Raw genomic sequence first — 569375 nt, forward strand, 5'->3', positions numbered from 1 at the left:
TCGATCACTTCATAGCACAGAATCAGCTCTCCTTAAGGTTTGCAATGATCTCCTATTGACTCAAGATGCCGGCGAGTGTTCCATTCTAGTTCTCTTGGACCTTAGCGCCACATTTGACACGGTAGATTATGACATTTTAATTGACAAGTTAGAGAAGTGGGCAGGAATCACTGACATGGCCCTGAATTGGTTCAGGTCTTACCTTTTTAACAGATACTCTTCGGTATGAATAGCTGGCTCTGTTTCTTCCCCCACTAATGTCTCTTATGTCCCCCAGGGGTCGATCCTGGGCCCTATTATCTGTTCCATTTACATGCTCCCTCTAGGTGACATCATCCATAAATACAACGTCCATTTTCATTGTTATGCAGACGACACACAGTTGGACATCCCAATCAGTCCCGGTGATCAGTCTAATATAGCAGCCCTCCACAACTGTATCACAGAAATAAAATACTGGATGTCAGACAGTTTTCTCCAACTCAGTCAGTCAAAATCCGATGTCATTGTTATAGGTCCATCCACAACAAGAAAACTAATTTTGGGAAGCTGTGGCGATTTAACAACTCTTGTAAAACCCTCAGCCAGAAACCTTGGTGTCATTTTTGACCAGGACTTGAACTTTGAACTTCATGTAAAAAAAAAGTGGTCCAGACATGTTTTTATCATTTGAGAAACATAGCCAAAGTCAGGTCTTTTATCTCAGCCACAGATCTGGAGAAACTCATCCATGCTTTTATTTCCTCACGCCTTGACTATTGTAATAGCTTATATACCTGTCTCAGCCAGAAATCACTTCACCATCTACAGTTAGTACAAAATGCTGCAGCTCAGCTTTTAACTAGGTCTAAAAAATGTGACCACATCACCCCCATTTTAGCATCCCTACACTGGCTGCCTGTTCATTTTAGGATTGATTTTAAAATTCTTTTATTTGTTTTTAAGGCCAGACTTGGGCTAGCCCCTGCCTATATTTCAGACCTTTTATCCTCACACAAACCAGCTCGCAGTCTGAGATCCACTGATAAGGCCCTGCTAGCTGTTCCAAGGTCTAGGCTGAAAACAAAAGGTGACAGGGCCTTTGCAATCAGGGCCCCTAGACTCTGGAATGATTTGCCTGAGGAAATCAGGTTTTCAGAGTCTGTTCCTCGTTTTACATCGCTCCTCAAGACACACTTTTACAGGAAGGCTTTTATGAAGTAATGTTTAAGTTGATGTAATGTTTAATTTGTATGTATTTTGTGTTGATATTGAGTGTGTGCTGATATTTTATGCTGTAAAGCACTTTGTTATTTATATTGAAAAGTGCTATACAAATAAAGTTATTATTATTATTATTATTATTATTATTATTATTATTACTAATATTCAGTGTGAGCAGCAGTTTGTCAGAACATCCAGACCAGATGTTCTGACAAAGGTGAAGCTATTTTGGTAGCATGCAGAGAAATTGTGTCATTTGTTTTGTGTCATGTGATCCTCTCTTCTGATTGGCCTTCGAATTCTTTTGAACAAATATCTGCTGATAACAATCAGTGGCTGATCGATCGTAACACCCTTATCTGAGGTGTTCAGTTTATCATGCTTGCTGGTCACCTACTCTGTTTAAGTAGAGAGAGCAAGTTAATTGCATATCAGATTTTTTATATACTGTAGCAGTGGCACTAATCATTTACGAGTGCCACTGCTAATTACATTAAAGAGAAACACAACTGGAAAAATATTTTTTAATCTTTGGGTTGGGGAAAGGCTCATGTCCAAGTAGAGGCGCAAAGCATTGGTGTTAAAGTCCAAGTTGAGTTGCAAGTCTTTTATGATTTTGTGAAATTGAGTCTAAAGTCATAAAATTTGTGACTAGAGCCTGACTCGATACTAAATCATATGACTCAAGTCCACACACTCAAAACTTTGAAAACCACGGCTCTAAAGTGCTTCACCAAATGTTGTTCCATTTTGGTTACTTTGATGAAATCATGTGCAACCAACATCAGGCTGCTGCAGAATGACCACACGATTATCTGTGATTCTATCCTGGCTGGACCTTTTGATTTGAGTTTTGTCTCCCAGGATGCAGTGCAAACCATCAGGTGAGAGATGGTGACATCCATGGGGAATAGTTATACATAGACCAGTGGAAAAGTCTTGAACTAATTAAAAGTTGACTCTCTTCATTACTGAATGTCCTCAGGATAGCCTGTATCCTCATCCAAAAATAACAGCTCGCTGCGTGCATCATTTCCATCCTAACAATTTGTCTGGCAATAGTACATTGCATTTTCAATTTAAAAGTCATGTTTTAATTTCAACAGAATCTGATTAACCAGAGTTCCGTCCATAATTGGTTTGGTCAGTTGTGATGGTGGAGAGTCATCAACAAATTATCTCTGTAGAAAAAAATAATTCCACAACTAAGTGAATAGCTATGTAAATAGCATCATTATAAGAAATTATCTTATAAAGCAATCATATAAACAGCTTAAACAAACTGCTTTTGACAGCAGTGGCATTCCATTATATACAATTCTAACTAAATCTTAATGAATGCATCACAGTCATTTGAAGATAATGAAGGCAACAACCAATTTACAACAACAGAACACATTTTTTTTTTTTTACTTTTATTCTTCTAATACCTTTGAAATACCACACAGCAACCACATATGATTATGATGTACAAAATACACCACTTTTTCTGTGCAATTTTTGTGTGTTCTCCGTTACCATGGTTCTCAGTATGTGCGATTGGTTCACCTGGGTTTTGGGACATATTTGATGCCTTTATCAAATCGCTAGAGGTGACAGGAAATGAGGGAGAGATGCAGCAAAGCTCCTCACTGCACCTTAACTGGCTTTTGTGTTGCATCCTTAAAAAGAGCAAATGACCAAAGCAAAGCAAAGAGGTGACAGGACAAGTGAATAATCCAAATCATGGCAGTCAATTTTTCGAATGAAAGCGTTTACTTATAGCATACACTGAAAATGTCACCTGCTTTCAACTCAGGTAGCATTACTTGATGTCCATTATTGTCTTTCTGTGTCTTGTTTTACCAGCTTACCACGTATGATCAGTTGAAGTAATGGTAGGAATAACTTTCAAATGTTCTTCCCCTCACAGTGTTGGGAAAGGTCAGGTTGACGACTTGTGTGGTCATCTTAACACCCACCCTTCCTTCAGAACACTCCTGAGAGCAGCCATGCTCAGCAAATCTAGTTTAGCAAATATAATAACAAGCCACTCTCAGCCCAACCCTACCTTAACTCTGTGGAGCTGCCTTCCAAGATTGCAGTCTTGGAAGTCCAACATCTCATTTACATGGTGCATTAATTCTGAGTTAGAATGTAGACTTAGAAAAAGAAATATAGTAAGCACTTGTTACATTTATACAGTTTCCATAATTAATATTAGTAGTAGAAAGAGCAGCATTTTATTGCATCGCCCAAAGTGCTAAACATACTATAATGAAATGAATCAACACAGTTAGGCAGAACAATAAAGAAAAGTAAACAATAAACCAATAAATAAAATGAAGATATCAAAATGGGGATGTAGTTGCACACTGTTACAAACAACAAGTTCTATTGCTCTTCCATCAGTTAAATCATGGAAATGAAAATTGGAAAAGTAAATTATTTTGTCGTAGGTAGTAAAAACAATTTACATAAAATCGGGAAATTTAGATAAGAATATTGGTGTAATGCTGAATGCGGTGATAAACAGTCACACTGAATATAGACTGAAAAAAAGCATTTAATAAAGGTGAACCTATTAGAAAAATAATTACAATTCTGACCCCTCTTCTATTCTGTCTTCTGAAGTATGAAAAGCTGTCATTTAAAGGAGAAGCGTCTAATAATGACAATCTGTGACAATCTGTCTCTGACCTTATCCAGTTAGTTTTTAATTGCTACACACCAATTTTATGCATCAGCTTCAGTTTTGTGGTCACAGAGATTTTTATCATCTAATGAAAATTGTTGTATGTGCATTGTGGGAAATGTAGGATCCAGGCTTTTGGGGGCTTGAGAAGTATCTCACCTAGGCGTTGTTTCAACACTTGGGGGGGGAGGGGGGGGGCAACACTTTCCTGCATTCTGGAATTTTTTTATGCACCAGTTTGTGCCTTTCCTGCATTGGTTTATGCCAAGCATCATTATTTTTTATCAAAATAAAATCCCTCTGCTACTCTCATGCTTTGTTTTTGTTGTCCACTGCATCCCCCCTGAATAAACCTATGACTTCACCTATAGTGTCAGTTAGATCTAGATATCTTTACCTATGCTCTCTGCTGCTTCAATTTTTACAATTCTTTTTAAAAATTGTCTCTTGTAGGTCCACCAGCTTTATGGATGTGTAATTTCCAATAGCTAGAGTGTCCCTTTAACACTCATACAGGCTGTTCTGGAAGACATATTATGTAGGTACTGTATGTGGGCTATGTCTGGAGCTTCCTCTAAATACTCTCACTAGCACATTAAATCACCACAAACAGCCACAAAACCCCTTTTTTCCCACCCTGAATTCGGATTAAAAGTGAATATATCGTTATTGATTTGGTCTTACTCCTGAATCACATTTGCATTATGGCAGTTTCACGTCACCTCTTCTGTATACATGTTTCCTCTCTGTCATCTGCGGTTGGAGGGTGGGTTGTTGTGTGTGCAACAGCTATCATAATATATTATCATTAAGGGACTCAAGCGACCACAAAGCATTAACATTTCAAATTGTCCATGAAAGGATTTTAATAAGCACATTGCCATGTTTTTATTATTCTGTTCATTAACCACTTTCTATCATTTTACTCCTATACTGAAACACTATCCTCCCAATGTCCCATAGGAGACTGTGAGTTTAATCTGTCCAAATATGAGGTTTCAAACTCACCGAAAATGTACAAAAACTCCTCATTTACAGTTATGCTGTGAAAATGGAACCAAATATGAGTTCTTAATTTCTAATAAAAAGCCCAATTTCCCACCACATGTACTAAAACAACAAATGTGTGCACTGCTTTTCAGTTACGAAGGCAATACAGGGCACATGTGGCAGGTAGGGGGAGTACAATATTAAATAACGTAGTTACTGTAGACAGAGAGAAAGATGTGGAGAGTGACTTGATCCAGCTGTAATGGGGTTCAATTCACCAACCTAACCATGTCTCTGCTTAATACCCCTGCTGGCTGATCCTCCAAAGCGCCAGCTTGGGGAAATTATCCACTGGCCCTGTACCCTTTTACTAGGGAATCCATACAATATTACTCCTCTGTCTCAGATGGTGTCAGAGAAGCAAGAGTGGGATACTGGGACACTTACTGAGGAGGTACTCAGTGCAGCATAAACAGCAGCACAGATTCACTAAGGATCAGTGGTAGCCTTGTGCACTTAAATATTGAACAGAGAGGGAAAATGAATCTATTCGCTTTCATGCATTATTAAAAGGAAGTAAAAACAGAATTGTATCCACTGAGTTTCTGTTCTATTCTCCGAAGTGAGCGACCAGAGAGTTTGGAATTATGAGGCTCCATTAGTAGTCAGAGCAGTTTGGAGAGCTTTGAGTTTCCACATCCTGCCCAGTGAAATTGACAGGCAGTACAGTTCATTTTTATAGCTTTCCAGGTTGATGCTCTAAAGACCCTCTTAGGTTCCATTAGGTGCTATATTATGATGTCTACTTTGTCTGATTTTAATCTTTCATCATTTTAGGAACATGTAAAATGTAACTCATGGCTAACGAAAGCAACAACTATACGCACATACTGACAAATTAATATTAAAAGGTTTATTGATGATGAAAACATGGCTATGGCTTACTGCTGCACTTGCATTAGACTTTGACCAGGAGTGCATAATCCCCCAGTGGTACATAAAAACCTAACATTGCAGGTGGAGCTAGGAAGAAAGTGGTTGAATAAAGCATTAAGACTTGCATGACAGCACGGTGCAGCAGCAGAAGCAGCAGCCTGATGGAGAGCTAAGCACAGGTGAGTCATGTCATATAACTGCTTGACGCTGTGATGATGATTGGTTTGCTTGTAAATGTGCACTCTTAGGTGGACCCATCAGTTTCCCTTGGGTAGATTTTTCTGACCGACTGCTCCTAAGTTTGTAGCTTTTCTCACAAAATGATTCATTTGAACATACAGCGTGCTGTTGTACAGCAATATATAACAATAAATAGCTGTAGGCCCGACCAACTCCACTTGAGCTTGGATGCTATATGAGATTTGTGTTGAGCAGCTTTGCGTCATTCACATCTTTCTTCTTCCAGCTTTACTGCCCTTGATGGCAGACATCAGTGACAGTCAAGTGGATCCTGCCTTCCATAAGTTCAGTGGAAATGTTTGCAGCTTTCGGATAATGCTAGCAGAGGCTATTAAACATGATTTGTGCAACTAGAAGTTTTCTGCCTGCTCTCCAGCTTCCTAAACATGTCTTTTGAGAATCCTGTTGTTTCTCATGCAGTTGCATGTGTTGACTATATCAGCTGGATATGGCAAAGGAAGAAGGGAGGGAAGGATAGATGGAATGGGCTACAGCTCTGGTAGATGCATTTAGGGGAACACTGTTTTCTTAAAGGTGTACAGTGTCCAGGATACTAAACAAATAAAATATTTTGCAGTTTTGTTGTTGAAGGTATTCTGTGCAGGATTTTCTTAAAAAGCAAATACAATCTCTCTGAATCATCACGTAGAACCCACTAGAAGTGAGTGGCAGTGCGTTTATCTGCAGAGACCCTGCCGTCCGCCTGTATTGCCTTATTATGACTCAGCACAGGTGACAGCCTTGACCCAAGCCAATTTGTTTTCAGGGTGTCCGTCAGTCCCAATAATGTGAACATGATATCTCAAGAATGCCATAAGGGTTTTGTCTTTTTTTTCAAATTTGGCACAAATGTCCACTTGGATTTAGTGATGAACCTATTACATTTTGGTGGTCAAAGGTCAAAGTAAGTGACCTTGCGTCTGTCTTGTTCTCTTGAACACAATATCTCAAGCTTTGAGGGAATCTCTAACATTATGGAAACAGCACGAAAAAAACCCGCAAATATAGTGAATTGAAAGACCAAGCAGGCAAAGCTTGTTCAAAAATGAGGCAATACTGTTGAAAAATAGTCACTGAAACTTGGTGCATAGTACCTTTAACGTTATACATGTTGCACAATCTTGCTGGTGAGCCTGATATAAGTATTTGTGACCTTGCCAATGAGCTCATTGATTTATTTACCAAGTGGGAGGTTTGTGACAGTAGACCACATATTAATTAATTAAAATTTAGTAGTCATCAAAAGTAGAAGAGGATAAGCATCTCATATTGTGGCACTAAGTACTCTCTGAACTTGACTTTCTTGTATCTAGTGCATCATCTATGGGCCCCTCAAAGGCTCTGGAGCAGGAGTTTGGGTGCTGATTTAAATCAGGGTTATGCTCTAAAAGTACTACTTCGTGTGACCTGTCAGATGACCTTGTCTGAAGGCTGTTCTGAATGGCCACACACGAACGCAGCATGAAAAGCCTGCCATCACAGAGAGGGGTGAGATGTGATGATTGTTTAAATGTGAATAACTGCACACTTTTGGGCAATATCTCCTCAATGGCATTCATAGTCTTATCTGTAACTTTGTGTCATATTGCCGTTGTCTTAGCCATGGGCCAGATGCATAAAACTGTGTGTAGAATTGTGACTCTGTGTTCGTATAAAGGCAAAAATGAGCATTTGCATTCTTTTTATCAGATGTACACATGATCTATTTTATAAATCTCAATTATCATGGCACTGGGTGCATTTGCACAAGCCTCATATCCACACCTACAGTTAGCCATAAATGCACGTAAACACCATGAAACATACACTTGCATATCAATAGCCATTCATTACATCTTTCAGACACTTGGGCCAAATCCCAATTATATTTTAACCCTCAGTCTTAATTTTCAAGCTCAACCCTCAGTCTCACTAGCCCTCAAAACCAAGTGTTAAGGGCTATCTTGTGACTTTAAAATGGGACACCCCTCAAAGGCAAATACGTCTTAAGACTGTGGGGGGCAGCAATATGCCAAAACTCACAGTAGTCGTCGATAAAAAGACGTGACGAGTTTTTTTTTCCAACACTTTATTTCAATTCTTGTTCAAAACAAGCAGTGACAGACATGAACAGAACAAATATGCCAGGGTTAAGAGAAAAGAAAGAGAAATAAAATAAACAAACAAATAAATAAAAAAGTTCAGCAGCTCAAACAATTAAATTGTTTACATATTTTCAGAGTCTTTATAGCTTTGGAGTTTGTGGAGTGCTGAATGGTTTCTAAGTATTGCTGCATTTCATTCATAAAAATTTTGAACAAGGGGTTTCTGTTACAAAATTTTCTCTTATGAATATGGAATTTCACTAAGATAATAGATCAATGATATAGAATTGTTTTTGTTTTGAAATGCTGACATCATAAAATCCAAACAGCACATCTTTGTACAGTAGAGAAAATAGAACATAAATGTTGCAACGACTATACTCGACAAAATCTTTCCAAAAAGTGACAGTATAGGGGCAGCTCCAAAACAAATGTACAGTTACCAAACAACAATCTTCGACAATGCCGTCTGCAGCTGTGCTGATTTCATATTGAAACAAATTACTCACTCCCATAGTTTTTTTGGAGCCTGCTTGCTTTTTGTAAACTTGTCTTCATTGGTGGCCCTGAAATGAATCAGGGCTTGTGTTTTGTCTGGTGGCCCTGAAATGGAACAGAGATAACAGCATTACCTTTCTTTTTTTTTGGGGGGGGGGGGGGCTACCTGGGGGCTACCTGTCAGATATTCGTTAAGTTATTAGTTTAGTTTCATGTACTATTGCAAGTATTATCATAATGAATACTGTAGTCAACATCCAGCAGAACTGGTTAGGCTGTTTACACAGTCACACAAGTGTTATCTGGTGACTTTCATCCATGTTAACGTTTCACTCTTTCGGTTATAAGTTGATATTCAACCAAATAACCTGTACCACAACAACCGACGTAACTTATTCAGTGGAAAGTCACCAGATAATACGATCACTAACGTTAACCTGCAGCTGTAACGTTACCAGCTGCAGACTCTACGGCTACAGGAGATGACACCATCCGGTCATCTTACAAAAATGTCGAAAAAAATAGTCCATAAAATGACGTTAAACTAAGATAATGCAATGGTTATCATAATTTTAAAACAACTATTAATGAGGAAAATGCTCACATTGATAACTCTGCTTCCTTACGCTTGTCGCCGCCATCTTGCATTGACTGAATCGTCTGTACTCGTCCAGATTCGGCTGAGCTTGGCGGATGATACACAAAGGATTCTGAGATAGCACTTATTGCCAAGGGTGGTCCTGGAAAATCTTAAAAGTGAGGGCCATACAGCCCTTATTCTTGACCTTCAACTCAACACTCGGAGAATCGGGACAGCACTAGCACTTCGCGGGAGCACAGATTTTTGAGACTGAGGGTTAAGATTGACGGTTAAAATAGGAATTGGGATTGGGCTTTAGTTTCCATGCACACTAATATTTAACAATTATTCCAAATAAGACAATATTCTGAATTTGATGTGAGTAAGGCAAACAGCATACTCTAGATATTCTGAATTAGGCCTTTTTCCAAATTTGGCATTTTCCGAATAAGATGGGGGGGATATTCTGATACTAGCCGGGTTTAACTAGCATTCTTGGGGTATACATACAGCACATTTGGGGTTTTCACTGCAGTTTGCAACACACAGCCTTTTGACTGTTTACGGTCAACTCTGTGCCTTCCTTTGAATGTATTGTACACAAACCAACTGACCAACAATTTGCATGAGGTAGAGATGCCCAAAAGAAAAGCCCACATTTCTAGTCAGATGGAGAGACACACCCACTTTAAACATAATGAAAGACTTGGATATCAACAGGTTTTTTGGATAACAACACACCTTTTCAAGAAAGTGACTGAAGGAATAAAAGAGGGAGGCTGTGTTTGCCACACAATGGAAATGTCTGTTTTGATACAAACAAGCAAAATGACAAGTGGCTCCAGCTGTTCCACTCTTCTGTATTTTTTAAACATCATGTTATGACATGTTAATCTGGGTATGCACAGCTGTATTTCAAAGGGAGTATTAGTGGAATGTATATTTTCATCAGCTATGTAGCTTAGTAGAAATATTGTTGGGTTTTTTTAAACTACTGGCCCATAAATTTGCCTTAATCTTACACACATCCTTTTACAAGAAGATTATGGCTTAAATAAAAAGAACAATGAATCATAAATAATTTAAAATTAAGTTTATAAATACACCTTTGATTGACATTTTTCGGAATGCTGTGCAGCCTGCAAAAATAGTAAGTTCAGTGAAACTGGCAATTAACCTGAAAATAATGTTTTATTATAAGGTTACATCTTTCACCTTATATTTAATATTTACCTACATAGCACCTACAGCTATCTCAGCTAAAGCCCTGTGTATGCCCAGGTTCTGAAGAAGGCATAAGATGAGCACATTCTCACCACAGTCTTCTCTTATGAATAGCAGTTAATGTGTGTAAAACGCTGCGTGCATAGTTTTTGTGCCTTTGCATTGTTTATACATCTGGCCCAAGGTCTCTCTTGAGAATGAAACCCAGAGTCTCAGTTAGATTATCTGTATAAATAAAGGTTGAATAAAAGAAAAATAGTGATGCATTCAGTGACAGAAATAGTTGTATTAAGAATGACAAAAGAGAACTTCAGAGAGAAATTCAAATCCTGTCTGCCATTAAAAATCCGCATATCTGGCTCAATAGCTTCATGAAATGGCCATGGGTGTTTGGTTTTGAGTGTCTCCGTTTTGAAAGGGTATAGAAATTGTTGGAGCCTCAATGTTTTAGATGTGTCCGACCATCAGACAAGCACCTCTGTTGGAACAGTGGATTTTCTTTGAGTGAACTTGTATTATCCAGTCCAGCTGGAGGAAATAAGTAGTTTTAAGTGCCTGACACACCAAGCCAGCGGTCCACCGTCAGTCTATGTTTGGCCATCGGTGAGTGTCTGTTGCCCTAGTCAGTGCAGTGTGTCCAGCAGTATTGCCCCTTGTTGGTCCCTGTCAGCTTTTTTTTTGGCTGATTTGACATGTTGAATTGGTATCGGTGATGGTGGAGCCCATTGGCGAATCACTCTGATTGGCAGTTCAGCTCAGCACACAAGAGGAGAAACAGAGGTGAAGAAATGTCATGTTGAATTGGTATCGGTGATGGTGGAGCCCATCGGCAAATCACTCTGATTGGCAGTTCAGCTGAGCACGCAAGAAGAGAAAGAGAGGTGAAGAAAGTATACAAAGTGCTAAAGAGAAGAAGGAGTGAGACCAAAACAAACTTGTTACACAAAATAACAAGTTTGTGTAACAAGTTTGTTCTGGTCTCACTTGTTACACAAAATAACATTATTTTTCTTTAGTCGTTGAGCTCTTCAGCAGAAACGTTTCATGATGGTTTGTGTTATTGTTCACTGGCACATCGTAAATATGCTTCGTTCTTTCAACACTGGATTGTGTTGTTAATGTGCTAACTGGCTAACTAGCATCAAGACGGTTTTCCGGTTTCACTTTATGAATAACGAATACAGCCTACTGCTGTCTGGTGGTGTGGAGAGTAATGTCCTTGTGTAGGAGCAGAATGTACATGCGGGTAGGCCTGTGGCTTTAGTCTTTGCAGTGTGTTAATGTGCAACTTTCTGACCAAGACACGGCATCGCAGGTTCTCTGAAGTTGGTTTGGTGTCTGGGCCTTTACAGTCAGCATATAGTCAAGCTCTGTGGTTAAGGTAGAATGTCTGGCCCATGTCCAGGGAACATGATGATTGGAGCCTGGATGTCTCTATGACAATTTGCTTTGTGGCTTTCACTAGTCAAAGGGATCTATGATTCATAGATTGTGGGGTGTGCAGAACTCTAGAGGTACTGCCTGTTGTCATTTGTTTTTGCAACCCTAATCTTTTCCAAGACAGACAACCAGGAGTCATGCTCTGACATTAAAGTCTCCTTCCAGAGGCAGTTCTTGTTTTGGGATGCTGTCCAATCAGGCTTGTCACTAATGGAGCTACCTTGAACATCTGCTGTGTGGAATTAGATGGTACAATAATTGCTCTGTTCAATTGATAACTGGCTGCTGCACTCTTTCCTTGTGACTTTGGGGTCTAAGATACCACAAAACTGCTCCATCCCAGGTTTGTGTCCAGCCAGGGACCTTTGTTGCATGCCACTCCCCCTCATTTTTCCTGCCATTTTCCACTGTGCTATCTGATAAAAAGCAAAAGGAAAAAAAAAACACTTTTTAAAAGAAGGTTGGTGTAGTGACACCCAGGGACTTGACCCCTGATATTCTTCAGGATTTGAGCAGAGACAGTGTCAGTGCCGTGAAATGAAGCCGGAGTGTCCTGTCCAGTGTGCAGGCTGGAGCAGGTTGATGCAAAGGTACAACTGTTATTCAGGTGACAGAGTTTTTGTTTCCACCTCACTGGCAGGTCCCAAAAATTGTCAGGAGCCATCAGTATTTTGAACTAGTGATATTCCAGAAGATGCTGAAGTGATTTTGAAGACTATACCAGACACTATTAGGGACTGTGGGTTTAATTAAGTCTGTCCTGTCAAAAAGTATGACCACAGGGAAGTAGATCAGATCTTTCTGTATTCATGCATTATCAGTATATTATTTCACTGCCATTTTAATGGGGTTATGACCATGTCAGTTGTTACCAGGATTTTGCTCATAATATGAGAATTCTAGTCTTGCTGGCAGTATTTAATGTGGATAGCATTTTCACAGTCACAATCAGCTTTATTAGACAAGTATGTACACATACATGGAATTTGTCTAGATGCGATATGCTTATTACGTCTATTTCATTGCAAAACTTAAAACTACACTTGACCAAGTAAGGTGTAGTTTATCTTTCTTTGTATTGATTTTGAAATCCAAGTAAGATCTTGTAATGATATGAAGATCCAACATGTCTAACAAACCATGTGTAAGCCTCATGCAAAAATGACAAGGATATGAATCCAAAACTGTATATTTGTTTGTTTGTTTGTTTGTTTGTTTGGTGAGTAGACTTAAAGCTCCGGGCTAACGTTCCAAGTGTCCCTATCCACTATCAGACACACCCACATAATAACATACACAAGCAAACACACTGACATTATACCCAGCCAATTTACAGCCCAGTGGATCTCCAGATTGTGTTTGCAGCAAAGTCCAATTGGCGCCTCTCCAATGCACTACTGAGCATATTCCCTGCCTCTGTTTTCTTTATCGTCCTATCAAGATATTTCCCCTGATGGCTAGCCTGTTGCAGGTGGGAGAGAGAGAAATTGTATGTCTGGATAATGAACTCACACCTTCCTACTTTTTCTCTGCCAAGCACTCTGTAAACTCCAGCAACACTATATCTGTTCCCTATGTGTGTTCATCTTCAACAGGCTTGGAGCTGGTGCTTCATTTGTTAAAGAGCCTGATTCGGGGGATCAACAGTGTTCCACAGTTGATAATCCATTAATTGAAATTTGGTTTTGCAATGAGAAAGACAGTGTGAGGGGAGGACAAATAAAGATAGAAAGAGAATTAAGACTGGGTGGGTTGTTAAAATGGGCGGGCAGAATAATCAATAGCAGTTAGGGGAGTGTGTGTTGTGTCAATCTAACAGCTTGTTCTTGTTCTAGGGGGACAAACCCCAGACGTGAAACTGCTTGGTAGAGCCAGAGCCAGATTGACGTTCCACTTTATTGAGATTTAGTGAGTCTGCATGGATTTGAATGATCCTCAGCACAGACTGTCAGTTGTCATGATAATGAATGGAAGATGACAGGTTCAGTGCCAACCATTCTCACTTTGCTGCTCACTGTCGAAGGCGGCCAAACTTTGTGACAAGGGCAGCCAAGGGATCTTAATATGACAATATTGGTGGGTTACAATCATGATTAGAAGAGAAAAAAAACAGTGATCATATGACATTACAGTGCATCTGGATGTACTTTTGAATAACTTTAAATGTTATCTCAAAGTTGCTGCTGGGATAAAAATGAACAGCAACTGAGCCAGATCAAATATATTCAGGGCTGCGCAGGCAAGTTGTAGCCTGAGTGTCAGACTGAAGCTCCCAGAACCTTCAGTCTGACATCGCCTCCATTGAAGGCGATTTACAAGGGGGAGGGAATTTGATTTTTCCCTAACCAATCAGTAGAGATCAACGACTCACCCAGAATCTGACGTCATCAGTATCCATGCCTCGGGGGTGCCGAAAACAAGCGAGCATTGCCCGTTTAAAATGTCTCTGTCGTCATGCACGCCCAGCTGCATCGCCGTTAAATCCAGTTTAGCAGCTTCCTTAATTTGGTCCTCCATTAACGCGAGTAGTGGCAAAATACCTTGATAGCATGTAGGATCTGTAGCGGTCGCCATTGTTGCTATCCTCACCAGTTACCCACCGGCACACAGCTTGACATGAGCGTGGCGCTGATTGGTTAATCGCTAGACCCGCCCCAACCCTGGCGTTCATCGGTCCTTCCATTTTTTGGACGAGATAAATCGCAAATTCATTGCAGTATACCAGACCAAAGATGCAAGCCTACTCAGTTGAGTGGGCGGGGTCTATGGTCTGGAACCAGGCTAGGCAAGTTGGGCAATATGTGAAAAATTACTAGGCCTAACTGCTTGTAACCCATTTAAGAAGAAATTGCTTTACTTCACTTATTACCCATTAGCAAAATTAATTAGCTACATTGCTTTGCTTCTGTATTTAGCGTGTAGAATTCAAAATGTGAACTGTTTTTACGAGCAGCCAGTTGACCCAGGTTGTTTCTGCATGATGGCTTAGCAAGAAAACACAGCATATAAATAATGATACACTGGAGTTTGCAGAAGGCGTATTCACTGTATTTTTGAAGAAAGGTAGCTACCTCATCCCACATACAGCACCCACACAAAACTAAGGAATTTAACACCGTATTTTCATTATGTGCCAACTGTCCCATATAACATCTGTTAGGACAGAAAACAAGGTAGAGAAATGTTAAAATAACAGATCTTTTCTGGGACATGTAAGTTAAATGTAATTCATCATTGTATCCTCATACAAATGTTCAAATGATACCCTACAAAGGAGTGCCCCACGAATGATGTTACGTACTTAACTTACAGTTGTGTAGGTTAGCTTTAGGCCAGTAAAGTTACTGTGGTTAGGTTAAGGGAAAGAAACATGGTTGGGGGTCCTAAGGTTTAGGTAAATAAAGTTACTGTGGAAAAGAAACATGGTGACAACGTACAATAAAATCGCTCATGGTTCAAATGGTTCCAAACACTGGTAACCTGGCGGAAAGTCCTATGTTATGTGACACATCCTTCATCCTAACCTGCCTCATTATAGAGACCACTTCTTGACTCACTTCAGCACACTGATCATGTGATCGCAACTTCCCCAAATATGTGGGTTATGCACAAAATACTGGCTCAGTATTATGTGGGATATGTATGAAATTTGGTGCAGTACTTTTCATAGGAAAACACACAAAGAGTGCATGTGAACAGACTGAATCACTTTATTAATTGAATTTAACACTAGAGCCGCCAGCATTCCAATACCCCCTGCAGCAACAGCGTCTGTAAGCACACATATGTCTTTTCTTGAAGTGGGTAAACTGTTCATTTTCTTCTATTTTTTTTAAATAATGAATAATAATTGATGAAATAACTTTTAGAAATTCAGTTTTTGGGGGGTTAATAATTTTACAATTGTTTTATATCATTACAGATCGAAACAAAGCACATTTGAAAAAACAAATAATTAACAAATTTAAACAATTTAATTATTATTTTATTAATTATTATTACATGTTAAAAATTACTTTTCGCTAATAATATGTTAGTGGCAAGAAACGAAATAAAGAAACGGAGCGCTCACCCTTCTCTGTCTCTCTCTAATAGGCCGATCACGGCCTGCTGGCAGTTCCTCGCACTAGGCTTAGAAGTACGGATGACCGGGCCTTTGAGTCCATTGCGCCCAGACTGTGGAACGCCTTCCCACAGAATTTGAGAGCCGCAGCATCGGTTGAAATTTTTAAGAAGCATCTTAAAACCTATCTGTATAGGCAGGCATTCTTTAACTTGTCTTAAGTAATTTAGTTTTGCAACAACTGTTTCATTTTTGTGTCTCTGTATGTGACCTGTATGTTTGTATGTATGTATTCTTGTTTGTATTTTAATCCTGTGAAGCACTTTGTGAGTTCTCTCTGTCAGAAGTGCTATACAAATAAATTTTACTTACTTACTTACTTACTTATTCTCTCTCTCTCTCACACACACACACACACACACACACACACACACACACACACAGAGAAACATATATATTATACACGTAATAGAGCTACGTGCATTTGAAAACATGAAGGAGTAAAAATGACCCCTTTGGCGTCTCTAGTGTTAAAATAGTAATCCCTCTCTTATTTGTTACTGAAAACACATCACTAAGTAATGCATGAATGCCCCAGGTTGGATGTAACTAGCACCAACTCAGAATATGAAACTCATTGCTTTTCTAGTAAATGAGAATGATTGTAAAGCATTTGGCACAGTCAGGGACATATGATGCAATCTGCTTGACTACAAAAATATCACATATGACACAATGAGTCTACAGTATGGTCAGTCTAACTTCAGTTGATCTATTTTTTGCCATCTGATACCACATAAATATGAAAGAACAGATATTATCATAATCCTGGTTGTCCTGGGAATTTTAGTGTCCCACATTTTGCAAATAACACTTCCAGAGAAATATTCATCCTGACAATTGACTGAAATAGTAAGTACTGTCTGCGTATCCAAAGCCTAGAATAACTTATTCCCCTCTACCGCAGATTCATTGTTGTCCAACTGCAGTGGGTGACATGTTTCTCCATTACCATGAACATGAGCACTGCATTTTTTTTAATTAAATTCCACATACACCTTCCTGCTGTCATGAATACTCACCGGAGCAACAAATGTGTATCAATCTGCTGCTAAAAATAAAAAATAAATCCCCAACACAACTGTTTTTAAAGATTTGTGTGTTCAGTAGGAACTAATGGGCTGAGGGCAGACAGGGTACAGACTCATTGTTGGTTTGGTCTTTTCATTGGATTTATTGACTGTCAGAAAAACACATGGACATGGAGTCATTTACACACTTCAGATGGTTCATATAATGGTGTTCAGAAAGTATGGTTTTGAAAAACATAGGCTGCCTCTTTGATTTTCTTAGTGCTGCTGTTATTTGTGACACATTATTCTGCCAGGTAGACTCAGTTACACACACTTAAACCCACAAGTGTTTTGACCCTCTGAACATTGCTTTCCCTGCCAAACCTCTTTGACTGTGCTGAAGTAAAGTAGTACTGCAATCATATTATTTTGCCCAATGGCATTTCAGCAGCGAGAACGCTTCAAAAAGTCCAGTTTAATAGCAAGTGTGTGACAGTGTTGTTTGTCATATGATTTCAGTACTCGTGTCTTCAAATGGCCATTGGCTTGCGGACTGGAATATGTGACTTTTCCAGAGACGTGATCAGCTGAAAAGCTGTCTGTAATACTGACAGGCTCAAGACTGCAATACGAATAAGCAAACAGTTACAGGGAATGCTTAATACATATTGAGTTTTATTTTAAATCCCACAAAGATGCACACATAGACACAAAGAGATGAGAGGAAGAGATGATTCAGTCTGGTGCTCACTGAGCCATTGTCGCTGCCACAGTGGGGAATATTACTCCACAGTCAGGCTTAACAGCTGACCAAATCTATCTCTGTCTGTTGCTCTCTTTTCCTCCCTCGGCTTGTTTTTGCTTTGAAAATTTGTTTATGACGATGCGCTTCATATGACAGATATGATATTACAGAGGAATATCAGTTGTTATTTCTTTGTCTAATAAAAGATTTACATTTTTGAATAGGACAAAGGACAAATCCATACAAAATAACACAATACAGTACAAAACTGTACTGCACAATATAATAAAATCAACAGTGGGCAATAAAGGTGCAGAACAAAGCTCTTGCACAAAATGTATTATGCAGATGGGATCTTATAAAGGTCCAGGGTACATCTAAGTCCAAAATCATATTCATGAAGAGTCAATTCCTTTTCTTCAATTCATAATAAATTAATTAAATGATATGACCAGTCAAAGCTAATGAGTCGATGAGATCCTAATCCAGTCAAACAACCCTTACTTATGTAATGTCTATTTTATATAATTATCTGCTTTAGTGAAATAACTAGTGCAGAAGGACACTGTATAATGCTTGCAGTGATGGAAGAACTATATATCATTTAAAGGAATACTTCACCCACAAAAGGACCATTTGTAAATCAATTAGTCATACTGTGAGTTCATAAAGAAAACATTTATCTTGCACGCCTCCACAGAAAATGTCAAACATATTGATTTATTGATTGATTCGGGACCAAGTTCAAAAATTTATCAAAACATCCATTAACAAACTCCATCACAACTCGTGCAGTATAATCCAAGTCTCATTTATCCAGCTGTATACTCAGTACTTCCCAAACACATGCATCCTCATTGAAACCTTACTATTTAACTCTGAACTGAAAGTGAAATGTATCTATGCTCTCATCAAAGTCAGACTCCAATCCAAATGTTCTTCAGCCAAAATGCATGTGTTTAGAAACTGACATACAAATGAATAAATGTCTCATTTACCCAGTTATATGTGAATTTTGATGATGATGCATGAGTTGTTAAAGAGTTTATCAATGGATGTTTTGATATAGTTTTGCTGTCTTTAAACATCAGTGTTAGCTGTTTTCAATGGAGGCATGCGAGAAAAAAAGTGTCAAGGTAGCATGGATTGACTAACTATTTAAAAGTGTTCATTTTGTGAGTGAAGTTTCCTTTGATTAAAAGTTGCAATACCCTTCTATAAAGATATTAAATACAAGTAAAAGTAATGGATATAAATTATATCATAACTTTGAAAGTATTACCTTGGTAAAATACAGACGTTTTAGCAATAAAATGTTAAATGTTGCAGTGTTAATTTTGACAGCTTTTTTAGATGTTGTCTAAGTCTTGAGATGAAAATGCTCATTAGTTTTAATCACATTTTAGTCATTTTTATCCTTAGTCTAGTTTTAGTCGTCGAAAATTCAAAATGTTTTATTCAACAAACATTCATTACATTTTAATCAACTTTTAATCATTATGTTTTCTATATGTTTTTTAATCTTTGAACTAATCCAGTTAGGCTAATTAATGCATCAGAAATTAGAATTAAGGTGACAGGTTGTACAAACATTTTATTTAGACAATTTGTCTCTACATCGCAAATAACTTCTCTGCACTTACATACTGTCATTTCTCCAGCAGTTTCTGACAGGTTTAAGGGGTGATTCACAAGAACACACTTACTGATCATCATTTAAAAAGCTCAACATTTCCCCATGTTGCTCTCATCTAGACATCTAGGATTTGTACCCAGGTTCACTGTAAACTCTGACGTATCCATACTGTTAAGAAGCAGAAAAATAACTTCTGCAGCATGTTAGTCTGGAGGTTTAAACTCGTGTCCTCTCACAGAGTTGGTGATTAAAACTGAACTTTCATCTGCCAGCGAAAACTGATCTGAGTTTAGACAGTTTACTTACAACACAGCTACACTCACAGATAACTGAGCCTCCTACCTGCCTGTCAAACAGCAATCGATCTCAGTAGAGTCCCGCAGGGATCAACAGATGTGAGGTTCGGCAGCCGGTGGCTGCTCGCTCTGCTGACGTTCAACAGCTAACAAGTGGAGCTAACTGCTAACAGCTGCTGAATTACAGCTTACAGCTCGCACCAACGTCTGACACTGCTTTGGTGTGAGTGTTTTTGCTGGCTAGTGAAACATCCTGGAGCAGACTATTTACTGAAGTTTTCCAGCCTGTCACTTATGTGGCATTTCAAGATATTTGCAAGCCCGGCTGTCCTCAGCTTTCAAAGTTGGATAGTCCACCGCAACATTTTTTAATGTCTCTTCTCCTGAATGAAAATGAAACATAGATTTTGTCAGTTTTTATTATTAAGATCTATTTTTAGCTCGTCATCGTCTCACTTTTGTCATGGAAAAAAGGTTGCTGACAAAAAAATTTCTTCAGTTTTCATCAAGAAAATTAACACTATAATGTTGTAGTCCATGGCGATGGAGATATTTAACAGCTACATTCAGAGTTTTTGTATTTTTCTTTTTGTTATCAACTTTTTTTATTTGTTTTACATAGGTAATAAACAACACACACACAAATAAACAATAACCCCTGGTGGCAACCCAGTTGACATTACAATTGGCCTAAATAGATCAAACAGAGGAAGAAACAAACATTTCAAAAAGAATAAATAAACACATAATAATCTTATAGGGGTGGCACGGTGGTGTGGTGGTTAGCATTGTCGCCTCACAGCAAGAGGGTTGCCGGTTCGATCCCGGGTGTGGGAGCCCTTCTGTGCGGAGTTTGCATGTCTCCCCGTGTCAGCGTGGGTTCTCTCCGAGCACTCCGGCTTCCTTCCACAGTCCAAAAACATGCAGGTTGGGGACTAGGTTAATTGATAACTCTAAATTGTCCGTAGAATGTGAGCGTGAATGGTTGTTTGTCTCTATGTGTCAGCCCTGCGATAGTCTGGCAACCTGTCCAGGGTGTACCCTGCCTCTCACCCAGTGTCAGCTGGGATAGGCTCCAGCCCCCCCGCGACCCCCAAGAGGATGAAGCAGTTAGAAGATGAAGATGAAGATGAATAATCTTATAGGATATATGACCTGGTGGGTGTGCACAGAGGATCTATCCGTTTGTCAGTAAAAGAAGTCCAGGCACAGATGGCTGATAGTTCGGCATTATGCATTCCTGCTACTAACATCTTCATATATGTCATATCCTATAAAGGTTGTAGCCAATGATTCTGGGAGAGAGAATGACGAGGCTGCCAACTAAGTGCTGACATTTTTTTGAGCTCCTGTCAGACCAACAAAAAGTCCAAGCTTTTGGTGAAATGAGAAATCCAAAGAGGGATCATTAAATAGGAGCAGCTTTGGACAATATAACTGCTTCATATACTGTTTGGTGGTTTAATCAATAGTAATGCATTTTATTTTATAAACTGATCATGTGGTTTGTTTGTAAAAAAAAATCTTGTTATGACAGGACACTAGAAACTATAGTTGGAGATGCAGTGGAGTAAAATCAAGTCAACGGAAGTACCTCAAAGTTGTACATAACTACAGTGATTGAGTGACTGTACTTAGTTCCTTTCCTCCACTTATAACTTAATGATACACAGTTTGCCTGTATTTCTTTGACACTGGTAAAAAATGTGCTTTTAGAGAACATTAAATCACAACAAATCCATAAATTATTACATAAACTCTCCTGGCAGAATAAATAAATATCTGACTTTGGATTGTTTCCCTAAGTCTACATGGTATAATTCGATGTAGTTTAACTGTTATTCATAAAAGCTAATGTTGTCAAATATTTTTTAACAAGGGAAAGAACCTGCCTGTGGGCTAAGATCTATAGTAATTAGTGCTGATTTGACTTCAGTGTGGTCACTTTTCTTTGAGCAGGTAAAGCTGCCTTAAACAAGTGAAATTACTCCTGCTCACTGGTGGATTATATGTGCTCAATTGGGGAAGAACATCTCATTCAGCCAAGGCCACAGGCTGTATTATACAACACTCACTTGTTTATTATATTTTTTTTGTACAGATGTATTGGATGCATGCCTGAGGTGTAAATATATGTTAAAATGATGAAATGTAAATCAAGGTAATGGCTCAATCTTCTACCACATCATTCCCTGTGGCACATTTTTTAGACAACCTATTTATGAGTCTTCTAAGTGTGTGCATCTCTTGACATGAAAATTGTTGTGTTCACTTCTGGAACACTGCAGAGTGAACTCACCCTCACATCCTGATTTTAAATGTTATGCTAAACACAGATGGAAATTCAGTCCCACACAAAACCAAACTTTGACTGAAGGTATGAACAGAGTTTGGGTGTAAAGCCTGAAACTTGTGTTATCCAAGGACTGCTGATTTTAAACTTTTAAAACTGCACAGGTTGCACTGTTTTAGTGAGTAGGACTTCAAACAGCACAAAACGCACACTGAAGACCGGTGCTTTGGATGAGATAATGGCCATGCAGCATGCTTTAGTTCCACAAACAGTCTCGGATTTATTAGCAAGGACACACATGGAAAGATTCTGAGGCTTCTCGACGTGGTATTGAATTCTATCTACATGTGGGGAGGAGATATGAAAGTGAAAGCTGATACAGCCTATGAGAGTGAATATCTGTTTTATTAAATTCGAGACTGTTCTTCATTTTGCTGGGGACCTGCCTGCAACTTTCACAGACCCATGGAGACCAAAAGCTCTATAACAAAAACAGTGGGTGATGAACACGTTCAAATAGGGCACTTCTCTGTGACACAAAGACAGCTCTGGAGTCCTTGCCTGGAGCTATAAGCCTTTATTTTCTCTTTGCCCCCCTGGAGGCGTTTTAAAATGATCGATTTTTACATTATTTTAATCCAATGGACTGACGTGTTATTGGAAAGAGGAGTGATGGATCTGGACGTGCAAGACTGGACATTGATCACTGGGAGAAGGGAGGTCGGGTTGTTTCCCTGAGGATCCCCGACACACAGAGACAGACACGCACACACACACACACACACATACACTTACGCACTGTCGGCTGTGGCAGTGTGGGTGTTTGTGCGCGTGCACGAGTTGATTCGACTCGCAGCTCCTTTGCTGAGAAGTTCATTTCCGATAGGAGAATCAGTTACCGCTGCATCACTCTGTTTCAGATGCATTGCGCTGGATGCTTTGGCAATGCATGCGTAAAACAGTCGGTTCAGTGTGATGCCCCCGTGATGAACCACGTCTCACCAGTTCATTTGAGTGGCAAAGGAAACTGATTTCCTTATAATAAGGGACCGGATCCATCTCAAAAGCGAGCCGTTAAATGGCTGCGCACAGTTTGCAGCAACTCAAACGCGAGACGGATTAAGTGTGATACCCGTGTGAGATCGGTCGGAAACAACGCACGAAAAAAGAGAGAGAGGAAGGGAACGGAGGTAAGCGCGCACTCGAGCTGTAAGAAGCATTTTTTTTCCTGGGACGCGCACAGACAGGCAGCGCTGCTGGTGAGACAGCAGACAGGGTAGAGCAGGAGAGGAGGAGGACGCACAACACAAACGCACAGAGACAAAGTTCTCCTGCGTCGAGATGAAGTATGGTGCCAACAAATATCTGCGTTCCAATTTAATGGAAGTTTTGGATCATAAAGGGAAAGAGGAGAAATACCCCCAAGGAACGAGTGCACCCATGGATTTCTGCGTGGCACGAGCGCTTTAGTGCAGTGGAGCCAATGAGAGATTCAGTCATGATTTGGGTCGTGTTTTTACCCTTTTTGGTTTCGTGCGCACACGGCAACGGGACCGTGGAGCAGGTCCCGTTCTTTCACGGGCATGTGTTTGAGAACTCGTCTCCGGGCTCCCGGGTCAACGGACTGAGCGTCCCGTTAAAGCGGCTCAACTCGCAGCGGCTGTGCGGCACCGGGGAATTTGCAGCGCACTTTAAACTCCAGGGAGACGGGAGCGAGAATTTCCGTGTCTTTGCACACCACAAGCGGGGGCATATTTTATTGAAGACTTCTGGGGTTCTGGACCGGGAGGAGAGGGCTGAATACGCACTTGGTCTTGGCTTGTGTTGCGGGCAATGTGCGGGACTCTCATGGGAAGTGGAAGAGGAGTCTCCGGTTGTTGCTGAAGTGGCGTCCATCAAGGTGGACGTCCTGGATACCAACGACCATCAGCCCACCTTTCCAGATGCAGATGTGAAACTGAGCCTGGATGATGCCACTGCGCTCCGCACGGCGATCTACACGGTCACTGCGCGGGACGATGACAGCGGGAAAAACGCGGAGCTCATCTACTTCGCCTTACCCAAAAACGGGAGTTTCTACGCGGTGCCCAAAACCGGAGACATTCTCCTGGTGGACTCTATCCTCGGCTTGGATGAACCGATTAAGTTTAAAGTGTTTGCCCGGGACCGCGGGTGGCCACCTCGCACGAGCCAGAGCATAGCTGTTGAGATCAATCCACGGCAATGGCCCGTGGCGCCCTCCCTGAACTCCCAACCGGGGAAACGGAAACCTAAATCGCAAATTAAAGCACAAGCGCGGAGGTCCAGGTCAGTGTTGGAATCAGACAGCCCCGTTTTCATCAACGTGTCCGAGGATGCAGGGATCGGTTCAGTGGTAATGAACCTGAACCCGGTGAGGTTTCAGTCACCAGCGTTTGAGCTGGTGGAGCCCGACGTGGAGAGCTCACCGGTCAGCGTGAGCCGGGACAGCGGGGATATAGTCATTTCACGGAGACTGGACCGAGAGACTGAGCCTCTGGTGGAGATCACCGTCAAAGTTCAGGATAAGAGAGGTGAGAGGAAACCCGAACGTGTGTGTGTGTGTGTGTGTGTGTGTGTGTGAGACAGAGGGAGAGAGAGAGAGAGAGAGAGAGGAAGAGAGACCCGGTGTGTGTGTGTGTGTGTGTGTGTGAGACAGAGGGAGAGAGAGAGAGAGAGAGAGAGGAAGAGAGACCCGGTGTGTGTGTGTGTGTGTGTGTGTGTGTGTGTGTGTGTGTGTGTGTGTGTGTGTGGCGGAGTGTGAAATAGAGAGGGAGTGAAAGTGAGAGACAGTATTGAACATGACGGTTTGTGCGCACATTTCCTGTCTCGTGAGCGTTCCCTGCGAGGCACGCTGAGGAGTATGTAAACATAATATGTCATATCTTTGTGTCATTCCGTTGAATTTGTCGTATTGTATTGTGTGCGTAAATACGCACGGAGAGGCAGAGTGCCCTAACAAAGAGCCTAAACTTGATTCACATCAGTTCTGGTGATATTGTGATGTGATACAAAGTGAATTTTCTTCCCTAGAACTTTTCCCTAGGGTCCCCGGACTCTAGACTGGAATCCACTAGACAAAATACAGTATGTTTGGTAATAAAGAAGAGAAAGACAGCACTTATACAGTAGGTGTTACAGGTTATACTAATCCCTTTAGTGAAGTTTGTCCCACTGGGACAATGTATTTAAAACTTAACTCTTTAGGAGCAGGGTCACAGCCACTATGTGCTGCATCCTGAGGTCAGGGTCCTGGTGTAAGGTCACTAGGGGCTGTCTCTGAGGTGTAATGAAACCAACAGGTTTCTAATCAGGAATTCTATTGCTGTGATAAGTGAGTGCAAACCACTGGGGTACCTTGCTCCCACCCACAGCATCATTATTCCCAGCTGGCCTCACACTCATGCTCTGACCAGGTCCAAATCTGCAATCCAGGAAAGATCAGGCTAAGCAGTGTCAGAGTACCCGGTGTTTACAATAGAGGTTAAACTGAGTGACATTCATCAGTGCTGATGATGATTCATGTGCTTGGATAAATTAGGGCAGCACGAATGTGTCCGCTGCTGCTGCTGCTGCCAGCAGCAACAGATGCTGGGATGTCAGGGTAGACGTGTGGCGCGTAATGGCCACCGTACCAACAGGTTAATTATCACCTGCGGATAAAGCAAGAGCAGAGAGACAGAGAGCACGTTAACATGCAGCCACTTTCACATTAATAAATGCATATGTGAGTGGATTAAACAGTGGGCTAATTGACTATGACACTGAGCACTGGAGACTAAAATAAAGAGTGCAAACCATATGAATGAATTTACACTGGGTTCTGTCTATGGAGCTATCTGTGTACTGTATCTGTCTGTTTGCCCTTTTATCTGTATAACTTGATTGGAAGAACAGTTGCAGCTGCAGCTTGTTCCATTAAGACCAGTTAACAGCATTTGACTGGGGGAGTGACCTAATCAATGTGACCTATTGGTTTTAGTAACGTGAACTATCCTGATGCAGAAAGAAGCTGAGCCTGCTGTTGGCACACAATGCTAATTTACACTTCCAGTAACAATGCTGGCTATTTGTCACAATGCTTTCCTCCTTAAACACACTAATATTGATGAAAAACTATATGTTCTCAGTGTCCAGTGTGACACTTTGCTGGTGCGGTATTGCAGCCTCCTTCAGACATTCAGCTGCTGTTTGATTTTAAGGAGGCGCTCATTTGGGACTTTTGGCATCTAGATTTACCCAGGAAGCCTTTTTGTAGGCAGGTGTCCAAACTCTTTTTTCTTTTTTAAATTTTAAGCAAGTAGAACAAATTTCACCAGCTGATGGAATGTGTTGATGATGTTTTCTTCCTGTCAAAAGTTCATCTTTTGTGGCAGACTGTGTTATTATTTTTTCTTGCAAATTAACAGGAATCAAACACAGGAGACAGCTCGAATAATAACATTCTTGTCAGGAATGAATTGTCAGGATATTGGTGGAGGGGGGGACAAAACAAAACACGGCTTTACTGTCAGTTTTAAAAGATGCAAATACTATGTATGAGAGGCAGGGACAGGATCTGTATTTTTAAGAAAGGAAAGCTGGTGCATAGAAAGTGCATTTTAAGGTGTACACCTGTTAAATCCAACCAGCTACAATAGGATGAGTTATATATAAAATATAAAATGGCTTAATGTATTTGAAGATTAGAGACACGTGACATATTGTTGCTGATGTGGCCAAATCCCTTTGTGACCAGTGCTGCTTTGGATGATTGAGTCTTCACTGTGTCTTGGGTGCTTCTATATCTGATGTGTTTTGCTCTAAAAGGATGCATGCTAATGCAACATTTAAAGAGGAGGATCAGCCTAAATGTTTCCTAAATGGATGGGTTTTTAAAAAAAGCCCAAAAGCCTAACCTTTTATGTGTTTGATAGGAGAGGAAGAGAGGGGCAGTGGATTGAAATTCATTTCCATGACCTAACTGTTTACTGCGTCATGCTGAAAGGCAGCAAGTTTTCATTTCCGGCCTTAGCAGCGGGCGGCAGGGAAGGGGGGGTTGCCCTGCTCAGCTCAGTGTCTCAAGCACGAGGAACGCAGCATCCGTTTGGTTGTCGGTAGCTCTGTTGAAGTCTTTTAATCCGTTTGGAGTGGAGAGTCCTGCTGGAGCCTCGACCTCCCTCCATCTGCTCGCATTATCCCTGTAATCCCATCTCATTCTCTCTGTCTGTCTCTCTGTCTCGCTTCCTCTCCCTCTCTCCCACTTGCTCTCTTACTTTCTCACTCTTATTTTCACTCTCACTCCAGGGATTTAGTTTGAGTGGAGGCACAGTTTAACACCGCAAGAGAGAGAGCTTCTGACATGATCCTTCGAGGGACGGTGTGTGTGTGCAAGGCTGGCAGCATTATATATCAGGACCATAGATCACTCCTTCTTGTCTGCATTTGTGGCTCACTCCACAAGTGCTGCTGAACTTCAGCAGTGCAGGAATTTAGTGTGTGTCTGTGTGTAGTAGTTATAATACTCACGTTTCAGACATGAGTCAGTTTAGACAGTCACACTGTGGATACTCACCTGTAGAGCTGCAACAAGTGTCGATTAATCAATTAGTCAATAGAAGGAACATTATCTGGCAACTATTTTGATAATTAAATAATTGTTTTTGTCATCTTTTTAAGCAAAAAAATGTCCAGTGTTTTTCAGGTTTCACGTTAAGTTCCAAACATTTGCTGGTTTCATGCTCCACACTCCTGTGTCCACGTAGCATTTATTCTTTTGGCAGAAAAGCAGTGGCAGGGCGATGAGAGGTGCTTCATCCCAGCGCTCACAGCGTGTGGGTTTTGTTTCTATGACTATAATATCTTGAAATACACATTAGCTTGGTAGCCAACATAGTGCTACATCAACAGAGGGTTATCAACAAGCTAACAAAGCATATGGTGATGAAAGCACAACACTCAACAACAAATTTCGGTGTCAGGCCGATCTGCTTCCACAAATGGGCTTTTCTGTCTTTGTTGTTTAAGTTCCTGACTAACATACCATAGGCCCTTTTCTTTAGGTGGCTGCATGCGAATATAGGCTCTTAAAAAAAGATGGTGACACTCTGGATTAACTGGATAGCTTTGAATTTTCGGATTGTTGGTCAGATAAAACGCACCATTTAAAGATGTAGCCTTGGGTTCTGGGAATGACACGGGATGTTTTACTGTTTTCTGACATTTTTCTTGACAAAACAGTTCATCGAGAAAATAACTGACAGATCCATCAATAATGGAAATAATCCCTAGTTGCAGCCCTACTCACCTCAGATTTTGGGGCAAAACACCCCAACAAAGTACACCATTACACTTTTAGGGTAAAAAAAATGTTTTTTGGCAAAGGTTAGGTTAAAAGAGTGGTGGTCTACATCCCAAGAGTACATCCTTATAAATACCTTCATGGTTGGAGTTCAGCATGAAATGGTTAGGGTTAAGACGCGGGGGAATCTCCAGGGAATGAATCAAAGCCAATGCCTTGTCCTCCTACAGTAAGGGACAAGAACAAGCTTGTCTGTGTGCACACATAAATCTCACTGAGGTTTTTCTTTCCCATTGTTTTCCCTAGGGTTTCTTTTTAATGCACAGCTACTCTTCATTTCAAACAAGAGTACATTTCCCTGCTTTTTTTTGTTTCATTTTTTATTTTCCTAACATAAACCTATGTGTATTCGTGCACATCTAGCCTCTTATATCCCGAACCCTTCATTTTCACAAGTCGTTTAATAATGTGCCAACACTTTAAAGAGCACCAAGTGAGTGCTCCATTAATTTTCCACAAAGGCTCTTCCTCCCCTCTAAAACAGCCAATCTGACACTGTTCTTTGACTGCAGTTACTCCTGTTGGCATGATGATTAATGAAATTATTAATTTTGGATAATTAGTTAAATGATTCATTTGGTCAATCACACAGAGTCCTTATTCAGATCTTTCACTTTTGAAAATACCAATTTTTTCTTCCTGGCTTAGTTGTTAACATATCTTATTCTCTTCTTATGTGTCCGATAAGGTCTTACCTCCTTCTATAATTGAAGTATCATTTCTTTCCAGCTCACACTGCATCAAATTAATGGGAGACTAGTCCTTATAGTTAATGACTATAATGCACTTTTCTGTGGCAGATACAGTGGTCACAGTATTTGTGACAAGAGACCTGCATTATGGAAAATAGAACTATAAAACAGATGAAATCTTGATCTACCTTGAGTGCACTTTTTTTTCTTTTCTTAAAAAAGACTCTTGCCACATGTTGAATGGTAGCCCAATTTTCTATTGAGTTTTAAGTCAGATTTGGTCAGCCAGCTCCTGAAAACCCAGTTACGTGTTTGACGAAGATGGATATCAAACCTCAACTTTTTTTGGGTGCAGATTAGAATGTGACACCTTCACCACTGATTTACAATTGTGTGGTAGTGGAACATGCTGTATTTCCATGTGAGCTGCTGCACATTGGCAGATGAACCAAAATAACAAGCCCAAAGCTGCAAAAAGCAACTGGGGTGTTGATTCTCAGTGGGATCAGCAGTATCAGTGACCCTTTCACATCACAGGGAGTCATTTGTTTTTGTTTTAATATCAAAAACATTGTTTGTTAGAGACTTAAAATACAAATCTGCCACTTGGCTGGGATTAAATTAATTCTTTGTGATTTATATGGGACTTCATTGTTTTCATCATTTTTCTATAAGTACAGCCTCTTCAGTTTGTTCCAAATTGCTGCAGTATTTATACACAGCCATTTGACACTTCTTAGCTTCAGTCAGAGATGTGTAACACATCGCTTACAAATGCTTTGCAAGTTATGTGAAGTGTATTTTGAAATCCAGTTTGAGCAGGCAGACTGCGGCATCAGTCACCACTTTGCCAACATCAGTGCGGTGAAAGGTTCAATTCTTTTTCTTTTCTTTTGTCTTCTCTGATTATTTCCTGTTACTTTTATGCCAAGTCTTAAGATGTGTTGGTGCATTTACATGTGAAAGAGATCACTTTGTTTAATTGTAGCAGAGCTGCCATCTTTGTGTCATTAAACAAGGCCTGTGGACCTCCTTTAAATTGTTTAAGGTATAACATTTAATGTAAAGCTAGCTAATTATAAAGAGGGATTATTTATTTATTTATTTTTGGTATGTATCCCAGTAGAACCACTTGTATTTTTCAAAGTCACCATGCTTGTTCTGTGCTAATTTTAAAGCAACAGACTGCACAAATTGAATGTAATTTTGGTAGTTTTTCTTTTACAAAATGCAGTAGAATAAAAGACAAATTTAATGAACAATTCGCATACTCAAACATACTTACTTAAAAACTTAAATTACTTTAGTACATTTTGGGGATTTATGAATGTGTATCAAAAACAGAACGTGATCACTAAGATTTAGTTGCCTGAGATTGCACATGATGTGTTTTCTACATGTTAGAAGTGTCACAGAAATATAACAGAGAAGGAAAATGAATATCAAGATTATCTGCCAGTACAAAACACTGTGTGCAGATCGCATGTGCATGTGTGTGTTCTTGATTGTATGGAGTTTTAGTTAATGAAGAGAGACAGCTGGCTTTAATCAGGACAACTGTTGGTTGATGTCACACAGATTTCTGCCACTCACAACTAAACCAAGCACACACACACACACACACACACACACACACACACGTGTATGTCGACACATACTAACGTATTGTGTGTTAACACAATAACACAATGATCAAAATGACCTGTGCTTTTACATCCCAAGCACATACCCCAATACACACACACACACACACACACACACACGCTATACACTGATCCACAAAATACAACACTGAGCTTATTTCGAGATCCGGGTTGCTAAATTACCATTCCATACCCAGACAGATGGCGGTGAGGGAAGCCTGTTAGCGGCATAATGTTACTTGTCTTTTGTTTATCGAGATGAAACAGAGTCTGCATCCATTTGTTTCTTCAAAGAGCATAAATAGCACTTATTTGGTCTTCTGTGCACACATGTGTATGCATACACAATGAGTACACATGGATGGTTAACCAGATTAACCTACACAAAGCCAGTGTAAAGACACTTGAATCCCTCTTTGGCTCATTTCATTGGATTTATTTTCTGTGTTGTGAAAAAAATTAGTACATTACACACAACCACAGATGCACACAGTTAAAAAGTTGAGCTCATCATCCACAGCTGACTTTCTCTGACTCCCTAACCGCTTGCTTTTCTTTTCCCTTTTACTCTCTTCAGTGCCCGATAATGGTTGATTTTGTTGGGGTTTTTTTTTCATTGTTTTTTGGTCTTTGTTATAAATAGTTCATGGAGAAACATCAAAACATTATAGTCAGTGTACTGCCATCGCTGCAGTTATGTAGCTTCCAGAGGCATTTCCAAATGTTCTTCTCCTTTGCTTCAACAGGAAGTTAGATTTTCCTGCATCCCTGTTGGTTGATGACTCCAAGTCTTTCACCAATGGTTTGCCAACTGCAGTTTGTTGAATCTCACTTCTCAGCTTCAGATACTGTCAAATGTGCTGTGGAATTGCTGGCTTTTACTGGCACACTTTTCTGGTTCAATGGCTGCTAGAGAGTTTCTGTATGATCTGCTGTGAGCAAAGAGAGGAATGGAAAACACTGTTACTCTCACTTTGGTACCAGTACACGAGTGCAGTTGTACAGCGTTTGCTTGGATGAAGGGGTGGTTAAAAGTGTTAAATACAGCAGGTTGGATTTTGAGCATAACGAAGGCTAGATTTTCAGGGGAAATGTATGAGATGTATGCTTGCTGTGGAAAATTTGCAGTAGAAACAATGTGTTTGAAACATTTATGTTCATTCATTAATGTCTAAACAAGTTTAGCCTTCACTGTGTTTGAAATGCATTTGTACGATAGTAAAGGCTGAAGCTGGGGACATTAAAGGATACAAAGTTGTACATGAGATTGAATCACTGAACGAAGCTTAAGTATCAGTTCAAGCTCAAACTCAGTTGTGTGTGTGTAAATATATGTATGTGTGTATACTGTATATCCCTTCATGCCTTAAAATGGCTCAGACATAACTTCTTTGCCTCATTTAGTATGTACATATCTATGAATATGCAAATTGTATTACCCCTCAGCCGCTCGCCTGCAGCTCGAGTATACCTGCTCACCCTCACTCAGCCCATCAAACACATAAACCTCTGCTTGTGAGCAATAATGGATAACATTAGCCTTAGGCTTTACTACATTATCAAACAGCTAATAATGTGCTGCTAATGTTTAGGGCTGTACCCGACTCAGAATTATGTCAGTCAAATCAGAATGCACACTGAATGGCAAAAAGACAAAAAAAAACAAAAACAAACAATCGCTCAACTTGAAGCAATCTTTGTCGACTGAGGGGTCTTCCGCTGATGGTTCGAATATCTGACTTTCAGGGGGCAGCCCTACAGATGTTACATAGACCATGTCTATCAATTGCCACCTGTGAAAAGTTTCAAGTGAAACAGCTTGCAAAATATGGCCTTTCCTCCAGTCCCCCTTGTTTTGCCATACCAACAGGGATTGGTTCCTTAGATTTGTTGAATAACAAACCCTTGAAGTCAGAATTCGTGTCTGAATCTTGAATCTGTCATTTGTATGCTGCATGGTGTTGACTGCTTATTTCGTTCTGATATGTCTTGTATCATACAAAGAAAACAGACTGTGGACATATTAACAAGGAAAAAACTTGATTTTCACTGGAAAGGGTCTATTAGTCTTGTTATACTGTCATTTCTCTTCCATGGTTTGGCTTTACAGAAGATACAGATACACATGGTGGAAGTAAATTAAATAGACTTTTCACTCCTTCCACCATCTGTCATTGCCAGAAACTCTCAGAGCTTATCATCATTTGTTCTGTAAGAACAGTGCTCTCTTCATGTTTTGTGACACAGACCCGTTTGGCAGATTTGCATCTGGACCCAAATGCATTGCAGAGACCAGGACAGGCTGCCAACATTGTCTGAGATTGAAAATGGTTGGAGACAGGGTTGTACCCTGATTCAGCCGTGACCTGCAATCCATCAGTGCTAAACTGGAACTTGCAAAGCATTTCATCGTTTAATGTCAGATCAGAGCAGCTAGGCATGTCGGTAGCCATTTCAGTTTCTCACCTTTCAAAAGTCACCTCTTAAAATTGCTGTTTTTAATCTTACGAACCTGCTTCTGCTCAGTGATAAAAGAAACCTTTTAAAGTTTGAAAAGCTCACTTGTCACCTAATGACCAAAAACTGTAGGAGAAGTGTTATTATCAGAGTAACACACATTTGCTGTGTTCCCTTGGCTTATGCCTCTTGTACACTTCACAATTTTTCAATAATTGTTAGATTATTTCATTTATTTAATTTAAGGTACATAAACTGTACTTCTGTATTGTTAAAATAAACCCTGCTGTTTAAATGTCAAACTAGAAAATCTCTTCATGTTGTCTGAAAAGTGTTTAGAACATAAAGTGTTTAAAGATTAGATTCTCTCACAAAAGATATTACAATAGAATACATTTGAAATGGCCTCAAGAAAAACAACTTTGGCTAAAGTTTGAACAGGGGTTTGGTAGCCTATTAACCAGAGTAACTAACTAACTAACTAACTAAGAGTTAGTTTACAGTCACATACGTAGTTTTGTGGGACTGTGCTGAGGCACAGCAGCATTTTGACCTAAATGCCAACTTTAGCATGCTAATATTTTGTAATTATCACAAAACAAGGCATAGCTGTAGGCAGATTTGGATGTCATTAGTTTTTGGCATTTGGCAATAATTAGTATTGACAAAGTAAAAATTTGACCTGCTGATTGTGCAAATCCATCATGTGACTTTAGAGAAGTCAGGGAATCACCTGAGTCTATATAAACTATGGGGACCAAGAATGTTTGTACAATTCTGTATGACAATCAATCCAATAGTTGTTCAGATATTTCAGCCTGTCAGTCAAAATGCCCAAGAGCAGGCAGGGGCGTCATGCAACCCCAAAATGTGAGGGGGCACAGTGGATTGGGTTTGTGTGCTATGCGCGCGCACAAATTTTTTGGGGGGATGCCCTCAAATCACTTATTTTGGGCCCCTGCTGCACAACGCCTTGAGGTTGGATAGGGCCCAAACTCAAAGCCGACCCCCCCGTCCAGACACACACACACACACACACACTTAACGCATCTACACCTTGCCATGTAAACTATTTTGTGTAAGGAGGAAAGGAGTTTTTCTCAAACAAACCCTAGCAGCTAGGAAAATATTGCAAACATAGCTAAGTTTATTGTATTGCATAAAATATTTAGCTACACACTAACGTTAATACACACAAACGTGAACCCAGGCCGGTTCCCACTACTGACAGCAAAACGTAACGTGACATAGATAACGATAGCCAATGTTATTGGCAACGGCGTGCCAAGGCAATAAAAAAGGACACAATCATAGACACTCACCCATCTTGTTAGGCGGCCTAACGTTGAAACACAGATACACCAAAATAAATCCCGTCCCAAGTTTTTCTGATACTTCCATGGATACTCTCTATGCTACTAGGCAAACGGGGGGGGGGGGGGTACTCTTTCGCGTCTATTTCCGGAACGGAAAATAAGAGCGACGTAATTCTTTTTTTAATGAAAGCAGGACACTTCAGCCTTTACATTGATCCCATCGGTGTGTTTATAGCTTACCCGGAAGCCTAGATGTCAAGCCGGTAATATTGGCTGTCCAATGGGAGACCTGGGTGACTAAAATCCAATGGGAAAGCTGTGAGCGGTCACATGATCGGCCAAAGATTGTTTATTATCAAGATGGTTGCTCTGTTGCCGTGTGTGATCACTACTAACAGGAAATCACCCCTAAATCCTAATAAATAATGCGTAAATTACCATTTATGCATTTTATGCAAGTTACGGCCACTAAATGGGCCTGAGATGAAGGAGATTATTTAGAATACATTTCACTCAATATGACCACTGATCATAGCCAGATGGTAAAATAATAAGTAAGGTAAAGTAAGTAAAATAAAATTGGTTGGAAAAAAAAAAAAATCATCCCTCAAATCTGAGGGGGCACGTGCCCCCTCGGTTTCTATTGATGTGACGCGTCTGAGAGCAGGTAACAAATTACAACATATTATCATAAATCTGGATTTGAACCCATGTTACCTGAGCTGGAGGCAAGTGTTACAGGTATCCATACCTAAAACTTGACAATGTGACCTTCCTCTGCTCTATGTAAGTGCCAGAGAGCTATGTCAATGTATCTACCATTCATGAATTCCTCACATGTATTATGCAAAGAACACACATTTCCATTTCCATGTGCTTGTTTCACAGAACAGTTCGAAAAAACAGTTCTCCTATTAATGTCATGCACAAAGTAAGCAGTCATTGCACTGATGCATCAAGAAGTGTACATTTGGAAAAGCATTTTGTCATTGCAGTCTGATTGTTTGAGGATCAGGAAGTCAAGCCATAGTTAAAGCCATAGTGTCTTTGAAACTAATACCGGGAACCAAAATAAAGACAACAGGTGAACAGGTTAGTATGCTGGCTTAACTACAGAGTGATGTGGTGATCAAGGACAGGACCTGGCTCGTAAAGAAATACAATGTAATGTCAGTAACCAAAGCCCTAGAGGCTGCTGTACAAAGGCTTACAGTGCTGGCAGCCAGACATGAGAGGCAGAGGCCAAAGGGATGAATCCCATTCTAAGGGCACAGGTTTGGTTGAAAAAATTGAAAGGGACATATGTTGGGTTGAGCTGCTCAGAGATACAGTAACAGAGATGAAATGAACACCAACAGCTTGAGCAGTTCACCGCAGATTCTCAATCATATTACAAATGCTGAATGGTAAATTCCAATTCCAACAATTAATTACTGGGATAAAATATTGCAGGCTTGTGAGAGACAAAACAGTGTCTGAAAGTGTGTGAATAAAACGCCTTTAATGTCATCACTGAATTTTGGAATCTGGTTAAAAGAGTCGTTTGAAAATTTACATACTATGCTTATTCACTTTGTTGCTGAGAGTTAGATGAGAAGTGTGATACTAATTTCTTGTCTACCGTCAAAGATGGAGCTTCAGCCAGGACACGGTTAGCTTAGCTTAGCATAAAGACTGGAGACAGGTGGAAGTAGCTAGCCTGTCTCTGTCCAAAGCTAACAAAATCTGCCTACCCACTATGTTTCGTTAAAGTTAAAAATTTTTAAAGCTAGGTTAAATATGTCGCTACAGTCCATATGTAATTCTGTTGCCCTGTTCTACCAGGAACCAGCCATAGTGCTAGTTCCACATTGCCAGCCCAAATGGCAAATGCAAGTTAGTCTGGAACCTCTCAGTTGATTTTTTTTCCAATTTCCAAGGGTCCACAACTGTGGACCAAAATGCCTCTGGATCCAATTGGATAGACCAACAACCAATCAGAGCAAAGAATCGTGATGTAGCACTGAGCAGCGGACAAATGTGAACAGAGATGAGCTGTGATGATGTAGCATCAGTATGTCTGTGAACAAACGCTGACGTTTAAGCCATCATAATTTGAAAATAGTACTTCAGCAATAAGTTCCACATCAGATGCAGCCATCTTGGTTTAATTAGAAAATGCCTCAGTGGCGCTCTTTCCTTAGCTAGGTTTATGCTCCCTGTAGCGTCCCAGGCGTGAGATTGTGCCAGCCGATAATGACGTCACATATTTTGCATAAAGCGCAAAGGCTCTGCATGTTGTCCTTGATCATTTCAAACCCACCCTGTATTAGATGAATGCTTGTGATTGGCCTGGCCTGTCAGAGGCCAACTGGAAATCTGTCTGAATGGGAGGGGGACCAGACCCATCTGCCAGAGCAAATGAAACATGAGCTTGCAGATTCGTCTGGTTCCCAGGTTACTGTAGTGCAGCATCAAACCACCAAAAGCTGGAACTGATCAGTGATGGGAAAGGTGTGAGAAAATGTCATCACAATACACCAGTGGTCTGTGCATAACAGACCTGAAAGCAGATGACTGCAGGCTCACAAAACAGGATGCAGTGATGATAACAGAAGCAGGCATTCAACAGCAGGTCACAAACACCAAGAGCTGGACAGCAGTAGAGCCTTCACACCTGCTACCAGCACTGAGAAACCTCACAGCTGCACATACAGTATCCATCTGTCTGTAGCCGCTGTCCGGAGTTTCCCTTTCACACGTTACACACAACAGGAGACAGTCTGCCTGCATTCTCACCTTGGTGTTTGCCACAGAACTTGTGGTCGGATCAATCAGAGCTGTTTGGTTCAGATTGATGGATTAGAGGAGCAGCTGCTGCAGAAGCGAGTTAAAGCAAACTTTTAGACTCGGCACTCGACCATGGGGTGCTCGTTTCCATGAGAACGCAGCCAGTTTCTGTTAAAGCAGGTTGAAAAAACAATCGACAACACTGAAATGAGAGCACTGTTGTTCTAAGGCCTCATTTACTGCAAGTGATGCGTTGGTTCACGAAGCGGTCCACAAGCAGAGCGGCAGCACATGTGTATTCACACCAAAACCGAACAGATGCGTCGTGCAGCAGCCGCTACTGTCCCGTCAAAATACAAACCACACCTGAACAGTTGGTTGCGATAGTGCACCGTGTTTCCAAATCTCCAATAAGCCCCAAAGAAGAAGAAGTGAGTTTGGACCCAAAGCCCAGGGTGGACAGGCTCGCGCGCCAGTGATTATTTCAGCACTTGGAGAATTAATATTTAGCACTACAAATGGGTAAGTACACGAAACATGTGCCTGTCAGGTCTTGCTCGGTCAAGGGGGAGATGTCTACAGTGGCTGACAGAGGTCACAACACACGCAAACTTGTGTTTTGAACAGAAAACAGATGCGGTGTGAATTCTCTAACCTGTTAACATGCTCGGCGAAATGAAAATGAAAATGACTGTTTGCGAGCGCTACGCGAACGCATCGCTTGCCGTATAAATGAGGCCTAAGAAATGGCAGATTCTATCATTATATGAATCAGTGAACTGCGCCTGATGTTCCGCTGTTCTATCTGTGCCCAGAGTATGTTCTGCACTCCAAGAGTGTGGTGCTGAACAGTACACACACACACACATATATATATGTACATATATATATATATATATATATATATATATATCCAACTTTAAAGATAGAAAATCAATATGTGTTGCAAATGCTGGTGCCAGGCCAACACAAACAAATGAATGTGTGGGAAACCCTGTATCTACTGGAAATACTTCTTTTGGTTCAGCCAAGGTTTTGCACCTTGGTAGAGGTGGACAGGACAAACAACAGTGTCTCTTGCAATTCCTTGAATTTGTCTGACAATTTGGGCTACGGACCTTACCAACAGAAGTTCCCAAATATCATCATCTCTCCAATTAGACATTTTAATGTAAATAACCCTTCCTCTTCACCCTGGGATATTCGTTTTCTTCTGGTTTTGCATGGGCCACATGATTGAAACATCATCAACACACGTACTTGCTTGCTGTGAATTCTCTGAGCAATTACCCGTTCTATTCACACATTTGCTCACTGATACATATGGAAAGACTTTGCACCGGGGAGCTAGGAGGGTACAGTCTGTTTTAGGTCCGATCCAATGATTCAGACATATGCATTCTTACGTAAAGCTCCTACGGATGATGTCAAGATAAATTCAGATTTACAGTGCATGTATGAAGGGGGTGAATCTATCTGTCTGTCTGTCTCTCCATCCATCCAAATTTTAATATTGATGGCCTGATTACTAATTAATTTTCTGTGAGACCAGACAAAGCTGGAAAGAAATACCTGTGATACTGGTTCCCAGTGTTGATGTGTTAGTCCATTTGCATAGTTACATCGTCCAAAGAAAATCATCATGAATAATTCATTGTAATTGGCAGCAACAATTTGTGCCAAGATCAATTTCGATTCCCAAGCTATGAATTTTATTTTTTAGCGTTGTGCTTATTTTTAATGGAATTTCGACCATTTTACAATTTTGCCTCTGCTCCTTTTATGCCAGGCTTGTGCCTTTGAGTTACGGCCCACCATTTATATATTTTTATCACCAGTCTCATCAGCTGTGTTGCCACTGAATAATCAGCATATTTCAACATTAGTGCATGGTTCAATCTGCAGTGTTTGGTTCACAGTGACCTTCATCATATAACTTAAATGCCACTATTATAAAGTAAAGCAGTGAGATAGATGTAAGAGTGCCTGCAGCTATTAATACCATATCCAAATCATTATGTTTAAAGTTTTAAGCATTAATTAAAGAACATCTCTAGTAGTTAGTACCTCAACAGAAGGAAGCTGGTTATTTGTGTGATTATTCTGTTTGCAGTCATCGTATGTTATAGCTCCTCAGCAAACATACAGTGCAGAAAATAGCAGGTTGGCATATCTGGAATACAGCATATAGCCAATAAAAGTGAGTGTAAAATGGACGTTGGGTTAGAACCAATCTAGGCAGGCTTTATTCCTTTGTTTACAGACTGAGGGCCTATATAATACTTCAGTGATTTGAGAAACTGGAAGACTAATTTCAATATATCACAGCCTGTCATGGTTTATGGATTAATGAATGCTTATACCTAAAGTGGGGAATGAAATTCAGAGGTGAATGGGGGCATTACTGTATGGAAGTTGACTTTTTTGAGTGTTGAGTAATTTGTTTTTCACAGTGGAAGTATTTGACAGATTGAATGAAATGCTCCTGACCACCTCAGCTACTCAGCTGTAAAATGTGAATTTAAGTAAATGGAAATTTTAAAAAAGGAAAATCTTGTTTTATAGAAACTAACTTTGATAGATGGGTTATCAAGATAAAATATGGCATTGATTTGCATCAGGCTTAATTGCAAGATAAAGCCTCACTATAGGAACTATTGGCTCAGAACACAACAATCAGAAGGAAATTAAACAACTGAAAATGAATTACTGTCTCATGTTGTTATCAAGGTGTTGCTATTTTTGTGATAACGAATTGTTTTGTCATATCTTACAGGCATAGTCTTAGCGGTTCAATTCCCAATGAACAAGCAGCATTTGTTAGGACTGGCAATGAGAATAAGAAAATGAATCAATGTGGCATGAGAACAGACAAAGTCAAAAGTTGGAAAAATACAGAATAACAGATAACTGCCTTTTGCTTCATTGTTTTGTGCCCCGGCAAAAAAGAATAAATGTATACCTTGATTAAATAATCTAAATACATATTGTAGCCATATGCATGGGGTTGTGTATGTTAACAAACAAGAACAATCCATTGCATTGCCATCCTAGTGCTTCAGTTTTGTCTAGTGTTGTCACGATACCAAAATCTTCAGTACCAATACCAATATGAATTTCGATACTTTTCGGTACTTTTTCCTAAGGAAAAGTCCTTTTGGATACAAACCTTTAGAACAATAAATGGTAGGGGTGTAACGGTACCAAAAAATCATGGTTCGGTAAGTACCTCTATACGGATGTCACGGTTTGGTTGCTCAAATGTTTCACCAAGTTGGTGTTGTCTCGTGTTGTCTCCCTTTGTGAGGCAGACTTGCTCTTGTCTTTTTTCACGTGCGCCAGCTGCGAATGTTGATACAGGTGTTGTCATACACACCACTTGTACAATCTGTGCTCCAATAGGAACAAGAAAGGCGTTTGTGTGCATAATTGAGTAAAATAACTTAACTAGCTCACTTTCCAGATTACAAATAGATTGCTTTGAGCGATCAGATATTTCCCTGGGCTAATGAGCAAAAATCCTTATTTTACTTAAATGTTTTGTCATTGATTTACCAGCACAGGTTACTTTGTAATACTCGAGAGATTAGGAGCAAAGTATAGAAACATGGTCTGTTGATATATGGCATAAACAAAAGTTATTAACTGGCTATCTCATAAAGAACAGCTACAGTATAGAACTTTATGTGAAGTATAATCTAAACAAAAAACAAAGATCCCTGTGTGCACAGTTATGCATAGGACTGTTACCATTAGCCCCTGAGACCAGCACGTTTAATTTCCCCTTCAGAGGAGGACAGACTTTGTTTGTTGTATGAGCTAGTGAGAGTGCAGTTCATTTGTTGTTTTACTGTCCTGTTTATGAGGACATAAGGGATGTGCTCTTTAGTAAAATGACAACAATCTATGGTGATTTCTTTGGCTGGATGGTTATAAAAGACTTGAGCTGTGCTTTAGTAAGAGAACCTCGTCTGTTGCAGGTTTTATTTGCCCAGCTCAGGAAAGGCAGAATATTTTGTTTAAGACCGAGCTGTGAAATATCCTGTGATTAAGTGATAAAATGGAATGTTTGACAAACTGCAACTGTACTTTTGGTGTCTTGTGAACCCGGGCACAGCCACTTTGTGTGCATGACACAAAAATAAAACAAATCAGTCAATCAAAAGAATCCTGCAAAAAAGCCGTATTTTTTGTTTTAAAATCTGCCCTTAAAATGTTCTTGGGTGACACTGGCTTAGGTATGATGTAGAGTGGTTGATAAAAAAAACCCAGCCCATTCTCATTCCCAGGTTGTCAAATACTGATGCTTTGGTTCGCTGCTCAGCATGTGATATCCATTCCAAAGGCACCCTTTAGCATCTTTATGAAATGCTTTCAGCTAACTCTGACGTAAACCCATCTATGGCAAGACTTGAAGTGAGAGCAAATGATGTGGTATAAAGAGTGAGAAAGCCCTTGTGTGGGAGGTAGATAGGTCATACAAAACAAGACTTTCACCCTTGTAACCACAGTGTGTGTCCTGTGTGAAACCAAAGTCACTGTTGTTTTGTTGTAACATTATGTAATTTCTGTACATTTGCCACATACTGACACCACTCAAGTGACATCTTGACATCACATTAGGTAACAAACATACTTAATCCAACTTAACCCATACTTTTAACCTAAAACATAATTTTTTTTCTAAACCTAACCAAGTAGTTTCTTTGCTTAAACCTTTCCGCAGCAGTTTCACATTAACAATGTGTTTCAGCTGTGCATCACATAGATAGCTAAAGGGTGCCTTCTGCGTTGCTGTCAGATGTTGAGCGGCGTGACAAAGCATTGGTATTTGATGACCTGGGATTCAAAACGGGTTGAAAACAAGAGTTGAAATTACAGGGTTGGATGCACTCAAACTAACTGGGTCAGAGTGTTTACTACTACCTTTGTTTTCCCAGAGATTTTAAAGAACATCAGGACATTTTCAAACATAATCTGTCCTCTGATCCAAATTAGGAAAAGTGCAACTGCTTGGCAGCATTAACAGAAAGGTTTGGATGCATTACACACAGCATATTCATAAGTGAGCCTGAATGTATCAAGAAAGCCACATGACAGAGGTCTTTTCCATAACTGGTCAGAAATTTTCATTGGCAAACATGTTCTTAGGTGGTAATGGAATTAAATCAGTATGGGAGGGGATAGATCATTGCTTTTACTGTCAATATTTGTTTCATATATTCTCATTCCAGTGCAAGTTAATTGCTCCAAGGTTGCTTTGAAAACACTCCGAGTCTGACCACCTTCTTAACTAAGCCTTGGTCTGTATCCTGGACTCTCATTTGTCCAAACAAATTCAGCTAAGGAGAAAATGGCTCTAGGGTTCAAAATAACTACTTTAAACCAACTGGGTGTGAAACTGGGCCAAGAGACTTTGGCAGTTGCATCACCTGGTTCGACTTTTTTTTCCTTACATGAGCAGGGTTTTAAGCCTTACCAAAGACCATGTGATAAATGTCACTGTTTAAAGGAAGATTTTGGAAGTGTATCCAAAAGCCTGTAGCGCTCACTCAGGAGTATTTATGCAGAAAAAAAACACATCTTCACAAGAAATTGGATGTTAATATGTTGATAACCTCTTTCCTCCATGCCTCCTACTCCTCAGTGAAGGTCGTGTGCCATGCTTAAGTCATGCCTAATTGAAGCATGCATTGTTGTGATATGAGTAGCCTATTTATGTGTGTGGGTCGAGGCCACAGGGCAGCTTCCTCATGTCTAGCCTTTCTGCCAGCTTTTGCTGCAGTGGGATCAATTAATGTCTGTGTGTAATTGTGAGTGTGTGTGTGTGTGGGAGGGTCAGCACACGCGTCTAGGATCAAACGAGTGTGCACACGTGTATAGTGTCAAGCCTACCCTGTCTAACCACTGCCCCGCAGCACCTCCTCTAATATGCTGAGCACACAAGAGAGCTCCTTTTTGCTCCTCATCCTTCTTGCTACTATCTCTATTTTTTTCTGTCTGTCTCTTGGACACACACACAATTTTCCTTCTTTGTTCTCATGATGTAAAACAAGATTCAAGTGTTTTCTTTCCATCTTGTGTCAGTGTGTGTGTGTGTGTGTGTGTGTTTTCACCTGTCACGGCCACATATACACTTCCAACTGTGTACTCCAAGACCATCAAACAGCACACAAAAACACACTGTCTGATTTGTTTTCCACACCTCATCCACCAAACCTATTTTCCTCCTATATTTTCCCTTTCTTCTCTTCTCTCCCTGTGGTTTCGCACAGCCTCTTCCATCCCGCACTGCTATCTGTCTCTCCCGACATCCACACCTGCTTTTTTTTATCACATTCCCATTTTTCTGTTCCCCATCCTTTCCCCTCCCTGTTCTTCTCACCCTATTATATTTTCCACAGTTGTTGATATATGCCCGCTTTATTCACCTTTTCTTTGCTGATTCTTTCAGCGTCACTTTTTTTTCAAAAGGGACTCATTTCATTCTCTCTCTCTCTGTCTCTCTCTCCCTCTTTGGCTCATGCTATCAATGTGAGTGATTGTGCAATCCGGCGGCGTGTTAAAGACATGAGGAGACTGTCAAACAGATCAATAGACAGTGTCTGAATATTTCTTCTAACCCCCTTCCACACACCATTGCTTTAACACATGCACATACAAACACATGTCAAGAAAATCATCCCAGCAGTCACACATGCAGGCGAACAGACAGACAAGTGGAAGACACACACACATATGCACAAAAGCTCAAACAAACATGGACAAGCAATGTCACGTTTATAGAATAGAGACTTATTAAGACATTAATTTTTTTTTTTTTAAATTACCAGGGACATTTGAAACATGAAATGGCTCACCCAAACAGGAGTAGTGATTGGTGTGCCTCATTGTGATCGATTTCCTGTCTGAATCAGAGGAAGTCAGTTCATCTGATTAAAGACAGTTGGAAGTCACTCTTTCTGTCTCTCTTGCTCGCTCACACACGCACACACAATGACATCCTACAAGTGCGTGATCCCTTATCTATCCTCTACAGTAGAGGCCGGCGCAGAAAGTGGAGCTGGCATCATGTACCACGTTGTTTGTCAGATCATCCGTCAGCTTGTAACAGCTCCACGGAGGGCAGAGAGTGGCGGCAAATCAGTTAAATTAGACCTTTGTAATGGCCGCATCTGCAAGAGCAGTCTCCATTTACATTTTAGCCGACTGCTTCAATAGCAGCAATACAAGCAAGCCATAGAAAAGATACAAAGGTCAGAGCTGTAGTGGTCTCACAGTATTACAGTGATGACAGAATGAGAATGTGAGAATGCATGCAAGGACAAAGAGGAAATGAAATAAAGGAAAGGCTCAGGGGGGAGTTGTAGGTTAGGCTTTGTAGTTACAATAAGCATGTAAATCATTTACGCCATTTATAATTCTCTGAAGGTCTACATTCCCTCCTTACACTGTATCAACAATGAGATTTTCACAGTAAGGCAATATAAAGGAAAAATAGGATAAATAGATGGAGAGTTTGGGCGGGCAATAGACATCCATCTTTTCTCAGCTTCTATTGCACTCTGTGCTCTACTTTTAGCATTATATACTTATAGGATCTATTTTTCTTGCCAGCACTCATTACAGTATTTTAGACGATGTGAACGTATGAACTTGGTGTCATGTGTTGCATGCAGGTTCAGTGCTATTTGAAGCCGATGAAAAAGTAACAAAAAAGCAACGAGACAGCTGCCTTTTGGCTCACTGATCAGAAACTCGGGGTCAGAAACCAAACACTGGCTTAAAATATGGTGCTGGATCATCAAAGCATTTAAAGGACTTGTACGTGCAACACATATAAGCTCAGTGCCATTTGACAGCAATGAAAATTCCTCAAGTGGGAACCTCTTTTTCATTGTAACTGACTACACATGGCCGTAGTATAATTTCCATCCCGAATAGAACTGATTGTGGAGATGTCAGCCCCTGAACTCACTCCAATTTCTTTTGCAGCTAATCTTTGCCCGTGCTCTCCTACTAATCCTGTGTGGGTCTTCGTTTAAAATCACTGAAGTGTTTCATACACTGGAAAAGGGGTATTTCTCCACCACAAAACTGGCACAGTGCCATCATGAAAAGTAAGTGAAAAGAAATGAAAAGAGAAGGAAATGAGGTTATATTAGCCAGCCATTTAAATACCCAGTATCCGAGGAATTGCATCCATTTTGGATGATTACACACCTCACAATTTATATCTAATGCCAACGTTCAGCTTCAATGCAGGGGGTGGTATGCTCTTTATGTAGTGAAGAAGAAAGCAAGGGTGTGGAAGTTGGGGTGGTGGATGAGAGTGAAACCTGTCTGACTTTCATGCAGGAGACTGGAGTTTGCGTCCTGTCATGAAGCATTAACCTTCACTTCTTCATGAACTATAACCACAGTCTCTCCCTGACAACAGAGGGAGAATTTTTTTAAATTTCTGGCATTGAACGCTGTTTTTCAGAATCATGCAGTATCAATGTCAGGCAATTGGGTTGAAATACTCCTGGACAGTGTATTCCTTTTTTTCTACATGTGATTCAGTTCACACATGTGACTATAAAATTACCAGCAATAAAGTATCATGCCTGTTTACATTATTTACTGTTTAATTGTGCACGACAACATACAACACTGCAGCATAAAAGGACAGTCTATAGTATTTCCTGTTTGTATTTCATCAAACTTTAAGGGATAGTTCACCCCAAATCAAAGACACATATTTTTCCTCTTACCTCTAGTGATATTAATCAGTCTAAAATGTTTTGGTGTCAGTGTTGGTGATATCAGCCCTAGATCGCACTCAGCTTGTGGTGCTAAAAGTGCAGAGGAAAAAAAAACATCTAAAAAACTCAAGAGCAGTGTCTCTTTCGAGAAATCATGCCCTGGCTACTCAAGATAGAGCTTGTTGTGAGCAGTTTCATGTAGGAACTATTTTCTTTCCACCAAAGCTCATGCACCAGTCGTATCTTTGTGCAGAAGGAAGCGTGCATCTTAGTTCAATACTGCTAGCTCACCTGAGCTAGCTAACGTTACAGCTCAGCCGAGGAGGAAGCCATTAATATTTACAGCTTGCGCTGTCACAAGCACAAGCCTTTCATCCATGAATAGATGCACGCTTCCTCATGTGTGGTGATGGTTGGTGGGTGTTCTGCCCCACAAGCAGAGTGCTATCTAGTTCAGTTATATAGGAGATCTCTCTATAGCCGCTATCTCCAACACTGGGCAACTTGCACCAAAACAATCTAGGTTGATGAATAGCACTATAGGTAAGAGAAAAAATGTGTATTTAACATTTGGGGTTGAACTGTCCCTTTTAGAGTCAGTTAACTCACGTTCGTTTTTATGTAAAAAGGCAGAAAGCAAGGCAACATGCCCCTGAACCAGATATCACAATATAAAGAACTGAAAAATTAGTAATTCAGTGTCACTTATACACTTATAAAGCTCCAGCTCTGAGGATTTTTTACAGCCTCATTTGATGTCTACAGCTCAATGCTATGATTTGAGGGTCTCATGAAACACTCAAAGCCTATGTTGTAACAAGGCTGTTAGGTAGAAGTCACTGGGATTTCAAGATAGACAATATCACAAGTAGCTGATCTGGATAATCAGTTTTCTGAAGGTTTACTACAGCTGAAGGCGACTAGTGGCTGCCAGTTACAACAGGCCTCAGGACTTTTATGGGTCAGCCCTTCACCCCAGAGTATAAGAAATCTTGCTGTAAATTTCCAAAGCCAGAGTCTGTTTCCACAGCTACTTCCCTGAAGATGCGCTAGTTGAACATAAAGTGAACTCCTAAGTAAGTTTTTCAAATGTATTGACATTTCTTTAACTCAACAGAGGGAATAAGTATGCTCAAACTGCTTCAGCGATGCAGAGCTTTTATTTTTAGATCTGTTTTTCTCTCTTTCATGTAAACAAAACAGTGACAGAGAAAAATAGGTTTATACTGTAGTTTCCTCTCCAGAACAGCACAGATATGTACAACACACACTCACAGATGTTAACACATCACCTGTATTACAGCAGGCAGGGGGACCAGTAGTGTCATAAAGGATACATGGACAATGCACTGAAAATAATGCAGAGGTGATCCACAGTAAAACACTGTTGCAAGTTGGGAGCCTGATGATTATTTAGATTTTTGAGCTTTTCAACTCATGCACTTAAATATGTCCTCAAAGGAATATTCTATTCAAAATCCTATGAGTATTAAATACTCACCATCTGTAGAGCTTGCTTTTTTGTTAGCTTGAATTCACAGTAGCTACAATGAATTCAAATGACAACCCAGAGTCATGGCAAAAAATGTATAAATGTATCATAAATAGGGCTTGGTATCATTTGAATATCTATTTTTGTTTGTTTGTTTGTTTTTCGTTAATGCCAATATGGTACCTGAATATCTCTAACTATAGTAATATGGTACCAAAATGATACTTTGTTTTTGTTTCATTACTTGTAGTAAAAAAAAAAAACAAAAAAAAAACAGCATCAGTCCTTTCAGCACATCACTAACCACATCCCTAAACATAACCAAGTTCTTTTTGTACCCAAATATTATCATACCCTGAAGTAATATCTTCACTGTCCAAATGATCATTTTTATATCGTTTACGTTACAGTGTTACGTTGAATTTGTTAATAACACATTGTTTCCCACATGCCTCCAGTAAAAAATAAAAAGTAAAAATTCTTGATGAATCGAAGTCATAGGTGACCACAGTTACCAACAGCAAAACTATATCAAAACATCTGTTTATAAATTTTCTCACAACTCATGCAGTATAATCCAAGTAACATTTATCCAGTCGTATGCTCAGGACTTCAGTTCACCACGATTGCTGACAGTGTTGCTCATTTTTACACTCTGATTCATTCACTTCAGCTCAGAATAACATGAGACACTGTGATGACAACCAGGGGAAAAAAGGTAATGTTTTATAAGAAAAATAATACACACACACTATTGATTGATTGATTGATTGATTGATTGATTGGCTATTATAAGTGCAACATGTTTGTCAGATAGACCTCACCTCATCAGTTATTACCTAGGCTACTATTCCACCCTTTACTTCAGTAGCAGAAACAGTCTGGCATTACGTTTAAGTGTCTTGTGTGACATATTCAGCATCAAACAAATAGCAAAAAATACTTTATACTAATGTCACATATAGCCCAGTGATGCCTACATGTAATTTAAGTCTTGGCTGATGGTGTATTTTTGGATAGTATTTTCAATGTTTCTACATTTTCCATCACACCAGTACAGAGTATCTTACATCCCATTTCAACGACATTTTACTGTCACGCAATCCCATGAACTTTGTGTACCGTTTCATCTCATGTGACATGAATCAGCCTCCTTCATTCATGGTTCTGATGATGTCGCTTGTAATTAACACCCCCGCCTCTTTCACACAAACCCGGTTCGTGGTTGGCTAGGAAAACCCAGATTTGACTGAACCAGTTGATTTGTAGTACCAGTTATCCAGATGGCGTATGTGATGGGTTATTCAAGCCAGATAACGAAAAGATATCCTGGGTAAATTGAACTGGCTTCGTAGTGCAGGCCTCTGAACTAGGTGGTGGTAGACCATGCTCAGCGAGGTAACATTTTCATGTCTTGTCAGTTGAGTCTGGATTTGAATGGAGCATAGATTAAGGTTCACTTTAAATACAGTTCTGTTTGGGAAGTACTGAGCATATGACTGGATAAATGAGACTGGGATCATACTGCATGATTTGTGTGAGAGTTTGTAGACAGATGTTTTTATAATCTTTTACAGTTGTCAAAAGCAAACCCCTATGACTTCAATTTATCAAGAATTTTCTCCATTTTTAGAATCTTCATTTACTGGAGGCATGCGAGAAAAACGTTTTCTTCACAAATTCAACGTAACACAGAATGACGAATTGACATACAAATGGCCATACTAATTGACATACTGTGGCCACACTAACATCTGTTGGCTCAGGGAAATAAATTAAAGACAGTTAGCAGCACTATTGCTATAGCTAAAGAGTTCACTTTCTAGTCGCGCTACAGTGACGTCACTCGCCCCCAAAAAAAAGGAGAGAGAGAGATGATGGCAAGCCGGCAGGGCTCTTCTTGTGTGGGCTGTAATGTTGATATGCCAGTAGAGGATGGCCATGACTACTGTGTAATGTTTGGGAACTGAGCATGCAGTGGCTGCTCGTGATAATCCAGGTTCATGCATGAACTGCCTCTTCATATCTGCTAGGCAAAGGGAAGCCCGGTGCCATTCATTTGGCAGACGTCCACCAGCCCCTTCTCAGGGCCTGCAGCCAGCTAAGCGCCCTGAGTTGGCGGGTCTGGTAGTGGGGGACAGGGGCCCATCAGGGTGCTCCCCCGCCTCCATTATTACAGTTTCAGTAGGGGGTGAGCGGACTGTGTCACATAGGAACTTCCCTGCTCCTGGGCCCTCTGCTGGGTTGGATAGGCCTATGGCTCTTAGAGAATGATGAGTTGTTCTCAGAGGAGCAGCAGGTGCCTGTAAAAGAGCATGACCAGCAGTCACCTCTCTTTCAGGAGATTATTGGCTGCTTTGGCTCCGGGGCTTGACCTGCCAGCTGGTCAGGGTCCTGCCCCTTCCCGTTTCGATGATGAAACGGGGGGGTGACCCACGTGGTTCCTTGTGCCTTTCCTTTCTGATTTTGAGGAGGGGGTCAGGAGTTGGTTTACAACACCGACGGCAGAGGCACGCTGGTTGGGACTCTGTCGTCATATGGCTGGGGTTGACAATCGGGGGAGGATAGGCTATGGGCCATTTCCCCCATAGCTCAGGCTTTGGCTGCCTTGGTGGCTCCGTCAAAGTCCCTCCTGGGCAAGGCAAACTGCCCGAGTAGAAACTGCAAGGTAATGGAAGGCTTGTTGGGAAAAATGCATGGAGCCATGGCAGTCCAGACACAGCTGGCAAACACTGGTGCCATGCTGTCCCTGTACCAGCGCCATCTGGGTGGCCAGCTCAAGGAGGGGTGTAGTATGGATCTAATAGCCAAACGTGTCTCCTCGCTTCTTCCAAAGCTCATGAGAGAGCAGGGTGAAGAGGCTGGCAGTACTATGGTGAGTTTTTTGGTGGCAAGACACCATCTCTGGCTGTCACAGTTCATGCTGCAGCCAGAGGATAGGGCGTGTCTGCTCAAACTGCCTGTTTAGCCATCTGCCTTGTGTGGGCAGGAAGATCTGCGGGGCCGACTGGATGTAGCACAGTGCGGCAAGTTTAAACGGGGCAGAAGACGTGGCAGTGGCCAGGGGCCACCCAAGCCCATGCCTCAGTCCTGACGCGACATCACCCCCAATCATCCCTTGCCCTCAGATGGCAACGGAGGCTCTGGGGGCAGACCCCTGGGTTGTTTCAGCAATGACCCAGGAGTATCATTTACAGTTCCAAAGCGCTGCTCCTCTGATGAGGGTGGCTGCATTTTCCATTATTGCAGACCACCAGTACAGGGAGGTCCTGCACTCAGAAATCTTCACTCTCATGGGGAAGTCAGCTATCAGGGAAGGAAGAAGATCAGCAGGCAGGGTTTTATTCCCGCTATTTTCTTGTTTACCGAAGCGGGACGGGACGCTCAGGCCTGTCTTAGACCTTGGTTGACCATGTCCAGGATCATGCAGGCTGTCTGGATAGGCAACTGGTTTGCAACCGTCGACCTCAAGGATGCCTATTTTCAAATACCAATTTGGGAGGGGCAGAGGAGGTTTCTCAGACTGCCTATGAGGGAAAAACCTTCCAATTCTGTGTCCTCCCCTTCGGCATCTCACTGGCACCCCACACATTCACCAGGTGCATGGATGCGGTCTTGGGGCCTCTGTGGCAGCAGGGTCTCAGGATACTGAACTACTTAGACGACTGGCTAATATGTGCACACACAGATGAGCTGTGCTGCCATCATGTGTCTGTGCTGTTGGATCATATTTAAGGTCTGGGGCTGCGCATCAATGAGAAAAAGTGCAGTCTCCAGCCTGCACAGGCCACCCAGTTTCTAGGCATGTGGCTGAATGCCAGAGCTGGGTTGGTGATGCTGTCACAGGAAAGGCAGGTTTCAATCAGTACCTGCCTCTCTCATTTTCGGCTGGGTGCCAGGGTCACGTGGCGCCTGTGTCTCCGCCTCTTGAGTCTTATGGCAGCCTCGGTACAAGTGGTGCCATTGACTCTTCTACACGCCTGGGGCTCTGTCCGCATAGACAGCTGCAGGCAACAGTGCTCGTCACCATGCAGCTTTGTGCGGACCTCAGGTGGTTGCAGGACCCAGCCATTATCTCAAGGGGTCCAATACCCCTCGAATGTGTGTCCCTGGAGGGGTGTGTCACACTCTACAAGGGCAGGGGCACCAGTGGGGTCTGGAGCGCCCACTGTAAGGGTCAGCATATCAGCGCTCTAGAACTGAAAGCCATTCACCTGGCCCTCCAACATTTTCTCCGTGCTAGAACCGACAGCATTGTGGCAGCAGCATATGTCAACAGGCAAGTGGGTCTGGGCTCCCCAAACCTCTGCAGAATAGCACACAGGCTGCGGACCTGGGCATGGACGAGGTTCCTGTCCCTCAGGGCCATGCACATGCCTGGATTGGTGAACCAGGGGGCGGAACCTACTCTCCAGGCCAGGCCCAAATCCAAGGGACTGGAGGCTGCACCCGGGGGTGGTCAGGGAGATCTGGCACCTTTTTGGCAGAGCAGTGGCCGACCTGTTCTCAACCAGGGACAGTGCTCATTGCCCACTGTTCTTTTCCGTGGCGTGGGTGCCAAAAAGACTCAAATTGCTGTCCTGTTAGAGCCCTGAAGGTCTATGTCCGGCGCACTGCAGCTTTTGGAGAAGACTATTCAGCATGCTTACAGAGGGGCTGGCATGCCAGTGTCGGTGAATGCATGGGCACACTCAACACGAGGTGTAGCTACTTTGTGGGCTTTGTGGCGGGATGCCACCCTCTCGGAGGTCTGTGCAGCTGCTACATATTCAAGTCCATCCACATCTTTTTTACTGCCTGAACGTGGCTGCTGGCACCTCCTTTGTAGAGCATGTGCTGAGTGCCACCACACAGTAGGCCATGTGATTCCATGCCCATGAGCTGGGGGGGGGGGGGGGGGGCTTACCCAGCCAGGGTGATATATATACATATATATTATTGTCAATGGCCTGGCAGCAGGCTGGCCAACTGAGCGGTCTTCCTGCACACAATCCCTGCATCAAGCATCTGGCGCCTGGGCATCAGTACAGTGGCACACAGCATCTGGCAGTGTCACCGACTGTTGAATGCGCAAGATGTTGTACATTTGTATAGTTTATTGGTGTTTTTTCGTGTATACACACCTACAGAGTATTTTATATTGTTAATGCACTTGGTGGCAGCAACGTCTCATGCATCTGCTCTTTCTGGTGGGGCTCCTCGTGGTGTGTCTTAAAGGGTTCCCATAGTTACGATATAACTACTGGGTGGGGAGATAATCTCGATACGATAGAGATTGTTAAATTACATTGTAACCTTGGTTCTCAGAGTGAGGAGATTATCTCCCCAGGCTCAAGGCCGTTCGGTAGCCATTCCAATCAATGTTAATGAGTGGGTGCATGTGCAAGGTGGGGCTTCTATAGCACTGGTGCATGCCACGCCAATGCACCACGTTAAGTGGTGCATTTTAAAGATTATTCATTTTCCACGTTGATTACCCCAGATGGGGATAATTCCCATAGTTATGATATAACTGCTGGGTTGGGAGATAATCTGCTCACTCAGAGAACCAAGGTTACAGTGTAACCAAACGTTATTGAGTGTTTTCTGAAAGACACTTGGGAGGACATTCTGAGTCATATCAAACATATTGTGAGGCCTTTGACATGAATGAGTGAAAAGACGGCCCTTATGCTAGAGACTTCTGTAAAGCAGCACTGCCAGCTCCACACAAACAAGTGAGTGAACACACAAACTTAGGCATACAACATCACACACAATGAATATACTCAAAAAGATTTAGGGAACACTTGTCATCCTAAATTGCATAGTCAGGGTAATCTAATTGCAGACACAAAAAATGCCTGAAGGTGTCATAGAAGATGCAGTCCCACTTTAGCACATTGTGTGTGTGTATGTATTTTCTGGAGCCTGCGGTGTGTGTGTGTGTGTGTGTGTGCGTGTGTACGCACGTAAGTACGATAACAAGAGCCCATGCCGTGAGCAGTAATCTGCTAACACAGTGGATTGAGTTGGCTCTGCAGGATTAGCAGTGGTGTGTAACACAACACACTCTTAATTACTGCTGTACGGTCATGTTCAATGTAGAGGAAGAGACGGAGCGCGAGGGAGAGGGGGCACGCTTTTAATTGCTGTAATACATTCATGTACAGGCAGAGGGAAATTGAAAAGATTAAAAAGAAATGTGTTTTATTGTCTGTGTTTGGATATCAACTCAGTGTAGGAACAGATATCACCCGTAAAGCTGTCTGCATTTGCACACAGAACCCCCAGCTGCAACTAACCTTGCATGTGCGCGCACACGCACACACACACACACACACACACACACACACACACACACATAGAAGCAGTCACGCATATAGACACACACACAAACATATGTCACCGAACTATCTGCCAGCCAGTTGTTCTCCACAGCAGCCACAACGGGATGAGACTGTTCTGTCATTGTCATCCCATCTTCCTATCAGTGTGTCAGTGTGTGTGTGGGGGTGTGTGTGTGTCAGAGCGAGAGAGAGAGATGCTGCCAGTTAGGGTAGATCGATATCACTGACTGAGAGATCACAGCAGTGCTTAGTGCCCATCAATGACTTCTCGTGTGTGTGTGTGTGTGTGTGTGTGTGTGTTTGTATGTTCCACAGTATCCAGTGACAGAGAAGTGGGAATGAGTGGAGGATGGATGGTTTAATGAAAGAAGGAAACAGATGAGTTGGTGAATCCTATTTTCTGCTTCAGCTTTCCTCATTTCTCTCTCTTTCTCTGTCTCTCTCTCTGTCTCTCTTCCTTGGTCTTCATCTCTGATCCAGCTCATGATGATGCAGTTAAGAGATTGGATAACAGAATATGAGAGACAGAGAATTGCGACAGAGATTTTTCAACTTTATTCAATTATTCATCTTGTCCTTCTCTTTGGTCCCTGTTCTTTGTGCTCTTCATCTTTTTTCAGACCCCTTTTTCTCCTCATCATTTCTCAATCTTTGTTGTTTTCACAATTTAATTTTCAGCTGGCTTTTCATTTCTGACTTCTCTTACAGATGAATGAATGTACCAGAATGCACCAGAGCGCTATTATATTTGATCAAAAAAAATGGATAGGAGTCTTTTTCATGAAGATTTAATCTGAAGGAGGCCCATCCTTGACAAACTAAGTAGCTGGATTGACTTTATAGAAACAATGGTATATTGTATTTTAAAAAGACAGCAAGAGTTTACAGCCACGCCAGCAGTTCTGTCAGACTGTACCAAGGCATATGTCTAAAAGCTAACATTAGCATTATAACACATTAACAATTGCAATTCTAACATGTTGATGCTTGACAGGTATAATGTTCACTATGTTCATGACAGGGACATAAATGTCTGTACAAAATTTCATAGCAAAATTATCGTTTTTGTGCCAGTTCATCTAGTAGGAGGAAAATTAAAACCTGCTGGTGACACTTACTAACAGTCATGACTTCATCAAATGCCATCATCATTAGTACTCACCTTTAGAGAAGTTAAATGTCTGTACAATATTTCATTGAAATCCCTAGCTGTCAAATGTTCCTCATGTTGGAGGAAAATCCTGAGGATAACCAAACTCACTGGGATACATCCTCTGGGAATCATGAATGTTTAAAATTTCATGACAATATATCCAGTCAACCAATCCGCCAGAAGAAAATATTGGCAATGTACATTGCTGCAAACAGTGGATACATTACATTTGTAGGTTACATATGGATCATATCAACATTTCTAAGGTGACATAGCTGTGATAACATGTATACGGGCTGACTTTGACATATGGAGTTGGAGGGGATGGTGGAGGCAAGACACCTCAGCAACAAGCTGCAGTCTACTGTTTGAGACCAACAAATAACCAAACTGTTCAGTGGGACATCGCTACGTTTCCAGTAGCGGTTGTACCACCAGAAGCAGTTGTTTTTTAGCAAGACATTTCTGCGAATTGTGTAATTGTAACCAGTTGTTTTTTAGTGAGACATTGCTGCATTTACAGCTGCAATTGTGCCACCAAAAGTGGGTGTTTGGTGAGACTTTGCTGTATTTCCAGCAGCAATTGTGCCACTGAAAAACATGTATTTTAAGCCAAAATGTGATCTTTCCCTAACCATGACCAAGTGTTTTTGTGCCTAAACATAAGCACAACAACAGTATTGTTTAAACTTAAATAAATATAAAGTTTTGACATATCCACTACATTCTTCTGGCGATTGAGTTCATCCAGTAGCTGTTAGATTTAGATATTAAGTCTGGATCAAAATGGTGGACCATTCCTAAGCAACACTGACGTTGCTAGAGCTGTATTGTTAGTGTGGATAAAAAAATAAGTAAAGAAAAACTACTTTAGTGGATCTCAGCTCCAAAGCTTAGTACAGTTACAGATATTATCAGGTGTATTGACATGTTGTATTTCGCTTTTTAGAGTGGCCAATTTACCTCAACCTGACTGATCTTCCTCAGTGATACAAAGAGCTAAAGATAAAGAGTTCCTCCAACCCAGATCAAGTTAGACGTCTGCCGCCTAACTGAAGACATCCTCTGTCTCTTGGCTCCATGACATTCGGGATCATTGGCTGCTGCTGGGGGAGAAAGTACTCTCTTGCTCTGATACAATAAATGTCTCCCTACACACTTGTGTAACATTGCCCTCAAATCTTGTAAAAATTAAGGCTGATGCTTGAAAAAAGACAAAAAACACAATTAAAACCTAAGTAGAGTTTGAAATGAAAGTAGCTGCTGTTAATAGCTTGCATTTGAAAGGCCTGAATTGTTCTTTAAGGAGCTGTCAACCCTGAAAGAACTGTATTAGTCCTTCATTGGAGAGGTAGAGAGCCCTATGTTCGACAAAACACTTCTTCAGAAGCGTATAAATCCTGACGGAATTAAAGCGTTTACATTTTAATGTAGCCAGTGTGTGTACACAATATTAGATAGGCCTACCTGTGGCTTCATTCCAGAAATGTTCTTCTCCATCAGTCAGACCCTGAGCTCTTTGTCTGTCTGTCTTACATTCTGCTCTGTCATGTCTCTTCCTCATTTCCTTCCTTCTTTCTCATGCCAATTTGTGTCCGGCAGACTATATCCTCTCATCATTGATCTGCTGTCTATCTTCCTGCCAGTGTTAGGAAGACCTAGGGTGCCTCACTCTCTCTGTCTATCTCTTTTTTTTCATTTCTCCCCCTGATTTCTCTTCTGCTGATAGTCCACTTCACTCCAAAGTGGTCTCAATCAAATCCATCTCAATTCCAATATGAATGACTGTCACACAAATATTGCTGAATAACTGAAATGAAGTGCAATAGCAATAATCTGAATGAATGGTTACTTTGTAACAATACCCTGTTCAAATGTCTCTTCCTCCAGTCTGTCTCTATCCATCTTCTCCCAAGCCCTGATTAGGTTGTTTCCCATCCACTGTGCAGAATGTAGCAGCTCTGTGGCTAATTGGCAAGTTCAATCAGAGAGACAAATGAAGAGAGGAGACACTGACCTTTCAGAGGTAGTCACTGCTCTCCTGTCTTTTCACTTCTCTCCTCTTTCTGCTCTCCTTTCTCTCTTATTTTCTGCTACATCTTCACTCTGCTCCCTGCATCTTCCTGCTTTGCTTCTTTTCTCTTACTTCTTCTTGTCTACTCTCTCTTCTAACCTACCCTTCATCTCTCATTCCTTTCTTGTCTTCTGCCCCCCTTTCCCTTCCCCTCTTGTTTCTTTTTTTCCAACTGTGGGAAATGAGTTGCCAGTCATTCCAATTTATTTTGACGACTTATTCTCCAGCTTGTCAGGAGAAAATTATAGCGTACATACATGCTCTCACACACACGCACTCCCCTCCTTGTGTGTGCTCATACAGTATGTGTCTATTTTCACTGCCACCCACAGATAATAGTTCACCCCTCCCCACACCCAGCTATTCAAGGAGGGAGGAAAGCAATGGTCCAGAGCAGAACAATGACTGCCTCCATGGTGCGGTGGAGTCGTTTATCTGTTTGAGGCCTGAGCGTGTCCCACTTGCTTTCCGTCTGACCCGCCGACCGTGACTGATGGTGCAACCATGCCACGTTGGGGTCTACATTACAGCATGACCTCTCTGTGTCAAGCGCGCTCGCTAATGGCTTCTTTGCTGTCATTCATCACCGCAACGGCCAGAGAGATGCGGATGATCGTTTGGAGGCATGAGCATACTTATGCATGGGTGCATGGCTACATGTGCACATGTGCACAGCACAGCTATAAGCACAAAAGCATGAAATCCTTACTATGGATGGTGAAGTCTGGGCAACATACATTTATGAGTACACCCACTCGCACACATTCACAATATGACAGTCACTCTCTAAAGAGGCTCTTACAGGACCAACAAATGCCTCTGCAGGCTTCAGACTTTGGAGAAGAGAATGCAACTGCATCTGCATTTTTTCCTTAAAGTAACAATTTGTGAAATTTTCGTATGTCTGTTTTGCTATGGTGTGTAAGCAGTTGCTACAGCACAATAATAATTCAGCCTGCAGCTACTTCATGAGAGCTTCTACATTTGCTGCACTCTGAGTCTGGTAAGTCTTTACAGGGAAAATAATCCTTCGCTGCACCGAAAGGGATGTATTTTTGTATTTTTCATAACTTTGGAATAGAGACAAGATGAACTGGTTTTTGGTATATGGGCTAAGTCACACCAGCCTTTACAGCAGCAAAATTTTGAGCCAGAATCAATATTTCAATGGGATCTCAGTGATTAGTGGATTTGCTTGCAGAGATGAAATGAATTTGCACATTGCTTTGCATATAGCATTCAGTGGTGTTTGACATGTAAATGTGCAGTATTTACTGCCTGCAAACCATCATGGCAGTGCTGACTTTTGAAGGAATGCAAAGAAACCAGACTTAAAAGATATTTTATTCATTTTTATTCATCTTGCTTCTTTCAGGGGCTTATCAATCAAGACAAAATTACATTTCTAAGAAACTTTAACATGTCATCTACATATCAATCAAGCCCTGAGCTCTTTGTCACTCTGTTTTATATTCTGCTCCATTGTGTCTCAACCTCGAACTAGTTCTCATTCACAGGTCGTCAAACATCAACACTTTGTCATGCCCCCTTTGCATCTTGTATCAAAACTTAAGGCACCTTTTAGAGCTGTTTCCTGGGTGAACAATATTGTAACGCGGTTAACATTGTCAAACAACAACAACTAGGTTTAGGCAACAAATTTATAAAAACGTTTTGTGTTAAAATATATATGTGGTGTCATGTAAAGCTCCATGTGATTAACATAAGTATGTAACAAGTCAATGTAAGTTACGTGACGCTATGTTAAAACAACCTTGGCTTTTGCTTTTACATGAGACAGAGGCATCCTGGGTGAAAGTCCCTGTTTTTTTGACCCATCCCACTCCCCTTCCAAACTCACTGTGCTGAGTTTCTCGCGCGTTATACTATGACAGTTGCTCTCAGCATCAAATATTGCCACAGGCTGATGTTAGAATGGATCAATGGATGGTCTGGACACGTCCACCCAATCATAGCGAACAAATGTTCGGAGAGCAGGGGCACGAAATCCCTGAAAAAAAGACAAAATCCACAGCTTCACATCCAGGGGCATGTAGACACCAGGGTAAAGCAGACAGAGGGCCCCAGGCTGTGGGCAGTGAGCACAGACCCCGCTGACCTCCTGCTCTCTCTCTGGTTTCCTGGCAGACGAGCAGAGCACAGCTGGGTTCAGTTGGGCTTGCTGGAGGCTTTACCTGAGCTGGAGAGGGATTCATAGTGAGTGAGAGGAAAGCCAGGGCCTGTGCAGTTTAGTTAATAACAAAACAGCATATTTTATAAACTCTTCATACATGTTTTGATTATAAAAATCTGGAGGTTTTAGTGGGGCTGAAGAGGCAGTCAAAGCAGGCAAGAGGAGGTCATTGAAGACAGATATAAAAGCTTCGTAACTGTGGTCAAAATCAACACTCTATACCTTACAATGAAACAACCAATCACAGCAGTGTAGAGTTTCTAACAGCCCCTCCCCTGTCTCTCTGGACTGTCCATTCTAGTATCAACTGAATGAGAACAGGCTGGATCCACATTTCTTCCCCTTTTCTCTCACTAGTTTGCATTGTCAGGCAGGTTGGGGTGACATAGTTTACATGTTTAGTCATTTGCAGTAGCAATTACTTACTTTTCATAGTGACCAAGAGTTGTTATTTCTATAAGTTGACTTTAAACAGCCTGTACAGCTGTGTGCATATCACTGTTGCTTATGGACATGTTTTGCATGAATACAGCTGGGGCGTGAGCTAGCTACATATGAGGCTGGAGTCCCCGATTCTTAATCCAGCCGATCAATGAGTGCTCACTGATCAATTGTTTCTGCAACAGGGGGAACAGGCATTAACAAGTACAACACAAGACATATTTAAATAGCTAAGGTATGAAACCAGACTGCTGAAAAAATCAACTCCTTCAAATTTTGCCCAGCACAAGTTGTTGGTGCAAAAATGTTGTATGGTACACTGATGTTACAATCTGTAATCTTTATTCATCCTTAGTGGAAATGAATGTGCTGTCACTTTCATGCCTGATATCCTCACCAGCCACCACAAACAGATAAATCTGTGTTCACACTGTGTCTGCCTATACTGATGCCATTATAAGCTTTTCACTTTGACCTTGAACTGACCCTGCAGTGCTTGGTAAGTATCTTTTTGGGAAGTATCTAGGAAGCGTAAATAGAAGTTTCACTTGTAGCAGCTGCAACTTAGCTCTTTTTTACGGTTTAGGGAGAGAAAAAAAAAATAGTCCTTGATCCAGCCTCCCAGACATAGCCAGTTCAGACACTTAATGGCCTCGTACGAGGGGATAAATCCATGGTTCTCTGTGTGTGTGTGTGTGTGCGTGTGTGTTTGAGAGAGAGAGAGGAGTTCAAAGCCTTTTGTCACAGAGGGATGAAGAGTCAATGCGGTCAGGGAACATCGAACCGTTTGCCCTGTAGATTGTCTTGTTAAACAGCACTTGTCTACCTGTCAAAATCCCTCCAGACCTTTTATCTGTCTTCTCCAATAATATCAGCCACCAGTAGAGCAGTGTATTAAGAGAACAGTCGCCTGTGAACATCAAAGCGCCGTACTCTTTTTTTGGGGAGATGCCACGTTGCTTAAGAGCCCCAGCTGCCATCGGTTGAATTGCATTTTTGCTTCTTCTTTTCTTTTTTTTCTCTCTTGTGTTTTTTGAAGTGCATTCAGTTGGTCCCACAGCATTTTGCATCTATTGTCTGATTGTACCGAGTCTCTTGCTGCTTTCTGACGCTGGCCTCTTCTCACGGATTGCTTTCCTTCTACCATGAGATATCTTGTGTGAAGAGCAATCAGAGGAGACAGACTCGACTGTGGATCTCACTGAAGCTCGATTCTCCAAGGCAAGTCATTTTCTCTGGCCCTATTTTTTTTTTTCCTTTTTTTAATCCATTTTGTTTTTACACTTTCTTCCTCCAAATCAGTCACATCAGTTGCATTTCCATATCCCCCCATGCTCTCTGAAGTGTAGGTGGAGTGTGTGTGTGTGTGTGTGTGTGTGTGTGTGTGTATTATGAACCTGAATGTGTGATATCCTCTTCCTCTAAATACACTGCCAAAGCTATTGCCCAGCATCTCTGGAAAAATGAGCTCGATATAATATGATAAGCAACAGAAAGGCGAGATAAAATGATAAAATAACCCTCGCTTTATTACAGACATTGACTTGTTGGTCTCGCTGCAATATCTAACTAATGTGTATCTGTTTGAAGTGAGATCTAATTAAATGATCTCTTTCTCCACTGTTTTTGTCTGCATTTTTAAATTCTTTTTTTCTCAACACGACCCTGTCATCTCCTTCAAATTCCATTTTCTTAATTTGGTCCATTCTTTTTTTCGTTTTTTTTTCCAGCTCACTCATCTTTTCTGGAGTGTACTGCACTTGTAAAATTGTCATTTGAAGAGATAATAATGCGTCTATCTGAAAGTAGCCTTTGATAGAGACATGTCATAACCATGTTAGGATAATGAATTGTGTTTTAGTTTTTTTTGAAGAGTTAATAAGCTATTCTGCATGTAGAGAATTCATGTTTCTGTCCTCAGAATCATTTGTTTACATGGTGAATGTGTCTGCAGTGTCATTTTCCAATTCAACCAAACAGACATGAGACGCAGAAGAAGAGAGGATGTTCTGCATGTTGTTGTCAAAACGCCTCAGACAGCAAGTGACATCTGAACACTCGTTATCCTTCACAATACATCCGCCGACAAGTACAAATTGTTTTTCAGGTGCTTTCAAGATAGAATGCACCGCAGTTTTCACAACATACGTAGCACAGCTTGTTACTCAGTTTCCATTACAGTACAGTACAGAGTGTAATCAGTGAAAAAAAAACTTATTCTACACAGCAGCTGAAATCAGAGTTTTCTGCACCAACAGCTGTCCGTTGCTGGAGCAGCTGGCACCTTTTGATCGTTCTGCCACAATCCTGATTTGCTTTCCCCTGCTATACAGCGACGTGACCATTAACTTATCTATCTGCCATGCACTGTGAACAGCATTACCGCGCTTAATTGCTAAAAGCTCTGATTAGGTCCTGAAGCCTATATTCATGTGTTAATTTCGCCTCATTCATGTTGATGTTTTCTGTTTTGCACTACAGAGCAGTGACGCTGCATGAGATGGAGATCAAACTTGTTTAGCTGCCTCTTTTTTGTGTCTCTCTGTTGGATTATTGCTAACTTTCTATGACTCATTTGTGTCTGGTGTTGTTTGGAATTATTTTGAATGCAAGTGTAAGAAAGGCACATAAAAAAACGTTTTCTGATCTGACACCTCTATCAGCAGGACATTTGTCTGTGCATTTCAAAATCGTTGCTAATCATTGTTGAAAATTAAATCACTTTTATGATGTGACAATGCTAATTGTGGTTAAGGTCAAGATTTGGTTGGGTTTAGGGGAAAAAAATTACTTGCTTGAAGTTAGGAAAGGATAATAAAGAAGAAGCACTCGATCAAGGTTAGGGAAACATTGTGATTTGGTGTAAATTAAGTACTTTGTAGTGACAGTAAATGGTTAGAGAACAATCATGGTCATCGTTTAAATAAACCAGTGTTAAATTTCAGAAGGCAACAGGAAATGTACAGCAGTGTCCTGTGTTAAATCCAACATTTTGTTGTCTCATCCATCCTGCCTATACAGACTGAATAGATTTAGTTTTGATGTACTGGCTGAAATGATTCTGTCATTTTTCACGAGAAGACGGTTTAAAATCTTTATACGTATTTTCACATCTGCACATCTGTAGAACATAAAACACTGAAACTGTCTTCAACTAGAAAATTTACTGGATACTCTCTCAATGCTCATAAAGAAGGAACACCCCTGATTTTACACGTAACATGTAAAGATAAGAAGAGGTACTTCCTAGCCTTCATGTGAAGTCTTTGCAGGAGCTTTATCACGTCCGAGAACATTACCCTGATGGTGTCATCATAAGCTTGGAGACGTTTTAGAATTTCGAGGATCAGTGCATGTACCAGTCAGGGAGGATTAGCGGAAAGGATGCTTGTTTGAAACACGGGAAGCATGGGATCCAGTATTTTTAGTTGTTGACCGATACTGTAGACTTTAGAAAATAATGGATATAGCTACCCCGATTTCACACGCTGGTTTGTGGGCTGCTGTTTTGAAGCCCCAAAGTTTGGCATTTTGGATGTTGTTGTCTCAGGTTTTTGGAACCAGAAGTGACCACATTTGGAGAGAAGTTGGAGCTGTGGAGGAGCAAGGGGTGGATCTGACTCACAGACTATAGCAATGCCTCGCAGACAGCCTGTCACTTTAGTAGTATCCTTAATTATGCATAACTTTAAGCCTTAAAAAAAGAAAACAGATGTTGTACACATGTTTATTTCTGCTTTATAGTTGGGCCTTTTATTTTGGATGCCTTTGGGGATTGACTCACTTCTGGAGCCAGTCTCAAGTGGCCATTTAAGGAACTGCAGTTTTTGGCACCTAGGCTTTTATTTTTCAGAGGTTGCCATTTGACCAGTACTATGGACTAAATATTAGACCATTCTTTTTATCTGTGTCTTTTGACTCAAACAACTTGATGGAAGTGCAATATCTAATCACCGGACTACCCTTTCATGTAAAGGAAACGTTAAACATTTAGAAAACATGCTTATTTGCTTTGCTTTGCTGAGAGTTAGGTAGGAGAAGTTTACTTCAAATATGAAACTAGTCCTGTCATCATTGTGACATTGTCAGGCAACCAATGGAGACTTTGGATAGGTAAAACAAGTCCTGGTTGAGGATGCCAGTAAAAGCAGATATAGATTTGTACTGAGGAGACCATGTATTTCATGCTACTGGACAGATGGGTACAATGAATTATACAGACTTATAACACAGGGCAATCACACTTTAACTATTGTAGCACCAAAGTTATGGAACAAAGTCCCTCTTAGCATTAAATCAGCTGACTCAGTTCCTCAGTTTAAAAAGTTGTTAAAGACCCACCTGTACAGCCTTTGTATATACACATATGTGTGTTTGCGTGTATGTGTTTGTATGGGTAGATGTGCATGTATGTACATATGTGAAGGCTTTATGTGTATGTATGCGCACAGATGTGTATGTATAGATATATGTATGTAAGAGTTTAAATGTGTTTGTTTGGACATTTGTGTATAAGTTTATGTATATTTTATATATATGTATAATTCTTAATTTGAATATCTGTGGATGATGTTCTTTTACTTCTTTGTTATTTATATTGTATGGTACTGTAAAGCACTTTGTGAGAAAAGCACTATAGAAATACAGATTATCATTATTATTATTATAATGACTAATAGAAATAACATAACAAGCACAACAGTGGATGTTTAATCTTACTGAGGGCCACATGATATGGAATGCTTAGTTGTAATGAACTTTAAAGGAGCAATAAGCGAAATCGTTCACCGCTAGATTCGCTGTTGTGCACTGCCTGTAGAGCAAAACAAAGTGTGTCATGAGCCACTCCTCCCTCTACCTCTGCTCTCCAACACCCCCCCAAGAGTGAGTGAAATGGTCTCTTGGTCTCTGCTGTGTTTAGCTATTTCCCTGCTTTCCTGTTAGCGTTAGCACTACTCGGCTGCCATGCTAACGCTCCAACTCCAACTGAGCCGGGAGCCGGGTTCACAGTCTCACAGAGAAGAGTTGAAACATTAGCATGGCAGCCCATTAGTGCTAACATCCCCATGCTTCTCCGCCAGGCTCAGTGAGTCGGAGCCGAGAAGCGTGGGGACGTTGGCGTTAGCAGTAGTCGGCTGCCATGCTAACGTTCCAACTCTTCTCCATGAGACCGTGAGACCTGGCTCCGGCTCACGGAGAAGAGAGGAATGTTAGCGTTAGCTCCCAGAGTTAGCACTAGAGCTACTACGGCTCTGGAGTAGCTTGCAGCTATGGAGCGCTTCTACCAGCTCTTCTAGTCACTGAGCCTCCATTTCAGCAAATATATTACATTTATTACAGGTACCATCATCATTGAAGTAGGCAGGGGAATAGCTAAACACAGCCGCCAGGCAAATGTTAGCAGGGCTGCCGGGCTACTCACCTAACACAACCGTAACGCCTGACCCATTGCTGGGACCGAGCCGCTAATAACTCAAGCTCCAGACATTAACCCATGCTACGATTATAACATTAAATTTAATTGAATTGACATAGCGACATGTGCTTAACGTTACTGTAACACTAATTAAAACAGACATTTGACTTTATGTTGTACCTGTCCAGGAGAAGAAGAGCTAGCTCCGATTCAGATTGTAGCCCCTTTAGCTCTTGCAGTGCTCTCCACCTTGGAAATGCAAGGCCAATGTTAATCCGAGTTCTGTCTCTTTCTTTATCCGACAACTTCTTCGCCAACAACCGTTGTTTCTTTAGAGGTAATGTCAGATCCTGGTCGTGTTTAGGTGGACGTTCTGCTCTCTGCCATTTCATTTCAAAAATATGTGCTGCCATTGCTCACTGGCTGTAGCCTTTTATAGGGAGGGAGGGCCAAGGGCTCCGAGGCGGGGGGGGGGTTCACATGAACGTACATGAACGCGCAGCCGGACCGGCTTGTAAACAATGGGCTGGAGATCAACACAAAGAGAGGGTGTGTGAGGTCATGCTATATTCCAGATGAAATTACACCTCTAGTTCTTCACATAGCAATTTTTTAATTCCTTCAATCTAGAAATGATGAATTTCGCTTATTGCTCCTTTAAAGGTATCATTGTCTAGCCTCGCGTCACCAGGCTCTTCACGTAAAGTTAAGAGCCTGGTGTCAATTCACTCTGAATTTTGTCTGGATTCTGGTTCCGGTCTAGAGAACGGATCCGTAATTCACCAAATTCACCAAAGTAAAAGTGTTCACCAAAGTAAAACTTTAAATTCTGGCACACCATCGATTTGGGGTGATGAGGGGTGTAAGACAATCGATTAACTTAATGGCTTGGGGCTTTTCTTGTAAATTATATTTACCGCCTTTTTATTAGCTTGGTGCTTTTATTTTGACGGAAAGGCGCATCCATCGAATTCCGGATCCTGTCTCACTCGCCCTGGTTCCGGTTCCTTACCAAAACAGCCACTAACGGCCCCAGACTAATCATTGTCATCTCTGTGAGGAAGTGAGATTCTTAATTTAAACCTGGTAGTCTTTTGATTCAATCTAAAACTTACTTTTAGAAGTATATGAACTTTGTAGATTATCTGCTTTTGTATGATGGAGTTATTGAAAAGTAAGATTCTTAATTTAAACCTGATAATCTTTTGATTTGATCTAAAACTTACTTTTGGAAATGTATGAACTTTGTAGATGATCTGCTTTTGTGTGATGGATTTATTGAAAAATGTACCCCTCATTTTCTGTTGCTGCAAGCCAAACTGTGAATGGCACCACAAGGCCGTGTTAAAATGTTAAAATTGCTTTTGGTTTTGGCCCTCTGATGGTCCCTCCATTGTGCAGAATAATTAGAGGCTTTTTAAATGTCATAGAGCCATCAGCATGACGCTGTAATTAAAAAAGAAAAACCTTTTATGAGTGTCATAATGAATTGGCTAAGTCGTTATCATCATCACTAAACAGGCTTTGCACCTTCACTGACTGTGTGTGTGAGAACATGCTGTCATTTGTGTAATGAATCACATCGGAATGTCTGTCCTTGCTAGTGTAATGAAGGCTTGATACATTACATTATGAATATTTGGTGACATGTTTTTGGTTCATGTCATCCCCCACAGTTTTATTCACTGTAGAGCTAATGTTTGTTACAACGTTTGTTCCAGCCAGCTGAACTTTTGCCATTTCATCTACTTTTTTCGGTCGATGACTTACTGTCCATGTTTTGCATAGATTACATGGAGTCCACCTTTATCTGGGTGACCTCCATATCAAATGCTGGTCCAGAGAATAGATCATGGTCCACAGGGTCCACCAGTGGTTGCCATGGTTGCATGCATAAAGTACATGCTAAAAGATTTTCCAGGTTGAAAATGCAGATGAGAAGTCAAAAGCATCACCTGCTAACCATTCAATCCCCAGTTGCTTGAGGTCTGTGGGTTTATGAATAATCAGAATCCAGATGATCCTTCGAAAAGCTTCCCCACTTTGTGGTCATAATGCAATGTCCAGCCTGGACAAGCCCCCCGAGGGACAGGCCGCTGCATTTGAGATGATCTCTTGCTGTGGTGAAGCAGTACTGCACTTATCTGCCTACAGAGCAGTGCTACAACTGTGAAGAGGCCCATGAGCAAATAGGACTGTTCTTCATGATTAAAAAAATGCTCTCTTTGCAGCAACTTATCAAGAAATCAGCCTCCACACTATATCTGTTAAGGTGTAGAAATCAGCTTATCGTCTTGCAGTGTCTGGTTGCATGCTCTTTGACCCCTGAAAGAAAGCTGATATTGGTGTTTTGCAGGAGTCCTTCATACCTACCAGTATAATTCCTCTGGTTACACTGAAGATGTGACAGTTGTGGACCATTGGCGGCGCGGCTGCTGCAACGTTAGGCATCCAACATAATCAATGAAACTGGCTACACCAGGCATGAGAGCAGTGCAAAGTGATGCATGTGCATCATGGAGATCTCCTCTACAAACATAAGAATAGGCCAGTCCTCTATTCAAAATTGTTAAGAGAGGTGTTTACTTCCCTTTTACACATAAATGAGTCACAAAGTATCTAATGCCAGCAACTAACCAACAAAATACCTTAATTCAAATCAATATTTTCTTTCAATTGTCTTTAAAAATTAAGTTATCCATACTGTATATTCACTGCTTAGTGTCAAATAGACTTCCACTGCCACAAGCGGGGCAATTTTAATTTTGGTTGGGCAATCTTAATTGGCTTTATAGTACATACAATGGCGGAATGGCCATCGGGACGTTCGGGACGAATCCTGATGGGCCAGTCACCAAGTGGGCCGGCCTGGAGGCCAAAGAAAGAAAGAAAGAAAGAAAAAAAAAGACTAGTGAATGTCAAGCTAGTTGCTAGCTGTTAGTACTGCAGTGCGCGTCCCTCCCGTGTTGTTTGTTTGCTGTGAGATGTTCAGAGGGAACGTAGGTGTCAATCTTATGTTTTGGTGCTTGAAGGAGGAGATAAGAGCAACCTCTTCCAATACGAAAGAGGCTCTCGTTTTTCTTGAAATCTGATTGGCTCAGCTGCAGTCACTACTCATGACAGTCCAGGCTAGTTTGACAGAAAACATGGATAAAGCCGGTAAAAAAAGAAAGGGTGGCACAGAAAAACTAGAAAAAAAACTTAACTCCTTACAAGAACAGACAGCAAAGTGCTCCAAAATAACTGACCTGTTTGGCCACAGCATTGGTTGACGGACTGAGGCTGCTGGTGTTGCTAACGACGGAGATGGAGCTGGAGCCGACAGTGCCATTATAGCAGGTGTATTAAGGTTAGCTAACATTCGTGAGTGTGTAATGTGCAAGGTTGGCTTTGGCAAATTGCGTATTTCTTCTAGGTGTCCGGTTCAAGAGGCCAACTAGCCTACTAGGTATTGCAATAAGTCATTATCATTTAAAACTATACTAAAAGAAAATATGTGCTTGCTTTTTTCTTGTGGATGCATGTAATTAACGTTAGGTGGTGCTCCCAGTCCCAAGGACAATGAAGCTGAGGGACAGACTAACCCCAGTCATGATGAGGAGGAGGATGAGACCAGAAATATGACAGGTGCAATGTGAAGGCATAGCCTACTATGCATTACATTTTAGCCAGAGGAAAACCTTTTTAGTAGTATTAAGTGTTGTAGTAATAAGTTGACTTAAAGTTGACTACAGGGCCTGTTGCCCAATTTATAACTCCTTAGTAAATTGGGCTGGGCAGGGCAGGGCAGACAGTTATATTGTGCATAATATTAGATGCGTTAGGATGGAGTCATATGCTCTTATTTTAAGTTAAATAATAAGCACATAGCCATTTGTGGTCAATTCATTATTGCATTTATTTTATAGTCTGGAATTAAACAATAACTGCTGATTTTCTTATGCAGTTGATTCTGAGGACAGCGTTTGTGTAGTGCGTACAAGCATATAGGGGATTATGGGTAGAAACGTGTGGGCCAGTGTGTGGGCCGGTAAGTGGGCCGGGGCACCTGAATGTCCCGGGCTGAATTTGTGTCCCAGTCCGCCCCTGAGTACATATGATTATTTTTTTAGGAATGCATTTGCATTTTTTAGGAATGCTTGGTGATGGACTGATACTGACCTTTTAGTCAGCTTTTAGTACCACAACTATCCCTGGTCTCATGGTACCTCACATAGATTTTTTTTTCTTTTAAGTCCCATGCTGTGAGGTCTATAAAATTAAAATATTGGGGGAAAATACTGATATCAGATTTGTACTCTGTACTAGCAGAAACCCTGAGATGGGGTATTGAAATAATTATCAGGAGAAAGAAATTTAAGATTGATGTATCCCTAAATTATGCAGTGTGTGAATATGTAAAAACAATGAAATGCCAACACTATAGAGCCCAGTCAGCGGTTTCATGCTGTGTTCATAGAACTATTGTTACAAACCAGAAACATGATTTCTGGTGTTTGCAGGACATTTTTTGCCTTTATTACACCAACTGAATGGAGGACAGACAGGAGCAGCACAGGGTAATGACATGCAAAGAACTCTCCAGTGTGGATGTGAATAGAGTGCAGGCACCACCTTGACACCCCAGAGGATTTTGACTTTTGATGTTATGTTTTAATAAGGGAATACTACTACTCCTACAGCTTTTCCCTTTTGATGTTGTCTGTTATGCAAGGCATTGAAACTAAGCAAGTCATTTTTCTTAGCCTGACATCACAACTTCACTCAGGTTTTCCACCATATGATATTTTATTTTTCAAAACTTTGTACTTGGTCTATGCCTTTGACGCATGGACGGTGATGATATCTGGTACTGGTAAAATCTGATGAAAGCTCATTGTAACCCGGAGACCCACCAAACCAGCCCCACCACTAACTCTCCCACTAATCAATCCTTTTGACCAAAGTAGCCTGTGATGGAAGTAACTGTGTTAACATTAAATGAATGAATTGTACGTTTCTACAATCGTACATTTCGTACATATGTTTCTGAAGTGATGTAGTTCTGAGTACATGTAGGCCTATATGAGGGGACTTTGTCATCACGAGGTGGAGGGGATGGTGGATGGTGTAAACGTAGGCAAGATGGCTGCCAAGCTGCAGACCACTGTAGACCACACTTCAAAACCAAAAACACTGTTTTTAGCAAGACATCAGAGCTATTTCCAGATGTGGTTGTGCTACCAAAAGCAGGTGTTTTTTAGTGAGATATTAGTGGTTTCTCCTTCAGTGATTGTGCCACCAAAAGCAGGTGCTTTTTATTGAGACATATTCTGCATTTTCAACTGTGATTTTACCACCAACACTGGGTATTTTAAGCCAAAACATGGTCTTTTTTTAACTGTGACCAATAAGTGTTTGTGCCAAAAATAACCACAAGGTAACCACTGCATTCTTGAAACTTTAAGAAACAAAGTTTCAGAATATCCACTACATAACAATGTACAAATGTACAAAATATCTGTGGTTTGCAGTAATATAATACCAACATTTATTCTGGGGTTGGTCATAGAGCATTATTGAGAAATTTATGGATAAGTTAGTCCGGCAGAAACCATTGAGACTCAACAATGCTTCATATTTTTTATTTTGCCTTGTTGTCCTACATTACGTGCTCTGCTATCTGAAAGGGCTGACAGAGATTTCACTTGTTTAATTGAGGTCCAGTGTGCAAATCCTTTTCATCACTGCTCTCATTCTGTCAAAAGGAAACTTTCAAATCTTTGTGTTTATGATCTTTGAAACATCTCATACCATTCAAAATTATCAAGGTTTTCCTTGTATAATAAATAAATAATTTGAACTATTAGCAGCCCAAAGAAATGTCTTTCAGTAGCCCCAAGAGAAGTTTATTTTTCCCTCTTGTGAGAAGAACTTTGTTTGGTTTCTTTATCGCTTTCCACTTATGTGAAATGCTGGCCTTGATGAAGTTTAAATAATAGGCCTATCCTGTGAGCTGTAATGCGATTTCCTTTTAACTGAAACATTAAAAGCTTTAACAATTTTAGTTGACCTAGCGCTGTCAAGTTGGTTTTTAAGCTTTCTTCAATTTCCAATGCAAATAGGATTCTGGGAAGTTACAAAAGGTACATTATGTGCTACATCAAGAACTTTTGTTATTCAAAATTACAACTAAGTTTGCCAATCCATTATCTGTCCTCCAGAGGGTTAAGAGAGATCAGCAATGAGGACCAGAAAACATGTTTTTGTATGATTTTTATTCTATTAAAATAGGCAAGGGTTAGCTTGGTCAAAAACATTAGCATATATTCAGGGGTGAGAGAACCAGACAAATTGACCCCTAGCAAATCCTCAAACCACGAGCCATGAGCATGTCAGAAATTACATGAAACAATGTCTTTTTATTATGTAGAAATACAGTATATTATGTATTACAGCTTCAATGATTTTATCTTGCCTGATCCTCACTTTTCAGTAAAACTTATCTAAATTCATTACTACCCCCCTCTGCTTAGATGCCACCGGACGCAAAGCACAATTTTGGCGTTGCATGCACAGCATATATTTTTGTGTGTGTGTGTGTGTGTGTGTGTGTGCGCGCAGGATCCTTGTGTGAGTAATGGGTCTCTAAGCAATAGTGAAGCTTAATAAGTATAACACTGTTTTTAAATGAATATTAATATCTGATTGGCTGTAGGACTCTTAATTACCTGTAAATGTATTATAATGAAGTGTAGAACAAAAGTGTTTCAGTGCCTGCCAGTGTAATGAATGTTTTCTTAAAGACAAATATAACTGGAAGTTTTAATATTCTATTTCAAAACTCGACATGAAGGTTAAGGCTGCAGATATGTCTCAGCACCAGTGACACTGCATTGCAGATGCTTAGCCACTGCAGTAGATGGACAATGTAGACTTTACCTGATAGGTCAAACATTTTATGTTTGTGCTGCTGTGGTATTGGATATACTGTAAATTGGATACTGTTACCTGTAACCCTTTTGTTGTCGGACTTGCACTGAAGCTATGTTTGCTTTATAATTTAAGGACTTTTAAGATTAAAAAAACAGTAATTCTGTATTGTAAACTGTTTTATTTAGTGTATTAAAGCAGAGGTTTATTTTTTTTAGAATATACCAGGCACTCCAGCGACATAGCCTTCTTACACTACTACTGTAGTCTTATTTAGTCGCCATGTGAGAGCGAAACACAAGAGAATACATTAGTAAGATATTAGACATTAAACATATTTGCAGATTCTAAGAGGTACACATTCGTTAGATTAGGACATGTTCTAAGAACTATTACCAATTTAAAAAAATAATTTGTAGGACTATGAAGTAAAACAAAAACTTTTTACATCATGATAAATTAAATGAATGAATCAAAAACCTGAAAGGACCTTTACCTGAGGGTTAACCACCCCAGGGTGCTCTCTGAACGTGCTTCCACATTGTCTTCTGCATTGAGCAAATCACAAATGGTAAAACTTATTATTGCATTGTCCAAAATACGGCCCAGGGGCCAACTGTGGCCTACCGACCAATACTAAATTGCCTGTGGCTTGTCTTTCAAAATATAGTATATGTGGTCTGCCTGGTAATCAAACAAGATCACTTTGCATTCTCTCTGTTCATCTCACAAAGGAAGGACTATCATACAGTTTGTAGACATGCACCATGTAGGAGTTATGCAGTTAGAACTAATGTGTTTTCATAAACAGATGGTAAACAAGCAAACAAGTGATTACCTAATAGCAAACACTTCCTACTAGGTAGCAGACATGGCCACAGCAAAAAAGCATAAAGCTGACAGCGAGGGCTGCTGCTTTCAGGAGTGGTGAAATGTTGGATACTTTTGTACCAAAAGATGAAACAGTTGCATTTGTCTCATGTGTATGTGATTTATTTATTTATTTTTCTTTAAATAACCCATATGGTACAAAAAGCAGATGTATATATATATATATATATATATATATATATATATATATATATATATATATGTATATGTATAGCCTATATAGCTTTAACGAGGTAAAAACTAGGTATTGCTCATCAAATGTAAACCAAAATTCAGTTACTGCATTGCCTATTTCTTGCCTAAAACATCTTCAGAAACATATTTTAGTGCACTGTTTGGCTTTAATCCGAGAGTTTGTGAACAGGAAGAGAGCGCCATACTATTTCAAATTCATATATATCATATTACTGAATTTCAGTTAGTAATGCATTAATGTGTACATCACTTAAATGGTGATGGTACCCAGTGCAGGACTCTGTGTTACTCCAATGTGTGTTGACACAGGTCTTAATTGAAGCTCAACTCTGTGCCGGCCCGCAGTGCCATGCTGGGTGTGGCCATCCTGATGCAGATGTATTATTAATCCACTTACAATTCTGCCACATGTGACAGACAACTCTCTTATCGAGAGGGTGCCAGTCCTCAATGCCTATGTGCAGTTTCACATAGATTGACCACGTCAGTGAGTAGAAAAACGTGGGACAGACAGAATTACTGACTGACAGAATGACACACTGACAGTTTCCGTGATTATATACAGCATACCATACCATGACTTAGTCATACCAAAAATTAAAAGAAAAAAAAACGGCCACAGGGGGAGCCACAGCGATCGGTCACATTTTAGCCATTTTTAAGCATTTTTCTGTTGTTATAGCGCCACCCAGCTGCCAATTAGAGTTAAATCTCTCCAGTCACCTTGAGGCGTCCTGTTCTACATATCTACCAAGTTTAGTAAAAATCGATGTGGCAGTTAGGCCTAGATAAGAAATTAGCTCTTTAACGCCCCCATGAGATGTTATACACCTTTATGTGATGAGCCACGCCCTCCGCAATATTCATTGCCTTATAGAAGCTCAGTTTTAGTAAGCTTTCCAACTTTTGCCAAGAGGGAACTTTAGATATTGGTCCCTAGATTATGTTCACCCAGTTTCATGCAGATCGGTCAAACTTCCTAGGAAGAGATCGATTTGAAGTGTTTTTCAAAAAATTCAAAATGGCGGAAAATCTATATAACCAGAAGTTAAGGGTTCTTAAGGCACATTTGTTCCTCATGAGGAGAGGCATCTCTGTGCAAAGTTTCATGTCTCTACAACATACGGGGCATGAGATGTGCCCATTCAAAGTTTGCAATTTCAGTCAGTTGCTATAGCGCCCTTCTTTTGCCAATTGATGTAATATCGCTTCATTCGCATCCTCCCATGAGCCTCTACCACTGTGCCAAATTTCACATGGATTGACCAAGTCAGTGAGGAGAAAAACATGGAACAGACACACAGACAGAGTTTTCGTCATTATATACTAGATAGTAAGATAACAGAAAACAGGGTACCATATAAGAGTAAAAAAACTACAGAAATGTTGGATCATATGATTTGAAGTGTTAGAGTAGAAGATGTTTTTTTTTAATTTCTGGACATAGTTTTGCCTGTCTTCTATTCTCTTCTCTTGCTTTAAAGTAGTATTAAAAAAGAAGCAAGAAAGCATATGAAATGTGAATGCACATGAAAAGAACACCGTGCAAGGTTTATCTACTAAAAGACAAGTCGGTTGGTGAGTTATGGAGCTAGATTATCTGTGTGCTACGTGTGTGTGTGCATCAGTGGTTGTGTGATGGATCAGTCTCGTTAAATTTTGATTGTACGCCTGCCTGGCGGGGACATGATCAGAGTGCAGATGTGCAACTTGTTATTATTGTGTGAGATGGTGTACAGGTTTCTATGTTTGTGTGTGTGTAAGAAGTATAACCCGGGTGTCATATGTTGACAGGATAACAGATGTGCGAACTACACACACAAACACACACACACACATATACAAACACACACACACACACACACACACACACGCACACACACACATGCACATCAAAGGAAGTGAATGAATCATTCTTTGTTTGCGCTGCGCCAACTTGACACTGCTGGTTAATGAGTGCAGTAGAATCCAATAGAATAGAGACACAGATATAGGTCCAAAGCCATTCAGCTGGGCTTCAGTGTGATGTGACAGAAAAACAATATGGTGTGCTCATACTTTCTAACTTTAAGACAACATTCAGCTGTGCAAAGCCTCCATTCACGTCTCCACCATGAATTGGTGTGCACATATTTGAGTTCTCGCTGCTCTTTATTTGATGTGCACACTAACTGTGTTTGCTGTGCTGTGTTGTGCGAGGCTTTGTTCAGAATCTTCACATTCTTTTTTTTCCCTTCACTCAGACGATGAAATCCAGGTGACCATCGATTACTTTCTCCATTCGATACCACTGAGCGGGTTAATTTCTCTGGTTTATTATTTTCTGCTTTGAATTGGAATTTCTTATTCTTATTTCTTATCTGACTGACATTTTGTGATGATTCTAGATGTATCCATCTGTACCCGATGATGCCAAAAGCATACTCCAACTCTGTGTAGATTTAAGACTGAAATTATTAATTAATAATGATCAAACAACAACAATACAATCTTATGAGTCTCAAACAGTGAAGATGAGTTCAAAGTAACAATTAAATCTAGTTATTATATAAACATTACTCTAATGGGCTTAAAGATAGACCATAGACTGCAAAAGCAAATTCGAAGAATGGAAGAATGTGTGCAAATTTTGGCTTTCAGTCAGCACAAAGTAAACATCTACAGCACTGTCCTCACTTTGCCTGTAACAAACACACATTTTACTGTATATGGTCACAGAATAACTAAAGGTGAATAAAGTGTTTTGGATTTTTTTTTAGCATTTGAAAATATACCTCCATAAAGTGAGCTAACTCATATCAGCATTTTAACATTACAATGTTAAATTGAGTCATTACATTACATTTACCACTCCCAGTCTGTTACTTTGACATTAGTGGGTTGGCTTGTTCGCAGTCTTACAGGCAGATGGGTAAAGAGACTGATGTGGAGCAGGCAGTGGGAGGAGGGAGTCAACATTAGGCTTTACCAAAAAAGGAGAATTCATGGCGCCCCAATTACTCACCTGGTGGAGCAGACAGCCCATGCACTAAGGCTATATCCTTGCCGCAGTGGCCGCAGGTTCAGTTCCAACTCAGTTCTTTGTTAAATGTCATCCCCTCCCTGAAGCTGTCCTGTCAAATAAAGCCAAAAAATGGTTTTAAAAAATTCAACAAAAAAAAAAGGAGAAATGCAGCTTCTGGTCAGTTCAGAGCTGTCTAATTTACATGTTGTATTTTTTGGGCTGGTTCTCTAATGTTTGCTACTGATTAGCCTACATTCAGGAATCAGCTGGTTTGGTTCAGAGTTGCAGGATGTGTGAACTGCACAACCTCACTGTGAGGAGGGCACATGTGGAGTGCTGCATGCAGTCACCAGGGCCAACATTAATGGCACATTACAGAGTAACAAAGTAATGTAACAGATAATATGACTAGTTACTATTGCTCAGAGTCAGCAGCACCACCACCACCAGTGTCTGGACTCTATGGAGAGATTTATCCTGCTGCTGGTGGTCAAGTGCCAAAGACTTCTGTTAAATCTTAGTCAGCACAAATCATCTGTTAATTTGTACACTCATATTATGTATTTAATATTATCTTTACTTCATTCTTCTACCTCTCCTGGTTAAAATGACTATTGCTGCTGTTAAAACAATGTATGTATTTTAAGATGGACAGCATGAGCTCCCCAAAAGTGAATCCAAAACATCTTGGTCTCCCCTTGATGGCAATAGGTATAGGTGTAAGAATCAGTTAAGGTAGTCTTTATCAAACTGATGTATGTTCAAGTGTTCGTTTGCCTGATAAGTTTGGTTTTAATTGTTATTAAATACTATAAAAAGGGGGTGTGACATCATGATAAACAGCTGTGTGTGTCAAATGGTGCGCTCACAATCAATGGCGCTGCTTACAATTGGGTCAGGCAGGTGTATGGGCAGGATTTCGAGACCATGGCTCCACTTCTTGATTGTTATTGCGCAGACTTTGGGTCCCAATGACATCACCAGCGCAAGATGGCAGCACCTGTATCCGGAATATTTTGGCTATGTTTGGCCAGTGGGAGAAAGTGGATACGGGTCATCCATCTTTATAAACAATCTATGACAGTAATGAAATTAGTTTATCAAAACTGTGATATGTTTGAGGAATTGATTACAGTTTTAAAGTGATTTGCCCATTATTGTAATGAGGAGTTATTACCAGTATTTTGAACACCCTCACTTTCAGTTTTACATCCAAAATAAAGTGGTTTAGATGATTTAGCTAAGCTGTTGGCTTGTTTACAACTTGTCACTGTTTTTGTGCCTTCTTTGCAGTGATGTTAAAGTGTTAAAAGATCTCAGTAATTACTTTGGTGTAGAGTTGGGTTGATTTTAGGTTTTGACGGTTAGTTGCGCTGTACAAGCTTAAACTGGTTTCATTTTATGTAACCTGCAATAGTCATTAGGATATAACACGTTCTGGCAAATTAAAGAGTAGTCTAAATCAGCAACCTTGGCGAACGGCGTCACAACGTTAAATCTGATTTGAATTGCATCACTAGTAAGCAATATGACTATGTGATTAACATAATATGCTTATAAATGAAATAGGGGGACATAGTGTCTGACAGCAACATGAGGGAGATCAGATTTCAGTAGAGGTGAAAGGGGCAGAGCTGCACATGCTGTGTATTTGCACAAGAATGTTCATGTGTTCTTTGGGGTGACAAAAGGAGACATGGCAGAGTTGGTCTCTAATGAAAACTAAAACTGCACTAGTATGCCAACATTTTGGATTCGAAGTCGATGAATGAGGTGTCCTAAAAACCCACAAGTGGTGCAGTGCTGTCGTTTGAACTTAACCTTAGTCGGACGTCTTGTTTCTATTAATACCTGTCACTCAAGTTGAAAACACCACAAGGGACGTGGAACAACTCATTCATGAAGATGAAATGAGGAATAATGTACATGATACCTTTTAATTATACTTTAACAACCAAATAAGGTGCAGCTGGCTGGAGGGAGATTGCAGGGAGCTGAAAGTTTCTGGTAAAGTAAATAACCATGTTTATTACAAGCTGGGCCACTTGCTGTTGGCTGTATTGTGTTGTCATTTCAGGTAAATATCACAATATTAAAAGTTTGTTTTCTGTTTAAAACAGTTATGTTACAAATGTAGGAAGATAGCAAGTAGGCTACTTACTGATCTTTTAAGTAGTTATGTCTCGAGTCAGATCTCTAGCACACAGCTGATATTTACGTGGTTAGTTTTCATGATGTAGCAGAAGAGCATATTAATGGATTCAGTGTGGACAGAGAGCTCTGATGTTAAATGATGCTACATGATAGTCAGATGCTAGTTTGCTGTTGGGGCACGGTTTCATTATATTCCACTTAGGGGTGGCTGGTGAGTCAATTACGAGTTCAGTATAGCAGTTCAATCCAGTGTTTGGTTTAATATCAGATTGGTTTGAAAATGTGTACACTGGCCCTACCCTAGTTTGGTGAGTACAATGTTGCTATATCCAAAAATAATGATGACCAAAACTTGGAAGTATGGATTTCATTCACAGCTATACTGGAAAAATTGCAGTAGATAAAGTGAAAACCAACAAGATAAGGTTTACTACTGCTCACAATGTTCTGTGCCTAACAATGGCATATTACCCTGCTCAAAACAAACAGAACAGCAGCACGCACAGATAACATTTCTTATTTAATGTGGGCAAAACAAACAAAAATGAACATGTTTCAGCTACAAAGCCCTCAATGGAATTGTGGAGGTTTTTTTTATCTTTGCCACAACCATGCATCAGATACATTGTTTAAGATAGCTGTGCACACTGCTATTCTTCACTATATTAGCCTGCTAACAACACAGATTAGTGTTTTACTCTGCTCTATCAAGACAGACACAAACAATAAAATGAATTATGACAGGGAAAAAAAGTTGTGAGTCACTCGTCACTTTAGTGGATACGCTGATTATTGTACCACAGCGCATGCCTTGGCACAAAGCTTTCATTCAATTTTCTTTATTGAATAGTTACACAATTTTCTACCCTTTCCAGTGCAGAGCATCAGAAGGGAAATGGCCTGTGAATGGGTAACAAAGAGCACATAATGAAAAAAACCACACCATTTGGAGACAGAAGAAAGCCGGAGGAAAAGAAGTGCTGATCAGAAGGAGTTAGAACTAAAGCAGGAGGTTTGCTGGGCACAGGACATATGTCGGCGGGGATGAAGAGAATGGAGTTGAGAGGTGGGAGGAGAGCTGCCGTGAGAAACTAGGATGGTGTGTTGCATCAATTAAACTGCACCTATAGTACAAAGTAGGGTACAGGAGACATGAAAGTCTATTCACTTTATTTGAGCAAAAACAAAAAACATTTTCTGTGGGTATCTTTTTCTGTGTGCTGCAATAATTGAGTTTATATTGTGTAACCATATGTGCTCATACATTTTTCACAGCCTGGCGATTAAAATGAAATATTTTCAACTTAAAAAAAAAAAATTCAAGGAAAGGTCAACAGGAAAATATTCACAGCATAAGCAAAACAAATTATTAAAGCAAAGACCAGGCAACCATAGAAAATACTCATCTTTTGTTTTGGTCATAGAATTAAATATGCCTTTTGTGCAACCCTTGGTAAGCATAGTCTTTTGCCTGGATATTATAAAAGCAGAGCCTCAGTCCTTGAGGGACTGTGATCATCAAGAGCATTTCAGTGCTCTGTGAAATGTTTTTCTTTTTACGCAGATAGATAGATAGATAGATAGATAGATAGATAGATAGATAGATTTGGTAAAATTTCACTTATAGTGGTAGAAGACAAATTATTGTCAGTTAAAAAATGTAGCTGTGTAATGACTAAAAAAAATTGATGATTAGTAGTTAGTGAATACATTGTTTAATAATGTGTGCAATAATTGAATGCACTTTGTTTGTACATTATGAACATTGGGAATGAGAGAGGAGAGGAGAGGAGAGGAGAGGAGAGTTTTTGAGGATCATTTCAGCTGGTCATGGGCAAATTCCACCAGAGCCCTGCACACACAGACACAAACACATGTGAAAGACAGTTCCATCTGCAGTTTCTTCCAGCTCATTCCAACTTTGTAACAAGCAACCAGTCAGCTTGTCTTCTTCTTTGCCACAAATGCAATTACAACAGCAACCTCCTCCCCCCTCTCAAGATGGAGAAGGTGCACACAGTGGACTCAGTGGCTCGTTCCATTTCTCGCACAGTAACATGTAAGCACATTTGCATATGCACATCCTGCTTGGTTTGGAAGTCTCCATGCTTTTTTTTATGCACCTGTGTAAGAAGATGAAGTTATTTTACTGACAGTATATGTAGTGCCTGAGCTCAACCTAAGGTCAACAACATTTTTTGTATACAAATGGAAATCTTGGCCCAATGACTAATCTAGACAAAAGGTCAGGAGGTTAACAAAAAACAATCAAATATCTCAGAGATTTTTTTAGATACCTTGATACCAGGAATTAGTGGGAAGGTACTGGGAGAAAGGTCAGGAGGTTACAACCATTATTAGGAATAATCCTCTCGAGATGTGTGAACCACATTTACTGTAATGAAAATCTGAAAACCTGTATTTGTCAGGATATGTATCTTGTAGGCGACTGGACCAAGTGTTGGATGGACAGAGCGATGAACAGGTGGACTGCCCAGGTGACAAACATGTATAACATATCTTTCATGTGTTTGCATTGAAATAACAACCTGTAATCCTGCTATTGGTACAGCAACAAAAAGCTGAGGTATATCAGCAAACACAGCAGGAGAAACACTCATAATCACAAAGGAAGTCTTAGAAATTTGATGCAGCCAGTCTTGAGGAAATTAACATGTTTACCACATGGTAATTACTGAGTGGTTATGTTAATCAGTTTATTAAAAACTGATTAACAAAACTGATTAAACCAAAATAGATCAGAGTTTATCTCCTTTAATCATGCTGTTTAATGAACATCCCATAACAGAAACTCCACTTGTCCTTATGTCCAGCCCACGGATATGGAGGGCAGTGATGATTAAACTCCCTTGAGTGTACTTTTAGTAAGCAGTGACATTAAAAGAGTAATTTAGAAATCTCTTAAAAAATTAGTGACACGCAAAAACTTTGTGTCCACATTAACATAATGTGAGGTAGGCTTGTGCTGATTTCCGGTTTAACCGGTTTGGTCCGGTTTAAGAGTTCCACCCGGTTTAATTCACGTCAACCGGATAAACCGGAGGAGAAAAAAAAAAAGCTTTTCACATTGGCGGCGTGTCAAGGGACCATATTCAACTTATCTTGCATTGTAACATGCATTATGACAACTTAATAAGGTTTATGTTTGTTTATAAATGAAGTGGAGGAGCCTACAAGTGTTTTGTTTAGTTGGTCTCAGAGGCTTCAGAGGGACTCCGCAGCTCTGCTCCGCTCCACTCAGCTGTCTGCTGCTGCTGTGAGAGATCAAATTTCACTGGGGGCAGGGAAAAGTGCGAGGGAGTCAGCAGTCATTCAGTTTGGTGCCCTAGTAACCCATTTCCACTGAAGAAGTTCCTGGTACTATTTGGGGGCTGGAACTACTACAGCAACGTCCTCTCGCTCGGCCCTCTCAACCGCCGTGTTTCCACTGAGAGAGTGGAGTCAAAGAGCATGGATACCAAGAGGCGAAGCTCCGTTGAATTTTTGCCAACAGCCACTAGGGGCACTGCCGCCATTTTGGACTGTTGAGCTTGGACTGTTGCGCCCAGACAACATGCAAGATGTCAAGGAGAGAGGAGAAAAAAAGTAAAAGAAAACAGTGTAGTGCAATTAACTGCAACAACTATCAGTGGAACACCCCGCACCTGGCCTTCCCTATATTAAAATATATCATATTAAAATAGCCTATATATTATTATTATTACTGTCCCCTTACTGTACAAACTGTAAATAAATCTTTATTCCTGACTATGTGACATCGCCATTAATGTGTTTCTAGTTAAAATATTGATTTTTTTTTTTTTTTTTAATTTTTTGGTAGGTTGGCTTATGGGGCGATTTTGAAGGAGTAATTAAGTTAATCTTCTCATAAGTGGATGTAATATGTAGAGATGCCATCTAGGCCGTTTTTCTTTGTTTTGTTTTTTTTAAAGTCTATATTTTGCTTTACAAAAACGTGAAAAAGCAGCTGTGACCAAGCTATCACGAGGTGAGTAGCATTGTAAGCATAATTAATAGCAATATACTTCAGTTTGTCTGTGTGTTTTTGTATGCAAGCGGGTCTGCTGCGGTCTGCTGACAGTCCAATATGGCGGCGATAGAACGAAACCATGGGCGAGTCTGTTGCTATGGGGCGTTCTATTGAGCTTCGCCTCTTGGTATCCATGCTCTTTGGCGGAGTCGGAGGAAAGTTCCTTGGTGTCCTTCTGCGTCTTCTTCTTCTTGTGTAACCTTGTGTGTATTGGTGGTTAATAAAGCATTACCGCCACCTAGTGGATTGGAAGCGCATTACACCTATAATGGGCTTTTATTGTGAAAAATAGCTCAAATGCGACCCCCAGTGGTAAAATTAGGTATATAATTCGATATATCGGCTCGGTTAGATATTTGGCTTTAAATCAAACGGGTTGGAAAATTTTCAAACCGGCACAAGCCTAATGTGAGGCATATTAAAGGCCTTGATCCACACACACTGATGTTTGCACTTAAATTGCCTGATTAAACCTCTTCTCAGGACTGTGTTGGGGTGTACAGACAGTTTAACTGACTTCTACTAAGACTGTTCTCCTGCAAAATATACCCACATGAGTTTTCTCCGGGTACTCCGGCTTCCTCCCACAGTCCAAAGACATGCAGGTTGGGGACTAGGTTAATTGGTGACTCTAAATTGTCCGTAGGTGTGAATGTGAGTGTGAATGGTTGTCTGTCTCTATGTGTCAGCCCTGTGATAGTCTGGTGACCTGTCCAGGGTGTACTCCGCCTCTCGTCCAATGTCAGCTGGCATAGGCTCCAGCCCCACTGCGACCCTCAAGAGAATAAGCGGTTACGGAAATTAATGAATGTATGAATGTTAGGTGGTGGCCTCTAGTGGCTGTAGTAATTGTGACAGGAGCAAAGAATGAAGACAAACAATGTAATTCAAAGAGTTGCCTATCCACCTCCCTTCCCAACTGCTTCCTTACTTTCACCCACAAGTTTTTTTTAAAACACTGTAATATATCGTAGCATATCATGTGACATACATCACAGTCAACACTTTACACTTCAGGGTTTGGCTTTTCACCTGCCTCCTACGTGAAAGTAGGTGGTTTCTTGACCCATCCACCACCCCTTCCACCCACCCTACTCGGACTTCCGCCGCCTTAACATTCATTGTTGTCCTGCAGCATTTCCCTCTGACGCTGTCAGGCACCTCAACACCATGACGATGACCGGCCACGTATCATGCTGACCTGAAAGTATGGCTTTTTTAGTCTGTGTCTGACGCTTAAAATCATTGACCAAGTGCTGGATTTCGACAACTTCTGAGTGAGACCGGGTTGTCACAGTATGTTAGGTTGGTAACAAAGGTCCTTATTTTAAGCCAAACCATAATATTTTACTTAACCTAACCACTTAGTTTTGTTTTGACTCTGACCATTTCACAGTGTTAACCACTATTTAAAACTGTGGTCACTAACAGTCATATAGTTAACATGATGAAAACAATGATAAAAACTAAGAAAAAAATAGTGGTCAGACAGGCAAACAGAACAAAAGGAAATTATAACTGCTGCGCAGCAATGGTCGGGGCTGGGCAATTTTAGGCAAAATTAGGCAATTCTGAACATATCACAACATAGAAGTTACATCATATAATTATGGCATGCCCTTCAAATTGTGGATGAGTGGCTGAAGTGATCAGACTCATAATATACAAAGGAAAGAAAAAACTCAAGAACAAGAAAGTAAGAATAACATTAACTGCTAGCAATTATGAACAAACTGGCCTGATCTAGCTTAAAGCTAAACATTATCCATGGTGACAAAGATGAAAACGTTTTTTTAAATGTAAAAGCAGCTATTGGATAGACTCTGCATATTGACTGATAGCTAAGCCAAATAAACAGGGAAAAGAGACAAGGGATAACAGGGAAAAGTGTTGATAAAGAGTATTTGTCTCTCCGCAAAACTGCCTGGATCATAATTATTTTAACCTTGGTAGTCTCTAATCCACATAGCATGATGCCTGAACATAGGACTTTCACATTAGAATGTCCATTCTGCCTTAGCTGAGGCTTGAACTCTATCTCACTGAGCTAACTGGCAAGTGACAGTTCATGTGTGGCTTCACAAATTGACTAAGCCAAGCATCAGGGTGCCAGACAGTAGCCATCCATGCCATGGAAAAGCAAATTTCAAAGTGAAAGTTCCAAAGCTGTGGCACATATGGTTGATTTGTTATGAATTTTCAAAGTTTTGAAATTTAGAGGCTTGCTGTAGCGCCACCATCAGGACTATGGTCTTGTGTTTCCAGTTGAGGACATCTGGCATGGGACTGGACCTTTATGAAAAGTTTAGGTAGATTTCTCATATGGAAATGTTGCAAGAGCTGAGGCTTGAACTCACAATCTTCACCATCCTCTATCTCACTGAGCTAATTGGCAAACAGAAATGTCACATGTAGCTTCACAAATTGACTAAACCAGTCACCTGTGTGCAAGACAGCAGCTGTTAGCATGTAAAGGCAGATTTCAAACGGCTGTCAAAAATTCAGTTATTAAGACAAAAATCCGAAAATACACAAATTGCATCTAGACAGCATGGCGATGTTGGTAATTTGTTTTTAACAATGATTTATTGGCTCCATAAGTGAAAAACTGATGTTTAAAAATGCCATTTTTGCATTGACTCCAATTGTTCACATTAGAGCAAAATTCAAAATGCTGTAAAAAATTCAGTTTTTGAGATAATATTCTGATATTTTCCAAACGTCATCTACCATGACTCCAAAATTTTGTCTTTTTTTTTAATGAACATTGTATTTAGCAAGAATTTGCAAGTATATGTTTACAATACCGTTTACAGTCAAACATTTTGATACACTGTAGGCTCAATTTTCGATAAATCAAAAATCTGTGTTGATCGTTTGTGTAGGACAGTCTGAAGATGCTCTGTAGCAAGTTTGGTGTCAATTGAGGAAAAATTGTGGGAGGATATAGGTTTAATAAGTTTACAGTTTTTGAAAAAACAGAGTGATGGACTTCATAATTTGCAATAGGTTTAAATGTACAAAAGTTTCTTCAGTATTGGGGCTACATTTTGCTGAAAGTTGCAAATCTGTAGGACATATGGTTGATTTGTTGCGAATTTTCAAAATTTTAAATTTTAGAGGCTTGCTGTAGCACCACCATCAGGACTATTGGCCTGTTTTTGCAGCTGAGGCAATCTGGCATGAGACTGGACCTTTGTGCAAAGTTTGGTGATTTTTCGCACATGGGAAGTATGATTTCCTCGGAAGAAGAAGAAGAAGAAGAAGAAGAAGAAGAAGAAGAAGAAGAAGAAGAAGAAGAACATGCAGCAAAACAATAGGGTCCTGGCAGCTTAGGCTGCCCGGCTCCTAATAAAACCAGACAAAAGTTACAAATCAGGCTTGAAAATAAACTTTCCTTTCAACAGCAATGATTTAAAAATAGCTTAAGTGCTAGCAAGCCTAATCTCCTCAGGGAGAGAATTCCAGAGCCTAGGGATCCTGATGTCAAAAACCTGGTGACCAAGAATCACCAGGTTTTTGACATAAAGACAACTAGCGAGGGTAGGCTTGAAGATCTCAGGTTACAACTTGGAGTAGAAGCTCAGTAATATAACTAGGGGCCAAACCACACTGAGCCTTAAAGTTATTAAAACTATCTGACAATCAATCCTAAAGTTAACTGGGAACCAATGAAGGGAGGCAAGAACTGAGATGCTATGGGACCTACGATAGGTCCCATTGAAAATTCAAGCAGCAGCATTCTGCACTAGCTGAAACCGAGCCACTGAGGATTTACTGGGGTGTTAAAACAGTGCATTTCAATAGTCCAGGCATGAAAGGACAAAGGCATGAATAAGCTTTTCTAAGTCAGAAAAAGACAAAGCTGATTTTACCAACCTGTGTGGGTGCGCAATCTTTAAATAATGTGATGCCTACTGGGTGTGTAGTCTCAATACACTCTAACCAAGGGGCATAAACATCTTGGTTCGTCTTTTAATAATCTGCACTGATTAACAATGAAAAAAGACTGGTTTTGTGATTGCTTTGTTTAATTATTGACTTCATCTGATTGCCGTTGTTCATACGATGTGTTGTGCTATGATTGGTGAGTGGAGCTAATGAATTAATTGCCCTCACCTATGCAGGATCACTGGCACTTCATCTTGTGTGAATGTTGAGCTGTTCATAATGTGCTTACAAATCTCAGATGTTGAACAACACCAAAGATATGACAGGTGGTCCAGAGTGTCACAGGCTACAAAAGCAGGAGTGCCCCCATCATGTGTGAAGCCAGATGAGCTTAACACCTTTTATGCTTACTTTAATCTCCTCAACAAAGAGTCAGCTGTCAAGTATGCCCCGCCTCCACAGGACAGGCCACTGTCAGTATCCACAGTGGATGTAAGAAAAACCCTGATTAAAGTGAATATGAGTATAGCTGGGCCTAATAACATCCTTGGCCATCTACTAAGATCATGTGCCAACCAGCTAATTAATGACACCACTGACATTGTTTTCCTTATTTGAGAATGATTACTATTAACAGCAGTATAGTTCAGCTCTGGCTTTTCTTTCTGCTTGTGCAAATGCATGCTTGTTCATGGGCAAGTCTGTTCAGTTATATGAAGTCTGCAGCCATGAAGCATTAGCATAATCTGCCCTCTGACAGGACACTGAAGAACAGTTTCTAGTCTTCCTTTGTTTACATACAAGAGGTCAAGAAGTCTGAGAGATCCCTTGTGAAAGACAGATTCACACAGAGTTAAACCTAAGGCATTTGGTACGGGAAACTTCCCCTGTAGAACATGCATCTCATTCAGCAATATGGTGAAAAGGAAGTGAAAGGAGTACAAAATTAAATAGCTATGTAATCTGTTTTATCTGGTATTTTGTCATTACAACAAATACTATATAGGTCAGACATCTCTAAAGTTAAAAACACACAAGTAGTGTTAAATGTGCAGGCATGACAACACATGCAGCACTCCATTTCTATGACACAAAACTGAGGCTCTAAAATGTATTGGATTTGAAAAAGTGTGGCTCAACCACAGAGGTGGTAATTATGAAAAATTGCTTTTTCAGTGGTAGTGTTATTGGATTTATCACCTAAACCCCCTTTATCCTGCTGGCATGAATAGAAAAATAGCTCAATCCTTTTTCTGTAAACCCGGTGACACTGTGAAGTTCAGAACATGCACTGGTTACTGCCACCCAAAAAAACTTTTTTCTAATCATTTCTATTTTTTATTAAAAGTTTTTTTGTAGGTCACTGCAACATTATGTTTGGGAAAAAGTTCGAAACTGTATTGTGTCAGATATTACATGTGGCTCAAATAAAAAATGATTCATCTTTTGTGTGATAAAATGTCTTGCTTGTTCCCATGTTTTTTGTTGTTTTTTTTGTGTGTGTGTTTTGTTTTTATTGCCAACTACTGGCTTGAATGATGACACACCTGAGGTCCAAAATAATTGTCATAGTTAGGTTGTAATAAGGTTAATTGGTGACTCTAAACTGTCTATAGGTGTGAATGTGAGTGTGAATGGTTGTCTGTCTCTAAGGGCTCTAGTTTCGCAGACCAGGCGAGGTGGGGGTGCAGCGCACCTGCGCTTCGCCAACTGGGTGTGGCCAGGCGGATTTTGCAAGTTTGGCACACCATGCGCCTGACGCAGCTACTCCTCTTTCCCACCTCCGTCCCTCCTACCTGCGCAAGTAGGTAGGCGTGGAGTGGGTTTTACACACATCACACCAATCAAATGAGCCCCTCTCCTCGCCCTTAAATGTGTCGCGCGAAGGCGTAATGAGAGTTTACTCAATTCGCCAAGAGAGCAGCAGCGTCAGACGGCCAAACTTCTCCCAGGAGGAAACTGATGTTTTGGTCCGGGAGGTCTGCTCGCAGTGTCCAAATATACGGAACTGCGAGCAGACCTCCACGGGCTGATGATGCAAAAGTAGCCTGGGAGGAGGTCACCACAATTGTAAATCAATGTTGCATTTCTCTCGTGCGCGCGTGCTCTCTCTTTCTCTCTCGCTGTCTCACTCTGTTTCTTTTCTTTTGACTTTTCTAAGATGACAGTTGCTGAATATATACTCCCTATCTGATGCTGTGGCTGTTTGTGGTTGGCTGAGAGGGATGTGAACTCATTAGTTTGCAGCTGTGTTAATCAAATCAGGTTGGGTTTCCATTACGCGTGCCAAACGTGCCAAACGTGCCAAACGGTGCCAATCCTCTTTGATCTGACATCAGATGTGACGGAACAGTCGATATAGAGATACATTTATGTGCTGATTGCAGATAGTTGCATTGAATAGTGTTTTTTTGGGTATTTATTGCATTGTTAATGTGCCTGATATTCTGGAAACCTGCCTGTGAGGTTTTGGTGACGTGTGCGCACTGTCCGCCGGTCAGCCAAACTTCGCCTTACACCGGCTGCGCTCCCCCTGCGCTGACAGTAGACCTGGTTTCAGCTGGCGAGCTTTTAGCGCACCTTCGGCGAAGCCTTTTGGCACGAAACTGTCAATGCGCCAAGCTGGATCTGTCAACACCTCCCCCTGCTGCGCCGCCACACCCATCTCAGCACACCTCGGTCTGCCAAACTACCAAACTGAGCGCGCCTCGGGTTGTGCTGCTCAAAACTAGCTCTGCGCGGGGTTCGCCACCCTGCCCTGCGCCAGGAAACTAGAGCCCTATGTGTCAGCTCTGCCATAGTATTCCTTGCCTCTCGCCCAATGTCAGCTGTCTTTGAAATTTCAGACTGATTGATAAGTGTGATCCTTTATCTTTATATGATCGCTGACATTTCTAACATATCATTGTCACAGGAGAGTGTTCCCACCTGGTTCAAGACAGCCACTATCATCCCTGTACCTAAAAAGTCTGCAGTGTCTAGTTGACACAATTACCGCCCTGTGGCACTCACCCCCAGTCTGATGAAGTGCTTTGAGAAACTGGTTCTCCAGAACATAAAAAACAACATCCCAGCCAGCCTGGACCCTCACCAGTTTGCATACAACAGGTTAACAGAGGATGCCATCTCCACTGCCCTCTACTCAGCCCTCACACATCTAAAAATAACAACACCTGCATGTGAATGTTTGTCGATTTCAGCTCAGCATTGAATACAATCTCCCTCATGAAACTGATTGGCAAATTTAGCACTCTGGGCTTGAGTACCACACTCTGCAACTGGATATTGGACTTCCTCACAAACAGACCCCAGGCAGTTCTGATTGGCGGTCACACCTCCTCCACTCTAGTGTTGAACATCGGAGCCCCCCCAGAGCTGTGTGCTCAGCCCCTTCCTGTCCATGCTGCACGCCCACGACCCCAATCCCAGACATGGAGAGACCTCTGTTGTGAAGTTTAGCGACACTGCCATCATAGGCCAGAATTCAAACAACAATGATCATTCTTTTTGAGAGGAAATGAACAGTCTTGCACATAGAACAACCTACTGCTCTATGCCAGCAAGACCGAAATGTTGATTTTTAGAGCTGATTTGAGAGCTGAGGTGAAGCAAGTTAACATCTTTAGATTCCTGGTAATCAGCATCACAGAGAACCTGACGTGGGCAAACATCTCCACCATGGGTAAGAAAATTCAGATACAACTGTATTTAAGGGAAACTTAAAGCAAATCTTTTTTATAGAAGAGCAATACAAAGCACCCTGACTGGAAACACTACAAACTGGCATGGTTTGTGCATGGCCCAGGACAGCAGTGCTCTGCAGCTGGCGATTAAAACTGCTCAGAACATCTTTGGTACCCATCTACTGAGCATCAGTGATATCGGTAAGACGAGGTGCCTGCACAGAGCCCAAAGGATATTAAAGACAACCGCCAACCAGCCACAGCCTGTTTACCCTGCTGCCATCTGGCAAGCGATACAGAGGTATCCACTGCCGTATCACCAGATTACAGAGCAGCTTCTTTCCTCAGGCCGTGAGACTCCTCAACTCATCTTCTGTACTCCTTAAAAATAATAAAAAGAATAGAAATAAAAAGGTTTTGTGTTGGAGTGTCTTTTTATTGTGTGGCATAAAGGGAGTACAACTTGCATTTCTTTGAGCACCCCTGCGACATAGATTGACAATAAATGAACCTTGATCCTTGGTTGTTAAAGCAAGACTAAACTTTTGTTGAGCAGTGTCCATTGTGGTCATAAGTCTTATTACAAGATAATGGTAGAATTTAGTTTCCATCATTTTGCAAGATTCTGAGAGCATCAGGATGAAACCACAAGCAGCAAACAAAAACCTGTGAAGTACAGAGTGATTAGCTACGTCTGATGTTTGTGGAAAAACCATTGAAAGGTTAGCACAGTTGCACAAGTAACAAAAACTCCTAAAGTCGTCAAACATATTCAATAATGTCAGTTACACAGCAGTGTGTTATTATCCCTGCTATCATGCTACTTCAGGCTATTGATCGTGACAGGCTGAAGCTGTGCTTGCAAAACCCCTGAGAACTGAGGAAAGGTGTATTGTATTGCTTATGAATTCAGCTTTTCATTTGTAAGAGGAAAAATATTTGATTTGAACTTTCCAAAGTTACAAAGTCTTTTTTTTTTTAACCAAAAGATGTCAAAATGTTGTACAATATACTCTACCAATAAAACCTATTCAGTACCAGTGTTTGCTCTACAACAGATGGCCAGGTATTAATGTTAACTATTAAGTGATATCAGCTGTATTATTCCCCCTAATCCCAGAGTTTCAAAATAAATTCCCTATGGCTGTACTGAATGGGAAAAACTGTGATACCACAAAGAAAGCAAATACATACGTACTTAAAGTAAATTTAAAAGTAGGGACCACTGGAATCAGAAGCAGTCTGTGCGTCACACTGGGCAGTCAGTTGTCTGTGATTACAATTCCAAATTATTAAGTATGAAGCTGTAAATGAGCATAATAGGTAGCCTTTAAAGAAAGAAGAGTGGTGACTTCCTGTGCATGGTTCTGCATTATCTGGTGGTGTTGATTGTACAATAACAGAGATATTAAAGTCAAAGAAAATATTGAAACAAGTTGGTTTACTTTGGAATCAAACCAATCAAATGAAAATCAAATAAAAAATACGTTGTAACAAAGGGTATTTGCTGTATTGTCCTGCGACAGATGCACTTTACTTTGCACATATACAAGCAAAGCACGGCCTCATGGATTTAGGTAGACCTTTTTTGCTTATTTAAACCTGTGCTTCTTTTTGTATTTGAAAAGGACTGAGAGTGAGTGTGTGTAGGAGTGTGTCAGTAATTTTGGGGGATTAGAATCCAATTTGTTCTTGTCTAGCAGCTCACGGCTGATGGGAAGACCCTGTTGCCGAGCTAAGAACAATGATTGCTCGAGAAGATGAAATGACATGCTGTCTGAACCTCCCACTGATAGTGTCCTAAAAACACCCTCTCTGTCTACCATTAAGTCCACTTTCCAGGGATTAAGCAGGGGTAAAACACATGATTTCCCCAATGCAGTGCTTATGTTAAATGTTATTCAGTCATTTTTACGTGTAGTATTAACGCTTAAGAGTCATTCCAAACAATGCAAGAAAATTAAGCAAAATTAACCACTGTTTTTCTGTGGGAGGGAGAATGAGGTAGTAATTGTGTATGTGGAGATTTTATTTTGTAATTCCTGCAGACCTTGAAGCCTCTGCCGTCACCTTCATCCCATCAGTCTCATCATTATATTGTCACCATTATCGGAACAACTGCAATTATTAGCCACTTTTACATAACCTGTTCAAAGGAGGAATGTTGCACTGTTATTGTGTCATGCCATTTGTATGAATGGTACCAAAATGGAATGGGGAGACAGACTTGTTCCACTGTTGAGCCTGCATCAGAGGTAGTAACAGAACTGAATTGATGTCTTTACAAAAGAGACAGCCGGCATGGTGAAACTACATTCGTAAATCCAATCTGATGCCCTACACTAAAATTAGAGTCAGGTCTTTTGAAGAATTGGAGCATTTTATTTCTATGTGAATTTACAAACAGTTGAGTTTCACTTTTACTACACTAGGGGCTCTGTGGCTCCATCTCCTTGGACAGTGTGGCCAGAGTATGCTCCCCTGCACTGAGAGTGTGGTGCTCTGAATAATTTAAATTGTATTTTCCAACACCACTCCAAATTTATGAACAGACTGGTTTGTGCCAGAGTGGGCTCTGGTGCTCGGAGTGACTGTTTACAGATGCACCTACACCAGATGCCAGCGCTGTTTACTTTTATTGTGCTTGGCGCCCTACTGTTTCATCTCCTTGGACAAAGTACACTTCACCACTGTGATAATGTGGTGCTATGATTCACTGAATGGTATATTCCAACAGCGCTCCAAATTTACAAACAATCTGGTTTGTGCCAGAGTGAGCTCTGGTGCTCAGAGTCACTATTTATGAATGCACCAACACTGGATACTGTCACTGTTGTGCTACACATCACACTTCGTCAACCTCTGGAACACTAGCGTGCCATCTAAAATCACACACTGAGGCACCACTATGCCAGCAAAGCAAGCCAGCGCAATGGCAGATCTTCTTAACAGCAGCATTGTGGAATCTCTATGTAAACGGGGCTATTATTACAATCCTTATTGTCATCACAACCACTTGTGAAATCACCATCAGCAGCATCATCAGCATCATCATCATCATCATAGCTGCCATTTTCATTATAATAATCTTCATCATTATTCCAGTCAACACTGTGATCACTATCGGCACCAGCAGCGCCATCATCATTCATCATTATTATAACTGCAGTCATCATCATCCTCGCTCATCCTCCTTCCTATGTGCCGTTTGTTTTGCCACCTCCTCCTTCTCCACTTCTTCCCTCCTTCCTCCCACCCTGCTCCCATTCCCAGCTCACAAATCCCTTTATTAAATCAAATCCCTGGGCTCCTGAAAGCTGCAATACAACCAAGGAGCGGCTAAACCCCCAAAGGTCGCATAAGCTCTGTCCATCCCTGTTCACTGCCTGCCTGATTGTTTGTTAGTGTGTGTGTGTTTGCTGCACGCAATCCATCAGAATTTCCCATGGCACCTACATACTACTTAGCCAGAGGGAAATGTTGTGTGCGTTTATGCTTGTGGTTATAAGCAGGGGCCTTGAACAGATTAAGGCTGAATGGTGCAATGGTTTGAGAAGTGGGAGATACACAATCCTGCAACACTAAGATGCCAAATGCCCAGCAGCTATTCTGAGTAGTGTGTGTGTGTGTGTGTGTGTGTGTGTGTGTGTGTGTGTGTGTGTGTGTGTGTGTAAGAGTGTATCCTGACACCAGTGTGTAAACATAATGGTTTTAAGGTGCTCCATTTCACATTTTGCCCCCATTCCTTTTCAACTCATGCACCCGTAGCTTTTTTTTATGTATGCTTCTTCCCTGTTTGTTTTTAACTCTCTATCTCTCCTCTTTATCCCCTGGCTCATTTTTCTTCCCCTCTTACTTCCTCTCCTTCCTTCCTTTGCTTTCTGTGTCTTCTTCCTTCATTTTCTTTTCATCTTTTTTTCCTTCAGCCTTATGGCCCTAGGGTGGTGGTGGGGGTGTCTTATTATTCTACGTTAGAAACTAGTACGTCCAGCAGCGCGCGCACATGCACACGCTGTCCTGAGGCTCGAAGGCTGGTTGTCTTTGATTGAGACTAATGGTGATATTACACAGGCTGCTGTTCTAAACAATAGTGTTCACTCACACTTATCTGGGTCGATGGTACGAAAAAGGGAGTCTTGCTCGGGGTGTCGGGTTCGTTGGACGGGGGTGCCAACAGATGCTGGAGAATAGTGGGAGGGAGAGGGATGGGATGCACAGCGATGTTCCCTCCAACTGGGGAGCATCTCAAAAATCAGGTCTTTCCTTTCTTGAGGTAATTTTATATCTTCAGATTAACATTAAATTCATTGTAATAACAGTTAAGTCAAAAGTAGTGTGGAGAAAAAAATGCTGCTGCTTGGCTTTTAACAAAAAAGAGACCAGATCATATTACCCCTGTGCTTGCATCTGCCAACCAGTCAGTTTTAGAGCTGATCACCTTAAAGCTCCTGAAAACTTTTCTATGGCATCATACACATTTCTCTATAGCATATATATATTCTTGACTAAATAAGAAACAGTCAAAGTTAAAGATTGAAGTCGTGGACATTACCAATTTAGAGTTTAATCTTCTAAAACTCAGCTAATCATTGGGACTGTGTGGGTGTGATTTGATCAAATTTGATTGTTTGGTCCTGGGAATACAAGCAAACAACCCACCAACTGCAATCAGACTTTGATTCAAATATTGTGAAGTCCTGATTGATGCACTGAAGTACAAGACATCCCCTTTTTCCAGCTAAGCTCCACCCACTTAAAGCTATAGTGCGTAACTTCTGTCGCCTCCCAGCGGATAATGCGTTATTACAACTAATAAGCCGGCGGCACTTCCATGTACGCAGAGTAACACTCGCCAGTCGCCACACACCGTGTACACAGAGTATCACTGGCCAGTCGCCACACACCATGTACACAGAGTAACACTCGCTACACACCGTGTACACAGAGTTCATAGCACCATTACCAAGAAAATAATAAAGTACAAGGTCCAGTACAATTAACAGCAACTCATACTGCTCATAATATAATTATAAACCAAGTCACTTACTTATCCAACAGCAGCAAGGCAACATCCGTGTCTGCCCTCAGCCCAATTTCTTCCTTCAGGGCTCTCCACCGAGGAAAAGCGACGCCAATACAAATCCTTGTTTGCCTTCTCCGTCGGTCACTTTCCTTCTTTGCTAATAGACCTTCAGCCGAACGTCCAGGCTTTTTCTTTGTGGTAGGATCCACTTCTGAACCGTGTCTCGGCCGCTTCTCCGCCATGTTGCTTTCACTTTCTACCTGCGCTCTACCTCTTGCTGACACTCTCCGTTCGTCCTCCCCCTCCCTTCTTGTTGTGAGGAAGCATTTCCTGTGCGCAAGCACGGGAATGTCGCCGGTCTACACACACATAAAAATGATATATATTGAAAAATACTGCGAGATGTTAGAGGAGCTGATCGGCTTAATCAGCATTGTGTCATCTCCTCTATTAGTGGCTTGGGTGAAATGGACATTTACGGACCTGTAGAAGTTACACACTATAACTTTAAACCTATTGAGAAGAGTACAGGCAACAACACAATATGCAATAATCTCTCTTGTCAAAGAATGTGTTTTCATTGCAGGTTGTCAAATACTGACATTTTCTCACCCCCCTTGTGCGTGAAAACGACGGCACCCTTTGTCTCTGTGAGATGCACCCATCATCATCTGTATGTGAAGCACAGCTGTCTCCTGGGTCAAACTTGTAACATGTGGTTAAAGTTGTCAGATGGTTGTGGTTAGGTTTAGACGACAAAACTACTTCCACCTCCCCTCCTGCCTGCCCACACATAACTTTGTTGCTCTTTATACTACATCACTTGCTGTGAGCATCAAATATTACCGCGGATAGGTCTCATAGAGTCCAGAAGGTGCCTTCGGCGCTGATATCACATACCAAAAGAGGTGACAACATGTTGGTTTTTGACAACCAGGGAATGAGAACATCCTAGAAAATAACCAGAACTGCCATTCTGGCAGAAGAAGATGTGTAGAATCCCATCACTCACACTCAAAGTTGATTGAGAGAATATTCTTTAGGGCCTTTAAAGCACTTCACAAGCTAACACCTAGCCAGAGTTGCTGGTCCTTCTGAGCCAGAGGGTAGTCTCAGATCCTCAAGCAGAGATCTTGTGACAGTTGCCAGTGAATCTTACTTTGAGAATAAAGGGGACTGGGCTTTTACAATCAAGGCCTCTTGCCTCTAGAGTTCCCTGGTTAAGGATCTGATGCTTGTAGAATCAGTAACATCTTTTAAATGACCTCTATAAAAACATCTTAGAAAAAGAATCAGGACTGTCCTCATTATAAAAATGACACCATTGGTTTGGTTACTTGTTTAAATGCGTCAAAACATGTTTATATAAATACATACATAGCATGCCTGTTGTTTACATTTGTTTGCCTCAGCAAAGAAGGAAGCAGCATGATATTATCATGACACTGCCAAATCTGATTTTGATATGAGAGAGCGCTGTGTGCGTGTTGTTTTTGACGGACAGTGGTTTCTTTTTTGAGTTCCTCCATAATCTTCACCTAACCTTGAAGGGATATTTCACTTTTTTCCCAAGTCTGTCTCCAAACAATAGTCAGGTACACATTAAAACAGTTTTTGCTTTTTGTGATCCTTCTGTTTATACTGGAGATCCCCTACAAACGTGCTTTCAATATAAGAGATGAGGGGCAAAATACACAGTCCCTGTTCTGTGCACAAATCCGCTCCTTTTTACTGCCTTTGTAGTAAAACATTCTCACTTCATTGTTGTTTTAAGACAAATGTGAAAAGATAGGATAGTTTCAGAATATCTTTTCACATTTGTCTTAAAACAACAATGAAGCTAACAGATCAGAAACTGCTCACATAGGTTGTTTTTGATGGTAGTGACAAGCAACTGTTACAGTGTAAAATATAGTTTAGATGACATGTTGGTTTATTTCACTCTTTTTAATGCCTCCATGCAGGTGACCGCTGTGGCTGGAGATATTATGTTTTTGACTGTCCGTCTGTCTGTCTGCCCCATTCTCATGAAGGCGATATTCAAGAACAGCTGAGGGAATTTCCTCAAATTTGGCACAAACATTCACCTCGATTCAAAGATCAGGTTTTGGTGGTCAAAGGTAACAGTTCAAGGTCACTGTGACCTGACGATTGTCCCATTTTTGTGAATGTTATATCTCAGGAACGCCTTCAGAGAATTTCCTCAAATTTGGCACAAATGTCCATTTGGACTCAAGAATGAAGTGATTGGATTTTGGTGTTTAAAGATTAAGGTCACTGTGACCTCAGAAAACTTGTTTATGGCCATAATTCAGGAATTCATATGCTTATTATGATATATTATACAAATGTCTAATAGAATAAAATGATGAAGTGATGACATTTTATATCCCAAAGGTCAAAGGTCAGTTTCACTGTGATGCAATCTTCTGCTAAAACACTTTCCTGGCTGTTATTCATCGTCATAACCTCAACAGTAGGGAAGACATTTGGTTAGATACTGAATTGGTGACGCTAATACTTAGTTGTCCACCTTGAAACTATTACTACAGTACTACTTACTGTAATTGTGTACTACTATTATTATTATTATTATTAATAATACTAATACTAATAATAATAATAATAATAATAGTACTACTAGTAATAGTAGTAGTAGTAGTAGTAGTAGGGGATGACAAAGATAAAAACTATTGAAATAGAAAGACAGTTTCTGGGGCATTTGAGAAGTGAGCTCAGTGTCCAGTACACTTTGTGTGTGTGTGTGTGTGTGTGTGTGTGTGTGTGTGTGTGTTACAGTGCAGCAGTAGGGAATGTGATGCATTCCATAGACACACTCAAACATTTTTACTTTCCTGCAAAGACTCAATTTCTCTCTCTCTCTCTCTCTCATTCCTTGTTTTGCTGTCATGATTTCACAGTGTTCACTGCATGTTTACTTACTGGCGGGGACACACACACAAACACACACACACACACACACACACACACACACACACACACACACACACACAGACGGCGACATTGTGTTTTGTGTGTTTACTCCATGCACCTCTTTCCGAGGGAGAGGTGCAGACAGGAAGGTGTGTGTGTGTTTGTGTGCATGTGTGGGTTTGTGTGTGCATGTGCGCACACACGTGCATGCAGTGGGTGGGCGATAGACAGATGAAAAAGGGAGGTGACAGAGAGAGAAAGAGAGAGCGAGAAGTGTCAGGGGAAAGAAAGCCTCATGGAGTGTGAAGAAGGCAAGAACAATGATGTGGTTTGTGGCTATGTTTATCTACTGTAAGTGTATGTGTGTGTTGGGGAGCCTGTTTTTTGTTCCCAAGTAGAAATGGCATAAATGTTGTTTTGCCCATTTGCCTGACAGTCTGCTTTCATAACTTGTCTTTCATTGTCTCTTCTTCCTCCCATTTGACTGCTTGTGTGACTTTTTAAACTTTTCGAAGTTAGAAAACTAACAACCCTGATATAAACAGTAAATCATTCTCATTGGATCCAACAGAATCCAACATTTACCCTAAAAGTACAAGGTGCATGAGATCAATATAGATCATTATGAAGATCACTGCGAGTAAATGAAAATTAAATGCACAATATGATACAACATACGTCATTGTCCCCTTAGGGACATTTTTCTGGGCTTATTTGTGTAAACCGAACAATATGGAGTATTATGTGTACAGTATGAACAATAAAGCAATATCATAAGTACAAAAAGAGTGTATAGTGTGGACAGAACTCATACTGTAATATGGTTGAATGTGACAATGATGTGTCATACACAAAATAGGCTCGTATGTTGTATATCCATGCAAAAGATTCCATTGCATACAGCAATCACTCTCAAACAGGGGTCTGGGGACCCCCAGGGGTCCATGATGGAGTTCCAGGTGGACTCTTATTCGCCTCAATCACTAGATAGATAGATAGATAGATAGATAGATGGCACTCAACACGAGACCTGTTTTTTTTTCCTTTTAAAACAACCCAGCTGGCCACCGCTGTTGTTAGAAATTGATGTTTTGTTGAATTTAGGTTGTAATGTTTGGTGACCAAAGAAATTGAGGCTGCTGCTGAAGCTGCTGAGTATGAGCTTCACATCAGGGAGAGTTGTAAGAGTTCACCTTGCCACTCACACTCAGTGACAGGGCTAACTGTTAGCATCACACAGCTTTTAATCAACTGGCTTAAGGACAGAGTCAAGCCGTTTCGGTGTCAGTGTGATTTTGTTGGGATTGTTGAACGGCATGGTGTTGGATGTTTGCCGCTGCTGCCGCTGTGTAGCACCTGCTTACCAGGCAGACATTGAACTGAGAGGATGTTGGCTCTGGATATTACTCTAACAGAAAGACTGCTGTTCTGGTAGGGAGACGGGGCAGTTTGGGATCAGACCACCAGTGCTAAAAGGATTGAATGCAGGTATCATTTGACTGGGGATGTTTTGATACTACTTGCTACTTGGTATTTCGGTCAATACCTTAAAGGTATCAAGTACCAAGTGACGTGATCTGATCGTAGGTTTCACTTCCCTCGTGGTTATCTCCTCAATTGTTGATAATCAGGCTGCAACTTTGTTGTTTGTATTACACTTTATTTCTTCCAATAATTAATCATTTTGTCAATAACATGTTAGAGTTAGTTCCAGTGAGTTCCAGAGCCCAGGGCGACATCTTCAAATGGTAAGTTATCCAACCAACAGCACAAAAATCCAAAGTAATCCAGTTTATTACCACTGATAAAGCACAGTTTTGACTTTTTGGCCTAAAAATTACTGTACGAATCGTTTAATTAATAAAAAAAAAATGCCAATTTATTTTCTATCAACTCACTTATTATTAATCAAGTGGTCATTGCAGCTCTAGTTCCCAACTATAGAATTCTGATCTTAATCATATCTAACAATTGAAATCTTTTCAGATGCAGGTCCCTGAAGCAAAATATTATGAAATGGGGATCTGTGACCTAATGTGTATCAATTAAGGGTTCCTTAACACAAAAAAGTTTGAGAACCACTGGTGTACAGTCATGAAAAAGCCAATATGTACCGTTAAATACATTCAGTTTTAAGTGCTGGTTAATTCAATGTTAGATATGCATCCTGCACATCCATCATTTTACAGGAGAACAACTGACTCACCAAAATCTTAAAATATCTATAAACTATAATCGGCCATACATGTTTAATATTCAAGGCATATTCACCGCACTTTATTTTGCAACACAAAATTAAACAGACGGGAAGCCCATACTGTCAATGTAATCAGTATGTTAAGGATAGCCTGAAAAACGTTGCCATGAAATGTTATACAGCTCATTGTATCAGCATTTCATCTTTCATCAAATAGCAGAGGAGACAGTGAAAAACAGATGTTGCAAAATGTCTATATTTATGCAAAACTATGATGATAGTGTGACATACCACACTGCAGAGAGAAGAGATTCATGATGGAGCTTGAGAGGTTTTAATAGTACAGAGAGGTAGGTCGGATGAAATGTCTCATTCCAGTCTGCTTCATCTGACTTTATTTGGTGGTAAGTTTTTCACCAAGGTGGCAGAATGGTATGGAAATCAGGCAGTACCTCACCATCTTCGAGTGTTTAGATTTTAAAGCAGTTTGTATGATTTTATTGTTGTTGGTTACCTAGTCACAAGGTAATGTTTCACTGCAATGGCTTTAGGAATGCAGCTTTTTTTAGACTTTATGTGCACTACGTGGAAGAAGACTTTTTCAAGTTGCATGGTGAAAGATTTTAAGTGGATCCCCACTGATTTAAAACTGAGTTATAGAAAAACACCAAAGCATTTCTTTAAAAAAGTTTTAAAAGTTTTCTTACACTACTCATCCAGCGGAGATTGAAAATGGTAATGGTACAAAACTAATTCACTTTTAATAACATTCTTTTAAATATGTGCTCCATGCCAGAAAATTTTGTCTTCTTCTCAGCGAAATCACATTACTATCATCTGTGTAATGTTTCACAGTTTATCCCACACTATTTTTGAGACAGTGTTATAGAGATCCAGTAAGAGGTGTCCGTGGGAAAGGAAGTGTCAGTAAACTGCACATGGGACATTCAAACCAACCTGCTGTTCAAACAAGTGCCCCGAGGAAGAGAGAGACAACAGATCTGTAGTCAGTTCTGGTGTGAATGTGCTATCAGACAGAAGATAACTGTTGGTGTAAGTAAAGTTATTGCATATCAGTTATGTGTTGCTGGCTGTAGTAGTGATTTAGGCCTATATGATGGTGGTATCATTACCTGAAATCTTGCTTTAGTACAGCTTTAACCTAAAAGTCTCTAACCAGATCTTTATTCGCAGTGTCCAGAGCTGACAGCACTGTACTATTGTCACAATCAAATTTAAAATATATTAAAGTGCCTCCGGTGTTCTGCACTGCACTATCCTAAACAGAAATGCTGCACATCTCCCTGGGTGTATTGGATGATGGACTCTGTGTGTGTGTGAGTGCACAACCTTATGTCTTTGTTTAAAGTGCAAGTGTATGTGTGTGTGCGTCTGTCTGCGCTCCCTGAGCCTGAAGTGCCTGTAAACCATCTTCAGTCTCAGTGGAATTGTAATGGGCTCTCAGTGGCTCAGTATCCCATGAGGTTTTTGCTATTCATAATGTGTGTGTCTTTTTTTTTTCTTTTTGTGTGTGAGAGTGACAGAGAAAGAGAAAGCAAAAGCGGGAGAGGGTGTAATGGTTTTCTGTAGTAAAGTACATTGGCCACTGTGCAGAGTGATCCTAATTGACAGTGATGGCCATTTCCTGGGGGACTCAAGCGAGGGACTCAGTATATATGTGACTGTGTGTGAGTGTGTGTGTGTGTGTGTGTGTGTGTGTGTGTGTGTGCTGTTGCACTGCCTCTATCATTTACATTTATGACAGTGCACAATGTTTATGTCATATTGGCTATATCCTTAATTTCAGAAACACTAGTTACATTCTTTATTTTCGGTACTTCATTTACATCATTATTTATTAAATACTGCTGAAAACTGGCGTACTAGAGAAAGTCCTTGTACGTTTATATCTCATTCTCATAAAAAGCTGACTCTGTAGTTTTGATATATTATATATATATTATTATTGTGTTTTTCCTTGCTCAGTCTTTTGTTTTGTTTTGTTTTGTTTTCTTGCACTCCTTCTTTCCAGCCATGCACCATGGAGCCCAGGGACTATTAGTCTTCACACACATACACACACACACACACACACACACACACACATTTGTACTTTTACACTTGTGAGGACCATTGTTGTCAAAATGCATTTATAACCTGTAAACCTAACCTTAAGGTCCACAACTACATGCCTGGCTACACCCTTACAGTAAAGTCACATTACACTTTGTTCCCACTAATATTCTATTGTACTTCTGTTGTAATAAATGGGAGACATGATAAACAAACTTAGGCATGCCTCTACAGTTTTGGGATAGATTTGCAGTAGTGTTGCTTTTACAGATTGTTCACCTTAACTCTAACCTTAACTCCATCTATTCCAAATGATACATCTTCTCTTTATCTGTGAGTCTTTGACTTCATAGGGGTCAGAGGTCAAAACATTGAATGTAAATTCATTTTTACATCAGTATTATAAATGATAAACTACTATTGTTTCCAATAGTGATAACAAACTTGGTAGAGTCTTTTGATCTATTTTAGTAAAGTGTGACTCAACCAACCTTGGTTTGGGTTTAAGTGATGTCATGATAATTGAACTTTCTAACTTTAATACAGTACATTGAAAAATGTTGATATCTGACACCATTTTCAATACCTCTAGGAAGAAATTAGTGGGTTAATGATTAAGTCTTAGTGAGACAGTGCAAAGAATGCCATTGTTCTGGTGAGAATGCTGTAGTTCACCTTCACCAAATGTTGATCTTAACCCCGGGCTCGGTGGAATGGAGGAAATTGAATATTCTGATATTGATACTGCAGTGATATTGTAGGGTTGACTATTGAATATTCACACAATAAAACTTTTCATCAATATTTAAGAGTAATGTGAATTTAAAGCCTCAGTGTGTAAAAATGGTGAGTAACAGTGACATCAGCGGTCAAATTCAAGATTGCAGGGCTCACTCACACCCCTCCCGTTGGGTAAGTGACGGTGGCCTCGTAGGACAAAAAGCCTTGCGCAGACGAGTTTTTCAGGAGTATCTAGCGATGAGGTGAATATTTATTTCTATTTAATCTATAGATTTAGATTAATATTTAATCTAAACCATGTTACAATATGTTATAGCTTACCAGTGAGATATAGGTCATCTGTGAGATATATGTTAGGAGTGTTTTATTTCTAATTGTTTTGGTGGGGCGGCAGTGGCTCAGTCCATAGGGACTTGGGTTGGGAACCGGAGGGTCACCTGTTCAAGTCCCCGTCCGGACCAAAATATGGAGCGTGGACTGGTAGCTGGTCTCAGTTCACCTCCTGGGCACTGCCGCGGTGCCCATGAGCAAGGCACCGAACCCCCCAACCACTCGGGGCACCTCACCAAGGGCAGCCCCCTCACTCTGAGATCTCTCCACTTTGTGCATGTATAGGTCCTGTTTGTGCATGTGTGTGTCTTTCGGACCTGTGTGTAATTGACAAGCAAGAGTGAAAACATTGAATTTCTCCTCAGGGGGATTAATAAAGTGAATAAACTAAACTAACACGAGCATTAGCACAGTAATGTTAAAATAACACGTTTTATGTGATAGTCATGGCACAGTGCGGCAAATATAGGTTGGTACGATTAAAATATATGCGTTTCCAGAGTGTTCTTCCACAGCACACAGGGAGAGGAAGAAGATGAAGAGGGAGAGGGAGAGGAGGAAGACCAGGGAGAGGAAGGCGGCGAGGGGGTAGAGGCGGTGCAGGAACGGCCAGGCGAGGAGGTAATGTTAGTGTCTCGGTTACCCAGAGGGAAGAGGAGGAGGACAGGGTGGCAGCCTTCGCCGCAGAGGAATCAACAGATTAGGCTGTAGGCTAGGCTAACCATTTAGCTGTAGCTCTGGGATAACGTTAGCCAAGGCTAGGATAATGTTAGCACGTAAACGTAGCCATCACTCGAACTTAGACGAGAGAGAAAAGTAGTTGCAAACATGACGCCAAAATGATTTTAAAATATCAGATTGAATTACCTGTCTAGCAGAAAGCAGGCAACCTCCGCATCCCTTGTGAAATCCTTCCCCTTCAGGAGTTCTTTCCACCTGGAATAAGCAACGCAGATATTCACTTGCGTTGTGTCCCGTCCTCGCTTATCTGATCTTTTTCTTTTATTTGGTGGCGTGGTTTCCCTCTTACAGGGCAAAACATGTGTGTGGTCCTCCATTTAAAGTGCGACAGAATCATAAAAGTACAAAGCAGGTTCACGCAGAAGCGCCCCGGATTGAGCTTCACCTTCTCTGTCTCCAGTGATGGCAAGTTCTAGGTAAACGCAAAAGGCGAAGCGCGTATATACCTTTTGGCCACTGTATTCAAATATGGCGACGCAAGAGGGCAGCCTCCAGCAGACCGCGCCCTGCCTGTGTATATATAGGCCTAGAGAAATTATTCTAAGCCTACGAGAAAGCTTCCATTTGTATGTGAATTGCATTACACTTTAGTAAATATATATTTATGAAAGCAATAGTTGATATTTGCTAATAAACAACCACGTAAATTACACTTCGTAACTTTAAGGCCTAAGTGGGTAAAGCCAAAGAGTGGAAGAGCTAGAACAGTCTGCTAAGTTCAGAAAATCACATCACTTTACTGTAATGCAGCCTTTAAAACCAGGAAAGATAATACTTACCATATCCAAAATCTAAGACTATACCTCATCTCATATCTTGATATCGATATATTGCCCAGCCTAGAGCTTAGATCGGGCCCAAAAAATTCAGCCCGACCCGGCCCGAGCCCGTGCACGTTATGTCCGGGACCGGCCCGGCCCGTCCAATTAACTGTAATTATGGGCCCGAGCCCGATTTAAACCCGACATTTTTCAATAAGTTGGCTGTTATAATTAACGCTAAGGACACACCGGGCGCGTTAGTGCAGCGGACGTCGCTGTTGACTGTCCACACAGGTAGCGCATTTCTCCTGCGCTCTCTGCGGCGGTTAAACATCGACTCCACTCGTCTGTTCTCGTCAGTACTCGTTTTTTCACTTCAACAGGTCATTTTAAACATGGGTAAGTCCATATTTTCATCATTTTTTATAATGTAATAAGTTAATGACAATTTGTCATTGTATGTCCATGTATTGAGCGTGTTGGGTAAACACTGAATGAATAGGGCTTATTTTTTGGGGGCACAGAAAGCCCCCCCCCCCTTTCTGTATGTGTGAATTGCAACCCCCAACCTGTAGCCATTTCTCTCTGTCTCTCTCTCTCTCTCTCTTCTCTCTCATATCTGGGCCCGGCCCGGCTTGGGCCCGCGGGCCGGGTCGGGCCGGCTCGAGCTCGGGCAGAGAATCTAAGCTCTAGCCCAGCCCTTAAACCAGAAACCAAGTACTAACCCTCACACAGCTCTTTGAAAGAAATGAGGATAATGTCCATGTCCATGTCTTAAACACTCTTAAACTGCTCTTTACAAAGATACAAATTAAAAAGCATGCATGCACTAACACACAAACACAAACCAAGCCTCTTACCTACTGCAAAGCTGCAGCGTTAGTTATCCGGATGGTGAGCGAGCTGAAGAGAATAAAGAGTAGCACAAAGAAAGGAAGCGTTGTGGTCAGGGAGAGTTGAGTGAGAGTAGATTACAAGCCACAGGAGGTGAAATGTTTTCACACCAGTTCTTTGTTCCATCATTAATTTGGTGGAGGTGAAATCAATGCTAGTGTTTGTTGTCACCTGGGTGGCAATCAGTAGGCTTCAAGAGTTGATCTGAAGAGAGTGGGTTACTTGTTCTTGTCCAAGGACAAGATCCTACGTTTAAATCGTGATCCCCAGTCTTGTTTCATAAATGCATCTGGCTTGCTATGCACAACTTGACCCACTTAAAGTAAAAATGAGTCAAATTAATACCTATTCATGGGTGAGAAAAAGAAAACCACTGCAAGTCAAAACAATTTTATTTAGATCCTCTAAAAATATTGTTGCTCTGTCCTTAAGTGGCCCTGTGATATGTATCTGTCGGCAGATTTACATCTGCCAATTTCTGTTACCATCCTACTCCTCCTCACGCTCCTCTTCCTCCTCTCTGTCATGGGTGTCATCGCCCAGATAGAAATGATGTGCAACATAGCCGTCACAGTGATCACTGCAAAGCTCTTTGATGGAGAGAAGTGTGGGCTACTCGACTTTTTTTTGCTGATGTCAAGCTATATTTCTTTTTATCATTATGTGTCAGTGTGGCCTTGGATCTCGTAAAAAAGATACGTTTGTACCTCTGTGTAGCTTAAATGCTACTTTTATTGATTATCTGTTTCCATATATTTTCCTTCTCTGCTTTGTCTGTAGTTGCTTATTTTTCTTCTTTGACAGAGAATTTTTTGTGCTGATAGAGATCTGATATAAGAATGTTAAGTCTCTGACAGAGTGAAAACACTTGCATGAGTTGTAGATGTACCTACTATTGCAGAAGCTAATAAGAACTGTCACTAAGTGATTTGAGGCTAGTTCTCAATTTATGCTTAAGGGCTTAATGTCTGTGCTTAATGTCGGCCTCAAAACAGCGACATCACTCAGAGCACATTCAGTTTTTTTGTTTATACCTACTTCCACCAAGTAATGTGTGTCATATAAAATTCAGTGCTTGAAGACCGTGATGACTGAACATTAGGCTGCATTTTTATGATGTACTGTACTTAATGTGATGACTCTAAGCAGATTAAATGCTTCTATTGTATTGTTGGTGTCACTTATGTTTAGTGTTTTATGTATTTTTACATGCATCATGCTGCACAGACAGTTAAACTAGCCAAAATGAAATCATCAACTTTTTCAGCACCATGGACAGTGACATTTATAGTCTCTTAACAGTACTCCACTGATTTAGCATTACACTCCTGTAACAAACAACAAAAGAGAGAGAGGCGGATGCAGCAGATCAAAAAATCCCTTTCTTATCAAAAACTGACACCTAGATTACCCACAATGTAACTCGACTGCTGACAGGTTGATCAGACAGAGGGTCTGTTAAGCTATTAGAAGCTAATGTAGCCTTGAGCCGCCACTCACAAGCAGAGAGGAAAAGTGGGCTACAGAGGCTCAGTGAGGTCACTTTTTTTAACTCAACATCCCCATTTTTTTAATTTTATTTCCAAACTTGTAGTCTTCACACAGAACCAACGGCTCATTTCCTGACATGGAAATTTGGAAGTGATTGTATCCTGCATGTGATAGTGTTTTTTTTCCAGATGGGTCAGATAGAGGCAACTTATGTGGGCTAAGTGGACTAAGTTGCACTTGTACAGCGCCTCTTTAGTCTTATGACCACTCAAAGCCTACTAACAGTACAAGTCACATTCACCCATTCACACACAGATTCATACACATGTGGCCAAGGCTACCATACAAGGTGCCAACTGCTACAACCATCAGGAGTGATTTTCAGTATCTTACCCAAGGACACTTCAACATGTAATTTAGAGAAGCCATTGATCTTCCGAGTTGTGGACAACCCACTCTAACTCCTGAGCCACAGTCACCCCCACAGCCAGGGTGTTAACTTGTCATTGCATGCTTGAATAAACTGTAGCAAGTGTAAGGTGTGGACAGAAAATTCATGAAAGAATTATAAAGGTTCTTGCCAGTGAATAATGCTTTTTTTCCTTTACTGTGTGTTGGAAAATTACCTATTAGCCTACTTGTTGAACTGAACATTTTGACTGCATATTAGACACTACATTCCATGTCGATGGCACAGTGTAAGTCAAGGAAAAAAAGCCTCTTCTATTCAGTAATACACAGTCCGTTGTAAAATAATTTACAGCTGTTTAAGTTGTTAATAATTTTTCAAGTCAGCTATCTTTTATTATCCTGCATTATATGTGCCAATACAATACATTCAGCATGTCATTTTTACATTCCCAACAAATTAAAATAATCTTGTTAAACAATTTATCAACCACAATATAAGCCCTGCCACCACAACAGATAAATCCTCCTACTGTCTGTGCAGCACAAGGACAAACCCACATGTCAACAACAACCACTGCTGCACTTACAATATACATGAACTACACAATATCAGATTGTATCATTTTCCCCATACAGATAGTACTTGTAAACTTGGGGGTGTTATTACCACTAAGTCTGATGGCTGTACAATACCCGCCACTAATGGGTCAAAATATTGACAACCAGCAACAAGAATGGATGCAGGCCTCGCCTGAACCCTGGTGAGCTTAATTTGCTTTCAGTGGTTGCTGCACAGTTGGGCCAGCTTGTTCTGAGGCTCTTGCTGTGTCTTCAACTGCGCACTGAGCTCTGTAAGGTTAGCATTTCGATTAACAAATGTCCACATACATAAACTAAAATCAAAATATCATTAATCGTCCATCACAGCCTTAACAGGAGTTTCTCAGCAGTGCATCACTATCAGTCAAGTCTCAGGCAGTGTCCCACTATGTAATGTCTTAAAATAATTGATAGTGTTGTAATACTGTACACATAACATCTGCTGTGTAGTTCAGTACCTTACTATATTGTTATGTTGTGTTTTATTATTGTGTCAGGCACATACAAGTGCCCATCCCTCAAGTACTTATAAGTAGGGATGGAGAGAGTACTGGAATGTTATAATCAAGTATGTTATAATTGTACAAATTGCAGTAATGTCAACATAGTGGAACTGGGCCCAAATGTCCACACCAACAATATTTTACATTTCTTTAAATGGCATTTTTCAGGTGATTATCAATTATAAATATAAACCTGCCTCCCTCAGTACAGGCTCAGTAGAACTAACCAGAGAAGAGGACAAAATTAGACAACTGAACAAAAATGATGTCCAAACTAAAAGTCTATTTATCTTTGCTTGTTCTCAATGCATAATATGGCCAGTCCGCTCAGCTGCTCTTGTAAGTTTTCAAACACTTTGAGCTGAATCAGTGCTCTTACATTTGACATAAGTAAAATAGAATTTAGTATTTTTAAAAAGACAGCAAACACAAAAAAACCTGACTGTTACAGTAACAAGAGTAAATGGAATTTGTTACTTTCACCTCTGTTTATTATCCATCCAGACCATTTTTTAATCGCTTATCCACAGCCAGGTCTAATAAACAGATTCTCCCCTCCAAGAATCTCTTTAGTAGACAGCAGAAAATGCATACTGTTGTTGTGGTAAAACATTTGTCAGACAGAACATAACTTTTTACATCACATTGCAACCAAAGAACTGCCCATCTCGTCTCAGGCTCTAACATCTGCCACAAAAAAAATTCCCTTCCTAGAACACAGCTGAAGGTTGTTATGTTCATCCATCCAGAAGAACTCATCAGAAATGAGGAAAATTGTACTAAAGAGACAATCATCAAGAGTCATCAGACAATGAGCAATTCATTCATAAGTAATTCTACTTTCACGCACAATGACAGTCACAGGAACTCAAACTTCAACCGCATATATCCAAGGAAAAGGTGTGACAACGATGCATGGACACATGTTTTAAGGGGCAGGTAGTCCCTGGGGAGTGCAGGGACTACAATAGCTATAATAGCAAAGATAGAGACAAGGCAACAAATGAAACAATGGAAACAAAATATGTCCAAAAATAAATAAATTGGCAAGTGGTTAAAAAAAAGCAACAAGTAATTACCCAGACCAAAATGAATCTTTTTAGTTGACACTGACTGATGTCGCACAGATATTATTGATGAGACCTTCATTCAGTTGCTGTCCTTCTATCTACGGGTTTTGCACTGTCACAGTCATATATGTGGAAGGACATTTTTGAAGCTGCTCCAGCTGCGTTAGTACACTTTGCTTTGTGTGTGCGTCTGACAGTTTTGTAGGGCGCCAGCTGTGCCAGTGTTTATAGTTTGCACTTGAGCTTTGTTGGGTAAAACTAAACACTGTTGTCCTTACATGTACTTGAATTTACACACACTCACACAAACAAGCATTCTCTGGCGTGCAAACACGGCAAGAAGCACACATACACACTGAACAACTGGGTTCCTCTGTAATGACAGACACTCCTCGCCCACAGCGGATTGTCGGTCTGACGACTTGCCATTTCACATCACTCTACGCAGATGAGTGAGACACAAACATGATATCGCTCCAAACCATACAGATGGAGAGCCAGATAGACCCACTGACATGGATGTAGATGATGTTTATAATAATAATAAAAAAAGACTCATGATTTGAGTGATGCTGATGCAATGACACAGCATATTTATTCTTGCTGGAGTCTGTGGGAACGGAGACATAGATCCCTCGAGCCTTGGTGGGGTTGTCAAAGCTGGAGGCAGGAGTTGGATCATAGCATGCTGGAGACGGGAGTCAGCATCAGTAAAAAAGGATACTATATTTTTAGGGGGCTTTACCACGTCAGCACCAGTCACATTGTAAATTCACAGCACACTCTTTCTTGGGTGGCTTAAGGCTAATAAATAAGCCCACTTTTTCCACTGCTGGTTAGCCTAGGGTTAAGTGGGTTAAATTCTAAAATAGTCTTAAGTCTGCAAGGTGGCTAATCTTGGATCACAGCAGGGTGAGCTAAGCTGAAGTGGACTTGAGTCTCGGTTATCCACTTTCAGATGTGCCAAGTTGACACAATGGTCGAGCACTTTAATCGCCGTCAGCAGTGGACTGAACATTTTAGAAAGATCAGTGCAGTGAGGAGGTTTTTTAGATGTATCTCTTTGTTCAATGAACAATGAAATCATACTCCAAGCTATTAGTACACACGGGTCCATCTTAAATCAATACTGACTAATGAGTGTAAACAAAGATTCACCTTCTTCAGGCCCTGGAAACTGAGACCTTATTGATATATTGGATTTCAGCCTCAGCCATGCGTATACTGTAGAGAGAAGTTGCTTAGAGTCTGAGATGCTTATGATACTAGAGCGTTAATTAGATATATACAGCCTTTCTTTCTGAAAATACTCTGAAACACAGTTAACCCCCTCTGACCTGAATATGCACCATTATGTTTTATTCAGTTTTATTTTTCTGTCATGTAGAAATTAGACTCAATTTAACATATTTATGTAAACGTCTGTTTTATTATATTTTCTACTGCACACTACAATGGACTCTTCGACTGCTGTGTTATTTATAATGTAAAGTTAAACACTCAAAATTTACTGTGTGTGTAGGCCTGTCACAATTACGGCTTTTGTTGAATGATAAACTGTCCCAGAAAAATTGCAATAAATAATGTGATTGTCATCTTAAGACCATTTTATGCCACTGCTATAATGATAACACAATAGCATAATAAATGCAAGTACTCCCTTTCAAAAAGCAAGGAACTTTTAATTCTTCTCTTTCTCAGACTTTGGAATTTGAATAATAATGATAATAAAATAATAATTGAATAATAATGAATAAAAAATATCCTAAATAAATGAACATTATAAATGTGTCTGTGTGTCCATGCGTACATGTTGAGGAGCTGAGCACTGCCCACAGTGAAACCCAACAGAGAGCAGATGAGAAGACAGAAGCAGCGGGACTAAAAATGACAGAAAAACATGTCTCTGCATATTTTTATTTTTATTTTTTTCTGTTCATTTGGCTCATAGACGCAGTGGAAAAAAAATACTCCGGCGCTGCGCCCAAGTCTTATAATGGTCAGGAAAACTGTGCTGTTTTTTCTGGCATCATGTTGGTGGAAATGTTGGTGACATTCTCATGTAAACAAACATGCATATAAACATGAGGACAATATCTTTTGATATATGCACACTACTCACTATTTTTTTCTGGCCTCTATAAGTCAGTATCATAAATATACTGACAGGCCCGTGTGTGTGTGCGTGTGTCTGATCAAGCAGCGACCTGCAGGGCAGGGCAGGCGAGTCTATCCACAGACCACCATGTTAAAGTGGCCAACTTTACAGTAGAAATAAACATGTTTACAGTCTGGGACCAAAAAACAGCTTTGGTCTCTGTAGCTAATTTTAACACTCATGACAACTTTACAGGGGATTTTTACATAACTCACATTTTGTTAAGGATAAAAGTTAGGCATAATTAAGGGAAGGCTGCTTTGAGTGACAGGCTGTCTGCTGATAGTGTCCTCAGCTTCTCAGTCAGATCTGCCCGTCGCTCCTCCACAGTGCCAGCCTCTCACCCAAATACGGTCACTCCTAGCTCCAAAAAATCAAGATGGTGACAGCCGAAATGCTGGACTTGAGGCTTCAAAATGGGAGTCCACAAACCAGTAGGTGATGTCACTGTAGCTAAATCTATTATTTTCAAGCTGATTCAGAAAATATATTTTTTAAAGGCCTTTGGAAGGTGAAAAGGTTTTTTAATTCACTTCTTTGTCTGTCTGTCTGCCTTGCTGGCTTGTGTCAAAACATTTATTGGTTATACAGAATCTAATAAGCTTCTTTGCCAATGTCAAACTTTAAGAAGGTTTTTTATTGGCTAAAACCAATAAATATTTGATGAGCATTTGAATGGATGGTACGTCTGAAGGGGTTACATTGTTTATTGCTATTCAAAAACAGTGTTTTGTGCTGTATGTATTATTCCAGGTAAATAAAACATTTTGTTTATAATAATCTGCACTGCAAACAGATCATAAACTCATTAGAAGCACAGGTAAACTTTGTATAATATAATCAGACAAACATGAAACATTTACATTCATTTCAATGTAATTATTAACTATGCAGGTGCCTGGCAAAATATTCACTGAGCTATTTTTTGTGTGTGTTATATATCTTGCTTGAATCATAATAAATTATCTTGCACTGATGATTAATGAGGGCAAATTTAAGTAAAGTGTTCGTAAGTATTCCTGTGTGTTTGTAGATGACATGTTTGTGTGTGGCTGGGTGAGATGTTTTTCCTATGCCATGAGTTATTTTAAAGTTCAGTGAAATGTGGTATGGCACGCAGTGACCCTGCTAACCTTGTATACCTTTGCTTCCTGTGTGATGTGCTCCCCTCAGACAGATATGGTCAACACAGGGCCCCAAAGCTTCAGAGTGGGAGGTGATTAGGGTGACCTACAAACACTGGATGTTGTTGCCAGAACACGTGTAGCAAACGCACTCTCAGAAACATCAGAGCGCTGATTAACGTCAATGTCGGAGTAAAGAGAACAGTGCTTTGTAAAATTAAATAAATAAAGAAATATGACTCTAATTAGTAACATGGATATGCTTTAAAAAAAGACTATGGTGCTTAGGGAGGATTACATTCACGTATAGCACCCTGAACTGAGAGAGAGAAAAAAGAAGAAACAATGAGTTATTTGTGATATACTGTGACTGCATAACTCATCGACTGGATGTTACAGTATGGGAGAACAAAGTATATAAGTGCTGCAGATGTGTCAAAGCTGCTCTTGGGAAGACTCCTGGCAACAGAGATATACACATTTCACTCCCACTCATTGAGACGCTGTTGAGTGACCTTATTTGTGCAGATAGAATGGTCACTTCAGCTGGAGGGTAACAATTTGAAACCTGCACAAAAGTCATGCTTCTTACTTTTTCCCATGTCACTTTTTTTTTTTTTGTCTGGATGTTCTTTGACGGTTACCTCCCACTGCCTTTTGCAGCTTTAATGAGAATCATTCTGAATTCTGGTGATGATGGAAACCAAAGAGATGCTCAAATCTAAAAAGCCAATAATGTGTCTTGCTTTTAATCATACAGTGATTTTAGGAGCAATCCAGCAAGAGTTGGGTTCCTGCTGACAGATCGGATCAAAAGATAGAAGCACATCACTTGAAAGGAAGTGTTTGTTGTTGGATCAGTTTTTTGCACTAATTGGACTGGACCCAACTTGCAGAGTAGATTGAACACTTTTAAGACCGGAGGCATCAAATGTCATGAAGACTTCAGACCAGCTGCAGCAATATTTTCCTGGCGTGTGTGATCATAACATCCTTGTCTGAAGTCGGAAACTGAATGCTTCCACCGAGACCTTAAAGGAGATAGTTTTGTTTTTATTTGTCCGTATTTTGAGACACCAGTTTTTTAAATTTTTAACACCTTCCCAGTACAAATGAGGTGAATGGGATTGAGGTGATCACAGCAGTGAAAAATCTCATAAAGGGAAATCAGCAGCAACATCTTCTACTACCAAAAACAGTGTCCTTGGTACATCTCATAATCCACAAAACACAGCCAATGATAAAACAATAGTTTTCTTTACCATTTTTATTATTATTTTTTTAATACAAGTGACCACGGTGAAAACTACAAAACATTTGACACAGCACAAGTCAAGGGGGAACTCGAAAAATAAAATTAAAAAGCGTTATGTTTGGCTTAGATTTTCTCATTGTAGTAGGTACGTATTTAGGTAAAGGGGAGAGAGAGCAAAAGGATGAGACAGTATGAACCAACGGAAGACAGAAAGAGAAATAAGAACAAAAAATTGAAATAAATAAATAAAACAGTAGTTTTCATTGTAAACACATTTTGCCAAACAAATAGTCCCTAACAAAACTATCAACAGTATGTTCTGATATTTTCCAGCATAATGGAAAAACTTTTTCAGTTATGCTGAAATGTGTTTTGCAGAAATACTGTATATTGGTTCCTCAGCAGTTCTTGGCATGGGTTAATGTGCTGGTTCTACATAGCACCAGTGCCACATAAAGAACTTTTCAAGCCCCTGTATGGCTCTGTAGAGTTTCTGCTGATTCTTTCACCTGTAAACTAAACTAATCTGAAGAAGAGAAACTTTTAAGCCCCTGTATTGTTCTTTAGAGGTTCATTACTATTTCTTACCCTTAGTTTAGTTTAGTTTAGTTTACAGGGGAAAGAATAAGACCACTACATTAAAATAGCCTACAAGCAGTGTGTTTCCAGAGGATAACACATTAAATAAATACTTTACCTACAAAATGATTATTTGCAAATCATTAAGTCATGCCATGTTACCTGGACTTTATTCACTGGCACATGCATTTCCACTAAAAAAAGCCTTTAGCACTGGTTTTGAGGAGACCATATACATTTCACTTTCAGTTCCGTTTTCAAACAATAAGGCTGTAGCAAAAATGCATGTGATTAGGAAGTGCTGAGCATACAAGTGGATAAATGGAACTTGGATTATACTGCACAAGTTGTATGCAAGTTTGTAAATGGAGGTTTTGATATAGTTTTGCTGTCGTTAAACATGGTCCCCAATCAATCAATAGATCAACAAGTCAGTTTTCTTAACAAATTCAAGGGAACATGGCATGACTAATTTATAAATGGTCATTTTGTGGGCGAAGTATTCCTTTAAAGCAGTGGTTCTCTCTTTTTGCTCCCATGTGTATGGAAATATTTCAGGTTTGAAAAGGTAACGTATTTTGTTTTTCAGTAAGCATTTACTACAGAATCCTCTCAGCCAAAATGTTGTAAGAAATGAGAAGTAATCACTCATATTTTAAGTGAAAGGGTCAGTCAGAAGGATATTGGTATTATCTGGCATCATTCAAGGGCCCCCATGCTCAACAATTAAAAGAATATAGTGTTGTATGGTTCCTCTAATAACTCTATATAGCACTATTTGACAAAGGCGCTGGATAACACCTTTAAAAGATAGGTACCATGAAGCACTAAAACAGGTTCCCCTATAAGGACTAGCCAAAAAAGCTCTTTTTAATAGTTTGGAGCACCATTTTTATTTCGCATATATGCATTCATCTGTGTGAACCAACTCTTAAGGTTAAAAAGGAAGGAAAATAAAGCATTCAGCAGCAAAAACTCTTAGTGGTCTGGATATCAAAAAGAATTCCACATGAATGCATTTTCTTTTGACCAGGTATTATTCTTCACATTCTTTGGGATACATGTAAACGTTTTGACGGAGAACTTCATGTGTTGAACACCTGAATGGTCCTTATCAATGAAAAAGAAGTATGGCATTCACTCCAAACTATTCTTGATGTTCAAGGATAGTTTCCTGATTTGAATGGTCTTGCTTTTAGAGGGAAGTAGAATAATTAATGGAAACTGAATTAAGATACATAATGTGCCAAAATAATACCAGAAATAAATGAAAGCTGGGTCCCTGAGTAGGTGAGATGGTTTGTCTATACTGCTCAGTGCTCATAGTTATCTAAGTCTGCTGACAGGGCATGGGTTTGCTGAATGAAAAACACTTTTACAAGTGACTGAAGATTTTTTTTCTCCTCTTTCATTAACTCAAAAATAGAAAAAGGGTAGAAAGCGGAGAGAAAAAGTAAATGAGAGAAAAGAGAGGTAGTGCGTTCCAAGTCAATTTCTCCTTCCTCAGATTGACTTCAAAGCAACACGGCTAATCCTCTCACGCCTGCTCGTTAATAAGCCAGTTAATAATCCGTTTAGCCGCTTTCATGCTGTGCTGTTTGTTGGCATTATGGCGCTGCGGAAAAGTGAAGGGCGGAGTCATGCCGTTTGACTTGAAGGTGCCCCCCCCCCCCCCCCCCCATTCTCCTCATTTAATGACAATAGGCATCTTTTTGCTTGCCCCTTTTTGCTTGTACTCTACTCCAGCCAACACACAGTCAACATTTATCTTATCGAAGCCTCACTGTAGCTTGAATTAAAAAAAGTTTTTATCTCACACCTGTGTGTGTGTGTGTGTGTGTGTGTGTGTGTGTGTCCATACACACAAAATGCATCACTGTCCCTAATAAGTTACTGGTGTAAAGATAACATAGAGAAGGCAGCGTAATGACAGCTTTATCATGCACATACACATTAACCCACATCATTCTCTCTCTTTCTTGCATTTCTCTCACTTGCTCTTCCTCCCACCTTCTTTTTCATTGTCTGTTTTTCTTTCCTTTGCGCTCTCACTCCATTTATTTTTCTCACAGATGGAACTAAGCCAGCCTTAAGGTTTTGGACTAGAGTCCATATTTTCATAGAGCACACTGGCTTGCAACCGCCATTCCCAGTGAGCCTGAACAAGCAGGTTGCCAGATCCATCATGGTTTTATCTCATTATTTCTGGGACTTCCAGCCCCCTCTACTAGCCTTCTGCAACTGCTGGAACAGAGTGCAAATGAGAGATGAAACAATTAACACTCATTTTCTATAATCAGCAGAGAGAACTTCACAGAAGAACCACTAAGAAAAAGAATGTAGAAATAATATCGAGCTCGTCTTCTCTAATCCTTTTCGGTGTCTATAGTCTAAGGCCTTTTTGTTCTACAGTTAGACAAAGTTAAGGGATTGTTTGTTATTTGTGAGGGGAGGGAGTGGTGCAAAAAAGGGGATAAATGCCAAATATTTTTTTTAGCACTGAGGAGGTTTTTTTATTTTGTCTTACAGGGGGCATAGTAATTGGCAAGGTTGTATTTATTTTACTAGATTTTTAAAGAAAATGTGGGTGGGTTTGAAAAATATCCAAAATTACACAATTTACCACAGCCAGAAACTGTAAAAACAGGAATTATTATTGGATTTTCAATGGACACATGTGCGATGGATATTTCCATCAGAAAAAACATAACCAAATCTCAGCTTAAAATGGTGATATTTCATTAAAATCACATTATTCTACAGCTCAAAAATAAATCCTCTGCACTGACTGAGCAGCCATGACCAGAGTAAAGAAACAAGGCTTTTTTTCCAACTCCATGATTTCTTATTCAAATTTAAACTTTCAAACATCAAAGGGTAAGTTTTAAAAATCTAATAATGAATTTATGGTGGAGGGAAGGCCATGCATTTCCTGCTAATCACTCAGAAAGACTCAAGGAAAAATATCTGTAGCTTCGGGGCAGGCCTCCAGGAAAGCCGCTTGGCCCTGCAGCAAATTATTTTCAGTGGCCACTTGTGTTACCCATTGCAGCGAAATAATCACCTAAAGCCCAAAAAGCATTTTTCCCGTAGGGCCACTTTCACAAAAGAGATGTCTGTAAAGTTGTTGACAGCACACCTCTAACTGCAAACATGGTCAGTAATGAATATTTTCTGATATTTTGAGCCATGATGGTTTTATAGTTGCAAAACTTTCTTGGAGCTGATAAATTGAGATTTAAAAAGCCATCACAATGTAAAGTCTATGAGCCGAGCGGGAACTTGCGGGCGTGGCCAGTGGGAGAAACACCACTGCGCATATTCAGTGGGCCACATACCGTGGAAGGAAAACCGGAAGCTAGAAAACTTTTTTGGCTTATACTCCAGAGGCCTGTACTATGAAGCAGGATTTGAAGTTAGCGAGGTAACTTCAGGATTAACTCTGGATTTTCAGTACTATGAAGCTGGTTTTCTTTTTACCGGGATAAATCACTGTGGTAACTTATGTTGAACAGTTAACCTGCTCTGGAGCGGGTCAACTTTAGAGTATCGGATCACAGCCTGTCAACATCCCGACAACTGACCAATCAGATCACTGAGGAAAAAAGTATCAGTGAGCGAAAGCCTGGAGTAACAGGTAAAAAAGAGGAGCCTATGTGCTGTAGGTCAGTAGAATGATTTAATTGTCCCAGGGCTCTATTTCCACTGGTTTTAAAACAGAGCTTCTAACCAACACAGAGATCATTTACACACTAAACAAATGATTTTAGCAGGATTTGAAATTATGCTAAGTTTATTTTAGTCCACAGTGACTGCTGAAAGTGCTGCTACTTTTGCTTTTATGTGCTTAACTAGTTGATAACCAGCTTTGTAGTGCCGGTTATCCAGACGGCCAGTGTTAGGGTTCGTCAAACCAGATAACAAATCATATCCTAAGTAAATTGAACTGGCTTCGTAGCACAGGCCTCAGGTGAGCAACTCCACTGGAATGAGTAGCCGCCATCTTGCTGTGCGGTATCTAGTTATCATTAAAATGTATTCTTCAGGGAGGAAAAAAAAACAAAAACAAAAAATCCAACAACAAAAAAGCACACCCCTAACCCTCCCCTGACAAGTAAAGAACAGTCCCTAAGGGTATCCATGTTACAGTGGTAGTTAAGTGGATAGTTATATCACCTCGGCGTATCTGTAACAAGGGTTGCATTTAACTCACTTTTTAATATTAATATGATTTAAGCACCGCCTGGTGAGCGCGCACGCTGAAATCGAATACACCCCGAGAGGGAGTCGCGTGCTTCATGTCTCCAGCGGGTGCGTGTGATTAGGTAGTCAAGTAGAAGTGAAGTGAAAAAAAATCTGAGCCTTTTTAGCAAAAAAAATAGTGTTTAAACGGGAAAGAGGGGTGTTAAATCGGCAACATTTGGACCAAGACCTCTTCAGACTCAAGAAACATGGTTTATTTTTCTTTTCTTTTTTTCATCTTCGGCAAGGGACGAGAAATGTAATCAGCTAGCAAGGAGGATCCGCCGGTTAACGGTAACGTAAACGTTAGCATAAGTACTTGTGTTAGTTGACTGCACTGTTGGCCGTGTTGTCTGCCTCGACAATACTTTAACATACTGTTGACTGTAATGTTAGCTGCTTAATATGCTGCGACACTGTACATTCGATAGCCAAACTTTACACAACGTGTTTGTTTTTGTCCATAGGCTAAAGTTGGTCGAGTTTTGTGCTGTTTCCCTGAGTTTGTTGTATTCATATTTAAGTTTGCATATGCTGCCAACAAGGGTCCGTCTAATGTAACATAAGTAGCATTTTGTTTTAAAAGCATAACGTTACTGTATTTATTTGGCGAAGTTATTAGCAGGTGAAGTCACATCACCTGTAGTGCTACTATGACTAAATGGACATGGCCCGCTTGTACATGATGAACAGGAACTCAAATCATCCAAATGAACCACAGAGCATTTTAATAATAGGGTATAACAATAAACCTATATATTGCAGTACAGCATACATCAAAGCAAATCGCTCAAACACTGCACAGTCTTATTTTAGATATTTCAATATTTTTTATTAAAAATCCACAATGTTTTAGAGAAACCAGTGTGACTAAAGTTGTTTATAAGCTTATATGGAGAGAGCACTCAGATCCATGCTCTGTCGTTTCACAGAAATGGGATTACAAATTTATGCACTTGAATTTCTCATCGCCATCATAATTCAACAAAAACTAGGGCAGTGAGGTTATGGACACTTGTTGTACTCAGTTTATTTTCTTCACCACGGTTGTGCATCTATCTAAAACAGGCCTGAGCGTCTTCACTATGTTTGAGCTCAGTTTAATGAAATGGGCGATTTTACAGATGTGACAAGAGGGAGGCAGATTTGTGTGGAGTGATGGGGAGCAGCGGACATGTTTTGTCTGTAATTGAAGTTCTACCATAGGGCTATTAAAACCTTGTGTGCTCAAATAGCAGGACTTGAGATATAAATGATGTTGCTCAGGGACATGAAAACTGATTACGCTGACTTCATTGTGTATCTTCAAGATTAAGTTGATGAAAGCAGTTGAGATTCCCCCTGGATTCAGTCATTCTATAAATGCTCTCTTGCTTGGACTGTGGTGTGGAATAGCCAAAGATAAAATTCAGACATTAAAAACAGTAAGACATAGGCCCAATATATGTATCACACACAAAAACACCAGGCATGTTATTTTTTGTTGTTCATCTCAATTCCTTAAATATGCATCTATATCAAGTTGTATCCAATATTCATTTGTTATTATTTTTAGTTAGTGAGTAGCAGTTTATTTCGAACATGTAAATAGCAAATACACAAAATAGTCATACAGTGGTAGACAGACATAAAGAAAAAAACAGGTTTAGGAAGCATGAAAACTGAAAACAACATGTAATGATTTGATTTCCATTATTGTTTTAGCTATGTTTCCTTTATAATTGGACTGCACAGTTGAGGTCTGTCATATCATCTCATTCACAATAATACTGGTATAATTTTTTAATATGATATGAAAAATTCATATTGAGAGACTCGCAATTTTAGGACTTGTTGACATATTGACATCATACTGTTATGCACAGCAACAACAAGCATGACTGAAAGCAAAACTTTTACCAACTCTGTGATGGTTCCAAAAAGAGGAGCAGCTTCACTAGTGTGGAATGAACTGTGGCGTTGTTAGGCCTGGGTGTCCTGAATGTTTTATGAACAGCCCCGGCCTTCTCAGACTCTTTTAGCAAGTTACCGCTCAGAGGGAACTCATTCAGCGTCTCCTCTGGCAGCAGCACAGCGTCTCTCCCTCTCCTCTCTTGCGGTGGGCACACGAGAGTCGCTGACGGCAAGTGATTTTGTCACAAACCTTTGGTAATGTAAACCCACGTGACGCCTGTGGCTCGACAAAAACAACATATAAGTGAATGTGCATTATGGTAGCATAACAGTCTGTCACTGTGTCCCTAAGCCCAAGGTGACCTCTTTAAATTCCTGGTTTTGCAATTAAGAGTGAAAGAAAAGCTACAAACTTTCACAAATATAAAGGCAGAATTAGAGATTTTTTTGGCATTTTTGCTTGAAAAATCATTGAAATGTGTAATTATTTGTCAAAATAGTTGAAGAATAATTTTGTATCGATTAACTGAGTAATCGTGTCATCTCTAGTTAAAGATGTACAGTTCTTTATTAAGAATACTGCATGCTTTTAAAACTGCATTCTGTGTGAATCTCTAGAGGTTTGTGCTGGACATATGTTACATTTGTACATTTAATATGTAATGCATATGCTGAAACTTTACGTGCCTTTACACTTCAGTTATTAATTTAGTGTTGTGATAACGCTGTGGTTGACACGGGATAAACTTTAGGCATTAAAGACACTTGGTTAGGGTAAGAAATACATTATGTTTTGTCTTAAAATACCTGGATTGGTGGCTACAAACACTGCTGCAAATGTACCAAACTCTCGTTAAAAAGTGCCCACTTTTGTTACTACAAACATGGCTGGAAATGTACCGACCTCCCGTTAACAAATCACAGCTTTTGTCAGTCTTGAACAGTGGTCTGCTGCTGTCTGCTGCAAGGCAGCCATCTGACCTTAGTGTCACGACATCCATCGTGCCAGCAATGTAGGGCTGGGCGGTATGACCTAAAATTCATATCACGGTATAAATCGAATCCCTTCACGGTAACGGTATATATCGCGGTATAAATTTAAGTGTAAAAGTTATAATATAAGTGTTTCTGAATGGGTTTTGTAGTCCCTTAGCAAAGCTAAATTGATTAAAAAAAAACAACAAAAGCAAGATATAATGTATTTTTTAGAGCATTTATTGTGCAGAATGCAGATCTCAAAACTCAAAATTAAAACCCAGTACTCTATGGTGCAAAATGTCCCCTGGGATCTATATCAAAAGGTGTAGAGTTGTGTTTTTTCCACCTGGACCTTTATGCTCTGCCATTTCTCCTCTAATCATTACGCTGTAACCTGTGACACGCTGTTATGATACCACCAACTATCACACATTCACATATGGAGTTTTTGTGGAGCCCCTAGCGTCACATAGGTTTACATTACCAAAGGTTTATGACAAACTCTCTTGCCGAAAACCAACTCCTGTGTGCGCACAGCGAGAGAGGAGAGGGAGAGACACTGTGCTGCTGCCAGAGGAGACACTGAATGAGTTCCCTCTGAGCGGTAAGTCACTGAAAGAGTCTGAGAAGGCCGGGGCTGTTCATAAAACATTAACTCACTCACTCACAAGTTCTCCAGCAACACATGTTGCACGTGCTACGCTAAATCACAGACATGAACCAGCTCCTCTTGCTCTGCTGTCTCTGTGCTTGCAGCCATTTTCACACTGAGGCATCATCGACGATAGGACGGTAGAGCGCAAATCTCTACCGTGGGCCAAATTTATATCATTTCTACCGTCTACCGCATATACCGTGCAGCCCTACAGCAATGTATTATGGTCTAGGCTGAGGAGTTGTACTCTCATCTCAGGTTCATGATGATAAAGTCCAATTGTGGTTTTTAACTCACAGGCGCACTTTTTTTCTCTTATTGTATTGTTCAGCCAAAGCAGCTCTGCAAACATGACTCAATGGCGATTAATGGCAAAAGTTTTGTTTGCTAAAATGTGTTAGTTTGAGAACATTTTTACAACTATAAAAAAATGTGTTTAGACTATAAAAATCAGTGTTCATGAATTATATAAGCCAAGGAGGAAATCTCTGGTTAAACAAGGAAGAAAACTCTAGTTGGGGGTTAGAAAACAAGCTTGGTTTGGGGCAAGGTTTAAGATTTTCCCCGTCAATTGACATTTCGCTGTAAGCAAAATGACTGGCATAATGTAAGGCTTGAGCTCACAGTCTTTGAGACCACAGCAACTACATCAGCCAGCCTCCCTCTGAGCACTTGGCACTGTGTGAACAGCTGCTGCTTTTTAAACTTTAGCTTAATAAATGCTGCATCGGCTTTCATTTTAATCTTTGCTATGCACTGAATGGTCAGGCACAGTGTAAGAGTGACAGCAGACAGAAGGTTGTAATCCCTACTGAATCCCAGCACACCTTAATAGGACTTCGTAAAGCTGGAGATCATAGAGATTACCTCAGCTGAACTGTAAATTGAACTCATGCGCGCGCACACACACACACACACACACACACACACACACACACACACAACACACGTTGACCTGAATTACGCTGTTCTTAGTTAATTAAAGGATTCGGTAATTAGTAGATTGTTAAATAGGGACACATTGTCTTCCTATTGTGCTGTGAGATTCGCGTCACCTGGGGTATCAAGACTAATGCCTTCTAACTGGAGCAACAGAGTGGAAGTTGTAAACAATAGCTGGTATCACAGTTGGTAAGACAGTCTTAGATCCAGATGGTAAGTAGAGTAATCTCATGAAGGGACTGACCAATTATTGGCTTTGGAAGGCTAACTCTAGGCCTGTGCAATCAATGGAAAATATATTGAAAGAGCCATTTTGAATCTGTAACCAACTTTATTTGATTAAGTCAGTATGTCTGATACAGTAAATCCTCCCATACAGTCTTTTGTATACCTTTTTAATGCCCCTGAAAGTAAAAGTTACTACAGCTTGACCAAAATATTACACTATTCAAATTTTCTGTCATTTTTGGGATTTGGACATTCATGTTATTTGAGAAATGACGATTAATAAATTATAGATAAGTATAAATCTCAGTGACTATTAGGGATGCACTGATTTATCAGCTGTACTTCGGCAGCGGCCAGTATTCACCTTGTTCGCTGCCATCAACCTACCAGCAAACAAGATGACATATACTAAAGGTAGTGGCCAGTGTATTTCATTGTATCAAATCAATTTTGCGCAGGCTGAAAAGCAGGGCTTGAGACTAACTGCATCCCATCATCCCGGGCACAATAGAAAATGTGTTTGGGACTAATAGAGATCCTCCCCAGATTGTCTGCTCCAGCTTACTTTCCACCTTTCTTTTGTAGTCCACCTTTGCCTGTCACAGTCTGCCCTTCAGCTCTTGCTGAACCTCCCCGAACCTCTCCTTGTCCCAAGAGGTGGTTGGGCAGAGGTACTGTAGGTGTCCTTGGCATTTCCATAAAACAAATCCAGTGTCTTATTCTCCCTCATGGGACAGTCCACATACTGCACAAACCCAGTCAGATGGGAGGAGAGAGTAGTGTTGTTAAAATCCCCCGTTATTGCAATGAATGCATGAGGATGCTGGGTCTGAATTCTAGCAACAGTTTTATGGATGACATCACCTGCCACTGCTGTTGCTGCCCGTGGTGGAATGTAAACAATAATGGCGACAATGAAACTCCTGTGGTACATAATACGGTCTTAGACCGACTGCCAACAGTTCAATATCCTGACAGCAGATCTTGTCCTTCACCTTGACATGTCCAGGATGACACCATTTATTGTTCACAAGCAGCATCAATCCCTCACCTCTGTTTTTGCCCTCGCCTGTCCGCTCGCACAGTAGAGAAGCCAGGTAGGTTCACAAAGGAGTCAGGCACGTTGTCATTCAGCCTCCGTGAAGCACATGAGTCGTCAGCTCCTCACCAGTGCCAGGAGCTTGTCACACTTGTTGGAGAGCGAGTTGACATTCCCCATAAGGACTGACGGCAAGAAAGGCTTGTATCTGCAGCCTCTGAACGGCTTCCTTTGCTCAGCAAGTATCGGGTGTCTAGCTCCATAACTAGTTCTTTTTAGAGCCAGAAGGTCGTCCCTTGTATACCCAACTTTGACCAAAGCTGTGCTCATTAGGTTAGAAAGATTAACAATCATTAAAAAAGAAAAAAAAACACACTCAAACATGACTCAAAAACAGGAGGTACTCAGACTTGCTGCTACTCTGACTGGCGCATCTTTTAAGAAAAAAAAAAGTATTTTAAGTATGGCCAAGTATTTCACAATCAATGCATCCCTAGTGTCTGCCATATGTTGATGTAGAAGGGGAGAGGTATGTATTGTTTGTTTAATTTTCAGATACATTTTCAGCACATTAAACATTAATATAACCATAATTATGACCATATAACGTCATACACCGGTTTACCACTAAAGTTTATCAAAAAACACATTTTTTGGGGGGGAGGGACCCACTCAGATGTTCACCTGTGGGTCCCAGGGACTAACTACATTTAAAACCTATGAACATCACTACTCACAACAAAGTCCAGTATTCCATTGAGGTTTTGTCTCTGTTTTGGGCTCAAATGCTTCAGTTTGTTCACTACCTAGTAGATAACTGTTTGTCAGCCGTTGCTGAGCAGGCACTGTACATTGGGTTTATCAGCATAAAGTGCTTAAACTCTCCAGTTGAAGGGAAGCGCAGTCCTTTAGTTTCTCTCTATCTATACATGTTTGATCCATTGCATGTATATGATTAGTGTTTTAAGCCTATATATCAGTCCCTCCAGAAAATTGTGATCTTGCGATCGCAGTAATTAACACAAATTCAACGAAAGTCTGCAATATTTGCGGGGACTTGCAATTTTTCAAGTGTCGTGATTTTTCCGCATTTTTTGGCCGACCGGAAGTCGCATGCAACATCATTTGAAACGTCATCAGACACGTCATCAAATGCGCTAATGGCATTGCAGTATGGAGAAACTCTCTGTATTGACATAAGAATTTGCACTGTTTAAATACATACAATATGTGTTGAATGTATTAAAATGTTATGTTTACAGAAGATGTAGCTTGCATGTTGTTTTACAGTCACATTGTCTGGTTTGAGAAAAACTAAAGAAGAGAACTATAAAAACATTTGCAGCTATTTTTGTAATATTCAGAAAGATTATTTTAGTGATAAGTGATTACATGACTTATTTTTCTGGAGATAGTAATTACAAAAAAAAAAAAAATAAATAAATAAAAAAAATCACATTTTTTTTCTCCTTTTGTAATTAGCCACAATTTTTGTCAGGTGCTGCAGTTTCCCGCAAATAATCACATAAAAACGCCACAATTTTTATTGCAATTTCTGACAAAATTAGCCGCAAATTCAAGGTTTTTTTGCTGCGAGATCCAGGAGGGACTGATATATAGTATTGATGAGTGTAGTTCATTGAGTTTACTTCACTGTCCTTTAGATTTACATACAACTGAATTTTGTCCTTGGCCCTGGCGAATAGGACAACACACACCACACACAACAATTATGCATCTTAAACTTTAAAGTGACAAAGTGGTAGCAATAAAAGTGATAGGTGGATATTTCTTCCACTGGCATGTAACTCCATAAGAACCTCACACCAATGCATGATACTCAGCAGTATTTAACAATAAATAAAAATTTGTACATTCAAATACAAATACGAATACAAGTGTCGGTGTTGGTTATGGGTGGAGGGGAGGGAGCCTATTTAAACAGGCTCTTATTGAGAATGGTCACAGCTGATGGAATGAAGGATTTCTTGTAATCATTGTTCCAAGCCATTGGGAGTCTGCGGCCTGATGGCAGCAACTGAAATGCTGAGTTCATTCATTGTTACTGATGCAAATGCGACAATTAATTGTGATATTGATTTCAATTGATGTTGCCCAGCCTTACCATCACTTTTTGAATTAGCTCTTGCACTTCTGTGACTGTGTTGTGCCCCTATAAGTGTGCATGCCAACTTGTGTGTGTATTTGTTTGAGCACAATATTGGCAGTGAGAAGATTTTCAATTATGAGTAGCTGTGCTGGAAGAATAAGCAGTGAAACTATTGGCTAACCATTTGTATCATTTGCAATTAGTGTAAGAACTAAAGCTTGATTTTCTTTCTCTCTCTCTCATCCCTTGGTTTTAATTGGCTTTTCCTTGTAAAAATGTGAAAAAGTCACTAAGACGGCGGCAGCTTTCCATTTAAACAGATTATGGATGGAACAGTTACCAGTGAGGGCCAAATAGCCCTTTGTAATCCTCACAGAGGACATTTAATTAGACATTTAAAACTGGCCTTCTTTGCTGTTCTCTCTCTCTCTCTCTCTCCCTTTCTTTCTTTCTTTCTTTTTCTCTCCCATTCTATTTTTTTCTTGCTTTTTTTCCCTGTCACTTTTCTTGTTTCACTCCATTTCTCCCTTTTTCAAATTTGAATGTGTATGGAGGACACACACCTACATGCGCGCAGGCACACTCACAGTGCAGGTGTTGTCAGGTACAATGAAACTCTTTTCAGAGGCTAGAAGACTGGAATAGTTTGTGCTGCATGTTAACGCTAAATGAGAGACAGAGAAAAAGAGAAAGGGGGGCTGCAGTAAAATGAGGAGTTCCATATTATACCTTCAGTACTGTCAGCAAAATGTAGAGCAGGAGGGGAAGAGCGATATTGAAAAAAATGAGGCTGCTGAGTGTTAGAAAGGTGCTGATTGGGGTCATCAGAGGGGAGCGGAGAAGGAGAGGGAGGGGTCTGTGTTTGATTCATCAGCTGTTATCTAAGTTCCTTCCTGGCCCCCAGGAAGCATGCCAGGCTTTGACAACAATTTTCATTGTGGCCAAACAGTGTAATTACACTGTCATGTGATGCTCTGTGGCCCAAAAAGCCTTCTTACCATTCCACGCAGAGATATGATGTGCAAGGTACCATGGGTGCATTGGTTGTTGACGTTTTTGGACGCTGTGTAAACTTCTGCCTGTTACATGCATTGTCTATTTTCAAAATACACCTCTGTTTTCACAGGAAATATACAGTCTGCATACAGTCTCTTTCAAAAGGAACGCACTTTGTTGGTACAAGGATTGGTACGAGATTTGATGTTGTTTTCCTTCAATAACAAATGCTTGTGGTTACGTTATGCCAGCACATGCACATGGCTGGGTTTAGGCAACAAAAGCATGTGGTTGGGTTTAGGAAAAAATAACAGGGTTTGGCTTTAACTGACCCCCCAGGTGAAAGTCTGTGGTTGTTGGACCCATCTACCACCTTTCCACCTGCCCTACTCGGACTTCTGCCGCCTTAACTTTGGTTGTTGTCCCATCTCATTTTCCCCGGAAGCCACTGGTTGCCGTTAATGTTTAATTTTGTCGTTATATTTATTATATTTTTTAATATACGCCGTACATCATGCTGACGTGACAGAACGGCTTTTTCCGTCAGTGTCTGACATCAGAGGTCACTGACCAAGCGGCAGTTTTCAACAACATTAGAGTGACATTGGGTTGTACTATTAACTTACATGGCGAAAGAGACATCTGTAAATCAGTGGTTACTTTTTGGGTATCACAACCCTCGCGAAATGACTCATTTCACTATCAGTATTTGATCCATTTGGTCTAACAACATTTCCAAAGTCTGGCTATTTGGCATGTGGAAGTAAGATTCTCAGCTGTGTTTGGCCAATGTAAGTCTCTAGTGTGCTTGCTCTAAGAGCCTCACAGTGCAGAAGTAGTGCCAATTATCCCTGGATCATCCCAGTAATTTTATACATTGCAGTTGAACTATTTTGGCTTCATGTGCCAGCAGTTCTCATAGGAATGAATGGGACCCCGCATTTGAGTTCTCTCAGTACATCCATACTGCCTTTTTAGTTGTCATCTTCAAGTTCTATCACAGTGTTGGGTACACTAACACATGCGCACTCACTTGTGTAGACACAATATGTAACGACCTAAACACGTGTTTACATATAGACATGCACAGCAGGGCTCGACAGTGTGAGCGTTTCACTCGCATTTGCGACTAAAAATAGGTGTGTGCGAACTGTAAAAAATATTTAGGGGCACATGTGCGCATAAAAAATCAGTCTATATTTTTGTCAATAAAACAATATGATAATCTAACCGCAAATGTTGGAGGAACTCCAGCCGCCTTCCCTCTTCCCCGTGTGACACGGTTATGGGCGGTTTTCCAAGCCACTGTCGGCACAATGAATATAAGTCCCACTGCACTGTCGGCAGGGTGGAAATAAGTCAAAGTGTGGAGGAGGCAGGGACGGTTTTTGCTATGGGCAATCTATGTGAGGGCGCCCTCCAAAAAAAAAAAAAAAAAAAAAAACTCGCCAGTTTTCTAGACTACCGCTCATTTCCACGTCAAGTTAGTGGAGTGGGCGCTGGGGCGCCCCTATTATCACGTTATCAGGCGAATCCTGGCAGTTGTGGGTTGAACGGGGGTCACAGACAGGAATACGGCTGAGGCTCATAGTGCTCTGCGGCGCAAGATAACGGCTTACCGGCGACAGCGAAGTCCGACTCCAGGTCCAGTAATTTCCTCTTTCGTTGGTGTCATGACTGCCCAGTAGTACCTGGACAACTGAGCCGTGTCGGCACACAGGTATGTGGCGTGTCAGAGGAGGAACGAGCTGTTCACATTTCCCTCTTTGACGCAGGTAACGGCCCACAAACCTCACCGCACTTTAGGGACTGTTCTTTACTAATGGAGGGACTGTTCTTTACTTGTCAGGGGAGGAGGGTGGATGGTTGATTTTAATTTTATTTATTTATTTTATTTTGATCCCCCCTATGTTAATCACTTATTGATGTAGTTAGGGACTGTTCTCCACGGCCAGGCTGTCGGCTGGGTGGAAATAAGTCAAAGTGTGGCGGAGAGGAGGGACCGGGAAAAGTGGCGGACCTCTGGGGAAGCCTGCTCTGTTCTCCCTGCAGTTAGGGACCGTTCGCCATGGTAACGCTGCTGGGCAGGGTGGAAATACAGTGGTGGAAAAAAGTTTTCGGACACCCTTAAAATTTTACACAATCTCAAATATTATCATGAAATATTTGTGGAAAAATCTTTTTTGTGTTTCAAAAGGTGTGGCTGCATTAGACAGATACAAACAAATACAAATTATATTTTTTTGTTTATTGTTTACAAGAAAAACTAACAAAACTAAATTCTTGACAGTTTCAATATGTCAGTTCTCAACATTGTCGGTATCAGAGTCAACAAATAACAGAGAATGTGTTCAAAACTGAACAAAAAATAAATAAACCATCACATCATCAAATTAATATTTAGTAGTCCTGCCATTGGCACGTAGTAGAGCTCTAATCCTGGCTGGCATGTTCCCCACGAGCCTTTCACACTGTTGAGGGGTAATCTTGTCCCATTCTTCTTGAATTGCTGCTTTTAATTCTTCTAAATTCTTTGGTTTATGCTTTGAAACAGACCTTTTGATAATCCACCACAGATTTTCAATGGGGCTCATGTCCGGGGATTGAGCTGGCCACTCTAAGACCTGGATACTGTGCTCCTGCAGCCAAGTTCTACTGGCCTTGGATGTGTGGCAAGGGGCATTATCTTGTTGAAACATCCAGTTTTTACCTCGACGGAACAGTGCACGCGCAGAAGGGAGCATGTGGGTTTCGAGAATGGTACAATACTTGGTAGAGTTCAATGTGCCATCACAGACAGTGAGATGACCAACACCAGCAGCACTCATGCATCCCCAAACCATGATACTGCCTCCACCATGCTTGACAGTAGGTACTGTACATGCTGGAGATAATGCTTCGCCTGGCCTTCTGCGTACCCTCACATTAGTAGGAGGAAGATAAAGCTGGAAACTGGACTCATCTGACCACAAAATCTTCTTCCAATTCCTGGCTGTCCAGTTCTTGTGTGCCTGGGCCCAACGACGCCAGGCTAACCTCTGTCTCTCATTGATCAGGGGCTTCTTGATAGCCTTGTAGGACCTTAAGCCATGATATAAAAGTCGGCCATGTACAGTGCGGGTGGAACACTGGACACCAGTTTGGTTTGACCACTGCTGCTGAAGCTCCTGTGATGTCATTTGGCGGTTTTGCCTGCACATGCGGATCAGGATGTGGTCATTTCTTGCTGAAGAAACCCTTGGACGCCCAGATCTTGGTTTGTCTTCCAAGCTGTTGGTTTGTCTGTATTTCTGCAGAGTGTATCCAACTGCTGAAGGACTGCATCTGCACTTCCTGGCTATCTGGCGGCAGCTGTACCCTTCCTGGCTGAGAATCTTTATCTTCAGGCGTGTTTCTTGCGTTAGGTTCCTTGTTTTAGCCATTTTTGTGTCTGAAGAACTTTCAAATGTGCTGGCTTTATATAGACACGAATACTCAAAATTTCTTATGTATTTTTATGGAACCAATCAATTTTAAGTTTTTAATGGCTTTTTTAGGATTTATTTAGTATTTTGGCTGTGACTGTACTAAAAGAAATTGCACTTGAAGACCTAAGAATGATTCTTAATGCAATATTTCACAAATGCATGGGGTGTCCGAAAACTTTTTTCCACCACTGTAAGTCCTGCAGAGATTCAGAGGACCTGGAATAATAATATTATATAAGATAATCATATTGCAAAGATAATATATATAAGATAATAACATTAAAGACAAAATTAAATTGCAATACTTTTTCAAAACTTGATGATTTTACCTTTCTGTACATTTTGTATACAAATTCATTAAATAATTTTGCTTGTAAATGTCTATTTGCATCACATTTATTACGGAAAACACATTATTTGATCAATTTACATTGTGCCCCTAAAGTTCTTTGTGCGCTCCTTACTTTTTCAACTTAGGAGCTGTAGAAGCGAAAATCGGTGCCTGGAAGTGGGCCAGATGGCTCCCGACCTCGTCTTCTACTTTCCCTGCAGATCGTCCTCTGAGTTGATTTAGCGTCTTAGGTTCAGTTGGCTGACACTTAAAGAAACACTGGAGTCAAATAGAATCTGGTGCAATCGAGTTTAATGTGTTCACAAGCTTTAACACATACAACTCATTGAGTCAGGCTCCGGAGCAAGACTGAAGTTTCGCTTTCTGAGCTCTCCTTTTTATGCTGGTGGAGATTTGAGAGAATCTCCACCCTTTTCCTTTAGTCCTTCCTTCCCGAACCCAAACCTATTGGTGGCAGGTCTTTTTCTTTTTAGCCCTTTTCTATCTGGTCCAAATCTATTGGTGGCAGGCCCCTTGTGCCCTTGTCCAAACATGACCTAATGGTGTAATCCCTGGGCCTGGAAATCCCCAAATTCTCCCACCATTAGATTCGAGCCTGGTTTCACTTTATTTTTTAAAAACATATGAAACCTGGGGACTTTCTCTATACTGTCTCCTGTGCTTTCGTACAATGTGAACTTTAGAGTGTGTGTCATGCAATACAAACATTAGAGTGTGTGTGTGTGTGTTATCATCAGTCAGTACATGGTGTGGTATATGTGTGCTTTTCAATGTGAATCCATAACCTTGTGTTATGAATACATAGACTTGTATAACAGTGTTTTATCACACATAGATGCATAACAAACAGTTTTATAGGAACTTATACATAAAACATTGTTATATGAACTTTTACTCTTAATCAACTTATGCAGTATAACACCTTTACCTGATTAAAGATTAAATCTTACACTACAGAGCACATGTGCTCCTTGGGGAAAAAAGTTAGCGTCAAGCCCTGCACAGGCAAAAGGGTTCATCTGGAACATCAGCTCTAACAGAAAATAAGACTGAGTTCCTTTCCGTGTTGGTATCTTCTTTGCTCCCTGCAATGTTGACTCATACTGTGTATACCACTTAAATCTACTTGAAAAAGCACATCTGGCTGGCGCTGTCCCTTTGTACTTTACTTAAGGAATCATATGAGTCATAACTGTGTTCTTGAGATAATAGATGCAATTAGATACTTATTTGTCCATCTAGTGTGATTGTGTCTGTCCTCTTTGTCGTGACACTTTGCTAAGGTTTCAACAATGTGCTGTGTAATTATGTGCTGGAGATGTGTACTTTGCAGTGATTTGATGTTTTTTGTAATAGGCTTTATAGTGCACTCCTGGGCAAAACAGTTTTCTCATAGAGATTATAATGTCAAATAATCTAATTGACGTGATACAAATTCTTCTTTAGACGTACACATTAGGGCTGGGAAGTTATGCTGACCTTCTGATTTGATACTATCACGATACTTGGGCACTGTTTTGATATGTGTAAGATTTTTAAGTATTATGATTCTACAAGTATTGCGATTCGACCAGAGTTTATGCTAGACTTCTGGCCACTGGTCCCAACTGGAACTCATTCCATTACCTGGTTGCAAGTAGGGATGCACCGAAATAAAAATTTGTGGCCGAAGCTGAATAATATTAAATGCTTGGCCGAATACCGAGTACTGAATGCCGTTTTTTAGTTTTTCATTAGTTTTTGCAGATGAACCCCCTCCAGATTAGTGTTGTCACGGTACCAAAATTGGAACCCACGGTACGATACCAGTGAAAGTATCACGGTTCTGAGTAGTATCAGGATACCACAGCAAAAATGAGGCAGATGTGCCTTTTGTCATTTATAAAAAGATAAATCAGTTTTCTATTATACATCAATGATATTTCAATTGAATAAATTACTTATTGACTTATTCATATTTCAAAAACAGCATCAATAAGTGATTAACATAGGGGAGCTCAAAATAAAATAAATAAATAAAATAAAAATCAACCAGCCACCCTCCTCCCCTGACAGTCCCTTCATAAGTAAAGAACAGTCCCTAAAGTGCGGTGAGGTTTGTGGACCGTTACCTACCACAAAGTGAAATGTGGACGGCTCATTTCTCCTCTGATATGCCACATACTGTGTGCCGCCATGGCTCGGCTATTCAGGTACTTTTGGGCAGTCATTTCAACAAGTCAAGTTATTCACCTGGAGCCGGACTTCTCCGTCCCCGGTAAGCCGTTATCATGCGCCACCGTATTTGACAGGAATAGTATTCATGTCCGTGTCTGTGACCCCCCCCCCGTTCAACCCACAACTGGCGGGATTCGCCATTTCGTTTCTGCTGCTGGTTGAAATCTGTACTCACCCAGCGTGCTGAATGATTTATTTTGCCCGCACAAAACTATTTTTAGTTGCAAATGCGAGTGCGGTGACGGACGGAGTAAAATATCGCCACACTGCCGAGATTTTACTCCGTCCGTCACCGCACTCGCATTTGCGACTAAAAATATCATTATCAAAACACGCCGCTATTATTCGGCCTTGCTTTTCACTTAATCCACCAAATACTGAATGTGTGTTTTTTTGCAATATTAGGTAACCAAATATATTTGGTAACCAAATATATATATTTGGTTACCTAATATTCGGTGCATCCCTAGTTGCAAGAACAAAATGGTGTTTCCCAATGGCATTTCTAGGGTCCATGGATATCTGTGGTTTAGTCCAGAAAGTCTGGGGCCATACTTTGATGGGTAAGTAAGTTATTACAAATCTAATATGCTGTGCTGTGGAATGTTGGGATCCATGTGCTGATACGTCAGGTACATTTATATTTGTATATAAAATGAAACTAATACCTAACTACCAGAATATTGGGGGTTCAAGTCACATACGGTTAGCGATGGGTACCAAACCCCGGTATTGAACGAGACCCGGGGCTACATTCTCCAAGACCGCAGTATTGATAAGCTCTGACCTTAACGGTTCTGCTATTGGTACTTGAGCAGTTGCGTTTTTTGTTTGTTTGTTTGTTTTTTACAAGATAAACATTATCTTGCACATTTATCTCACCAACTCCGTCAATTATCCGTCATTGTATTATAATTTTATTCGCTATTCTCCCTGAAGACGAGAGATCTGTGTCGCTCACCCTGGCTGCCTGCTGTGTGTGAGTGGAGAGCAGGAGATGGGGCTGTTGTTCCAGTGACACACACACACACACACACACACGCACACAAGACAGCGCATACACCAACTCAAGCTCGTAGCCTACCTTTAGATAGATAACGATGGCGGAGAGAGCCAAACGGTCAAAAGTGTGGCTTTACATTACAAGAGGGGATGCAGACACAGCGCGTGGCGGCAACACAAGTAATTTGTCAAAACACCTTGCGAAAGTGCATCATATTCAGACGTACAGGGTTTGACTGCCCTAGCACAGCTAGTTCATTTACGTCCAGTCCAGGTTTGTAACATTATGCTAGTAGCCGACACGAAACGAGCCGTTCACATTACTCTTTGTGGCAGGGAACGGTCCACAAACCTCACCGCACTTTAGGGACTGTTCTTTACTTATGGAGGGACTGTCAGGGGAGGAGGGTGGCTGGTTGATTTTTATTTCATTTTTTTATTTTATTTTGATCCCCACTATGTTAATCACTTATTGATGCTGTTTTTGAAGTATGAATAAGTCAATAAGTAATTTATTCCATTGAAATATCAGTGATGTATTATAGAAAAGTGACTATCTTTTTATAAATGACAAAAGGCACATCTGCCTAATTTTTGCTGTGGTATTGTGATACTACTCAGAACCATGATATTTTCACTGGTATCGTACCGTGGGTCCCAATTTTGGTACCGTGACAACACTATTATTTTATGTATTTTACATTTCAAGTTGTAAAAAGTAAAATGTTTTGTTAAAAAAACTATTTTGTTGCATAATGAGAATTGAGAAAATAAAGCAATTTATGATCTTAATTTGTTTTTTTCTTCCTCAAAAAGTATCGATAAGAGTACCGTTAAAATACCGGATCGATAAGCAGTATCGATAAGAGTAGTAGTACCATTAAAATCTTAATGATACCCATCCCTACATAAGGTCCAGCTGATTTCATCAACAGATGACTAACTTAAAGCAGCTACAAGGAACTTTTAACTGGATATGCAAAAGTCTCTAATTTCTGCTGATGTCTGTGTGTGACCTACAACAGCAAATGAGACCATCGGTGTGAAGATAAGCTATTTCTATATAGTGTATATCTCTGGGTCCGCCCCAGGTCACTTCCAGGACGAAACGATTTATGGCACTCAGACGGCACACGTCATCTTATCTAGCTGCTTACATTTATAGTGACTCTTATAAATAGTCGCTCTTCCTCCTCCTCGACCCAACGTCCGCGGGGAGTTAAAATAGTAGCAATCATCGGGTAAGAGTTCTGTGAAAGCACTAGACTCACCAACAGTGAGCCACGTCTCAGTCACACAGAGAAAATCCAATCCTCGGGAAGTCAGGAAATCCTTCAGGATAAACGTTTTGTTCGCTAGCGATGTAGCATTTACCAGCCCAATCCTTGCGTTGGCGTTGCGTTGCACCGCTCCATACTCAGTCCAAGAAGCCGTGGAAGTGCTCGCCAAACAGGCCTTCAGCCTTACCAGCCGACCGCTGCATTTACCCCGGCGGTGGTGGTGCTTATGCCGGAGAGGTGGAGCTGGGGTGTGGCAGAGGTGAGCTGGGATCCCTGGTAGGAGCGGGGGCAAAGTTTTCCTGTCTTGTTGTTTCATTTATCCCCAAAACAAACACATGTCCAAGCCGGCTAAGCGTCTTTACGACAATACGCGCTAGAGCTCATGGGAAATGTAGGCTTCATTCCGGCAAAACACTACCGCTTTTGTCCACAGGGTCGCCAAAATCAACTCAAAATGAAAGTTCCTTGTAGGGGCTTTAACAAAATCCCCAATCTAAGAACTTTATTTACTAAACCACAGTCTGTACATGTACAGTATGTCTCTGTATACACGGTCTATGTACAGAACATTCAAATGTCACATTTTGAGCTGAGTTTAGAAAGCACCAAAATCATCCACTCAGTATAAGGTCAATCAGATGTGATATATGATTTTAATTTTTGATACTCCATATAAAAATTAAAGAAAGTTACTTAATTGAATAGTTCAACATTTTGACAACATATGATTTATATAATATATATCTTTAGAAAATGACTATGGCCAGTGAAAATATTTCTCAGCATGGCGATCCAGTGAATAGTGAAACATCATCGGGTCATCATCGACATGATTCAATATAGAAACGAACAATGTAGCATTATGCGGGAAAAACATGGTACGTCCTCTGGATGGTAAAACACCATCGTCACTGACATGAGGAAATATAGCATCTGCTGTCACTGCAGACGTAAGACAACAGGAATGTTTGTAGTAATATGTGACATATTCCTGAATACAGGTGTATTTTGTAAACCTTGAAGTACAAGGTTATTGTCTACTGGCAGTCCCAGGGGACCTCTGTGCTGCCCCACTGTCTTTACCAGGAAACTGCGGCACACCAATCCATAGAGAGCAGGGATGAGAACAGGTGGGTGGGCCGACAGGTGTAAGATCTATGCAGAGCGCCAGAACAAAAACACTGACACATGACGGACAGTATGATAATAAAATCCAAAACATATGTTTCACTCTCAGCGGTTTCAGTAAGAAGTACTTTCAAACATGTAAACTCTGCCAACACCACAGTGTCAACATGATATACAGTGTGTGAATGCACGGAACATGTAAGTATACAATTTAGCGCTGTTCGAGCTGTCTTTTGCCATATCTATATTGTGCATGTTATCGTGAAGTTAAATTTTTATAAAATGGTATGGTCTTTAATTTTGCCTCACAGTCATGAAAAGTCATTGAAATTTATGGTTAAAAAGTGTGTATAAACACTGTGCATCAGGAGCAGGGGCGATTTGCTCTGAGACAACAAGGGAGGCTGAACTTCCCCTAAAATTTCATACAAGAAGTGGTCAAATATGCACTATTGAATTTACATTAAAATAAGAATTTGCATTGCATTAAACATGTGCTAGGATGCGTTTAACATCATGACTATGATGTTCAAACGTCAGCTGTTTATCACCAGTTTTCGAACGCGACCTCCCTGTCATACATTCTCGTGTCGGCACGGTGGACCCGGAGCCTCCAAGCATTCCTATGAGTCGTGGCTGAGCAGGTTTTTTTCATGCAGCAAAGCGAGACGGTCATTGGATAAATGCGACAAAACCGTCACTTCCAGGGAGGCTCAGCTTCCCTGGGACCTAATGGAGCAGTAGGTGGGAGAGGACGCTTGGTGTATGCATGATGATTGGAGGAATTGTCTAAAAGGCTGAACCCCTTTGTGATTGACAGCACATTGGAAATACACACCGGCATCGTCGCATTTCAAGCTCAGTCCCATGCGGATATTTGCGAGTGGAGTCTTCTGACAGAGTGCTGTCCAGAGTTCCCTATTTCCAAAAGCGATATAGCTCATTTTCACCGTTTGTAAACCCATCTGAAAATCTTGGAGGTGTGTTTTGCTGTGGTTCTATGGCATTAGTGTGGTTGAAAAACGGCTTTAATTAAATGTTCCTTTTATAAGTTACTGCCTCGCTACAATATGACAGATTTAAAACTTAAAGTGAGCTGTGACCTGTTTGAAAGACCAGCAGCCGCCACTGCTGTGCATGATATATAAATATAAGATAATATACAGTTAGTCATGTTTTTAATGTACAGGATAGAAAACAGTATTTTAATTTTCACCACAATGTATGAACTTTCACTCTTACTAAGCATGATTCAGTATTAACACAACCTGTGCTAATTTCCTACACATCAATGAGTTGCATTTGGGACAACACATAATGTTAATTGTGACACATTAAATCTGTCAAGGATATTAACGCAGTGACTTAACACAGAGATGTGTAATGATGTGTTAATAGAAATGCAGTTGTGTGTTGATGTATAGTAATGTGCAAATATTAACACATTCATGTTACTTTAAGCAAATGATAGAATATGATGAATAAAAATGACAGTGCCACTTAGAATTATTTGAAAAATGTATTTAAAATATTTTGTAACATTTAGACAATTCACATTTAACTCATTAAATTTATATTTCAGGTTGATATAGAGATAAATCATCAAGAATCTGTACAAGTTTAAACTCATCAGCTCGTTCCTGCCTAAGTATAAAAGTGATCATTAAAACAGCTGACGTTCACAACAAGATAATGGTATAGTTCTGGCTGTCAGATAGAGAATGCACTACACAAAGATGCCAGCAAAGTTTCCTGATCTCACCAGGAACTGGCTGTTTACATGCAGGGCAACAATACTTTTTAAGTTGATTTAGGCCAAAGCTTGAAGCTTGGCAAAGAGCTGGATCTTCTCGCAGTCTTTGACACCGGCAAGTCATGCATATATTTAAGAAAGATGAAAACTGGAGCAAACTGAGAAGGATAAGCAACATTGCATACCCAGTACAACCTGAACAGCTTATCTAAGTCACACGTTAAGCTGTCTTGCAGTGGAATGGCAACCATGTCACTTCTGGCAATGACAACCAACTGGCGTGCTTTGTTGGTCAAATGTCCAGTGCACACTAGCTGTGTCTGATGGGTCTGCTGATGGGTCCTCAAAGGATCCCTGATTGCTGTTACAAAGGGAGGGGATGCTGGTCCCATTCTTGAGAAAAGAAAAACACATACTCCAGGGCTTGACGCTAACTTTTTTCCCAAGGAGCACATGTGCTCCTAAGTTGAAAAAGTAAGGAGCGCACAAAGAACTTTAGGGGCACGATGTAAATTGATCAAATAATGTGTTTTCCGTAATAAACGTGATGCAAGTAGACATTTACAAGCAAAATTATTTAATGAATTTGTATACAAAATGTACAGAAAAGTAAAATCATCAAGTTTTGAAAAAGTAGGCCTATTGCAATTTAATTTTGTCTTTAATGTTATTATCTTATATATATTATCTTTGCAATATGATTATCTTATATAATGTTATTACTATCCTAAAACATTCTCCAGGTCCTCTGAAACTCTGCAGGACTTAAGCCTCTTTTACATAGAGCTTTCGCGGTGCCCACTGAGGGGTAGGGCGCAGAGGACAGGATTTGGGGGAGTACAGGCTCGTTCAGGAGCTACAGCTCCATGGTGACCGCTTCCGGGTCTACTTCAGGCTCTTCTCTGCTATTGGACGCGCGGCGCCGAGGTGTCGTCACAGCACGCAGACGCCGCGATATGTGCCCTCTCGCGCGCTGCTCAGCTCGGCGGCAGAGCAGTGCGCACTTGCGCCAAGGTAGCACATACACAATGAATGGGTTCGTCGGCGGAGGTCTGCGCTTTGCGCGCTCTGTGTGAAAAGGGCTTTATTTCCACCCTGCCCAGCAGCGGTACGGTCCCTAAAGGCCTCTACGCATGATCAGCTGTAAAACCACTTATTTCCATGCTGCCGACAGTGGGACTTAAGCCCTTTTCACACAGAGCGCGCAAAGTGCAGACCTCCGCCGACGAACCCATTCATTGTGCATGTGCTATGGCAGCGCAAGAGCGCATTGTGCCGACAGTGGCTTGGAAAACTGCCCATAACTGTGTCACACGGGGAAGAGGGAAGGTGGCTGGAGTTCCTCCAACATTTGCGGTTAGATTATCATATTTTTTTATTGACAAAAATATAGGCTGCTTCGGCTGATTTTTTTATGCGCACATGTGCCCCTAAATATTTTTTACAGTTCGCACACATCTATTTTTAGTCGCAAATGTGAGTGAAACGCTCGCACTATCGATCCCTGTACTCAAACCTTGTTAACACTGGTTCCAACCCCTAAACATTACAAATATTACGAAGTCCAGTATGTACAACATAGCTGACTTCACGTTGCACAGGGTTGTGGATACGGCACCTTTTTCTGAAGCTGCTGAGGGATGCGGGTGTGTGAAAACCTGCAGCATTCTGTGACACAGCTCATTTATTTGAAAACAGCCCAAGAAAATAGTTTTGAAAATGTAGCAATAACAATACAATGTAGCTAGTTGTTTTAAGCAAAACATTATTTGGTCTTCACCAAAAATTGTAGCTACTTAGTCAGCTAGCTAACATCACTAATGCATCCTTATGGCTCTCTGTTGGCCTAACATCACTTGACTTATGTTAGCTAGACAGCTATGTTAAGTTGCCATGTTGGCCAAATTAAGCCTCAAGACTCGCAACCTGATTTATTCAGTCTGAATGAAAATGACAAGCAAGGCAGTGTCACCCATTGCAGGGCTACCTGGCTTACATTCCACCTGTCAAATAGTGGCAAATAGAGCCACCATACCTTAAGAAGAACTAGCAAATATTACTGCCTTAGTATCAAACATGACACAGCTGTAAAATGAATCGCATTACAGTAAATACACAGTAACATCAGTTTTACCTGTCATTCAGTTTTGCTGCTTGTGCCGTCAGTCACACTCGTCTTTGCCTGTGGTGCTTTTTCCCCCCTCTTTTTCCAGAATGTTCCACTGAGTCCCGCTCTAGTGTGCTGTGATTGGCTAGTATTACCGTGCTCTGGTTGTTAGGGACTGGCGAGAACCCGACGGAACCCAAGTAGCACGAGACAGGCAGAGTAAATATTACAATAATTTATTACAAAAACAGCAGCAAAAACACAAAACGGCTGCACAGAGAAGTGAGCTGCCTGGTGGTGGCAGGAGGCCAGAGCTCTGGAGAACAAAGTCGGCGAGGCACCAAACTGGTCAAAAAGAGAAACAGGCAAAATACTCACGAAGCGAAAAACTCAAGTAAGAGTAGTGCTACCGAATGAGACGGAATTATCTGGCACCGAAGTGAAGTCAGAGCCGGCTTTATAGTGAGGTAGATGAGGTAAAATGGAAACCAGGTGTGCCTCACCGCCCGTGGTGGAAAAGTAGGTCAGCCCCGCCTCCGCCACACACCAGCCCTGCAGGTCATGGAAGGACAGGAGAACAAAAAAAAGAAAACACAACACAAGAGCAGCCACAAAACATGCTCAAACCATAACACTGATTAATAGTGTAACACATTGGGTGTGTTAAAGGGAAATTTCGGTTTATTTCAACCCGTCTCCTATCGTCCTAAATTTGTTTCAAGTCACTAGTGACATAGAAATAATAGTTAGCATGTTAGCCATTAGCCTAGATACAGCCGTAGTGTCAGACCTGTTAAAACGTAATTGAACGGGCATCCTTTCAAGTGCAAAGTAAATGTCAGAGAACATATCGAAAACAACATGTAAACGTGTTGTCTTACCTTACCGGTGTGGTGCCATGTTTGTTGTTTACCATTTAGCTAAGGCTGCAACTGGTCCCATTCCTTGCAACAGAGGCATTCCTCTTCTGTGGGCACTGGGGTACAGCATTCACAGGTAACGTTACACCACCGATCTCCAGAGCTAAAGCCTTCCAGCAGCCATTCCTCCTCTGTCGTCCTCTACCCGTTGTGCCTCTCTCTCCTCCTCCGTTCTTCAATTTCAAGAAGCTCTTTGTCAGTGTATTCTGGCTCAAATAAATAAGGGCAGCACAACAGGTAGAGGACGACAGAGGAAGAATGGCTGCTGGAAGGATTTAGCTCTGGAGACTGGTGGTGTAACGTTACCTGTGAATGCTGTACCCCAGTGCCCACAGAAGAGGAATACCTCTGTTGCAAGGAATGGGACCGGTTGCAGCCTTAGCTAAATGGTAAACAACAAACATGGCACCACACCGGTAAGGTAAGACAACACGTTTACATGTCGTTTTTTATATGTTCTCTGACATTTATCCTAACGATATGAGGCAGTCTTTGTGGAGAAAAAGCTTGTTTAGTGGACTAACTTTGCACTTGAAAGGATGCCCGTTCAATTACGTTTTAACAGGTCTGACGCTACGGCTGTATCTAGGCTAACGGCTAACATGCTAACTATTATTTCTATGTCACTAGTGACTTGAAACAAATTTAGGACGATAGGAGACGGGTTGAAATAAACCGAAATTTCCCTGTAAGGAGGGTAACACATTATTTGCAGAAATTGACACAAAATGTGTTATTTTGCTGTCTACATGTTAACTGTGTCAGGAAACAACACATCTTAAGAGTGTAGGCAGGGGGAGGGATAAATTGAATTTAGCAATGCAAGCACAAAAGACAGGTTACTTTAAGATGGGATGCTTCTGAAACTCTTTCAGTAGATATTGGAGCCACGATTGAAACACTACAGACAAAATACTACACAATAGTCACCTTAAATTTCATGAAGATGGCACAAAGTATTTAGAATAGTTCTGTTCTTACAAGAATAAGAAGCTCTCCAAAAAAGCATAGAGGCAAAATAACATTGAAGCTAATTGAAACAAAATAATTTTTACTGTGAAAAGTGCAGAAATGTAACCTCAGATCTTCTAAGTCTACGAAAAACAAACAACAGCTTTCTCAAATTTTATACAGATGGCACAAACATGTGAAAGCTTTGCACTGAGTGTCCAAAACAACACTGAATAATAAAACCCATGGTGTTACTTTTTAGATTTTAGTATAGTCTACAAGTTCTGCACTTGAACAAAATGGGCAGTTTTTTCCGTTTGTGCTTGGTAACCCTTTCACACTTAGTCTCTAATTTTAAACTGATTTCTTATCTCAGAAATACCCAAACAACACAAAAGACTGTCTAAGATTAAACACAGTATGAAACCACTAAAAAAAAGCATTGGCAGAAGAGCAGGAGTACAACAAGCCTCCTGTCATTGTAGAAGCGCAAGAAGCTTTCAGTCATTGTAGCGGATGAAAACAATGGACATCTGAGGTGAGCCGAATGGGTGAATCCAAGTCAACCGTCCAATAGTAATCACCCAACAATTGACATTATTCAATAATTTTAATTGGATAATGTCAATGTGGCATATTCTTAAAGAAAAGGCCAACTAAAAAACAAACATTTTAATTGGACCAGTCACACCTCAATTATATGAAGCAAACTATGTATTCTTCATGAGATACTGGATCTAGCCCGGGGCAAAGCAGCTGCTGTTCATCTGTGGTGGTGTTCACATTGCTGTGTATAGAGTACTCACAGAAAAAAGTGTTTTGAAGTGTTGGCTTTACTTTTAAGGCATTGTTTTGAGGGAGGGGACAATGATGGCGCAGGAGTAAGGACTGTGCTACAGTTTGTGTGGAAAAGCACAAACCGGGCCAGTGCTACATTATGAACAACTTCATTAGGCTCAGTGAGCCTTTATGACGTGTGTTCTAGCTCCATGAAAGCCTGACTAGAGCCTGACTTGAAAGTTTTAAGATATAATGGATGTAATAACTGATGTCGCGCTGTTCTGACTGTTTTGTTTCACAGCTTGGTTGCTCTGTGAGAGACAGTCCACATGATTGGGTGAGACACAGCAGGGTGGACAGTTTGCTGTCCATCAGATCAAACAGCTGTGGACTGCAGTGTCTGTCTCTGCTTACTTTCACACTCTTAGACACTGTTCAAAGCTTGAGAATTGGGAGGAGATGTGTGAGTGCATGTGATTTAGTCCATTGAGTGAGAGATTCAGGTTTTAAGCCCTGTAAATCCATCCTTCCCACTTGCTGTAGTGTTGATGGTTGTTTACAACAACAACAACAACAACAACAACAGGAAAGAACACCTACACTAGAATCTATGGTCCCCCAAAAGATTAGGGATTTTAAACCCAAAACAGGACCTGTGTCAGGAAATGACCTCAGTTATGTAGTCAGTTGGGGAAATCTTGCCCCATCATTGGGGTTATACCATAGCCTTGAGTCAGATGCAAGTCAGTTTTTGCTTTACAGTAGGCTTCTATTTGGGTCTTTAACTTAATGTGAGGTATGGCAAGTGAGTATGGGCAGCACAGTTTTAACATTACATTTGACAAGAATTTTAGAAATAACAGTAGTGGATGTATTTCACGCTTTAGATTCTCAGAAAGATCAATTAAAGACACCCCCTATGCGATCCCCTATGGAAGTTTCCCAGAGGTGAGATTAAACTTAATTTTACTGACAGGAAAGCTGTGGTTTTTGTCTGCATAAGATATATAAGTTTTGTCTGTTGCTCTTACTTTCTGTAGTTTGCAACCGATTTGAAGGCTAACTCAGAGGTCAATTTAAACAGATAGCATTGGCTGGAAGCTTTTCCAAGCAAAGTTATGTAATCTACAGCGGTGATAATCAGAGTTCAAATCTTAGAGGTTATTTTATAGACTTGGCAGAATAGGAAATGTGGGTAAGGTGAGGAAGAAACAGTAAGTTTTATGTACAAGTCAAGATGAATTAAAAGTACAATTAAATCAAATAAAAAAGTAATAGTCATATAACGAGCAGGTTCACTGTATAATAATATTCAGAATATGTTGTGAATTCACAGAAACATAAGTCATTAGGGTGAAGCTAAGCTCTTTCCATCTATCTCTTTGTGACCCCTTCAATATTACCTAACAAGGATGATATTTTCTTTTTTGAAGTTTATTAATGTCTACATGTAAAAGCAAGGGAAATATTAAAGTGTCAATTCATATTTCCTCTAAGTAACTGCATGTGTATGAAGATGAGATTTGTTTTTAATTTAAGATAAGAATTGTTCAAAGAGCTGACCTGGGTATATTCTATATCAGAGACCCTTCTTTGAACAGACAGAGCTCCATTAGGCTACATGCAGAAATTACGTTTATTTTCATAGAATTGGATGGGTCATAAGAGCAGTCAATCCATAATAGGCAATGAGATGTTTTTTTTTAATTGAGTAACCAAGTGGCAACAAACGCATGATCTTTCCATTTCCAGAACCTGTCATATTAATACTGTATCAACACTTGTTTACCAAGACTAACAGACTAACTGTAGCTCTTGCTGTTGTGCTACATTTAGCTTTCAGTTGTAAACAAATCATTAATAGTGACACCTTGGATGAGTCCAAGGTCATGATGAATGATAGCCTCTCTGAGCTTGCAGTGGTATTGAGTATGCCAATTTATCCCAAAAGTAAGATCACATTTCCTATAAACCTCATTATTTCTTGACCTAAAAGAGACACTTTATTGAAGTGTCTTTAGCTTTACTGAGGGGGATAAACACATCAGACAGTTTTATGATGGTAATCCACTGCTTCCACTACTTTTCCTCTTACCTCAAAGTCTTGCATATAGAGTTGAAATGATTTATGTTTAAGTAGTCAGTCAACAGAAAATTAATCTGCAACTTTTTGATAATCATTGTAGTCATTTTTTTCCTTGTTCCAGCATTTCCAATCAAGCATTGGATCCTTTCCTTATAGGCCTACTCAGTGTTTCCTCTAGGAATTTTTTTAGCAGCGGGGGCAGGACATCCAACCACCCCCCCACCCGTCATTTTAAAAATGACTTTTTTACCTTCGTTTTCGTTAAGTGAGATAGAGGAACTCTATGAAGCACCTTAGACATTTTAGGGACTAATATTAGGGTCTATTTCATAGTAATATTATTTCAATTAGACTATTCATTATTAATATCATTTTACCTTTTGAAATACAATCACACAATATATCTCTGTAGACTAAATTTTCTCATCTGTCTAATGTGGTCTGGATGTGGAAATATCAGTGATAACACCCTTTTTCTGTTTTCATAAGCAAAATATAGGTTTCACAAATCTATAAGTGGGTTAAAACAGCTTTTGCTATAATGTCTAACACTTAAGTGGAAAAAACGGTCTGTCTTAAACTGTGACAGTGATCAAACTGAGCGAGCAAGTGTTGAGCACAACGAGCGCGTAGGGAGAGTCGCGCGCGCTCGTCACAGCCTCGTGCACACGGATACGATTTGTAAGCTCGCGGAGCATAAATAGGCCCTCGCTGTGATAGTTTTCTGCTCGCGGTGACTGTTCTCTGCGCTCGTATCACTGGTTTATATCTGGTTGGGTGTTGGCATTTAAATGCCATAAAATCAACTCCATTTTATTTTCTTGAGTAGGCTACTTTACTTTACCGGAGCGGAGACGTGCATCTGCCCCAATTCTGAAGCAGTGGCGGCAATAATTTAGCAGCGGCGGGCCGCCGCGTCTAAATGAATGTAGCGGAAACACTGGGCCTACTTGATACTTAAATATGTAAATAAAACAACACAACAAAAATATTATGATAAAATACAAGAAAATGAGTCACCAAAGAAATCCCAAATAGATTTTTTTTTTAAAGTTTCCAAATTGGTGCAGATGAAAAAAAAAAAAAAGTGGTGCTTGCAATTTTAAAAGTTACGTGCACCTGTGCATGCACGCATAAAAAAGTATTTCCAGCCCTGACACAATAAAGCCTTTACAATAGAAAATTACAAGTTTTATCCAGCCTTAGCTACCTTTTGATTTTTGCTTTGATGATGACAAAATTAACATGAACATAAAGCAGCAAACCCAACTTACATAATTCATTAGTGGTGTTTGTGCATCAGATTTCAGGACTCTTCACATACAGTATGTGCTCTGAGAACAAGATAACAAGAAAGCGCTGTGAGAAAATGAACATGTAGCAATGCTTGGACTCGCAACCTATTGGAGCAAATGAGGTCAGTGGGCATGGAAAAGCCTTCTGTAGCATTATTAGTAATTGCAGGTCCTATTTTTTTCTAGGGATTGCAGCATATCATTAGATCCAGTGAGATGCATTAGTGTGAGGGATGGCAGTAGCACCAAGCTGTATCTCCCTATGGTCCTTTATTAGCCACTAATCCACTGATGATCGTTATTAGTGAGAAAGGGGTGTGTGTGTGTGTGTGTGTGTGTGTCTGTAAGATGCATTTTGGCATAGTGCTCTGTATATTAGCCCAGTGATTTATTATCTGGGTAATGCCGTCCCTTCTTCCCCAAAGCTGCATTGTCCTTTTGCCAATTAATTCTGAATCTGTTACGACCACAGGGAGGGAGGGAGACAGAGAGGGGGAGATAGAAAGAGAGTGAGAAAGAGAGAGGGAGAAAGAGATCATCAACAAATACATTGGTTGAACCCCAGAGTCAAGTGCAGTGCTATATTTTTTGTAAGATGTGGCTGGTTAATTTCGCTCTTGTGTCTTCTTTTGATGTCCGCTTATGTTTTTCTTTCTAATGCTCCCTTGCTCCCTCTCTTCTCTAATGCCATTGATTTATGCAATTGCTTGCTTGTTGTTTTCTTTTTTCTTTCTCTTCTTAATTCTTCCATCTTCCACTTTTCGTTGTTCTGCTGTTTCTATAACAACCGCAGGGTCATTTCTCAGCCTCTGCGCTCAATCCTGTTCATGCGACACTCAACTCTTATTTTTTTTAGCTGCTTTTTCTGGCTATGCTGTATATTACTTGACTGCAGCCTGTTACTCTGAAAACATTTCCATTAATTTAGCTACCCACCTTTTATCACTCACTGTACAAACAAAAAGGCATTTTTTACTCTTGTTACTTGAATTTATAGCCAGGGAATGTAAAATATGAAGATGGAGAATATTCATCATCTGGACTCGTTCAGTCATCAGTAAATACAGTGAGTGTAGTATGATTACAGTGTCAACCATTCCAAATAAGAATTACCCCCCCCCCATTTTTTTTCTTCCAAAAAGTACCAAAACTGACATAACACAGAGCATCCTCGGGCTCCAGCCCTGAAAGTACTCCTGTGCTCCCCTGCTGCGCTCAGCAAACACTGCTGTGCAGCGTCATCTTTGTGTGTGTGAGTGCATGAGTGGGTGTACTGATGAGGTCTGTGCGGGACCTTAGTGTGTTTTACTAGTGTCAATATGATTGCTGTTTACTGCGGGTGCAGATTGCGCAGCCTGATTATAATTACTAGTTGAGATGCAGAGATGGCCTCCTTTCAGTATCTTCCTGATCATATTTCTGTTGTCTGATGCCCACATACCACGTTTATACAGTATACAGGGAGATGACAGTTGAATTGAAGCCAAGTTAATTGATTAAGTAAAAAAAAATGCTGAATGACTGTACCACTGTTACTTCAAGTTTGTGTAATCACTTGTTGCACAAAACTTGCATTTTCCGCCAGAATCCTATAAAGGACTGATTTTTTCACCTTGTCCCCTTGACTTTAATGTCAGGAGTAGTCATTATTGATTTGCAGTGCACTAGTGTTGGGCGCTGTGACATTATATATTGTAAGATGGTAGAAATAAATCCATTGGTAGATATTCGGCAATACTGTTTCTACCACAGGAGCTATTTGGGGCAGGCCATGTAGCACATCGGGTGTTAATTCTAGCATGATCTTGTGATTTTCTTGTGATTAATGTGTGATCTCACAAATCTAGCTGCCTTGCAAGGTAGCATGATTTGAGCTGACATGGAGCTGTTAGTACAGTTGTTAATACAGAAACTTGCAACACGTGAATTGAGTGTTTCCAGTAACCCCATTTGCTACGCAAAGTGTTATCTCATGTGAGGCAGTTGTGTTTTGTTTGTATGGAAGCTCCACATAAAAAAAGGGGAAAATAATCAAATGTGATGAATCAGGCATGGTTATTTTAAACCATTTATTAATTTACAGAACAATTACTGTACTGTGATTTATATTGTTATTGTGATAAAAATTACTTATAGCATCACAGAAGATTTTGAACATATCGCCTAACCCTAGGATACACCAATGCTTTGCTTTGTGTAGCAGGCAGAAAATCCAGAGCACCCCAGATTATATACATCTGTAATCAGTGATTATTATTATTAGTGACAACTTACCTGTGCTTTATTTTGTCAGTACATTAATTATTGGCTTAGTTGAGGAAATATCAGAAGATCACAATTTCTAATCCAGTCTATGGTTATGTCTTCAAATGGCTTGTGTTGTCGAACCAACAGTCCATAACCCAAAACATTCAGTTTACTATATTGTTTGACAAAGTAATTTAGGAAATCCTCACATGGACAAAGTGCCAGCGAATGTTTGATAAAAACCACTTACCAATTATGAAAATAGTTGCTATTTTTTATGTTGATTAGTCAATGAATAAATCAGTCAATTATTTTAGCTTTAAGTCTCATCAAGTGTTGTATGGAGGACCAAAAGTTTGGTTGTCCACAGGGACATATTAGTTTTTGTTGCCTACTTGAGAAATACCTGATACTGTACATGCGCAATAGTAGATTTTAGACCTGTACAAACCACTCTCTTCCTCTTCTTGTTGGCACTGATTTGTTCACATGTATTATTTATTTTTGAGCTGGCAGCAGTACTACCTTAGCCACCTAGTCTGTAGCGGCTGCTGTGATGATGGTCTGTTTTCCTGGGCAGCACAGGCGGTTGGAGTACAACAGTAGGCTATTGCTGGCTGACTGTCATATGGTTTGCTCTGCTGGAAGAGTTGATGGGCTGACAGAGAAGAACAGAGTGGTGCTCTTCACTGAGACAACTCTCAAAGACAAAGAAGAAAAAGAGAGAAAAAAATGTCTTTGACTTAGACTTTTAAATTTTGAGTGAAAATTAACGAAACAAGCACAGCCTTTTTCACTTCTGTGACAAGGGTGCTTCAAACATTGTTCAAATATAAAGAAAGAAACAAAACGAAAGAAACAAACAGGACTCACGGGAACAAGACAGCATGCTTATTTGTTGTGTCTTTCTGTCACCTATGCTAGGAATTACTGTTTGCGTCATCATTAAATTTTAACATTAACGGTAGTGAATTTGCCTAGCAGAGCAATGTGCAAACCTCAGTTGCTTATATTGACCTGTCCCGATTTCACAAAAATATTGTTTGATACAATGTAACTGGACATGCAGCATTGTGTTTGCAAATTTGTTGGACAAACACTTTACTTGCTCTGACAAATATTTGCGTGCTAAAATATGGATTTAGGTTGTCTAGTAGGAGGCCTTTCTGAACTATGCAAGCCTTACAAGCTTCACTGTAAACATAAAATGGCTTTACTTAACCAATACTTGCTGTGTTGCAATGGTTTATTCCTCAATATTCCCAGAAACCAAAGAAATGTTTACATGAATTTGAAATGACTGTTCAACAACCGTATCAAACATGGTATCTGCCTTTAAATTTGGCCTGCCAGCTGCTATGATCAACCCTCTCTAAACTGTTGTTTTCTCCCTTATATCGGTCTTCAGGTCCAGAGTGGTATTTGGTCAGAGTGGAGTTGACTGTGACGGATGTAAATGATAATATCCCAGAATGGAGCATGGTTCCTTCTCCCTACCTTGCCGTGGTTTCCCCTGATGCCCCTGCTGGCTCGCTGGTCTACAAGCTCCACGCTCAGGATGGGGATGAAGGTAACAACGGTGAAGTGGAGTACTTCCTGTCTGATGGTAGGTTATCATTGTATCTTTTCTTCTGCATGTCCTATTGTTAAACATTTTATTTGAAAGAACACTTTCTTTCAGATTTTTATTCTTAACTCCTTGTGTTGTGTATAAGGTCGGTGAGCGTGTGCACTATTGTTGTGCACACCAGTTGACTGGCATGGCAAATTAGAATTCTTAAATAGCATTGGGTGATCCCTCACACATGCTTTTTCTGTCATGACAAGTAAAAATTTATTTAACCCTGTGGAAGGCACCACCTCTGGGATTTGACTCTGAAGTGTTAAGATTTCAGCCTCTATGACACGAGGGGTTTAAGTTTAATAAGTAAACACTTGATACATTTTTTAAAGTTTACTAGTGATAACACATACTAGTAAAGTCAGTACATTGATTTATATATAAAACCTTTGAACATAGGCCTTCACTATAGGTGTTCCCATTCCAACATGATTCTGGGTTACATCAATAGTTTGCTTGGTTTTAGATGAGTGTTTCATCATTGGTGTGTATAATACCAAGGGAAAAAGTGTATCAAGGTCAACATTTTTTCAAAATATTCTCCATGATGCAGAATCAAGTCTGTTTCTGTTGCTCCTTGAAATTTGAGCCTCCAGTATTTCATGCACATGTAGTTATATTTCCAAAGTAATGTAATTCATTTCTCCACTACACAAAATAATTGCTTTTCTTATTGTTTGGCATGTAATGATTTCTTCTGCCCATTTTGGAATCTGTTAAACCACCGTCTATAAAGAGACGGTCTTCCAATTTTCCCCATGGGGGTGACAGAGAATGAACTGACAATAGAAATTACAAGAAAAACATAAACATTGATAGTGTCTAGACTAAACTTTTCAGTCATTTGAATTGATGTTGGTTTAATTATTTTGTAAATGCAGGACTGGGTGTGAATCAAACTCAGTAGGATGCCTTCTATCACACTGAGTCAAAAATGATAACTACATCATATTTACAAACGTTTGGATGGAAGTATTACCATACCCTGTGTTGTTACAGTTTGTGAATTTTAACAGTCCCAGTCTCTCTGCTCTTTGCATTTCACATCTCAACAGCTCGGTAACCTGGCTGTCCAGTTGTATTTAGCACTTTTCTGGCACACACTCAGCATGCATTTACAGTATTGTTGACAGCTCTTGGAGGTAGCTGCATTTACACAGTCTCTTGCCTTGTAGTCTTTTGTACCACTTGACTCTGAGCTGTAACCTAGGCAGTCTGCTATGTGTCCTGCCACAAGGCTTTGAGAAGGCTTTTATGCTGAGAGCCTTCTCAACATGAAACCCAAGAAAGTAGTCTGGAAGAAAAGAATCAAGATAAACCTAGCTTCAACTTGCACCGTGACACAATCCCCTATAGTTTATCTGCTTGTTATTTTACTGAGAAACACTTTACTTACCAATGTTCTGCTAATATCTATGATTTTATTATATCGACAGCTATCTTACTTCACCCCTTACCTTTTAGTGTTTGCAACATTTCCTTCAAATTATTTCTGAAGGTATCATTTGCCTTGCCAACACACTGGATTATCCATTATACATGAAAAGCTAATTTGAAAATATTTTTGGTTGCCTTTTATTCCTGTTATGTTCTATCATTATCTGCATATTGATTTTACTTGTATCTTGTCTTTGTTCTATTGCTCCTTCTTATCTTGTCCAACAAATCCAATAATTTTACTTGTGTGAAACAATGCATTAAAACCCATGAAAATTATGGCCTCTCTGTAGAAAGTGTTTGGAACTTGGAAACTAGATCAGTGATGGACAGGGAAACAAGTGATATATAAGGCCCTTTCCACCGCAGGAACTTCGGGGTAATTTTACGGGGCCGTTGGTGCGTGTCTCCACCGCAGAAACCACCCCCGAAGGACAGAGTTCCAGAACTTTTACAGGGGCTAAACAAGTCCCTGCCTCGGAGTAGGTACTCAGAACGGCCCCGAAAGACTCCTGGCTGGGACTTGGGGATTACTTGGTGCTGATTGGATATACTCAAGGAGGGATGTGACGACAACAGAAAGCAACAAAATAGCCGGCATTTTTAAAACTCAGCAGACGAGGATTAGCTCGTTCATATAGCTTCCGCCGCCATCTAAAAAAAACTCACTAAATGGCCCGTGAAAAAAATATTTTTTCCAGCAGATATCTTAGTTACAACATGTGTGGTATTTATTCAGTTATGGGAAGTCACGATGTCTAGAAAGCATCAGCTACATCAGGACGTTCCTGTAGTAGTTCCTGCCCCCCAAATAGTAACAGGAACTTCTTCAGTGGAAACGGGCCTATATTCAACATAAACTGGTACTCCAATTAGCAGACATGTTGCTTTCATCTACAGGTGGTGATGGCCGTTTTGAAGTAGACAGGAAGAACGGCCAGGTACGAACAACAGGCCTCCCCTTGCAGCAGGACAGGGAGTACCTGCTGACTGTGGTGGCCGCCGACCGGCTGGGCAGCCGAAGCGCCCCTGTTGTCGTCTCTGTGGTGGCTGGAGCCCGGCCGCCACAGTTTACCAACGCTTCCTTCACCATTGCCATACCAGAAAACACTCCTGAAGGACAGCCGTGAGTTTACACCCACATGTAGGGATTTTAAAGAAAGAAACAAAAAAACCTGTTCCTTTCTCTAGAATTACCTCCAGGATCCATGTACCTTGGAGTCAGTTGTTTTTCTGTTTTAAACCAGGAAACAGAGAAGCAGCTGCAATGCTTTTTTTCCCTGTTTTACATTACCAAATGGTTAAATGAACATTGTGTCTGTTGAAACTTGAACCATTACCTATCTTGTACAATGAAAATTGAACAAGGAATTTCAGAGCCTGATAGCTTGCTTGTTTTGAAGCATGTTGGCGGCAGGAAAGCTAAACTATAATAATAATAGCCTAAATAATGAACATAATTAATAACTGATATACAGTCACAAGTGATTACAAATTGCCAACAAACACTTGATTTATCATAGAGTGCTGTGATTCATGTACATAATGATTTTTTAAAATATATTTATTGACTTACTTATTAATTAAGGCTACTAAATCTGTTACTTTTGGTCTGACTGATAGAAAGAGATGATTTACTCTTTCACTTCACTACTGGCTTCGTTGTCATGACAGTAATGCCACAAAGCTACCCAGTGTAAAATTCCTTCAAGTTTGTTTACTGTTCTCCTCACAGTCAGACACTTTGCTAAGTACAAGCATCATGTACTTTCACAACTTTATTCAAGAGGTGACTAGTTTTTATTTAAATAGCATTTTCAATATGGCAGTCTTACATAGTGGTCATGAGTAATCTGCTCACAACATGGGTCTATATTACAATGTTTTTCACAATAATAATAACAACATAAAAACTGTTCACTTTAAAATTGCTTTACTTAAAATAATTACAGACCTTTTTCCTACCTCTGCCTGCTGCCTGTTGGCATTATGGCTCACACTGATTTCAGACCAACCACTCAGCTCTTGTGCATCAAATGCAATGCCATGTTGGTGCTTGAGTCAGAGCAAAAAGTTATTTGTTTCAATGATTCACTTGACTTAATGTCATGGCATTTTTTTCCCATGATCTCTGCCTCACCCCAAATGAAGTAGAAAACCAAACAGTTGTGAAATGATTTAACTGTAAACACGCAACTGTAACTTTGTTTAGGGCTTTGATTGCATTCTAAAATTTGCCATTAATACCTGAGCAAATTAACTTATACTCCAAAAGGTCTCTATTGATCCAATCAAAGGCTTTCTTAAAATCAGCAAAACAAGCAAACATGTTTTTACCTCTTGTAATCTGGCTCTCACCACAGGGGATGTGTAAATATGATCGACGAATGCCATTTTTTCCTGAAGCCATTCTGCTCACACTCCAACTCTCCATGAAACTCTAGGTAATACATCTTTTATTGAGGACACCTGAATACAATTTAGAAACTGTACTAATCAGGCTGATACCTCTGTAATTTAATGGAACTCTAGTGCGGCTTTAACAGTTTTAGCGCTGGGTTTGATTATGGATTTGTTCCACACAGATGGAATAATACCATTCTGAAAGTATGATTGACATAGACAAACTATTTTCAACATATCAGGCTTTTAAGGACCTTATTAGGGAGGTCCTCTACACTCACAGCTTAATTTAATTTAGCTTTATCTACTACCCTCTGCAGCTCATCTAGTGTGATCTTACTCTTTAGCATAAAATTGGGTGATATTCTGCATTACTCATCTCATTTTTAAGCTCACCATTTAAATTTACAGATTTTATTTAAGAATTGGCTATTACACAGAGGATGACTGTTAAATGCATAGATTTTTGTGATCTGTTTCCCTCTTTTTTGATAGTTGGTCAGAGCTGGATCTCTATTGGAATCAGCTTGCTCTTTTTTGGACCCACTTAATATAGTTTTTTCAAATTTGCTGTGGATAGCTAATGATAATTTGTTCTGACTGGAGAGTGTGTCCTCTCTAAAAATGTCTCTTAAAAACCTATTGTCTATTAATTAAACATACATATTATAATGATAATATAAATAAACAGTATTTAAATTCATTTTTAATTTTCGTCTCTTACACTTGTCCTTACGCCTAAGGAACTTTTTCTCTGCTGAGCATTTGTTTTGCAGCTCTTCTTTACATCCTTTTTTTACTGCACAGTATTTATCCATATCCTTATTTAGAAGGTCGCAAAGATGATCAAAACTATGTTCCACATTATTCTGAGTTTTCTGGCCATTTTCCAATTGCTCTGTGACCTCAACAATGGGCTCAAGGCACATCTCAGAAGAAAATTAACAGTAAAGTTTCTTTTTCATCTTTTAACTTGCTGATGAGAGTCAACACTGTTACTTGTGGTTAGTAAATGAGCTATATTGTAGATAAATAGCTGTTTGCAATGTGAATAAATAGTAGAGTGGTGGCATCCTAAGGAAAGAATGAGGTCCTGCTCCCTCTGTGTGTGTTGTATTCTAAGCTTCTCTGTTTTTTTGTTGTGGAACACGGTCTGGCTTCAGTCCTGACTGTCCTGCGTCGCTGTCGTGCCACAAATGACGTTAAAGCACACCCTTTTGAGTAATACTCCAATCATACACCTATTACCAACAAAATAGAATATATAATCAAAGTTATTCATGTTGAGGGGGAATTAGCTCTCAAAATAAAAACAAACCTTTTTGCGACTGTTGTCTCCATTTACATGGAACTACATGGGGTCTGATGAAATGTTGGAAAACAGTCAGTAGACTCCTGTATGTAAACAAAACCTAGTCTTCTTCTCCATCAAGTAGGTCGAATCTTAGTAATGACCTAACAACAGACACGTTTTCTAGTCTGAACTTGAGCTTTAATACTTTCTAGAGATGGTGGTGTTTCCCAAACAAAATAAACACCATAGATATAAACACAAACATGTTAAGGTAGATTGATTTTAACATTTATTTCAAGCTAGTATAGCTCCAAGTCACTGCCACAGCTGATGGAGGATGCCAGACATTTCCAGTAACGTAGGAGCATTGTAAAATCCAAAGGTTAAAATCAATTGAAAAAAGATAGATGTAGTCATTTTCAAAATTCACAACCTTTTTACCTAATGAAATATTCAGCTTCAGTTCATAGTTGATGGCATTTAGCCTTTCAAAAACAACCTTTTCACTGCGGTCACACTCTGGCTTGCAGCACTCAAGAGAGGCAACCCCCGTCATTGAAGGGGCAGTTGAGCAGCAAATGACACCATCAATTACATTGATTAAATAAAGTTGGTTTAATAAAGATAAGACTAACTAATTCAATACAATGAAACATGTAGCCCATATACCTTAAGTATTTCTGAAAATGCAGTGGGTCAGTTCAAGTTTCGAAATTATTTTATTTAACTTGATTATTCTATAAATGTTTCTGTAAAGGCTGCAAGTAATACCTTATTGTGACCATTTGTGGGCTAAATTTATTCATAAGATATCCTAACGACCCTTTTTTTTTTAATATTTGATTTTTTTGTTTATAGATTTTAACCCATATACATGGAAATTGCAGAGTAATATTTTTAGTGATGAACAAGGTATGCTTTTATGCTGATTTGAGCACATTCTAAATGTCTTGATGACCAATCAGATTGCTTGGTATGAAACAACTTGAAGTATAATGTAATCTACAGCACCTTTACACTTCATAGAAATAGAAGTGAAGTTGTCATTTTCTGGATTTAACATCACATTAAGCGAACAGCATTTAGGATCTTTTAAAAAACCAACAAAGTTCTTCCCGTGTTCATTTACACCTGTGTCCAGTACAACTCTAGGAGATATATCATCTACATCAACACAATCTCTGAAGTTTACAATACAGCAATTCAACTCACCACAAATATAAACAGAGTCTACATCAGCGGAGTGCATCAGCGTCAATAAATGGCTAAGAAAAAAAAAGTGCCCTAGAAGTGCTAACACTTCCTCATGTTTTACAGACTGATAAATACATGATATGTAGCACATGAGTAAAAGCTCTGCCTTTTAAGTACTGATTTACACATACGCTCACACACAAAGGTGCACATACATTGCTGTACTGTAATGCAGTGGCCTGTGATGGATGTAATGCGTGGTCTCTGCACTATTCAAATGAGATTGTAGTGTGTCAGTGTATGTGGTTAAATATACATGTCACATAATATACACATGCCTTCACCCATTATACTGTGTATACTCACACACAATACCACACACTCAGGTCTGAGTTAAGTGGTATAGTTATGACTCGCTTACTTGGATTGGTCTCATTATTCCCTTCCAGCTTCTTTTATTTGACTGACACATTTGGCAAACCAGTAAAGTGGATCTTCAGGTCTGTTGTTTACACAGATTTCATCAGGGAAATTGTTTGAGGGTTAGATAGCATGTCTAATAAATAACAAACAACAACTTAGCTCAGCATTTTACACCTGTATGCCCCCAACTCTCTTGGTGTACTCCTCGCTGGACACTGTACAGAAATATACTTGACTTTACTGTACTGTGCTCTTCTTTTCTTCTTTTGTCTTTTTTCTTGGCTCGTCATTTCACTTAGCCCTTAGATACTTAAATCTATTATTATCAACTCTTCTTTCACATTACTAGACTTGAAGATACTTGTAAGATATTTCAATCATATATTGATTATTTGTGGAATCGTAGCAAAATATGATCATGGTGTGTCATTATTTTTGTTTTTTTGTTGTCCAATTTTAAGTTTTTCATTTTAGGTATGTAAAGAGTGTATACTGATGTTCACAACAGTGTAACACACTTAGTGCATAGGTGCAATGAACATGAGACTGATTTTTATGTTTTAGCACCGGCAATAGCTGTGGCCGGAGGCATTATGATTTCGGGTTGACCGTCCATATGTGTGTACGCCTGTCCCATTCTTCTGAAGTGATATCTCAAGAACGCCTTGAGGGAATGTCTTCGAATTTGGCACAAACATCAACTTAGGCTGATTAGATTTTGGTGGTCGAAGGTCAAAAGTCAAGGTCACTGTGACATTACACCCTTTTCTTTGTTGTGAATGTGATATTTCCAGAACACCATAAGAGAATTTCTTCACAATTGACACAAACATCAACTTTGAGTCAAGGGTGAACTGATTTGAATTTGGTAGTCAAAGGTCGAGGTCACCGTGACCTTGTCTGTTGCAGTCTTGTGAACGAAATTTCTCAAGAACACTTGGAGGGATTTTTTTTTTTTTCAAATTTGGCACAAACATCTACTTGGACTCAAGGATGAACTGTTTAGACTTTGTGACCAAAAGTTAATGTGACCTTGCATCTGTCTCGTTTTATGAACATGATATCTTGAGATGTCCTTGTGAGAATTTCCTCAAATTTGACACAGATGTCCCTTTGGACTCAAGACCACACTTTGCTCTTATCCATTTTGCTCTTATGTAGTCAGCTTTTGCAGATGTCTACTTTTAGGCCTTTTCCACCACTGAAACTTTTTAAGCTGTTACTTAAGGAGTAGTCATTGTTCAGCGACTGCTTAGGAAGTCTTACCAAATACAAGTTCCAAGTAGGCCTGGGCTCAGAGCCATTGAATGCAACAGCGTGTGTGCAACACAGCAAACACTGCACTTAATAATGCAGGACATGTGTTTGACTAAACGCTGAAAAGGAAGCAGGTTTTTAGATTCAGGCAATATTGTAATTCACAAGATGCAACGTTTTTGTTTTGCTGCCCTGTCATTTATTTGTCTGTATAAACTGTAAATAGTGTGCAAAGTGTTTTGGACTACAATTACAGTTTAACAGCATTTTCAGTAATGTTTGGGTGATGTGTACAGTACACCCTCATTTAAAAAAAAACAAACAAAAAAAAAATTCTGTAGCAAAGCATTAAGTGGTGTGGACTTTAGCTACTATACTATACTATATTATACTACTATACTATAATATGTTGTACTATACCATACCAAACACTTACGAAGAAAAAAAAAGTAAAGGGGAAAAAAATGCTTGTGCTGCATCCTGCATTCTGTTCCCCATCACATTCTTTACCTGCACCTCTTTGTTTGATGGTACGAAGCAGAGAGAGCAGGACCAGCAGCTGCTGGTGTCTCCCTTGAGGCAGCCTACCTGTCTCGAGGGAGACACCTGGCACTGGAGAGCTGGACAGCAGGGTAAGAGCTGGACCTCTGCTGGTTTCCTTCAGTCTCTGCTCCATTCTGTTGACTTCCTGCTGCAGTAGGAGTCCCACTCTGAGTTTCAAAGTAGTCATATTTATTCATTGTTTGTAAACCTGAAAAAAATCAGTATTGGTGCCATTGATACCTTATTAATGACATATATCCAAAATGTTACTGTTTGACAAAAGCCATAACGGTTCTTTAGTTCAGGTCATGGGAAACTGCAGGTTATAGGTTGTTAAGTTCCTAAAGTAGAAAAGGCCTGTCTGCTGTACAGAATTGTTCTCTGCAGAATATTTGGAAGACATCTAACTCTAACCATGCAGATATATACTCTGCTCTCTTCTACCCCACCCTGTACTGTACAGTCAATAAACTTTTTCTCCATGTCTCCCCAGCTTCCTGGTCACACCTGCCTTGTCCTTCCAAAGGAAACCAATCAGCTACAGCCTTCTCATCAATCCCAGCAGTCTCTTCTCCATCTCAGCAGAGACTGGTGAAATCAGCCTGACCCGCCCTATTGACTACGAGAGCGACCAGCACCGCTACTTGCTATTGGTGCGAGCCAGCGAGGGCCTGGACAGCATGAGCAGTGCAGCAGAGGTTTGTGTCTGTGTGTGTGTGTGTGTGTGAGAGTGTGAATTCCAAGTCACATTTTCACTGTCAAATTCAATAACATTATTTTGTTCAAATTCAAAGATTGTTGACATCACAAGGTTGTCTCGTCAAGTCTTACACAGTCTGTACAGCATACTATCTGACAAGTCCTCAAATTAATAGTCCTCTGCTAGTGGGATGCTGTCCTTTTACTTGATTCTCATGTAGCATGGCTGACTTTGATCTGCTGCATTCCATGCTATTGTCACATACTTCTTGGGCAGAATTGTAGACCCAGTGCAGTAATAGTTGACTGGAGGACAGCTGTTGAATTGTGGTGAGCAGTGGTGATTATGATATATCTTGCAGACAATAAAATAACCACACTTGGGCATAAAATCCCAGACTACTCTGAAACGTCCTTGAGCTGGACATGCATTAAGGCGGCTGAAATGCTGTTAGATTTAATGTTATTGATTTACAGCTGCTGTATGGATGGTAATAGTTGTGAATGCTGCAGTTAAAAATTATTGTTTGGTTCTAGGGTCTCCTGATTGGTCTCTTTTGTTTAATGGAAGGCATATTGAACTCATCAATGCGACATGCGATGATATAGCATGCCTTTAACCTGAGTTGATTGTAAAAGACTGTTAAAATCCTCAACCTAAAAGAGAACTGTACATGTTTATTATTAGAGTGTTGTAGAGTTTGGTCAAACTCAGATAGACTGGTCCATCTGGAATGACTGCTCTGGAATTCCCAGTGACTTCCCCATGTTATCAGTAAGTGAGAGAACAGCGGCTGACCGCTACAGGCATTGATGCATCTGGTCTGGTTTCCATCATTACTCTGGCCTCAGGCTAAAACATGTCCTGCTGATCCGATCTGTCCTCAACTGATCCGCTCTGGGCCCCTGTGCACTACAGAGCACCAAGATTCTGTATGGGAGAAAGAGAGAGAGAGAGAAACAGAAAAAAGTGGCAGAAAGAGAGGAGGATTTTTAAATTCAATGGTGGGAAGAGAAAGGAAGAAAAAATGGAAAGAAGGAAATGAATTAGCAGGAAGTTGGTATGTGCCCTTGTCTGCCTACGCTGCCCTGTAACCAGCCTCCTCAGCCCTATGCTTGCCCTCTGGAGCCTGGGTAAGCTTTTTGAACATCCTCATGTACAGTCCCATCAGCACTGAAAAGCCAGCACCTATTCGACACTGCAACCCCTGGCCCCACAGCCGCCTCTCTGTCTGGGCAGTGTAACACCAACAGACGGAAACAATGCCGTGTGCGTATTGAACGCTGAGCATACTACCTGTAATGCAGTGATAAAATGCACCAATTTTATTGTCTTTTTAAGACGATCCTTGGAAGAAGTTAATTTGCCTGGTAAATTAGTGAAACTGTCTCAAAGATATTTATATGGGCTGCACTGGGAAAACTATTTGTAGTATTCTGAATTCTGTCTGCAGCATTTTACTGGCCAATACTAATATTTCTGTTCTGTTTCAGCAGTGGAAAAATGGTGTTGTGTAGGCTAATGGTGTTGACAGGGTAAACCTTTTACAAATGCTCTGTGCTTTGTATTAGCTTTAATGCCCCTATATGTGCTCTTTGCTGCCTCCTGAACGGAATTACAGTATCAATCATTACATCACATTGGAACAATTGAGAGGATAATGGAGGGCTGAATGGCTACAGCAAATCTTAAGTGGTTTATAGTGCATTGTGGTGACAAGGCATGGTACACACTCCACATTCAGCTGTTGAATTCCTACTGTTTAAAAAAAAATCTACATAGTATCAGTTTTAGATGTTTTCTTGGTCAGTTGACCTGTAAATTAAACACAGACAGCCAAGTCATCCAAGTGTACCTAATACTGGCTTTATTGCTCCATGCTGATAATTTAGTTTGTACTGATCGATAGTACAGTAGCTAACATTTTAGCTCATATGTGACAGCAGACTTAACACCAGTTAAAATATTCTTTGGGTAATAGTTACATTTTTAGAATATTGAAAGTGGTGAAAATGTGATAAATCAAAATCAATAATACAAAATACATTTACTTTACAAATACATTACAAATGACCTTTAGTCATTTCCTGGAAGCATATTTGAAGTGAACATAATCTCCTTCCAACAGCAGCACAAGGACAGCAATAAATTCAGATAAGTACGGCAAGAAACATTAATAAATGATAAGAAGTGCATAAACAAAAAATAAAATAAAGATAGAATAAAAATAGAAACTATACAAGAGCATTAGGAGACAATGACTTGGTAAAGTGAGCGGTGATGATAAAGCAACAGTCATGGGATTAATAGCAGCAGAGTCAACAAGTCTATGTAAACTGTACACCAGACTAATATATGATATAATTAAACAATGGTATTCAGTGTTTGTCTGCAATAATATAATGCAAGAATCAATGTAGCATATTAACATAATATAATAAAATGTGTTACACTATGATACAGTATGGGATATGAGACACAATATCAGGTCAAGTGTATACAGTACAATATAACATTATATATAGAATAAGTATACAGTGGTCTGGGCGAGTACTGGATTCTGATTGGTGTCAGTTAAAAACTGATAATGGAGACGTACTAAGTAGTCCCAAGGAAACAGGGCTGTTCATTGTTCTAAATTAATGTGCTGGCTACATAATGGTATCAGCCTGTATCTAGTGTGAGTAAGTGACATAGTTAAAACCCCTGTTTATAATTTATTAACAACACTGAGTGTAGTCCTTCACTGCCTCATCTACTGCCGTAACACACTGCCCCTCTGAACTTAAGCAATTATCTCACATTCTATTGGCTATTCAACTTGCTACTTCAGACTGTGGCCAACAGTAACATTACACAAGATCGTTTTGTTCGTTTCGAGTATGGCGTGCTCATGAAAATCTTTATATTGTTTTGGGAACAATGACATGGCTGGATAGCTAGCTCGTCTTGTTGTTAAACATACTGTCAAATTATATTTACTGTTTATCAACAGTACACAGTGTTATTGACTGACTCTTCCTAGTATAAAGTTAGCTCTCTGGCTCAAGCTGGGCAAAAGGGTTCAATGCACTGAGCAGACAAGAAATATCTCCTGTTGCTAAGATGTATCTATGTATGTCCTATTTACTGGATTAGTGAATATTTTTTACATTGTGGAAGAAACTATGGGACGGTAATGTTTGTTCCAGGTATTAGATAAACCCTAACGTGTTACAAAAGAAACCGAGTTACAGCTCGTGAAAAACATTGGACTTGATTCCAAAAGGCATAAAAATATAAAGTGATATTTTTATCTTTTTATTTCTCCGGTGAGTGACAATGGCATGAGTGGGATAATGCCCGATGAAATGTTCATTATCAGTTTTTAATGGCTAACGTGGAGGTGAGAGACTGTTGCCTCCATGAAATACATATCATTACAACGTATCACAGCCTGGAGTGAGCTGTTGCTAATAGAAAATGGTTAGCAGTGGCAAAATGATCTAGGGCTGCAGTTATGGAGTCTTTTAGTAATTGAGTATTCTGTCGATTTTAGTGATGATTAATCGAGTAATCGGATAAGACATACTGTGTGTTTTCATTAAATTACTTTAGCTTTATTTAGGGGAATAGTAATATATAAAAGGGAAAATAATAAAAGTCTCTGAAATGAGATAAATGAGCAACAAATTTGTTCTCACTCATTTGAACATGGTGGTACTCTGCGACTTAAGAGTAATGTAATGTAATGATCCCACGCCCTTGACACTTTGTCGTTTTCTTTGGGGTGTCTGTTGCTCTTTACTTGTCCCTCCTCCTCCTCCATAGGTTTGCAATCCGCGCTTCACTTTCATGTTACAGCTGTGTAGGCTATCAACATCGAAAGTAACAAGCGCGTTGTGCGACAGAAACAGCCATCCATGCGAAACACAGCACACTGTATATTTGAACTGGATACAGGCATATAATTTGCCTTTGGCTTTTTTGCCTTTGGCTTTTTAGTAATTGAATTATTCGAGTTACTCAAGGAATCGTTTCAGCCCTAATATGAATGTTAAAGACACATTCCAATTTAAAGCATTGTTCTTACAAAGAAATAGGCCCTCCTGGCTGCCTACACATAGTGCAAAGCTGTTGCTATGCAATGTACCAGCTTATTTTTTCATCAGGCAGTCCCTCCACCGAACTCTCTGATGCTACGTCGCAGGGAGGACAGGGGATGACAGTTACGTAGACATAATTTCAGTTAACAGCTGTAGCAGCTGGAATTAAGCCAGGTGATTTTTTTCCAGGAGATAAGCACTGCTCAGTCCACTATACTTAAGCCACCATGGGGTTGAAGCTGATATTAAATGTTTTTTGTTTTGAAGCAGTTTGTCAGCCACCTAGTTTGTTAGGCTTACTTTTTTCCCCTTCACATTCGGAGTTTGCCTAATATCAGACAGAACTTGCTATACTCCACTTTAACTTTTGGGTGGATTCAAAGGTCTGTACCCAGGCAAACACAGAATGATATTGAATTGTCTAAAGGAATTCTTTGTCGCTGTTGTAAGTGGTTATTACACTGCAGCTAACAACCAACCAGGTTGCTTAAGTCAAATATAATATATGTAACCATAATATAACAACAGTATATTGAGGTATATAATCAGTCTAGAAAAGAGACAAGGGTGAGGGAGAGGTGAGGCATGTGCCTCAAGTGAGTCAGACTCTGTAGAGAAATGGCTCTGTGTGTGTTGTGTGGTGTTATAGGCTGTGGTCTCGGCTACTGTTGTACAGTGTGATGGCAGCAGGTACAAATGACTGCCTGCAGCGCTCTTGTTTTACACCTGGGTGTAATGATTCAGTGGCTGAATGAACTGCCCATCTGTGAAAGCTCACTATGAAGATGATGTGAGGTGTTGTCTAGGTTCGCTTTGATTTTGTCCTTCATCCCTCTCTTCGCCTCTGCCTCTACACTGTCCAGTTCCAGCCCGTCCACAGAGCTGGCCTTTCTCACCAGCTTGTTGAGTTTGCTGGCCTCATCAGTCTTGGTGGTACCACCCCAGCACATCACAGAGAAGAACACTGCTTGTCAGCTCACTCTCGGCTCTTCTTGTCAAGCCCTCACCTCTTGCACAATTAGTTGCTGGCAACTGGAGGTGCAGTGCCTGTGCTCCTTGCTGTTCAGCACGTATGAATTTAAATATGACCCTCTAGTTAAAATTCCTGTAAGAAGCTTTATCTCTTTTGCCTTTGATAGGGCCTATTTTTGGGAATATATAGAGGAAGCAAAGGCTCACAGCTGAGCTGACACTATAGTACTATAAACTATAAAACCTGACCTATTCTGTACACACTGATTTCATTGGAGCTTTCTGTTCTATTCCATCTCTTCGATACATATGGATTAAGAAGATGATGACTTGCCCAAAATAATGGTGTGAGTTGGATTTTCTTTTTTTAGAGTATGAGACACCCTGTATCCAAAGATGCAGACTGTAACTCATCTAACAACAACAAAAAAGAAAATCTGACTTTTGGCCTTTTGTATTAAGACAAAGTATTTATTGTTTCTTTGTTGTCTGTGTATTTTGTACTTTCTGAGGTTGTCACGGTACAGGTAGTAGTGCTAAAATTATTTGGTTTTAGGTCGAGGGGATTTAATTACTCAACTGCGCAGTTTCCCAGCTCCTGTCCTCTCCTCACTCCAGCAAACATGCACTGAGCTCATGTTGGTTACAGTTCATTTATGCTGACAAATACATTCAGACAAAAACTAAACCAAAACACCACGGCGTCTGCCCTCAGGATGACTCGTATTACATAAGACATGTCCTCTTGAGAATGGCAACCAATCTAAAATGACAATCTGTGACCATGCCAAAATGGTGTTTTGGTTGTGTGCATTATGTTTGATTTAAGACTAGAATGCAGCTGTCCTGGGACTGCTTATATTGGAGACACTTGCTGTACATGCAATTATGGTGACTGACAGCTCAACTGCTTATTTTGTCAGCGAATATACATCAGATTGCTTTCTTTTTCAAACAGTTCATGTTGATGTTGTAAACCAGTGTCCTCATTACAGAAAAATAATCTAACTGCTTGTCCCATCAAATTTAAGTTTCAAATATAGGTATAATCCTTTCTTCCTAGTAATTCCTGACCTCATGGCTGTATGTCTCAGACCAACTATCTTAAGAAATCCGACCTATAACTGTATGTATAACTGTAATTCAATTCTTCAGTCATCTTCAATCACCTTTCATGCCTGTGTCAGTGTTTAGAATGTACACAGACTGCCTGTATCTTTGAACAGAATGTACCAGTAGGTACAGTCAAGCCATAATATCAGCAGCTGTCACTTGTCACCGGCAAGCTAGCTTGCTGTCGTGACAAGAAAAGACAGGCATTCAGCTTTGGCTACAAAAGAACTAAAGAAGGAAGTTTTCTTCTTAATTATTTAAGTTAATTATTAATTCAAATTAGTTCATTAATTTGAATGATCTATTGATGTTTAAAGTGTCATCATACGCTCTGAGTAGCCTCACAACCATATTTTGGTGTTCATGTTGTTCCCTATCTTCATCGTCATTGCCATACAGACCTAACAACAGTGCTGCTTCCATTTTGGCAGTTAGGGGTCATTTACTTTGAATATAGGACAGGGTCTATGCCATCCTAACTTAGGATTCCTAATGTGGGAAATCCTGTAATAGCTATATTCTCATTCTAAGATAGGATTTATTTTCTAAATGCAGTTAGGAAACATGTTTCAGTGATATTTGATATCCCAAACGTCCTCCTAAACTGAGTTAAGAATTTCAGGGTAAGGAAGTTTCTGTAATAAGGCCCAGCACCTCATGATTTAAGACATTCTATTTTCCCCTCGTTATCTTGTTAAAGTTTACCATAGCAGTAACAGTATAATAGGAAAAAAATGACAACGTTAATTTGTTTTCCAGAAAAGACTGTAGAAATAATGCCACAGCTTCAAATTGTTTAGCTGTCCTTTTTTTGCTTTTGATTTTATTCTGCTTCTCAGAAATCTGTCTCTGTCTGCCAAAATAGCGAACAGAGGTGGTGTATTTGTGTGGACTGGAGTCACTGAGCATGACTTTAATTTGCAGGTAGTTTCCAAGTTTCTCCCTGCAGGAGTGATAGCTCATTGGCACCATTAGTTACCTAACCAGCCTGAGACCTGCCTGCAGCTGCCCCCAGTGTGTGTGCCCGCGCACATGTCTGCGTGCGTGTGTTGGAGCTCATCTTGCTTTATTACGGCTGACTTCCTCTCTCCTCATTCAATCTTGCTTTCCGTCAGCCTTGCACACACGTGTACTGTATGTTCACGTCTTGCTGAACCCACGACATTTCTGGTCATACTGGCACATGGGCTCGTTCACTCTGCCATGCAAACACACACATATAGACACACACAGGCAAACAAAGATTAACAGTCACTGGCAAACACACACAAATCACCCCAGGGAGTTGACATCGTCAGATTTTATTTTGTTGTCCGTTGCCTCAAAGCTGATCTTTGCTGAAGGATTAACTGATATTACAGAACTTCATCTTACCTACCAGGATTTAATACCATTGGTATTTACACACCACTCACAGTGTGTGTGTGTGTGTGTGTGTGTGTGTGTGTGTGTGTGTGTGCGTGCCTATATGCTTGTCTGTGTGGTTGTGTCTATCAGAGAAAGATCCGTTGTGTTTTTGTCTATACCGCTGTGTTTATATGGAAGAGAAGAAGTGGGGCTAGGGGTCGGAGAGGCTCTCTAGCCAGCCCATGTCTGTATTTATTCTTTCTGAAAGCTGCAAGCAGGCAGTCAACATCTGGTAGAAGATGTCATGTTTGCCTCCATGCCCCTAATGAACTAAGCAGCATCACAGTGTCTCATGCACACACACACACGCCGACATGCTCACACCATCCAAATTCATCTTTGCACACTGATCCACTCTCATTCGTTAGCTCAGGGCCTCTGAAAAATTGCACAAGATTGCATTCTCCACTGACCTACTGAAGGGACTGACTCCGTAGAAGCTTCCTCAGTGCAGAGGGGTAAATAAACCAGAGGGATCAGGGTCAGGGCATGCCTTTGGAGTCGGATGGGATGAGGCTTCTTTTGGTTAGGGATAGGGTTAATTTGGGTTACTCGCAGATGAAAACGACTCCGGACCCAAAGAAAACCAATTTCGGATGGTGCCTGAAGTAGTAATCCCAGATTTAAAATTTTTTCATAACACCAACCTAGTGTGACTTTTAATCTCTAGCATTTCCACTTGTGATTGCCTGGGCAGTTTTAGCATGTAGATACAGTAACAGCATTACTGAAACATGTATGAGATCGGAAATGCAGAAACTCTATACTCATTTTTATTATTTCATAATATAGTATATATATTTTTGTCTTTTGAGTAAAATGCTTCAGATGTATGATGAAAAACATTAACTTTTCCAATGCAGTTGATGGCTACATGTGACAGGAATGCGTATGTTTTAATAGGCTTTTTTGAAATGAACTCTGCCTTGGCTGGAAAGTACATGAGATCAGGCAGCAGCAGCAGGGGGTGGTGGGAAAAATGCTGCGGTCAAGTTTAACAGTTTCCACAAGCCCTTAAAGAATACAGGTCGGTCACAGAAATATTTATGTCCTGTTAGATACACCTGTGGGCTGCAAACCATGCCTTGACCTTAATTATTATCATCATTATTATTATAAACCACACAAGATATGCTGTTAACAGATTAGTTAACAGCAAGTCTTTCATGCTTATGTCTTATGTTTTTATTGTGTACTGTTTGTGGATGGATGACAGATTTTGAGCTGGAGAAGCAAGACAAATTCCTGTGCAAACAGACAATAAAGTATTATCTTATCTTATCTTAAATCTTCATTGCACAACATGAGACTTGCACCTGGGCCACCCTGCCTGCTTGAGCAGCGTGTGATGGCTACCTTGCTGGACTGCTGCGGCTTGCATGGGTGAGGTGTTCACACAGTCAGTGTTGCTGCTGCTGCAGAGCTGCCTGCTGCAATGACTACTGTATGTCCACAATTAAGTCGGTGCTCCGCTAATTTATGGAGCCTTCAAGCCACTGCATTGTCAATAACACGGTCAAGCAAATATTTCACAAAAAAAAGTCTTGAAGGAATTCTGACAGACATTGTCAGAGGGCCTTTATTTTGAAATGGAAACAGCAAGTGTTAAGTTAAAAAGCTATTTTTTCACGTCTGTGACGGATTTAGACATTGAAACTGTTGAAATATGGTACCATGTTGATAAAGACCATTTTCACAGTCTTTTGCTGAAAACTGCACGCGTCACGCCAGACTCCTATTCCCATGATGTTCCACAGTGCACATGCACTGTGACAATTACATAGAAAGTGAGGATTTTCTACACAACATGGTGGTGGTCAAAACTCATAGTCAGTTAGCTCTTTGATGATGTTTCCCATCATGCCCTGGGTCTTGCAGTTGTTGGAGAGCAAGTGTGGCGCCGCCTGGCTCTAAAAACTGTATCTGCCTCGTTTTTGTGAGGTTATCATTGACCCTGTGTGCATGACGCAGGAGCTGGTCGTGATCAAGTTGAACACAGATCTAACTAGCATGTATTTTGTGATGATACTGTAGATGTTGATCAATTCTTAACAGGCCTTGCTTATCTAGAAAAAGCCTGTTGCCACATTTAAGTAAAAAATCTGTGTGATGAAGGTCAGCCTTTCTTTTTATTTATTCATGCCAACCCCTCCTACCTTTTTTGACTTCCTCCCTATGTCTCTCTTTTTTCTCAGGTCCGAGTTGTTATTGTTGATGAAAACGACTGTGTTCCAGAGTTCCTCCAGTCCATTTACAGCAAGGACGGTGTACCAGAGACTGTGACAACGGCAACGTCCCTGCTGCAAGGTGAGATATCCGTACAAATCTAAAAAGATTGTGTCCCATCCATAACCCCCCGTCATGGTTAAACTCCTGTTAGTATTCCTTGCTCCTCATCACCAAGCACACTTCTTTATTTTTGTCTTCAGACTACAGAAAATGACATTGTCTAGCTCCAAAAAAATCTAATCCATTTGTCATTGTTTTTCTGTTGTAAATACTTGCAAGGGGAATTGAAGATGCACTTTGCTGTTTTCTTAAGCTTTTGTGTTCTCATAAACAAAGCACCAAAGGAAGCTGCGTTTGTGTTGTTTTACTTTTTAGCTTTACTAATTAAAAAACTCCCACGCAATTTTGAAAATGTTAGTATGCTAATGAAGATTGTCTTTAAACACACCTGATAAACACAATACATAATGCATAAATCATGATGTTATTGTAAAGTGCTGCAGTGCTGTGTTTTTTTTCCCAGTCTGGATTGACTGAATAAACCCACTGAATCATACGAGGACTTTTATTTTCTCTATTTTCATATTGTGTACTTTTAAAATTCTGGACTTCATCAAAAACACTACATACTTTTCCTTATGAGTCCCTGGAAGTAAAGCTAAACCAGGTGCAGCACGGTGGGCTAATGTGTGCCTGTGTGGGGTCTGTGTTATGTAAATGCTCGAGAAGCCCTGCTGTAGTGGCTTTCAGAATAAAATAAGAGTGGCTGAGCGTTTTTAACATTCATGTGTTTTGACTGGTCAGAAAACTGAGTAGGTACTTGTCAGCACTGGCAGCCGTGAAATCACCGGTACTTCCATCAGTGCAGCTGCTCTCGCGTCTCCTCTCCTGTAACGACCCAATTTCCACACGGGGATTGCTTAAGTTTCATCTTATGTGAGGAAATGGAAATGGTAACTGTTGTGGGTTCGACTTATCACAATTTGATCTGCACAGTGTGACTTAACACTGAGAAGTCCTCTTTTTTTAGGTTCTGACAGACTGCCAACAAAACTGACAGCAAAGCATTTCACACTTCTCTTTCCCTCTCCACTCTGCATAAAGACTGCACGTTCTTTTTCAAATAAATTCAATATCATAAAAAGTGTAACAACTGATCCAAATTGCGTGACAAATAAAGCAATATTTCCACTTTAAAAGCTGCTCGAGATCATTCTGTTTACAGCTCAAAACAAAGTGACGCTTCAAATAAAATAAACAGGTTTGCTTACTGTTGGCTAAAAATGGAAACACCAACAGAGCTACAAATGAGTATTGACAAGAACAAAATGCAGGGAAATAAAACACTGCATGCAGTACGTAAATTATTAATGACTGCAGTTATGACACCTCATTGGAAGTGCTCATTAACTCAGGCTGCAGGCAGAAAACTTTTGGGTTGGATTCACATTGCAAAGCTTTGCTGTTTTTACACTTGTGCCATGTGCTGAATGCCATCATTGCAATCATTCTCATCACTATCATTATCACCATTAGTCAAATAGCCTATTTGATAAAAGGCAAAATGAGTTACATGCACAGTTTACAAACACGCAGTATCACACTAAATAATAGAACAGCTGAACAGCTAAATCACTTTGTATCCTGTGAAAATAGTCGTATTGTCTTTACAGCTGACATTGCAGAGATAATCTAGTTGAGTAAAACTGAAAATGGAGTTGTGCAAGTGAAAAATAAAACTTATGTCTGTTTCAATCAGTTTTGTTGAATTTCAGACACTGTAAGGGCATATTGATGTAAGATTTTTTCAGCTTACTTGTAACTGGGCAAATCCAACTTCATGCTGACACAAAAATGTAAATATGTGTTGCTGGTAGACCCATTTTCATATTGAAACATGTGTGCCTGTACAAATGAGGAAAGTATATAAAGTCTGTTGAAATGGTAATACAAGGTCAAGTATTAACTTGCCCATCTTATTAACAATGAGACGGAAAAAAATGGCAACACTTTTATAACAAACAACACTAGTGACAGTGAAAGTAAAAGTTTTGGCTAAAGCTGGGAAAAAAATGTTGGGAACAGGGATGCCAACCATGTCATAAAGCACAGGACTTAACATAAGGTAGAGCTGTTAAATGCAGGACTGTGACACCAGAATCCTTGGTTTGCATCCAGACTCCTGTCTGTGGTCAGGTTTAGGCAACAAAAGCACTGTGGTTAAGATTAGGGAAAGATTGTGATTTCGGTTAAATAATAATACAAGGAGTAATAATAAAAATAAAAAATAATAATAATGCTGTTGTCACTACGTATGAAGAGTGTATCACAAGATTTCCTATTTTGATGGAGAACAAATGAAAGACATTGTCAGAGAACATTTTTCTGACAGATTCAGTGTCAATATTTTTGCAACTTCTCAGGTACTTCAGTTCGCAACATTTCCTCAGTATTTTCATAGAAAATGTAATTTGCTCAGCATTACATTTACCTCAAAAAACATATTGGCAAGTTCAGATTAGTTAACCTGGAAATCCAGATGCCCTGCCCCCAGCAAAATTCGAATTTGCACTGCACGGGGATCTGGCCCTGACAAGCAGAGCCTGTTGAATCGCCAATTGGACCAATCAGATCAGTCTATCTGACAGAGGCGGGTTCTGGGCGGGTGTATCATGATGAAGACAGCACTGCACCGTAGGAGTCGAAAAGTAAACAGCCAAGATGGCAGCTGCCAAAGGACCGCGTCCATTCAATTTAGCTTTGGAAGAAACACTAAGCCAACTACACTTATCTTTTTCCTTGAGAGAGGAACAGAAGACTGCCCTAGAAGCTTTCGTTTCCAGGAAGGACGTTTTTGCCGCTTTGCCGATGGGATACGTCAAAAGCATAATATATCAGTTAGCCCCATTGTGCTGCAAACAAATGGGGCTTAGTGCAATGAATATGTCACCTTGTTTTTTGCTCTGATTGGCTATTGTGCTATCCAGTTGCGTGCGGCAGCATTTGAAATGCCTCAGTTAGTGTCGCCCCTTGGGTAGGAAGGGTGTATCGGTGAGGGCCAGACTCAAAATCTGTCTAGATTTGAGTCTGGATTTCCAGGCTACAGATTAGTTGTATATAAACAGAATTACTAGGAAACGTGGCTGAATAACTGAAATAATAGTATAACATTTAGTTTGTCACTCCAGCTAGCTGTACTTTGCAGAAGTCCATTTTTCTTTTTCATGAGGAGGCAGCTCGAAGGGAACAACATTTGAAATTAAAAAAGAGAGCTGCTTTTTAACAGTGATTTCTTGCTAACCATGACTGTGTGATGAGATCTTGGGATGGGGAAAGTTCCCCTGAGTAGTGACTTGCTTTGTTAGAGATGAAAGGAGAAAAAAAAGGACAAATTGGCCCACTATAAATGAATTATCAGACTGTGCTTTACACATATTGCAATTAAACTACCAAGGGCTTTAACATGTAAACACCTCAGATGTTCAGCACATAGTGAGGAAGAGAGATACATTGACATTGATGTTTTTTCCTTGTATAGACGTAATACTTTTTTACTCAGTTGTTTGTTATTGCTCATGGAACTGTGCTTTGCCAGTATTGTACTTGAGAGCGTGAGAAGGGGTGTGTGTTTTGTTAATGCCACCTCAAAGTGCTCTACAGCATTTTAGTATGCTACAAAGATGTGCTGTATATGAATCAAGTACTGAAAAGAATCGGCACCAACTGAAACGATTAGCAGAGAGCACTCACCAGGCTCACAACAAGCACATAACAAAAAACTATGGAGCCCAGCATGATGAATACTACATCAAAAGGTTGCAAGCAATAAATCCATTCAGTACAAACACAAAAACAGTAATTTCAGCCTAACGTTAGAGCAATTCCAACTAACACAGCAACTAGATCAACATTGCAGTATGCAAGTTCTAAACAGTAACTTGGATTGTATCTTGATAAAACGCAACATTGATCATACAAAGCTAAACAAGACTCTTTGATGATTTATACACAGGTAAAGTGGAGACAACATATCTAACTGTCAAGGATGTGTTTACAATGCAGTAAGCCAGCAGACAGTTTGTGCCTCTCAAAGTCAGGGAAGGATCCTTAAATGGCTGAATGTTAAGGAGGGTACGTTATTTAATCACACCAAAGGATTGTTCCAATGTCAAGGATCCTTCAAAGTCTATCAAAGACCGACCTTCAGAAAACTTTCAAGGATGCAAGTGTGTATCCGCAGCGGGCACGAAGCACCCACAATTCTTTGCGCACAATTTGCTGGAGTTGAAGGCAGGGCTTCTTCACTGATGCACACCTGGGCACTCACTAGCCTGCTCCAATTATGTTCACAGAAGGATCGGAGGGAGTCTTGCCCAGTTTCTGTAGGACCCGACTTGGCAGGACCCGTCATACTGAAGAAGCATCCTTAACTCTAAGAAGCACAAAGTGACTTTGTCTGAAGTGCTTACTGGCATAGAGTGTTGTCTAATCAACAAGATGTAGACACAATATGACACAAGTCAGTTGATATTCAGAAGTCAGGGGATCGTCCTCTGGGTACCATCAGTGTCCTTTAAAAATGTTATGGCAATATATCCAGTAGTTGAGATATCATCCCTAGAGCATTGCCATCAGTGTCAAGGGCTGCACAAATAATCAGTGATATTATTGAAATCCCAATATGGCCAAGTGCAATATCAAAATCACAGGAGCTGCTATTTTTTGATAAAGGTAAAATGTGTCACAACATATCATTATAAATGAGGGGCTACAAATGGCCTACAAATCATATTCAAGACATAAGGGAACATGCTTGTTTGATACAGACCCCAGCAACAATCACATCATCATAATTTTATAGTTTTCTCGGTAAAAAGTAAAATGCAAAAATGACCCATTCTACTAAAATCTTGAAGCATATTGCAGTTGCTATATTGATAATTTAAAAAAAAACAGAAACAAAACACAGTATGACATTTTTGCATGTGTAATCCTATTACTGTGGCTAAAGTCATATGAGTCTATAAGGCATTATTATGCAAGTATATAAGGATTATTCTAGTTAGTGTTAGCAGTATTGTCATTTTCAAACAGCAAAACTAACTAAAATGCTTGTAAATGCTAGTGAGTGAGGGAGGAAGTTAATGAGGGAGTGAGGTGTATAGTGTAGGAGGCACAGCAGGCGCTCAGCTTGCTGCCATCGACAGGTGCACTAAGGGAGGCGAGAAGTTTCACCCTGCTGTGCTGCTCTGTGTGTGTGTGTGTGTGTGCGCGCGCGCGCACGGCCATGTTCATGTATGTGTTCGCACGTTTGGGTTGGAAGCGGGTTGTCAGTACTCTGGTATGTATTTTTTAAAAAAAGAACTAAAACAGAAAAAAAATCTATACAAGGAGCTCTCAATACTCAAATTAAAACCCGCCAGTGTTTCCTGAACAGACTGAATCTGTTTATTATGATATCTGAAGCAGTATATGCATCCTAGAAACTTTGCAGTTAAAAAATTTGAACATAGGCAATTAGCTTTGAAACTTGGTGAGGTGGAAAATGGCTCATGCAAGATGCTTCTTTGCCAAACACTCCTCTGTGTTTCTCATTAAATTTCAAAAAATCCTTCAAACAAAAATGCTTGAATGCATTTTACAATAAATACAAATAATTCTCCTCGAAGAGTGCACCTAAAACTCAATAGCCTAAACTCCGGAAAGAAAGCCTTTTTTTTTGTCTCCCCTTACTTGATTAAACGGGTTAAAAGGCACCGTATTAAATTAAATGAGCTGGGAGAAATAGGCATCCAGCATCGTTTTGCTAAATCATGTGCTAGTAATCCCATAATCAGTTCCATCGTGAGAGTGGACAAATGTGTACTTCGCCAAGTTGGAAAAAAATGCAGAGTACCAAGCAAGCCAATTATCTCGCTTTCCATAGAGATCTGAGGCTCCTGCAGTTTCCATCTTCAGTACAAAATCATTATATGCCAGACAGACATGGGAGATGCAGCCAGAAATGTACTGTGCCCCCTCCCACCCCCATGTAGTGATGCCAGCACAACAATGCTGATTCAAGATTACAGAGGGACTTGCTGATAAATACATGCTCAAACGGTGCTCTGAAGAGTACAAATCTGTACTTAGTAAATTAAATATTGACTCATATGTGACATGTGTTTGGCCACTGCATGGGATTGGATGCCGGGCAAATATCAGTACTACAGTCCATTTTCTACCCATCATCATTGGATATTGGAGGTTATTCATCACTTTACAGCAGCAAAACAGCTGCATTTCAGTTGCAATTCAGAAAAATGTCAGTCTTTGTAACCCGGACTGTAGTGCAGGGTAATCACACATAAATTCACTTTATCCAGTTTGCAAATCTGACCATAAATCTAAATAACAGAAATCACAAACACCATCATTTGTAACATAAAAAAGTGTGGCCAGTTCTGGATAATATTTCCACTTCCACACCTGATTTAATGCAGTTTTTTAGTTGCACATTGCATATTTTCCTCTGCTAAAAAGAAGGCAGTGTGACATGACACATATAGAGAAGCTATTTTTTGCAGCTGTAAACCAATGCTTATGGCAGTTTAATGATGAAACATCCATCCTGCTTACAGTGTTGACAATTCATTACAGTTTTTCTTCCCCCTTGTCTTTTGTGGTAATTCCGTCTTATCAACTAGCAGCTAAAAACCCTTTGTCTGAATGACAGTTTTAGGAATTTACTCACACACTCTAAGCTTTCACATTCACCCTGCCATCCTATTGTGCTTTTTGATTTAAACATTTTTTTCTTCATTTTTTTTTAAACCAATAACACTAATACATTCTGTCATGCGAGTAAACTGCACACAGCATGCTCATGCTTACAAGCCAGGCCATTATGTTATGGTTATGCCAAAAGATGCCCAGAGGGAAGGAAACTAAAGGTCCAGTGTTGATTAGTCTAGCGTTTATTTTTTTTTCCTTTGCTGAGTTCAGTTTATTTGATCCGGACTGAGAAGGAAAAAAAAGAAGATGCATTGTTGGCTTTTGCCATTTTGTGTTAATTCTGGCTTACTACAAGCAAACTAAGAGCAGTAAGCAGAAAGTCGTCGGACTAACGGGTAACTCATTCTTTGGACAGTTTGTTGACTTTTGTCACATCGTACATCATCCACTCTAAGTGGACCTCCATTTAATAGACCAAACCAAACCGACAAATGCACTAGAGCACAAGCTAGAGCACTACAGGTTGGCTGTGACAGCATCCTCATGTTTTGATTTGTCATTACTAAAGTATTCTCAACCTGGATTTCATTATATGTGATGCTCTTCTCTGTTGTAGTGAAACTTTATGGTTTTAGGACACATTCATCTTGCAGCCTTATGAAGGAAAAACATAATTGATTTTAGTTTAATCTGATGGTTGTTGAGGATGATGAAAGACTGGAGGCCACAGTCAACAAACATTAAATGTAATACCACAACCCTTTTACCACAAAATCAGTTAACTTATTATGTATCAAATAAACTTGGACTGCTAGTGACACAATTAAGAAGGACAAATTAAATAAATAAACACTGACATAGTTTATAAAATTGTCTTTTAGTAAACTGATATACTTTTGCTGGCATTTTATTAGAATTATTAATTTAAAGTGTTAGTTTCCCCCAAGGCTCGATGCAATGGAGAGGTACAGTTTATTAGTTGTAGCAAACAAAGACATTGTGCTTATGTGTGTATGTGCATGTTTATGTATTTATTTATGTGTGTGTGTGTGTGTGTGTGTGTGTGTTTGTTTTTGTGTGAGTATGGACTCGAGCCAAATGCAATGTAAGGTGAATTGGAGAATTGAGAGTTTGATGGCGAAATGACTTGTTAGCGGAAAATATGCTTATTCAAATCCCCGGTGGATCTTTTCAGTTTTAGCAAGGCAATCAATTTGTGGCCGAGCGAGTCGTGCTCCATGGATTCCCAATGTGTAATGTAGGAACAGAAATGTTGCAAAATGACAGTCCTTTCAATGCATGCTGTGCAAATAACACTTACTCCCCTTGTGTTATAGAACTGAACATTTAAGTCAGTGGGAGCACAACTTCCTTTACCATCTTTACTTTAGTTACATAGCATGAGAAGTGAAAAGATATCCTGTGCATGTTGTGTTCCTTTGCTCAAATACAAGAAACAAGAAAAAGACTTGGCTCTACATTAGTAAGAGAACAGATTGTACATTCAGCTACTATTTTCTCGTTCACCAGGACTTAAATAAATATGCTTTATTGGCATAATAAGTGCTTTTGTTGCAAGTGATTTCTGATGTTATTTAATTTTTCTAAAGAAATCCAAGTGGGATGGAAAAAAGAGTGACAAACAGAACATAGTGATTTAGCATTGTGTTAGTATCTGTTTTACACGCGACAGCTCAGTCACTGCACAGCCATTGTTCATGGACACCAGCCCTTGCCTCCATTCATTGTTAAAGTGATATAAACACATTTTAACATTGCAATGCTGTTGAAATATAGTCACTGAGATGTTGTTGAAATACAGTATTTGAAATGTTATTGAATTACAGTCAATGACATGTAATGGAAACAGCTGGTTACATATAGGGCTAGGCAATATGGTGATTATTATTCACCATATTCTGAAATCTCCTTTAAACTACTGTAGGCTACTAAAATACTAAACTACTGAATACAGTACTGTTACAATAAAGTTAATTGTAGGGTACAGTTAGGTACTGTTATAATCAAGATTTAAACAAGTAATGTTATAATAAAGTTAAGTAAAGCACTGTCATAATAAAATTGGATAAAGCACTGTCATAATAAAGATAAATAAAGTGTTGCTGAAATAATTCAAAATAGAACCACTGGTGCTTTTGTTCTAGAGCACCTGCCTTGTCTTGGGCCAGAAGTGTTGATAGTTTTGCTGTTAACTTAAAAGTTGAACCATTTGTGTGGTGTTGTTAAACATGAGGATTTATTCACTGTGAGTGGGAAACAAACTAACAGCTCACCAGTTCATATATTAAAAATATTTCTAAGTTAAACTGGTACTCCATGGTCCATAGTCTGGAGCCCTGCAGAATAAAGAACACACCCCTCACCAGCTCACACACTATCACCCAGGAGAACGTGGTCTGGGTGGGCAAGAGAGTGTATTTGACGTATCATGGTTGTGAGTCTTTTTTTAACTTCTACCATGTGGGCAAAGGGAGAGAAACCCTACGCTTGCACAGTGTGTAGGAAAAAAATTCAGTCAGAAAAAATTGATGACAAAACATATACCTGTACACGCAGGTGAAATAAATTTAAGCAGAACTGAAAACTCAAGAAAGTCTCATGGCGGTGTCTTAAAAAAATGACATGACATTCTATACACAGTGTTTGCAATATAGTCATTTTATACATCCCATGTGGAACAAGCAGCTATACATTTAGTTTAATCAATATATCCCCAACCCTTGTTACATCTGAAAAACCTTTTCAGCCACATCCAGCATAGTTTTGATAGAAAGGATGCTAACCTATACTGGAATGTGCTGTTATCAGATGTTTCAACAACACACTTCAACTTTGCAAAAATCGAAACAAAATTCCACCACTTTACTACACAGTGCTTTTGGTTTATTATATGGAGATTGTGGACAAAAAAGACAATGCCAGTTGTTTTTCTAGTGTCTGTGTCTTAACAGATTTACACTAATGTTTTGTGACTAACACCCATGCTCATGTAGGTTACATTCATCAACTGACCATGATCAATATCAACACCCAGTGAAACTGAGAAAACTGTTTTGTTTACATATGCAATGCAGTTTGACTGCTGAGGGTGCCAAAGAAAAGTTTGCCATGGTCAGCCATGTTTTTGTTTGTGTCTGATTTCGTGCACCTGGAACTTTTGGAGGTAAAAAGATGGGACTTCCAGTTTTGACTTTTGACTGGAACTCAGCAGCTGTCTATACTTCAGAAGGAAAGGGAAAAGTTGGATCAGTGGTGCCCCAGTTTTTTCTTTGTTTGGTCCCTTTAACTACTTTTTTTTCTATTCTCCATTTCTGTGTTTTCATCTTTAGTGTCAGCCAATGACTGTGACTCCGAAGAGAATGCAGAATTGACTTACTATACCCTGAGTCCAGACTTCACCATTTCCCCTCATGGGACCATCTTTCCTGCGGGGCCTCTGGACTACGAAAGGCCAAACCACCTGTATGAGTTTGTAGTGATGGCAATTGACAAGGGAGAGGTCCCTCGCACCGGCACAACGACAGTACGGATTCGAATGGCTAACGTCAACGATGAGGCACCTGAGTTCTCCCAACATGTGTAAGTAACATTTAAGCTTCTAAATTTCTGATTCTCACGCAGCTGTTCAATGTTCAAGAGATAAAAAAATGCTGGAAAGATGTTTTGATAAGGATGCAGTGAAACTCTGGGTTAGCTTTAACTGCAAAAGCTGCTATGAGCTCCTCTGTGCAGAGGAGGGTGAGACAAGAGAGACTGACACTCACTCTGGTGAGCAGGGCCACAAGACAGCACCATGTTATACAGAAGTACCTCAGTTGTTAGCAGCATCGCCCTGGATCACTGCTGCAGACAAACAATCTGGGTCAGCCTCTCTAGGTTAAGTTCTTTTGAGTGCCAGGATGATCCAACTAGGTCTGCAGACATTTTGGGTGCATATATATCATTCACACTTCTGAACAGCTGCACACAGTTCAGTTTTCAGATTTAGTCTGTGGACAAAGGCTCTGACATAAAATTGATTTTGGAAAATAATCATTAGGTGCAGCCCTAGTTCAATATGAGTCTTGGTCAGCCAGCATTATTTGGTCAGGGTCCAGGAGAAAATGTTGGATGTTATAAGAGCTTCTCTTCTTTTGATTTAATAAAATGTGTTCCTGTAAGCCTTTTTATCATGTTGATGTACTTAGATACACCTAAAAATAGAGTGGCTCTACACCTCACAGGCTTATGCATGTATAGTGAACATAGAAAAAGCCTAAACAGAATGAACTGAAGACTTTTGGATGAAGGCCTTTAACACCTTTCCACCCGAGTGATGGGGGAAGGTAAATTGCATACCAATTTATGAGTGAAGAATATAAAGTACAGAGAACCAAAGCTGTGTGTGTGCATGTAAGCGAGAGAGAGTGTGCATGCATGTGTGTGTGTGTGTGTCCTGCTTTGTCAGGTCAGCTCCTCACAGCTGCTTCCCAATTCAACATCGCAGCTGCCGTTACCCACAATTCCAGTGCCCCCACCCCACCCCACCCCGTCCCCTCAGTGCTGCTGTGGTGCCTGCATCTTTTAATTGGTTGATTTTCTGGCAGAGAGCTGGGCAGATTGGTGAGGCAGGGTCAATCAGCCATGCCCACCAGCACCCTCAGGAGGCCCTGAGCCCGCACTCGCACTCTTGCGTGTGTGTGTGTGTTTGTTAGTAAGTGTGTGTATATTCAGTAATTGAGAAGGTCCCAGCAAAGTGGGGTGTTGGTATGTACAGAGTAATGTAGTTATAAAGTGCATTCGTGCATCATGCATCTGATATGCATGTGTTTATGTTTAAAGTGGAAGGGAATTAGTATGTGTGTGTGCATGTGTGTTGCTTTGAATTGATGCAGCAGAATAATCCGACAGTTTTTCTTCTGTAGCCCTCAGCCCCTCTACTCCAGCTGCCACAAAAACACTACTGGACAATCTATGATGTATCACTAAGAAACACACACACACACACAACCACAGACATGTGGATACACAGTCTGAGCTCCGGAAAATCATCCACGCAGGCGCACACACATTCATGCTTGTACAAATTCATTTTTATACACATACACAAGGGCAGGATTGAGCAAACACATCAGTTATGTCTTTGAGGAAACAGATACAGCAGGGACATTGTGGGATGATGAAATTTATGAAGACAAAATTCCATACTTTGCTATGTTTGCCTGTGTGTGTGTGTGTGTGTGTGTGTGTAGGACAGAATGTGCACAATTGTCTATTGGGTCAATGCACGTGATGGACAGAGGGGAAAAGAGAGAGAGGTCATTAAATATATCATTATGGAGACAGAAAATCTGGCCTGTTTGTATCGATTCTTGGAGTTGGAAACATGCGATAATGAGTATTCGTGTGTGTGATTGTGCAAGAGTGTGTGTTTTGCCTGTACAGGGTGATTGTAGGCTGCAAAATCATACTGAACAGTTTTATTTTGATGTAGGTCTTACTGCTACTTTATTTTTTAAACTGGGCATGGTGTTGATGTTTGTTATTGACTGTCAATGCAAGAAAGAAGGAAAGAAAGAAAGACAGAAAAAAGAAAGAAAGAAAGAAAGAGACAAAAAAAGAGAGAAAGGAGAACTATTTGATTTTTCATGTTTCCATGAGTTCGACACTCTAACTCTCAGATCTACCTCTTTGCTGCATGGCTCTTACTTCCTGGTGAGTGACAGAACAGCAGCCTTTCATCTATGTGCTGTCACTTTGCTATCAGGACCTTATTACTGTACCTGCCGTCACCTGCCTGTTGCCACGGAAACTACCCTGGGAGCCTTCCCCCACTGTTGCATGTGCGTCTATACGACTCACATATATGTATTTTCGTGTTCATGTCTATATTTTGTGGATGTAACTCTAATTCATGATGATAACTTTTATGCCAGTAATGAACATTAAGATTAATTAAAACTGTTAAAAATGAATTGTAGAGGCATGTGCTGGTGCACATTTGGACATACTCACTGACTGATACAAGAGAAATCAGTCAATAGAGAACTGATTTTGAATGTCGGAGACAGACAGAGACAGAAGTTACTAGTTCTATATGTTTGTGTCAGGCTTTTCTAATCTAGCACACTGTACATATGTAGTCTACCTTGACTGTGGCAGATTTACTGCTTGAAATTAATAGTTATTTTTAAAGACAATTGGACGCGTATTTCAGACAGAGTAGACAAAAGCAGGCTTCTCATTTTTGCTTGTGGACAATCAGTTTGCTGGCTGAAATGAAAACTGTCACTGGCAGATAATATCAGCTGCTGCTGCTGGCCCACTAATTAACTTTAGCTCTCTGAGCTGGTTGGAACAATGTCTTCACCTGACTCATAAACATCAGAGCCCCCACCCCCCCACCCCCAAAAAAAAGGTCTTAGATATGCACCTCATGGCTACAAACAAGAAATTATGACCACTTGGTGCCACATCATAATGCAAAACAGACTGAAGCTAAAGCTACATCTCCTGTTAAAAGTTGGCATCTTCAGCAGTTGATGATCCATACTGAAGACATGAAAACAAAGGAGCAGCAATATCTTTGTTTTGCAGGGTGTATCTAGTTAGCTATAGAAATACATTATTTTAAGAAAATAATGTAATACTGGACAGTCTTTAAAGGTATATTATGCAGGTTTATCGGTAAATGTTTGTTAACAATGTTTGCCAGCTAAAGTACAAGTTAAAGCCAACCCCAGATTCACTCTTGTTTGGCCCTTTGCCTCAATTTATTTGCATTTAATTGGCACTGCGTCTCTTGAATGCCTGCTGCTTATGGTCTGGCCCCTGTTTGCTATCAGCAAACTGTACCTCACCTGAGTGCTGTGGGGGTACACACCCATAAATGTCCTGAATACAGAAAATGAAAAGAAAATACGAAAATACAGGCAAAATACACTGCCACACACTGAGAGTGGGTAACAAAAGATGATTGAGAGGGAAAATCCTGCATAGTATATCTTTCAGCAGATAAACACACATAAATGTAAACTCTTGGATTCTTGGTTGTGGAAAGCCGAAAAAAAAAAAAAAAAAAGACAGGACTCTCTAGAGCAGGGGTCTGCAACCTTTGCCATTAAAAGAGCCATTTTTGACCAAAAATAACTTGAAAAAATCTGTGTGGAGCCGCAAAACATGTTTGAGCCTCATAATCAAGGTAAATAGCCTATTAAGTCTAAATTAGCGTATACTTATGGTCTAAATAAGCATTCATTAATATGTTTTACCACAAGGTGGACACTGTGCAGGGCACTATTAATAATTATCTGGTACTTAAATTTTGCAGAGCTGGCAGTGAGAGCAAACAAATCTGTCCATGCAGTACTACAGTATCTATTTTATTCAATTTACTTTTTTGGATTTGGCATCCATAGCTAACCAGCCACTGCTATCGAGGTTCAGCAACATTTGGATTCATAGAAGGAATTTCCATAGACTTCTTTTCTCAAAGGCTCAAGGAGCCACTGGACAGGGGCTAAAGAGCCACATGTGGCTCCGGAGCCACAGGTTGCCTACCTATGTACACGGCTGTAGCATATGGAGAATTCCGAAGCTTGAGAAGTCTGCTGTGCCTAGCTACATGTGCTAAGCTATGATTGGACAAACACTGTTTGGAGGAGGGATTTAGCTGTCAATTGTCCAAGTTTGTGAATGGATGTGATTCAGTAGACATGCGATTCACAAGTTTTTGCCCCGCAGTGTCATATGTTATAATAAATGACAATATGACTGTCTGTGGGAAGGTCAAGGGAATTGTTGAGGGAGGTGAGGAAAAGTGATGCATGGGCATCACCTGTTATTGTGCTGGGAGAGGTTTTCCTCCAAATCATATTTCTCTTATAGAGACCCATATTTCTTATTCCCTGTGTTTTGTTTTCCTGCATTGAGCGAGAAAAAGAAAACAGCCAGTTGATATTAAAGCCAGCATTAGTATCATGGTTTTGATCATCTTTTTGCAATATTTGGATTATTTCATTGCATATGTTGCTATTATTTCCTACTTTCAGAAACCTGGATAAGGCCTTACTTTGGTTTTGAGAAGCCTGAATATGTTATCTACAGTACTCCTGTAGCAACTGGAATACTTGGGCATATAAACACCTTAAACAACTTCCACTTTTGCAAATTGATTTGCAACTCAAGTTACTTCGTAGTTAGTCAGTTAAAAAAACAAACAAAAAAGCCATGATGATAAACTATTTAATGATAATCTATGTGCTCAAGTTTAAACAAAAGGCTGGCACCTCTAATGCAGATAATTTATACCTATGTCGTCTTCCATCACTGGTGATCAGAGGTAGAAGCCAAAGTTAGCAGAGTATGAAAGCCAACAGAATCTAGGCAGCCAGAAGCCAAAGTGAGTCCTTCCTCACCTGCAGGGGCAACTCTTTCTTTACAGAAATAACAGGAAGTGGCTAGATGATGAAGCGTGAAACACACAGCTTCACCAGAAGAAATGTATTCACATATGTGAATAGCCAGGTTTGTCTATGTTCCATGCATCAGGATTCATTTCATAATAGGACAGAGCACACGTGATGTTGACAGCCATTTATAAGTTCAGAAAATGCTTAGCGGTCCGTGAACGCTGCCTTCTAATGTTAGTGCTCTGACCTAACTTTATATCAAAATAGGCTGTGACATATCGGAAGAAACCAACCATTCTATATTAAATTAGACATTCAGCACCCCCATATAGTCAGAATGGACTGATCCTCATAACCCCATTTTCCCACAACTGCGTAGATTTGACTGGGAGATAGGCAGTCAAATCAGACTCCTTTGATCGAATCGTCAAATAGTTGACTATTCTGGGGGCCGCCCCTCTAGTAAGTGATTATTGTCTTTCCCCTCAATCTGTTTGGTTCTCATCCTGTAAACACATACCAAAGATTTAACACATCTGGCCTCCAAACTACATAAGGGTGAGCAGACCAGAACCCAGTAGACATAGGAATATTCACAGAAGTAACTCTCATAAATTGGTTCACATAAAACACTCTGCTCACATATACACATATCTCACCCACCACTTTAATAAGATGCCATATTTAAAATGTCAGAGCCCTCACTTATTATCTTGCCATAGCAAACGCTGCTGCTTCAGTGCCCATATTGCAGCCAAGTCTGATACAGTTATTACTGCTGCTCGCCATCGGCCCCACATCCATCCCTGCATCCACCTAATTCAACAAGCAAATGGAAACATACCATTGTAAGTACTGATTAATAGGGAATCAGGCTGCATTCCAGCAAATAAATAAAACAATCAGTGAGCAGCAGTTGGATGGATCAGCTGACTGTCCTGAACCCCAACTATTCAACACACACAGACACACTCAATTACCCACTCTCTTTCCTCCATTCTCCATTTCTGCCTTATCTGGATAAACTAAATGAACTCAATAATTAAATTCAGTAATTAATTTTCACAACTGACATCAGGCACCAGCCTAAGGGACGCATCTATTTTTCTCCCCAGATCAACAGAATGAAAACAAACTAAAACAAAAAGTAAAACAAAAAGGTTAAAAAGTAATTAGTGTGTGGTGGTGTATGTTTGAGGCAGTTTTCAATTGATTGCAGCATTGATCTGGCCAAATTAGAGTTGTGGTAGAGCCCAAATTGCAAAAGGCATCTCACTGCTCCTTGACTGCTGGGCTTTTTGCTTCCTCTCAGTGATCTGTCCTGATCTCTTTCCACTCTCTCTCTCAAACACTCACAACGGCAGTTCTCATGCAGTAGAAGCCTACAAGCATCTGCTTAAAAGCATTAGAGAGAGCCGTTTGTTGAAGTAAGGTTGATGTTAGTGTCAAGTAGGATTAACCTTAAAATGTCTTTTGAAAAATGTGCCATAGCAGTGGATCGTTATCTACTTGGTGTGTACTTATGAAATTAACATCATGCTTGGCTTAATATTTTAAATTAAATGGCAAGCGATATGTGTGTAGGTCTGTTTTTATGCTGTTCAGGACATAGTGGCTTTATCTGGTTTACCACATCACTGTCGTGATGAGTTCCCCATTTTCTTTGTGGAAATGGAAATAATGGAATGGAAATAATATTCAACATTATCTTATTTTTTCAGTGTTCTTACATCTATTTTTTGTAGGCTTGCCCAGTCTATACAGTCACACATCCTGGGTGGCATGTAGACTGTTGTGGAGAATAATTTTGGTTCTAACAGTCTCACTTTCTCGAAGTAACCAACAATTGCTTCTGGCAAAACATTTTCACTACAAAGTCCATTTAGCATCCGTTCTGAGCTTTTGATCATAGCACACAATCTCTCACAGCAGATAGTTTGCCCTCTCGCTGTTTTGTTGGGAAGATACAGCTTCAACATCAAGAATTAAATTCCAGTCTCAAACTCATTAATTTCAATGATCAGTTAACTTCTCTGTTTATGATTGATTGGTTTTTCCTTTTGACTGGTCCTGAAAATATTGTAATTCTTTTTTTTAAAGTGCTGATCACAGCTGGGGATCTATACTCAAGTCCTCGCATTTGATAAACTGGAATCAGTAAATATTTAACATTTTTGCTCTATATATAACTCAAATGAGCAGATTAAAATTTGTTTAATTTTTTGTTATTTGAATACTTGACACAATACAATTAGCTGATTAATCAAATAATTGCTTCATTACTGCCATAGATGGTTTTCACTTTTCAGTATTATCACACAGTTCATCATGTTACAGACCAACACAGGCCAACATCAGCTATTGTTACCATTTCAGGATGCTCATAGTCATAAATAGCCTGACATTGCCATACCAGTTCACAAAACCAAATAAGTCTAAAACATCTCAGTTCATTTTCGATTTCCAAGGGGTGTTATTGATGGCTTTAGACAAAATACCTCTGAATGTAATTGGATAGACCTACAATCAATCAGAGCAATAAAATGTGACATAGTTTTGAGCTCAGACAAATGTAGACAGACTGCAGTATGCAGAGATGAGCTGTGATGCTGTAGCCTCAAAATGTCTCTGAACAAGCGTTGGTGTTTTTGACACCAGAATTTGAAAATACGGTTTCAACAGAAAGTCTCATATCAGCTACAGCCATCGTTGTTGTTTTGGAAAATGCCTCAACAGCCCTCCTCTTCACTAAGGTAGGTTTATTCTCACAAAGTGTCCCCGGCGCGAGGATGCGTGAGCCACAAATGACATCATCACATATTATGTGTAAAGCGCCAAGGCTCTGCAAGTTATCAGTCATCGTATCAAACCCACCCCATTGGTTTCGATTGGCCCAAACTGAGCCAGTTTTGCTGGAAGTCTGTCTGAGCGGGAGTGGGACCAGATGTATCTGTCAGACCAAATAAAACATGAGCGTGCCGATTGGTGTGGTTCCCAGGTTAAGTCATAAGCCTAATTGTTAGCCAACTCTGTTTGAATCTATGATGATTACTCTGTCTGCATCTGTAATGAAGAAGTAGAGTTAATTTGGGAAGTCAGGACAAAAGAGGCTGAGTAGCCCAAGTGAAAGAGTCATGCATAAATTCAGCTGCACAGACAGCATCTGTAATTTGGCCATCAAATTGCAGGCAGAAAAGCACAAGGAGACCTTAGTTCTTTCTGGCTTTTAGGTGAGATAAATACAAGCAATTATCTAATGATCTTTCAAATAGCTTCCTTAGACCACAAGTTTTAGCTGTTTGATCAATGCGACCTATGTACCCTTAGAGAAACTACATAATAAAGAAACACAGCACAGCTTCTCCCCTTGCCTGACTTGTGTATTGATCTGCAGGGAAGTGCGCGGCTTGCAGAGTGTGAGCTGAAATTACTCAAATGCTGCAACAACACTCTACAAACAGAGCATTGCTGATCTTCCGAGGCAGAACTAGTCCAACAGTTGTTGAGGCAGAAAGATGGCAGTGACAGAACATGATCACAGTGTTCAACTCCTAATGAGAGTACCTCATTTTCATGAAAAATTAATAGGCTTCGTCAACAGAGTGGAGTGACAGACATATATACATTTATGTCAGGCTGTCAGAGTTACTAGCCCTGCATTTTGAATGTGCACGCACATGTGGGCAGGTATTGATTGATAAATGGCAGCAAAAAGAGTCCATCTTTTACTCTCGGTATGCAGAAATACACAGATTTTTCTTGATCTCTTTTGCTTTGATTTGCCTTATTGCCTCGTGTTAAGATGGTGACACTTTCTAGAAATGTTTTTTAAACCATGGAAACTGCACTGGGAACAGGTCATAACAGCTTTATACTTGCTCATTTGCAGACCAGCCTAAAATGGAGTATGCCATATACAGGTGTATATACTATATATGGTATTGTACTGTTTAAACCCCTATGAAGCACAACCTTCTCTCTGTGACTCATCTGTGAATGTTATTATTGTTCAGAAAAATTGGAGTAATATCTTATTCTTATTTTTTGTCTTTATCCTAATGCCAAGGTACTTCTTGTTGTTTAACTATTGACCAAGAGAGGTTAGCATGTTGTATTATGCGTTTATATTTGCTATTCCCACAAGGACAGCTGAAACGTGCCCAAAGAATACAGAGTGTGAACCTCATGTCAACAAGGTAGAAAGGCCAGCCTTTCAAGAGAAGTTTTGCTTTCAAGCACACCAGTGGTTCAGAGATGTATGTGTAAGGCCAAAAGAGAGTTCAAAGCTGAAGTTCAAAGTGCTACTCTAAGATACAAAGACAAAACTGAAGGGGAATTTCAGAGCAAGAAGCTCAGCTCGGTTTGGTACGCGTGGGCTGATAAGAAATGCATGTGAAGGCAAGTTAGCTTGTATAGATAATCAAATGCACACATTTGTGAATACACCATACCAGAAAGCATCTTGTTTGCAAGTCCATATCTTGCATATGTGTACTATTCTAATGAGAAAGCATTTGATCTGTTTTGTATCTGTCTCTGCATTAAAGCAGTTCACTGTATCATAGTAAATGATAGATTGCATGAGCACTGTGTCTTTGACCTTCTGGTTAGATGCTTCTGTTTGTGGTGTAAAGATGAGCTTATAATACTGTTGTACATTGCTCAGGAACGCATCACTTGATACTTGAAAGCTTTAAACTGAAATGAAAGTAAGTATTGTTGTCCAATGCCCTATTTGCACAGGACAAGTATTACTTGGAGGCAGCACGATAGTGCAGTGGTTCGCGCAGCCTCACAGCAAGAGGGTCTTGAGTTTGAACCAGAGGGCTGGCTGGGGCCCTTCTCTGCTGTGTTTGCATCAGTGTTCAACATATTGGCCCCTTGTATATTCTTACTGGCCCAAGTAGAGAGAGAGAGAGAGAGAGAGAGAGAGAGAGAAAATGTCTATAAAACTTCATTTAATTTAACTTCATTTCATTAAACTCCATTATACCTCATCGTAGTGCGTGATGGTATATACAGCAGTCCTCGCAGAAGCTGATGTATGATGTCACAGCCTCTGTGTACTCATCCACTTCTTAGATGACCTCACGGTGACAGTGTTGTGGTCAGAGTGGCCCAGTGCAGTGCGGGGGACGGAGTGATAGGCGTTGTTAACAGTTGTGTAACAGTGATCCAGGATATTCTTCTCTCTGGTCGGACATTTTATAAACTGTTTGTATTTGGGGAGTTCATGGGTGAGGTTACCTTTGTTAAAGTCGCCAAGGGCAATAACTAAGGAGTCCGCTCCACACACAGTAGCCTATCTGGTCGGCGAGCGTGCGCTGTAGCCTACCTCCTGCACGTTGGCCTGCAGTGGGATGTAAACACCGACCAGAATGAATGAAGCAAACTCACGGGGGGAGTAAAAAGGTTTGCAGTTGATGAAAAAAGATTCCAGATCAGGAGAGCAGTGCTGCTGGATCACTGTCACGTCATTACACCAGCCACTGTTAGTATAAAAACAGATACCTCCACCTTTAGTTTTGCCGGAGAGTTCCATGTTACGATCAAGAGTTGGAAGCCTGCCAGCTGCAGTGCAGAGTCCGGTATCAATCCACACAGCCACGTCTCCGTGAAGCACAAAACTGCAGATGTAGAAAAGTCTCTGTTTTTCACCATCAGTAGCTGAAGTTCATCCAGTTTACTGGCCGGCGAACGCACGTTGGAGAGAAATATACCTGCATGGCAGCGGTGTGTGGTGTCCGCGTTGGCGGAGACGCACAAGCGCACCAGCACGTTTCCCCCTCCCCCGGTGTTTCACTGCACGAGCAAAGGTGAGGGCACCTTTGGCCAAAAAGCCCAATAAATCCACTGAAGACTCGAGAAAAGTGGGATAAAAATCCACTGGAGTTGTTCCCCTGACAAAAAAAGCCTTACAGCGTCACTGGCCCGAGCAGGCCTATGACCTGTCAGTCAACTTGCCCGACATACTTTTTGATTGGCCCCGGGCCATCGGGCCATGGGTTATGTCAAACCCTGTGCATGTTCTCCCAGTATCAGTGTGGGTTTTTTCTGGGTTCTCAGGCTTCGTCCCACAGTCCTAAGGCATGCTGGCTAGGTTAATTGATGACTCTAAAATGGCCGTAGGTGTGAATGTGAACATGAATAGCTGTCTGTCTTTATGTGTCAGCCCTGTGATAGTCTGGCAATCTGTCCAGGGTGTACCCTGTGTTGGGATTCACAGGACCACAGATGATTTGTCATTTGTTAAGGTCTAACCTGGATATGCGAAGGCTTTTCCTCTGGGTCTTGCCATCTGAAATGGGCCCTGAGACTGCATGTTCTTTGTTCGTCAAATAAAGGACAGCCATTTGGCACCCTTCTTCACAGGATGCCTCACAGTCAAACCCAAGTAAGAGACCAGTCTTTAAACTTGCTTGGGCACTACTGTCACAGTGACGTGACTCTGTGATGTCACCAAGCCAACTTAGGGAGATGCCCCTACTCTCCATTGCTCTCTTTCTCCTGAGCCTCTGACATGCTCTCCTTTACTGAAGTCCGAAGGGGACTCTCCCTCTCTGCTCCTTAACCTCCATAGAGGTAGGACCTGCTACGCCCTTCACCTGTTCTCTTACCTCTGCATGCTCACAGCAGGAGCTAAGGCTTCGCTCTCAGTGTGACCTGCTTCCAGCAGACACAGAACCCGAAGACAAGACAAGTCAGTGTGCCAAACACAAGGTTTGCAACTAACTTTCCAGCAACAAGTAGAACCAAGTTGAGTCAGCACAAGACTTCTAACTCTGCAAGGATATGGGATCCCCTCGAATACTCCTCGGATCTGCACCTTTGGAACAAGGACACAGCAAGGACTGCATCTGGAACCCCAGTTATTTCCAGTCTTCAACTGCCGGCTAACAAAAGCTGCACAAAGCAAGTTTTTCCTTTATTCAAGGATTGGTCATGGATCAACTGGGCATGCTGTAGCATTATTACAGTTGTTTAGGTCTGTCTGTCTGTCTGTCTGTCTCTCTCACTCACTCACTCACGCATGCACGCACGCACGCACGCACGCACGCACGCACGCACGCACATACACACTCACACAAACTTGTGCTTGTATATAGTGACGAGTTAGAATTTGTGTGTTTTGTTTTGCTTTGCTTTCTTGTGAATAAATACTTGTGGAATCGTACCTGCTTTCTGTTAAATATTGCACAAGAATGAATGAATAGTCATCCTTTCCTTTGTCAAGAAATCTGAGTGCCAAATTGATAGTTTATTGTATTTTATGAGACACCATTTAACCCTTAACAGCAAAAGTGGTTATGGATAATGAATGAATAAATAATACTCGGAGACCTGTAGTAATTTGTAATAATTGGGGTGATCTCAATCCCTTGTGAATTTGCCATGTCCATAATTTGTCAAATAAAAATTCCACCACAAATTACCTACCATATTTCACTAAACATGAAAGGTATTAAGGTATTGTGATAATATTAGCCCCGTATGAATTGGCAGCTTGGTGATTTGGGGTTGTTTAAAGTTTTTTTGTTTTCTCTGTGCCTCTTCTCTGCCTCTTTACTGGTTGAGAATTATGGAGGCTGTGCTGGCTATTGTAGATGAAAGTGTTTACGGTACTTTGGGTGCAGGAAACTGACCTCACTGCACAGCATGGACACCCGTTTGCAGAAAGATCACACTTAAAACAATCAGAAGAACAAAATCTTGAAAGATGATAAGATAGATGGCATGAAAATAAGTAACAGAATCTTTTGTTTGTTTAACCCACATTAAAGAGAAAGAAAAGGAAGTTAACAAGGTACAGCTCTACTAGTGGTGCTGTATAGTGTTTCTGTATTGTAAAGAGTGGAGTTAAAAATGACTGAGAGCATCATATCCGCGGGTTAATGTCAGTAAATTCAAGTAAAATACAGACTTTGCTTATCCCCCACAAATGTACCACACAAAACACTAACATGATCACATGAGGTCCCCAGGCAGTACTAGTCCCATGGGTATAGGGGTTAAAAAGTATGCCTTTCCTCATTTTTGACATATATGTCATGCTACAATGTCAGATGTTCATAAAACATTTGCAGGTTTTCAAGTAATGAGGTGAACATATGTAAAAGTATGCCCTGAGAGCAAAAACCTTCAGACCATTCTGAATACTCTGTCTCCAATATTTTTTACCGACTTATAAAACAAGCTGACGTCAGCCTGTTGCGGATTTCTTTATATAATCAGCTCCTCCAGGTGTGCCATTGCAAGTGCTTACATTACGTAGCCTACACTGCTATATGGAGCTACATGCGAATGCCAGGGAAACGTGACATCTTGGTGGCTGATGTTGTTAATTTTTTCCCAATTTTGCTGGGACATATCTGGTTGTGTTCAGAAGCTTCTATTGGTGATTTTGCAAGGTAGAAAGTGCCACTATTCACCATTACAGTCATACCCTGGCTGCACTTCCCCGGAGAGGGCAAGATGCAGAAGTCCCAAGAAACTGACCAATCAGGGCATACTGGGCTTTTCTGGGAGGGGGCATAAAGAGACAGGCACTACAATGGATCATCTCAGACAGAGGGTGAATATAGATGTTCCAGTACAGACAGGATGAGGGAACTAGTGTTTTTTAGACCATTAAAGCATGTAAACGTGTTCTATGAGAAATCTTAAATACAGCAATAACTTGAAAAAAGAGGCCTCCTTTAGGCTGCTGTCAAGGATGCAGCCTTTTCCCTTGTCCCTTATCCATTGATTTAGAAGCAAGCAACAAACATACACAGCCTTCACATTTGATAAGTGTTAAGTCATATTGAATGTCCTCCATGATGGTTATGGACACAAGTCATCAACACAACCAAGAACATGAGTGCAGTGTGACGAACTTCTCCTGTCAACTGTGTCTAATTTTACTGAGGATATCACTGGAAAAGGCAGTTAGTTTTCACAACCTCCACCGTACTTCACATTCTCACACTGTCACTTTGAAAGTTTTTAAATTGCAGGTACTCTATGATGGAGGGTGTGATGGAGGATGAGTGATGTATGCGGTCAGAAGTCTGTGATGTTGGTGGGAAACTTTATGTCTTAACTGTGTGTTCATGTGAGGTATGGTGGTTACCAGGATGGTATCTTAAAGTGCATTTTTAATGTTATTTTGAATTTTACCCTGCAGTAGTTCTGTATGCTGCTCCTCAGAACTCCTGCTGGTTTGTATTTTTGCAGCTGGTCAGGGATTGATTAACACCTTGGGCTCACAGTGAAAGCAATTAACTCGCTGGTGTGATGAGAAACTGACAATGCTATGTTTAGTAAAGATACCTTGAACATCAAACACATGGCATTTAACGTATGAGTATTTTTCTGGTACATGGAGTCTGTTCACTATGTTGGAAACCACTTCAAGCTGTCAGTATTGTGCGCCTGGGATCACAGCTGAGAACCACTTACCTTATGAAAAAGTCACAGTTAGGACTCTTGTGGCTGCAGTTGTAAACATTTGATGAACGTCTTTTTGCTCACAGTGTGCAACACAACCACTGGTCCAGCCATCGCTCAGCAGATTGAAAAAAGCCATGGCATGCTATATTTACCACATCAGACTGAAGAAATGGCACAAAATCCCTGGCTAACATGGCCAGAAGTGTGGCTTTTGAGGCTGCTGATTATGGTTCATGCAGTGGGGTTTATCCAGAAGGTCTTCAGTGCTTCCACTCTGGAGTTGTTGCTTATAACTTTGTTTCTTAACCATTTTCCCCCTTGTTTTTAATTCCACTGAGAAAACAAAAAACAAAAAAAAAACTAAATTAGAAATGACACTGAGATTTATTTGTTCAGTTTCTAAATGCAATTGCTTGTGACACACTTAGGATTCATATTTTAGTTTTAAGTTTTAAGTTTAAGTTTATTTACTTTATTAATCCCCCTGAGGGGAAATTCAATGTTTTCACTCTTGCTTGTCAATTACACACAGGTCCGAAAGACACACACATGCACAAACAGGACCTATACATGCACAAAGTGGAGAGATGTCAGACTGAGGGGGCTGCCCTTGGTGAGGCGCCCCGAGCGGTTGGGGGGTTCGGTGCCTTGCTCAAGGGCACCTCAGCAGTGCCCAGGAGGTGAACTGGCACCTCTCCAGCCACCAGTCCACGCTCCATATTTTTGGGCCGGACGGGGACTCGAACAGGCAACCCTCCGGTTCCCAACCCAAGTCCCTATGGACTTGATGTGGGTATTGCGGTGTGTTCCCATAGGAGCATCTTGGTTTTACCCGATGATGCACTGAGTTACTGTTTGCAAGTAAAGTAAATGGAATTGTTTTGAAACATTGACAAAACATTGTCAAATGTGTCTCATTTTCACCTTTATAGCCAAGTGTCAGGACACATATCCTCCCATAGAGAAGTGTAGGGAATATGTTGATTGTGTATTTGTTTGTGTTTTCTCAGATATCGGACATTCGTCTCAGAGGACGCAGGCCCCAACACGCTGGTTGCCACGGTGCTGGCGAAGGACCCAGATGGGGATGGGATCATGTACAAAATTACTACAGGAAATGAGGAGGGCAACTTTATCATTGACAGCCAAAAAGGTTAGACATTTTGGATTTTTTTAACAACTGTTCTTTGTTTATTTTGTTGTTTTTGTTTGTATCTGCACATTGGTTCTCACTCAGTTAAGTATTGATGGATTTCAGTTATTATTATTACTAGTTAGTTATAAATGTATTCTCCTTTCCACCACATTACAAGCACAGCAATACACATCCTCATGTGCATGCCATGTACAAATGGCTGAGGAGGGTTTTCTGGGGTTAGACTAATGAGGGACAGCATGGTGAGAGAGTGTCCCTATCAAATAAGGACACATGAAAACAAAAACAAACAAAAACAAAAGAAAAATAGATAAAAGAAAGGAAAAAAATCTGTCCTGACCTGTACTGGTTCAACCCTGATGCACTTTTCTGTTTTTTTTCCCATAGTTATTTTCACCCTGCTTTACTCTCTGCCCTTCTTGCTATATTTACGTACACCATATAAATGTAAAAGCTCTGCAGTTTGCCAAGTGTGCCTCAGAGCATCTTGAAAATATGCTTCATATAGTGTGTATAGTATAGTTTTATGTCCTTCGCCATATCCACTATTCTGTGGGCGACAATGTCTCACCAGTGTGCCTCTTACTGCAAGAGGCTTTGTCAAGGATATTTAAATTCTGACAGGTCATGTCATGGAGACATTAGAATAATCAGCCAAAGTGTGAGGAGTGTTTTCACTGTGTCTTTGTAACAGAATACCATCTGAGGTTTATAGTCACACATCTCAACTTCCTCTGAGGCAGGCGCAGCAATGCCAGAAGCAATGTGAAATAGGAAACTGTGTAAATGATGTTGTGTCTGTGTGCGAATGTGTGTTAGCAAGAGAGAGAGAGATAAATGGGGGGGGGGGCAATTTCATAGTGGTTTGACCCCTTTGTAAATTGCAACCCCCTCTGAATCTGCATATCGTATTATATGGTAATACGATGACTTTTACAAATTCAATTACTCAGAACTTCAAGGCACAATTTCCTCTGTTCACCAGCAATGACATTCACTGTCAGCTGATAGTGGCGGTCATTTTATCGAGCAGGGAGAAGACTTGTAGCTTAAAACTGGATTCCATCAGCTATCAGATGATGAGCGCAGACTTGCTTTGCCATTTATATCTTTTGGCTCTCATATGCATTTACTCGCATTGACCAAATTTCTGCTCGTCATCGCTCATTAAAGGTCAACTTTTTATTTCAAGTTTGCTTTCTCAGACTGACGAGCTTTGTATTGAAGTTCAGTGTGTGTCTGGACTTTGGACATTTTCTGATTTGCCTGCTAAACTTGCATTGATTACTCCATGTCCATACTGTCTAGCTGCTATTTGGATACCAGTGTTATATATTCACATTATTGGCATTCAGATTAATCCATTGACTTTTTTTTCTTTTTAAGTAACTGATTAATGGTTTAAACCAATAATTGACTACTGTACTGATGACGTAGTTCAGTCCAAAATCAATATAATGTTGTTGTGGCTGTAATGGGGATTGATAAAGAAAGATGCAGCAGAGATAGGCTGTAGATTTATGCATTTATATTTTAGCCTTTTTTCTTTGTCTAAACATAATTATAAGATAATTGATACAATTTCCCAGAGTTCATGGTGTCTCTAAAAAGTCTTAAGTGGATTGCTGCTTAAAATGTCCCTGACCATGAGAAGTTTTACTGTACATTACACTACTGTACATAACTGTACAGGAAGAGTCACCTCAAAATGAATGTATACATCCATTATTTATCTCATTATTTTTATTTTTTTGTGTGTGTGCTGATAGTTGGAATTTGTGGATAGTGTTTGTCCTAATATTGTGAGTTGACTTCCCCCTTCATTTTCTCAAAAACTGCACTGCAAAATCACATAAAATTTCATTAGGTCATAGTTGGGGTCAGTCTAAACAGGACTCCATAGAAATGAAAGGCTTTTTTTTGTAAATGGCATTTTAAATATGAACCAATAACAGACATTATTATTATTACACCAGACATGCTTTTTTGGATGCTTCATGTTCCCTTTACCTAAAACCACTGCTTTAAAGAAAAATGTAATGTATGGGCTTATACAGGCTTAAATGTCCACAACATTTAACCCAGATTACCAGTAGAATCAGTTTCTAAAATAAATTAAGAACAGCAGTTATTCAGAAAGAAATTAGTTCAGGTTACATATGATATTCTGTATGTGAAGGGTCATTATATTTGTCGTGCTTACTTTGGTAATACTTCACTTTGCACTAGCAGTATTGTTCAGTTACATATACTCGCATTTGTCTATTTTACTAACTCTGCTTTATTCATTTACTGGTGAGGTGACATTATCAATGTGAGAGAACTATTAACTTTTTTATACGCTTTAGTAAAGCCCATGTATGAATTACAACAGTTATTATACATGCAACAAAGAAGAGATGAGAAAGAGGAAGAGAGCACAAATCTATCTATCAAATCTACGACAGTACATGTATTTATTAAGTACACCTAAGTAATGATGGATCTACAGTACAACAACAGACAACCAGTCATAATCACACATGCAGACACACAGAGGGCAGTGAGCCTAATACAGATGCGCACAAAGGCACTACACAGTTTGTCCGCCTCAAAGTGTGTGAGCCAAAGTGTGACACCATAATGCCTGTAATATGATCCAGTATCTTGTTTCAAAGAGCCCAATATTTGGTCATTAAAACTATTTTATGATTCTCATAATGGAAGGCGAGCACGTTGGATTCCACCCACCCTCTCCATCCCACCTCATTCTCTCTCTGCTACTGATGAAAATCGTTTATTGCCTCTTCTCCCCTCTCGTTGCCCCCTCCCTAACTCATCCTAAATGTCCGACAATCATTCAACCGATTGTTTTCCTCCCTTCCAGCAGAAGCAGCCCTGCTGGCCTCCCTCTCCATGTTAATTTGCCTGTAACTCACCCCAGAATACAGTGCGTTTCCCTGAGATTTAAGGTGCCCATTAGGATCTGAGCAGGCCGGTCAATAGGATGATCACGCTCTTCCTATTAAAACCCATAAATACAGAAACACCCACTCTCCCTCCTCCAAGGGGAGGAAGTATTTACTGACAGCTAAGGGGAAATGTTGGCACTAATAAACGGGCTTCGATCATTTCCTTTTTTTCTTAGCTAAGTTTTATGGCATTTCGGAAAAGACTACTTCCTTGAGAGGGAAGCAGTGGGTGAGTTTGTTTTCAGTGAAGACTCCGAGATAACCTGTGATGGGGCAGCATTAGTCCTCCTGTTGTCTGGCTTTATTTCTATTATGTAGGCTTTCCTCCTGAACTGCTCGCCTCCATCTATTGTGTTTGGTCTGATGTGTTGACCTGTGTCTGATCCTGCTTTATGTAACAAACCCACATTATTTTGCCCTCATTCTTCTCCCTGCTTCCCTCTGGCAAATATATTGTTATTCTCTTTTTCTCTCTTTCACTATTCCCTTTCTTCGTTTAAAGCTCCTTTTTTGTCACTCTTTCTCTCATCCCTCCTCTTCACTTTCCCTGTTCCTCTCCCAGCTCCAGTCTCCAGTTGGCATGATGTTGACTGGAGGAAGCACTCCCTCCGACCCTCTCCTCCCACCCCCCAGCTCCCCCACCCTACTTTCTCCCCAGTCCTCTGTGTTGTCTCTCACCCATCCCATGCTTCATCCTTCTACTTCCTCCCTCCTGGCTGCTTTCATGTGAAGTGACGGCTGCTCGCTGACCCCCGAGGAAACATCTTCTCCATCTCTGATGAGCGATGATATGAGCTGGCCCTGTTAGCAGCAACACCCACACATACAGAAACATTTGTAGACATGGAAAAATCTCTCTTGCACTGTATATAGGCATACATGTAAGTGCACACACGGATATGTACAGACAAAAGCCAGCGCTCGACAGTGCGAGCGTTTCACTCGCATTTGTGACTAAAAATAGGTGTGTGCGAACTGTAAAAAATATTTAGGGGCACATGTGCGCATAAAAAAATCAGCCGAAGCAGCCTGTATTTTTGTCAATAAAAAAATATGATAATCTAACCGCAAATGTTGGAGGAACTCCAGCCGCCTTCCCTCTTCCCTCTTACCTGTGTGACACGGTTATGGACGGTTTTCCAAGCCACTGTCTGCACAATGAATATAAGTCCCACTGTCGGCTGGGTGGGAATAAGTCAAAGTGTGGCGGAGAAGAGGGACCAGGGATGGTTTCTGCTATGGGCAATGTGGGCAACCGCCCAGGGCGCAATCTGTGTGAGGGCGCACGAGCGCCCTCCAAAAAAACAAAACCCAAAAAACAAACAAAACTTGTCAGTGATGTATTATAGAAAAGTGATTTATCTTTTTATAAATAACATAAGACGCATCTGTCTTAGCCTGGTTCCAGACCATAGACCCCGCCCACTCAACTGAGTAGGCTTGCATCTCTGGTCTGGCATACTGCAATGAATTTGCGATTTATCTTGTCCAAAAGATGGAAGGACCAATTAACGCCGGGGGTGGGGGCAGGTCTAGCGATTAGCCAATCAGCGCCACGCTGATGTCAAGCTGTGCGCCGGTGGGTAACTGGTGAGGATAGCAACAATGGCGACCGCTACAGATCCTACAGACCACATTAATGATGCTACCGAGGTATTTTGCCATTACTCGCGTTAATGGAGGACCAAATTAAGGAAGCTGCTAAACTGGATTTAACAGCGATGCAGCTGGGCGTGCACGACGATGGAGACATTTTAAACGGGCAATGCGCGCTTGTTTTCGGCACCCCCGAGGCATGGATACTGATGACGTCAGATTCTGGGTGAGTTGTTGATCTCTACTGGTTGGTTAGGGAAAAATCAAATTCCCTCCCCCTTGTAAATTGCCTTCAGTGGAGGCGATGTCAGACTGAAGGTTCTGGGAGCTTCAGTCTGACACTCAGGCTACATCTGCCTCATTTTTGCCGTGGTAAATGGGGAAAATGATTGAGGTGCACGGTGTGCGAGTAAACACAACCTACATAATCGCCACTGGACGTTTTTTCATCGATAACCAATCGAATAAATGTTTTTTAAAACTCACTCCTTTGGCTCTGATACAGCCGTCTCCCTCCCTGCCTGCAGTCCCCACTGCACTGGGCTTTGTAACAAATGTCCTGCCTACAGCCCCCTCTGATTGGTTACACGGCACAATTGATAGCCAATAAACACTGACGCCTGTGCATGCTTTCACATCATGTCACATTGAGACACAGAGCACAGACAGAGCAGCAGAGGTTCCGGTAAGCCAGCGGTAATTTTGAAGGTAAGGTAACAGAAACCAGACAGAAGCGAAAGTTGCAATAAAAATCCTCTATGCTGAAGTTTTAAAGTCACCACCACAACATTATATATCCATTTCAGTGATGACATGCTTGCCCAGAGGCGAAATTTCGACATAACTGCCTGTTTAATTCACATCAAGCGCGATACAATTTTGCAAACAGCCTAAATGATTTAGCTTCTAAATATAAATAGCACCAAGGCAAAAAAGAGATGTAGGAGCTATAAGTCAAAAAGTCTGGTAACCACTGAAAGTTTAATCTTTATTTATAAACTCATTATGCTATAAAAGTTTAATCTGGAAAGTAACAAGTAAAGCTATAATCTTTTTGTTCGTTTTGATAATAAACACGTTCCTTTGCAACACATACATTTCTATTTCTTCATTTTGTGACCGCAACACCAAGCCCCCCCGCTCCGGAAAAGAAATTTCACGTTTCAGGCACGCAAATCTTCCGTGCTCCACATTTCATGCACAAATTTTTTTCTTGCTTTAATACAGAGTGGATATAAGATAATAACATTAAAGACAAAATTAATTTGCAAAACTTTTTCAAAACTTGATGATTTTACCCTTCTGTACATTTTGTATACAAATTCATTCAATAATTTTGCTTGTAAATGTCTATTTGCATCACGTTTATTATGGAAAACACATTATTTGATCAATTTACATTGTGTCCCTAAAGTTCTTTGTGTGCTCTTTACTTTTTCAACTTAGCAGCACATGTGCTCCTTGGGAAAAAAGTTAGCGTCAAGCCCTGAAAGCATAAACAGGAAGAAACACATGCATTTACTGTATCTACAGAAATACACACAAAATGTGTATGTACAGATGGCATCTTTGCTTCTACTCAAATACAGACCACCACATACACCCAAAGACAGAGATGCATAGGGCCATAACCCATACTACAGGGACACATATCTCATAGATTAGAACAGACACTTACTGTATGCTTTGTTCTTGGAATGTCCTAAAACCTTTTCCATGTCCCATTTTCAACCACTTACCCAGCATGTGTTGCTCTCATCTAAGGCTTTTAGGCCCTATTAGATGTTTATGCCAACCAGAGGCAGAGTAAAGCAGGGATCGGACTACAGGGCGCCTCCGGTGCTCCCTGTATATGTGCCATAGCAAGCAGGCAGTAGCCTCTCTCTTGTGTCTGCCTGCTGCCTTTACTGAACTGGTCACATTTATCTGGCCTTCTGTCTCAATTCATTAAGCATGAGTGCACTCTGCGGCACTGTTGGAGCAGCGTGGGTGGAAAGAGGGATGTGTGGAAGAGTGCTTACACCCTTAATGCATCTTTGGTATGGATATACATGTTTTTTCATTCTAATTCATGATTCTGTGGACCACGAGTCCAATTTCTGTTACTGGAAATCCAAAAGAAAACCCAACCACTACTACTATTTCTGTCCACCATTACTGATTTACCTAATCTTCGTCAAAACCTGGGCATTTAAACCAACGATTTACATTGCACACCAACAGAGTTGAGGTAAATGGCATTTAATTTGTGATGCTCAAAGCATTCAAAATTATATAAAAATTTACCAGCATGTCTTTCCAGAAACAGTGCCCCTGTTACTCTCGACAATTCACAGAGCAGATTGTCAACAGTATGGCAACTGTTTCTTCATAGCTAAGTGGCTTCGAAGTTTTCTAAGTGTTCACTGAGGTCTAGAGATAATCTAGCGTTCCATTCACCTTCACTTTGTTGGGGTGAAGGCAAATCAAACCCAATCTATTTTTTTTTTTTACCATGTTAGGGGCAAGGCTTTAGGGATGGTTAATGTTAGTTGGTCTGTTCACCACTTCGGCTCAGACTGATATATTTTATGTTTTATATATTATTTATTTTATAACTAGTGAATGGAGTCCTTCTCTGTTTTGCTTGGAACTGCCTCCTCCTCTCAGGCCCCTCGTTTTTGTGGGGTCCACCATGGGTCTATCCTGTGTCCCTTCCTATTTACCATATACATACTACTCCTTTGGCAAATCATACATAAACACAGTACAGATTTTCATTGCTGTGCAGATGATACAAAATTAAATGTCTCATTAAAGCCTGGCACCACTGATGTTTCTTGTCTTATGTCTTGCTTAACTGAAGTACAGAATCGGATGTTCAAAAACTGCCTGCAGCAGAATGACCCTAAATCAAGAATAGTTATAATTGTCCCAGCCCTACTGCCATGAAAATTAGAAAAATGAGACTCATAATCTAGGTGTTATTTTTTACACAGTGCTGTCTTTGGATGCCCGGGTCACTAAAGTGGTGCAGTCTTGCTTTGTTCAACTGAGACACTTAACAGAGATCAGGTCATTTCTTTCCTCTACTGATTTAGAAAAGGTGATCAAAGCATTTGTGTCATCCAGACTTGGTTACTGCAATACTCCTTATACTGGCATCAGCAAGTGAAACATCCAAAGACTGCAACTCACACAAAACACTGCTGCCAGGCTTTTAAATTATACTAAGAGAAGCGACCACATCACATAGATCCTTGCTGCCCTTCGCTGGTTACCTGTGAGTTTTAGAATTGATTTTTGGACTTTATTACTTGTTTTCAAAGCTTTGAATGGTCAGGCTCCTGTCTGTATCAGTGATCTACTAATTCCTGTGAGCCTGATCGCTGCCTGAGATCCTCCAACAAGGCTCTTCTAATGGCTCCAAAATCGCAACTTGTCTCTAACGGTGACCAAGCTTTTGCTATTTGGGCCCCTCAACTCTCTGTCTGGGGATTTCAGGCAGGCAGTCTCACTGACCTATTTTAAATCTCTCCTGAAAACTCACTTTAATTGTTTGGCTTTTTTTTTGATGGTATTTTTTGTTAGTTTTTATACTCTTTTATCCTGTTTTTTTATCTTGTACATATTTAATAGATTTATTATTGTTTTTATTATAAATCACTTTCTAACTTTGTTTTGAAACATGCTATACATATCAAGTTATTATTATTTTTATTATTAGCATGGCTGTCTTAGTCTTGTTATTTACATGGATCAACCCTTTTATTTACAGAGCACCTATCAAGCAATGTTCCAGCATCCTTAACACAGACCATAAATGCACAAAAATAACATTGACTGTATATTTAGCACCTATTGTACCACCTGCTATTCATAATAATGGCTTATAAAGATAAATTTGATGTCAACATTAATTGCAGTATTGGAATAATCTGCATTTAAACAGATGGGTAATTTCTTTATATATTTATCTTTGTGGCAAATTTTTGTTGACCCAAGTCGGTTGCTCTTTCTGTAGCAGACAATTGTTCTATTTTTAGTCTCATTGTACCTCTGATTTTTTATTTGTTTGTTTGTTTTTTCATTTTTTTTATTTATCATGATCTCTTGTTTGCCCATTCTACAATGCAACCCCTATCAGCCCCAGCCACGCACCATACAATGGCCTATTTAGATTTGGATAATGAGAAATTGGGAGCAAACCATCCAGGCTACTCTCATTTTGGAGTATGAGCAAATTGCTTTTTTCATTGTAGTAAAGGTGTCCAGGTGGGAGATTTGGCTTGAATACATCTAGCTGCTGAAATGGCCAAACCTTTACTGAAAGTCAGTATCACTAGTGTCCAATTAGTGTCCATAATTAAAAGCCTGGTCTACATCAAAGAAGGAGCAGAGTGAATTGCATATGCAGACTTAGTAGTTTGTGCTGACAGGGAAATACAGCTAGAGTCAGGGTTTAAATGCAAAGAAATATGATGCAGCCTTTACTGCACAGGTTATCAGTGGGTTATGCCTCATACAGAACCATGCTGAAAGACTTAAATATAAATATCAATTATATATCGATATTGGCCTGGTTCTGAACAATTTTTATTGTGAAGCGTTTCCATCACTATAATTGATCATTTCCACTGAGTGAATATTTGACCCCGAGTAGGCAGCTGGCAAACTTCTTTATACCTCTACTATATTTCCTATTTTAAATATACTGTAAAGCTGAAGCATAATAGGGACCATGGCCTTTACGTTAATAATGAAGGCAGCTCAGTTAACTACCTGTATATTCATGGAAGATACTGGCATAAAGGTCTACTCTGTTTAAAAGAGTGCCTGAGCACAATCAGAAAGCCATCTCATCTTGTTACCACTGTTCAAGGTATTACTGTATATACAAATGATAGCATAGTAAATGAATACAGTATGGGTTCAAATTAAAGGCGGTTGAAAGGTCTAGGAACAAATGGTGTCACATCCATATCTGCTCTTGCCAGGATATGAATATGCTTACATTTTGTAATCGTTCGCTTATTCTTTCATAGTGTCTTCCCTGTATTGAAATCATTTTTTCTCTATATACAAAGCAGCTTGTACAGCCTGAAATCCTGAGGCCTTTGGGAAATTTAGCTTCTTATGTCGAATATTAAAAGAAAGGATTTTGTTGGCATCCGTTTGAATTGGTGAATTTTCTGGGCTTTCCACGTGATCCAAACATACCAAGTTTGATCGGGTACCTATATTACATGTTTATTTATTAACTTGGATCCCCATTAGTTGCTGCCATGGCAGGCTTGTTCATCTCTACTGTCATATATCAAATAAAGGTAAAAATGCCAAAAGGGTTTTGTTGGAAATTTTGTTAGAATTTTATCATGGCAAAACATAATGTGACTCAGTAGTGTGTATGGCCCCTGTGTGCATCTATGCACTCCCGATCTGTGCATGCTCCTGATGAGTTGGCAGATGATGTCCTGGGGGATCTCCTCCCAGACCTGGATCAAGGCATCAGTGAGCTCCTGGACAGTTTGTGGCAGTACTTGGCGGCGTTGGATGCACTGATAAATAACGTCCCATAGGTACTCAATTGGATTTAGGTCAGGGGAAAGAAAGGGCCAGTCAGTGGCCTTGATGCCTTCGTTATCCAGGAACTGCTTACACACTCCGCCACATGAGGCCGGGGATTGTCCTGCACCAGGAGGAACCCAGGTTCCCCTGCACCAACGTAAGGTCTGACAGTCGCTCTGAAGATTTCATCCCAGTATCTAACAGCAGTCAGGGTACTGTTGGCTATGACATGGAGGTCCATGCGACCCTCCAAGGATAGGCCTCCCCAGACCATCACTGACCCACCAAAACAGCCGTGCTGGATGAAGCAACGGGCAGCATAATTCACCACGGCATCTCCAGACTCTTTCACGCCTGTCACATGTGCTCAGTGTGAACTTACTCTCGTCTGTGAAGAGAACGGGGTGCCAAAGGCGGAACTGCCAATTCTGGTGTTCTGCGGTGCTGGGCTGTGAGTACAGGTCCCACAAGAGGACATCAGGCCCCCACCCTCATGGAGTCTGTTTCTGACATTTTGGTCAGAAACATGCACACCAGTTGCCTGCTGGAGGTCATTTTGTAGGGTTCTGGCAGTCCTGTTCCTGTTCCTCCTCACACAAAGGAGCAGATTCCAGACCTGCTGCTGGGTTGATGCCCTTCTATGACTCTGTCCAGCTTTTCTCGTGTAATGGCCAGTCTCCTGATATCTCCTCTATGCTCTTGAGACTGTGTTAGGGGACACAGGGAACCATCTTGCGACCGCATGTATGGACATGCCATCCTGTGGATGCTGCGGGCTGCAGGTACCGCCTCATGCTACCAGTTGTGATAAGGACACTAGCAGAACAAAAAAAACTAGACCCGAATCAGTCAGGAAGGATAGGAAGAGAGCAATTGTCTGTGGCCATTACATGCTAAAACATTTTCGTTTTTGAGGGTTGTTTTGCTTTTGCCTCTCCATTGCACCTGTTGTCACTTTCATTTGCACCATAGCTTGTGAAACTGATTCACAGATTGATATCCCTGTGATGGTTGAATGTTCCCTTAATTATTCTTAGCAGTATATTTTAGTATGATCAGCAAACTAAAAGTAATTTGTTATGTTGCCAGCTTCGGCTTGCTTAGTTTGATCTTTTTTCATATGTTAAAAAAATAATTGTTGGTTTTTCTCATGGACCTTTGTGGAAATATATAGTGTATGAATATAAATTGTTCAGAAGCCTGGTACAGGTCCATGGCTCAGGGGTTGGGAACATCTGCAGCGAACAACTGGATTGGGCACCAGCTTTGGCTTGTTTAGTTATATGGTTCTTTTGAGCTTTTATTTCTCAGGTGTATACTTTTTTGGATGAACTATGAGGGGATATCAGTGTACTGTATCTGTATGTATCCAGTCCACCTCAGAGGTGAGGAAAAAGACCAGCAAGTAGGATCTTGATCTGGGTCTGCTAAGCCAGATTTCCTGCAAGTTTCACAATGCACCAACATGGGCCTGGGAACAACAAACACACAAAAGCAAGGCACTAAGATAATGTATGTTTTTATTATATACCACAGCCTGGATGCCCACATAATTTAGCATGAACCATCTCTCTAAATGATTCATGGATTTCATCCTGTTTGTCATCCCCTTCTTTTGTATGTCAGACTTCCATGGTTTCGGGGATCACAATTCTGTGCCATCATAGTTTTAATGTAATGGTTTAAATATGCTGTCATAACTTTTTGGAGATTGAAGATTATAAAAATGTCAGATGCTGCAAGTTTTTAGGCTTTGTGGGCTAACCTAGCTAGAGAGAGTCAAATTTTAAAGTGCTCCTACACCTAGGGCTGGGTGATTAAAGATAATGATAATTATCATGATATAATTCTCCTTGATAGAAACATAACAAATGTTCAATGAATATCCATTATAATTAAACCACGCAAACAATGGAAGAGGAGCACACTACTGCACCTTAACATTATTTGCTACTCGCCATTTAACAGAAAAAGACAAGATCAGCCACCGTCCTCAAGCTAATGTGTATGGTAAAGTTATAACATTACAACAACATTCAACACATTCATTAAGTTATTATCAGTATGATTGTTTTGATCGTGGATAACAGCGCTGGGCTACCCCAAGATTGAATTTTCCACATAACATTAGCTACAGTAGCTGTATGGGTAGTCGACTTATCTAATGCTAATGGTACATTAGCAAGTCAACATTAGGTTAGCCGCAGCTATTTCATTAGAATGAAATGAAATAATGTGAATAATGTTAACACAGTTAAAACTTTAATTAACTTCTCCATTAACATGATTTTTGCCTGAATCGCGTAATTATTAATTCCCTGATATGCATTTTAAAATCTCCCATACATGATAAAAATGCTATCTCTACTTTAAGCAACCTGAGTTTAGGACACCAATTCTTTATCAGCAGATATTCATTCTAAATATTTTGAAGGCTGCAAAACATGGTACACAAGTTCTGTGAATGCCACAGAACTGCGCTTAAATGGGGTCATGTTTACTGTGTTCACAAGAAGAGTCCATATGGAGGCCCCCCTGTTGCGGTATTTATGACCTCATTGTGGACATTGTCGGATAGCAGACAGGCAGGCAGGTGTTTGTCCTGTCTGATAAGAAATAATAGTTTAAACCACAGTCAACCACATGGTTCCTTCAGCTTTCACTCAGGAGCAAAAACTGCCTTTAAACTTGAAAAATAATGATTTTACATTAAACGTAATAATTATCGAAACGGGCTGAAATTAATTTTTTTAGCGATGACATTTCTGCCATATCGCCCAGCCCTACTCACAATTTAGCAATTTGGCCCATTTTAACCAAACTCTGGAGCATTTCCTCAGATACTCCAGTTCATTTCGGTTGGTCTGAAAGCTTTGAAAGATTTGATCTCTGACACAGATCAAACTACCGAATTCTGGTCCTCCTGTAAATGGCAGTCTGGTTCGCTTCCAAGTGCGCTAGAGTTTAGTTCACTTTGGGTGAAAATGTAATCTGACCCAAATATATTAAGTGAATCAAAAATTGTTGCTAATTCACAACTTAGTATGACCATACCTCACTCTTCGTCTGTGTAACAAGGACAACACATCATGATGTATGTCAAAATTTGAGCCAACATGCCATATCCACACTGTGCTGTGTGCAGAATGTTGTGAAAATCTCAGGCTCAACTTTGCAGGACTAATAAAACTGAAACAGCTTAAAACTACCAGCATGTGGTGGATTTGTGTTAAACCACAGAATCTGGACTCCCTTAACAGAAAATGACTGTGTTGTGTGTGTTGTCCCTGTGAAATAATAACAGGAAAAAATTAGGCTGTGAGACATATTAGTAATCTACATTCAAACTTTTTAAAAACATCCTCTCAGTTTTATCTGTGTACAGAGTGTGGCTGTAGTCTGGCCTCAGGAAAAAAAAAAAAAAAAATCACTGGACCTGATTATACTTGGCATAAACCTGTGCAGCAGCGTTCGTGGAATATAAGTGTTTTTGTGCACACGTGTGTATTTTCCTGTGTAGGTGTGTGTGTGTGTGTGTGAGTATATTTATGCATTTATATGTGTCTGACACTATGTATGTGACACGACTTTCTTGGGGCAAAGCCTCCTCCCCTTACACCTCTATGGCTGTAAACTGGAATCATATTTCCCCCTTTCTCTTTCCCTCCCTGTCTATTTTTATCTCCTTCCCTTACTTACACACACACACACACACACACACACACACACACACACACTTTCGCTCTCTCTCTCTCTCTCTCTCTCTCACACACACACACACACCCCTACACATACCCTTAACCATGGACAGCAGTGCCAGGGAACCAGCCATTGTGACAAACACCTCAAGGCAGACACCCCCTCAATGGCAATCCTCCATCTCTTGTGCAACAACACACACACATGCATGCATGCACACTCAAGGCAAACAGAAGGGACATACTGTACATGTGCAGCTCCAAAATTATGAGCTTGTACAGCTTTGACTTGAGTAAAGAAAAAAATCTCTTTGCTTCATCCTGTTTCCTTTATCAGTCATTTCTAATTACTCAAATCAATATAATGTAAATCTTCCTTCTGCATATGCTATGCTGGTGCAGTAGCTATGAACACACACACACACACACACACACACACACACACACACGAAAAAAAACAAAAGAAAAAAATCATAGTCTGGCTGCAATCTGTCTCATCAGTTCCTTTGGTCTGGTAAACAGAGATAGAAGGATGAATAGTACACGCACACATACATATCTGTGATAAGTGTACATATGATTCCAATTCCAGGGTCCCTTGTGAAACAACAACCAAGTGAACACATGACAGCCACAGCACCTGCCCCTGCCTCTCAAGATAAGGAGGATGTAATAAGTGTGTCCACACTTTTAGCCCACACACACACTCTCACACACAAACACACATACAAAGTAAACAGAGCACCAGAGGGTGAGATGAATACAGAGTGGAGGAGAGTCATTCAAAGCAGAGAGTGGGATGCAGATGAGACGCCTACACTGGACTCAAAGAGAGAGTCAGTAAGAGAAAGAGAGACAGAGGATGAAATGGAATGGCAGAATGATGGCGCTAAAAGGGAATACCAATCAATTTAACTATTCATATGTTTTGTAGCCATAATTAATGAAATCTCTCTCAGAGTTTAAACTGAACTAAGAAAGTCTGTGTCCACCAGTAACACCCCCTGTCTCTCCTCTGTCATAGATTGGCTTTTTTCTTTTCATTGGAGGAAACTGTTGTGTCTTTGCAACAGCACAGACAGTGTGAGGGATAATGTGGATAATTCTCAACCTTCTTCTCACTTCTTCCCAGTATCATGTTGATTGTGTGGATTATTTCATCACTTCACTTAGATTTTTTTAGCATGAGGTTGCCATGAGCCCTGTGTCCACTGCAAACACAGAACAGAAAAATTAATGTTTTTCATTCATTTTGCATTTCTTTCTTCCTAGAGGGGTCATTTTCTTGCATATGTGGAGAGCTCTTACAATCATGCTCATTTTAGCAAGTGATGCTGTGTCAGGTTTAAAGTTGTATTTTTTTATTCTTGAAACTCTGTAATGATGACAGAGTCCAATTGTTTTCAAAGCATTTCCACGTGTTCTGTAATTTTCCGCAAAAATACACTGAAACAAAGTAGAAAAGGACACATCAAACCATGGTTATGAAAACGACCTTTTCCCCTAATAAAGAATAAAGCGTGTCTGAAATATAGCTCTCACAGGTTGTTAATTTTAATCATCAGAACTTTTTTTGTTATTTAATAAGGGTGGTTGGTAAAACTGTGCAGATTTCTGGTCATGGTCGACTGATGATTTCAAACCTAGGTGGCACTTTAGCATGTAGAAGCCAATTTTCACCACATTTATAATGACAAACTGCTCCACTTTACAGTACAAAACAGTAACAACATTCTCTACTAAGTAGATAGGTGTCTCATATTAAACTGTCCTATAACCTCTATGATTATGAGACTATATTCATATAGCTAAATGTTACCATCTGTTGTTGGTAAGATTATGATTTAAAGGGATAGTTAGGATCATTTGAAGAGGGGTTTTATGGTGTAATTATTCATTCAGTGTATTACATACAGTTAATGTCTGTTGGCTAGCCCCCACTTTGGAGAAGCAGGCAGGAGTACCAACACAGAAGCTTCGCAATCTATTGCTGTGGAGGGGTCAGCAACACCCACCTAAACTAAAAAAGCTGTAACAGTTTAAGTGTGTGCTTTATCGAGAATACAGTACAGGCCAAAAGTTTGGACACACCTTCTCATTCTATGCATTTTCTTTATTTTCATGACTATTTACATTGTAGATTCTCACTGAAGGCATCAAAACTATGAATGAACACATGTGGAGTTATGTACTTAACAAAAAAAGGTGAAATAACTGAAAACATGTTTTATATTCTAGTTTCTTCAAAATAGCCACCCTTTGCTCTGATTACTGCTTTGCACACTCTTGGCATTCTCTCCATGAGCTTCAAGAGGTAGTCACCTGAAATGGTTTTCCAACAGTCTTGAAGGAGTTCCCAGAGGTGTTTAGCACTTGTTGGCCCCTTTGCCTTCACTCTGCGGTCCAGCTCACCCCAAACCATCTCGATTGGGTTCAGGTCCGGTGACTGTGGAGGCCAGGTCATCTGCCGCAGCACTCCATCACTCTCCTTCTTGGTCAAATAGCCCTTACACAGCCTGGAGGTGTATTTGGGGTCATTGTCCTGTTGAAAAATAAATGATCGTCCAACTAAACGCAAACCGGATGGGATGGCATGTCGCTGCAGGATGCTGTGGTAGCCATGCTGGTTCAGTGTGCCTTCAATTTTGAATAAATCCCCAACAGTGTCACCAGCAAAACACCCCCACACCATCACACCTCCTCCTCCATGCTTCACAGTGGGAACCAGGCATGTGGAATCCATCCGTTCACCTTTTCTGCGTCTCACAAAGACACGGCGGTTGGAACCAAAGATCTCAAATTTGGACTCATCAGACCAAAGCACAGATTTCCACTGGTCTAATGTCCATTCCTTGTGTTTCTTGGCCCAAACAAATCTCTTCTGCTTGTTGCCTCTCCTTAGCAGTGGTTTCCTAGCAGCTATTTGACCATGAAGGCCTGATTGGCGCAGTCTCCTCTTAACAGTTGTTCTAGAGATGGGTCTGCTGCTAGAACTCTGTGTGGCATTCATCTGGTCTCTGATCTGAGCTGCTGTTAACTTGCCATTTCTGAGGCTGGTGACTCGGATGAACTTATCCTCAGAAGCAGAGGTGACTCTTGGTCTTCCTTTCCTGGGTCGGTCCTCATGTGTGCCAGTTTCGTTGTAGCGCTTGATGGTTTTTGCGACTCCACTTGGGGACACATTTAAAGTTTTTGCAATTTTCCGGACTGACTGACCTTCATTTCTTAAAGTAATGATGGCCACTGGTTTTTCTTTAGTTAGCTGATTGGTTCTTGCCATAATATGAATTTTAACAGTTGTCCAATAGGGCTGTCGGCTGTGTATTAACCTGACTTCTGCACAACACAACTGATGGTCCCAACCCCATTGATAAAGCAAGAAATTCCACTAATTAACCCTGATAAGGCACACCTGTGAAGTGGAAACCATTTCAGGTGACTACCTCTTGAAGCTCATGGAGAGAATGCCAAGAGTGTGCAAAGCAGTAATCAGAGCAAAGGGTGGCTATTTTGAAGAAACTAGAATATAAAACATGTTTTCAGTTATTTCACCTTTTTTTGTTAAGTACATAACTCCACATGTGTTCATTTATAGTTTTGATGCCTTCAGTGAGAATCTACAATGTAAATAGTCATGAAAATAAAGAAAACGCATTGAATGAGAAGGTGTGTCCAAACTTTTGGCCTGTACTGTATGTGCACCGCTTTACCTTGCCATCTGACAGCCCATTCTGATGGTAACGCCATTAAAGTCTTCACTTTCTCACCTATGCTCTCATCAAAGCCATCAGACTCAATTGACAAAAACAGTTATTTTGGCTTGCTGAACACAGGCGCCACTGGCCCACTGCTGTGTCTTTCAGTTAGTCAGTTTGTGTTATTTTGCGACTTTGGTGAATTCGGACTAACCCTTTTAAACAGCAAAGTCACACAATAACACAAATGAACTAACTAGTAGAGGCAGCGATTGAACAGCAGCTCCTATGTTTAGCATTGTTAATTCACTGTTTTTTTAAGAGATGAAAAACAGAGTCTGCTCACTAGACTATGGTCCCATAAATATTTAATTAAATTACCACCGAGGTGACATTTTGAGCTTCACGCTTTTCATCAGACAATTTGCTTTTTCATTTCTTGCATGATCTCTTGTCCAGCTTCTAGTTTTCAGCATTTGGATGTGAGTGCTTTGTAAACTTTTAAATAACGTTTTTTTACTTGATGGAGTCTGGTTTTGAAGAGAGAGCTGTAATGGCCTCAGTTCCCCAACAGAAATGCTGTCTGACAGCAATGTAAAGCAGTGAAAATATTCTAAATACAGCGTGCACTATAAAACATACTGTTGCTTAGCCTGTCCACAGCATTGCATTGCTTAGCTTTCATGTTGACAATCCTGCAGCTTCTCCAGTCTGGGAGAGTGCAGACTGACTTCCACTGTAGGTGTTACACCGACTATGGATAAGGACCTTATACAACCCCACTTCAAAAGAACTAGACTCACCCTTCAATCGACTACAAGGATTTTGATGATTATTTTTCAGTCTTATTATAAAATAATATGAGTTGAGTGCAGTTTCTGGCTTCTGCACTACTCACCTGCTCTAACCACTTTTCCCTCCATTCGAAATCACAACCACTATATGTGTGTGTTTAAGTGTTCCACTTCATCAAAGAGACTTGTAGGATTGAATATGAGGGACATAGAAACACCTGTGCTTTTGTTTACTCTCAATCTTTTTTTTCTTGTTAAAGCAGTTGGTTTTTATGTAAGACATCCTCTTCTTGTTTGTTAGCTGAGCCTTGATCTTGCCTATATGAAGTATGAGCACCAATTATTGTAAAGGCTGTGCTGTTGATGTCAATCCAGAATTTGAGGCAGTCAATGAAATTGGTAGGGTCTATAAACTGCATTACATTTTTAAGGATTGCACTAAACCTCAACATAAATCTGTTGCTAAAATAAGATCGGTAATTTATTTTGACAAATATCTACAATGCTCAAATATTAGCCTCGCTTGATTCTGAAATTTTTGTACATCAAAACCTGACTGGAAGTTTGGCAGAGATGTGATCACTGCTCTCTTGATAGCATTCACTCATACAGTTATAATGGATAATGTGGCTTCCCCTTAAACAAAAGGTGTTTGTAAACGGAACATTGTAAGATTTTTTTTGTTGCCATTTTCATTCTTTATTTGATAGATGGATGGTTAAGATATAGACAGGAAACATAAGCTGCAGTGGGGCCATAAACAAACCATTATGCTACAGTCATTTGGTAAACACTTTTGACTAAACACAAGATTTTGAATTACCCAGGTGTTCTCTGTCGTGGTACGTCGTCAACAACCCATGGTCTGTAATAGGGCTGTCAACGAATATTAAAAATTCGAATTTAAATTCAAATTTGAAAAAAAAATGGACCTTCGAATGTGAAAATTGATATTCGAGTGTGGAGGGAAAAAAAACACCACCGCAGCTGTCCTCTTTGCGAGTGGGTGTTGGCATCAGACGCGCATTTCTCCACGCTGGTCGACAAGTGGTTCTGTTCCCAGCTGTTGTCTCCGTCACCTGGCTTGACACATTTGCTCGTGGCTCGCGCAGAAAATAGACCAGACGCCCAAACGATCGCTGCAGGGAACGAGCAGGTCACGGTCCGGGGCTTCAAGGCTATTCGCAGCGCTTCCGCGGGCGGTGTGGCCACGGGTCAGAAAGGGGGGGTGAGCGAGAGGTCCGCAGTCGTTTATAACGTAATGTTATAGATAATTGTTTTATGTGTTTTAATGTGTAGGTATGTAAATGTTTATGTTGAAATAAAAACACCTACAAGTAGTTATGTTTCCTTGTATTAATACATATACAAGTATGTTTCCTTGTATTAGTTTGCCCTCTTGTGGACATGAAGCGAAAAAAAAAAAAAATTTGAATGGTTCAAACCTATGAGTTATTTTTAGAAGGAATATTCGAACGTCATTTTTGAGCAATTTTGACAGCCCTAGTCTGTAATAGCTTCAGGGAAGGGATCTATGCATTTCTTTTTTCTGTTTGTGGCCATTTGATAAATAGAATCATCTATTACGCATGAGTATATGAAACCTAATTAACAAAACTGTTAAAAAATAATTTTATTATAACATTTGAAGGGAATTTGAGGGAGAGCTGTGTGGGTTTGGGAGGAGGAAGGTGGTCAGTGTCTGTCAGTGTTACAGCGTCCGGAGAATCAGGTCCAGACTGAGTATTTTGGAGTTCATACATGTACTGTAGCATATAACAGGAGATTGTCATGCTAAAGATGTTCTAACCTAATGGAAATACTCTGTTTGGTTTAGGCAAAGGAAACAGCAGGCAGGACATAATGGAAAAAGCATGCAGTGGTTGTAGTTCAGGCTTTCTCAGATTTTCACTGGAACTAAAACAGCTTTTACTATAAAAGCCAGAGCGTTAAGGCTCAGTCAGAACAATACAGCTTAGCTTGCTTACCCAGTCCCAGCCGCATGTGTTAAGTATAGCCGCTGTGGATGAAAGAGGAATTGACTGCTTGAAAGTTATTTTTAAGTTATTTAAGATTATGTTCTGCTTGTTCAATAGTTGTTTGAGAAATTGCTCTTAGACACATTAGGATGGGATTGGTATTGATATTTTCAGTCTCAGTTTTTACCATTTTGGGGCTGGTGATTTTCCTTCGCCATCGGCTAAAGCCTCTTTGGTGGCGCCAGAAAGTCCGCTATGCAAAGAAACCTCTGGGCTTCATTACCATATCTGGTAAACATGTGGTAAACCCAATTTTAATAATTGCAGTCAAGTTAAACATGTGGACAATAAGTACTCACTAATGTTCTATAAATAATAGCTGATTGAGTGTGTGTTAACCACTGCTATCCTTATGTTTGGTTACAGGTTTGATCCGTCTGCGCTCAAGCCCGCCCCCTCACCTTCAGGGCGTTGAATATGTTCTCAATGTTACAGCAACGGATGACAATGCTTCAGGCGGACCTCAGGCCTTGTCATCCACAGCACAGGTCATCGTTGGAGTGGACGATGTGAATAACAACAAGCCTGTCTTTGAGAAGGTAAGACAAGCAAAGGCACACTCACATCATTAAACCTTGTTTAGTCTTACTCATTATCTGCTTGTGCTTCTGTGTGTGCCCTCCTGATTGCCATGCAAGTTTTTGCTCTTCTTTCTGGTCTCTTCAATATATCTCAATGACTTTTCACCGTATCATCTTCTTTACTAGTTCCCTTTTTCTGTCTCAGTCTAGCCCATGTAACTCTCCTCCATCACTGCTCTGTCTCCCTCTCTTTGTCTGTCTACGTCCTCTATTTATTAGCCTCTATCTTTCCTCTCTGGAGTAGCGATTAGCAGACTTGACCCTCGTCTCTGCTCTCTCGTCTCTCTCCTACATCATCTCGGTCTTTTAATTAAAGCTTTGAGGGATGTGGGAGAAATCCCGACCGACCCACTCTGGAAGCGCTATGTCTCCACCTTTTTTCTAGCCATGTCTCAATTTTAAATGAGGTGACTTTTCAAGCCCCTCGAGGTATCGCGAGCCAAGATTAGGAGCACTGGCTTGGCTGAGTAAACCTCACTCACTCTCTCTTGGGGGAAAGTGAGCACCAAGTGTTTCCCTTGCTTCTTCACCTCGTAGCAGGAAGAAACAGAGGGGCGGATGGCAAGATGAGAGCCAAGAGAAAAGAGAGAAGAGAAAAATAGGAGAAGAGAGGGATTCTTGGTCCACAGCATTTCATGTGCTCTGTATGCTCAATTGTCTCTCCCAGGAATCTCCTGCTGGCACCACACTGCTAGTCTATGATTCATTCGTTTCTTTGTGTGGGCACGATGCTGATTGCAATGGACATATAAACCCCTGACCTTCCATTCACCATGCCTCTTCTGAGTCAAAAAGAGAATTAAAAAATAAATAGAAATAAAAACAGATAACTGAAGATAAAAAACAACAACAACAAATGAAGCAGATGAAAAATACAATACAAATACAAAAAAACCCAAACAACTTATAGGAGAAAACACTGGACAAACAGCTGTTCAACTGTGTGTCCTTGGTCAAAAGTGGAAAAATAAACTGAGGGAAAAAGACAGACAGAGAAGTAAAAAGAGGCTGAGTGTTGGTTTCTCAGTTAGTAAAGACATCCAACGGTAGTTGGTGTGTCCTCTGTCGCTGGCAGCCAGCAGCAGGACACTGAAGCAGAAAGGCCCTTTTATCTTGTTTTGATGCCCAATCTTATAACGCACTGTGGCCTCTCTGGAACTCAGAGTTGGATCAGTGAACCAAGACAGAGGGAGCAAGAGACAACCACCAAGAGGTAGAGATACAGGGAGGCAAGATCTCTCGGATATAGCATGATCCTGTTTTTCCCAGTGGTACAGATGTCACACTACAGACACAAACAGACACTGACTACATTTATTAACCTTCAATACCCCTCTGAGCTGCTGTAATATGGGTTTATCCACATACATTGTTATATCTCCACCCTGGAAACGGCTGTGGCTGGAGGCATTGTTTGGTTGTTTGTCCATCCATTGGTCCCTCCAGTTGTCCCATTCTCCCCAATGCAATATCTTAGAAATGCCTAGAAGGAATTTGTTCAAATTTCACACAAACATCCACTTGGACTCAAAGACACACTGGCCAGATTTTGGTGGTCAAAGGTCACTGTGACCTTACAAAACACATTTTTGGCCATAACTCAAGAATTAATACGCCAATTATAATTTTTTACAAAAATGTCTAATAGGATGAATATGAAGTGATAACATTTTATATCCCAAAGTCAGAGTTGAACTTCCCTGAGACATTATAGTCTTTTGCAAAAACACTTTTCTGGTCACTAGTCAGCACCATAACAGTATTTTTCTCACTGGGAATCATTTACAGGAATTATACATGTCAGTATGTGGTAACTTCTATTTTGCAAATAATACACCTAATACCTTTCATTAAATTCATTCAAAGGCTTCAATATCACTGTTAGTAGTGCGCATGCGCCCACGCGTGCAGCCTGTTGCAGTCGCTCCTGCTTGTTTTCTTAGTTTTCCTACTTTTTTGCTTTATTAAGTTAGGTATTTGTGCTTGATTTTTTGCGACTGGCATTTTGAAACTGCACCCTCTCCAAACATGCTGATTGAGAGAGTTGTGCTCGTTTTCCTCACTCTGGAATTACTTTTTTCATTCGGACCCGGCACCATTGCCCAACAACTTCATGGCCACATTGTTTACTCCAGAGATCAGCTGATCGCGCTGAGGCCGGCCGACTTAGCAATCGGAACATCAGATATACCAGCTGAATTGTGGAGGAAAACACACATAGGATGCAGGGGAGGAAGGAAACAGCGGTGGAAAAAAGCAGGGTTGAGACAACGGAGGCTTATGGAGAAGAGAAGATATAAGCCATGTCTCCCCTCTCTCATCATGGGCAACATGAGGTCGCTGGCAAATAAGATGGACGAGCTAACACCGGTCGCCAGGAGTCAGAAGGAGTACCAGGAATGTAGCCTGATGTGCTTCACTGAGTCATGGCTTCACCAGGACATTCCCAACAACAACGTCTCCATCAGTGGCTTTCAGACTGTTCAGGCCAACCGGGACTGCACCGAGAGCGGTAAGCTCAAAGGAGGGACGTTTGCCGTTCTAGTAAATAACCACTGGTGCAGTCCTGACCATATTTCCATTAACGAACAAATCTGTTGCCCGGACATTGAACTGTTTGCTGTTGGACTCAGGCCATATTATTTGCCCAGGGAGTTTTCACATGCCATTATTGTAACTGTTTACATCCCCCCTCTGCCAACCCGACGTCGGCATGTGACGTCATTCACTCCGCCATACCCCGTCTGCAGACTAAACACCCGAGTGCCTTCATAGCTATCTCGGGTGACTTCAACCATGTCACCATGGAAACAACTTTGCCCACATTTACACAGTATGTGAGCTGTCCTACCAGAGAGAAGAGAACACTGGACTTGCTATATGCAAACGCCAAGGATGCATACAGCTGCTCCCCCTCCCCCCTCTGGGTAGGTCAGATCACAACCTGGTGCACCTCAACCCCTGCTATGTACCACTAGTCAAGAGCACAGCCTGCGACCATGAGGACAGTGAGGAGATGGTCGGAGGAGGCTTATGAGACACTGCAGGGCTGTTTTGGGGTGACAGACTGGCAGGCACTCTGTGAGCCACATGGGGAGGACATCGACGGGCTCACAGAGTGCATCACGGACTACATCAGCTTCTGTGTGGACTCCACTGTCCCAGCCAGGACTGTCCAATGTTACCCAAATAACAAACCGTGGGTAACAAAGGACATCAAAGCCATTCTCAACACAAAGAAGAGGGCCTTCAGAGCTGGTAACAGGGAGGAGGTGAGAACAATACAGGGGGAGCTGAAGATGAAGATAAGGGAGGTTAAGGAGAGGTACAGGAGGAAGCTGGAGAAGAAACTCCAGCAGAACAACATGAGAGAGGTCTGGAGTGGAATGAGGACTATCACTGGCTTCAGGACCAACAACCACGGAAGAGTTGAAGGCAGCGTGGACAGGGCCAATGAGCTGAATCTGTTTTGTAACAGATTTGACACTACTGGCCCTGCCCATCCCCCCCTGACTCTTCTGCTGTCTGTCTTGGTCAAGCATCTCCCACTCTGCCCTCCTCCCGCACTCCTCCCTCTCACACCCCAACAGCCTCCTGCCTGAGCCCTCCTCCTCCTCACACCTCCTCCCCCCGTGGCCAGACTGACTGCACTCTCCATCATGAGGACTACACCCCTCCCCCATGTGTTGTCACCTCCACAATGTGCTTCACTGCTGACCATGTGAGAAGACAGCTGATGAGACTCCACTCAAATAAGGCTGCAGGCCCTGATGGTGTCAGCCCCAGGGTGCTCAAAGCCTGTGCCCCCCAGCTATGTGGAGTACTTCAGCAAGTCTTCAACATGAGCCTGAGTCTCCAGAGGGGCCCCTTGCTGTGGAAGACATCCTGCCTCGTTCCTGTGCCAAAGACATCGCGTCCCAGTGGCTCCAAGGACTACAGACCCGTGGCATTGATCTCCCACATCATGAAGACCCTGGAGAGACTCGTCTTGGAGCAGCTCCGGCCCATGGTCAAGCCACATTTGGACCCCCTCCAGTACGCCTATCAGCCCCGACTTGGAGTTGAGGACGCCATCATCTACCTGCTCAACCGTGTCTATGTCCATTTGGATAAGCCGGCGAGCACTGTGAGGGTCATGTTTTTTGATTTCTCTAGTGCATTCAGCACCATCCATCCAGCTCTACTGGGTGACAAGCTGACAGCAATGCAGTTGGATGCCCCCCTGGTGTCCTGGATTGTAGACTACTTGACTGGCAGACCACAGTATGTGCGCTTGCAACGCTGTGTGTCAGACAGAGTGGTCAGCAATACCGGGGCCCCGCAGGGGACTGTCCTCTCTCCCTTCCTCTTCACCCTCTACACCACAGACTTCACTATTGCATTGAGACCTGCCATCTTCAGAAGTTTTCTGATGACTCTGCTATAGTTGGATGTATCACCAAGGGTGATGAGGATGAGTACAGGGCTGTTTTGGATAACTTTGTCACATGGTGTGAGCAGAACCATCTGCAGCTCAGCATGGCAAAGACAAAGGAACTGGCTGTGGATCTGAGGAGGACCAAGACACCGGTGACCCCTGTTTCCATCCAGGGGGTCAGGTTGGACATTGTAGAGGACTATAAGTACCTTGGGGTACACAATGACAATAAACTGGACTGGACTAAGAACACTAACGCTCTCTACAGGAAGGGCCAGAGCTGTCTATTTTCTGAGGCGACTGAGGTCCTTCACCATCTGCCGGACTATGCTCAGGATTTTCTATGAGTCTGTGGTGGCCAGTGTTATCCTCTACGCTGTTGTGTGCTGGGGCAGTAAGCTGATCGTGGCGGACACCAACAGACTCAACAAACTCATCCGCAAGGCCAGTGAGGTTGTGGGAACGGAGTGTAACTCTCTGATGGAGGTGTCAGAGAGGAGGATGCTGTCTAAGCTACGAACTCTCTTGGACAGTGTCTCACACCCACTCCACAATGGGCTGGTCAGGCACAAGAGTACTTTCAGTGGGAGACTCATACCACCAAGATGTACCACTGAGCGCTACAGGAAATCATTCCTGCCTGTGGCCATCAAACTGTACAACTCCTCCCTCTGAGTGGCCCTGAGACTTTTTCACACACTGCAATAATCTAATGTAACTTGTGCAATAACCCCATTTCATTTTTATTAATAATTCCTGTTTATTTTAACTATATATTTGTAAATACTATTGTTTAAATTTTTTATTTTTTCATGTATCTTGCAAGGAGCACCTGTAACACAACAATTTCCCCTGGGGGATCAATAAAGTATTTCTGATTCTGATTCTGTTATATGAGTCTGGGCAGATATGGATGTTAACTGCATCTTGACTAATTTGCAGAAGCATTGAACTGCAAGGCTGTAATCAGAGTTATATTTTTAGTAGCAAAAAATACAGAGGTTTAACATTTATACTAAACTGTGTAGGAAAGGGAGGGCAGAACACACAAGACAATGAATCTCTCACCACATGCATGACTACACATTTAAAAACAGAATACACAGAACAACATGAACAAACAACAACTATCCAACAACCTTGCTGTGGTGTGCTAACTAAATTCAATGAAGAAAGACAACACGCACTCTCAAAAAAGAAGAAAAAAGTCTGGAGGTGCTCAGCAACAGAACAACAGTATGAACAAGAAAAAGCCAGCAACACTCGGTGTACTTCGTTGGCAACTTTTAATACCTCACTGGTACAGACGGTTAAACACACAAACCGGTTTCGACAAATGAAAAAAGCTTTTTTCCCACACTGAGGAAGACACTTGTCAAAACCGGTCTGTGTGTTTAACCATCTGTACCAGTGAGGTATTAAAAGTTGGCAACGAAGGACACCGAATGTTGCTGGCTTTTTCTTGTTTATAGTGCTAACTAAATTCACCACTACATTTCCTATTGGGCAATGGACCACAGGGCGCTAAGCCTACATTTTTTTTGTCTCCAAAATTAAAGTTATGGACCACTTGCCCTTCACTGAGATCCAATTCTCCCATCACAGCCGTCACTTTGACCAGTAGAAACACAGAACGATATGCTGCCGTAGACAACTGTATGACAACAACAACCCAACATTTTTAATATTTCCTCTAGGGATGTTACCACACAGAGTAAAAGGGGGAAATGATGGTGTGAAACAGCAGAGGCACTTTGTCAACCCGCTGAGTTAACGTTACTGTCATTAGCATCAAGCTAGCAAACAATGTTACATCCTCACGGTCGGACATAAAGTAATAACATTAACAAATAGCGGCGGGGCTTTTACTCACCACAACTGCAGAGGCTACCAGCTTCATTTGAAACAGACTACATTATAGATGGTCCCTTATTTATTAATCCCTCTGTGTGTTTATATATTTACTTTTTATCCGCTCCATTGTCTTTATAAAGTTAACATATCGCACTGTCATTTCAAACTCAACACTTGTTTTAAATTAAAAGCCCCTTATAACCTTGGCTGAGAGAATCCCTCCATTTTCTAAATAAGCTTTTATTCTGAAACATTTGTCAGAACTTCCTGTGGAAGATCCAATAGCTTGATAGTTTATGTATGGCGCTTCAAATGTAGCTCCTGCCATCTGCTGACGCTTTTAGGTGACTACAACAACATTTCGGCTGGCACATGAACAGACACAGTGACTGAAATAATAGTGAAAGTAATAAAAATAGGACAAGAATAACCCGATGACATCACACACGTCGTGAAAGACGACTGGGGATAATTGGTGAGTACCAGCGTGTAGCGTGTACCAGGCATAATGCAAGTCCTGAGTCTGAAATATGTCTGTCAGCGAGTCCTACTCCACCTATTTGGACTCCACCGTAAACAACGGCAGCATTTCTCCAACCATGTAGCTAGCCACAAGCTCTGTGGCTTCTTTCAGACTGATAGGTTTAATGTTATCTCCATTATAAGAACCAAACGACAGCTGTTGCTGTTTCGGAGCTGAAGGACCAGCGTTCTAAAAGTAACGGAAGTAACTGATGTCGTGTTTGAAAATGTACTTAAGTATTTGATTACTCAAACAGCAAACTAACACGTTAGGTTACTCGTTACTGCAAAAACTAATCAAAGTACTCATACCCAGCTCTGCTTGTTACAAACCAAACTTAAAGCCCAACTTGCAGGTTGGAGATCATGGTGAATAAATGTGTAGGAAAATGATGTAAAAACTCGATTAAAACAAAAAACAAAAACATATACAGTACAGGCCAAAAGTTTGGACACACCTTCTCATTCAATGCGTTTTCTTTATTTTCATGACTATTTACATTGTAGATTCTCACTGAAGGCATCAAAACTATGAATGAACACATGTGGAGTTATGTACTTAACAAAAAAAGGTGAAATAACTGAAAACATGTTTTATATTCTAGTTTCTTCAAAATAGCCACCCTTTGCTCTGATTACTGCTTTGCACACTCTTGGCATTCTCTCCATGAGCTTCAAGAGGTAGTCACCTGAAATGGTTTCCACTTCACAGGTGTGCCTTATCAGGGTCAATTAGTGGAATTTCTTGCTTTATCAATGGGGTTGGGACCATCAATTGTGTTGTGCAGAAGTCAGGTTAATACACAGCCGACAGCCCTATTGGACAACTGTTAAAATTCATATTATGGCAAGAACCAATCAGCTAACTAAAGAAAAACGAGTGGCCATCATTACTTTAAGAAATGAAGGTCAGTCAGTCCAGAAAATTGCAAAAACTTGAAATGTGTCCCCAAGTGGAGTCGCAAAAACCATCAAGCGCTACAACGAAACTGGCACACATGAGGACTGACCCAGGAAAGGAAGACCAAGAGTCACCTCTGCTTCTGAGGATAAGTTCATCCGAGTCACCAGCCTCAGAAATGGCAAGTTAACAGCAGCTCAGATCAGAGACTAGATGAATGCCACACAGAGTTCTAGCAGCAGACCCATCTCTAGAACAACTGTTAAGAGGAGACTGCGCGAATCAGGCCTTCATGGTCAAATAGCTGCTAGGAAACCACTGCTAAGGAGAGGCAACAAGCAGAAGAGATTTGTTTGGGCCAAGAAACACAAGGAATGGACATTAGACCAGTGGAAATCTGTGCTTTGGTCTGATGAGTCCAAATTTGAGATCTTTGGTTCCAACCGCCGTGTCTTTGTGAGACGCAGAAAAGGTGAACTGATGGATTCCACATGCCTGGTTCCCACTGTGAAGCATGGAGGAGGAGGTGTGATGGTGTGGGGGTGTTTTGCTGGTGACACTGTTGGGGATTTATTCAAAATTGAAGGCACACTGAACCAGCATGGCTACCACAGCATCCTGCAGCGACATGCCATCCCATCCGGTTTGCGTTTAGTTGGACGATCATTTATTTTTCAACAGGACAATGACCCCAAACACACCTCCAGGCTGTGTAAGGGCTATTTGACCAAGAAGGAGAGTGATGGAGTGCTGCAGCAGATGACCTGGCCTCCACAGTCACCGGACCTGAACCCAATGGAGATGGTTTGGGGTGAGCTGGACCGCAGAGTGAAGGCAAAGGGGCCAACAAGTGCTAAACACCTCTGGGAACTCCTTCAAGACTGTTGGAAAACCATTTCAGGTGACTACCTCTTGAAGCTCATCGAGAGAATGGAAATTTGGGCGGGTGGTCGGGGCGGGTGGTGGTTGGGGGGGGGGGGTGGGGGCGGTCCGCGTCGGGCGGTGGGTGGGCGGGCCCTCCTGCCCCGCCTGTCTGGGGTGTGTCTCTGGCTCTCTGGGGGTGCCGGCCATCGCCGCCCTGGGTCCTTGGGCCTGCGTGGTGTCCTGCGGCCTCTGCGGCTCCCTGGTCTTGGGGTCTGGGCGCTCCTGGGGTCTTGGGGTGCCATACCGCCCCCCTTCCCCCGCAGGGCTGGCCCTGGACCCTGGTGATGGTTTTTCATAAACACATTGGGAGGGTTCAAATACACGCATGCATGTTCGATACTTCAGCTCCGTGACGCATCGCAAAGAACCGATGGGATCACTCAAAAGGGGCCCACTTGCTTCTCAAACCTGCCACACCGCGCTGGCAACTCTTCTCTGCAATCGGGCTTTCCCCCTCCACCAAGACTCTCACATTTTTGGTGTTCAGTATAGACCTCTCTTTTGTTTTTGTTTTTCAGTACAGTATAGTAGACATGTATATGTTTATTTTTGATAATCTGCATGGAGCACAACCACCTCAAGGCCACACTGCCTGTTTCTCCCCTGTTTTTTTTTTCGTTTGTTTGTTTATTTGTTTGTTTGTTTTTCCTCCTTCTTCTCCGCATGCACTGTCACTATATAACTCAGGACTTAAGCACCTGCCCCCTCCCCCTTGCTTGTTTCCTTACTTTCCCCCGACACACTTTGGTGTATCACGGCCCTCTCTGACTCATATTAGGAAGTTTTTCTAATAAAGGCTGTTAGGCTAGTCTCCAGGGAGGGTGGGTGACGGTCACAACCACGCATTATGGGTATAAAATACTTGACTGCAAGATTAACAGTGCATCAATCTTCACAAGAAGCTTACACCCTTTAGTGGCGCTAAGCTATGAAGACCAATGCAGACAAGTAGGAAAAAAAAAAAAAAAAGAAAATGTACATTCATATGCATATGAAGGCCCACAGGCTTATAATTATGAGCCTGCTAGGCGCCCAAGAGACCAGGAACAGATCAGCGTTGGGAGAAATAATGGCCACAGAAGAGAAATAGAGCTGTGGTGTGAGAATAACCAGTGGAGAACTGGGCAGGTGTCTTGGTGAGCGACCAGCATTAGCTAACGACAGCTAACGATGTCTAACGCTGTGTTCACATCACATTAATTTTGCCATCACGTATTAGGTTATAAAAAAGCTACCAATAGTTCTGCCAGTATTAGATATGCTAGATAATGCTACTTACCCATAACAGAAACTAATGCACAAATATCAGCTTGTATCAGACGTATCTTGCTATGCGTGTTATAACTCCGCATTACGGTGTATTGACTTCAGCAGGGGAGAGAGGGAGAGAGAGAGAGATACAAAGATTTCCTGATCATTTTTTGTATGATAGGTGCTTGTGTGGGAACTGCCAGCCCATGCCCTCAGCTGTGGAGTATGTGCTGCAGGGAGGTGGATGCCTTCTGGGCTCTGGTGGAGAATCTGACCCCCAGACCAGACATAACATGCCTCACACTGCCCATCAACCCTCACGCCGCCCGCTCCTGTCTCAAACGTGGAGGTCTCCCTCTCCGAGGCTCGGGTCTTCCTCACCGCGGAGAGGGAGACCCGAGCCTCGGGGGTATGTGCAAGGGCGGGTGGGTTCCGCCAGGAACATAATCCTCCTGTCCAAATTAAGCCCTGCACACGACTGCGTTTTTGGTCACAGATGAAGCCGTGAAATCGCGCCTCTTCACCTGCACAAAACGCAGCCAGGCACGAAAACTAACTCCACTCCTTTTTCTGTCCAGAAAACGGTGGACTCGATGTCCTGACAGGCTCGAGTTTTTGCAACCTGCACAAACACAATAATTCGGCATAATCACAAATGGTAAAATGCACTGTTAACAGCCGAAAAAATACTAACTCACAAGTTTACTACGGGTCAGACTCACTACCACCTACTACTGCACATTGGACAGAGGCAGGGTCAAGGACGCAGAGTCCCTCTCGTGATGTAGTATCAGGTGATGTTGGGAAAAAAAAGCGTTTTTAGAAGAGGAGCTAAAAAGAGCCATTTTTTCCTCTGAATTTGTGCCGTTATGTCGTGTAAATCATAATACATTCTGAATTAACTTCTCATATGGTAATTTTCAGACAAGGTTATGTATATATTTTTAAAAAAATTTAACCTGCAAGTTGCACTTTAATATTTAACTTTGTAACTTTTTTGTCTTCCTGCCACTTTGGCTGGTGGATTACCAAATCTACCAGCCATTCAATAAATTACCTTTTTTATGGTTGTTTTTTTTTTGTGTGTGTTTTTGGTTAGTGAAGCAAATCCAGCAGTTACTTGCATATTTTACCAGCGTCTGGCTTGTGGCTGGTGCTTATTTCCAACCTTGCTCACAACTTGCCTCAGATGGGAAATAATCCGGATGTGTTCTATGCTTTGAGGCTACAAAATTTAAGCTATAAAAAAGTCACTGATATCAAATCAGTTCTCTTTATCAACTGGTACCCTGAACTGAGTTATGAAAATCAGTATTGTAACAGAAAAAGTTGGATTGCTTTACTGCTCAGAAGTTCCACTCCAAACTCTTTTTTCTCCTCACCCTCTCTAAGGGAGAACTCAGCCATCCCATGAAGTGAAATTATTTCGACTGCTTGTATTGGCTATCTCATTATTTCCATCTTTACTTCATTCTCATGGTCACAGGTAAGGGTAGGAACTTGGATAATCTGGTATATGCAGAGCTTTCTTCTTCAAACTCAGCTTCTCCTTTGGCACAACAATCTGGGACAATGCCCACATTGCTTTGAGGTAAGCCACCTATTCTTACCATGAGCAAGACCTCAAGATACTGAAATCTCCAGCGAAGTACCACAGTGTTATACTTCGAGGTGCTGACTGTCATACCAGCTGCTACACAGCTAAATCATCTCAGTGCATGCTGAAGGTCACGGTCTGATGAAGCCATCAAAAGAACATCATCTGCCAAAAGCTGGGTTGCAATGCTAAGGTCACCAAACCAGACAATCTCTTGTTCCTCGCCTGTATAGAGTCAGTTCATGCAAGCACAGAATTGGTGATAAGCGCAGCAATCATGGCATCTCCTTGTGTTTAGACTCATTTTGTTTTTGTTTGGTATGGAATATCTGGTGTACATACCCTTGATCTTTTAACACTGACTGAGCATTTATGACACATAGCACCGTCTTTGACCTGTTTGAGTAATTCCATAAGGGATTCAGATTCAGATTCAGATTCAGAATACTTCATTAATCCCCGGGGGGAAATTGTTTTTGTTCCAATGCTCCGTGCAAAGTAGAAATAGAAATACAGCATGAATGGAAACAAGAGATAAAGATGAAGATATAAATAAGATACTAAAATAGACAATGAAATAAATAAAATATTAAAGTAGACATTAAAATAAAATAAAATAAAATATTAAAGTAGACATTAAAATAAAATAAAATAAAATAAAATATTAAAGTAGACAATAAAATAAAATAAATAATAAAATAGTAAAGTAGACAATCTGAAATATATACAATATACAATGAAATGGTTGTAGTGTTATAAATGAAATAAGAATGAGTAATTATATTGTGTGTTTTGTTTTATAAATAGCCAAATGAGTCCGATCATCAGAGGGAGGAGTTGTACAGTTTAATGGCCACAGGTAAGAATGACTTCCTGTGGCGCTCAGTGGTGCATTTAGGAGCAATCAGTCTCTGGCTGAAGGTGCTCCTCTGTTCGACCAGAGTGTTGTGAAGAGGGTGAGAGCCATGCTGAAGTATTGCCCGCACCTTCGACAGCATCCTCCTGTCCGACACTGCTGTCAAAGGGTCCAGCTCCACCCCCACAACATCACTGGCCTTTCTGATCTGCTTGTTGAGTCTGCTGGCATCGGCTACTCTCAGTCTGCTGCCCCGGCACACCACAGCAAACAGAATAGCACTGGCCACCACAGACTCATAAAACATCCTCAGCATAGTCCGGCAGATGTTAAAGGAGCGGAGCCTCCTCAGAAAATAGAGGCGGCTCTGTCCCTTCTTGTAAAGGACTTCAGTGTTCTTAGTCCAGTCCAGTTTATTGTCAATGAACACACCCAGATACTTGTAGTGTTCTACGATGTCCACGTTATGCCCCAGGATGGAAACTGGGGTCACTGGTGTCCTCGTTCTCCTCAGATCCACCACCAGCTCTTTTGTCTTTGTTGTGTTGAGCTGCAGGTGGTTCAGCTCACACCATGAGACAAAGTTATTCACCACAGCCCTGTATTCAGCCTCCTCACCCTTGCTGATACATCCAACTATAGCAGAGTCATCAGAAAACTTCTGAAGATGACAAGACTCTGTCTGGTAGCTGAAGTCCGTGGTGTAAAGGGTGAAGAGGAAAGGAGAGAGGACAGTACCTTGTGGGGCCCCGGTATTGCGTACAAACCTGCATATCTTCACCAAAGTCCTTCTGTAAGCTGGAGAATGCATAAAGCAAAATGTGAAACTCTGGAGGCAAAAAGTATAACAACTTCTGATAACCACAGATAGAAAAGCTGAAGGGGTGGAGAAAGGTAAAGCATTGTTGCATGAAAGAAAAGAATAGAGGACAGAGTTGTAGGGAAAGAAAGAATGGGAAGATGCAGGACATGAAGGAACATGAGAAGATAAAAAAAAAAAAAAAAGATTCATTGTCCTTAATTAGATGTCAAAGCAAGACATCAACCAGCAGTACTGGGGGATTCATTTCTTTCCACTGTCTGTGGCACGTTGAGCATTAACACTCAAGTGAGACAAGAAAAGAAGAAACAGAGGGAGAAGGATGAGAGACCAGAGACAGAAAAAGGGGGTAGAGAGAGTGGGTGAAACCCAGCCAGCGTTTAAATGAGGATAATAAAGCTCTCTGTGTGTCTGACAAGTTCAGTGATTGACAAAATCTTTGAGAACCCAAACACGGAGCAGCTACCTTCAATTTCATCAAGAACTGAAAGCACTGAATGAATCTCTGTGATGACTCAGGGAATTAATTTGGCGTTAAATGGAGGGTAGGCTTAATGTTTAAGGTTAAGGTTTAAATTTTGGACTTGGGAATCAATTTTATCTTGGAAAACCAGTATTTCATGCTCTTTTAAAAACAGGACAGCAGGTAATCAAAAATTCAAAATCTTGTTAATGTTTCATGTTCAGTAGATTATGTGGTTCATTATTATAGCAGAACAAATGTGCTCTTAAGAGTACACTATCTTTTGAGATGAAAACAACACAATGCCAATGATACAGAATATGTTTTCCAGCATATCCTGGTATCAGATTTGGTATGTATCAGTTATAATCAGTTGCATGTAGCCTTTTGGATGTGATGTTGCTGACTTCTGCACCTCACCGTTTTAATGTTTCTGTGTTCAGATTTAGAAATGGACGCCTGTAAGTCTGAGCCAATTTGTTAGAGCCCTGCAAAATTTTTGTTTACAGATTTTACACTCTGCTTGATCACATGGTGCTATTTTAGCATGACTAGCAATTGGTAAAAATGCTGGTCAAGGTCAGACTTGAGTACTTAGGACAGTTGCATGGTGACAGTTCAGTGGTTATGTTATGAACAGTACATATGGTAATCTTTAGTAAGCGAGTACACAGGGATACACAAGCGCACCCCTGCACTATCACAGTTTTTTTTTCACATAAATGAAAGAAATTTTAAAATTGTGGATAATCCTTTTAATTCAATTTTAGCATAACTGGACCCCAGTGGAGACGTAGGCAGTCAGTGCATGCAGTGCAGACTCTACTGTGTATATGCTCATGTGTCTTACTGTACAAATATAGTACATAGGAGTTATGTGAAACATTTGTTAACCATAGCCTTTTACAATGAATGGGTTGCTTCGTTTTCCTTTCCAGAGTTACAATCCCTGTCGTAGTTATATGAGGAGTTAATTGTGCATTAAAATATTTTGTAAAATCACAAACATGGCGCAGTATCAGTAAGTTTTAAAGGATCTGTGTGCAGCATTCAGAGCATAAATATTGGAATAAAAAAATCGCTGAATCATAGATGTGCTATGAATGTGGCATACAGCTCCTTTAAATAGCAAAATAAATATATTCTTTAAAGTGTTTCCATTTGTCTTGAGACGTATTCCAGAAAAGGATTCACATAGCTGACAGAAATGTACCTAATTCATGTCATTTTCTTTTGCAGAATCCCGCTCAAAATTAGCTTTTTTTTTGCAGCTAAAGCAGCTACTTTTTGGTACACAGCTGAAGGCTTACTGTGAAGTGTTGGGCCCCATTTCCAATAAAAAATACATGTTTTGGACAACACTAAACAAAGTAGGTGCCAGAAGATCAGCAGATTTTATGTTTACCAAAGCACAGTGAGCACAGCACCAAGCAGCTCATGAGCACCTTTGCCAATACCTTGCCAGTGGGTGCTGGGATAGGCTTCAAGACCCCTGAACCCAGTACCACTATCTGCCTTACACAGGACAAGAAAATATACAAAATAAATGGATAGAAATGGTGCAAGACCCAGGCTTCCTACTTTCTTTCTTTAATTCACTCATTATTTGTTTTTTTGTTTGTCCCAGTAAATGACCTTGAATCTCTCCCTTCAAAATAAATAACATTCCACCTCCCACATACTCTTGTTTTGATAGAATGGAGTATTGATGTTTTATATTGATGAAGTTTTTCAATGCTTACAACACTGTGATCTTCTCTTCCTCCTACCTCTGCCCACTGTCTCATTCGCCTCAGTGTCAGCAGTATCGAGAGAGCACGTCAGTCCTGGAGAACCAGCCAGCGGGGACATTTGTTCTGCAAGTTCACGCTGTGGATGCTGACGAGGGCTCCAATGGCAGGGTCACATACGGCTTCATGCACAAAGACTCCACTGTGCCCGCATTCAGTATACACCCAGACACCGGTACTGAAACCACACATGTACTCATTTATCATGCACGATCATACAAATACAGAAGAGTACACACATTTTTATTTCTGTGGGGATTCCTGTGCAGGCTTATTTTTTTTTAGCCTTTCTGTAATGCTCGCCACAGTGCAATGAGGCATGTGGGATGTCTATGAATTTTTGTTTACAATTTAATGCTAAGAAGTTGTGCATCATTTTGATAGCAGACAGAATGAATTTACAATAATTGACATTTTGCCGCTAAAATAAAGGTTCATAACTCAAAGTCCAGTGGCTGCAGCAGATGTATAGTAAATACTGTTTGTCATCACATTTGATGAACCAGAAACTACAATTTTGTTTTCCACTTTAACTGTCTTCAAAGTCTACTTCAGCCTAACTCTTGTGTTGTCACATTTCAAATTTTGTGGGTGCAAAAAATAAAAAGTAATAAAAATAATAATCCATCAGCCTTAGCAACATGAAAGCCTGTTTTTCTTTTTTCTTGTCTTCAAGAAATGTGCTGCTTAGTATGTGTTAATCGAACAATATTGATAGAATGAAAAAGTTAACGTAGACCTCTGCAAATACAGGGCTGAAACTTTAACAACATTTTTTTTTCTTTCTTAACATTCTTAGCATTGGGAATCAAGTCAATCTGTTTGTTCTTCATATAAATAAAAAGTCAATAGCTTTATAAGATGCAAATACATACTCACTTAGTTTGGCAAGTGATTTTGTTAAAGTTTTACACAAGTAGAAAAAAATCAGTTAATCCGCCTATTGCGTAAGCGGTATCAAATTCACTGTTGTCCCTTTCTGAACAAATCATGTCTACTGCAATTTTTACAAAGGCCATGAAAAAACTTTTAGTGTTTCAGTTTTAATTAAAGTCATAAATCAGGACATCTAAAACAAAGGCTATGTCCCAAATCTCTACTGCATACATGTACAGTATGTACTGTGTGCTAGTCCTAATAGTATACTGTTTTTCCTTACCCTACCTCAACACACTTAACTATTAAATGCTAACAGGAATTCATACAATACTGTAAGATGTCTTTTAAAGTTTAGTTTAAAACCTCTTTAATGTGTAAGAATGTCTTTGATTTGGTAACCAGGAAAATATATTGGTAACAACAATGCAAGGGCCCCAAACTGCAGAGAGCCTGTACACGAGGCAGGTTACCATGTTGTGCTTGCATGTTTACATGAAGTAAAGTTACTCTGTCATGTCAAAGAATAGAGACTAATGAGTGTCAAACATACCTTTCACCTCAGAAGCAACTGTATTTTTATGGAGCAGGAAATGTTAAGTGTCTAAATCAATTCTAAAATAAATGATAATTCTCTTTGGATTTGATGATAACTACATTTGAAAAACTCTCCTTCGCTTTCTATTCTGCTCCTCATCTGCTCTACTGTCTTTAAAGTTTAGCTTCAAGGCAAACAGAGGAAATCATTTTAGTGTTAAATTGCAAACCCTCTGGGGACATGAGACCAAGCACTATTTGGTATGATTTAGCTGTCTGATCAACCTCGTTATCTCTGTGTCCTCAGGAGTAATTGTGACAGCCAGGAAATTTGATCGTGAACGCCAGCGGGAGTATGCAGTGACAGTGACAGCCACTGACCAGGCAGCTGACCCACTGATTGGCATTTGTCAGCTCAACATCCTCATCCTGGACCAGAATGACAACAGTCCCAAGTTTGAGAACATCCGATATGAGTGTGAGTAGATATTAGTATATTTGAAGTCTGAGCTACGGTGACTGAGAGAGCTCAACCCACTGAAACTAGCTGTAAGAAAACACAAGCAAATGGACAAAAAAACAAGCATATGCAAAAATATGTTCTCTTTTTAATAAAAACTGATGGATATGAAAATGAGCTAACAATATGATAGCATGGTTCCATATTACAGGAGATATTGTGTCTAATGTAAGCTGTTTACTAATATCTTCTGCATCCGTCTTTCCCAGCTTTAATGTCTCCTGGACATGTTTGCTGTGATATAACTTAAGTTCTTTTTTGGTCTGCATAATTTTAAGTGTTGCTTTATTTTCATGTTGTTTCTGTATTTGTATTGCTTTTTTATGCTGCATATTTGTTGACAAATTGATCAATGCATTTCTTAAAGGGGCCTTTTGCAAAATTCAGAGTGTATGAGTTGTGTGGACAGGGTTCTTAACAGTGCTGTTAGAGCTAACAGTGTTAACCAGGGCAGAACGGAAGGGTGGGCACTAAGCTTCAACGATGCCATTCCAATATCAGCTGTAGGTGCTCTGTAAGCATAATGCAGAGCAGGGGCTATGGGTTAGCCAGTTGGATACACTCATGCAGAGTGAGAAAAGCTTAGATTACATCACACACAGAGGTAGTGTGACTTCAGTCTAAGCTCAGAAAGCCATTACTGTATCTTTACATAGCAATTAGTGGTTTGCCGCTATATCAATGCTCTGAATGATGCATACAGAACCTTTAAAGGTGTACTATGCAGAAATTGTGGGCTAATGTTTGTAAACACAACACTACACTACTAATACATACACTGTAAGCTACTGTTCTACTGTAGGAATGTTGTTTTGTTGTAATGGAAAAGCCAAAACTGTGGCTAAGTAAGCTAACCGCCGGCACCTACCTGTCCTCTAAGACACTCTTTATCTACCTCTTCTCCTTCAGTGCTCGCAAATGAAAGTGAAAGCCAACGCCAATTCACTTTCAAATTGGAATGAGCTTTGTCGCTTGGCATTTCACCTTGCTATATTTGTGGGATTTTTTTCTGTCTGCAATTTTTGAAGCTTCCTTTTGAAAGACTTGCTGCTACTACCTGATCGCTACCTTTTTATAAAGTCCCGACCTCATCTGTGTGCTGTTACTGTGTGGAGTCTCCACACCTGATAAAGTTCCACAGCAAAGCAGGAATATGATAAGAAAATTCAGGCAAGGTCTCTGCAGATAGAAGTGATGATTGAGAAGGATTACTTTTGTGTGAGTCTAAACATTGTTTGTTTTTTTTTATGAAAATCCTGCATAGTATTATACCTTTAAATAGCTTGTGTTTAATTTATTTGCAGCTTTTTCCCCCCTAAATGTGATACTTGTTGTCAAAGTCAAAAAGATTTTTTTTCCTTTGCTTTGTTTCCTGAAGTTGCTGATGAAAACTATATAAAAGACTATAGATTTAGGCCTCACAGAACCACTGAGGCATAAAGAACACTGTTTCTTTTTCTCCAATAGACTTTCTTCGTGAGGACACAATGATTGGAACTAGTTTCTTGCGGGTGGCAGCTCATGACGATGACTTTGGCACCAATGCAGCTATCACGTACTCTATGTCCAGTGAACAGCCAGAGTACCTCAGGGTCAACCCCCTTACAGGCTGGGTGTATGTCAACCAGCCCATTTCTCAGGTACCCACATACTGTATACAAACAGATGATACCAAACCACTTTTGGGACAGTTTGAGATTGCTATTTAAAAACTGTACATCATACAGTTTTTTACATATATACAAGCACTTCTTTCGTGTTTCCAGTATATCTCATATATCTCGTAAGAGTAAGCTTTGCAATACTTCATCTTTTTGTGTTTTTTTTTTTTTTTACAAAGATGATTGGATACCTTTAGGGCTAACCACGCTTATGGGACCACTCTGAATGGCACAAAGGCACTTCAAGGAAATTAAGAATTTCCTAATTTCACTCAAGAACTCATGAGATTCTAGCAGTAAACTTCAGCTTGCATCTAAAACAACATGCCACTGCTCCTATGGCCAGAAGCTTATTTGCATTCAAGCACTTTGTTGCTGACAGTGAGGGGGCAGAAGTCCAGTGGCCAGTGGCAGATTGGCAGCCTGAATATGTGATAATGTCCTCACTGCCTTTTCTTTGGCATCAGGAGAAATAACATTGCTGATATTTTTTCTTCATCTCACTGCCTCTAACCCCTTGCTTCACTACCAGCAAGAAAAACAATCTTGGTGGGAACATGAACAAGCAATAGAGGAAATTGCCACGTATTGTGCGCAAAACAAGTCTGTGTCTCAGATGAGTGCCACAATGATTAAGCCCCAAAAAGCAACAACTCATCATCTCCCAGTGCCAAGAGGAATGAATGTCTGTATCCTCAGCACCTTGCATCTAACACCAACACATGGCACCATGCCAGTATTTTTGCCTGAGAGAATGGTTCACTGAAACATATCCATGTTTGAAGATACAAAACTTTCCCACTAATGAGTACAACTGCATAAAGTATATACAAAAACAGACACTGCCTACATGTTTTTTTCAGTGTTTGCCAATGTGACAATCTCAGTTGTGTTAATTGCTAGGAGCAAAGATTGAATTTTAAAACTGCATAACTACAAAAAATCTTGGAAATGGATTTCAGGGCATGTGAAAAACTGGCTCTGAAAAATAATTCTTTCACTCATGAATTTGAAACACCTTTAAAAGGACGGAATGTGTTCATCACATGGTGCACAAAGTAGAAGGCCATGAACAAAATTGATAAAAAGTGAACTTGTATCATCACAGTTTGTTTTTGTTGTCCAATATATGCCAATTAACCCACAGTGGGTGTACAGTCTCTTGGTTAAGTTCTTCTCTTTAGTTACTAAAACGCATAATTTCCCCTGATTGTAGTGGCTAAAGCTAATTGCTCTTGCAAGGGTTACAAAACTCTATTGCTCTGCAGTGAGCCAATCAATACAACTCCAGTCAATACAATTATCTTAAAGTATGTTTGTTTTTACCCGAATGCAGACCACAGTCAGTTTGTCCCTGCACAGAAGTGTCGAAAATGGATTGCCTGTTAAAATCTGTGTGATCTAGTGTCACATAGTGTTTATCAGTCTTAAAGCAAGCTATAATTATCACTGTGTCACACTAATCTGCACCATAAGAACACACCATCGAATGATCTTCTCTCCTCTTCTTTTCATCTGTGACTTTTTGCCACAGAGGACGTACATCACCAGGGAAATTGTGGCTACGGACGGAGGGAACAGGAGCAGTTCAGTGGAGCTGTCCGTTACCATCACCAATGTGAAGAACCAGCCTCCACAGTGGGACAAAGACAGTTACAGCGTGGTCATCCCTGAAAACACTGTCCGAGACACACCCATTGTGGTACATTGGGGCATGGGGGTGGTAGTTTGCACACATAGAAATGCACACATATGAGTTTTGCATCTGCTTCCAAACGCATATTAGATATTCGTACATTTTTAATACATTAAAGTGGACAAGGCATTTGCAATTATATAGCATCTTACAAACAAGTGGGTGGTGGTGGCCTCAAGGGTAGAGAAGCAGTCGCAAGTTCAATAAAAAAAGATAAAACTGTATTCATCCTGAGGGAAAATGTTGTGCAGCAGTTGGAATACAAAGTGGGAAGAGTGCAAATATGAAGAGTGGCATTAGGAAAAGTCCATGATAACAAAGAGATGTAAACAAAGTGCAAAACCAGAATATATTCAATGCCAAAACCAGGTTAACAGTATGGATCATAAAAATATAGATGGGTAAACGGCAGGAATCAGTCTATTGATAAGTTTGTGTAATGTATCAGATCTGTATAAGAATAAGTAGCGTAAGAATACATAGTAAGTACAAATTGTTGATAATTATGAATTCCCCCCAAAACAGTGAATAAATAAAGGTTAAAAAATAAAAAAATAACCAAACAATTTGAAGCATTAAAGCATCAAAGCCAAACTTAAAACAGAATAAAAAATAAGATAAATATAAAATAGAATAAAATTAGATGAGCAAAACAAAACAAAATTACAAAACAAAAAGACAAAGTTATACTAATCAAACAGAAATAAAAGTATAGAGCAGATACAGTGCAGAAATATGTTGTTCCAAATTCAATAAAAGAAGAAAATGTGCAGTAGATACATTTTAGGCATCCATACAGTATGTGTGTGCACATTCGTGCTGAAATATAAATAGGCACAAGAAACAAGAAGAAAGCACTCGCATACAAAAACACATCCAGACACAGACAGGCACTCACAAATACCACTACTACTGAAATACGCACACTGTAGGCAGCACTCTCAATGAAAATGCTTTTATGCACACACACACACACACATTTTATGCTTCCTGTAAACATTTCGGTGATGTTGTCAAGTAACAGTCTTTGAATGGTAAAGTACATTTCATTATAAATATCAAGCGTTCAGTCAATCTTAGTCACTTGTGAGCAGTAAGAGAGTGTAACTGTGTAACATGTGTGGTATGGCAGCAGAGCTCCAGGTTTACGAACCACCGCTGTAGAAAAATGCAAACATTTAAAAAAAATCTTAATTCCACTGATAAGACTTAATTATTGGTGCAGTTGTGATTGGGGCTGGGCGATGAATTGAATTATATTTTCAGTTATGGTTTTGGTTTCCAATGATTATGAAAACAAAATAAAAAATATAGCTGCAAGGGGCAATTCCAGGGTTCAAGCCAGCATGGTAGTTGAAAGCTGGGTAGGATTAGGGCCACACTCTACTTTGGAAGCACTGCCGCTTCCTATTGGTCAACTGCAAAAACATTTTGGGGACATGCTTTAATGGCTTAATTTAAAAAGTCCACCAAGTTTGTTGATATTTGAACAAACTCTAATTGATTATGGCCAAATTTTGTGAGAGGCCATTGCACTTGTTTGGAACTTGTTGCGCCCCCTATTGACCGATTTTAAAATAATTTAACACACAAAGTTCATCATTATTATTATTCAACATAACCCACAAGTTTTGTGATGATTGGCCCAAACGTTGTGGAGTCATTTGCTGAGCCACGCTAAAAAAAAAAGTCCATTGGTCAGTATCTTCAAAAAGCCATTAAATATCAATAACAGTTAAAGCCTTCCTGATAAAATGCTGAAAAAAGTCTCACGTCATTCTGCTGATTTCATAGCCTGGAAATCCAGACTCAAATCTAGAAAGATTCTGAGTCTGGCCCTCACCGTTACACCCTTCCTACCCAAGGGGCAGCACTAACTGAGGCATATTAAATGCCGCCTCATGCAATTGGATAGCATGATAGCCAATCAGAGCAAAAAACAAGGTGACATATTCATTGCAGTTAGCCCCATTGGTTTGCCGACCAGTGGGGCTAGCTGATATATTATGCTTTTGCTGTATCCTGTCCTTCCAGGAAGGACGTTTTTTGCTTTCTCAAGGAAAAAAAGATAAGTGTAGTTGGCTTAGCGTTTCTTCCAAAAGCTAAATTGAATGGACGCGGTCCTTCGGCAGCTGCCATCTTGGCTGTTTACTTTTAGACTCTTGTGGTGCAGCACTGTGTCATCATGTTACACCCGCCTAGAGCCCGCTTCTGTCAGATAGACTGATCTGATTGGTCCGATTACGATTCAACGGGTTCTGCTTGTCGGGGCCAGATCCCCGTGCAGAGCAAATTTGAATTTGCTGGGGGCAGGGCATCTGGATTTCCAGGTTACTGATTTTGGGTTTATTGTCAAATATTGATTTATAATGATTTTTGAAGTATGAAATGTGAAATGTCTTGAAATTTAGATTTAATATAATAAGCCACGACAAGCAATAATTTTCAAATGTTGTGCATCAACTGAAACATTACCTTAGATGATGCAAACCAAGTTTCATACAATTGATTCTGATATATATGACAACATTTCCTACAAGTTTTGTGATGATTGGCTCGGCGGTTAAGGAGTAAAAGCCATTAATGTGCTGAGCCACGCCTCCTCTAATGTTCATTGGTCAATAGCATCAAAACGCAATGAAATATCCAAAAGCTCTTAACTTAAAAAGAACTTTGTCCCATGTTGATTCACAAAAAGATTGGTACAAATCGGACCTACGCCATAGGAGGAGATGTCAAAAAAGTGTTTTTAAAAAAAAATTCAATATGGTGGAAAATCTAGTGGGCGGGCCTTAAGGATCTTTAGGCTTACATACAAATGATTCACTTGAACACGTGTGTCCAGTATCAAGTCAATCTCACAGACAGTGTGGGGATGGTGGCCTTTCAAAACAAAATTTCATTGAACCTTCATTATAGTCTGGCCTATTAGTGTTATATTTCTTGAGCACCATTTGCACGCAACTTCTAATCATTGGTGAAAATTTCATGTCTCCACAATGTACCATCTGAATCTGAATAATAATAATAATAGTAATAATAATAATGATAAAACAGGACAAAAACAATAGGGTCTCAGCCCTCCAGGCTTGAACCCCTAATAATTATCGTGTCACATTCTGTTACACAATGATGCTCTTGTTTTGTGTTAGAAATCCAGCATACCTCTTTACTTTTCAGACCCTCAAGTGACTTTATTTAAAAAAAAAAAAAAAAACAACCTGCAGCCACTGTTGAGCTTTCATTATGCTAACATTTTATTCATATCACCATCACCCGGATTTGTCGATTAGTGGAACAAGGCAAAAACAGATTAGAAGGCGAGTCCTTCTCCCTACAGCGTTCAGACAGCCCCCTTCTGCAGATTCGGCTGTGCCAAAGTAATAGCTAATGCTACAGCTTGTTACTTGCTGCTAATATCCTGCCACACTTGCACAAACTGTACATCGTAGAGAATATTAAAGTATTAAAGCATTTAGTCAAGTGCTTGAGCCCACTACAGTGTGCCTTCAGATGTGCGTTTAAGTCAGTCCTTTGTGTCTGCTCTGTATAAATGATCACAAGCTGCAGTTCAGGAATTATCAACACGTCAGAGTCAAGCGATGGAGATTTACAGTAGACTACATTACATTACTGACATTTGTGTTATTTGTTTTTGTTTTTTATTTTTTCTTATAGACAATGTGCAAATATTTAAGTGCCTTAACTGTTACAGTAAGACTTATGGCCACTCACGTACAGTAAGATTATATTTTAGGTCAAATAAAATCTGCTGTTGAAAAGACACATTTTTGTTTAAAGTTTAATAAATGCATGATGTTTCCAAAGTCAATGAGTAATCATGTTAAATAATCGTGATCTCAATATTGACCAAAATAATCACGATTATGGTTTTTGCCATAATCAAGAAGCCCTAATTACGATGGATCCTTAAGTGTCAAGTCATTTGATTATTCACAGGCATTGCCTTTTCACGCCACTAAAACGTTTTCATCTAATCAACAGTATTTTCTAAGGATCTCTTGAAAGCAATTAAGTCCATTAAAGTTGCTGATGAATATTTTAAACCAAGAGATGGAAATGAAAAGACAGAGGAGAGTACTTTACATGAGAATGCGTGTGCATGAACATGTGAATGTGTTTGTGAGATGCGCTGATAGAGCAAGGGGAAAGGGAGAATGTGGTCCCTGTAGTACAGTGTATTAATCGAGATGGTAGTTCAGTGTTGATTTGGCTGTTATGCAAAGATGCAATGACTCTCAGCAGGCTGTAATAGCTCTACCATGGAAATTTGAGGTTTTTATAGCCTAAATCAGCACATACAGTAGTCAGGCATGTTTGCCAATTCTGCATGCCTGATAGGATGTCTCATTATTGTAACTGCTATGCTTTGCAGGTTGAATGGATTCAGCTAGGTCACCCTTAGGCAAGCCGCATCATGTCCAAGATGGCATTTTTGATTTTAATTGGGGTGTATATGGCATCAGCTGTGAATGGCCTCTCCTTAATTAGTTTATGGAGAATGCAGAATGAAGAGCAGAGTGTATTTCCCTTTGATCCCACAGGATATCAGTGGGTTGTTGTCTAGTCTAACAGTTTGAGACTTACTGCCTTAATATTTTAGTGTTCATTATCATGGGCTATAAAACACTTTTTTTCATCAGGCAGATCATGTTTCACTGTTTAGAATGCACACATCCATTGAAGCACAGTGGCAGCTGTCCTCATTTCTGTTCGTGTCCTTAGGCTTCTTGCTGGCATTCAGCATTTTTTCCAGCTCTTGAAATTGATAATTGGAAACATGCAGTATTTCGGTCAAATGCAAATTATTGTCAGTTTTTTAGATTCTGTTAGTCATCTCTCACTTTCACAAGAAAGTGGTCATGGGTGACTTAATTCATTTAAATTTATTCCAAAAGTTAAAAAAAAAGTAATTGCATAATTGCTAATATGTGATATGACCAAGTGTATACCCATATGTTAGCATGGACATACAACTATGTGTGACTATTTGTTGCTGACAGACTAATAGAACAACTCCCAGGATGTCAGTGTAGCTGCCATTTGTAGTGGTATGTTACATCATGCCATCTGCAAAAACTGACATGGCTTTCATTGAACCAGTACTGGCTGTAGACCATTACTGAAAGTCTAACTGTGGTATTCAGGCTAAAATTAGTGAGATATCTTATAATATTTAAATTTTACCTGGAATCCTCTTCTTGGTTCCAAACAGACAATCAAAGCTACCTCCCCTCTTGGAGATCCCAGGGTAACTTACAACTTGGAAGACGGGATGGTCCCAGAGACCAACATGCCTGTTCGCTTCTACTTAACCCCCAACCGGGAAGATGGGTCAGCCTCCATCCTTGTGGCAGAGCCCCTGGACTATGAGACAACCAGGAACTTCATGCTGCGGGTTCGAGCTCAGAATGTTGCTGCTGTACCACTGGCGGCCTTCACCACAGTCTATGTCAATGTCACAGGTTAGCACTTTTTAATTGATTTTACTTTATTTGAATTTGTTTTCCAGCATATGTCACATTGCCTCCTAAAACCATTGTGTTCCTATGTAATAGTTTGGCATTCCATGTGAATCATGTTTCACATGATGTATTTTTGTAGCACTAAGTGCCTTTGCATGACAACAGGGAAGACATTATTCCTTGTGAAAGTTCGATCACTATTTAAAGAATAAATGCAAAATTAAACATCTCACATTAAGGATCAGTTCTGAAGCAAAAGAACACTCTTTTCTATTGATTGACTGATTGATTGATTCTTTATTTTGAACATATTTAAAAAAAGAAAGTAAATGAATGAGTTGAGGCAAAAGGAAGAGGACAGACACAAAAATCATACAAAGATGCACACAATGTATTGTGGGTGAACACAAAGTATTGAGAAGAAACAAAAAGCTTTAAGGTGGAATAAATATGTTGTTGTGACAGATAAATATTGGTTATTTGCATCAAAAAGTATTTCTCAAAAATGCCTGATTGTTTCCGTTCTATCCAGTTGTGTATAGTAAAAGGTTTTGTGTAGTAAAAGTCACTGCAGCACACTGACCAGCAGTGTGACTATTTAAGGTTGCAGGAACAGAGGACAAATTGAGTGTTTGACGATTAATTTTTTGACGGCTGAGCTATAAGCTAATGGAAGAATCAAAACAATTTTATTAATTAATTCGCAAGATGGGCTTAATGGACTTTTTAGAACATAAATAACAAAAACAGTCCAGTGCTGCATCGGGCACCAAGCTTATTCAAAAACTGAATGGCCTCTGGACCCAAGTGATCAGATGAAATAAAATCAAATGTATTTATAAAGCATGTTTAAAAACAACCAGAGTTGACCAAAGTGCTGTACAATAAAACAAGTAAAATAACATAACATGTTAACAGCAAAATGTAAGAGAGATAACACAACAATCCCAAAAACATGCCCAAATAAATGAATGAAAAAGAAAATAAAGCACAGAATACTAAGTTCTGAAAATAAAATATGAAAGATAAAAGAGAAACCTTAAGGACAATCAAAGGTCTTAAAAACATGTGGGTCTTCAGTTTAGATTTTCATGTGTTTACAGAGGGGGAACTCTTATTGGAAAAGGGTAAACTATTCGAAAGCTTTGGGGCGGCTACTGCAAAGGCATGATCGCCCTTCCACCTTGGTCTCAAATGTGGCCAAGAGTAATGGGTCTGAAGATCTGAGAGGTCTTGTGTTGGAAAGAGGGCAGAGAAGCTCAGAGATGTAATTGGGTGCCAGGCAATGTAAGGCTTTGAAAACAAACAGCAGGACCTTAAACTCAGACCGAAACTTGACAGGTGACAGTGACAGTGCAGGGATGCCAGTACAGGTGTGATGTGGTCTGTTTTCTAGCAGCAGCTTTCTGTGCCAACTGCAAGCAAGATAAGGATGACTGGCTTATTCCCACATACAGAGCATTACAGTAATCCAAATCAGAGGAAATCAGGGCATCCATCACTATCTTCAGGTCATTAAACGAGAGGATCGGTTAGAGTTTGGCAATATTTCTAAAGTGGAAAAAGCAACCTTTTACGACGATGTCATCTTTGATTCAGCTTTAAAATTTGGAAAACAAAATAACACTAAGATTCCTGGCTTGGGCATGGGGGTTAGGCGCAAGGGGCCCAAGGTGGTTTGCTATACCCCAGATGGAGTTGGAGGGGCCAAATAAGACCACTTCTGTCTTACGATCATTTAATTGAAGACAGGTTTTTGCTATCTAAGATTTCACACCTTGGAGGCAGTTGAGGGACCTAACTGTGTTGTTGTTGTTGTTATCACCTGCTTCTAATGGGAGGTAAAGCTGAATTTCATCTGCATAGCAATGGTAGGAGATAATGCATTTATGGAAGATGGAGCCTAAAGGGGCATATAAAAGGCAGATAAGATGGTTCCCAAGATGGAGCCATGGGGTACACCACATGTGACGGGAGCAGAGGAGGAGAACAGGTTTCCAGTCGGAGAAAGATGTATCTGCCAAAGGGTGAATTCAGTAATTTTTGACCTGGACCCCAGTTTTCCTTGTTTTTTGGTCCAAGTGACTCATGGGAACAACAGTTTTTTGACATTTGTCCAGTATTAAGAGAGCATGCTGCAGCCGTCCACTGTGAAACAGGCTGCAGTGTCATTTTACATCAATGAACAGGCTCAGATTGTTATTATGAGTATGTGACACCATTACAAAAAGGACCCTACAGTGAAATGAAATGATCTTTCGCTGGTCTGGCTCAAGAAGTCTCGTTCTGAAATCTCCCAGGAGATGACTGGTTAAAGAAAGGCAACAGTAGAAGATCGCTTTCTGAACTTCAGCACAACAGACTACTACCGGCAGTCATCTCTAACTCTCACTCGCTGTCACTGTTGTCTTCTTGCAAGAAGTCACAAAATGAGACTTCTCCTTTAGCAAGACTTGGTCACAAAGCACAAAATAACGAGGAAAAGGTAAGTAAATTGTTTTATTTCTCTGCAGGGTCCTCTCTGTAACGTTGTCAGACTCTAATAGTAACAACTGTATCCTGTCAGTGGCAAAAACAAGCACTTTGATTTGATGTACATCAACGGTGGGAACATGCCCCATGCCTTTTCTGTGGATGCCAGCTGCAGCGCTCTCACTCACTTATGAACCTTTTTTTTTTTTTTCTTAAGATATTTTTTGGGGGGCATTTTGCTTTTAATGGACAGGACAGACAAGTGTGAGAGGGAGAGAGAGAGAGAGAGAGACAGAGGGGGGATGGCATGCAGCAAAGGGCCACAGGCTGGACTCGAACCTGGGCCGCTGTGGCAACAGCCTTGTACATAGGGCGCCTGCTCTATCCACTAATCCACCGACGCCCCGTTATGAACCTATTTTAAAAATTGTTGTTCCCACATGTTACTTTAACACAAAAACATGCAAAAATAGGATCCAGGTTAAAAAGATACAGGAGTTACGGTGTAAGATCTAAAAGCTCTTAATTACGAAAGTGCAATCCCAGAGCGTTACTGACACGCATAATCAGTTTTCAGCATTATCATCGAATGGGTTAGGGTTTGATGCTTTACAGTAATTATTGTCTGTGCATATTTTTTACTGCAGGACCCCTTTCTAAACTGCATATGCAACACAGCATTTGTTCTACAACTCAATTTCAATTCAATCAATTTTATTTATAAAGCCCAATATCACAAATATCAATTTGCCTCACAGGGCTTTACAGCATACGACATCCCTCTGTCCTTTGGACCCTCACAGCAGATAAGGAAAAACTCCCCCAAAAAAAAACCTTTAACGGGGGAAAAAAACGGTAGAAACCTCAGGAAGAGCAACTGAGGAGGGATCCCTCTTCCAGGACAGACAGACGTGCAATAGATGTCTTACAGAACAGATCAACATGTTAAGTTAACAGTGATCCGTATGACACAATGAGACAGAGAGAGAGAGAGAGAGAGAGAGAGAGAGAGAGAGAGACAGAGAGAGAGAGAGACAGAGAGAGGTGCAGGACAGACGGTAATGACAGTAGCTTACAACAACATTAATGAAAGTAATAATATTATAATTAATAATAATATATTAATATCTGATAGTATACATGTGTGACAATAATCATGTGTGTATAATAACAGTAGAAGTATGACTAATGATAACAGCAGCAGCAGGAGGCATCTGGCAGGACCACGGCAGCAGCGCAACCACACACGTTACACTATCCAGGCACTGCTGCAATACGAGTTAACCTGAGACACAGTGGAGCACAAAGGCTCCGGAGAAGAAGCCGAGTTAGTGACATCCATAATGGCCGAGTTAGCAGGATGCAGTAATAGGACACAGAGAGAGAGAGAGAGAGAGAGAGAGAGAGAGAGAGAGAAGGTGCCCGGTGTATTAAAGGGGGTCCTCCGGCAGACTAGGCCTAAGTCAGCCTAACTAGGGGCTGGTACAAGGCAAGCCTGAGCCAGCCCTAACTATAAGCTTTATCAAAGAGGAAAGTCTTAAGTCTAGTCTTAAATGTGGAGACGGTGTCTGCCTCCCGGACCGTAACAGGAAGATGATTCCACAGGAGAGGAGCCTGATAGCTGAAGGCTCTGGCTCCTGATCTACTTTTGGAGACTTTAGGGATCACGAGTAACCCTGCATTCTCAGAGCGCAGAGTTCTGGTGGGATAATATGGCACTATGAGCTCTCTAAGATATGACGGAGCTTGACCATTTAAAGCTTTATAAGTTAACAATAGGATTTTAAATTCAATTCTGGATTTTACAGGGAGCCAGTGCAGAGAAGCTAAAACAGGAGAAATATGATCACGTTTCTTAGTTCCTGTTAGTATACGTGCTGCTGCATTCTGAATTAGCTGGAGAGTTTTTAAGGACTTACTAGAGCTACTAGATAATAGAGAGTTACAGTAATCCAGTCTAGAGGTAACAAAAGCGTGGACCAATTTTTCTGCATCTTTTAGGGATAGGCCTAATTGGCTTTAAGGCAATTATGAAGTTTAGTTAATTGATTACTTTCTTCTGGCTTCATAGAGAAACAATGGAAATTTACAGAGTGATTTCTAATGATGTTACCTAAAGGAAGCATATATAGAGTAAATAGGATTGGTCCAAGCACAGAACCTAAAGGGCCCAACTAAGGCCATAAAGGGAAAGAATGACGCACATATGCAAAGAACAAAGGGTTAATTGTGTCAAAGCCCTCTCTCTAAGTTCGGTTGTGTTCTCATTCTCCATTACAGTCATTGGATACCAGAGCTACACAAATCCAAATTATTTGCACAGCTTGCCAGCTGTTGTGAATGTGATGAGTCCAAGAGTGCAACATATATGCTTAACCCCACCGCCCCACATCCTTTGCACACATTCCAGCAGGGACTCTTAGTCTAGTTGCTCTCTTACTATTTGTCATCTTTGCCTAAGAATGTCAGTTTTCACCAGTCTATCAGTATATCATGTCTGTCATTATTTTTTTTACGGTTCTTCTGCATATGGTTACTTTGGTCTGTTGTCACTCTGTTTAGGTTAATACTCAGCCCATGATAACTAGAATTAAGTCGCCATCATCACAACTGAATATGGTGGTGTGAGCTAGTCCCTGACCTTGCTCCTCAGAATAACTCTGCCTACCCCACATGCCCCAGACTCCCTTGCATTTAATCCCCTTGCAACATGCACGCACACACACACGTACACGCATACGCCATTCCATCAAATTGGTCTTAATCCAGTGAGAAATAATTAATTCGCAGACCCTCTCCCTTCTCTTGCCTTTCTGTCCCTCTTCTAACTTCCCCTTCTCCTCTTTTCACTCCCCCCTCCTCTCGCTTATCTGTCTTAATAAGAAAGCTCTTTGACTCCTCCAGAGGCATTGCGGCTGAGGAAGGGAGGGAGGTCTGTAATGGATTTAAGGGCCCATTTTTAATTCATAGATTAAGACATTTGCTCAGAAGAAAGGGTAGGAAAAAAATGCACACAGAGCAGCATTAGATTTAATGTGTTGCTCTATTCAAGTCATTTCTGTAATGCTTTTGGCCTCATACCAACTATGTTAAAATTTGGCTTCTGCTTTTCAGGCAAACTTCAGAGTTCACCTCCAGTCTCACCGCCTCTCGCTACTACCTTCTTTATCTCTCTATATAATGTAACTCTCTCTTCTACTGATGGAAGAAAGGGAACAAATTGTGTCCATTATTAATTGGTCTAATGCATGCTTTGACAATCCTCTTGATGCCAGCAGAGCTTGGAAGAATAACCACAACAGCAAAAATGACATTAATACTGCAGTTGTCAGAGCTACAGGAAATGTGTGGACTGAGATGAATTAATAACCTGTGAGGGAGCCACCATGGTGCTAATGCTGATCACTTACAATGCTCCTGTCTCCCAAATTATATTTCTCACAAAACAAGTTGAATGTTTAAAACTAGGATGAACTCTTCTCATGTCCTCTCCAATAGCCAGAACTCAGCAGTATCTGAATGGGATATAGATTTCCAATTTTATCCCCAATGGCTGCGGGCTTGCTTCTTGATGAAGATCCAAAATCAATCACAGTCCAGGATGCTTCATGGCAATATCATAAGGAGGACTGAACCCTCTCTGAAGGCCAATGTGCAGCAACAATAAGGAGCTTTCATATTTACTGCCATTTTCTTTTCCCCTTAAATTTCTTCAGGACCTACAGAGTCACCTCAAAAAAAAAAAAAAAAAAAAAAAAATCAGAAAAATAGAAATGTATTGATTTAAAAAGGAAATTTCATCAGCATGTAGTTGATGCATTTAAACTTACTGGGCACTCTGACTGCAAACATCCCTGCAGTAGAATAACGCGGGGCTGCATTTGTGTGGGTGTGTAGCTTCAGATACTGATGAAACATGAAATATCATCCAGGAAGTTCAGTTTTAGTAACAAATCAAAGAGTTTGAAGGCTATTGGATGCAAAAACACTGCTCAGCGCTTTTTTAATACTCAGAGGCAGAAATTTACAACTCTGGAATGTTATCACAAGACAATTTTTGTCTTTGGTTTCAATGACTGCAAGGTAAACAGGAGAATATAATAATGTTTTCACATTACATCGACTAGGAAGGTACTCCTAGGCATACACCTACACAATGACCAGTGCCTTGCCTGATTGTGTTTCATTGGGTTCTGATGAAAGTAAACTTATTGTGGTGTCTGTGGTAGTAGTAGTAGTAGTAGTAGTAGTAGTAGCAGTAGTTGTAGTGGTAGTAGTATTAGTAGTAAGAAACCTTTATTTATATAGGTCTTCTCTAAACGATTATTAAGTGCCTTTCTTTTTCACATAAATGTGAATAATACAAAGTCAAGTTCAATAGAAGACATGATGAGCTTAAGTTAAGTGAAGGCTGTCCCATCGTATTGGAGTTAAAACAGTAAAAGCACAGTCTCCCTTTGTTTTGAGTCAGACGGCAGAACATCTAAACACTTTCTGTCAGCAACTCTGAAGAGCTGGTTTACAGAATATGGGGTTAAAAGATCAGAAATGTACAAGGGTTCCAAACCTGAAAGGGCTTTATATGTCATTAACGGGATCTTAAATTTAGTTCTGAAATGCAAGTGAAGTCAATGCAGTGCAGCCATATAAATCTGCTCTGTGCATTTGGTGTTGCCCAGAAGCCATTCTGGTGCATTCAGGTCCAAATGCCAACGTGCTTTTGCCAAACCATTTAGACATTTGAACTAAGAGGTAAAATAATCTAGGATAAGTGCCAAATAAAAGTTGTATGCTAAAAGGCAATATATGTCAGCAGAGGATGATAATTGAACAGCCGTAACCCTTTAGTTATATGCATGAGCTGGTAAATGTGGTTTAGCTTTATTGCCAGAGCGAGAAGAGAGCAGTAGACTAGACATAATACATATTGTTTGATAATCCAAGATTGTGCTCAAGTGATTCTTGGGAGCTTTATCTATCTAGATCACTTTTAACAATCAACAACTTATCCATTGAAAGGAACACTTCCCCCCAAATAACCATTTGTATATTAACTTTCCAACCTGTGTTATGCTGAATTTGCATGCCTCCATGGTGAATGAAGAAACCAAAACCCGAGAAAATTCTTGATGAATTTATATAAAACGGGGCTGCATTTAACAACCGCAACATCAAATATTCACAAACTCTCACACAATTTATGCAATATTATCCAAGTCTAAGTTATTTAGTTGTATGCTCAGTACTCCCCAAACAGACAGCCCCTTCTGATCGGGAACTGAACTGAAAGTGAAACTTAACCTGTGCTCTCTTCAGAGACAGATGCCATTGACAAAAACTGTAATTTTACCTCGCTGAACACAGTAGCTGCCCAGATCTGTAGTTAGCTTGGATTTGCCAAAGTCACACAATAACACTAACTAACCTTTTAAAATATTAAGTTCATACAATAACATAAAACAAACTGATTGAGCTAGTTGTAGATCATTAGCTCCCATGTTTAGCGATGGTATTGTCAATAGAGTCTTGCTTTGAAGAAAGCTTAGTTAAGTCAATGTTTAGCTCAGTTTCCTGTCAGAGGAGACTGTCCATTTGGGAAGTACTGAGCATATGACTGGATAAATTAGATTTTTAGATTCTTTGCGCAAAGCAGAAATGAAAGAAAAAGTTTTCACAAAGTCCTTCATAAATGAGTTGTAACACGGAGTGAGTAATTGAAAGACAAATGGACATTTGGGGGGAGTGAAGTATTCCTTTAACTGATAACTATGCTACCAACAACCACTGGTATGGAAATGGCTAGATGGATGTTACCATTTAGCGTTGTTTGCAATGTGGGCCTTCCAAAGATCCAAGCAATCATGTACTGTATATCATTTCTGTCATCAGCAGATGGTCATTGCAAAAATAATTTTTGCCTAAATCCTAAGCACTCTCTTCCTATCCTCTTCCTTCTTAGATGTAAATGACAACGTTCCATTTTTCACTTCCTCGATCTACGAAGCCTCGGTCACTGAAGGGGCAGAATCAGGAACTTTGGTTTTCCAGGTTTCAGCCAATGACCTTGACTTGGGTCTCAATGGCAAGGTGAAAACACACAACACATGCACACACACTCACACAGTGGTAAAAGTGGTAATGCTGCTTTTTCAGTGTTTTCTTGTGTGTTTATAACTCAGTTCCCTTTGAATACATGCACTCAATCATTTTCAGTCTCCCTCTGTTTTTGATTATCCAGAATGTGTTTCCTTGCTGTGTAAATGAATAGTTTAACTGTGCTTTGGCTCCTGACCTTTTACATAACTGTGTTTGAACCAACCCCCTTCCACCCAGATTTCCTACTCCCTGCTGGAAGATCGCAGTGGAGACCACCAGTATTTCCGTATTGACCCAGAGCTAGGATTCATCTACTCACAAACTGTGTTTGACCGTGAGACCAAAAGCTCCTACCTGCTGGAGGTTCAGTCTGTGGATGGCTGGGAGTCAGCACGGCCTGGCAAACATGGGCAACCCAATTCTGGTAAGTAAGGCTGACACTGCACAGAACAACTTGCGACTAAACTGATGGTTAAACTCTGATTGCTTTGGTGTTTTTGCAGTTTGTCCAGTATTGTTACGTCTCAAGCTTTAGTGCTAAGAACAGCAATTGTACTGGAAAAAGCTGTCATGGAGTAGTTAGGTTGAACTGGCACTGTGTTATAGCCGTATATGATGAAGAGCAGCTGCAGTGTATAGAGGTGAACTTGAATAATGACTTTAAAGCATAAGAAACATTTCATATTTCAGTAACCTCCGACAGGTTTTTACCTGTACTCCAAAGTTATCTAACCATATCTTACAAAAGGTAAGGCACTTCTGTAGTCCACAAAATATGTGGACACCTGATTATCACACCCTCGCGTGATGTGTTGAACATCTTATTAAACTGCTGCTGTAACAGCTTCTTGAAGGCTTTCCACCTGATTCTGGAACCTGTCACCAGGGATTTGCTCCCACTCAGCCACAGGAGCGTTAGTGGGATCAGCCACTGATGGTGATGAGGCCTGGCTCACAGTCTGCATTCTGCTTCATTCCAAAGGTGTTAGATGAGGTTAGGGATGGGAATTGATAGGATTTTTTTGATATCAATGCCATTATCGATTCTGCTTATCAATCCGATTCTTTATTGATTCCCTTATCGATTCCTCCTGTGAATTTTCTGTGTAGAAAAAGTAGACCTTACAGGTTTTTGGTGTCAACAACATAAATTTTATTGAGTTTATATTCTAAACAAGAGATAAGTGCTAAGTAAGTAAGTAAACAAAATATGAAATTGGTCCACTGCTATCATCTAAAATGGAACAAATGAAAGAATATTTGTACAGCATTTGTTTTCATTTACGTCAAATAACGTTAAAGAATCTGTTAGTGTTGTCACGGTACCAAAATTGGGACCCCTGGTAAGATACCAGTGAAAGTATCACGGTTCTGAGTAGTATCACGATACCACAGCAAAAATTAGGCAGATGTGCCTTTTGTCATTTATAAAAAGATAAATCACTTTTCTATAATACATCAATGATATTTCAATGGAATAAATTACTTATTGACTTATTCATACTTCAAAAACAGCATCAATAAGTGATTAACATAGGGGGGATCAAAATGAAATAAATAAATAAAATAAAAATCAACCAGCCACCCTCCTCCCCTGACAAGTAAAGAACAGTCCCTTCATAAGTAAAGAACAGTCCCTAAAGTGCGGTGAGGTTTGTGGAAATGTGAACGGTTCATTTATCCTCTGACACGTCACATACCTGTGTTCCGCCATGGCTCGGCTGTTCAGGTACTTCTGGACAGTCATGACACCAACAAAGAGGAAAATATTGGACCTGGAGCCGGGCTTCTCGGTCGCCGGTAAGCCATTATCTTGCGCCGCGGAGCACTATGGCCGCCGTATTTGACAGGAATACATATTCCTCTCCGTGTCTGTGACCCCCGTTCAACCCACAACTGACAGGATTTGCCTTTCCTTTCTGCTGCTGGTTGAAATCTGTACTCGCACAGTGTGCTGAATGATTTATTTTGCTTGCACAAAACTATTTTTAGTCGCAAATGCGAGTAACGTTAAAATGCTCGCACAGTAGAGCCCTGTAGTGGAAAACAAATCACTGTAGCATTGGTGATGTTTCCGCCCTTGCATGTAATTACGGTGCTGCATAAACTGCACATCATGCTGGTGTGATGAGTGAATGTCATGAGTCTTTTTGGTGAAGTGAAGCCAAGCTTTCGACCGCTTCTGTCTCGCCACCATTACGTCTTCTTTGTTGTTGAATGTACTGCTGACTGACGAGTGTGACGTGCGTCATCGACGTAAAGATTTGGCGTAATGAAAAGAATCGATAAGGGTATCGTTAAGCATAAAGGCTAATGATGTCGATGAATTGAACCAGTTGGAACTGGTTCTTAACAGGAACCGGTTCTCGATTCCCATTCCTAGGTTCAGGTCAGGGTCCTTTCATGCCAAAAAAAATACCTAATGGACCTCGTTTCTTGCACAGTGGCACTGTCATGTTGGAACAGGAAAAAAACCTTCCCCAAACTGTTGCTAAGAAGTTGGAAGGAAACTGTTTAAAATATCTTTGTATGCTTTACAGGGTTGGGACTGTCAAGGCACGTCCCAATTCAATTCCGATTCAGAGAGCAACGATGCTATCATAAATTGTTTATAAATGTGTCTTGATGTGTCAAAATTTTTGTTTTCCAGACATGATTTATTTTTTCTCATCGTCTGACTACTTGTTACTTTTAAAACACAGTGTATTTGAGCTGATCTTTAATAGAAAATAAACAGATGCATTAACTTCCTTTATCTTTTATTAATACAATAGTAGTAACAAATGCAAAAAATGTGTCAACTGGAAAACTATACTATAGATATGCTATGTGCTAGACTTGTTGATGTTGAAGTAGTCTCACCAACGATCAACTGCGATATGAAGAGCTTTTATTTCCACGAGGCCCAGGGTTTCAGAGTTTTGATTATTGACTTTTTCTGCATGGAGACATAATATTGCAAGAGAGAATTGTGAAATTGTAAAAGCAAATTTCTTTTAACCCCAACCGATAATGCTGTAGCATTAAGTATGAAGGTATTATTGGTGAAAAAGGTTTGAGCACCTGTAACAGTAGAATTTGTAGTTGTGTACAGTGATTTGTATGTGTCTAAGTATGAGTTGTGTACTTGTACAGTGATTTGTATGTGTGTCAGTATGAGTTGTGTACTTGTAGATTTTTTCTCTCCACAAATACAACACAACACTTACACATTCACAAATTCTTCATTACAGGTGCACAAATCCTATTTTACAAGTCACAGATTAAAAAAACTGACACGCTCACATTTTTGCTCCTATTGCTGCAGTATATTTGGTGCAAAACATATTTGTGCACCTGTATCAAACAATGTGAAGTTGTGCACAAAATTTGAACATGTGCAAACCTGAATGTGAAGTTGTGCAAAAAATGTTCAATGTATGTAAAATACTTTCTCAGGAAATTATTTGTGTTCCTTTAAAACACAAATACAAATCGATAATTACAACTGCTCGAATCTTCCCCACAAGTCACAGATTGTTTCCTTCCACACGAGTCACAGATTCTGTTTCCCTCAACTACAAATCACAAATCACGCCTTCACTGAGGTGAAAAACTATCTGTGCATTCAGTCTACGGAGAAAAAGGCGGGTGCTGATCTGTGATCAACTGATTCCACAACCAATCAAAGGAGAGTGACTTTTGTCTGCATGGCGGAGTGAGAAGGAGAGAAGGCCTGCCGGTGGTGGATTGTTTTCAAACTAACATGAGCAGAGATAGCGATTTTGGCAACATTCAAGGTAGGTTGTATTTTTAACCACATTAATAAATAAACTGCGACGCGAAGCTGAGAAATTTAGTGTCCTGTCGCTTTTCCTCTGTTTTGCTAACCCTCCTCCCTGCCTTGTGCATTTGTTTTCAATGAAGTCGTTGAAAAATCAATCCGTGGAGCGGTTGATTATCATACATGTTACGATGTGTGTATTGTTGTAGTCTTATCTGTCATAAACTGTAACAAGAGATTACGGGGCGCGTGTGTGGCGCGGTCGTGGTGATTTATGTTTAACCTCATTTTCTTTACCCATATGCCTCACTAAGAACATTCTTAGTTTGTCACTTAATGTTCTTGATAATTTTGGCTGTGTTTATATATCACATATATATATATATACACATTCACATTTCACATTCACATGCTATGAATGCAGATCTGCAAGACCCTGTATGTATCTGCACATACACACATTTATGTACAGACACTCATGCGCATACACATTTATTTTTCAATACAAGCAAAACTTTATGGTTAAGTAGCATGATGGATATTGATTTTGGTATTGATCACTCTCCACTTGACATGCTTATTTACCTATACATTTTTGTCCTACCCCATGCAGAGCTGGCTCATGAAGCCCTTTGCGGACACTGGCAGATTGACCCAGAACAGCACACCTATAACTACAGATTAAGCAGTGCATGGTCGGTTGTGGAAATGGCTTTTGGGAGATTGAAAGGACGGTGGAGGTGCCTCCTAAAAACCTGCCATTCAAATGTTTATTTAATTTAGTTCTGGTTGTGTATGCTGCACATGTTTTGGCTGCTACTCTCCATTGTTTTTGCTGTTTTGTTGCTGCTTAACTGACTACTACTTCATGTCACCAATATTACTTCATCCTTCAGTTAAATAAATTCATAGAAATGATTATGGCTGTCATGTTCTCATTTCTTTATAAACACAGTGACTGAAGACATCTATGAAAAGCATCTTCATAAGTGGGTAACCTGTTGAGTTCTTGACTTGTTTTTACTAGCTTTACTTGAACTTATTACACGGTTAAATTGTACATCATTAAGTGAAAACATACAGAAGCAGACATGTCTCTTTAGAAGGGAATTTATTTAAATACAAAAAAACAAGCTAATGATAAAAGTGACAAGTGTGCATTGAATGTGCAAAACTAAAACTTCCCATGAAACAGAGCTGCTCATTTCTGGGCTTGGGCCTCCATCACAGACACCATGTGCCCCATCAGTCCAAGAAACACACTGGTGTCAGTCTCCAGCTTCTGCAGCAGGGCATCATTCAGGTCCTTGCTGTGCTGTGAGAACCTCTCATCTGCCCTCTCCAGGCATTCAAGCAGCTCTGTGTTGCTGTCTCTCTTCCTCTTTCCTGTGTACAAGAATAGAAGAATCAGTTTAAAAGTTTGTCATTAAGTCATAAGTAGATAAACACAGGTTTAGCAGTACAATGTAACAAACATGTCAGCTCAACAATCAACACTAGTCTCATAACAGTATACAGACCTCACACCATATGGAAATGAGGATGTGGGTATAAAAGTAACTGACAATTGTGCACAGTATTGCTGATTGGAGTATGTAGCTGCCCTGGTTCAATGGCAGCAGTCATGGGTGGTAGGAGATTGTGTATGAATGATTGTTCATTTATCACAGCACATATTTATATTATCAAGTCATACTTTTAGGTACATCTCCATGTCTGCATGGTGTCTGGTGAGACAAACTACTGGATAAACAGCACAACAACTCTTACCTGGTCTGGTCTGGTGGCTTTGACCTGAGTTGCTGGACACTGGATGGTGTTGGCGAGCTGCAGTGGAGTAGCGACGTTAGCTCGTAGTTAGCATTGTCTTGTTCGATGGCAGATAACTCTGTAGACCACATGAAAACAGCGCTTTAAACAGTGACTTGTCCACTACCAGGGCTCAACAATAAGGATTGCCCGATTGCCCGGGGCAAGTAAAACTCACGGTCGGGCATGTAAACTAACAACTCACTTGCCCGATTGGGCAAGTTGCTAAAAATAGTAAAAGTTAATAACTAATTGATAAAATAAATGTATTTTAAAACGTGCTCTTCTGCTCTGATGCAGTGGTCTCTCTGCCTGAAGTCACAGGCACAGCTGTGTAACAATGTCCTGCCCACAGCCCCCATTGATATTTTGCGCGACGGACGCTTCATATAATAACATAACAATATACAATTTATGGTGTTATGTCATCGTGTCATTTCTGTCTCTACATGGTCACGCGTTAACAATTCTCCTCTGCTCTCTGTATCGCGCACGGCGGAGTTCCGCCACACACAGAGCTGAGCACGCTAGAGCGGCTCGGGCTGCATTTTCCTGACCAAACCTGACCCCCAGTTTGTCAGCTGACAAAGTTATTGAAATGGACAGTGTGTAAATAATCAACAGACTGCTGTTACGTACAGACAAACACGCTGCTCGCACAGCAGCTCAGCACGGCACTCATGCTGAGCTTGTGTTGCGTTCAGGCGTTGTCACGTAAATAACAACTTCCAGCACTTAAATAGGTCATAGCACAAAACAGCAGCATGTCAAGTGACTTTTTACTTTATTATATTCAGTACAATTATATGTTCCTAAATCTTGAGACACCTCATATGTAAGCTAGACAGACATTTCACCTGCTCATTACTGTGCACAAATGTACTGTATGTACTTAATCCTAAAGAGCCCTTCTGGTGCCAGTAGATACACAGAAACATCCCAGCAGGCTGTGCTTTGCAAGCATACAAAAAAGTTTTACGCATGTGAAAATTATTTTTCATGCGTGTGCTTCACCTCCACTGCTACAACTCCATCCTAGGAGAAACACTGCTGTGTGCGTTTTGTGCAACATCTGGATGTGGTAGTCTACCGGTAGAGTAGAGAGAGCTAAGTAGCGTTGAAGTAGAGTAGAGCAGGGCAGAGAGATGGAAGCAAAATATATTAAACCCAGTGTTAATACAGCAGAACTGGAGAGAGTGGTGAAAAATAAATAGAGGTGGGCATGGCTCAAGTAGGGCGCAAAATTATAGACGGAGAACGATTGACAAATTTTTCACTTTAAGCCCTGACACTGTCATTTTTGTGTAGGAATTAAGCTACAATACATGACGTATGTTGTTTTAATTCATAAATACAGTGTGAATAAAGATTACATAACATAAAAATAACTGCAGTCTTTGTTATTTGATTAAATTAAACAATTTTTATAGGGCAAGTAAAAACTGACTTCGGGCAAGTAGATCTCTGACCAACTTGCCCGACTGGGCAAGTGAAAAAAACCTTAGCGTTGAACCCTGACTACATATTATACAATGTTTAGCCAACTGAAAGTGGAGCTGGTAGGTGAGCCCATGGCTAAGTAACTTGCTAACGTTAGCTAGTGTTACCAAGGCTAACCTGTTGATCAGTTAACATTAAGCCAAGCAGACATCACAAACAATAGCTGTGTCCCAATTTAGCGCCGCATCCTCCGAGGGACACGGGCCTAAATTGGGACACAGCTGTTATCTGAAAAAAATTGGTAAAACTAAACAACTATGTGCAAGGCGAAAATGTTCAAAAGCAAACTTACCGGGGTCCGTTTGCGGCAGCGTTATGCTTTCGTTCACCATCACCAGCGCCATAGAATATAACAAGGGCTCTTCAAGGTCTCTGACCATCGTCTCCAGCATTGCACCGACTGAGTGGCTCAATAACCCCGCCCCCTTCCCCGCGACGTGACCAGAGATATTGGATGAAGCAAGATACCCAACTCAGCTCACTTCCTGATTCAGTGACGTCAGCGCCACGCCCCCGTAGGAGACTTGCGGCAGCTCTGAATGTATTGTTGAGGGAGAACAGGCTCTGATTGGAGGGAGAGCTAACCACGCCCACTTAGGAGACAGGAAGAGTAATCGTTTTCTTAACATTGGATAAGCCTACAGTTGGGTACCTCCCTTCATCCAGTATCTCTGACGTGACCTTCTCACTCCGCCATGCAGACAAAAGTCACTCTCCTTTGATTGGTTGTGGAATCAGTCGATCACAGATCAGCACCCGCCTTTTTCTCCGTAGACTGAATGCACAGATAGTTTTTCACCTCAGTGAAGGCGCGATTTGTGATTTGTAGTTGAGGGAAACAGAATCTGTGACTCGTGTGGAAGGAAACAATCTGTGACTTGTGGGGAAGATTCGAGCAGTTGTAATTATCGATTTGTATTTGTGTTTTAAAGGAACACAAATAATTTCCTGAGAAAGTATTTTACATACATTGAACATTTTTTTGCACAGCTTCACATTCAGGTTTGCACATATTCAAATTTTGTGCACAACTTCACATTGTTTGATACAGGTGCACAAATATGTTTTGCACCAAATATAAATGTGAGCCTGTCAGTTTTTTAATCTGTGACTTGTAAAATAGGATAGGATAGGATTTGTGCACCTGTAATGAAGAATTTGTGAATGTGTAAGTGTTGTGTTGTATTTGTGGAGAGAAAAAGAAATCTACAAGTACACAACTCATACTGACACACATACAAATCACTGTACAAGTACACAACTCATACTGACACACATACAAATCACTGTACAAGTACACAACTCATACTTACACACATACAAATCACTGTACAAGTACACAACTCATACTTACACACATACAAATTACTGTACAAGTACACAACTCATACTTACACACATACAAATCACTGTACACAACTACAAATTCTACTGTTACAGGTGCTCAAACCTTTTTCACCAGTAATACCTTCATAATTAAGATTTCAATTTGCACTGTGTATTCAGACAGGTGTTGTTCTTCTGACATAATTATGCCGCACCCATCTTTTCAAATGATGAAGCATCATAGCTACAGCCTAGAATTGTGTAGTGCTCCATGGTTCAATCTCACTGTCCTTTACTCCTGTCCAACCAAGGCTTTGTGTTGACCATGATGGTCTTAGGTTTCTGTACTGCTGCTCAGCTAAGGAAATCCATGTCATGAAGCTCCCCACTAACCACTCCTGTGCTAATGTTGCTTCTGGAGGCCGTTTAGAATTCATTTGGGAGTCAGTCCAGTTGTGTGAGCTTGTGTGGCCTGCCGCTTCACTGCTGAGCTGTCATGACTCCTAAGCTGGGGAAAATCATGCAGGGAAGAAATCTGACGAACAGACTTACCCCCAATTTTCACATACTCCGTCTGTGCCGCGCAGCGCACTGCGTAGCAGATATGCTCCCATTCTAGTGAATAGCTTCATCTCCACAACGCGCTGTGCAGCGTCTGTGGAGCGTCCCAGAAGTGGAAGCAGGGTATTTTTGACCTTAATATAACCTTTATGATGTTTTTCTGAGATATGATCTGTTGTTGACGTTAATTTTGAACAAGAGTTAATTGCAATGGTTATTGAGTCTTCAGCTTTAATGTAAAAAGGCAAACAGATTGATGTAATTGCAGAAATGATTTAGATTCTGTTGATATTGGCGTTGTAATCCAGTTTATATAGCGACGGTGGTTGCTGTTATGCTGACTGAAAAGGAGGACGAGTACAAAAGGGGAGAGAGCTGTCGACAGCTGCTCTGTAGACTTCATTTAAGGCTCCAAATCTTCATTGAAGGCAGCAATAATCTCTGTTTTCCTTTTTCTGTCTCTTTCCCACATCTGTTCATCTCTCCCTACTGAATGACCAAAGGCCATCTTTCTCTCTCTCAGTCTGCCTCCCTCTCTTGCTCCATCTCTTCATTTCTCTCTCATTTGCTGCCAGATGAAATGCATACATGCTCCAACGGTAGAATAGAGAGATGCAGAGAAATGAACAGATGTTCAGACAGATGGGTGAATGGAGAGAGGTGTTGAATAAACAGCAAGACAGACCAGGATATATTTTTAATAAATATGATCATAGATTATTAACAGATCTTCTCTCTAGGTTTGGCTCACTACCACATTTGTTGTAATGTAAACAGTTGTTAAATATTAAGCAGAGCAGAGACTGAGAGACTGCAGTGAAGCTGAGAGTTATTTTATTTTTTTCTGTGTCATAAATATTGAATGGGGCTGCATGAAGAAGGATGGGTGACAGGAAAATTAACAGATATTTAACACGGATTCATACATCACATCTGTTAAACCTCTGAAGAAAAAAATATCTCACATCTTAAAGAGTTGCTGGCCTAAAAACTCAATTTTAAACAAACTCCCTGCTCTCTGCTCTGAAACAAACAAAAAAATAAATAAATTAAAATCTGATTTATATAAGCATGGCTGCATACCAGGGTGGCATGATTGATTTAAGGAGCATCAGGGAATAATCCGATTTATATAAATTCTAAGACTGTTTTTTCCCTTCCTATTCAGCTTCCTTTTGTTACAGCGGATCCAATTCTGCCCTTAAAGCTCTGAAGCTCTGAAGCTCTAAAGATATTTGACACATTAAAACAGGATTCTTTTAAAACTCAAAATGTTTTCTGAGCTGGTTATCAGTCAATGCACATTAGATCATTAGTATTAATTAATATTAAAGGGCCAGTGTGTAATATTTGGCATGGTTTATTGTCAATCTGAATCTGAATCTGAATATTCTACCCATTAATATGTTTATATAAGTGTATAATCGCTATAAAATAAAATTCATTTGGTTTTCGTAGCTTTATAATTATGCTTTCATATATATATATATATATATATATATATATATATATATATATATATATATATATATATATATATATATATAGCAAGGGCCTTGCTTTAGAGAGGTCGCCATCTTGCGCCGGCATGTATGTATGGCAGACCGAGCGGACAATCCAGCCAGCCAGAGAACGCGTTTCGCGTGTATAAATAAACCAACGAAGACAGCGGGAGGAAGGAAGAAGGAGGAGGAAACAGCAGAGAGTGTTCGTCGATAGAGAGTAGTGGAAGTAGTTATAAAGTTTGCGAATGGACCACACTTACCACGCAACAGGAGAGAATGAACCCGAACCGTCATCTGCGAGGAAAAGAAGACGCAACTTCACTCCTTGTGATGCACTCTCCGCGGCGCTTTTCCTCCTGATGATTTATCTCCCCAACGATGGTAGCACCGAATCCCATTCTGTGCATTCAGCCTCTCTTCTTGCCCGCTCAGCATCAAACACATGGAATTCCTCATCTGTATGCTCCGGCTCAAACGGTGTGGCTCTGGGTCTGTGTCTGCTACAAGAAACTCTTCACAATCGCGTTCAAAGTCGTCCATTGCAGCTACTATAGTCCGGAGATATTGCTAGGCTAAATAAACAGCTGAGCTTTGTTTACCGGCTACGCTGTCAGTCAGTGTGCGGGCTGGAGATTGGCGGAGCAGAGAGGAGAGGGGGTGCCCGCTAGGTATTGTAAACGAGAATGTGTGTATGGAGTGTGTGTGTTACGCTAGAAGAGTCAGAGTTTGGGACGGAGTCTTTTACCCCCTGGAGTGTTACCAGAGTTTTTGGAGTGCTCAAATAAACTGGCCTTTTTCCCGAACGCTACTCTGGTCTCCTGCTCGTGAGGGATTCATTACAATACCATAACATGGTTTAGATTTCTAAATAAATATTCACCTCGTCACTAGATAGACCTACTCCTGAAAAACTCGTGCGCAAGGCTTTTTGTCCCTATGAGGCCACCGTCATTTACCCGACGGGAGGGGTGAGCGAGTGAGCCCTACAATCTAGAATTTGACCACTGATGTCACTGTTTTCAATGGTTTTCAACCCATTTTACACAGTGGCCCTTTAACTGTACAATAACAAATTAAAGTATGTCAGCATGCAAATTCTTAACCTTCCATATTGACATTATTTTTAAGCCTGTTGTCTTCATAACATAAGCAACTCCCTGAAGTTTGGCTGTGGTTTTGGTGTGCCACCCCAAGTTGTTTAGTGGCCCAGTCTGGCCACCACTATGAAAAATCCTTGGGGTGCTATTGATCTCCAAGCAAGAACTACTTTTGGCTGTGAAAAGGTTGTAGTCTAAAATTTTTCAAAAACACTTGTTACCAACACATCTGATTTCACGTGCTGGTGAATTTCTGCATGTAACCAAGTTGAAATTATAGCAAATTCTTTGCCTTCATTGCTGGAAACAAGTCCCCATACAAACATTCTGGCCTTGCCTCTAGTGGCAGCTCTCATTATTATAGTTTTGTAGGTCATTCATTAAGTACATGTTTTGATTTGGAATGATTGAAGCCTCCTTTACAATATCTTTGTGTACTTGACATCTATTTAAAAGCTTGCGTGCTTCTGCGTATTGTATAATACAGTTCCAACTTCACAGAAATACTTGCTATTACAGGTTTCATAAACTCCAGTAAACCATGGTTGTACACTCCCATTAACACCATTTTAACTTTACTGATGCATTAGCATGATGGTCACATGGTTTCATTGGATGAATAAAAGCATTTCACCATGTGGCTTAGGTAAAAACTACCTATGGTTGGATAGAATTTTCCATAATGAGCCCTTTGCTGTGGTTCTCACCAAGAGACTGGTCATTTTAGCACCCACAGTTTTCTAAAGCAGGGCTGCCAGCTCTCATCACTTTTATTACCATGAGAAAGTATTGCTTGAGTGCTCACCTACATTTGATGTCTCTTTGGTTATGTGAGGATATCTGTATGGTACGATATTGAAGCTTCATATTTGGAATACTTTCTTAAAGAATCTTTTTCAAAAACATAAAACTCTAATAACCATGATAGCAGGCAAACCTGAGGTGAATTCTAACTTCATCCCCAATACATTTCCACCAGGTTTCAGAGCCCTGTCATTGATCCTGGAAATTTAATGGGTTGCACTGTTTAAAATATTTACTTAAATCATTGACTTATTTTTATAAGGCTAAATAGCTAATAAATCAAAAAATATTTTTTCCACCTCATCATATGTTCTTTTCAAGAGCTGTGAAAGGGTCGTGTGTGATTTATCCTGGCCTTATTTGAGTAGAGGAAAAGTCCACTAGCTGCTAGGTTAGTTTGTGCAGTAGGCTAATAATGTTGGGCTTATGCCAATAATGTTGGCATGTTGTATATGTAGACAGTTGTTGCGTTACTGGCTTTTTTTGAGTGAAGGAAAAGTTTGTCATTTTTGCGCACAGGGCGACGGCTCCATGTTGTTTCTTCGGGCCCCATGGCCTAAGGCCTAATGGCAGTGCGGAGTACCCAGCCTTCTTGGAGTCTCTTGGCGGAGACCTGCAAGGGGTGCCAGCTGGGGACTCCATAATTCTCCTGGGGGACTTCAACGCTCACGTGGGCAATGACGGAGAAACCTGGAGGGGGGTGATTGGGAGGAATGGCCTGCCTGATCTGAACCTGAGTGGTGCTTTGTTATTGGACTTCTGTTCGAACAAAGGACTGGCCATAACGAACACCATGTTCGAACACAGGGAGGTTCATAAGTGTACCTGGTACCAGAACACCCTAGGCCTAAGATCAATGATCGATCTTGTGGTTTATATCAGCAGATCTGCTGCCATGTGTCTTGGACGCTCGGGTGAAGAGAGGAGCAGAGCTGTCAACTGATCACTACCTGTTGGTGAGTTGGATCAGATGGCGGGGGAGGCTGCCGGACAGACCTGGTAAACTCAAACGTGTAGTGAGGGTGAACTGGGAATGTCTGGCAGAGGACTCTGTCCATGGGGTCTTCAACTCCCACCTCCGGGAGAATATTGTGTGCATCCCGGGGGAGGTTGGGGACATGGAGTCTGAGTGGGCCATGTTCAAAGCCTCCATTGTGGAGGTGGCTGCTAGGAGCTGTGGTCAGAAGGTTGTTGGTGCCTGTCGGGGCAGCAACTGAGGCCGTCAGGCTGAAGAAGGAGGCCTTTCGGGTCTGGCTGGCCCAGGGGTCTCTTGAAGCAGCAGACAGGTACTGGTTCGCCAGAAGGGCTGCAGCTGTGATGGTCACTGAAGCAAAAACCCGGGTGTGGGAAGAGTTCGGGGAGGCTATGGAGAAGGACTTTCAGTTGGCCTCAAGGAATTTCTGGCAGACTGTTAACCCACTCAGGAAGGGAAAGCAGGGCTTGTCTCAGGCTGTGCTCAGCAGAGAGGGAGAACTGCTGACCCGAACTGGGGAGATCGTTGGGCGGTGGAAGGTGGACTTTGAGGACCTCCTGAACCCGGCCATCACGTCCACTGAGAACGAGGCAGAGCTTGAAGACTCGGAGGAACTCTCGCCCATATCCCTGGCGGAGGTTGCTCCCCAGTGGCAAGGCGCCGGGTGTGGATGAGATTTGCCCTGAGATGCTGAAGGCTCTGGGCACTGTTGGGCTGTCTTGGCTGACACGCCTGTTCAGTGTCGCGTGGAGGTCGGGTACAGTGCCTGCAGAGTGGCAGACCGGGGTGGCGGTCCCCATCTTCAAAAAAGGGGACCGGAGGTCGTGCTCCAACTATTGGGGTATCACACTGCTCAACCTCCCGAGTAAAGTTTACTCCAGGGTGTTGGAAAGGAGGCTCCGACCGATTGTCGAACTTCAGATTCAGGAGAAGCAATGCGGATTTCATCCTGGCCGTGGAATAGTGGACCAGCTCTTTACCCTTGCAAGGCTGCTGGAGGGGGTGTGGGAGTTTGCCTATCCAGTCTACATGTGCTTTGTGGACCTGGAGAAGGTTTATGACTGCGTCCCTCGAGGGGTCCTGTGGGGGGTACTGCGGGAGTATGTGGTTCCAGGCTCGCCTCTACGAGCCATCCAGTCCCTGTATGACCAAAGTGAGAGCTGTGTCCGCATACTCGGTGTGAAGTCGACCACGTTTTCAGTGGGTGTTTGCCTCCGCCAAGGTTGTCCCTTGTCACCAATCCTCTTTGTGATCTTCATGGACAGGATCTCGAGGCGCAGCCGGGGGAAGGAAGGGGTCCGGTTTGGGGACCTCAGAATTGCATCCCTGTTTTTTGCAGATGATGTGGTTCTGTTGGCTCCATCACACCGTGACCTCCAGCATGCACTGGAGCGTTCTGCAGCCGAGTGTGAAGCAGTTGGGATGAGAGTCATTACCTCCAAGTCTGAGGCCAATGGTTCTCTGTCGGAAACCGGTGGATTGCCCTCTCCGGGTTGGGGGAGAGTTACTGCCTCAAGCGAGGTAGTTCAAGTCACTTGGGGTCTTGTTCACGATTGAGGGTAGAATGGAGCATGAGATGGATCGGCGGGTTGGTGCGGCTTTTGCAGTGACGCGGGCGCTGCGCTGGAAAGCTAAGCTTTCAATTTACTTGTCCATCTACGTCCCAACCCTCACCTATGGTCATGAACTCTGGGTAGTGACCGAAAGAATGAGATCGCTCAGCCTTAGAGATAGGGTAAGGAGCTCGGACATCCGGAAGGAGCTCGGAGTAGAGCCGCTGCTCCTTCGCGTCGAAAGGGGGTCAGTTGAGGTGGTTCGGGCATCTGATCAGGATGCCTCCTGGGCGCCTCCCACTGGAGGTGTCTTGGGCACGTCCCTCTGGTAGGAGGCCCCAGGGCAGACCCAGAACAAGCTGGAGGGATTACATATCTTGTCTGGCCTGGGAACACCTTGGGGTCTCCAAGGAGGAGCTGGAAAGTGTTGCTGGGGAGAGGGATGTCTGGGGTGCTTTGCTCGGCCTGCTGCCTCCACGACCCGGCCCCAGATAAGCGGATGAAAATGGATGGATGGATGGAAATGTCATAGGCTTATGTGAATACTATTAGCATGTATTATTTGTGGAGTAAATGTGCCAAATAAAAGCCAACAGTTTTGTCTGTGAGCTGTATGAGTTTTAATTGAGCTGAATTTTGCACTTTTGTTTAATGTTGTTGCTATTAAGAAATTCTTTCATGCTTGTTTATAGGGATGCACCGAATATTTGGTAACCGAATATATTTGGCCGAATATTGCAAAAAAAAACACACATTCGGTATTCGGTGGAATAAGTTAAAAGCAAGGCCGAATAATAGAGGCGCGGTTTTGATAACGCAATCAAACAGCATGCCATGACGGGCAGATTAAAATGTCGGCAGTGTGGCGATCCATCCGTCACCGCACTCGCATTTGTGACTAAAAATAGTTTTGAGCGAGCAAAATAGGCTTAAATCATTCAGCACGCTGTGCGAGCAGCCTACAGATTTCAACCACCAGCAGAAACGAAAGGCGAATCCCACCGATTGTGGGTTGAACGGGGGTCACAGACACAGACAGTAATGTATTCCAGTCAAATACGGCGGCCATTGGCTTACCGGCGAGGAGAAGTCGGCTCCAATAATATCCTCTTCTTGGCGTGTGGACTGCCCAGAAGTAGGCTACCTGAACAGCCGAGCCAGCCGAACACAGGTATATGATGTGTCGGAGGAGAAACGAGCCGTTCACGGCCCACAAACCTCACCGCACTTTAGGGACTGTTCTTTACTTATGAAGGGACCATCAGGGGAGGAGGGTGGCTGGTTGAATCTTATTTTATTTATTTATTTTATTTTGATCCCCCCTATGTTCATCACTCATTGGTGCTGTTTTTAAAGTATGAATAAGTCAATAAGTAATTTATTCCATTGAAATATCATTGATGTATTATAGAAAAGTGATTTATCTTTTTATAAATGACAAAAGGCACATCTGCCTCATTTTCGCTGTGGTATCGTGATACTACTTAGAACCATGATATTTTCATTGGTATCGTACAGTGGGTCCCAATATTGGTACCCTGACAACACTAATCTGGAGGGGGTTCATCTGCAAAAACTAATGAAAAACTAAACAACGATATTCGATATTCGGTACTCGGTACTCGGTATTCGGTATTCGGCCAAGCGTTTAATATTATTCGGCTTCGGCCACAAATTTTCATTTCGGTGCATCCCTACTTGTTTATGTGTGTTAGTTGAATTAATCAAACTTAACTGCACTTGACAGAAGCTCAACACAGTGGCCCCACCGGTAGCTAGCGTTATGGAGGTATAATTGCAGAGCGACCCGCACACACCACTGCAGAAGTATAAATGTTCACAATGGTGTAGGCCATTTGCACAGTTTAAAATCAGCCTTTACATCAGCAGCCAGAGCTGAAGAGAGCAGGGTTGTGTTACATGATCAGTGGGTACAGCTCCAGAGAAAGCAGGTCCCTTCTGCTGTGTCCAAGTGTATTGTTCGTGATTTTAAGATGTATTCATGTGATATTTATTTATTTTTTTTTTTTGGGTGGAGTGCAAAAGAGGGGCCAGTGCTATAAGCAAAAGTCCGTGACTTAGAGAATGCTGCTACTTTCTGTTTCAAAGTAAAGGCCATCGTATCAAATTAAAAGCCCTCTAGTGTTATATACACAGTCCAGCCGTATACTAGGTTTTGTTAATGCACAAACATTTGCTAAAAACATTACTCACAATCCTAAAGGTTCAAACCCTCGTATTTTATCTGAAAGAAACAAACAAAAAAACCCGAATATATAAATTAATTAAAGAAAAGACAAGACAAGACAGACAAGAGGGGGCAGCATGACTATGTTGGCTGTATATACCTTTGCACATCTGCACATCTAGACATCCAGACATACACACATGCCAAGCACCAAGCTGCAGACTAGAGCAGAATGTTGTCAAGTGGTCACAATAAATAACCTTGATAAACACTGCTTTCACAGGCAGTTAACAAGCTCTCCTGCGACTTACAAGCTAGTGTGTGGGGCGGGGTTGGGGGTGTGATTTTTACACATACATGTCTGTAGAAGTGTGAAAACATGGATGAGCAGGCAGCATTAGCAGACGAGAGGGAGGATGAGAGGATGGCGGCTACATCTGCTTATTCACGTTCTGTGATCTTCCTCCATCCCTCCCTACCTTTCTCTCCCTCTGTCTCTGACAGACTCTGAACACGTCCAAAGCCCTAGCATCTGTGACTTGTTTTGTTATAGCTGCAAGGGTTGCATTAGTTTGCTATCTATGCCATGAACTGTATACCATCTCTTCCACCCTGGCTTGAATAATTTATCTCATCTTGAAGCGTGTATTGCAAATTATGCTCGTTTTGATACAGATATCAAAGGAAGCTTAGTATGTTGGGTTGCTCAACTACCGAGCCTTACACCGATGCCCCCAGGGTGCTTTGTACTCGGCTTCAGCCTGGGGTTGGATGCTGAAGGAAAAAGAAACAGCCGGATTTAATGGTAAAATAGACAGAAATAGTGGAGACAGATGACAGATGTAATAGAAAAGTGGTAGACAACTGTGGATGGAAGAAAAAAAAAGGATGGTATTTTTGTTTCTGTCTGTGTGCATGAAGAAATGTCTACTTTCCTACCTGCATCTGTGTATGTGTATGTGAGCGTGCATGCTGGTGAAAAGTGACTAAATTGTTGCTATCCAAAGAGAGATAGACAGATGTTCATGTTCACGTTGACAGAATAAGAACAACCTCATGTTTATAATCGCCTTTCTCTGTCTCTCTCTCTCTCTGTGTCTCACTCTTTCTTATCTTTTTATTTTCAGACACAGCATATGTTCGTGTTTTTATCAGTGACGTGAACGATAACAAGCCAGCATTTGCACAGGCATCCTATGAAGTTGATGTGGATGAGGATGCTGACGTAGGCTTTGCCATTCTCACTGTCAGTGCCAACGATGGGGACGAAGGTGGGTGGCATGGATAAAGGAATTTTTATGTTAGAAAAGGTGTGTGTGTTTTTTGGAATGTGGGGATGGAGATACAGAATTGAAAGTGTAGGACTGATGGTGGGGCTGGTACTGTAAGTCCATAATCAAGCACATTTATTCAAAACACTAAAAAAAAGTGTTTCTCTTTTCTCGCACTCAAGAAAAAACTTTCACTTCTCATCCACTGCTTTTGTCTGACCCCATTTTACTTTGAGGGGAAAAAAGGTTTGCACTACAAACCATGTCATGAAGTCATGAAAACTGCAGCAATATGTGAGTCTGAATCAGCCACTGTACAAGAGCCCACTCAATATAACTTTTCAATGCATGGCAAAGAAAGAAGCCCTCAAGCAATGAAATCTATACTTTCACCACTTTGGGCTTTTTATCCACTTTAGTCAAACATTTCTTAGTGATAAGATGTTGTGCCCCGGAGGTGTTGAGAAGCCAAAAGCAGTTGGTACATGTCCTTGGAATCTTGTAACACAGCTACTCTTTTTCATAAGTTTTCCAGCTTGTTGTCAATAGCAAACGGGCAGCTCTTTAACATTACCAAACGGTTTTCAGGCCAAGTTTGAGAATGTGTTGTTCAGTTTTGTCCACTGCTTCAGCTATCTTATTTACTGTAAGTTCATTGTGGCACATATTTCCAGATTGCTGCTGTTATCTCGGATCTGGCACAAACGTCCACTTGGACTCAACAATGAATTGATGGTGGTAAAAGGTCAAACGTCGATGTGACCCTGTCTGTCTCATTCTCGTTAACACAATTTCTCACACCTTTACGGAATTCCTCAAATTGGGAACAAATGCCCACTTTGATCATTAAATTCTAATCAGTTCATTCTTAAGTCAAAGGTCAAAGGTCAAGGTCACTATGACCTCACAGACCATGTGTTTGGCCATAACTCAAGAATCTATACACTAATTATGACAAAATTTCATACAAATGTCTAAATGGATATAATGATGACATAAAAGAAGTGATGACAGTTTATATTTAAAAGGTAAAAGGTCAACTTCACCATGACAAAAACACTTTTCTGGCCATTACTCAATGGTATATCTTAGGAACAGAAGGGTAGACATTTGGTCAGATACTTAACTGGTGACACTAATCTTGGGTGTCCTTCAACCTGTACTGATTCTATAGCTCCTCTGTGCTGCTGGGGGGGAGATGTCACATCCATAGTTTTTTACAGACATGGATGTTAACTCTAAGTGCAACTTAAGTGGTTTGCAGAGGCATACAACTGCAAAGCGGTAATTCTAGGTCTGAATAGAGCTAGGAACAACCCAACTAAAATTAAAAATTTTGACTTTAGATATAATTTAAGACGTAGGGTATATTTCCATATAGAATTGTTAAGGTAATAGTTCACCCCAAAATTGAAAATGCACATTTTCCTCCTACTTGTAGTTTAGTGATCTAGGTTGTTTTGGTGTGAGTTGCTGAGTGTTGAACATATCGACCATAGAGACGTCTGCTTTCTCTCCAAAATAATTGAACTAGATGGCACTCAGCTTTTGTGGTGAACTGTCCCTTTAAACACCCTAGACTAGTTACATAGGCCTAACTGGCTGACATATTCCAGTGCACTGGCCTTTAATAAAGCACTAATTAAAAAGCCTCGTTAGGATCTAAGAGCTTGCCAAGATCTTTAAATGCAACAATTTAGGTTTGTGGCGGAATGTGGCAAGACACTCGGCTGTCATAGCCAGAGGCAAATGTTAGCTCATGACAGGAAAGACAAGACCATTATTTCTCTGAGGAATGAAAAGAGTCTTGAAGCCTTGCACTAGCTTACGCTATCAAAAGGCATCTAGTGACTGGATAGAACTCTGGTTGGAAAAGGTCTGGTAGTTATAGATCAACAACAAAATCAGAAGACCATTGCTCATTGAAAGTGACTAGAGGTTGTGTAACAGAGTGATGACTGCAACAGACATCAATATACAGCCGAATGAGAGTCAACAAGAAAATGTTCCATTTCATCAGAGCAGAGAAAACTTGGGGAAGTAGGGCGGATGGCTCTTTATTTAGCCATCAGGACAGAGTAAACTGGATAAGTGCAGTTGTTATGGCGAAAATGTTGGCAAACAGTTGCTCACTTACACTCCAGCCAACAGAGACCAACGTTAGCATTTACTTGGAGTCATGTTTCTGTCTACATAATGAATGTAAGTCCAACGTTTACCCTCCTTTTGCCTCCACCAACTCCTAAGAAAAATCTTTTGGTCTAGATGTTCACACCAATACACCAGGTATTCACTTACTTTGTCTGCTGGACAGGTAGAGTGGGTTCAATCAGAGCCTTTTAGCTGGAAAGGGCTGTCTATTGGGGTTTCTTGAGTGGCTGAACTGAAAATACAGCCGCCTTAAAGGTGCCCTGTGGAGATTTGTTGTAAACAGAGTTTCGATTTGTAATCAGTGTTGATCACCAAAATGCATTGTGTGTCTCTGAGGTGTAGGAAACATGTTGAATGTAGTGCTGGACTACAAAATGACCTTGATAGGAGATCGCGATAAAATAACTGTCAAATCCACACCTGGTTTGTTTTCACACCAGCACGGAGCTCGTTTGCCAGAGTCCTGAAAGAGAACTCGTCTTATCCTCCAAAGCTGAGCAAATTGTTGACAAAAAAGGTAACATGACTTTAAATATATGGAACTGGTTTGAATATCTTAAAAGCAACAAAATGCTTATCAAGACAGTTAAAGTCTGCAAAATATGTCGTTAGTTAGTAAGTTACAAAGCAAGTTAACTCATTTTGTCATGGCAAATAAAGCGTTATTGCAAAGTGAAATGTTTACATTCAGATGTACATCAGTATATTCTTTTATGACAAAATATATTCTAAAGATATTCTTAACCAAGCCATGTTTGCCCAGTTAAATGTTATATATGTTATATGTTTATAAGCTGTATTCTAAGGTTTAACTAATGAACTGTCTGCTTTTTCAGGCTTCAGTCATTATCAGAATATTCTTAAATCTGGCAGTATTATTAAATATATATTGTGCTACATAATATTGATTAATATGGACAATTAAAGTGGTCATATTTTTTGCCATATTGTCCAGCCCGAGTTAAATGCCTGTTTTTCTCTTTTTTCCAGCATTGTTGGCATCCATGTTTACTAGCGAGCAGTCTTCTTTTCCTCTGCCTTTGCTGCTGCATTGCAGCATTTGTAGCAATGTCTTAAATTACTTAATGTATTCAGTTCAAAGCTAATAAGATTGAGTTCAAGTTTTCTGATTTTTCGATAGATGTTCAGAAATCTCTATTGTCTCTCTTAGAACTTGGACTGAACAAACTAAAGAATCCCTGGTATTAGTATGATAAATTTTAGCCTGCTGGATTTTATATAGTATTTGGTTTATTATGTTCCAATTATACACTTGTATTAGTAAGATGATCACAAGCAACAACCAAGAATAGAGAATGTGAATATCTAGGTACATTGTGTAACTATTTTTAGAGATGATGCAACTATAATTGGACTTGCAAATACGCCCCGGTTTTACATATGACTTTAATTTCCTGAGAGGGAGAGATGTAGTGGGCTGGTGTGTGTGCATGCGTATGGAGAAGAGAGAGACTAACATCAGAAAAGCTCTCAATAGCTTACCGCATCTATAAGCTCTCTATCTGTGTCCGATGACGATTGGTTGTGTTAGTCATTGCTCAGCCATTCACTCTCTTTCTAACTTACCCCCCCTTTTTTTTTCTTTAAAAAGAAAATAAAACGATTGAATACTAATGCAGACCCAAAATTCTGATGCGAAGGAAAGTTGAAGTGATGATTCAGCTTCAGATGATACTGTGAAAAAATGTATTACTCTTACAAAAAAGAAAACATGACCACAAGTTTGATTTGCATCAGGCTTTCCAGCCAGGGGATAATATACGTGTGTGTGTGTGTGTGTGTGTGTGTGTGTGTGTGTGTGTGTGTGCTGTAAGGATGAAAGTTCTAACTATAAACTACTTGGGCTCATTATTGCTCATGGCTCATTTTGAAAATTGTGTTGAAGGGTCCAAGCCGAAAACTCCACTGCTGGGATTGAACTTGTGTGCCTGTGGTGGTGGACAAGTGTTTGCTCTACCATTCAGGTGCTTTAGTCAGTGTTCTGACTAAAAGCTGACTTCAGTTCAGGCTGAATTGGTACAAATTTTTACCTTCCACTATCAGACACTACTTTGTACCTTTTTAAGTTGAAACAAATGGTAGACATCTGGGGCCCATTATGTGCCTGTTATGGTTCGCCCGTGAAAATTGTACTTCTCCCGACTGCAAAGCAATACCTCTGTGTAAAACAAGAGAGAGAAATTGAAAGTCGGTGTTGGATTGAAAAGGGTACCCACACTTTGGGCTGTCATCATCATTCAAACCAACTGAATTTCACCCAGTTAGAGCCTGGGAATGGTGTTCACATATTTACTGCTGCTGGTGTTTTTGCTTAGCAAAAAGTCCAAATGAATTCTGCCTGTAAGCAAGCTGTTGAGAATCCTGTTTGAAAGCCAGAGCCAGTCAATATTTATACTCATAAAGGTCACATTATCTCTCATTTTCAATCCAGAAATCTTTACATTTCCGCTCACCTCACTCTACCTCTGATTGATATAACCAGTGCTGTTACCAGCTCATGAAAGTTTCCTCATGCTTTTTTAAACACAGTGTATTTCTTATCTTGGTGTTCAGTATTGACTCTAGTGAAACTAAAGATTAGCAAGGCCTTTGCAATCAAAATATGTAACCATTTCAGTAATGCATCTCCATAAATTACCACAGATCTTTAGGAATGTGCTATCATGCGCCATATCATTGGCCTTTTAAAGAACACTCCACTGAAAATCTTTGCAGTAGCTAATTCTCACCTCCTGTAGGCTTGAGAGGTGGAGGAAGTAGAAGACAGCAGCTGTCAACTTAGACTCACAGTAGTTTCTATGGATTCAGTGGTTGTGTCCAAAAAAACGTGTCGAGAAGTCCACTCCTGCCATATGACAGCATGTCCCACTTAACAGCTGTTGATTGGTTTGTTCAGTATGTTCCAATCAGTCTTCACTTTGCAAATAAACTACTACATATGCACTACTTAGCCTTCATTTTTTTATGTGATGGAATGTTATTAAAAATGGGCAGTAAAAACTGGAAGGAAATCTTGCTCTGCCCTTTGGGAGCCACTGCTCTAAAGACAAGTTACAAATTGATTCCATGTTTGCATTATTAGTTGTCAGCATGACATTATAAATCTATAAAAGTAAGCATTACATTGTTTGTGTTTGCTGTAAGAAGGTTATTCCCTGTGCTCTGCTGTGCTCCACAGGTGTGTAATGATCCATCGATCTTAATCGATGTATTGATTCAATCATCAACAATTCAGTGTTATCTGTGAAAGTGAGAACATTCAGTCCACATCATCTTTTGGATTTGCTTTTATTTTGAAACTCTGTCATTGTCAAATAGCGGATATACAGGTCAACAGACAGAGCACATGTGTGTAAACAATGCTGTTTTGAGATAAAAAACTTAGGAAACATGAGGTACCTGCCTGGTCGGGCGTCTCACTCTGCTAATGTCGTACTACAGCAACACTGTTTCTCTGTTTCAACAATGCTAGGCAAGAAAAACATGCATGCAGGCTGAAATTCAACTGTTCTGTTCTGTTCTGTCAGGAGATACAGTGACTTAAACTAACAGTGAGTAAGAAAATGAATACATAATACGTGTAAAGTTTTGAGCTATGAGTAGAAAAAAACTCCACAAGCCGCTAGGCTAGTCTATTTGATATGAAAGTGCTAAAGCTAATAATGGGTAAGGAGCAAAAAACCAGCCACCTGTTCTATGAACCTTGACGGTTATTATTAGGCTGAATTTTATACTTGTATTAAATGATCTTGTCAATCCATATTTTATGGCTGTTGGGAGAAGTTTGCCTTCAGGGCTTTAAGCCAGATAGCCCGAAAGTTTTAGATCATGGTTTGGGTTAAAATGAAAATGCTTCTTCCAGGAAGGTCTTTCTGACAGAAAGCCCTCAAGATTAACTTATCCCATATGCTGTTTTATCTGTGGTAGTGGAGTCGGTTTAAAGTGAACTCTACTGCACTGAACTGGTTACAGTAATTTACATTGTTTATGTGTTGTTTTTATCTTTTATGACCAAAAGCAAAAACAAAAGGGGTGACAGCTTCTTTTGTAACCGCCTGTGTTAAATGGGCAGAATCAATATAATATTGAATCATGGTGAGATTAATGATTTATACCCGTAATGCTGCAATGTCGTTACACAACAAGATATGTAATCCATGTCAGCAGTGTGGTGACATTGTCCTCTGTTTCTGAAGCTGTGGCCGAGCCGCATTAGGCCCAAATCACCAGGTTTGGGCTGTAATTTGTCTTTATTCCCCTGGGCTTGAATCAGGGTTCTGAAAAAGGGAAAGTGATGGAACAACAGAGCAATATAGTAGAGAACCAGGGGAAACAGACTGAGCATGTGTGCAAAGCGGGACGGAAACGAGAAAGAGAGGGGGGGGGCTGCAAATCGACCTGGTTGGCAGTGTTTGCTTCTGCCTACCAGCAGTGGGAGAGATGTGTGTGACATGCAGTGAAGAGCAGTGATCATCATCTGCTTGCCGTTTCGCCATGGACTGCCGTGCACACTAGACTCACCGATGGGCATAGCCAGCTCTGCCGAACCTATTGCGCACAAGATAACAGACTATTTGAATAAGTGAAGAAAGAGAAGAAGAAAAAGTGGTGTGAGGAAGCAAGGCAGCCCTTTGCCTGTAATAAATGTTTAAATATGAAAAAGATATATATAGAAATTTGAGTTTGTAATTGGGCTCAGGCCTAAAAGAGCTGCCATGGTCGGGCTCTGGCTGGGCTTGGATAGAATCTGTTAATGTTCATTTAGGGTTGGGACAAATTTTTTGTGTGATCAGGGCTCTAATTGTAATCAAACCTTTCTGCTTTATATATGTTATTATAAGCTACATTGACATCTGTTTTCTTAATAGTGCAGGGCGGGCAACAGTGATTAAAACTGGAGCAAGTACAAAATATCTTTCTGCAAATTCCATTATATATAGTGCATGAAATGTTTGATGCCTTTGGTATTAGTGACACCTGTCAGTGCTCTGTGTCTCTATCTGTCTTTCCCTGCCTGCTCTCTTGTCTGTATACTCCAGCTTCAGTAAAGTACATTACCTAGGGAGATGAAAAGAGTTTTAAAATTGGTACAACTGGGAAAAAACAATTATTTTCGTTCCATTTGTTTGTTTATTTTAACCGCTGTATTGCCCATTGTGCTGTTTCTTTTGTCCTTTGGGTCTCAGCACGTCTCTAAATACTTAAGAGATTGAGACAACTCGAAAAAATCAGGATGCAATCACATATATCCCCTAATGTCTCATTTAAAATGCCAACAGACAGACGGTACAAAACGATCTGGATTAGTGCATTCTCCTCTCCCCTTCCTTGACTTTCATCTCACTAATAAGCTGTGAATCTCATCTCGTCTTCAGAGGGTTCTCCTTTCCCTTTCATATTAACATGAGGGTTGGTAGATGCAACGGTGATTGAGATGCAGACTTTCACTTTACCAGTAATTGCATTGAGGGGGAATATTTTGTTGATCAGCATCTAATAGACTTTATTAAAGATGCTTTGCACATCTTTAAAAAAAGATATTAAGTGAGGTGGGGAAAGAACTTACGAGATGGAGGGAGGGGGAACTTCACAGCAATATGATTTTAAATTGCCGGGAACAATGGATTGTTAATTATTCAATAAAAATCACCTCATTCCTGTTGTATTAAAGCATTCAAGTAATTTTACTGACTTTTGGGAGACAGCGCAGCAGCACTTAACTGCTTTAAGTCCCACAATCTGATTAGATTCTAAGTTTATTTGTGCATAATGCCATATGTCATGCTTAACAGCTTCATTAGCGTTGATCCTGGCCCGTATATTGTGCAGGAAGCCATATGAATGGTACTTATATGAATCTCTGCATAACTCTGTGTCAATATAAACACTATAAATATGATTTCCACCCCGTTCCTCTGCTAATAAGTAGACATTTGATGTGGCATTTGTACCTGCAATACAAGACCTGCTGGATCTTAATCACATCATCATCTGTAACATAAGAGATATTCATGACTATTCAACACACAGACACAGTTCATCTTCAGTTCTAAAGAGAGCTCAGTGTTGTTTTCTAGATAACTATGGTGATGAAACTATGCACAATGAAGCTTTTGCACACAGCCAAACAGTAACTGTAAATGCAGTGTTTATATGCTTCAACATACAGGACCTTGCAGGTACCCAAATCTCTAAAAGTGTGCTGTATATATTTTGTTTGTATTAGTTGGAGACTGATCTGTATTATTTTTCTCTTTTTTCTCTTCAGTGCTTTGCTCAAGTTTTCTTGCTTTTAAATGATCCTCCATCCTAAAGAATTGCTTACATTTTGACACAGCCTTAGCAGCAGAAAATAGGACATTTGGATCAAGTATTTTTTTTACATTTTACCCCATTTACCTATGAAGTGTTCATAGTTTTGCATACCATTGTTTATTTTTTTTTTTATTTCCTTTTGGTATCAAATATATTCTTAATGTATTTATAATAATTTGTAATGATTTTAATACTTAACTTTGCTATGAAAATAAACATATATGACTTAGACAAATAATTCAAATTACTTAAAAACTTTGGGTTAATCTCTGTATAAAATCTTTGGGTGGTGTGAGTAATTTATATCTGCAGAAATTTTATGAAATGTGGCCTGAAATTATTTTTTTATGCCCCTGAACTAGTGACAGTTGGGTCCAGAGGCATTATGTTTTCGGGTTGTCTTTCTCTACAATATCCCAGAGGTCAAAGGTCAACTTCACTATGACATAATAATCTGCAAAAAAACTTGTGCGGACATTATTCAACGTCATAACTCAGGAAGACATTTTTGTCAGATACTGAATGGGTTACAAAAATCTTGGGCTTCCACTGTGAAAATGTGTCAGTTGTGTAGATCTTCTGTGCTACCAGATTGAAGATGTGTGTGAAGCATCCATGCTTTACACTATGCTTCTCTGCAGCAACATCCACATTTGTAGTGTTGTCTACCGTCATGGCTTCATATGAGTCTGGACAGACATGATTGTAAACTGCAACTTGATTGGTTGGCAGAGGCATACAACCACGGGGTGGTAATTTGAGATCATGAAAGTTCCTATTATGCATTATTGTTTCTTAACTGTATCAAATGTAAAGACATTTGTTAGTTTCTGTATTTTTTTATATGTTGTCTTGCCAATTGAAGTGTAATTCACCTGTTTTAAATTAATTGTTTTTTGTATTTTTATAGAAACTTGACTGGTAAATGTATCAGCTCGTAAATTTGTGTTTGGAACGTGTCTGGTCTGAAACCGCTACCTAACTCAAATTGAAGAGATGTTGTGGTTTGAGAGCATGGGTGCTAATTAGTAAGCAGATGACAAACTGTGTTGCTGGCAAAGATGTCTGTTGAACATGAGTTTTTTATTTGTTGGTTTCTAATTGTGTAGCATTACCAAACAAAGCACTTTAGTGAGATGATTGTTTCTGCAAAACGTAAGGTATAAACATCCAGTGCATTACAAATGCGTAGGCTTTAGTTTTTCTATGCATGGCTCTACACTTTTGGTTGTTCATGGATTTCCTTTCACAAAGATGCTCCTCTAATGCAGAGTGTATAGTAATCACCTTTGTAAGGGCAGAGGCTGCTTGCTGTTTAAAGACTCATAACAATCAGATGACACCAAACACTCGATATCTGATTTCAGTCCACCTCCTAAAGTAGGCTGATGCTATCTATCTCAGTTAAGGGAGACAGATTGGTGGATTGACAGAAACAGACAGCAATAGACTAGAAGGGAACCTCTCCACCGAAGCTCTATTATGGTACAAATACAAGAGATACAGCCTTTTTCCCCCACTTACTAACCATACACTGCTTTCAGTAACTAAGGTTCATTTATACAAACTGTCATTTATCATTCAGCTTCCATCTTGTCCCGTTCTGCAGGTGGAAACGCTAAGCTGCGCTACCAGATCACATCAGGGAACACAGGAGGGGTGTTTGATGTGGAACCAGAGGTGGGCACAATCTTTATCGCCCAGCCTCTGGACTATGAGCAGAACAAAAGGTAGGGGAAGAATCCTTTGAGACTCAAATGTTTGCTTTTAGACTCAGGTAAATACTTGTTGAAGGATTTTACCTCAAGTATACAGTGTTATTTCCCTTGTTGGATTAATTCTTAATTTCTTTGTCTGGCATCATATATGTTATACCTTCTAACTCTGCTTTTGATAAATACAGTCAACTACACCTCAATAGTTTGTGTTTAAGAACACGTTGAGTTTTCACAAAGCTCATTTGGATCTGAAGTGTTGTTTATTTTGTGAAAGCCCCTGACAAAGCTGAAATTTTTGCTCAGGTACAAGCTTCATGTCCTGGCTTCAGATGGGAAATGGGAAGATTACACAACTGTGACGGTAAACGTTGTTAACAAGAATGATGAGGCTCCAGTGTTTACCGTTAACGAGTACTACGGCAGCATAACAGAGGAGCTGGATGGCTCACCAGTATTTGTGTTGCAGGTAAAATCCAATCATTATTAAGCTGTAAGGAAGAGCTTGTAAGAGCTTGTGCAATCTTCTGTTTACTTAGTGTCTTGTCTGTTATCACATGCAATGGACCATTCACTGAAGCATGAATCTAACCTGTCTTGTTTGTCAGAAAATATGCAAGCTAAGCAACCAGTGTTGTGTTACACTGTAAAATGAGTCTGATCTTTTTTCCTTATCATTCTTGTAACACTAGTACTTACTAGATCAACACTGCAATACAAGCTTTAGCATCAGTCTTTTAACACAATATCATGCATGTATGTGTCAGGCGACAGTTGCCAGCTAGAAATAAGAGGCTGCTTTTGTGTATCTCTGTCTGGAATCAAGGACCCATGCTTTCATAAAGAATGTAACATTTCAAGTAGTAAATATTCCTGTTGTGAAAAAAAGTCTGACAGGCAGAGCAACAGTAACTAAAGGGAAATGGAGCTTTACAATCAATCATTTGGACCCCCAAGACCTGCAGACCTCAAAATCTACATTTTATAATACCTGAAATGTGGTTGGCTTGCATGTTTTTTGCAGCATTTTGTATAAGTCACATTTGCTAGATGGAAAAGCCTGCATTTTGTTCAGTGTGTCTTGAGTTAAGTCTTTGTTAGACAATTCCTGTTGGGTTTTAACTTATTTATGTATTATTATTAATCATGCATTTTTCTTTTCCCCTAAGTTCATCCATGCTCTTATTCTTCCCAGCTTCTTCAAGGGTATACTAGGAAGGAATTGTCAGTTACTGTTTGAAAACACAACATTCAAACTTGACTCCGCCTCCCTACCTCCTGCTTGTACGTCCAACAGATAACAGGCCAATTACACGTTGCTGCTCACCAGCGAAAGTAATAGTGAAAACCAACCCCAGATTTACTCTCATTTCGCTCTGCGTTTCACCTCCTTATATTGTGTTTTTTTTTCTGTTAGTGGCTGTGATATTCATAGATTTCTTTTGGATGTGTGCTGCTACCTGAGACCTGTACTATGAAGCCAGTTCAGCTTACCCAGGATATCTTTCATTATCTGGTTTGACCAACCCTAATATTAGCCGTCTGGTGTCTGCAAGTGTGAGGCAGTACAACCTAAATGGCATGGGATATAAACAATACAAAAAATGTGGTAGCATTGAAAATATCATTGAAAAATACACTATTGGCCAAACTTAAATTACATGTAAGTATCTCTGGGCATATGTGTGACATTAGTATAAAGTAGTTGTTGCTGTTCAGTTGAATGATGTTGAAACAACTCTGAAAATGTTGCATAAAACACGTTAAAGTAATGCCACACTGTTTCTGCTACTGAAGTAAAGGGTGTAAAAGTAGCCCCATTAATCACTGATGAGGTCTATCTGCCTAATAATGGTAGCCAAGTAACAGAATGTGGATTATTTTACTAATAAAATATTATCTGTTTTATCCTAGTTCTCATCATGTAGGTGTCTCACATTATTCTGACCTGCAGTGATGGAATCAGAGTGTTAAAGTAGCAGCACTGTCAGCGATCACTGCAGATTAGAAATAAACTTTGCTTAAGTTCAAATAGTGGTAAAATCATGTGTTTAGAATTGTAAACGATTTGTCTGTTTGTTAGAAGATCTGTTTCAAAACCAGTGGAAAAAGATCCCTGCAACAATGAAATGATTCTACTGACCTATAACAATTGACACTATAAGCTCCTCTTTTTTACTCCAGACATTTGCTCATAGATACTTTTTTCTTCAGTGATCTGTTTGGTCAGAGGTCAGGGTGTTGACAGGCTGTGATCCGATAGTGTGAAGTTAACCTGCACCGGAGCAGGTTAGCTGTTTTGCATAGCTTGCAACGGTGATTTATTCTGGTAAAAAGATAACCAGCTTCATAGTACTGAAAACCCCGACTTAACCTAGAAGTTACCTCGCTAACTTCAAATCCTGCTTCATAGTACAGGCCTCTGGTATGTTTTTATAAAGTCCAGACCTCACCTGCGCACTGTACTCAGGAACATCCTGACCACAGTAAAATGAGAAGAAAATAAGAACATGCAGGCAGAGGGCAGAGTTTCTGCAGAAACAAATACACCAACCCACACTTCTAGTGGGTCATAAGTAAGTAAGTAATTTTGAGCCGCTGTGCTAATATAGTTGGCAATGCCAAAGGGGTTTTGCAGCTCAAAACTAAGGTGCTTACTGACTGGGGCTACCTTGGGGGCAGACTAGAGGCTGGCCACCATGTTTCCCCAGCAACATCTTCCACCGCTGGGATCACATTACCAGCAGTAAGTGCCGAACGAGCAGCGTCGGTAGCTAGCCTTCAACCGACCCAGGTGACGCACAGTGCAGAGTACCAATGAAACAGTGAACCACAGGGTCAGCGGTAGGAACTTTTCATGTTAACGTGGCTAGCTAGCTGGCTGTCTGTCAGCAAAGCCAAAACAAAAACTAAGATAAAGGACAACGTTTACATCACAAAACCATAATATTCCACCGCCTTTAAGTGGATAGCACTTGGAAATGCAGTGCTAAAGCTTACTGAATCAGTGCAGTGCTGGATTTAAGGAAAGGTCACTTGAAATGAACCGCTTGGTTCTAGTTTTCATCCAGTTGCAGCTATAGAAGCTGAAGCAATGTATTTTATAAGTAATCATGGTGGTGGTGAATCTAGTGAATAGAACAGACATTTAAACATCTGTAAATATAAATTCATCTAGTTTAGATAAATTAATAACTGACTTTGAATATTTTCCCAACATTATTAATCATGTCTTTTTAACATGACAAATCATCATTTTAACCCCTTTAAGTTATTCACGGTAAGCCTAGTGCTCTTATGTCTCTTTACATGTGTAAGTGCACATCTAATTCTTTTAAAACAGCACTTAATCAACAGAATGAGTCGGATGAGAACAAGTTAATTTTGGCTCTACATCACACTGCAATTATCGTGCTAAAGTGAAACATCTTTGGTCTGCCTAGGGTGTAATTGCTGTTGATGTGTTCAGGGTGAGTGAGGAGAAGCAGACAGAGGGAGAGAGGCAGGAGAGGTGGGGGTTGGGGTTGAGGAGGTTGGATCTCTGCCAGGTTTACCTACCGGAGAGTTCATAACTACGCTGAGCAGTTGTGAAGTGCTTCCAGTCAAGATATCACTCCAAGTCAGCAGCATTTCAATAATTAAATAGTGCAAAAAAAGTCATTACACTCTCATCATCCCCGCTGTCTTACTGTGCCTTTAATGTTATAGGTAACAGCATCTGACCCAGATAAGGATGCTGACCAGGAGGCCCTGCGTTACTCTCTCCATGGCCAGGGTGCAGAGAGTGAATTCATAATTGATGAGGTCACAGGCAAGATCTACGCCCAGCGGACCCTGGACCGCGAGGAACGTGCTGTGTGGCGTTTTGTCGTCCTGGCCACAGACGAGGGTGGCGAAGGTCTGACGGGCTTCACTGATGTCATCATCAATGTGTGGGACATTAATGACAATGCACCTGTCTTTACCTGTGCCCCCAGCTGCCACGGAGACGTGGCAGAGAACTCGGTAGTAGGGACGTCCGTGATGGAAATGACAGCCACCGACTTGGATGACTCAGCTGTTGGCCAGAACGCTGTGCTCTCCTACAGGATTATGGGTAGTTTAGATGCCACTAACATCGAGGTGGGAGGAGTTCCTACCTTCTCAGAAATGTTCACTATCAACCCCACCACAGGGACCATCACTGTAGCCATGGGCGGTCTGGACAGAGAGCAGGTTGAGTCCTACCTCCTGGTTGTGGAGGCCAGAGATGGGGGAGGCATGACAGGAACTGGAACTGCTACCATCCAAATCAAGGATGTGAACGATCATGCTCCAAGATTCACTGACCACTCCTGCCTGGCAAGGATCTCTGAGAATGCAGAGCCCAATGCAGAGGTGGGTCAGAGGAGGCTTCCAAGTTAATGAAGCACAATTTTATATAGATATTAGCCCACAGCAACCATATTATTTAATTTATTTTAAATTACTGATGGCAATGTAAACATTTGGTGATTGATGGTGATATACTTCAGCGTCCAGTATCTCCCAGAAAGACAACACACAGAGTAAAACCTCAATGGAGGTCAACTCAGCAGTCTGCCATAAACCCAGGAAAGCTTCCTATTTACAGCAGGTGTAGCACTTCTCCATAGAATATTTCAGCTGGGACACAAACGTTTAAGGTATCTTACTTATGATTTTAAAGTAGTTCACAGGATTTTTTTGACACAGAATATCTCGCAGGATTTTAAGAATAAGAACAATGGCAACAGCTGAATATGTAATAATAATGGATTGAGGGCGCTTGTTTAACTACTGAAAAAAAAGATAAAGAAAAGGGGAAAAAGTGGATGAAAGATGTTTGGGGCTACTTTTCCATATAAGTAGAAGTAATCCTTTAAAGGGCCAGTGTGTAATATTTGGCATGGTTTATTGTCAAATCTGAATCTGAATCTGAATATTCTACCCATTAATATGCTTATATATGTGTATAATCGCTATAAAATAAAATTTGTTTGGTTTTCGTAGCCTTATAATTATGCTTTTATATATATATATATATATATATATATATATGTGTGTGTATATATATATATATATATATATATATATATATGTATATATCAAGGGCCTTGCTTTAGAGCTGTAAGGCAGCCCGAGCGGACAATCCAGCCAGCCAGAGAACGCGTTTCGCGTGTATTAATAAACCAACGAAGACAGCAGAAGGAAGGAAGAAGGAGGAGGAAACAGTAGAGAGTGTTAGTAGTTCATCGATAGAGAGTAGTGAAAAGTTTTTTTAGTTATAAAGTTTGCGAATGGACCACACTTACCACGCAACAGGAGAGAATGAACCCGAACAGTCATCTGCGAGGAAAAGAAGACGCAACTTCACTCCTTGTGGTGCACTCTCTGCGGCGCTTTTCCTCCTGATGATATATCTCCCCAACGATGGTAGCACCGAATCCCATTCTGTGCATTCAGCCTCTCTTCTCGCCCGCTCAGCATCCAACACATGGAATTCCTCATCTGTATGCTCCGGCTCAAACAGATATGGCTCTGGATCTGTGTCCGCTACAAGAAACTCTTCAAAATCGCGTTCAAAGTCGTCCATTGCAGCTACTATAGTCCGGAGATATTGCTAGGCTAAATAAACAGCTGAGCTTTGTTTACCGGCTACGCTGTCAGTCAGTGTGCGGGCTGGAGATTGGCGGAGCAGAGAGGGGAGGGGGTCCCCGCTAGGTATTGTAAACGAGTATGTGTGTATGAAGTGTGTGTGTTACGCCAGAAGAGTCAGAGTTTGGGACGGAGTCTTTTACCCCCTGGAGTGTTACCGGAGTTTTTGGAGTGCTCAAATAAACGGGCCTTTTTCCCGAATGCTACTCTGGTCTCCTGCTCGTGAGGGATTCATTACAATATCGTAACATGGTTTAGATTTCTAAATAAATATTCACCTCGTCGCTAGATAGACCTTCTCCTGAAAAACTCGTGTCTGCGCAAGGCTTTTTGTCCCTATGAGGCCACCGTCATTTACCCGACGGGAGGGGTGAGCGAGTGAGCCCTGCAATCTAGAATTTGACCACTGATGTCACTGTTTTCAACCCATTTTACACGCTGGCCCTTTAAATCATTTGAATAAAGAAAACAAATGAGAATACACATTAATGTGATTTTTTTTTTTTTACTTTTTAATCACAATGTAAGTGCCTAATTCTGCAGCTGTTTGCAGCTTTATTCCTTTTTAGCGTATTGATTGAGCTTTCTCTGTCATACATATATTGTATGTGGCAGAGTAAATGAAGACTAGTTACTGGTGTTTAAATCAAGTTATAAGTACACAGATATCTTTTTTTATAGGAGAAAAACAGGCTGGTTTCACAAAGATAAACTTTGACTGCGGCACAGATCAAACTAATAGTCAGACTTCAGATAGACTTCTAAATTCACTCACTGTACAAAGCTGTTTTGCTCTTGACTATCTTAAGGAGGCCTAATTTGCTGTAAATTCTGGTTAAATTTAGACTTCTTTCAAACAGAGCAACTGCATCAAACTGAATGTAAATTCAGCTGAATATGGTGCCACCACCTAACTGCAAAAAAAAAAAAAAAAAAAAGAACAAAACAAATCAAATAAAATTCTCTTTGGCCCAAGAAGCATTTTTTTCTGCAGACCACTATTATAAGACAAGTTTGTAAAACTGTTTGTTGGCAGAACCTCTGCAACTGTGAACAAGTGGGCCACATGACACAGACACCCTGTGGCTTCCTAATCTGGCAGTGCTCAGGACTACTGATAACTCATCAGCCAGACTTAGGATGGTGTCTTTGGGCAAGCAAAAGCTGCAAACGATGTCTTCACAGCGCTCTGTAGAAACTCTTTTTTCCTGTCTCATTACTCACTCAGTTCACAACCTTGTTAAGGAACCACAATTTATGATTAGAGCTAGGCACCAAAACCCCTGCCAATATGGTGCCAGTTCCCATATGACCAGTTCCTACTGGACTGAATCATAATGCACATTTTGGTGACTCATTGCGGTGCCAGATTGTGTATGGTGAGTGTGTGGTTAAGAGAGCGAGAGTGTGTGTGTGACAGTGATGTGTGACAGTAAGGCTGTGGTTACCAGAGCAGAGAGTTTAAAGTTAAACATAGCAGTGCCATGTGTGTACAGTTAGGCTGTTGTCAGTGAAAAACTGCTTCAGCTCCCCATGACTCAAGCCAAGTGATTAGCCCTGAAGTTAGGCACCATTTTTCAAAAAAACAAAAACAAACAAAACAAAACAAAAAAACCTAACTCTATTCATGAGTCATGTTTTTCACATTTTTTGTCATTGCCACTGGTTAGTGGGTGTCACCAGTTGTTAATATGGAGACGTGGCTCTTTATTCTAAGTTTGCCTGGGGTTAAGGTGGCTAATTTTTTAGGCCTAAAATAAGTCTTAATTTTTGCGAAACTGTCTAACTTTCATTAACCTAAGAGAAAAATGGAGACTGGTCCAACACTACACACCAGTCTGAAATATGTGAATCTGGCTAAACATCAGTGCTTAGTGTCTGCTGGTTGTGTTCTTCGGACATTGTTTGTTAGCACATTAGCCATAACAAATTCTGCACTGTCTACACTTATGTAACAAAAATGTAAGACGCCAATATCCCAATGAGAGACAGCCTCACTTACATGATGTTGTTGCTTGTTCAAAGGTCCTGGAGCTTGCTGCAGAGGACAGAGACACTGGAGAAAATGCCCAGCTGACCTTTAGTGTTGTGGCTGGAGACCAAGAACAGAAATTCTACATGGTTAGTCATAAGCAGGAGCAGCGTGGCACTCTGAGGCTTAAGAAACGTCTGGACTATGAACGACACAGTGAGCAGAGGTTCAACCTCACACTGAAGGTATGTGGAAGCTGTTCCTAAAGCCCTGTTTAACCACAGTCTCCTATTGAAGATTATTTTGATTTATTTGAACTTCTCTCTCTAATTCATGGAGCTAAATTTAACTTTTGTGATAGGTGTGCGGCATGTGTAAAGGGGATTCAGAGAAACAGGGTCTGATTCAAGAATGACAGAAGTCAGATGATGAATAGTACTGTGGTACCTGAAAATATGAAATGGATTTTGGTTTGGGAACATGCACATGTAGCCTGTTCCTGGAAAGTTTTGAGAATTGCTGAAACTGATGGGAAAAAATGAAAACATGTTTTGGGAAATTTCATGAGCACTGATCTCAAAGTTATTTGTTTTTCCTCAGTGATATAAGTCCCTTAAATCAAGCTGTCAGTGCCTCCGTCAAAACGTAAGACAAAGAATTTCAAGGTGCAGAAATCTATAAAGTCAGTCACAGAAGACACAGAAGGTGTCATATGTCAGCTACAGACAAGAACTCTAAAGCGCCACAAGGCAGCTTTTCACATTGGTGGCAGTGAGAGGTAGCTGTTGAAAAATAACAAGAAATTCTATAGTGTGATATAAAACCGGCTGCAGCACGCTCGCGCACACAGATGTATGGATGGTGTGAGATTGCTTTGTAGCCAAGAGTGTAAAATAATGAAATAGAATGGTGATCACTGCTGTTTAGATTAGTTGTATTTGACTTTTTTTCTCATTTTCAGTAGCTCGTGGTGGAAAATTCCAGCTGTTGATTTTGCAGAGTATCAGAAATCTGTTCAGACAAAACTACAATTAATTACTATCATATTTGTATATATGTATGTATTTGGCTGATAAGATGGATGTCTTTTGATGTAAATCTTGCCTCTGCTGCTCTTGTATGACATGTGAGACTATATAAGCTTCCTATTTTAGGTTGAAGACCTGGACTTCTCCAGCCTTCTGCACTGTGCGGTGGAGGTGGAGGACTATAATGATCATGCCCCCGTCTTTATTCCACACCTTCTGTCTCTGGCCCCACTCCCTGAGGACATCAGCGTGGGAACCAGTGTGGCACGTTTGGTGGCCAGTGACTCTGATTCAGGCCAGAACCGTGACATCACCTATAGCCTATCAGAGGACTCAGATCCGGAAGGGCTCTTCACCATTGACCAGTCCGGAGTACTTTCTGTGGCCCGGCCTCTGGATCGGGAAAGGATATCACAGCATTACTTGGTCATCATAGCAACCGATCATGGCGTTCCACCTCTAACAGGCAGTGCCACAGTCCAGCTGCCGCTGTTGGATGTAAATGATAATGGACCAGAGTTTGAGGCGGCTTACTCCCCAATAGTCTTTGAGAATGTGGCTGGACCACAGGTAGGTTTGACTGAGTTTGACTTTAAATTAACATGCAACTAGAGATCTACTGATTAATCAGCTGGTGACTGAGACAATTTTCAGCTTGAGTGGGCACAACTGGTAACTAGCTGGTCAGTCTCAGATATACCCGATCCTGTGCCAATCAAATTTATATGCATGTGCCACACAATGGTTCACATCATGCACACAGTGGCAAAGACACTAACCAACTATTTACTCAGCTGCTGCAAACCGTTCTCATTCCCAGGTTGCCAAATACAGATGCTTTGTCACACTCCCTCGTTAGCGACTTTTTCAGACCTCCTTAGTGACCTTCTTTCTAAAATGCAAGAAGCAACAAATTTAGTGACTCATTCAAACAGTCAGGAAAATAGCTGTAATTCATTCCCATGCATCCTGCTCAGAGTAATCGCAGTGACTGGGTTCTCTTGTGCCTTGTCCACAGTGTGAGGCAGGCAGGAGGAGTTAATACTGTACTGGATAATTCATAGTTGACTCTCTATATTAAGCCTTCATACACAATATAGAATAACATTTTCTCCAGATTTTCTTTTCTGGTATATAAATAACATGTTTGACTATGTATAGATCCGTTGCACCTGTTCTCTTTCAGGAAAGGAAAAATTCATTTTATGTGGATTTTATTTGTACAAAAACTCTAACCAATAACCTGGAGCACTTTTTCAATATTAGTTTGGTAGAAGGAAAGAAAGTCTTGTAACCTGGTACAGCTCTCGAGAAAATGTAAAAGGTATTTAATAATCAGTGTTTTATAATTAACATACAATGTAATTTTTCGTTAAAGAAAAGACATATTTGTGTATGTTGTCAGTTGTAGTCTTTGAAATGACCTTAGCAAGCCACAACCCCTCATGCTCTCCGTTCTTGTTTAGGTAGTAAGGTTGAACCAAACATCAACGCTCCTCCGAGCTGTGGACCGGGACTCTCCAGAGAATGGCCCACCCTTTCGCTTCAGTGTTCCCTCAGAGTTTCGCCACAGCAATGATTTCTACATCCAGGACAACCTAAATGGCACTGCGACACTAACAGCTCTGAGGACGTTTGACCGTGAGCGCCAGAAAGAATTCCTCATTCCCATTATCATGAGCGACAGTGGCCATCCAGCCAAAACAGTGACCAGCACCCTTACTGTGACCATCGGTGACCAAAATGATCACGCACATGTGGCGGGGGAGAAGAAAATATTCATCAATAGTCACAGAGGTGAGAGTGTCCTCATTATCTTTGGATGTAGTGTTCAAAGAAACAGAAAAAGATTAATAAAGAGATGAAGCTCTTAGGTACACTTTCTAACTTGTCTTCATCTACTTTTTCGAGCACATTTTGAACTTTGATCTCAAAGATAGTTTTTCTGTCTCTGTAAGTGAAACTGACACTGCCAGCCAATTAATGCCAAATCAGTGTGCAGTAATTAGTGAACACCGCCACACACCACACCATTTTTATAGTGTTTTTCACCTCTACCTCAATTCACCCACTGTCACCACATTATCATTGTCTGCATGATCAGTTGTTAGTCAGAATGACTCTCATGGTGCTATTCTAAGGGTCACAAAGACAAGCCATTTCTCGATTTGACATGCAATTAATCACAGCTACAATGTTTATTCTCCTTGAGCCTATTACATGTCTTCTATAAGGGTTATCAAACGAACCACATACTAGAGTATCTGGGCTCAGACTACAGTGAATCTCAGACAATGTGTCACAAAACGCCTGCACATAATTTTAGCAAAGTTATTTTGCATTCAAAACAACTTGTTTTGTCAACTAGTTCCTCAGTCAGGTATTCGATCTTAAATTTCACCAACTCTACAAGATGAACCAGTATTTGCACCCCACAATAATAAAAGACCTTGTTGCTTGTCTGTTTGTCACAATACAATGCTTTGTTCACATTCTTACACCTAAAGTTGTGGGAAAAATAGAATAGCATTCTCAGTTTTTGCCATTGAAAGCCCTGAATGCTTAACAACATGCTTAAATTCAATATGTCAAGGTCTGTCTTTAAGTTTTCAAGGGTATACCCAGAATTATTCCCACATGCTTCAGAGAGTGAAGAGTTTTAGGAGGGTAAAAGTACCAACCATTCTTTCTACATGATTATACTCTTTGCAGCTGAACATCATTTTCTTTTATGCATTTCCTTCTGCTGGAAGGTAATTTTGAATGAAGCCTAAGACATGAACATTTAAGCCTTTAATTTTGTTTATTTATTTCCATCGTTGTTGGTGCTGTTTGTCTGTTTGTGAGATGCCTATTGGTATGGTTTCCGAGGTTCATGGTATTATAGACATAATGCACAGCACACTTAATTTCAGGTAGATGGAGATGCGCATGCTGTAAAGCAAGACCTGTTCTTGCCCTGAACATTTTTCTGAAGAAATGGAGGGCCAGTGCAGAGTAAAATCTGTGCTCTAAAAACATAAATGCACAGAATTAATGGTCATTTAAAACAGAAAACTCATAAACTGGTGTGCGTTCTGTTTTCAGGACGTATGCCAACTACGGTGCTCGGAAAGGTCTACTCCCCTGACCCCGATGACTGGGACAACAAGACGTATGTCTTTGAAGGACATGTGCCAAGGTAAATATTGTGACTCTCCCTGAACCATTCATGCTGAATTCTCCACACAATGGATAAAAAAGCCACACTGTGCAAAATATAAAAATTAAACAAACAAATTTATCAGGCTATCCACACAAACATGGGTACACTAAATTGCCATAGATGCCCTAATTTATTTTATGTGTCAGTATTTTCTAATCAAAACTATGTCATGAACAATTTGAAGTAAGTGCCCCATCAGCCAGATGAGTCTATTATATTTGTCAGTGAAGCCGTATATGTACATTCAGTGTATTCTGTTATGTTAGACCTTGAATGTATTTCAGCAGAACCAACAACTACAGTCAAGGTGTACTTTCTATGAAAATAGAAGTTGTTTTTTCTCATTTCCCAAACAGATTCACTCAGCACAATAGGTGGTTATGAAAACAGGAAGCACAGTAATAACAGTCAATAAAGTACCCTTATGTTTTATTTGTTTGCGCTCATAAAGGCTCATGCTTAAGACTGTCCAAAAGCCATCATTACTATCTCAGATATATAGGTTACACTGGCCAAATGTTTTTGTTGGCCTGGAGTCTTTGTTGCCTCAGGATAAATGATGGACCTTCACTACTTAGGATGATCTGCACTTTGTCAAGAAAACCTGATGGTGTGTTACACATTGTGTTTATGTCCTGAACCATGCTACATTTCCCAGCCAATCTTGCTGCACATCATATTTTTTGTTGTGATTGATTTAGACATTTAAATAATGGAGAGCAAAAACATCCCTGACTGAAATATCTCTCAGGAAGAGGGAGGCCAGATGTCTTTTGGACTGTGATCAGTTCTGGAGACTCATGCACTTAAGAAGTCCCCCAAACTTTGCAGAATTTAAACATCTGCTTTTTGCTACAATTAGAGGTATTTTCTGGCTTTGAGAACATTTGGGGCTTAGCATGGACCTCTGTAGGGGTCAGGGGGTCGGGGGGGGGGGGGGGGGGGGGGGCTCCCCAGGGGAGTTTTTTTTTTTTTTAACAAGCTCCATTTTATGCTAAAATTGAAATGTTTATCTCCAAAAGTTTTGTTTACTTTCCAGATTAACCTTGAATTATGATGTTTAACATATTAGTAGTTGTTAGTAATTATTAATATTGAGTGGAAAGAGAACACTTAAAACAGCTTTCATTAATCATTTGTTGACTAGAGTTGGAAAATTAGTTAAATGTATATATATTGACTGTTGAAAGTAACTAAGTACATTTACTCAAATATTCCACTTAGGTACAGTTTTCAGGTGCTTGTACTTGAGTATTTCTATTTAATGCTAGTTTTCACTATTTCAAACAATATTAGGATATGATATAACAATATTACATATTGATATTTAAATTTTTTGGCAGTTAAAAAACACGCCCGTAGCTAATGTATAAACACACTTGACTAATAGCCCAATAGCCAGGCCTTAAACTCACCCCCATGGCTCCAGACTAACTTTTTTCAGTAGGAGCACTGTAGCCCCTAACTGAAAAATTTTAGGAGCACAAGCAGAAAATATAGGGGCTAACCTTAAATCATCCTGCAACACAATTATTCACATATTTGGCCATGTTAACCGTATCATAAACTATATGTAGTCTACTGTTTATTAACATTGGACTGTTTTAATATTTAAATATTTAGCATCACACAGACTTGTGGTCAGTGGGAGGTGAGCATTCATAAAATGATCTGACTGATCTTAAATGAAAGCTGTTGTCCTGTATTTGTTTTCCTCTGAAAACATTAACTTAATATACTGGACAATTTATTTAGTCTATGTAGCTGAGGTAACAGGTCAGCAAACTGATATGATGCTGATTTACATGAGAATTCATGTAAAATGGAGGTTGAACCATGAAAATAAATTACAGATCACCTGTAAAGCACTTAATAATAATAATAATAATAAACTAATTTGTCATAATAAAAAAAAATGAAGACGGAGAAAAAACTGATATATGAGTCTGATAATAATTTAATAAATCGACATCGTATCGGAAATTATCATCATATGGTGCTTCTGTGACTTCCTGTATGGATTTAAGGCTGCTGGAAACTGTCTGGAAACTTTCTGGCTGAATCAATCAGTCAATCAGTCCACAAGGGGCCTCAAACAGACTTTGCACAAACTTCCAGAGAGTCTGCTTGGGGTGCAGACTTAAGCAGATTTCACTGATTTAATAACCCACAATTCATTGCAATACGGACGTGACGTTGTGGGTTTTCAACTGCTGAAAAAAAAAAAAAAAAACAGCTTATGAGTGTGTAAAATAGTTAGTGATAGTTAGGCCTAATAAAATGTTACTTGAATTTTGTAGGCCAGAAATAATATTCAACCAGCCTGGCGTTGCCAGACCCAATTTGCAAAATGCAAATGGATCTGGACATGGAGTGTACATTTCCTCTATTCCTGAGGGGCGGTATCAACGGCTGTCACTCAAAGTGCCCCTTCATGCAATTGGAAAGACGGAAAACCAATCAGTGTAAACAAAACGTGTGACGTAGGCTAGCACAACGCCACTGTAATCATACCAGCAAGCAAGTGATTCCCAGCTTGGTTGCTTCCCTGACCTGCTCCTCCATGAGAGCAACTAGCGAAGAAACAACAATAGCCACTGGGTTTTCACTGAGTCCCATCTTTTTCCCGATCAACAGAGCCAGTTGGTAGCCAGTTTTTCAATAAAAGCTTTCAGTGCAGCCGTTTGTTCTGCTTTTAAAGAAAATGTACATTCCAGTTCGTTCAACACATTTACCATTGCAGTTTCAAAATCAGTAGCCACGTTGGTTGTTTACGAAATGCATTCACTCAGCTCCTTGTCCCTCCTATTCTGATGACGTGTTTGCAAATAACCCGCCCCAAAGTAATAAATGGTTGTGATTGGCCCGGTAAGCTTTAACCGATGCCAGAATGCACCTTTATGATTGCATGGCCAGACTGATCTGTGGAGCGAAATAGAATATGAGCTTGCGAGATTAGGATGGTTTCACCAGGCTAATATTCATCCACATAATGATACAAAAATTATAGGCTGTAGAGGGACTGAAAATACAGTTTATTATTGCGGCCTTTAAGGCTGTGCAGTGAAATAGGCTGAAAAATGTCCGAAAACAACAAAAGAAGGTTTCTGATGTCAGTAATGCCCAATATATTGAGTTATAGTCCTATTTACCTTATTTACAAACATTTCTGTTTTTAAACGCTGTAGCCTGTTATATAGAGATGTATGAATATATATTAATTTGTTGTTGTTATTTATTAACATTTTTGTTCAGTCACAAAAAAAGGCTATACATGGGATTTATATCTTGATATCTGCAGGGACAGATGAATAGTTCATCAATATATGTGAATATGACAGCAGTGATAGTTGAACGTTTCCACGGCAACAAGTAAAACAGTCCCGAGGGCTGTTGATCAGCCACTTGCAGTCTTTACTTGATGACAGTAAATACGTCACACAACGTACACCTGAAGTTTGCGAGGGCTCAGTCTGAAAGTCCAGAGGGTGGACATTTGGATTCAGCCTCTTACTTGAAGGCAGCTTGTTGTGACCGCCTCCTGCTGCAGCGGCCTGCTCTCATCCACTTTCCAGGCGAAGCGCAGTTCATCTTCTGATGAGTGAAGATGATGTAATCCTCGCAGTTAACATCACTCACTCTCGGACTTTCCCCCCTCTCACACACACTAGCCTACACTGGCGGAGTCGCTCCCTCATTTAAAAAAAAACAAAACAAAACAAAACAAAAAAAAAAACGCAAATTTGCGTGTCGCACACAAGCAAGTAGTTGTAAAAGATACACACTGACTCAAAAAATGGTCGCAAAATGCTCCTTTTCACTGATTGTTTTTTCTGGCTCCCATGAAAGGCCATTTTTGCATTTGTAGCTGATGTATCACAACATATAATTTCCATCTTTTATGTATACATTTTGTGCAATTTGATGACTAAGGCCTAATTTTGTGTTGGCAATGTGGTCAGTAATCAGCTCCCAAGCTGCATCCCCAATGTGCTACATCGTTCTCATTAAATCAGCTAGATAATTCTGTAGTGTCTCCTTTAATTATTTTCTATCTTTTTACCACCTTTTTCCTCCATTAACCCACAATCCTGTCCAATTCCCAGTCCTCCTCATTCCTTCCGATTGCTAGTTTTTCCTTTTTTCCTTGTTTTTCCTTGTTTGCTACTGTGCCTCGTTACCCACTTATAGGATGTGGAGGCTGTGGCCTGTTTCTGAAAATGCCCCCCTCAATACGCCAAAAAGAGCAGACACATTTTTCACTTTTACACACTCCCATACAGTGACACCCCATCACCCCACGACACCTTAGTCTTCATCTTCGAAACTAAGCTCAACTCAAAATGACAAACTTTCCTCCCTTCTTTGTCAAAGTCAAAGTTCAGCCTGTATAGAGGACTGGGTGTACTGTGAGGCATTAACATTTCATGACAGCTCTCATCTCTTGGTGTTTCAAACCTAAGTCGAGTTCAGAACACATTGTGTTACTGCCATTTCACAAAACGGAGACCATCAGAACTCATCTGGTCTGCTTTATATATTTTCATTTCAGTGCTTCAAATCAGCCACAATTGAGTTTGTTCAAAGTGAGTGTGTACTTAGGTTAATCAATTTTTGGTGTTTTTGATCAGGAAGTTAAAGCTAGCTTAGTTAGACAAACAGCACAAAAATTAGTATTCTGATGTAGCACATCAATGCATCTTATAGAATAGTTTAATTGTAAGTGTCCCACTCTGACTGGAATTGATGTGGCCAGTAATGTAAGTAGTTGACATAGTGGCAATAAAAACAGGCTTCAGCAAATTGGGAAGTACCAAGTGGGAAAGTATTGGTTGTTTTAGTAGAGAAGTAAATCGTCTTTCAGTGAAACCTGAAATTAAGTGCTAGACCTAAGACGTAATCTCCCCACCACAGCATATGCTTTAAAATGACTTAATGTGGCCCTTGTCTCTACAAGTGGTTTATTATTTGATTTGCCAAGGTTCTGCCTTGGATTTCCTCTATAATTAAACTTGAATGAGCTCATTTACTGTACAAGGGGAGCACGGAGACAAGGACCAAGTGAAATTGCTTCCTCGCATGTCTTTGTGCCTATTAGTCAGTCTCATTTTCCCCCGTGCCTTTCTCTCCCTAATGCATCGTCTCTGCTCACTTTCTATTATTGTCCCAGGGGGCAATTGGTTTACAGCAGAAAACAGAGTAAACACTAAAAGACAGAATGAAACACTCAGTAGAACAAAAGGCTGAGGGGGATCAATTAGTATTTGTATCGGTCTGTCTTTATCTTGGACAGTCGGAACAGGTCCTGCGGGCAATTGGATCGTAAAGGATGTTGAGCCTTACTTTTACGTCAATCCTTTTATATCACATAGCTCACACAGACACATCTTTGTCACCCTATTATACATATCAGTGATTTTTTTTCAGTCATGTAAGATACATGTTATTTATAAGATAATGCAGAGCATACTTTGTGTTCCAAAGAAAAACCCAGATCCAGAAGGCTATTTGTTGTATGCTTAAGCAGTTTAAATTAATTTTCTAATGATGTTTTTTAAATTAATTAGATTAAGTATAGCAAAGTTTTCTGATGTTTATTTGCTGCTGATTTGTTTTCAGAAAGTGTGTGGTAGCCAGCAGGAACTGAGTTTGGAAGCAGATAATGATGAAACTGCATTAAGCAATCCAGTTGCCAGACAAGAGCATTTACGAAAAATCCCAAAATTTCCTTCAATGACAACTAAAGGTGTCCCAAGCTGATTCACTTCTATACAACTGCTAGTGGACTCAAGGTTTCTGTAGTTGCAACAACTCCAGCAGACTGATGTTTTCTCTCTAGCAGATTGCATCAATTTTAGGAGTCTGAATAACTAACTTTCAATCTCAAATCAATTAATTAACCTTTCAAACTTACTGTTTTTGAATCTGGTACTCCAGTTTCTGGATCAAGTAACTTGTCAAAAAGAGGGTTTGTAAGATTTAGGAGGTTACTGCTGTTATTTTATTGTATCAGAAACTGTGCATATTTAAGTAGCATATAAGCATCAGATCGGATCTGGTATCGGCAGATTTCCAATTCAAGGAGTCTGAATGGGATCAGGGCCAAACCAATTTATGCAGGACATCCCTAATTACAAGGTTATTTTGTGGTCAATGCTGATGTTTTCTAAATTCTGGCTTTCTGCAATATAGGAGCATGACAGCTACAAAATTGTTAAAGTTAGAGGTTTGGGCACCTTAAACACTTTGTTGAGGTAAGGAAAAAATCATGGTTAGGGTTAATAAAAATGTGAACGTCATCTGCAGGTATATGAAGTAATGCAGACTCCAACGTTCTTCATAATTGTCAGACTTGCTACATGACTATCCTATCCACCACCCTGACTTTTCACTTCACTACATTAAGGGCACACTACTTCCTCTGTTGGCACTTAATGTTGGCAAATCTGGAGGCGTGGAAACGTGATATGGATGTAATTCTCAGTGATACTGAACTGTTATTTAATGATGTGATGTAATAATGGTTCTATGGAAACAGGCATAGCCCTCAAGCAGGTCTATGAGTTTCACCTTTCACCAAGCAGATCCTATTATTTTTCACATTGGACACAACCAACCATATGCGCCTGATAAAATGGGTCCATGTTGAAAATCATTTATATGCCTCCATGCCGGTGACAGCTGTAACTGGAAGCATTATGTTTTTAGGTTGTCTATCTGACATCCGTCCGTCCTATTCTCGTGAAATCGATATCTCAAAAATGCTTGAGGTATTTTCTTCAAATTTGTCACAAACATCCACTTTGAATTAGGAATTAATTTATTACAGTTTGGTGTTCAAAGGTCAAGGTCACTGTGACCTTGCATCTATCTCATTCTTGTGAATGTGATATCTAAAGAAGGCCTTGAGGGACTTTCCCCAACTTTGGCACAAACGTCCAGTTGGACTCAAAAATAAACCAGCTAGACTTTGGTGACCTCACAAAACACTATTTTCGTCATTACTCAAGAATTCATATGATGATTATGACAAATTTCACACAAATGTCTAACAAAAAAAAACTGATGAAGTGATGATTGTTTTATATCCAAAAGGTCAAAGGTCAGATTCACTGAAACATTGTAATGTTCTACAAAAACACTTTTCTTGCGATTACTCAACATCATATCTCAGGAACAGAAGGGGAGACATTGGTCAAATACTGAATTGGTGATAATATTCTGGTTGCTGGTTGTATAGATCTTCTGTGCTGCCGGGGAGAAGATGTGTATGAAGCATCCATGTTCTCACACTCATAGATGTAAACTGTAAGTGCAACTTGACTGGTATGTGAGAGCATAAAACTGCCAGATGGTAATTCTAGTCTCATGTTAAATTGTTAGAGGCCTGCGTGCCCTGCTGGGACACCAACATTGAATACCAACAGCAAAGCCTATGGATAATATGAGTTGCTATATGAGAGGAGCGAACCATGACTTACTGTATAGTTTTGGGTCCAGCTGACTCTGGCCCAATCGACAATAAGCATGCAGTCATATTGAGCATTTATTTCCACTCAGCCACTTACCATGCCGACCCCTGATGGGCAAATAACTGAGACTACTGATCTCTGCAGACTCACTGAGATGCCTGTAATAGCCTAATGACTAATCGGTACCACGCCAGCAGTCAGTCCTATGGATTCAGCAGCTTGACCCTCTCAGGCTCCGAGCCATAAGAAAATAACTCAGGCTGGGCAACGCAGCAGTCGCACTGTACGCCTGTGGTGAAATTGGATGTTGCAAACACACCAGCCAATCTTGCACCCTGGTCAAGCTTTGTGATCAAGCCTTCTGGGGATCTGCGGTAGCCAGGAGATAGCTGCATGAGGCGGCAACTTGAATGACCTCAGTTGTTCCAGAACGCTTCAGTGTTGCTTATTAGTAGTAAATACTTCTTCAAGAATTTGTTGTGTGGAAGGTTGCTATTTAAGTCACTACATAAAAGTGGATTAAGGAGTGAGTGACTTGTTTGTGTGCGCTCACCAGGTTGGCCTTTGGCTGAAAATTTTCTGAGTATTGATTCATGAGGGTGATAGGTTAAAATTATTTATGCCTGCACAGGGCTTGGCTTGTGTGAATTGGAACAATGGCTCTAAAATGTTGGAGTTTAAATGTACATTTTTTTAACTGCTGTGTACTTTTTCTTTTCCTCAGTTACTTTATCCTGAACAAGCGAACAGGCTTCCTGATCATCAAGGAGAATGCCCCACCTGGCATATATCAATTCCAGGTCCGTGTGTCTGATGGAGTTTGGCCAGACGCCATCTCTTCTGTCACGGTGCACGTAAGGGAGCTGCGAGACGAGGCCATCTACAACTCAGGGTCTCTCCGCCTGGCAGGTAAGATTGACTCTACAGAAACACACACACACACCTGTCTCTGTCTAGTCAAAAATGGTCTGTGGTGTCACTTGTGAATGTCCTCCTTGATCTTTGGTCCCTTCCAAGTCAATGCAGAGTATGGGTTTGGTCTGGAGTTCAGACAGCTGATGCTGACTGTTTTCATTCAGTCTGTTGTCCAGAGTCCTTGCTGTTTCACAGATGCAGATTCTTCAACAGTCGCTCCTTCTTGTAAATGACATCAGTCAAATGTTAAAGTGTGATAATATTGTTAGGATTATAGTTCCATACTTAGTTTTAATTGAGGTAGCTGAGTTGTTATGATTTTACCTAAGAAAAAGACCTTGGGATGTGGTTAAACACTAGACAGTGACACTACAGTTAAGATGTTTGGCCAAATAACTTTATGTCTGGTTAATTGACAGTATTCTAATATATTTATAACATACCGCACATCAGGTTTTGTCAGAGCAGCAAATAGGGGTCATATTTTCATCATTGTCTTTGGTGTAAACACAGTCCACCAGTTCTTTATTAATGTCTGTGCATTGTTTCAGTCACCCTTTCAACCAGATATGTATGCAGAATGCTGTAAAGGGCAATTAAGTCATAGTTCTGAACATTACACAGAAGTGTGATAACTTACTCTGAGACTGACCTTTCTCCTCATTAAGGCTGACACTGTAAATCCTGATACTCCGAGGTCCACAAAAAACTGTCCTTCACTTTCATCTGCCGGTCCTCTGTATCCCTTTTGTTTTGAAATTCACGCAAAAGTGCTTGACCCCTTCATGCTACTGCAGTGACAGGTAGGACCCATGACGATACTAATTTGTGATTAGCTGATAAATGTCAATATTGCCAAAAAACGTGCTCAACTGAAGAAATAGTTTGGATCTTCTGAAGTTGAGTTTTACTGATCCATGGTCAGTATGTTACATGCAGTAGACCGCAGTCACCTTGTCACCAGTTTGGAGAGGCAGGCAGGAGTACTACCATAGAACTGAATGGAAACTGAAGCAGCGATATCACTTTCTACAAAGCCGAAATTCATTGACAAAAAGCTAGCTGATCTGCCACTACCCCAATCAGTTAGTTTGTCTGTGTTATTGTGTGACTGTGATGAATCCAAACTACCTCTTTTCAGTTTACAGTTTTGTCATCTATTTTGTCGTAGATGGGAAACTGAAGCCGAAAATGGCTTTCCTATCAGAAAAGGTTGTCTAATGTTATGGTAAAACAGTGAAAATATTTTCAACATAGCTTACTTTTAAAGTGATACTGATTTTCTTAAGTGGCTAAAATATGATTTACTGCTGCCCCAGCAGTACATTGCTTTGCTTCTGTGTTGGTACTCCTGCCTGCTTCTCCAAACTGGGGTCGTGCTAATCGCCATCTACTGTAGGTAATACACCAACTTTGGATAAGTACCTCATACAACCCCACCTCACAATATCCAAACTATCCCTTCAATAGTGCTGACAAGGGAGAGTTGGAGAATGTGGTCATTATTTGCGTACTTTTCTCCAGTCATAGAAAATTAATGAGTGCTGATTAGTGTTTGCTCTAGTTGTTTGCAGTGTTTCACAGGACTGTCACACTCTCAGTTAAAGATGTTTCCTTAGCAAAAGATTACACCCATTATTAATCCCTCTCCCCTGACTCATGGGATCTCAGTTGTCATTGGCGCACAGACAGAAAAGCCTGTTTCCATTACTTATGCTGGCAAAATAATTAGTAGAGAGGTTTTGCTCAGCCAGCACATTCTCCTCACATGTTGAGCAGCATCCATCATTACCTGATGTACAGCACATCGGCTGTCTGCTCAGAATTAAATTCGCTTTAGAGAAATGGGACATGGCTGAAGGATTTTTATGATTTCAGAGATATTGAAATAGAAGCAGACGGGGAGGCCAGAGGGTGCACTCTAAAGATGGGAGGAGAGCAGAGGGAGAGAAAGAAGGAAAGGAGAGGATGGAAGGGAGAGTCAAGCCTCATATAAGTAGATAAAAGGATTTGCTTCTCATTCTGAAAACGGAGCTGAGGTAAATTAATGTGCACCAAACCCAGAGATGGCGTGGTGGAGAACAGCTGGCGCCCACGTTTCAATATTTGTGTAAGGGAATTGAATCCATTCACAAAATGTACATGAGCAAATGTGTGTTTAAGATGAATAATGGAAATCAAAATGAAAGAAACTGCCCTCAATTTTATTTGTTTTTGCAACTGAAACTATTTTTTCTCCACTTACTTTATATTAAGGTCAAATTTGTCAACAACTTTTCCCTAATGGGGGGTCACTTCATTGTAGATTTTTAAATGGCAACACTGTCATCAAAGGGTTGTTAGTGACAGAGTGTATTGATTTAATATGCCCTGGCTGTAACAAAGGGACTTAAATGGAGAGCTAGAGAGCACTGGTTTCAGCCTCTGCTGTGAATACAGTGTCAAAATCACTTTAAACCTGCAGTTTAGCAAGGAACAAACTCTCCTAAAATGTAAGTTTGAGGTTTCAAAGCAAAATGTAATATCAAGGATTAATGACTTTGAGATCATCCTGAGGTGTAGGCAAGCTACCAAAACTGTGGTGTGTGTGTGCGGAGGATATGTAACAGAAGCCATTTCCAGGATTTTATTTTTCCATGTGGAGCTTTGGAGTAAACAGTCTCATTGATTCTCAGTCTCGGGGATTATGAAAATATTCTACTTATAGCATTACTTACACCCTCCTTGACATTCTAAATCCCATTTCAAGAACAAATGTGGAATGCAATGAGGACGCACAAAGAAAGCACTAGTTAAGTCTGCCTTGCTGAGATTAAGGCTACCTCCCTCTCCCACTCTCTCTCTCTCTTTCTCAATATTGATGGAAAGGTAAAAAATGTGGTAAACAAAAAGTCCTTGAAATGTCCACAAAACAGTAGCTTAGAGTGAAATGCATAGTGCTCAGGGAGAAAGCACAATTACAAGTACACGATGAGTACATACACTTCATACTGATGTGGTTTGTGTTACATGATGAAGGAGAAGGACATTATCAACTGTTCTGCCAAGAGACTGTCCTTTAACACAAGAGCTCTCTTCATACACCAGTCTGCTCTCTGAGGTATGTGCATTGTGGGATCAATACACAGAAATTGAGAATATATCTTAGTTTGCTGCTGCAGTGATTGTATCGGAGATGCCTAAAACTTCCTTCATCTTCCTCACTGATCTGACCCTTTAGACATCACTCATATTGCCCCTCTGACTGTCTGTCAGTTTATGAGCTTGGTATGTTCTATTAAAAGAGCAGCTAAAATAAAGGCATGAAAAATATCAGAAATGCCACAAAATGTAATTTCCTTGTCTTTCTCCTCTCTTTTCTGTGGACGGGGGAAGATGTTAAGATCTTGTACTGCGCACCAGCATGCCATTAAAAGCGCCACATCCACATCCATTGGAGTATGGCTGCAAGCAGTGACTATTTTCATTATCAATCAGAGGGGCAGTGCACCAGTTCTACACACCAGTCAGTTTACAGGTCATGAGGACTACTACTCTGCTTGTGTAAACTCCTGTCATCAAGTTGTCTTTGCTCAGGCTAAAAGAACATACATTTATAACAGAAAGCCAGTGTATCAAACTGCAGGTGTAACTGCATGTAACAAAAGATGCTATCAAGTTGCATTATGGGAAATGTAGAATCCAGGGTTTTATAGAGATTGATTCAGCCCTGTTTCTGAAAGCCCTGTTTACACCTGGTGTTAACACGTGCTTTGGGTGATCGGATCACAAGCAGACAGCTGTAAGTACAGCTGTGAATGCAGCCAATGTGTTTTCATTGCAACTTGAGATCTGATTACTCAGACCACTTTCTGAGTAGGTCTGGGCTGTACATGGCCTCATTCAGCAGTGTGTACGTTAATGTGTTCTGGGCCACACTGAAACATAGCCTTCTCGGCTGACGTCCCCAGGAGACAAGAAAGCTTTCTGTTACCGCAGTTACATAGGTTAAGGCAAGTTCACATTACACGACCGGCCGACCAGTCTTAAGTCACGGAGACTATCGTAATCTTTTGAGCATTCATACCTGGCAATGTGTGTTTCTGTCATCGGGAGCCTTGCCAACTGCGTTACGACCTGTGTGTGCACACCACAAGATTTCTCCACCTAGCCCTCGCCGACAGAGCCCCAGATAGCGCAGTGACGTCACCAAACTACGCTTTGTCACACGTGAACAAAACAGGATATTATGAAGTTCGCCGGCGCTACTTGTCAACATGGATGTCCAACAGCTTGGAGGTCTGCAGGTCGTTTGCGCTCTGCTCTGCGCTGAGAAGAAACAGGAAAAGAAGAAAAGGATTTGGGTGAAGGAATGGGTTGCTGCACTCGGATTGCGTGGGTTGTCAATTCTGTAGAGAGAGTTGGAGGTGAGTTCTATGAATTAGACTTGCACCGATTACAATTTTTTGGACTGATACCGATTTCTAAATTTGCAGTGTTTGGATGGCCGATTCCGATTTTGCACACAACACACAAGATATTGCAATAATTTCTATCTTTGCTTTATTAGAACATTTTAACTAAGATGCAACCAGCTTTTCAATAATCATCTCAAACAAAGAAACAAAAACAGTGACACAGGTTAAGAAACATTTTCCTTTTTGCTCAAATAAATCTTTAGGTACAGTATTAAAATAAATAAGTATAAAAGGCATACATGAATAAAAACAGATAAATAAAATAATAATTCTTGGTGTATAGCATTTGTGGGTAATTTCTTGAATAGACAAAAAAGTAAATATATCTCCTGTGGAAAATTCACACAGATCTTGTGTCCGCGCCTGCCAGTAAGCACGCGGACACGCACATCTTCGGCACGTGGACACACACCTCATCAGTTTCAAGCGGCACAGTGAAGCAATGAGAGCTCAACAGTTAAGTTTAACACGGACAATTATCAACTTTCTCCTTCTCTCTTTTGATGTGTGTGCATGAATGATTAAGGTGAGAAGCTGCCCATGTTTCACTTCACATCGCCCAAGCCATGAGTTGCATGTGCGTGTGTGTGCGCTGCTAATGTTGCTTGACCTCAGTCATGTGGCACACCGGAAATTTGACTGGCGTTTTAAATCAGCATATTTTAGACTGACCGGCAGGTTGCAGGTCATGGCCAATCACATTAAAATCAGCCCAATTCTGAGCACTGCCGATTAATTGATGCAAGTCTACTATGAATGAAACTCGGTTGCTACTGTGCCGCCAGCCTGTTAGCTTGCATTGTACTGTCTGTATAGTCTATGCATGTATTCTGACCCGGATTATTGTAGCTTTCATAGCTGAATGATGAAACGGGTTTTCGGGAAATGCTACGGATGAAAGCGGAGGACTTTGATTTCTTGCTGGGGCTGGTAGAGCCATACACCTCATTGGCTGATGCTCTTTGTCAGTCGTGTCAGACTTCTCTAGTTTTCTAGCATGCCAGGTATCCAGTCTCAGTCGCAGACGAGGGGGCGACTTGCTCATAGGCTTGTTCACACATGAGGACTCGTCGTGGCAGACTATCTGCCGACTCACCTCCGACCCAAGGTGGCTCTCAAGATCCTCTGTGACGTCAAAATCGGGGTGAAAATCATGTAATGTGAACTAGGCTTTAGATGCAGCTTTAGATGAGTGACTTTCCCCCCAGGGAAACGGCTCCAGTTCAATATCTGCTGGGTGAGCATGAGCTAACGAAGCAGGGGCTGTTAAGTCACACAGACACTGAAATGTCGTTAAACCCATTATTTTTCATTAGGTAACGTTAGCCGTGTGATGCTCACAGTTAGCCCTGTCCCTGTGTGTGCAGCAGACTCTCACTAAGTCTCCAACACAAAGCTCGTACTCCCAAAGCAGTAGTCTCCTAACAATGGTGAATGAAATGATTTCGTGTTTATTTGCATATAGATTGGGGAAGTGAGATCCAGTTAAGAGTGGTCACTGGAGACGCATTCTAATGGCAGGCGTGAACAGACAGACAGAGCTGTACACTTATGATCAGATCATCCAAGACGCATGTTAATACCAGGTGTAAACACGCTATAAAAGTCACAGTATTACAACCTGTGTTCCATTTTGACTATCTCTGTGTTTAAGTTCTCCAACATTGTTGAAGTGCACTGCTACATCACTGGCATACCCCTTTACTTTAACTGAAAAAAAAAAAGTATTGTAAGTATTGTATTAAATGTCAAAAGAAAACACCCATCACAGTTTCCTAGAGCACAAGGTGACATCCTTTAGTTGCCTGCTTTGTCTGACCAACAGTCCAGAACTCAAAAGATTTTCAATTTACATTGCTGTCAAACTGACTGCCGTCTTTGCAGTCAATTAAAACTCCCTGGATCTGTTGGTGTATTTGCTTGACAGTGATTGAAGTCAGCTATCACATCTGATTTTGGGCAAGACAGCACTGTTCCCCTGAGCTGTTCCTTTAATCACTGAATGAGCTCCTGAAAAGAAATTTAAAACCATAGACAGATTTATTTGACGGTTATAAAATACACGTAATATTGGCTTATGTGAAAGCAGTTATCACATACACCTACAAATTGTCAAGGACCTAATTACATTACAAGTCCAAAGGCTTATTACCTCTGTCATGAAGGTAATGTTTCGGTTCGGTTTATTTGTCTGTCAACAGGATTACAGAAAAAACACTCTCCAGATTTTCATGAAACTTGGTGGAAGGGTGTAGCATGGCACAAAAAAGAACCCATTCAATTTTGGAGTGTATTCAAATCACAGGGCAGATACAGAAATTATTTTTTCCTTTTGACAGCCATTTCTTCTCAGCCTGCTTTAAGTTTCTCTCTGCTTCAGTGAGTTTCAGAGATACTGAAAGTGTATTCCATTCAGTTGCAGCTCTGTATACAAAAGTATTTTTTACCCTCAGAACCTTTAAATCTTAAACATTTGTTGATTCTCCTCCATTATTTTATTAGAAATGAAAGTAAATCATGAATTATAGAGATGGTTTTATAGAAAACAACCTACATTGAATACAGTTAAGGTAGGAGATATTTATGTTTCAGCTGAGCGCCATCTGTGTAGTACTGCAAACGGTAATTATGCAAATTATCAATGTGTTTTTATCTGCCTCATCAGCTACCTGCGTTGTCTGTAATGTCATACAGAGAAAGGCAGCGTACAGAAACTTGTATAGACATGCCATATTATTACTAAGATAATTTTGTCCTCACTTTTTTGCAGTATTTTATTTTTTTACTATTTGTTTTGTTTTAAGAAGATGTTATTTCTCTATTTTTAAAGTATCTACTTGTTACTTCTCAAGTATTAATGTATTTCTTAAGTAAAATTTCATGGGAAGGGACAAAAGTTGTCTTTCAGTGGAGAGGAAATACAGTAACATCGGGTCATCATCTTTATCTTTTTTGTTGAAACATGTTAAATGTTTGGTTCCTATCAAACATATTCCTTTGTGGTTTTCATAACTTCAAAAGTCCTGGAAAAACAAATCCTTTTTCACTTGACTTGGTCCAAAGCGCACCTTTAAAAATGGCTCCACTGTGTTTCTGTCATGCTGAGACTTTGTTCAGGAGGAAGCTCAACAAACCGCACAAAGACCATAATAGTGTTTGTTCTCTCTCACTGCTTTGTCTCAGTTTTTCTCACAACAGCACTGCTATATGAGTAGCATATTTTATCCCTGCTTTGCACCTATTTGTGTGAGATCACAAACCTATGGGCAGGAGCGAGTCTGTGCACCACCGCCTCAACTCCAATGAAGCCTCTGGGAAGGAGAAAGCAGTGGTGAATTGTGAGGTTGGATCAAAGCCAGGTGCAAAGGCTGCCACTCTGCGTTAGGAGTTACTACCCTCTCCCCCCCAGCCCCCATCCCTCCTGACTGTCTCTCTGTCTGCCTGTGTCCTTGTTTCTCCCGCTGGACTGACTGATGGGAGCTGACATTAGCCTCGATCCCTCACGCTGTATCCGCTGAGCCCATTCTGAGCCCCCTGTTTTGTCTCTTAATGCCTAGGCTCTGTCTCCCTCTACACACTCACAAACCTAATCACCCTGCCCAACCCTTTTTATATATATGTGTGTGTGTTCTTGTATGTCTGTCTCTGTGAGAACCAGTCTGAGTCTCAGAATGCTGATTATGAAGACATTTTTATGACGAAGGGCAGTACGTGGTAGTCCTTGGATTCAGTCCTCAAGCTGGAGGATAGGCTCATATTTTTTCAAGTCTGTCTTAAAACAACACCCACATGCCCACATGTATAATAAACAACTTTTGGTCACAGAACTTTCTTTTCCTGTCCATGTTGGCCCATAAGACATCCCTTAGTAATGTGATTTTAATATAAGCGATAAGGGCAGATTTATTGTCCTTGAGTGTTTTCCGAAGTGGTCTTTTTAGCATAAAAAACACTTTCATGAAATCATAAGGAGGGAATTTCATGCTAACAAGACAATAACTGTTGGAGATTCCCACTTGATTTGGGTAACTGAGATGGCTGAGGCCTCATATTAGCTTTAGCTGAACTTTGGAATGCATTTTTACAGACAACGAGGGCTGTATATTTTCTCCCCCATCTCTCACATCAGAATGACATCAGGAACGGACCTCTTCTAGACAACCATAGAGGGGAGGAACTATAGACAATCTTGTGATGGAATCACTCCAGCCGCAATACAGCAATCTGTGTCTTAAAACAAATGTGGACCAGGGGCGTAAAGTGGAAGGGGGGCAATGGCCCTTTCCCTCTTCCTTCCCCTCTACCTCAAGTACCCTTGCTTGGACCACACCCGTCTTTATTCTTGACCTTCATTGTGACTGACTGCATCTTGCTCAGTTATGACACAGTAAGGTTGAGAATTTCTGCCCACAGACATAAACACCTGGCAAAATACTCAGGTGGCTTCTGTGGTAGTTTCTGCTCAAATAGGTGTCACCAGGATCACAGTTTGCCATTATGACACGCACCCAGACTCACAAGGCAAAAACAAAAGCAGCCCTCATGTAGTTGTCATGGCTTACAACAATTACAGTTTCCAAAGACTATTGCAACGTAAATTTTAAATGAGAGTGTGTTAGCCTGTCACTGACACAGGCCTTAGTGTAAAAGCAAATAATGAGTTGCACACACATAGGAAAGAGGGTTTTTTTTTTTACCCTTATTTGAACAAGTAATTTCAATAAGACAAGGGGATCTTATTCTTAAGAGAGCCCTGGTAATAAAAGTGGTTTAGCATTTCATCACACATACTATGCTGGAGTTTCTTTAAAAATCAATGAATAGACTTGTACAAAAGTAATGACCCTCAGTCATCACTTATGACCCAGAAGAAGTATGTGGCAATGTATTTATTGGCAGAAACCCTGCCCCCTGCTTGTATTTTCCTATTTTTCTCTCTTTTTCTCTGTGCTCAGGATGTTTATGGGTGCATAGGGCAGGTCAGGTTGAGACCTTATAAACCATAAGACCATAAGCGGCACGCATTCAAGTGGGAGCTCCAAAAATCACAAATATTGTGGGGCTAAACACAAACCAGAGGGAATTTCAGTTTGGCTTGCTTTATCTTTATGACCTGACTTGGCAAAAATTTCAGACCCAAAATTTTACCCAAGACCAACCATCCTTCAAACCTAAGGGTTCCATGTGCCTTGCCTTTGTTTCTTCTTCTTCTTCCTCTTCTTCTACTTCCTCTTCTTCCTCTTCTTCCTCCTCCTCCTCCCCCTCCTCCTCCTTCTTCTTCTTCTTCTTCTTCTTCTGTTCCTCCTTCTCCCTCTTTTTCTTCTTCTCTGTCTTCTCATTTCTATTGCTGTCTTATTGACTTGTCTACTCCAGTCCAGGCTGTCACAACCATCAAACAGATCCATAATTATCACGGTGGTCCCCATGTCTAAAATTCATACCTGTAGAAATTCAATGTTTTCACTCTTGCTTGTCAATTACACACAGGTCCAAAAGACACACACATGCACAAACAAGACCTATACATGCACAAAGTGGAGAGATGTCAGAGTGAGGAGGCTGCCCTTGGTGAGGCGCCCTGAGCGGTTGGGGGGTTCGGTGCCTTGCTCAAGGGCACCTCAGCAGTGCCCAGGAGGTAAACTCCAGCCACCAGTCCACGCTCCATATTTTGGTCCGGACAGGGACTCGAACTGGCGACCCTCCGGTTCCCAACCCAAGTCCCTATGGACTGAGCCACTGCCGCCCCTATTATAATAGGCTCCAAACTGTTTTCTGGTGGTCTTTGGTCTGGTCTCAGCCATGACACATCAGACCTGTTCTTAATCTTGACAAAGGTCAGTCAGTCATAGATTAATCTTAAAGCTCATCTTGTTTTTGCACCTGTTTTTATGGACATGACTAACATGCTAAGCCACTGGTGCAGGACTGTTTTTGTGAAATAAAACAGCAAGAGCAAGATTTCCTTTTTCCTTAAAAGCCTGCTGCAGAGTATGATTAGAAATTGAACCACTAATTTGTCAAGAGTGTAATTACCTTTGACTGGCACAGTTAGTATTGAAATCAAACTTCCAATCACAACCTTTGTGTGTACGTGCACACAGACACACACACACACACACACACACACACACACACGCGCGCAGGACATATACAGTAGAGACACAAATCGACCCACCAAACAAAAGATTTTGTCCGACATCGTGAACCATTTTCAATAATTTATCATCACAGCTCCAGTCTTGAGTGTTCTGGACTATTTTTTAGTTTAGCACTTGGGCCCAGTTCGAAAATAACTGGATTTATCCTTGAGCAGGGATGGAAATAATGAGGCCACTTCGTTACACTCTACGATTCCAATCGCCTGTGTGTGTGTGTGTGTGTGTGTGTTTCCTAGACATCACAGCAAAAGAGTTCATTGAACTGAGAGGGAAGCATCGGAGCCGCTACGAGCTGCTGGTGGACTTCCTGTCTGAGATGCTTTCCGTTCCACCTGATGATGTCAACATCTTTAGCCTAATGGATGTGAAGGAGCGAATGCTGGATGTTCGCTTTGCTGTGCACGGTGGCCCCTCCTTCCTCCAGCCTGAGAAAATCCATGGTTATCTGGCCGCACACAAACAAAAGGTAGGTCACTCTTTTCTTAAGCCCTCTATCCATATCAGTACTTAAGGTAGACACAATAAATCCCCTATAGTCTGGTTGTTTTGTTGGTTGATCTGCTGACTGTATTCCCATTGTATAGCTTGACTGATTGACATGCACATAGTCTACATAACATAATCTAACCAACCGCAAATCACCAAAGAGCAAGCACACTACAGAGGCACTGAATAAGTCAAGCCACAGAGAAATCCCATATGGGACACTTGTTGGTTGCAGGCAGGCGTTCTGCCTCTGGCTGTGTTTTGGCTGAAGCCTACGTTAAATTCCAGTAAATCAAATATGTCAGTCAAAATGTGGGACATTGTCTCTGCACACAACATAGTACACAAACCGAGTGGCATCATTTATAAAACTGTTAAGAAAGAGCAGTGTGTCAAATATGTTGGACTCACCCTGCACAAGAAACTCATTTTAGAACAACTCACTTCTGACACCTGTAAATACTGTGAACTATAGCTGTCATCCGTAAACTCAAATCAGTTTTTATTAAATCTCACCTTGGGTTATTTCTTAGGAAAAGCATGCTAACTGTTACATGCTAAATGCATATTATGCTTGTGTACATGTCTTTGAAATGGACAACGAAGCATCTGTTTATCTCATTCAGCAGAAAGAAGGAAACCTATCTCACCTGTTTTATTGGTGTCGTTAGCTTGTTATGGTGGGAAGTGCAGCAACAGTGTTCTGGGTTCCCACCTGGGTTTCCTCTTTGATCTCTCTTGCCTGAAAACAATTCTCCATTGCAGTCCTAACGAGCCAATATCAAAAACAAACATAAAACATCAAACGTATGTATTTTTCTATATACTGATGCTCATTTGTCCTGACAACTCTCCGTTTATTTTCCATCACTTTCCAAAGAGTTGTACATGACAGGAAACAAGATGCCACAGCCAAGTGAGCATCAAAAGTCTCCAAGAAATGCATGGATTTATGCCATTTTCATCTACATCATGTCTCATTTAAGATTAAGTAATGCACATATTAAAAAACAAAGACCTTCAGCTCTTCACCTCCAGACTCATCAACTTAATGTCTTTCCCTAACTGCTCTGTAAAGGATGCTTTTATATTTTGATTGACATTTTTTGCACAGTTTTGTGAGCTTGGCGCCTTCTTCTGGGATAATGATGATAATGATGATGAACTGATGATATCAGTTGAAGTAGAGCAGCTTGATTGACATCTGGTACCAGGTTGGAATATCACACTGTGTATTTTCTTTATGTTTTCACATGGGTTTGTCCAGGTTCTCTCGTATTCTCCTGTTGTCCAAAGACCTGCAGGTTAGGTAAACTGAGCATTCTAGTTTGTGTGGTGGGATAATCTACTATACACAAAAAATGTAATCTGTTAGGCATTCTTATTTATTAGCCATAAGATCTGCCATGCTGCTAGGCTGCCATGGAATTCACTTACCTATTATTGTGTGACTTGTTCCCTCCCCTTCATTGATTGCCTCACTAGTTACTTATACAGTTTCTATATGAGCTATTGAAGTCAGTAAGGACTCCAGGCAGTTTCAGCTGATTGCAGCAGCTCAGCAGCACACATTTATAGTTGCAACAATGAATAAATAAACACACATGTTGTTTTTAAGCATCTTAATTACACAGTTTATAGGCCACCATTCTCGCTGCCATTCTTGCTGTTGTTTTTCATGAAAGCTTTGCTCCCTTCATTCACCCACCCCAGTTCCACCCCTTTTTAAAAAAAAATTGTTTAACAGAAGATTTGTGCTACCTGAACTTGGCCCCTACATGTTATGCTGTAATGATTTTCAAAAGTCCTGCATTTTCTTTCTTTCTTTCCTTTTTTTTGTAGACTGTGTTTTTTGGCCTTTTGCCATTATTAGATAGTATAGCCGAAGATTGACATGAAAAGGGGTAGAGAGAGGAGACAGTATGCAGGAAAGTGCCCCAGGTCAGAATCAAACCAGGGCCGATGCTAAGGACTCCTCAGTAAATGGGCTGCATTTTCTAGGTGAACGGCTGGGATGCTCCAATATCAAGTGAGTTTTGACAGTCTACATACGCAATGTCATTCATTTAGATCTTGATGGACAACAAAGAACCGTTTGTCTAAAAGTGTGGATACACCAAAAACATCGTACGACATGCTGTCAACCACCAGTGTTGTGAACATTTGCACTTCACAAGAGCAATCTCAAATTTCAGTGTACTCAGATTAGAATTAACTTGTTTACATTCACACTTCACACCTTGGATTCTGAAGTGATCATTCACAAAAAAAATCAGTAGAATGAAACTGAACAAAGTATTATTAATGTCATCTTTTTTTCTTTACCTTCTTTGAAATAAAATCAAATCTTGTGATCATTATTCACTTGCAGATATTTCCAGAGACTGGTCACATGCTTGAACTCGATATGTCGTTTCAAATTTGTTGCTGATGTGACAGAGTTTGGGACTTGTTTTTTGTTTTTGTTTTTGTTTCGTTTTTTTCAGATCCTGTGGGCACAAATTGTATAAAAATGTGAGATTTTTTTCCATAGCTATCTGTACTGATTTGCTAATAAAATCCTTCAAGTATTCATATGTAGCTTCAGCAGTAATGTGAACGTGAATAATGACAATGTGAAACAAGCTTAATGATATAGATGCCCCTTAAATGACTCTGCATAGTAGCAGCTTGAGCTAACATCAACATCAAAAACTGAGAGGAAGAGCTATTTCAAATTCCCAAATCCTCGAAAATTTCAACTTTAATGGTAATACACTTAAATAATATGCGATTTGGAGTGCTGTTTATCATCTGACAGTTGCAAGTCATTTACATTTATCAACTGAAGCCGAACTGAAAATGACACTCTGTTAGTCAGTTTTGAGAAGAAAAGAAATCACAAAGTCTACTCTGGCGTTGGCATACTTGGACGTTGGTAGGAATATGCATGTGAAGAATGAGGAAAACATAGTTAATGGAACACTTCTTAAGACCTTAAGCAGATCAAAGGCAGGTGCAGAATGCCCACTACAAAGTGTTTTTTTAGAGGTGCCAGCACTGGGTACGAATGATCCCCCTCTGGGTATGGAAGCATTGTGAGAACAGCTCTCTTAACCAGCAAGCAGCTGCTTATTCTCCACCAGATTTTTGTTGAGCTATTCTAACCTGTCTAAATGAACTTGATCTGCTCTAAACAGTCTAGAGTTTAATTCAACCACCCTACGCACAGCAGGCATGAATTCACCTAGGGGTATGATTACACCTATGTACCATTCGTATATTATAGTAGCTATTTTTTTTTAGTAATTCTTTATACATAGTCCTCTGATTTTGAGGCAAATTAACAGTACAGTGAGCCTCATTCACTGGCTGTTTTGGGAAGAATTCTTTTCTTAAAAGAGTTTTCAGTTTTCATCGGGGGACAAGGGGTCATCATCCCCTTGTCAGCTGTTTTATGAAGGGTGTTCGATGACTGCAACCAATGTCCAAACAGCTTGCCCCATGGTGGGAATTGTCAACTGTTATGGATGCGCTGTCTCACTCCGCCTTTGAGCCTTTTGATAAGGTAGATCTAAAAGTGCTCTCTCCCTTAAGACTGCTCTTTTGTTGGAACTGCTGTCTGCTAAGATGGTCAGTGAAATTCATGCATTTTCAGAGCACCCTGACTTTCCTCAGTTTGCCATAGGAGATGCATGTGTGGTGGTGCTACTGCCTAATCTGGCCCACATACCACAGAACCCTAATTTAGTTTTTGACTTCCTTTACCTAGCAGCCTTTTCCCCCTCCTCCTTTCTCCTCTTTGGAACAAGAGCGGTTCCCTACTTTGTGCTCAGTGCGTGCATTAAACTACAGTATGCGAACAAAGCACAGGGGTTTAGAAAGACAGATCAGGTGTTTGTGTCATGGGCTTAACTTCATACTGGGAAGCCTATCACAAAACAGTGGCTTTCTCATTGGATAGTTGGGGCCATTTCTTTGGCCTACAGCAGCAAGGGGCCTCAGGCCTCAGCTGGACTAGGTGCTCACTCTGCAAGGGGAATGGCAACATCCTGGGCCCTGTTTAGAGGTGTATTTATCTAGGATATATGCATGGTAGCTGTGCCTCACCTTTTACCTTTGCACGGTTTTATGCATTGGATGTCACTTCGCTCCCTTTGGTGCACTGTACTAAGTGTTGGGCTTCTTTGAGGTTCTTCAGCCTAATGATTAGCAGTCAGTCTTGTAAATAAGCTTGTCTAGCAATATGAGAGCTAGTATATCCCCATAGTACGGAGCCCCTAAAGGGACATGGAAGGGAAAAAAAATAGAGGGTTAAAAAAAAAATAGTACTTTTGCAAGATCTCGCAAAACATTTGCGAGATCTCGCAAAACTTTCCTTTAAGTAATGTACTTCCAGGTCAGTTTGGCCCATAGAGACTGCAAACAAACGCAACAATGGAGCGCACTCACCCGTGGGAGAGGCTCATAGAGTTTTATTTTGAGATTGGCCTCAAATATAAAGACATTAAATCAGTGCTCGCGAGTAAACACGGTTTTCATGTAAGTGAGAGACATCTGAAGCGACTACTTAACGCAAGAGGACACTTTCGTCGAAAAACATTCTGTGACTTGGCGGTCCTGATTGAATTCATTAGCAACCAAATACTGTACTCTGGACAGCTTCACGGTTACCGGTGGATGTTTGCTAAATGCAGAGAACATGCACTACGAGTGAGGAAAGAGGATGTGCGCTTGGTGTTGAAGGAGCCGTGTTTACTCGGGAGCATTGATTTAATGTCTTTATATTTTACAGAAGCGCATTGCATTCACTGGATAAAAAAAAAAAAATTAGACACTTTTAGACAATTAGACAATTATGAGAAAAGATCTCGTAATTATGAGATCAGGATCTCATAATTACGAGATAAGGATCTCGTAATTATGAGATCAGGAAAGGTGCCACATTAGCCACTGCTTCGCTAAGAAACACATACTGGACATCCACGAAGGGGGGTCGGAACTAACCAGCTGCCACTCGGGTGGTGCCATCTTGACTATATCCCATATCTTTATTATAATGTGTAGTATATATTGGAAATTACGACGGAGTATTAGGGTACGACGGAGTATTAGGGCCACATTGAAGAAAAAAAAAAAAAAATCAGAGATTTCGAGAATTAAGTCATAACTGAGAAAAAGTCATAATAGTACGAGAATAAAGTCGAATTATGAGATTAAAGTCGTTATTTAATGAGATTGAAGTCCTAATATTACGAGAATAAAGTCGTAGTTTTTTAAGGAAATAACCAACAACAAACAGAATGTCAGATTGTCTTTCATGCTGTTGTAAGTAGCCTACTTAATTAGGTTCGGGAACCGGCACCGTGCCGGTGTTCTGACGATTTGGTTCTGTGTCAGTCGAAATGCGCTGTTTGTGACTCCGGGCCCAACTCTGCCACTGATTGGCCAGTCTGACATCCTTCGTAATACATAAAGAACGTTAGTGAAACACATAGGCCTCACAGAAGCATGCGTTCGTCTGGGGACAAGTTAGTGGTCACGTTACTCGTTCCACAGGCGAAGGACCCCAGACACATAGCCTACAGTAAATACACCGGTTGTAAGTAACTTTTAACATACATGATTCTTTGTGACTCTTGACTCTTGTCCCCTAACTAACGCTTGTTTCTGTTCCACTAACGATATTTTCACATGATTAAGTCACATCCCGTTATTTCCTCTGTAAACCTAACGTTACAGCAGCCTACAAGCATGCTGTGTCAATAAATCAGCTCAGACACTGTTAGAAATGTAGTATTTAGCCTAATAACATCATGCTACAGCAGTAATAACGTCAGCTTTAGTCAAATGGCTCTAGCTCTCCCAGTAAATGTCATAAACTCTGGACACATGTTCCCTGTATGTTGACACGATAATGGCCGCGTTTCCCAGATCGCTCTTAGCTTAAGAAGATCTTTCACTAAGAAGGAGTTGTAAGATCGAGCTGACCCACTGTTAACAGTCTTCTTAGCCACCAAACGCTCACAGATACAGCCGCAGCAAGCACATTAATATTACACTAAAGCAAGGAGATATTAAAACAGTGCGCGCCGTATATATTTTGATCTATTTTATACTTCAGATTTATATTGTTTGGCGTTAATTGGTGACAGAAAAGAACAAATTTCATTCTGCAGGGAAATGTGTGTACTTACTGTGCATATTGAATCTTGAATCTATGCTTTATGAAGACCCTGTGTGCGCTCAGAGCTGTGGCACAAGTTACGCACCAAAATCTGGCGGAAGAAAAATAATAATAAGACGAAAAATAAGTAGGCTGTGTGTGACTAGCCTATGCGCTGATGAAGTGGTGGGTGATCGATGTGCCTGACATCGATTGATTTAGTTTCAGCACCGCGGTAGTGGCCAGCTCCTGTTAAGAGTTTCTTAACAGACTGCAGTTATTTTTATGTGATGTAATCTTTATCCACACTATATTTATTAATTAAAACAACATATGTCATGTATTGTAGCTTAATTCCTACACAAATATGACAGTGTCAGGGCTTAAAGTGAAAAATTTGTTAATCGTTCTCCGTCTATAATTTTGCGCCCTACTTGAGCCATGCCCACCTCTATTTATTTTTCACCACTCTCTCCAGTTCTGCTGTATTAACACTGGGTTTAATATATTTTGCTTCCATCTCTCTGCCCTGCTCTACTCTACTTCAACGCTACTTAGCTCTCTCTTTACTCTACCAGTAGACTACCACATCCACCTGTTGCACAAAACGCACACAGCAGTGTTTCCCCTAGGATGGAGTTGTAGCAGTGGAGGTGAAGCACACGCATGAAAAATAATTTTCACATGCGTAAAACTTTTTTGTATGCTTGCAAAGCACAGCCTGCTGGGATGTTTCTGTGTATCTACTGGCACCAGAAGGGCTCTTAAGGACTAAGTACATACAGTACATTTGTGCACAGTAATGAGCAGGTGAAATGTCTGTTTAGCTTACATATGAGGTGTCTCAAGATTTAGGAACATATAATTGTACTGAATATAATAAAGTAAAAAGTCACTTGACATGCTGCTGTTTTGTGTTATGACCTATTTAAGTGCTGGAAGTTGATATTTACGTGACAACGCCTGAACGCAACACAAGCTCAGCATGAGTGCCGTGTTTGTCTGTGCGTCTGTTGATGGTTATTTACATACTGCATTTCAATAACTTTGTCAGCTGACAAACTGCGCCGGGCTCGGGGTCAGGTTTGGTCAGGAAAATGCAGCCCGAGCCGCTCTAGCGTGCTCACCTGTGTGTGTGGCGGAACTCCGCCGTGCGCGATACAGAGAGCAGAGGAGAATTGTTAACGCGTGACCATGTAGAGACAGAAATGACACGATGGCATAGCACCATAAATAGTAGGCTATGTTATTATATGAAGCGTTGATCACGCAAAATAATATCAATGGGGGCTGTGGGCAGGACATTGTTACACAGCTGTGCCTGTGACTTCAGGCAGAGAGACCACTGCATCAGAGCAGAAGAGCACGTTTTAAAATACATTTATTTTATCAATTAGTTATTAACTTTTACTATTTTTAGCAATTTGCCCGATCGGGCAAATGAGTTGTTAGTTTACATGCCCGACCTTGAGTTGTACTTGCCCCGGGCAATGGGGCCATCGTTATTGTTGAGCCTTGAATTTGAAAGCTATTTCTCAAGACAAGTTCTGTAATAAACCTTGTCCGCTTTCATTCTGTTTATATCTTAAAAGGGAGCTGGCCACTACCGTGGTGCTGAAACTAAATCAATCAATGTCAGGCACATCGATCACCCACCATTTCATCAGCGCATGTCACACACATAGGCTACTTATTTTTCGTCTTATTATTATTTTTCTTCCGCCAGATTTCGGTGCGTAACTTGTGCCACAGTTCTGAGCGCACACAGGGTCTTCATAAAACATAGATTTAAGATTCAATATGCACATTAGGCTAAGGACACACATTTCCCTGCAGAATGAAATTCGTTCTTTTCTGTCACCAGATCAAAATAGCCTATATACGGCGCGCACTGTTGTCCTTGCTTAGCGTAATACTCCGTCGTAATTTCCAATATATACTACACATTATAATAAAGATATGGGATATAGTCAAGATGGCACCACCCGAGTGGCAGCTGGTTAGTTCCGACCCCCCTTCGTGGATGTGCAGTATGTGTTTCTTAGCGAAGCAGTGGCTAATGTGGCACCTTTCCTGATCTCATAATTACGAGATCCTTATCTCGTAATTATGAGATCCTGATCTCATAATTACGAGATCTTTTCTCATAATTGTCTAATTGTCTAAAAGTGTCTAATTTTTTTTTTTTTTATCCAGTGAATGCAATGCGCTTCTGTAAAATATAAAGACATTAAATCAATGCTCCCGAGTAAACACGGCTCCTTCAACACCAAGCGCACATCCTCTTTCCTCACTCGTAGTGCATGTTCTCTGCATTTAGCAAACATCCACCGGTAACCGTGAAGCTGTCCAGAGTACAGTATTTGGTTGCTAATGAATTCAATCAGGACCGCCAAGTCACAGAATGTTTTTCGACGAAAGTGTCCTCTTGCGTTAAGTAGTCGCTTCAGATGTCTCTCACTTACATGAAAACCGTGTTTACTCGCGAGCACTGATTTAATGTCTTTATATTTGAGGCCAATCTCAAAATAAAACTCTATGAGCCTCTCCCATGGGTGAATGCGCTCCATTGTTGTGTTTGTTTGCAGTCTCTATGGGCCAAACTGACCTGGAAGTACATTACTTAAAGGAAAGTTTTGCGAGATCTCACAAAAGCTTTTGCGAGATCTTGCAAATGTTTTGCGAGATCTCGCAAAAGTACTTTTTTTTTTTTTTTTTAACCATCTATTTTTTTTTTCCTTCCATGTCCCTTTAGGGGCTCTGTACCATAGTGAGATACCAAGTGAATATTCAAAAAAAGAGATTTAGCTTACAAGGGTAACCGTGGTACTCTGGTAACATGAGTGAAGAATATCACCAGATTGCCTTCTTTGCTTGAAGTGAGGAAGAGGTGTGCACATTTTGAATGAGCTTGTGATGCTGCATCATCACTTTTTGTAGGGAGAAAGTGTTCCTCCTCTTTATGCAGTCATCACGTCTGCCAGCCTACAGGGTGTAGTTATTGTTATGTCCCCGGTCTAGGGGAACCTAGACATAACATGCTGTGACTCCCCACTCTTCCCACTACGAAGGAAAGCTAGTTACACAGTATTTCAGTATTTCAACAAAATAAGCAGTTTATTCATCCTCAGAGTGGAGCAGTGCCCAAAACAACAAACAAAAATATACTTATGTACCCTGAACTTCCCGAACAAAAAACAAATGTGAAACAGAAGACAAGTTTCTAACCTTAACTTCTACCATTCAAAGCAAGAGAGAAAAACATGGCAATGCCAAAAAAAGGGCTTCTTACTCTTACTAAACAGCTTGAAAGAGTTCGATCTACAGTGCTCAAACCGAATAATACAAGAAACTAACTAGTAACTCTAAAAAAGTAAGTGAAGAAACAATTACTCAATTCACCTACTCTAAACTGATCAGAAAGCTTTTAGTTATCAAGTTTTACACACTAGTTAACAGAGTCAAAAGAAAATGGAACCTTTCTCTACACCAGCACTAATGTTACCAGTAAACAAGATGGCGACACCAAATACAGGGCACACTCCCAATCATCTACATCATCATGCTAATTTGAATCAATTTTCCTCAACTTTGAGGTGCGATGGAAACGCAAACCACACAGATTACCAGGAATTATTTTACCCAGGTAAAAAAAAATCCTGGTATTAAAAGTCCCTGGAAATGTTGGTGGAAAAGGGGCTATAGTATGACATAGTTGACCTTCCACCTTCTCTTCCCCTTTCTCTCTCTGGTTCTCTCTCTCTCAAAACACATGCATGCACAAAAAGTTGGTGGTTTGCAGGTTGTGCATTTGCAGAAGTTCCTCCACTTCAGAGCTGTTGAAGCAGTTTTGTTTGCTTGTTTGTTTGATTTTTGAAATGTTTGGAATCCAGACATTTAGACTTTAATTTGGCCATTTCTTGACTTAGTTCAACTTTCGCTTTTTTCTTCTTCCTTCTTCTTCTTCTACTTGTACTACTTTGCACTTTTGCTTCTTCTACTTCCACATCCTCTGTTTCTGTGAGTGCACATTGTCCTGCAGTCTCTTGCCTTTTCATGGTGATTTGCGGGGCATACCGATGCTAATTAGGATCAACTGGCACTGGCTCTCAACACACCAGAACAATGAACCAAGATGCTTGTAGGACCAAACAGCAGTGTGGTTTGACTCTCTTGACATAAATTCAAATGATCATGTTTTACTCCCTGAAAAGAGGACTCAAAGCAGTGATTCCTTTAAAAAGCAAAGATACATTTGTGCTGGTGTCTGTGTTTTGTAAATGTCAAATATTTCACCAAACCTCAGTTATTTACTGCAAAAGATTTGAAACCAAATATGAAATGACTTTATGTAACTCTATGTTGACTTTCCCAATTATTTTCTCTCTCTTCAAATTGTGGGGCTGTGCATAAACAGGGCTGCAGTTCCTACACATTTCCCCTGGTGTGAATGTAAAAACTGTCTAATTAAAAGCTGAGAGTCATCACTTTAACCTCATAGCTATTTTATTTCAAAACCAGTGTGCTGGAACACAGAGTCAAACAATAGAAAATGTGTCACTGTACTCATATTGTATGACTTTGCCATATACGGTACAGGCCAAAAGTTTGGACACACCTTCTCATTCAATGCGTTTTCTTTATTTTCATGACTATTTACATTGTAGATTCTCACTGAAGGCATCAAAACTATGAATAAACACATGTGGAGTTATGTACTTAACAAAAAAAGGTGAAATAACTGAAAACATGTTTTATATTCTAGTTTCTTCAAAATAGCCACCCTTTGCTCTGATTACTGCTTTGCACACTCTTGGCATTCTCTCCATGAGCTTCAAGACGTAGTCACCTGAAATGGTTTTCCAACAGTCTTGAAGGAGTTCCCAGAGGTGTTTAGCACTTGTTGGCCCCTTTGCCTTCACTCTGCGGTCCAGCTCACCTCAAACCATCTCGATTGGGTTCAGGTCCGGTGACTGTGGAGGCCAGGTCATCTGCCGCAGCACTCCATCACTCTCCTTCTTGGTCAAATAGCCCTTACACAGCCTGGAGGTGTGTTTGGGGTCATTGTCCTGTTGAAAAATAAATGATGGTCCAACTAAACGCAAACCGGATGGGATGGCATGTCGCTGCAGGATGCTGTGGTAGCCATGCTGGTTCAGTGTGCCTTCACTTTTGAATAAATCCCCAACAGTGTCACCAGCAAAACACCCCCACACCATCACACCTCCTCCTCCATGCTTCACAGTGGGAACCAGGCATGTGGAATCCATCCGTTCACCTTTTCTGCGTCTCACAAAGACACAGCGGTTGGAACCAAAGATCTCAAATTTGGACTCATCAGACCAAAGCACAGATTTCCACTGGTCTAATGTTCATTCCTTGTGTTTCTTGGCCCAAACAAATCTCTTCTGCTTGTTGCCTCTCCTTAGCAGTGGTTTCCTAGCAGCTATTTGACCATGAAGGCCTGATTGGTGCAGTCTCCTCTTAACAGTTGTTCTAGAGATGGGTCTGCTGCTAGAACTCTGTGTGGCATTCATCTGGTCTCTGATCTGAGCTGCTGTTAACTTGCGATTTCTGAGGCTGGTGACTCGGATGAACTTATCCTCAGAAGCAGAGGTGACTCTTGGTCTTCCTTTCCTGGGTCGGTCCTCATGTGTGCCAGTTTGGTTGTAGCGCTTGATGGTTTTTGCGACTCCACTTGGGGACACATTTAAAGTTTTTGCAATTTTCCGGACTGACTGACCTTCATTTCTTAAAGTAATGATGGCCACTCGTTTTTCTTTAGTTAGCTGATTGGTTCTTGCCATAATATGAATTTTAACAGTTGTCCAATAGGGCTGTCGGCTGTGTATTAACCTGACTTCTGCACAACACAACTGATGGTCCCAACCCCATTGATAAAGCAAGAAATTCCACTAATTAACCCTGATAAGGCACACCTGTGAAGTGGAAACCATTTCAGGTGACTACCTCTTGAAGCTCATGGAGAGAATGCCAAGAGTGTGCAAAGCAGTAATCAGAGCAAAGGGTGGCTATTTTGAAGAAACTAGAATATAAAACATGTTTTCAGTTATTTCACCTTTTTTTGTTAAGTACATAACTCCACTTGTGTTCATTCATAGTTTTGATGCCTTCAGTGAGAATCTACAATGTAAATAGTCATGAAAATAAAGAAAACGCATTGAATGAGAAGGTGTGTCCAAACTTTTGGCCTGTACTGTATATTTTGTTGCTGTATCTTTTATTGTCTAATTCAAGTCAGAAAAAAACACAATATTAATGTTTCTCTTGTATATTAAGGGTTTTAATTACTTAAATTACTTAATTCTCAAATCAGGGTCTGTCAACATGGGTTACATGGACTTCCAGATAACTATTTCACTTGATTGTTTCAACTTTCAACAGTTCTCACCATGGAGTCCCTGGTGCTTCTTTTAATGTAGCTTTTATTGTGAATTGTGTTTTTATGTAAAAGTGTTTTAATGTCTTTTTGGGTATGACATGAAGTGTTTTAATATACCATTTTAATAGCAGATTTTGCAAATGCAAACAAAAGACACATTTTGTCTTTTGCATGTGAAAAGTAAGCAATGAAGTATTTTCTTCTTTCTTGTTCTATGGTGTCTATTCCAACATGCTTCTACACATAACTTGTAACTCTTAGATGGTGTGGTTGTGATTACACAGTCATTAAGTTAAACAGTTATATTGAAAATAGGGGGACTGGCTGGATGATGAAGACCTGCGGTGATAACTTAAATCAAGCCAAACTAGCTATATTTGAACATGGTGATGGAATATGACCATCAGGGTTCCCCATGTCCATGAAATTCTCAGGAAAGTCAGGTGTGGAAATGGTCTGGATGCAAAAAAAGTTTTGGAAAAATTTTGAATATACATTGCCTTGGCTATTGTTTAAAATGTGTTCACAGAAATCCCAAAACATGTCTAACGTCAAACAAAATGTGTTCCTTGTATTTCTAATTTAAAATCTAGTGCTGCGCTGTATCATGGTTGAAATGCCAGTAGTATTACGTGATATACATAGACCAGACTGGCATTGCATTGTTACCAAGGTCGCGCCCCCTTTTGAAGAAATGTGTAGTTAAATCAGGACAGAGGCAGGAAAATGCCAAAAAGCTGTTGTGTAGCAGGTAAATGGGTGGCTTTCATACTCAGGCACATTAGGTACTGAATATTCACTATTCACAAATATACATATTTGATTGAATCACCAGGCATTGTGACCAGAATATCTATAATATACCGCCAGTGTGTTGGGTCATTGATCCACTTAAATGCCTGACGGGACATGACAGCAATTAACCTTATTTTATTCAGGTATTGTGTACGCTCAGTTTTAGGCAAGGTTGCAGAATCATTATTAGACATGTTTATAAAACAGTGTTTGTTTAACAAGAATTAAATGTATATAAACTTGTCAAATCTATAACCCAAACACACCTCACATTGTATTGACATCTGTAGGATCTGTGGTTGTCTATTCCCCAAAAGGGGTGCAGCCTTGATTGTTTTGTGAAGTACCTGCTTGTGCTGGTCTGGTCTATTGGCACATCCAGCTAGCTGGCAGCAGGAATGTCCAAAGAGAGAGTAAAGTTTGCAAGCACTAGCAGTTTTGTTTGGGAAGTGCTTGTTTAATATTGTTTGGCTACACCACTACAGGCCCACCCATTTTAAACTACTCAATTTAGGTAATTCAAATATCAGATAAAATACTATAGAAGTTATATAAAAGTTTTGATTCATTGATGAAAAATGTTGAAAAAATGAACCCTGAACCATGATAACTTGCATTGTAATAGTTTTTTTTTTTTTTTTTTCACTTGAAATATGTCACAGTGAAACAAAAATACCCAAATGTACAATTTCAGATGGCAGATATCTCCATCTTGAAATCTAGAAAGTCGTCTTGTTTCTTTCGAGACATTATTGCTACTAATGTAGTTTATGAAAAAAGAAAGAGAGAGATCCCACTGCTACCTTGTCTAAAAACCTTAAGCCTTAAATAGTATTTCTAATTGATGGCTTTTTCATATGCCAAATCTCTCTCCCCTTCTTCCCAAAAGACCAACTCAGATTGCCAAAGACACAGCTTGTATAGTTTGTCTGAACGGACCGCCTGCGGTGAACATTTTTGACTTCTTTTTAATGTCAGTAATATATACTGGTCTCCACAGATCATCCTCCACCTAGAATAAGCAGTCAAACCATTTCTGTTATTTAGGACACAGGGAAATGAGGCCTGATTTAGGCCCTTGTCTTGGACAGTTTTTTCTGGGCCAACCCAGTGGAAAAAAAAGAAACCTGTAATTTCTACTTTATTCATAGTCCATGAGTGTGGAACATCCTTTTAAATCCAACCCAATTTGACTCTAACAGAAATGCACAGTGTGGATTATGCCTGTAATACTTTGGCTGTTTGGCAGTCATGGGAAGGAGGGAAAAAAAACTCCATCAGAACGTGTCTGTCAAACGAGAAAGGTGTGTAAAATTAGATCTTCCTATATTTTGTCATACATTGTGATAATAAATTACATTTCACCCACTAAAGAGGGCACGCAAAGCAAAATTGAAAATATAAAAAAGCACATCATTATACAGAAAAAACAAATGATTCATTTCATCACACTGCTATTCTCTGGCCGCTGGCTCCAGTCAGACCTCATTTCACGTTTCAAAAGTCTGAATGGGAGCAGGAGACCTGTGTGTTTGTGTGTGTGTGTGTGTGTGTGTGTGTGTGTGTGTGTATATGAGTCTGAGAGAGAGAAAACCATAGAAAGTTGAATTGTATGCATTTCAGCAGCAGGGAGAGAAAAAGAGAGAGCTGACCTGGAGCCCTCAGAGGGAATGATGAACCAGTCTGTATTTGCATGTGTATGTCTGTAAGGGGGGAAACAGTGCAAGTCCAGAGTTAAGTCATGGCCATGGTGGTCAGTTCAGGTCAATCACTACACTTGACCCTTTGCCTCTTTTTTAGCCTCTTTCCCGGGTGCCCTCTCTTTGTCTTTATGTGACCATTGTCGAGGAAGAAAGGAGGCAAAAGATATGGAGAGATTTAGACAAGATGTAGAGAAAAACATGCAAGTGCATGATTAAGTTTTAAGGATGAGAATAGCATGGCCACAGAGAGAAGCAGAGAGAGAGAGAAAGATGTGTAAGCGTAGAGGTTGCCTAGGCTTTCAGGTGTGATTTGTGAGGAGAGCGCCCAGCGTTTCATCTGAATTCAGCCAGGTTCTCCGGAGAAGACATTGATCAGAATGAGATGTGAAGCGTGGCGATGGAGAGGATGAACGAGAGCTGGAGAGATAGAGGAGGAAGGGGAAGGAGGAGGGATGGAATGAGGGGGGAGGGGTGCAGGAGATGAAGCAGCGCTTATTATTAATGTTCTCAATTCTCCAGTAATGCCTCAGAAGTAGGAGATTTAAAAAAAAATCTTTATTCCCTATGTCTCTCTATTTCTCCCTGCTCTCCCTCAATAATGGAAGTTATCCCTCAGTGTTTTCAATCCAGCGTGCTCCACTTGACTTTTAATGACACTACATTGGTTTTCGACTCTTTAAAAATCATTGGTATGGTTCCCAGATACCAAGGTTCATCTTGTTAATGTAGCCCTAAGGGCAGTGGGAGAGGATTGTGAAAGCTTCTCAGTGCATTGGAACAATAGTCCAAGGAACAATACGTCCCTCTGATCCTTTGTTGCTTGCTATACACATTGCTCCGCTTTTAAAAGATCCAATGTATGGCTCGCTGTAAATTTCCTCAACATTTGAGAGACTATGCACAAAAGATGGGCAGTGTTGAATCATTTTCAACCATATAGGCTTTGGGGGTTAAGAGACTCCAGGGTGGGATAAAGTGTTTTCTAGAGAAAGTCATGTAGATGGACTATTGAGCAAGGAAATATATATCTCAAAATATAATCAGTCTTACTATGGAGAAATGACACAATACTGAGCACATCCTAACCTGAAAAGAAGCACATGAAAAAGTTGTAGCCATTGCCATGAATAAGAAATAAAGAATGAGGGAAAAACAACTGTGTTCTTCTGTCAATAATCTAAAATGTCTTACTGACATACCAAACAAACAAGAAATGATCAATAGATTTAATGAAGCCCCCCTTTGGGATGTAATTAATAAACCCAGTTTTGTTGTTGTTTTGTATATATGATTGAGTGTGGGTCTTGCAAACAAAAATCAAAAGTTATTTTCAGGTGACTCTGTGAACTGTCCTCCTACTGCTTTTTAACCATGTGACACAGCATGATGCTGACTTCACCACAGTCCCCCTTAACCCCTACATGTCTCCCTCCTGTCTGTACTCCCTGCATCTCCTACCCCCCACAATCATACCTCCCTACACATCTTCACTTCGCTACTTTCCTCTCCAACTGTAGACATTTCTAAACTGCATGAGTGTGTCTCACTGGCTTTTAATGTCAAGGATTTGAAGGATCTGTTATCCTGTGCTTGGAAGGAGGCTACACAGAACTTGACCTACATTGAGGAGAGAAACTATTGACATAAGCCATCTTTAAGATAAATAAATAAATCAATTGATCACTTACAATAGATTCCAATGCTAATATGTATTCATGAAATTAAAAAAGACAAACATCCAAAGAAACTTCTTCTGCAGTGTAGACTCCCTAGACATTACATTGTGATGGCGTCATGGATTCAAAATTACTTTTCTTGGCTCAAGGGAAGTTTTACAAATTTAAAACCACCATGGATGATCATAATTGACATTCTAAGCGTGTTAGAATTAAGCATTCTAAAAAAATTTAAAGACAGCCAAAATGACTTAAAGATGCTTACTTTACTGGCTTTATCCATGTTGATGGAGGAGTATGTCATCAAATGCAATTGCATGTCTCTTTTATGTGTGGACAACATTGAACTCACAAGGCTTGTTAGCAAGACAAATTTGTTGCGGGATCGGGTCTTTTCATAGGATTTTTTCTGAATGACAAAAGATAAAGGATAAAGTTTTTTTAAAGGCCAAATACTGATGTTCCATACACACAGAAATCTAATTTGTCTATTTATTTTATTTTTATTTTTTGGGCAAAAATGAAATAGCCTTGCATAACATTTTCACCTTCATTCAAGTGCAAGACACCATGTGTCATACCTCGATTATATATTTTTGTGGAGCATGTTATACATGTTACATCTTAGTTTTCTGATTTTTTTTCCAGTTTTGTTTCTACAGTTAAGTGCACTGCAGACACACCTTTACACCATCTTTATTCATAAATTGGACTGGTTTGCAACACAGATTTTACACGAGGACACTGTTTTGACATCCCTAAAACGCTAACTTTGAGTGTGATCACTTATTGCAGTTGCTACACTGTCCTACAAAACAATCCAACGTCAATCAACACCATCTCCACAGCTTGTTTTGTGATCATTTAAGCAAAACAAACTGCCATGTATTGCCCAATGACACAAAGAGCATAGGGAAGAGGGTTTATAGATAGAGTATATGATACACCATAGGCCCCATTCCACCATCAAATGCCCACACAACCCCCTCCATGTTTAATTTAATATGCACAAGGCTGCACATCCTCTCGGAAGCATTAAAGCCAAGGGAAACCGATGAATAGAAGCATTTGTGTCTAATTTGACTACCAAGGGAATGCAGTAATGACGCAGGTAGGTTTAATGAAAGCAGGTCGTTTTAAATGGAAAAACTACCACAACAAATACTGGCAAATCTACAAGTTCAACTGATATGAGACATCAGTCAGCAATAACAATGATCCATTAAACACAGCCTGTATCAAAGATACAGCCACTGCAGCACAGGGCATTTGTTGGAATAAGTGGAATAGATGTGAATTGCATGGTTAGTGAGCGCAATCCAGTCACACTGAATGAGGTCCAATCAGTCCAGAACATTGAGCATGAAGTCACCCTCTTTTGGTTCAACAAGATTTACATTGAGTGGCTCTGTATGTGTATTTGTGTGTGAGAGTGTGGGCATAAGTGTCCATGCCTATGCTACATGAGTACATGCATGTGTATGTAAACTGTAGAAATCTCTTTGGCCAGTGTCACTCTAACCAGCCAAGGATGGCGCATCTGAATGCACATGCAGCAACACACACACACACACACACACACACACACCTACTCCACAACATTACAGCACATATTCAATTTCATTTCCATTTTCCCTTCCAGTGCTTTATCAAACTGCTCAACCTAGAGAGTCATGGTTCCCTTTCTGCCTCATCGCCGTTTAGCCCACTTTTTCAGGAACTAGTGCAGAAAAACAGTTCTTAGACCCAAACTGCCTGCTGTACTGTATTACATTCTCACACTGAATAAGCACTTCCACATCAGCAATGTGTTGTTTATCTCTGTGTTGGTGGGTATGCACATGTGATTATTGGTTTGTGTAAACTAGATTAGCCAGACATTATTACCTATGCATCCATTTGCCGTTTCAGTAATAGCTTATTGGATGGATGGATGGATGGATGGATGGATTTTAATTAAAGCATGTTCACAGATTATTGGGATTAGGGATGGGAATCGAGAACCGGTTCCTGTTAAGAACCGGTTCCAACTGGTCCAATTCATCGACATCATTAGCCTTTATGCTTAACGATTCCCTTATCGATTCTTTTCACTATGCTGAATCTATGCTCGTCAGTCAGCAGCCCGTTTAACAACAAAGAAGATGTAATGGCGGAGAGACAGAAGCGGTCAAAGCTGTAGCTTCACTTCACGCTGTTGTTAACCTCCCTGGAGCTGCTAGCTCACTGTGGAGCTTCGGTGCATCCCCGCTCCAGGTGGACGGCAGGCGAGGTGCTGTTGTTGTTAGCCTCCCTGGAGCTGCTAGCCCAGTTTGGAGCTTCAGGGCATCCCCGCTCCAGGTGGACGGCGGGCGGGGCGCTGTTGTTGTTAGCCTCCCTGGAGCTGCTAGCCCAGTTTGGAGCTTCGGCGCATCCCCGCTCCAGGTGGACAGCGGTCGTGGCGCTGTTGTTGTTAGCCTCCCTGGAGCTGCTAGCCGACTGTGGAGCTTCGGCGCATCCCCGCTCCTGTTGTCGGATTTCAGGGGAACACCAAGGATGGTAAGATGAGGGCAGTTGAGTTGATTTGCACGCTATTTGTTGTTATAATATGCTGGGCTAGCTGCGTTAGCTGCCTCACCTGAGTTAGCTGCACTAGCTGCGTGGTGTTGACACACTCAGGCTGGGGATGCTTTTTTTCAAATCTTTCTCATCATCTTTCTAAACTAGACCATGGCTTTAAGGTTCATAATAAAATGTTCTGAAAGCAAATGTGTTGGGTTACAAACAACAGGAGGTGATATCATTAATTCACAGGAGGAATCGATAAGGGAATCGATAAAGAATCGGATCAATAAGCAGAATCAATAATGGCATCGATATCGATAAAATCCTATCAATTCCCATCCCTAATTGGGATGCAGTTGAACATATCGTGAGCCTCCCCACTATCTGGTGTTAACATGTCTGTTGCATCCATGTTGCATCCATATTGGACCTACATCTACAGTATGTTCCTGTTTCTACATTTAAATGTGGTATGACAGTACATGCTTCCATATGGAGGCCCATTTCCACCAGTGTGAAAAACACCCTGGAAGCCATTATAATGAAAAACTTTCTTAAATTATAACTTGATAGTTTCTCATTATCTTGAGATATTATCTTTATCATTATTTCAAGGTATTATTAGTCATTATTCTCAGTTATTAGTCATTATTTTCAATGAAGTTGCTCAATATGACTGACAATTTTTTTTTTCATTGCAGTGAAAGTAATGTGCTTCCATACTTTGGTATCATAGTGAACTTAACTGATTTCTACTTTTACCAACCTCCACACTCTACTGTCAATTTACCGGGATGTAGGGATGCACCGAAATGAAAATTTGTGGCTGAAGCCGAAGCCGAATAAAATTAAACGCTTGGCCGAATACCAAATACCGTTTTTTAGTTTTTCATTCATCCCCTCCAGATTAGTGTTGTCACGGTACCAAAATTGGGACCTATGGTACAATACCAGTGAAAGTATGACGGTTCTGAGTCATACAGTCAGCAAAAATGAGGCAGATGTGCCTTTTGTCATTTATAAAAAGATAAATCACTTTTCTATAATACATCACTGATATTTCAATGGAATAAATTACTTATTGACTTATTCATACTTCAAAAACAGCATCAGTAAGTGATTAACATAGGGGGGATCAAAATAAAATAAATAAAATAAAAATCAACCAGCCACCCTCCTCCCCTGACAGTCCCTTCATAAGTAAGGAACATTCCCTAAAGTGCGGTGAGGTTTGTGGACCGTTACCTGCCACAAAGAGTAATGTGAACGGCTCGTTTCTCCTCTGACACGTCACATACCTGTGTGCCGCCATGGCTCGGCTGTCCAGGTACTACTGGGCAGTCATGACGCCAAGAAGAGGACATTATTGGAGCCGGAATTCTCCGTCGCCGGTAAGCCTTATCTTGCACCGCAGAGCACTATGGCTGCCGTATTGCGGCTGCTGGTTGAACTCTGCACTTGCACAGCGTGCTTGCACAAAACTATTTTTAGTCACAAATGCGAGTGCGGTGACGGACGGAGTAAAATATCACCACACTGCCGACATTTTACTCCGTCCGTCACCTCATGCTGTTTGATTGCAACAGTTATTCCACCGAATGTGTGTTTTTTTGCAATATTCGGCCGAATATATTCAGTTACTGAATACTCTGTGTATGTGACGGTATTTGTGTTTCACCAGTATCATATCAATACTCAAGCCAATATCTGGTTTCTTTTTCTCTATCTTTCTCCATCCAGCTTCAGTCATTCCTGCAGGTCAGCGTGTTCCAAATCCGGGTAGACGAGTGTCCCAGCTCAGAGTGTGCCGGGGCCGGCGGCTGCACCAACGTTTTGAATGTGCGGGACACACCCACAGTCGTGGATTGTGGGACTATGAGTCTTGTATCTGTGACAGTGGAATCTACAGCTGTGTGCTCCTGCCCAGGCAGAGAGCAGTCCCATCAGCCCTGCACTGCATATCCGAGAAACCCCTGCTTCAATGGTGGTGTGTGTGTGGACACTCAGCATGGCTACAGGTGAGTTGAAAATGAAGGCCATACCGAAACAGAGCCTGAGGGGCAGAGTTTCGTAGAGAGGTAGAAAGCCATCAGTTTTTTTCTAATAGCATAACAAATCACTCTTGTTATTCTAGTTACAATATGGTAGTCACCAATTACAAAATGTTGATATGTGCGTGCCCTGAGGTAGCAGAGCCTATAAGAATTAGTGCAGACAGAAATTGTTATTTTTCAATCTCACACCAAAAATGACAATAACCTAGAGTGCCAATGCTGTTTAGTTTCCCTAGTCATTCACAGGAAGGAACTTGGAGCTTAGATATGACTAAAACAGAAAATGCTGAAAAGTAAAAGTATGTATGAATGAATCCAGTGATGCAATATTATGAAACTATTAACATGTAAATGAAATGGTATCGCTTTGGAGTGATTTTACTGAACATTGACGTTGACACTTTCTTTCCAACATGGATATGTGTTAACACATTACAGTATGTATCACATTTGTTTCACACCTAAGAGTTGCTCAATCAGTCTGACTTCTTTAGTCTTTTACAGAAAAAATAGATGTTTGACAATATTTCATTTTTTCATTTGCTGTCTTAAGAATTACTGAAATAATTTTAGTTTTCATTTCTCACTGAATCCCAAAGTGTAACTGTGGTTTAGGAGGTCAGCAGACTGAGACAGACTTAGCTGGGACAATAGGAGTAATGAGCTGGTGATTCAAAGATCACAGAGTGCACGAAGGGTAATTTTGGGCATGATTGTACCCCCTCCTTTTGAGATTAAAGTTGAAGCCATGTAGAGAACAGATTTAATAGGCTATTCTTTTTATATTGTTACTGGAGGGTCTCTCTATATATCCCTTTCTCTTTTTGCTGTTTCTCTCTATGCTCTTTGTTGTTTTCTGGTTGTGGAGGTTACAGTGTGAGATAATTATTTTAACCTTTGTCTTTCCCCTGAAGCCTCATTATGAGGGCATAAAGTCAATGGGTCCATTGGGTCTCACTTCTGGAAAAGTGTTCTACACAGATTTCAGTACTTTTGAGTTATTTACGTTACATATAATGCACTGATAAATCACCTAACATTAGCATTGTCTGTGTTAGGCAAATAAGGCATCAATGCCAGAGTTCAACCATGTCCCCTAATTAACCTCATCAGCATGGTGCAACTGCAACAGGAAAATAAGCACACTGCTGAAATTCTTGTACCATTAATATTTGTGCAGCATTACTCAGCACTCTTTTACAATGGTATGCCCTAATTTATGAAATATAAATGTACTATCTTTCACATTGCACATTTTGACCTCTTCAAAATACTTTGATTTCATGTGAAACGATATGCAAACAGAAAAATGATATGAAATGTGACCTTATATTTTCTGTATCTCAGATGCACTTACATCATTACATCATCATCTGCATCCTTCAGGATGAAATCTATTCCAGTGATTAACATGATGGATGAACTAGTGTAGCTGGGTTATCTGTTACTTCTGTTCTTGGATGGATCATTAGTGACAAAGAAATACACAGATAAGAGAATGATATGAACAGTAACATAAATAATGGCAGACTGTTGACCTACAGTTCCCTGTAAATGTAGCATGATTTTTTTTTCCAAGTTCAAAATGAGCCAATTTTTACACTCACTTTAGTTTCTAATAGCCCAGGGCTCACCAAAGCATTGGTACAACAAAGTACCTGGAAATTTCTGTCCATCAGCTGCTGGGAAAAACATGAGTTTGTTGTTATGAGGTCTTTGTACTGATGCAGACCTGACCTGCATGAAGACAGAACAACTTCAAGGTCTCATGATATTACCTGCTGAGATAACAGGGCTGTATGCTAACTTTTTTTGCAAATAGCACTGGTGCTACAGAGGTTGGAAGTTTTGCAGCACAGGCCACAAAATTTTAGCACGACTATAAAAGTATCAAGTGAGTTCATTGTATTTTGAGACTATTCTGTAGAGGGCTGAAGGACACTCTTAAACCAGATATTATTCAAACTGTTAATTTATTAAAAAAAAAAAAAACAAGGTTTAAACTTAGTGTTATCTGTTAACTATATTGTTTCCCCTTTCTTACTGAGATACAGGTTAGATATTCTGTGTTATACAGTAGATAGATACGTTCAAAACATTGCTAGCTGTAGTGGAAAAATAGGGGTTCTTGGTTCCAAAACTTGAGAGCTTTGTCACAAATATTCAGCCAGTTATAGGTGCTGGGACAACTTAAACTTAGTGTTAAAACTAAAGTGTGTAGCGAGCGGGTGGGTGGGTGAGTGGTTGTTTATCAGTGAAGTGTATGAACTACACTGGAGACTGCATTTTCTTAACAGTGACAAACAGACTAATGGCAGACTCACATTAACAGTCCAGAGGGATGAATGCACATCTGCAGGTCAGCGTTATTGCATCTGCTGTATGAAATGTCTGTATCATCATTGCGCAGTGTTTTTATAAACACATCTCATGCCCGCATTCAGGTGCCGTCTTACTGTCACTTGATAGACTACAACTACCAAGTAGAGTATCTATTAATTCAGCTCACACACACACCCTTACCACGAGTAAACAAGCAGCTCTGTTTCACACACGCAGCACAAAGGTGTAACTTTATAACGTTTATAGTGTCAGCAAGGGTGCTATGTTGGTATTTTCATTCATTGCACAGACGGCCCTTGATAACCCCTTCTGGCCAAGTTGCAGTCTGCTTCGATTCCATTGTTGTTAGTGTTATCAGGTAATTAGCACATTTATAAAATAATTTGACACTTTGAATAATATGTTATCAACACTTGTCAAGACCTGACTGTAATTTAGTGTTTACATGTCAGTTGTTTTTTTTTTTCTTTCCTTTATTTATTTATTTTTTAAAAATGCATACATCCACTGTTGCCTGTCACAATTTCTTAAAAACTCTGTGTAACAGTCCTGGTAAAATATTCCTGAGATTTTGTAAGGTAAAATTCAGTATGAAAATATTTTTTTTACAAATATATAGATAGATGAAAAGATGTGCTTGCCCTCAGGAAGAAAGCCATCAGAATTTTTAAGTTAACATACCAGCTGACGTGTCAGTGCTGGAAACACACACTGTACTTTAATGCAATTTCCATTAATATTAGCAGATTTTCTCATAATAAAGGACATTAAATTTTTGCCATTCAAGAAGCTTTGAATCAAATGCCACATGAAAGAGTATAGTGTACTGATTAGAAAGACATTCAGTAATCAGTAATCTCAGGATTTGAGTTGTGTTTGTATTGGTAATACATAGGTGTAGTTGTAAGCCACTGTACTGCTAGGCTTATCTTAAATCAATCCTGAATACCCAGCAACTTATGCCATTAAAAAAAGAAAGTTAACATTGAGATAGCGGGCTCGTCTTGAGGTTTGAAAGCTCTTTCTTAGTGCATCAAAATCAGTAAACATCTTGTAGTGCTAGTTGTATGCTAACTTTTTGCTTCTGCCAGACATGATGAATCCCCAGTGCTAGAGATTAGTTGGCCTACTATCTGGCCTCCAGAATTACAAAGCTGTACAATGTGGGGTGATCTTAAACTTAAACTAGGTTATGTAGGAAAGCAGTATGACTCAGTAATCAGGTTCCAGTTTGGCTGCTGCTGTTAATGTCCTAACTGCAAAGAACCTCAGAGGTATGTATCAGAGATATGTCAACACAAAGACAATGAGCCCTTATCACATATAATGCTTTTGAGCCTAAACTCAACAAGTCATTCATTTCCAGCTTTCAGTAATGTCTGTCCATGGTGAATGAAGACTGGTATAATATCTGAGGGAGAGCAGGGGACACGATGGAAGTGAAGGGAGGAATTAGAAGGAAATTAAAGGAGTGAACATAACCTCAAAGCATATGCTTATGAGACTGTGAGGGAGACATGAAGGCAAAGTGCCTGTGGTGTTTGTGTGTAACAGTGTGTGAGTGTGTCTGTGCTGCAGTTAGTTTCAAAGCAAACTCTCTCAAATGATGTCTGTGATTAAAAAATGTGAAGGGAATGAACACATCAAAACAAACGACCTGCCTGGTGCCACTAAAGGAAACTTTTATTTAATACTATGGCAGCAAATGTTCTAATAATCCCATAACTGCTGAGGTCTTAATTTGCACTCCCAGGTCTTTTCACACTTATTTTGCTCATTAAGAGCAGAGTATGTTGTTTCTCACTGGTGTGTTGCAACTGAAGATGAGGTGAATTAAAATGAAGTTGCAATTAGTATTTTTATTCATGCTGAAGGGAATTTGTGAACCTTGTTACAGTTGTTAACAGCTGCTACAGCTGAACATTGTGAAACAGTTTCAAATTTGAAGGAGGAAGTGTTGGCTACAGTATGAGGCAACAAGAATGTAGGTAAGTCCAGCATGTTTGAGGCCACATGCTTGAATTCTAAAGTTTACTCACCTTTAGCTTGGATTGTTTGGCCAAGTGAGAACACTGCTGTTGAGGCACCACATTACTGAAAACATTACCATTACTTTTTATTGTATTCCTATATTAACGTTCATCAGCGAAATCTGTTTTAGATAAACATAATGCACAGATACATTTCTTAAGTCATGCTGTGCTATGCTAGTATTCCTTTCAGGCTGCATGCAGCCTAACAACCTCCAACAAGTTCAGGTGGACTTCAGATCTGCCCATCTTTCGTAACTTCTCTCTTCTCTCATGTGGACTAGCTGGACATTAAGAAAATAATTTTAGTGAGAACATCAACCTGACACCAAAGTGAGAGGGGCGCAAATGAGATTTTGAAAAGTGGGATGGCCTCCCCCTCCCCTGCCCCCACAGGACATTGCACCCTTGGCTATTCCTACTATTTCTGCTTGTGGCAACTGAAAAATAGCTGTAGGACTCAACCAAGCAGAATTGTTTTCTAGTAACCAAGACCAGACTTGATCCATCTCAGTCTGAGAAAGTCCAAGCGGATTCATTATCAGGTGTGATCGTGTAGTGAACAGGGCTACAAGCTAAGCTAAATGCTACGCATAGACTATCTCTCCTGACCATCCTTCTCACAAGTGTAGGATCCCTTTCCAACAAGCTAAAACTGAGGGTAACATGACTGTGGGGCACAAAGGACTGCTGCGTCCTGCCTCTGACCAAGACATGGCTGAACAGCAACATTCCTGATGCTGCCGTGGAACTAGCAGGTTGCTCACTGCACAGTGCACACATGACATCTGAAGTGGGCAAGAAGACAGGAGGCAGACTTTGTACTTTTTTAAATAATACTGGGTACACACACAATTATCACAGACTTTGTAATTTACAAATGTCATCTTGCACAGCAGTGTAATGACAATTAAAGTTTCGTATCCCTTTTTGTTTGTCTCAGAGCCTACCAACTACCACAGCTGATTCAGTTGCTCAACCATCAGCCATTTCTGCTACTGGGGAGTGTAACTGCAAAGAACTTACAATGATTCTCTCTGGTGACCGGGGTTAGCTATCAATAGCACCCGCGGAAAGAAACTTATCGTGCGTCATAAATCAAGCCTAATTTTCCCGGGAGATCCTACCAGATGCCAGACAGAATTCATAGTGAAAATGAGGCTTATAGGGAACCAATCTGTATGCCGATGGTGTTGCTATTCTGTAGCCATTGCATTGTGCAATCAACATTTACATCATAATAATAAGTTAAAGCAAAAACCTCTCTCATTCCACTTTAATCTGTGGGGCATTACGCTGCCGCCACCATCACTGTTCCCATTCTGCTTAGGTCTGTTCTGGTCAACCACATTTTGAATGTGGTCAATTAATACTCTGATTGATTTTCATCAGGATGTTTTCTGTGAATATCGGTTCCGTTTTGCACAGGTCTGTTTCAGATCAAGTCCACAGCTTTTCATGAAGACCTCTAATATGAATGCTATTTGGAAGCAGCAGGGTTGCACTGAGACAACATGAGAGTTGTCTATGCTCTTCTATGAGAGCAGAGAGAGTGTGGACTGTAAGTGTAAAATGAACTGGCTACAGGATATAACCACAAAACACAAGGCTTTATTTAAAGGAGATTGATGCTGAAAACATTTTAGCTTTTCTTTCAGGGCTCATATTCAGCTATTTTTCAAGCTAAATCGTCTCTTTATGTGTAAAATAGGCATCAGCACCAGAATGGTTTAATGCAGCAAGATATACAGATCTGTCAAGATTTACATTTCCTATTCACATTACCTCCCATCAAACTCTTCCCACACACTTCCTAAATATCTTGCTTTTACATTCTGGAGTCATAGAATTTGGGGAAAAAAACTGACATAGGGACAGCTGGAGACATTCTGACATAAAATCCTCTTATTAGCTCCAACCTCCTGATGCCCAAGTCTGAATGTGTCTCCCGTGCCTCCAGCAACAATTCAACACTTGAATGGCTGTTGCATTTATCCTTTCATACAAATGTATCAGGCATACATATGGACACTTACCTCCCCAGAAAAACAGCTAAATGAAAACTATGCAGACTTTAGCATGAATAGCAATTGGGGCTGGACAGGAAATGATGTTTAAATTGAACAAGAGTTTTCTTTGCGGTTTTGACATGTTGACAGAGAAGCCACTGTTTTTTGATAAAGGGATGATCCCACGATGTCAAGCCGATGTACATGGGAAAGAGTAAGGGGATCGCTGGAAATTCTATTTGTCTGAGTGAGACAAAGCTCACAAAGCCTCTGTTTTGTATAGTTATGATTCAGAGGGAAAATTTCTCCACAAGGATTATGAAAATTCAACTCATTAAAACTTGGAAATCACTATAACTCATTGGAGGATCAATAAAGACAGGAGCACATGCAAATGATTTTGAATTGGTTAAACCACGTCATGTTATCTGCCATCCCTTTTCTTCTCAGGATTTGTCTGTAAAGGTTCACTGAAATGACCATAAACTCTGAAACTTAATTCTCAACTGCAAACTCTGACAATAACACAGACTGAACAGTTTGGTAAAGGTTAGCTTTCAGCAAACAAAGCAGCTTTGTTAAAGGAATATTGAACAGTTTACCCACCCTGGCCTTTCTTGCTTCCCACTGTGCTACATTAAATCAAAGATTTTACACTTCTAGTCACGTGTGTTTCATCCAACTGTTCATTGTTAAAACTGCAGTGTATTTCCCCCACTTTTCTTCTATAAAAGCACATGCTTCAAGTTAACATTAACTGCCAGTGGCTCAGATATTTCAGCATTTGGTTTCATAGCATTTAGTTTACGAGGCCTCGGTGGATGCAGACATCAGTGCTGCTGTTCCTGACAGTGTTTAACTGCATGGCCTTTCTACTGTTATGGGGTCTGACTTGCAGATGAAAAATGAGATTTTCAGAGTATTCTTGGCGGCGTCTAACTCAACATATACAGCTCTTGTTTGTTTCTGTGTTTCTTAGCGTTATAAAAATAGAAGCAAACTTTTCACAACCTCCTACTAGATGAAAAATCTAGCATGTTAGCTGTCACATCCTGCCAGTTCTTGTTTCAAAATCCAAGCAAACAAGTGAACTGAAAAGAGTGTCTTCATTAGCATAAATCACTCTGTAAACAAGGCCAGAAGTGGGGTGAGAGCGTTTCAACAAATCCTTTTAACTACAAACATGATGATGAAATAAGCTCTTTGGTGCTTCTAGTGGTAGAGAAGACATGGTGACCCTATTTAACTTTGTGTAATTCAGCCTGATGCTCTGTGTATCCTCAGGCTCGGATCCTTAATGGTGGAAGTGAAGGGCTCTTTGCAACCAATTAAATGAAACACCAATGCCTGGACCTAAGCTTTTATCACTGTCTCAACGGTTACTTCAGAATTTGAATGTTATGATGAAATTAAGAGTCATTTTTCACACTGGCACTGGTTCAAGAATAAAGCTGAAATCGTCTGTACATTGTTACACTCTATAGTTGTTAGAGGTAAACAAAAATGATGTTTCAGCCACAACACAGATGGCAAAACCATCCAGAGTCATCCTTGATGTTGTCTTGTTAGCTATAGTTTATTCATGTTTTTTTTTTTTTTTTAAGCTTTTGCATACTGTAAATGCAGCTTCTGTTTACTGGTGCTCCATCACTTTATTTTTTTTTAGGATATAGCTGAGTGGCTAGCAAACCAAACCAAAACTAATCACTTTATATACAAACAGACAATAATAAGACATATTAATTTGAACAGCTAGGGACAGCTTTGTTGTAAACAAAAGCTACAGCTGAAGCTGATGGGAATACCATTAACTTTTGTTGGTGCTTGGTCATAAACAGAAACACAGGACAGATAAAGAACAATAACCTAAGAGGTCAAGGGATCACCAAGCCCAACCAATAGTTGTAAAGACATTAGAATCAGATCAAGACAGTTTACTCAAAGCCACAAATGTCAACCTCCTGTTGGCACTAGAGGAAAAGTCAGTCCTAGGATACTTTGCCTGGCTATCTTAAATGTTTGTAGAAAAATGTGTGTAGCAGTCTACACATGAACTCCTTCACTTGGGGAGTAATTCACTCCTAACTGAGAGAGAGCAATCCCCTGTTTTCCAGCAGAGGACCATGGCCTCAGACTTGGAGGCGCTGACTCTCAATACTAACTGCTTCACACTTGGCTGCAAACCACCACAGTGCATGCTGGAGGTCACGGTCCAATGAAGCCATCAGAACCACATCATCTGCAAAGAGCAGAGACGAAATTCTGAGGTCCTCAAAGTGGACACGGTCCTCCCTCCAGCTGTGCCTTGAGATCCTGTCCATGAATATCACAAACAGATTTAGTGACAAGGGACAACCAAAACACACAGGAAATGTGTTTGACTTTTTGCCGGTTATTCCAGCACAGCTCTTACTTTGGTTCTGAAAGGACTGGATGGCTCTTAACAAAGGCCCCTGCACCCCAAACACCCACAGTATTCCCCACAGGACTCACTAGGGGGTCCTCCTCTAAATCCACAAAGCACATGTAGACTGAATGAGTTAACTCCCATGTCACCCTCAGCAGCCCAGCAAGGGTAAAGAGCAATAATCTGTCACAGCCTCCTCTTCAGTACTCTGGAGTAATATTTTACAGGGAGGCTACACAGTATGATTCCCCAATAACTGGAGCACACCTTCAGGTTTTTTTTTTTTTTTTTTTTAAAAAGGGAACCTCCAGCCTGGTCTGCTACTCAACAGGCACTGGCCCCGACCCCAGTGTTACACTGAGGAGTATAATATCAGTTTGACTTTAACATCTAACAACACCCAGCCATGCAAATGCTATAAAATTATGATTATAACTTAAATAAATTATAGATCTTAGCTTTGAAGTGATAATGTGAAGAGGAACATCTCCAATTTGCTATATACAGACAGGGAACCAGTGAAGCACATAACATGTATGAGACCTTGGCAGAATTTAAACATCACAGAAAAAAAAATTGTAGTAGCGGCTGCTGCTACAGGTGTTCTGTGCTTAAGATGTTCAAACACTTTTTAATCCTGAAGCTCCAGCACAGACAAGCGTGTTCAACCCCCCACACACGCAGTACATACTCTCTCTGAACATATGTGAGAGCAGATGAACATAAAGTCTCATCGCACACATGTCCACTAAGCTTTCTTGCTGTGTCTTGTAGAAGTTAATTTTACCCTTCAGCTTCATTTAATTAGAAGCAGTGAGTGAAAAGTGCAGGATTTCAGTCTGGCAGGATGGAGCCTGCGTGTTATGTGCCTCACCGCTGGACCAGAGCAGGATGACTGGATAATCCCTGGATTACACACATGCACGCAAACACAGACAAATACACAGTTATTAGAGATGTGGACATTTTTACACCCTTGTTCACTCTGTTAATATAATCTGCAAACAATGTTGCATTGCTTTGCATATTAAGACCCCTTTATTACCTAGTTACTGTTCTGATGGAGCAGATATTTTGATAGTGGATTGGGTCCTGGGCCAGAGAACTAATAACAATAATAATAATAATAATAATAATAATAATAATAATAATAATAATACATTTTTAAGCGCTTTTGACAAATGCTCAAAGACACTTTACAGTTTTTTAAAAATCATAAAATAGAGCCAAATCAGAATAAAAAACAACAATAAAACAGTATAAAACACACAAACTTTTTTTTTTTTTTTTTTTTTTTTTTTAAGATATTTTTGGGGCATTTTTAGCCTTTATTTGATAGGACAGACAAGCGTGAAAGGGGGAGAGAGAGAGGGAGTGACATGCAGCAAAGGGCCACAGGCTGGAGTCGAACCCGGGCCGCTGCGGCAACAGCCTTGTACATGGGGCGCCTGCTCTACCACTAAGCCACTGACGCCCCAAACACACAAACTTATACATTAAAAGCTAATTTAAAAAGGTGAGTTTTGAGCATGGTCTTGAATGTTGGGAGGTGTGTGCAGATACGGATGGGTTTGGGAAGTGAGTTCCAGAGGGAGGGGGCAGCGATGGAGAAGGACCTGTTCCCCTAGGTTCGGTGCTTGGTCCATGCAGGTAGTGAGAGGAGATTTTCTTTGGATGAGCGGAGGTCGCGGGAGGGGGTGTGGTGGTGGAGTAGGTGTGTGAGGTAGGAGGGGGCCTGGTTGTTGAGTGCTTTGTGTGTGAGGAGGAGGATTTTGAACTGTATGCGATGTGTGATGGGGAGCCAATTTAGGTTTTGGAGGACGGGGGTGATGTGGTCTCGGGAGCGGGCGTGGGTGAGCAGGCAGGCAGCAGAGTTCTGGATGTATTGAAGTTTATTGAGGAGTTTTAATGATGAGCCATAGAGGATGCTATTGCAATAGTCCAGTCTGGATATGATAAATGCATGGATAAGGGTTTCTGCAGCAGAGAAGGTGAGTGAGGGGCGGAGACGGGCGATGTTCTTGAGGTGGAAGAAGGCAGTCCTGGTGATGTGATTGATGTGGTGGTCAAACCTTAGCTGGCTGTCGAAGATGATTCCTAGGTTGCGGGTGTGTGGTGAGGGAGACAGAGTGCAGTTATCGAAGGTGAGGCAGAGATTGTGGGTGGCTTTGGTGCGGGATGTGGCGTCAATGATGATTATATCCGATTTGTCACTGTTCAGTTGGAGATAGTTTGTTTGCATCCAAGATTTTATTTCAGTGAGACAGTTGGTGAGTGTGGAGTGGGTGGTGTTGGTGATGGCTTTGGTGGAGATGTACAGTTGGATGTCGTCGGCGTAGCAGTGGAACTGGAGGCCGTTACGACGGTTGATCTTGCCAAGGGGGAGCATATAGAGGATGAAAAGGGGGGGACCCCTGGGGGACACCTTGGGACAGGGGGGCGGTGGGGGAGGTGCAGTTGTTTATACTGATGAACTGGTGTTGGTTGGTGAGGTAGGAGTGAATCCAGGAGAGTGAATAATAATGAAATGAAGGTCTTAAGGTATATTAATACTAATTTGTATATCAGTTACTGAACACGTTACCTTCAGTGTGTTGCCCCCATAGTGAACGGAGAATCCAAAAAAGGCAAACATTCTTTATGAATTGACGTAAACAGCAAACAGGGACGTTTAACAACAGCAACACTATATTAGAACATCCATTAACAAATTCTCACACAGTTCCTGCAGTATAAACCAAGTCTCATTTATCCAGTCATATGCTCAGCACTTCCCAAAAGCACGCATCTTTGCAAAAACATGATTTAAACATATCCATACAGTCTCATGCACGGAAGTACTGAGTATATGACTGGATAGATGAGACTTAGATTATACTGCACGAATTGTGTGAGTGTTTGTAAACAGATGTTTTTATATAGTTTTGCTGTTGTTAAGCACAGTCCCCATTTACTTCAAATCATGAAGAGTAACTGATATACATATGGTAATTTTTAGGGTGAAATATTCTTTTAAGTCATTTAGCAAAACTTTTTAAATTATGCTATAATATCTTGGAAATTTTTGTGCAGTTTGCGTTTGATTTGTGAAAGCTCCAGACCACTGTGTTATTGATCATAATCAGACTTTATACTTTTTATTTCATTTTTATTCTTTGTCTTATCTATGGTTTTATTTTATTAAAAAAAATAGATTTCTCATTTCTATTTTCATAATTGACGTGGCTAGATGAGACATGATCACATAGATTTCATTAAATGTGTATATTTGTATAGACAGTACATTCAGCTTTAATTGAAACTTACCAAGCCTTTGAAACTTGCTGTTTTGAACAGTGGAAAGTTTTCCCTAGTGGCCTTGTTATTCTAAATGCTTACTCGAAACTGGAGAGTGAAAAACAACCTAACCCTTTAATAAAAATGTAAAAATTGTGTTTGTGAATGATAAATTGCAATTTCTGCTGTCTCTAAAACATCATGTGCTGCATATCTTTTGTGAAAAATGGACCAGAATGAAACTACAGAAAATGACTTTCTGTAAATTACCAGCCAAAGACATGACAGTAGAGAACAAGGCAAAGCAGGCCAAGTTCTCAACCCCGACACACAGATGCCATATGATTGTCAGATTTTCAATCACACTACAGTGCCTGAGCTCTACAGCATCTGCTGTGTAATTCTCCAGGTTCAGAGGGGGAGAGGAAGCGAGACATGGGATGTCAGGGATGGAGAAAATGAGGATAGAGGGGAGGGAGGGGAGAAATTCTCGAAATTAGGAAAATAATACCGCAGAGCAACGGGGAATGAGAAGAGGAAATGGTCAAAGAATGTTGTAAAAGAAGAGAAGTGTTGAAAAGAAGGAGATGAAATAATACATGTTGATAAAATAAGAGTTAATACAACATAGAATTGCTCTAAGATGGTTTTCTGTACCAGGGGCTTTCAGATATGACCCCACCCAAACACATCCTTATACACACAAACAGATTATGGCCAAAGATTGAAGGAAGAACATGCAAATAATCGAGGCGCTGGGATTAATAATGAGATTAGGGGTGTGAGGGGGTCGGGGGTGGGATTATAGCTCTCAGTCCGACGTTAACACAACACAATTCCCAGCAGACAGCGAATGAGCAAAACAAAGCTGCCTTAAGAGGATTGGAGGGCTTGGCCATTGTGACTAAAACTATGTCTCAGATTGTCTCGCATTCAGAGAATTAGGATGACATTGCCAAAATGGAAATACAGGCATGGATGTTTTCCTGGTGCCTTCAATCATACACACTCATACACATCCACATAAATTATGAGTCTGCGTGAACAGACTAAATATTTAAAGCCTCTGAAAACCTAAGTATGTATCCATAACATTGAATAGTCACGACTAAATAAGTCTCATTTAAATTTAGAGGTAAGAAAAACACTTTCAACACTCAAAAGTTTTTGATTTGCAGTAGGCAGGCAACAAAGACAAACCCTGCAACTGTCACCAGATTCAGATTCAATCTTGACTGTTGCAAAGGAGTATGTGACATCACTCACTTAAATCCAGTTAGAGGAGCAAAGACAAAAAAACACAGAAATCTCTCGAGTGAAAAACCCAACTGTTACAACCTTGGCAGAAAATTATGCATTTATGGTGGAGACCATCATTCACAGTAAGAGGCTTATTGAGAGAATAGGTTTTTAGGACCTTTACAGTCTAACTCAAATTCAAATTATTTTTAAAGAGAAAGAAAAAAGAAAAGTGTATGTATCCTTGGTGTTTGTTTTGACTTGTGTATTTATTTAGTCAGTTATATTTATTTAAAAAATAAAAATAAAATTCTGCACTGTTTTGCAGGAGGCAAGCAACTTTGGACTGACATAGTAAGTCATGTAATTTGATTGGTCCAATATGTGAATGGGCAGGCACTAAAAAAAGCTTCCACACAGGAAGTTAACCAGATGGGAGGCAGACGATTGGGTTTCATTAAGTATCTAACATCATTTTAAAATCATTTTATTTCTGTGATCAGGACAGCATACCAATGTATAACATCATATGCAAAGAAGCTATGAGTGAGATCTCTTGTTCCATTAGTCATTACTCCGCTCATACACCCAAAGGTGCCTTTAATCAACTCAAATGAGGAGGCAACAAATATTTACTAGGATTCATAAAGTGTAATTATTGGATTTAATTTGTGATCCCTTACACCGCTTGTTACTGAAAAAAAGTAATTACATTACCAAAACACTTTATTAAGTAGTGTGTTACTGCTCAACACTGCCTGCTAAGTTCTGAGGTCACAGGACTTCCTGTTGCTGTGAGTTTTTGGTCATTTGCCAAGTACTGTTCTACATAATACTTTCAATAAAATATGCAAACATAAAAGTGAAATGGTAAATAGTTTACACTTGTAGAGCGCTTTTCTAGTCTTCCTACCACTCAAAGTGCTTTCACACTACATGTCACATTCACCCATTCACACACACATTCATACACTGGTGGCCAAGGCTACCATACATGGTGCCACCTGCTACTCAGTAACCATTCATACACTGATGGAAAAGCCATGAGCAATTTAGTGGTTCAGTATCAAGGCCAAGGACACTTTGACATGCTGACAGGAGGAGCCAGGGATCGGACCACAGATCTTCAGATTAGTGGATGACCCGCTCTATCTCTGAGCCACAGCCGCTCACAGCCAAAAGTAAAATTGTGTTTGAATTAATGTTTATAAATTTAGACAGAGATCAACAAACCAAAAACCATCTGGTTTAGTGACTGTTTGTGAAAATGCAAATAAGAACTGAAAGTAATAAGTGAACCGTCAGAGCAAGTTAATGGTGAATGTAAGTGTCTTCCCAGCTTTGAGAATTTATAAGGCTGTGTGAACTGATCAGGACTGCAAACTGTTTCAGCCATGAGAGACAAAATAGGGAATGAAGCAAACATAGCAACATAAGCTCTCAGATTTCAGTAACAGCTGTCACAGGAAATGCCCATCCAGAGGTTTGAAGCTTAGACACTTTTACCACAAATATGTCAGAAAGCAGTTTTAGCTTCTTTTGAAAAAAAAAAAGGAAATTCACGGTCAATAGCAGCATCATCATTATAGTTTGTATTTCCTTACACATAAAGTGGGGAGAATTGAACATTTAGTCTGAGGGACAACTGACTTAGTACTGCACTCTACAGCACAGACACTTGAACACACATACACACACTCACAGCGTAGGCACACAGGCACGCAAGCACACGTGTGTCTTCTCAGACTTCATTTCTACTTGCTCTTTTGTTGTTTGCATATTACATTAGCATTCCTAAACATGTTTGTTCATGCATTTTTGTGTCTCTAGGCACTGAAGTGACACGCACCTTTTTCATTTGCAAAAGCACCATGTATTGTACGTGAGCTTTGTCATTTCTAATTGTGTGTGTGCATGTGTCTGTTGTATTTTTTCAATCCTGGAAGAGAACAGATGCAGGAAAATCAGCAAAGACAATGAAGAAACAACTTGGATGAGAAATGAGCTGTCGACAGAACACCAATGAGATGTATGTGTGTGTGTCTATGCATGCACAATATTGCAAACACACGTCTATGTGTGATTATGCAGAAACCACAGAGCTAAAAGAAGCAGTTGATGTATGAATAACATAAACCAATGAAAAACTCACGTATTAGGAGCAGAGGAATTGCCCTAGAGAAATACCTTGTTTCTCTGAGATGTGTGTTTGTGCGTTAAGTCGGGATGGAGGCAGTGTGTGCAATTAGTGTATTTCATAATAGCTAACAACAGGTGGATTGAGGGGGGGGGGGGGGGGGTTTTCTAAGGGTATACAAGGCTTTCTCTTCAGATTTTTATACTGCTATTAAGTAGAGGAGGATGGAAGGAGGTTTAACCATAATCAGTTTTTGGCACAAGTGTCCACATGGATTCAATGATGAACTGATTAGTTTTTGGTTGTCAAAGATCAAGGTCACTGTGACCATGTTTGTCTCATTCTGGTGAAGACAATATCTCAAGAAGAGCTTCAGGGAGTTTCTCAAAATTAGGCACAAATGTCCACTTGGACTCATGAATAAACTGAGTAGTTTTTAGTTTTCATAGGTCAGAGGTCAAGGTCACTGTGACCTTGTCTGTCTCATTCTTGTGAACATTTTATCTCAAGAATACATTGAGAGAATGTCTTGAAATTTGGCACAAATGTTCACTTAGACTCATTGATAAACTAATTGGACTTTGGTGGTCAAAGTCTAGCTTGCATCTGTAATAGGGATAATATGGTGGTTACTTCTTCCCAGGAATGTTGTATTGGTGGACAATACCAGAGTGCATGGAGGTAGCTGTCAGTTGTGTCCATTGAGTGCATATGTCTGATAAAGAACACCGTAAGGGCATTTCTTTAAATTTGACACAAGCATCCACTTGGCCAGAAGAGTAAATTGATCAGAATTTTGTGGTTGGAGTTCAAAGGTCACGGTCAATGGGACCTCACAAAATATGTTTTTGGCCATAACTCTTTTTGGCCTAATAGGATAAAATGATGAAGTGATTACATGTAATACTCAAATGGTGAAAGGTCAGCTTCACTGTGACATAATGTGTTCATGTGTTCATAATATTCTGTATAAACCACTTTAGTGGCCATTACCCAAAGTCTTATCTCAGGAACAGAAGGGGTAACGTTATACTTAATTGGTGACACTAGTCTTGGGTGTCCACCTTGAAACTGTGTTGATTGTATAGACCTCCTGTGCTGTTGGGGGGAAATCTGTGTGAATCTCCATGTTGTCACAGACATGGATGTGAACTGTAAGAGGAACTTGACTGTTGCGTGAAGGCATACAGCCGTGGGGCAGTAATTCTGGTTTTATGTACTTCTTAATAGATTCAGAATGCTTTTCATTGTGCTTCATTCGGCCATTTTTAATAGTGTAATGTGTTGTGAGCTTCATGACAGGTGCAGGATTATGATATACAGTAACATACCATTTCCAGCATGAATAATCAAATTCTTGAACTATGATGTGTAGGCGTTATTTGATTTATTTGTTGACATATCTATTTAGTTGTTAGTTAAATTGATTATTCATGTACTGTAGTTCGGAGGTGATCACAAACAATTTTGCTTCCTCAGCTAAAGTGATTTCAGGAATGAATGCATTAGGGAAAATACACTCTGTTTTAGGGTGCCATCTGTTATGGTACTGCTTTTAACCTACTGGACTCTTCATTTTTTCACAAGCATTTGACAGTTACACATTTTGAAAATTACAGCACAGTTATAGCAGAGACATGGACTACCACAAACAATCTTGACCCTGTCCATATGCAGTTACAGTGGGTTCCCTTCTCCTCTTAAAATATCCAAATTGGTTGCGTAAGTAAAAAGAATAGAATCAAAAACTTCCAGTATATCTGTTTTGGTAGTTATTGTTATAGTAGCTTACAGGTGCAGGAAAGGGTTTAATATCAACACTCATGTTCTCTGGTGCGTCTTTGTACTAAACTGAAGGCGTTTCCCTTACACTGCTTGCTGTCTTTACAGCCATGTGAAGGCAGCAAGTATCTGTTCCATCTGCAGTCTCTAACTGGAGTGATGCTGCACACTGTTGAGCCACAACTCTGTACAGCAGATCCACTGGTTACGTTTTGTGTAACCAGCATCAAAATGTTGTAAAATAACCATGGACACCCCTCGAGCTTACGTGCGCATTAAACATGTATTTTGATTTATTCTACACAGTTTTTTCTGCACATCAACAGGGATGTGGGAGATAGACACACTGAAAACTGTTCACACAGCTCCAGGAAAAAGTGTGAATCACTTCAAACTTAATTTCCATCCTAAGTCCTAGAAAACAATAACTAACTAACTATGTACAGGATTCCCAGACTGCTAGTGCATCATGATGGGAAGAGCTCTGTAATTAAAGGAGTGGGAGTAGTAAATATGATAAGCCATGATTGTCACAGCCTCTGATGAACCCACCTTAATAATGCCGTCTTTCTGATCCCAACCTGTGCCCAAGTACTCCACAAGTGTGCCAGTGGAGCCTGGCCATAAAATTACCAAAGGTGCATTTTCCACACCCCCGATGTGCTTGGCAGGATGCACCTGATTTTGACCTGGCCATGCCGCTAGGCTCACCATAATAGTAACCATACCACAACACCTGAAAGTTGGGGAACAAAAATTCATGTTGCACCGCCTGTTCCATTGCCAGTGATACCTTAAGCCATCATTAAGCAGCAGGAAATTAATAATGGGCTGTGTAGATTTGACCCATGTGACACAGCAGCAGTATTAGTGATTCATAATCATTAATTGTCCTGTCACTTATGCAGGATCATTTAGGATATAATTACAAATGACATTCTGTTCATCAGATAAGCTAGAACACAGACATTCCATGTTTATCCACTTAAATCATTTGGAATGAAGGAGCTGTCTTCGAGATGAGGCCTGAGCTCCATCAAATCTGTCAAATCATTTGTATTTCACTGTAAGTAAAAGTCCAAACTCTGTTTCTTCAGAAAGATTTTTGTTCTTTTGTCAAATGTTTGCTGCTTAAATTGAATGTCTCTCAGTATTTGCGGTAGCGGCATCATTGTGTGGATAGGTGCCTGGGTGTCAGCTCTCTATTCATTAAAGTAAATAACAAAATATGGCAGCAGGTGGTAAGATTGAATACACCTTCTTAATGTATTACATATACAGTCACACCTCACAGAGTTTAGACTTATTATAAGAAATAAAATAAAACAGCCCCAACAGATTTGACGGTGCTCAGAGCTCGTCATGTGCAGTGCGGTTACCACATTTTAAGACAACATATAACAAGCAGGAGAGCCCTCGATGGTCTCTAATGTTGTTTTGACCAACAAATTGACAATGATTATTAACACAAGTAACATAACATTTTAACATTGAAAAAGAAAAAAAAAAAAAAAAAAAAAAAAATAAGAGTAGGTAGTTCTACTATTCCTGGCACTACAACACTTCTTGGCAGAGAAACTGTTTCGGCCATAGACTGCATATAAAGATGGACAATGTGTCTCCACTTCCTCCCACTGTACAAAAATGAAGCCAAAATATCCTGGGTGCAGCTGCTGCCATCATGCACTTTTGGAGCCAGATATTAAAAAGCAGTGATTGGGAACTGGAGCTGCAGTCTCAAGTTCCTGCCTATACACCTGTATGACCCAATTGCAGCGCCACTGATCACAAGCACACTCATTGGCAGACATACAGCTGTCAGTCATGATGTCAACTAAATTATCGGAATAATTGGAACTTATAAGAACAACACCTGAACATAAACTTCATCGATTGAACATACATCAGTTTGATAAGAGCTACCTTAAATGACTGACCGAAAATGTATTAGTCCCATTTGCTAACATGGAGGGGGCGGGGTTTGTGACCTGTACCTCAGCCAGCAACCAAGGAGCCATCAAGATGTTTTTGCTTCACTTTTGGGGAGGTGTTCCCGGCGTCAGTTTTTAAATAGTCATTGGTTTTGACTGACAGTTCTTTGCAATCAGCTCCACTCTACTTTACTATTGTTGCTTTATAATCCTATATCAAAACCAACTTGATGCAACAAGTCTTTACATTTGATATTTCATAAGGGTTTTTTTTTATAGCTTTGTTCATATGGAAATATCCTGCTTCTGCTTGTTTGGGTTGTTTAAAATCAGTCTTAAAATATCAAATATTATGTATAAAGCAAAAATCTGTGACTGAATGGGTGAGATAAATTGCCACATGTACAATAAAGATCACATTGTGGAAGGGCTGAAACAAAGAAGAATAAGAGAAAGGGTTTTGTATTGAGAAATAAGGGACAACACTTTGCCGAAGAGACGAGGTGAGAGGTGAAATTTTGACAGCAAGCGATAGGATAAATAACTACTTGGATGTGTGGAAATGGAAATACAGAGAAAAGAGTTTCCTAGTGATGTAGTGATTCTCCCTGTGGTTTTGCCACTAATGAGAACATCTGCATCAGTGAAACAGATGGAGTGAGAGGGATAGCCGACGGGGAAGGCTGTCTGAGAGGAGAAAACAACTAGACTTGCAGAGACAGAGTGCAGAAAAAATAGTTGAAAGAACAAAATACAGTACGTGGTTAAAAAAGGGGGAGGGAAGCTGGGATCAAAATAGTCTTTTAAACTTACAGAAGGCTCTCACATTTTTGGGTCCAAATAAACTAACCGAATTATCAGGAAAACCAAATAGTCAAGAAATGGCACAAAAAACGTCAGACGTCTATTTATTGCACTCACTAATTCATGTGATTTTGGCTCTTCATTTCCTCTTCTCCCAAAGGTGCCAATGCCCAGCTCAGTTCGAGGGGCCTGAGTGCCAGCAGAACAAGCACAGTTTCCATGGCAACGGCTATGCCTGGTTTCCTCCCATGATGCCATGTTTTGAGAGCCACGTGTCGCTAGAGTTCATCACGGATGTGGCTGATGGACTGCTGCTGTACAGCGGGCCCTTAGCCCAGCTGCAGGCCTGGGACCAAGAGGACTTCATGGCTATAGGTAGGAGATGTCTAAAGCCTAATTATGTATCCCATCTGGCTCTGATTCAACACTCTTCCCAGTTTTAACACTGATGTAACTGTAATGAGATGAAAAAATTACTTTTATTTTGTGTTTAATGAATTTAACCTTTCTGGAGCAGCAGGTAAATGTCCTTAGTGTTTGGGCAGATAGGGAGACAGAGAGGGGAGAGTTCAGAAACTGTTTCCCTCAACTGTATCTTCTCAGCGTTGAGGAACCGCAACAGTGCATACATTACATACTGATTCTTTATAGAATGATGTAACATAATACTGTTTTAACATTTAAGAATATAGTTCTATTGGTTTGAAAAAATAGTCTTACAGTATTCATTTTTATATAACGAATAGTGTTAGATAAGGTCCAGTTAAAAATCAATTCAAATGAGCACATTTGGAACATGATGGTTGGTGTTGATGAAAGGGTTCGTGAGTTCATCTGACAGGGCTGTGGGGATATACATGGGGAAAAGAAAGATTGGGAGCACTGGACTACAGTGTCAAGCACCAGTATTTAAAATGGCAAAATATAGCAGCAAAATAAATCAATTTCAGTGAAAACCCACTGAAATACAACTTAAATTAACTTGGACAAAGCAAGTTTGCACCATTGACCAATAGCAAGCAGTCTTGACAGTGCTGACCTTTGCAAGAACGGAGAGCTGGAGAGTTCAAAATAGTGGATGCTGTGGTAGCTTATTAGCTGTGTTGCACCATCCCCTTTTATTTAACCACCTCTGTTAGAATATAAACTGCCCCACAAAAGACGAACGGTTCACAGACAATTACTAGACAAGAGTTGTGTGAACTTATTGTCCTGTCAGCAATGGAGCTTTTTTTCCCTCTTTAATAAAACCCTCTTTATTGAATGGAATGATGTACAATGCCGAGAACGAAATGGGAGTAATGGCCTAGTACAAAGAAAATAGGAAGAAGCTTGGGAGCTATTGTGCCTCCACAAAATAGGCATGGCTTGCCGACAGTTAGGACACAGGACTGGATGGACTGAATGGTTAAAATGCATCTTTTCTTTTTTATTTTTTTATTTTCAGAATAAAGTGTATGAAGTTATTGTACTAGTAGTGACTGTGGTAACAGGACATTAACTGCATGTCTGTGTTGAGACAGTAAGTCCTGTTACCTTCCGCAACCTTGATAGCTCAGAGAGCTTTTTCTCCCTTTTCAATAACTCTTTATTGAGTAGAATTATGTACAATCCTTGAAACTGCCATGCTGGGTAAACAGCACAGTACAGGGAAAATAGAAAGAAGCTTGCGACTAGTGCCAGTGTGTTCCATCCCAGCCAGTGTGTTAGCATTAACTCACCTGCTACAGTGGTTCAGAAACTAGCTTTGTGAGTATAGCCATTAAGTCACCAAGCCTGCAAAGATTAGTGTTAATTTTGTCAGCTATTTTTTTAAAATGAAACCCTAGACATGTGTTGAATATCCTTGTTACTTAATCTATAATAGGTTGGTTTTTCCTCTCTTTGAATGCCATTATGTATTCGGGTTGTGCATCTGTCTGTCCGTCCCATTCTTGTGAATGTGATATCTCGAGAACTTCTTGGGGGGATTTCTTAAAAATCTGTATTTTTAAACTACATTTTAGTCTTGTCATTTTTCATCAAGAGCATGTTGCTATAGTCACAGTTAGTGTTTAACACTGACTGTTGGTGCCATCATCAGCTTATCTACGTCATAGTTTTTATTAATGAAGTTAGAAGATGTGGAAATGAATTCTGCTGTGCCACTCTCTCATGTCCGCACCTTCACAGAGAGAGAGTAAAAAGAACACACAGCGACGATTAAAAAAGGACTTGCTGATTTAAAGTGTATTGCATATGTGGTCATCATTAAGTAAGACAGAAACAGGAATGGACAGTACAATTCAAAAAATGGAGAAATACACTCTATTTCACCTCTAAACTCCTTCTTCCACTTAGCCTGACGACTAAGGATTGTTTGTAGACAAAAAAGGAAATCCATTTCAGGTTTAATTCCCTGTGTGTATTAACTTGCCACGACCTGAGGATTAGGCAGTGACAATCGCTCTTACACAATTTGCACACACACACACACTCCGTGATTTTGATCTTATTAAAGCCGACACCCTATGCATTTTGATGTGTTCTGCTTTGATTCCCATTTAAGCAAAATTGTCTTTACACAAATGCTAATTTAGAAAAGGGGGAAAAGATGTACAGTGGAAAGCCACTCACGCACACACACACACTCCTGCTCATCACTATGATGTATACCTTGAGTTTTGATCAGATCTGGAAGTGTGTGTAAGCTGAGCCTTGGCAGGTTTACATCTCTAGCTCTTGAGGGAAAATGCTACTCATATTCTTTGTTGCTGTGGCAATATTGTTGAAGTTTGAAGACAATAAAGCTTGTTGAATTGAGGGTGGCAGGCGGGAATTATAGACAGACTGAAACAGAGAACAAAATGTCTTGTACATCTCGGTATATTTACTGTTTTAATCTGAGAGACTAACGCCTCCTTGTCTCTCTCGCTGCTTCTTCCCTTGCATCGGTCCTCTCTCTTGAGAGAGATGCTGTTGTTCCATCACTGCCAAAGTAATATGTGTGGGAGGTGAGGTCCGCCCAGAGAGCCGGACATGTTGTGTATTTGTGTGTGTGTATGTGTGTGTGTGTGTGTGTGTGTGTGTGAGAGAGAGAGAGAGAGAGTGTGTGCGCGTATGTTATTAGCAGGTTTGCAGTGTAAATCCTGAATTATTTCTTTAGCTTTGGTTGGTGTCAGAGGCTCTGTGTGCATCTGAAAGCCAGCCAGCTCTTGTTATTGGATTCTAAAGAGTTAATGGGTTTGTAGAGTTAAGGCCGTTTTTCTCAGTGTGCTAGTGCAATTAGAGTCAGGCTGTACATATTTAGAGCTCTAATTAACTTGTTTCAAGGTTCACCTACTGCATGTACAAAATCCATCAGCAAGCCAAGACTGTGCTGGAGCTTAATATAACTGCATTAAAGCATGCGTACGTGTGTGTGTGTGTGTGTGTGTGTGTGTGTGTGTGTGTGTGTGTGTGTGCAAGTCTATCAATGTACCAAACAGTGTTATAATAATTTGTTAAGGGCCTTTTCCAGTATGTGCAGATGTAAGCTACTGATACATGATCATTTGCACCAGTAAATATCTGTGATGAATTAGCAATCTCTCTGCACAATAGTGACTGTTATTATTATTAAGAGCATTAAAGGGTAATTCTGGTAGGCTGCATCCCATGACAATTATGAAATAGAACAAGTACTTTTCATCTTCTTTTTTTAAACTATACTTCTGCTCTTTAATCTAATATATTTTTGAGCCAGTAATCTCCTTTTTACTTAGTTACATTTGCTATTTATACCTTCATTACAACAAGTGTGCGCTAAAAGTGACAGAGTGTAGAGGAGAGTACACGAGGACCTGCTCATTCAAACAAGTGCTTTGAGTAATTTGTTAATCAGGCTTTTTTTTTTTTTACTTTTACACGAGTAATTTGTTTATGGGAGTAATTGGACTTTAACTTGAGTATAGATTTTCAATACACAATTATGAACATGCATATAGCCTGAAATGTGGGCCTTATAGAAAACATAGCAAGATAACTTTTCCAAACGACTTCTCCAAACACAGCAGCCAGTGCTCGCTGCCCAGTAAACATTCTGGAGGTAACACAGCAATGCAAATACATCACCAAATACAAATATGCCATGTTTCCTTGACTGTAGACAGGCTCAGTGGAGACTTTTAGCCTCCAGGGCTGAAGTTGATGCCAACTTTGGGGTAGCAGGACATGGAAACTTAACTTGGGTCTTGAAAAGCTGCAGTGTTTATTCATAGTTAAACTGACACCTACACTATGGCAAGCCGTTTAAACATTTAATCGTTATAGATATCAACAACGTCATTTTGACTAGTAGTAATGTCATTGTGACTAGTATGAATTTTAATTGAAGATATTTATAACGTCATTCTGACTAGCCAAAACTGAATTACAGATATCTTTAACGTCATTCTGACTAGTCGAAACTACAGTTACAGATATCTGTAACTCAGTTTTGACTAGTAAGATTCAAACTATTTTTGCCATTAATGTGTATGGGGTTTGTCATTATAGATATCTCCAATTACATTATGACTATCTATAATTCCAGTTTGAGATATCTACAACGTCATTTTGACTAGTCATAATTCAGTTGCGGATATCTACAACATCATTTTGACTAGTCATAATTCAGTTGTGGATATCTACAACGTCATTTTGACTAGTCATAATTCAGATGCAGATATCTGCAACGTCATTTTGACTATCTGAAACTCAATTCAAGATATCTAGAAAGGACCATGTAGATATCTTCAATTGATGATAATTAAAGATATCTTGAACTTGAATTATGACTAGACAAAATTAAATTGTAGATATCTCAAACTGGAATTACAGATATCCACAATTCAGTTACAGATATCCACAATAAGAATTGCAGATATCCGCAACTACATTGGAGATATTTATAATGACAAACCCCATACACATGAATGGCAAAAATAGTTTGAATCTTACTAGTCAAAACTGAATTACAGATATCTGTAATTAGAGTTTTGACTAGTCAAAACCTAATTACAGATATCTTGAATAAGAGTTTTGACTAGGCAAAATTATGTTGCAGATATCAGTAATGAATATCCAGTCTAGGGATTAAATGTTAAAACGGCTTGCCATACCTACACTGTACAATTCCTACCACCTGACGACTTTACTGCTAATTTCTCTGCTGCAATGATCATTAATACCTATCTGCTCAGAGCTCATCCACTTCCAATCTCTTTATCAGCCACACTCTCACTACGCGCTAAGCTATTCCTCAAAGGAAACATGCTACTCTCATAATATATGCATCAAACGGCATCAACAAACTTCAAACATAGGGTTGAAACAGCACGTGTTTGAAACACATACAAGAAAATATAAATTTATACAGGGAAAATAAACTTTTGGCAGCTTCATTATTTTTTTCCAAAGACTCGGAGACTAACCAGTGCTCCAATGCTGCATTAATACAAACTGGTACCAGGTTTCCTGTCTGTAAAATAGTTTGTGGCTGTCTGATTAAACACAACTTTTCTTAAATTTACCAGCTTCCCATTTAGGGATATGCTCTACGTGAGGGCAATATAATAATAAGACTTAAAACTAAATTTTGAGACAAGGCCTATCTATAAAATGGGTTCACAACATAAGATAATAATACAGAATGCATCTTAATGTATATTACTTTAGTGGTATAACAAATGTGCAATTAATTTGATAACCAAAACCAAGGGAAACTGTGACCTTTGGGGCTACTTGGGTCTTGGACTCTGGGGCACCATTTTGACAAAAGCACAAGTGATGAGACAGGTTATAAACAAAGTATTAAGAAAGATTACCAAATCCAGTTTGGAGGCCAAATCCCAAATTAGCAAACCTGAGATGCTGGTATTGTATGTCAGAGGTAAAACTGATAATCTGGGATCAATGTTTGTAACAGACATTATTTTACAGCAACATTTTTTCCTTTGTTTTCTCTTTGAAATAAATTTAGAGTTTTGTACAACCATTTCCACATACTAATAGCTGTAGTTTTAATAAACCAGAACTATCCTTAGGACCATCATGAGACAAACATTTCCCAAACAGCAACCACTTCCTGAACAATTAATGATAATTATTTTACATTGAATGGTTCCTTTAGGCAAGGTAAGGTAGGCAGGTTTTGGAGTGTTAAATTTACCCACACAACACAGAAAAGGGTTTCTGTGCTTGGACACCTAGTGCACAGAGCCGTCTGATATACAAATATTATTAGAAATATTTACCATCCGCAGTCCGGGATGAACCTCCATCATATGAGATATGAACAACAATGAATGACCAACGTCTGATTTTTAATAAAAAAGATAATATTGGCACCTTATATTGCAATAGCCCGCCTATACTACAAACTGTTTATTTCACTGCTCATACGAAGTACAGATATGATTTTTCTTTTTAAATGTATTAGATATTAGAGAGTGAAACATAAGGGAGAAAAGTATTAAGTATACTGTACACTTTATGTTTTGAAGTGAGACGTGAAAATAAAAGAAAATGCTAAAAAAAAAAAAAAAAGTAATAATTTTTTCAGTGAGCCTCAGTGTCCTTGTGAACCATGGAGTAGATAAGGTTGCATCCATCTGCAAAGAACATAAAGGCCAAAAGTTAACACAATTAAAACAAAACAAAAATAACTAATAAAGCTTACATGCCTGTTTGGTTTTCAGACAAACAGCAAGCCTCAGACATCAGTGTAAAAGTGAGCAAATAATATAAGGAACAAAGATGAAGAGCAGGATGGGAAAATCACAACACTGATGGAGTACCACTGTTTATATAAAGGGCTTTAAGTTGACACAGAGTTTGTTTCCTTGACCAGAATCTGAACTTGTCTTCTCTTCGACAACAAAAACAACATTTTGATTAGATAGGATTAGTGGGGCACAAGGGAACACGAAACGCTTTTCAACCTCAACCTAAGAGCACAGCATCAAGCATCCAATACTCAAGTTGATGCTCAAAGTGCCATCTCAGATGGATCCATAATTACAGGAGGAATCAGACAAAATGGGTGATCTCTCTAATAGTGTTGCACGGTATACCGGTACTAAAATAGTACCACGGTACTAGAGTATCCCAAACGGTACTATACTGCATTTGGAAAATACCGGTACTTTGAAATTGATTCAATTTATTAATTTAGTTAATTTATTTTACTCAATTATGCACACAAACGCCTTTCTTGTTCCTATTGGAACACAGATTGCACAAGTGGTGTGTATGACAACACCTGTATCAACATTCGCAGCAGGCGCACCTGAAAAAAGACAAGAGAAAGTCTGCCTCGCAAAGGGAGACAACACGAGACAACACAAACTTGGTGGAACATTTGAGTTACCAAACCGTGACATCCGTATAGAGGTACTTACCGAACCATGATTTTTTTGGTACCGTTACACCCCTACTATTTATTGTTCTAAAGGTTTGTATCCAAAAGGACTTTTCCTTAGGAAAAGTACTGAAGAGTATCGAAAAGTATCGAAATTCATATTGATATTGGTACCGAAACAAAGATTTTGGTATCGTGACAACACTACTCTCCAAAATCAAACAGGCTCTGAACCGAATTCCGAAGGTCTCATCCCGACATGAATGTATTATAAGTACAAGAGCTGTGCTGGAAAGTATAATGTGAAGGGGGATGCACTGCACCTGTAGCATTACTTCAAGTTGAAAGTGAAGTCTGAAAAGGGTATTACAATAATAATTTCAGGATACAGAGGGAGTCAGAGTGAAAGAGAGGTGAAATATGGATTTGAGGGAGCAGAGGCAGACAAGACTGTTGTACAACCTGAACTGCTTTTTGATTTATGAATGTCAAGTGGCACATGAGAAGCCACTAATATATATTCAGAATTTCCATTTTGACTGCATCCTTATCGTGTGTGTGTGAGTTTTTATGTGTGTGAGACATTGTTCACCTTGTTATTAAGCTTTGTTAAGGGATGCTGCCCATTGAGCCTGATCATATTTCCCACTGCTTCACACACACATTTCCACACGGAGACCTTCAGCTTCTTAGATGCTGGTTTGCTTTTCCAAAGCCGCCCACTCATCCGCCCTTTATCCTGCTGCAGGGCAGCTGTACTAAGGCAGCCCTGCTGCGGAGACCAGAGAAGGTGTAAGGGACTCACACACACACACACAAACACACACTGGGAACATAGCTGTGTACTACATCCAATCTGCGGCCGCTCAGGGAGAAGAGATTACATGGTTATAACGTAGAGCTGGTGTAGTTTGTTTGTGTGTGTGTGTGTGTGTGTGTACCAGTATAGGGCACAATAATACCCATACCTAAACTGACCTCTGGTGTTCTAGGCAAGATCACAACATTGGATGCTCCCTTGAATCCGTATACTTTGAGCAGCATGTAAATATTTTTTATTAATTTTTGAAGCCTGAAATTTACATAAAGGCATTTTGTTTAGCAGTTCAAAGGCATTTTGTTCTAAGATAAGCTCATTTTAAACATTTCCAGGCATGGAGTTCATCCAAATTCCCAGCACAAAAAGAGCGCCAGTTCAAAGAACAATATTTAGTTTCATTGAACAGTACTTTACCGATTTATTATTCATGAGTGTAGAGCAACCTCTGATCATGAAGTGACACAAACAAACACAAATGTAGCAGCCTCACTGAGCTGCTTCTGTGTGCAAACACATCTGATGATTATTAGGACTATTTTGTAGAGGTGTACATCACTAGTTTACTCAGGATATATCAATGCTTTGGACAACAACATGATATTTGCTGATATTACAAAGTCTGCCACCTTTTATTTCGATTTGATTCAGCTCAGGGGGATGCGATGGACATGAGACAATATCATATGCCAATGCTTTCTTTTTTGCTTCTGGTCAATAAAGAAAATACACACATAAACTCCACTAACACACATAAACCACAGCTTTACAAGAACATTTAATTAAAAACATTTAATTAAATTTGGCTGAGGAATAACTGTCAAGGTGTATAGGCAAAACAGTTGTTGTTTTTGTTGGTCACCATCATTAGTTTAAGCACATTTACATTGCATAAGTTAGCCAAACTGTGAACTGACTTTTCCTATACTCATAACAAATTACATGTGTTATTTATTTTTTCTTGCTCACTGTTGGTTTAAGTCATTGCATCTCCTGACAGAACAGCACAGTTGAGTTTCAGCCTACGTGCACATATTTCAGCTGAACATTGTTGAAACAGAGCAGCTAATATTGCGATTGTGAGAGCAACAAGTTAGCGGAGTGAGATGCCTGGCTAGGTGTGCCGTGTTTTTATCTCATAACAGCCTTATTCACATATGGCATGTGCTTTGACTGTTGCCCTGTCTTTTCTCCAAAATCCAAAATATTTCCACGCTGTTGATTTATTCCAGAAATTGATTACTCTGATTGCTTCATATGGAGTCTGCTAATCCAGCCCTTACAGCAAACTGTATTTGCATTCCAATTTACATGGTCACTGTAATTAGTTTTGTTGGAAAACATTATCAACTACTAGTGCTTTAGAATAGCTAATAGGCATTTACAGTTAATAACACCACAGGCACACAGGCACAGCTGTTTATATAAAGCTGCTTCTCCTTTGCAAGGCTTACACTAGTGATATTAAATACATGAGCGGGTGTCACTCTGTAACCAGGCGAGGTAATTTTTTTATGTGTGTCCATAAAAGCTGCAGGGCTGGAAGGACAAAAAAGAGACCCCTGCTATTAACATGTGGCTGGTGTCCAGCTTGTGTCAAGATAAGATTTACTTGAGGGAAATTTACTATGCATCACTTTCTCTGGATATATTTATGGCCCAAATGTTCCCCAGTGAACACGTCCTCTTGCTACTATTTTGACATTACATTTCTGACAAGTATGGCACAGTCCTAGCTGCCCCACCAACCTGTCTGACAGGCATTTACTTTGACATTATCACGACCACCTGTCACCATCTCTGGGGATGTTTTCCAGTGGTGATCTGATCTGTTATATACTTACAGGAGGTATTTATACCTCTTTTATAATCAGTTATTGTGTGAAGGAAAAATTGTCACCTTCCAGTCATGTCAGATTTATGATGCATATAATTTGTTGACTGCACAGAAATGACACTTTCACAGATGTTTCTCCGTGGTAATTTCAAGTAAAGCATATGGGTTTTTTGTCTTCTGATGTTGTTGAAGCATGTAGAGAGTATGGCAATCCAAATAACCAAAATAAAAAACATCAGTTAAATCCAAAGAAAACAGCTTTGCGGAAGAAAAGCAACGTCTGCTTCTTTTCAATTATGGATGATTATTATACGATGTAGGCTGAATAATGTCAATGTATTTGGATTTTGTGGCCCTAACCAAAAAAACACCAACAAGCAACAGAAACTAGATGTTGTCGCAATAGCTGCTTTGCATATGATGTCATTTATTGGTGTCCAGATGGAGGGAAGGCAACTGGAGGCATAGACTACCAACACTGCACAAATGCCTGTGATTTGTGCTGTTTGCCGCTGTTCCATTCGTACGTAAAAAGGAAACGTTGAGACAAACAAACAAACGAAAAAAAACACCTCACTGAGAAACAATTGCAGGTGTGGATCAAAAACCTCCATCGTCAGTCTGGAGGAGTGGAGTCATAACATCATTTCAACAAACCTCTGGGAAAGGTTGACCAGGTAGAAAATAGTAGCTAGCGTTAGCTAACATTACTCAGTAACTCTAGTCTGACAGCAGTGCGTCCATGTAAACAGTTGAAATATAAAAGACAGTTATACTCAAGCACACTTACTCACCTGGCCAAAAACAAGATGGCATTCAGTTGTGGACCCAGCACATGCGAAATAATGATAGTCCACTTGACTCTTGTACGCTGACAGGCTTGCCGTGTAACAATACTAACATTAGGAGGTCTGGAGGGTCGACATCATCTGTAAAATCTATTGTGTCCACACCTGGCAAATCAGTCAGGTTGTGGGAAAATCACTTTTCATCATTTTGTATGGATCACATCCAACATGAGTTACAATTTTCTGACAATACCTGCTGCCTCTGGGTTCATCCATTCCTTTTATACAGTCACTTTCCTCTAGATTTGGCGCACATAGTTTATGGATTTTTCACTTCCTGCCCTCCATCTGAATTTTCACGTGATTGCAGACAGCCTATTCTCATATGGACAACAATATAAAAATTTTGTCGGCTGTTTTTGATGCAACCTGTTTGTCAGCTGTGTTCACATTCTGCATGTTAAAATGCATTGACATTTTGCACATGTGCATAGACTGGAAATAGAGGTAAACGGCTAGTCTGACTAAGTGGTCTATTTCATGGCAGTTTCAGTGATTTTTTTTGGAGTCTTCATGTATATCAGTAAGAAGGAGGCATTGCATAATTTCCCAAGCTTTTTACTTTTGCAGGTTGTCAGATACAGACAATTTTATCAATACTCCTGGTACCACGTACAACATAACTGGCTCACTTAGCATCATGACTGACCTGATCAGCAGTGCCACACTTTGACCTCAGCTGTATTAGTGAGATTGATTGTCACAGTAATGATTTGTGTCCACCGAGATCAACAATAAATGACAAACATGGCTGGAAGCGTTCGACCTGCTCTTAGGTGCTTGATCAAACACACAGGACTCTCTCCCTCTCTCTCTCTCTCTCTCTCTCTCTCACACACACACACACACACACACACAGACACACACACTCACTCACTCACACACACACACACACACACACACACACACACACACACACACACACATGCAAAGACTACCAGCCAGAGGCCAGTGCTTGTCCAATCAATAGACAAATTAACAAGACAAATTAAATTTGTGTAATTACAACACCCTTGAAGAATGGAAAAAGTTTGCAGGTAGGAGGTCAGATAAGGATTGGCGGGTGTGTGTGTGCATGTGTTTGCCTTTAAACTCTTCCCTGTGAAGCGACAGGATTGTATTGTAAACACTTTATATAGCTGGATATAAATGGAAGAAAAGCGATCTAGAAAGTAACTACACACACAAACACAGTTTCTCTTTTGCATTGCATTCAGTTTCCACAGAGCTGTTTTGGAGCAGTACCCCCCAGCTTAGCACTACAACTGCTCTCAAATGGGAACTGCTACTGGATGCAGAGATCCAATATGCGTCGGCTGCGGGGCTGGCTAGCTAGCTGACAGATTGTTTATACAAGAAGCTCTCTGCTCGGCACTTGCTGCATCGCCTGCTGATTTGTACACAGGCTGATTTCAGTGAGCATGAGTGTATATATGACTGCTTGTATGTGTGGGTGATTGGTGGGTGTATGTGTGTAGAAGTGTGATTTGTAATGCTGTTTATGCAGTCCATATGCTCTCGGTATGACTCCTGTGTATCCTCAGGCCGTCAGAAGAGGACATTTTTCATATTTAAGAGCCCCCAACTCAGTGGGAGTTCAAGCTCTCCTCGCACACAAAGCATGCACTTTTACTCTCTCCCTCTCTCTCTCTCTTTCTCCCTTGTCTGTCTCAGAGTAGGAGGTAATGAATTACGTATGAGTAGCAGAAAAGAAGCCTGGTCGTTTGGATGTGCCCTTTAAGAGCAAAGTCTTGTCCTAACCCTGGTACACCCAGAGCATTTAAAAGGCGTGCCGGCCCCTATGAAGATGTTCCCGTTTGGCCTGCTAGCCTGCTGCAGTGCACACCCAGCTGATTTTCCAACCAGCTAGCCCTTTTTCTTTTTATTTATCCATTTCTGTTTGTAGCTCTTTTACTCACCTCACTTCCATTTAACTTAACCTAAGCAAAAAAGAGAAGTGCAACAGTTTTTATGTTAGCCACATGGACACTGACAAGCATGTTTTTAAGTTGCTATAAGGCTTGAGGATTTTTTAATACTACATTTTTAATAGTTCTTATTTACAGTTAAACAAATCAAACAAATTAATATTATTCTGCTCAGGGAAAGGCTGGAGCCTTTGGTACCCTGAATTTCTTGGTTGTCAGTTGAGTTTTGATGTTTGTTTGACGTGCCTCATCATTTGTTAAGAATATAATGTTGCTAAGTGTTTGTGTTAGTGCCCACCTGACTTTTAGTAGTGAAGGAATTCTAATGATTGTTTTATTTTGTATTGTTTTAAAGGTTAACCATGCCCATTTTCAAAGTTCATACATGTTATTTCACACATACATACAGTTTAAAAATATTAGTAAGCATGAACAACTCTCTCAAACATCCAAATGCTAAAGTGCCAAACTCAAATTTGTTATGTTATAGGGTGTAAAGTCTGGAGCTGCTGCACAGACAATGAATTGTGAAAGATGATGCTGAGAGCACCCAGGGGACTGTTCTGAGTATATGGGTACATGTTCTGTCTCAGGACCAATCAATAGAATGAAGCTCATTTGGCTATTTAAAAAAAAAAAAAACATTCCGCGAGTCCACAAAATCAGGCTCCCATTCATTGTCTATGGAGCAGCTCCATATTTGATACCCTACGACATCACAAATTTGAGACTCACTTTGCTGGTTTCTGGCTTCGGGAGAGAGTCACTCATGTTCTCAGATACTAAATGAATTTTTCTAGGCCATGGAAATAACATCAAAATTCCTAATTTGGTTGATGTGCCCTTTTAAAAAATGTAAAATAAGTAATATATTTCAAATTACCCAATTCAATATAATGCAAGCAGGTAGTTAAGTTCTGTTAATCATATTTATATCCCTATTTATATTCCCGCTTTTATGTATTTTAAACGCAAAGTAGAACTTGAAATTGAACAAGGTATTAGCTCTTACCAGTTGTAGGGTCTAGAGTGTAGGATTAAGTGGTAGTGCGGGTGGAGATTGCAACTAAGTGAAACTTCCTCCGTGTGTCAAGCGAGTATTAATATTTTGCTCACTTTCTGTCAATAAACCCCTAAAACTTACACATCACACACAAAACACTATTTACAAATTCACATATTAAATGACACCTAATCTGGTTACAGTAGTTTTATACTGACTAATAGCTGGTCCACCTTAACCGTTTATATTAAGAGAGCCTGGTCAGGTTCCAATGGGAGGCTAACTACGGGGCTAACCCCTTTCACTTTAATCAGCAGGTGGTAAGTAAAGCATATGAACTTGGCTTGGGTCTTGAGGAGTTGTAGCATTTACTTATTGACAGCCTGAACTTTACACACATTGCACTGCTACGTTTAGCTTCATATTCTCTGTTCTGGATGCTGCAGTGATGCTGTCAGGCATCATGGTCTCACAACAGTAGATTTGCTATGCACACAATCTGAGACCATTTGGAGGCACAGAAATGCATAGTGCATAGTGATTCAGTGCCATAGGTACCGGTTGTTGAGGTTTCATGGCCCAACTCTAAACTTGGGCCATGTCCCTAATGAGTACAGATCTGATACCAGTTCTCCCTTCTCCCACAAATTCTCTGTCACACTTTATTGGTTTGAACAGATACAGACCTTGAACACAGCGCTGAAGTTGCGGTAGTAAACATTGATCAGAGCCAGTGCTGCGCTTGCTGTTTTCTGTGTCCACAGACAGCTGAGAGGAAAGACGTCTTTCAACTTCATTACATGCTTTTACTCTCTTTATCTTAGCATTTTACCTGTGTGTGGATCTGACTGTCCTCCTCTTTTACCTGCTCAAATACTGCTACAGAGCTCCTATGAAATGTTTTTTTTTTTAAACTCTAGTTACCAAATGTTTGTTGTTAATAAGATGTGATATCTTGTCTTGATTTCTGAGCTGCTCTCTTTTTTTGAAACATGCAGTAAGATCAAACATAACTTCATCCATGCAATGTTTGCAAAAAAGCTTTCAAGCAAAAGTGCAGAAAAAATACTTGTAGGAAAACTATGCAGACTTAAGTATGGTGATGTTAGCACACTGTAGATGGCGTTGGCAACACTGGGGTTCCACTGCCTTCACATTAAAATGCATTTATTGTTAAGCACATGCAGCAAGTGAAAGTTGACAGTGATTTAACACACATCAAAATGAGCTCACAGCTGCCAATAAAAGGAGCACAGAAAATTTAACAATATTTTATGGTGATTGATCATGTCTGGCTGATACCCGTTTGGCTTAATAAGGTCAATATCAGGTACCCTCGAGATATTTGAATTTGCTCAGTGAGTCACTCTGGCAATCAGTAATGATGCTCATTACCTATGCCCGTGAAACCGAGCTGCACCAATCATATCGGTGTATCTGATATAGGTGGGCCGGAGGCAAGCTAAACAGATGACGACAGCGCTGCGACGACGAAGTCCGGAATCAGTCAGTAAACATTGCAAGATGGCTACGGATGAACACCAGCTGTTTGAAGTGGCTTTTGCCGCTACAATGAACGAGTTAGACTTGGCTTTTTCTCCTTTGCAAGAAGGACGTTTTTGCTGTTTTGCCGACCGGGTACGGCAAGAGTCTAATCTACCAGTTAGCTCCACTGGTTGCTAAGCACATACGTCACCCCGTGTATTGTTCTGATTGGTCATAGTGTTATCCAATTGCGTGCAGTGATATTTACAAATGCATGCTTGGTGCCACCCCTCGAAGTGGGCCATTTTCATTACTCATGGCCAGACCCTAAATCTTTCTAGATTTGGGTCTGGATTTCCAGGCTAAATATCAGGCCCAATACCAATCCAACAGATAAGACTAGTGCGTACTCAGTGATGGCAGCCCATAAACTTATACTCCCAGAGCTTAAACCTGAAACAAATGTTTTGCCATCAGTTGCATGAAACATCTTACGTTTTTCTAATAAAGATTTCACTTAAGGTGTTATTTTTCCTTAGTAAGGGACATTGTTTAAGACAGTTAAAGAAACATCTCAAAGTGATTACTGATTACTAAGGCTAAATTGAACTGAGAAAGAAAAGCTAACACTACTTGATGAACAGGCTAGGCAAAGAGAAAACGTGTTCTAAAAAGTAAATTTGAGAGTGGTAGTCATTTCTTTTCACAAACTGACTTTCATGTCTAGTGGGGGCATGAATGCACACATGAATAGCTACTGTGTATGACTCCACACAGTTTGGGGGATCCAATAATGGGGGAAAACTGTTTGGAGTGCACATCATGCTCTTCTCTGGTGGTAAACTTCAGGATGCTGGTCAGAGGACAGTTTAGAGCATTTGAGACTCTTTGCACAGTCCTGCATACCATGAACACGTGTACTCAAATAACATCGACAATAACAGACTGTAAGGGATCAGTGGCAAAGAAGCAAAGTGCAGTTAGTAGGCTAACTGCTGGACAGCAGGGAGAGCACAGCTGTGCTGTATCAGATGCCTCAAATCTTATACAAGTTTTTTGGCAATGAATAAACTGATAGCAGATTAAATCTTTAATCTCACAGCAACAGCTCGTCACTTAGTGTGTCCCTGAGAAACCCCCCCTCTATTTTTGTTACATCTTCATTCTTTTCAATGAAAAAGAACTCAGCCTTAGTAAACTTTGTCGAGGTTAAAGAAATACTTTGCCCTCAAAACAACCACCTGTAAATCAATGAATCATGATGCATACCTCCATGGAAACTGGAGAACATAATGACTTAAAATTGATTGTGGACCATGATTAACAACAGCAAAACTATACCAAAACATCCATTTACAAACTCTCACACAACCCATTCAGTCTGGCTTTGAAGACAGCACAGAAAAGTTCCACTGTAAGTTCAGTTGTAAATAGTGAGGTTTTAAAATGCAAAAATGCATGTGTTGGAAAAGTACTGAGTATACTTCTGGATAAATAATATGTGGATTATACTGTACAAGTGGTGTTAGAGTTTTTAACAGAGATTTTGATTTAGTTTTGCTGTGGTTAATCATGATTGAATGAGTTTTCTTCACAAATTCAAGGTAACACGGCATTACTACTTAATATACAAATGGTCATTTTGTGGGTGAAGTATTCCTTTGAGTAGTTATGTATGGTTGTTAAGTTTTCCTCTTAGTTTTTTCCTCTTAGTTTTTTTTTTTTTTTGCTAAGGATGGTTGTACAACGCATAACTGATCATAAGAATTACATAAAATAAAAACACAACAAAAGGATTAAAACTTAAGTATTTAAACTAATATCCTAAGGACAGGACTTGAGGTAAATTTGTGCAAATTATTTTTTTCTAAAGGAAACCTTTATTTGTAAGAAAAATCTTAAATTAAAATCCTTCATACACCTGGCCACAAATCTTTCCTGTCAGTTTGTCTGTTTTTTCTCCCTTTTGCTGTTGAGAAAATAGTTCGATAGCACATAGACTTCTAAGCTAGGTCGTTGTGGTTTTAGTCTCCTCAGCATTCTCTCTCACAGAATTCTTTTAACGTGTTCAGGCATGTACTAATAAGACTACTGTATGCGTCCCATTCATTTAAACTAACTGAGCAACACATTCTCACTGCCACCTCATGAAAAACCAACTCTTGATCAGTGGCACTATGTGTCAAAGTATGAAGCTTTAGGTATCACTCTAGTGTCAGTTTTGGATGCTTAATAGGGATAGCATCAGTTTCTGCTCATTACATGCATTGTGTTCTTCAAAATAAATGTCCGGTATCACAGGAAATGTACACATGAAGCTCATTGGACATTCATACAGTCTCTTTTTAAATAAAATACCAATGTGGGTTTACTTTGGGTTTAGGCAAAAAAAGTACTTACTTTCAGAAAAACAATTATGGTTTTGGCTCCACGTGGTACATAAACAGCTGTATTTGTTTGACTCATCCACCAATGCTCTTTCTCACCCTACACAGACTTTCTTGCACTTTATACGACATCAGTTGCTTGTAGCATTTAATAATGATGCAGCCCAGTGCGTCTTATACAGATACAAGAGGGTGCCTCTGTGCTTCTGTTTCCAAACTGACTAAGTGTCAGTATTTGAAGAGTTGGAAGTGAGAACAGGTTGGGTTCAAGTTGCTAACAATAACAGTATTGGTAACCCATATTTATTTGATGAAAACTGACAGGGGTGATCTCCCTTTCTTCCAGTACCATATCCCACATAAATTGCACTTCGTAAAAACAAAATATTTCCCCATCTCCTTGCAGATTTTAGTTGGCATCATTGATGAATAATTCATGTTCATAACATTCTTTGTTGGAAGCAAAAAACATTAAAACTTACACAGCTTTAATTGCTACAGTACAAGCCTGTTTCATTGATTAACAAAAATAATATAAAACATGAATAAATCAAAGGAAACACTTGATTCTGACTCCTTTGATTAAGACTTCAGCTTATTCTCAAATCAGATTCTTTCTTTCTTTGCTTCCTCCATCTGCTTTCTATTTGTCCTCTCTATGATCCATCATCATGTTCTTTTCTGCTCATCACCTTCTGTTTCTCCCTGTAGTCTTTTCTGCATTGTTCATTTCTCATTTATTTACCTCACAGTCCATCATCCCACCTGTCATCTGCCATCTTGTAAGTTGGCCTTCATCCCAGCTTTGTGCTCAACCACACTTGTTCCTAATCTTTCCTCTCAAAGTCTTCAGTATTGTTTCTCCTGCTCTACTCTTACTGTTCCCATCTCCCTTACTCTACCACATCACCCTCTCTTTTTTCCTCCCACTGTACTTTTGACTATTACATCTCCATGTTGCTCCCTCTTGCTTCTTTTTCTCTCACTCCTCACTGCTTCACTTCTCCCCTCCTCTCCTTTGAGACCTCTGAAGTCAGACTTCATCTCTTGGGAAAATGTCACGTCAATCTTGACAACAAGGCTTCTTAGCCGTGCCAGACGATCGGTTGGTCAGTCTACCTTTTAACTAGTTTTGGGTGTGAATGTGCACGTGCACTTTCCTGCACATGCCTACATCTAGCATACACACGCCGTGACACACGTGTGTGTACAAGTATGCCCATCTGTGAAAAGGTCTTTTTTGTCAGACTTATGCAGGTGTTCTTTGAGGCTCTAAGTATACTGCCAGCTCGCGACATATCTGGCTGCACCAGTGCTGGTGTAAAGAAAGGGTTGGGAGTGATAACGTTAGCACACATTGGGGTCCAAGAAAGAGGGAAATTCTCCTGAGGGTGGGAAAGGAGCAGCATGAAGAATGGAAATTGAACGACTGAGATGTGTGAGATAAAGAAGAGAAAAAGGTGAAGGTTCCCAGATGGGACAGTAAATTAAAGTAGGAAGTGAATGAGGTTACTGAGATCTGAAGAGAGTGAGGTAGAGCCTAAAGACAACAATGCATGAGTTAAACAAAGAAAGGAGGCTTTGAATTGAACTGATACATTGAATTTACTCTTTTCGTTTTGGTCAATTGTCTGGCCTCGGCCAATATATTAAAATTAATTGGATCATTCCTGAAGTGCAGCAGCAACTCATCTTGTAGCTGGAGTGGGCTAAATCAACTTGCAGGTAATTGAAGGAAAGTTGAGAGGAAAAGAGAGGCTAACAACAAACTTGCACTCACGGTGGCTTGAAAAATTACATTGCCAGGGCTTTGGCTTTTTTCTTTTTTTTTTTTTTTTTTTTTGGTTATTCAGAAATGAGGCAGCATAATGAAGTATGAGGCACTCATCACAATAGCACATCCCAGCCTTGACAAGGCAATTAGGGAAGCACAGCATCTCACGTATTCAACAACACCTAATTTCTTCTAGCTCAAGGTGAAGATTCATGACACTGAATCATTTGAGAAGGTGGTGATAACATTATTGCACACAGACATTAAGAATCTGTGAATCTCAATACATGTGATAGAAAACTGGTTTCACAAAGGCACTGTAAAAAGCAAAATGTCAGTAGAAAACATCTGCAAGTTATTTGAAAGCAGCACAATGTAAAAATGTCAGTTACCATGAAAAAGTTAATGAAAGAGTGCAGCAAGGCAGGAGGTAAAAGAGAGAGACTGGAGATGAAAGAGTGCTGATAGACAGACTGACATTGCAAGAGATGCAGCAAGAGGGATGACGAAAGCTTGGCTGAAGTCAGACACACAGCGGAGTGAAAAGCAGTATGTAGGGAATTCGATTCTTGTCAGCTTCTTTTGACTTCCAACTTCTACTGACTCAAACATGAAGACAAATGTCATAGTGCAGAAGTTAGTGGAATTCACACTGGAGTTTTGTCTGTGTTAATTATAATTCTAGCATATACTGTAACCACTCCAGCTTGCAAGACTAGGAGTTAACCAGGAAAGTGCCAAACGGGAGTTCTCAAAATGAAACATAAGTACAAATGGTTTAGTGGAAACTGAATCCCTAATTCACAGTGTGGATGTGTGGGAGGGTAGCCTCAGGGTGGCAGCAGTGAAAATTAGAAAGAATGAGCTATTGGACATGAACTGTGTCGGCCTATTATTATTTTTAATTGAACACAACCAACAGAGACAAACTGCATCGTCTTGACATAAGCCATCATTTCAAAACAACGTAATTACAACGTGTATTTTTCTTTGGGTGAAGTCACTGCAGTCATAATTGTACTTTTTACCATACTTACTGAATTGAACGTGAAGACACATCATTCTAGTTGGCTCAGACTTTGCCATAAGTTAACTTTTGTCCTCACTGCCACAGGAAATACAGAGTGTCAATGAAATAAATGTTCATTCAGTCCTTAATGTCATGGTCAACTGCATGAGTCATGTTAGACAGTGTTTCAGCACCATAGCCTGTGTAAAATAATGGATGTAGCCACCATGACATCACCCATCAGTTTGTGGATTCCCATTTGAAGGCTTGAGTTTGGCTTTTTGGCCATTGCCATCTTTTTTGGAGCCAAAAGTTTCCATATTTGGGCAAGAAGGTGAAGAGAACCCTAACGTTAGCTGCTAGCTTAGTTAGCGCAGTGCATTTACAAGTATGGTTTACTGTGATAATACGAGTACTAATGCAAATTTTCACTAGCAGAAAACCAGCTTAAAACCATTGAAACAAAATGTACTTAGCACAAACACTGGAAATCGGACTCCTTAGGCTGAAGACTTTTTTTTTTTTTCTTTTTTTTTTTTTTTAAGTGACCAAAACATTCCTATTAACTTTCATAAACAGAAAACACACGCCTATATATGCTACGCCTATACTCTGTGAATCTGGGGTTACACCATGTTTACGAAACCTAACAAACATTGCCACCGTGGTAGCGACCTGTCAAAGGGCAGCACCCACCTGTCACTCAAAGCAGCCATGTCATTAATAAAACCCCATGTCATTAGCATAACTTTAAGCCCTAAAGCCATAAATTAAACTTAGTTGAATAAAAAAAAATCACCCTCCATACAGTTGTCATGGATGTTACAATTAGCTATAGAGACCAAAATTGTTTTTGTACCAGGCTGTAAACATATTTACTTCTGCCATAAAGTCGGACATTCTAATATGGGGGGTCTGAAGGGACTGACTTGCTATTGGAGTTCTTGGTTTTTGGTACTTTGCGTTGGCTTAATTTTTCAACCCTGAAGGTTGCACCTTGTTCAACACACTAGAATTATGGACTGCACTGGTCAGCTCCTGACTATGGCAGCCTTTTCTTGGGTAATAACAAGAAGAAAAATAAAATTACAATTAGTTTTATGTTTTTGACTTAATATAAATAGTCCCAAGATAATATTTTACCATTCTCTGAAAACCAGTAAAGGACTAATGTAAAGGAGACTTATTTTATTCTTTCCAGAAACTGACATTTTGAGAGTAATGAGTCTCTGCTCTGATTGTGTCTTAATACAAGTTACAGTAGCATATAGTGAGAGGTCACTGCAGTCACTACAGTGTACTATACAAGCAGAAACACTGAGATGCTTAGTGTTCAGTGTTATGTATCTGCATGAACATTTGAAGTTCAGCATGCATGATGATGGATTGCCAATGCTCATTGGTAGACATGCACTCCCGTAATTCCTTACACATAGCAAGCAGTCTTAAGCAGTTCATTAACTTTTAATTTCCCATTTGAGTAAGTCAGAAAATAGAATGTAATAACTTTTGTCTGATGTTTGTTGACTGCTATGAGATGTGAAGAAAAGACGACATCACGACAAGCTCTGTGCAATAATCCTCATTAAAGCTAATATACAGAGATAATATCTTGCAAATTATATACCATGCTGTTAGTGTGCACTCTATTATATATGACACTTTTTACACTACTTAATTCTTTGGCATGTATCGGTGAGTTACAATGGTTTCACTGCTGTTTTAAAGTCTTGAATACAAATATTGTTTTTCAACAACCTAAGCTATTGATAGCAGTTCTCAAAACTCAGTATTTCTGAAACCTCATGATTTCAAAGTGATCTCACCCCTCACCATTCCTTCCTGTCTCTCTCTTTTTCTCTCTTCATCTAGAGCTAATAGATGGGACCCCCACCTTGAAAATCAACCATGGTTCTGGCACAGTGGTGCTACAGTTGCCAGGCAACGTGAATGTGGCAGACAGGCGATGGCATCGGCTGGATGTCCGCAGCAACAGCAAGGTTGGACGCTTCACCTATTTAACACCAACCACCATTTATTTAGCTATTTAACAAATAAGCTCCAAGTGTATTCACACTGAGCTACACTGACAGATGAAAAACATGTTTTTTTTCTTTCTTTCTTTCAGTTTTACAAACTCAGTTTCATCACTAAAACCAAGAAATGTTTTCCTGCATTAAAACCTTTTAAGTACGTGTAAGATGGCCAGCAATTTCAATATGTCATTCATATGAACAGCTTCATTTATCCTTTTTTAGCTAAGACGTGCCACTTACTTATGCAAGGAAAGAAATTAAAAGGTGTAAATGTATTCAGTCGTGATTATCTACAAGCTGTCACTGAAAAGAGTTCAGGTGTATTTCAGCTGTGGTTATGTAAGTACTCCTTTATGTCCTTTGAGATTGCACAAAGGCGCTTTCAAACAAATATCTCCTTTAAAGTAGAGGGCACTTGTGCTAGGCGTGTTTGTGGATGAAGCAACAAAAAAAGCTAATAAAACCGTGAACACAATGTTGTAGTTGTGGTGCTGAACTGTACCTGTGTTTGCTTACTGAACATCCACCCACACCTTTGGCCTCAGTTTGACATCAGCTTATGCAGCCTGCAGGTGCTTCTGGAAGAACCTGGGTTTGGCTGCTACATTTGTAATGAGGAATGGTGTGTTGCACACAACTTGCATGCTTCTTGAATACGGTCTCAATACATCAAAATGCATAGTGAAAATCTGAATCGAGTCAGGGTGTGACTGGAGACTGGAGCCCCAGAAAAGATAACTACTTGGGTCAACTTAAGTTATGCGGATTTTGTGTGCAGCTTTTGGGGAAACTGACAGTTGTTTCTGTGACTTTAGCAGTGTCTCTGATATCCTATAAGTTGTAAGAATGAAATGTGACTCCTGCTTTGTATGGTGCTCTCCACTTGGGATAAAAAACACAAGGGGCAGTGTAACTTCTTATCAGTGTCAGATGCCACAATTCATTTTAATCTGAGTCAAAATGAAAAGAAAGTGCATTATTTAGCTACAATTCCAAATTTATCCTCATCTTAAGATATCCCAAAATGAGTGATGCACAGATAAGGAGGCTGTGTTAAACCTCAGTATCTGTTAAATATCTTCTATAGACCTTAAATAAGGTTTGGGTTTTTGCTTTAGTGAATCAGATGCAAGAAACTAGCTGCAGCTGTAGTTCAGTTTAATATCCAGAAGGTGACATGCCTAAAATTATACTTCCTGTTACTGGGCAGTGCTTTTGCCGGGGTACAGACCTTAGAATCTGTCCACTCCACTAAGTTAATTGATTTATCTGGCATCACAACATGAGACAGCGTTGTCTTGGATGAAATAAAAAGTGATCCAATTAGCACCGCGAGGGGGCTAACCAGCCATTGTCAAGCTGTTGTAAGGCATTGTAATAACAACAATGACAAGATAGATGCTGCCATTGAGGCTGTCCAAAATCCACGTCTTCTTATGAGACATGTAGTTTATTTTACTTTGCTCCAAACCTCAGCAAAGCCAGCATGTTGGCATGGCTACTAGAGGGTGACACGGGAGTGGATTTTCAGTCCTGTCCCATCCCACTCCCACAAAAATAATCCCATCCCGTCCCAATCCCACAAGAATGACTCCTGTCCCATCCCACTCCCGTGTTGTGTTTCAGTTACAGTAAAAAAAAAAAAAAAATATATATATATATATATATATATATATATATATATATATATAGTACATGGATCACACAATGCCTACCTTAGCTGAATATAAACCCAAATATGACATCTAATGTTGTGTTTTGGTGTTTATTGCCTAATTATTTTTACATTCACTCCACTTTGAAGCTGTTCAGGATGATAAACCACATTTGATTTCTGATGTGGTCAGACAGCACGTCATAAGAACCAGTTCTGAGAGAGAAAAATGTCGTTAAAGTTGCAGTAAAAGTAGTGTTTGGTTATGGTGATATTATTACCTCCACCAAGGAGGTTATGTTTTCACCGGTGTTGGTCTGTTTGTCTGTTTGTTTGTCTGCAAAATAACTCAAAAAGTTTTGAACGGATTTTGATGAAATTTTCAGGAAAGGTTGATAATGGGACAAGGAACAGATGATAAAATTTTGGTGGTGATCAGTTGAAGCGAAGTGGATAAAATAATAAAATGGCAGGAAATCTGAGCTGCTTGGCAGAGGTCTGCGCTCTCCGAGTGCTTTTCTGGTTATATATGACATCATTAGATTATTAATACTAAAGCATCAGTGTTAGAGCAGCATGTTACTGTTGTAGCTGCTGGAGGTGGAGCTAGTTTCAGCTACTTTATAAAAACTTGACTATTGTTATTATGATTCCCAGTCCTGCCCACTCTCGTTGACTTTTTTTCCCATCCCGTCCCAATCACGTGACGAATAGTAAAACTGACTCCCATCCCGTGGGAATCCCCTGAGAATCACGTGACCTGTGGGACTCCCGAAAAAATGTCAGCCTCCAATGGCTACACATTACTGTGGATTTAAAATGTCGTTAGATTCAGGCAGATAGATTGGTCGCTAGCGATTGGGGAAAACAGAATTCACCTCCCCCAGCGAAATCAGTTCAGAGTGGACGCAATGGCAGACTGACGATGGACACGGAGTGTAACAAGGTGACAATTCTTTCTGATATCAGGCAACTTACCACTCTTATTCACCATTTATTTGAACTAGTTTTGGCCATTTTCAACGCACAATTGTAAGAGCTCCATTGTAAGCCTAAGTTAGTATTGGTAGTTAGACCAAAAACTAATCCTGCAAGTTGAATTAAATCCTAAAACAAGTGCCCAGGGAACGTGCTGCACATGGATCAGGACATTCTGAGCTGCTGAGATCCCCAGCCTTGGTTTTAAAATTGGTCGATAGTGCCCAAAATTAGAAACATGTCATATTTTCACACTAAATGTTCTTATTCTGTACAATCAGTTTGTGACTCCTCACATTGTTGTGCACATAATCACATTTCTATCCATTTTAACTTTATAGCTGAGGTTCCAAAATTATGTCATGTCACAGACTCCAAATATCACCCATTTTGCCCCATCCAAACCTCTTTGATATGATAATTACAGACCCAAATGGGGAAGATGTTAGTTAGTGATTTAGTATTGTAGAAGGATCTGCACTGTAAAGTACAAAGGGAGACAATAGCAGTGAGAGCGAGACAAATTATGGCAATGGCCCTCTTTTGACATTATCTTCTTTCAAGTGAATTAAATTAGAGTGAAATTAAGCTAATCTTCATTTGACTGAGGACCGCCTGGAGCTCTTCACCTCCAAGGGCTCACACATAACCACTGTCTTTTAGCTCTTTCACCTCTTAAATATCAAGAAGACAGTCAGTGATCCTATTTTTAGAGTCTTTGATGTAACCCAGCCAGAAAGCTACAAGACTCACAGTCTCACTCCGAGCTTAGGACACCTTAAAGCAGCTGGACTGGCTGAACCCTGTTCTGGGAAACTCATCCCCATGTAGATGAGGACCACTTCAGTAAAAGCACAGGACTGAGTCACAGTTTTGTACTCTGCAGTCTGTCAAACTAAAAGCCTTTTCATATTCAGCACCATCAAAAGCCCTTTTAAAACCTAAAACTCCATAATCATACTCATGTCACACTTAAATGTGCTTCATTTAGCTGGTTACTCAAAGACTCTGAATGTTCCCCAAACCCCCCTTCAAAATCACACTGCTGACACCACCATAAGTGTGGGCTAACCACTTTAATAATGCCATCAGAAACCTTGTCTCACCACTAGTGTGCCACTGAAATGCGTCTGCAATTTGTGTCATTTACCAGACTGTCATGTCACTGTACCACACAGTCATTGTGACAGAAACGCAGCAGTTTTGTTAATCTTTTCTGTTCCATCAGTTTCTTTTGCATGAAAAGAAACAACAGCTTTAGGTTCAGCTTCACACTGACACATGTATAAACACAGAGTACATTTTCTCAGTGTAGCCAAACAAATCCATGAATGCACCAAGACTTTGGGTAATGCAACAGCTTTATTCTGAATTGCATGAATACAATAATTAGTTGAGACTTTTCTTATTTAAAACAGAGATTATTCTGCATCACAACAGTATTACTGTCAGTTACATGTGAATCTAGCTGCTGTTCCTACCTGGTTGTGTGACCTTTTTGGATTAGCTGCCATTGTATGACCCTGTGAGACTGAAAGCCGCAAGGACAGAGCTGCTCGCTGTAGATTTACCGGATAATTTAACAACAAGAATCTCACCATAAGCAGGGTTTTTCAAACGTAATACAGGAAAGTTTAGCCATGAATCAAGTATTACCTAACCAAAGCATCTGTTTATGTCTGAAACAGTGGCTGTACAGTACGACAAGTGGACGGCATACAACAATACACAGTAGAAATAATTGCTATTGATCCAGTTGTACATGTAAAGCCTGTGGTCTGCAGACTTGTAAAGAACTTAAGTTTTTTTTTTTTGCATAATGTCCTTGGTGTATACAGTATGTGTATGTTTAATCCTGTTAACAGCCACTTTTTGTATTATTTTTATGGGCTTTTTGCCTTTAATGGACAGAATAGTGAAATGTGGAGAGAGAGAGTGGGAGGTGACACACAGCAAAGGGCCGCAGGCCGGAATCGAACCCACGGCTGCTGCAGCAAGGCAGGTGCCCCTGTACATGGGGCGCCTCTACCGACGCCCCTAACAGCCACTGTTTATATGACATCATCAACCTAATTGATGCTACTGAGCAATCAGCTGGCACAGCAGGTATACATTAGCTGCTGTTTCCCAACACATTTACCTCCTGATGATGCTGGTTTTAAAGTAAAATTAAAATGTTGAAGTGGCAAACATGCCTGTGTCATTTTACTTTTAAGAGATAAAAATGTGCCCAAGAGTAAGGTAAATTCTGTGGTTTCATTGGCATATTTTGGTGTGGCAAATTATACAGTTTCAAGGTCTTTAAGCAAGTTGCTGTCCAGGAGAACATCCTCAGTTGTCCCCAACAGTGTAACATCGCCTACTGTGTATACTCTCTTCACAGTACTGCTCTCTAATACAACTACTGATTCTGCTCAATTTGTTATGTTTTTGTCGGTTTCCAACAGAACGATGTGAAGCTCTGCATTCTGAACTCATTTTTATATCTCCACGCCAGCCACAGCTGTAGCCAGAGGCATTACCTTTTCGGTCTGTCCATCCACATGTCCGTCCAATTTTCATGAACGCAATATCTCAGGAATGCCTGAGAGAGAGAATTTCTTCAAATTTGAAACAAATATCAACTTAAACACAAGGATAAACTATTAGCATTTGGTGATTAAAGGGATAGTGCACCCAAAAATGAAAATATGTCGATGGAGGCCCTGGTGAAGTTTTAGAGTTCTCACATCCCTTGCGGAGATCTGCGGGGGCAGCGGCTAGCGCACCCATTGGCAGATGGCGCCCCAGACTAACGTCCAAGAACACAAAATTGAATCCACAAAGTATCTCCATACTGCTCATCCATAGTGATCCAAGTGTGCTGCAGCCCCAACAGAAAAAGTTGTTTGGAAAAACGTCATATGAACTCTGTTTTTAGCCTCACTGTAGCCTGTAGCTCTGACTGCTTCTGTGTGCTCCGCGCTCACGTGTGCGCGCTTGTGCGAGACCAGCGAAAGCATGCGCTTTGCTCACCCGTGTTTACATCACGTGACACGTGCACCGCAGGGGGAGACAACAGTAACTACAGTAACTAAAAGATAATTTGCACTACGGTCTTTTAGCAAAGGACAGCCCAACATGTCTGAAGACTTTGAAACTGAGGAGGAACAGCATTTCTTTGTTGAGCCGTATTGTTTGAGCCCGAGAATACGGACGGAACTCAGGCTACTGAATGAAGCAGCCGCCGCAGCTCATGAGCCTAACCCTCAGCCAGCCGCAGAATACCGGAATCGAGCACTGCAACCTGGTGGTGTAGTTGTTTCAAATGCAAAGCAATGCCAACGGATGAGGAAAGTCTTTGCTGCTCAGACTGGGAATTGGCGATGCCTGCAAATGAGAATCTGGACATCAATACTGACGAGACTGCTGCTCTTCAGAGACTGTGCATCACCGATCACCCTGAGCGCGCACACGTGAGCGCGGAGCACAGAGAAGCAGTCAGAGTTACAGGCTACAGTGAGGCTAAAAACAGAGTTCATATGACGTTTTTCCAAACAACTTTTTCTGTTGGGGCTGCAGCACACTTGGATCACTATGGATGAGCAGTATGGAGATACTTTGTGGATTCAATTTTGTGTTCTTGGACGTTAGTCTGGGGCACTGTCTGCTATTAGGTGGGCTAGCCGCTGCCCCCTTGGACCTCCGCAAGGGATGTGATGCTAACCTTACGTCCATCTCATTCTTGTGAAAACAATACCTCTGGGAAACCTTAAGGTATTTCTTTAGGTTTGGCACAAATGTTCACTTGGACTCAAGGATGAACTGATTGGAAGTTGAAAGAACAGAAGGAGATACATTTGGTCTGATACTGAATTGGTGACACTAATCTTGTCCACCTTGTAACTGTGCTGCTGGGTTGAAGATGTGCATGAAGCATCCGTGTTTTAGAATATGTAGCTTATTTGAAGCAACATCCATATTTGAAGTATTGTCTACTGTCGTGGCTACATATTAGTCTGGACAGACAGAGATCTAAACTGTAACTTGACTAGTTTCATACAACCCCACTAATTTAGGTTTGTTTGTTGTTGTTGTTTTAATTCATGTTATGTGCTACACGAATGTAGGTGCCAAATCTAGATTATACTCAAGGGTGACATTTTTGTGAATAAACCTAAATAGGTGGCCTTTTTGGGGGCATTTATTATGCTAATGATCAAATCTTGTGAATGTGCACTTGATCATAAACAGATGGCATTCATCAGGTTGAAAGAAGTAATTATAAAACTTTGGTAAATCTTACTTGGAATACTTGTAGAAACAAATCTCAGTTATAGAGAGATTTAGGATATGAATACCCGGATGTTATTTGCCCAGTGTTTATTTACAGTATTGATAATGTCTGTTTAGTGTTCAAAAGCTGGTGTAGGTTTTAAGTCTATGCCCTGCACTCATTTATAACTGAAACATCATAACATACATTTTGCAGCTAAATTGCCTGCTGTTTGGACACATAAACCTTTTTGCCAGATTGTATTCTGACAACACATATGAAAGCTTTTATCACAGATGTGAAAATAAATTAATTCAGAAGTGATGTGTTTTAACACAGCTGTAATAGCAGGAACTGTATGCTAACACACTGGGTGTTATTCAGCATAATTGTGATGATTTCGGTGCCAACTTTTTTAAAGAAATATCAGGTTGGGTTAACAGTGGATCAGATATAAAAAAAAAAGCATTTGCACTCCTTTAAAATACCATGTACTGTCAATACTTACATGAACCTAGTGTGAGCTGCAGTGTACTGTATGTGAAAGAAAGAATTAATCTTATGTCCAAAAAGATTAGACGAACATGTATGTTTCCTGTTTTCTAGCCCAAACATTACTATTTATAGAGGAATCTTTCATGACAGTAAAGTAAATTGCTCTAACTGTGTGGAAATAGGTTGTCATGGCTCCTGCTTAACTACCTTCCTCTTCACTTGTATACACAAATTGCACAATTATTGGAACACACTGGTATAAGTGTGACGTCTTGTTTTTTTGTTTGTGCATTAACAGGAAACATAGCAGACAGCAGCAAAGTAATATGCACTAATGTAACAAATGTGAGTCAGAGAGGCAGCTCTCACTGTAGTGATCGTGGTAAAAGAGCACTTGATGGCAGCAGGAGGTACACTCATAATAGTGCAGGGAAATAGGGGCTTTATTAATTTTTCTGGTTTCTCATAATATTAGTTCAATATAGCTTGTCCTTTTTGTCTGTGTTCTCTTCAGGAAGTGCGTTTCACCCTCGATCGCTGTTCAGGGGCAGCTGTGATGGAAATGGAAGGACTAGGCAGCTGGTTGACCACTGAGGACCACTCTTCCTGTGAAGTGACGGGTGTTACACCCAACACTGACAGGTACACACAAACTCCTGAACACACACATACACACCTCTATTTTTGAAAGACAGGTGTGACTTTATACGTGCGGATGTGTAGGAGAGTGTGTGTAAAGGTTATTCTTTATGGGGCCACATATTTACATGTTGCGAGATGAAGTGCCAGAGATTTTTAGTTTCCCATTTTTAATCAAACTGTCAGTGTGCACAAATTTATCTTGATGGTCTTCTATGCAGATATTGTATAGCGTCATACAAAAGTAATCCCTCTAGATCATAATTTAAGCAGCAGCCAATAACAGCGTGCAGCTAAGGTTGGGGCTTTACAAAATGGTAGCGACCAGGGAGTAGCAACACGCATTCAAGAGGAAGCTAGGAAAATTGTAGAGACAGCAACAAAAACATGCAAACATAGTGAGTGCCAAGTGGACAAAGCTCGTTCCAAAACAAGAATGGGATTGGCTCTCACTTCACTTATGCTGCAGAGCGCTGAGGGAGAGAATAGGGATAAAGAGCAATGCGAAATGGTTAGCTTGCCAAAGTATCGTCTTTTCCATTACAACATATTTAACGTTTCTACAATTAGGCTTGTAGTCTGTGTACAAGCAGCATAGGGAGGAGGGGCCAAGTTTGAATGTTGTGTTTATAAACAGTAACCAACAATTTCTTTTTTTTAGGTTGTCTATGGAGTAAAAAGATGCAAATACTTTTAAAAATCGGTGCTACATGATAAGAGAAAACAGAAAAAAAGAAATCTGGCATTTACTTTTGCTCAAGAGGCAGAAAACCTAGAACTACTTGAATGCACCTAGCTGCACCAGACCAATAAACACTCCCCCTAGTGGATGAAATAATGAAAACTTGTCCATTTGACAGAATGGTCTGTAATTACAGTTAAACGGTAAGCTAAAATATGTACAGTACAGGCCAAAAGTTTGGACACACCTTCTCATTCAATGCGTTTTCTTTATTTTCATGACTATTTACATTGTAGATTCTCACTGAAGGCATCAAAACTATGAATGAACACATGTGGAGTTATGTACTTAACAAAAAAAGGTGAAATAACTGAAAACATGTTTTATATTCTAGTTTCTTCAAAATAGCCACCCTTTGCTCTGATTACTGCTTTGCACACTCTTGGCATTCTCTCGATGAGCTTCAAGAGGTAGTCACCTGAAATGGTTTTCCAACAGTCTTGAAGGAGTTCCCAGAGGTGTTTAGCACTTGTTGGCCCCTTTGCCTTCACTCTGCGGTCCAGCTCACCCCAAACCATCTCGATTGGGTTCAGGTCCGGTGACTGTGGAGGCCAGGTCATCTGCCGCAGCACTCCATCACTCTCCTTCTTGGTCAAATAGCCCTTACACAGCCTGGAGGTGTGTTTGGGGTCATTGTCCTGTTGAAAAATAAATGATCGTCCAACTAAACGCAAACCGGATGGGATGGCATGTCGCTGCAGGATGCTGTGGTAGCCATGCTGGTTCAGTGTGCCTTCAATTTTGAATAAATCCCCAACAGTGTCACCAGCAAAACACCCCCACACCATCACACCTCCTCCTCCATGCTTCACAGTGGGAACCAGGCATGTGGAATCCATCCGTTCACCTTTTCTGCGTCTCACAAAGACACGGCGGTTGGAACCAAAGATCTCAAATTTGGACTCATCAGACCAAAGCACAGATTTCCACTGGTCTAATGTCCATTCCTTGTGTTTCTTGGCCCAAACAAATCTCTTCTGCTTGTTGCCTCTCCTTAGCAGTGGTTTCCTAGCAGCTATTTGACCATGAAGGCCTGATTCGCACAGTCTCCTCTTAACAGTTGTTCTAGAGATGGGTCTGCTGCTAGAACTCTGTGTGGCATTCATCTGGTCTCTGATCTGAGCTGCTGTTAACTTGCCATTTCTGAGGCTGGTGACTCGGATGAACTTATCCTCAGAAGCAGAGGTGACTCTTGGTCTTCCTTTCCTGGGTCGGTCCTCATGTGTGCCAGTTTGGTTGTAGCACTTGATGGTTTTTGCGACTCCACTTGGGGACACATTTAAAGTTTTTGCAATTTTCCGGACTGACTGACCTTCATTTCTTAAAGTAATGATGGCCACTCGTTTTTCTTTAGTTAGCTGATTGGTTCTTGCCATAATATGAATTTTAACAGTTGTCCAATAGGGCTGTCGGCTGTGTATTAACCTGACTTCTGCACAACACAACTGATGGTCCCAACCCCATTGATAAAGCAAGAAATTCCACTAATTAACCCTGATAAGGCACACCTGTGAAGTGGAAACCATTTCAGGTGACTACCTCTTGAAGCTCATGGAGAGAATGCCAAGAGTGTGCAAAGCAGTAATCAGAGCAAAGGGTGGCTATTTTGAAGAAACTAGAATATAAAACATGTTTTCAGTTATTTCACCTTTTTTTGTTAAGTACATAACTCCACATGTGTTCATTCATAGTTTTGATGCCTTCAGTGAGAATCTACAATGTAAATAGTCATGAAAATAAAGAAAATGCATTGAATGAGAAGGTGTGTCCAAACTTTTGGCCTGTACTGTATGTAAGTATGGTTCGATGTCAGTTTTTTTGGCAGTATGGCTACACATTTTCTATTGACAAACTCTCAGTACTCCAGTTAAATAGGTCGATCAGCACCATGTGAGTTTTACATGTGATCTCACAAATCTGAAAAGTGTTTCTTTAAAAGTACGCTCCACTGGTCTAATTTGGGATAAATACAAATGTTGCATGTTTAATTAGAATGTTATTGAACCCAAGTCACAAAATGCTACACAGACATTACAGCATTTGTCACCTGTTTTATTGAGGCTTCATGAGACCTCATGATAACTGCAGTTCTTTTTACCCTTTAACAGCATTGTTGTCTTCACACTAAAGCTGCACTCATCAGTACTTTTACATTAAGTTGCTCCAAAAACTTAAGGTTCATGGACATAAAGTGATAACACATCACTGTTGTGTTTGCTGCTTTTTTCGCTGCAACCAACAGCTTTTGTTTGTGGGTGACATGTTTCATTTGCTGTGTTCAATATTAAAGGGCTTGATTAGAATAAGGTGGTTAAAAGCTGAAGCAAAACTACAAAAAGGTCTCTAATGGTGTGGTGAAATCTAATTTAGTGCCAGTGTTTCCATCATTTTTGTTGCCTTGGATTTTCAAGTCATTCAGACAATGCCCAAATGATATGGATATGGCAGTGCATATAGGATCTGTACTATGAGCCCAGATCGGCAGTCGTGCCTGTTTGTATATGTGTATGTGTTTTTCAGACACCTCAACATGAGCCAGGTGCTCCAGCTCGGAGGTGTAAATGAGGACATTCCCTACATCTACCCTCAGCTTCAGCACAAACACTTCACCGGCTGCATCCGCAACCTCATCGTGGACAGCAAGGTAGCACACTTGTATCTGCATTAATTATACACATACACGCTAGTACATAGCCACACAACTTTTAGCACACCAGCATTCAAGCAAACTCAAATTCACACCTGCACTCTAGCTGATAAATGGATTAATAACAGGTTTCAACAGTCACAGTACCCTTGTGCAATGTAAGAGATGTTTTTTACGCTTTTAACTGTAACCTCAAAGTGCTTTCAAATATTACACACGTGCTCTCCAAGGGTGAAATGGAATATAAACCTTTCCACTCCAGCCCAATCTGACTTCAAGTCAGGACTTTCAAGTAACCTTCTACTGCTCTGTTGGAGTTAAAAAGTCAAGGACTCCATGCTCAACCATGACAATTGGAGCCCAACCCCAACAAAACCTAAATAATTTCTGTATGAACACTGGCCTCAGGTATGATAGCCTTTTGTGAGCCTGCTGCCTTCTAAAGCCTAAAATTTTGGCTTGGCTTCAAATAAAACTGTGACTAAGTGCCTCTACCAGACCAAAACTATCGAATCTTGCCTGACATAACTGGTATTTATACAAAAACTCCAGTGTCTTTTAAGACTATATTCCAAGTGATGCAGACAGGGTAAGATGTCAGTTTCCTGATAATCAAAAATCACATGGAAGGATGACCGAGAAAAGAAGAAATGAAAAGCTTATGTTAAAGGAAACGGGTACCTACCACTCTTTAAGAAGCACTATTTCCTCCATTACTCGTTGCTATTCATAATGTCTCACTCTCTTTTTTGCTTGCATCTGTTGTTAACATTGTGATTTAGACTTAATTTACACCTGGTATAAAATGTGCTCTGCATTCAGATATGCTTGGAAACTGATCATGGCATTTTTGCATTCTCTATGCAACGAAGGTGAGTGGGAGGAGAGCAGGAATTCTCATCTTTTATGACACTTTCATGGGAGGCAACAGAAGATTTGACAGGTTCTTTTTGCTATAGTAGTGCTTGCAGCAGCACTGAACACTGACACAAAATTGGATAAGAAGAAAGAGTAACTTGTGGTACTGAAGGAGCGGATCCTGCTGTCTTGCTGGACTCTTTCAGTGAAGCTACTTTTTCAAATGTTCAAGTGGAGGATCTCAGATAAATGCATGGTCTATAAAAGTGTCATCAGCCCTGATATGCATTTTTATTGCAGCTGAGCAGGTATTAATTTAGAGCTGAGTCTCACAACTGCCCCTGTAAGTAGAAATTCATCAAATGTACTTTTATTCTCCTGATATCAATTTCACCACCAAAACTTCTGACCAGTACCTATTCCAATAAATGAGGTCAGTATCAGCACAAACAGAATCCTTGAAAACGATGAGAAGAACTCACGTACACTGTCTCCCTTAGTGCTGTAATATTTATTTGATTACAATGTTTCAGTCTGTCCGACCTTCATTAGTCATACTGGCAGCATCACAACACTTCAATACGCCATACACACACACACACACACACACACACACACACACACACATAGTAACTGCCTTAATAATCCAATTATCCAATTATCCAATCAAGGGAGGTATCGCTTAGACTGACGATCACCTTGAACTTACTTAAGCATTTATGCATTACCAGTCAGAAAGTAGCATTGAAAAGATGAGTAAGATACAATATCACTCAATATAATGAAATAAATCTGAAGTAACTTTTATATAACCTTAAAGGTCCAAAAACTTGAAAACACAGGCAAATTTAAGAGAAGACAAACTGGTGTATATATAATGTATCTTACAGTTTTGACAATCATACTAAATTCAATAAACAAGTCCAAAGGGGAGGTCCATTTTTACTTTCCCTTTGGACTTGTTTGAACTGGTGATGCTTTGAGTAAGTTTAAAGTGATCATCAGTCACACTAATCTCTGTAGTCTGTTAACTGGATGATTGGATGATAAAGGCAGCTTCTGTGTGTATGTATTCAGTATATGGAAGTGTTGTGCTGCTTCATATGCCTGATGAAGGTCAGACAGACGAACACATTATTATCAAGTAAATATTTCAGCAGTAAGGAAGACAGTATGTGGGAGTTCTTGTCATTGTCAGCTATTTCATGAAATGCGCTTTATGTTTATGATAAGGTTTGTTTTTGTATTGTGTATGAATTTGACCACAAGGTCTTGTTTTTCTTTTTTCCTCTTTTGTGGTTGCCCACTCGTGCTATAGGGAGCCATCAGGGTGGCAAGTTTGTGAATATGTACATGTGAGATTGTATTAGTCACTTGGCCAGTCGGTTAGTTCAGACCACTTTTGTCTTGTAGTCTGGTTAGGTGCAAGGAGCCACGGGGGCCTCTTATGCTGCTGAGTACGGTTGTTAGAAGTGCTGTCTTGTTACCTCCATAAACAGAGTTTATGTGTATCCATCCATCCATTCCAACCATGAGCTATACCCACTTAACCTTCAGAGGGTCAGGGGAGGCTGGAGCTGATCCCGGCTGGCACTGGGCAAGAGGCGGGAAACATCCTAGACAAGTCGCCAATCAATCACAGGGCTGACATATAGAGACAGACAATCATTCACCTTCACATTCACACCTACTGGCAATTGACCAATTAACCTGCATGTCTTTGGACAAAACCAGAGCACCTGGAGAAAACCCACGCAGGCACAGAGAGGAAACGCTACACAGATGGGCTTAAGTCAGCTGCCAGGTTCGAACCCAGAACTGTCTACTGTATCCATTCAGTAGACCTTTGAAGCTCTATTAAGATGTTGAATCTCAAGAGTGGGGATATGAAAGGATATACACTTCTCCTACTGCATTGCTAAAGGCTTGTAGCTGGTGTGGTGTACCTTAGCTGGAGTCGTAGCAGGAGGCTGCACAAACACTATGTACTAATGAGAGAAATCTGCATGATGCGTGTGGGCGGACATGAGGATAATAAATCTCCACAGAGCAAGCAACAGTAGGCGTACTGATGATTAATAATGTTGATGGACATGTTCAGGCATTGTATGATTTTTCCTTTTTTTGTCTTATTTTTTTCATTTAGTGTTGTTCTTATCATCACAGCATGTGCTAATGTGTGACATTTTTATCTGTTTCCCTTGAGGTGTGTGTGCCTGTGATATTGTAAAGGTAGTTGGCACTGATAGACGCACTTGCTGTAACTGCATACTCTGCATGTGTCTGTTTCTGTGTACATGTCCCGATGTTTTTCTGTGATGTTACTTGTATGTCTCTTTTTCTATATATTATTATTACATTACTTGATCCTTTGATTACTGTAGGTATCTGGCTGTGTCTACTGTGATTATGTCTGTACTGTATGTCCTGTGGGTATCTGTGTCTGTATTTTCTGCATTAGTATGTTTCTGTTTTGGAGCCAGAAAGAGATACAGCATGTCAGGACCATGTCACCTTCATTAAACCTATTGAAGTGTGATGCATGGCCATATGGGAAAAGTGTGGTATGTGTGGATGAAGACGAAAGTAAACTAGACTGTGCTGAAAGCAGGGGCGACCACGAAGCTGTGTCCAGGAAAAGAGACAGGAGGAGATTTTTTTTTGATTTTATAATTATATTTCTATTCTGGAGTTGGGTGTCTTCCCTCTGGCTGTCATTGGCCATTCTCCATCCTCGTCCTGTCATTATTCTGCTCGTCTTTCTCCCTTCAGCTCTCAGTCTAACATTACTGCTTTAAGTTTTTGGGTTGTTTTGACAAAACTGTCACTCCATTTTTAAGTGTGGAGGTTTGCCATTACAGGGGTTGGGTTAATGGCATTTTGAATGCTAGTAGCTTTAAATTGAAGTTGGATTTGTAATGTTGCTAAGCAAAAAGTTTGACTTGTAACAGACATTGTGGGACATTCTGGGTCAATCTTGAAAACAGGTATTATCATTCTGCTAGAATAAATGTTAAAGCTGCTCATATGTTTTTCATTACAATCATGGTATAGATGTTGCAGTGTATTCTATTTAATTCATTTGGAAGACACACATGAGAAGCAGTTCCAGAAAAATACCTTTCAGGCCAAAACCTGAATAAATGGGGTGATTTTCATCTAATTAGATCCGTTGGAATGTTGTGAATTTGTCTGTATGCGTTTGCATTTTCTGAAAGCTTTTGGACACAGATGAAAGAGAGCAGTACCAACTGAAATTTTGGGGCCGGTGTATATTTTAATGGTAGGACACAACAAAGATGTTTTAAAAATGGTGGAACTGAACAAATCAGTAATTTAGTGAAAACGCTTCTCCGTCGATATCTCGCCATGTATTTAATTGCCTCACAGACCACTGCCATTTACTCCTCCGTTAAAAGATACACTGTTACAATCTCCTTCACAGTCAGTGTTTGTTTTTCTCAGAAACATTGACTCTGCCCTCTAGTTCCATCTAGTGGCTGTATCTGTATCAACAAAAAGGAAAAACGAATGTACAGCGACAGTGACGGTCTCAACGTTTGGAATGAACAGATCTATTTTTGTATGTAACGGGAGTATAAATGAGCCTTTACTCAGGGTAACTACCAGTAACTGCACGTGTCACCACATCAACCAGCTTTATATCCATATAAGGGGAATCTTAATGCCACAGCACTCGACAATGGTTAAGACATATTATTCTTCCAACAAGTCCCTTTGCTAGTCTCTACATGGGAATGCCGCTGTGCACAAAGCCAGGTCCAATAAAAACCGTAGTTTTGTGTGGAGACACTTGTCTTGCACTGAGTCCTGATCTCAACCCCATCCAGCACCTTTAGGATGAACTGGACTGACTGCTTGCCAGGCCTTATCGGCCAGCATCGGTGTCCAGCCTCACTAATGCCCATGTGGGAACAAATTACTGAAGACAGCTTCCAAAATCTTGTGGAAAGCTTCCCAGAAGAGTGGCAGCTGTTATGGTTTTGGAATGAAAGGTTCATCCATTACATTTTGGTGTAAAGTTGGGGTGTTTCCAAACTGTCTCTGCCATGTAGTATATGTCAAGTAGAACTGAGCCTTTCCTGGCGCCTCACGGTAGCCCAGCACCTTGCTAAGGCACCTTACTGTATGTTAGGATTTCATGTAATCTGTCATTCATGTGTATTTCCAAAACTGTGTTAATCTGACATACAAATATTGTTCTCTTTCAGTCTGGCATTAAACTTGTGTTCTGCATGTCGCTCTCCATCATATCACCTCACTCACTGCACAGCACACTCACAGCTGTATACCTTGTACTTTGGTGTAGATCTTCCTGTGGGCTGACACATTTTCATACCCAACACCTGAAATTAATCTTGGCAAATAGGGCATCCTACAGTGTCCCTGTGTGACAGTGTGACAGTCTCCTCAGCCGAAGCCAAAATTTGTAATTTAAGCAGAAGCAGGTGTTTTTTTTGTATTCAACTCGTATATTGGTTCATTTTTTTGCTCAGACACACAGATACACACCACAGTGACACATATGTGCACTTAAATCAATTGCAGACATGTGACCCCTGATGTGTCTCTCAGTTATTGATTGCTAGTGCCTGTGTTTCAGTTCCTAGCAATCAACACGATCGATCCAAATCAAACAGAGGAGTTGTGGCTTTATAGGTCAGCAGCCAGTACAATGCCTCTTTGCTGGAGGTCAGAGCCAATCAGAAACTCCCTGGCAGCATGACTCACTGTCAGTTTTTACGACCCTTTGCATTCCTACGTCCTCACTGCAGCACCAATAGAACTCATAAAGTTCGGTTCGGTAGAGAGGAGATTGAACATATTAATGTCTTTTATGGCGTGGTTTTGTGAGGGACACAAATTTAGGCTTTCAAGGTCCCCCCGTCCTTTCAGCTTTCTATGCAGTTGGCCATGCTGTTTGTCCGTTAGAAGATTTGTCCAGTGTTTGGTTTCATCACTGTGGGAAGAGAGAGACAGAGTGGGTATAGAGAGAGAGAGAGAGAAAAAGTATAGAAGGCCACAGTGTACCCTGAGCTCATGTCCTTCAACATGTTTGAAAGTTGTCTTCCTGATTTTTATTTATTTATTTTTTTTCACTCTGTTTGACTTTATTTTCTTCTTTTCAAACTCTGACTCCCCCTCTGGCTACTTACCCCCTACCTGTCTATCCTGTGTCTTCCCCAATCCCCTCTCTCTACTGTCACTTTGCTTTTTTTCTCTCCTGTTTGTTTGTTACAAACCGTTTATTGGCAACTCTCCCTGCTTCCTATCGTCTCATCTCAACTTTGCTTTACTTCTCTTTTTAATGCTGTTCTCTTACATCTTTCCCTCCTCTTTCTCCTCTCTGTTCATCTTCCGTCTGTTCACTTATGGTTTACCCATCTCTCCTTCTTCCACCTCTCATCATTCCTTTTCTCTCCTCTCATCCTCTCTACATTTACTGCCTCTCCATCTCCTCTATCTCCTTCATTCAGCTGTATGATTTGGGCTCCCCCGCTGACTCGCAGTCCAGCTCTCCAGGCTGCCTGACCACCGACAGCAGCTGTGTCAACATGGGTTACCCGTCCTGCGGACACCGGGGTCGCTGTCACGGAGAGTGGGGCTCCTTTAGCTGCCAGTGTGTGCCGGGATACACAGGACACCAATGTGAAGAGGGTAAGCCAGAGTTTTTTGGCCTCATGCATTAAAGGAATACATCACATTTGTGGTAGATTGTACCATCAGCATCAAAACTAAATCATGTGTCCCAGACAGATCATTTGCACCTTGGCATAATGCTTGCAGCAGAGACTATGTTGAGTTGTAGCATGTAAAACTAAAGCATAATTAGTTGTAGCTGATCACAGAGCTTTCATACTCAAGTGAGTTTGTAGATGCGTTGAGGCAAAATGGGGAGTAGCATTTAGGTTTGGAGGTTTTATGCCAGAAAATGTAAGTTAGCTATGAGACACACACACACACATTAAATCATCGTGCAGTTAATGAAATAGGTGGTTTCTCAAACAGCTTCCAAATATGAACCTTGCCATGTAAGTTGTATATAATGATGCCATTTTTTTTTTAAAATATGTATCACACTTACGAAAGGCACAGTGTCACAGATTAACATGCCCTGTCTAGCTTCAGCTGTGTAGCACAGTCAAACAAGATGGTCAGTTTAATGTGAAGTTTAAAGAGGGTAAAATGAGAGACAGCTTACAGGGTGTTTTCTCTCACAGCCTCAGGGATGTGGAGCTACCCAGTTGTTTTATTTGAAGTGTAAAGTGCCAGTCTCCAATGCTGTATTAAATCTAGCTGACATGAATTTATTGTGAATGTCCTCATAAACATTAAGGGTGGGAACCTCCCATTTTGTAAACGTGTAACCTAAAATTGTAAAAGAGGATTGAGTGGAGTGCAGTTTTTGTTGGATCTCACCCACCAGGGTTAATTACTTATGGTGTCCCCTGCTGCTATGCCTTTGTAACCTTAATGCATACAATGCCATCTGCTTCATGGTATCCTGTATACAGGTGGGATGCACTGTATTTGTAAATTCATGCATACAGTATATCACACACTTGCTGTTCTCTTAGAGGGTTATTCATCACTGCTGTGTAATTCTTGTCATACTCAGCATGCAGGCCCTTGGCAGCATTCATACTAATGATACTCATGGCCTGAAGAAAAGCAGCTCCTTGTGAGCTTCTCCGTGTTGGCCTTATGACTGTGGAGGCATTTGCCTGACTGCAGCAGTTGGAAGAGACTGTTGTTGGATTGGGATGGGATCTTTAATGACCCTCCTGCACCTCCCGTTGTACACTTCCTCCAGATTGAGGAGAGCACCCCCAGAGATGATTTCTGCTGAGTGCAGCACTCTCTGCCAGGCCTCACAGTCTTGTTTGGTTCTTGTCTTATACTGCATGGTGACGCTCCCTTATAGGACTCAGGAATGAATGAATGAAGGAATGCTAATGAATCACTCTCCATATCTAAGATGATTCATATTTTTAATAAAAGCAACAATCTGTGCAGTCAATGACCGACTAGGGGCACATGGATGATTTTGGCAACCAGTGAGGCAATCTTTGAAAGATGAAAGAGTCATGTGCATTCTTTGACACCATTCTCGGACGCAGACTGTGATTTATTTGAATAACATTTAGGAGCTCACAAAAACACAGCCTAGCTATGTCTGGCAAGACAGTGCAAAACAAATGAAATAAGACCCTCCTTATGGGCTATCCCCATGGCTTTTTAGTTAAGATGCCAACCATGTGCTGTAAAGTCCCCAGTTGGACTCCAGTAGGGACCTTTGTTGCATCTCTCTCTTTGCCCTCATTTCCCGTCATCCCTCATTTCCTGTCATCTCTCTACAGATAGTAATAAAGGCATGAAAAATACATAACAAAAAGTTCCTTTGTGCTGTTTTAAGCTCCCACCTTACCCAGATACTTAACTGCATTTCTGGCATTTACATGAAAAAGAGACAAAATCCTGGCCCATAGGTAATATTTAATTCCTCAAAGGTACACATAGATATGTCTGGTTCAGACTGCAGACGATATTGATTGATTTCAAACATGTAAAACAAACAAAAGATAAAAACAATACAAAATAACAATAACAATAATTGGAATGGATGATAACCTATACAACCAATACATACACATACATGCAAACATATACATACATGTATACACATCCCCATCCCCATCCCTCATTAGAAAATTGACCAAAAACCATCCCCCTTGTTAACCTTGACCAAAAACCATCCCCCTTGTCAATCTAAAATCTGTGTGTGCAGGCACAGACATAATTTGAGAGAGGGACACAGGGGACATGTCCCCCGCACTTCCCATATCTGTGCCCTCCGCCCCCCGCACTTTTTACAGCCGTTACAACTGTTCAATTCGTTTTTAACATGTGGTAACGTGTTTTTCCGAGCTGTCTTTAAACGCACCATGTGTAGGCAGCGCCAGGCGGCAGACACACGCTGTCATGTTGTTATCAATCGCGCACACAGACGATTTTAAGGTTCTTTTATTAGTTTTTAAATGTCTTAACGGTCTTGGGCCATCTTATTTATCTGACCTGCTTTTATCATATCAACCCTCGCGGATCCTGAGATCCTCTGGCACCGGCCTTTTAACTGTTCCAAAAGTGAGAACAAAAACCCACGGGGAGGCTGCATTCAGCCATTATGGCCCTCACTTATGGAACAGCCTGCCGGAGAGCATCAGGACTGCAGAGACTGTTGATGTTTTTAAGAGGAGGCTCAAGACTCACCTCTTTAATTTAGCTTAATTTGGGGGGGGGGGGCTCATTATGTATGTAATATTTTTGTTGTATGTTTTTATTCTGTGAAGCACTTTGTGCTGCATTTTTAATGTATGAAAAGAGCTATACAAATAAAGTTTGATTGATTGATTGATTGAGAGGTGTGCCGCTGGGCAGTGCTGATGAGTGTTAACTATGTTCAGCAAACCAGCCAGTAAGAAGCAAAAAACCTTGCACAGTTTCTTCCACACAAACCATGTAAGTTGAGTACTGCTGTTGCATGTAGATAATGTTAGTTAAATGATGACTAATTAATAGATGCCAATATATCAAGTTAAGCTAGTTAACAAGAATACTAATGTTATTGTTACTTATGTTAAATCGCTTGCTAGCTAGTTTCATTCTAGGAAAAAACCCACTCCTTCCTTAATAAGAACTTGTGCTCACTATTGCTTTGCAAATATTTTTTAAATCTTTATTGCCACAATAGAAAGAGCAGGGTCAGGGAGGAGACAGTGGACCAGAGGCTAGCAAGGATGATTATGCAAGGTCTTCACAGGAGAGATTATAACTGGCTGAGAGAAAATATCTAGAGCACAAAAGTGACTGTGTATTTATAAATTTTGCTTTGCACATTTATTATCTATATCATTGCAATAGATAGAAGAGGGACAGGGAGAAACCAGGCAGGTATCAGGACAGGGACCTGACAGCAGCACCAATTATAAGCCCAAGGCTTCACAGGTAAGGACAAATTATAACTGGCTAAGGAAATGTCTATAGGATAAGAGTGACTCTAAGATTAATTTTCACAGCTATTTCAGAACTACTCTTATTTATACTCTAAAATGTTTTTTGTCTGTACTGCAATAGCAATACTACTGCATTATTTGTGTTTTTTAAAGGCAGCAGGTATAGGTCAACCCATTTTTCTTTATCTTGATTAATTTTGCACATCTGTGCTGTCATATTTGATTATGTGTGCACGCAAAAAAATCAAAGCTACATTGCACCCCCCTTGTTAAAAATTAACAGTTCAACCACTGCATATACATATATACTACATCTCTATGAATTTGTACACACATAAACACACAAATAAATGCATACATATTATGCACCAATAAAAGCGCAACATGGCTGTAGTAGAGTGTTGGCTCACATCGAGAACAACAGTGGGTGTCGGTCATTTCAATCAATCATTTTATCCTGGTTAGTGTGTCACAGTAGACGACAACCGATGTCGCGTCTAGGACACCTCATGACATCGTAACAGAAAGACTAGAATGTTAAACATTGTCTTCTCTTTTCTATTTTTTTTTTCTTGCCTTCCACGGCCTGCTCCCCAGCCTGGTCTCGCTCCCAGGAGGTTGAATACTGCTATTAGAGCCATGGCCCTCGGCTTTAGATACAGACATACAATACACCCTTTAGCGTCTGTATGAGACTCAAAGGGCATTCGACCAACTCCTATGTAAACCCATCGGCATCATAATTAAATGCTTAGGGCAACGGACATGGTATAAAAAGTGCAAAAGTCTGCTTATGGGTGAGTGGGAATGGAGGTGGGTGGGTCCAACAAACACAGGACTTTGTCCCAGGAGACTGGTGCTTGTGTCCTGCGTGAAGCTAGAAGTCAACATTGACTTATTTTGTCACAGCAGTCGTCAGTCACACGTGTCATCAGTCAGTTGTTAGTCATGTGAGTTGATTGATGTGACTAACATGAACCACAATCTTTTCCTAACCCTAACCAATTAGTCATGTTGCCTAAACCTACCTGCCAACCCCCTGTGTCAAGATGCAAGGCAAAAGGCTGCCTAAGTATCAAAATATGATGAGTAGGTAAGGCCGGGATTTTGACCAATAGGAACTGTAATCATGGCAAAGTAAAAGAGAGAAGTGAAAGACAAAGGTGTTGCTGGTGCTGCAGTTGGAACTGTGAAACAGAGCAAAGATCAGTAATCTAATCTTTCTATTTTTAGGGTATCCCAAACACAAGAGAGCCAGCATCCCATCACTGCTGACATTATTTTTCCTTGAAGTCGGTACCTAGCAGCTCCTTCACAATGACATCACACATGTTGTGAAAGACTGCAAGCTTCAACTCGGTTGGGAAACAATGTGTACAGTAGTCTGCCATGTCTCTCAGGCGGAGCTGGGTATGACTGCAATTTCCTAATATGACAATGACAATCATAATAGGCAAAAATATCATGCAGTCTCAACCCAGCATTATATTCTTACTCACTTAGATGGTGTTTAGACCACGAACATCTCTGCGTGAAAAAAATGCACAAGGGTTGGGTAGTGGGTGTGTTTTTTTTCAGTTACCAGCGGGACAGTGAAATATGATCCAGGGAATCCACTTAGAGTAACATATCCATGAGATTGAAAGTTTGTCCAACATTACAACACTGCACAGTGTTGTATAATATTATGATGAAGAATTTTGATGCTTTGAAAAAGCTATCACAGGCAGGGCTCAACAATAACGATTGCCCGATTGCCCGGGGCAAGTAAAACTCAAGGTCGGGCATGTAAACTAACAACTCACTTGCCCGATCGGGCAAGTTGCTAAAAATAGTAAAAGTTAATAACTAATTGATAAAATAAATGTATTTTAAAACGTGCTCCTTTGGCTCTGATGCAGCGGTCTCTCTGCCTGAAGTCACAGGCACACGCTGTGTAACAATGTCCTGCCCACAGCCCCCATTGATTGGTTACATGGCACAAGTGAAGCACTTGTGCTCATGCTGCACTGTGTGTGCATGTCCGACGGCACAGAGCGGCACAGCATATAAGAGGAGAGGGCTCTGTCTTACCTCTTCATGAACTAAAGTCACATTATTTTGCGCAACAGCCGCTTCATATAATAACATAACAATATTCTATTTATGGTGTTATGCCATCGTGTCATTTCTGTCTCTACGTGGTCACGCGTTAACAATTCTCCTCTCCTCGCGCACGGCGGAGTTCCGCCACACACACAGGCATAGGCGTTTCTAGCCCATTTTTGGGGGTGCTGAGCACCCCTAAATTGAATACCCATCCCTCCCACCCTTCCCCGACTCGGGCTCTGAGCGCTCTATCTGCACAGAGTAAAGCCTGATTTATGGTCCAGCGCCGCTCTCTCCAATGACTTTGTGGGTGCGCGTCACCGTACAGTTAACGGCAGCTTGTGAGGGAAGGACACATACACGCACGTCACCGTTAGCGCTGCGCACCGGAGCGCTGAGTGTGAACGGTGAGTCGGTTGGTTCAGTAAATAAGCTAAACAAACACCTGTTGATGTTAATGAATGGCTTTCCTTGGCAACTCTTTGCTAGATAATGAGATGCTAACGAGCTAATACTAGCTGAGCTAAGTTTGGCAACTATTAGATCAATATTATATGCCAGAGAACATGAAATTCCACTTCACATGCTCCATCAGCAATCATAGATGTCATGTAATGATGACGCAGTTCAAATTAATGTTTGTAGTAAGATGACATGATAGAAACAGTCTGAATAAATAAAGTGCAAACACTATAAATAATAGCTCCTTCAGTGACAGTCTTCAGCATCCATGGTGTGTGAAGGAGAGACTTAGGAGAATAGAGCTCCACTGCTCCCAGTAAAAACACCAACACTGAGTCATATTTATGTAATAGATATTGGGTGTAAGTGCAACATTTTGCACACAGTTGTATTATAATGGTTTTGGAGCATTTACATTTTTGTTGATTTATTTTATTTATGTTTAACATGATGAAGCTGACTAACTTGTGTTGACATTATGGCTGTTCTTTAGCCTATATACATTCAGATGTTGTTTAATGAATTACACAATTGTAAAACATACAGTATGTTTTCGTCAGGCTACGACAATCAAAATCTATGACTGTTGCATCTCAGATTGTCCCACTGTTCACATGTCTTGCATCAATATATTTTTTGTCAGATGACAAGTAGTAGAGAGACTGGAGGAGATGGAGGAGGAGAGGCAGGAAGAGAGACAGAAGGAAATGGAAGAGAGACAGGAGGAGATAGAGGAGAGACAGGAGCCTCACAGGTGAGATTGAATCATGAAGGATATATATTGATAGTGATATTCAGCATTGTGACTAGGGGTAAGTAAAAATATTGATTCATGCATAATATATGTTTTTACCCGATATCAATATCAATTCGGATCACTATTACCAAACCAACTGCAGACTGCAGGCTGGTACTGAAGTTAAGCCCCTTCGGAGTATACCGTTATTGTTATTATTATACTTTACCCTTGGAAGCACATACGGACAGATGTGGTGAAGTTATCAGTGTATATTCATGTAACTGATAACATTAGAGAACACATTAACCAAGACATTCTTGTATTTAGTGTAGATATCTAAATATGCATTATTAAGCAGTGATCAGTTTCACATGACGGTGAAATTGCATTAAAAAATCATCAACGTACAGGTCGCCGCCATGGAGCACTTTTATGTCCCTACCACTGTGAAAATCAAACCTACGCCCTTGATTAAAGCCAAGGTCCTACTGACTAGCTAACCGACTGGATGCCCATTAACATTATAACTCCTATTGTGTGTATTTATTATTATTATTTTGTAGATTTCAAGCACTTTTCTTTTTTGAAGTCCAATCCATTCCTCTTTTGCTGTGGCTCAGCATTTAAATTATCTTTATCAGATTTGATGGTTTAGTCACAGAGTTTCCCAAAAAGTGTTGTGCTTTTCTTTCACAAATGTGGGAATGAAATTGCGTTAAAATGTACAAAACAGTGAAATTTATCTTGCCTGGCCAGGCAGCTCTTTGGGTGCTCAGCACCCCTAAACCTCTGATCCTAGAATCGCCCCTGCACACAGGTGAGCACGCTAGAGTGGCTCGGGCCGCATTTTCCTGACCAAACCTGACCCCGAGCCCGGTGCAGTTTGTCAGCGGACAAAGTTATTGTTATGGACAGTGTGTAAATAACCATCAACAGACTGCTGTTACACACAGACAAAGACGCTGTTTGCACAGCAGCACAGCACGGCACTCTTGGTGCTGAGCTTGTGTTGCGTTCAGGTGTTGTCACGTAAATAACAACTTCCAGCACTTAAATAGGTCATAGCCTAAAACAGCAGCATGTCAAGTGACGTTTTACTTTTATTATATTCAATACAATTGTATTTTCCTAAATCTTGAGACACCTCATATGTAAGCTAAACAGACATTTCACCTGCTCATTACTGTGCAAGTGAAAAAAAACCTTAGCATTGAACCCTGACAGGGGTAATTATTTTCTGTTTGGTTGTGGCAAGAAATACGCTCTCACATTACAAGCCATACTGCAGCTTTACTCATCCAACACTATACCACAGTACATTTAAAATATTATGTTACCATCTGAAGCCCACTGCAGGCTCTTGACTAGTTATGATCTGTTTGCGTCTGTGCATTCTGTTCCCAAAGATGTATGGTAACACTAGAAAGAAAGAGCATCTACAACAAATCTAAGAAGCAATAAAAAAGCATCTCACAAAGAAAATATTGTCATGTTTTTCTTTTTGTCACAGTTGCTTCAAAAAGTCAACCAGGGATTTAACAAATACCCCCATTTCTGCTGGTTTAGGTCACCACATACTCTTCTGTATTGAACAACCTATCTATCTATGAAAGGTAAGATTATTAGTTTAAAATTGATGGTGTTAATATGATTTTATATCCACAAAATCCACACAAACAGTGCTGTGGCTTCGATAAACACAGCAGTAAAACAGAGAAGACATGGCTGATCAGTTGCATATTGTATGCCTAGGAGAAACCAAGAATGTACGATCTGACATTGCCTTCAAGCAGGATTTCATAAACCACTCAAGTTTGTCAAAGTTACATGGAAGAGAGACAAAGAGAGAGAGGTCTGGAAGTGATAGATGGACGAATATTTAACTTGCATATGCTATGAGATGGAAGAATGGATTCGAAAACATTTTAGGTGTGCTTGGTTTAGTCTGCCTGGTGTGTACAAAATCCACTTCTGGGAATGTGGGCCTAAGAAAGAAGAACCAAGCATAACCCGAGCTAAACCACACATACATATTCCATCTTGTGTATTTTGCATATTCTGTCCTGCCACTAGCTCTCTGCATAGGAGGGGAATTTCAGGTCTTGTGAAACGGATTCAGTCGAAGTTAAGTGACGTCACTCTCCTCTGGAGTGAAGCATCTTCTAATTAGATGTAATGTCGTGTTGCTTTTAAAACTTTACTTCTGTTTATTTTCAATAATGGCACTATCTGACTTACTTCTGTGTGTGTGTGTGTGTGTGTGTGTGTGTGTGTGTGTGTGTGTGTGTGTGTGTGTGTGCGTGCGTGTGCCCATACCAGAGGTCCCAGAGTACTCTTTTGATGGGCACAGTCACGCGCATTTCCAGCTGGTGTCTCCACTACCGGCGCGGAGGACATGGGTTCAAGTCCTGGTTAGAACCCGCAAACACAGCAGTACCATCCTAAATCTGATCTCGAAGGAGCAGAGTGAATACCTACGACTAGAGGTAAGACTGCTTTGAGAGTGTGTGTGTGTGCCGGGGGGTAGACTGTGATAAAAGACTGTGAAAGCTTGCCTCTCATTTTCAAAACTCTTCATAGCAGAAAGTGGTTTTGGTGTATTTTGGTTGCATGCAAAAACAAGTCAAGTCTGTTTTTGCACAACTTTGAATGTAGTGAATATGTTTCCCGTTTCTTCCATCCTGCAAAGAAACAGCAGTCATTTTCTTCAATCATAAACTGCACTTGCAATACATAACGTTTCTATGGCTGTCACGTAATCTATCGAGCAACCTGGTTGTAAACAGGTTGTAAACAGGAAAAAAGCAGTTGAACACAATAACACCTGACAAAGCTGCACATATTTTCCCCAAATGGTCCTGTCAAAGTTATTAAAGCTGACATGGTTTATCACATTATACCCATGGTGTTTATGTCCCTATAACATTTTACAGGAATTTGAATTCCAGGGTTGAAAATTAACTTTTTTGTCCATGTGCCCCCGTGACTGCGGGATTCCAAAGTCTACCAGCAACTCAACAGATTACCATTGTTTTTTGGCTGGGGAGTGAAGCAAATCTGGCCGCCACTTGCATATTTTATCAGCATTTGGTTGGTGGCCGGTGCCAATTTCCAATCCTGATAGTGTCTAAATAGTGACTAAAGAATATACTGTGTAGGCCATAATACCAGAGGTACATTTTTCCCATTTTTTGACCAGGTCCACATAGCATTGGGTAACATTTATAGCTGTCTGTCCATCATATGTCAAGAAAGAAGCTATGCTAACTAGCTTCCACTTCTTTTAATTTCAACACCTGTCATTTGCAGCTCCTTCGCAGTCAGGGGCAGATTTACAAGGAGTGGATTGCAGTAGCTGATAGCACCATTAATTGCACATTATTTGAATCCAGCCCTTCTGAAGCAGCGATTCACAAAATATTTCAGTTGTGAAAACAACGCCAAATATCATATTTCATGAAATGTTGTACTATTCCTTTAAGTTGTGATTTGTGTTTTATTGTACTTCATTCTGCATTTTACATATAGTAATCTAATACAATGTACCATCAACATGCTCCCAGTTTAAAGAGACGTCAGGCTTAAATACAATGCATTTCCTAAATTTATAGTTGAAGAAAATAGTAGTTCTCTTATGGTTTATTAGCAGTGCAGATGATTTAGATTGACGTTGAAAGCACACTGCCAGGACTGATTACATTAACTGTATTATTTGGTTATTTGTCTTGAAGGCTTCATTTCTCCCACTCTTATTTCCCTCTGGTTGCTCTGCTCACACTTGAATTGCTCTCTCATATTTGCTTATTTGCTAGCCTGTCTCTGTTTTTTTTTTTTTTTTTGTTTTGTTTTGTTTTGTTTTTTTTTCCCCTTCCCCCATCCTTTCCACCCATGACTAACTTTCTGGGATCATGCAGTACCTTCCCAGTCCTTTCCTTTCGCTGTTTCATATCCCACGCTGCAACCACAGGTATTGATCAAACATCACTGTCTGAAATAATGATGATTATCAATACCACAGCTGCTGTTACAGTACAACCTCTCTTCTTATCCCCCTCTGTCATCCATCTGTCTCTCCTTCCTATCAACCCATTTCTACATTTCCTATTAAATGTTCTGTATGTAACTTTTTACATCTGTTAATAGTTTTTATTGTCAATGGGTGAATGGATGACAACACAAATCTGTCAGTCACATTCAGTCTTGTGTATGTCACATTACTTGGTCGATGCCCAACTGCTCACTCAGACCTACAGGGTGCAAGCATCAGCAACAGGATGCAGAATGCATTTTCCTTAACAGCCAATGATGTCATTAATAACAAGGATTTTTCTGAAAGATACATACAGAACCTTATTTAAATATCATGCTGCTCCCTCTGCACGGTCACACGGGGAATGGATTCATATCATTTATCCACCATAACTAGTGCCTTTATTCCCGGGTGAAGACAGCATGGAAATGTGTGTAATCTTATAAAGTAGCCCCCCCTCAGTGAACGTTGGAAACCCTGCAATGTTCTCTGACAGAAATATAACCATATTGCCTTCTAGGATTATGTTTTTCACTGTAATAGTTCTGTTTGCTTTTAATCAGAAGAAGAAATTAGTATGCGTTACTCTTGGCTGGCTGCAAACTCACAATGTGAGGAGCGCTTTGTTTCTGCTGTTTGTGTGTGACTTGCATACCAACAACATGGTTAGTTGGGGATGTTACATTTCTTTGTTCTGAGCTACATTTTTCCCCCTTGGATTACTGATTGCAGCATTTTGTGTGAGTTTCTGCATTCTGGTGTTACACTCCTTATGAGGATTAAATCTTTTCGCAAGAATGGATATATTAGAATGAAATCTCTTAAATGTTTTGTTCCTCTTTAATTGCTACAAGTAGTTAGTTCTTTAGTTTGCTTTGATTAAATATTGATTTATTGAGGACAGTGCAGTTAAGCAAAATCAATATAAATGTGCTGGGATTAGCTCAACTTCATGGGCATGAGGAGGAACAATATATGTTAGAAAACATGTGGTACCTACAAAGCTGCTTCAACAACATCAATGACTCACTAAATCACAACTGGTTTTGTAGTTTGTTGGTCTCAAACAGTGATGTGCAGCTTGGCAGGCATCTCACCTAGGTGACACGCCATCTACCATCCCCTCCACATGACAAAGTCAGCTCATACACCACCACATTTTCTTTTGGCGACTGGGCTGGTGTGTGGGGCTCAGGCAGATCCTCCACACACAAACATTATGATATTATATTATCATTATAACAGTGGCATAAAATGGTCTTTAAATGACATAAAATCATATATCACAATTATTTTTGGGACAATATATATTGTTCAATTAAAGTAGTTATTACGACAGGCCTAATTGCCCTTTGGTCAGTCTGCATGTAATTGTTGTGCTGTGCGTGATGTGATATCTGATTGTGGCTATGAGATTCTTGTCTGTGTGTGCCACTAAACAATTCGTTTTCACTCTCAGCTTGTCAAATGTGGCAGCTTGGTTGGTAGACCTACACTTCAAACTACTGTATGATGCTCTAGTGTCTAGTGTATGATGCCACAGAGTCCTATAATAACAAATTCTGTTGTCACAGGTAATGTAGGTTTTGCTGCCGAAATTACTTTAGCTTTAGGCAACAAGACTACTTTGTTATGTTTAGAAAACATTTCAAAGTTAAAATAAGTTCCTCCTCTACTTGGACTTTCTCACTGTTTTTAGTACATTATTGCCACTGATGGGTTCACATTGGAGTTAGTTGAAAGCCCTGTGCATTTCATACAGACACTGCAGGGTGCTCTATGCTATGGTAACAGAAGCTGCGGGCCACTGACCAGGCTGCCATATGTAACACCCTTGGAATGAGAACAGGTTGGATTAAATGACAACATAGTGTCCTCTCTATTTACATTTTGTATGTGATGATTGAGACCCAAAATTAGATATATTATACATTTATTTTGTTTTTCCTTATTTTTAACTCATGCTTCGTTTAGTGAAAAATGGACTGCAATACCCATACCTTAGTGATCATTAACTTATCACAGGCGCACCAAAATTCCAATGCTGGTGTCTCCTTTTTCAGTTCATTTACCGTCATGCTCACCATGGTGCCCATTTAAAGCTCTTATTCCAGCCATTAAAGTGTATATTTAAACCCCCCACGATGTTCTCCCTGACAGATGTGGACACCAAGAGAGGCGCTAATAATTTGGTCAATAACATAGACCCCTGGGAACTTATTTTCATCATTCAACCACCAGCCTGGAAACTGCTTAGTAATGAAACTGCAGTTCTTATTTGTACCTATGGCTTTCTAATTTCAGATTACAACTCTCACTTTCACTGAAAGCAAATGTGCCTGTACTGTGACCTTTTCAAAGTTAGTTAACTGATATTTAAAGGGGACAGGCAGGTCCCAGGAAGGTGGACTAATTTAAATACATAAATGACAGTCAACAGTACAGACTGGCAGACTGTATGGTGGAAGTTTCATTTAAGATCAGAATCACGATAAAGTTCAAAATGCAAGAGTAGGCAATGGGAGGTCCTGTCAAGTAGAATAATGTTGCAGTTTAATGGTGTGTTGTCTGCAACCAGGTTTGACAAGTCTGATATTTCGTTATTGCTCTTTGACCACATCTCATGTGCTTTTTTCCCCATCATTACTTCTTTGCTCAATTCGACTTCTTTCATCTCACTTTTGTGCTTCTGTCATCTCATCTCAGGTTTGCCAGCATCTGTCTGTCCTCCTTCAGTTTCCTAGTTGCCTTTGTTGTGATGTCATTGCACTGGCATTAGGGTGGACACAATTTGATTTTATGAGTCAGTATTGTTAGGTAACATACACTTTTTAAAATGTCCAAATTAAACATATTAAAGATCTGTGCCTTGCCAGATCATTAGCAAAATTTAATTTATCATTCGTGGAAGCAAGAAAACCACAACACAAATTAATTATTTGAATAATGGCTCATAAGATCCAAAATTAACTCAGTTTAAGTCATAAGTCTCAGCTTAACCAAATCACCAAAACATTCCCTCTCAGCTGTGATATTAACTGGAATTTATTTCTCCTCTCCTTTTGCAGCTCTTCTCAGTTTTGTGCAGGCAGGAGATGACTTGAGTGCACAATGAACATTATTATTAGATACTGTATTAAACATTGGAAGATTATTAAAAAGTACAGAGGGGAGATTATTAATAAACACTACACAGAGGAGATTATTATTCAACGGTTCAACATATTATTAGCTTGTTATTGTTGCCTCCAGTGGAGATGGTGGTGGGAGTCGTTACACAGTATACAGATGCATGTTTAATCACCAGAGTATGCACTTTTGACATCACAAAATGTTTTGTATTTACTTTATTTGTATCTTACTTTGCTCAGATAAAGTTTACAATGTACAGTTATGAATATACTCAAATGAACCATAAGTACGTTCTAGAAGGCAGCAACACTTTTCAGCTCTTGTTCCTATTCAGTGTCATTACATCACAATGGGCCTCATTCACAAACAGTGCATACGCACAAATCTGTGCTTAAACTGTGCGTACGATCGTTTGACGCACAAATCCGGGATTCATCAATATTTTCTTACCCGAATTTGTTCTTACTCTGCGAACAAATTTAGAAGTGCCTCAGACCATGCGTACGCACAAATGAGGAAGGCCGAACTGACTTAGAAAATGCAAACATACCTTTTAAGTACATGCAGAGTCTATAAAACCACATTCATGAAAAAGAGATTTAATTAACAATTTTTAAAATAATTAATTTACTAAGTAAAACATACATACATACATACATACATACATATATTGGCCAAATGGATTAAATTACCATGAAATTGACACACGTTCACCCTCATCATTGTGACAATTAAAATATTAACAATAACATGAACAGAAAAACTATCACTCCATCAGCGTGCAGATGATCTGTAATCCCGACTGCCATATCCTTAAGGCTGTGGCCCGCTGGCCAGGAGGCACCCACGACTCGTTTATTTTGCAAAACAGTACAGTGGGAATGCGTTTGGAGGCAGGGGCTGTGAGAAGTGGATGGCTTGTTGGTGAGCATCTTTTGTTCTAGTCTTTTATTTCAATTGTTTTAAGTTAGTATTTTCAGTAAGTCTCTATTCCGTTAATGTTAAAATGTTATATTGTTTGGGTGACCGGGCATATGGCCTTAAAACTTGGCTGATGACACCATACGCAAACCCTGAAACCCCTCAAGAGGTGCGCTATAATAACATACATGTCCACACACGTGCCGTAGAGCGCACTTTTGGCGTGCTTAAGGGCCGTTGGATGTGTTTGGATCAGATACGGCCGGTGGCAAACTACTTTATACCCCTGAGAAGGTGTGCAAGATCATCCTGGCATGCTGTGTCCTCCACAATCTTACAATGACCCATGGCATTCCTGTAAGACCCGGCGCCATCGCTTCTAACAAACTGTGAAATTTACTACTTCTCTCCTCGCGTAACCGCTTCCTTCATTCATGAATCAACTCTAGGCAAGCGGTTTCCTTATATGGAGAAATGGGGGCGTGGTAGTATGCTGATTGCAGATCGCGGACACGCGCCTGTCAATTTAGAATGGTTCTGATTTACTAACATACGCACGGTGGTGAGAACAAAATTGGCCGGTACGCAGGTGTCATGAATCCGACAGTGATTTTGCGCAAGTACTTATTTTTTGCGGAGAGTAAGAACATTTCTGCGCAGATATTAGTGAATGAGGCCCAATGAGACTGATCAATATTTTGGCTGCCGTGTTTGGTGATTTTTCACCATCTAATTAATATGTACACACCATAATGAAAAGTATTAAGCCTTTTGCATAAACACAATAACAAGAATTTATATTGTAAGCAAGATGGTTATAGTTTGTGCAGTTGCATAATTCTTGCCCACAACCACACTGTATATGAGGTAATTTGCAGGTGGGAAGCCAGTGAGGGATCATTTATTTGTCCCTGGACTAGCATTTTTAAGTGGTTAGTTTTGGTTGCTTTTAGGTGCATTAATGTGGTGAGGAGTTACGGCTTAGTTTGCACATTTACCTGCTAAAGCTACACAATAGGCTACGCCATAAATGACATGAGCCTCCGCAAAAATGTAACTTTGGTCGGTGACTATTGAGATACCACGTGTGGACCACAAGAGCTGTTATCGATGGGCTTGTGCTTTGTCCTACAAGACTCTGATGCTGATCTGGATAATGAAAACAACATTAAGGAAGTAGTGGTACGACTCGGTAATCAGTAACACACTTGAGGTTTATTTAAACCTGTCTCCTATCGTCCTAAATTTGTTTCAAGTGACTAGTGACATAAAAGTAATAGTTAGCATGTTAGCCATTAGCCTAGATACAGCTGGGGCGCATAGTAGCATCAGACCTGTTAAAACGTAAGTGAACGGGCAGTCTTTCAAGTGCAAAGTTTTCCACTAAACAAGCTTTTTTCCCACAAAGACCGCCTCATATCGTTAGGATAAATGTCAGAGAACATATAGAAAACAACATGTAAACATGTTGTCTTACCTTACCGGTGTGCTGCCATGTTTGTTTACCCCTTTAGCTCTGCTTTCCAAAGTGCGGCAGAAATATGTCTCGCGAGCTCTAGCTAAAGCCCAGCTGGATACTACTCCACGTGGAGGTGTCTCGTCCTCGGTCACATCCAGACCTTGAAAATAAGGCTGCAACCGGTCCCATTCCTTGCAACAGAGGCATTCCTCTTCTGTGGGCACTGGGGCACAGCATTCACAGGTACACCACCAATCTCCAGAGCTACGCAGCTCCATTCTTCAATTTCACGAAGCTCTTCATCAGTGTATCCTGGCTCAAATAAATAAGGGCGGCTATCAAACTCTGCAAAATCAAATTCCTCCTCCACAAAGTCGAAGTCTGGCAAAAAAGTCAGCCATTATTCTATAAATCTTTCATAAAATAAATGAATGAACTTTTCAGGCTACTGTCGGGTTCTGCCTTCCAGCTGTTGCTGCTTGTTCTGGCACGCTATGAGATTGCTGCTTGTTCTCGCGATATTTTGGCCGCGCTTTGGAAAGCAGAACTAGAGGGATAAACAAACATGGCAGCACACAGGTAAGGTAAGACAACACGTTTACATGTTGTATTCTATATGTTCTCTGACATTTATCCTAACGATATGAGGTGGTCTTTGTGGAAAAAAGCTTGTTTAGTGGACTAACTTTGCACTTTAAGTTTGCCCGTTCACTTACGTTTTAACAGGTCTGACGCTACTATGCGCCCTGGCTGTATCTAGGCTAACGGCTAACATGCTATTATTATTATAACTATTATTACTACTACTAGTACTACTATTAAGTCACTAGTCACTTGAAACAAATTTAGGACAATAGGAGACAGGTTGAAATAAACCGGAATTTCCCTTTAAGTGAATATGTGAAAATGAATAAACTTTAAAAATACAATACAATACAACAGCATTGCCACAAAATCGTCCTTTATAAGTTTGTTATGTTCAGTTTTTGTTGTTGTGTTTATTCTTTAGGTCATAATTAAAGGTGGTGTTGTACTGGACTTCATTGTATTTAGAGGTTTTTCTAATGTTTTGTTCTTCCCATTAACATACATGAAGGGGACAGAATATTATAAATACCCGTGAATATAACATGGTCACACACTACAACACTATCACCACATGCTGTAGCCTCAGTCCTAAAACATAATGATGGAGTGTACCTTGAAAAAGAAATGTTAATTTCATAGGAATTCCTGGTTGAATAAAGGTTAATAACAAAAATTAAATAATCAAAGGTCCCATATTAGGCTCACACATATTATGTTTTTACTAGAATGTGTTAACATGATTTTATGTTCACAAACCACATTCCTTTTCTCACAACTGTCTGCCTGAATATACCTGTATCATTTTAGTACCTGTCTCTTTGAGCCCCTCCACCAAAAAGGCCCAGTCTGCTCTGATTGGTCAGTGTTTCCGGGTCGTCCACATCTGCACTCTCAGCGTCTCTGCGCTGTCCTTGCAGCTGGGGGAATGACTGCAATGGCACCATAGCTGCACTTCCTATCATTGTAGATTGTTAAACTGGAATTGCATTGGCAAGCAACAGCTTGGGTCCATGTTTACCTCCTGTTAGCTGATGTAATTCAGAAGAAAAAGAAACCCCAACAGGAAATACAGAGGGACTCATTTACAGTGTTGTAAGCTTGAAACAGTCTGTGTGACATCACAACTTCACAGAGGTCTTGACAGCTTCGTGAAGGCGCAATTTCTGAATACTGACTGAGTGCAATTCTCTGAAGATTAAGTGTTTGGATACTTCCACAGTATTCATATAGGACCTATTCCTGCTTGATATTAAAAAAGAAATGGAAATCTGACTTTTTACAATATAGGACTTTCAAAACCTCTATGACAGTGTCAACAAATGGAATTGAGCTGTCATAAAAGTAGACTTTATATCAGTACAGTTGTAATGGACTGTATTAGACTAACTAAAGCCGAATTTGGCCTGATCTCAACACGTCCTCCAACCCCTACAACCACATTCATCATTTGTTCCAATGCTCCTACAGCAGTGTTTTCTAAATAAGTGCCCCTACCATAGTGGTTAAGTTTAGGAAGAGAATAATGGTTGGATGTCATCACATTACCTGCTTGACATAATATGATGCCTTGACATGAAGTTATGTGAGGGGAAGGTGAGGTGATGTGGTGTGCCTTGGCATTATGTGATGGAAAGTAACTCATCAATAACTTTTGGTTTCAAAGGGGACACAAACAGTGGTCTACTGGTTCAAAGTCTTTTGTTTTTGACCCATTGATACCACAACCACCTCCCTACAAGATCCTCATACTACGTCACCTGACTTTTTCTTTTTCCTCTTTCATAATTACTACACCCGTTAGAGGGGAGCCTACACTAAACATAGGTCGTAATAAGCTGCTTGTACAAACAACCTACGGTATCATTTTGTCAGGGGAAGAAAGTCTTCCTGATCTCTTATGATACTTTTTTTAAACATTGAAGCTGTGCTATCAGTGGGTACTGGTAGGATGTGGGGGGAAATTTTTTCTTCCAAGGATGGCGAAGGCATGGGTTAATGGGTAGTACTTCTTGCCTTTGCTGATTGGATTGGTTAGGTTTATGTATGGGGAGTGAGATTGGTTGGGTTAGGGTAAGAATATCAGGGTTAGCCAATCATGGACCAGCTCAGCGGCCTTGTGGTAGAGTGTCCGCCCTGAGACTGGGAGGTCGTGGGTTCGATCCCCGGCCGGGTCATACCAAAGACTATAAAAATGGGACCCATTGCCTCCCTGCTTGGCACTCAGCATCAGGGGTTGGAATTGGGGGGTTAGATCACCACATGATTCCCGAGCGTGGCACCGCTGCTGCTCACCGCTCCCTCAGGGGATGGGTCAAATGCGGAGAACAAATTTCACACATTCAGGTGTGTGACAGTCAGTGGAACTTTACCTTTACTTTACCTTACCTTATCAGAGGCAGTGTAAGGAAGAGTAGGGTGCGATCCAAGGAGGAACAAATCCTCTAGGGAGCCACCACGAACGTGCCACTCATCACACTGTTCCACTGAAATGAAGTGTCACAGTGGTACACATGGTCGTTTACACCCTCCCCAGGTCAAATCTAAGACATTGTAAAGGATGCATGTTATACATATGCACACACCAACTACCTCTGAAAAACCTTTGTGTTTGGTACCAACAGTCTTTGTTCTTTGAAAGTCTCTTAAATTCAAGATCAAGGAAGGAAAAGATGAACAACAATCAGCGGTCATCTCCTTATAGTAAAAGTCAATAACTATCAAAAGTTTCTACATGCCTGTTGCATGTTATCAACAGTTTAGTAGTATGTCTGTTCAAAGTAGCAAGCCATGGCCACTGCTTGGCATGTGTTGACTATAAATGCATTGATTAAAAGAAGTCATTAGAATCATGCTGGGCTAGAAGTCACTTTGCTATTTTACTGCTTCATTAAGTTCACTCTGTTTGGCTCATTTATTTTTACAAGGCAGATTACCTTGACTGGGGAATGACAAACAGATAGTTTGAGGAGTGACACACAGGACAAAACTAGCCAGTGCACAGCAGAACAACTAAACATGCAACAAATGTACAGGCAAGCATACTATTAACAAACTGTAGATGAAGTGTTTATTCAGAGCTTAAGATAAATTACATTCATCTGACTTCAGGCTAGTAGAATTCAAAGAGATGTCATTTGCCCAGAAGCGTATGGTATGGGGAAAGTAACACTTGTATGAATGCAATTATACAGTATGTATTGCTAATAATGAGCATAGAGATCGGTTTTCCCAGTATAACTTAAGGTAAGGGAAAAATGCATAAGCGAGTCATATATGCACATAATCTGTATTTGCACATATTATTTAATCATGAGGGGAGGTTAGATTAACACATCATCTGCACACGTGTGCACTGCCAAAAGGCTGAGGCATCGAGAGCAGTCTGTCACAGGAAGCATCTGGGGGAACCACACTGTCCCTGCAGTGGGACTGTTTGCTCACACACCTTCATTCACACCTAGTGTATGGCACTCCTGCAAAGACACACACACACACCCATAAACACGTTCGTTCACAGACCACCCAGGGAGCAAAGCAGCAGCCAAATTGCTCCGCTCCGTTCAGCTTTAATTGGGGGTAAAATCAGGTGGCTGTGAGTGTGTCTGGTTAAAAAGCACTGCCCCAGTGGATTCTAAATATAATTAATACTTCATCACACAGCCTTGAAATGAGTCACAGTTCTCCAGCTAAACAACTTTGGAGCCATCCAGCACTTTACCTAGCTGCTTTAAGGGGAGAAGATGCGACTGAGGAAGACTTGGATGGAAAATGGAAAGATAGGTGGAGGAGAGGGGCTTGATGTGGTCGACAGTGATGGAAGATAAAAAGAAGACCATTTATAAATTGGTAGATAGGTACAGAAAGAGCTGACAAGTGATGGCTGGTTTGTCTTTTTTCAACAAAGTTCTCCCCCCAAAAAACTTGGTTTGTCTTTATTATATGGAGAAGGAGTGAGAGCGTTAATGGTAGCCACCCACTTCTCCTTTCTCCTCACATCTTTCTCTGTCTCTGTCTCCCTGCCCTTCTCATCTCAGTCCTCTGTTTACGTGGCAGCAGTGGCAGAGAAAGATGGAGGGGAGAAAATTATGCTCAGTGGGACACTTGGAGGAAACGGTTTGAAATTGAAATGAGGACGACCCACCCACCACCAAATCCCTCTTAAAACGGCCTTCAGACTTATTCTCTCTCTCTCTCTCTCTCTCTCTCTCTCTCTCTCTCTGTCTCCCTCTCTCTCTCTCACACACACACACACACACACACACACAAACACCCACACGCACAGAAAGAAGCACAGGCTCCTGGATTTGTTTTAAATGAATATTGCCCTGTGATAGACATGTGATTATCATCACAGCCAAACCAAAATGGAACCGTTTTCATCTCAGGATCTGAGGGCGGAGGGAAACAGCTCGTTGTGTAAACATGTGTTTTTTCCCTCTCATTCTCACTTCGCATCCATAAATTCTCCCTTTCTCCCTCACTTTTATTCAACAAGATGTCCTTTTGGAGCTGGACTCTCTGCATGTGTGTGTGTCTTGATGGCCCCGACAGCAGGGCATGTTTGCACAAGTCAACAAATTGCAAGTTAAAATGTCAGCTTTACCAGAGCAGTGCCTCATTTAAAATTTATTTTAGGCCAATAGCAAAAGCACAAATGACAACTAGCTTTTCCCAAAGTGTTTTGTGATCATATTATGGTAAAACATGTTGCCCAAACACTGCTTAGTGGACAAAACTTTGGGGTAGAGGTGGTGAGGGAGCTAGAACCTCTGTTATGTCAAGTTTGTGTTTTTATATTTATATTTGTTCTATAAGGAGGAGGTTTACTTGATATTACACCATCATAGAATGCTGGAAATATCAGTTTACTATATGGGGCTTTTTCATTTTCCCTGTGTTTGCTAACCTCCAGGGAGTTGATCTGGCTTACTGGCCAAATTGGCCTATTGATCCAGTCTTTTACCAGCCAAGTAAAATCTTTTCTTTCTCCTAATCCCCATTAGCTTTAAAAGCTGAGACTTGGACTGGAGTCAGTTCAACATATTTCCCATTTACCCTCAGTGGTATCTTGCCGTGTAGATAGTTTTGAATTGATTTGCTGAGGTTTTGAGATCTGTGCCACTGAGACCTTTGCCACTGTCTCTAAAACAAAGAAGCTGGATGCTGTCTGTGCCACTCAAAGTATCGAAAAACTACATTTGGTGCTTCTTTCTGCTCAGTGACAGATAAATGGCACTTGTGGTTTGGAAGGAAATTGTTTTAGTTCTTTGTTTAACTTAATGTCTACTCCAGTCAGCAGTTCTTGTGTTTTGCAAAACATTGAAAATCATTAGTGATGCGTTTGATCTGTATATTGTGCCAACATTTATGATGTTTTTTATTCATGGTCTCTGCTCAATTATGCTACAGTAATCAGTTTATGACAGCGCACATATATAGCTCAACATGGACTTGCCAAGCTTTCTGACCCACTTTGTTTTATTGTTCCTGTGTCTCTGTGCTAGGCCAATGCACTTACAGCACATAACACAATGCCAGTAGCCATGCTTAGCCAAACTTGGCTAGGCTTCCAGGTTTATTTTGGTCTACTGCCAGGCCTGTATTCACTGTGGAAATATGACTGTTGCAGTTTGATGTAAGGATTTAGCAGTTTGCAGATTTCACATTGTGATACATGATTGTCCCAAAGTTGAGCACTGGTAAGTATGGGCTGTTAGCCACTTCAGACAGGCAGCCAAAACATTTTGTTTTATTCAAAGCCGAAGTCATAAGTAACAGTTTACTTAATCTACTCAGATGGAAACACAAACGTTAACAACAAGACCTGTTGCCATGTTGACACTGCAACAGAAAGGAAATTGGGGTCAATCAGCTGACATTTGTGAAAGCACTTAGAATAAATGAAAAAAGGGATAGAAATGTTTTGTTTTTCTTATTCTTGATAATCAAAGGCTTTATTTGTCTGTACACTTTCTAAATGAGTCTGCATGATTTATAGTAACAAAGGTTCAAATGTGCAGAAATATAAAGGTTGCGCCTTTGATGAAGGATGAAACAATGTTAAGAAAAACATGCACACAGTAAAATGTATAGGAGAAGCAATAAGGGAAGCCTCCTAATGTAGCTGCCTCAATAAATACCAGCTAACCAGTGAGTGCTCAGTATACTCTCTGAAACACAATAAAATGATGAACAGCTTGCTGCCACCAGTTTGTTAATGTTTTCCCAGTGGTTCATGGAATGATTTCCAGTTAGACTCCTTAAGATAACAATGGCCAGGATTTATCATTTTATTAGATTATTTGTTTGTTTGACCAGTGACAGTGTAATAATATGTGGTAAGTATGATTAAAATTTGGCTCACAAAAATACAACTTTCAATTCTAGACCAAGCACCTGAAGTTAAACTTAGGCCTAACTTGTAACCCTCATACTAAATTTCCTCTTTTCTTACTCAAGATCTATCAGGGCCTCCTCTGTGTTTTCTACAACCTCGGTGATGGGGACTACAACCTAACACTACCCACCTATCGCCTCGACAATGGGGAATGGCATGAGGTTTTCCTGGATCGGCATGACAATGAGATGATGCTGCGACTGGACGGTGGCGGAGGGCAGCGGGAGGTCACAGGGTCACGGGGCCGAAGCAGAGAAATCATAATTGACCCCACCGTGGTGATGGTGGGAAACACCTTCCCCTCTGGAATCAACAAGAGCTTCCAGGGTAGGTGATAACAATGCATTAGGCTTATAACAACATCTGCAAGTGTTTATCGGAAATAAGTGTATGGGCTTTTTTTTCTTACTGAATTTTCTGATTGCAAGCGGTTTCAGTGGTGGTCATTTTACTCTTTGCATCAGAAAAAGCTTTCCAGACCTCAGAACAGCAAATAAACAAATGACAGTTTTCAAGAATTGGATAGACGGTAGGCTGAAGCTCAAGCTCTCTGCAGTATTACCCTGTGTCAACATTCTTCACCTAACTGCATTCACACTTTGAAGCTGTCAAGTGCGTGTGCATGGGAGCAGCTGGAACAGCTAGTTGCTCAAGGACAACTTGTTAACTGGACAATAAGTAAGAATTTATAATGTCCCATAGTGCAGAGTAATACCAATACCAACAATCACCTGTGCAGGTGCTGACATTTCTAACAAAACCTCCTCAATTTGGACTTTCAGGGACTCCAGTCTGATTTACCAGATGTGGACAGCTGCCTGAGTATTACAGTTTCCTTGATATTGCATCTCCTTCAGTCAGTGCAGGCATTTCCCAAAGTAGCTGAATTTATGTGTGGTGATAGCTGACATGTGGGAGTTCGCTTACTTCCTTTGTTTTTTTTTTTTGCCTGTTTATTCTTGTGCATCTGTCTGTGTCCATCCCCTAAATTCTGAGGTCTCAGTGGGTCTTGAATGCAGCACAGGCGGAACCCTTCTTTTTATGGAGTTTGAGTCACCTGGTGGATAACTGATCAATTGATCCACTCACAGCTGATCAGATCAATGGACAAGAGGAGCAGCTGTTTGAAAGTGAAAGCAAACTTTTAGATCCAGCGCAATTAATGGTTAAGTTTCACTTTCACTGCGCCTGCCATTCTGCCACTCTGTCTGTGCCCCAGAGGACATACAGCGGTGTGAAGCAATCAGTAACTGAACGGTATATATATTCCAACAGTGCATCTAATTAAAATCCAAAAATAGAACATCAAAATGTGGCAGCAGATGTTTTAATCGTGGTGGACTGTCACAAATAAGTAAATGATTTCTGTGTTGCCACATTTTAAGACCCTATCTCTATGACAGCTGTAAAATATGCCCAGATATTTTTGATCGATTCATTAATGAAAACATTTAGTTGTGGAATTATGTTTACACTGAATAATGGTCCTACACATGCTGCAGTGTGCTGATACTTGCACGTTGCATCTTGCATTTATTTTTTCTCACCTCTGTAAAGTTGCTGCTTTTACCTGCTCATTCCTCTCTCACCAACGATCTTCACAGTTGATAGCACGGAATCAAAACAGTGTTCCGGCAGTGTTTATAAAGATGGAAAGAGAGAAACACTTGGAAAGAAACTCCATTGTTATACAGTCACACCTTCTACAAGTGCAAGGAAAAGAACATGACAAAGCTTGAAGGGCCAGTGGTTATTAAGACTGCATACAGCAGAACTAGGAAGGCTGACTCCTACTTGGAGTTGCAGATAAGATATCCAAATACCCCTCTGGAGTCACAGCCAGTTGACTTGACTGAACATGTTATAATCCGCAGGAAAGCCAAGATGTAAACCACATGCACTTTTCATATGAACATTTATGCAGAACCTGGTTAAGTTTGACCCAAGTTGTCTTTCAGCTGCTTGGCATAATTTTAAATACTGGAAATAAGACCAAAGTTGTTAAAAAAAAAAAGGAAAGAAAAAGAAAAGAAAAAAAGTGAGTTTTCCCTTAAGAAACACAGACATGGCAAAAGGTTTTAACAGTTTTTTTCTCTGAATAAACAAATAGATAAGGAATGGTATCACACAAAATAGAAGTACACCCAAATTGCTAGATAATTTAGATTTTCTATTTCTAATGGCTAGGATTGGTGGTGCAAACCATTCCAATAATCATCTTGTTTATTCTCATCCTTTTTCCAGTTTTCATTTTTTTATGATTTTGCACAGAAGAGCACTGTTAGATTTATTTTTCAAGGGGAGGACCAAAATAATAAGCGATTATTTTGATCATCGTTCAATAGAGTTTTCTATGGAGCTATATTAGGGTCAAATGTTTTGTACTTGAAAAAATAAAATTTGAAACTGAAAATTCATGTGTTGATCTTGAATTTTGAAAAATACAACAATGTATTCAAAATAAGAATAAGTATATGAAACGTTTTTTCAGGTTAAATATCATTTTGATTCACTTTGGTAATTCTTTTGAATGAATAATTTATTTTCACTTTTCACTTCCATATGTATTTTAACATTTGAGGTCTTATTTTTTTCAGTTGCATGTTTTATCTTTTCAGATTCAGATCTTATTTTTTACAGTTTCAAATCTTATTTTTTCGCTTTCAAATCTTTTTTTCACTTTCAGATCTGTTTTTTGAGTTTCAGACTTTTGACCCTGATGTGCCGTGGGGGGCGTGGCATCAACTGAGAGGGGTGTGGAATCATGAGTGACAGTGCCTTCAGGGAACGTAGGAACTAAAAAAATTCTGACTCAACACTTATATACACCATATTCATGTGACTGGCAGTGTAAAAATTGATGCCAGTGACAAACTTCCATTTAGAAATCTGTTTTAGACAGTACTGAGCACCAATTGCGGTGTGGAAATCGGACATATCAGCACTTAAAATGTGGCTGTTGATCTGCAAAATCTGGCATAATTTATCGCTCTTATACCACAATTGGTGTTCAGTACTGTCTAAAACAGATTTCTAAATGGAAGTTTGTCACTGGCATCAATTTTTACACTGCCAGTCACATGAATATGGTGTATGTAAGTGTTGAGTCAGAATTTAAGATAAAACATGCAACTGAAAAAAATAAGACCTCAAATGTTAAAATATATATGGAAGTGAAAAGTGAAAATAAATGATTCATTCAAAAGAATTACCAAAGTGAATCAAAATTATATTTAATCTGAAAAAATGTTTCATATACTTATTTTTTTTTTGAATACATTGTTGTATTTTTCAAAATTCAAGATCAACACATGAATTTTCAGTTTCAAATTTTATTTTTTCAAGTACAAAACGTTTGACCCTAATGTAGCTCCATAGTTTTCCTTTAAAATCTCAGACAGGTGAATGCTCTGCTGTATTGTTAAGAAGTAGACATTTTCAGAAGAGAATGGGAGAAAGGTTGTGACACACAACAGTATAAATCTTCCTGAATGTCCTTTTCTGCAGAGAACTGACACCATACAATGGTAAAATCAATCTAAACATCATCCATGCAGTATCGTGTATAACCTGTGTGTTTGTGTGGGAGTAAGAGATAATATGATGCGTTTGCTGGGTGATATAGTGAGAAAGGGTGGTGTGTCACACAGGGCATAAGAAACAGTTTAAGTATTCCACCTGAAAAGTGCTACCAGGAATAAGTCTTTTTATCTATTCATACGCACTGTTTTCAAGGGAGAATTGTGACATTTTATGTGATAATGAATGATTGATTTGACAGTTTAATGGCTGATTCATTGTTAGCTGGCTGTCCACACAGCTGGGTGTATGGAGGGGCTGGAGAGTAAGAACATTTTGCGCGTGTGTGTGTGTGTGTACACTGTATATACAATACTGTCTGTGTGTGTGAGTGAGAGAGATGTTCGTAAACTATAAATACAAAAAGCTGTTGTTAACACAAGATTAGCAAGTGTACCTGTTTTGTTGTGATAAGTTTGCTCTTTCACTTATTTCCTTAAACAGTATATTTTTAAATACACGACACAAAAGATTCTCTGTCTTGCACTTGACCTCATATTTTATTTTATCCTGAACAGTAAACAAAATAGCATTCAGTTTGACTCAGAATAATATTTACTTGAGATATTTAACGGTAGGCTCTTGTTTATGCCTCTAGGTCGAGGTTTAGTTGGGTTAATGCACATCGAGCACTTGACTTGACTGACTTTGTCAAGGTTTAGGAAAATGTGGTATGGGTAAATGTAGTATGGTTGTGGTCAGTCTTTTCAAAAACAACGTTGACCGTCAGTCTAAAACAGAAAATCAACAGTGGTATGTTCTCATGTCTCATATATTGGTGACCCATCCCTCCACTCTGACCTTTCTACTTGCTGAGATGAAAAGTGTCCCTGATGCTGTCATTCTTGGGAGGACAGTTTCTGTTTTGGCATTTGGAGAAGCATTAGCAAATCAAATCAAAACAGACTGAGCTGTCTTTTACACTTGGGGTTTTTGCAGTGTATAGGCTACCTATTTTTCCCGTTTCCAGTTTTTTTCCAAGCTAAAGCTAGCCATCTTGCTGCTTTGGCTGCATATTAGTTGCACAAATATAAAAACGATATCAATGTTCTCATCTAACTCCCTGCAAGAAAGTGAATAAGTCTATTTCCCAAAATGCTGAACAATTTCTTTAAAACTGCTGGCTGGAATGTTACCACTCCACTGTTATAAAATAAATCCACACAAAGAGCACATGCACACACGTATTGGTGGTTTGTTCTGTGAGTCAGGCCAAAAAGTCTGAAAGAGAAAGTACAGCAAAAAAAAGGTTTTGGCTTTTTTTTTTTTTTTTTTTTAGTTTGGCAAAACAAGTCAGTATACAATATTCTGTAAATTTTCAGTCTGTGGCCCAGCCCTGGTCTAATAGCGACAGAGAGAAAAGCAGTACTGACACACACATGTGAAACCAAATGCTGGCAGATACAGTCAAAGGCTCTTACAAAAACAATGTTGGTTAGAATACATAGAAGGCAGAAAAGGCACAATATTATAACAATATGAGAGAAAAAGAGGTCACAACTACGGAGAGAGAGAGTTAGAGAGCTCCCTGGAGTTCGACAGCTGCGCCTCAGGCAGTAAAAGACAATGCATGTGTTTATTAAATGGACTTTAAAAGCATATCCCTTCAAAAGAGGCAGACGTGATAGATAGTGGCAGGGAAGATTGTGTGTGTGTGTGTGTGTGTGTGTGTGAGTGAGTGGGTGGGGCGGGGGATGTTAACTGAATACCAACATAGTAATTAAGCAATGAGAACATAAAAAGGGCCAGAAACGTGCCCTCAGGTATTGCTCTGTTGCTCAGTGGTAACCTTAGCAACACTCAGCATTGAGTTTAGACATAATGGTTTCTGGACCTTTAGACATTACCTCAGCTGCTGGTAAACAAAACTCAGGTACTCTGCTCTACAGTTTGAGCACCAGGCTGTTAGTACAAAAAATGCATGTTGATACTTTGAGATGGATTTCAGTTGACTGTATAAATTTGAGTTATTATTAGCTCAGCATAGCGCAAGTTGCACATAGCAGCAAACAACTATTTGCTACGTAAAGTTATAATGGAGTAATGGCGCCCTGAGCAGAGACTAAAGTCATACTCTCTCTATGTCTTTTGTAGTTTGAGCTTCTCTGTTTTTTGTTTTGATAAACAGCCTGGCTGCATATGTGTGTCATAGACAGAGTTGGGTATAACGCGTTACAAAGTAACAAAGTACAAAGTAACACATTACAAAGTGACGTGTTAGAGTACTTTGATTACTTTTTGCAGTAATGAGTAACCTAACACGTTAGTTTGCTGTTGGAGTAATCAAATACTTGAGTACATTTTCAAACAAGACATCAGTTACTTTCATTACTTTTAGAACTCTGGTCCTTCAGCTCCGAAACAGCAACGGCTGTCTTTTGGTTCTAATAACGGAGATAACATTAAGCCTATCAGTCCAAAAGAAGCCATGAAGCTTGTGGTTTGCTACATGGTAGAAGAAATGCTGCCATCGTCTACGGTGGAGTCTAAAAAAAGGTGGAGTAGGACTCACTGACAGACAGGTCAGACTCAGGACTTGCATTATGCCTGGTACACACTACACGATGGTACTCACCAATTATCCCCAGTCGTCTTTCACGACGTGTGTGATGTCATCGGGTTATTCTTGTCCTATTTTTGTTACTTTTACTATTATTTCAGTCACTGTGTCTGTTCATGTGCCAGCCGAAATGTTGTTGTAGTCACCTAAAAGCGTCAGCAGTTGGCAGGAGCTACATTTGAAGTACTGTAGGCAAACATTCAAGCTACTGTATCCTCCACAACCAAGTTCTTACAAATGTTTCACAATAAAAGCCTATTAGAAAATGGAGGGATTCTCTCAGCCGAGGTTATAAGGGGCTATTAATTTGAAGGAAAATCAGGAAGTGTTGAGTTTGAAATGACGACACAATGTGTTAACTTTATGAAGACAACAGGAGCGGATATAAAGTAAAAACATAAAGATACAGAGGGATTAATAAATAAGGGACCATCTATAATGTAGTCTGTTTCAAATGAAGCTGGGAGCCTCTGCAGTTGTGGTGAGTAAAAGCCCCGCCGCTATTTGTTAATGTTATTACTTTATGTCCGACCCTGAGGATGTAACATTGTTTGCTAACTTGATGCTAATGGCAGTACTCAGCGGGTTGACAAAGTGCCTCTGCTGTTTCACACCATCATTTCCCCCTCTGTGTGGTAACATCCCTAGAGGAAATATTAAAAACGCTGGGGTGTTGTTGTCATACAGTTGTCTATGGCAGCAGATCGTTCTGTGTTTCTACTGGTCAAAGTGACGGCTGTGATGGGAGAGTTGGATCTCAGTGAAGGGCAAGTGGTCCATAACTTTAATTTTGGAGACAAAAAAATGTAGGCTTAGCGCCCTGTGGTCCATTGCCCAATAGGAAATGTAGAATACTCAAAAGTACTTTAAAAGTGCTTGAGTTACTTTTCTCAGGGAGTAATGTCAAAAGTACTTTAAAAGTACTTGAGTTACTTTACTCAGGAAGTAACGCAGTAAAGTAACTGGTTACTTTTTAAAAAAGTAAGTATGCAGTACTTTGATTACTTTTAAAGTAACCCTTACCCAACTCTGGTCATAGACTATATAATGAGATGGACAACGCATTTCCATTTACCCCTACTGTACAGAAGTGAAGCTAAAATATCCCTGATACAGCCGCTGCCATCTTTCTCTGATGATGTCATTCGGAGCCAGAGTCTGCGCAGTAGCAATCTCCACTATATCAAGTATCTTGCCCATACACCCATCCAACTAATCACGGGGAGCACCGCTGATTGCGAGCCCACCGATTAGCTACTTAGATGTTTGTTATTAGCCTACAAGCAACTGTACATTTCAGCTGGAGATCTCTTGCTTCACTCATATAAGTGGTTACATGAGGTGATTTTTGAAGCCAGTAATCTTTAGTTGAAACATATGGTTAGCATGTGTGCTATTAGCCTACAAGCTAACCATAACGTTAGCTTGTAAATAGCTTCTACGGTTATTAGCTTGCTAGCTATAGGATACTTACAAGGGATGAGGGCTGCATCAAATTTTGTCCACTATTTTCCTTCTTCACTCTGTCATGGCACATATCACTCCTGTTAACTCCACAACTCCACTTTCTCCTCCTTTTCCAGATTAGGCTACATGAGAAATGACACAGTTGCTTCAGTGGCATTAACCAGTCGGCATTTTTACCAAGCATGTTCCGCTTTATCCCACCCTACTTTGCTGTGATCTGAAGATGGATAAAGTGGAGTTGTGGAGTGAATTCATGGGTACCAGTGACGTCGTGTCGACGAGACCGCCGCCATATTTGTGTCCGATTTGACCGTACCCCTAAGTTTCGCTATGGCAGTACACACCTCACACTTAAACGAGACGGAGAGACAACGATATTTGTTAAAAATTTCCATTACTGGTTGCGACCCATATTTAGTACCCTCAACAGTATTTTGTCAGCTAACCTCTGCAACACGCTGTGTGTGTGTGTGTGTGTGTGTGTGTGTGTGTGTGTGTATCCGTCCGTCCGTCCACTGGCCGCTTCATTAGGTCCACCCGTGCAATCTAATCCAACAGCTCTGTCATACATTCTACTTTATGAAGCTTTTTACATTTTCAGTTTTTGTTGACATTGTCAGAAAGGTGATAATTAAACTTTAGGTTTATTATTAAGGTTGTACTGGGTGGTGCTGGCGTACTGGAGTGTAATATTAAAGTGTTCCTAATATTTTGTCCCCCTCAATATATGTTAATGGATTGGGCAAAATTATGAGAACACCGAACAATATAATGCACTCCAGTACACAGTACCATCCACTATGACCTCTATAATAAACATAATGTATAATTATCACCTTTTTGACAATGTCAACAAAAACCCAAAATGTAACATTATAAGCTTCGTAAAAATAGCATTTATGGCATAACCATTGGATTGGACTGCATTAGACCACACAAGTGTTACCTAATGAAGTGGCCGGTGAGTGTGTATTATATTTAAGGACCCACACAACGACAAGAGTAGGTATGAATAATAGTTAATTAGTGACTGACATCAGCTCAAACCACAAGCTTTTGAGTGTACCGTAATCAGATAACGTTAGCTAACGTTAGCATAAGACAATGTGAATCTCCATTTACAGTAGCAATCAAAATTATTCAACCCCCATTGCATATTAGGCTTACTGGCAAAATGTACAATCTTTCAGCTGTTTGCAATAAACAAAGTAGACAAGAACAGTTGAAATAGTTTAATAAAACTAATATTACCATGGGTTTTATCCAAATTCAACGCAAAATGCTACTTTTAATCACCACTGCAGTCTTATTCAACCCCCTGTCTCAAGCACACCTGATGCAACTAATCAAAATTATTCAACCCCCTGTCTCAAGCACACCTGATGCAACTAATCACAATTATTCAACCTCCTGTTTCAAGCACACCTGGTGCAACTAATCAAGGGCTTCATTAGTTCAGTTGTGCTTGAGATAGAACACATAAATACCTCAACTGGCTAGGGGTTTGTTGAGAGTGACGTTTGATTGCATGTTAGAAATATGGCTAAGTCAAAGTCAAAAGAACTGCTTTGCTGCCTCTGGCACTGGAAACCTGCAGTGTGTGGAGGGCACGATGGATTCAGTAAAGTATCAGGAAATCTTAGGTAAAAACGTCATGTCATCTGTGAGGAAGCTGAAGCTTGGGCGTCACTGGACCTTCCAAAAGGACAATGATCCCAAGCATACCTCAAAGTCCACCAAGGCTTGGTTTCAGAAGAAGAAATGGAAGATTCTAGAGTGGCCGTCACAGTCGCCTGACTTGAACCCCATAGAAAATCTCTGGTGAGATTTGAAGAAGGCGGTTGCAAAACGCACACCCAAGAATATTACTGAACTGGAGGCCATTGCCCATGAGGAATGAGCTAAGATTCCTCAGGAACGCTGTCTGAAGCTGGTGTCTGGCTATGCATCACGTTTGCAGCAGGTCATAACAGCAAAAGGGTGTTCTACTAAGTACTGAAGATGCTTGTCATGAAGGGGTTGAATAATTTTGAGACTGCAGTAGTCATTAAAAGTAGCATTTTGTGTTGAATTTGGATCAAAACCCTTGTAATATTAGTTTCATTGAACTACTTAAACAGTTCTTGTGTAATTTGTTTATTGCAAACAGCAGAGAAATTGTATATTTTGCCAATAGGCCTAATATGCAATGGAGGTTGAATAATTTTGATTGCAACTGTAGGTAGCTAACATCACGTTAGGTAACATAGTGTCGGGCTGTCGGCGTTAATCATATGGTATCTTAAGTTAATCATGTTTCACATGTTTTGTAAGGGGTTTTCAGAGACTAAAATAAAAATTAGGGGCGTCGGTGGCTTAGTGGTAGAGCAGGCGCCCCATGTACAAGGCTGTTGCCGCAGCGGCCCGGGTTCGAGTCCAGCCTGTGGCTCTTTGCTACATGTCATCCCCTCTCTCTCCCCCTTTCACACTTAACTGTCCTGTACATTAAAGGCAAAAATGCCCAAAAAAATATCTTTAAAAAAATAAAAAAATAAAAAAAAATAAAAATTAGATAGAGTTGAGGACTTACCGGACACAAAGTGTTGACTGCACAACCTGGAGTTAACGTTAGCTGTTGGTTGCCAGTGGTCTCTTCTTATCGCAGCCAACCATTTATTCCGCTGGTCTACATCCTTTGGGATGGAATAAAACTGCAGTCCGGGGTTTCTTTGTCGACTGGTATCACAGCCAACAGCACAACATATTCCTGGCATCCTTCAAGTAACATACTTTTTTGGTCTCTCGCTGATTTTCCTCTTACTCTACTTGTTTTGGTAACATGACAGCGCTGTGACCTGTGACCTGACTGCTGTGAGCAGACACAAATATGGCAGCGTGAAAACACTGTGACGTCATGTGGTCTTGATGAATAGGAGTGTCTCTGTGACATATCCTGAAATTTGTGAGGAGTGGAGAGTCGAGAAATGAATAAGTGGACAGAAATTGCTACGGCCCCTGAAATCCCCAGTAAGTATGCTATATGCTACAGCTAACTTACCACTGTAGGGGCTCCTTGTAAGTTTATGTACAGCTACAGCTAACGTTACTGGAATGTTTGCTAGTAGCTTATGAGCTAACGTTATGTTTCAGCTGAAGCCTACAAGCTTCAAAAATTACATCATGTAACCATTTATATGACTGAACGATGAAGTCTTCAGCTGAAATCTACGGTTTGCTCATGGGCTATTGCAAACATTATAGTAGCTAACATTAGCTTACAAGCAGCCTTGTATGAAATTGAGAAAATTATTAGCTAGCCGGCTGTAGCATATAGCATAATTACTGAGAATTTTGATGGCTGCAACAATATTGTAGTAATAGTATTGTGTTTTTTTTTCTTTTTTTGAAGCTAACAGTCTTGCAAATAGCAACTGTTTTTGTCAAAAATCTGCTTCTGTGACAAAAAAGACTCAGTGTCTTCAGATGAGAGGGTGTCAGACTTAAGTCTTTAAAAACATTTTCACAGTATTCTAGTGTATGACAGACATTAATCACTTATGATGCAGCACAGATTCTTTTACATAGCCTACATGAAAATGCATCACTGCATACTGCATACTTAACTCATACAATGATGACTTATACACTGCATTAGCTATTATAACATTCTATGTGTCCTTTTTACAGATGATTGTTAAAGTACGGATAGGTGAGTTTAGGTATTCATAATGCATCATAAACGCCATCAGTCAACCTCTAGTTTATAACTAGTCAAGAGCATCCATAAGACACTTATAATTCATTATAAGTCGCATCTATAATGTTTTATGACTGTTGATACAGTGCATCAGGAAGCATTATGTGTGTTTATGAGTGTAGTCACAGAGAATTATAAATGCAGTATAGTTCACTATGAATGGCCTTAAAATGCATTATAGGTGTGGTCTTCAAAGAAAGTGTTACCGAACTTCTTTAAATGACAGAGAGCATCCTTGGAAAAATTTTATTTGATGAATACTCAAGTTTTTGTTTGGCTCATGTCCCATCCACTAACATTGTGGGGTGGGCTTTATGACCTATTCTGCAGCCAGCCACCAGGGGGCGATGTTTTGGCTTCACTTTTAGAGAGTCATGTCGACCATCTTTATACACAGTCCATGGTGCGTGTTAGTGCATGTGAGTCCTGTGTGTGAAGCCCACTGGCTACTCACGGCTGCTCTGCACTGCACTCATTTGGGAGGTAATGCTGATAATGCCATCGCAGAGGCATAATCCCTCCATCCTGTTGCACTGTTTGCACTGTTAGCACTATGAGCTGCTAGCCACCGGCTCAGCCACCTCCATGTTGAGAGCTGTGTACAGACAACTCCAGCTCTAATTGTGAATGACAGATCTGCTCTGCATGTTGGATACAGCTCCTTTTAAAGCTGAACCAGGAACCAGGTCAGTCCGTGTAGAGTAGTCAGTATTGTTCTATTAAGTGATAGAAATGATGGCCAAACCTATGGAAATAAGATCCAAATTGTAATAAACCAGAAGTATCCATAAGTAGGATCCAGATCCATCTGATTTGTTCCAAGCCGAAGCGTTTTGCCCCTGTTTCCAAAGTGTGTTATTAACTGTGTGCAGCATTTTGCAAACAGCCTTTCAAATATGCTAACTCCCCTTCAGTAAGTGTCTCAGGCGTGTAACCCAGCGAAGCAGTGACATGTGTAAACAGCACAGCTATCAGTGCACCATGGAGCACATTATACAATATCCAACATGTATGCAAATCTTTGCCTTCAGAGATTTTCTCAAACAGTATGAATGGCATTTTAAAATGCTGCAATAAACACCCTACCACAAGAAACTCAATGAAAAATTTCCATTAAAAAACAGGGCGGATTTAAGATGTGAGTGTCAGAACTAGAGCCAGTAATCTATCAAGAACATGTGGTTGATTTGCTCACCAGGTACACAACGAAAACCTCTGTCTAATTTAATGTTGTGTCCGTGTAGTTGTCTGTAAGTAACAGTGTATTTCTTTTCCACTGAGCCCTTTTCCATTTTTCTCCCTGCAGGCTGCATGAGGGACGTACGCCTCAATGGTCGCTACATGCCACTGGACAGCCAGCCGCGAGATGGGGTTTCCCAGGTCAGCATTCAAGGCCTCTCCCTTGGGTGCTCTTCTGACTCCTGCAAAAGGAACCAGTGTAGCCCCCCCTTCACCTGTGTTGACTTGTGGAGAGTGCACGAATGCAGGTACACACACACAACCCTACACACACCTCGTTCTGTAACTGCACATTCACACTTGGATGATCCACATACACACATCATTTTGACACAAAGGCATGAAGACACATACATTTAACCCTACGGAGCCCCTCTGGGGTCACATGGAAGAAAAAAAACGTTATGTGTAAATCTGTTCTAACATATTTGTAGTCTATACCTTTGTATTTACAATCCTTGCTCTCTGGTTAACAATTCAACATTTTTGAGCAAAAACAATTGCAACTACCAACAGTTTTAACCCCTAGCTATTGGCTGAAATATGTGCCACCAGAAACTGAATTTGAATCATTTATATTTGAATTTGAATTTCTAAACTTGAATAATTGCATTGAAAAACTGAACCTGAATCACATAATTTTGAAATTGTATTGTCAATTTGAATCATTGCATTGAAAAACTGAACCTGAATAGTATAATTTGAAATTGAATTTATTTCTATATATCTTCACATTCAGTTCTCACAATTCAAATTCACTTCTCAAAATTCAATTTCAATTTACTGTGACAGACATCCGGGTAGTTTAAGGATGAAGGAAGAGCAATCAAACGCAGATACACAGGACTCCTCTTCAGCCAATCAGCACCTACGATTTTGAGCACGTAGGAAGAAGTGCTCGCCTTGATCCATAGACCATAGACAATAGGCTCGTTGGAGATGAACTGTGTCTCGCCTGAGAAGTAGTCGAGAGCAGATGCCCGCAGTGGGGGGACGGTGACAAAAAGCTGCAGTGAAGTCGGACAGTTTCCCGACAGTTTCTAGCAGCCTTCAGTCCGTACAGGAAGTCACAGACACACTAACATCCTGTCTGGAATGATGTCAATTCATTAAAAAAGTTATCAGACCCATATATCAGTTTGTTTTCAGTCTCCAGTTGTTTTAATTATGATAGATTAATTTATTAACATGCTTTACAGGTGATCTGTAGTTTATGTTCATGGTTTATCCTCCATTTGATATGAATCAGGGGCGTCGTTTCAGCAAAAGCTAAGGTGTGGTAATATGACATGATGCCACAGAGCTACTGATGATGGAGTTTGAAAAATATGAACTTATATAAAACTTCACTTTGGTCTTTGACCTGTCACAAGTACATACTATGCTATTGAAAACTGTTTCAAAGGACATGAAGCTGTTTCTCACATTCATAATACCTCATGTCTGCATGTAATGCACGACTTGGTGAGAGCAGTGAAAACATCGGACCTATTTCGTGTATTTTCAGCACCACGGACAGCGAGCGGACGTTTAATTATCATTAGTCATGTGTTTAACTTCACAGAAAATAAAGAAAATAAATTAATTATAAGCTCATTTCTAGAAGATAACCAAGGCGTCCGGTGTATGAAACATAGTAAAACAAAAGCCAATTTGGTACAATACTGTATAGTCAAATTTATTGGAGTGTCTCCAGAGACCGAAAATACAAGCTTAACATGCCGACATGAAGAAAAAAACCCCACATACAATCAGACAGGCTTCAAGACATCATTTAGACAGGCTGTCTACAGCAGCAGAGCAAAATGCTTTTACAACACATAGATTCCGTATTTTTCCAAATAGTAGCCATTTATAGTAGGCATTTATTTCACAAAATCAATTTTGACCCCAGGCTTTGAAAGAACCAGGGGCTATTTGTAGGGATGTCCCGATCCAGCTTTTTCACTTCCGATCCAATACCGATATTACAGCTTTGAGTTTTGGCCGATACCGATCCGATCCAAGCGCATATTATACATATTCACTTATTTTGTTGTCAGTCATGTTAGAAAAGGTTTGATCAAGCGATATTACTCTAACAAGAACAACTACTTAATCGGGTTAGTTAGAATGATCCACAACAGTTGGTATGAGAAACTGACCTGTTTATTGTTAACAGGGTTAAATAAACAAACTTTAAACTTGAACATTAACATTAAATAAAAAATATAGCTGGTTTGCTTTGGCTGCTTTGGCCCCTTAATAAATAGAAAATAAATCAACACAAGAAATCTTTAAAATGTCTAACATTGAAATTAAAATAGCAGCAAGCCTCCACACACTTGTGCTTTGGCCCCCTAATAAATAAAAAATAGATTAACACCACAAGACATTGTTGACATTTAACAAACAATGCAGCCTTTCCTTTTCAGTTATTTTAGTAGTGTCAGTGCCAGCCTGTTTAAACAAGCAATAGTCCATCCATGGCTCCAATTTCACTAATTTTGCCCAAAACAATGCCATCAGTGCTCTTTACTTAAACAGTAAGAGTGTAAACCAAATAAAAATATCACTATCAAAAAACCAGAGCAGAAAACAAATAGTCAGTTAACTAAATTGACCGCTACTCTTCCTACCCTCCATGTGTCTGAATACCAACCGAACGGGCCATTTAACCAACAGTTACAGGCCGCCACACCGAAATATCCCCATCCCGACGGTCCGCCATCCCGAATTCTGGTCCCTGAGTCCTGACAGTAAGCTATGGCGAGCCCGTAGAAGCTGTATTCCCCATACATGTCAGCGATTTTCACCAGGGACACACGTGAGTAATTCAGGCTGACATTACCTGTTTTTCAGCGAACTCTTCTGGTAATTTTATTAAAATGCATGGCATATAGGTCCACAGTAACTTATTATAATTATTATTATTATTATTATTATTATTATTATTATTATTATTAATGGGTCTTATACAGTGTTGTGTGTAACGCGTTACAAAGTAACGCCTTACAGTAACGTAACTACTTTTATTGGGTAAAAAGTAGTGTAACGCGTTACTACTGAAAATATGGTAACAGAACGTAGTTACTTTGTCAGTTGGGCGGGGACAGATTCGACGGTGACACTGCCTGTCTGCCTCAGCTGCGCACTAGGCAGAAACTGTGACAGTTGCCATGTCAACAGTACAGACAGGAGCGCCAAAATCAAGAATCGTATGAGGAATATGGAAGATATACACGCCTCCTCGGATTATTTTAACGGTTTGTCAACCGAAGACAGGTTAGCTTATTGTAATAAGCTAACAATTAGCAACGGAGTGAGGTTTCCTGACCCGTACTTAATGTCGGGTCAGTGGGTCACCGACCCAACGAAATGGCCTAAGCTACAGTGGCCGGACATTTTTTTAAATCTTGTGGAGAAACCCAGCGTTTATACGCATGAAAAACTCAAGGCATATAAATCCCTTGATGTGTATAATTTTGTACTTTGCGGTCAGGTCCAAGATATTGAATACCGGGATTTATCTGATGGTTTTTGTGCTCTACGGACCGAAGTACTGCCGAGCCAGCCAGGGGTTAATAAAGTACCTACCATACCATACCAGAAGAGAAAATGAATTAATTTATTCGTGCAGGTCTGTAGGTTACTGCAAAGTATGAGTCTGTTACACAAACACAGTCTCACAGTTACACACGTAATAGCAGAACAGAAAATGATTTATTCATGAATATGACACAATTTGTTCAAAGATAGTGTCTGTGAATATTAATATTTTCCTCATTCAGTGATGCAGCAGGTCTGGCAAATAGGCTTTTAGTAGTAGTAATCTGTCATGTAACAAATTCATGTAGCCTAGTTAACACAAATTAACTCTCACTCTTTAATCTTTATTTTATCACCAAAGTGGTAAATACCAGTGGGAAACTCGGATTTTTTCACATTTAGGAAATGAGATGGGGTTCTACCCAAAGTCAAGCACCAAAAAAGTAACGTAAAAGTAACGAGTAACGTAAAAAGTTACTTTTCACAGAGGGTAACTAAGTAAAGTAAGGAATTACCTTTTTTAAGAAGTAATGAGTAACGAGCAAACACTACTTTTTAAAAGTAACTTCCCCAACACTGGTCTTATAAGAGTTGGCTACAATGAGTACCGGGCCATCAAATCACAGCATCCGCAGTGAGTGGACACGGTATTGTGTGCACTTTTACGCACGTGGGTCAAGGCGATCACGGATATTTGATGTGGGAAAGATGTAGCCAGATGTATTACCTGTTTTAGATACGTGTCTGTCTGTCTGTCTGTCCGTCCATCCATCCGTCCGTAGCACAAGTCATGTGCACCACTTTACCACCGATCCGTGCGTAAAAGCCCAAACAGTCCCTGAAGGAGGGACAGCCATGAGGCAATGAATGAGGAAATAATCGCCCAGGCGTTTAATACACAAAATGGGGTCAAACCCCTGGCGGCTATTAGGTGCCCGGCGGCTATTTGCCACCGGGCAACTATTTGGAAATATACGGTAACTCACATAACTCATAACTCGTGGAGGAGCGAAGTGGCGAACAATTTGATTCAATAACACTCGTATTCACTAACACTCGTATTCACTGATGAGCATATTGTTGACCTATTTAAGTGCAATACAATGAAAACAACCAGCCAGTGCGCCTCGGGTAATATGACTACAGAACCTCTGTCTTTTTATTTCTCCCGATTCCAAGGTATGGCAGCTGCCATACCTCGCCATACCTAAGTGACGCCTATGGTCTGTGACTTCCTGTACGGACTGAAGGCTGCTAGAAACTGTCGGGAAACTGTCCGACTTCACCGCAGCTTTTTGTCACCGCCCCCCGCTGTGGCCATCTGCTCTCGTTTACTTCTCAGGCGAGGCGCAGTTCATCTCCAACGAGCCTATTGTCTATGGATCAAGGTGAGCGCTTCTTCCTACGTGCTCAAAATCGTAGGTGCTGATTGGCTGAAGAGGAGTCCTGTGTATCTGCGTTTGATTGCTCTTCCTTCATCCTTAAACTACCCGGATGTCTGTCACAGTAAATTGAAATTGAATTTTGGGAACTGAATTTGAATTGTGAGAACTGAATGTGAAGATATATAGAAATAAATTCAATTTCAAATTATACTATTCAGATTCAGTTTTTCAGTGCAATGATTCAAATTAAACGATACAATTTAAAATTATGTGATTCAGGTTCAGTTTTTCAGTGCAATTATTCAAGTTTAGAAATTCAAATTCAAATATAAATGATTCAAATTCAGTTTCTGGTGGCACATATTTCAGCCCATACCTAGCACCTTAATCAATGTGTTGTCACATCAAGTTCTGCTGTCAAAATTAGAAAACTAAAATCTTAAATCCCTGGGGAGCTACGTTAGCATGATTCAGCTTACAAAACTGTTCGCATGGATTTACACATTGAAGGTTGTTTTTTTTGTTTTTTGTTTGTTCTAGCATGTGACCCCATAGGGGGTTTGTATAAATCAATTCACTCATCCTCTGAGGCCATTTTTCTGCTTTTGACCTTGGCTGTAATTTTGGTCATAGCCACATAAATGTGCTTTGAAACAACCTGGCCCTGACCTACTTGAGAACGTGGGAAATTTGTAGAAGAAAAAGCACCCATGAGACTCTATTTGTTCTAAAGCTGTTAAAATGTCAAATTACATGACAACATATTTATGGCACAGGAAACGTTTGCTCACCTGTGCATAAGGAAGCTGTCAGTGGGAAATGTGGCAGCTATTTAACATCCACTTGATGTGGGTAACAACCAGAATAAAGTCCAGGCTGACATGATAGAAAGCAGTCTGGCGTGACAATGTGGAATGACACGTGGGACAAAAGGGACTGGTTTAAAATAACAAATAAATCATATAACCAGTTCCTTTGACTATATTACTAACTATGTGTATGAATAAATAGATATGTAGCAAACGTTTTACATACAGCATGCTAACAAAAGGGAATTAAACAGAGTCCAAACACAACGTCCTGTTATATTAATGCTTGTGCACTGTCAGATATTATAAAGCAGGCAGCAGAATTTGGCCTCTAATGATGTTAAAGGATAAAACTGATGTGAAACTGTATCAGTGGATTCATGGTGAGAGGCAGTGGGGAGTATCCCTCGCACCATCAGTGATGCAGCCTGTGAAAGAACAAAAAAGTGTCTTCATCCTTGCCATCATAACAGTTTTAACTCACCACTGTGTGTGCAGCTGTATAATATTTTCTCTGGCTCTGGTGAAAGTACTCTGAAGTCCAGGTTGAGTTTAGTAACAACAAATTTATTAAAAAAAAAAAAAAAGAAGAAGAAGAAGCTTGCAACAAAAACTGGGGATATAGAATTTTGAAAGCCGTGGGCATTTACCAAGGTCTAACAAAGTGTTGCTGTGGAGTTGCATAATGGTATGGACCCAGCTGTTCTAAAGCTCAGTTTGTAGAGTAAAAGTCAAAATATCTCAACCTCTGCTGCTTCAACGATTATTTTTTAAGTCTGTCTTTGCAAGTCCCTCAACTTCATACAAGTGTAATAGTGGGGTTGCAGTACCCCTGTAAACTTTTTTTAGTTGATTAGGCTACTGATTGTATCAGCGGCTCGGGGGAATCTGACTCTATTGGATCTCCTTCCCAAAGTGTTAATATGATTGCTCTAAATAAAAGATGGATAGACATCACAAATTGAATGTAGCTAATTCTGGCTCAGCTCTTCAACAGCATTCTTTCTGACCTAGTCTACCTTTTTGGCAGGTCTGATTGCCTGGTTAACTGTTGTTTCAGGGCTGTGAATGTTAGTGTACAAACAGAGCCTGATTTCACTTGTCTTTATTGTTTCTCACTGCTCGGTTTCTTGATTGAAAACCACGGGCTGAAATGACAAAAAATGTGATGTGCCTAGCCAAACTAGTTGAAGGTCATCACAAATTATTTGTTCATTTTGTTTTCTTTTGAAATTGATATCTGCTCTTTGAAAAACAAATGAGCAAGTAAACTCATTTATCCTCTCAGTTATGGGCAGGGTGTCATGTGAACTCAAATCCCCCCTCAGCCTTCCTGACAGAGGAGAAATACTGTGGAGCAGCTTCAAAGTCAGTCCTACAGTGCTTCATATGACATTGCACATTAATTTCAACTGGCTTCTGCATACATCTGTGTCTGTTAGCATTTGGCAGCAGAATTGTCCAAATAAACTCCAAATGCACCAAATAATTTGTGTGCATCACTTGACGACATTAAAATAGAAATTCTAAACTTGTACACCAGGGAGGCTTAGTTATAACTGGCTGCTCTGGTGTGCATGATGCTACAGGTTATTGGTAAGAGAATGAAATACAAACCAGAAAGTCCAGTTTGAAGGCCTGTCAAACATAATGACACAGTGGGAACAGGTAATCCTTTTAAAAACAGACCACCTGGGGATGGCCACAGAAGATTGTTGTTTGCATTATTCTGTTTAAATAGATCTAAAATAACAACCATAATAGACAAAGCATTCATTCTTTTTGCAGCAGAAAGCTAAGGCTTCTCTCTTCCCTCTCATCACACCATTACCTTACCTCACAAGTGATGCAAATGTGGTAGTTTGCCATGAATTTGCCCATATTTCTTTGTAATGACTGCAGGAGGTCATTGTTCGCAGAAGGGAGTATTCATTCTTTTTGCAGCAGAAAGCTAAGGCTTCAGTCTTCTATGTCATCACGTCACTACCCTCTTACCTTACCTTACGTGGGATGCAAATATAGTATTTCGCCGGAATTACGCCTGAATTTCCCCAGAAATTTTCCCATGTGGCTGAGGAAGATGGTTGTTTGCATAATCCTATATATATTGATCTCGTAAAAAAAATAGCATATCTCAAAAACTAAATAACGTACATAATTTGAATAATTTATAGAGTATTAAGAAATATTCTCCTTATTGTTTTAATGACAGTTTCAAAACTTTTATTAATTATTATGGTTTATTGACTTGGATAACACAAAGACACAAACACTTGAGCAGTGCGTTAGTTCAGGCAGGACAAGCTCAGCTCACATCCGAGCTACATCACTTGATCTCAAGCAGCCAGTCAACTGATGGAGCAGCTGATTGATGGAAGGGAGTCAGCTGATAGATCACATGATTCCTTTTCTGCAACCAATTGGCAAATCTCATTCAGGGTGCACTATTTAAACTGCTCTTGTCTGCCTACTGTTGCTGCTTCCTCTGCAAGCCGCTTTGCCACCCGCCTCCACCCCAGCTCCTCCTTTTCATGTTGTGTCTGACTTATTAATATCATTTCTGTTTGACATTGATGCTGCTCTGTTCTGTTCCTGGGGGGGTCTTTGCTGCTGCTGGAAGGGCAGGGAAGTTTGCCTCTCTGCCTCAGGCTTTCCTCATTTGCATGTGGAAGAGCAGACAGGTTTGCTCTCTCTGCCTTATGGTTTTCCACGCAGGCACGTGGAAGGGTGGAGAGGTCTCTCCGCCATAGGCTTTCTACTTAGGCACGCAGAAGGGCGGAGAGGTGTGCTCTCTCCGCTTTATGCATTCCACTTAGGCAAGTGGAAGAGGCTTTCTGCGTAGGCCCGAGGAAAGGCGAGGGGCCCCAATACAGAGCCATACTGCCAAATATAATACTGCAAATGGAAATAAAGTTTTCTTTGACAAAAGTGTTCCTGACTGAAATACCAATGTTGACACTGTCTGACTATTTCAATTGCGGAGGTTGGTTAAACTCTTTGAGGGAGAACTGTAAAGCTCCGGCAAGTAGTCACAACATCAACTTTCCTCTCCGCCTGGTGATGTAAACATGATTGAACAGTGTGGCTTACTGGCTGGCAGTAGATGACACTGCAGCAGAAGTTGAGCCGGATCTGCTGTGTTTCCGTGCTGGAGCTCTCTGCCACAACACCCCCACTACACTATGACTGTGGCGTGGTGGTTATTGTCAGTCTAAACATGGCCTTAGAGACACTTTTAAAACTTCAATCCTCACAAGAGCAGGCATGTTCATGCCTCCCTTTAAAGGCAATGAATAAGGCATTGAGCCCCATCTGCTCAGTCACTAAGCTAAATGCCTAAAATGTTGGAGGTGAAAATAAATTATTTTCCCAGCCCTCTGACCCTGATGGGATTGACACTTTTGCTTGATCAACATTCCACATGCACTGCTGTGTGACTTCCTGTATGAGGGTTAGTTTGTTTGTCAGCTGGAATTGGGAAATATCGTGCGATGAAAAGCTGCAGCATACCAACAACCATCTCCTGTGGCACAGACTGAATCAAACACCTAGTGCTCTTATCCACATGCACTGATCTCAGCATTTTTTTTGCCATTGGAAACATCAGCCTCCATTCAGTCTGTGCGCCCAAGCTTTTAATCTTGCCTTTACTTTTTTTTCTGATCTGCTCACCCACATCATCCATCCTCAAACCTATTTTATTTTATTTTTTTTACAATGGCTCTCATTCTTGCACTCTGCCCCTCCATTTCTTGCCCCATCTCTAGCTCTCTCTGGCTCAGTGTTTAACTCATGTACCATTGCCACACATACACATATAAACACACTCATAGCCTCCCCCTCCATCCCCACCCTGCTTGCTTGTACGCCTTGTTCTATTTTTTCCACTTGACCTGAACCTTGAAGATGATTAGAGAGTAGTTAAGTGTTGGCAACGAGTCCTCCAAGCCCAAGTGTTTGATACTGTGCACTTCGGAGGTGACAGACAAATAGTTGAATAATTCCATATTATAGTCTGGATAACTCTTCCCCCCAGGGATCAAATAAACACATATACAAACACTGATTTGTCATTGTTACTTTATATTTTAATGTTAATTAATTCATTCATTTGGATTTGAGTCTTTTGACTTGAAAATATCTGATAACTTCCCCAAAGCCAAAGATTTATACATTATTACATTTATACATTATTTAAAAAGTGTGCCACCAAGAAATTATTTTTCTGTTTTGTCTTTTCTGACAAAAAGATCCAAACTTCACTCTGTTTTGGAACTCGTTATTAGTGCTATGTGCTATGAAAATGCAATGTCAGCACCACATTTTTTATGATTATTTTCAATTATTAAATGGCTGTACAGTGGAGCAGTGGTTTGAATTGCTGCCTCACAGCAAGAGGGTTCCTGGTTCAAACGTGGGGTGGAGGGGTTAAAATCGTGCATGTTCTCCCCGTGTCAGCGTGGATTTTCTCTGGGTACTCTAGCTGACTGGCCGTAGGTGTGATGTTTGTTTGTCTCTATGTGAAGCCCAATGATAGTCTGGCGACCTGTTCAAAGTGTACCACGATTCTCTCACACCCAATGTCAGCTGGGACCCCCATCAGGAAAAGTGGTTACGGAAAATGAGTGAATGCCAAATGGCATTACATTTGCTGAGGAGTGTATAATGAGTTGTAGGACTCGAAACTCAAAGGTTAGGACTTGTCAGTCTTGACTGGAGACTTGACTTGAGACTTACTTGTAACTGTCAAACAATGACTGTGGCTGTTGGGGGTATTGTACACATGCACACACATACATGAATGCACCCATCTATGTGCAAAAATGTACTGTCAATACATTTCAATTCATACAGAGAATATTGGGACAACAAAAAAAGAAAACATATTCACCTTTGCAATGTGTTTTTTAATTGCTCTCCACTGAGAAACAATAAAAATATCAACGCTCAGGCAATAGTTTGTGTTACTTTGTTAAACCAACCAGACCTAGGCTGCATCCCGTGACATTTATAACCATGAATACAGCCTAGAATAAATAAATAAATCTTACTGCAAACACAGCTAGATAACTTTTCCAACAGCTTCTGTAAACACAGCTCCCAATGCTTGCTAAACACAAAAATATTTCAGAGGTAACACATACAAGTACTCCATCAATACCGTATGATGGCGTGTTGGATGCATGCATGGCCACAGCAGGAATACACATTATTTTGTTTATTAGACCCTAGATTATAAGGCATTGTTATGCATGGATAAAAAAAGCACATTGACAAGTGCTTTAATACAGGCTATTATTTATTACAAAAACCTAGATATGCAGGGAAACAAAAAACACACACACAAAAAAAATTGGCAATAGAAGTGATCACGTTTTAGAGCTTTTCCCTACATTTCTCAAATGAGGCTTTCTAGGGAGCTCATGTCTCTATTTCTGTTTCTTTCCCCAGTATTTCAAACCATGGTAGTAATGTAGCCTTATTTTCAAGGCAAAGGAGTAAGGAGTATATCATTAGCTAACTGCATTGTTTGTGGTATTAGAAGTTACGTTAGAGATGTCCCTGTTCAGGTTTGACATATCCCAACTGTGGGAACCACGCTCTGTATTATCAAGTGGTGACCGATGCTGACTTTTTGCCTGGTACATGCAGCTCTAGCCTGAATCATTCATAAATTATGTATGTAGCCAGCATGTGAATATTTAAGCCCTCTTCACAGGTTCTCGTCTTAAAATGAGTTAGCTTGGGACAGTAAAACGTTTTTAACAAACTTAGATCTCAGGATCTCAAGGTACAGCAGGGGGAATGATTGTGTATGGTTTAGGGACCTCAGAATTGCGTCTCTGCTCTTTGCCGATGGTGTTCCAATGGCTCTACCAGACCGTGACCTCAGGCATGCATTGGGGCAGTTTGCAGCTGAGTGTGAACAGTCAGAATGTGTCAGTACCTCCAAGTCTGAGGCCATGGTTCTCTGCTAGATAATAGTTAACTGCTCCAAGCAAAGTTTTTCAAGTATCTCAGGGTCTTGTTCATGAGTGAGGGTAAAATGGATCACAAGACAGGCCGTTTGGTGCAGCATCAGCATTGCTTGGGGGCATTGAGCAGGTCTGTTGTGGTGAGGAAGGAGGTGAGCCAGAAGGCAAAGTTTTCGATTTACTTTTGGTAGTGACTGAACGAATGAGATTGTGAATACAAGCGAGTGACATGAGTTTCTTCCATATGGTGGCTGAAATCAGCCTTAGAGATAAAGTAAGGAGCTTGGAGTAGGGCCGCCACTCTACCTGTTAAAAGGGGAAAGTTTTGGGGGTTTAGGCATCTGATCAGGATGACTACCTGGTGCCTCCTATTAGAGGTTTTCTGGACATGTTCAACTGGTAGGAGGCTCCAGGGCAGACCCAGAAAACGCTGGAAGGTATTATGTATCTCATATAGCCTGGGAAACGCTTCAGGATCCCCCAGGAGGAGCTGGAAAATGTTGCTGACGAGAGGGATTTTTGGAATGCCTTGCTTAGCGTGACCATGACCCAGCCCTGGATAAGTGGAAGAAAATGAATGGTTGGAGTTAGGCTCAGTTAATTAACTTTAGGTCTGTGTAAAATTGAAGAGCCATTGTAAACTTCACATGTGCCATGCTAGTACGGGAAGCTTGGCATGCATAGCAACAGTAACTGAGGGGGGCAGGGCTTAGCACTGGGTCAGTGTGGAGTATAAAAGTAGAAGGATAAAAAAATTAGCAGGCGAAAACAAAAAATGCACAACTTTGTTATTATTACTATTTGGAGGGACCTTGGCCGATCTGCAGCATGATCAGCAACTCTTTTGCATTTTCCAGTCTTCAGTTTCCGTTAATGAAAGCATATTAGCATATTCTCAGGTGCAACAGAAAACACAAGTTGTATAACAGTATAAAAATAGATAAATTTGTCTTGAAACTAGTCTGATCTTAACAAAACAAGTATATTTCCAAAAATTGGTGAAAAACAAAAGTTATCAGCCTTCAGAAACTCCCACAACACCATACCTCTCGCTAATTACTTTGAGTGAGCATGCATGCTCATCTAGGTTATGATAAGACACTCATAGCACTGATTCCAGTCATGTCTAGTGGCTGGCAATGATAAGAGAGAGGAGAGAAAAGAGAAGAGAAGCAATGTTGTGTTGTTGACTGACAGGCGTCCTGTATTCAACACCTACACAGACTCTAACCGGGCATCATGAATACTGACTGCTTAGCATTTGTCTTGGCATAATAATCCCACCCACAGTTAATTACATTTTAAAGTCTTGTGTTTCAAACAGCAAGGATGTTTTCCCCCTTTTATTATCAAGATAGCAGGCATTTAAAAACTGTAAAACTGAGTAATTTATAACACTGAAAAGTGATTCTAAAGATGATACTAACTTTAGCTGTCTTGAACAAGCCATTCCATCTTGTACTGGCCTTGTGGCAAAAAAGTCTGGAAGACTCCTGCCTGAATGCTTTCACGGGAATTAATGGACTGCTGGAAAAACAATCAGTAAAACCCTAAAATAAGTTATGCAGCTGATAGTAAGTAGAGGTGTGTTCCCTTCCTTTGGCACAGGTTAAATCTCCTAACACCTGCATACTGTACAAGATGAGGTGTGGAAAGAAGTTGAGAGTGTTACAAAAACAGGTAGTTCTTAGCCAAAAGAAGTTACTTTCTCAAGATTATTACAGTAACAAACATGACATTCCTAACATATATTTTGACCTAATGTGAGGTTCGAATAACAATCTGAGCTTGTCAGTAGCAAAACAATTTTAGTGGACGTAAACTGTACGATCCAAATGCCCAGGTTACATGTGAGTGGTTACATTGCAGCGTGTTTGGCTTAAGACAGGACCAGTTCCAACTGTTTCTTCATTAGTTTCTTAGACACAAAAACATGGAAAAATAGGGCCTAGCTTGAAAAATAGCAAAGGTACCATTTAACTACAAATTAAGGTCTGTAGAGTTGATACTTTTTACTGATCTTATTTGAAACACACATGGTACACTAGAATATTTAGAATGTATTTGGAAACTTGAGATATTACTTGAGGACCTTAAATGTTTGGATCAGTCAACTTGGGTTGCTTGTGTTTGCTGCTTGCACAGAAGACATCATGAGGCTACTTGAAGATGACTCTCTGTTGACTCCTCCATATCAAACTGCAGACCTTCAGTTCGCCATGACTGTAAAAAATTAAAGTTTCCTGAACGGTTTACTCTGAGACAAGGCATAGAGTCGCACGCTTACCCCCGCATCCAGCATCCCAAATCTCTAAAATATTGCCAGTCAATAATATCACCAGAGGAGTTTGGTTGCATGTGAACATAATTCATAGAAGACAGAGATTCATAGATGATACATTAAGTTAACCCTTTAGTAACTTGTCTGGATTAGTTTATTAGTTGAAGATGAACAGTTATGAGATAAATTGCAGGACACCATTTTGAATTTAATGCTGCTGTTTCATAGTAAAGTTGAGTCAATATTTATAAGCGTGAAGAAAGCTCCAGAGACCAGAGGCAAGACTCGTCTCTGATGTCATCAAAATGTACAGCCTGGAGCTGCTCCATAGACATTGAGAGGGATGCTGAATTAATGGGCTCGTAAAATGTTTGTTTGAGCTGTTACACCCAAATGAGCTTTTAATTATAGTGGTGCTTTCTGAAGTGAGGCAGAAAATGTGCCCCTGTCTGCATAAAATCATCCTTGTTACCGCCAGAGCCACAGTCAGCATTTTCATGTCCTCCAGTTCATTCTCTATTGAAGTGTACATCTGTGGACGATGATTCAAGGAGAGGAATTCACTTTTTCCACTGTAGGAAGTAGTAAACATTCATCTAGATACTGCTTTATCCTATATTCATGTTCATCTTCATTTTATATTCTAATGCCGTTACTGTCCAATATGATTTTGCTTATTCTCTTGTTCCTCTGTTTTTATTTACATGCTGTGTTTTTTTTTATCTCCTCAGGGGGATACACATTCACCTAATCAAATCTGGTGTCATGCACATCTAAGAACTACATGTTGAAATTAGAATTGAAAGTTCTATATAACTGTATAGTATTATTATTATTATTATTATTATTATTATTATTATTATTATCAATATGCAGATTCTTCTAAAATCACATTGACTTTCTCTTACTTCAAACAACCTTTTGTATACTTTCAGGTAGTAACTGATTTTTAAATTGATGCATGATTTGAGACACTTAAAGTCGACCAAATTTCAAGATTTTAGAGACTTAAATTTACTAAACAGTGAGTTTGTTGGTTAATGTTATGTATGGAACTACAAGGGAGCAGTATAATGTATATTATGATGCTTGAGTTAGAAAATCCTTAATTTTTACACAATGTGGCAACTGACTGTTAAACTTTTGCTTTGATATAATTTATATGTGGTTTCCAGCATTTAATTACTCCCAGAGATGAAATTACAGACACTCTCTCTATTTCAACATCATTAATCATGAGATTGCTTCGTGTATTTGTTGCCTGCTCTCCAATAATGTTTAATTTAGTCTTTCAAGTGAATTTAGTCTTTCTTTAAGATCAGTGATAGTTTGTTAAATGAGCTGTATGCCACATTCAGAGCATATATTATGGCTCAGAGTCTGAGCAAGGATTGTTTGCACACAGCTCTTAACATGGAGGTGGCGGAGCTGGTGGCTAGCAGCTAACTGTGCAAACAGCATGAACAGTGCTAACAAAGGCAACAGTGCTGACAGGGCTAACATTGTTAACCTTGGAGGGAATCACAGGGTGTGCGCTACCCTTCAACGACAATGCTGTTTCGCCATCATAGGTCTAGACGAAGTTATCAGTGGTAACTGCTATATGAACACAGTGCAGAGCGGCAACAATTAGCTAGCCAGTGGAATACATACATGGGAGTCATGACAAAGAAAAGAGAGGGTTGGACCCAGCTTAGTATTGGCAAGATGCTGGAAACATCAGTAAGTCCAAACTGGTAGAAAAGATTTCCGCACACCTACATCTATGCAATCTTAAAGTGAAATACTGCATAGATGTATGTGTGCGTAACATTTAAAATCAACATGACTTTTGTAGAGATTTCAGTGACTTTTCCGCTGTATCTAAAAGTTGTTTCAAATTATTTCCACTGCAAAAGAAAATGGTATTATCCGCAAAAACATTTAAATGTTTTTGAAATCCAATGTATATTATTTCTGTGTAAAAATTATTGGTCTAACATTATGATTCTTTTGTTTTTCTCTTTCCATCCGCTCCCTCTTCTCTCTGTCTAACTGTTTTTTTGCAGATGTCCTCCTGGCCACATGATTCGTGTGAACGGGACCAGAAAGTCCTGTGTCTATACCCTCTGTGCTACTCGGCCTTGTCACCGGGGGACCTGTGTGGCCCAGTCACCCTCCAAATTCACCTGCCACTGTCCAGAGGGTTACAGAGGACGCCACTGCGAGACAGCACTGGCCATCTACAGGGAAGATGTGGGCCTGAGCTTCAGCTCCCTCTTTGCCATCTGTATCTGCTTCATGGCCTTACTAGGTAAGCTGTTGCATGTTACACATCTGCGGCATGTTACACATAGAGTGATGAGGGGATGATTGCACAGCAGGAGGACTCTGTTGTTTTTGTGTGTGTTTATTTTGTGTTAGCATTTTGCTTTCCCCCTGAAGAAACAGTGTGAAAGAAGAATCCAACCAGGATCAGAAATTACCCCGTCACAAGACTTAAAGGGGAAATTCAGGTGTTTATCAGCCTGGGGTCTATTCTCATGACTGTTTTCAGTGTGACTATTTTCATAATAACACTTTCCATCCCTGTTGTAGAAATTTAGAAAACACTTACTCTGCAGGTGCAGCAAGACAACATAATACAGCCACATGCAGTATCATCATATATATTGTATGTTGCCATGCTGTACAATGTGTCCCCATTATTTTTTCATCCTGATTCCTGCTACTGTGCCCCAGTTACACCACCAACCCCACCCTAAAAACCTCAAAACAAAATAAATAAAAAATATCTAGGTGGTCACTGAAGAAACATACATAATATATGACAATTTTATATATTTAAACAAGTAACACCAGACCACTGTGTCTGCAGGTCCTTAAAGCCACAGTGTGTAGGAATTTCTCCCATCTATCCTTGAAATCATATATTGCATTCAAACGGATAGTGCACTCTAGCGCCTCACTGTTTCAAACGCGTATTGCTACAACTGTAGCCGCTGTGTACCAAAAAGCTATGATAACACTGATGAAACCATGTCATCCGATACTTCATGGAGTATTCATTCAGGCTCCTACACAGACACACGCGACGCGAGTTGACAAACCCCCTCCTCACCATGCTGGCCAGCGCCGCTACTAACTCGGCACTACTGCAGCATAACAAAGTCCCACTCTTTGAGCATAATGCAGGATCATGCATATGCAGCATCACGGGAGACAGAATCCTCGTCGCCAAGAAAGCGCAAAAGGGAATCAAAAAGGCAGCATGACTGGCGAATTAAAAAAACGAGGGTCATCATTGGGGTTGCCTTTCCCAGGTGGAGAGAGCTGCTGAAGGAGAAAGGTAATGCAATCACAGGCCAGCGCTAACAGTGGCGCTTTGATGTGAGGAGAGGGATGAGGTGTGTGAGGTTGAGCCACTTGTCGCTGCTAGCTGTTAGCCGCTGTTAGCGCGGCTAACAGCCAACAGCGGCGCTGGCCTGTGATTGCATTGCGACGAGGATTCCGTCTCCCATGATGCTGCATATGCATGATCCTGCATTATGCTCAAAGAGTGGGACTTTGTTTCAAATTTGCCAGAGTAGTAGCGAAGCACCTCTTGCTCCTCTCCTTCGGCTCCTCAGTCACGCAGTGCTGGCCTGGCTCTCAACGAAAACGCCGAAGGCGGGGCTGTATGTCCCTTGCTGGCGGATGTATTCTCAAGATGGCGAAACCCCATAGACGACTTCCCCGCACTTACCCTGAAATTCTCCTTTTACGAGAATAAGTCAGATTATTGGTGGAGGTAATAGTACACCAATGATGATGAATGTTACACAAGGTCCCTTTAAAACATAAATTCAATTTTATAAATAATAAGCTGAGTCCAGCTTAGTGACCATATATATACAGCTTGACTTTTATACTTATTTGCAATGCTTGAATAAGAAAACAATATTTGTTCAAAAATCGTTCTTAAATTTGGTTAAAAACTACCCAGAAAATGTCTTATAAACCTTAAATTTAATGTCCAATACCTGTAGACATCCTGTGAATAGCCCAGGAATGTAGATCTATCCATTGCATGCTAAAAATGCATAATCTTGAAAGAAATGAAAATCTGTTCTTTAAAAAATAATCATAAGCCTCCTACATTTAAAAAAAAAATTTAAGTCTGACTCAAAGTAAACACAAGTGTTGTGTTCTGGAATTCTTTTAGCCTTGACAGCGAACTTATATTGTAGTGAGTCCGCTACCAAAGGTTAGGTCAGCCAAGAAGTTAACAGGGAGATGGATCCTCACCATGAAAAATGCCATTCAGTGAACTGATAAATAACTAACGTGTTAAGAGTACAGCACAGACCTGAAATCTAGACCTGAAAAAACGGTATCTTTCATACAAACACAAACACACACACATGCACGCACATGCACACACGCACACACACACACACACACACACACACACTATATTGATGATGATTGTTTCCCAGATGTTTTAATGATGTGGTAGACATTTCTTTGATAATTACTGCATTACTTTACCCTTAGAGGCTTGTTGTACAGGGTATGGTAAGACCCTAGGGACAGTGTAATCACACTCACATGAACACAGACCTGACAACATACATCATTTTGAATAGAATGTAATAATTACTGTTTGGGTCTCCTTCTAGCCGAGGCTCCTTATCTTTATATACATCTCACTACAGCTACATCCCTTTTTGTGCACATTTGTAAAAACAGCAAGCAAAGGTAAAACAAAGGGTTTGAGTGGCTGTTGTAATGAGTGTTAAGAGAGCATCTTAAATGTCCGAACCATTTATACTTTACACAGCCCAAATGTAGAACGGTATCTCACTGACATGAAGGCTGAACAGTCACTTGTGATCAATTTTCCTGAGCTCTCTTAAAAAAAAAGGGTGCAAGGAAAGACTTGGAGCAAAGAAAGTGCTGCGTTAGGTGAAAGGGACATGTGGATGCAGATTTTGTCTGATAGGGGGCCAAAAGTGTCAGGCTTTGAAAACCCCTGAACAAGAGCTTATAGGGAGCAACTTATACAGTGGAAGGGGTTCATGAACATAAAAGTATATACAGAGTTAATGAAACGACAACTTTGCCAGTGCTGGTTCTTTCTTTGTTTGGATGCCTATAAAAGACTTTTCATTTTTATTGTCTCTTTGATAATGACTTATATAGCTTAAAGCCAGTAATGAACTGATCATGGTTTTTATCATAGTCAAGCATTCTTTTGTAAAAGGCCAGAAAGTCTCAAGAGGTATTGTAGGTTATGACTATAGCCGCTAAACTTTTGCAGTGGTACTGTGCAAGCATTTCCTCTGGCCTGTGGGTGGATGGACTGCAACACACTAGTGTCTGGTTGTCTATTGTTCAGATCCACGTTTTTTCCATCTGCCTGTCTGTTTTGCTTGTTGAATATTCATCTGCCTGTACCTTTAGCTCTGTGTTCCTATTCCTAAAGGATCCTCTGCTGAGAAAGTGCCTCGGGCGCAGCCGTACATGGAGAATGAGTTGTCAGTAGGATGACATGTTCCCCTTGTTTAATTGAGGACAATACAACTGAACAGTAAAGAGCAGTATGAGACAGAGCACAGTACCAGAGAAGAAAACAGATCAGAGAAGTACAGAATAAAACAGGACACAGCACAATACCAGACGAAAACAAGAGGGAGCTGAAAAGATTACAAAGCGGAGGCAGCGCACAACACAGCCAGAGAAGGGAAATCAGGAGATATGTAGTGCTGAGAGAGATGGTGTCAATGTCACACTGCTGCTGGCCATGTCTGCTTGTCTCATTGGTGATTCAGAGGGCACCTCCTTCGCACCCTGAGACCAGACAGACACCGCTCAAATGATCATTTCTCCTTCGCTTCTTCTCACCTTCATTCCACAATATCTCTCTTCAAACTTAGCTTTGGGCTCATATTGAATGCGACATCTGACCTTGATCCTGCTGAGGCTCAGTTCTGTTTTAAGTGTTAATTACTTGATTTGTAGGCGTATAAGGTGCTGTTTACCCAAACCTGCAGAAATTGAGATCAATGCTCCAGGGGCTTTGGTAGTAATTTCAATCGGTAAAGCATTCCGTGCTCGATCGGTCAAGCGTTCCTCACTCTGAAATTTAAATAGCAGCAAGAGAGACATTTTTTTCTTAAAGCCCTATTCCAATATTGCTTGTGCAGACTCCAAATGTTTGAATAGCAAGAACAAAAGGAGGGCAGCAACTCTCCTGATGCAGTGCTGAAGAAAAATTGACTGTTCTTAAGAATGATATGATGGGTGAAGATTAAAGACAAACTCCACTCTAAAACAGAATTCATATTAGGTCATTCTCTTTGATCTTATTGTCCAGTCTTGTATGGTCAACTTTGAAAAGTGAGGATATATACAGTGGGGTTGTATCCAGCCAAATTTGGCAATTACCTTATCGTAGCCATTTGACTTTGATTTTGGTCCAGACTGAAATACCTCAACAGCTGTTGGATGGATTGCCATGTATTTTGGTACAGCTCTTCATGTTCCCCACAGGATGAAATAGAAATTTTCTGGTGATCCAATCTCTTTTCCTCTAATGCCGTCATCATGTTGATATTTTAATGTGTCCAATACTTTTATTCATGACTGAATGCCTGCAAAACTAATGACTTTTACATGCTAATTAGCAAATGTTAATATGGTGACATGGTCAGCTTAGATAGTGAACATGGTAATCAGTGTTAGGGTTAACACGTTACAAAAGTAATGCATTACAGTAATGTATTACATTTTAGCAGTAACAAAGTAATATAATGCATTACCAACAGGATTTCAGGTAATATTATTACATTTACAATGTTACGTAACACGTTACCACATGGAGTAATCTGTTAATTGTTTTCATTTTTCATTTATCCACACTGGTCTACACTGCTCCGCTTCCACCAGTGCGCCACCAGAAAAAAAAGTATCCCCCAAGGGTTGTTGTGTGTCATAAGCTAAATTATAGGCATATAAGGCAGTGCCAGTGATCGGCACATCTGGGTCATGCCGTATTGACTGGTGCACCGGGCACCGGTAGGTGGGTCTTCCAGCTCTGGTGTATTCATTTGCACTCCTCATAGTGACTTGATCTCATCCCATGTTGTGCTAACCTTAATATTTATTAATGGTGTTTCATATCATTGGCCCATAAATATTTACCCATATCTCATAATTATCAGACTTTGATCCTCTGCCTGACCCTCCCTGCGTCCAAGGCTATTCATTTATTTTAAATAGTCTAGACTGTTTAATTGTCCTATATCATCACGCAATTATTAATATAAGCAGGGGATTTTAATACAAAGTGCTAACCACTGTATGTGAATGCATGAATGGGTCAGACCTGCAGCACTGGATCTGAAATTAACTGTAATAAACTGGAGCTTCTGTGCTTTGATTACCTGCTGTGAAACAACATGACCCTCATCCATTTAAAATACCTAGTAGCTCCCCTGAGGTCATTTTGGTGAAAGTAACGCAAAAGTAGTGTAATAAGTAACTTATTACTCTCAAATGAAGAGAGTAATAAGTAATATGTAATTTATTACATTTTGAGAGTAACTCACCCAACACTGATGGTAAACATTACCTGCTAAATGTCAGCATGTTAACATTGTCATTCTAACTGTGGGAGCATGCTGATGTTCGCATTTAGCTTAAAGCCACAGTACAGCCTGACAGCCTTTTGTATGATGGCTGTCGACTCTTTGCCTTGTTAATCAAGATAAAGAAGGAAAAAGAATTAATAGAAAATACAGATAGAAATAATATCCAAAGTAAGTTAACCTCTTTAGATGTTTAATTTCTGTTTGCAGTCATTTCTCTTGCTTTTCCATATATAAATATATTTTCCCATTATAAAATCTCTAATGGCAGATTACATTAGATGCATTGACTATGCTATTTTTTATTAATGTAGTTGAGTTGATGGCTCTGGTCTGAACAGTTTTATCCAAAGAGAAACTCTTGGAGTTGTCCTTTTACTCTTCCAATGATGGAACTGGTAGACTGGCAGAGCTGACCCGGTGACAGTCCCCAGGGTCCTCCTTTGGGGTTGTGGGTTCAGAACAAAGTTTCTAGATGAGAAATGTCAGCACAGCAACACGCCAAGTCAAAGTCCACTCGGCCATCTCTTGACAATATCAATGATTAATAACCTAGCCCTTTGAATTTATCATGTAGCTTGAATATTGATTTGGCACTCAACGATGAGAATTCATTTATTCTATTTGCTTATTTTGGCTTCTGCATGTTTGTAGCTGTGTGTAAATATCATCCCCGTTTTACATGCACCTCCTCGCTCTCTTCTTGTGCTTCTCCTGCCATTTCTCTCTCTTAACATTTTTGTGGCGTATTCTAAACTAAATTTATTAATGATGGTTTGACATTGACATACCCGCCTGAATTTTTGGAACCGTCAATAGACATTTATTTTTCTTGCGTTCCTTCTTAATCCATCCCTGCTCCTTTCCTTTGTGCAGTGCAGGTTTGATGCATCTTCTGTGTAGCAACATATAGAAATGCTGTGAGTTTTTCACTCAAAAGCAAAGGTTCAATTCAGTGAGAGATAAACTGTTAATTTTAACTGATCTGTGAGGATAATTTAAGCTGAAATTAAAGGGTAAATATATTTTTATAAATAAAATCTTCTATTTTCATTTTTTTTTAAATGACAGATGATTGTAATAAAATGGCATTATGAAAATGAGAGCAAAAATTGTAAACTTAAAAAACAAAGTTTGCATTTTTTTTTTCATGCATTCATTACAGATATTACTGCTCATCAAGCGTAGAGGGGCTTTGCTGTTTTCTGTTAAGCTCTTCTTAGCCTAGCTCTGTTGTAGCTGTAATTAGATGCATTCTACCCTTGCAGTTAAACTGATTTGACAACAGAAAACAATCACAAGTTGTGTTTGTTTAGATTTTTGAGTAACTATAACAAGGGACAATTGTAGGACATATGACAAAAAAGTATTGTGTCAATATTGATACAGGGAAGTAAGACTGCACAAAAGTTGAGGTGATTTTGATAAGATAATAGAATTTATGTCGTGGATCCTCATGGCCACGCTGTTGTGAAAACTATCATTTAGGCTTTTAATTTGAAAGGACTGAACTAGAAGTGGTGCATGCTTCAACCTATCATATGCAGATTTTTGAATGCCTTACAATATTGCCAGACATTTTTTAAGATCTTGGTACCCTTTGGTTTCATTAATTTCAGTTTGATAACACATTTAAAATCCATCACAGTGAATGTTCGCGTGTATGTGCTCATTTGACACGTTTTTGTCACACAGTACGGAGAGTAAGGAAAACTATCACTTACTGGCAGTGTTGGGGAATAGTTGCCAACATGTACTTCATTTACTAGTTTAACTACAATTTGCAGTAGTTGGATGGCAGTTTAGATACATTCAAATCTCAGTAGTTTTTTTCAGTACTGAACTAATTTGGGTCATGTAGTTTATGTAGTTAAATACAAACACATATTAGTATGCTCATGATGTTTAATGCCATACAATGAGGAACAATGCCACAGCTTATTGGCCACAGTTTTCATTTGTGGACATTCAATTGATATTTGACTAAAATATGGTTTGCAACCAAGATGTCTGTGATCGAATACTATGAATTTCCATCAAAGTTTAGCATTTTCTAATTCCACCCAACAGTTGTTCCCTATCCTCTCCTTAAAACACATCCTCAGGCTGCCTAGGAGAGGATTGATCTGCCCTAGTGTCTAAATCAAACACACCTGCACTTCACTCAGTTTCAGTTCAGCTGTGCCTCAATTTAACAATATGAGACACAGGACTATTGTGATTATTTCCCCCGATGTAGTTTGGATTTAGGAGAACTACTTTTTGAAAGAAGTTTTATTTTGACAGGCTAATTATTATTTGAGAGATGTATAGTTTAACTACTTTTAATTGCGTAGCTGGTAGTTTGGTAAACTGCAGTTTAAAATGTAATTTCCCCAACACTGCTTATTGTTGCACTTTGGAGAACCATCTGACATTTAAGAGTTGTCTCTTGCAAATCTCTGGGAAAGAAAAATCCTGAAGCACCAAGCATAAACAAACATGCAAACATGGAAAAGCATGGTGAGAATAATAACATGAATCATGTCATTTCTTGCATTAAACTGGTAATGATCATTCAGGTCATTTCATGCAAGCACTGGAACATTCTGTCTTGGTACATCATGTACATTTCCCAATTAATCACCATAGCAATAGTCAGCCTGTCATCCCAGAGACGGGCAGCAGATTTGCTCTGAATATAGTAAGTTCACCTTTTTATGATTGTAGATGTGAAGTGAACTAGTGGTTCAGTTGCTGATATTAAGACACCAGAAAATCTACAGATTATATATTAACCTTTGGGGTCATTTAATTTGTGATGATCTATAACCAGTGGGTGATGTTAGGTGGGATGACATCCCCCTTGTTAGTAAAATGACCAAATTGCATCACCCTTTTAAACCTGCCATCCCTCTCCATTCCCCTAAGGTCATTAATAGGCAGACAGTGGTGTGGGTCCAGACCCAGATGCCACCCTATCTGGACCCAGACCTATAACTGGTGAACTATTGAGAATTATTAAATTGACAGGACGTTTCTATTTTAACCAATGCAGTATCGGAGCCAAGGAAACTCACAGGCCAGTGGCATGCATTGTAAATCACCTCACATGATGCAACTCAGCCAATTGATTCTTTGCATTTCAATAACCATTTTGACTCAAGTAAATGAGATACACACACAGGAAAGAGACAAGATGAGAGACAACAGTCTGAGAAATTTCACATGTAAGCAGACTACGAAAACAGTGTATAATCAAGAATGGACAGGCTCTTACATGTTTATCCTTGCCACAGGCAGTTCAAAACCAGTAAGGGGGTGAGAGTAGGTAGGGTCATCCCCCTGTTGAAAAAATTAAACATTGTCTACTGTCTTTAACATACAAAATTACCACTATGGTGTTTCTGTGGGGCCTTAAGCAGACATACAGACTTAGAGCACGTAGATTAACCCTTTGAAACCTGGAGCGACATCACTTTTCCTGTGCTGCTTTCAAACGCCTTTGGCAAGTATTTAAATTTTTTAACCTTGAGCAACTTGGTAAGAAATATCCCACAAAGTGCAAAAATAATAGTTTTAGGAAATTACTTAAAAAAACAAAAACTAGGGAAAAAACAAAAAAAGATAGATTATTATTATTATTATTATTATTATTATTATTACCTATTTGAAATAATGGTGCAGAATTATTGTGATTTTTAAGCACTTTGTCCAGGTTATTTTCTTGTTTGTTTGCTTTAAACTTTCTTTTTTTACAACTGATTTTCTTGTTTTTGATATTCTCTTTTAGTAATTTTTGCAATTTTTTGAGTCATTTCTTCTTTCATTGCTCATTGCCTTCTTCCCATGTTTTTGAAAGAAATCAAGCCAATTTGCTCAGGTTTAAAAGGGTTAAAGAGGGATATCAGATTAAGGACACAGATGTTGGTCAGTGACTCACATACTGAATACATCCATAAAATCCCCTCCCCCAGATGAGCTGAGCAGTCAGTTCAATGATTGCTGCATTGATTCTATCACACCAAAGTCCTTCAAGGTGAAGATGTTTCCAAGGTTATCTTTGTGCATTGTTGAGAGTTTGGAGGAAGACTGAACAAACAGTAAAGCACATGAGAGAGATTCAAACTAAGTTTTATTTACATAAAGTAAAAGTGGAGAGTCGCAGAATTCAAAAATAGCAAGTTGACTTAAAGACGTATGAGAAACATCATCACTTATTTCTTCCTTTCCACCTGTGACATGGGTTGGTTCAAGGGCTGCCCAGTGGAAGCTGAAGACTCAAATCTTCAGTCAAAAACCCCTTAGTTGACTTAGATTCTTCAAGTCGAGCAGTCTTGATTAATTAATTAATTTATTTATTTGTTTAGTTTTGTTTCATTAGTCAATGTGCAGTTTACTTTAGGGACATTTGTGTAAATATACAGCTCACAGCAACCTAATACCATATAGTCTCTGGCTTTTGTTTGATATCTACGGTTGGCAAACCATGTCATTGCCCATTTCTGATTCATTGTTAGGGGAGTTAGCACACATTAGCCGTGAGAGCTAATATTGCTTGTTTACTATATTGTGTAAATGTTGCTGTAACCCTGAACGTCCTGCCAAATCCTGCACAAACTCTATATGAAAAAAAGGAACAAATAATCCAATATTTGTATTGAACAACTAAATCCAATCCGACTAACATAACTGTCAGTCTGGTACAGCCCTAGTTGATTATGATAGCTGGTTCCATTTTTTGGTTTGGATTCACTAAGCTTCAAAACTAACAGATCTTTTTATTTTAAAAGGGCAATGTGCAAAGCACATTGAGTTTCTTACCTGTAGTTGGTGCTAACCATCGCAAGCAACTTGCCCAAAAACCAAAGTGTACCATGGCTACTTAGTCAATGTGCTCTAATATTCCCTACTCTACTTAACAAAGCTTCAGCAAACCAATGCCTTCAGCTTGTTCTTGGCCAAAGATTGAAAGGTTAAAGAAAGAAACACCACACTATGAACATGAGTTTAATGTGTTTAGCAGTATAGAGTGCCGATTCTTCTTCAGTGAGAGGATTTTTGCTTATTCCCTCATGTCGATCTCAGTAGTCAGAGTCTTTCATTGATACCATATGAATTTTATTTTAGGCTTTACACTTGATTAAATGCTTTTGAGTTCCAACCCTACACATATTTGGTTCACAGATAAAGCTGTTGAAGTTTCTTCGAACCACCTGAAATTAGAATATTTTGTTGAAGACCTGATATTATTAATGGCATATAGAGTAACTGTTAGTATGTATTTTTACATCTCCACTGACCAATGGATACTAGGTCAAGACCCCCTGAGGATCATGTTCCGCTATGACAGCTGTCATGGCGTCAGAAGTGCTAGGCTCATTGAGGAATGGACAAGTTAGACTAATTTTAGTTGGCCAAAGGCCAAGTTAAATTTGGCAAAGCACCATTTTAGGTAATAGCCATACATGTCACCATCCTATATAAGTTGTGTCTCTCTCTGTTCAGATCATCACATAGCTTCTGCATGTAGCCATTGTTGATCCGAGCTCATAATAAAACATGCATTAAGAAAGTACTCCGTGATCGGCCTCATCCTTGAATTCTCCAGATCATCACAGAAACACCTACTCTCAGTAACTCTCATAAGTCTCTCACAAAGACGTGGGAGTGATTTGTAATCATAACACCCACAAGACTGAAATGGTCTATAAATGCCAGCATGTCTTATAAATAAAGAAGTGCATCAAAATTTTAGTTTGCATATGATGGTAGTTTGTCTTAAGTGCAAGTGAAACATTTTAGAATGATTATTGGGCCTGCTCCCATTTCAATTCACAGTCTTATTTTTTTTTTTCATTAAAAAGATCTGCCTAAAACAGCAGCATCAAGATGAACACAAAAAAAATTCAGACAATCAGTGTACAATGCCCAAAAGCAAAACACAGTCAATTTCACTTAAATGATTAGAGTAAAGTCAATCTTTGCTGTGTAAGTGCTCCAAACGGCAGTGGTCTGACAGCACAGCAGCAAGCTCAGGGCCCAAACCCATTTTAATCTTGACTAAACACAGCATAGACAGCCCCTTATTGAGTCTTCCACCAGATCTGTCTTCATATTCCGCAGAATATCCAAATCTCTCCAGCTGAAAGTACATTAATACCTACTTAAGTCGTGTGGAACTGGATGTACTGCTGAGGAAGACATGAGTACATTATGATCCACCCAAGCAATGTAAGTCAAAGATAATTAGTCTGATAGAGAGGGCTGCTTTTTTTCTGTGAAAGGAAGGTGAAGTAGTTCATGTATGCATTCAGTCAATACAGTCTGTGAGGCGTTTAGGAAAATGCGTGTTCTGACCCTTTTCCTTATCTCCTCTTCACACAAACAGACCCAGCGTCTTTCAACTTTATGTAAACACATGTTGGAGATTGCAAGCACTTAAACACACACAAAAAACGATAAGACCAATACAGAATATCTGACTGATTCAGTATCACACCTGGATGTAAATACTTGAAAATGTACTTGTAAAAAATGACTAACAACATCATACATGCATACATCAGTTTACTGTTGGAATGAAGACTCTGTATTGCCTGTTCACATTATTGTGGTTTTCTGTTGAGGTGTGTTAGCCCTCTGGTAGAGCTGTCCAGATTGTACCCAAGCCCCCAGGAATGGGACTGGGCTGTGCAGTGATTCCTGAGCAGTATGCATTTTGAAATCAACCTGAGTCAATCAAACACAGACAGGGAACACCCCTGCAGCTAGCTGAGATGAAAGGGAGCATTTCTTTATTTCCTCAAAGATTTTTTTCATCCTTTTAATAATAAAACACTATTTACCATACATTTCAAAAACACTGACATTTGTAGAAAGTCATGAAGAGCCACACCACAGCAAGAAGCACCAGCCAACTTACCTAGCAAAAGGCTTGAAAATGTACACAAACACAGATGCCTGAAGCACTTTTTCAGGTAACACATTGGGTGAGAATCTTGAATTTGATTAATCAGAATGCCATCTTGGAACTATATCCAGTTCTCTTGCATCCATTGTTCCATCCTGCCTATTACTCAATAGGTGCATTTACATCGACCCTAATGTTCTCCTAATAATCTGAATAATAGCCTGTTCAGAATAGAAATGCCTCATGTAACTACCTCAGTCGGAAGAGACTGGCCCGATCTGAACTGATCATAAAAAAAATTCAATCAGACCTGTAAACCTTTGATAATCCATTCAACAATAAAATAGAACTGCCTAATAACAATAATACCCATTTATCCAATTGTTTCTCTCTGGTAGGAGTAAATACATTCTTTAGCGCATGTTTGCCCGACATTAGGGTAATAGTAGGTGATGTAGCTGGTGTGTGTGGCACACATGACATGACGCAGCAGCTGTTTCGATGATTCTCTGTTCCTGCCACATTCTTGTGTAAGTGCTTTGATTAATGAATGTTTTCTTCTTCGATTGTGAAACAGAGGCTTTGTATTTATTATTACAGGCTGCAATTTCAAGTTACTGGACAGGACAATTGTCTATTGCTACCGCAGTAGCCTGCAAACGGGATGTTTAGGGAACATTGGTAAATTGTAATGACTACCGATGGTCAGCATGTGAGGTGTTTGGGGGACATCTGTAATTCATGGCTACAGAAAATAACCTAGGTTACATTTATGCAACTTCCTACTAAACTGTGTTAACAGGTGAAACCACTTTTGCTTCTTCTACATATTATGTATTGAGTGAACTGAATATTCTCAATAATGTTGGAAAAAAGTAACTTCTGTCATGCCTATGGCAAATTAGACACTTCACAGTGGGCCCAGACACTTTGAATTAGTCCCAAAAGTTATGTTCTGATTAAATAGTTTGGAGTCTGTTAACTCACATCTTATCGGATCACTTTATTTAGTGTCCATTTAAACAGTTAAGTTGGAATCTCTAATCAGAATGTTTTTAATCTGATTGAAGAAATATTGCCCATGTAACCACAGCTAAGGAGCGGTCGGATAGGCTCAGGATACCTGCAGTCCTAATGAAGATAAGCAGGTAGGCAACGGATGGATCCATGGATTGATTTTTCACCTCATAAGTCTCTCAGAGTAAGTCAAAGGCAGAACACCAGCCAACTTACATCAGTGACAAGGGTAAACGTTGAAGTAAACTAAACCAATTTGAACAATGTTGTTACACACCAAGTTATGCTACATAATTAGTCAACACTCGCAATAATTAACTCTCCATGTTGACTTCCCCCTGCCATCTTAATATTTTAATATCAAACTGCAGAATAGTTCTTTCATTCAGTCATTAAAAAAAACACATTTCTCACAGGGAGTTTGATGATGATTTTTGGACACAAACTCAGTCCATCACTGAGAGAAGAGCCCCACAAATTTTTCTTGATGGTTGAGTTTCCGCAAGGCAAAAATATGCACAACATGATTTAAAATGCATTTAGATTATAATGAAATGATTTCCCAGTGTTCCTGTGCTGCTTTTGTCCCCTGTGAGTACCATCATTACGGCTTCGGATTGGAACTTGACCAACAGCGGCTCACATGTTGTCTTGATTATGAAAGCTTATGTTCTGAAAATGGAGAACTCCCTCTCCATTCATACTGAGAACTTTTGAAAGTTTTATTTTTGTTTAAATCAGTGTGTGTCCAGCCGACATCTGAAAATGTTTATCATCACCCCTAACCTAATTTCCCATGAGCAGAAAAATAAGACATGGTATTTTCTTTCTCTTTTTTCTCCCAACACAGACCTGTGATGTAGAATTGCTTTAAGCACCATGGAGAAAGTGTTGGACAGGGCAGAAAATATGATTGCTGATGGTATTTTGGATGATTTCAGGCCTCAGGTGTTTGGATTCTTTGTTATGGATGGAAACCTCTGCTCAGTCCCCAACTGCCCAGAGTCAATGGGTCGATGCTTCTGTCTGCACATTGTGTGTTGCAGTTCATCCTGGTGTTCCCTTGTATTTATATCATTGGCTTTTGTTGACCAGTTATTTCACCTGAATGTAATTCAGACAGTTGCTGGATCTTTATTGCACTATGACAGAGAAAAAATATGTTTGAAATGTCCATCTCCTCCAAGTCTTTAGAGGTTAATCATTGCTTTGAATGGAAGGTGAACCTGATCTTCACAGTATGATTAATTGCCGGTAACCAGACATTACAATAACAAGTTTGAGATCTAACTAGCCTTCTCATAATTAAAGTAGCTTGTTAAGACACCTTCATGCATCAACCCAGTTTTTCTAACATTGAAACCTTACACCTCTGACAGTTTATATCTTCCTTTAAAAGGGACCTATTACGCTCATTTTCAGGTCCATATTTGTATTTTGGGGTTTCTTTTTCCTCACACTGTCTGTGCGTCATCATCAGTATTCAACGGTCTTCCTGAGACGCTCCATTTTATTGCCTGTCTTTTTTAATTCCCCTCCTGAAAACGCCCACTCTGCACAGATTCATCAGAGTTGCAGGTGTTCCGTATTTTGGTGATTCTGCACCTTCACTGTATCCAGGAAATGGCTTTGACGGAGAATATCGGCACTTTCTACTGTGAAAGCTCACCAGTAAAATCTACTTAACCAAAGTCTTCACAACTAGACAGGTTTGATCTGAAATCCGGGAAAATTAGCATCAACCGGGATTACATTTTTCCCTGATGCTAGCATGTAGCTACATGTAGCAGTATAGGCTAAATAATGTAAACACTTTGCCTGAAGCAGATGACCATTTGAAGACACTGGTCACCAACTTAAGACATCTTGTTTTGAAAGTAGAAAAAACTGTTGGAAACAGTATTCACACGGTCTGAAGCCTGAGGTTTTTGCTCAGAGGGATTACTTTTAAATATGTTCACTTCATCATTTGAAACATTGGCCACGTTTAATATGAATATCCAACTCTGTAATATTGTATGTGTGATAGAAAGAAAAAACATAATAGGTTTCCTTTAACCTTATTCTGTTAAAAAGCTGAATGCCACATGGGCTGAATACTTTTTCTTTTGTTATACTGGCCAGTTGATGGAAGCTCAACAAGCTGCTCCGGCCACATATTTCTGTCCAAACCTGATCTGGCCCTAAAGAGTAGTAAACCCAACATGCCTTATGTTTTGTATGTCAGAACCCGACCTGAGCCCAATGCAGTTAATGCACTGAAGCACTGAGTTTGTCTCTGGCAGGCTATTGTTGTTACCATGGTTACAATTTTCCTGTAAATAACCGTCAAAAGGCATTGTTTTAACTTGGCTAATGTAGTTAAATCATTTTAACAGTTTAGTATGCATTACACAATGTCATCTGTAGTTATAAATAATAACTTTTTAGTCCCACTGTTGGCGTATATCAGGTCTGCATCTCCATTAACTCTTCCTGAACTGTAATTGCTGTTTACTGAACTGTTTGCCATCCACAGTGGATGGCTGAAATGGTGTCCTCCTTAGTTTAGTGGTTCTTCCAGCAACGCTAAAGTTTTGTTTGCTGCTGCAGCTGCTAGCTGACATGGCCAGTGCCCCTGAGCAAGTACACTGTTAGGTCATGAAAAATTTTGTCTGATGTTCAACATTGTTAGCTAGCTACTTGAGTATTTTCCTGAAAAATGTATTCATGTGTTGTCACATAGATAACAAACCCTAGCACTGAACAAGACGTACCCCAGTGCAAACAGTAGGTCAGTCATTTTTACGCCTAACCCAACCCAATCCCAAACATAATTTGTAAATATTTGACCAAACCCAGCCCAACTCATTGGTTCCCATCAGGCTCGGGTTGGGTATCCTCACTCTACTATAAACACAACATTGGCCTATTAATATACTTTTGTAAACAGTTGTCTATATCCACATCCAAAAGATGCAAAATTAGTATTAATTTGGGGTTGTCTTTTTTTCCACTCTCGTTTTAGCTCTCGTTTTGGTCTCCACCAACTCATGAGGAAAATATATGGCATTTTAGCTGCTAAATGTTTCACTTTCTGAACAAGCTAGTTGCTTGCTTTGTTGTGTGTTACTTTACAGGTAGCATGCAGTAGGATGGGTATATCAGAGTTGTGTTTTTCTGAAAACAGCTACCTGCTGTCGCTAGGAACTATACAGATAAGAACGAGTGTGAACCAAACAGTTAAGTTGAGGGCCATTAAACCAAAACAGTGAGCTGGAAGAAGCTAAAAAAACTCCAGAGTGTGATATTCTCTGTAGCTTGTCAAGCACCCCAACCGCATTATACATTTCACTAATAATTCTTTGTTTTGTACTACTTAAAGTACAGTATCTCACATAAGTGAGTACACCCCTCCCATTTTTGCAAATACTTCATTTTATCTTTTCATGGGACAACACTATAGAAATGACACTTTGATATAACTTAAAGTAGTCAGTGTACAGCTTGTATAGTAGTATAGATTTACCTTCCTCTGAAAATTACTCAGAACAGCTGGCAACATAAGTGAGTACCCCCCACAGTGAACATGTCCAAATTGTGCCTAAAGTGTCAATATTTTGTGTGCCAACCATTATTATCCAGCACTGCCTTAAAGGGATAGTTCGACATTTTGGCCAATTCGCCTATTGCCGTAATCCCTATAGTCATATGAGTAGGTACATTACCTTTAATTGTCAGTGCGTGCTGTTCTGAGATCGGTGGGGCAGAGCTGCCTGGAGGTGAACGGTACAGGTCCCTCTCTCCCTCAAAACTAATCAAATACACCATCAAATGACTCCAAAACGCTCATTCACCACGCTATGAAATAATAATATAATATTACAAGACAGAGTTGTTTTAAAGTCAAATGCAGAGCCGGAACTACATTCCAGACATACAGTACTTGCTGGGTGGAGTGATTTCAAACAGCGTATGTTTAGGGCAGTTACTCCCGTCATCAAAACAACAAGTTTGTTGAGAAGAAGCCAGAATATACAGAGGAAGAGTTACAGGTTTTGGAAGAAGAGAGAGCAAGAAGAGAGGTTGAGGTTGCCGAGCAACCAGGGGCTGCGGGGAGACCCAGAGCCGGTGGTGTAAATGTGGGGCGTACTGGCCACTTTATTAGGTACACCTGTGCAATATAAATATAGAGTACGCCTCAAAATAATCACCGGAAGACGGGGAGAACATGCACTGTAAGCAAGGGACAGTTGTATTGGTGCTCTTCACCAAGGTGCCACACATGCTGAAAGAGCACCAAGACAACTGTCCCTTGCTTACAGTCAAGTATAGTGGTGGCAGCATCATGGTTTGGGGCTGCATGAGTGCTGCCGGCTCTGGGGAGCTCGGTTCATTTAGGGAAACATGAATTCCAAGCAGAGCATGATCGCCCCTCTTTGGAAACTGAGCCGCAATGCAGTTTTCCAACATGATAATGACCCAAAACACACCTAGTAGATGACAACTGCCTTGCTGAGGAAGCTGAAGGTGAAGGTGATGGACTGGCCAGGTATGTATCCAGCCCCAAACTCACCTGTGCACCTGTGGGCCATCCTCAAGCTGAAGATGGGGTAGTGCAAGGTGTCTTCACATCCATCTGCTCCATGATGTCATCATGGAGGAGTGGGAGAGGATTCCTGAAGCAACTTGTGGGCTCTGGTGAATTCCATGCCCAAAAGGGTTAAGGCAGTGCTAGATAATAATGTTTGGCACACAAAATACTGACACTTTAGGCACAATTTGGACATGTTCACTGTGGGGTGTACTCACTTATGTTGCCAGCTGTTTTGAGTAATTTTCAGAGGAAGGTAAATCTATACTACTATACAAGCTGTACACTGACTACTTTAAGTTATATCAAAGTGTCATTTCTATAGTGTTGTCCCATGAAAAGATAAAATGAAGTATTTGCAAAAATGGGAGGGGTGTACTCACTTATGTGAGATACTGTACATCCTTCAAATCTTAACCGTCCATTGATAATTGATCTCTGCAGTTGCTGTTTGTGGACCAGACACTCCGTGCATTTATATTTTAACATTGTGGCCAAATGCATCTCTGAACACCTCCATAGCTGCTCTGGACGATCCGAAATTCCACATGCCCTAGGATGTGAATACACACCTGAACTCAACAAAAACAAAGTTCAGTGATCCAAGACGCATGCTGATGTGAGTTATATAGGGAAAACACACACACAGAATTAAAAGTACTTTGTGAAGTACCTATTTTGAAACCACACATCTGCAGTGCAGAAGTTCACCGTAACTTCCCTGCCTGTTTGTATACTACTGTTAAAAATGTTGTGTTGGGTGTGTACATATCAGGATAAAGGTCTGCTCACAGCAACATCTTTGTAGGAGCGAAGCTGAGAGACTCTATTTACAAGAGGAAGAGGAGCAGTGTGTTAAAGAAGGACACTATTAGATACATAACAAGACCAATGGAGAGAGAAGAAGATAGAAAATGACACTAAGCACAGCTACCTTGAGAAAACGAACAATAGAGTGGAAGGTACAGAAAAGATGTGGACTATGCTGATATATTGGGCAGATTTTGGCCTTGGAGTATTATATTAGGTTTCCATGGAGAGCTTTACTGCCCTATGAGTTAAACGGATGACACAGGTTCAGGAAACCATTGGGGATACATGTACTTAAATTTTTGGTATGAAAGTCTCTGTGGGAAGACTGCAGTTGAAGGGTGGTTTGTATTCCTGAACAGTGTTTGAGCTGGAAAGAAACTCAACACCTATAAGCAGTCGGTGAATCGGTGAAAAAGAGCAGTGAGAAGAAGTGCAGTGATAAATTGAGCGTGTACAGACAGATGGCTGCAGTAAACAGAATTATAGTTTGATAAGGCTAAAATCCATACTATATTATTGACTTGTGTTGATGTACTCATAGACACTGATCTCATTGCAGGGCAGCTTGCATATTGATTGTCTGACTGGAAATCCCATTACATGCACACTCATTCAGCGCCATTTGAACTGCTCAAGATACAATGGATTTCCCTGCTCATCAGATAACCGCACGCTGCCTCACCGTGCATCTGCCCTTAAATAAATGAGCAGTGTGGGATGTTTTGAGAGGCCTCTACAGAACTTTAAATTGACATCTGTCTTTTCTTTTTTGAGACATTTTCCCTTTAGTAGTTAACAATGCATGCAAAAGTCATTGGGAATTGGGACGTTTTCCTTCAAAAGTTCATTTCAAACAGTGCTTTTTAGGACTGTGGCAATGACATTTGGAAGTGGATAGGTTTGGGTGAGATTTTGTAAAATCTAGTGTGGTACAGATCGCCCAAGGCATCTGCTGGAGGTTCAAGAGTAGCTTAGGGGTTTGACCTATCATGGTGGTTGTTGTTAAAAGCCAAGAAAAAGATTTTAAGGCGGTTAGACACAGGGAGGGTAAGTAGAAGGCAAAAGTACAAGTTAAGCAGAGAGAGTAAGAAAGTTTAACCAAAAAAAAAAGAGTGATGGTCAAAGAAACCACAGGACCTTGGAGGCAGTGTAAACAAATAAACACATAATCTCTCTTTTCAGGCTTGCTCACACACACACACACACACACACACACACACACATGCGCGCAGTGCCGATCAAATTCTCCATTTCTCTGTCTGCCCTCTAGAGAGGGCCTTTGAACAGGGCAGATTCATCTTGTACGCCCTGACCTCCAGCTTCCTTGCTCACTTCCCCATGGAGCTCACACTAGCCACTTCTTCACACACATACACACACACACACACACACACACACACACACAATTCAGATGGGAGTGGGGTGTGAACACATAAAGACATAAACTCATCCACCTTGCACCTAGCAGTAACAGACCTCTTATATTTGCAGTTTCTTGACTTCAGTTTGTCTATAGGCTGTATTTTCCCCTCATATAGGCCTAAGTCCTAATGCACAGAGGATATTGATTCATGCAGTATAGTACAGTCATCCTCACAGCAGCTCTTCTTTGTGTGCTTCTATTCACATTCTTTTTTTTTTCTGCATATTTTCTCACCCAAGTGAGAAAAAGAAAGACATAATGGAGTCCATGTGAAGTGCGTTGCTTGTTTGCACATCCACATAGCCTACAGTATTACATGTATCTCATACCAGACTTGATTTCTAACCTAATCAGTTGTGTGCCCATCACACTAGACAGAAAAACTTTTTTAAACGCAGGCTCTCTCTGAAAAAGTAGGAATTTTAAGAATCTGGAGAGATACAGTACATTTTGATGTATAAATAATAATATATTTATACAACACTTTTCAAAACAGAGTTACAAAGTGCTTTACATGAGAGAATCAAGATGAAACAAACACTAAAAATGAGGTCAATGAAAGTACAGAGTATTAAAAATAATTAAGTACGCAACCATAAAATCAGATTAAAAAAAGAGTGATAAAGACACGAAACTGACTTTAATAAAAGGCTTGATCATTAGCAGCTTGTTAGCTAGCTAGCTAGTAGCTATATGTAGACAGCTACTTAATGCATTTTAACTTAAAGTCATTAAAGGGGACATATTAACCTCATTTTCGGATTTATACTATGTATAGTGTTTTGGGTTTTTACTTGAGCATGTTTACATGTTAAAAAAACGCTTTGTTTTCCTCATACTGTCTGTGCTGTAACACCAGCATTCACCCTCTGTCTGAAACGCTCTGTTTTTACATCTGTCTCTTTAACCCCCGTCCTCTGAAAAAGCCCAGTCTGCTTTGACTGGTCAGTGTTTCCAGTTCTTCCTTAGCTTAGCACCATCATTGCAACCAGGGCGATGCCTGTTATGAAATAAAGCAGCACTCTATCCTGAAAATTCACCAATTAAAGCTTCTTAACTGAAATTTTCACAACTAGCAGGAATATGTTCTGAAATTGGGGAAATATTAACAACGTTTGCGTCTGTTTATATAAGGTCATGAGCTGATGTGCGTCACTTTGTCTCAAAAGTAGAAAAAAAAAAGCTGCTGCCAACGCACTTGTGCCAGACACCGCAGGACACTCCCAGAGATCCTGTGTACATGCCTAGACAGGTCAGAGCCAAGTTAGATCCAAGTAGGCCCTACCGTGGATTAGGGGTAAATCTGCGGTATCGGCACATCACGAAGAGCAGATTGGGACCTGGGAAATTTAGATGCCAGGTCGACACCTTGAGCTTTTTGTCACGCTCCACAGGCCATTTCTAAACAGTTTTGTAGTGTGGCATGCTGCTTTCTTCTGCTGGGGACCACTGCCATTGGGGAGTACTGTTGCCATGAGGTGGGGAACTTGGTTTGCAACAGTGTTTGAATGGGTGGAACATGTCAAGTGGTATCCACATGAATGCCGTGCCATATCCGCATATGTGTTTATAAAGGTTAACAGAAATATTTATTGCATGACCTGCATGCTCTCATATATGCTAACAGAGCCAAAACTCCACAGAGCCCCTTCAATCATCATTTCCATCTGAAGTTGTATCTTATGTCTCTCCAGGCATTAGTTATCTTTTCCCAACTTTTGGAATTTTGCATTTTGCTGTTTATGGGATAATGAAAGTGGTAAGTGTTATTTAAGTATTTGCATTAATTTATCAGTGAGTTAAATTATGTGAATTTTGTCATTGTCTCATTCTGTCAATATTTGAAATTTGCTCTCCATTTTGGTATGTAATATGGCCCAGCCTTAAAGCCTCAAGCCTGGTATTATTATTGGCATTGGAAACCTGGAGGCTGCTGGACCAGCTGCTTCTCAACACTGTTTTTCTGTCTTTGGGAAGCTCAGGGTACCCCACAGTAAATGAGGACCATTGCAGTCGAGGCAGGAGACTGAACCTGTGACCTTGCTTTTGCCAATTCACTGCCTCTCTAACATCAAGGCCACTCTCTGCCGCAGTCAGCCACATGTGTCTCCTGCCAGAACAAAAGTCTGTCTTTCAGTTTATCTTTTTCCCCTTCTTGTTCACTGCTATTAGAAGCCATAATGCCACTCTAAAGATGAAACAGTGAATCTCTTGAAACAATTTCATCTTATAAATCTGCCAGACACTGGAGTTGTGGTGAGGGGGACAAGTTGACAGTAAATGAATATTGATTTTTCCTCTCGTTCTGTGCAGCTGGTTTCTGGCTGAGTGAATTTACTCTTACAGAGTTGTCAGAGGGTGGGCTGTTTAATGGGGTGTTATCAATTCACAGGGAGTTTGAGTACCGTCTGTTGGTGTGCTTACATGATGGATTGGCTGCCGGGTTTTAGTTGTGATGTAGAAGAAAGATGCGTGGATTATAAAAGAAAAGGCAGAGGCTGATGGAGAAAGAGAGATGAGAGCACCAAGTGTTAAAAACATGTGTTTGAATTGTTTAAGATCACAGATTTTTCACATTGATGTCTTTCCTCAGATTAATAGGATTTGAACAGTCGGGGTATTTATAGTGCTGCCAGTTGAAACCGTTTGCAGTACATGATTGCTGCTGTTCTCAAATGTGATTAAACGCAGCTCTCCTATGTACAGTCTCTGCAAAAATAGATTTGAAAATAAATATGCCTCCGAAAAGAATTCAGTCAGGCTCAATTAATGATATGTGGTTGTGAATTATTAAATATTATCTCAACATTGCACTCCATATTCTACAAGTTGCTCCTTTTGCAGTTCTGCAGGGAAAAAAAGTCCTTTTGATTTAGTCGTTTGATTACAGGAAAAAACGCACAGCTGAATTAAAGGCAAGAAATAATGGCAGAGTGAACAGTAAGTGTGTGGGTGGGTTGGTGTAAAGCAGGTTACTATTATGGAAGGGCCACTGAATTGTGAAGTGTTAACTAAGGCAAGAGGTGAAAGGGATGAGACAAGGCACTGGGGATTTGTTACATGTTTGCAAAGGTCACAGCAACGCTAGCGTTGGAAATATATGCAGATTGGTTGAACTGTGCGTGTATATGCATGCGTGTGTGTGTGCATGTGTGTGAGCGTATGTGTATGCGCTACTTTCAATCTGCTTTTTACCCAAAGTTAAGTCACCTCAACATTTTTTTCCTGAAATAAAACTGAAAGCAATCACTTTTACTGAGCTCTTCCACATATCTCTTGCATACAATATTTAATTAATGTTAACACCTCCTGCAATCTTATAGAGTATCCATGTCAAATGTCAATAATTTACAGTAATTTACAACCAAACACTGTCAGCACTGCCAGCAGTGGCTATAATCTAAAGGATGTCCTATGCCTGCAAGGCCTGCCATCCAATCATACAGTTGTAATTACCCTTAACTGCTGAGATATTGGCAAATGTTAAAGAATGAGGATGTGAAGACTCATTTTAATCTGCATTTTAAGTAGCCTCTTGTGAGTATTAGTCTTTAATAAATGTAAAACTGATACCAGTCAAGCCAGTCATGTCAAGCTGTGTTATTTACTAACTGATCAACATTATGAAGAGAAACTTCAAGTGAAACCTTTAACTGTAACCCAGTCTGTCACTGCTGTTATTCTGGGAGTCACTGGAGAGTTAATGTGACCAGAATGATCTACATGCTGTGTAGGAGTCTAGCTTCTGAATGCACATTTATGTATGTTAGCGTACTGTACTTATGTTTTATTTTAGCCTGACATAATATTTCTGTTACAAGGCAATATGAAACTGAATTTTTACTAACATATGGGCAGATATTGACATTAACTTTTGCTCACCAGCCACTGTTGCTGTTGGTTTTCCAAACTTACCAGTCACAGCATTTTCAAATTAAGCCTACATAACATTTTTAACACTACAGTTATCAAATATTCACTTCTGATAAGATTGTGTGTAAAGCACTTTTTATATTTAGACATATATTAGGGGTGGGGGAAATTATCGATTCTCAGATGCATTGCCATGCAGATGTGGACAATTTGGTATCGATTAACAAATGTCAGTAATTGATTATCTAAATGTGTATTTATAATGTGATGTTAATGAAACAAAAAAGGAGGAACTCAACCACGAGGGCAGTGCAGCCAGTCTACAGCACAGACACACTAAACTCAATTTAAATTCATCTTCACAAAAGGCTGCCGTTTGGATTTAATGTCTAAAAAATGTGTCATTTGCGAGGCAAACGTGAGGTATGTTTTGAATGTGTTCTATGCTGTCACCCAGGGACTAATGTTAACAGAGCAGAGCAGCAATCAGCCCGCCTGACTATTAAACACTGCAACATTAAACAACTTAAACCAACTCTGTGGTGAAGAAAATAACACTGTGCTCAGTCTGTTCATCTCAACAAACACTGCGCCCAGCCCACTTAGCGTGTTGGCTTTTCCCCTGAGCTACAGTAACATGCAGCAGGCTGTTCTCCACTGCTAGAGACGTCAATAACAACAGTGGCGCAGTGAAGCACATCTCCTCCCCCTCATTTTGTTATAGTCACACAGGCAGGAGACTGTAGGGTGCTTTTAAATTAAGATATTCTTTAATTAATGCAGTTACTTTTTAAAATAAAAAGACTTCTGACATTTATTTTTCAACAGTACATTAATTACACACTTTATCTAGTGAAATATTACAATATGTAAGCGCTTGACACTTCGCAGGTTTAAACATCCCACATTGGGTTCGCATAAGAAACCGCAGATGGATACAATCCTGCTTAAAAGCTTGGGTATGGAAGCAATTTAGCTACAAGGTTGAAGGGAAAAGGGACCTGTACAAGAGCCACACTCTAACCAAGTAAACTCTTTTGTTTAAATATGGGTAACTACAAGTACAGTATGCTACATGTATGTCTTAAAAGTAGCAAGCAGTCACAGTCATGTATAGGAATAAAAAATGTTGATGCATCTTGATGCATCAGTAATTGTTTTTTCATTGAATTGTTGCCCTTTGAATCATAATCAAATCAAATTATGAGGTGCCAATTTTTGTAAACTTTTTTCATTATAATAATAAGGAACATAACAAACACTTCTGTATTACACTGTACAAACACCAAACAAACACTTAACCAAAAGCAACTGCTCACAAGAGGCTATAAAACTGCAAAGAAGCTCTCATGACATGTAACTAAAAATACAAAATTAACAGAAATAATAAAAAATAAAACGCGTGCATTAGGAGGAGTGTTATAAGTTCCACCTTGACTTCATGCCAATGTAATTTCTAGTTGCTTCATTTATTGTTTTATAATTTTCTGTCTTTGTGTCTAAAGGCTGCTTGAAAGCAGCAGGAATAAGGATTTGAGTTTTGGTTTATTTTTACCTCGTCCCAGTGATCAGCACATCTGGGTGATGAAGTTGAAAGTGTGTTAGCATGTTTGATGTGTTTTCACTGACATACCCTACAGTGGTGGAGAAATGCCAACATAATTTCCTCGTCCTCTTCACGGTTGCTGTTGTAGCTGTGCCATAACCTGTATGCAGGTCTTTCAGCTCTGCCTTTCACTTGCATTGCTGTAGTGTGACTGACTCTTACGCCTATCAGCTTGTTGTGCTAACCTCAGCACAAGCTGCTAACACTGGGCAGTGGGTGAAAACTTGCGCTCGTCATCTTTGGTTCCACATTACATATATCAGTCTACATATCATGCAACTGCATGCATATATATGCCACCCGACAGAGTGGCTATTAAGACAGACTGTGTTACATACCACTGCTGAATTCTACCTGCATTTGCTGGGTGGGCAGGTGCTAATGTCAAGCTCTGCATATGGAATATTATCTCGGGATAAACTTTTAGGCTTAATAAGGGTGTTCGAGAGTGAGAAAGCCGTGCAAAATGCAGCACTTAGTGCAGGATACAGAGGGCGTTGAAAGTTCCGCCAAAAGCAGAATAAACAAAAGATTTAACTCCCTTGGGTAACTATCTACAAGTGTCCACAGTAAAACATAATGAGGCTTGGCAATGGCTCTGGCAGGATTCTATTTCATATACACAAGAACCGCCCACCTGCAAAGTCTAGGGTCCCACATGCACACAGACTCATTTTATGGTAGGAGATATTATCTCAGCCAAATTAAGCCTAAAAGTTTATGTCCTGTAGGAGAAAGCATCCAGGTAAGGTGGTAATATCTTGTACGAAGGAGACAAGGTTAGGTTTGGGCCAATATTGCCTGCAAAAAAAAAATTTCACCTTGCCATTCAGGGCTTCTGTACAAAACAAAGCCCTGTGGTGAAAGGCATGACATTATATATATAATTATGTAAAAATTAGGGCTGTGTATTTTTTTTATTTTTATTATTTGAATCAGATCTGGTTCTTTAATACGTATATTTGACTTCTGTTTTTTTTTTTGTTTTTTTTTTTTTCATAAAGACGACTTGACTATCAGGAAATTCACTGGCATGAGTTTTAGTAATGATTTTGACCACATTAACGAAGTGAAATGCAACAGTCATGGGAGCATTTAAAAATCTACGAAAGACAGCTGCATATGATGCAAGATTTGAATTTCAGTGTAATTAATTACAGACATATAATATCGGGCTCCCATATGGATATGTCAGAATAATGAGACAAGCAGCATGTGTTTCTGTTTAAAGCAAGCTCTTATAGCCTTGTTTATTTAGCTTCAGACATTAACAAAATGTGTATATAAAATAAATGAAACCGTTCAAATAAAATCACAGCATAGGCCACTATGGAATAACTGACTTTACATGTTCAACAGGATAGTCATTCTTTTTTATTTCTCTTTACACTTAAAAAAACAACAACTGATAAATAAATCCAACCATGAATATAGTAACAAATTAAATTATTTAATTTTGTAATTATTTTTAAATGAAAATAACAGTAAATTCGTGGCATTGTCTGCTTTGACATTGCCTAACTTCTTGTCTTCAATATAGGGTTAGTAGGCTACTGTATTTCTCTTTCCATGTAAAATAAATAAATTAAGCGTGAACAAATAAACAAATTAAACACTTGCCATTAGTACATTTCAATCTTTCTGAGTGATTGTCTGCACTAATCACAAGGTAGATGAGTGGTCTTACTTACCCGTGATATGCAGTGTTCCTTTTCAGCCTTGACATGTTGTGGGAGGAAAACTAGTTTGCCCAAATTTCATGGAGAGCTGAGCTTTGAGTCTTATAAACGATGATCTTCATCAGTTGACGTCATCATCAGAGTGACTATCTCCTTCTCATTGTCATTTTTTTTTCTTTTCGGAGTAGCCTCAGTTTCCTCCATGCTGATGTCCTCGCGTTCCATTTGTGCTGCTCCCTGGGTAGTTTTCAGACACACTCTCGGTCAGATGTGCCATTGTTTGATATACCTTGTCGCATTGAACATCCTCTAAGAATGTACATTTGTTATCAAGAACTGCAGCTTGTATATACGTACTGTTTCCAAGTAGTCTCCCTGTCAGCTCCCACATCCTGTCAGAATTTGCTGTGAGCTTGTCCTTCAGTGCTTAGTGGCTGCACTGTCATCCTCACACACTTGCAGATGGTGTGTCTTCATGTTGATCATCATAAGCAGAGTGGCAAACAGGCAGGCATTTATGTCCTGGGACAGTAACTCCACCAGAATGACAATGGGCTTCAGAACAGAAATAATGTCCTGTTTGATTCTCCACTGGAAAGTTGTTAAGTTTAAATCTCAGTCGGCCCTCTTGGTGGTACCAGGGTTGGACAGCACTGCAGTGACTTTACCATCAATGTTCCACAAGACAGTCAAGCATGTAGATTGTGGCGTTCCAGCCAGTTGGCACATCTTTCATTCAGTTTGTGTTCAGTTTTTTTTTTTTTGTTATTTTTTTTTTTTCTTCAAGTGCTGCTGTGGCTTAAGCACTTTTATTTCAATGACTGACCAGACACTTTGCAGCTGCTATGCTAAGCTGCTAGACAGACCAGTTCCTCTTTCAGGGCTTTGTTAATGCATAATTGCAATGTCTACACTGAGCAACAAACCCCTCACACAGTCCCCAAGGACAGGTCCTTGGTTAACATGTCTGAACACAGAATCATGTTTTGTTGTGTTGTTATGTGCGACAGCCACTTGTTATTTCTCTTGGAATGCCATATGCATCCATGACTTTGCTCAGTCAGTGTCTGCACTGTGACTCTCTCCCATCTCTTTCACTCCAGATGCCAGTCATGTGGAATAAAATGGGCAGTGACTGTCATGTAAGCTTCCATTTGCTATCCCGTCCAAGTGTCAGTTGTGAGATGTACTGCTGCACTGTGCTTAATTTGCTTCATAACCACCTCTCTCATTGTGTTGTATTTTGCCAACAATGCGCGCACAACAGTGGCTCCTTTAGGAGCAGTGTACCCTGGCTCCAGAGTTTTCATCAGCTTTTTAAATCTCACAAAGTAGTCACCTATAAAATGGAGTACAATGAAATTTGCCATGCTGACAGTAATTGCTAGTTTGTGTCTCTGTGAGCAGGGGCTTGAAATCCAGAGTGCTTTGGGTTGAAGCTGATGGTGTCATCTTTACCTCTGTGCATGGGGTGGGCCTTGCAGAGGTATACATAACATATAACATAGCCCTGTAAATGGACTTATTGCCTGTAGTACCTGCCCAGAAAATGGCAGAATGGCCACCGTAGTTCCGTGCACTTACCAGTTTCAAGTGGGTTGCAATGTTAGATGTTAGTGTATAGTTTGCATTTAAGTTCTGTCCTTCAAAAGTTTGAAATGCCACCACACTTTAGATTTCTGATGCAACACATGGTTACAGTAACCTAGTTTACTAACCACTCCACCTCAGGTTTCAGCTTCTCTCATTCATTAACCACCAGCGCATGATGTCACATGATTTTTCAGTGGAGCGACTTGAAGACTTTGAATTCCACTGAGGGGTCACAGAGGATGATTTAACTCAATGACTTTTAAGTGGCAGCCCTAACAACAATAAATACATTTTCAAAACAAGGCATTATTATTATATCATGAAAAAAGTGCTGAAGTCAGAAATATGACTCTAAACAAATGCTAGTGTTGCTCCTTATCTGCTGGAGTATGGCAACTGTTTCGTAACATGGTTGCCTTATCAAGAAGTGAATGAGGTAGAGTCCTGGGCACAGTTTGTTTGTTGTAGTCAATTCAGCTTCGAAAAACAGTGGCTCAGGTGGGACTGGTCTCCTGGGGATGCACAGATACTCAATTTCACCAGCCCTGGGAATCTCTGACTTCTTTCTTGCACCAGTAAATACAATAAGATAAGGGGGGTGTTGCTTAGAAAGTTTTTGACTCTGTTTTCGTGAGAAGTGTGTGTAAAGTACTGCTGGCCCCCAACAGATCACTTGAGTAAAAAGGTACCTGTTGCAAACACGCCTTGAAATCCTTAAGGTATATTTTGTCAAATAGTAGCTGTAAAATAACTCTTGTTAACCCCAAAGAATCATTATCAGTTGAACCCTACAACTCATCATATTTCAGCTCACATTTTTTGGCAAACGATGCTCAAGGCCAACTCCATCAAAGAGCACCTCTCTCCAGGGCCATTCCTTAATTGGCTGCAGGATCTTAATCATTGAAATTGTAATGCTAATGCCTGCACTGATGAGCCTCCACCAACTGTCTGTCTTTACTCCAGTGCTGCTGTTGGGCATTTTCCTCTACACTCGCTGGAGGAGCTACAAAGGGCTGAAAGAGGGTGTTTACCACGTCTCAGCCCACCACGACGGCTGGGAGGACATCCGCGAGAACGTCCTCAACTATGACGAGGAGGGAGGCGGGGAAGAGGATCAGGTACAACACACTGATAAACACACACACATACATACACTTACAGAAAGACACTTCTTGTTGGACAACTATTTTAGATTCAGACTTCATCTTTAGATGAAAATGTTTGTCAGTTTTCATCACATAGTAATTTTTAACATACTTTTAGTTAACTTTTATTCAATGAAACTTTATTACATTTTAGTCAACTATTAGTTATTACTTTAGTCAAATCAGAATCAAGGTGAATTGTGTAGAAATTTCATTTTTTTGACAGGTTTAAAGGACGATTTACGAGCACACGCTTACTGATCATCATTTGAAAAGCTCAAAATCTCAAAACTTCAGACCATAAATAACTACTACAACAACTAGGATTTGTACCCAGGTTCACTGCAAACTCTAACTAATCAGTCTAATTGTAAGGAGGCCAAAAAATACCTTTATTTGAGCCTAAATTCCTTCTTTAACTGCAACATGTTAGTGTGGAGTAGGGCTGTCAAAATTGCTCAAAAATGACGTTCAAATATTCCTTCTAAAAATAACTCATAGGTTCAAACCATTGGAATATTTTTTTTTTCCGCATTATGTCCACAAGAGGGCAAACTAATACAAGGAAACATCCATGTATATGTATTAATACAAGGAAACATAACTACTTGTAGGTATTTTTATTTCAACATAAACATTTACATACCTACACATTAAAACACATAAAACAATTGTCTATAACATTACGTTATAAACGACCACGGACCTCTCGCTCACCCCCCCTCTCTGACCCGTGGCCACACCGCCCGCGGAAGCGCTGCGAATAGCCTCGAAGCCCCGGAACGTGACCGGCTCGCGCCCTGCAGCAATCGTTTCGGCATCTGGTCTATTTTCTGCACGAGCCGCGAGTGAATGTGTCAAGCCAGGTGACGGAGACAACAGCTGGGAGCAGAACCGCTTGTCGACCAGCGTGGAGAAATGCGCGTCTGATGCCAACGCCCACTCGCAAAGAGGACAGCTGCGGTGGTGTTTTTTTTTCTCTCCACAATCGAATATCAATTTTCACATTCGAAGGTCCATTTTTTTTTCAAATTCGAATTTAAATTCGAATTTAGAATATTCGTTGACAGCCCTAGTGTGGAGGTTTCATTTTAAGTCCACTCACAGAGTGAATGATTAAAACTGGAATTTCAGCTCTGTCAGTCACCTGTCTGTCAAGCCAACTGCCACCGCTGCACCAAACAACTTGACAAATCCATTTAACAGCTCCACCATGCAGTCAGACACACAGCGCTGCTTATTTTCTGACAAATTACAGCTCAAAACTTGCTTAATGGCTGACACTGCTCCGGTGTGAGAGTTTTGCAGACTAGTGAAACATCCTGGCACTGACTATTTACTGGTGTTTACCAACCTGTGGGTGCTCCAGTCTCATAGCACTCATACACAGAGTTGGGTATAACGCGTTACAAAGTAAGGCGTTAGAGTACTTTGATTACTTTTTGCAGTAACGAGTAACCTAACCCGTTAGTTTGCTGTTTGAGTAATCAAATACTTGAGTACATTTTCAAACAAGACATCAGTTACTTCCGTTACTTTTAGAATGCTGGTCCTTCAGCTCCGAAACAGCAACGGCTGTCTTTAGGTTCTAATAACAGCGATAACGTTAAACCTATCAGTCTGAAAGAAGCCACGGAGCTTGTGGCTAGCTACATGGTAGAAGAAATGCTGCCATTGTCTACGGTGGAGTCTAAATAGGTGGAGTAGGACTCGCTGACAGACATAGTTTAGGGTGACCATATTTTGATTTCCAAAAAAGAGGACACTCGGCCGGCCACGACATAGCCTACTTAAATGATACTTGCAGTTTACTCAAAGATGCCTTAATATATTTAAAATTTATATGTATGGATAGAAAATTCAGTTATATTACAAAATAATATCTCTCAAAGACAGAAATTCAGATAGGCCCCTATAGATAGGGGACACATACACACACTAGAGTGTGATCCGAGCCTGACGGTAACCGACGGGTCGGGCTGGGTTTGGTCAAAAATGTAGCTACAAATTGTATTCGGGCTCGGGTTGGATTCGGTCAGCTTTCAGTGAAAATGTAGTGTAAAAATAAATAAAATCCTATTGTCTGTCCTGTTTATTGCTTGGGCACTGTTATTTACGTGACAACACCTGAACATAACACACACACACACACACACTGGCTGTTTGTTTCAACCTCTCCCCTCGCTGGAAGCGTCCGACCTCCCGCCTCCCGCTCCCGTCTCAAACAAGGAGGTCTCCCTCTCCACACGCTCGGCCTGTTAAATAGCCTGTAACCGTAACAACTGTGTGACACAAACTCAGTGCTTTGGTCATTAAATAATAAACATTAAATAAACACACTGAAAACCAGACATTATCATCAGTTTATAAAAAAACCCCGGACGCCCCCGACGGGACGTGAAAAGTGGACATGTCCGGGCAAAAGAGGACGTTTGGTCAGCCTAACATATTTCAGACTCAGGACTTGCATTATGCCTGGTACACGCTACACGCTGGTACTCACCAATTATCCCCGGTCGTCTTTGACGACGTGTGTGATGTCATCGGGTTATTCTTGTCCTATTTTTATTACTTTTACTATTATTTCAGTCACTGCGTCTGTTCATGTGCCAGCCGACATGTTGTTGTAGTCACCTAAAAGCGTCAGCAGATGGCAGGAGCTACATTTGAAGCGCCATAAGTAAACTATCAAGCTACTGTATCTTCCACAGGAAGTTCTAACAAATGTTTCAGAATAAAAGCTTATTTAGAAAATGGAGGGATTCTCTCAGCTGAGGTTATAAGGGGCTTTTAATTTGAAACAAGTGTTGAGTTTGAAATGACGGCGCGATGTGTTAACTTTACAAAGACAACGGAGCAGATAAAAAGTAAATATATAAACACAAAGAGGGATTAATAAATAACGGACCATCTATAATGTAGTTTGTTTCAAATGAAGCTGGGAGCCTCTGCAGTTGTGGTGAGTAAAAGCCCCGCCGCTATTTGTTAATGTTATTACTTTAGTCCGACCGTGAGGATGTACCATTGTTTGCTAGCTTGATGCTAATGACAGTAACGTTAACTCAGCGGGTTGACAAAGTGCCTCTGCTGTTTCACACCATCATTTCCCCCTTTTACTCTGTGTGGTAACATCCCTAGAGGAAATATTAAAAATGCTGGGGTGTTGTTGTCATACAGTTGTCTATGGCAGCAGATCGTTCTGTGTTTCTACTGGTCAAAGTGATGGCTGTGATGGGAGAATTGGATCTCAGTGAAGGGCAAGTGGTCCATAACTTTAATTTTGGAGACAAAAAAATGTAGGCTTAGCGCCCTGTGGTCCATTGCCCAATAGGAAATGTAGAATACTCAAAAGTACTTTAAAAGTGCTTGAGTTACTTTTCTCAGGGAGTAACGTTGGAAGTACTTTTAAAGTAATTGAGTTACTTTACTCAGGGAGTAATGCAGTAAAGTAACTGGTTACTTTTTTTAAAAAAGTAACACAGTAACGTACTTTGATTACTTTTAAAGTAACCCTTACCCAACACTGGTCATACGGTCCAATAGCTCATCATTAACATTTTAGTCTTTTCAATGAAAACAAAACCGACATCTGTTTCAGTTTTATTATCAAAGATCTATTTTTTCTCATCTTAGTCATGGAAAAAAGTCTGTGACAAACATTTTTCAATGATTGTTTTTGTTAACAAAATGAACTATGCACAGAAGCACACTAACACACTTTGCTAGTTAAGTGTACTGTGAAGTGTGATACACCATCAAGCTGTTGTACTGAACTGCTTGTATGAAGGTTAAATGTTTTCAACTCCATTCTTTTTAAGATTGCTTTTATTTGCAAATACTTAACTGTGTATGCAGTATAGCAGTTTTATAGTGGATCAAGTCAATTCAGTTTGGAATAAAATCATTCACTGTGTGAGTGTGTGAGTGTGTGTGTGTGTATGTGTATGCTAGCGTTTTAATTAGGCCCACGCAAAATCCTTATCTCCTCTCTCCAACAGCCACTATAACCCACAAGCACTCAACAGTACTTAAGAGCTTGCATAATATCACAGCTTTGATCGAGACAAACATGTGGCCGCGCGCGCGCACACACACACACACACACACACACAGTAGAAACATGACTTGCTTACATAGATTGTTGCCACACCTTGTCTTTACCCAAAAACCCTCAAGGTCTTGTCTTCTGTACTGTAAATCACCTGCAGCCAAACATACAAAACACACACACACACACACACACACACAGAGTTATGATCCCCTATAGCAGAGCAGATGCTGCAGTTAATTCTCAAGAGTCTTGTTTGAAAACTCTCTGGAGAAATAAAATCAGCACTTTCCACTCATCACATAATCAGTTTTACAAAGCGACCCACACCTCCTCTATGTGTATCATTTATTCCTCCCCCTCCTCCTCCTCCTACATCGCTCCATTTTTATTTATTTTTTTTTTCATCTCTTCTCCCGTGGTTACAGTTTTGGTGGAATGACATTAGCACTGAAATGATTGGCTGTTACAGTATATATGAAAGTATTGGCGGCTCCTAAACCCCAATGCACCAGTGCTTATAAGAGATGGATAGAAAGAGAGACACCCTTCATCTCCTTTCTGAATCACCTCCACTCATATTTTTATCTTCTTGGTCTCACTCACTCACACAGATACTCAAAATTACGATGACTTCTCTGAGGTAGTAAATGGAGATAGATTGGAAACTTAAATAGGTGGAACATTCACAGTAAACGTTATGGGGGGAGCTGATTGTTTTTCTGCTCACTTTTCATTTTTCTGCTCTCTCTCTGTCACATTTCATTTTTTTTCTGCCTCATCTCTCTCACCAAAACATTCCATCTTTCACTCTGGCTCGTTCTTCTGTCTGCTCTCATTTCTGAGCTCTTGCAGTTCCTGTGCTAACGGAGACTCTTCCTCTGCTTTTGCGTGTGTGTGTCTGAATGAACATGTGTTGATCTGTGTGTGTCCAGAACGCCTACGACATGGCGGAGCTGCAGAAATCCCTCCAGCCGAGCCCTGCGCAGTCAGTCCAGTACTGCCGCTCCAGAGCCCTGCACCACCCTCCTCCTTCCCTCCACCACCACCATCACCTCCTTCACCAGGCAACCCCAGCCCCGCCCTCCACCCAGCCGCTGGACTCTCTCAGCCGGACAACCAGCTCCACCACCCTGCCCCCATCGGCAGCCTCCACATCCTCCACTGCCACCACCACTACCAGCCTCCGCAGGGATGTCCCCCCCACCAGACTCCCAGCCCAGGGCCAGGCCCGCCCCTCCCAGCTGGCTCGTCGCTCCCTGTCCTTCTCCAGCCAGGACCTGGCCCGCTACCTGTGTGAGATCATCCGCGATGCTGACCAGCATCCAGACACGGGGCCTTTCGACTCCCTGCAGGTGTTCTCCACTGAGGGAGGGGGCTCGCCTGCTGGCTCCCTCAGCTCTTTCAGCTCAGCAGGGCTGGACGGGGGGAGCGGCGGGGAGGGTGGAGGAGGAGAGGGGAGGAGGGAGGAGACACTAGGGGAATGGGGGCCTCGCTTTGAGAAGCTGCGGGCGCTGTACGAGCGAGCTGAGGCCAGTGACCTCTGAGCTCACACAGACCAACTGATAGGACCCTGATAACGGGCCATCCCGAAACAATCAATTAACAGACGCTTAGCGACGGCTGAGGTGAGAAAACAGCGAGAGACTGACTGACAGAGAGACATCTCTCCACACACCTCACTCGCTGACAACTGACACGGAAGGTGTTGTATTTACTGGATGATGAGCCCCGTCAATCAGCAACGTGGCAGATGAAAGTGTCCCTGTGAAAAGAGCCTGTCGCTCTGCGCTCCCTCTATCTTAGATGACAAAATTTTGCAGGAGCAGACGTTATCAAACCTGCCAGTCAGGTTAAAGGCTTCAGAACGTCACTCTCTAGCCGGGCTACTCATCATGATGGAGCTTAGCTTCACTGTCAAAATAATCTGCTCCAGTCACAGCCGCTGAAACCCCAAATTTCCTCTATTTTCTAACACTCATTGTGAGCTGCTCTGGATGAGTGTCAGCTGAAGGCCTCAAATGTGAAATGAAAATGTTTTGGCCAGGTTATTTTTTATACCTGAGCAAATCAATGCCACATGAAATGTATTTTTAGCACCTTGCTGCTGAATGAAATCTTTGTAAATAAACAAAGGACTCTAACATATATTCAGCTCCGCACTGTTACATGATTCGGCAGAGAAGATGAGTGGGATCATACTGAGTAGCCCATATATCACAGAGTTTGGATTTTCAGTATATAGTGGACACATGGTGTTCTTGCTGCCTGGCTGTACACAGCTTCTGTCAATGTTTGTATGAGAAAAAACGTGCTTCAGCCAGCACTGGGTTGCAGGGTGAGATTATTATTCTTTCTTCTGGTAATGTGTCCTTCACTGGGTTGAGTAATTCTGTATTGGTTGGGTGTTTCAAGTTTCAATGCTCTGTGGGTTGTAAGACATCAAGCTTTCTACTTACTACTGCGTCTTCATGTGATTTCCTATTCTCATTCGCGCTCCTCCGCTGCGCGTTCCTGCTCACCCAAGGGAGAGTGCACAAAAATTCAAACAGCTTTGTAACAAAGAAATGGGAGCGGACGAGCGGACTGCGGGAGGGAAGAAATACTTGCTCTGTTGCTCTGTTCCACGTACGCTCTTCCTCAGGCATACCAAATGTGGCGGCTGCAAGAGACTACTTTAACAGATGATTGCACGGTAGAATACAAACTATGTCAAACGGCTTTCCAAGGTGACTACTCAATAAATACAAACGGAAGGAGGAGGAGGAGGAGGAGGAGGAAGGAGATTGAGGTGATTATCCATATATAGTTCTGAGCTGTGATACCTGTGCCATACGCCACATTTATCTATTGCCCCTTGCTAAATTACCACATTTTCTTGAATGATGGAAAATGGACTGAAAACTGCAGGGAAATAATAAGTCTGCAGTTATTATCCAAGCTGTGAATTGTCAGCAGAGTGTTCCTCTTGTTTGGCTTCCTTTTCACATCAGTTTGATGGATCTTTTTTTTTTTCCCTCTCAACTCCAAAACTCCTGCTGTTGTGGAACCGGTATGAACAATTGGAGTAAAAAGGAAGAAGAGGCAAAGCCCAATAAAAAAGCAGCAAAGGGAAAGAGGAGCACTGAGTCTGAGAAGGACCAGTTCTTTTTACCTTTGATAAGAGAGATGATTACAAGGTAGAGGGTTGAATCAGGGAGCAAATGGGAAGGGGAGGCAGAGAGGAAGCATCTTACCATGCCTTGCTCCGTGGCGAAATGTGTCACCAGTGCACCATGGAGCTCAGTTGCTCTGAAGGGAGCTGTAGAGAGGAGGGTGATGCTGGGAGCAGCGGTTTTCTGCTGAAACGGTTTGTTGCACAGCAAATGGCATAAATATAAAAGTCATGTGTCCTAACCTCATCTCACCACTACCCTGCCTCCCTGCAATCCTCCAAAAAGCCGACCTGGCTTCTCCTGGCATTTCAGATGCTGTATTCTGCTGGAAGAAGCAGCAGAGCTCTCATCATGCTCTTTTTATTCTTCTCCATGCTGGCAGAGCCGAGCCTGTCGGCAGAGAGCAGTTAAAGGGTAGGAGTGTGTGAAAACATGTCAGGCCACTAATCCTAATAGGAGCTGATGGCTTGCTGTCATGCTGGAAAAAACCAAAGGATTGCGGGTACTTTAAAAAAAAAAAAAAGTCGACGGAGGAGTTGATTCCCAGATTGCAGCTTTGCAGAAACACGCTATTTTCTTAAAAGCCAGGGCAACAATGCAGCTTTTAAAAATAAGAGACTTGGCGGTCAGGTGAGGGTTCAGTCCGCTGTGGGATGATGCTTCAAACTAAGACACACAGGCTTTTTCTTTTTTAAAGACAGTAGGGATTTCCTAAAGGGGGGATGCTTGTTTGTTTTTTTTTTGGTTTTTTATTCCTCTGTAGAAAAGGGCCAAGCCTGAGCCACGCAGAGTGGTGAAGGATGAAGGCGCTTCATGCTACACTTCTCTCTCCGCAGCTGTGAGAAGCAGCTCACTCCCCACCACCATTCATTTGTACCATACAACGGCTTCTTAAATGTTGTGTTCTGGGTGCAGACATGTTGTGAACAAAGTTAATGTTTTTACATCATTTGTAAATACAAAGATAGATTAATTACAGATATTGCTTTTTGTCAAGAAAGCACCACATAGATTTAAAATGTGCAGCTACTGAGAAAAAAAATAAATAAAATCAAACATATCTTTTTTTATCATCAAGATGGTGATGAGCTTTGGACAGTTATGTAAGTGTTTTGTATTTGCTTTGATTTTTTTTTCTCAATAAATTCATTTGTTTGCACCAGTGACTGTGCTGAATCGTGACTGCATCTGAAAAAAGAAACTGTAGAGTTGAAAGACACGGAAAATGAAGGTTCCGGCCTTACATAATGACAAACAATAAACGACATCGTTGGAAAAAGAAATACTTTATTCATCATACTGCCATTGATGTGGCTAATATCTAACACTGGCATTGGAGCAGACTCTTACTTGACTCATGTATCTTTTATATCCTTTCCACCAATTATGTGCTTGGCAATGAGAACAATTTTAGCTGCAGAGTAAACATTTACTAGTTTGTATGATTTCTGATACGAAAATGACCTGCAGTAGAAAACCCAGCTGTACAGAATTTGCTTGGTGGATTTGTAGAAAAAGAAATAGCAGAGCAAAATGGAGAAAATGACCAAAGGCACTGACATACATAATACAATATTCTTCTTTCAAATAAACACAGGAGCAGACGGTTTCCACTGCTGACAGATTTTACATCTAACAGTGCTTGTGCTGAAGATGACGTTTAGGGTCACAAGCAGCTCTTAAGCAATAATGTAGCCTTTAAGGTGCATCAGTTCTGAGCATTTATCTCAGTGTGAACTCAAGAGTGGCCTACATGTCAGCCAATCATATTGTACCAGGAACCTCTATAGAAAAACCTGTCAGTCACCTCTAAAGTACCAATGTGTGGAGGGATTATAGTGTTCCTTCATTACACATTATTTTAGACCCTTATACTCCATGTGGAAATTTCACATTCACTAATAGCTTCAACGTACTTACATGGCACTGGCTCAGTGGGATCCGTCTGTTTAGATGCTTCCAGAGAATGTCAGATGGTTTGTCTAAGACTGGCACATGCGTCATAGCTGCAGCTCATCATGAATACTAATTACATTACAGTGAAATTAACAAAAAAATCTGAGTACATTTTTACCCAAGCTTCAGCACCACCATGCCCCCAAACACACTAAAACCATGACTGACCCCCCTAAAGACAGCAACACGTGTACTTCACAGCCAGAGCACACATACTGTGTACTTGAATGGTGTGGACCTGCACTGAGCTCTGACCTCAACCTCATCCAACACCTTTGGGATGAATTCGAATGCCGTCTGAGAGCCAAATCCCTGCAGCCAGGTTCCAGCATGTTTTTGACAGCCTCCCCGGAAGAGAAGAGGCTGTTCAGCAGCATTTTTACACCCATGCTTTAAAATAACATGTTCAAATTACATATGGGTGTAATTAAGCATGACAGTTCAGTTCCTGACCTTGGAAACAGGGCTGTAGCCAGATTTACCAGCCAGTCCAACACCCCCCCAATCTGTATTTTCTGTTTTTGGACTCTTCGTTCACTGTGGAGACATCGAGAAAACAGTTTTCTTCACGAATTTAATGTAACACGGGTGAGTAGTTGATACACAAATGGTGATTTTGTAGGTGAATTCCTTTAACTAGGACTAAACACGGCTGTACGGGCAACCATTTTCAAATCGCTCTGCTCTATTCACTTCACCAGAAAAAAATTGCAACAACAATAACAGTATTCAACAGTTTACAGGAGTGTAAAAAAAAAAACAAGATATAAAACCTTGGACCAAATATTCAAACAAAAAATTCTAAAATAGGAGGAGGACAAACACAACAGTTACTTAAAAACAACATAGAGCCAGTACGAGAGGTGCTCAGGAGCATGGAGAGTTAGGTCTTGAGCAAACTCAATCTGCGGATGAGGAGCATTCGATAATGCTGAAAGCTCCAGGATAACTCAGCAAATGGACCTTGAGCTGAGATCATTTTATCAATATGGGTGTAATGAAATGGCGTCCATATAGTTTTGGCCATATAGTGGTAAGATACAAAGACTGCAAAAAAGTTGTTATCACCATTACAGATTTCTGTAGAAGAAAATGTGTTGTTTTATTACAGAATACAATGTGAATCTGGCCTTTAGTTATTTTTATTGGAAAGCTCTCTCTTAATTTTCTCTCTCTTTATTCAATCTTTTCATTTCCCAAGCATAAATATGTATTTAAGTGGCTGCATTTGTTTCAGTAGCATCGACTACTGCTTTAAAAAACGTGCCTTAGGAAGTGCTGAGCTGAATTCCACATCTGCACACAAGTTAATGGATTTCTTCATCCTCTTTTCATTAAGACAAACCATAGGCAGACGGCGTGCCTCCCAATGAACTACTAATCCCAATATGTATGGAAATTAAGAATGCTGAAAAAAAAATATTACATTAGTACACTCTTATTAGACAAACATAATGGAATCACTTCGCTCTCAAATAAAGCAATCAGACATCTCCTAAATTAAACATCCCATATGAAGGCGAGAGGGGGAGAACAAGTGGTGCTGTTCCACACTGATCCCATTGGTATGCATTACAATGAGGCCACATGGTTAACGAACAACAACGGTTTCAAAAGCAACACAACAACTGTGTGCAGGAGTGTTCGTGCATCTGCGAGTGTGCAGATTATCAAAGACAGAGGTCCTTATTAACAAGTGTACAAATATAGGCAGACTGAGAGGGAAAAATGAGTGTGTGTCGAACCCACATAATGGCTCATTGTAACAGGCAACTCTGACTGGCCACCCTATAATTACCGACACAGCTCCAGCCTTTCAATCACCTCCTCTCCCCTGCTTTCCCTTTGGTTCCAAAGAAGAAACGGAGAATGAGGAAGGGGTTCAGATCATTGTGAATCCGTGCTCTCATCTCTGCTCTGCTGTTTAAACATGAGCCTTTCCTGCCCTCCCTACTCCCCCTGCTCCTCCCCACTTTCTTTTCCAACCACAAAGCCTCAGTTTGATATGCAAGTGTTGGCCCCCTCTCTCTCTCTCTCTATCACAAACTATTTTGGATTGCGGCGGGGAATCAGCGTCGTTGTCAGCCTGCTGCAATTTCCTCGCCACTTACATTATTCATGTGTGTTTGTGGCTGTGTGTGTGGGAGATAGAAGAGAGAGTGAAAAGGTTGAGGCTGCTGCTGATGAGAATCGCGGAGCCAACAGCAACAACAACAACAATGTCACAAATATCACTTGGTACCAGCTTTGACCTCAGTTTTACAGCAAAAACACATTTAAGCACCGGTGGAACCTGTTTCCACCCAGGCGGGAATTGAAACTAACAAAATTATTTCCGCTTTCTGTTCAGGGGTAATTGATAGCATCTATCACGGCTGAGCCAAGAGTGCCAAGTCCAGCTAATGGTCAATGCTGCTCTCTCCCACATAAACCACAGCTGAGCATGACCCCCAGCTGTCTTCATAAACTCCACTAGCTGAAAAGATACCTCAGGTACAAACAGGACAACACCGCAGTCAAGTTGAAGTCATGTCATGTGCTTTTTAAAGGAAACTTATCAGAAATAGAAGCACAGAATCAGCATTATTAACAATGTTTTTACTTGTGACCATAAGATAAATAGTGTAACCATGCAAGTCCAGCTGGAGCTTTCAACCACAACCAACAGTCTTAATCAGTAGATGGTGTTTGCTAAGTTCTGATGGAGGCTGATCTGTTTTATCCACAGTACTTATACGTGACTGTGTGATATGGTTAAAAGCTCAGCAGAAAGCAGATCTGGACCTTGAGTTAGGATCACAGCAATTTCCAAGGTCAAGAGTATGGCAGCAAATTAGGGCCACCGTAGGTTAAAAGAAAAAAAAAAAAAATGAATATGGAACTAGGGGAGAGGGGTAGTGATCCAAGAAAAAAACTCAGAATTTCCGAGATTAAATTTACAAATTTACATGAAAAAAAAACATGAATATTCTCTGATATTATAAAGTCATAAATTTAAAATGAAAAACCTCAAAAACGGCCATTATGTCAGGCGTCGTAGAATAAGGAGCACTATGGTCCACATAGGGAGAAAGTCATGATGGATGAATAGGTCACCTAGGAGATCAAGTCTCCTGGGCTCGTGTCCTATGTGGGAAACACTGGGTTACTATATTTAGACTAAGCTGATTTATTATTTTCAGGTTTTGGGATGTATAACGCTGCTGAATGCACAATGTGTACATGAACTTGGGTAGAACAGCTGAATAGGCCCGTCTGTGTTAGTGTCACATTTCGGCATTTTTTTGGGCATTTTTGCCTTAAATTGATAGGGCAGCTAAGTGTGTGGGGGGGGGGGACAGAGAGAGAGACAGAGAGAGGGAATGACATGCAGCAAAGGGCCACAGGCTGGAGTTGAACCCAGGCCGCCACGGCAACAGCCACAGCAACAGCCTTGACCATGGGGCGCCTGCTCTATCCACTAAACCATGCCCCGATATTTTGGCATTGTTAGGATGCCCAGGAATCATCAAGCTATAGGCCAGGTAACGCTGCAGATGTTGACACAGCTTTCATTTTGGAACTGTTTTTGAACCATAAGGGGACGTCTTGATTGGATTAAATGGATTAGATGGTTTAAATGTTCATTCAATGTCTCAGCATTTGCTTTAATTCCCACCAGTGACGACCACAGCATGATGAGGTTGATCCAACCTTGCAAATTTAAGTGATGTGGTTTTGTAACAAAAAAAAAAACAACACAATTTCCCCCCATTTTTTCTTCATAAATTTGTGTGATTTAATAATCTCACAGAATATCTGAGTTTTTTGTAATAAAGTTATGACTTTAATCTTTAAAAAAGTGGGGAGTTCATTCCCTGAATAATACCCGCCTTCCCCATCTGCGTTTTACCTACAATGGCCAACCAATCTTAGTAGTGCTATGGATAACATTTCAAAGGCTCGGCCACACCAGTAATCACTTCATTTCAATGGGATCGCCATGCTCTGTGGATTCACTTGCTGTGGTGAAGTTAACCTGTTTGAATTTTTTAGCTTCAGATATGATGAATATGTGCACCTTTGACCAATAGTGAGCCATCTCTACAGTGCTGACCTTTGGGGGAACAAAAAGCCACAGTGTCCAAAATGGAGGACGCTATCGTAGCTTATTAGCTGTGTGGCACTGTGCACTTTGATTTAACTCCTCTATCGAAGTATATAGTGCTCCACAAAAGAGGACTGGTTCACAGAGAAGTATGAGGCAGAAGTCACTAGTACAAATACGACTTTTGAGTAAACTGTATGAAATGGTCCCGTTAGCAAACCAAGCTACAAGGCAGTTAGAAGGCTTCTTTGCATGCTTTCACCCCCCTCTTCAATTAAATCTTCATTTAATGAAATTATGTACAATACAGAGAACAGAGTGCCACAGCACAGTACAAACAAAATAGAAAAGAAGCTCTGTGATCTATTGTGTAGCGCTAGCATGTCTCAGCTGGCTAGCATATTGGTGGTTAGCTCGCCAGCCACAGTAGTTCAACTAGCCCTTCAAGTAGTCACAAAAGCACCCAAAGCATCTTTTACCATATATGCAACTGCATACAAACAGATCCATTTCTGAGTTCTGATTCATGCACTAATGCAGTTAAAGGCTATGAAACAAGCTAGTTAACTGCACCTTGAGTTGAAACTGTTTTGTCAAAGTAGGAAATACTTTTCTAGGTCATTTCCAATTAGACCTTCATAATTTCTTTTAAAAAATTACATGAAAGCTCCTCACTAGATTTATATTTATACTTTAAGGTATTTAAAAACAGCCCATTGCAGTTTTAATCAACCCTGTTCAAATATGGCACGTTCAAGTTTGCATGTTTATCAAATTTTGATAGTTTATTTGATCCCGAATGTCTACCCTTTATACACTTTATAACTGATATAAGTCAGAGCTGCAGTGGCAACTTGCACTTTCCAAGAATGAATAATCGTAAAAGAAAGACTTTGACAATCCCCAGATTTGTTAATCTCAGTAAATCATAGTTTCTCTCCCTATTTTCTCAGCAAAGAAGAGCTCACTAGCAAATATGTAATGTACTGTATTTATCTGGAAATACTTTCTTTTACTTATTGTAATGCGTATTTCATGTCAATCTCAAAGTTTAACTTTTGACTTTATAAAGTTATTTGTGACTTTTAAATGTGCTCAAAGCAAAACTAAAATAATAGATTGGATAAATGATTTTTAAATGATTTGATGCTGAATCTAATTTTGATTAATGCTGCTGAACCCCAGGTCTACCCTGTATGAGAGGAAAACAATAATTCTATTATAGTATTTAGAAGTAGCAGTGATTAGTGTTTTGTTCATTTCATGATGCTGTGCAGAAATGACACTGACTGCTTCTAATGAAACTAAATAATTAGTAGTTGCTTGTGGTATTCCAGACACTACTTAGAGGCCTAATAGTCATTTCTGTGTCTGTTTATCTGCACCAGTGAGTGCTGAGAGAATGGCAGGGTGGGTGGCTGGACACAGAACAGCCCGAAGCAGGACTCCTATAGGTGCTTCCACACTCCACTAACTAAAACAATGCAGCCCCAAGCTTGAACTGGCACACTGCTCTAACACCACAGTTCACAGAGCCATGTGTTGAAAAAATAATGGGCATGATCACAGCTGGGCACAGTTCAGAGGAGACAGAGCAACAGCGAGGACTCAGTGCTTTTTATCTCTTCTTCTCCTCCGTCTCTCTCCCCTTTGGCCTCTGACGGGGGTTTTCTCACAACCCTGAACCTGCTACTGAGTCGCAATGGGCTCTGACGAGCTCTTGGTGCTTTTCTTGCGTTTCTTCTTGAGCCGGTACACATGGAAGGTTTTGTTCTGGAATGTTCTGGTGAATAGTGCGGTGTAAGCCGCCGTGTCTGTCTTGATGGCCTCGCAGAATCGAGGGTGGGAGGCCGGGACAAGGTCTGGGTCATTCTCTCCCGGTCCGTCCATGATCTGATGATACAGAGAATGAGCATGTCATAATCAACAGCAACAAGAATGACAGAAGGTTAACACTAATGTATGTTCTTAAAAGAGACATGTGTTAATCAACAGACAGTTAGCTGCTGTAAATAAACACCAACAGCAGGGTGACCGACAGCCTCTCACGGCCTCTAATTGCACTTTGCATTCCTGCCAGCTGGATCAGGGGCCTCATTAGAGAAAAATATCCTAACTGCTCGTCCTATCTTTACTTTCAAACACAGGAAAAATCCTTTCTTCCTTTTACAGAAGCAAGTCCTAAACTCATGGCTGCGTCCTCTCCTATCTCGGACCTCCTATCTTACCTTCTAGCTATAACTGTAGATTTGAATCTTCAGCACTCGTCTTGTCATGCCTGTATCTTGGATTATACCGGGTATGACAAGACATAATATCAACAGCTCTCACTTGTCACTGACTGGCTAGCGTGCGATCATGGGCAAACTATAATTACACCCTCGCGGTATGCCTCTGCAAACCGGTCAAGATGTACTTACAGTTTACATTCATGTCTTTACAAACTGATATGTAGCCATGACAGTGGACAATGCTTCATATATGGATGCTGCTGCAAAGAACCTACATATTCTAAAATACCGATGCTTCACATACATCTTCAGCCCGGCAGCACTGAGGATCTATACACACAGCACAGTTTCATGGTGGACGCCCTGTCCAATTAGCGTCACTTTGAACATCTAATATTGCTGCACATGTAAGGGCCAAGAGGTGCCAGGTTTCAGGAGAAAGTTAAACAGTGAGAAGCCTTTAGAGGCTTTTCACCCAGAATACAGTTCTCTAAATAAAACAATGAGTATTTATTGTGGTCATATTTAAAGATAATGAACATTATAAAAAATATTAACAATCAGAACCTTCACTGCAAAATGATCTCTATCAGACTTACATCTTAAAATATTGGTAAAACCTTTTTTGCAGTAGTATACTGGGTGGTATGGCTCTGTTTAGGTCCAAGGAAAGGCAGAGACCCCAGAACAGAGCCATTCCTTGGACCTACACAGAAAGCCTAAGGCAGAGAGAGCACACTTCTCTGCCCTTCCATGCGCCTACATGGAAAGTCATGGAAAGTTGTCTGCTCCATCAGTTGATTGGGCTGTTTGAGATCAGCTGATGTAGCTGGGATGTGGGCTGAGCTTGACATCGTGTCCTGCCTGAACTAACGCTATGCTCATTATTTGTAAATGGTTAATAAGGCAGGGAATAACTTCACCTGCTTCCTCAATCACTTCCACTTTAGTCTGGTGTGGTGATGACAGCATTACACAGGAGTGGATGTGTATGGAAAAATGCACATGACTGACTGACTAAATGTGGAAAAACTGAGAAATGTTGTTAAAATTCCACTTTTTTAAAGACATCTCAGACTGTTCATCATCTGTTTGAATGGATGAATGTTTCCAGAATGAACTTGTGCTTCTTTACACTAAGAGAAAGGGAACAATTGGGAGGTGCTGGTATTCACTGGTTATTATGAAATAGTTTTACTGGTCCGGCTTACTCTGTATGAAATTGGGCCATGTATGGCCAGTAAACTAAATGAGCATGACACCCACGGTCTACACCATTCTGACTTGGGATTCCTACCTTGGAATTGTTACTATTGTTATTATTAAAACTTCCCATGTTAGGACAGTTCTGTAATTGCCAAATTCCAATTCTAAAATAAGATAGGATTTTTTCCCCTCAATGCAGTTAGGAAACATGTTTCTGTACTGCAAGAAGTTTGATGGATTGATGAATAGCTTTTTTTGGAAATGAAAAAAAGGAACTAGAAAGAAATACTAAAGAATGGTGATTATTTTTCTATAAATAACCGTAAATGGTACTATAGAGACAAAATACATTTCATATATATAATTCCAAACATAACAATGCTCCAAAGAACGAAGAAATGAATAAGATGCTCCTCATCGGTATTAAAGGAACATTTTAAAGGCCTTGGAAACCTACTTTCTCAATCATCTTCCAACGATGAATGATCAGATTGCCATGACAACACTATTGTCTGCCAAGGTTCACACAGTTTGGGTTATTTCACAAGTGTTTTTTGTAATTTGTGTTTTGTCCTTGCATTTCTCACTGTTTTGAGGTGGATATTTCTGTGCACAAATCATATACAAGTAACCTTTAGATCAAAATGTGACTGAGGTTGTTTGTTCATTTTTAGAGAAGTGTCAGTCACATCTGATCAAACCACACCCACACAGACCTGATGAAGCAGTCCTGGGGCTGTACTGATGCACTGTTGCACATTTCAGAACTTTCAGAACTAAATTGATTGTTGCTTATTTAGTCATGAATATGTTAGGCAGTAGCGAAATACTTGTGATTTGAAATCTGGGGGCATATTCATAAAGCTTCCTGATACAAAGAGTTGCTCCTGGTGAGGAAATTCTAAAGAAACTCTTAGAATTGTGACATTCTCTAAGAATTTCCCCTCACAGTGAAGACTAGATGCTGGTAAAGATAAAGGTGGGCTCATCCCTTTAAAAAAAAAAAGTTAAAGCTATGTTCCCCGCTTTCCCCAAATGGAAATATGTTCCCCGCTTTGTATGGGACCGGGGAACATAGAACCCTTTTGAGAAAAAGGGGTGAGGGTTAGGGTTAGGGTTAGGGGTTAGGACCCTTTTTTAAAAACAAAGGGCCTATGTTTCCCGGGTCCTTTTGGGGAAAAGCGGGGAACATAGAACCCTTATTATTAAAAAGGGTTCTATGTTCCCCGGTCCCATACAAAGCGGGGAACATAGGACCCGGGGAACATAGAACCCAGGGAACATAGGTACACTCCCGATAAAGGTTTTTCATACAGCATCTTTGCCCTTAAGAGAACACCTAAGGTGAATAACTGTTAGGAGTAGGGAGGAGGACTTTTAAAAGACTGAAGAATTTTTTAAAAGGGAAAAGAGGTAGAAGAAATATTATCCAAACGCTAGATGACAATGAGTTATTAAAATGCTTCAGATTATCCCTCGCACAGGGATGTTTGTGGCCAATCTCATTAGAGATGCACTCACATCTCCCATCTAATGCATAAACACCATTATGTGGGTCGTCGGTGGCTTAGTGGGTAGAGCAGGCACACCATGTACAAGACAGACAGCAGCCCAGGTTCAAATCCAGCCTGTGGCCATTTGCTGCATGCCATCCCCCCCTCTCTCCCCCTTGCTCACACCCACCTGCCCTGTCCATTAAAGGCAAAATGCCAAAAAATAACTTTAAAAAAAAAAAGAAACACCATTATGCCTAAAATGAGAGTGATCACAAGTTCCCAACACTAAGATGTTAATATAGAATTCACCAGCACGGTAAATAAATGTGAGCAAATAAATTGAACAACTAAAAGCACAAGCCTGTGTTGTTAAACACATAGGCTACCTTTACAGTGAGTATATGTTCATGTCTTCATAGAGACTGAATTCTATGATTAGGCTAATTGATTTCACTGTTAATTCTATGCACATTAAGAGTGCATTTTTATCTCTATTTTTTTCTTTTTGATCAACCAATCACATCTTACTATATAATGACGAAAACTCTGTCTGTGTGTCTGTCTGTGTGTCTGTTCCGAGTTTTTCTCCTCACTGACTTGGTCAATCCATGTGAAATTTGGCACAGGGCATGGGCCTATCTCATGCCCCGTATGTCGTAGAGACATGAAACTTTGCACAGAGATGCCTCTCCTCATGAGGAACAAATTTGCCTCATGAGGAGACTCATCGATCTGCATGAAAATCGGTGAACATAGTCTAGGGACCAATATCTAAAGTTCCCTCTTGGCAAAAGTTGGAAAACTTACTAAAACTGAGCTTCTATAAGGCAATGAATATTGTGGAGGGCGCGGCTCATCACATAAAGGTGTATAACATCTCAAGGGTTTCACTGATCACCACACAACTTTGTAGGCATATGACCACACATAATCTGAGGGGACCCCTCCATTATTGACCCCATCAAACAAAATGGGGGTGCTAGAGAGCTAATTTCTTATCTAGGCCGAACCGCCATATCGATTTTTACTAAACTTGGTAGATATGTAGAACAGGACACCTCAAGGTGACTGGAGAGATTTAACTCTAATTGGCAACTGGGTGGCGCTATAACAACAGAAAAATGCTTAAAAATGTCTAAAATGTGACCGATCGCTGTGGCTCCCCCTGTGGCCGAATGTTGTTGTTTTCTTTTACTTTTTGGTATGACTAAGTCATGGTATGGTATGCTGTATATAATCACGGAAACTGTCAGTGTGTCATTCTGTCAGTCAGTAATTCTGTTTGTCCCACGTTTTTCTACTCACTGACGTGGTCAATCTATGTGAAACTGCACATAGGCATTGAGGATTGGCATAGGTAGAAGGTGACAAAGCTACCAATGGATATGGACTAGTTTTTTTAAAGAATGCAACATACCAAGCAACTGGATCAACCACACCTCCTCACTGAGGTAAAAGTTCCTTGATCAGAGTTGTTCTGAAATTTTCCTACATCACTCCTCAGCTAGGACCTCTTGTTAGAAATTTTTAGGTTATGTCAGGAGCTCTCTGAGAGTATTCTCAGAATGTTTGTGAACACAGTCACAGGTTTTTAGAGCTTCAAAAGCCACACTTGGCAAGTTTTGGGGTTCTTTTGATGTTGTTTTTTGATATTGTTATTATTTTTATATTCATTCATGTAAATCACTAGGACTAGGACCACCTGTTGTTTGAAGAGAGAGACACAGCAAGAGAACACAGGAGAGAATTCTGATTCAGTTTCAACTCTTATATCTACCTCAGCAAGAGAGAAAACATGGGGCACGTAGTTTAAAGATGAAAAGAACTATATATATATATATATATATATATATATATACCTACATATATTTTTTAGAAAGGGAGACAGAGATTCAGAGAGAGATTGACACAGATTTGAAAGAGGGGAAAAAACAAAAAAGGAAAAGAAACTGAAACACAAAGACAAAAGTTAGAAAGAAAAAAAACAACAGTGAGAGAGAGAGAGAGAAAAGAACAAACAGATGTAAACGCAGCATTCCTTCAATAAAGCTGTCTACATGTCAGATGTGTTGTGTATGCTGTGTGACATTTACGCTGTCACAAACAGAGACACACACCAGCTCTGTGTTTCATGTGTCTTACACCACACTGAGCCAGACAGCCAGACTGAAGCTTGTCTCGCCTCTGGTAATCCAAATAGCCAGCGTGCCGCATCCAACATCAAAATAAAAAGAGATGGGGGGAGGAGGAGGAGGAGCAGGATGGGGGGGGGGGGGGGAATGAAAGAGAGAGTGACAGCAAGAGAGTGAGAGACAGTGACGTGCAGATGAGAAGTGAGACTATTGATCTTAGTGGAGGCTGAGAGCTTTCACCCAGTCACAGAAGTTGGCAGTGGGGATGGCACATGCGGCCACACACACACACACGCTCAATCACGATGAGTCACGTTAAACAAATGCCACCCACGTGTCCGTTGGCCAGGTCGAGCAGGTCCCTCAGTCTGCAGCCTCGCCGGTGCCTCCGCTCATAGCAGATGCTGTTTTCCAGCACCACGTAGTCGGCCCCGATAGACCTCAGGATGTCATAGACGTCCTCCGGGGATTGACGAGCATACACCTGATACACCTGCAAAATACACACACACAGAATAGAAGTTGAAGAAGTTTATTTACATGTGTGGCTTTTTGATTGCTTTTTCTCCCTAAAAATCATCTAGCTCTGTAATTTAACACCAATATTGTTGGAAGGAGAAAACTTCTCTCCTGGAACTCAATTACCAGACACGTTTATTTTCTGAATTACAGTTTTGATGAAAGTTGGTTTAGATTCAATTATAACATGTTTACTGAAAACAGAATCAGGGGAAGAACAAAAACAAGAGTGTTGAAACATAACCAAGCTCAACTTTCTGAAATCTGTTATGGTTCATCTTTTTTTTGTAGCACAAGAAATAAAACTTTTGACCAATTTCACACAACAACAGATTTAAATATTCGACCCATAACAACAGAATTGTTTATCAGGGACAAAACAACCCAGTACTGTTTAAATGGGTTTTGGTTTAAATGAGGGGTGGAAAATTGAAGTAACAAACCAACGTGAAAGTTTCTACATCATGTTCAGAAGACAGCTGTGACTGAAATCACTCTGTTTTTTCAACATGTTGCACTCACCGTTTTATTTGAATGTCTGAATTCTGAGTGTGAAATGTATGTGCTATATAGAGCCCTCAAAGACCGGACATAGCCTAAGTAATGTGCGGGGCTGTAAACTACATTCTGCTAACAATCCCACAGTTATTGTATATTTATGAAAATTAGAGTCATGTGACACATCACCTGCAAAATTTATGGGTGTCCGGATGTCAGTTCGCTAGGCCAGTTCTACGCAGGGGCAAGAGGGGGCAATGCCCCCTTAAACAAATGTCTTGCCCCCTCAAAAGGCACAAAACTGAAAAGTTTTCTCATCTGTCTCCACTCCACTCCGTGCTGTGTGTGATTTAACATTACTGTGCATTCACACCAAAAGCGTCATGAGCGTCATAAGCGGCCGGCAGCCATTCATTTTCAATGTACGCTTGCTACGAAGGGCGTCAGGGGCGTCGGCTGCAGCGAGCGGCGCGATGCCAGCGACCAGAGCGTCAAGTAGAAGTTGAGAGAAGCTGAACTTTATGCAAATGAGCAGCACCGCTGCCGAAGCAGCAGCCAATTGCAGACCGGGATTCGGGTACGGAGGTCTGGGCTCTCCCGGAGCTGTACGAGCCGGTGAAATTCACCGTGGAGTTGCCGGGTTTGCAGGACTCTGTGGACCCAGACGGCCTGACGGCTCCGGGCCCTGTGTTTCCTCAGCAAATACGCCAACGCAATACAAAGAAGGCTTCCGAAAGTGCGATTAATGAGCTCCCGCTTATTTACCACCAATTACATTTCATCAGAGTAAAATCATAATTATAAGACTCATAAAGGCTATATTGACTGTGTTTATTAGCGTTATTTTAATTGTGCAATGAAAGTCATGGATAATACAAAGTGAAGACATATATGATATATTTGTTCATCCTTGTAAAGTGAACAGCCTGGACACATCTGCAGCAGCCGGCCCCGCCCCTTTGGCCGCTACAAGTGCCTGCTGGAGCTGCTGCCAGGCAGCGCGATGCCAGCGACCTGAGCGACCGCTGGCGCTCATGACGCTTTTGATGTTACTGTCTGCAGTTGGCAGAGACCCTCCCCCCAGTAAACACCCAATCACTGTTTAGTATGCAAATGAGCCAAGATGCATCTGCATCAGGTTTCTCAGTCTCAGTGAGGCAGAATGCAGCAGTAGGTGAAGCTCCGTTAAACTCGTTGTAGCGTCTCGTGTCGTGAGATACTTAATATGTAGTTAACAACAAAGAGTGAGCCTGTCAGTGCGAACGTTTCTTCAATCACACAAGCACAGTGAGAGATGAGTGCCTGCTGCATGTCACATACTGAGGACAAATGTCCTGTGTGTGCCAGACCCCTACATAAAGCCCCGCCCAGCCTCTAGTTCTGCACGCTGGTTTTTGATAATCACAGCTTTTTTTTTACAAAGCTTTTATGATCTTTTCACTCCTGCAGCTTTCAGCAGCTCAAACGAGACTGAAGAGAAATCTGTTAAATTGCTGGCAAAATAAACAAAAAAAGAACAAAAAATGACAAAAAACAAAACAAAACAAAAAAATATAAAATGTTCTGCTCTAGCCTATATCTGTTGTGTTTGTTAGTTCTGTTAGTTTGATAAGTTTTTTTTTTATAAGACTAGCTTTGGTAAATACTGGCTACAGTGAGGTTATTGTAATTATTAGGTTCAAATTTATTTCATATGTCTAGATGCCTAATGGCCATCCAATAAGATAAATGTTAAGATGTTGGTTGTGCCTGGATGAAGGATATTTTTATTTTATTTTTTCTTAATTTTTATTTTATTTTTTGTTTATTTTATTTTTCAGTTTTCCTCTCTGAGGGATTGCCACCTTATTGTGGTCAGGGGGGTTTGTGTGCCTCAGTGACCCTAAGAGCTATACCAGCAGGAGCTTAGTCTTCAGGTGGGACACCCAAGTTGGACAGGTCTTAGGGTAGTGCATTCCATTTCTTTAGGTTGGGGGTTGGACACACAGCTAACAACAACCCAATTCCATGTAGAAAACACTGTTATCAACAACAAAACAAGCGGTGAGGACATTTGAAACCACGGTGACACCCTCTATAAGGCACTCACACAGCATCCCCACATCCTGCGAGTGAGTGAGTGAGTGAGTGACCTTTATTTGTCAGCTCTACCTATGGCAAAAATGTGCTGGAGCATGATGCCCCCTTCACATTTATGACTGCCCCCTCATACGTGCCTGCCTAGAACCGGGCTTGTTCATGAGAGTAAACTACTGAGTGTCCATCAGATAGGAAGTGATGAATGAGTTCATTTTAAGAGTCAGAGTCGGATCTGGCTACTAACTGAGGGATGACTATCACTATTTTATTATTTACTTACATAAAAATCAAAACATTTTTTTTTTTAATATTTCTGTTAGGGGTGTGCCATATTATATTGTTCACAATAATACTAATATAATTTTTTAATATGACATGAAAATTCATATTATGATACTTGAGATATTTCAACTTATTAATATGTTGATATCATACTGTTACCCACGGCAACAAGCATGACTGAAAGCAAAACTTTTACCAACTCTGAGGAGCAGCTTCACTAGAGTGGAATGAACTGTGGCGTTGTTAGGCCTGGGTGTCCTGAATGTTTTATGAACAGCCCCGGCCTTCTCAGACTCTTTTAGCAAGTTACCGCTCAGAGGGAACTCATTCAGCGTCTCCTCTGGCAGCAGCACAGCATCTCTTCCTCTCCTCTCATGCCATGGGCACACGCGAGTCGCTGTCGGCAAGTGATTTTGTCACAAACCTTTAGTAATGTAAACCCACGTGATGCTTGTGGCTCGACAAAAACAACATATATGTGAATGTGCAGTAGTTATGGTAGCATAACAGCCTGTCACAGGTTACAGCATGATGATTAGAGGAGAAATGGCACAGCATAAAGGTCCAGATGTCCCAGGGTACATTTTTTTGTACTTGGGAACTGTGTAAATGTTTAATTTGTGGTATATTTTATTTTGTTGTACTATTAATATTGTGTACAGAATCTGAATCACATTCTGAGTTACTGTTGTTTTACAAACTAAAGAAATGAGAGATAATTTTTGTCACGTTTTTACTGAATATTTGAAGGCAAACTGTTGAAACAAACATGTTAAACTATATTATTTATTTTGCTGCACTTCTGTGTTTCATTTTTTCTTTTAGTCAACACACTACCATGCTCACGACAGTAATGCTAACATACTGCTTAACAGGTTTAGCAGTCGTGTATATCTAAATCTATATCTATATATTTTTTTAGAATATTTGTTCAATAATGTCCAAAAAACTGTAGAGGGCTAAAAAATAAATGTGGATGAATGCTGCTGCCATCTATGTCTAAACGTGTTACCTGCACAGCTCACTGAGATGCTTTCATATTGTTCATTTTAACTTTGAAAGGATACACGTCTTTTCACAGCTAAAGCCAGCAATTTGTGCGAATTAATCGCATGTCAGTTTGAAATGTCAACTCAAGGCCATCTATTCTCTGTAAGCCCACCCACACCTCCTTCAGAAACTTTGGTATATAGCAGTGCAGGTTTTCTTTTTTTTGCAACAGTTTCAATTTCTATGAATGTTGGGACGCCCATAGAAATAAGGCAACATATAAAATAATGACTATTCGCTATCAATAGATTTCCTCAGACATCAGTGTCGAAATTCTCTTCATACAGTCACACAGTAAAATGGATATTGATCTTGCAAAAACCGTGTCCTCTCTGACAAATAAAGTAAAGATTATAAAGACAACAAATGTAAAGAGAACATCTATAGCAGCAATTGCTTGCGATGGCAAGTAGCCAACAAAAAAAGGTTTAACATGCTTGGTTGTCAAGGTAACATATAACCTGTCATTTCCAAGTGCTTTAGATTAAAGTATGTTGTGGACATAAAACGTGTCAGAAGTCTAGTCTCTGTGAAAGATATACTGCAAAACCAGACCATGTAGGATAAGCAATAGCATTACGATAATTATTATTATCTTACTATATAATGAAAAAAACTCTGTCTGTCTGTCTGTGGGTGTGACGAAGCTAATTTTCCAAAAAATTACACCATTATTAGTATATTCTTTTACAAAGTTGATGCATTCACCCCACGAGTTACTGCGCACGCGCGTTGCTATATGTATCCACCTCCAACGGACATCAGCTGTAGCCGAGCAGTGGAGTTACACTGTACATGCGCGTTAATATAAGCATCCACCTCAAACAGACATCAGCTGCAGCCGATAAAGGTAGGCTTATCTTAATATATAATAACGAAAACTGTCTGTGGGTGTGTCTGTGTGTCTGTTCCACGTTTTTCTCCTCACTGACTTGGTCAATCCATGTGAAATTTGGCACAGTGGTAGAGGGTCATGGGAGGATGCGAATGAAGCAATATCACATCAATTTGCCAGAGGGGGGCGCTATAGCAACCGATTGAAATTGCAAACTTTGAATGGGCATATCTCATGCCCCGTATGTCGTAGAGACATGAAACTTTGCACAGAGATGCCTCTCCTCATGAGGAACACATTTGCCTAAGAACCCATAACTTCCGGTCATACAGATTTTCCGCCATTTTCAATTTTTTGAAAAACACTTAAAATCGATCTCTTCCTAGGAAGTTTGACCAATCTGCATGAAACTCAGTGAACATAATCTAGGGACCAATATCTAAAGTTCCCTCTTGGCAAAAGTTGGAAAACTTACTAAAACTGAGCTTCTATAAGGCAATGACTTTTACTATCTGCCTTTCAACATGCTACCTCAACTACTAATGTACAGTTTTTGCCCACTAACTATCCCACTATTGGCAATGGTACTACTGTACTTTCAATAAAGCAATCGCAATCACAATCACATTCACAAAAACTGTCTGAATACATTGCTCTTCTTAATGGATTCAGTTGACTATTTATTCTGCAATTCCCTATCACCTGTATCCCAAACATACACCATGTGAAACTGTACGTGAGCAACTGTACACTCAAAGGGTATGGACTAGTTACTATTATTATTGTTATTACCAGCAATGGAAGCATATCGGCTCACTGTCTTTCCTGAGAGATCTACTGAGCCCTGTTATTATAAGATGTCCACTAAAAACTGACACTTAAGCTGGGTATTAAAGGCCATGCATCACATTCAAAGCTTCAGTTGAAGTTTTCCAATAAAGAAAAGAAAAAAGAAAAAAAAAGACAGTGCAACACTCAAATGTTGATTTAGAATTCAAACATCAGTGTTATGAATGGAGCATTGAAGCACTGAAGCTTTGAACTCTTTGGTACAACACTACTACATATGATAAACACACCTGAACTCTGTTCAGTCCAGTCTTCACTGATGAAAACCAGTGCAATAAGTTCAGCATTTACACTCATTACAATTACATGGCCCTATCCATAGGATATATGACCACATTGTAACTTTTGTACACAGCACTGCACATCTGGAATAACAAGTCTGTCTCCAGTGAGTAGAGTTGAGTGTGGATTTATTATAGTGAAAACAACGATGATTGGGTGATAATGCAAACACTCAATTTTCAGTGGAATGCATGTAATGGGAATATTTGTGTCGGCTTTCGTGTGAAAGGTTTGAATGCGAAAAATAAAAAATGACATTCTAAATATTTCTTACTGTCAGTAAAGCTCACGAAAACACCCAAACCAACTATAAACTGATCAAATATTGTGTGTGTATCAAAGTCTGGTATGTATATACTCTGTGCCATAGAGCTCTATCGTTGTCCAAAAACTATTATGAAAATATCAGTGAGCGACACTGTTGCACGGGTCGACATGATCACACTGTAGTTTATTTTGAGTACATCCTACATACACCATCTTGCTGCTGTACATACTCACAAGAGTAACAAATGTATATTAATCCACCACTGAGAATAGTCCCCAACAAGCGCATTATTTCATTATTTCTCATTTTAGTTCATGGGCCTGTTACGGCCGCTGGCCTGTGTGTTGTTTTTCTTTGTGTCACCTTCCTTTTTTTTCTCCAGGTCCCGCCTCTCCCTCATTACAGGTGGATCAGCACACCTGAAGCCACTTGAAATGGGGGAACCATAAAAAGCGGAAGGACTGGCTGCGAGTTGGTTGTTTAGTGGACCGTGGCAACAGAGCTGTGTGTGTGGCGTGTGTTGTCAGGTAGCCTAGAAGCATTTTCGCGTTAAACGACCGGTGAGTACTCCCTTGGTGTGGAAGGGAGGGTGTTTGGTAGTTGCTGCTTTGTTGGCCCGAATTCACGTTTTCTATTGCTTTTGTTTTATAGGTGGTCCGGCTACTCATTTGGAGCAGCTCGCTTTACGTTCGCATTATATTCTGTTTTTTTGTAAATAAATAATTGTCCAGTTAAAGTTAACCTGCTCTCCTCTCTCCTTCTTCCAAAAACACCCGGTAAACATTTTATGTTACTTCCCTCATCCCCTGGGCTCAAACGGGGACCACACACAGCACAATTTGATCTCAGATGGGCCGGACCAATAAAACCATCACACAATAACCTATAAATACCATCAGCTCTAATGTTTTCCCTTTTTTGTGTAAAGCATTACAATTACATTCTGCAGACATTAATCTTTTTACTAAACAGATGAACAGCCTGAGATGTCTTAAGAAAAATAAGTTCAGTTTCAACTGTCTCAGATTTTCCCCATTCAGTCAGTCTACTTCTCACTGTCATTACATGTGCATTTATCCGCACATTTCCTGATACAGATTCTTTTGAACTGAAGCTGCTGATTGACAACATTTTTGCACAATGTTAGATATCTTTAAACATACTCACAGTAAGTATTCTTTGATATATCAGAGAACTGTATTCTGGTCAGGGGTCTATATAGTAGGCCGGATTGGACCATTTGGCGGGCCGGTTCTGGCCCACCGGCCATATGTTTTACACCCCTGCACTATTTCATCCTGTTAGAGCCCAGTTGTTTGAGGAAATTTTGTAGCCTTTTTGAAAATGAAACAATGTATTTGTGACTCCTTTTAACACAAATGAACTTGGAGCTGAGAATCTCAGACAAGATAGGGAAGTAATGAAGTATTGAGAGGTGACATAACACATTGTTGGTCTTGGTCTTGGTCTTTTCATGGGATTTGCTGGCAAAAAGACAAAATACAGACTAACACAGGCACTCTCCTTAAAACCTCTGAATTACACTATGTTCTTTGATTTTCTGGAGAAAACACACTCTACCTTTTCTGTTTAGGAAACCCTGTACACAGTTTTCTTGTAAGGGTGTATTTGTGCTACTGTTTACATACTCTAACAATAAACCTTTTTAAAGGCTGCTTCCCAATTCAGAATGTATGCCTGCTGGGTATATGAATTAATTCAGAAAGACCAAAAAAAAAAAAAAAAGAACTGTGTTCTTTGTCCACTAATGAATTACTTTGTGAAACATCATTAAGGTTCTTACAAATGTTTGAAAATGCATTTTACAGTTTTCCTTCTCAATGCCACACACAGACACACACACACTTAGAGCCCAGAAGGTCTGCACCAGTGTTGTGGATCATTAATGAGCTCCACACTAAGCTCAGGCCTGGCCAGCAGCTCAGCTCGGCTGACTTCCCACTGGGAGGCAAAACATAAGCTCATCTACCCAAGAGATGACCCACACACTACTTCCTGCTCATTGTGAAAAAGACACACACACACACACACACACAAATGAATAACAGGGAAGCTAATTTAGTTTTTCTATCAGTCCTGTGTGGTTGTGTTTACAGCTTGTTTTTGTGATCTGTTTTTGTGATTTGGATGTCAAGTTTTGTATTGCAAATTCTTATAATCTGGCTAATATCAGATGCAAATTCACACAACCAAAAAAAAAACAGTCATTTTGAAAACATATTTAATGCAATTTAAAAAAACAATTAAATGAGTAAAATCAACAGAATCAAATTGAAAGATTTCATTTACTCAGTTTGCTTTGAAAAGTGGTTTTCTCCATTAATGTAAACCCTTTGCAAAAACAATGTTCTTCTGCAGCATTTCTCACGTACATTACTAAGATGCACTCTGGGGTGAGTGTCACCATTCATCTCTCCTTTACTGGAGTGCAGCATTTTCAAGCTCCATTTTCCCCACGTTACTATTCAGTCCGATTTAATGGATGCACATTGTGCATCCTCTGATCCCATATTCATTCACACAATCAGAGCAGGTCACTGGCCCCCATCTGCAGACAAGTCCCTTGTCTCTCACACAAGACACTGGCACAGAGCTGGGTGAGATGGATGAATGAGGCAATGTGGTTTTAGGTGCAGTCACATAATAGTGATTTCTCTGCTATTACAGCAACAGCTCAAGTTCTGGGAAAAGACTTTGATTCCAGTAGCAAAACAAAAGCTAATGGTTGTATATTACCACAATAAAATGGGGACCATGAAAAGACGCATCAAATAATGTGTATCTATACTTTAACACTTTTATAGTTACCATGGCAGAAAGGCTAATTTGGTCTTCCTGAGTGTAACATGACATGATTTGGTTTGATATATAAACATTCTGAACAGCCTGACTTTCAGATTTTAGATTCACTGTCAAGACTTTAATGCAAATATAAATTAAAGACAATCAGAAAAATACATAAACCTGTCTGTTTTACTGAAGTGATAAATGAAAATGTTCTTGTGAATAGGGTTGGGGAAGAAAATCCATTCTCTAAAGTATTGCTTTTTTAATTTTTTTTTTTTTTTAAATGTCTGAATCAATATATTCTAAATGTGGAGGTGGATAGAAGTTGCCACTTTACTGTTGTAATCTACAAGTAACGTGACATCATATCCCTTTCAAGAAAAGTAAAGCCGAAGCAAGAAAGCAGAAAATAGCAGACAGTGTAAGGACAGAGACCTTCAGCTGCCCAGATAGCACCCAGACTTCAGCCAGTGCAGTGCAAACTGCCCACTGGATAAGTAAATTTTCTGTTGCTGTTGTTATACAGATTTAGGCTTGTGCCGGTTTGACAATTTTCCAACCGGTTTGATTTAAAGCCAAATATCTAACTGAACCGATATATCGAACTGTAGTAGTTCCAGCCCCCCAAATAGTACCGGGAACTTCTTCGGTGGAAACGGGTTACTAGGGCAACAAACCGAATGACTGCTGACTCCCTCGCACTTTTCCCCGCCCCCAATGAAATTTGATCTCTCGCAGCAGCAGCAGCAGACAGCGGAGCGGACCGGTTTATCCGGTTGACATGAATTAAACTGGGTGGAGCTCTTAAACTGGACCGAACCGGTTAAACTGGAAATCGGCACAAGCCTACACAGATTAGACCCAGTCCATTGTGAACCCCGGCACTGGTGTTTGCACTGGCTGAATTTGAGTTGCTACAGCTGCTTCTTAGTCTGTCTCCAGAGCTTCCACTCTCCCTTTGGCGAAGTAGTCTCCTAGGGGTGGGAAGAGGCTGAGGGACTGCTGGGTGCACTAGCTAGCGAATTCTAGTCTCATTTGTGGTCTGACAAAAAGAGAGAGCAGCGCTGTTCAAATCAATGCACTGCATGCAGCTTTTCAACTGAATAAGATTTAACCCATTTTAAATACTGAAAAAGAAAAAAAAGAAAAAAATAGACAGAGAAAATAAATAGGTGGCTGTTAATGCTCATATTGAGGTAACCGCTACAAATAAATCAATGTATGAGAAATACTGCGAGACAGCTAAATGTAGCATTAACTTAAAAAACTCCTTTATATTCATTCTATTGTACATGTACATATCAGTAAGTAAGTAAAGTTTATTTAATATAACATCTTTCACAGAGTAAAGTCACAAAGTGCTTAACTGAATTAAAATAAGACCATAACAACAGTTAATTATTTATTAATTTATTTACCACTTTTCTTTGCAGTGTATGATGCTGCTGAAATGAAATCAGAGAGAATGATTGACCTCATGCGCAATGTTTTTGAAATTATGTCTCTTGATACACAGTCTCTACAAATGTACAATTTAATTTTCTCCCACGGTCTAGTGTTAAAAAAGTAAACAAAAATGGCAATAAACATTAAAATGGAATCATAATACTTGTAGAATCAAATTGCTTAAAAATTGCACTACATATGGAATCAGCACCCAAGTATTGTGACAATATCAACAAGGACTTATACTGTCAGCACCTAAGCTTCATATATCACAATTTCAAAAGAGTCCTTAGACAAAAAAGTAGTGGGTTCTGCTGTTAGAATTGCATTTTGCAGCACAAAGTGATACTTGGAGGCAGCGTAGTTACAACAAAGTCAATTCAAGAACTGAGAATACAAGAAGATTTGCTATGAGCTAGGTTTGCTGTGGCAGCTGGTGTTACTGGTGTTGCATGGTGTTTGGGCATACACCAATTACACAATGAAGACCAGCCCCTAAAGGATATTGCCATTACAACAATTAATGCACATTCAGCACGACCTCGCAATTTTGTCCAATCGCACAACTTTACCGCATGTTAGAGTATTAAAAACGAGTGAAATGTCATTTCATTGTAGAGTTGTGAGCAGCTCACTGATTCACTCTGCCCCTCTTTCTGTCCCTTTTGACATATAGATTGCACTATAGGACCGCTATTAAGTCCCTTCTGGATGCCTCCTTTGCATTTTTACCCAGAACCAAACAACAGCAGCATCATGCCACTCTGGTGTGTGATTTTAAATAGCATGCTGGCATTGCAAAAGCAAAAGAGGCGTGACAGGTGTGACATGGAACACAAAAGCATCAGCCTCTAGTGTGACATAAAACATACGAGTCTGCAGTGCTTTCTAAACAGTAACAATGACATTAGCATGGCAATAACAATCATTTACAGCCCATTATATGGCAGCTGATCTCGTCCAATACTTGGAGGGTAAGGAGCTCCTGGACCTCGGGGTTTTACATTTTCTGCTGCTGGGCTTCATCTTTGTGCTGGCTGCTAACTGCTATCAGCTACTTTTTAAATCTGCCACAACAGGTCACATACGTAACACTTCGTCAAAATTTCACATCCATGCCACCCATGATTCCGTAATGCCAGCTGTCCATAAATGAAGCACTGTTACAACCTCCGATGCTGCCTTAAAGGCGAGACAACTCTGCCCTCCCAGTGGCATAACAGCGATAAAATTCCTGCCTTGTTGAGGTAGTGTAAAAGAGGCTTCTGTTTATCATGAGACTACTGCTATGGGAACAGAGCTCTGCGCCTGGGACAGTCACACACATACACACAGTGATGGGCCTAACTGTTAGCATCACACGGCTAACATTATCCAATGTTTATTGACAGGTTTACCGACAGAATCAAGCTGTTTCGGTGTCAGTGTGAGATTAACAGCCAATGACAGACATTGCTGTGGGGCTTTTGTCCAAGTAGCAAAATATGACAAGTAGCGATAAGATCATGTTGCGTTGTGTTAGCTCGTGCTAACCGAGCAGAGAGAGCAGGAGGAGAGAAGCTTATAGAGACAGCCCTTTAGGGCTGTGACAAACAGCAGAGGCAGCTGCTTGCTAGCAATTCTGTGGAAAACACTAAATGTTCATGATAAGCCTTACAACTATTCTTGCAATTTTCACTTGCTCCCACAATTTTATTGCAAAAAAAAAAACACCACAACATGCATCACATGTTGGGGCAGCAGTAGCTCAATCCATGGGACTTTGGTTGGGAAACAGAGAGTCGCCAGCTCAAGTCCTCGTTGAGACCAAACTTTGAGTGTGGACTGGTAGCTAGAGAGGAGCCAGTTCACCGAGGCACCCCCGAGCCAGGAAGTGAACCGCCAAACGCCCAGGGTGCATGTCCATAGGCAGCCCCCTCGCTCTGATATCTCTTCATTTAATGCATGTATAGGTCCTGTGCGTGTGTGTGTATTTCAGGTCTGTGTATGTGACAACAAAGTAAAGAAAATTTTGATTTCCCCTTGGGGATTAATTAACAATATCTTCTTCTTCTTGTAATTTTTAAGAAAAGCTGCTATGAAATCAGGCATTTGAGGCCATAACAATCCCAAAATCAGCCTGTGAAATCTTCTATCCCACATTCATCAAATATATAAAAACTATACTTAGTCGGACAACGGACGCTACTGTTTTAAACTGAAAGTGTTCAGCACTGTGCAGCAGTAGCAGCAGAGTCACAGCACAGAGCTCTGCCAGAAGCAAGCTGGGACCTTGTGCACAAAGCAATATTCAGGGAACTGCGTAACCAGGGTGAGTGCAAGCTGAATGTTGCAAAGACCAAGAAGATGATGTGGGAAGAAGCATTCATGCTCGAGTGGAGAGCACATCACGTGAGAGAAGAGGAAGATTAAGAGGTTGAGGAAGCTGCTGCCCAAAAACTGTAACAAGTTCATTAAAAAGAAAAGCAGGCACTGCCACACCAACTGTTCCTAATTGTTCAAAGTGAGGGGAAGATCTAAAGATCAACATTAAAAGATCAAAGTAAGCACTCTACATTGAGCCCCCTGTGGAGCGTCATCAACAAGTAACTTTTCTTATAAAACTCACTGACACAAGTGGTGTTGTAGGTTCATTAACTGGTTGAAAAAAATTCCTCACCATGGCATCCCTACTCTCACATTTAGGTGGAGATGGACTACATCAGCTTGAGCTGAAAATATTTCACCTTGAGTGAAAAGTTGTGGTTTTCCCGAAGTTTCACTGACACCATGAATATGGAGACAGGAGCAGAAAGGAGAGGGTCTGGAGGAAAATAAGTGGAAATCATGGCAACCCTGGCAGTCAGAGCTGTCACACATCAGTCATCAGTAGAGAGACTTGTCCATTGAATGCTTGAGGACACAAGATTGCAGCCAAAAGATAGAAACACCACTCTGGTGGTCAAAATGAGCCAAAAAATTATTCCATATCACGCTCTCCTCTTATTCCACCATGGTCACATAGCCAAATGAATGAATACAGAGAGCCAGTTTTCAGCTCTATAATACAAAGTGTCAAATTTCCTACCACTGAATATCAAGTCATTACATTATTTTCCTGACCCTGAAACTCAGTGTGTCTGTCTACATGGTGAGAGGAGAGGCGCACACAGGTTGACACCCTTTAAATTGGCATCAGAAATTATTGTTTAATGTGGTTTATTTATGAACAAATGAGTACAGCTGTTTCAGAGCCATAAGATCAATGATGTGACTGGTTGAGAGTGTATTTATTTATCACCACACCCACTCATCTGTTTTCACCTTCACCCTGCCCTTTTGCACCTTGAGCTGCTGCACACATGAACATGGAATGAATCCACTTTTCATTATGCCTGATGTGATTTGTAGCGTTTGTATTATGGTTTTATAGTGAGGTTAAATGTTGTTTTGTATTTTTGTATTTATGTGTATTTATGTAAAACAGCTGACATCTTAGGATGCAGGACAAATTTAAGATTTTGTCTAATATATCAAAATTAAATCAAAATCAAAACAAATGAAGCAAAATATCAGGTGCTCTCTGTAGACGCCCATTCAGTCTGTACGCCTAACACCTACTGCTTTGTGTATTTTTACTGTGCTTATACGATTAAAACAGGGCCCTCAAAGTCACAGTGAAAGGGAAGTTAGAGTGTCGTCAGCTTCAGAAAGGGATTTAAATAAAATCCTTAACATGTGATTCAGAGTTCCTACAGCTGAAAGCAAGTTAGATTTAAGACTTTTTATTGCTACTGTGCATGAAATTTAAGACCAATTTTACAATAACCAACCAACAACCAAAATAAGAGAAAAAAAACAACATTAATTATTTAGTGTTAGGAACAATTTTGCCCAAAGGTTTGTTCTAACATAAAACATCACTTTTTGTCTCATGGTGGAGATGAGGGTAGAACAGAACTGGGAAATACATGCCGTTTGTTGGCAAGTTTTTTTTTGTTTTTTTTTTGGCGATTGTGGTTTTTCACTCTGCTGGTGGGATTCCACTCCCTAGATTCCTATCATGCTGAGATTAATATTTTTTGCATTAAATACACAGAGCCTCATATGCATTGCTTTGTACTGGTTTTGGCAATGCAGCGACATGTTTTCATAGAATTCATTTAAGACAGTTTTTGTTTAATTTGCAATTTTTCCCATGTTGTCCAGAGTACAGTGACAGCTAACTGGCATACACTGGATCCTCTGCTCAGGAATGCTGGCCAGAAACAAATTATGAGTGTTGTTGGCTTTGCTATCTTGATCTGCATAACATTAATGCAAGAGACATTCAGTACTGTTTTTGAAAAATAGATGTTACCAATTATTTTGAGATTTTAGAATGCAACAGGGGAAAAAGGGATTCATAAAAACCTACTGAACATTTTTAGTACCTTTGAAAGATTTATTTAAGACATTTAATAACAATGAAGGCCTTATTTTTAAATTACTGAATTCAATGCCTTTTAAGACTTTTAAAGGATTTGTGGGAACCCTGTGATTAAGTTGCTTAATAGTGGGCATGGCTTGGCACAGTAAGGAGCTGGGGGTCTGTTCCCCTCCACACACATCTCCCTCACCCACATTGTTAGCTCAGGAGGAGCACAATAAGGGTAAAATGAATAAATCAGACCTCAACCACATCATTTCAAAATGTAAACAATGGTTTTGCCTGCTGAAGCCCAAACCTACACCTTATATGATATCATTTTGCTTACTACCTTCACTAGCTTACAGACAATTGTGAAAAACATATTACACATACACATAACTGAGAGATTAGAACCTGGAAAATGTATTGCCTTGCCTGTAAATGCCTTAAAGGACATAACTTTCACCTTTTTAATCACAGATGATCTTCCTGAGGTAAAGTTGAGAAAGTGATCATACAGCTGTAATAATAGTCAGTTCGTGATTAAATGTCACGGCATCATCTATCATCAGCTGATCAGATAATCAGAAGATTACCACTTTTGAAACATGCTGGCCACATCTCAACTGTCAAAATAAAATCCTCCCAAATATCATTTACCTATTTAATATGACCCAGGGCTTGACGCTAACTTTTTTCCCAAGGAGCACATGTGCTCCTAAGTTGAAAAAGTAAGGAGTGCACAAAGAACTTTAGGGACACAATGTAAATTGATCAAATAATGTGTTTTCCATAATAAACGTGATGCAAATAGACATTTACAAGCAAAATCATTTAATGAATTTGTATACAAAATGTACAGAAAGGTAAAATCATCAAGTTTTGAAAAAGTATTGCAATTTCATTTTGTCTTTAATGTTATTATCTTATATATATTATCTTTGCAATATGATTATCTTATATAATATTATTACTATCCTAAAACATTCTCCAGGTCCTCTGACACTCTGCAGGACTTATTTCCACCCTGCCCAGCAGTGGTACCGTGGCGAAAGGTCAGAGGCAGTCCTGGCTAGTTTTACGCCCTGGGCGAACCATCCCTCGGCGCCCCCCCGCCCAACCCCCCACCGCTCCCCACCCCCCACAGTACGATACCAGTGAAAGTATCACGGTTCTGAGTAGTATCACGATACCACGGCAGAAATGAGGCAGATGTGCCTTTTGTCATTTATAAAAAGATAAATCACTTTTCTATAATACATCAATGATATTTCAATTGAATAAATTACTTATTGACTTATTCATACTTCAAAAACAGCATCAATAAGTGATTAACATAGGGGGGATCAAAATTAAAAAAAAAAATAAGATAAAAATCAACCATCCACCCTCCTCCCATGACAAGTAAAGAACAGTCCCTCCATTAGTAAAGAACAGTCCCTAAAGTGCGGTGAGGTTTGTGGGCCGTTACCTGCATCAAAGAGGGAAATGTGAACAGCTCGTTCCTCCTCTGACACGCCACATACCTGTGTGTCGCCACGGCTCGGCTGTCCAGGTACTACTGGGCAGTGATGACACCAACAAAAGAGGAAATTACTGGACCTGGAGTCGGACTTCTCTGTCGTCAGTAAGCCGTTATCTTGCGCCGCAGAGCACTATGAGCCTCTGCCGTATTCCTGTCTGTGACCCCCGTTCAACCCTCAACCGCAAGGATTCGCCTTTCCTTTCTGCTGCTGGTTGAAATGTGATAATAGGGGCGCCCCAGCACCCACTCCACTAACTTGACATGGAAATGAGTGGTAGTCTAGAAAAATGGCGAGTTTTGTAGGGTTTTTTTGGGTTTTTTTTGGAGGGTGCTCGTGCGCCCTCACATAGATTGCGCCCTCACATAGATTGCGCCCTGGGCGGTCGCCCACATTGCCCATAGCAAAAACCGTCCCTGCGAACGGTCCCTAACTGCGGGGAGAACAGAGCAGGCTTTCCCATTGGTCCGCCGCTTTTCCTGGTCCGTCTCCTCCACACTTTGGGCTCTAGTTTCCCGGCGCAGCGCAGGGTGGCGCAGGGTGGCAAACCCCGCGCAGAGCTAGTTTCGAGCAGCGCAACCCGAGGCGCGCTCAGTTTGGTAGTTTGGCAGACCGAGGTGCGCTGAAATGGCGGCACAGCAGGGGGAGGTGTCGACAGATCCAGCTTGGCGCAGTGACAGTTTTGTGCCAAAAGGCTTCGCCGAAGGTGCGCTAAAAGCTCGCCAGCTGAAACCTCGTCTACTGTCAGCGCAGGCGGAGCGCAGCCGGTGTAAGCCGAAGTTTGGCTGACCGGCAGACAGTGCGCACACGTCACCAAAACCTCACAGGCAGGTTTCCAGAATATCAGGCACATTAACAATGCAATAAATACCCAAAAAAACACTATTCAATGCAACTACCTGCAATCAGCACATAAATGTATCTCTATATCGACTGTCCCATCACATCTGATGTCAGATCAAAGGGGATTGGCACCGTTTGGCACGTTTGGCACGCGTAATGGAAACCCAACCTGATTTGATTAACACAGCTGCAAACTAATGAGTTCACATCCCTCTCAGCCAACCACAAACAGCCACAGCATCAGATAGGGAGTATATATTCAGCGTCTGTCATCTTAGAAAAGTCAAAAGAAAAGAAACAGAGTGAGACTGCGAGAGAGAAAGAGAGAGCGCGCGCGCACGAGAGAAATGCAACATTGATTTACAATTGTGGTGACCTCCTCCCAGGCTACTTTTGCATCATCAGCCCGTGGAGGTCTGCTTGCAGTTCCGTATATTTGGACACTGCGAGCAGACCTCCCGGACCAAAACATCAGTTTCCTCCTGGGAGAAGTTTGGCCGTCTGACGCTGCTGCTCTCTTCTGCCATGGCGAATTGAGTAAACTCTCATTACGCCTTCATGCGGCGCATTTAAGGGCGAGGAGAGGGGCTCATTTGATTGGTGTGATGTGAATGGGCTGTATAAAACCCACACCACACCTTCTCTCCTCCCTCCGGACGGAGGTGGGATATAGGAGTAGCTGCGCCAGGGTGCACGGTGTGCCAAACTTACAAAATCCGCCTGGCCACACCCAGTTGGTGAAGCGCAGGTGCACTGCGCCTCCGTCGCACCCGGTCTGCGAAACTAGAGCCCTTTGACTTATTTCCACGCTGCCGACAGTGGGACTTATATTCACTGTGCCGACAGTGGCTTGGAAAACCGCCCAAAACTGTGTCACACGGGGAAGAGGGAAGAGGGAAGGCGGCTGGAGTTCCTCCAACATTTGCGGTTAGATTATCATATTTTTTTTATTGACAAAAATATAGGCTGCTTTGGCTGATTTTTTTTATGCGCACATGTGCCCCTAAATATTTTTTACAGTTTGCACACACCTATTTTTAGTCGCAAATGCAAGTGAAACGCTCGCACTGTCAAGCCCTGTGACCCCAGTTTATAATTAGCACAGTGGTCCAATAAACTAAACAAAGACAATTTAGTTTTATAGACAATTTATTTCTATACTTTCTCTCCACCAACCTGCAGCAGATCAGATAATGGACAAAAGTAACCATTTACCCCTACACTTTGACACATAAAGGTTGTATCTATTACTGAAAAACTACCATTTTATTGACACCTAAATTAAAACCATGCTCCTCTTTCAAAACCAAAGAATCGATACCACTCATACAGCTTGGTGGCAGACCAACATACACCTCAGTATACCATTTTCTCTCTCATTCTCATTCTCATTCTATCACCATTTCTCTGGAACCGACATGGCATCACACAACTGCAGCATGTCTTTAAGGATGGCTGCTTCATGACCTTCAACTGATTACAGGAACACTACAATAAAACCTTTCCAATCTAGAAAATTGCCTTCTCAAATGTACAGACTCCTGTACTTGATGCATTCCTCCATTGTAACATTGACCTCCAACTGAATTAGAACCAGCCTTCCTTGGCAAACTACATGTAAAACATATGTTATGTCATATTATAAATTATTTAGTATAAGTCACTTCCATATTTATATATGCGTATTAAATTAAACACAGTATTCAAGAACTTGCAAGAAAAACAACAACATATGAATAGGAATGTTAATTGGCCAACATTGGGAAACAAGTCCAATTTGAAATTCATTTATTGAACAACCAGGCTTAAAGGTTAACATTTGAAAAATTAGCAAACTTTCTGTTGCTGCCATTATATAGCTTAGACCCAACACTGAAGAACTGCCCCCCAGCCGCTCTCCTCCTGGTAAGTTAGAAGTCTGCCCAGTTAGCACAAGCTAACACAGCAGTAGCGACTCACATCCAACACCAAGCTGTTAAATGGTCCCAGGAAACTCACACCAACACCATACCTGTTCAGCTCTGTCGTTAAACCCCTTAATACATGTTAGGTAACGTTAGCTGTGTGATGTTAACAGGGTGAGAGCAACAGCAGAGCAACGAGGCACTAAGCAAAGCAATACACTGCATGCAGCTCTATACTGAAACACACTTTTACCTAATTTAAATAGTAAAAAAAATAGAACTATGTTCAAATGTGAGAAGTTGGGCAGTGATTACTCTATAAGGTGAGCCAATACTGAAGTCCACATCTCATGCCCATCCCTAATAAAATCCTACATAATTTCATATCAAGAAATACAAACTACGGCTTAATGTATACACAGAATCAGATAAATGCATGTTATGCCCAAATAAGTGTGTAGTGTAGCGGTAGTTGATGAGGTGCGTGGACTACTGGATAGATGGGCAGGTCACCAAAGAGTAGGTGGGTATACTCTCCTATATATTCCAATGGCTTTTTGGCTTAAAGGTGGGTAATGTAAATAGCCACAAAAAGAGGTGGGTATAACCCACATACAGTACAGGCCAAAAGTTTGGACACACCTTCTCATTCAATGCGTTTTCTTTATGTTCATGACTATTTACATTGTAGATTCTCACTGAAGGCATCAAAACTATGAATGAACACATGTGGAGTTATGTACTTAACAAAAAAAGGTGAAATAACTGAAAACATGTTTTATATTCTAGTTTCTTCAAAATAGCCACCCTTTGCTCTGATTACTGCTTTGCACACTCTTGGCATTCTCTCCATGAGCTTCAAGAGGTAGTCACCTGAAATGGTTTCCACTTCACAGGTGTGCCTTATCAGGGTTAATTAGTGGAATTTCTTGCTTTATCAATGGGGTTGGGACCATCAGTTGTGTTGTGCAGAAGTCAGGTTAATACACAGCCGACAGCCCTATTGGACAACTGTTAAAATTCATATTATGGCAAGAACCAATCAGCTAACTAAAGAAAAACCAGTGGCCATCATTACTTTAAGAAATGAAGGTCAGTCAGTCCGGAAAATTGCAAAAACTTTAAATGTGTCCCCAAGTGGAGTCGCAAAAACCATCAAGTGCTACAACGAAACTGGCACACATGAGGACCGACCCAGGAAAGGAAGACCAAGAGTCACCTCTGCTTCTGAGGATAAGTTCATCCGAGTCACCAGCCTCAGAAATGGCAAGTTAACAGCAGCTCAGATCAGAGACCAGATGAATGCCACACAGAGTTCTAGCAGCAGACCCATCTCTAGAACAACTGTTAAGAGGAGACTGCGCGAATCAGGCCTTCATGGTCAAATAGCTGCTAGGAAACCACTGCTAAGGAGAGGCAACAAGCAGAAGAGATTTGTTTGGGCCAAGAAACACAAGGAATGGACATTAGACCAGTGGAAATCTGTGCTTTGGTCTGATGAGTCCAAATTTGAGATCTTTGGTTCCAACCGCCGTGTCTTTGTGAGACGCAGAAAAGGTGAACGGATGGATTCCACATGCCTGGTTCCCACTGTGAAGCATGGAGGAGGAGGTGTGATGGTGTGGGGGTGTTTTGCTGGTGACACTGTTGGGGATTTATTCAAAATTGAAGGCACACTGAACCAGCATGGCTACCACAGCATCCTGCAGCGACATGCCATCCCATCCGGTTTGCGTTTAGTTGGACGATCATTTATTTTTCAACAGGACAATGACCCCAAACACACCTCCAGGCTGTGTAAGGGCTATTTGACCAAGAAGGAGAGTGATGGAGTGCTGCGGCAGATGACCTGGCCTCCACAGTCACCGGACCTGAACCCAATCGAGATGGTTTGGGGTGAGCTGGACCGCAGAGTGAAGGCAAAGGGGCCAACAAGTGCTAAACACCTCTGGGAACTCCTTCAAGACTGTTGGAAAACCATTTCAGGTGACTACCTCTTGAAGCTCATGGAGAGAATGCCAAGAGTGTGCAAAGCAGTAATCAGAGCAAAGGGTGGCTATTTTGAAGAAACTAGAATATAAAACATGTTTTCAGTTATTTCACCTTTTTTTGTTAAGTACATAACTCCACATGTGTTCATTCATAGTTTTGATGCCTTCAGTGAGAATCTACAATGTAAATAGTCATGAAAACAAAGAAAACGCATTGAATGAGAAGGTGTGTCCAAACTTTTGGCCTGTACTGTACCTGCATATACCCTCCACTACACCTCTGTCTATATATCCTCCAACAACTCAGTCTAAAATGCTAATTTACACACTCCTTCAGTTATATTCTTGGCTGCACAACTCCACCATTACATATGTGCACTTACCCTCTACAACAGTGCACCCTCTACACACTCACCACTCCACAGTTACCACCACACATTAAATTTAAGTTTCTACTATTAACTTTAAGCTAATACTTTCTTCAACTGGCATTAAATCAACGTTTCACTAGTGAAGCTTACACTGTAATTACCATCTATTCACTTTGGAGCTGAAATTTTCCATTTATTGCATTTGTGTTATCTTGCAGCCCCTGTGGTAGTTTCCACACTCCTGTGTGGGTATGTGTTTGACAGTATGGTGCACCCTACAGTACCTGTTTGGTCCTCTCCCGCAGCTCTTTATCTTCATAATGGGGATGGTTGGTGAGAACTCTGCCTGTGCACAGCTTGATGCCAGCCAGCAGCTGCATGCTGCCTGCAAATACAGCCCGCTTAGGGGTCTTTGTGCTGTGGACAAACAGAAAAAAGGGAGAGAGAGGGACACATCATTCACTGTTGTGAATATATAGATAGTATAAACAATAACAAGTCTTTTGGTGAACCACAGAATGTTGAGGTTTGGCATGAATGAGGTTAAAACAAGTGAAGAGAGAAAAGGAAAAAGAAAAAATCAACCGCAAAAAGATGTTGTGTGGTTTAAAGGAGATGAAAAAGTTTTGAGGGTATTCACAGGTGCATCCAGTCATCAGAAAAGTTTGATTGAATTTTGCTTTAGTTTATTTTCTAGCTTTGTTATTCAGTCCACATTCTTTTGCTTTCTGCATTTGCAGCAATAATTGGGACATATTGATGGCATTTAAAAGTTTCTTTCAGAGATGTGGCTTCAAGGACGGAGGCTATCTATATCAGGACCAAATACAAAAACATTCTTTGTACAGACAAATTAAATCACAAAGTGATGACAAAAGCTGTGCAGTTACTGTAGAACAGAACAGACTGCAGGCACAAGGACAAACCATGGGAGGCTTTGGCGTGTTAACAAGTTTTACGACAACTTGGCGTGTATGTGTGTGAAAGTTAATCAGTGTGTGTTAACCAAACTTGACCTTACCTGGCCTCTATTATGACAACACACACGCACACACTTACACACACACATATTTTACTTGTACTGTTAACCTGGAGGTCAACTTTAATCTAAACTCATATCTACACAGAGAACAGAGCTACAATTGACAAAGCTTTTTTTTTTTTTTTTTTTTTTTTAAATCAAGCAGCTGATTAGACAAATCAATCCAGTGTGGCTTTACAGGATTTACCTTACCTGTCTGTGAAAGCGACAGAGCCTACCTTATCCTACAGCTATGCTAGCTGTTCTGTGAGGCTATGCTTTGCAACCCAATTGCCACAATAAATGTTGCCGTTTATGCAAACCAAAGGTACGCTGAAGGAACAGTTCATCCCAAAATCAAATATGAATATTTTTGCTCTTACCTGTGGTGCTATTTATCAATCTAGATTGTTTTGGTGTGAGTTGCCCAGTGTTAGAGATTTTGGCCTTGGAGATGTCTGCTTTCTCTCCAATGTAACAGAACTAGATGGCACTCTGCTTGTGGTGCTCAAAGTGCCAAAAAATATACAATTGAAAAACTCAACAGTAATGTCTCTGTCCAGAAATCAGGTCATTGGGAAGTGGAGCTTCTATCCCCAATCATAAGCTAAGCCTATACATGCACGCAGGAGCATCATCATAGATATAAATGCCCTGGTTACAGGCTGGTTTCACAGAAATGCTATGCATAGGTTGCTGTACATATCGTATTCTCTCTCTCTCTCTCTCTCTCTCTCTCTCTCTCTCTCTCTCTCTCTCCGTACGTGTGTGTGTCACAATAATGACTAGCCACAAGCCTTATATGACAAATAAAGACATTTGCTTGAGTGGATGTGCACATATGCACTCCGCACTCTCAGGCGGATGTGTGGGTTGATGTCTTGGCCTCCTGACCTGTAGCAGAAGTGGATTATTTCCATTTCTGCCTGTCTTCTTTCTTTGAATGTGTGAATTTAATCGTTCACTGCATCCCAGAGAGTAGCTTCCATTCCCTTGAAGTTTATTTACATTTAAGTTCACATTTATATTCTTATGTGATAATGCCACAAGGCACTGGTCTGCACCCGATTGACATTAGAAAAATGAAATTATGACATTAATTGAGTATTGAGTGTACAGGGCCCGAGGAGACTCACTATGGTGCTTTAGCACTGATACTGGCTTGTTTGTATTTTCTCTTTGTCTATGGGTCAGTGCTTTCAGGTTCATGCACTTGCATTTTTAAGTGTTAATTAGCACCTGCTGCTTGACTTCAGAGGGCACCATTAAGACAGAGAAACAAAATGAAAAAAGAAGAAAAAGATACAGGGAGTGGGCAGCACATCCCATATATTACTTTTATAATACGATGCAACACCTTAAACCACTCGCCAGAATAAATGTTGGCATTGTACATTTCTGCAAACCATGGATATGTAACATTTGTGTATTATTATGTTGTGGATATGTTTGAAGTTTGGGTTTCCTCACGTTTCAGTAATGTTGTGACTGTAGTTATATTTAGGCACAAAAATCACCTGGTTATGATTAGGAAAAGATTACATTTTAGCTTATAATACCTGGTTTTGATGGCACAATCACAGCTAAATATGCATACGTCTCCCTAAAAAACACCCAAAAACAACCCGTTTTGTTGTCAGCTTATGTACACGCAATCAGACCTACGTCACATTAGAAATGGTGATATGATACATATGAAATGTACAAATGTAATGCATCAGCGGTTTGTAGAAACATACAATGCCCACATTTTCTTCTTGTGACTGGGCTGAACAGCAGTAGCCATATTGGATGTCTTAAACTTGTGAGACACAACAGACTGTTTCACAACAGATATTGTAAGATGTGCCACAAAAGTGTGACAAACTGTTTTAATCAATATTTCTACATCAACAAAATATCTACATGTTATGTGATAGCTGTCACAGAGAATCATTACTCTACTCTGCATTCGCCTTTAGCTCTGCAGTATTTCAGCTTCTTAACGGTTTTAGTTTTATGACATATTACTTTACTTTTAGGGTACATTCTCACTGCTTTCATCATGCTTGTTTCCAGCCACAGCAGGCTGCTATGTCTAGTTAATAAGTTTGGATAAGCCCAATACACACTTCCTGCCCACCAAAATAGCACATAGACAGAGTTAGCAACTAGCTGGTAGCAGTGGAGCATTTAGCTGATGAAGCATTTAGCCCTCTGGGGTTGATGGAGACCAAAACATAGCTAAAGGAAGAGTAAACATTGGACTTGAAGGTTGCCTAAAACACATTTCCAAATAATGTTAATATTTCTGTGTCTGCTGTATGTGTGAATAGGCAACTATTAGTTAACACACTTTATAAAGGTTATATGTCAATGTTGTGGTTGCAGCTTGTTGCACTGCCCCCCAGTGGCCAAATAATTCAAAAGTTAATGCTGGTTTAATGATGGCACGGTTACATTTAAGTGTCCCAGTAAACTATGTCAGAGAGCTAGCATGCACGGCACCAGGAGCCTGGAAATAAAAGGAATGAAGTCATAATAAATGTTATTAATTACACCTATGGTTTTGCGGCCTTCATAAGTCAAAAGGTCTGCTGTGAAAAAAAAGGAAAAATAAGAAAAACGATATTGCAGTAAAGTGACAACTACATGATGCGTAATGCCCAATAAAATGAACATGTTGACATGACTTCTATAAAGATTCATATACTGTTATGATGACGAATGTCCTTGTCAAACAAAGTCAAATTTTCAAATGTAGAGGTGAATGTATGTGAAAATAATTTACTGGGCTAGTTTGTCATTTCAGAACTACAAACTGTAATGTCTCATTTCCACTGCATACTTTGGCTCAACTCAATTCACTTTTGGTACCAGGCCCTTTGTTCTATTTCATTTTCCACTGCTGAGTACCCACTCAGTGTGGGCGAGATTCTCAGCTGATGACCATAGTGGCACACTTCAATGGCACTCGATGAATCCTTTCATTAAGAACCAGACAGAGGAACATCTGCACTTTCAGTTGTGTGGTGTAGTGTACAGCGTAGCACACATTGTACTTTTACGGGCTGCTGTTCTGGGTTGAGTGAATACAAAATTGCAGGCGCTATTATTATTATTATTATAGCTTGGCTATTTAAAAATGGCGGGTGTGAAGGGTGTGCCGTGTCATACTATGGATTATTCTCTCTGACCAATCAGTAGTCTGCAGTCTTTTAACTCGAGTTACAAGTACCAGGTACTATCCACAAACTTTGCTGATGGAAAACCAAAAAAGAGTGAGCTGGGTTGAGAGAACTGTGCTGTATCATGCACTCAAAATGTAGCCTAAGTGTACCAGTAAAACATTTTTTTTTTTTTTCTTGTGGCTTATCATCATTAGCGTATACATCACTAGTTATTTCAGTGAACAGCTGTGGTGGTGGGCTTGTGTCTACACTGAACAGAATCTGCAGAGATGATGCTTATGAAGGCTAACTGTGCATTCACACCAAAATATTCAAAATCGCCAGCGGTCGCTCAGGTCGCTGGCATCGTGCTGCCTGGCAGCTCTGGCAGGGCATGCAGAAGGCTGCCAAAGGGCGGGGCTTTCAAGCTGCGCTGCAGAAGACCTCATTCTTTCTTTCACTGTCCCGCCTTGAGAATATTCACGGTCTGCAATTGGCTGCTGCTCGCTGCTGCTTCGGCGGCGACGCTGCTCATTTGCATAAAGTTGAGCTTCTCTCAACTTCAGCTTGACGCTCTGGCTGCTGGCATCACGCTGCTCGCGGTCGCTCGCTGCAGCCGACGCGAGTGACGCTCTTTGTCGCGAGTGTTCATTGAAAATGAATGGCTGCTGGCTGCTTATGACGCTCATAAATCTTTTGGTGGGAACGCACACTCGTGAATTCTTGCATTTTAGTCTTCTCGAGCTATTCCAAATATGTATCAGCTTTTATCAGCCTTTTTGTGATATAAAGGCCAGCCTCCTCCTTTCCTTCCTCTTACTGCCAGCAGCAGCCCCAGTTGCTCTTTTAGCATGTAGCTATTAATATTAGCCGCAGAGTAACATTAGCTCTGATCCAGGATTCTCACTGTCATTCAACAGTTCAGTGTGTGAGCTTTTTCTGTATGTTATTCCAGGCTCACTGGCAGTCATTGACTCTAGGATAGTTTTCACTGATGTAAAGAAGCTGAGCCATCACCACTGAGTTCTTCCACAGTGTAATCCTTTGGTTCTACATAAATAGAATGGTACGTGCAGTTACTGAGAACAGTCTCAGAAAAGGAGAACATGGCAATGTGAAAATAAATAAATAAATAAATATAAACATTTTTGGTGCTCAAAATAATGCACATGAAAATAGATCATGCCTACTCAAATTACTATAAATACTAAAATACACTTACTCAAAAAACAACACTTTTGTCACATTTTCAAGGCAACACTGGGAACTTATAGAAAGTGAATTAAATAGGAAAATATTAAATGTGTTCCAGATGGGGGCCGAATGGGTTGGGTGTTGAAACAGACCATTTCAGACAAAAGGTGAACAGAGCTGCTGTAGCAATGGACTGTATAGGCAATACCTCAACCTGTCTATATGAAGAAAATGTGAACAAATTCACCTCTCAACACTACTGACGGCACCCGACTACATATGATGTTGCTATGGAGATTTGTGATAACAACTGCAAAGCTTCTCGTCATTGAAACTGGCAGTTTGAATTCACGAAATCTTCATTTATTTTTTACTATTTTATCTCATACTTGTTTTATGTTATCATATTGCCTTTTAGTCTTTTAGTTTTTATCTCCAGTGTTTCCTCATGGGGGGCCTCCACACAGAGAGGTGTGACCGGTCTGCCCGCAGGGACGTCGTCCTGGAGATCCCTCAGGTCCGGAGGACTGGGGGGCTCTGCACCATGTGTGGCGTCCACCCCAGTCTATCTGGGTTGGGTGGTCTCTGTGGCGGCGCTCCCTATGGCCGTAGGCTGTGACACCTCTCAGTGTGGATGAGCTCCCCATAGGTGGTCCTTTCCTCACCTGGTTCCTCAGTGCCCAGCCATATTATTGACTATATTGACCGTGTGTGTGTGTGTGTGTGTGTGTGTGTGTGTGTGTGTGTGTGTGTGTGTTTATATGTGGGGGTGGGAGGGGCGGGTTTTCACTATGTATGTAATATTTTTGTTGTATGTTTTTATTCTGTGAAGCACTTTGTGCTGCATTTTTAATGCATGAAAAGTGCAACAACATCACATTTGATTTGATTTGATTTGATTTGAAAGGCCAGCATTTGCCAGCATTTGCCTTCAGAGCAGATGAACTTATAACCTGCAGTCACAAAAGAACTAAGCTATTCACTCTTCACATCTTTGTTAGCTGTCTGGCAAGGTGGTGTTACGATTTCAGAATTAAAAATGTAATACAACATATTCACATATGTATATATACAGTACAGGCCAAAAGTTTGGACACACCTTCTCATTCAATGCGTTTTCTTTATTTTCATGACTATTTACATTGTAGATTCTCACTGAAGGCATCAAAACTATGAATGAACACGTGTAGAGTTATGTACTTAACAAAAAAAGGTAAAATAACTGAAAACATGTTTTATATTCTAGTTTCTTCAAAATAGCCACCCTTTGTTCTGATTACTGCTTTGCACACTCTTGGCATTCTCTCCATGAGCTTCAAGAGGTAGTCACCTGAAATGGTTTTCCAACAGTCTTGAAGGAGGTCCCAGAGGTGTTTAGCACTTGTTGGCCCCTTTGCCTTCACTCTGCGGTCCAGCTCACCCCAAACCATCTCGATTGGGTTCAGGTCCAGTGACTGTGGAGGCCAGGTCATCTGCCGCAGCACTCCATCACTCTCCTTCTTGGTCAAATAGCCCTTACACAGCCTGGAGGTGTGTTTGGGGTCATTGTCCTGTTGAAAAATGAATGATCGTCCAACTAAACGCAAACCGGATGGGATGGCATGTCGCTGCAGGATGCTGTGGTAGCCATGCTGGTTCAGTGTGCCTTCAATTTTGAATAAATCCCCAACAGTGTCACCAGCAAAACACCCCCACACCATCACACCTCCTCCTCCATGCTTCACAGTGGGAACCAGGCATGTGGAATCCATCCGTTCACCTTTTCTGCGTCTCACAAAGACACGGTGGTTGGAACCAAAGATCTCAAATTTGGACTCATCAGACCAAAGCACAGATTTCCACTGGTCTAATGTCCATTCCTTGTGTTTCTTGGCCCAAACAAATCTCTTCTGCTTGTTGCCTCTCCTTAGCAGTGGTTTCCTAGCAGCTATTTGACCATGAAGGCCTGATTCGCGCAGTCTCCTCTTAACAGTTGTTCTAGAGATGGGTCTGCTGCTAGAACTCTGTGTGGCATTCATCTGGTCTCTGATCTGAGCTGCTGTTAACTTGCCATTTCTGAGGCTGGTGACTCGGATGAACTTATCCTCAGAAGCAGAGGTGACTCTTGGTCTTCCTTTCCTGGGTCGGTCCTCATGTGTGCCAGTTTCGTTGTAGCGCTTGATGGTTTTTGCGACTCCACTTGGGGACACATTTAAAGTTTTTGCAATTTTCCGGACTGACTGACCTTCATTTCTTAAAGTAATGATGGCCACTGGTTTTTCTTTAGTTAGCTGATTGGTTCTTGCCATAATATGAATTTTAACAGTTGTCCAACAGGGCTGTCGGCTGTGTATTAACCTGACTTCTGCACAACACAACTGATGGTCCCAACCCCATTGATAAAGCAAGAAATTCCACTAATTAACCCTGATAAGGCACACCTGTGAAGTGGAAACCATTTCAGGTGACTACCTCTTGAAGCTCATGGAGAGAATGCCAAGAGTGTGCAAAGCAGTAATCAGAGCAAAGGGTGGCTATTTTGAAGAAACTAGAATATAAAACATGTTTTCAGTTATTTCACCTTTTTTTGTTAAGTACATAACTCCACATGTGTTCATTCATAGTTTTGATGCCTTCAGTGAGAATCTACAATGTAAATAGTCATGAAAATAAAGAAAACGCATTGAATGAGAAGGTGTGTCCAAACTTTTGGCCTGTACTGTATATACACACACACACATTATATATATATATATATATATATATATATATATATATATATATAGATAGATATATAGATAGATATATAGATAGATATAGATATAGATATATTTGTAGTGGTGGTTCAGGTAAAAATGTGACATCAATGTATATTCTCTGATTCATGGTTTAGTAACCTAACATAGTTCCTGGCACAGCTTTACCCAATTTGAACCATCCAAAATTGCTGAAAACAACTGAGTGGGCGTGAAGTCTCTGTGATGTAACATGTCTCAGTAGCGGTGTAGCTTTCTTAGTTACTTCCACCTGCAAAGAATTAAGAAAGCACTACAACTGCAGACAAACACACACACACACATACAGAGTCAAGTAGTACTGAGTGGAAACGGTGACGACTAATAGTGAGATTAAGAAACTGATTGGGAGAGTTGTTATTAAAGAGCCAGGCCATAGATTTTCTACTGAAGTATTACTTCTGACTGAGAAGTGTGTAGTTCTGTCAAGGATGTCTCTCTCTCCCTCTGACTCTCTCTCTGAACTGCCTCCGGATGAGTTAAAATGCCATACACACACGCACGCACGCACGCACGCACGCACGCACACAGAGCTGCACTCTCACAATTTAAGGGTGAGGCCAAATGCTGCTAATTTAGACAATTTAAAACATAACAAGGACCACGATGACAGGAAGACAATTAAGGGAGCGAGAGTGCAAGTCAGACAGAGAGCAGAGGATATAAAAATGGTGAGGATACAATTTCACAGATTGAGCCGAAAAATGGATTTTTACAGGGGGATTGATTTACAGATGAGTAGTGGCACGTTTCCCAAGAATGGATAAAGTAATTTGTTTTAATTAGACAGACAAATGGACACAAAGAGACAGATGTACAAAACAAGTCTGAGTGGGAGAGAGAGTGATGAGCTCTATTTTGACTGGACTAGAATTATCTGGGACCTCATGTGAGTTAGGAATTTAACCTTTACCCAGACAGGATGAGTTATGGAGACAGCCCACAGCAGAACAATGACAGCATTGGTCATTTGGACAAACACTTACAATAAGCGTTTTTAATAACAACCATTCTCTTTCAGTAAGGGCAGAAAGATAGACTGTAAAAACCCCAAAACTGCTTGAAGGCCTGGAAAAAAAAGTTTAAAAGCTACCATTACAAGAGTTTTTAACAGTGTTGCTACAGCTGTATTCACCATGCATAATTAACATTACCAGCAATGGCTGCTTAAGTATATAAGCTTTAGCTAGTCAGCTAGACAGGCTGGTGCTCCTTGTGTTTAGCTGTCAGTGTTTTCAAGTTAAAGGAATACTTCACCCCCCAAATAACCATTTGTATATTATTAACACACCCTGTGTTACACTGAATTCATGAGGTGAACTTTGTTCATCTCACATGCCTTCATGGTGAATGAAGAATCCAAAAACAGAGAAAATTCATGATAAACTGAAGTCACATTTACCAACATCCATTCATCCATTTTCATAACTGCTTATCCTCTTGAGGGTTGCAGGGGGGCTGGAGCCTATCCCAGCTGACATTGGGCGAGAGGCAGGGTACACCCTGGACAGGTCGCCAGACTATTGCAGGGCACAGACAACCATTCACACTCACATTCACACCTACGGCCAATTTAGAGTCACCAATTAACCTATTCCCAATCTGCATGTCTTTGGACTGTGGGAGGAAGCCGGAGTACCTGGAGAAAACCCATGCTGACATGGGGAGAACATGCAAACTCTGCACAGAAGGGCTCCCTCCTGGGATCAAACCAGGAACCCTCTTGCTGTGATGTGACAGTGCTAACCACCACACCAATGTGCCGCCCACATTTAACAACAGCAAAACTATATTAAAACTTCCATTTACAAACTCTCACACAACTCAAGCAGTATAATCCAAATGTCATTTATCCAGTGCAATGCTCAGTACTTCCTAAACAGATAGCCTTTTCCAACGGGGAACAGACCAGTAAAACTTACCAGTTTATCTACAATATTGACCAAAAAAATGCAACTGGATGTTGATTCTCCCCTTAATTTGAATTATTTTCTAAGGGGGGGTCTTTTACACATACTTCCATTAACAAAATGGTTTCTAGTTTCAATTACAGTAATAAAATGTTTGTTCAACCAACAATAGCCCTTCCATTTTCATTCCTTTAACGGTCATTCTGACTGAAGATAATTTAAAATCTGTAATACCGTGGTACCTTGAAACTGCAATATTCTCTGAGACAATTACCGTACCATGTAAATCTCATACCATTGCAACCTTAGTGGTATTGTGTGTCTTTGGTATTTTAGTTCGGATTCACCAAAGGCCCAAAATAACACAAACTACTAATCGAGGCAGCAATAGAGCTGCAGCTCCTGTGTTCAGCCAGGTAAAATTACTGTTTTTGCCAGTGGAGTCTGGCTTTGAAAACAGCATAGATTAAGTTTTACTTTCAGTTCATATCCCCATCTGAAAGGGTTGTCTGTTTTGGAAGTACTGGGCATGTGACTGGATACATGAGACTTTGAATATGAGCTGTGTGAAGGCTCGGGCATACTTTCCACGTTGAAAATCTGCAGTCATCCGCATGTGATGATATTCATGCTGCAAATGATGGTCTGCGTCAGCCCCAGGCAGTAAACTGGAGGGCTGGCAGGTGAGCCTGCTGTCAACATAGGGTCAAAGTGCAACTAAGGAGATGCTACTGGGTCCGGAGTAAATATCTGTTGAATATCCAAGTTAAAGCAAATTTTGCTGTGGTGAGGCAGCTGCAACCTTGACAGCATAGTTTTGGACTGGACTGGAGTGTTGTTGATTGTAGCATGCGCAGTCTATATGCTTGCTATGCTTACAGTCCACACAGTCACAAAGCTCCATGTGGATCCTCACGGACATGGGTGGATGATGACATTTACATTGTGTGGTCCAAAGAGGACCCTTGCGGACTTGCAAAAACTATTAACTGGCCCTGACAGTTTGTAAACAGATGATTTGATATAGTTTTGCTGTTGTTTATCTGTTTTTGGATTCTCCATTCACCAGAGTTACTTGAGAAAAATGTCTTTACAGATACAACGTAACATGGGGTAAGCAACTGATATACAAATTATTATTTATTATTATTTTTGGGGTGAATATTCCTCTAAGATAGCTAGTTACACAATTTTCTCAATTGCTCCACTAAGTTTACACAGAATGCACAGAAACCCTGGACATGCATGGATACATGAAAATAGCGGATAGACAAATGATTAAATATGTGCCAAGACCAAAGCAAAGGAAACTAGAGAGTGGAGAAAAAAAGAGCTTAGGGGGCGATCACACAGAAATGAGACGCTAGAGACACGGATGCTTCAAAGACGCTTGAAACGCTGGAAGCGCTTATTCAATCCGCGCTAGCTACTGGCATCTGACACTCAAAAAGTTGAAAATATTTTAACTTTTCAGCGTCTAAAAATGTGCGTCTAAAAACGCGCGTCTAAAAGAAGCGTTTACAAAAATGCGCTTCTAAAAAGATGCCGGAAAAACGACCGTCTAAAAAGACGCTTGAATGCCGGTCAGACGCACCGTATCATAGGAAAACAATGGTTTTACTGGCGTCGCGTTTCTAGTGTTTCATCTTGGTGTGATCACTCCCTTAGTCTTAGCTTAGTTGTAATTCATTTCATCAACTGATTAGTGGCAAAGGAAAAAAAGGATTTAACTTTTAACCAACTAATTGGAGGTTAAAGGAAATGTACATTTGTTAACACTCAATTTTAATTGTAAAACTAACAATATTATTCATTGATGTATTCATTCAAAATCTGGACTTGTTTGATAATCTTTTACTATGTTTTGTTATTGTTGGGACTCTGTAGTGCCATCAGAAAATGTCAGCAGAGCCATTTTTGGAACAGCCATAATGGCCTTTTAGACGGCACTGACAAACAACCTATTTTCGTGTTTAAGTGTGAGGACTTGTGGGATAAACAAAGTGTGTTTCACTCAAATATGCTGACTCCTTCATTTGCGGCCGTTCCGTCTCTGAATGGCTCTCCATGCTGAGTAGCTAGATGAGCCTCCTGAATTTGCAGCAAAACTGCTGTCAAAGCTCTCATTAATAATTTTCACCGCAGCCTTCATAATTCTCGACCACAGACTGTATATCTCGACCCAGAAGAGGAGAGGGGGGACCAGGAGGAGGGGAGGAGAAAAACAAGGAATCCTTTAATGCAGATTCACAAGAGAGTGGTATTACTGGATGACCTCTGTATTTGGTAAAATATGTATGATGAGGGCTGTTTGGTGGGTGAAAACGAGAGGAAAGAGGGGAGAAACTGATCTATTCTGTGACTGCTATCTTTGGCTCATACAGAGTCAAAATCAAACAAATCTTTCCAATTACAACATTTAAAATGCAACAAAACCCACTCCTGACTCTCATCTGTAAAGTGAAATGTCTCATGTAAACTTTGTTCCCTACTCCAGCTACAGCCTGCAATGCGCTGCAGTGTGGACTGTGGTTATCTGTGAGCCCTGACACTGAGGGGCAGCTGTTTATATTGAACATGTGCCTGAGTTTAAGCTGCTCATCTCGATGCTGCACATGTAACGCTTGCACTGCCTTCAACTCTTCACGCCCGGCATTGAGTTCATATGTCAGAGAGCAGAGTGGTGAATCTGCTGCTAATCAGCGCTTCTTTATTTTTTTATAAGCCTGCGTTGATAGACACGATGCTGCTTTTGCAACACAAGTGTGCAAATTGGAATTTGAAAAAGGTGAAGTTATAGATTGAGGAAGGAGTAGAGAGGCAGAGTGCATGAGCTAGACAGAAGCGATATTGGTGACTTTAAAAACTGCACACTCACAACTATAACTCAGAGTTGGAGGCAGTGGAACGACCAGGCATTGCTATTGATTTATTGACTGTCCATTTAGAAAGGAGTATCAGCCCACAGCTGAGCCGTGGTACCGCTGCTGTTATCAAGTGGAAACTTGTGAATTATGGTTGTGCAAAGATGAACCTCTACCGGTTGTTATCACGTTAACCTACGCCTTAGTTCTTCAAACCCATGAAGTCCAGGGTCATGACTGATGGCTCTGGGCATTATGATAATCTCCCTTAGCCACCCATCTTACACATATTTCTCTACTCTCATGATAGCCTAGGACATGTATCATTAGCTCTTGTAAGGGCCTTCTTACCTCTAATCTAATCCTAATTTCATCTCTAAATCCATCTTTTAAACTAATATCTTTATTCTTTCCTAATCCTAATCCTTCATAACTTTTTATCCCTGTCAAGGACATTGCCATGTTATAATGACAACAAAAAAGAACCCCCTGTATAGGACTGGGCAATATGATGGTATATACGGTGCGACAGTGAAAGTGTGTCCACAGGTAGAGATTTAACAGTACTGTTTCTACCATTCCAGATTGGACGACTTTTTTGTGGTTTGTCAGCTACAGCCACCCTCCACTGAATGTAATGTTAGTCATAGACCAAGCAATATGCTGACTCTTAAGTTCAGGCATCCTTTCATTTTTACCACTATATTTGGTCTTATTGGTTCAAAGCATGGGTAATTGGATTTTTAATTTTGTCCATGGTTCTTTGTATCTCATAAAAACTCTCAAATCCCAACAAATCAACACTTGACTAGTCTGAAGCACAGTGTTGTACTCAGCGCCCATTCTAGTGATGTCCTCAGCTAGCTTGTTAGAAGATGGCTGTGTACTACTGGTAAAAAAACAAAATACTATTTTTAGCAACTCTGGTGAATATCATGTTTGATTGCAGTGTCATATCTTGCCTTAGGTAAAAAACCCACGAACCACAGTCATATTGTTCAGTGTTTCATCTCCACTCTAAATCCTCTTCTGCAACCTTTATTAGTTGTACATGATTCATACATGCAGCACATTCCTTGCAGCTAGAATTACCACAATGAGTCCCTCACAGCTTTACATAAATACGCGAGCCAGCCCAGAAATATACTCTCTTCCATATGCATGTATCCATCTTTGTTCTGTCCCTCATTACGCCACAGTGAATTTCCCATGATATGTCCATGTAAAACTAAATAGCCTCAGCCAGAGAATACAGCGTAACATGAACCCCGTTCCCCATCTTAACACTTTCATCTGGAATGTAATTAGCGCAGCAGCAAGAAGCTTAGCGCTCCGCCCTGCTCTCAGCCCCAACCAAGGTAACTCTAGGCAGCCCCTAATCCTCACAGCCTAATGGGATTAGCTCCGGAGGGAAGGGAACCCATGTCACACACACAAATACATTCAAAATCCCAACCCCTCCTCCTCTGTCTCCCTATCCATCTCTCTCTCTCTCTCTCTCCTTCTCTCTACGGCACTCCACTATCTGTCTAATAGGATTAGACCAAAATTGGCCATTTCTTAAAAATCATATCTGGTCCACTCAGTGTCATCATGCTGATGATGATGGGATGGAAATAATGAGCTCTGAATTATGACTTATTCAGTATGGACGTGAAGTATAGTGATCATCTATGGGGAAAGACCTAACTCTAAACTGATTCTAATTTTGCACTTTTATGTTTTTCAATTAGCATTTTGTTTTGATGGAGAGTTTTGGCCAATCATCAAAACTTTGTCTAAAGAGACATTCAGTTCTGACAAGAAGAACATTAGGAAAAACATGGAAACAGTGACACTTAGAGGATTTTTTCCCCAAAAAAGTTTGAGATATTCACTTCAGTTCAAAAATCCATCGATCAGAAACATTACAAACCATTTGTATGAGCTGTGGAAAATACCTGTGTCTGTTTTTGGGTGGGACAAGAAAGTGTCTGTGTGTAGGACTGAGTACTCTACATGCATAAAGGCAAGCATTCACAGAAAGCTTCCAATTCAAAACTACATATACATAAACCTGTGCAACCTAAGCATTCACTTATGTATGCAGCACAGAGCAGGTTGTGCTCATTGAGTACAGTACTTGCATACACAGCAAACTGCATAGATGCACAAACATGCAAGTATGTGAGGTACATATTAATAAATGTGAATCTCCCTTTAACACCACAGCATGATATTGGAAGATCCTTTTTTTCACTGATGCTAACAATCCAAACTTTTTACAGAAAATTTTCTGGCATGTTTGCCTACATATTAGATAGGCCTTTTATATATACTGCAATAGATTTTACCAGCTGCAACAATGTTGTGACGGCTGGTACTGTTTTTACCTTGTGAGTCTGTGTGTATGTTATCATGGTGAATGTGGTCCAGGTGACAGTGACTATTGTAGTAGGAACTACCACAAAAGTAGTTTTGAGTATTTTGCCAGTAGTTTTTATGTCTGTCTGTAGACAGATTTTGTCAACACAATAGCAGTCACAGACCTTTACAGGTGTGTAGTTGAGAAAAAGAAAAAAAGCAGAGTGGGGCATTGGTGGCTTAGTGGTAGAGCAGGCACCCCATGTACAAGGCTGTTGCTGCAGTGGCGCGGATTCGAGTCCAGCCTGTGGCCCTTTGCTGCATGTCATCCCCTCCCTCACTCCCCCTTTCACACTTGTCTGTCTTGTCCATTGAAGGCAAAATGCCCAAAAAATATCTTAAGAAAAAAAAAAAGTTTGAAGATGGGTGTGGTTCAAGTAAGGGGGGGTCAGACATATGAGGGTAGGAAGTAAGGCAGGGGCCACTGACCACCCAACTTTATGCCCCTGGCCCACATTTGTTCTAAGTTGCGTATCGCAGCTTGAGTGATCCCATAGCAAGTTGGGTTAGAGTCTTTTTTGTTAATAATATTTCATATATTTTTGTATTTAAAAGTAACAAACAGATAAGAAAATAAAATATGTATTTTTATATTATAACTTGTATTAAAATATCAAATATAAGTCATGTCAAAACAACAAAGAAACAGACATGGAAGTTTGTGTTTGACTTTAGGGACCAGTAGATTTTATAAAATATTCTATGCTTAATCATCTCATTATCTAACTGAAGTTTATACCCCATCTACTGTTCTTTAAGCAAATGGAGTTACCATCAAGTGCGAAACCTGATCACATAATAACAGGTGGTTGTACATGCTGGGAGGAATAAATCATTTGGAATGATCTTTGCCATCAGACATGAATGGCCTACTTGATAACTGTAAGTTGGCCTTTAAGTTTAGGCCTATTCACTTATGTTGACACATGTTCAACACAGGTCAGGTGGAGGGTGCTAAAACCAGCTTGGCTCACCTTAATCAGATCATCCAACAATTCAGGTTCAACTCACTTTACTGTGCTCGCCTGAATGAAGTACAACAGAGATAAGTGACGGGAAAAATGGGAGGGCAGACTGCACGTGATGTGATGTGTCCTTGGCCAGACATTGTGGTTGCAGACTTACATGGTATGCACTATAGACTGCTAAGCCCCATGTCTCACATCCAGACACACAGATGTGCAAACACAAAAACACACACACTGCAGCTGCAGTACGGAGTCATTCCAAATCACAGCTCCATCTCTGATCCCAACGCGGTGACGCTCTTGAACGAAAGCCCGGCCACGGAGACCCTGAGGTGGGTGCTGCTCTGCCAACAGCTGGGTCCTTTCCAGCACCCCCGAGTCTTATTCATGGAGACCCATCGGCTCTCATCACTCATCGGCCAGACTCCCCCGCAAACAAGCGCCGATACACATGTATACACACATGCATGCATGCTCTCACACACACATACACACACACACACATACACATACAGACTAATCAAGGACATCAGGCAAAGTGAAACTTGATCTGCGAAAACAAGCTAATCAGATTTGCTTCAATTTGATGTGTGCTCTGGATCTGGGAGTGTGGGTATATGTGTGTGTATGTGTGTACCTAATCCAGGTCATGAGCTCCACAGTGTCTGGATCATAAAACTCCCTCAGTTCTGATAACTCCTCCATCAGCTTAGGCCAGAACTAGAGGGAAACAGACAGAAACAAGTGATGGAAAGCCCTGTGTTAGCGTTCATTAAGGCCACAAAGCAGAGGATCAAACCTGCTATAGCTTAAACAACACATTATTACCTCACTGAAAATAACAGTGTGTGTGTGACTGTATTTTTTACTCTTTGAATGACAAAATAAATTATTTGTTATCATCCAATTGCTTGTTATCATTTTCTTCCACAACTTCCATTTCAGGTATTTTCCTTTTCTCATATCGTTGCCCACAGTTTTTTACAAACGGCTCTGTAATGAGACCAAAAATACAACGATGAACATAACCCACAGAGAAGATGGCATACCTTGTAATACAGGCAAGTGATCATCAACAGTGGAACTGCATATCTGACGAGCCTTAACTGCAAAATGAGAGACAAAAAACAGCTATAATGAAATGAGAGAATCTAATCGAGAAAGTGAGAGAGTCAGACAGAGATACACCTCAAAATGAAGACGAGCACAGAATGAGATAACACAGAGATAACCGACAGACAGAGCAGCACTGCTCACACGGATCGTTTCTTATCTGATCCATGCTGTTGTCATGTTATGACCACACTGACACCTAGTGGCCTCACTGGTAATGTTATCACCAGGCCAGAGCAGAGGCTGAGGATTCAAATGCAGCTGGTCATCAGGCAGTGTAACCATTCACCTTCATGTCACACCAGCGAATCACAGGAAAGAGGTGAATGAGATATTTTCTGATAGCGTCTCACAATGGTGCTGTCAAAGTTAGAGATCAACACCCTGGTTACTGGAGGCTGGTGGTGGACAGAATGTTGGTTGACACTAGTACTGGGTATCAAACCTAAGTACTTTCTGAGCACCAACCAACATGTCAGTATTGACTATAAAAACTGTCAGGTATCAGAAGTTGGCGCTGAATGTTTGCTCAGATTCTTAGTCATGTTTACTTAATTTCTGTTCAGATATTTCCTAATCTAAACAACAACATATTTTACACAGCATTTAATCTAGCAAATGTTCTCACAAGGCTGCTTATGTTTACTCACTGATACTCTAACACAGGGGTCCCCAACCTTTTTAACGACTGAGATTTACCTGAAGAGTAGATAGTTATATGGAGGGCTGCTTTTTTAATATAATCTTCCCAAAAATATTTGCTCAGTTTACTTTTCAATAATGAATATTGAGTATTTAATAGGCCATATATATTAGGCTAATATCTATGTTTACTGATTACTGTTAATGGTTCCTCACAATAATTATTAATAATATTTTACCAAGTGATCATAGGAAAACACACACACACACACACACACACACACGCAAATTTAATGATTAACCTGTTAATTTATCTGTAATTTGAAAGTCAAACAGGATCATATTACTCACATTTGCAAAAGTTTTACAAATTTGAAGTATTTAGAAATGTATCTATTTCAAGGTACAAATTAGGGATGCCCATTAATATCAGCATGTCACTGGTATCTGCTGATGATGACCTTAAAATGATTTGGTCAACATGCTCTTTCTTATTTTGCACAATGACTGAATATTATATGTATTGAAAAGCACTGTATTTCATTTCTCCATCTGCTGGTGGGCCATCACAAACACAGTATGCATGCATAACATGATGTTAATTCCACTACAGCTGACACTTGATGACTAAAATTAGCTGGTTATCAGCCAAATAATTTGTTATATATTGGCATCATCAAAAAATCCAATATCATGTGTCCCTGGAACAAATACAAGACATAGACTTTGAATATCTCTAAACTGATACTATAAAAATGCTTGACTTTGTGTTTCTATATAGTCAGAGATGTCCTGAACTCAAATGTATGTATACATTTTTTTCTAGCAGTGCGAAGGTGAAAGAACAAAGACATTTCTCTCACAATTCAGAAGTATTTTCTTTTCAACTTACGTATGTTCAACAACACGTTTTATACTTTTTATGAATATTATCCAATTAATCTTATTTCCATATATGTATTTTGTAGATACCCTTTGTTAACACCTCAATTTAAAAAAAGGACCTAGTCAGACATCTTTCCACTAACTTTACAAAGTCCATCGGAAGCTCTTGTGTCACTGCCCGATCTGTATCAAAAACCAGATTAGTTCTACACATGTGCAAAGATGGCTTGGGTTAGGCATGGACCTTGAATAGTTCAGATCAGGACACTCTCATAAGCCGCTACGAAAAAATTTTACCTTACTGTTTCATGGTGTGACAATGCTGTGGTTAAGGTCTGGACAGGTTTAGGCACAAAAAGCCCTTGGTTAGGGCTCGTTTTAGGGAAAGATCATGGTATAGGTTCAAATGATCCCTTGGAACAGTCACTTGGAGTTTTCACGAGTCTGAGGTTACCATCTAGACACAATCCTTGATCTAAGCCACTGGAATGCATTTACCATAAATTTCAGTATATGGGTGCACTACAGTTGTAGCGCCATGTGGTTTGACCAAAGAGATGCGAGTGATGGCTGGCTTGAACGCAGTTATTTTTAGAACATGACCTGAGGGCACCTCAGTGGCTCCCTGTGGGCGACCAGGCACTCAGGGGTACTGTGTTAGCTACTCCTGTTAAAACGTGTTTGGTATATTTTCTTTAAAATGAAAGCAAGGTCCTGTAGCTAAATGTGTACATTCCTGAAACTAAGGTACTTAAAAAACAGTACTGATACTGAAACACAGACACAGACATTGTGTTCATATTGAAACAGATGATACCCAGCCCTAGTTATCATTTCATTCCCTTCAGTAACAGATGCTTCCACTGTATCATGGAGACTAAGACATAGTTGGCCAAAACTTGAAATGTGTCTGAAATGAGGCTTAGAAAAGCTGGTCTCTGACTGGAAGGCTGCTCAATCCAATCCAGATGGGACCAGACGGAATCTGGTTAACAAACTGAGAAAGAACAAAAAAAAATCAATTTCCAGCTGCTCAAAAACATTTGTATAAAGTGTACTTGAACAATAAATGTTTCACTATGGCTACCCAGTTGTCAGCAGCATGGGGCTGTGATTGAACTGGTGGTTGAAAAGTAGGCACCTAAGATTAGTGTCACCAAATCAGTATCTGACTGAATGTCTCCCCTTCTGTTCCTGGGTTATGACATGGAATAATAGACGGCTAAGTGTTTTTGCAGAAAAATCACAATGTCACAGTGAAGTTGACCTTGAACCTTTTGAATATAAAATGTCATCGCTTTATCATTTTATTCTATCAGAAATTTGTATGACGTTTTGTTATAATTGGCGTACAAACTCTTGAGTTATGGCCAAAATCATGTTTTGTCAGGTCACAGTGACCTTAACCTTTGGCCATGAATTCTACTCAATTCATCATTGAGCATAAGTGAAAGTTTGTGCCAAATCTGACGAAATTCCCTCCAGGCCTTGTTGAGATATTGTGCTCCCAAGAATGAGACGGACATGAGGTCACAGGGACTTTGACCTTCACCACCAAAATCTTATCAATTCATCATTGAGTCTAAGTGTGCCACAATTGAAGAAATGCCCTCAAGGCGTTCTTGATATATCGCATTCACAAGGATGGGACGGACGGACGGACAGACAACCTGAAAACTTAATGCTGTCACTGGTGCGGAGGCATACGAATACTGATTAGTGCAGCTTTAAAAGTAAATGTGTGTTATTAAAAAACTACTATCCTGTAGAGTGAACATCGTTTTTTAAGTCAAATATCAATCTTTTCATGTCAAAGAAAAAGAAAATAGTGGAGCAGATGTTTGGAGCTGGAAGTGCAGCTGTTGGGAGCTCTTACCAGAACTTTAGTGTTGCAGCTGAGAGTGTTGAGAAGCAGAGTCCACAGTTCCTTCCCACACACACCATAGGCCGCGACTGCACACATATGGCCAGTCCATATATATTTCATCCTGGGTAAATAGTGGGTGACAGAGACAATATCAAGCAACGTTGGGTGTTAAAGATTTTTTTAAATGTGGTTAAATTTACACTTACTATAAACTTTCTGTGCAAGTAAAGTAGCAAATTAATGTTATTCCAGTGTGTATCTTATGATGGTGTGTGTGTGTGTGTGTGTGTGTGTGTGTGTGTGTGTGTGCGTGCATGCCGGTATCATTCTTGATGATAAAAGGACAGATTGATTATACAGCAGGTGAAAATGCTGCTCTTTAATAACGATGCCTGGACTTAAGGATGTTCCCTCAAGCCTGTAAAGAACATTAAAGTCAAACAGAACAACCAAACTGTCTTTAGCTGAGCGGATGACTTAATGAAACGGTTCCAATGTGGTTAAACTTAATTTGGTGTATAAAACACAGCATTATTACTTAAGTTCTGCTTCAAAGCACATAAATATGTGTTCTAAACAAATGAGAAAAAGATTAAAAGACAGAGAAGACTGAGGGAATGAAATGAGCTGAAAAACTGTTGACAGGTACAGAGATGGAGCCGTGCGAGAGAGAGGAGGCATAAAGAAGTGCAGCCTCACGGAAATAAATCTCGGTACTTTTTAATGCAAAGGAGCTGTCTGACAGAAACGAATGGCTCTCTGCACTTTTGGCCTTTCGCTCTTCATCAGCATTTTAGAGAAATTGCTGAAATCAAATGTGTCAGTTTCTGCACTACCTGGCTGCTGCTGTATTAAGAGCTTTCAGATTTGTCTCCTTTTGTGCATTTGTACATGTACAATGTGCATTAAAAATACCATTTAAAATCCTGCCCACCACATATACTCCAATTACCACAAGAACACAGTGTGCTACTTACGTGAACCTTTGTAAACCTGCATCACCATGTTGCTATGAGTAAACCAAATACGAGAATATTCCCTTTTTCTCTTTGACTGAATAATTGCAGGTTTCTTTTAATACCGGAAAAAGAAGTGATGATTCCAACTGTAATCTCTTTGCTTTTCTTGACAGTCGTCACAAAGAGCCTAAAGTTAAAAGGCAATTATACTTTTGCAATAATGAATCATGGATGTCAAGCATGGCAGCCTGTGTGTGCAGCTTGAAATGTGCTCAACCAAGCAATGTACTGATGATGCTGGCAACAAATACCATTTGACAATTGCACATTAAAGCTGGGAATCAGGCCTGGGAGGGTTGCAGTGCTTAAAATTATAGATGTGAAATGGAAAAAACTGCATGGCACACAGTTGTGTAACCCTGTACAGCTAATAATGAAGCATTGTGCAAAATTGGTACTGTAGCTGTACCAGTACAGGATATAACATAATTTGGTCGTGATAAACACCAGCAGGGGCCTCCTCACCTACAAAACCAGCCATCTGCATGCATTTTTCTATTTATAATTCATGATGTCATTGAAATAGTTTCAGCCAAAATTACTTGTAATGTTTGTATCCCGTACTTTCTTTTTTTTTTAAAGATATTTTTTGGGGCATTTTTAGCCTTTATTTGATAGGACAGACAAGTGTGAAAGGGGGAGAGAGAGAGAGGGAGTGACATGCAGCAAAGGGCCACAGGCTGGAGTCAAACCTGGGCCGCTGCAGCAACAGCCTTCTACATGGGGCGCCTGCTCTACCACTAAGCCACCGACGCCCCGTGTATCCTGTACTTTCAACCACAAGGCTTTGCAAAAAATAAATAAAATAAAATTTAAAAAAAATTCTGTAACAACATTCATGATAATAGTTGCACATCTTTACGGAATTGACTGACCGTTATTCAGTGAGCAACATCATCCCCAGAAATAGGGTCTAAAAAAAAAACTACTAATGAGTGACTCATTAGCCTGACTACTGAAAATACCCATTCTGACTACAGATATTAATGAGTTCACAAATTTTAAGAGTGACTTAACACTGGGTTAAAGAACAGTGTTTGCTATGGTCTCTGGGGAAAAGCTTCAAGACAGTTTCGCCTCTGATTAGAGATAGGGATCACAGAGTAACTCACTATACTATATGTTGCTGTGTGCTATCACGATTCAGCGATTCTGTGATACTTGATATATTGCAAGACAACCATCTACAATGCATCATAATGTCTGTGTAACTGAAGACGAAGAAAAAATATCCCTACAACTGTTCTGATGATATACTGTTTAAAGGACGAAAAAGGAAGCTTTGCTCTTAACGCTGTATTCATTGTGGGCTGAGGTACAGTTCAGGCAGCGTTAACCGTTTTCTCCATAATGAGATCAGAACGAAGACGAATCAGGTAGCTACGCATATTTGTTGTTTTGCCCATGTAATTTACTTTCACAAGACAGTTCTTGCATATCCTGTGGACTTCACTGATTTTGTTTGTCCCATCTGTGTTGTAAAAGCCCAAGTGGGCCCAGTCTTAAATTCTGAAAGATGACGATGCCTCTCTGATTTGTTTTCCACTGCTGTTTGCACTGTCCGCCATTTTCCTCCTGCGAGTTTCTTCTTCAACGCATGTCAACTTTACCCCCATTTGTTTGATAAGTAGTACCACAAGGAGTCTTGAAGTCATGACTCTGGTAAGTCAAACTGGCAGAAGACTCCATTTAGAGCGCCTGCATGTTCTTGTGAAGATATCAATATTTGGCACCAGTGTATCGATAATATATCACAAGAGAAAGTATTACGATACATTCCTATGTCAATATTTTTATCCCAACCATACCTGTGACCACGTTCAACAACTAACGCTGGGTTGGGTGTGGTCCAAAATGTGCTTTGTGGCACTTATAACCACATCCAACAATGATGCTAATGAGTCCTGGAGTATACCTTTACTTCACTCCAGCAAGAGGTTGAACCACTAGAGGTCAACATAAACAAGATTTTCAGATGCGGGGTAGTTACTCTTTAAACACATGCAAATGCATGACAACCAAACTAGACAATATCAAAACACTAAAAAAATGTTTAATAATGAATGATTAATGTTTAATAACAAAAAATAACATTCTGAGGTAAGAAACAGGCTGTACATCAAACAGAAAGCCTGCACTGAGTGGAAAATTGAGGCAGCTGTTGCAGAGGTTGAGGCCAGTCAGCTGAGATTGTTTGGTGGTCATAGTTCTGGTGTGACCAACAAGAGCAAATTTGTCGGGAGCCAGCATGTCACAGTAGCAGTAAAATCTGCCAGCTCAGGGAGATGAAACATTTTGGGCATTAAAAAATAAAAAAAGTAGCTGGATATGAAAGTCGACCGCAAGAAAGGTGTTTCTGTTCAGTGGTAAAGCCTCAGTGCCAGCAGTGGTGTCAGAACTCTCACCCCACAGCCAGAGTCTGGCGTCTATAGCTGGAGCCCCAGCGGTGGTGCTGTTCCACAGAGGGAACCTGCCAATGGATGATGCAGTTAGGTGAACCACAGAAACAGGCCGTGGTGTTTGTGTGTGCCAACAAGAGAGAGAAGCAACATAAAGCAGGAGAGGAATATGAGAGGGAAGGCTAATGGGGCTAATTGTCGGGAAAAAAAGCAATACACAGGGTGAAGTATTCTACAGTAGACAGTGCCATGTGTACTTTTTTCTGCCTCTGATTAAAGTTAAATAAACAGCAATTTAATTTTGACTTTCCAACTTGGCATGTGAAGTGGCCTCAGCGTTCTCCCAGCCCAATTTCGTGTGTAGGTTTATAAATGATCTCATAAGGGTGCTTACATACAGTCCAGAAGTTTCGTTGACTGCTTGCCAAACCCCTCCCCCCACCAAGTAACTGTAACTAGGCACAGCAGGCCCATCAACCTTTGGATTCCTCCACATGCATGGGGCTGTAGTAAGCAGTTGGAGGAGGGCATCTTTTTCCAGCCTTTCCAAAACCAAGTGCATGCATTTACCTTAGGTCTGTACAGCCATGCTTTGTCTTTAAATACGTTTGCAAACAAGTCATTCTACTTTCAATTTTCTTGAGTTACCAGTGTTGAGGGTGCTGCTGTTGGTTGCTGCTGCTCGAGGAATATATTCTCAGTCTGGAGAAAAGATGTGCTCACTAAAGCAGCGCTCTTAAATACAAGTAGTGGGTTAGAATGTACCAAGTGGCCACCACATCATGGGGAATGGGACTCATAATTTCTTTGGATATTAGATTGTTGGTGCTTTCGTTTTGGATAAATACATTAACATTTATATCAACAGACTAGTTGCCCAGTTTTGTTTAGCTTGTGGCAGTGTCTTTGTGTTAACCCCTTTATTTCAAAAATGTTCTCATCAGCCATTATAACTTCGCTAACTTCCGCCCCTGGATGCAGATTGACCAATCATAGCGAACCATCGGGCCAGCTCAGACCAGGGTCCGACAACAACACAGCAGTGCTCTATAGACTCTCATGCAGTCATTTCAAATTTTCTTCATTTTCAACCTGGTTGTCCCTGGGGCGTGTGTATTAATGACATTCCTTAACTAGAGAGGTTCGAAGGAGATGAACATTTCTTCCCCATTTCAAATCCTAAATCAAATCCTGAAAAGTGTAGGGTTACCTAGATAGCTAGCTAGCGAAGCTATAGCCTACTGACTGTATACACATGCTACTTCTGCTTTTTAACAATTGTAACACTGAATTAAGACCTAACCTGCTCTACAGGGACCAGTGAGGGGAGGCAGGGAAACTTTGCTGATATTTAACCAGCTGTGTGTCATCACAGTGCGTGCAGAGGAGTGGTGTTTGGCTTCCCTAGGAGCTTCCTGCCTGTCTGGCAGCGTAGGTCCCGGTGGCACAGGAGGGAAGCCAAACACCATTTATCTGCACACACTGTGATGCCATACAGCTGGTTCAATATTAGCAAAGTTTCCCTTTATATCTATTGTCTTCTGTCTTGAGGTTCACTTTTACACTGTCATCTGTAGCCTACAGTTCGGCTTTAGCTTCTAACTATCTTCATCTTTTTAACCTGTGTTGTGGTAACACAACGCTACTTCCAAAGTCAAGGTGAAGCCACAGCCAACATAACCTATGATAGACTTACATTTGCCAAATACATTGATTAGTTCTCATTCTAAAACACACTTTTGTTAAAAGTGAAAAGATACTGTTAAAAAGAACAGGTCTGTTAGCTAAGCTCAGACAGCGTTATGTTAGAGCAAAAGGAGTCTGATCTTACAGTTTTCCTTATGATACTTAAATTACCAGAACTTAAAAGCCTTCTATTCTTTAGCCTCAGTCTTCTAGCATGATACATGTAGCCATCAAGTGCATATCTACCATAAGACCCGTTTCACTTCTTGTCGAGTCAACCAGAGACAACTGACTATGGCAGCTAATGTTATCTTTTAAACTACCTACAGCTGATAAAATTTGCTTGTGACATTTAACCTACAAAATCAACCATCCCAGTAGAACTTAGATACTATCTTAAGTTAGCCTGAAATCAAGGACCAATTATTTTAAAAATTACTACTATTACTATTATTATTTATCATAAATCTGCCACCATTATTGTGAACTGCATGTGCAATCTTGATAGATGTAGCAACAGTAACCAAGAGGGATGAGGCTTAGTCAGTGGTCAGTTATGTTCTTGTGTTGTCTTGAGTGGTGCACATTACTACAAGCACTGACGCATGCGAGTCTGAAGTTTCAGGGTGTCACTCATACAGTTGTCAGTGGTCCAACTGTATCAGTTCTTTCTATTCCTGCTGTGTGATGACACTATCAAAGCCTTTTCTCATATGAACTTGTGGCACGCAATGGGAGATTGTCAGTGTCAAAAGCATTCCAACCAACTAAACATACTCAGTTTGGTTTCGGTGAGGAATGCAGGAGGCAGGACATGACACAAAAAGTATGATGTGGAAATTGCAGTGATTTTAAGTAGCTGGTTTGTAATGTGGTCATAAACAACCAAGTCTCTTGGCGTTCTTTGAATTTGACAATTTCAGCTTTGGCTTTGACCAACATCTTGTCACCTCTTCAGTTTGACATTTTTGTTGGCGTCATAGTGTAAATGACCCTTTCTTCACCCTTGGATGTTTGTTTTCTTTGAGTTTTGCGGCAGTGGCATGGTCATCCATGCATCTGCTGGCTCACTTTTAATTCTATCGACTGTGCTCTCGTCACACATGGGCTCAGTGACACATTTCACAGACTTTGTACAAGCAAGCTGGCAGGGTAAAGTCTGTTTAATGCCTGGTCCATCTGATTTGGACACTTGCATACAGTTGCTCCAGTTAATGTCTAGATAAGCTCAGGGATGCAGTATGTGTGAAAGACGCTTCAGACACAAGCCACTATGGGATGGTGCTTGGCATGGAGGGCTGATCAAGGCTAAAGTGGACCACTCAGACACTTGGTGAAAAGCTTTTGAGAGGCACTTTCCAGGATTCCCGCATCTGCTCATGAGCATGCACAATCAAGAATCAAGCCGTCAAGTAGAAAAGTACATTTCAAGAGTCCCTGTCTGGGAATTAATCCAATGTGACTACTATAGAATGTGTGTCAATCCAGATATCTGCTTGTAAATGATCCTGCAACTACATGATCATGAGCTCACCTCATAGTGCTGAAAGCCAGGAGGCCATAGAACAGTGTATGCAACAGATTATAGGCCACATCTGGACGGAGAGCCACCACTCGCCCCTCTCCGGCTCCTTTCCTCTCCTCAGCTGAACCTCCTTTAGGTCTGCTGAGAAACGAAAAAGGCAGCGAGACAAAAGACAACAGTGATACATAAAACATTACAGCCAGACGCTTGAGAAGAGAGGCAGAAGGGTAGGTGGGTGGAATTGATATTATACAGATTATTCAGATTTCAGTAGCTGTTATTCAGATTTCATTAGCTGTTTGCGCACAAGGAGACACGCAATAATGCACACCCACGACCGTTTGTGTCTGCAGGAGTCAGCAAGCAGACAAATAGAAAAAAGGCCCGAGGGCAATGATGTCACTCCCACAATTTGGCCTCCCGTACTGAATCAGACGGACTCTGGCTTCAATTTGAATACAAATCCAATCTGTCTCTTCCTTCTACGTGAGGTGGGGTAAACTGGATTAAATTAAGTCCTGAATTGGCAAATAGCCCTTTGTTCCATGAGGTTAGTATTCTAGCCCTCCAACAGCAGAGGGCGAGTTGATATGCTAATGTGATTAGTTCAATGCGGCCCCTCACCTTGCACCACAGGCAAATGAAGCTTTGAAAGGCAGCTGGTAGAATATTCTGTTTTCCAGAGCATGAAGCAATAATGCTATTACTAAATCTGCAGTGATGTGCAGCAGAGACACAAGTGACTACCACTGGGTTTCTGACTTACGATAAAAAAACTATACCAACAAACATAAAGGGGATGTCAGAGACTGCACTGTAGATAACACCGTGTTATGGGTTAATCTTATTGAATGGTCCATAAAAGGTTGCCATATGTAATAGAGTATATCAACCTTTGCTCCAAGTGAAAATTTATTTTTTCTAATTCTAATAGTGTGTGTGTTTCATCACATCTTTCAGCAAAGCTCAGTGGGCTGGTGGTTTTTACTGTTTCCAGTTCAACAAAATTAGCTGCTTTCATTTAAACACTGCCAGGACTGGGTCTGAATTGAGTCGCTTCTGTAAAACCTTGGACAGAGTTTGTATTTTTAGTCAAATACCTTTGGCAGTTCAAAAACACGTGCTATTCAGTTCACACTAGAACTGAGCCCAGTGTGAGAAAGAGTCATAAAAGTGACTATTTTGGTAATGGTTCTCTTCCTTCTTGGTTTTTCCTTAACTGTAGATGACAACTACAGAATTCTGATCTTAATCATATCTAACGACCAAAACCTTTTCAGATGGAGATCCCTGAATGGAAATCTAATGAAATGGGGGTCCATGACTTAATGTGTCAACATTGTGTTATCAGTTTAGGGGTTCCTAACCACTTTATTATTGAAGCTGGTCCACATCAACCACAGGATGGATGTACTGTAGAAAACAACTTGGAGTGATTGAATGTATTTGAACAATTTGCATGTTAGTTCATTAATTCCATTTTTTTTTTTTATAGTAACATCTATTGTCACTGTGTCAAAGTCGGTTAAAGGGAAATGGTTATGTTACCACAGTATTCTCAAAATAACATTTCAACCCTAGAATATGTTAAACTTGCATACATATACATATTAATAACTTTAAGGTAGATATGACGAACTTGTTAGCATTTAGTTACACCACAGACATGGAGCAAACTTAACAGTATTTTTATTATTGTATTCGTCCACCTGATGAAGGTAAGGCCAATGTTTACTATCCTATTAGCTATGTTTTGGTCTACACCAACTCCTGAGGGAATTATCTTTTGCTCTTTGGCTGATAAATGCACCACTATGTCCAGCAGGTAGTTACTATCTTCTATCAAATCTTTTTCACTGTCTACTGCATCAGGAAATTACACTGATAATAAGGGTGAGACCAAAACAGTATGAGCTGAAAGGTGCTTTTCCACTTCCGCATACAAGTAGTCTGATTTAAAATATTTTGGTGCAATAGAGTGCAGACCTTCATTGAAGCCTTATACCAATCTGGTTAGCTATTACTTGAGGTCAACATTGTACTGTTGTTGTAGTCATTGTTTGGTCTGATTGTTGTGCTATAACAGAAAAGTCATAGGGTCACCAAAAATCAATAGGTTGCTTTCTGTTTGAAGGGTAAATGCCCATACTTAAAAAACTTCAGACCAAACTGGTCATTAGCTTTCAGTCTACGTTGTTCACAGAGAAACAAACAGAAGGACAGGTGGAGGAGATTGCTCAACTGCCACCTGATAATTTACATCAACAGAGTGGAAGAGTAAGAGAAAACTTGGAAATTCTACTTTCAACTATCTGATTCATTTAAACATTATGGGTATATTGCCATGCACAGCCCCCCCCCCCCCACCACCACCACTACCACCACCCCCCAAAGTAGAGCTGCCAAATGCTTCTTTTCATGTGACATCAGTGAGTTTCAAGAGTTGCACAAGGACACCTTCTGCCTCTCCAGCCATCACCTACCTCAGGTTCTGCAGTGCAGCCACTGCCAACATGCCACTGAGCAGCAGCAGCGAGAGGATGTATGGGTATAGCAGCAGGGTACCAGCCAGGCGCTCCAGTGTGTCGAGGGGCAGCAGGCCAAAGGCCTCCTCACACAGATACAGACTGGCATCAAAATCCCTGTAGAAGGGGAGGTGAAACAAATGAAGAGAGAGGAGGGAGATGACACGAGGGAGGAATAGAGCAAGGGGGGAGATGGACATAAAAGATATGAAGATGACACAGTGAGGAGGGAGCAAACTTGTTAGCAACTGAAACAGTCTATGGAATAGTATTTGATGCTTAACATTTATTGCTGAGGTGCTCACTTGTCTATAAATCAGTGTGTGGAAGATTATGTTTTGGTTATTCTGTTGATAAAGCTTAGGTTTCTGTTAATTGCACTCATGCTACAATAACTACCCAGGACCTTGCTCCGTAAATGAGGCTTAACTAATCTAGACTAACATGTAGTTTATAGGCTAAAATGATTGTGTTCTCATGCAACTAATTTGGTTCTATGGATGTAGTTAGCGAATCAATTTGTTAATAAGGTTAATTTGATAACAGTGCAATTTTATTTTGAAATAAAGGCAACATGAGCAGAGCTGAAACCAAGATCAACAGTAATATGAAGTAAATATGGCACATGCACTTATATATAGAGGTGAAAGAAAATATCAATTTACTTGAGTATCACAATAATATGTTTTCTAATACTTTATCGATTCTCAAAAACACTTAGCGATTTTTGTTTAATAGTCCATATGCAAAGATTTGTCAGTGTTTCATTTTCTGTTGTGTTTTAACTTCTAACCGCTAGATCCTCCAGTGTTGTTATCTATCTTCAGTCATTTGACTCTTCTACTCTTTTCAACTCTTAACAACATCACTAGTGTACACACAAAGGACATGGGCCTATGAAACAGGCAGTGTAAAAACATCGCAACAGGCAGAGTTTAAAATCACACTATATCACCTCACAACCAGTATCTTAATATATCACAGTTTATATAGACACTGTGTCATGATCCATATCGTATCGCAAGATTTTTGCCAATGCACAGCCCTTGAGTTCTCAACAAACCAAAAAATTACAACCCGAATCGAACCAAGCCGGTGAGTTGAAGCCTGAAATCTGCTCGTCTGAGATCATCACATAAAATGCTGAGCCCAAGCCCAACCAAGCCTGACCCCTCCAAAAACACTTTTCGGCTTCTGACACTGGGACACACCGGCTGTGTGGTGGTGCAAGCTATGCTCCTCTCCAGTGGGAAAAGGAACCAGCTAATTGGATCACTGACTCTCCACACTGTATTTCCCCACCAAAGAAGCTCCCTGCTTCGTCCTGGAGGAAGGACAGAGCACCCTGCACCGAGTCTGGCTCTCCTTCTCCCCCTGCCTGCAGGCCAGACATGATATTAATCAACCTATCAATCAATCAATCAATCAATCAATCAATATTAAAATTCTATTATATTTTTTGGATTTACATTTTAAATAAATAATAATTACATTAATTAAGCGCAGACTGCTCACTTCTTTAATATTTTCTATTTATGTATTACAAAAAAGTTGGGGTTTTTTGTTTTTCTTTTTTTCAAGAGCCCGAGCCCTGCCCGACCTGACCAATCAGTGGACATTTTCATCCCAAACCCGATCCAACCTGTCGGGCTTTCAGAGACCCGTCAGGCTTGGGTTCAGACTGAGAACCCTTCACAGCCCCTCACTAATATGAGGAAGGTATTTAGGGAAGCCACCCTACATGCACCAGATAAAGAAACTATGTGGCTGTCAAATAAATATAGTGGAGTAAAAAGTACAATATATGCCTCTGAAATGTAGTGGAGTGAAAGTAGAGGGCACAGAAGCATACAATGGAAAAACTCAAGTTAAGTGCAAATACCAAGTTAAATACTTGAGTAAATGCACCTTGTTACTTTTAACTACTAGTTCATATATGAAGTTTACCCTATGAGTCATAATCCAGCTGACAGCAGGCTTGGACTGAGGATCTGTTGCTCTTAACAACAACTCCAGATCATGTTCAGGACAGCTTTGAAGCACTAAAAAATCCTGGCTCTGTCCAATCATCCACAATTTAATAAAGATAAGTTACTTATCCATATACGAAAAAACACAAAAAAAAAAAAACAAAAAAAAAAAACAATTCTTCCAACTACTACTACAAACTAACTGGAAACAGCAATAACAAATCATTCAGGAACTGAAGAGACACTGATGCGAATTAATGACATGTTCATGTTTCAGAACAAATTGTGTTCTGTCAGGTTGACAGAAAAACCTAGATGTGCACTATAATATAGAAAATGTTTTCAAATAAACTCTATCTGTGATCTCAATATGGTATAAAATTACAATAGAAACTTGTGTTTTTTCATAATGTAAGGCCTGGGACAATATGAAAATTTCATGCCACAATTATCCTGACCAAAATATTCACAATATTATCCCTTTAATCATTAAAATGGCACTAAAACATACTGAAATCGTTTTGCCTTACATTTTGCCTCAAGTTGTGCTTTTTATTGCAATCCATGAAAAAATCGTATACTGTCCCATCCCTAGAATTGAGATTTTACAAAACTCCAGGCATATGAAACAGAAACCGTTAGAGCAAAGAAATCAGTATCAGCAAGTGAGAGAAACCAGAACAGAGGGAGAGGCAGAGATAGAGCGGAGAGTAAGCATTGCATTTTCCAGCCTCCTGAATAATTGAAGGGCAAGTTGTGTGGCGTTGGGTTGTGAGCTGTGTTATCTGCCACCCTGGAGCAGCTATCCAGTGGCTGAGCTGCTCAACACACACACACTGTCTCTGATCGATGAGAGGCCTGATGGCGTTACCCCGACATCTATTATTCACACACACTAACACTCCAGGTGCTACAATACTGGTGCTTAGTGAGTAATACAGTCAAGCTGGATCAAGTCAAGAGGTGTAAGGGTGCAGTCTGTGCAGACTCTATGTATGCAACACTGTGTGGGAGCACATCCTTATGGCAAAGTATGGATTCATGACAGTAAACTTTTCAAGAACACATGAATCTGTTTGTGTGTGTGTGTGTGTGTGTGTGTGTGTGTGTGTGTGTGTGTACAGCATGTATGCATCTGTGTGTTCATACCTTGTTGGCCCCAAGGCAAACTTTGACTTGATGAATTTAAAGATGTGTTCATCTGATCTGAGCTGAAGTGCTTTCTGAAAACACACACACACACACACACACACACACACACACACACACACACAGATAAGGTCACCTTGTCAGGGCTAAAGATCAGCATGCTGAGAGTATAAATAAGTAACCTAAGCTGAGATCATATGGTGAGCTTACATCATACCTACGAGTTTTAGATATAAATGAGGAGGAGAGGAGGGCTGCCATAGAGGGAGGTAGGAGACTGTGATGAAACAGGGAAATGAAGAGGTAATGAAGAAGCACTAAGACAGAAAAGAGACAAGCAGATGAAGGAGAGAAGGGGACGAAGAGAGATGAGCAGTACAGAGTACAAAACAAAACACTACAATAAAAGACCAGAGCAGACAGACAAGAAGAGAATATGTTGGAAATAGGAAGTGCAAGGAGGAGTGAGGAAGGATCAGAGCAAGGGAAGAAAAAGAAGAGGAGCACCTTGGCCAGGTAGTTGATGGTGACGGTGAGGAGGAGAACCATAGCACTGTGGAGAAGCAGTTTGCCCAGACGAACCAGCAGGCCTCCTGTCTTCAGACTAGACTGTATGAGCAGACAGCAACAACATATTTGTCAATACATGCAGTTTTTCTTCTCAATGCAATTTTGCATTTAGAAATTTGAAGAAAGCAGACACATACATCTTCACTTGTACACACTTTACGTTAGATACATGTATCTCTTCATCAATGTAGACATTAAATGTCAACACTGTCTGGCATGGCCGACATCATATTTTCAGATCATTCACATATTAACTCAGAGGTGAGACAAGGTAATTGCTCTGCAAGTCACTGGTAAGTTTCAAGTCTTGGCATAAAGTTCCACCTCAGATTCAAGACCAACAAGTCTCAAGTCAAGTCCAACAACTAAACTTTTTTCTGAGTCCTAAACAAGTCATTATGTGCTGTACAGTACAGGCCACAAAATTGTAGCATGGGTATATAAGTATACAGTAAGCCCATTGTAGACTATTTGAATACCATCAGCACAGACACCCAAGATTAATGTCACCAATTCAGTATCTGACCAAATGTCACCCCTTCTGTTCCTGAGATATGATGCTGAGTAATGGCCAGCAAAGTGCTTTATGCAGAAAATTGCGATGTGATGTCTTTAACCTTTTGCGTATAAATTGTCATCAATTCACTATTGTATGCTATTAGACATTTGTGCAACGTTTTGTCATAAATTTGCATATGAATTATTGAGTTATGGCCAAAAAAGTCACACTGACCTTGACCTTTGACCTTCAATCACCAAATTCTCATTATATTCTTCAGTCTAAGTGAATGTCTGTATCAAATTTGGAGAGATCCACTCAAGGTGTTCTTAAAGGGGAACTAATGTTTTTTTCAACCTGGGCCCTATTTTCCAATCTACTTTTGTCTAAATGAGTGATAGGATGTTCAATATTTGACATTTCTCCAGTACGAAGCTAGGGCTGACCTGCCTGCAGCCCGTGAGCACGCGCTATATTAAGTAATAGGGCACTCAGACAGCGTCAAACTTCAAAATACGTCCACTAAAAGTGCATTTTTTTTTCACACAGATAGGCTTGGATTGTTAGTATAATTATCCGACAACATAATGGAAAGGAGAAATGAATATCTGTGTTTACCTTTTAGCTGGATTCAGACATGTTCCTCTGCCTGTTGCTGCTCCCTCTCTCTCCTTGTCCACTCTTCAATTTCAATGAGCTCTGCATCCGTGTACGTCCGTGTACTACGTGTTCAAATAAATACGGGTGGTCATCAAATTCAAATGGCTAATCCAGATCCAGTTGGTCAAAAATTCAGGTAAAAATTCAGCCATGACTACTCCAAACAAAGTAACTCCTCGCGTTTATAAGGTCACTCCAGTGGTAACTTCCTGCAACAACTCAAATCTCGCGAGACGTGAGATTTCAGAGCCAGACTTTCACTCTCTGAGTGAGTGTTTTGACTTGCCATGACAAACACGTACGAACTTTTACCCGATTTTGGCCCACTGGATCTGGATGAGCCATTTGAATTTGATGGCCGCCCATATTTATTTGAACACGGAGTACACGGATGTACACGGACCCAGGGCTCATTGAAATTGAAGAGTGGACGAGGAGAGAGAGGGAGCAGCAACAGGCAGAGGAACATGTCCGAACCCAGCTAAAAGGTAAACTCAGACATTCATTTCTCCTTTTCCTTTCCGAGCCTATCTGTGTGATAAAAATGCATTTTTAGTGGACGTATTTTGACGTTATTTGACGCTGTCTGAGTGCCGTATTACTTAATATAGCGCACGCTCACAGGCTGCAGGCAGGTCAGCCCTAGCTTCGTACTGGAGAAATGTCAAATATTGAACATCCTATCACTCATTTAGACAAAAGTAGATTGGAAAATAGGGCCCAGGATGAAAAAACATTAGTTCCCCTTTAAGAGACCTTTAAGGACTGTCTCACACATGCAGCGCAAAGCTGCAGGTGCTCCAGCGGACTGATTTTTGGGTAGCATATATTACATATTTGTTGCACTGTAAAGCCCTGGGTTGGATAGAATTTTAACAAATCAGAATGTAACATAAAATGCTGCATGTGAATAAAACTTGTTCTCTTGTTGAAATTAAGTAAATCATATGAATGAAAGTTGAGCTGAGAGACTCAGACAACTGAAACTGATGTGAAACAACAACTGCTGGTCTTGCTAAACCTCGAAAACACACTGTCCACTTGTGATAATTGAGTCATTTTACAGAGTGATGTTTCTTTTATTTGACAAATGATGCTTGGCTGAGCACAAACACCAGCCTGCACATCAACCAGACAGCAGCCAACACTTTCATTTTTGCCATTAATATTAATTAGCTACATCTGAAATAATTTGCTGTCAAAGGAGTTTTTTATTTACACTAGTAAAAGATTTAAATAAAGTGCAGTCTGTTGTCTGGCAAATGAAGAGTTGATAATGCTGCAGTTTTTTAATAACATTTATTTTAATGTTTGGACTTGGAATGAGATCAAATCAAGGCTGTCAAAAATCAAGTCTGAGGTCACCAGAATCATAATTCAACATTGACTGGTCAGAGTCATGTGAGTCACGTCCACACCTCTTGAACATATTAGAATGGGTTAAACATGCCTGTTTTTAATGAAAACGTCTCACCATAGGAGCATGTGTTACAGTATACAAATTATCTAAAGCCACAAATGAAATCGTTCTCTCCAATTTGTGATTCTCAACCTTCCTCCATCTTTCTCTCCATTCCACTTTCATCCTGTCACATTAAATGTTTCTGTAATTGTTACTGTGATAAGATCTGATTTAACTAAATTACATTTAGACCTGACAGGAAAATGTGTCCCCAGCATACAAATTGGAATTAACTTCTGCAGAAGCAGACTGCAGCACAGGCCTCTTCACATCATGCAGGTTAATCTTCCATCTGTGTTTTGTAAACAAGCTACCACAACTGTCTGGATCTTTCTCTGTGGGAAGCTGATACACTAACAGTGTTATATTAATTTTCAGCGTTCCCAACTCCTGCCTTTTCCGATTTAGAACTTTTACTTTAATTCTCTGTATTCATTACTCTCTCTATCTCTCTCACACACACACACACACACGCACACACACACACACACACACACACACACCAACCTGGCAGTGTCTGATGAAGAGCGCAGCTACGATGAAGCTTAGGACCAGTGATCCCAGTATCATGGAGTTACAGAACTGGAGGAGCCACACACTCAGCAGACTGCTCACTTGAACCAGGTACATAGTGGTCACCTAGAGAAACACATACATAGTGTTATGAAACTTAAGCCAGTATCCTACATGTCACATGGCTGCAGACACCAGCAAAAAAAAAGTATACTGTTGGGGTTTCCATGAACTTACAAGTTGTAACACTGCATCATAGAGCTATTCAAGTCCACAAATTTAATTTAGTTTTGGCCATTAGTGGAGATATGAAATGGAAACCTCCAAACATCAGACATAAATCTCAAATGTTTCATCTTTGGAATAGACTTGTGAAGATGTCTGATCAGACACTGACTAAAAAGATATTTAATTTAGGACAATTTGCACGGTCATCTCTGGGCTAATGTGTTGAAATACTTATTTTATTTGAACACTTTGTCATTAATTTTCCAGAACAAGTTACTTTGTGATATTAAGAAGATTAGGATCAAAATGTTTCTCTTGTACGCCTCTGCGAACCAGTCAAGTTGCACTTAAAGTTTACATTTTGCCCCCAGCAGCACAGAAGATCTATACAATCAGCACAGTTTTAGGGTGGACACCTAAGATTAGCTTCACTAATTCAGTATCTGACCAAATGTCTCTTCTTCTGTTTCTGAGCTCCTGTTCCTAAGCTGAATGACATTGAGTAATGGCCAGAAAAGTGTTTTTGCAGAATATTATGATGTAAGAGTAAAGTTGACCTTTGACCTTTTGGATATATAATGTCATCACTTCATCATTTTATACTATTAGAGATTTGTGTGAAATTCTGTCATAATTAGCATACAAATTCCTGGGCTACGGCCAAAACATGTTTTGTGTGGTAAAAGTAACCTTGACCTCTGACCTTTCACCACCAAATTCTAATCAGTTTATTTTTGAGTCCAGGTGGATGCTTCTGTCAAATTTGAGGAAATTCCCACAAGGCCTTCTTTAGATATTGCATTCACAAGAGTGAGACAGACGCAAGGTCACAATGACCTTTAGCCTGGTAAGACCATCCTGATGACGTGAGCTCAACATGCAGGAGTGATCGCCTCGACAGACAAACTCCTTCAGCCAGTCAGCATAACAAAACACCAGGGAACATCTTCACCACCAACAGAGCCAGGTGATAAATCACGTTTTTGACAAATCCAGACAGAAGAACGGTGAAAATGTCTCTTCCTCTGAGAAACTCTGCAGGTGCATATTCTTGTTCTTTTTTAATTGTTCCTATTGACTCTATTTCTGCAGTACCTTCACTTGTTGCTGTGTTTACTCTAATAACATTAGAGTTAGCGCTTTCTGCTTCGGAAGCTGCCGTTACTGCTCTGCAAGCTGCAGTTTGCATTTCACTTAATCAACTACAATGCAGTTCCTGATTGGCTGCTTACATTGTCAACTATGGTGCGGATCCCTGATTGGCCCCAATTGGAATTTAATTTCTGGAAATGAGGTAACACAGAGTCCAGACTGATACAGAGACCAAAACAGAATGTTGAGCTCACATCATCAGGATGGTCTTACCAGGCTAATTTGACCTTTGACCATCAAAAGATAATCAGTTCACCCTTGAGTCCAAGTGACATTTGTGCCAAATTTAAAAACATTCCCTCAAGGCATTCTTGTGATATCACTTCTACAAGAGTGGGATGTACAGATGAACAACCCAAAAACATTGTGACTCTGTCCCAAAATTGCAAACTTACTACAGTGTAGAACTTGATGTGAAGTATGATTAAACAAAAGACAAAAGATCTCTATGGGCACAGTTACGCTCAGGAACATTACCATCAGCTCCTGAAATCGGCAGCTTTGCTTCCACTCAGACACAGGCAGACTTCTTTTGTTGTGAGCGAGATAAAATTGAGAATTAAGTTCATTTTACTGAGGAAATTTTGAGGAAATAAGGATGTGCTTTAAAGTAAAATGACATCAATTATGTGGATTACTTCTGGCTGGATGACTGTGAAAAACCTGAGTTGTACTTCAGAAAAGGAATCTTTTTTGTGGCAGATTTTATTCACGAAGCTTGGGATAGAAAAATATTTTGATTAAGACTGGGTTTTAAAGGTCTAGTGTGGAGGATTTAGTGGCATCTAGGGGTAAGATTGCAACATTGCAAGCATGTAGAAGAACTATAGTGGAAAACACAACAACGCCATTGGCCCTATCTAGAGCCAGTGGGGGTTTTTTTTGTTTGTTTGTTTTGGGCTGGGAAACAATATGGCGGACACCATGAGCTGACACCAGAGGACCAGCTCTGTATGTAGAAAAACAGCTCATTCTGAGGTAGTAGAAACACAATGATTCTTAGTTTCAACTAATAAAAGCATAGGTATAAATATTATAAAACATTTCTGCCAATATGTCCCCTAAATCCTACACACTAGACCTTTAAAATAACCTGTAATTGTATATTAAAATGAAATGTTTAACCACTGCAACTGTACTTTTGGTGTCTTGAAAACCCATGAGGGTTAGGAACTTAAGGTCAATCAATCAATCAATCCATTAAGTGTATAGTATAGAAATTCCTCCTACCAATGGCAAAGAGAGGTGAGAAGAGGGAAGAAGTTGTTACTGAGTGCTTAAGTTACAGCACTAAAGCAACCACTTATTTAGCTTATGCACTTGCCAAGCAATATTCATTCAGCTGAATCGGCACCATTTTGGGGTCCAGTATCCAGTTCGCATTATATTTCCATGGAATTGATTCTTTAGGAATCTGGTCTGTCTTGTAGCCATACCTGTGTAGTTGTTAAAAAGTCGACACAGTCCAGAGTGTATATGATGAGAGCCTGAACAAGCAGGATGAACTGGTTGAACTGCCACGTTAGACAGAAACAGAACGTTGTCACGTACATCAACCACACCATCACCTTCTGAGGAGGGAAACACACACACCAGCACACTGGGATTAGATACTTAAACATGTCACCAACTGCATATATATGCATTCCTGCTGTTCTGCTGCCTCCTTCAGAGATGGAGGATTTTTAAGCAGACGGATTGGGTGTCAAGGCCAATCGATGTGCTCAATAGCTTTGATTTAGTGTGGGTTTGTGTGTACCTGCTGTAAGGAGGTGAGCTGAGGCCTGAGGTAACAGGTGATAGCGGCAACCTGCAGCGCTAGGAAGGGTAAAGACCAGTTCTCTCTGAGGGAGATGGTGAACTCCACGCGAGTGGTATCTACCCTGATAGGAGGGAGAGAGAGTAAAGGAAAATCAATTTTAAAAGTCACATAATATCAAAATGTCCAACTCAAAACCAAGAACTAAACAAAGTAAAACACACTGCACTGTTACAACTTCCTGTGGTTAGTGCTGACGCTGTAAAACAACCACAGGAGTTAAGACAAGGTGAAGGGTTGACAGAATAGCCAGAGGCTGACAGATCAAAGTGAATGTCATAGTCTGTGGTCTCCACAGCTGTTGTACAGCCTGACTGCAGTGGGCATAAATGAGCCCCTGAAGCACACTGTTTTACACCTGGGTGAGATGACCTGGTGACTGACTGAGCTGTTCATCTGCCACAGCTCATCATGTAGTGGATGAGAGGCATTATCTAGGAGGGTTTTGATTTTGTCACTGACTACAGACTGTCCAGTTCCAGCCTGACCACAGAGCTGACCTTCCTGAGTAGCCTGTTGAGTCTGCTGGCCTCACCAGCCTTGATGCCTCCTTGCCAGCAGACCAGGCCCATCATGATACCAGAAATTTTGTAATTGATACCAATACCAGTGAAATCTCAGGACTCTCAATACCCTATTCAAAACAAAACAATAAATACCATATACTTAACCATAGACTCCTTTACAAAAACCTAGGGATGCGCGAGATTAGTCTGAGTTGTCTAAACGATTAAACATCTGCCCCCTTGCTAGTCGGCACCAGAAATATTAGATGGTCAAACCAATAAGTGTTTTATTCATGTACAAGGCAGCTTAAAGGACAACTTCGGTATTTTTCAACCTGGGCCCTATTTCCCCATGTGTATATGTGCGTATGATTCATAGGTACAACTCGTTCTAAAATTGGTTCAGTATTGAGGGAGGCGGATGCAACCGGAGCCGCGAAACAAGCTAAAACGGTAACGGGGGCAAATACGTCCCGTATAAGTTTGCGCATTAAAAGTGCTTTTTTTGGCCACTGACCGGTTCAGATCGCCAGTGCTATGAGTGGAGTCAGCTGTCAGTCAGTGTTGGAGCAGAGAGGGGGAGGGCGGCCTCGCTTGGTACTGTAAGTGAGTATGTGTGTATGAAGTGTGTGTTTTTTTCACCACTGACCGGTTCAGATTGCCAGTGCTATCTCTGTAAATAGCATATTAACTTAGCCTTTCCCTTACCTCTGGGCTGTGTGATGTCACGATCTTTGTTCCACTGTGTCTGTAGCTCTCTCTGCTCGTGGGACAGCCGTTTTCTTGAGGAAGAGGTGTTTCGGGATTGGATGTCTTCTCTTCCTTCGGCTGGCAGTAGTCATCTTGGGAGAAGTGAGCACTGCAGACCCAATGGTCTGCAAGGCGCAGTGTCTGGAGAGGAGTGTTAGCATCCATTTGTAGCACAACTAGCCACAACTTCAGCATCTCGCCGTCCGACAAAGGCAGCCTGTGAAAGCTGTACGGGGTGTTGCGTGACATCCTGTCCTTGCGTTCGGGAAAAAGGCCCGTTTATGTGAGCACTCCAAAAACTCTGGTAACACTCCAGGGGGTAGCATGTAAAAGACTCTGTCCCAAACTCTGACTCTTCTAGCGTAACACACACACACTTCATACACACATACTCACTTACAGTACCCAGCGGGGCCGCCCTCCCCCTCTCTGCTCCAACACTGACTGACAGCTGACTCCACTCATTTACACTCACCACTGCCCCAGGGCCGCTACAATATGCTATCTACAGAGATAGCACTGGCGATCTGAACCCGTCAGTGGCCAAAAAAAGCACGTTTATACGGGACGCATTTGCCCCCATTTCTGTTTTAGCTCGTTTCGCGCCTCAATACTGAACCAATTTTAGAACGAGTGGTACCCATGAATCATACGCACACATACACATTGGGAAATAGAGCCCAGGTTGAAAAATACCGAAGTTATCCTTTAACTGTCATGCAGCTGCCCACCACTAGTGGGGGCTACAGAGCAGTCAGATGGCAGTCCCCTTCCCCGCGATAATGCAAGACTAAACTGAAGTTTTAAAACAGCACGGTGGAAAATTGGAGAGATGTCCTCTCGCAAAACCAGTGCATCTGTGCGGTCGTTCTGTGTCAAGGAGGCAGGCTTGCCGCTGCCTGTCATTCATTTCATCCCATCCCACACTTCCTTCATACTGTTCTGTCCCATTTTGACCTCAATCTTCTCCCTGTAGTTGTTTTTGACCTGTCTCAGTTTCCTCTTTACCTCCTAGCAGTACACTGCAGTATACAAGGTTCCAGTGAGTTTCAAGTGAAATACTAATATGCCTCCAACTCTGCTGTTGTCTTTTTGATCATGGTAAGTTTTCCGAAGTTGTAAAAAATTCAACATTTTGGGAAATATGCTAATTCCTTTTTTGTTAGAGTTTGATGAAAATGCTGATACCACTCTCATGTCTGTAAGACTGCAAACAGGGGAAAACAGCTAGCCCGCCTCTGTCCAAAGATAACAAATTCTGACTGCCAACAACTTCGAAAGTTGACTGATCAACACACCATCTCATTTAATCTGCACACAAATAGAAATGCAGGATATGACAAGTTGTGATTTTACAGGATTTACATGCTGTAAACATGTTTTGGACGGTGACTTCCAGGAAGACTGTCTTTGTCTTTCACATACATAAATGTTGATGTTACTTCAAAACAACACAGCAAGCTGCTCATTTCCAGTTTGACAGTCTCCTTTCTGTCACCGGCTACTGCAGACAGGACACAGATTTAGTATGTGTGCAAAGGATCAAATCTTTAACCAATTCAGTACAACAGACTGAATCATTTACCAAGTGTTTACTCCTCTAATACCAGAATAAAAGCTTCAGTAGGCGTTACTACCAATAATAATGACAAGCCCTTGATGGCATTGGCTGGTGTTGAAGTGCACATGTTAAAGGCACACTTCACCAACAATTTGATCATTTGTATGCCAATTACTCACTCTGTGTTATGTTGAATTTGTGAAGAAAACCTCTGTTTGTTTTTTTTTGTTTTGTTTTTTTGCATGCCTCTGTTATGAACAAAAATTCGAGAAAATTCTTGATTAATTGAAGTCATTGGGGACCGTGTTCAACAATAGCAAAAATACATATCAAAACATCCAGTTACAAACAACAACTCGCGCAGTATAATCCAAGTCTCATTTATCCAGCGAATGCTCAGTACTCCCAACACACATGCATTTTTTCTAAGACCTTACTATTTAAAACACGAGTGCACACACCTGCTCAGGTGTGCTACTGATCTGTACTTTTTTATGCAAGTATTTTAAATTGCAAGTGAAAATGTAGCAAAAAAATGCTTCCAAAAGTTTGGAATGAAACGTTTGGATTTATTTGCATTTTTTCGTTTCGTCTCGTCTCGTCGTCCTCCGCTTATCCGGGTCCGGGTCGCGGGGGCAGCAGCCTCAGCAAAGAAGCCCAGACAGTCCTCTCCCCAACCACCTCTGTCAGCTCTTCCGAGGGAACCCTGAGGCGTTTCCAGGCCAGCCGGGCGATGTAATCCCTCCAGCGTGTCCTGGGGCGGCCCCGAGGTCTCCTCCCGGTTGGACATGCCCCAAACACCTCCCAAGGGAGACGTCTGGGAGGCATCCTTACCAGATGCCCAAACCATCTCAACTGGCTCCTCTCGATGTGGAGAAGCAGCGGCTCTACTCCAAGTCCCTCCCGGATGTCCGAGCTCCTCACCCTATCTCTTAGGCTGAGCCCAGCCACCCTGTGGAGGAAACTCATTTCGGCCGCTTGTACTCGCGATCTCGTTCTTTTGGTCACTACCCAAAGCTTGTGACCATAGGTGAGGGTTGGAACGTAGATCGACCGGTAAATCGAGAGCTTCGCTTTCTGGCTAAGCTCCCTCTTCACCACAATGGACCGGTTAAGCGTCCGCATCACTGCTGACGCCGCCCCAATCCGCCTGTCAATCTCCCGCTCCATCCTACCCTCACTCGTGAACAAGATCCCGAGATACTTAAACTCCTCCACCTGAGGCAGGACCTCCCCCCCGACCTGGAGTGGGCAATCCACCCTTTTCCGGCTGAGGACCATGGCCTCAGACTTGGAGGTGCTGATTCTCATCCCAGCCGCTTCACACTCGGCTGCGAACCGTCCCAGCGAGAGCTGGAGGTCACTGTTCGATGGAGCTAGGAGGACTACGTCATCCGCAAATAGCAGGGACGAGATCCTCCCGTCACCAAACCTGACACCCTCCACCCCTTGGCTGCGCCTAGAAATTCTGTCCATGAAAGTTATGAACAGAACCAGTGACAAAGGGCAGCCCTGGCGGAGTCCAACCCTCACCGGGAACAGGTCTGACTTACTGCCAGCCACGCGAACCAGACTCGTGCTCCTTCAGTACAGGGACTGGATGGCCCTTAGCAGAGGGCCACCAACCCCATACTCCCGGAGCACCCCCCACAGGATGCCCCTGGGGACACGGTCATAAGCCTTCTCCAAATCCACAAAACACATGTGGACTGGTTGGGCGAACTCCCATGCCCCATCCAGCACCCTGGCGAGAGTAAAGAGCTGGTCCACGGTTCCGTGTCCGGGACTAAAACCACATTGCTCCTCCTCAAACCGAGGTTCAACTATCGACCGGACCCTCTACTCCAGCACCCTGGCGTAGACCTTACCGGGTAGGCTGAGGAGTGTGATCCCCCTGTAGTTGGAACATACCCTCTGGTCCCCTTTCTTGAAGATGGGAACCACCACCCCGGTCTGCCACTCCAGAGGCACTGCCCCCGATGTCCACGCAATGTTGCAGAGGCGTGTCAGCCGGGACAGCCCTACAACATCCAGAGCCTTGAGATATCCAGGGCGAATCTCATCCACCCCCGGGGCTCCGCCGCCGCGTAGTTCCTTCACTACCTCGGCGACTTCTGCCCCCGAAATTGGACGACCCGCCCCCGAGACCCCCGGCTCTGTTTCCTCACTGGAATACGTGTTGGTGGGATTGAGGAGCTCCTCAAAGTATTCCTTCCACCGCCCGACAATGTCCCCAGTTGACGTCAGCAGCTCCCCGCCCCCACTGTAAACAGTGTGAGCAAGTTGCCGCCCCCTCCCCCCCCACCCCCCTGAGGCGCCGGATGGTTTGCCAGAACCTCTTTGGAGCCGATCGATAGTCTTTCTCCATGGCCTCACCGAACTCCTCCCACGCCCGAGTTTTTGCCTCCGCGACTGCCACTGCTGCGCTCCGCTTGGCCCGCCGGTACCTGTCAGCTGCTTCTGAAGACCCACAGACCAACCATGCCCTGTAGGCCTCCTTCTTCAGCCTGATGGCTCCCCGTTAATAACAATTTTTCCTAAGTAATTAATGCCTGAATCATAACTGGCTGAATAAATCAGTTGAAAGATTTTTGTATTTTAAAAAAAAAAAAAAAAAAAAAACTGTTTAGGGCCTCTGAGGCCTCTCTCACCCCTTGGTTTTGTCTCTTTTAACGCAGCTAGAGGCGAGTGAGTGGTGGCTTATGCTGCTGGAGCACCACCTTACACTGTGATGTTCCTCAAGAAAGGGAAATTGGTTTCCAAAACAGAAAGGGAAGAAAGAAAAGAGAAAGAAAGCAAACTGAGAGGAAACAGCTTCCTACTGATTTTTTTCATAAGGACTGCAGAAGAACTAAAGGACAGGCATTTTTCAGCAGTTGTGGGAGGCTCTACAGAGGCACACATTTCCTGGCTGCAAGGTCGTTAATTAGGTCACTATGACAGCTTCTGAGCGAGTTGTGCACTGATGCTGATGTTCCTGTCCCTTGTTGAACGCAGGTATGTTTTAATGAGCTTAAGTTTCAAAAAAGATCGCTCAGCAGGGGGAGCTGACAGAGTTAATAACTGTTATAATCACCTGCAAGTGTGAGCACACCGCTCAGCCCGGTGCTGCTGCTGCACTGTTCACTGAACCCTGCAGCAGCACAGCTCAAACCATGTTGTGTCCGAGAGGGCCTTGTCTGAGAGAGTTAATGCAATACATAAGATTTTGACTGATGATAATCATACTGGGCTGTTTTGCTGCTCCCTCTGAGACTGGTGCCCTACGCACAGCATGCAATGCGTTTGCCCCTAGGCTATAAGCAGGTGAAGAAGCTGGTATCAATTCTGTATGGTTCATGTTTGGGTACAGTTGTTGGCTCAGTTATTTAAAAAAAAAAAAAAAAAAAAAAAAAAGGCACAGAAACTGCTTATTTATTGGGCTCAGAATTTGGTACTATGCCCCTGAAACAAGACACTTTCTCTGACTTTCATATGAGTTATCAACCGGTTTGATTACATTTCTAAGATAAAAAAAACAGCTCCATGTAACTAACTGCACTTGGTTTACTACATAAAACTACTTAAGCCTGTTCACATGAGAACAAATCATGATGGATCCAATGAAGTTTCCTATCAGTTTTGTCATTTACTGAATGAGGACACTTGAATTCATATTTGGCACACACGTTTCTGATTTTGCAGGTGAAGTGCTGTGCTGGTGTTTCATCCTCTAAGCAGCTCGCATTAAAGAAGGATCAGGGAGGCTTGCAGTTTAGCAGCATTTTTTTTCTTTTATTTAACCACAAGGGGAAAGAACACATCTTTAAAAACATTCAAACCCAACATAAAAGAATTAGAATCTATTAAATTGCCTCGTTCACTCAAAATGTTGCAGCTAAAATGGTTCATTAAAATGATTTATTTTCGTGTAGAAGAAATCATGACTCAACGTGACCTTTACTGCACTGCTGTCTTAATGAGGACCCTGTGCATGCTTAATCTGTTAATTCATTTCATAAAACGTCTTACAAAGTGAAACAAAAAGATATGTATTTAATAAAAGCTTATGACTACTCTAAAAGTGGGATACTACTTTAAAAAGTGATTTCTAAAAATGGGCAAGAAAAAGGAAAGCTGTCTTTTTTTGTTTTGTTTTCCAGAATGCGAGACAAAAATATGATCTGGGACACATGAATTTTGCATGCAACTATGAGACTGTTTCAGGAGATTTCTCTCCTGTAATAAACACATTCCTCCATGGGAGAAAATAATGTGATTATCAAAGCGTACAAGGAAATACATAATTTCGGCAAAATATCAAAGGTTGACCACTAATGATTATAAATATAATTTTTCAAAAGACGGAAAAAGTGTCTACTTTTTGGAAATGTCAGAAAATGGTATCTTAAGTATTACAGCAAATACTAAGACTTGACAGCCCTCTGAGCTGTATGGCACTTTCTCTGTTATATCTTAAAATAGCAGGTAAAAAAAGGCCATTATGGGGAATTACAAAAAACACTAGCTTCTCAGACACAGCACTAACAGCTAACAACTATCAGATTCAAAGATGCTTAACTTAAATAAGATGGGGGCAACACTGGAACAGAAGTACTACTGAATCCCCCAACAGGACTGCATGAATGATCAAAAACTTGTGGATGTATTTTCCAAATGTTTTTTTAGTTGATAAAGTTTAAGGGGCGGCACGGTGGTGTGGTGGTTAGCACTGTCGCCTCACAGCAAGAGGGTTGCCGATTCGATCCCAGGTGTGGGAGCCCTTCTGTGTGGAGTTTGCATGTTCTCCCCGTGTCAGCGTGGGTTCTCTCCGGGTACTCCGGCTTCCTCCCACAGTCCAAAGACATACAGACAGGGGACTAGGTTAATTGATAACTCTAAATTGTCCATAGGTGTGAATGTGAGCGTGAATGGTTGTCTGTCTCTATGTGTCAGCCCTGCGATAGTCTGGCAACCTGTCCAGGGTGTACCCTGCCTCTCGCCCAATGTCAGCTGGGATAGGCTACAGCCCCCCCGCTACCCTCAAGAGGATGAAGCGGTTAGAAGATAAAGTTTAAAGATGCCCTGCGGCGTTTTCTTGTAAACGAAGTTTTGATTTACATTGACTGTTACTAACCAATGCATTGTTTGTATCTCTAAGGTTTGACAAATACAAAGTATTAATTTCCCACCACATAAGACATTACAAACACAATTTCTCCTGAAAGTTTGAAACCTGCATTGTTTACACCTTTGCTTACTTGCTTGCAGTCTTTTCACTACAGAAATGCTATAATTAAGTAAGCAGGAAGATGTCTGAAGTGACTTTCAACTGAAAAATAACTTTTTAAGATGTCTGATTCTCACCCCCAAGTGGATAGTGCCAGCGCCCAGGGCTTGACGCTAACTTTTTTCCCAAGGAGCACATGTGCTCCTAAGTTGAAAAAGTAAGGAGCGCACAAAGAACTTTAGGGGCACTATGTAAATTGATCAAATAATGTGTTTTCCGTAATAAACGTGATGCAAATAGACATTTACAAGCAAAATTATTTCATGAATTTGTATACAAAATGTACAGAAAGGTAAAATCATCAAGTTTTGAAAAAGTATTGCAATTTCATTTTGTCTTTAATGTTATTATCTTATATATATTATCGTTGCAATATGATTATCTTATATAATGTTAATACTATCCTAAAACATTCTCCAGCTCTTCTGAAACTCTGCAGGACTTATTTCCACCCTGCCCAGCAGCGGTACCGTGGCGAACAGTCCCTAACTGCGGGGAGAACAGAGCAGGCTTCGCCGGAGGTCCACCACTTTTCCCGGTCCCTCTTCTCTGCTACACTTTGACTTATTCAATAACCCCGTTCACCCTGACTGTATATATTCTGTTTGTGTAAATTTTGTTTACAATATATATATATGTATGTATATATATATATATATATATATATATATATACACATATATAATTTACGTTTATGTTTGTTAATAATTCCTGTTTATTTAACTATATATTTGTTAATACTATTGTTTAAATTTCTTATATTTTCATGTATCTTTCCTGTCTTGCAAGGAGCACCTGTAACATAAATAATTTCCCCTCTGGGATCAATAAAGTATTTCTGATTCTGATTCTGATTCTGATTATTCCCACCCAGCCGACAGCCTGGCCATGGAGAATGGTTCCTAAATGCGGGGAGAACGGAGCAGGCTTCCTCAGAGGTCCGCCGCTTTTCCCAGTCCCTCGTCTTCGCCACACTTTGACTAAAGCCTCTTTCACACAGAGCGTGATTTTTGCGGCACCCACCACAGGGTAGGGCGCAGAGCAAGTGGAGAGCAAGGCGCACAAGACAGGATTTGAGGGAGTACAGGCTCGTTCAGGAGCTACAGCTCTATGGTGACCGCTTCCGTGTCTACTTCAGGCTCTTCTCTGCTATTGCACGTGCCGAGGTGTCGTCACAGCGCGTTACAGTGACGTTAAAAAAATTTCAATTCAAGTGCAGGCTGGCGGCGGCCGTGGCACGTGCCCTCTCGCGCGCCACTCAGCTCAGCGGCAGAGCGGTGCACTCTTGCGCCGCGGTAGCACATACACAATGAATGGGTTCGTTGGCGGAGGTCTGCGCTTTACGCGCTCTGTGTGAAAAGGGCTTTATTTCCACCCAGCGGTACCGTGGCGAACGGTCCCTAACTGCGGGGAGAACGGAGCAGGCGTCACCGTAGGTCCGCCGCTTCCTCCACACTTTGACTTATTTCCACACTGCCGACAGTGGGACTTATATTCATTGTGCCGACAGTGGCTTGGAAAACCGCCCATAACCGTGTCACACGGGGAAGAGGGAAAGCTGCTGGAGTTCCTCCAACATTTGTGGTTAGATTATCATATTTTTTTATTGACAAAAATATAGGCTGCTTCGGCTGATTTTTTTATGAGCACATGTGCCCCTAAATATTTTTTACAGTTCGCACACACCTATTTTTAGTTGCAAATGTGAGTGAAACCCTCGCACTGTCAAGCCCTGCCAGCGCCTAGGGTTGGGATCCGGATCCGGTTCTTTTTTGGAACCGGGTCCAAAGTTCCGGTTCCGGAACCGGTTCCATCACATTTGGCGTAACGGTTCCTGCAAACAGTTCCTAAATTGTAATAATAAAAAAAAAAAAAGTCACATGCATTTCCATTAGACTGCATATCCATTAGGCCGCATATTTCTGTCCGAACCCGACCAAGCCTGACATTATCTAATCACTAAAGCACTGAGTTTGTGTCACACAGTTGTCATGGTTACAGGCTATTTAACAGGCCGGGTGTGCTCAGCGGAGAGGGAGACCTCCGTGTTTGAGACAGGAGCAGGCGGCGGGAAGATAAAATAGGAGACACCTGTCTCCCTCTTTTATTTTATTTTCAGCGTTTAATCAAGGCGGAGGCTGGCGGCGGGAGGTCCGCTTCCAGCGAGGGGAGCTGTAGAAACAAACAGCCAATGTGTGTGTGTGTTCTGTTCAGGTGTTGTCACGTAAATAACCAAGCATGAATGCATATAAGTATTTTTTATTACATTGCTGTGGTTAATTTGAGGTAATAGTGTTACTGTAGAAATCAGACAATCACTTTTTGTTGTTATATATTCTCAGGGAGATGATACAAGCTCTAAATCTGAAATACACACCACACACAAATGTGTATTTTCATCTAATTGTACTGTGCAACAGTTAGAATAAAGTTTTTGTATTTGTATGATTGCATTTGTATTTATTATATACTTGTTTAAGTATAGCAAGTATAATTAATATAATGTAGGAATCGGTAAGGAATCGGACCGTTAAGAAGGAATCGGTAAGGAATCAGAATCGTTAAAATCCTAACAAGTCCCAACCCTACCAGCGCCCCATGTACAGAGGCATTGCCTCCCTGCAGCGGCCGAGGGTTCAAATCAGGCTCATGGCCCCTTGCTGCATGTCAGTCCCCACTCTCTCTCTGTCTCCCCATTTCACTCACTGTCCTGTCATTAAAAGCAAAAAGCCCACAAAAATAATCTTAAAAAAAAAAAAGATGCAAGAATTAATTTAATGAGTTTAAAGACCTACTATGCTTTTCCTTATTTTCCTTCAAATATATCATGTTACAATGTCAGATAGTGATATTTAGTGTGTCAAAAGTTTAAAATAATGAGGTAAACATACGTAAAAGTAATCCCTGTGAGCAAAACCTCACAGAATAATCTGTTACTGCTACTGCAAGAGTTTACATTACATAGTCCATACTGCTAAATGCCACTACACGCTAACATCAGGGAAATCCTGGTTGCCAATCTTGTTAATATGTCACTGACTTTTGATCACATTCCTGCTGGAACATGGTCATGTGAGAATGTTGGTATAGAAGCTTTGGATGGTGATTTTTCAGGGTGGTATAATTTTGTTACATTCAATGACAGTGCAGAGAAACCGAGATACAGAAGACCCAAAAACTGACCACTCAGAGCCAACTGGGCCTTTTTTGGGAGAGGGATAAAAAGACAGGTATTAAAACTTCCGGCAAAGAGAGAATGAGGAAAATAAAGTGTTTTTTTTCCCAATAAAGCATGAAAACATGTTCTAGTTGAAACCTTATGCCTGGTTCACACTACACGACATTTTTGTCCATTCTGACAGTCTCTATGTCACATTAGGTGATTGCAGAGTCATAAAATCGTGCCGTGACTTGGCCGACAGACATGACAGACTACATGATGGTCCACACCAATCATCCCCGGAAGTCTTTCACGATGTATGTGATGTCAATGGTTATTCTTGTCCTATTTTTATTAGAATTACTGTTATTTCAGTCACTGCCTGTTCATGTGCCAGCTGAAATGTTATTGTAGTAACATAAAAAGGGCTACCAGGTGACAGGAGCTACATTTGAAGTATGCAAACATACAAGTCACTGAATCCTACACAACAAGTTCCTGCAAATTTTTCACAATAAAAGCCTATTTAGAAATGAAGGGATTCTCTCAACCAAAGTTATAAGGGGCTTTTAATTTGAAACAGACACAGGAAGTGTTGAGTTCGAAATGACTTTATCAAGGCAAACGGGGGGCGGATAAAAAGTAAAACTAGAAAAATACAGAGGGAATAATAAATACTAGAAACAGCCTGTTTATAATGTCTGTGTCAAATGAGGCTGGTAGCCTCTGCAGTTGTGGTAAGTAAAAGCCACTATTTTTTAATTTTCTTACTTTATGTCCATCTCAAGTATGAAGAAGTAACATTGTTTGCTAGAATAATGCTAATGACAGTACTCACTGGGTTGATAAAGTGCCTCTGCTGTTTCACACCATAATTTTTCCCCTTTCTCTGTCATGGTAAAATCCCTACAGGAACTATCTTAAAG

The 569375-nt window shown here is 40.5% G+C and overlaps 2 protein-coding genes across 6 annotated transcripts in view; one reads left to right on the forward strand and one right to left on the reverse strand.

The window, feature by feature from the left end:
• Positions 1–22899: 22899 nt before the first annotated feature.
• Positions 22900–483353, forward strand: LOC117250859 (neural-cadherin). The gene is made up of 37 exons (XM_033616852.2): positions 22900–24527; positions 150799–150996; positions 153349–153574; positions 160056–160260; positions 170035–170146; positions 180133–180382; positions 195636–195778; positions 216468–216640; positions 232084–232252; positions 233798–233968; positions 235478–235650; positions 237206–237373; positions 242604–242853; positions 251285–251412; positions 251659–251845; positions 269628–269771; positions 279868–279988; positions 280280–280442; positions 283682–284350; positions 287654–287845; positions 288755–289198; positions 290095–290425; positions 291716–291809; positions 300030–300214; positions 311072–311301; positions 332328–332605; positions 352760–352974; positions 374920–375047; positions 382980–383107; positions 386367–386490; positions 392850–393030; positions 401995–402161; positions 416265–416529; positions 428851–429031; positions 444810–445054; positions 474807–474961; positions 479972–483353. The coding sequence occupies exons 1-37, from the start codon at positions 23459–23461 to the stop codon at positions 480581–480583; spliced, it is 8874 nt and encodes a 2957-aa protein (XP_033472743.2). The 5' UTR covers positions 22900–23458; the 3' UTR covers positions 480584–483353.
• A 6281-nt stretch (positions 483354–489634) lies between these two features.
• The window catches only part of dpy19l3 (dpy-19 like C-mannosyltransferase 3), a 111141-nt gene continuing 31400 nt past the window's right edge, over positions 489635–569375 (reverse strand). For 2 of the 5 annotated variants that reach the window (XM_078161874.1, XM_078161868.1), the window contains 13 exons: positions 557144–557267; positions 556821–556955; positions 553999–554130; positions 550808–550909; positions 550301–550374; positions 547140–547298; positions 544666–544794; positions 538037–538148; positions 534570–534626; positions 534158–534240; positions 517522–517654; positions 495634–495792; positions 489640–490127 (listed from right to left, as the gene is read on the reverse strand). In XM_078161874.1, the coding sequence (XP_078018000.1) occupies positions 489924–490127; positions 495634–495792; positions 517522–517654; positions 534158–534240; positions 534570–534626; positions 538037–538148; positions 544666–544794; positions 547140–547298; positions 550301–550374; positions 550808–550909; positions 553999–554130; positions 556821–556955; positions 557144–557267 (1603 nt within the window). In that variant the 3' untranslated portion in view covers positions 489640–489923. Of the gene's footprint in view, positions 490128–495633; positions 495793–517521; positions 517655–534157; positions 534241–534569; positions 534627–538036; positions 538149–544665; positions 544798–547139; positions 547299–550300; positions 550375–550807; positions 550910–553998; positions 554131–556820; positions 556956–557143; positions 557268–569375 lie in introns of all 5 variants that reach the window. The other 3 variants (XM_078161870.1, XM_078161867.1, XM_078161869.1) reach the window with 2 other exon arrangements.

Source organism: Epinephelus lanceolatus, chromosome 2, assembly GCF_041903045.1.
Source record: "Epinephelus lanceolatus isolate andai-2023 chromosome 2, ASM4190304v1, whole genome shotgun sequence".
Lineage (NCBI taxonomy): Eukaryota > Metazoa > Chordata > Actinopteri > Perciformes > Serranidae > Epinephelus > Epinephelus lanceolatus.

Excerpts from the sequence above, each read along its gene's own strand:
- LOC117250859 (XM_033616852.2), top strand. The coding sequence starts at position 23,459 with ATGAGAGATTCAGTCATGATTTGGGTCGTGTTTTTACCCTTTTTGGTT. Across the intron at positions 153,575-160,055 it reads AACACTCCTGAAGGACAGCC|CTTCCTGGTCACACCTGCCT; the intron begins GTGAGTTTACAC and ends ATGTCTCCCCAG. Across the intron at positions 300,215-311,071 it reads AGGGTCTCTCCGCCTGGCAG|ACATCACAGCAAAAGAGTTC; the intron begins GTAAGATTGACT and ends TGTGTTTCCTAG.